Source organism: Chelonia mydas, chromosome 1 (assembly GCF_015237465.2).
Source record: "Chelonia mydas isolate rCheMyd1 chromosome 1, rCheMyd1.pri.v2, whole genome shotgun sequence".
In the NCBI taxonomy this organism is placed as follows: domain Eukaryota; kingdom Metazoa; phylum Chordata; order Testudines; family Cheloniidae; genus Chelonia; species Chelonia mydas.
The window spans coordinates 259,498,580-259,974,479 of record NC_057849.1 but is presented as its reverse complement, the minus strand read 5'-3'; the positions used below and the strand labels follow the sequence as shown (position 1 = coordinate 259,974,479).

The 475,900-nt window shown below is 43.4% G+C and overlaps 6 protein-coding genes, 1 long non-coding RNA gene, 1 other non-coding gene and 1 pseudogene across 23 annotated transcripts; 6 read left to right on the top strand and 3 right to left on the bottom strand.

The window, feature by feature from the left end:
• The first annotated feature begins 6,417 nt into the window (after positions 1 to 6,417).
• On the top strand, positions 6,418 to 16,772 carry LOC122465379. 2 transcript variants are annotated; one of them, XR_006290183.1, is made up of 3 exons: positions 6,418 to 9,778; positions 10,230 to 10,298; positions 15,546 to 16,772. It is a non-coding gene; the product is annotated as an uncharacterized LOC122465379 (long non-coding RNA). The 2 variants fall into 2 exon arrangements; XR_006290182.1 differs by lacking the exon at positions 15,546 to 16,772 and adding an exon at positions 13,354 to 15,337.
• Positions 16,773 to 23,871: 7,099 nt separating this feature from the next.
• On the bottom strand, positions 23,872 to 75,564 carry PLBD1 (phospholipase B domain containing 1). Of its 3 annotated transcripts, none has more exons than XM_027826474.3 (11): positions 75,205 to 75,564; positions 57,240 to 57,459; positions 53,579 to 53,662; positions 51,870 to 52,008; positions 47,856 to 48,017; positions 45,575 to 45,719; positions 36,781 to 36,981; positions 36,531 to 36,671; positions 27,113 to 27,298; positions 25,907 to 26,013; positions 23,872 to 24,130 (listed from the first exon to the last, which is right to left on the bottom strand). In XM_027826474.3, the coding sequence occupies exons 1-11, from the start codon at positions 75,272 to 75,274 to the stop codon at positions 23,963 to 23,965; spliced, it is 1,623 nt and encodes a 540-aa protein (XP_027682275.2). In that variant the 5' UTR covers positions 75,275 to 75,564; the 3' UTR covers positions 23,872 to 23,962. The 3 variants fall into 3 exon arrangements, with proteins under 3 accessions (XP_027682275.2, XP_007064124.1, XP_043400536.1); XM_007064062.4 differs by lacking the exon at positions 75,205 to 75,564 and adding an exon at positions 70,005 to 70,122; XM_043544601.1 differs by lacking the exon at positions 27,113 to 27,298 and having other exon boundaries at positions 75,205 to 75,490.
• LOC102940678 lies at positions 39,634 to 41,046 on the bottom strand (annotated as a pseudogene).
• A 10,202-nt stretch (positions 75,565 to 85,766) lies between the features above and the next one.
• On the bottom strand, positions 85,767 to 149,251 carry GUCY2C (guanylate cyclase 2C). Its single transcript, XM_007064088.4, has 27 exons — positions 149,041 to 149,251; positions 146,864 to 146,976; positions 146,200 to 146,267; positions 142,165 to 142,380; positions 138,967 to 139,088; positions 137,953 to 138,049; positions 133,058 to 133,166; positions 130,244 to 130,382; positions 128,663 to 128,748; positions 127,734 to 127,845; positions 123,275 to 123,356; positions 120,107 to 120,212; positions 119,347 to 119,409; positions 118,681 to 118,749; positions 117,705 to 117,809; positions 116,580 to 116,666; positions 111,358 to 111,490; positions 106,129 to 106,266; positions 102,066 to 102,154; positions 100,697 to 100,788; positions 98,823 to 98,981; positions 92,672 to 92,864; positions 92,099 to 92,273; positions 90,806 to 90,904; positions 89,968 to 90,062; positions 88,843 to 88,919; positions 85,767 to 86,720 (listed from the first exon to the last, which is right to left on the bottom strand). Exons 1-27 carry the CDS (start codon positions 149,249 to 149,251, stop codon positions 86,546 to 86,548), a joined length of 3,210 nt encoding a protein of 1,069 aa, XP_007064150.1. The 3' UTR covers positions 85,767 to 86,545.
• A 17,684-nt stretch (positions 149,252 to 166,935) lies between these two features.
• Positions 166,936 to 249,072, top strand: TTC26 (tetratricopeptide repeat domain 26). Of its 3 annotated transcripts, XM_007064063.4 has the most exons (18): positions 166,936 to 167,096; positions 167,236 to 167,373; positions 167,974 to 168,066; positions 185,559 to 185,673; positions 193,035 to 193,084; positions 200,119 to 200,264; positions 202,142 to 202,313; positions 202,734 to 202,808; positions 209,845 to 209,947; positions 212,628 to 212,683; positions 216,322 to 216,375; positions 216,842 to 216,905; positions 224,618 to 224,706; positions 229,402 to 229,485; positions 231,079 to 231,148; positions 241,854 to 241,960; positions 245,689 to 245,822; positions 247,607 to 249,072. In XM_007064063.4, exons 1-18 carry the CDS (start codon positions 167,094 to 167,096, stop codon positions 247,716 to 247,718), a joined length of 1,665 nt encoding a protein of 554 aa, XP_007064125.1. In that variant the 5' UTR covers positions 166,936 to 167,093; the 3' UTR covers positions 247,719 to 249,072. The 3 variants fall into 3 exon arrangements, with proteins under 3 accessions (XP_007064125.1, XP_037739200.1, XP_027682282.2); XM_037883272.2 differs by lacking the exons at positions 166,936 to 167,096; positions 185,559 to 185,673 and having other exon boundaries at positions 167,358 to 167,373; XM_027826481.3 differs by lacking the exons at positions 166,936 to 167,096; positions 167,236 to 167,373; positions 167,974 to 168,066; positions 185,559 to 185,673 and adding an exon at positions 190,688 to 191,514.
• A 33,953-nt stretch (positions 249,073 to 283,025) lies between these two features.
• On the top strand, positions 283,026 to 391,386 carry UBN2 (ubinuclein 2). 4 transcript variants are annotated; one of them, XM_037883211.2, is made up of 17 exons: positions 283,026 to 283,517; positions 290,720 to 290,809; positions 298,011 to 298,112; positions 316,848 to 316,985; positions 318,772 to 318,884; positions 329,208 to 329,706; positions 347,422 to 347,492; positions 348,294 to 348,423; positions 349,884 to 350,002; positions 350,818 to 350,931; positions 353,002 to 353,145; positions 361,152 to 361,202; positions 363,403 to 363,445; positions 365,453 to 366,991; positions 378,403 to 378,649; positions 379,538 to 379,627; positions 382,178 to 391,386. In XM_037883211.2, exons 1-17 carry the CDS (start codon positions 283,053 to 283,055, stop codon positions 382,225 to 382,227), a joined length of 4,005 nt encoding a protein of 1,334 aa, XP_037739139.1. In that variant the 5' UTR covers positions 283,026 to 283,052; the 3' UTR covers positions 382,228 to 391,386. The 4 variants fall into 4 exon arrangements, with proteins under 4 accessions (XP_037739139.1, XP_043400468.1, XP_037739132.1 ...); XM_043544533.1 differs by having other exon boundaries at positions 290,717 to 290,809; positions 378,481 to 378,649; XM_037883204.2 differs by having other exon boundaries at positions 290,717 to 290,809.
• Positions 391,387 to 392,469: 1,083 nt separating this feature from the next.
• On the top strand, positions 392,470 to 392,542 carry TRNAR-CCU. Its single transcript has one exon. It is a non-coding gene; the product is annotated as a tRNA-Arg (tRNA).
• Positions 392,543 to 395,741: 3,199 nt separating this feature from the next.
• Positions 395,742 to 403,188, top strand: FMC1 (formation of mitochondrial complex V assembly factor 1 homolog). Of its 2 annotated transcripts, XM_037883246.2 has the most exons (3): positions 395,742 to 395,990; positions 396,601 to 396,781; positions 402,721 to 403,188. In XM_037883246.2, the coding sequence occupies exons 1-3, from the start codon at positions 395,853 to 395,855 to the stop codon at positions 402,771 to 402,773; spliced, it is 372 nt and encodes a 123-aa protein (XP_037739174.1). In that variant the 5' UTR covers positions 395,742 to 395,852; the 3' UTR covers positions 402,774 to 403,188. The 2 variants fall into 2 exon arrangements, with proteins under 2 accessions (XP_037739174.1, XP_037739177.1); XM_037883249.2 differs by lacking the exon at positions 402,721 to 403,188 and having other exon boundaries at positions 395,770 to 395,990; positions 396,601 to 396,911.
• Positions 403,189 to 408,817: 5,629 nt separating this feature from the next.
• Positions 408,818 to 468,125, top strand: LOC102941729 (putative RNA-binding protein Luc7-like 2). 7 transcript variants are annotated; one of them, XR_005223036.2, is made up of 12 exons: positions 420,309 to 420,371; positions 421,524 to 421,597; positions 422,021 to 422,115; positions 435,259 to 435,357; positions 438,108 to 438,218; positions 440,293 to 440,436; positions 445,329 to 445,505; positions 449,533 to 449,624; positions 450,944 to 450,973; positions 451,965 to 452,154; positions 455,223 to 455,318; positions 467,159 to 467,233. XR_005223036.2 is itself a non-coding variant. In XM_037883236.2 (11 exons), exons 1-11 carry the CDS (start codon positions 409,173 to 409,175, stop codon positions 467,349 to 467,351), a joined length of 1,197 nt encoding a protein of 398 aa, XP_037739164.1. In that variant the 5' UTR covers positions 408,852 to 409,172. The 7 variants fall into 7 exon arrangements, 6 of the variants coding, with proteins under 6 accessions (XP_007064128.2, XP_037739164.1, XP_027682256.2 ...); XM_037883236.2 differs by lacking the exons at positions 420,309 to 420,371; positions 421,524 to 421,597; positions 455,223 to 455,318 and adding exons at positions 408,852 to 409,233; positions 452,818 to 452,833 and having other exon boundaries at positions 451,965 to 452,143; positions 467,159 to 467,351; XM_027826455.3 differs by lacking the exons at positions 421,524 to 421,597; positions 455,223 to 455,318 and adding an exon at positions 409,035 to 409,233 and having other exon boundaries at positions 420,301 to 420,371; positions 467,159 to 468,125.
• Positions 468,126 to 475,900: the final 7,775 nt, after the last annotated feature.

Here is a 475,900-nt window from a genome sequence, read left to right as displayed (position 1 = left end):
ACTCTCACCTTTCATTTGGTGTGGTGAATCTGCCATTCTGGAATGGCAGGGAGATGACCACTTTACCTGGGAAGTCTGGTATTAGCTAGAGCAGAGTTCTCAAACTTCATTGCACAATGCCCCTCTTCTGTCAAACAAAATCACTACACGACCCCAGGAGGGGGGACTGGAGCATGAGCCCACCTGAGCCCTGCCACCCTGGGCAGGGGGGCCAAAGCCCAAGGGCTTCGGCAAGTCTAATGCCAGCCCTAGCAACCCCATTAAAACAGGGTCACAACCCACTTTGGGGTCCCGACCCACAGTGTGAAAACCGCTGGGCTAGCCTGTGTTCTAAGAGGCACTGCAGCCAAGAAGTGGAGCAGGTAAAAGAGCTTGCTGAAGGGAGCACAGATGCTGGCAGCAGCACATGAGGCCAGGCTGCACAGGAGCCTGCTGACTCTACAGGGCAGGGGTCTTTAAAGGCTGTGGTAAGAGAGCCACAATAGCCTAAAAATGGTTCCTCAGGCTCTGCATTTGCCAGCAGTGTGAATGTTTATTCACAGAAAACAAACTTCTTAAAAGTGGAGCAGTTTGACACATCGCTGCTCCTGGTGACAGAAGCAGTGACCTGAGTGCTGAGAGCTACAGCCTGGACTGCAGCTGGAGTTAGTCACATCAGCCTCCAGCCTAGCTGCCTCCAAGATGGATGTGCGCCAGCAGGCTCCCATTTGGTGAATCTCTCCCCGTAAGAAATTCAGTGTGTGGGTAGCAGCAGGGAGCAGTACTGGTCCTACTTCAGTTAAGTCGTCTTAGAGGTGATCAACATTTATATAAGTTCTATACATTTGATGAGGCAAAGACTATTCTGATCAAATGGCACCAGTTGAAAAGTACGTACGTCTGTAAGCAACCACTGGAGAACTTAATAGTAGTTGATTATTTCAAGCGGCTCTTTTCCCTGATGCAGGATTATTGTAATATTTTAAAACTCTGTTATTTCAAACAAGTTAATGCAAATATATAGATAAGCTTTACCTTTTGCTATATAAAATCTGCTAAGCCTTCCCATGCTCTGTTGCTATTACTTTACATATGGCATTGAGTTATGTACCGGGAAGAGTATAAGGACACTCTAATAGATATTGGAAATTGGTGTTAGGAACTGGGAAGTCAATCATGCTCAACTTCATACGTATATAAAAATAATCTGTATCACATTGCAGGAATTTAGCTCAAACTCTTTGGGGCAAGGACTGAATATTCCTCTTTGGAAAGCACTTGGTTCATGAGGTGCAATCTAAAGAATGTTTTTGCAGTTTTCTTATCAGGATTCTTTTAAACAGATGCTTCCCCCCCCCCCCCCAATTATTTTAATTAAGTTTTAAATAATTGGGAGAAGAGTCTAAAGTAATGTGAAATCAAGTTAGTGTACTTCCAAATGCACCAGTTGTACTACAGGCCTCAAACTGCTCTGGTTGGCACATGTGCAGATTTTTAAAAAATCTTTCAACAGGATTGGTTTTATTTTGCAATGAAAGAGTGCATCTAGAAGTAAATGAAAAGATGTATCAAAGAGCAAAAGTGATCTGGTACATACAAACAAAGGAGCTGCTGAGACTTAAATGGCAGATTCACAGCTCAAACATGTTAAAGTAGACAGAAGTCTGAATAACTGCTGCTTTCCTAATGGTTAAGAAACAAGGTAACTGAAAGAAGCCACCTCTTTAAACATTGGTGAACAGAAAAACAACAGGAGATACATCCAGTGGAGACTAGGGGTATGTCTACACTACGAAATTAGGTCGAATTTATAGAAGTTGTTTTTTTAGAAATCTGTTTTATATATTCGAGTGTGTGTGTCCCCACAGAAAATGCTCTAAGTGCATGAAGTGCATTAACTCGGCGGAGTGCTTCCACAGTACCGAGGCTAGAGTCGACTTCCGGAGCGTTGCACTGTGGGTAGCTATCCCACAGTTCCCGCAGTCTCCGCTGCCCATTGGAATTCTGGGTTGAGATCCCAATGCCTGATGGGGCTAAAACATTGTTGCGGGTGGTTCTGGGTCCATATCGTCAGGCCCCCGTTCCCTCCCTCCCTCCCTCCCTCCGTGAAAGCAGGGCAATCGTTTCGCACCTTTTTTCCTGAGTTACCTGTGCAGACGCCGTACCACGGCAAGCATGGAGCCCGCTCAGCTCACTGTCACCGTATGTCTCCTGGGTGCTGGCAGACGCGGTACTGCATTGCTACACAGTAGCAGCAACCCATTGCCTTGTGGCAGCGGACGGTGCAATAGGACTGGTAGCCGTCATCATCATGTCCGAGGTGCTCTTGGCAACGTCGGCCAGGAGCACCTGGGCAGACATGGGCGCAGGGACTAAATTTGGAGTGACTTGACCAGGTCATTCTCTTTAGTCCTGCAGTCAGTCCTATTGAACCATCTTATGGTGAGCAGGCAGGCGATACGGATTGCTAGCAGTCGTATTGTACCATCTTCTGCCGAGCAGCCCTGAGATGTGGATGGCATGCAGTCCTTCTGCACCATCTGCTGCCAGCCAAAATGTAAAAGATAGATGGAGTGTACCAAAACAAGAAATAGACCAGATTTGTTTTGAACTCATTTGCTTCCCCCCTCCCCCATCTAGGGGACTCATTCCTCTAGGTCACACTGCAGTCACTCACAGAGAAGGTGCAGCGAGGTAAATCTAGCCATGTATCAATCAGAGGCCAAACTAACCACCTTGTTCCAATAAGAACAATAACTTAGGTGCACCATTTCTTATTGGAACCCTCCGTGAAGACCTGCCTGAAATACTCCTTGATGTAAAGCCACCCCCTTTGTTCATTTTAGCTCCCTGAAGTCAACCCTGTAAGCCGTGTCATCAGTCGCCCCTCCCTCCGTCAGAGCAACGGCAGACAATCGTTCCGCGCCTTTTTTCTGTGCGGACGCCATATCAAGGCAAGCATGGAGGCTGCTCAGCTCACTTTGGCAATTAGGAGCACATTAAACACCACACGCATTATCCAGCAGTATATGCAGCACCAGAACCTGGCAGAGCGATACTGGGCGAGGAGGCGACGTCAGCGCGGTCGCGTGAGTGATCAGGACATGGACACAGATTTCTCTGAAAGCATGGGCCCTGGCAATGTATACATCATCGTGCTAATGGGGCAGGTTCATGCTGTGGAACGCTGATTCTGGGCTCGGGAAACAAGCACAGACTGGTGGGAGCGCATAGTGTTGCAGGTCTGGGACGATTCCCAGTGGCTGCGAAACTTTCGCATGCGTAAGGGCACTTTCATGGAACTTTGTGACTTGCTTTCCCCTGCCCTGAAGCGCATGAATATCAAGATGAGAGCAGCCCTCACAGTTGAGAAGCGAGTGGCGATAGCCCTGTGGAAACTTGCAACGCCAGACAGCTACCGGTCAGTTGAGAATCAATTTGGAGTGGGCAAATCTACTGTGGGGGCTGCTGTGATGCAAGTAGCCCACACAATCAAAGATCTGCTGATATCAAGGGTAGTGACCCTGGGAAATGTGCAGGTCATAGTGGATGGCTTTGCTGCAATGGGATTCCCTAACTGTGGTGGGGCCATAGACGGAACCCATATCCTTTTCTTGGCACCGGAGCACCAAGCCGGCGAGTACATAAACCGCAAGGGGTACTTTTCAATAGTGCTGCAAGCCCTGGTGGATCACAAGGGACGTTTCACCAACATCAACGTGGGATGGCCGGGAAAGGTACATGACGCTTGCATCTTCAGGAACTCTGGTCTGTTTCAAAAGCTGCAGGAAGGGACTTTATTCCCAGACCAGAAAATAACTGTTAGGGACGTTGAAATGTCTATAGTTATCCTTGGGGACCCAGCCTACCCCTTAATGCCATGGCTCATGAAGTCGTACACAGGCAGCCTGGACAGTAGTCAGGAGCTGTTCAACTACAGGCTGAGCAAGTGCAGAATGGTGGTAGAATGTGCATTTGGACGTTTAAAGGCGCGCTGGTGCAGTTTACTGACTCGCTTAGACCTCAGCGAAACCAATATTCCCACTGTTATTACTGCTTGCTGTGTGCTCCACAGTATCTGTGAGAGTAAGGGGGAGACGTTTATGGCAGGGTGGGAGGTTGAGGCAAATCGCCTGGCTGCTGGTTACACGCAGCCAGACACCACGGCGGTTAGAAGAGCACATGAGGGCGCGGTGCGCATCAGAGAAGCTTTGAAAACCAGTTTCATGACTGGCCAGGCTACGGTGTGAAAGTTCTCTTTGTTTCTCCTTGATGAAACCCCCCGCCCCTTGGTTCACTCTACTTCCCTGTAAGCTAACCACCCTCCCCTCCTCCCTTCGATCACCGCTTGCAGAGGCAATAAAGTCATTGTTGCTTCACATTCATGCATTCTTTATTCATTCATCACACGAATAGGGGGATGACTACCAAGGTAGCCCAGGAGGGGTGGTGGAGGAGGGAAGGAAAATGCCACACAGCACTTTAAAAGTTTACAACTTTAAAATTTATTGAATGACAGCCTTCTTTTTTGGGGGCAATCCTCTGTGGCAGAGTGGCTGGTTGGCCGGAGGCCCCCCCCCACCGTGTTCTTAGGCGTCAGGGTGTGGAGGCTATAGAACTTGGGGAGGAGGGCGGTTGGTTACACAGGAGCTGTAGTGGCAGTCTGTGCTCCAGCTGCCTTTGCTGCAGCTCAACCATACACTGGAGCATACTGGTTTGATCCTCCAGCAGCCTCAGCATTGAATCCTGCCTCCTCTCATCACGCTGCCGCCACATTTGAGCTTCAGCCCTGTCTTCAGCCCGCCACTTACTCTCTTCAGCCCGCCACCTCTCCTCCCAGTCATTTTGTGCTTTCCTGCACTCTGACATTATTTGCCTCCACGCATTCATCTGTGCTCTGTCAGTGTGGGAGGACAGCATGAGCTCAGAGAACATTTCATCACGAGTGCGTTTTTTTTCTTTCTAATCTTCACTAGCCTCTGGGAAGGAGAAGATCCTGTGATCATTGAAACACATGCAGCTGGTGGAGAAAAAAAAGGGACAGCGGTATTTAAAAAGACACATTTTATAAAACAGTGGCTACACTCTTTCAGGGTAAACCTTGCTGTTAACATTACATACATAGCACATGTGCTTTCGTTACAAGGTTGCATTTTGCCTCCCCCCACCGCGTGGCTATCCCCTCAACCCTCCCCCCTCCCCGTGGCTAACAGCGGGGAACAGGCAAACAGCCCAGCAGGAACGGGCTCCTCTGAGTGTCCCCTGAAGAAAAGCACCCTATTTCAACTAGGTGACCATGAATGATATCTCACTCTCCTGAGGATAACACAGAGAGATAAAGAACGAATGTTGTTTGAACGCCAGCAAACATACACTGCAATGCTTTGTTGTACAGTGATTCCCGAGTACGTGTTACTGGCCTGGAGTGGTAAAGTGTCCTACCATGGAGGACGCAATAAGGCTGCCCTCCCCAGAAACCTTTTGCAAAGGCTTTGGGAGTACATCCAGGAGACCCGCGAATGGCCGGGCAAATTAATCCTTTCACATGCTTGCTTTTAAATCATGTATAGTATTTTAGAAGGTACACTCACCGGAGATTCCTTCTCCGCCTGCCGGGTCTAGGCGGCAGCCTTGGGTGGGTTCGGGGGGTACTGGCTCCAGGTCCAGGTGAGAAACAGTTCCTGGCTGTCGGGAAAACCGGTTTCTCCACTTGCTTGCTGTGAGCTATCTACAACCTCATCATCATCATCATCATCATCATCTTCTTTGTCCCCAAAACCTGCTTCCGTGTTGCCTCCATCTCCATTGAAGGAGTCAGACAACACAGCTGGGGTAGTGGTGGCTGAACCCCCTAAAATGGCATGCAGCTCATCATAGAAGCGGCATGTTTGGGGCTCTGACCCGGAGCGGCCGTTTGCCTCTCTGGTTTTCTGGTAGGCTTGCCTCAGCTCCTTAAGTTTCATGCAGCACTGCTTCGGGTCCCTGTTATGGCCTCTGTCCTTCATGCCCTGGGAGATTTTGACAAAGGTTTTGGCATTTCGAAAACTGGAACGGAGTTTTGATAGCACGGATTCCTCTCCCCATACAGCGATCAGATCCCGTACCTCCCGTTCAGTCCATGCTGGAGCTCTTTTGCGATTCTGGGACTCCATCATGGTCACCTCTGCTGATGAGCTCTGCATGGTCACCTGCAGCTTGCCACGCTGGCCAAACAGGAAATGAGATTCAAAAGTTAGCGGTTCTTTTCCTGTCTACCTGGCCAGTGCATCTGAGTTGAGAGTGCTGTCCAGAGCAGTCACAATGGAGTACTCTGGGATAGCTCCCGGAGGCCAATACCGTCGAATTGTGTCCACAGTACCCCAAATTCGACCTGGCAAGGCCAATTTAAGCGCTAATCCACTTGTCAGGGGTGGAGTAAGGAAATCGATTTTAAGAGCCCTTTAAGTCGAAATAAAGGGCTTCATCGTGTGGACGGGTGCAAGTTTACATCGATTTAACGCTGCTAAATTCGACCTAAAGTCCTAGTGTAGACCAGGGCTAGGGGATGGTATTGTGAGATGGAAGATCGGCTCACAGTTTCATCACTTTCTCCATTTTCAGTTCCAACAATTCTAGGGTCTGAATCTCAGCAAGGGTCCAGTTCTTAATTCCCTGCAGTCAGATCAGGACACAGGGTAGCATGTGCTGTTCTAGTTCCCAGCTTCTTGGGGAAGTTCCTTACTTCCCTTTACACACTAGTCTAGACATTTCCAGTTTCTGAACCATGTGAGCGCCTCTCACCAAGCCCTGGAACTTCCTGCCTTTGTTCTGCAAAGTGAGATGCTCAACTGGTGCCCGAGGGGATGCTGAACAGCGCTCTGCTCCCTTCATCCTGCAGTTCTCATTCATTTAACACTGCACAGAAAATACTTAGTTCATTTACTCAGACTTATCAAAGAACCAAACCCCACAGTAGGTTCAGAGCTCTGTAATAAAGCACAACACTGGAACCTCACACCGCTAGTGCCACTAACCCAAAGCAAAAACTTCTCTTTTGGGCCACCTTGTGACAATGGGCTGCCCATTAGAGCAGAGCTTCCGCACTGAATGCATCTCATCAGAATTTAACGCTCTTATTAAAGAAATGCTACCAGACCAAGGAGCTAATATTCCAGTAAGCTCTAGCCCAACATACAGTTTATTCCCCAGCTTCAGGACTGTAAACAACCAAAAACTCTTCCTATGCTTGCTAGTTTTCCACAGGAACTGGTGCACAGGCTGCATTCCCCAGCTGATGTCAGACAAGGATCCTGAAAGTCTCCAACGGAGTGGATGGGAAATACTGTGTGGCTACAATTGCTCCTCCCTCATTTCTAAAGTAACCTAAGGGAGGATTCTGGCAGTTCCCCTAGACCCCACACCATTGCAGCCTTCCAGGGCTGACCGAGTGTTGGGACGTGGCGAGGGGGAGGGGGTCAGAGCCAGCCCTGAGATATCAAGCAAACTTTCAGCAATTTGACAAAGGATGCAGCTCTCAGCCCCATCTGCCTCCCCTTGCCCACCATTCATACTCCGTTCCCCCAGCATGCACGCACAGGGGGAAGGAGAGGAGGAGCTAGCGCTACAAGACCTGTGGCTGACACCCCTCCCCCCTCAGATGGCAGCGGTATGTCTCTCTCTCTCTCCCACTCCCCCCAGGTGGCTGGCAAGAGAGATGGAAGAGATGTGAACTTTAACTTTTCTCCAGGATGGCAACATCCATTGGGGCGGCTTCCCACACGTGCAGCAAGGATGTTCGTCCACAGCCATGAAAATAACTTGACTGGGTGATGGCGTCTCAATGCCAGGAAATGCAACTTCAAACCCCTGCCACGCTCCTGCTGGCACACAGCACTGAAGGCTCCTCACTACTCTGGGATTAACTGCCCTTCTTGGGTCACTAGCTGCACCATTGCTTTCTGCTGCTTGTGCACTGGCTGGAGCAGTCAGAATTACACCGTGCATTGACAGCTCTTTTCATGCTCAAAAGGTTCTACAAACAGTAGCTAGATTCTCTATGCACCTATGAGAACGATACAGGTTATCCTCATTTAGCCAGGGAGGAACAGGTAAAGTTCACTTTCCCAAGGCCTCATAGGGACTCTGCGTGAGCTAGAATTAGACGTCAGTCCAGGGTAAAACAAATCCCAGCCTCGTCTTTAACCCCTTTAAATCTCTCAGAAACTGACAGGCCATTGGGGGCTTGGTGGTTTCTTATTCAACAGACTGGACCCCATATCCCTGCATTTTTGGCTAGTCTGTCTGGAATCATATTTATTAAATACAAAGACTGGGTGTAAAGGCACTGTCATGCGCTGCCTGGAGTGACGGGGCTACTGCTCTAGCAGAGTGCATGAGTGAAACTGTGCTGCCACCTGCCAGTGTATAATGGGAAGTGTTAGACAAGGACAGAGCCAAATGGTAAGGGGAGGAAAGCTCATTCTCCCCCTCCCCCCGGCTGCCACACGCCTGTACCACTAAATTCCAAGTGGATCAATTCATTAGATTCTGGTCCTGTTTTAAAAGACATTTTTATTAATTGGGAAATTAAAAAAGGAATAAAGGCAAGTGGAGTGTTTGACACTTTGTACACATTAAATATAACTGTCCTCTATTCACGCGTACAGAGGAAGCAACAAGTGTAACAAACGTACCTACACATTGCTTTTATGGAACTTAAGTAGTACCAGCCAAATGTCAAAGACATTACTTCCATCAAGGGCAGAGAAGCGATTACTGTATTCAAAACTCCATGCCAAGTGACATAAGAGAGCGGGTGGTGCATCAGTCCAGCTGGGTGCCTCAGCAGGCCCAATAATTACAACTGAAAAGTCCCAATCTCCTGCTTTCTCCATCTGTGGCGATGGTGTTCAGGCAGCGAGCCAAAGCCCTCAGTTGGACGCGTTGCAATAGAAATGGCTAATTTATAGTCATATTATTTTGTTACCTTTCATTTATTTCAAGAATTAAATTGTTCTTCAACTGCATGCATCCCTGCCCCCACATTCTCCTTGTGCTAGGCTAAAACTCCCCCTCCCCTTACATTTGCAAGAATTTGTTGTACAGGGCCTCCTGGAGAGAGAAACCCTTCCTTTCCATGCCCACAGTGTGTTTAGCCAAAATAAAATTCACCCCATGTTACATCTGTGCAACAGCTTGATCCCAATAGGTCAGTTATGTCTTTCCTTGGAGAAGATTGCCCCATCCCTTCCTTATCGTGAATTAGTCAGACCATATAGGCACAAACTGCTCACCCTTGAGTCAGGAGCTCTAGCACGTTGGCCAATCTGGCATATGGAGCTTTGAGGAAAGACCAAAATAAACCCACTTTTCCCCCTTCATATGAATAAATACTAGGATTTAAAGAATCTTAGGTTGGACAGTAAGCTCTTCGGGGCAAGGACTGTCTTTTTGTTGGGTGTGTACACAGTGCTCAGGACAATGAAGCCCTGGACCATAAATAGGGGTCTAGGCACTACCATACAAATAATAAATGGAGGTTACTTACCTGGAACTGGAGGTTCTGTATTCTACACAGGCGCGCATACACACACCATGTGTCTCAGATGGGGAACTCTTGCAAGCCGTGTCCATTGGACTGTGGCTGCACCCTGGAGTTCCCCCATGCTCACCATCAAAGCTGTAAGGGGAGGTGCTGATTGACCACTTCTCCAATTTCTTCTCTAACATGAATCCAGTCATGATCTGAAGCAGACGGGAAGGAGCAGGGGTAATGGAATACAGATAGGGACCACACCGCTCAAAGAACCTCCAATGACAGGTAAGTAACCTCCATTTCTTCTTCGAGTGCTGGTCCCTGTGTGTATTCCACATGTGGGTGACTGGTAAACAGCAGTCAAATAGGCATGAGATGCAAGGATGCAGGCGATATAGATGTCTATAATACTGCTGTTCCATGGGCTGTGTCTCCAGGAGGGCTTTGGACTAAAGCAGAATGCTTTGTGGCAGTGTGGATGGAATGCCAGGTTACTGCCTTACAAGTGACCAGCACAGGACCAGCTCAAAGAGATGCTACTGAGGTTGCCTATACGCTAGTGGAATGGGCCCCCACCCCCATCTGGGGAAGGGAGATGCACTAACTTAGAGCAAAGGAGGCTACAGCCAGAAATCCACCAAAAGTGTCTCAAAGCTGCTATTGCTTGCTCCATGCTCATCCGCTATAGCAACAAATAGATTAGGCATTTTTCTAATTGGTTTTGTTCTTTGCAAAGCTTGTCTGATGTCAAGAGAGTGAAGCCTCCACTCTTTGCTGAAGTTATACGGTTTCAGAAAGAATATTGGTAAGTGATCTGATTGATGTATGTGAAATTTGGAAATCACCTTAGGGATGAATTTCGGTTGGAGTCACAGGGAAATCTTTTCTTTATGAAAAGCAATGTTTGGTGGGTCAACCATGAGTACCCCTAGCTCATTCACGCTCCTGGCTGATATGATGGCGACAAGGAAAGTCCTTCATAGACAGGTGGGACATCAAGCACATGGCCAGAAGTTCCAAGGGTGGTGTGTTAAGTATTGAGAGTAGAAGATTGAGGTCCCATTGAGGTGTTGGTTTCACTACTGGTGGGAAGGGCCTAGGAGACCCTTCAGGCATCTGGTTGTTAGATGGTGAGTAAAAGTAGCACTGCCCTCTGTCTGAGGGTGGAAGGCACTAACTGCTGCTAGGTGGACCCCCAACGAGCTAACAGAAAGGTCCAACTTCCCGAGAGTGAGGAGGTAGTCTAGAAAAGCAGAAATACCTGCTGTCCCTGGAGATAAATGCTTGTGTTGTGTCCAGATAAATGCCTCCATTCAGCTAGATAGCAGAAAAGACTCCACCAGAAAATACTGTGGCTGAGAATAGTTTCAGTAGCCTCTAAACATGAATGCTCTAGGCCTGACACCCACCCAAATACCAGGCCGTGAGGCAAAGAGAGTCCAGGTTAGGGTGTCTGTTCCACGCCATTCTCCTGCGTTAGGAGATCTGGGAAGGGTTGGCTTGACATTCACAGGAACCAGAATTGTCTGGGCTAGCTGTGAGCACTGAGAGTGAGTTGTGTTGGGTCGTGATGAATCTTCAGTAGAACCTGGGTAGCAGAGAAATGGAGGAAAGGCATACCTCGGGTGGGCTGCCCAGGAAAGTAGAAAGAGGGAGGTTACTACTGGAGCTCCTCATAGATCAGTCTGGGACCAATCTTATTTAACATTTTTATTACTGACCTTGGCACAAAAAGTGGGAATGTGCTAGTAAAATTTGCAATGACACAAAGTTGGGAGGTATTGCCAATACAGAGAAGGACCGGAATATCATACAAGGTAACCTGGACGACCGTGTAAACTGGAATAATAGAAATGGGATGAAATTTAATAGTGCAAAGTGCAAGGTCATGCATTTAAGGGCTAACAACAAGAATTTTTGCTATAAACTGGGGACATATCAGTTGGAAGTGACAGAGGCAAAGAAAAACCTGCTTATATTGGTTAATCACAGGATGAATATGAGCCACCCATGTAATTTGGCTGTGAAAAAGGATAATGCAGTCCTAGGATGCATCAGGCAAAGTATTTCCAGTAGAGACACGGCAGCGTTAGTACCATTATGAAGGCACCGATGAGACCTCATTTGGAATACTATATGCAGTTTTGGTCTCCCATGTTTAAGAAGGATGAATTCAAACTGAAACAGGTGCAGAGAAGGGCTACTAGGATCATCCAAGAAATGGAAAACCTACCTTATGAGAGGAGATTCAAAGAGCTTGGCATGTTTAGCCTAGCCACAAGAAGGCTGAGGAGAGATATGATTGGTCTCTCTAAATACATCAGAGGGATAAATGCCAGGGAGGGAGAGGAGTTATTTAAGTTTAGCTCCAATGCGGACACAAGAACAAATGGATATAAACTGGCCATCAACAAGTTTAGGCTTGAAATTAGGCAAAGGTTTCTAGCCATCAGAGCAGTGAAGTTCTGGAACAGCCTTCGAAGGGGAGCAGTGGGGGCAAAAAACCTAACTGGCTTCAAGGCTGATCTTGATGATAACATAAGTGTATGGAGGGGATGGTATATTGAGACTGCCTGCAATGGCATGTAGCCAGTCTGCAACTGCTACCAGCAAATATCTCCAGTCGCCAGTGATGGGACACTAGATGGGGAGGGCTCTGAGTGACTACAGAGAATTCTTTCCCAGGTGTTTGGCTGGTGGCTGTTGCCCACATGCTCAGGGTCCAACTGATCACCATATCTGGGCAGCAATTTTCCCAGGATCAGATTGGCAGAGACTCTGGGGGGGTTTCACCTTCTTCTTCAGCATGAGACAGGTGTTACTTGCAGATTTAAACTAGTGTAAATGGTGGATTCTCTGTAACTTGAAGTTTTTAAATCATGATTTGTGGACTTCAGTAACTCAGCCAGAGGTGAGGGGTCTATTACAGGAGTGGGTGGGTGAGGGTCTATGGCCTGCAATGTGCAGGAAGTAAGACTAGATGATCATGATGGTCCCTTCTGACCTTAAAGTCTATGGGTCTGAGTCCTGACCTAGTGCTGCTCTGGAGCAGTATATGCTGAACTTCTTGTTCATCTGGGAGTCAAACAGGTCCCAAGATGGCATTCCCCACTGAGTGAAGATTTCATTTAACACAATTCAGTATATCTCCCACTCATGGTCATGGAGAAGTGCCTCCTGAGATTTGTCCACTGGTGAGTTTTGTGCACTTGGGAAGTATATTGCTGAGAGAGTGATGTAGTCCGGGTTACACCGGTTCCATAAGTGCACCACTTCTACACAGAGAGGAAGAGATTTCATTCCGCATTGTTTGCTTAAACAGAAGACGGTCATTATGTCATTATCCGGATATGTCAGGGCCTTTTAAGTAGGAGGTGTGCATTGCAGGCCCATCTGACTGCTCTTAGTTCCAGGAAATTGATATTCATCCATGTAGCTTGTATCGTGTGGTTGCCTATGTGTGCACCTCAGCCTATGAGGGGTGTGTCTGTGATTATGGTTGTGTCAGGCATGGGAGGAAGGGAAAGGACTCCTGTGCACACTTGCTCCAGTTTCATCCTCCAGGCAAGGGAAGCCCTGATGTTGGTGGGGACTGTCACTTTTTGGTATTCATGCTGTCCCTGTGAGTATACAGGGTGGAAAACAGCATTACACAAGTACAAGAAGCCATCTGGCCTAGTAGGGAAAGACAGACCTTGACTGTAGTTCAAGGTCTGTGAGTGACTTGTCTTATCAGGCTGCTCATGGTCTAGAATCTATCCATAGGCAGGTTTGCCCTTGCTGAGGTTGAGTGTAGGGTTGCTCCCATAAAGTCTATTATCTGTGTGAGAGCCAGAGTAGACTTTTCCATGTTTACACAGATTATCATAGGTGACAGGAGGCAGAGCGAAGATAAGACTGTCACCTGAACTTCCTGGCTAGATCTGCCTATTAGAAGCCATTTGTCCAAGTACAGGAAAATGGGGTTGCTGTTTTGTCTCATCTGTGCTACTACCACTGAGAAGACCTTTCTGAAGACTCTGGGTGCTGTTGCCAGACAGAACAGGAGTGCTCAGAAACGGAAGTGTCCCTGTGCTATCAGAAACCTGAGGAATCTCCTGTAGGAATGGAAACAAACATCTTTCCTGAACCATATTTCTTTTTCCAGGGAGGGAATTACTGATACCAATTTAGCCATGGGAATTTTAATTTGCAAATAAAAGTATTTAGCTGATGCAAGTCAAGAATGGGCAGCCATCCTCCCTTTTTCTTGGGAACTGAGAAATATTGGGAATAGAATCTTTACCTTGATGCTGCGGTGGCACTCGCTCGATAGCCCCTCATTCGAGCAGGGAGTACCCCTCTTATTGGAGGATCTCCTTGTGAAAGTGGTTGCTGAAGAGAGGCTGGGAGGAGGGGTTGTGGGGAGGTGGGAAAGAAACTTGATGGTACAGCCCAAGTGGATAATATCTAGTACCTACTTGTCCATTGTTGTAGCCCTCCAGCTGTGCGTGAAGTATGCTAGGTGGCCACCAAAGGTTTGGGAAATAGGTGGGGAGTGATTTGGTTTGCAACTCTCAAATGTCCTTTCAGAAGTAAACTTTAGCTGGTGGATGAGGTTGGATGGCTGACATCGAGATTGATGGGTTTGCATACGTTGGTCTTTGCAACTTCTGATGCTTGCATAGCGCTTCGTATGGTCACTGGCTGCAAAAAAAACTGTGGAAGAAGCCTGGGTTTATATATCTGTTTATGATGTTTCCTCTTTGGGGCTACGGTATAAATGCTCAGGGAACAGAGGATTGTCCTTGAGTCTTTTAATGAGTGCAAGCCCTCAATGGTGTTCTGAATCTCTCAAAGGAATCCTCAAGAGAGAAGCCACAATTCATGCCACATTACCATTGCAATTGCTATGGTTCTAGATATGGGATCAGCAATGTCAACTGCAGCTTGGAGTGAAGTTTGTGGCATGAGTATACCCTGTCCTCCTGAGTAAGTTTATCTGTATAGTCCAAGAACTTGGAATCATTCATAAAATCATACTTCACTAACAGGGCTGGTAGTTAGCAACTCTAAACTGGAGGCTGATGGATGCGAACACCTTCCGCCTCAGAATGTCAAAACATTTAGCACCCTTCTCTGCAAGGGTAGTCTTGGGGTGTTGTTGCCTAGATCCTTCCATGGCTGCTCGTACAACTAGAGAGTTAGAGGCAGGACGGGTGAAGAAAAATTCTGACCCTTTCACAGGGACAAAGTATCATCACTCAGCTCTTTTGGGGGTAAAAGAGCATGATGTAGGTGTGTGCCATCCCAACCTGGTAGGTTCCATGATAGCCTCATTTACTGGGAGACCTACCCGATTGGGTCCCCTGGGCTGTACGATGAACAAGAGTTTATGCTGTGCGTCATGAACTTCCTCAAGTGGGATCTGAAGTTCAGTTGGTACCCTCTGCAAGAGTTCTGGGTAGTGCTTGTGGTTATCCAGCAGGGATAATGAAGACGGGGCAATTGCCTCATTGGGCAAGGAGGATGATTCACCTGTCTGTACCAGTAGATCCAGCTCAACGTCTTCCTCCTCTGTTTACTTCAGAGGCGCCAACTGCTATTGCCTAAGGGAAGAGGACTGGTGAGACTCTCACATGGATCCAGGATACCACATATAGGGATCCCATGGACCCCAATAAGGCCAGTTCAAAGGCTGGTGGGGGGAGGATCCCCAAGGCATTGGGCCAGGGCCAATCATAGGTGGGGCCAGGAGGGCCATTTGGCCTGGGCCTCAAGCTCAAAGGGGGCCTCAAATTTAGACATTTCTTATTTTTTTTGGCATTTGATAAGTTTCGCAACTTGTTTTTATGCGCATCCCTATCGGACCAAAATGTGACACACACTCTCGGCTTAGAGCTTCAAATTTAAGCAAATAAGAGATGTGATTTGGTAAAAAACCATTGTTTTGCACAGAAAAAGGCTAGAAAAGCATTTGTTAAATAAAAAAATATTCAAATTATTTCTCACTCTTTTTTTGGTGCCTTATTTTGTTTTCATGTCGTTATTTTTTATTTTTTATTATGGCTAGGGGCCTCAAAAGCTGGAAGGTGGCACAGGCCTCTCTGGACCTCTGAAAGGGCCTGCATTGGGCACCAGTGGTCCCTAGGAGGGTAGTCTTGTCTGGTTGGAGGATGGCTCCAGGACAGTCTAGAAGCTCTGTCTGGGCTAACCTCCCTTTGTGGAGGTGATGGTTCCCCCTGGACATCAACTTCAACCCATGTAAAGGTCAGATCCAGTTCCATCACTGGTATTCTGTGCTGATAGATGGAGCAGGGAAGTAGCTCTTTCTCCTTGAAGTGGATTCATTCCTCTTCTGATGTCAGAACAGTCCCACCTGGAGCTTTTGATCAGTGCCAGAAAATGCCAATTCTTCAGCTTACTACCAGGTACCTGAGTCGGTACCACTGGATCCTTGTCCTCAGCCCCTTGCTCTCATGATCAGGAGGCTTAAGCAGCCCTTAAGTCTGAAGCACCTGAACATAAGGACTCACCTGAGTTGGAAGGAGTCGGGGAGGGATCCTTTCTTTTTGGAGCAGATGTGGAAGGAGATATGTTCTTGTGCCCATGAGGCTGCCCTTACTCCTGTGAGAAGCCTAAGACAACCAGTCTTTGGCTATATCAGATCTGGCCTTCGCTCCAGTGCTCATGGTTGGAGGGGCACTACTCAAGGGCTGAGGCTGATGTGCAGGGAGGTGTGAAACTGCACCCCATAGTCTTCAGAGTGATATGACATAATTAAAATGAATTTTATGCAAGATAAGTCATGTGAAATGTCACTGGAAAGGTTATGATTTGCTGAATATGATTATCCTATTTGTATGCATGTATCATTTTTGTATCTGAAGTTATGAATATTGACTATGTCTCTGAATTTCAAATGTAGTTACACCTGGGGAACGCCTGCTAGACAAGATGATTTCATTCTAGACAGTGAGTGGGGAATGGGTCATTAGGAAAACAATAGGCCTTAGGAGAAGCTTATCTCCCACCTGAGGAGCCTTCTTGAGAATGCTACAGACAGCCTCAGAGTAATGGCTGCTAGGACTCTGCAAGGACATGTGATGAGACCACGTGTCTCTTGACTCCATCTTGGGATGTCAGTGTTTTTCCACAGTCCAGTCTGGGAACCAAGAGTTGAAACAAACTGTTCCCACCATATGCAAAAGCTATATAAGGCAGGGAGTGACATCATCTGTTGTTCTTTGTGCCCCACTCAAGAAGACTCCTGGAAACACCTGAGGAACAAGGACTGAACTGTGGGAACTGCTGGACCCAGGCTAAAGGGATTTCTAGCTTGTGAATGGAACACTTGGGGATTCCAAGCTGTAAGCAAGTGCAGCTTGCCTCTTAAGAATCTGCAGCCTGCTTGTATCATCTCTTAGGGTGAGAATCTGCTATTGATATCCAATCTATATTAAGTTTAGTTTGTGTTTTTATTTGCTAAGTAATCTGCTTTGATTTCTCTGCTATCACTTATAATCACTTTACCTCTATCTTTTGTGGTTAATAAACTTATTTTTGCTTTATCTAAACCAGTGTGTGGTAATCATAATTCAAGGGCAAAAGGCTGTTGCATATTCCTCTTCACATTGATGAAGGGGGCAAATTTTATGAGCTTAAGCTGTACGGTTCTCTGTGCAGCGCAAGATGGCATAATTTTGGGTTTATACTCCAGAGGGGGTGCTTGCCTGAGAACCTGGTAGTTGCCCTAGCTGTAGCCTTCCCATGCAGGGGCTGGTAAAAAAGCCTGCATGTACTGCAGCTGGGTGTGTCCCTACCTGTATGTATGCTGGTGAAAGTACAGGCTGGAGAGGGCTTTGCAGCTTGTCACAGCAGTACAGTGTAAAAGGGAGCCCAGGCTGGTGGGTCGGGGGGGTTCAGTGGTACCCCAGTTCCAGGTGGCACCCTAGAAAGAACCATCATAAGAGGAATCTCCCCAGCCTGGATCTGATTGGGGTCTCATGGCTTTCTCCATGAGGTACTTCTTTAGCTGAAGTGCTCATCCCTCTCAGGAGAGGGAAGGAGGAGCAGATCCTACATCTGCAGAGATATATGCCTCCCCAAGGCAGTAAAGACAGTGGTTGTGGTCATTGCTGACCGAGGAGCAAGGACAGGAGATATGATTCTTAAAACTCAGAAATCTCTGCATAGCCCTTCTCCCAAGGGTGCGGAAAACTAATCTACACTAACTCTAAAGAGACTATTAAAAACACTAAGAACCATCTACAGTTATAGTTACAGATAAGAAATCTGGTGCTAAGACAGCTTCAGGCTCAGAGGATTTCAACTCAGGCCATGAGGCATTAAGGATGAACTTGGAGAGGTGGACAGTCCGCACTTCCCCTTATACTCTTCGTGTTGACCTAAAGGATCTTCAGGGAGCAGTTGTGGACCAATGGACCCTACTTGCAAGGTTTTCCAGTCTCAGGCACATGGGTACCCATGTGTGGAATACACACAGTGACCAGCACTCGAAGAAATAATAGCTACAGCACTACTCCTTCACAGATGTTATAGATTCATAGATACTAAGGTCAGAAGGGACCATTATGATCATCTAGTCTGACCTCCTGCAAAACACAGGCCACAGAATGTCACCCACCCACTCTTGCGAAAAACCTCACCTATGTCTGAGCTATTGAAGTCCTCAAATCATGGTTTAAAGACTTCAAGGAGCAGAGAATCCTCCAGCAAGTGACCCAGGCCCCATGCTACAGAGGAAGACGAAAAACCTCCAGGGCCTCTTCCAATCTGCCCTGGAGGAAAATTCCTTCCCGACCCCAAATATGGTATCTCACAAAGGAGGATAAGTTCCTATGCCCCTTTTGCAGACTTGACAGAGAGTTTGTGCCCTGGTCTACACTAGGACTTTAGGTCGAATTTAGCAGCGTTAAATCGATGTAAACCTGCACCCGTCCACACGATGAAGCCCTTTATTTCGACTTAAAGGGCTCTTAAAATCAATTTCCTTACTCCACCCCTGACAAGTGGATTAGCGCTTAAATCGGCCTTGCCGGGTCGAATTTGGGGTACTGTGGACACAATTCGACGGTATTGGCCTCCGGGAGCTATCCCAGAGTGCTCCATTGTGACCGCTCTGGACAGCACTCTCAACTCAGATGCCAGGTAGACAGGAAAAGAACCACGAACTTTTGAATCTCATTTCCTGTTTGGCCAGCGTGGCAAGCTGCAGGTGACCATGCAGAGCTCATCAGCAGAGGTGACCATGCAGAGCTCATCAGCAGAGGTGACCATGATGGAGTCCCAGAATCACAAAAGAGCTCCAGCATGGACTGAACGGGAGGTATGGGATCTGATCGCTGTATGGGGAGAGGAATCCGTGCTATCAGAACTCCGTTCCAGTTTTTGAAATGCCAAAAACTTTGTCAAAATCTCCCAGGGCATGAAGGACAGCGGCCGTAACAGGGACCCGAAGCAGTGCTGCGTGAAACTTAAGGAGCTGAGGCAAGCCTACCAGAAAACCAGAGAGGCAAACGGCCGCTCCGGGTCAGAGCCCCAAACATGCCGCTTCTATGATGAGCTGCATGCCATTTTAGGGGGTTTAGCCACCACTACCCCAGCTGTGTTGTTTGACTCCTTCAATGGAGATGGAGGCAACACGGAAGCAGGTTTTGGGGACGAAGAAGATGATGATGATGATGATGAGGTTGTAGATAGCTCACAGCAAGCAAGCAGAGAAACCGGTTTTCCCGACAGCCAGGAACTGTTTCTCACCCTGGACCTGGAGACAGTACCCCCCTAACCCACCTCCTGGACCCGGCAGGCGGAGAAGGGATCTCCGGTGAGTGTACCTTTTAAAATACTATACATGATTTAAAAGCAAGCATGTGAAAGGATTAATTTGCCCTGGCATTCACGGCTCTCCTGGATGTACTCCCAAAGCCTTTGCAAAAGGTTTCTGGGGAGGGCAGCCTTATTGCGTCCTCCATGGTAGGACACTTTACCACTCCAGGCCAGTAACACGTACTCGGGAATCATTGTACAACAAAGCATTACAGTGTATGTTTGCTGGCGTTCAAACAACATCCGTTCTTTATCTCTCTGTGTTATCCTCAGGAGAGTGAGATATCATTCATGGTCACCTGGTTGAAATAGGGTGCTTTTCTTCAGGGGACACTCAGAGGTGCCTGTTCCTGCTGGGCTGTTTGCCTGTGGCTGAACAGAAATGTTCCCCGCTGTTAGCCACGGGGAGGGGGGAGGGTTGACGGGGTAGCCACGCGGTGGGGGGAGGCAAAATGTGACCTTGTAACGAAAGCACATGTGCTATGTATGTAATGTTAACAGCAAGGTTTACCCTGAAAGAGTGTAGCCACTGTTTTATAAAATGTGTCTTTTTAAATACCGCTGTCCCTTTTTTTTTCTCCACCAGCTGCATGTGTTTCAATGAACACAGGATCTTCTCCTTCCCAGAGGCTAGTGAAGATTAGAAAGAAAAAAAAAAGCACTCGTGATGAAACGTTCTCTGAGCTCATGCTGTCCTCCCACACTGACAGATCACAGACAAATGCGTGGAGGCAAATAATGTCAGAGTGCAGGAAAGCACAAAATGACTGGGAGGAGAGGTGGCGGGCTGAAGAGAGTAAGTGGCGGGCTGAAGACAGGGCTGAAGCTCAAATGTGGCGGCAGCATGATGAGAGGAGGCAGGATTCAATGCTGAGGCTGCTGGAGGATCAAACCAGTATGCTCCAGTGTATGGTTGAGCTGCAGCAAAGGCAGCTAGAGCACAGACTGCTGCTACAGCCCCTGTGTAACCTCCTCCCCAAGTTCCATAGCCTCCACACCCAGACGCCCAAGAATACAGTGGGGGGGCCTCCAGCCAACCAGCCACTCCGCCACAGAGGATTGCCCAAAATAAAAGAAGTCTGGCATTCAATAAATTTTAAAGTTGTAAACTTTTAAAGTGCTGTGTGGCATTTTCCTTCCCTCCTCCACCACCCCTCCTGGGCTACCTTGGTAGTCATCCCCCTATTTGTGTGATGAATGAATAAAGAATGCATGAATGTGAAGCAACAATGACTTTATTGCCTCTGCAAGCGGTGATCGAAGGGAGGAGGGGAGGGTGGTTAGCTTACAGGGAAGTAGAGTGAACCAAGGGGTGGGGGGTTTCATCAAGGAGAAACAAAGAGAACTTTCACACCATAGCCTGGCCAGTCACAAAACTGGTTTTCAAAGCTTCTCTGATGCATACCGCGCCCTCCTGTGCTCTTCTAACCACCCTGGTGTCTGGCTGCGCGTAATCAGCAGCCAGGCGATTTGCCTCAACCTCCCACCCTGCCATAAACGTCTCCCCCTTACTCTCACAGATATTGTGGTGCGCACAGCAAGCAGTAATAACAGTGGGAATATTGGTTTCGCTGAGGTCTAAGCGAGTCAGTAAACTGCGCCAGCGCGCCTTTAAACGTCCAAATGCACATTCTACCACCATTCTGCACTTGATCAGCCTGTAGTTGAACAGCTCCTGACTACTGTCCAGGCTGCCTGTGTACGGCTTCATGAGCCATGGCATTAAGGGGTAGGCTGGGTCCCCAAGGATACATATAGGCATTTCAACGTCCCCAACAGTTATTTTCTGGTCTGGGAATAAAGTCCCTTCCTGCAGCTTTTGAAACAGACCAGAGTTCCTGAAGATGCGAGCGTCATGTACCTTTCCCGGCCATCCCACGTTGATGTTGGTGAAACGTCCCTTGTGATCCACCAGGGCTTGCAGCACTATTGAAAAGTATCCCTTGCGGTTTATGTACTTGCCAGCTTGGTGCTCCGGTGCCAAGAAAGGGATATGGGTTCCGTCTATGGCCCCACCACAGTTAGGGAATCCCATTGCAGCAAAGCCATCCACTATGACCTGCACATTTCCCAGGGTCACTACCCTTGATATCAGCAGATCTTTGATTGCGTGGGCTACTTGCATCACAGCAGCCCCCACAGTAGATTTGCCCACTCCAAATTGATTCCCAACTGACCGGTAGCTGTCTGGCATTGCAAGCTTCCACAGGGCTATCGCCACTCGCTTCTCAACTGTGAGGGCTGCTCTCATCTTGGTATTCATGCGCTTCAGGGCAGAGGAAAGCAAGTCACAAAGTTCCATGAAAGTGCCCTTACGCATGCGAAAGTTTCACAGCCACTGGGAATCGTCCCAGACCTGCAACACTATGCGGTCCCACCAGTCTGTGCTTGTTTCCTGAGCCCAGAATCGGCGTTCCACAGCATAAACCTGCCCCATTAGCACCATGATGCATGCATTGCCAGGGCCCATGCTTTCAGAGAAATCTGTGTCCATGTCCTGATCACTCACGTGACTGCGCTGACGTCGCCTCCTTGCCTGGTATCGCTCTGCCAGGTTCTGGTGCTGCATATACTGCTGGATAATGCGTGTGGTGTTTAATGTGCTCCTAATTGCCAAAGTGAGCTGAGCGGCCTCCATGCTTGCCTTGGTATGGCGTCCGCACAGAAAAAAGGCACGGAACGATTGTCTGCCGTTGCTCTGACGGAGGGAGGGGCAACTGACGACATGGCTTACAGGGAATTAAAATCAACAAAGGGGGTGGCTTTACATCAATGAGTATTTCAGGCAGGACTTCACGGAGGGTTCCAATAAGAAATGGTGCACCTAAGTTATTGTTCTTATTGGAACAAGCAGGTTGGTCTGGCCTCTGATTGATACATGGCTAGATTTGCCTCGCTGCACATTCTCTGTGAGTGACTGCAGTGTGACCTAGAGGAATGAGTCCCCTAGACGGGGGGAAGAGGGGAAGCAAATGAGTACAAAACAAATCTGGTCTATTTCTTGTTTTGATCCACTCCATCTATCTTTTACATCTTTGGCTGTCAGCAGACGGTGCAGAAGGACTGCAAGCCATCCTCATCTCTTGTCTGCCTGGCAGAAGATGGTACAGTAGGACTGCTAGCAATCCATATTGCCTGCCTGCTCACCATAAGATGGTTCAATAGGACTGACTGCAGGACTAAAGAGAATGACCTGGTCAAGTCACTCCAAATTTAGTCCCTGCGCCCATGTCTGCCCAGGCGCTCCTGATCGACCTCACAGAGGCAACCAGGAGCACCTCAGACATGACGATGACAGCTACAAGTCCTACTGTACCATCTGCTGCCACAAGGCAATGGGTTGCTGCTGCTGTGTAGCAATGCAGTACCACTTCTGCCAGCACCCAGGAGACATACGGTGACGGTTCCCTGAGCGCGCTCTATGCTTGCCGTGGTATGGCGTCTGCACAGGTAACTCAAGAAAAAAGGCACGAAACGATTGTCTGCTGCTGCTTTCACGGAGGGAGGGAGGGAATGGGGGCCTGACGATATGTACCCAGAACCTCCCGCGACAATGTTTTAGCCCCATTAGGCATTGGGATCTCAACCCAGAATTCCAATGGGTGGCGGAGACTGCGGGAACTGTGGGATAGCTACCCACAGTGCAACACTCCGGAAGTCGACGCTTGCCTCGGTACTGTGGAAGCACTCCGCCGAGTTAATGCACTTAATGCACTTAGAGCATTTTCTGTGAGGGGACACACACTCGAATATATAAAAACGATTTCTAAAAAACCAACTTCTACAAATTCAACCTAATTTCGTAGTGTAGACATACCCTGTGACTCATACAAGGCCACTGAACAATTCAGTAGATAAGCTAGTAACAAATTCCATGTCTCTGGCTGCCCAGTCACATGCCTGTATGTAGAGAGGAAAATACCTCACTTTCCACTAAACTATTCCTCACAGCTATTGACTGGCGCCAATCTAGCCACAAAACAGCCTGTTTGAGTCCAAAGGTTTCTACAAAGCCTCCCTTCTGCATATGACTGCCTCTCAGGTTCCAGGGCTGGATTTTTAATGGCATTTAGGCATCTGGTGGGAAAATCGCACCAGGTGCCTTTCTGCATCGTTAGCTTTAACACAAACTACTGAAAAGAATGCACTGTAGACAGGACAGTTTCCACCCAACCCCAGGGAGCAGCGCTATCGGAGCCTCATTGTGAAGTGGACCTGTTCTGCCTCTAATTTGTAATAATAATATTTAACTCTTGTATAGACTTTTCACCCATGGCTCTCAGATGTACCTTACAAAGGGAAGGCAAGCATCATCCAAATTTTAAAGATGGAGAAATTCAGGCACAAAGAAGTGAAGTGACTTGCCCAAGGAGCCTCCTCATTCATTGCTGGTTTGTGTAATTGTTCTCATTCTTTGACTGCAGTTTGTGAATAACTCATGGAAGATACTATGTTCTTACAGGACTGATTAGATGGTGCCTCCCCAAGCCCATTGCCTCATAGAACAAAGCTCTGGAAGCTAGGTAAGCAGAGGGCAGTTAAGGCACAAGCACAGGGACTTAAAGAATGTTTTATTTTGTGGGAGAATGAAAGTTTTCAGAAAAAGGAAAAATATTTTTTCCATCAACGCTGATACCAGTTTCACAGGATTGGCCTCATGGTGACGAAGTCAAAGTTGTAGAATTCTGGCAGACCCTGATGCTTGGTCCCATTGAATTGTTTCCAGCTGAAAACAGGAAGCCCATCCTCTACAGGTGGGCCACTGACAGCATAGGCTGCAAACACTGAAGCCATATGGAAATCTGCCACCTGTGAAGGACAGGGCAGGATTTTATAGCTAGCGGATACGTTGTTCTATTGCATTTGAAGTGTTTAAACACTATGGAGAGGGAGGGCATTGCTCAGGTTGGTCCAAGTGGGTATATGTAGGAGTAAGGGAAAGAAACTGAGTAGAGGAAAACTTATGCTAGTTCAAGCAATATCCCCCCAAACAGAAAGGTTTATTAAACCAAGCATTGCCCACACCTTAAGACACCAAGGACCCAAGTGGCTTATGGCCCCAATGATGTAAAGGCAGCCCCCTGGGGAATACCCCCAGCATAAGGGTCTCCCCAGCTGGTGGGGAGGGGACATGGCCAAAACAGTGCTGTGCTCCAGCTGTTCTTGGCTACTGCAACAGCCACTTGGGGGATTTATTGAGAAAATACAGGGAGGTATAAAGCCACTTTAGCCACCTTCCCATTCACATTTCTGCACCCAGTGTAACTGCCAGAACGAGGCCCCTGGGTCCCTGCTGACCCCTGCTATCTGACACAAGTCAGGCAAGCCAGGGAAGAGCGGAAATCCTCAGAACAGGGTCTGCCAAAAATTTCTGATGCTGCCTGTCCTTGCAGCCTGTTTCAGGGATTGTGTGTGAGGCTAGCCCTGACAGGGTAAAACACCTTAGACCTTGCCAGTGTTTTAAGGGTTATTATTAATTTGCCTAGCATTTGTACTAGGAACAAAGCTGCCATAAATCCTGCCTGTAAAAATCATTCCTTTTTATTGAATCATGGGTTAAAACTAAAAGTTACTTGACCTTTGCCAACTTTGTGCTGAGAATAATTATACAGGTTAAGTCTAGAGCAAAATGACTCACTGAAGAGTAAGGCATTAGCAAACACAGGGGTCACTGGATGTCAGGAGGAAGAAACATTCCTGCATGGTCCCCGTTAATGAGAGCAGACAGCTGCGTGGCAAATTCCCATTCCCTCTGTGTCACCCTGAAAATAAGATAACTTTGAGGGCCTTTGAGTCACTAGTACGCTCCTGAGCCCTACTTACTGCCTGGCTTTAATAGAATTTGGGTATTAACCCTTAGACCCCTAAGGGTAAGCAGTCTCACCCCAGCATTCTGCACCTGGATACACAGGACAAGTATGTACCCACGTACCTTGGGGTCCAGCATCCATCCACCCACAAAATGTACTGCTCACCTCCGTCTGCCATCTGGTTCCAGCCCTCTTGCTCCCTGTGTTTAAGTGAGACTGACCTCACCCCAGCTAGTCGTGACCCTGGCTCTCCCAGTGCCACCTTGAGAAGAAGGACCAGAATGCAGCTGCAGGGAGGAGATGGGGCCAAGCAAGACTCACGGCAGGCAGAAGCCCTATCCTGTGTGGCCCAGGTGCTTCCCCTCCACCCCACAGCACTCCCTTGTGGCCTCAGGAAACCCTGGCAATTAGCTAATCCTTTGGAAAGCAGCTAATTCCCAGATGGTGCAGAGGATCAGAGATCCTAGAAATCACATAACACTGTACAGAGCGGTCAGTTAGGCTGGCAGGGCCCTGGCTAAGTAGGCAAATACAGCAGCCAGTCTCCCCTAACCCTGCCCTACAGATGCTTTTCTTTAATCGCTGGTAAGAAGTGTTGGCCAGGATAGTGTTTTATTCCTGACTCTCCCCCACTGTCGCAATTTGGGGGACAGAAGGGGCAGACAGGGAACCTCCTTCTGCAGAGTACAAAGACTTGGTTGGCAGGTCCAGAGCAGGCGCCCTACTTTCACTCAGACAGTATGTAAGGCAGGCCATGGGCTTTAGGGGTCTTTACCTTTGAGTCATAGCAGCCTGCTGGCACTGGGAGAGAAGGGTTCAGGTCTTCGCGGCAGCAGATAGTGTTGCACGGATTGTGCCTGGCATAGGGCTCCTTCAGATAGTCTGGGAAATAAATGGGGAAGAGAAAAGAAATAAAGCCAGTCTACTCACACGACCATCCCCAGCAGGGGCTAAGGGCTCCTCCTATACAGTCCCAAATGGAATACTCTGCAAGCTGATGCGACACTACCTGGGAGGTTGTAATGAGAGAAAGTCAACTCGTACAAGAGAATGGGGGAGGGATCAGGAGAGAGAAGGTAGTGAGCAGCTCTGGCCTTAATATTTTAGTCTAGAACAGAAGAAAAAAGATTACAAAACAAGAAACTAAAAATGAAGATGGCAAGGAGCAAGGTCTATCAATGCCCCCTGCAATAGTAGGAAATTGGGGAGTGGGGGAAAACTATGTCCATCTGATTGCAGTAGTGTATTGCTACTCCGTGAACCAAAGAAAGGCAGTCCCCAGGCCCTTTCCCTCAGATCACTGCCAGTTCACCATGGGGGAAAGCCCTTCCAAACTTCACATGTGGCAAACAAATGTTATATGCAAAAGAGAATACAAATAAAGCAGCTATGGTCATCTGTACCTAGAGATGGTGTTTATTCAGACCACTTTTTCCCATTAATCCCAGTAAGGCAGATCCTGACAGCACCAAGACAGAGGATTGTGCATTGAAGGACATTGCTTCTGAGAGGGGAAAGTTAAAGGAGTCTTTTAAAACGATTTTATGCTAAATCCTCTATGTTAGTATTATAGACACATTGCCTAGTACTTAAGGCTTTGCAAGACCCTTTCCTTGCTCCAGCTGTGCTCAAGAACAGTTCTCCCCAGAGAGCCCTAACAAGTCTCCTAATTCTGTTGGTGTTTCAGATGTTCTCTGGAACGGTTAGCTAGAATAGACCTCAATGGCATGTGCACTCAGAAATGAAAACCTCCCTTGTTCCTGCATGGGGTTTAAAAAAAAAAAAAAAAGATTTTCAAGTCTTATTTCAGACATAGATTGTAAGCGCCTCAGGGCAGGGACTGTCTCTTTGTCCTGTGTTTGTACAGCGCTGAGCACAATGTGGTCCTGAGCCATGACTGGGGCTGCTAGGCAACAACATAATACAAAAAATAAATAAGTAATAAAAAATCAGATCAATGGAAAACAAATGAGCTTCTTACTGTTATATCTCATTATATACTTCATGGTCTCCAAGTCAGTCACTTTCCCCTGGTCCCGTCGGAAGATTTTTGCTCTGGGGGCCAGTTCATAAGAAAACTCCAAGCCATATTTCTCAACGTACTTTGCATACCCACTGAGGTTGTAGATTGTTTCATGGAAAGGGATGTTGTATGAAGGCCAGTATCCTGCAAGGGAGATAACCCATTCTGTTGTTTAATTATTTAAACAAACTGTGCACTCATTTAAAAAAATGTTTAATTGCTGTGTTGCCTTAACAGTGCCAGCTAGGGAACAGGATCTAGACCCAGTCTGACAGCAGCAGAACATATCAGTCGCCATTGGAAGCAGATGAGTTAATTCATAAGTAATTCCACTGGAGAGACGGTGCTAACAGAGTCTCAGGCCTCCGGTTTCCACTTTGAAGGCTTATCCCACAAAGCAAGTTTGAGCCAGTTCCAAGTTAGACTTACAGGAGTATCTTGTGGTGCTTTGAAGGGAGGTCTGAGAGGTTCAGGTCTAGATAGTGCCCACAGGAAGAGCTGACCACCTGAGCGCCCTCATGATTTGATGAAGCAGAGGATGCAGCACTAGTGCTCATCCACAGTAACACATGCCTCCTGCAAGCACATCTGGAAGCCACTGAGCTTCCTTCTTGAAAGAAAAAATGATTCCTAAAATGAAAAGCACATCAACCTCACACACCAAATATATGCATCAAAGCGGCATGCTGAAAAGTTGAGAAATGTGCCAAAGCACCAAACAAATGCAGAAGTGAGGAAAAAATCGTGTGCCAAGGCACTGAACAAACAGGCACCCAAGACATCAGGGATACAATTAAGGCCCTGAAACAACAAGCAGAAAGAGAGGTCACAGCAAAACAAACCATGAAACCAAAGACGCCAGCAGCCTTCAACTCAAGTAACCCAGAAAGGAGCCACAGTGAAGTAAGCTTATGCTCAAATAAATTTGTTAGTCTCCAAGGTGCCACAAGTACTCCTTTTCTTTTTGCAAATACAGACTAACACGGCTGCTACTCTGAAACAGAACTAACTGTTATTATAGACCTGATCGGAAAGCAGATCAACACAAAAGGATCCCCAGAGAAACAGGCGACAGGCTAGTGAGAGCCAGAGTGGAGAAGGCTGGAAGGTTGTGGTAGCTGATGGCACATATTGACCAATAAGGGAGAGAAAGAGAATCTTGTGCTTGCCACCGCCATCACTGCCTCAGCAAGCCCAAAGACTTCGAACTAGGAGAGTTTTGTCCTATCTCACATAAGACAACGGTCAAGGCAATCCTGTCATGAAAGTACCTGTAAAGAATACTGTATCCAACTGAAATTACAGGGAGATTATTCGGAAGGCAGAATGCAATTGTTTATAGTACAAATAAGTTAGGAAGCTCCTAAGTTTGCAAAAAATACAAAAATGACATGGGATCATTCAGGACCATAAATAGGACCTGGCTCTGAAGTGAAATCCTAGAAGAATTAAAATGTGATCCTTTTCTGCCAATTAAAAATGTACAGTAATGTAGTCTTTTCCCCCATGGGGCAATGAGGTGGTAATGGGATGGCATATATTGAAACATGGCACCTACAGCTACACAGCCATCTTCATCCTCAGCCTAGGGCACTGGTTTGCTACTGACAAAGGGAGATTGCCACCTACTGAGTCTCAACACCAGGGTTTTGCTAGGTCTCCCACCTCAATACCGACTGATGTAACACCCCTTGTTCTGAGGAGTTGGAGTGGGGGAATCTGATTGGTTGATGCTCAAATAATAAGTTGGGGCTCATTAGGCAACTGTTACAAAAATACAAACCAAGCGTTTAGACATATAAAGTTTTGAACTAGTAGCCAATACGTGGGAGCCATGCACTTCTCTGAGTAGGTGGCTTGCAGTCTTATGTCTCAATACATACGTGGCACAGAAGTGGGTGTCCTGTATAACTGCACAGCCTGCATTGTCTGACATGACACACAACCTAGTTGAAGGGAACATCCAGTGTCACATGTTTCTCTGAGCAGTAAAAGAGATGTCCTCCACAGATTAATGCACTTGAGCCACCCTCCAAAGAAGTAGCTGGCAAGGTGTGGGCAGGACAGCTTTCAGGAACATTCATTTCCAAACAGAAGGGGGTTAATTATTATTTAGCAATAAGTTCTACAGTTGTACTGTCTCAAAGGAAGGCAAAGAATGCAGATGCCTCCCTACCCCCACCTGGAAAGCAATATATTTAAAAACTACAGCAAAGTAACCCACATTAAGTTCTCCTCAAGTAAAGCCTCTCCCTCACTGTTCCCTGCTTCTGCAAGGCTGTAAATCCCACCTACATAGTGCAGTGCCCTCATGTAACAACTCCTGGGTGAGTTTCTGCTCCAGATAGAGGCATGCCGTTGCTGCAGGTTAGGCCATGCAGAGTGCACAATGAGCAGTACGTAGAGCAGGGACTCTCCTGGGTCTCTAGGAGGAACTTTCTTTTTTACTCTTCCTGATTGTGAAGCAGCAAGGGACTGTACTGAGTGCTGTGTGGGGAATCAAGGACTGTCTTGTGGTTAATGCACTAGACTTAAGAGTCCAGAAATCTTGACTCTATTCCTGGCTCCAATACAGGCATGTTTTCTGACTGTAGGCAAACAACCTCTTGGGACTCTGTTTTCCCATCTATAAAATGGGGATAATACTTGCCAACCTCGCACAGGGGCTGGAAGGCTTAATTCATTACTATTTGCAAAGTGCTGTGAGATCTTTGGATGGAAGGGGCTACGTAGATGCAAAGTAAGAGGTTCACAATCTCGGTGTCTCACCTGACTCACCTCTGCTCCAGAGGCCAAAGACAGATGAAGTGGCCAGCAAGTCCTTCTGCATTTAAGGCTGGCTAAGAAATTGCATCCTTTTCTCTCAGATATGGACCTCGCCTCAACAATCCATGTCTTTGTCACCTTAAGGTCTCCATTGCTGCTACCTGCTGTACCTAGGGCTCCCCATGAAGGCCACCTAGATGCTTAAGCCAGTACAAATGCAGGTGCCTGACTTTTCAGTAGAACAGGGAGGTTAGAGCATATTGCTCCTGCTCTGAGCTCTGCACTGGCTGCCAGTTCACTTACAACTAAAACTCAAGGTGCTTGTCTCTATCTGGATCCTGGCTTTCAGAGACCTCCTCTCCACCTTTACTCTGCAGCATCACCTGTGTTTTGCGGGAGCACATCGGCTGCCTGTCTCATACGTGAAGCTCAAAGGAGACAAAGATATATCCTTGGTTGCAGTGGAGAAATACACTTAGAAATGTTACCTAAGCCCAAGCCTGGACAACTTTAATGAACACTGCAAGATTCTCCTCTTTGCTCCAGCTTTCCCTTAAAGTAAGTCTTGAGTCCCTTGTCATTCAGCTCACTTGCTCCGCAAGAATGCTTTAAGGGCTATTATTTTGATGCTGCAGCGTATATATTCTTCTCTTGACACCATCTTTAGTTGCTGAGACTCTTCTTTCCAGAACTTTTGCTTGTCCAATCTTTGTGATTTCATCACTGCTTTGGGCAACTGCAACACTTTTATTTCTTCCACTTTCCCAGCAGTCTTGGCTTGTTTACACTTTTCCTGTAATGTTCTTGTTTCATTGCATGTCCAGCTTTCCCTTGTTTGCTTACACCTTCCAGTAACTTCCTCCACTGTATTTTGTCACTTCCTTGAATATTTCCCATCCAGTCTGTAGTGAGATTTCTTCATCAAACACAAATTAATGAAACACCTTTCAAGCATCAACTTGTACACCTCCCTCACATAGCTAGCCTTATCAAGATCAAATTTGGCTCCAGTTACACCCCTCTGTTTCTTGGACTTTAACTTAATATTAATTTTTCCCATTCGTCATTCATGATCACTGCCACAGCCAGCACCTCTATAGTCTAACATCCAAAAGTGCCCTTCTATGCTTTTTACTAATAATAATGTGGTCAATCTGGTTTTTAGTTTGACCGTCTGCTGAGCTGCACATAATCTTGTGCATATCTTCATGAAGAAACCAAGCTCCACCAATAATCAGATTGTGTATCTCACAGCAAGTTCATTTGCCATCCTGATACCATGTTGTCCCAACTTTATTCATTTGCTTACCATATCCGCTACCAACCTTTGCATTCATATTTCCCATTATAAAAATCATATCATGATCAGGAATCTCATCTACAATGCTATCCACCTGTTGTTACAATCCACCCTTCTCTTCCACTTCTGCTACTTCTGGTGGTCCATAACAACAGGTCACAGTTATGCATAGTTTACTGCAGGCAGTACTAAACCTTGCTATGACAATCTGCTCAGACACTGGTTTCCAGCAGTTATTTGAAGTAACTATTCTCTTGTCCATTGCTATAGCAACCCCATCTCTATGCTTCGCTTGTCCACCTGAGTGTCCTGAGTAAAAGAAAGTATAATGTCCATTTGTGAACTCTCCTGTACTCAGCCAATGTGTCTTCTGTTTGGCAGCAAAGGTAATGTGCAACTTCCTTAACTCCCCCACTACTAGCTCAGTCTGGCCTGACACAAACAGTTCTAACATTCCGCTTGCAATATGTGTAATATGTTTAGCTGTTAATCAAAATCCATGACCATTTCCATTTGTTAGGCCATATAAATCAGTCTGGCTTGCTGTATTGTTTCTTTAACAAATCAATTTCAGATGTAACGGCTTGTTAGCACATTCTACCCTATCCAGCTCATGGGAACGCGATGTCATAGCCTGCTGGCCTGCTAGGAACAGGCACGATCAGCAGTTCCACCTTACTTGCCCTTCAAGGCTAACAAGCTTGGACTGCTTGGATTTGAAATCAGTTTTTCTTCTCCTAGACAGACTTGCCTAAAGAGGTGAAACAAGCCCTATCTGCCTGGTTTGAAATCAGAGTTCCCATCTATATACAAAAAGGTTAAATTGTACAGAAACACAATCAAGTCAACAATGCAAGTGGTAAGAAATGCTACCAGTGAACCAACAACAAATATCGAAGAGTTCCTGGAAGTATGGAAGGAGCATTTTGACAAGAGCTGAACCGTGTAATTTTTCCAGATGCAAGCATTCTAGACATGCCAGATGAACAGGGCAGAATGGATATAAGCACTGAACCACCATCTGAAAAAGAAACAGAAAGAGCAATGAAGCAGTTAAAAAATGGGAAAGCTGTAGGAATGGATAATATAATAGCTGAGCTGCTAAAAGCTGGTGGAATAAGTGCTATCAAAGCATTAGAAAAATATATAAGGTCTGGGAGCAAGAGAAAGTACCTGATGACTGGGTAAAGGCAATAGTTGTACCAATCCTGAAGAAAGGAGATCCTGCCAATTTGAATGATTGAAGAGGTAAAAGCTTATTATCAGTACTGGAAAAATCATGATGAAAGTAATTGTCAACTGATTATGGCCAGTTTTAGAAGTAGCAGTAGGCAAGGAACATTGCAGCTTCATACCAGGCCAAAGTTGAACTGATCTGACACACACTCCAACAGCTGATGGAAAAAAAGCGAGAATAGGGATTAAAGATGTTTGCTCTTTTCGTCGACTTCATGAAGAAATTTGATTTGGTTTGGAGAAAAGCATTATGGAAAGTAGTAAAATCATATGCAGTTCCAGACAGAATAACTGCAATTATAAAAGTTATGTACAAAGATTCCTGTGGTGCCGTAAGAACTGGTGGAAAATTAAGCGACTGGTTCAAGTCAAAGTTTGGTGTAAGACAAGGGGGCATGGAATCACCATCACTTTTCATCATGTTCTTAAACTGGACATTAAAAATGGTATATGAGTTGGAGGGCATGACGCTGGGTGATCTAAAGTTAAGCTCTTTGGCTCATGCAAACGACACTGTACAACTAGCAGACATGTTTGAATTGATGATGACGCTCTTCACTACCTTGGAAAATTGGTGTAGTCGACTTGGACTTACAATAAATGCCAAGATGATGAAGTGGTTGCATCTTGGAAAAGGGACAATATATAAAGTGTTGAAATGCAGCAGTGGTGAAGTCATAGAACAAGTAAAACCTTACACGTACCTAGGAAGATTGATCAGAACCAACAGTTCCACCAAGGATGAGGTTAAAAGGACATGTGCTTTAGCTACAACAGCTACGCAGAAGTTGATGAAATTATGGACTGACAAAAACATTGTTTGGCATCAAAATGAAAATGAATCAAACCAATGTACTAGCAGTATTATTCTGTGGTCTGGAAGCAGCTGCGTTAAATGAAACAGACATCAGAAAGCAGCTGGAGATAACAGAGATGAGAGTTCTTTGGAAGATGGAAGTGTACATACTGTGGAATGACATTATGACAACTGACGAAGTTAGAAGGAGCAGGATGTGAAGTGACGGTATAGGACTGGCTGAAATCAAAAAGATTATAATAATTACAACACCTTAGAAGGCAAACAGGATGCAGAGGAAAATAATGCAAACACAACCACGGTCAGTCAGACCTGAAGGCTGACCACCAACTACATGGCAGGAGATTGTATGCAGGGACTTGACCAGGCTGGGCTTAATGGAGGGACAAGCCACAGACAGGAATGAGTGCCGGTGCTGTAGTGCTCCTCATGCTTTGGGATGAGAAGAAGAAGTGTATGTATTTCAGACTTTGGGGAAATGGTTGATTTGTACTGTGCTTGATCCAACATATGCAAAACATGTCCAGAAACTTGGGAAATGGCCATGTTATCAAAGCACGTAATGTAAAATGTTATTTTTTTCTAACATTTAACACACACAAAGATTTTCCCAAAGCAGTAAGTTGTTTAAGCCTCACAATTCATTTCATTTTCCACTCCTGCATATTCTCTTCTCTAAAGCCTCCAATCCTTTAAAACTTAGCCATACACAACAGGTAAAAAACTTCTTTTAAAAAATTACATGCTTTTAGTTTTCCCAGGTGCTTCTGAATTGCACCTTTTGGCTCTGCCTCTACCCTTCCCTAAAATCTTCTACATGTGGTACAAGAAACATTCAAATACAGAGTTGATCTTTCTGTTTTTTGCCAAAATTTCAGTTTGTGGGTTGTTTTTGTAAATGCCCCAACCGTGACTTGTTCCTCTTCCTGCTCTGATTTCCTTTAACTCTTTAGTCCTCACTGCACATTTTCTATCTTCCTCTCTCACACCTGCTGGGTGGCCACTCATGGACCACCAGCTTGGAAGACACCAGGACTTCCCCAATGACTTCTGATGTTACCCCATCACTTTTCAGGCCCTTAATTGACCAGAGCCATTGCTAGCCCTGACAACCTGAGGGAAGGAGCCAACTGGCAGCACCGGACCCACCGTCTCTCAGTTGCTCTTTCTGGTGGGCAGGAAGATAGCCACTGAGATCAGCTGCCTGAAGTTGCTGAACAGAGGGATTCCGGGTTCTGCTCATCTGGAGACAAGGGACAGACCGTGAGTCTATTTGCTTAGCTCTCAGGCAAATGTTTAGGCCTTAAAAAGGAGCTCCAGGCTTAGGGCAGAACATTCTATACAAACTATGGGGAGGAGTGACTGCAGATCCTGGGGTGAGAGGTAGGTCAGGTCCAAATACAGCCTGACTAGCTACTTCCTAGAGCCTGTCTATATAGCTGGGGGACGAGGCCAGCAGCTTCCCTGACTGTAGCCCAAATGCATAAGTCAGGAAGACTTAGGGTTTGGAAACACATAGAATAGCTTAAACCACACCCAGCCAGCAGACGACCTGAATCAGACTTCCCCATGTTCTCTTGAACTGAACACATGGTGCAAGTGAATGGCCAGGCCAGGGGGCCTGGAGACAGAAGCATAGTCAGAGAACACACCTTAATCTGATCCAGAGACAGAGGGACTTGACTAGGAAAAACACAGATCATCAACAAAATGGGTTAGAAGGATAATACTAGGCAGGCAACTGGCCTCACAAATGAGGACTTGGCAGAAGCAGGCAAAAATGACTGTGCCAAGCACAAGACCAAAATGAAACTGCACAACAGCAGTTCCAGCTCAGTCTAAGAAAGGCTTGGCCCAATCATGCAGGGCAGATGGTCTGGTCCCAGTCACTGATGCATCCTCTGCCATCACCAGCTGGCACTGCACTCAGGTATCTGTCGCAATCCCAGAGCAATGGGAAGGAGGAACCACCTCTCTAAAGACCTCTCTCCTGCTACCCCACTTGAGATCAGCTATTAGGCTCCTTCATTTCTAGCCCCTCGGAAGAGCGACCAGAGTAGCGATGCTAAGCCCACCCACTCAGCAGCAGGAACAACCAACTGCCATATTTCAGATCCTCAGTGAGAATCTGGGAGAAGCATGTGTCCACAATGGCCAACATCAGATTCTCTAGGTTTGCAGGTAGTGAAGTTTGCCATGAGCTCCCCCAGTCAGAGGGGATTAATGAGGCCTCAATTTGTTAGTCTGTCCCCAATTAAGCCATTTCAAAAAGTGAGAAACAGAAGGAGAAAAACCACTTATTTCTGCATCTTCAGCAGATTAGAGGTACACAAAACATAAAGCGGATGAAGAAAATTTATAGATTATTCATGGTAAGCACACCACCCCCCCAAAAGCGTTATTTATATTGTGATAGCACCAAAAATCTTCTAGACGCTTCCACGGAATTAGAGAGGGCAGAAAGCCAGAACAAACCCACCACAGTTATGACTGATGCATCTTCCTGAATGTTAGTGTATGTGGGTCAATTCTGAAACTCATCACATCTTCAGCTGTGCAACTGCACAATAGAACAGTGGAAACAAAACAATGAAGTCTGTGGACAGAGCTCAGACACAAGTGCCTGGAAAATGCTTGTGAATGTGCCCTGATTGCTGATGCTGGCTGCTAGCATGATTTCTTACAATGCCTTTGGGTTATATTTTCAGTCAACCTCTCACTAGCTTTGCTGTGGGCTTAAGACATCTTCTGGAGAGCAAATATTTGCTAGATAACATAGCCCCATGAAAGCTCAGCTCAGAGACTGAGTCTATCGGAGTCCTTTTTTTTCTTTTAAACCCATTTCCCTCTGGGGTGACAATCACAAAAAGGTTCAAGTGACTCTCAATGTCAAAATAATTCAGCACTAATTAAAAATGCTTCTTCCCGCCTCTGAGAAAAAATAAAGGCACTCCAGTATAGAGGAAAACCATGCAGGAGAAAGCCAAGTCACCGAAAGAAGAACAAGTCACCAATTCTTACCTTCAGCACATCCAAAAAAGATGTTCATGGTGGCCATTTGCATTCGGATGCAGCAGGTGGGAGCCAGTTTCATATGGAACACCAAGGTGCACACAAGAAATTACTGCCATTGGATCTCGGTGACATTTACACAAAAAGCTTCCCAACTTGGAGTCCCAGAAGTAAAATAACACTCCCATCAGCTTGCACAAATGGTTGAATTTTCCTAACCCTAAAGCTATCAAAGCAGTGATTACCTTTACGGAGAACACTTGTCTGATCAGAATACTCCACGAGTGTTGGGATCTGCTCAACGATATAGAGTGCTCCGTCGTCCAGGCTTCCTTCCAGCTTAACCTTCTTCATATCCAGGACCATGTACTGATTGTTATAGGTTCCTAGGGGGCAAGTAGGAGGTTAGATCTTTCACTACTGCCTGGAGAAGATGGGTGGGAAAAAAAGTAGGGAGTGCTTTCTTTATTCAGAAGTTCATATAAACTTACTTACCGGAGTTGCATCTTAAAAAAGTTTGTGCCCAGGTTTTGCCACTGTCTGCCATCATGTTGGCAATACGGACTCTCTGCCAGGCAAAGAGAGATTCGGGCACCACTTGTTTAAGTAAAGTTTCGTTAAACACACTGTTTGTGGTCTGCAACATTACCAAGCCACTGCCAAGTAAGTAAAAGTCATCCAGAGACATCAAAAAACCTTAAACAAAACAGAAGAGTTCCTGTTATCTTTGTGGGCTCTTAACATGGAATAGACTCCAGCTCTGCCTCACAGTCCTGTGCTTTAACCAAAAGATGTTCCTTTCTCAAACAAAAAAGGCATATAACTTGTATCAGGCATATGTGCTACAATAGAGCCAGAGCGACTTTGAAGGCTCAAGCTATTATCCTCTCTCATAAATCAGGATTCCATGGCTTTTCTCAGATTGGAGTACACCTAGAAGAGAATTACTCTACAAATAATTGTTCTCTGAACATACAGCAGTAACAGGTTTCTGCAAGCACAAAACAGGCAGGGAACACTCATAGCTTGAAGTTCTGAGTAGTTAGTTCCAAAAAACAAAATGCACAACAAAACCTATCCCAAGCACAGCTTTAGAATCATAGACTATCAGGGTTGGAAGGGACCTCAGGAGGTCATCTAGTCCAACCCCCTGCTCAAAGCAGGACCAATCCCCAATTAAATCATCCCAGCCAGGGCTTTGTCAAGCCTGACCTTAAAAGCGTCTAAGGAAGGAGATTCCACCACCTCTCTAGGTAATGCATTCCAGTGTTTCACCACCCTCCTAGTGAAAAAGTTTTTCCTAATATCCAACCTAAACCTCCCCCACTGCAACTTGAGACCATTACTCCTTGTTCTGTCATCTGCTACCACTGAGAACAGTCTAGATCCATCCTCTTGGGAACCCCCTTTCAGGTAGTTGAAAGCAGCTATCAAATCCCCCCTTATTTTTCTCTTCCGCAGACTAAACAATCCCAGTTCCCTCAGCCTCTTCTTGTAAGTCATGTGTTCCTGTCCCCTAATCATTTTTGTTGCCCTCCGCTGGACGCTTTCCAATTTTTCCACATCCTTCTTGTAGTGTGGGGCCCAAAACTGGACACAGTACTCCAGATGAGGCCTCACCAATGTCGAATAAGGGGAACGATCACGTCCCTCGATCTGCTGGTAATGCCCCTACTTATACATCCCAAAATGCCACTGGCCTTCTTGGCAACAAGGGCACACTGTTGACTTATATCAAGCTTCTCGTCCACGGTAACCCCTAGGTCCTTTTCTGCAGAACTGCTGCCGAGCCATTCGGTCCCTAGTCCACAGCGGTGCATGCGATTCTTCCGTCCTAAGTGCAGGACTCTGCACTTGTCCTTGTTGAACCTCTCAGATTTCTTTTGGCCCAATCCTCTAATTTGTCTAGGGCCCTCTGTATCCTATCCCTACCCTCCAGCGTATCTACCTCTCCTCCCAGTATAGTGTCATCTGCAAACTTGCTGAGGGTGCAATCCACACCATCCTCCAGATCATTTATGAAGATATTGAACAAAACCGGCCCCAGGACCGACCCTTGGGGCACTCCACTTGATACCGGCTGCCAGCTAGACATGGAGCTATTGATCACTACCCATTGAGCCCGACAATCTAGCCAACTTTCTATCCACCTTATAGTCCATTCATCCAGCCCATACTTCTTTAACTTGCTGGCAAGAATACTGTGGGAGACCGCGTCAAAAGCTTTGCTAAAGTCAAGGAACAACACGTCCACTGCTTTCCCCTCATCCACAGAGCCAGTTATCTCGTCATAGAAGGCAATTAGATTAGTCAGGCATGACTTGCCCTTCGTGAATCCATGCTGACTGTACCTGACCACTTTCCTCTCCTCTAAGTGCTTCAGAATTGATTCCTTGAGGACCTGCTCCATGTTTTTTCCAGGGACTGAGGTGAGGCTGACTGGCCTGTAGTTCCCAGGATCCTCCTCCTTCCCTTTTTTAAAGATGGGCACTACATTAGCCTTTTTCCAGTCGTCTGGGACTTCCCCCGATTGCCATGAGTTTTCAAAGATAATGGCCAATGGCTCTGCAATCACATCCGCCAACTCCTTTAGCACTCTCCTTTAGTTTTCTATCATCAGATATGGGAGAAGAGCTAGAGATGCCAAGAAGGTCAGAAGACTCTTCTCTATTGCTAGTCTATTTTACACACTTGGATACTCCAGTGATGAGTGGCAGTACAAAATGCTTAGGACTTGTCTGTAGTTGCAGTTAACACCTTGAGTTATTTGGGAGCAAACCTGTGTGTGGACACTCATTCGGAATAAAAGTAGATTTTACCAATTTAAATTACATTGGAATAGGCCATTCTTACTCTGAAATAAGTGTCCACACACAGGCTTGCACCAAAATAACTCAAGCTGTTAATTACAAACCAGTTTAGTTATATTGGTTTCAATTTCCATGTAGACAAGCCTTAGATATCCATATACAGGCCCTGTAATGGAGTAATAGCCCCTACCATGTGACTGCAAAGGCCAATTCCTGTTCCTCCTTGAAGATATAGTGGTCTGATGGACCTGACTCAAACAAGCCATCTTTTAGAATACCATGTCTTTCAAGGATCTTAAGAGTAGACATTTCCAGGAGATTGTGTGTGGTTGTTTGTAGTGTGTGGTCTGGCTGGCTGGGTCCCCCCTCCCGGGCAGGTCACATCTTCTGTTATTTGTGATTTTTTTCTTAATTTATACAATAAATTGTTATTTAAAAGTGGAATTTTTAATTACAAAAACATCAAAATCCAGGTAAGCTAGAAAGTATTATTTCGTCCTGGGTTTTCATATTCACTGATTTTTATCCTCAATTCTTTTTCAATAAAATATCACCTGTCATCCTTTCCCAGCCTAATAACATACGTGCAAATATGCCAGTGTGGCCTGGAATATATCAATATTCGGAGAAAGGAAAAAGTTAAATGCATGCTACAAGTTCAACAAAGGGAAAAATCCCTCAGAAATAAGCACAAGTGGAAACTAGAGATATCAGCAGATGGCTGGAGTTCCATTCATTCATCTTTGTCTTTTGTGCTATGTTTAAGGATGCATGAGAGCTTGATGTAACTGAAATTGCCTTTTTTTGGTCAATTGTTGCCTCTCTGTACAATTCATCTAACCTATCTGTAAACCAGTCTCCCATCGTTATCAGCATCTCTCAAACAAACTTCTCAAATGAACCCTGTCACTCCTGTATCAAAGCCAACACAAGCAATCTGATTACATCTTCTGGATCAGAGCCATTTACTTTATCTCCCAACAATGTAGGAAACTGAAGTTTCCAGGACCTGGAGCCTCATTCATCATGGCACTATTAACTGCTGAGTAAAGTGAGGCCCTACACTTAACTTGATGGCATTTCTCGGTTTGTCTGCATGTAACGCAATAACTTTTGACCACTGCATCCATAAATTCCAAAATTACAGGAATGTTCTAGACATCCCTTAGAATACAAAGGTGAGGCAGTGACCTTAAAAAAGCCTGTAACAGGGCAGCAGAGTCACTCTGGATACAGGGGTGAGGAAGAGATCTCAAGGTTAGGGAAAGGGTAAGAATTGGGTATGAGTTAATGGCCCCCTCACTCTATTCCAGCCAGACTCTTCACCCCAACTCCAGCCTGCCCCCCAACCGGCACGCTTGTTCCCACTTCAGCCAGAACCCTCCACCCCCAGCAGGGCCACTCACATTCCTGCTCCTTCCAGGCCCCTCACCCTTCACGTTCCAGGCAGAACCTATTGGTTTTGGTGATGTGACTAATGCTTCTCTGCTCCATGTCCTGGCAGAAGCCTGACCAGGAAGCGTCCAGGATTATTGTCAGTTTACAGGTGTAGATGGAGGTGGCTCTCAATTAGTTTGCTTAAATGGAAGGTTAGATATCAATAAGTAACTCGCTCAATCTACAGGGTCCGGAGATGGCTACTCGACAGCTGGCTAATGTATTGTGTTCTTTAGTTTGGAGGTACATTTTCTTCTTCAAAAATGGCTATAATTATCTCTTTCAGGAGGGGGGCCCAAGTGATTCTGAGTGGGGATCCCATTAGTGGGAGTCTTTCCAAAGGAAGCAGGCATATTATGCAAGTCTTCTTCATCAAGAAAGCAATCTCTGTTTTGTTCCTTCACACTGAAGGCCTTCTTTGAACTCCTGAACAGAGCTGCACACAGCAAACACATTGGAGAGTCCATGATGAAGCCACTTCTTGCCTGGCTTTCTTTGCTCTTTTGCTAGACATGCTGGGAACCACACCCAATGGAACATCATAGTGCTAGGGCCAGGGCTGGCTCCAGCATTTTTGCCACCCCAAGAGGCAAAAAAAAAAACCAAAAAACTTGCCACCGAATGCGGAGGCAGAATCCTTCCCGCCGAACATGGAGGCGGAGTGATGGTGCGGCTGCCGAATTGCCGCTGGTGACTGAAGAAGAGTCATGTCCCCACCGCCGAATTGCTGCCAAGCGCGAAACGTGCTGTGACAGAGCGTCCACCGAATTTCCGCCGCCACTGCGGGCAAATTGCCACCCCAGAGCGCGACGTCCTGCCGCCCCTTTACATTTGCCGCCCCAGGCACCTGCTTGGTTCGCTGGTGCCTGGAGCCTGCCCTGGCTAGGAGCACCAGGCTCTGGTTCCTGCCTGAGGCTTGGCTCCATGGTCCATGCAGCATGGCTTCCCACAGCAGCTGCAGAAATCAGGTCCTGGCCTGTGCAATTTTGTATTTTATCTGCTGTATTTAGATTCATGTGGTATTCTCTATAGGGGTAACTAACCAGTGGCTAAAGCATCATTTATTTCAGCCTGGTTTTGAAATCTTAATTGGCTGAGCAAAGCCAGGCCTTACACTCAACTCAATGGCATTTCTCTTTGTGTCTGTTATCACAATACTCCTCTGTGTGCAGCATCACATGGGCAATGTCCAGGGGAGAGATGACCAATGCAGGCAGCAAGGTTAGGGTTAAGGTCGCTGAAGGGAGTGAGTGATAACTGGCTGAGTTACCTCTGTTGTCACAATGCTACTGCTCAGGCTCCTCTGCCTGCAGCACCAAATGGGCACCATCAAGGAGAACTTGTTGTTGATAGGAAACTGATAAATCAACAAAGAGACGAAGAGGAGCGGCTGAGACAACTGACAATAAAACGTAGGTTTTGTGGCAGTATCCTGTAAAATTGCTGCAGTTTCAGAGATGGAGAGTGCATTGCTACCTCCCTCCACCCCTATTTGTCAGCTCGACCGACATAAGCAATGAAGTGTACGACCCTCTAGTTGTATCTATTGTTAACTACAAAATAAAGGATGCTTAATCAAAAACATAATATGTGCTATGACCCAATGTTAACTAACTAACAACCTATTTACCAGACTGCAAAAGATAGGGTGCTATAATAAAAAAACAGTATTTATTGCGACACAATGTGGAGGATCTGCTATCTGGGGCAATGTGACTCGTGTTGGGGTAACACAGTACACTGACTGGAGAGGAGGTATATTTTTTTTCTGGGAGGACATGTCACTTCTTACAGGGGATGTGAAGCAGCTTTGGAAAGTAGAAGAGCCAAGACTTTTCTGTCATGAGGTAGGCCAGATATAATTTAGAATTACTTTTTGTAAATTAATTATCAGGGATGGCTTGGAGGGATGGCTGTCTCTGTTTTATGCCTTTCATACCGTCTCTATCTGTGAAATGTCAATTAATACTTATATTTACACTAAGCTGATTTGCGTTTCCAATTACAGTAGATTCCGCTTATTGCTATTATCCAGCATTTGCTAATAAGTGGAAGTGAAGCAACAGCCAGAGAAGGAAGCGCTGGGACGTGCCTTCCATGGATGCAGCCCTGCAAACTTGTCTGGGGGCAGGGCAGCAGCAGGGAGGGGAGCTGCAGCCTGGATGCTGGGGCTTTCTGTGGGGAGTGGGAGCACTGGGGCCACGGAGCTACATGGCACCTTTCCCTGCGCTCTCCAGGGGTCAGAGCTCAGCATGTCCCAGCGCTTCCTTCTGTGTGTGCAGTCCCCCAGAGAGCACAGAGAGGTACCATGCAGCTCCGGGATCTGGGCTGCAGTCCCCCGACCTGCAGCCCTTTATCTCCTGTGGTCCCTGTGTGCAGGCCAGTTTGCTGGGATATAGCCCCAGAAGGAAGTGGCTGGGACATGCGAAGCACTGGCCTCAGGCAGGTTTGCACATCCCAGTGCTTCCTTCCGGGGCTGCAGCCTTGCAAACATGCCTGCAGGTGGCCCTTTCTTCCAAAAAAAAGCTGTTAATAAGAAGCATGCTGTTGCTAATATCCAAATCCCATTAACATTGATGTTAATGAGATGGGACTCGTTCCCAACAATATGTTGCCATTAACCAGAAGTTGCTAATAGCACGATTGCAACCAGGCAGAATATAGTGTATTTTATCAAGACAGTTTGTTGGCTGGCTCTGTCAGATCAAACTTCTCTTGGCTCAGGGGAAAAAGTGATAGCTTGGTGCGGGTCATGTACATGGAAAAGGCTGCAGTCTTCATTTGGAGCTGTGACATGGGACCTGTGGGTTCCACTGTAGACCCCAGAGGGCTAAATGACCGAAAGGTACAAGACTCCATCACATTACTGCAACTTACAGCAGAAGAATTTGGAAGTTTTCCTTATTGCAGGATGTCCCTAGACTGACACCAAGCTTGCGTCTCAGTTGTTGTCCATCCTTTGGAAAAGTGCAAGAGTCTGTGAGCCATACTGTCAGCTAGTGCCAACTGATGAGGTCACTGGATCTGGCTCTCCTAATGGCATGTGATACTACACCATAATTCAGAGTCCGCTGAATTTCTCTCATGTAGACACATACCCTGGGTGCCAGGAACCTCACTGTGGCCATGACACCTAACTTTTGTAGCATGGTCTTTGCTGAAATTTGCAGGTAATGGCAAATTCTACCATATCATTGTATCAGAGTCTGTCCTGGCACAAGAAAGCTTTAAGATGAGCCACGTCTACATTTCTGGGCTATTCTGACTGTCTCTGGGGAACAAGTTGAGACTTTGGGTCTTCTAGAATGAACCCTAGTTATACTAGCACCTCAGTGGCTGATTCTTTGATATCTTCCAAGGTGAAGTGCTTGACGAGCCAATTGGTCAAATCAGGGAAGACTCAGATTTTTGTCTTGTGTGACGAGGCCACAAAGATTGCAAAGCATTTTGTAACACTTGGCACATATGGCAGCCCAAATGGCAACACTTTAAATTGGTAGTTCTGGTTCTATATCTGAAGCACAGAGAGTATGTCTGTACACATGTAAGCTCCATCTCCCTTTCTAAAGGGTGCAATGGTTCTCAACAGCATCTTTTCAGAGAGATCTCAGATCCAGGTTGGCCCTTAGCCTTCTGTCTGTTTAGGTACCTAGACAGTACCTTTCCTTCTCAACAGGTGACAGAGACTGAGTGGCATTCCTTGCCAGTGGGGATTGGAATTACTATAGAGACTTTCTTCCTAATACTGCTAGAGTGCACTACTGAAAGGAGATAATTTGGTGGAAATTTTCTAATCTGACTTCAGTAGCCTCTCAAAGATGAGAGCCCAAATCTCTAAGAGAAGGTGGTGCCTAAGGACCATTGCGGAGAGAGAGGATGCACAAGACAAGCAGTCCCTCAACCTCAATTTCATTCAAATGTCATTCAAAAAAACACTACCACCCCGGGGTTATTGCTGTTTGTAGGTGGAGACACTGAGGACCCTTCAGCTTCTGTTGCAAGGGAAACACACCAACTAACTGGAGTACTGAAATCCTCAGCTAAACAAATTGATTACCACAGTTCTATCAGAATTAGCCTCTGCCTGCATACCTATCTCAACTATTTTTTTAAAAAAATGATTTTAAGTTTTGAATTTCAGCTTCAAACGTGTGTGATGCAAACACAAACAGCTTTTCATTTTGCTTACTTTTTCAAGTCCTGAAGTTTAGAATAATTTCCGCCACCCATCCATCTGAACTCCCACCCATTTTTTTAAAACCAAGAGTCCACATTTTAACATTAACTACTGGCACTTTCTAACATTGCTCTAGGATGAGGAGAATGAGATGTGCTGCCAAGTCTGTCTGTGGCAGTTTATAAGTAGTTTTGGCTACATAACTAAAACATGAAGCATACATAAAGAACAAGAAAAAAAGACCATCCTCTGAAGGGAGAGTAAGTCTAAAGTTCGCTGGTCAGGTAGAATCACCCTCCCCCAACACGCACCCCCACCTTCACAAATCAAAAAGGAGATTGAAAAATCAATTTGAGGACTGGCAACCAAATGTCAAAGATGATGTAAATTTGATACTCCCTAGTAATCCCATTAGTATCAGTCACACCACTAAAGTGAAGTGTTCAGAATTGTATTATCACCAGAGACACACTAGCACTGTAGGGCTACTCCTGGGCAGGGTGGGGAAAAGATCAGCAATGCAGGCGAACATGTACCAAGCAAGCAGAATTCAAACTCTTTCAAAAGGAATGACATTTGCGCCAGGGGGTTGCAGAATATTTAACAAGTACTCTTCAGAACACAATCTCAGACAATTTTTTTAAAAAGGACACATTCAAAACAATAAATCTGGAAGAAATTTTCCTCTATTGGCTTCTAAGGATATTAAGGTAGGTCAGCCTCGGTGCCTACAGTAACAGTGTCCTGTCTATAAGGCTTTTATAGAAGAGTCCACAAGAGTCAGTGAGCTGTGGAGAAGGCACATACAGACATGGATGCATTTATGAAAGCTGAGTATGAGGTTTCCTATTCTCACCCCAGTTACCTGGGTAACTGCTGAATGAGATCCGACCAGTAACAGTCTTTGGATCAGTGATGTTGAAGTCCCAATGTTTATATATTCTCAGCGTAGCTGCATATGTAAACCAACTGGAATGAGCAAAATAGATGTTCTCATATCCGGGGAGAACCTAGAAAACAGAAGCAGAACAGTGAGTAATCTTGATCATTGTAACACTCTACTCTACACCAGTCGACCTGGAAGAACAATTTGTTGCAAAAAACCCATCTGATGGATTTTGCCTTTGTTCAAGAATTATCAGACTATCAAGTTTGAATCTCTTGTTATAATGGGAGATTATAATCTTTATAAGATTTAATAATCTTTAAAGCCAGAGAGGGGATGCCTGGGAGACCAGGAATTCTGGAGCAGATATAAGGGCCTAAGAAATGACAGCTGCAGGTGCTGGGAGAGAAGAAGTGGTCTGAAGGTGACAGTGTCTGGGGAAACCCAGGGTACTGTTTCTTTAAGGGCCTGGGATTAGGAGCTTTGCAGTGTGGTGTGGGACAAGGCTCCCCTCTCTGTCTGCCATCCAGAATAAGTTCTGGGAAAAAGCATGGCATACCACCTGACTCTTGCCTTATTCTGAGAGAGACGTGAGCAGGGGAAGCACTGGTTGCCTGCTGACCTCTCCCAGCCCACAGGAGAAAAGACTGAGGTGGTGTGACCTGGCCTCCAAGTTGGGGAGGAAGGCTAACGCCTTCACCCCAGACAAGGCACCTGGGAGGAAAGGATTTTTGTTTTGAAGGTTTGTTTTGTGTTCTGTTTGCTTTTTTTAAAAAAAGAACATGTTGCCAACCTGGGTGGAACCGGTTAAGGGAAATTTACAGAGGTCAGCTTGGAGAAGCTGCCCTACGGTGGCAGCTGGCTATAGCTGTTAAAAATTAGTCACTGACATTTCTGGGAATAATCCTTGGTCAGTTCGCTGTTTACAAGCAATTAGTAGTAATTATTTGAAATTAGTTAGTTTAGTTTTTATTGGACACATGTATTATGATATGTTTCAGTTCCCTGAGTGCTACTTAGAATCAAGTTTCCTGCTTAAATACTCATTTACAAATGCAAAATTTGCTTTCTACAATATTCTTCAATATGAGCTGAAAATATGCTGGTTTTGTGTATGTTCCTCTTGGTGACCTGGTTAAATAGAAAGTACAGAAGGCAAAGACAAGGGACCTTGTCAGTAAAAGCAAATTTGTTTAAAATTTTAAATGTATATTGACAGAACATTTTTAAGTATTCACTCAGCTCTAATATCCAGGAGCCAGTTACAGTACATAAATATCGGACTCTTTTCAAGGTTAAGCTAAGGTTCCTGAGATGCGACATTCCCCACACCAAAAGGGAGTGTCCCAGAAGTCTTCAGATCCCATCTGGAACCCTGAGAATTCCTCATTTTGTCACCTTCATCTTTGAAGCACCATGTTGCGGCCACCATCTGCAGTGAGATTCTTTCCGAAGCCCAATAACAAAACCTCTCTCAAAAATTTTTTTTAAATCAAACCAAGACTGCCTGTTGATCTAGATGGCACTCCCTCCTCAGAGCACTGTGCCCACACCTGCAGTGTTCCAACCCTGTATGAGCACAGGGAAGGAGACCACCCCTAGAAATGAAAAACCAATTTCTAACCATTTTTATATCACATCGATTGCCATAAGACTATAGTGCTTCTCCTGGATGATCGTGAAAATCACCAGTTGCACAGCCTCTTATAGCATCTTTAACTCCCCAAATTTACACAAAGAGGTTACCTCTAAATCAGATACAGGTATCTCCCGTTCCTCCCCCCAGAAAGCTAAAATGCTGCCTCAACAATCTTCCTGATCACTACCAGACCAAGGGACAGAGACTGGCTCTGGAAAATCAGATGCTGACCTTTTCAAAGGTAGCACGCTGCAGAGTCACATGATCGGTCATTCTGAGATGTTTTGTACCCCTTAAAAAATGCATGGGAACTTCTTATCTATCTCTCCAACATGGCTTTTAGCCATCTTCAGATCTTAAACAACTTCAATTTAGAGACAAATGAAAGACCAAATACAAGAGTAACATGATACAAAAGCAAGAACTAGAATGATTTGTTAGAAAAATTATCTATGTACAGTATCAGTTAAAACAAAATGGAATCAAGATTGATGGAGCCCTGACACCTGATTGAGGCCCCTATATGCTCCTGAAATATAAATAATAACGAGGGTTACATCAACATGATCATGATACAAGTCTACTCGGGCTAGAAGCTATGAGAAATTTTGTTGCCCTCACCTTGATAAGAGCAGAGCAGTGACCCATGTCCCACTGATATCTCCCAAAGCCTGCTGGGTCATCCTTATACCAACCCACTACTGAATACGTGAATAATGCAGGAATAAGGTCCAGTAGATCTCCAACTGCATTCAAGAAGCGGACATCAAAGACACTCAGGGGCTGGGAGGCAAAGAGACCAAAACAAAATTATTTTCAGATGGAGAAGTGACTAAGTGAGCAACTTCAGCTGTTAATACAAGTTGGTTTTTCTTTCACCCCCAAAGGAATCATTAAGTTGTTCCCTTTACATAAAACATTTGTTCATATAATGCCATAATTACACTATATTGATACTGGAATACTGCTACAGAGAAAACAACTAAGGAAGAAAAGGAGAAGTTAACAAGAATTATTAAAACCTGTTGTATCTGTACAGAAAGCCCAGAGTCAGCAGCTACTGTACTGTTAGGTTTGAAAACTTAGTCAGTTGTACATTTATCTAAATGTCTTTATTAATGACCCAGATGAGCACTAAGGTCTCACAAAGACTTTGGGCTTGTCTACATGAGAAAAAAAAGCCCACAATAGCTAATTTCATACTAACTTCCCTGTGTATACAAACTCTTTGATTAGACACATCCTGAGGTTGGAGAGATTGGAGATAAATGATGCATGGGGAGCTAGTTAAGCTTAGTGATACTAGCCAAATGTGAAACTACTTACTCAGATTGGTTAATAGAGAAAGCCAATCACCAGGAACTAGACTAAGGACTTTCAAAAATCCCATCCTGGCCTTAGGAGACCAGAGTGATCTAATTCACAGTTCATTTGTAACCTATCATTTGGTAGTCTCTCCCCTGGCCTCTTCCAGATAAACATATAAATAGAATTCTAATCTTAAGCCTTCTTGACACCAGGGTAATTTTTAGAAAATTCTCCATGGTTGTTAACACCATACCCTTTGTGTAGACAAGGCTCAATAGGGTGACAGAGTGCTTGTGGCTGGAAGAATAAGACTGGTTGATTTGCAAGGGGAAACAACCAGGTAGGAAAGAAGTACAGTGCTTCCATGAAGCCTTGTTCCTAACCATGAAGCTGGCCTCTCTTAAGAGAGACTACTGGGGAGAGGTGGAAGAGAAGAGAATGGTGTTCTCTCAATTGCTACCTATTTTAACATGGAAGTAAAATGGAGAACTGTATTGTCCACGAGCTATTCAAACTATTCTGCTTTTCAAGTGGAAGTAATCAGCAGAAAGAATGTAATACACTGCTTTGTGCACATGTGCACAAAGGGGAAGGGAAAAACCTTCCAAAAATAAAGCATTTGCCAAAAGTTCCAATAATAAGCAAAATTTCCCCACTAAGCTAAGATCTTGTATAGCAGGTGACCCTAATATTGGCTGTGATTTAGAGGCGGAAGGCCGAGACATACATTTAACTTTTATTATATTGCTTTATACTCTCACATTTTTTAGTGAAAAGATATGGCAGGGGAGGGGCAGGCAAGGTACCTCAGGTCTATAAACAGCGGGATGACTCAAGTGTTGAGTTTTTTTTAAACAATAGTGTGATGTACCCAGAAGAGGGTCCTGGGAGTCGGTATATAGGACAACTTTAGTTTCTATATTAAATTACACATGAGAAACCACTTTCAAAAATAATCAAGAGTTGGACTGAGAGATTGCAGGGGAGAAGGCCTGACAAGCTGAGTAGGAAGAAGCCCATGGAGGTAGCAGCAAGAAGTGAGATGGAGCAGTCTTTGGCTGCTGGTTATAGGTTCCCTGGGCTAGGAAGCGGTGTAGTGTGTGTGCCTGGGTTCCCATACCAGCCACTGGTATGGTGGCACAAGGCCAGAGAAGGGGAAAGGACCACAGGGCCCAGCATTGGAGCCAGACACCAGATATAAGGACTGGATTTTTATTTTGTTGGACTGTATGTCACCCTGGAATGGGTGGACTTAAATCATGACCTGGCTGTAGGATCATCCCAGGAAGAGGCTGACCTCCAGAGGACCAGAGCATCGGTCGGCAGGGGATGCCAGACAGGGTGAGAGCTGCCATGCCTGACCACCAGGAGCAACTCCAGAGATGAGCTGAGCCCTTCACAGTGACCTACTTAAAAGGGCCATGTTTTTTGGCACGGTGTACAAGGTAAGTGGATGTGATGATGCATACACCATTGCTAACTGGATCAGCACAATACTTTGTATACTATCTACATGGGATTTACAAAAGCGCTCAGTGCTGGTCTAACTCTTTCCCCCACTGAAATCAGTGGTAAAATTCCAAATGACTTCAATGGGAGCAGGACTAGGCCAATGCTGAGTGCTTTTGAACATCCCGCATCTGGCTTTAAGTCATGACCACCCAGAACCTGGAACAAGCATCCCCCTAGGGAAAAGTGGGGTAGGTGAGATGGAGAAAAGGGGACATCACAAGCATACTCCTACATGTGTAAAGTCTTCCAATGAATCCATTTGCTCAGGAATTAGCATCTCGTCTTCAGGATTCTGGGAGAGCCTCAAGACACTGATCGAATTCCTGCAACAAATCCTTTGAAGTCCAAAGGATGCTGTGTAGTCAGGGCCCTACCAAATTCACCATAGGTGTCGACTTCCCCTCTACCCAGGGGGTGCTTGGCCCCCACTCCCCCCCCAGGCCCCACCCCCACTCCACCCCTTTCCGCCCCACCCCTTCCCCCAAACCCCTGCCCCACCTCTTCCGTCCCCTGCTCCGCACCAGGCCCTGCCCGCACTCCACTCCTTCCCCCAAACTCCCACCCCGCCTCGCCCCGCCCCGCTCCGCCTCGTCCCGCTCCCACCCTTACTTCTGCACTGCTGCTGGCAGGGCACTGTCTTCAGAGCTGGGTGCCCGGCTAACAGCTGCTCCTCTCCAGCCACCCAGATCTGAAGGCAGCACAGAAGTAGGAGTGGCAATACTGAGACCCCTCTAAAATAACTTTGTGACCCTCCTGCAACTCCCTTTTGGGTCAGGACCCCCAATTTGAGAAATGCTGGTCTCCCCCGTGAAATCTGTATAATATAGGATAAAAGCACACAAAAGACCAGATTTCACGGTCTGTGACGTGTTTTTCGTGGCCGTGAATTTGGTAGGGCCCTAGTTATGAAAGCTTGTGCAGTCTTGTCCGAGAGTCAAGCTTTCTTAACAGAATCTCAACAATTCTGGCCTATAGAGAAGTCTCTCTCCATTATTCTGAACGGATCCTGTCTCTTTTTCTTTCACTGTCCGGCTCCCCCTGCAATAAAGGCCCAAAGCAAATTCTACAGAAAAAAAAAAAAGGGCTTTGCTATTTTAAATGTTTCTGCCTTGCAGTTCACCACTCCCAACCTTCCCTCTTCCTTGAAGTCCTAGGCCAAGATTGAAAGGTCAGTTACTGAAGTCCTTACTTTCACTGTGTGAAATGCATTAGACATTTTGGGACAGATCCTTAGCCGTTGTAAATTACTGTAGTTCTATTGAAGTTCATGGAGCTATACTGTTTTACACCAGCTGATGATCTGGATCTTTGAAATGATACTTCCAATACAAATTCTAATATGAATCACAAACAACTCTGCCATAATACTGTCACACACACTCTAAAATGAAAGACTAATTTTATTTAAAAAATCCAGGGCTTTAAAGTTACCTTTGAAAATAAAGGTGAAAGCTTTAGTGACCTCCCAGTTTTTTATTCACAATATTCTTGCCACTTTGAACACCCAAGAATTATTTGCCCAGAAACCAATTAAGAGTGCAATCTTCCAATCTGAGTGTGCATTATAAAATCATTCCCCACCAGCATTCAAGAAGACAGAGTTGCAAATTAGTTTTAGGGAAAATTTCTCTGATCTGCACTGAAGATTTTTTACATCATCCATACCGAACATCCACTAATGTTAATGAAAGCTTTGTTTGCTGAACAGGTCAGCAGAGACCCTTGTCTTTAAATATCTTCTACATCTTTGACTTTGAATTACCCTATCCTTCCCTCCTCCCCCTAGAATCACTTAGAGAGCTTCATCATTCTTACTCTTTGCTTGTGGTGCTTAGCCCATTCTTGGGCTCCCATGTACAGCCCATCCAGCTGTGCAATAACATAGCCAGCATGCCTCCAGAAGGGGTCATCCTTATTATTTTTGATTTGTTGTCTGGTCCATTGATCCTGTTTCCTGCAAAGGAAAAAATTTGGTTTTACAGAGCACTCTTTATATTCCATGTATCCTACAAAGAACAACACTTTACACCATAATTAACTAAATAATAGAGTGGATTAACCATGGACAAATGTAGTTGTGATAATGCTGCTCAGCCATAGCTGTCTCTCCCCTTCCCTCCCCCTCCACCTCCCAGACAGAGCTGAGAATATAAAACACCATGTTTTGTTAAAATAGGCCAGACCAAATTCTGGCCCCTGCTCCGGCCCCTTTACCCAAGTCTGGTAAGCATACAGGAGTATAAAATGACTGCAACCGAATTCCCTTGGTGCTGTCGCAAGGTAGGGCTGACATAAACGGCTCTATGATGCCCCCATTCCCGCCCTCCACAGGCTCAGGAATAGTGTGCATCCTGGGAACATTTGGGGGCATGGTCATAGCTCTCAGGCCTACAGGTTTTCTGTACTGTATAGCAGCTTATAGGCAGCCCAGCAAATGTTGCTGTAAAGCAGATCAATCCCCACAGCAATCCATAGTCTGGGCCATGCAATGGTGGGTATAAGGCCACTTTCACCCCCATCCACCTCCCTGAGCTGCACCTGCTGTGCAGCGTCTCTTTGGAGATGCAGCATAGAACTTCGCCTGGAATGTTTACCAGGGCATAGTGATTGCCTGCTATTTTTTTCATTGAGGAAAGGCTGGTGGTTAGAGGGGTATAAGGAAGCATTGGGATCCTTAACTTCTGCTTCAACAGGCCAAAAAAATGCCTTTAATGTAGTACCTTATGAGAGGGATCACTACTTATATGTGCAGCAATAACAGCATGAGCCACAAGCACAAGTCCTAGTGTGGGATCCAGAACTACTGAAAGCATGCTGCCCATGGAGCCATCGCTTCCTAGCATAAAGATGGGCAAAAGGCACAGCTTACAGAAATGGCTGAGGTTTTGCAGAAATATTTGTAGTCGAAGAAAGAAAATAGAAATTATATCAACACATGAACCTAAGGAAATAAATAAGGTAGGCCAAATGCTGAGCCACCCAATTTAGAGCCTGGTTCTCTTCTCATGTGCACCAGTTTTAAACTAGTGTAACTCCATTGACTTGAACAAAGTCACTCCTGATTCTCACAGGTGTAAGTGAAAGATTCCAGCACTTAGTAACTAACATACAATGTACTTGACCTTATAGAATATACACTATACAAATGTCTACAGTGGGAATTATATAGGAAAAATTACAGGTGCCAAGAGATAGTCCAATGTGGTATTCAGTACACAAGCTTGTCCATAAAGTAACTGAATACAGTAAGCTTGTGAATTAGTTGGCATCAATTAAACCTGTTTGTGCAAGTTCAAATGCCTCTTTGAAGGAACAGAATAGGGAACAGGGCATATTCCCTTCTTAATATATGTTTGCACTTCTTATTCTTGTTAGGTACATAATCATAACAGAAGGAGCCTCTACTTCCTCTTTAGCACACAAACAAGATCAACAAACTCTGCTGAAAGACCTGAGGATTCCATCATTCTTTTATTTCTAAGCCATGAATGCAAGAATCACATTTCTAGTAACTCAGTACATACCCCATAAACTCCTGAATGCTGCTTAGAATGGTGGGATTCTTAATTAGTTGTGGATACAGGTTTGAAGTATGGTCATACATACGCCTGAAAGAATAAGTGTCAAAAGTTATTTTCTGCCATTTTTCCTTCATTTCTTTCAATTCTGGTTTCATGAATAGTAACAGATAAGCAGCATAGTTTGCAAGTCAGCTGTTTCTTTATCACAGTATTAGCTTTGCATCTCTGGTGCAAGACAAATCATGATGCATGTAATAAGAAGAGACTTTTCAGAGTATAAATGGCATAGCTCACCACCCACTCAAACTGTCTTACAATGGAAAAAGATGAGAGAGTGAGATTAAAGTATCTCTATAATGAAACTTCTGTTTTCCAGCATGCTTTAGGTCAGTAGCATCTTGGATGTCCTCGCACGTTAACTGAAAGTATGACACATATGGTTTACTGGAAGATGATCCCATTTGGGATCAAGAAAGCATTCAGGTGGATGCTGATTTGATAGCTTGTGAAAAACTCAACTGATATCTAACAGTGTTTTACTTACCAATTAACCAAGTGTTTCTTCCTCTATGGATTAGCTAAATATCTGTGCAAAAAATGTATATTTAAAGAGGGAAAAAGGGGTTCTGCACACTTCCAGAGCACTAAAGACTCTCTCTGGCCTTACTGTTTTGAGGAAGAGGAATGGATGGGAATTGCCAGGAGCTTTGCTGGGATCCAGAGTGGGCAGAACTAAGCCACTCATCTGTGTAGGGAGCTCCCGCCTAGCATTGAGAGCAATACATCAGGGCCAACTATGTAACCTGGGTTGCATATGATCATGCTGAGCACTTGTCACAAGGCCAGACTTCTTTCTGTTAAAGTCTGCAACAATCCTAGGTCATTTCACCGTAAGGGCAACCCTCATTGGGACGAATAGGTTTGCAAGATCCGCAGGCCTTATTCCCAGTTCCTATCTGAGGGTGAAATGCATTCCTCTGCAGAGGGCCTATGTACCACTTAAGTCCCATGTAAGCAGAAAACTCTCATCTCTGCTTTGCTCCCATTGTACCACTCAGGCAGCACAAAGGAAGGAGAGACTCACCATGACTCCCCTTCTGGGGATTCCCACAGCAGGCACAGAACCTGCAGAGTGGGCCCCTACATAGTCCTCCCCCTCAGACCCCAGCAGAGGGGGCACGTTGGGGACAGGGAAGGGGAATGGCCAGAGTGCAGTACACTCCATCTGGCAGATGCTCCCTTGGGGATGATAGCCAGATAAGCAAGTTAGAGAAGCTCCCAGGTTGTTCTAATAAGTGCTTGGGCCAAGGCAGGTAATCAAGGAGTTGTAACCAGCCCCCCGACAAACACCTCTATCTGCCACACCCAGTGAATGTCCAGCAACAGAGGGCACACTTTACACCAGTGGCATCTCTAGGCTGCTCACTGACCAAGCCAGTGCAGAATCAGGGACTTGTAGCTTCTTGAGAGGCCCTGCCTCCTTGTACAAATCAGAGATCAGACAGAAGGGAGGAAGGAGTTCAGGGATTCAAGTGATTTTTTTTTAATTGCCTTGTGATATTAAATGAAACGTTTAAGTCCTTCATGCTTTATAATGGTGTCATACTCAAGCAGTAATCAGCTCATTAGATTAAGTTTAAGCTTTTCTGTTCTACCTAGGACAAAATGTAAGGCAATTATGAAACCGGACTGAGAATCTCAAGGTACACGCCAAAGGAGAATTTCAGTTTACCTCTTTAAATCAAGAGGAGCATCACTGACAGGATGCAGGCTGGGTGAGATCATACCAGAGTGATGTTTGACCAATGATATTTCAAGTTTAAAGTTAGCTCTCTGGGACCTATCATGTTCCACTGAAGTACATGAGAAACGCAGGGGCTCAGTGTGATGGATTTGGAGTTGCTCTGTAATTGGCTGAGCAAAATGAGGCCTAGTACTCCTTTCAATTTTATTTCTGTCTGCCACTGAAAGGAAGTACGACGAGACCCAAACCCAGTCAGGTCTGCAGGGGTAAGTGCAGCTGATCCACAGATACTGTAACCCAGGGCCCCATCTAAGTGAGCATTGCAGGATTCCACCCTGGAAAAGGTAAGGACAAGAGGGCTATTACCTGTGGGGGTGCACTCAGAGACCAGAGAAGGGATCCGAGGTGCAGCCAGCCCTGTAACTGTGACACTCAGTGCCTCTGAAAGTCAGGACATTGATTTAGCTGCCTAAACATGGATTTAGGTGCCTAGCTTCAGGCACCTGCTTTTGAAAATCTGGGCCAATAATTCTCAGTTCATGTATAAAACAAGGGTACTTGAAAGAACTGAGAGCCATTTCTAGTACAAGCAATGACAGATTGCATCCCAGTCTGAATACAACTAGTTAGTATTAAGGAATTTAACAGGTAGTGTCTACCAGATTTGAACTGTGAATTTTGAAAATCCAAAAGCAATTATAAAATAAACTATTTTCCCCCTCCCTCCTTATAGTACCAGGTAATGTAGTTTTTGGGAGCAATGCTAAAAAAAAATTGTCCTCATTTTAATCAGTGTCCAGGGTACTAAATGAACACAGGAATAGCCAAATTATTTCCTTTTAAGAGTGGAGGGGTGTGTGGGGGATAGGGGGGATGAAGTGGTGATTTTCCTTTATTTGCAAGTCATTTTGTTTTTACAAGTTAAAAAAAAAAGCACAACAGGACACATACTTTCTTAGTCTATGTGGTAAAGGATAAGATCTAGTAGAAGAGCATCAGCACCTCTTAGTTTATTTCATCATACATTTTTTTCATAAGTTTTCTGAAACATAGGGAAGTTCTATGTGCTCCTTAGTGAAATAGAGCATGCCAGTCTATTTAGATAGCTTTGCTGTAGCCTGATGCCTGACAGCTGAGCAGTTGTTGATGCAAGTAAAGCCTTCAGCATCTTGGAACAGACTGTTATGCTTTCCACTTGCTGTTATCAGACAAGGAGAGTCTTTAAAAGCGATAGTTAAGCTGGATGGTCACAGCTGTGTGCAAAAGGAGAGAACAAGGGCATAAAGAGACTTACTTATCTCTTATGGGAGAAAATTCAGACAATGCTGGCTCTTGGAGAACAGACCTTCCAAATGCACAGAGATGAATGTGGCAGGCAGTTAGATGGGGAAGCTTGAGATGCCCCCATTTGTTTCCAGATTTCAACATGGAAGACTTATGCACGTGTCCCAAGGGAGAACAACTGCCTTATGTTAACTCGGGTTCTTTCAGCATTTGAGCAAGGAAAGGAAGGGAAGATGTACGTATCCCTCCATAAGAGCTATTTTTCAAGAATGGCTAATTCATCCATTTGTGATCTACTTGGGGGAAATGTGAGACAGGACTCCGGGCTTGCATTCCAATTGTTGAATTTTAGAAAAGTTACTTAATCTCTGTGGTTCAATTCCTCATCAGTAAAATGGGTTTAATAGTCATCTCTCTCTCCAGGCTGTTGTGAGACTCTCTGTTAAAAAACAAACTTTGAAATCTTTGAATGAAAGGTGATAAGTATTATATTGTAACAAATATTTGAACTGCCACACTTAGTTAACTTATATGCATCAAAATAGAGAGGGAGAAAAGAGACCTGAAGAAATAGCTGGCAGTATCATGCACTGAAATTAGGTACTTACAGATTAAGCTAACTTGAAAGGTACTTACGGAGCTGTGAGATAGCCCTCCAAAAAGCCAGCTGCATACATGAGGTGTTCATTGCCTATGGACTGACTCCCATAGCCTGCTCTGATCTCCAGAATCCCCCACCCTGTTGATTGTATGGTGTCATTGTAAAAGCCATAGGCATCTCCATTTCTGTCCAATATATCTTTGACCTGGATTGTTTTCTCAGTTTTCATCCAATATACAGTTGCATAGCGGATTTCTGCAAGCAAAAGCCAAGGAGGAGAAAGTTAGAAGGTTGTATTACATATCTCCAGCTATAAGACATATGGGGACCTCATTCCACTGCAATATCCTATCCCTCATAGAGAACTAGATGGATGAGACAATTGGTAGTGAAGTTTATGCAGCCAACCAATTCTAGGTCACTAGTTTCAATCTATAATTAATGACCTAGAATAATCATCATCAGATGCCTGTTTGCTCACTTAAGTAACAGACAACTGGACAGACTGGTTGGTTCACCATATCTGATACTTCTGTTCACAATCTTAAAGGGTGAAAAAAATGAAAAGCTACAAAAACCAGACTACCTACTCAGGCCTCGAGATGGCCCCTGAGGAACAGAGCTAAGGTCCAGTTCATTGGCAGGGCAGAGACGTTGAAAAGCACGTAGAGCCACTTCCTGTCTCATATTGGACCTGTGGACATCCTCAGTTTCCAGGACTGAAATTCTGGCACATTTCAAAACAATTATACTGACTTTTTTTTTTTAAACAAAACGCTCCACCCAGTACTCGCTCAATTAAAGTTAACACATTTTACACTACAGCAAACTCTCCTACTGCCTTTCCAAAGATAGAAACATACTACATTAGCTGCACACACTGTGACTGTATTAAGACTAACCTCTAAAAAGCTAGTGACCATGTGCTATATCACTTGCAGGAAACTACGTCCACAATCTTTTCAACGCATAGCATCAGCCACAGTTGAGTCCTGATCTAGAAAAGAAGATGCTCCCATACCTGACCCAGAAGAAATTCTACAAAGAGAGGTTTCAGAGTAACAGCCATGTTAGTCTGTATTCGCAAAAAGAAAAGGACTACTTGTGGCACCTTAGAGACTAACCAATTTATTTGAGCATAAGCTTTCGTGAGCTACAGCTCACTTCATCGGATGCATACTGTGGAAAGTGTAGAAGATCTTTTATACACACAAAGCATGAAAAAATACCTCCCCCCACCCCACTCTCCTGCTGGCAATAGCTTATCTAAAGTGATCACTCTCCTTACAATGTGTATGATAATCAAGTTGGGCCATTTCCAGCACAAATCCAGGTTTTCTCACCCCCCTTCCCCCCCACCCCCACACACAAACCCACTCTCCTGCTGGTAATAGCTTATCTAACGTGACCACTCTCCTTACAATGTGTATGATAATCAAGGTGGGCCATTTCCAGCACAAATCCAGGGTTTAACAAGAACGTCTGGGGGGGGGGGTAGGAAAAAACAAGGGGAAATATTTCCCCTATTTCCCCTTGTTTTTTCCTAACCCTCCCCCCTCCGACGTTCTTGTTAAACCCTGGATTTGTGCTGGAAATGGCCCACCTTGATTATGACACTGGCTCCCTAGAACTTGAGATTTCATCTTGCTTTTCTACAGAATCCTGACAAAAACACAAGCTTATTTCATTTAGCATTTTGAAAATCACATTAAGTAAAACAGCAATCTTGCTAAAACAGCAGTGCACTTAAGTTAGACTGATAGTCTCCTCAAATTTCAACACCAAGTTCAGTCTTGTCTTGTATACAAATACATGGATGTTTCTCAGTACAATTTCTTCAAGGCACAAGACTGAAAGGAGGATGATGGTTACATCCAGCTTCCCACAAAACTTATATAATCAATGCACTTTCCCACTGATGAAGATGTGCCCCCAGCAATCCATGTATTCGTCACCTAGAGACTGGCCTATTCTAAATCGCCGGATCAGAGGCTGAAGGTGAAGGCAGCACAGAAACTCAACTGTACAGAATACAGGAAAAGATGCCAAGAGCACATCACTCTGCTGTTCCATGACCTGTCCCTATTCACTTATTCTACCAATTCAAAATCCTAGTCTTCAGCTGGCATTTTGAAAAAGTGATCAGTTAGCCTACCTCTGCTCTGGTAGGAAGTCAATGGCAAAAGACCAATGCTGAATACTTTTGAAAATCCCAACCTTCATCTTTCAGCCCTCAGTGACATGGGACCTGGTAACATCAGGTCTCCATTCACAACCCATCAAGACACCTGCATAGTACCGCAAACACCAAAAGTTAAAAAATCAGGAGTCAGAACCCCCAAAATTATGAGGTTGTCTCAAATTGTAAGGTGGTGGTGGTGGGTTTTTTTTAATTTTAACGATTACTGAGCTGTCTTCTGACTTTAACTTCCCCTGTCTGCCTCCAATACGTGTGTCAATTCACATTGCCAATTTACAGTGAGAAATACAATTTTGGCCATCACAAGTAATTTTATGTCCCAGCCCCCACATCAACGTTGCACTCCCAACCCCAAAACAACTTATTTTGTGACAAATCCCCAGCCCTCACACTTACCCCAGTTACACATCAACTCCACACACCCAGCCACACAACAATTCTGCGCACCTCTTGCCTCGCAACCCTATATGTGCCCCTTACTCCCAGCACACCTCTGCTCCTCCTGTGTAGGTTCTTCATCCCCATCTAGACCTAGTCGGAGGAAAAGCTCCAGAGGGAGAGAGAGAGAGGCGCGCAAACGTACACACCTGGGAGGAGGAGCAGCTCCACTGGATCTTCACAACACACCAGGCCTAGGCAGCTTCAGAAGATCTTCACAAACACCCCTCTCACAGGCCTTGGGAGAGGGCAGCTCCAAGAGGGCCTTCTCCTCCTCCTCCATCCCAGGCCTGGTATGGCAGCATTATAGAAGAGGAAAGGGGAGGATAGAGGAGTAGAGAGAAGACTGACCCATTTTTCGAAAGAAGGGTGGGAAAGGGACACCCTGAGCTGCTGGGTAATTTTTGTTCTCTCCTCCCCTTCCTCTCTTGAGAAAACAGTATTGGCTGCTCTCTTTCCCTCCTCCAAAACCTTCTTGGCTCTTGAGGAGAGAAGTGTTCTGCAAGTCTCCTACCGCAGTTGTGATTGAGTGACTATACAAACAAACAAACTCCCCAGGAGGTGAGGACATGGGGGAAGGCAACCTATCAGATGGGATTTTCTCCAGACAGCCTGAAAAAAATCACTTAAAGGATGAGCCTCTCACGTCATGGGTAAGACTGGCTCCAGCAAGGGCCAAATTTGTGTTTCTTATGATAAATATGTGAGAGTGGGCAACACTGCCTACATTCCTCTAGGACAATACAGCTAATGGTGCCAAGGACAAAACTTGCAAGAGCTAGAGACAAGGCATATTTGGTTAAAGGCTACTTACCATGGAACTTTATTCTAGAAGAGATAAGACTAAGCCCAAGGCTGAATTTTCAGAACAAAATACATGACTCACCTTTGTGCAAAAGGTTTCCTGCAAGAACTGAAGACAAGGAAAAACAGAGGAGAGAAAAATAAAAGAAACACACTAAGGAAACCTGCCAAGCAGAGAGCTGAATGCAGCATGGACAACCATGAGAATCTCACCATATTTAGCTTTCATACTATGACGACTGGCACCATATAAACAGCTAAGATATGAGTATCAGCACAATATCTAATGCTTTGCAAAGGCAGTATGTAATGGCATTCATGATTGGATACCTAGCTTGATCTCAAATAAAATGCAGCCATTTTGCTCAGTGCCCTAAAATACCCTGTTAAGAAGTAATTTTTTTCCATCATAAGCTATGAAGTTTTTCAATTAAAAAAAACTATTTTCTGAGTTGCTAAGCTCTTGCTCAAGCACTTCTGACACGGTGGTAACTCAGTTGCTTTAAGGCAGTTTTCATTCTTTTTACTTCAGTGTTTATTACTTTAAAAGGTTGTAACTTTACAGTCAGAAACACTTTATTGGCTAGTCTAGTGTTCAGAGGCAGAGCAGCAACTGTTTCTAATCATGTCAGTGTTCATAATACTCAGCTACATAAGAGGTACAGCTCTCTTGAATCAAAATTTAAAGTCTAGCTCTGGTTATTATTTACCAGTGAACTACATTTCTCTTTTTCCAGACTCAGTGTTATAGGAGTTCTGTGGATATCAGGTACTTTGGGTGTAACACAAACAAAATGCAAACATGTATATCTGGGAAGGGAACCACTCCAGTACTCCCTCCCAAATGGCAGTTGGAGCAGATGTTTTAAAAGGTGTTGCTTGACTAGTGTGGATGGAAGCTAAATAGAGGGTGCTTTGAGACATGAAAGACTTGACATTTCTTCAAGCACATATGGCAGAGAAGAAAGGTTAAACCTCCTTAGTTATCATCTAGTAATGCATAATGTATCTGTACTGCTCTAGGTTTAGGAGAAACTGAAATCCCATTGTCATGTGAGACTCACTCGGGCTGAACGACCGAAAGCTGAACAAATAAGAGCTGGTTTCATCAGGCTGGTAAGCAGGTAGTGCTGAAAAGAGTTACAAACAATCCCTGCAAGCCAGGGTGGATTTGATTTAAATCAAATTGATTTAAATCATTATTTAAATCACTAGTCGGGAAGACTCAATTTAATCATGGATTTCTACATAAAAGTGCTTTCTTGTTGGTTGTTATAACCTTAATACATATTCTTCACAACTCAGAGGTAGATGTAGGTTTCATTTTTAGAAGGTACATTTTTTAAGTGATTTATTTTGAAAACTTTTCAGATTCGTTTTACAGCTATATCAGAAAATGAATGATTGGTTATTTCATTTACCAAAGGTAATTGAAGCAGATATTTATGAAATCAATGGGAGGTGAACTATCTCCAATTCAACAGGTTAATCATTAATATTTGGCGGATTTTCTTGCCATGCTGTATTAGGAGGAGAACATCACCAGACAGATGTTTAAATTATTTTATTTAACTAAAACAACAACGTTATGTATTCTAGATGGTTTTCTTCAACAGCAAACATATAATATTTTAACAAAACAAGCATATGATTTTTTTAATTTAGTTAAACATTCAAGTTTTTTAAAATCAGGTTTGTTTTTGTTAAACTTGTTTTTAACTAAAATAATAAAATGAAATATATTTTTTAAAAAATCAAAAATTAAATTGATTCTGTCAGCCAGGTCAACATCAGAAACTTAAAATATTGGCTTCTGCAGCTAACCCAGTCGTCTTCACCTTCATTTTCCTGTTTGTTCATAATCTGGAAAAGAAAAATAAGCTTTCCTGCTTTTTCAGGTCCCAAACGATTTCTCAATTTGGAATGAATTAGTCCAAAGGAAGAAAATATTTTCTACACCATCAGAAGAAGCTACTGCTGTTAAAAATGAGATTATCACTTCAACAGTCTCTGAATCCAAGTGCTTCAGTGACTTCCACCAGTTCACTGGTGTGACTTTCTTTAAAACATCAGCAGCAAACATATTTCTTGAGTGGTTCACCCTGAGCTCTGAAGTTTATTATAGTTGGCATTATGTAGGGATGACTGCTGGATGTCCATGTCATAGCCAACTCCTCTTCTTCAGCGGTTAAGGTTTGACCCTGGTACCAAGTACTGAGAATATTTGTAAGAAAATGAGCTGGAAATAGTGCTTGTCCCATTCATTTTTTTAATGCTTGTAATTTAACTTCATCATTGCATATTTCTCTTTTTAAGATCTCACTCAGTTCCTTCCAAATTTCAATAGCGTCTTCAATAAAACAGCTATTTCCCTGCATTTTGTTCAAGGCTACAGAAATAGGCTTCAGGGTATTCAGCATGTGTTCCACATTTCTCTTAAGCCCAATGTTAAGAACTTTGGCTGTGACAGTGCCATCTATTTTTTCATGTTTTTGTTCGCAAACTATCATCAGATTAGGCCAGTTCTTGATACAGTGCTCAAAACAGTCCACTACTGAGTTCCATCACACATCTTGTGGGAGAGTTAGCTTGGTTCCTCCCACTTTTTTCAGAGCAGCTGCTGAAAAGTGGTTGTTACGGAAATATTTTGCAATTTCAACAACATTAGCCTTTATTTCTGGAATACTGAAGTCTTTGGCTAGGAGGTTCACCAAATGAGCACTGCAACCGTATGTTATTAGCTTGGGACTTTCCTCACTCTCTTCTAAATAATTTCTTCTCATCTTGGATACATTTGCAGCATTGTCTGTGACCAAGCTGCATACTACACATTTGAATTTTTTTCCACAGTTTATAGCTTTTACTGCTACTTCTTGTAAGTATTCTGTTGTGTGTGCATTTCCTGATGTATCAATTGTTTCTGTAAGGAAGACATTCCCTTCTTCTGTTGTCACACAAGCACATACAATAGGATCATTGTGGACATTGCTCCCCACGCATCAAGATTCAGGTTAACAATTTCACCCTCTAGACCTTTTGCACCCTGCTCACTTCCTTTTTCATACACTTTATCCAGCAATTTGCCTGCGACATCTGCTCTGTTGGGTGGACTGTATCCTGGTCTTAATGACTGAACCATGTTAATAAAGTGTGGGTTGTCAATCATACAGAAAGGAGAGTTGGTTGCATAAACAAACCAGGCAATTTTTTCATCAATTACCTCTTTCTGTAATCTGCGGGTTCTTATCAAAAACTTATATGTGGTTATTTCTGGATGATGGAGATTTTCTTTTCTTTTTGCTGCAGGTGATATACTGTGGCTATGTGACATACATGATGTAACTGAAAGACTATCATTGGCAGATAACTCTGAAACTATAGAAAATGATGGTGATCTTGAAGGTGGACAGTCTTCAGAATCCTTTATGTTGAGGATGGGTTCTCCTAAACAAAATAAGTCAGTGCAGTTATTTAATTATTATTACCATACTGCTCATTTAGTATTACTCATTGCATTCACTGAGACTCAGTACTACTTTAAAGGTGAAATTGTAAAAGGAAGATCTGCCTATTTCAACTATTTATTTTTTATCACAACTGCATCTAAAATGATAATACCATAGAGTTACAACTATATTTTTTGCTCAAACGTGAGAATTCAAGAATAGTCCAGAAGGAAGACAGGCAGTCCTTAAGAAAGAAGTATGAAATAAAAAAGTGTACCAACCTGAAGATCCTGCATGTTCAGACATGTTTCTTTCATCATCTTCAACACAGCTTCCTCCTGAGAAGGAACACTTCTCATGATGTTGTTTCATTCGGGCAACTGGGCCTTGCATTTCTTTGTTGCACTGTTTGCATTTTGCATGCATGCCTGTCTTACCCACAGGTAGAGGAACTTCATTAAAAGAGACCCAAACTGGGTCTCTTTTACGGCCTGCTGCCATTATAGGTTTTCCCTTCTAGTGAGAGAATGGTATGATAGATCTCAAATCAGTGAAGGCTACACTCAGAAAGACCTCAAGACTTCTGGAATATGCTGCTCAAACAGTTTCACTTTTGTTTCTACTGCCTGTCCCTCCCTTCTCACATTTATCTCCAGACTTATTCTCCTTGTCCAGATCTATTGTGCCCCCAATAATCTTCTATTCATTGAACTTTTTGAAACTTTGCACTTTTAGAGAGAGGTAAGGGATTGACTCTGTGTACACAAATTTGCAGAGGGACAGGGTTGAGGTCTGTTATTTCTCATCTCTACGTATTATTTATTTAAAAACATTTTAGCTGTTAACAAGCATGTTATCTCTGGAGACACAAATCCAGTTTGAGAACTGCAAAACTAAGCATCTCTGATGGTATCTTCTAGACTGAACACTGAGTCCCATTGAGCAGATAGAAAGATTAACCTAAATCTATACAGAAGCCCCTGGAACCTCATAAAATCGGGTGCCTAATCCATGAACTATTGGAACTCATTTACAAAACTTTTCTTAAACATTACATGAATATATTGTCTCATACTATAGAATTCGAATTTATAATCTCTATTCCATGATGAGATATCTTTGAGCTATAATATATCTTTATCTTTAGATAGGTTTTTTCCTCAAAAAGCATTTTATCAAAAAAATCCTATTTAAATAAAAAAAATCCGATTTTTAAAATTTTTTTTAAAAAATCATTGATTTTTATCCATCCAGCTGCAAGCTGAGTTCACAAAAACTGACCATGTAGGAGTGAAAGGTAAGGAAGGGGGAGAGAACAAGAGTTAATAAACAGTGGTACAATCCAGATTCCCCTGAAAACAGATGGTGCAACAGGTCCACTACAGAGCAGCACTAGCATCTCCATCACTAAGGTAGAAGCTAGCTTCCAATTATAAGTCTGACTTCCAGCCTGCTCCGCAAAGCTCATCTTACTCAAAGAAGCTAATACCCTGAATGTCACAACCCAGAACCATTTTTACCCAGGGATGAGAAATTTTTCAAGACTGTTTTGACTCATCATATCTCCAAAATGAGTTGGCCTACAAACTCCAAATGTATACATTTATTTTGTTGGCCGTGCTGAAGAATAGAATCTTTCAATGTTTGAGTTTGTTTGTTTGTTTTTCCAGGGATAGAGAGGAAGAGTTAGAGGAGAACTTGTAAAGATTTATAATATAAAGAGCTTATGTGATGGGGCCTGTGCTCTGTGCTTCAATAGGGAGGTCAGGCATTAACGAGGAGCGTATAAGAACAGGGATACAAAGAGGACGAATTGGAAAACTGGGAGGAGAGGACAGCAAGTACTCTATTCCTCCTTAACCTAGTGAATAAATGGGAAGCAACTAAGAACAAGTAAAGAAGTTAATTATTGTTTTTACACAGAAGGATTAATTTAGTAATATAAGGATTTGCATGTTGCAAGGTGTTCTCTTCCTTGAAGCAAGCCAACTGTTTGCTGTTTTGCTTTTAAAAAAAAAAACAAAACACATTGAAGTAAAACCTGATCCTGACTCACGACCAGTTAAACTAAGGTGGAGAAACAGTCTGTGCAGAGGTGCTTCAAAATTGCAAGATGCATTATTTTACTTTACGCCCTCCCTTCTTGTAATCCATGGCTCCATTCTGGGCCACACTGGTACAGAGCTGTCTTTATGAGGCTGTTATAGTAGGCTTTCAATTTATTTTTAAATGTTTATAAGTATAATCTGACCTGCTGCTGACTGCTTGGATAGGTTGAGGGCAGGAGACCATGGGAAGCATTAAAGGGTAGGATTTGTGGAAGCCGTGGAGAGCTGTACTCCCTAGTCTAAAAATGGGGGCAAGGGGCAATGAGGGAGGCAAGAGGCTTTGTGAAGAACTGCTTTAAAACTATGGATGAAAAGAGCTAATTCACTGTTCAATCTTATTATTAAAGGGAGAAGGTATGCATGTATGTGTGGGCATGTGTGTAGAATCTGGGAGCACAAAAAAGGGACATCCAAAGTAAGTATGGAATGGGGAACGCTGGAGGTTTTTCTCCACATTTAAAAACTAGACACTAACATTTTCTAAATATGAAAATCTGTTAAGTGCATAAAGTTTTCGGTGTGAATAGAAGACTCTCCCCCTCTGTCATCCACTATTCTCACATCCCAAGCGGGTATAATTCTCTTCCTCCATCCCCAACTCACTCCTCCCCTTCTATGACTTAGTACAATCTGCCGAAGGGGAGACAAGCTTTGATGTGTTCACAAGAACTGCCAGAAAAGTACTCTCCTCTCACAAGCCTTACAAGCCAACCCAATTTAAACTTTTGCTGTTCGTTTTCTTTCTTTGATTTTTTTTTTAAATGAAGGAAATCCCCAACAAAAATATCCATTCAAAACGAAGTTAAGTTTGTTTCAGTAGAGTCCAGCTAACTTCCAAAAACATTTTATACTTTTTTAAAAACTCAAACACTACTACTAGAGTCTGAAAAAGTACATTTAAGGGATCCATCCAGTCCTTCTTAACTCATTCCACCTGGCTTGCAGTGAACCTATTCAGCCTTAGCGCTGCCCTGTAACACTTCTAAACACATGAAACCGCAAACTAGCAAGGTCTGAATGCACTTACATAAATTTACATCACAATATAATCCAAACTTTTTCAGCACACAGACCATTTCAGTTTTTCTATTCTACTAGCATTTCACTCTGTAAGCAAACACACAGAACTGACATATGGTGATGGACCTTGCGATTATAGTTCTTCTGAACTTTTGTCACATTAATAAACCTTCTATAAAAATCAATAGCATACAAAGGACTTGAGAAAACTTGTCTGGAATCTTTCCCAGGTGAATAATATCAACTTCTGCAGAGTCTAAAGTGTCTTAAAAATAAATAAAAAATTAAAATTTCTACCCCTGGTATTTGCAAAGATAAAGAGGAACCAAGTGTAAGTGATGCAAACAGTTTCAGTGCCACAGCTGCTCACAGATTTGCTAAACTGCAGCAGAGTGAAAGCTGGCCACTGTCTTATCAGTTTCCACTGCAGTCCACAGGGATTCTGAATAACAGCAGTACCACTGATAATAATTGGGTCAGTTTCTGTTCTGCTGCTGCTTGGGAAGGTCTGAGTAGCAACCAGAGGTGAACATTGGAGCTATTCACTGAGGATGAGTCAAAAAAAAAAAAAAAAAAACCCTGCGGACAGGGTAGTTTGTGGAGACACCTACTACCACACCCTACAGCAGCCAAGACACCATAGGGGTGGGAAAGCAAATGAAACAAGAATACTCCTCCTCCCTTCCAGTAGTCATTGAGGGTTACGGGGGGAATTCAAATTTAGCAAATACATACTGGCTGGGGGCTGATAGGAAAGATTGACTTCCTCGAGGAAAGATCTAGAGACAGCACTCTAGTATTAATCCTAGCACCCTCCTCTTCCCCAAAAGCTAAGTTGTGTTTGCTTTCAACTAATGATATCCTAGACAGTGGAAGCCACTACCCATCTTTTATCAGTCTGAGTCTGGTAGATGGTGGTCCTCCGTTATCAGATGCTGGTAAAATTCCCAAGCCCTATGTCTGCATGTGTGGGTAGGTATGGGAGAGAGGGAGAGATTAATGGGATATGCTAAAAATGAGGTGCTCTTTTATTTGGTGGTGTAGAAAAAAGAAGAGATATACAATGCATGGTAGACAGTGGAGCACACAATGAAGAGAAATAAGCAGAGAACAGATTGAGGGAGAATGGAGGAAAAGAGGAGACAGACACTGCTGATGATGTCCAGAAAAAAAATCACAATCTACTATAAGAAATAAGAGAAAGTAGAGAGAAAAGCAAAGAAAGCAGGTTCAACAGTATTCAGTATATGTTATTTGACAAATGTAATTAATATTAATCATATCAGTTAAAGACTGTTCCCCCCCAGCATTCAACCAGCTCCACAGCTACTCAAATACCATTTGGCACATCTCATAACACCAGTAAAATTCTTCAAGTGTTGCTTAATTACTATTTTTTTCCTTGCTGCTCGGCCAGTCCTAGGTTAGATTTACATATTTTAAAAAGCTTATTAAATGATGGACCTTATCTTAAAATTAGACATCTTAAACAACTGACGGGGTATAGCTCAGCGGTTTGAGCATTGGCCTTCTAAACCCAGGGTTGTGAGCTCAATCCTTGAGGGGGCCATTTAGGGATTTAGAGCTTGGCCCTGCTTTGACCAGGGGGTTGGACTAGATGAGGTCCCTTCCAACCCTGATATTTTATGACTTATTCCTTAAAACTGCAGGAGTTGCAACTTTGGGGGAGTGATAGCACCAGTATTTTTTGCCCAAGTTTGCAGGCTTAGTCCTCAGTGGTGTTTGGGTGTATTCGTCAAGTGCTTTGAATGTACTAAATAACATATTTTAATTACAAAAAGTATGCACAATTAAGTTTGATGGACAGTATAAATTACGTGGGGTAATGCAAAGGATTAATTGTACAACACCATACCTACCATCTCCGTGAAAGTGATTTCTGCAGAACTTGGCAACCACAAATGCAGAACTTGTACAAATTTGTACCTCTTTCATTTTCAGCCTACAAACACATTGCTCAATAGTTAGATGTCAAACTTCAGTTCAATATTTCAGTTCAACCACAGTGAGGAACTAATGGTGTTTTTCCAGTTTTATTTTTATTTTGATACTGCTTGTACTATCTGCTTAATAAGATTTCAGAAACCCCTGCCCCAAAAATAGGAAGTTTACACTCTTTCAAAGTACATTTAAGACTGAAATATGTATCAAATGTTAAATCTCTAGTACTTGTTCATAGATTTCCTTATACTGCACATATATTAGAGAAGAAACCTAATCCTTTCCAATTTAAGAAACAAATCTAAGGACAATACCTTCTGTTTTATTTGGATATACACTACTTGGGTTTTCCTTCTTCCAGTAGGGAGACTTAATTACTGGTCCAAACTCATGTTTATTCCCCCCATACTATCAAGTCAAAGCAAGATATTTCATCTCACCACACTTACCATTATATAAAACTAGTTACTTGATATGCGCAAATGGTGGGAAGGTGTGAGGGGGGAACATTCAAACCCTATGTGAATTATGTATTGCATTTTTAATCTTCCATGAATGATTTTCACAAACATACATACAAGCATAAGCTCCGGAGCCTCAGCACTTTTTTAGCCAGGCCAAACCTAAGTAGTACTACAACCCCACGCACCAGGTCTCAAGTCCACTCACTCAAATTTGGAGGGGAGGGCATAGGGGTTCATTGGCCAAGTGAATCAGGCTCTTGGGGGACAGGGGAATGCCTAAGTACAAAGCTGTTGAGGCAGTTAGATACTGGCTATAACACTTTCTCCATATCTCAAGTTTCTTTTTGAGTTTCCTTACCTTTCCACTGACTCCTGAATCACACAAATGATTCATGTTCTTTGAAAAATAGGTTTTTGAGATAAGGTAGGACAGCTTTACATCTCTTCCTGTCACCACCCCTCCCACAAAATTGGACTCTCATCCATTTTATAGCAAAAGTTTCTTGATTTTTTTCACTGTTCTGTGGTAAGAAAAAAGAAAAGAAGTTCTTGTGGCACCTTAGAGACTAACCAGTTTATATGAGCATAAGCTTTCGTGAGCTACAGCTCACTTCATCGGATGCATACTGTGGAAAATACAAAAGATGTTTTTATACACACAAACCATGAAAAAATGGGTGTTTATCACTACAAAAGGTTTTCTCTCCCCCCACCCTACTCTCCTGCTGCTAATAGCTTATCTAAAGTGATCACTCTCCTTACAATGTGTATGATAATCAAGGTGGACCATTTCCAGCACAAATCCAGGGTTTAACAAGAACGTCTGAGGAACGGGGGGGAGGAGGAATAAACAAGGGGAAATAGGTTACTTTTTATAATGACTCAACCATTCCCAGTCTCTATTCAAGCCTAAATTAATTGTATCCAATTTGCAAATTAATTCCAATTCAGCAGTCTCTCGTTGGAGTCTGTTTTTGAAGTTTTTTTGTTGAAGGATAGTCACTTTGAGATCAGAAATCGAGTGACCAGAGAGATTGAAGTGTTCTCCGACTGGTTTTTGAATGTTATAATTCTTGACATCTGATTTGTGTCCATTTATTCTTTTACGTAGACTGTCCAGTTTGACCAATGTACATGGCAGAGGGGCATTGCTGGCACACGATGGCATATATCACATTGGTGGATGTGCAGGTGAACGAGACTCTGATAGTGTGGCTGATGTGATTAGGCCCTGTGATGGTGTCCCCTGAATAGATATGTGGGCACAGTTGGCAACGGGCTTTGTTGCAAGGATAGGTTCCTGGGTTAGTGGTTCTGTTGTGTGGTATGTGGTTGCTGGTGAGTATTCACTTCAGGTTGGGGGGCTGTCTGTAAGCAAGGACTGGCCTGTCTCCCAAGATTTGTGAGAGTGTTGGGTCATCCTTCAGGATAGGTTGTAGATCCTTGATAATGCGTTGGAGGGGTTTTAGTTGGGGGCTGAAGGTGACGGCTAGTGGCGTTCTGTTATTTTCTTTGTTAGGCCTGTCCTGTAGTAGGTGACTTCTGGGAACTCTTCTGGCTCTATCAATCTGTTTCTTCACTTCCGCAGGTGGTTATTGTAGGTGTTTGTCTCTGTCTGAGGGGTTGGAGCAAATGCGGTTGTATCGCAGAGCTTGGCTGTAAACAATGGATCGTGTGGTGTGGTCAGGGTGAAAGCTGGAGGCATGTAGGTAGGAATAGCGGTCAGTAGGTTTCCGGTATAGGGTGGTGTTTATGTGACCATCGTTTATTAGCACTGTAGTGTCCAGGAAGTGGATCTCTTGTGTGGACTGGACCAGGCTGAGGTTGATGGTGGGATGGAAATTGTTGAAATCATGGTGGAATTCCTCAAGGGCTTCTTTTCCATGGGTCCAGATGATGAAGATGTCATCAATATAGCGCAAGTAGAGTAGGGGCGTTAGGGGACAAGAGCTGAGGAAGCGTTGTTCTAAGTCAGCCATAAAAATGTTGGCATACTGTGGGGCCATGCGGGTACCCGTAGCAGTGCCGCTGATTTGAAGGTATACATTGTCCCCAAGTGTAAAATAGTTATGGGTAAGGACAAAGTCACAAAGTTCAGCCACCAGGTTAACCGTGACATTATCGGGGATAGTGTTCTTGACGGCTTGTAGTCCATCTTTGAGTGGAATGTTGGTGTAAAGGGCTTCTACATCCATAGTGGCCAGGGTGGTGTCATCAGGAAGATCACCGATGGACTGTAGTTTCCTGAGGAAGTCAGTGGTGTCTCGAAGGTAGCTGGGAGTGCTGGTAGCGTAGGGCCTGAGGAGGGAGTCTACATAGCCAGACAATCCTGCTGTCAGGCACCCTATCAAAGGCTCGTTCACCTGCACATCCACCAATGTGATATATGCCATCATGTGCCAGCAATGCCCCTCTGCCAGGTACATTGGTCAAACTGGACAGTCTACGTAAAAGAATAAATGGACACAAATCAGATGTCAAGAATTATAACATTCAAAAACCAGTCGGAGAACACTTCAATCTCTCTGGTCACTCGATTTCTGATCTCAAAGTGACTATCCTTCAACAAAAAAACTTCAAAAACAGACTCCAACGAGAGACTGCTGAATTGGAATTAATTTGCAAATTGGATACAATTAACTTAGGCTTGAACAGAGACTGGGAATGGTTGAGTCATTATAAAAAGTAACCTATTTCCCCTTGTTTATTCTTCCTCCCCCCCGTTCCTCAGACGTTCTTGTTAAACCCTGGATTTGTGCTGGAAATGGTCCACCTTGATTATCATACACATTGTAAGGAGAGTGATCACTTTAGATAAGCTATTAGCAGCAGGAGAGTAGGGTGGGGGGAGAGAAAACCTTTTGTAGTGATAAACACCCATTTTTTCATGGTTTGTGTGTATAAAAACATCTTCTGTATTTTCCACAGTATGCATCCGATGAAGTGAGCTGTAGCTCACGAAAGCTTATGCTCAAATAAATTGGTTAGTCTCTAGGGTGCCACAAGTACTCCTTTTCTTTTTGCGAATACAGACTAACATGGCTGTTACTCTGAAACCTGTGGTAAGAAAGAAACTAATTTAGTTCCTGCCTCCTACTCTGATATATTTCTGTTGTTCCTGTGCTGGGGGAGATGTCAGACTACTTCTTGCAAATTTGAACTCTGGATAGTATTTTCTATACCATGGGCTACTGCCTTAACTTCCTCCTCCTCTCCTCAAAAAGAACAGGAGTACTTGTGGCACCTCAGAGACTAACATTTATTTGAGCATAAGCTTTCGTGGGCTACAGCCCACTTCAGATGCATAGAATGGAACATATAGTAAGAAGATATATATACATACAGAGAACCTGAAAAGGTGGAAGTTGCCATACCAACTCTAAGAGGCTAATTAAGATGAGCTATTATCAGCAGGAGAAAAAAAACTTTTGTAGTGATAATCAAGATGGCCCATTTCAGACAGCTGACAAGAAGGTGTGAGAATACTTAACATGGGGAAATAGATTCAATTTGTGTAATGACCCAGCCACTCCTAATCTCTATTCAAGCCCAAGTTAATGGTATCGAGTTTGCAAATTAATTCTAGTTCGGCAGTTTCTTGTTGGAGTCTGTTCTTGAAGTTTCTTTGTTGCAAAATTGCTACCTTTAAGTCTGTTACTGAGTGACCAGACTTTTCCTTTTAGTTTCTCTTTCCTCCTTCCTTCCAGTTACTGAATAATCCCTTCTGTTCTCATCACGACGTTTTGTATTTCCATTGAGGTTAATAGGACTGTTCACACTTCTCAGGGGCTATTTTTTTCTAGCTGCATACAATTAGACCCATGGCATTCATTCATATCTGCAAGGTTTCTCAAATGAAATAGGTGGGAAATTAATTTTTAAAATAGAAGCTCCAGTTCTACAGAAAATTGCAGGGCTACCAAAAATGTACATCTCAATTAAATCCAACCCTTGGCTTTGAAGTCACCAGGGTGTGGGACAACAGACAGAATAAACAAGAGGCAAAAAAATCAAAGCAATCCATGAAGGAGTTTGAAAGTGCTACAGCAGTTTTACAAAAAGAAAAGGAGTACATGTCGCACCTTAGAGACTAACTAATTTATCTGAGCATAAGCTTTCGTGAGCTATAGCTCACATCAGTTTTAGTTATTAAATTAACCTAATTTTAACCTTACAACTTTGGCTACAAATATCTTATGCAGATATAAAATGAAAAGCAGGTCTGTGCAGGATCGCTTCTCGTCTTTGTAATATAGACAAGAAACTTTTTTTAAATAACCTGATATTTTCCCACTGATCACAGTAAAAGCAACAAGTTAATATACAGACACAAAACACCAGATCTTTAATTTATGTAGCACTTCTCGGGCTAAAAGGACAATATTTATTATACACCCACAAATCAGAACATTAAAGTTACAAATTGTAACATTGTATCACGGGGTCCCCACCGCGGTGCCCGCGGGTGCAATGGCATCTGCCGAGGTAGTTGTGTGCACCCGCAGGACACCACGCTGCCGAAATGCCGCCGAGAAGCATTGCCATTTCTCGGTGGCATTTCAGCGCCGGAGTGTCTGGCACCCACCATAGTCTTCTGGGAATAGGAATATGCTATTCCCACAGAAAGGTTGGGGACCACTGTAATGTATCATATTCTTTACTATAATATTTCGTGCCTACAGACACTATTCTTCACTGGGTATGTTAGCTATACACAAGGAAATATGGGCACCTAAATAAACTTTTTTGTACTGACTACGCTCTGGACTGCAGGGCATGATCTGCTCTGGAAGTAGTGCTGCATCTATTCTTGCCTACCAATCGGCTATCATTAATTCCTATCAGAACTGAAGGACTTGACCGAGGGGACGTTTGTTTTAAATCCCTTTATAATGTGTCCTGGCTGCCTCAAACATCCCTATCATGGCTAGACCCTCGACTTCATGCCAGTTCAGCTACACTGATCCTTCTGGGCAGCAAGGGGCACAGTTATCAGCTCACTAGGGAATGGACCTGGAAGTGCACAACACAATCACTGAATTTCCACCTGCTTCCACTTTGAAGGGTTTATTATAGAAAATAAGAAGATTAAGAAGAGTAACTCCACAAGCAGCAAGAAGGGTTTGTAGCTATGGGCGTCAGTGGCAGACAAAACCAGCTCCAGCTGCCTTTCTGATACAACGTGGGTATCTTTCTGAGAAGACCCAGAGGGACGAGCTCAGGCAGGCAGGCAGAGCCATGGAACTGATCAGCCCTTTGCCCGGCGAGGCCGCGCTGCGCTCAGGGTGTGGAGGGGGAGCCCTGCGGGAGTCTGTCTGTCTGTCACTGCGCTGGGAAGCCACCCTGGGTGCCTGGCACAGACTCTAAGGCAGCCCCCGACAGGCTGTGGGGGCTGCAGTATCTGTCTGGCCCCCAGACGGCCCCCGTGTCTGTCTCTCTCTCCATCCCGCTGAAGGGGCTGTGTACTGTCTCTCTCCATCCCCTGCCGGAGGGGGGTCAGTCTGTCCGTCCCCCGGGGCAGTGGCGGTGTCTGTCTATCGCCAGGGGGCCGCTCTCACCTGCTCGGGCCGCCGCCCACAGGAGGATGAGCCCCCAGCAGCAGCAGGCTGCGTGGCGGAGTCGGGCCATGCTGCTCCCCGCGTCTCCCGGCTGCGGGACTTGGGGAAGTTCGGAACAGCTCAGGGCAGGTCCCGCCGCTGCCCCCGCCTCCTCCCGGGGCCGGCTCACGCCCCGTCCGCTGAGCCCTGTGCTGGGGGAGAGGCTGCGGCTACACAGGACAGACTCCCCGGGCACTCGCTGCCCGGGGGCCGCCCTCCCGCCCGGGCTGTGCCTTGGCCGGGGGCTTGTCCCGGGGGACACGGCACCGCCGTAGAGGGGGCGGGCGGCAGCGGCACCTGGACGCTCCCAGGCCCGCCTCGCCAGCATTTCCCGCCAAACACGGGGGCGGGGAAGGCCCTGCCGACCCGCCTGGCTCGCTCCCCTCATGCTCCACAAAACCCACCCACACAAGCCCCTCAGCGCGGCAGCAGCCCCAGGGCTGCGCCACCCACCAGCCCTTGCTCACACTTGTGTCTCTCCACCTAGGTGCCTGTGTATTCCTCAGCCCTGACGCTCAGCAAGGGACTTATGGGCGGGGGGAGGGGAGCGAACTGCTCCTATTTTACAGGTGTGTTGGGGACACTGGGCACTATACTAGGTAACTGGGGAGGGTGGAAGACCACGAGTGTTGATGAAGCCCTCCTGCTCTAGGCCCGGCTAAACCAAGGCCCCTTTGCTTCTTGAACCCTCTGTGATCCTGCATAACACTGAGGAAACTAGCGCACAAACAGACAGGTTTGCACACAGCTCGCCAGCCAAGGCCAGCCTCGGCCTGGGAAACAGATAGATAAGGCAGAAATAGTTAGCAAAAACTAGTAACAAATAGGACCAAATAAGGCAAGGCTCGGGCAATGCTACTGAGGAAAAACACAACTGGCTGCTTTCGCCGATTGGCTACGGTATTGTACGGGGCAACAGGTAATAGGTTGCATAAGCTTGTGTAGTGAAGTAGGAAAAGGTATAAAATGTATACTGGAATCTGTTGCACTGCTGCAGGATTTGAGACAGCTCAGTCTCCCTGCGCCCTATTTGGAGCTCCAAATAAATTTCTCTGCTTCTCCACCCTGTTGTGGTCATTGGCGCGACGCACACCAGGCAACGAACCCAGCTGTTGTTTGCCTCTGGCTCTCTGTGCCAGTGTTGGGGACACTGGGGCATGGCCACTAGGTAACTCGAGGGGATGGAAGACCACGAGTGTCGATGAAGCCCCCTCGCACTAGGCCCAGATGTCCTTGCCCCCCCCCCCCGCCTGGAGGCACTCGCAGCAGCTCTGCGTACGAGGCCCAAGTGTCCTTGGCCCCTCCCCGCCCCACCTGGAGGCACTCACAGCAGTTATGCTGAGGATCTGCAACAATATGTTGCAGAGTCAGACTGGCTGAAACTAAGCAAGGCCGAACAGGGCAGATATGGAAGAACAATGCTGAATAAAGCAGCTTTATGTATGGTTTAACAAATGATACAGAGAACAAGGGAACTAGCTGGGAACTGGATTGGCTGGCTATATGGATACTTAGGGCAGCTTGCTATTGGATAAGTATGCTGGGGAAAAGGATGTATAAAAGCCTGTGTAACTTCCTGCTCTGGGTGCAGGATTTGAGATTCTATTCTCCCTGTACCTTTTTGCAGCTGCAAATAAACTTTTCTGCTTCTCCACCCCATTGTGATTATTGGGTGTAGCACACCGGGTAGCGAACCAACCCCAGCTGTTGTTTAGTCTCTCGGCACTGGGTGCCGGCAACACCGGCAACAGGTGGGAGCTCGTTACAGGGTGAATCGACTTGCCCAAGGTCACAGGGGAAGCCTCTGACCTGGGAAATGAACCAAGATCAACTGTCTTTAGTGTCTCATGCCCTATTGTCTACTCAATACCAGTGATTCACCATCTGGGGTCTGATGCCCCTGTGGGGGCCATCAAAATAAACCAGAGAGGAGGACTAGCACTGGAAACGCTGGGGCTTAGGGCAGGAAGCTGAAGCCTGAGCCCCACCGCGCAGGGTTGACGCCACAGTCTGAGCAACAAAACTTCACTGGGCCCCCTATGGTATGGGGCTCCAGGCGGTTGCCCTGCTTGCTATCCCCTAATGCTGACCCTGGCTTTTAAGCTACTAGATATGCAGAAAAACAGTTGTGGCACAGACGGGCCAAGGAATTTTAATAGCATTTGAGGCGGGCCTCAGGAAGAAAAAGGTTGAAAACCCCTTCTCTATACCATTCTTCCCACTGCTGGGATCAGGGCTGGCCTCTCTTCAGCTTCCCCTATGGATGCTTGTCTTCCACTCCTAAATCCTTGCTCTTCCTGCCAGAGGCAGATTCATCACAGCAGCAATTTCCTATATGTTGCGTGGGTCATGCTGTTATGCCTCTGACTTGCTGCTTCATCCAATGGCCCATAGCACCTCGTTCCAATAGGTGCCATTTTAACCCATCGCTTCCAGGTACGTTCAAGAATCACAAAGTGGCTGTCAGAAAAGCACGCAATATAACAATGTATTTATTACAAGAATGAGGCCATGCCCTGTGAGACCACACATTTTCCATCAAAGAAAGACCAGTTCCTTATGCTGCTAAAAAAATATGTCCAACATGGTCATGTCTCAGAAGGCGAGACGATAAAGCAGCAGCATCCCTCCTCTGCCCCCTGCAATCCAGATTACTTGTAGATCCTGTAGACTTTCTTGTCCTATTTTGGGTATTCCTCCTGATGTTCTAAAGCAGCTGTTAATACATGCCCACACCTTGAATACTGCATGCAAAAAAAGGATATATTAGAATTGGAAAAAGTACAGAGAAGAGCAACGTAAATTATCAGGGATATGGAGCAGCTTCCATGTGAGGATTAAAGAGACTGGAACTGTTCATCTTAGAAAAGAGATGAGTGAGGGACATATGATACAGGTCTATAAAATCATAAACGGTGTGGAGAATGTGAATAAGGAAGTGTTATTTATTCCTTTGCATAACACACAAACCAGAGGTCACCCCATGAAATTAAGAGGCAGCAGGTTTAAAGTCAACTTGTGGAACCCATTGCCAGGGGATGTTATGACAGTCTAAAGTATAACTGAGTTTAAAAAAGAGAGAAGTTCATGGAGGATAGGTCCATCAACAGCTATTAGTCAAAACGGTCAGGGACTCAACCCCATATTCTGGGAGTCCCTAAACCTCTAACTGCTAGAGACTGGCACTGGAATGTCAGGAGATGGATCACATCATAAATTGCCCTATTCTGTTCACTCTGTCTGAAGCATCTGGCACTGACCACTAGATAGTCCATTGGTCTGAACTAGTATTGCCATTCTTACCAGGACTCTTTTAAAGGTTGTCACTGTAGTTTGTGTGGTAGCTCTTTCATATCTGGGTCAGATGAGCTCTCGTTCAAGTCACACACCAAGGCTTGGGCTCATGCCCAAAGCTCATATTGCAGTGCTGTAGCAGTAGCAGGGATGCAGCACTACTAAATATACCATCCTTGTGCAAAACTGTTTTTTCCTTGTTGCTATTCTAGTTGAAAGGTAAACGTCCCAGAGTACTTCTTAAAAAGAGGTGAGGATAAACCCCCAGTGCGGTGGCTAACTATTCCTCCTTCAATAAAATTAGTTCTAATGTCTAAGGCTGAATGCATAAGTGCTAGGTTTGCCTGAAAACAAATATTTCATGATTTTTCGTTTATGAAACATGCTTCATAAAATGAAAAATTCACTTTTATCACATGCTCTCTCCATTTGACATTACTGGCAAGGAAGGAATATTTAAATGAGTTAAATATATATCTATATTTAGCTCCAATATGTGATTTACAGCTGATTGTCATAGCAGAAAAGTTTTAAAACATGGTTGGAACTATCGTCAGGGTGATAAAGGACGCGCTGCGTCTAGCTGCTCTTTCCTTTCAACACCTCTCTCTGCATTCCTCTCAGATCATCATACAGGAGGTTACTGCAGTTCTAATAGCAAGGAGAACATTTCAGGTTTTAGTCTTTCCTTTGGTTTCCCTATATTTTCTAGGATCTCCAAGTGAAGGGCCTGTAGTGCTGTGTTGGGTGCAGAATATTCATTTGTTCCTCATTTACTTTAATCAAACCCATAGCAAGGTATTATGTTTAAGAAGCCACTGTGTTCTAATGTTAGTTGTGCTGAGATAGGTTTGGAATCAATTACCTATAGAGCTACATAACACCACCACAGACTATCTTCAATCCGTGAAGATATGCAATAACACAGAATGTATGCAGAGATGAACATGGCCAGCAGGATTGCAGGCGATGCACAAATGGAAAGGGAATACAGACAAGCAATGCTGTTATGAACATGAAGTGCAGATGTAAAAACTCAATAGAAGGAAATGTAGGTGCTCATTAACCAAAACACAAGGCTCTCACGCTGATCAAAGAGAGCTGTAGGTGGTATTTGGTGAGATGACTTCAAATGAGCAAGTGAAAGGTGCAATCAAAATCTTCTTCAGTTGTGGGGCAGAAGAATGTCTCACTAAGCCATTTGGAATGCAATGCCTTGCAGTTTGTTTTTAAAACAAGCAGGGAGAAATTTGGGGTTGAAATAGCAGAAGGGGAGAAGATTTCTGATAGTAGAAGGCACTTTGATCTAGCAGACAAAGACATAACAAGATCCAATGGTTGGAAGTTGAAGCTAGACAAATTCAAATTAGAAACAGTGCATATTTTTAAGTGAGGGTAAATGAATATGAATTTGCCTTGATATATGTGGAAAGGAAATGCACAGGACTGGAATATGTGGACAGGAGACACACAATAACACATTCCAACTGATTCATCAGTGGTGTAACTATTTAAATCAAAGGACTTATGCAGGAATTAATGACCCCAACCGTGCATGAGAGGAGAGGTCTAATAAAAACTGTATTTAGAGACTGTAAATGTAATACATTGGTGGCTGTAAATATGGGGTCTGTGCTAACCTGTACATGAAAGGCATCGGGGATGGAATCCATAATATTTATCTCCAAAAGCATAGTCCATTGCCACTTGAGTTAAGGGAGAATCTCTGTTTAGTATAATAACATTAGACCTTTTCTGTCCTGAGTGATCTAGTCACCAGAGCGTGATTTGGTTATGCAGACTTAAACAGGTCAGATATTCCACCAAGTAGAGTGGTGTCAGATAGCCAGTATATTATACCAGCTTGCAGAAATTTTTGGCCATTCAGGGAGTGCAGACATGCACATGAAGATTTGTGAATAGGCAGCAAAATTGGGACAGGGGATAGAGGATGTGTTGTAATTATCTTTGTTAATATTTCAAGACTGAAAAAGATCCATCTTAGAAAGACAGGGCATTTAAACTACTACTTTAAAGTAAGGGAGCGTACCCTTTTGCTCACCCACTTAAAACTAATTTAATAAGGAGCCAAACAGAAGTGCAGGGCAACGGTTCTCAATTTTTATTTTTATTATTTTGGAACTATGGACAAGCCATCTTTTGGACCTCCTACCTTCTTCCATTTTCATCCAAGTCCTCCCCATTCCCTGTAGCAACTATAATGCTATAATACAGGGAAGAAAAGTAATTTAAAAATAGTAGTCAGAATACAATATTACAATTTAGTTCAATCTGGTCCATATGTTTGCTTGGTTATATACCCAAGTTGTTTCTGTGGTGTGTATTTCTTCTTCCTGAGTGTAGGATTTTACATTAATATGATCCCTTAATGCCTGCAGCCCTGGCTACTGCTCTCATTTTTCCAGCAAACTTAGCACTTCAATTCTGTCCTGATGTATGTTCGCTCCTCCTTCAATTTTTATGTTTAAAAAAAAAATCACTGTTGGATTTAAATCAAAGAAATACATGATCAAGAAAGACACAAAGCAGCTGCTCAAGGAACAAGTTTGGGGTTTGTGTTATTGTTTTATAAAGCATTTCCTTAGTCAAAGAAGTTTCTGGAAACCATAATGTTGCCAGCACCCAGTGCCAGAGGCAAACAACAGCAGGGGTTTGTTGCCCGGTATGTGTCACCCAATGAACACAACGGGATGGAGAAGCAGAAAGTTTATTTGCAGCTGCAGACAAGGTACAGGGAGAATAGAATCTCAAATCCTGCACATTAGAGCAGGTTATTACACACACTTTTATATTTTTTAATGCTACTGCACTACACATTAGCCAATTAAAACTTTGCATAAATACTTTGCTTTTTTTATATGGGTTATAATACTGTTTATTTTTTGCAACTTTTAATAAGCATTTTTAGTAACTTAAACAACCAGCACATTTTGTTTGGCTTTGTAGCTGTTTTTTTTTGTTATTTTTAATTTGGCGTTAGCAAACTTTATATTATGAGGCATTATTTGCGGCTGCAACATTATTTTAAGAGCAAAAGAGCTTACTTAAACCAGCCAGGCCTGAGTTTTATTAGGGGGGGGGTTGAAAAGAAGCCCTTAGGCCTACAGCAGGGAGACTTTTTTGATTTTTATGGCCTTTTATTTTTTTGACTTAACTAGTGGCCATGCCCTGGGGTTTTTAATAAATTTTTTTTTGAGAATACTTATTTTTGTTACTTGAGTTTTTTTATTTTTATTTGCTTACTAGCGGGCTATGCATAAAATTAAAATTTTTAAAGCTATGCAAAATAAGCATTTTTACACAGGATTACATACAACACAGTAAACATAATATGATTAATACAGGAAAAAAAGCTTAAATAATAGACTAAACAATTTACTTAATTACAAGGAAAGGCTTTAACCAGAAAATAAAGAGCCTAGCCAATTTTTTTTAGTTTGTTGATGAATGCTTTTTTATTTATTTTTTTGCCTTCCCGGCGGGCTGCCGTTTGAATAGTAATTTTAGTTTAAGATTTTTAGTGGAGGGGGCTGAATGCACAGTTTACCTTTCAGCCGGGGGCGGGGGGGGTGGGGGCTTGACACCGCTTTTAGCCGGGTATAATTAATTTAATTTTTGTGTTTTTTGGCTTTTGTTGCCATGTGGGAGACTAGTAGGACGGTATAGGGGTTTTTTTACTTTTTTTGGAGGGGCTTGTTTTTTTAGGTATGTACGAGCACTGAATTACCAGGCTGCAGGGAGTGGATGGGTGAGTTTAAGGGTAGAGGCTGGGAATTTTTAGTATACCTGTGAAGAGACAAAAGAACAGCAGACAGGGAATATATATACTGAGACAGAAACCCATTTTTTAATTTTTATTTTGATGCAACCGGTGTATTATTTATAAGCCATGTTTTTTTAAATATAGTTTTAAAGGGACTGAGCCCTAATTTATTTTTTGGGAGAGCACAGATGCGGAGCAGAACTAGGGGCAGGGCATTAGGCCACCGTAGGGAGGCTTTTTGGCATACTTTTGAGAGATGTTGCTTAAGGGTCTGGTTGGTTTGTTTTACTACTTTACTGGCTTGCGGCTTTTAGGGTGTATGGAGTTTTTAGGGAATTTGTAAGGCGTCTGAGATGCTTTGGACGATTTTTGACGTGAAGTGTGTTTTATTGTTAGATTTTATTTACTGGGGAAGTCTAAAGCGAGGAATGATTTTTTTAACAAACTTGAGAGCCACTGTTTTGGCAGTGCAATTGCGACATGGAAAGGCTTTTGGCCATTTGCTGAATTTATTTACTATGACAAGGAGATATTTGAACGCTTGGGTCCGGGGAAACTTAGTAAAGTTTATTTGCTACACCCGTCTGGGGCCTGGAGTGGGTTCCAGGGCCGCTGGTGGCACTGGGTGTTTTGGTCGGGGGTTATTTTTTTGACAGACTAGGCATTTTGCCTGTACCTGGGCAGCCAGGGGTCTGAGTCTGGAGGTTATAAAGTACTTTTTTATTAGTTGGATAAGTGCCTTTTTGCCAGCATGAGTGGTTTAATGTAATTTTTGTAATATTGGCAGGATGAGGCCTTTTGGTAAGAGGACTTTTTTTTCTGGGTAATGAAGCCTTTTTTTTTTTTTTGGCGATTAAGTTTGTTAGCTAGCAGTTTTTTTTTTTTTAGAATACTGAGGGGTTGGGAGCTCCCTTACTGATGGGATAAGGGCATGCATATAGGTGTTTTTAGTTTGAGGGGACATCAGGGTGGCAGCATGCTTTGTCTTTTTATATGCCCTGGCATTACTCCTGGTTATATTTTGATTTTTTTTTTTTGATGGGCCTTACAGTGTCCCACTGCCACTTCCAAGGGGAGTTGCACTGCCTTTAGAAGCTGGAGAATTTGGGGCCCGTACTTTACTGGGGAGCCTTGGGCTGTTAGCATGTTTTTTTGCTTTTACAGGCCAGCATGAGCATGCAGCACACCAAAAGCATATTTGGAATTAGTGAAAATATTGACCCTTTTTTTTTGGACAGTTTGAGTTCACGGGTCAGGGCCACTAGCTTAGCCAACTGGGCAGAGGTCTTAGCGGGCAAACTTTTAGCTTTTATGGTGTTATTGAGGGTTACAATAGCATAACCCACTTTTTTTTGCTTATTTATTACTATGCTGCCACTATTAGTGTACCACTTGCATTTGGGAGGGGCACATTTTTTAAGTTTGGGCAGCTAGAATATGGGGCATTTATGATTTTTAAATAGTTATGTTTTTGTTTTTTAGTTTTTGGTAAGAGGGTGGCAGGGTTAAGGGATGGACAAGGCTGCAGCGTGACCTCGGGGTTTTTTAAGAGCTTTGCTTGGTATTTTAGCCTGTGGCGCCCATCACAGTGAGGGAGTCTGCTACTGGCAACTGAAAGGGTTGATTTATAGCAGTTTGTGCTGCTTTAGAGTTTACTAGAAAATTAATTTTTTTATTTTTTACCCGCATTTTTACTTGGGGTTTGGGGGGTAGGATGATTTGGTTTTCTTTGATATTTTTATTTTTGGTTTTTTATTGTTATTATAGAGGTACTGCGTTTTTTCTGAGGCCCCCGATGAACTCACTGGTGCGCGCTGGGCGTCGGTTGTCGCTGCAATCCTTGACCGCCGGAAGGGATTCGGGCAAGGCTAAATTGCAGCCTTACGCCCACCCAGGGACGCCAAAAGATGTTGCCGGCACCCAGTGCCAGAGGCAAACAACAGCAGGGGTTTGTTGTCCGGTATGCGTCACCCAATAAACACAACGGGGTGGAGAAGCAGAAAGTTTATTTGCAGCTGCAAACAAGGTACAGGGAGAACAGAATCTCAAATCCTGCACATTAGAGCAGGTTATTACACACACTTTTATATTTTTTAATGCTACTGCACTACACATTAGCCAATTAAAACTTTGCATAAATACTTTGCCTTTTTTATATGGGTTATAATAATGTTTATTTTTTGCAACCTTTAATAAGCATTTTTAGCAACTTAAACAACCAGCACATTTTGTTTGGCTTTGTAGATTTTTTTTGTTATTTTTAACTTGGCGTTAGCAAGCCTTACACTATGAGGCATTATTTGCGGCTGCAACATTATTTTAAGAGCAAAAGAGCTTACTTAAACCAGCCAGGCCTGAGTTTTATTAAGGGGGGTTGAAAAGAAGCCCTTAGGCCTACAGCAGGGAGACTTTTTTGATTTTTATGGCCTTTTATTTTTTTGACTTAACTAGTGGCCATGCCCTGGGGTCTCCAACAATAAGAGTGCTAGACTGAATGACAGCTCAAGCAGTAAGCTTCATTGTGTATGATAATCAAGGTACCAGCAGGAGAGTGAGTTTGTGTGTGTACGGGGGTGGGGGGGGTGAGAAAACCTGGATTTGTGCTGGAAATGGCCCACCTTGATTATCATGCACATTGTAGGGAGAGTGGTCACTTTGGATAAGCTATTACCAGCAGGAGAGTGAGTTTGTGTGTGTGGTTTTTGAAAAAAAAGGGGGGGGGTGAGAAAACTGGATTTGTGCTGAAAATGGCCCACCTTGATTATCATACACATTGTAAAGAGAGTGGTCACTTTGGATGGGCTATTACCAGCAGGAGAGTGAGTTTGGGGGGGGGGGGGGAGCGGAGGGTGAGAAAACCTGGATTTGTGCTGGAAATGGCCCAACTTGATTATCATACACATTGTAAGGAGAGTGATCACTTTAGATAAGCTATTACCAGCAGGAGAGTGGGGTGGGAGGAGGTATTGTTTCATGGTCTCTGTGTATATAATGTCTTCTGCAGTTTCCACAGTATGCATCCGACGAAGTGAGCTGTAGCTCACGAAAGCTTGTGCTCAATTAAATTGGTTAGTCTCTAAGGTGCCACAAGTACTCCTTTTCTTCATTGTTTGAATACTGACTAATGCTTCACCACTGTTACAGAAGCAACCCTGCAGACAACCATTTGCATATAGGTCATTTACAAGTCCATGGACCACAGTTTGAAAGCCACTTATGTAGAGAAAGTCATTTGCCAAAATCTTGCTTGCTAGTGATTATTTCTTCAGTGAAATGCCAGTTGTCTCCTCTGTTACACATCTGTATTTTGTCCCTTTGCTAAAGTGGATAATTAATATCAAGTGTTGATTTTAGCATATGGTTGAGCCAGCTCAGATAAAATCCAAACAAAATGCTCACCCATGAAACTTCACCCAAAAGTTGAAATGAAACTCTTTAAGTTATGTTATGTTTCGTTATGTTTTATTTTTAGATGTTTGCAGTGGTTTATGTGTTTCTGGTTTTGGGGCCAGAAGCAGAAGTAGTGAAATACTATGACAGAGCCAGTTTTTGCAAGATTTCCAACTTAATTCTGTAGACCCAAGAGATACAGATATGCTTCAGAAACCATCCAAACTTTGGAATAATCTCCTTAGAGAAACAGTGGAGGCACCATTTTTTGAGCTAGATTAATTTGACTAAACAAAACACTTGAGAATAAACAGTGGGGAAATTACAAAAGAAACAAAATTGCAAAATATCCAGGTCCATATCTACATACATTTTAAATATTTTCAAAAATATATACATGCACTTTTTTCCAAATAAAAAATTGACAGTTAAACACAAAGTTTTAAATCACGATAAATTAAGACTCTACAGAGAAGACTTTGAGAAATGGAAAATGGGAAATTGAACAGCCGATCAAATTTAAAAAAAATATTAGACAATTATCTTTCAGTCTCAAATGGATATTTTCTCTTTCCCCAGATCAGGGTGGATGTGCATGGGTGAAGCAGTCAGGTGATTGGGAAGATGCAGCAAGCATGGAGGCAACTACATTTTGGCACCACACAAAAGGTCTATCTGATTCGCTGATAAAAAGTCAAGTGGTAGAGACATTTCCCAAAGAGAGAACAGTTTTGTTTTTTCCCCCAGCTCTCCCTGAGAGTGCCAGTCTCCAGCCTCTGTGTAGTATCTTCCATAGCCTGTACATGGTTTTTATGTCACACTAGACATCCAGTTTTACAGATAGGTGCTGGAATTTTCTGTGGCGGCCAACTGCAGGTACTCTAGGGTGCCTTTTCGGTAGCTGCCCACCCGGGAAGGCTCACGGACCAGGACCCCTTCAGATTGCCTTTTCCCCAGAGACTCTGTTATCATCCCTGCTAAGTCATCTTGCAACCGCTGCTGATTCTCCCTGGAAATAGCAGGAGAGGAAAGATTTCAGTGACCCATGCAATACAGGTACTATGATCCTCAGTTCCCAAGCCATTTTTAGACAATTCTATCCTACCATCTTTCCAGAAGCCCTCAATATACTAATGAGATAGATTGTGGGCAGAATCAATTTCAAGTGGACATAGAAATCCAATTCAGGATCTACTTGTGACTGTTCCTGACAATATGGGTTACTGTCTCTGCCAAGGAAGTTTGCTTTAGCATCACAATCTCCCACCTGTAGAGTCTGTGAAATTACTTGGAATGAAGAGGAGAAAAACCTGAACTGGATTCACAAACCTAGTTGAAATGGACTATGGCTCTGACTCTGTGACCAGACCCAGTTTTAAGTACCTGTAATATTCAGATGCAGGTGTCTAAGAATTGCCACTCTGCCAGAAATTCATGGGACACGTATGATTTTCACAGGTATGTCCCATGCAGAACAATTAAAAAATTCCCATATATATCATACTGGTGCCATATCACAGAGTGAAGACATAAACATCACAGATAGCAACGGGTAGGGTCTGAGGGATATCTTCAAACACACCTTCAGAGGGAGTGCTAAAACCCTAAAGACAATCCTCTCTACTGCTCTTTTTAAAATTTCTTTAGGTTAAAAAAGTGCCTAGTTAGAAAATAAATGTACTGAAGAAAGTAGGCCAGGAATGTCACTTCCTAAGCCCACAGATGAATGTGTGTACAACAAATCCCTCAAGAGTGCATGGGATTTTAAACTATCCAGAAAACTTGATGCTCTCTGGTCTGGAAAGACCCTGACAAAAATCACCTCTTATCCCTTAGAGAAGGGCAGTCTCTTCTGCTTTAGCTAGATATGAACGAATGGTCAGAGTGTTGAACTTGTGCAATGGGACATGACCTAATTCTCAAAAAACTTTTGCAATAAAAATAATAATTAATAGTATCATATTTATTTAGTGCCTTTCACCCTAAAAGATCCCAATGTGTTTTACAAACTACCGTATACAGTATGTAAAGGAATTACTTCAATCTGTATTGAAACACAGTCACTCCTGAGGTGGATCACAACAGCTGCATAAATAGTACACAGCAACACTACACAACGGGTTAGGATAGGAAGTGAAGAAGAACTCCATATCTCACTGAAACTATTTGGAAAAATGTAATCAGCCAGACTTGAATTTGATCATGTCACTGGAACTAATGCCCTTTGTACTGAGCAAAGTACATCTTAAATTACCACAAGTGGTCAGGAACTCAGTTTTATGTCACTTCTGAAAGGCAGCACTTCAGTGTCACCACACCCCTTTACTTTGGAAACTGACTGAGTGTTAATTCAAAAGGAAGACTGTTACCTACCTGGGTCTGATTAAACCAGGACATCAACCTAGTATTTTTTCCTGGTAACTCCTCTCTTATGCTCCAGAAACTGAAGTTTTGTTTAGAAGTTTTTAAAAATTAAGTCTCTAGACCTTATGCCTGTGAAGGTAATCTTCAAAATGAGAACCCAATATCAACAAAGAGGTGCCTGAGTCTGCAGACAACCTAAAATGGTAACTAAGAGGTGTGAACTGCTCTCATTCATCTCATTTTGGTATTGAGTCTGAAGTTTCATGATGACAGTTTAATGTTAATGTTATTAACTGTTTCACTACTGATCAAATCATACAAGAAAAAAGAAGGGAAATTACATAATGAAATCTGCATACATTCTATTGTGATTGGCATCTCATTTTAGTGTTACAAGTGATTGGAGCTTGGACTGGCGGTAAAGCTTGGGAGAGTATCACCACTCTTTTTCCCCAATCTGAACCTGCACCTACTAAATCAACCCCCCTTTCTGGTGAGTTTTCCTTGAATGTCTCCCATCCAAGGCCCTGATCCAGTAAAGTATGTAAGCCTATTAGCAATCCCAGAACTAATGCTATTATGTATACTTGCATGTGTTCATATGCACATACACTGCTGTGTCCTTGACATGAGCCCAAGGAATACCAAAAAGTATAGTAAGTTAAAAATTCTGAGGGGAGAAGTGCACTTCAGCACTTTTGGTGAAGGCTGAAGTGCAAGGCCTGAAAGTTTCGTTTCTCCTTTCCCACAAATAAAGAACATCTTACACAGAAGGAGGTGTTGGGAGATTATACTGCTGGTCCTTCACCCCTGTCAGCCAGTAGGTAATCTCAGTTCCTTTGCCCTAATATGTCAGAGAAGAGAGAAGCACAATTTAGGGATTAGATAGGCACAATATATGATTTATATGCTTTATGTTGCACTGTATTATATGATTGTTCTCTTATGTTTGCTTACTATATTTAACAGGCACCCACAGCATAGGATGGGCACCTATCATATTTTATAAACGGAAACAAATAAATGTAACAAAGCAAAGGTGAGCAAATTAATAGGCCTCTCCCACTATACCCATTCACCACTGCCTCCTCTCCAAATTTTTATTACCAATGATATATTTCACCTACAGTACTTCCCAGACATCTGTGTTGCCTTTACTTATGTCTCAGATGCTTTTTCAATGGCTATATTAACTCTAGAGGGGTGTCTCCATCACCCTGTGGCTGTATTACCAACAGATACGTCTCTCTTGCTCTCCTGCTCTGTATCCCTGGTGTAGCCTCTCTCCACTATGCCCTGTGCAATTTTGGCATATATATTACAATTTTTTCTTTTTGATCGGAGTTCTGCCTGCACAGATTCTTCTCCCCATACAGCAATCAGATCCAGTGTCTCCAGTTCGCTCCATGCTGGAGCTCGTTTGCTTTTCTGGGACTGCATAGTCACCTGTGCTGCTGAGCTCGCCATGCTGAACAAACAGGAAATGAAATTCAAAAGTTCCTGGGGCTTTTCCTGTGTACCTGGCTAGTGCATCAGAGTCAAAAGTGCTGTCCAGAGTGGTCGCATTGGAGCACTCTGGGATAGCTCCCAGAGGCCAATTCCATCAAATTGCACAACGCTGCACCTGCACTACCCCAGATTTGACCCAGCAAGATTGATTTTAGCACTACTCCCCTCATCGGGGAGGAGTACAGCAGTCGATTTTAAGAGCCCTTTAGGTCGATGGAATGGGGTTGGTTGTGTAGCCACATTGCTTATAAAATCAACCTAACGCAGCTAAATTCGACCTAACCTCATCTGTAGACCAGGGCCAAGATAGGTGAACATCTCAGGTGTGTGATACCTTTAGATAAATTTCATTCCTGTGTGTTTGTAGGCATGGTCTATGTTACCTTCAAGTAAGTCTTTCCTCTCACTTTATACTGGAAATGGCAGTCTGTCCTCTTCAGGATGGCGATAGTAGACGCACTTACATGAATCCGTAAAGCTAAAAATAAACAAATAAGCAACGAATGTTTGATTCAGAAACAACGCATGAACATGTTCGTTTTCTGTGAAAACCTGTGCTATGGCAGAGGTGTATCTAATTGTCATTGATGTCCTCGGACTAATTCTGTGCGCAAATGACATTAATGCTACCCATATATTGTTGAACCCAAAAATAACTCCTCCGTCACATAACATTATATACAAAGAAAGACGTAAACCACTAAATAATTATAGCTAGACCAACCAATGCCTCAGGATAGAAGTGATAACAGTATCTGCGGGGTAGGGGGACAGGGTAAATATCAAGAAGGGGAAGGAATGGGAAGAAACTGAGCAAAGGGAAGAAAATTTAGGCTGGCTCTCAGGAAACATTTCTAGTTGCAAAACTATTAGATTGTGGGATATTTATTTATTTATATTTATATAATAAAGATGCCTATCCAAGTCACCAGGTGGCCGAACATAATCAATTAAATTAAATCTCAGCAGCATTAAAATCACCAGTTCCACAGGAACTGAGCCAGCCAGGCACCTACCCCTTTCATCAACTAGGAAGCAAAAGAACTAGGAATAGGCCTGTATTTTCCAGGGTGGAGTGGAGGAATGAAAAATTTGATCTTCTATCTTTAAACATCTATGCTTTGATGATAAAGTTGTTCTTGGCTGGAGAAGGAACTCTAGATTTGAACGCACAACTAGCCTAGTGTCAGATTACACAGAGAGGTGAGGTTCAATTCTTACGTAAACCTGTGGATTCCATCCTTGAAGCTGTGTTAACCGTGTCTCCAAATAAACAGTAACGAGGCATCTTAATCCCAACCACACCAGCAGCACATGGACCTGAAAGCAGAGGACAGGGCAAGGAAAGAGGAAGACAGAGAGGCTGTTATTCCATGGGGATTCAGAGAAGCCCTTGAGGTCTCAGACATGGCTGAAAGAAATTGAAACTTAGGAATTAGCGTGATGCCATCATAACTATGGGAGTTATCTGTTAGTGTCCTGGAGTGGGTGAGTGGTCTCATCTCGAAGATGGCACTTCTACCAGCAGAGCAGGGGCACTGGGGTCAGCACTGATTGAAAGCACTATCTACATCACCTTGTACAGTGTCTGGAGGTCTCACATCCAACTGTAGACCAGGCCTGTCTCTGTTCAGCTTGTAAAATATATTAAATATATTAAAAGACTATTCATACTATTTGAATATATTTCTGAACAGACAAAAATGCAGAAGTATTAGCATAATTCCTAAGTGTCAGCTCTGGAAGCAGGGGATGGAAAGAATTAACTTAATTATGGAAAAGTTTCTGTTGGTGTCTTTAGGGCCTTCCCGAATAACTGAATTGTTATATTCCTTCTCTTGTGATGGACATAAACAACAGAGTACTGAAACAAGCAAAAATAAAAAGAACGTTTCCCCCAAGTACTTGGCTTCTTTGGATTATCCACAATGCCATTCTAATAAAGTAAATCAAAAACTGATTCTCAAGTGGGCCTGGTGAGAACATTTGCCTCAAAAGCATTTAATGTAAGTCTGCTTTTCAGTGGGGGAGGAAAGGTCTCTAAGGACTCAGGTGGGTATAATGTCACCAACTCAATCTCATAAAAAGAAAAGGAGTACTTGTGGCACGTTAGAGACTAACAAATTTATTTGAACATAGGTGCCACAAGTACTCCTTTTCTTTTTGCAAATACAGACTAACACAGCTGCTACTCTGAAATAAATCTCATAAGGAACTACAGAGGTTGATTTGCTCAGCTACCAACCTCACAGAGATGGAGTTGTTAAATGGAATGGGAGCAAGCCAATGGTCTATTTAAGTCCACCGCCTTTCCTCTAACAACTGTCTTTTATACCTGACGCTTTTGAGGAAGGCAACTGACAGTGCTTCTGGCCAGTTGTGTCATGCTATACCACAGTCTTCACAGAGAATCAATTTATGAACAATGAGGCATGAGCACTTTTAACCATTGTTTACTTTTTGATCTAGATAGAATAGCTATGTCATTCATATTTACATGCCATGACCCCATACCAGAGTGAATCCCTATGCGAATCCAAACAGGCAGGCCAGGAAGATGTCGTAATTCAAAGGATCCCATGAAACTAAGGATATCCAGTGCCATCATAGAGATGTCCACTGCGTGGCGGTTGCCATTTCTCTTTGGTAAGCCACTCACCACCATGTACGCATCACCAATGGTCTCCACCTGTGGAAACACGATTAACAGTTACCATTCCTGTTTACTAGAAGATGCATATAAATTGCAGATGGAAATGGCCTGTTAGAGTCATCTTGTTGATCTCTTCTTTGGCAGTGCAGGGTTGCCAAATTCCTTCCAATTAGATGACATCTTTCTGGTAGTGAAGTGCTTAGTACACAGCATTCTAGGTAATGAACCTGTGACCACTTGGTATCAAAAACCATTTACAGAGAGCTATGTGAAGCACATTAGAGAGACATAATCTTGGCCTATACTTCTCTCATTTGTCTTTACTTTGTGTACTGGTTTTGAGCCTTTGTTACCACATTCTATTCCCAATTACTCTGACTGCGATGTTTTATGTATCCTGATTATTATTTAAGTGTAAGTGAGGCTCTGTTCACCTTGTAAACATCATGATGGTCGAGAATGTGGTCAAAGTTCTTATAGATGTCATTGAGCATGTCCACCACTTCCATGGGGGTGCTGTATTGGCATAGCGTGGTGAAGCCGACAATGTCGCTGAAATAGATGGTGACTGCTTCGAACAGCTCTGGCTCTACCCGCCCAGTTTCCTTCAAAGATTTTACCACTGGCCTGTGAAGAAAGGTGGAAGGGAAATGGAGATAAATATACCTTCTGCTTTAGAGGACAACTCAACCTTCTAGACCTGACGGCCGTAAGTGTTCCAGAAATAGAAGTAAACAAACCAATATTCTGGCAACGAGTTCAACGGGCACTTGGAAAGTCAGACACGCTAGCATTTCTGGCTACTAGAGCCTTCTAGATTATGAGCTCTTATTTAGATTGTAAACTCCTTGGGAAAGAGACTTTTCTTATATTTTTGTAAAACGCTATGCATCCCTACGCTTCCGTATACATAATAACTGAGAAAATCCAGAGACAAGACTGTATCAGGCAGGCAGTCTCCTCCGAAGACTTGCTTTCAAGTTTCTAGCGTGGAATTGTGCACACTAAAGCCAAGGAGACACAGGGCTTGTCTACACAGCCCCACAGTTTTGACTATGGGCCATAGTCGAATTGCAGCACACACTTGTGTGCTATGCTATAACTCCCCTGTGTGGCTGCTGTGGATGCAATCTAAAAGGTACCTAGTTTGTACTAATTTAGTCCTGTTTAAAGAGGACTATGTTAATGTGAAGTAGTTAGTTCACGCCCAGAGCATCCATATGGAGAAGTTACAGCAGAACACACTAGAGTGTGCTTCAATTCACACCCTCATCATGCAAACTGCAGGGCTGTGTGGACATAGCCATACTGCTTTCTGCTTAATTCCAATCTGTCTGGTGAGCATCTGACAGCTTTGGAAGTTGAATCCAGTTTTCAATTTCCTTTTGCACACATACACTTTCTCTGTACATCTTGTTCTTGACAAGACTGGGGGCGTTTGGCTTGGTGTCCTGGCCAAATTCCATGTTGGTTAATTACATTCTGCCTCCCTGAAGTCCCACTCCTGTTTCAGTTGTCAGTGGCAGTCTGTCATTCTTCACATCCTAGGGCTTTGGAAGTATATTAAGCTAAAGCACATAAAGACCATTTTAGTGCAAACAAGAGTGTCTACACGGGGAGCAAAATAGATAGTGTGCTTTAAATTCACACCCTAGTTTACTCTACACTAACTTCCCTATGTAAGACAAGACCTTAGCGTTGTTGTTTGCTGTTGAAACTACTGCTGTATGCCACCACAGAGGTGGCTGCATTTCTGCAGAAGGTGAATTGATTCTCATATATATCATTTGTAAGGCTTGTAAAAAAATTCAGGATCCTTGAGTATGAAAGAAGCTAAAGATATGTAAACATTACATTCAAAATTCACTGGTTAGGTCACCTAATTAACTGAAAAGTCATCTTAAAAATAGGTGTTAATTCATTTTGTGAAATGTTTGTACTCCCAAGGACCTCATTCCTTCCTCAAGCTAGTTTTTAAATCAGTCAGTCTGAATGTCCATCATCGTGTATAATGATTACATGAAGTCTGGGAATCCATGATGTTTCAAATTATCTTCAGACTGTTTAGCCCTCTGTTCGCACATGGCACCTACAGATCTCCCTCTAGCATCCTCCTGTAAATCTTTCAGATGTGACACCTAGATATACTGAGGAGGACTGGTTTAGCCAGTTCTAGGCAAACAACATCTTAAACATCATTAGCATTCAAATAGATCAGTCATTTTATTGGTCATGGTGAGACATGCATAAGATAGAAAGTGCTCATCTATTGCAAGACAAATGTAAATATTTCAGTTACAAATCTTAACTACAAGTGAATCAGAAAGGGCCTGCCATAATACTACCCTTTTCCACTCAACCACACTTTACAGAAAACAAACTGGGGTACGAATACACTATGGAGACTATACTGGCATAGTTAAATAGCCATAGCTATGCTGGCATAACCCTGTAGCGTAGACGCAGCCTCCACCAACTGAAGGGGATTTTCTGTTGGTGTAGGAATACCAGTTCCCTAAACAATGGTATTCTTCCATCAGCATAGCTGTGTCAACACTGAGGATTAGGTCATCACAGCTATGTATGTGTGTGTGTGGGGGGGGGGGGGGAGTGTTTGCTTTTTTCACACCCCTGACTGATGTAGCTATGTCAACCTAACTTTTAAGTAGACCAAGCTTGGATTTTTTTCTCCCATCTTTTAAATCATTAAATAGTATTTTAATTCTAGATCAGATCTGGGTTTTTTTGAGCATCTGCAGGTACTTCCTCATTAAGGCTCTGATTTAGCAAATAATTTTAATTTTAAGCACGTGCTTAAGTGATGTGCTGAATTGGAGCCTTAGACAGGGACTTCCTGGGCACTGGCAGGTCAGAGCAGTTCCTAGGTAGCTGACAAACTCTGTTGAAACTTTGAATCTCTGTCTGTGCAAACAATGTCACATTTTCCCTCTCTGCTATACATTTTCCCCAAAGATCTTGTATGGGGAATCAGAAAGAGTAGAGTGCAGAGGGAACTGGGAGCCCTGCAAATTTACCATCTGCTGAGCTGGGTAGATGAGGGAAATAGAACAGAGGAGAGGTGGAAGCAGCCTTTGATTCTCTGATTCAAAGAAATACAGGATGAGTGTTAGAGAATATCTGTAAATAAACTGCAAGTGAGAACTTTCAAAATGGTAGACGCCTTTTATGATAATAATTTTATGTTTCTCTAGAATCATTCATCTTGGAGGATCCCAAAGCACTTTACACATTGTGGGTATAAGGATTATTTCATCCACTACTGAAATACAATAATTTCTGGGATAGAATACGGCAACTCGTTAGTAGCACATAACAAAAACAATGCTTCCATTTTAGAAAGAACCAAGACTTTCTCCAAATGAAACTTCAGGCTGATTTTAGGTTAGCAGAATATAATTCTCCAAGTTGGAATTTGTTAGGACCACCAACACTGACCCCCACCCCCATTCATGTAAACAGTGACATTCAGTTATGTTTATGAATTTACTTTGATTTATAACTCTAATACGAACAGACACACATTTAAAGCTCCGAGTGTCCTCACAACAAATAAAAATCGCAATATCAAATACAAGCATAAATTACATTGCTCTCATTTTTTCCATCCACCTCATCTACAAATGGACCCTGTAGCATGTGATGGGGGATACCAGGCCTTCCCTGCCCCCATGCTGGAGGTATCACCACCCTGAAAAATTTGCCCAAAGGCAGAGTGTCGCCTGGGAAAGTGGGGCCATGAGCAGTGGTGAGCTGGAGCCGGTTCGCACCGGTTCGCTAGAACCGGTTGTTAAATTTAGAAGCCCTTTTAGAACCGGTTGTTCCGTGAGGGACAACCGGTTCTAAAAGGGCTTCTAAAAATTTAACCGGCCAAAAGTGGCACCTTAGGCACCGACTCCAGGGGTGCTCCAGGGCTGGAGCACCCAAGGGGAAAATTTGTGGGTGCCGCCGGCTTCCCGCAAATCAGCTGTTCGCGCGGGAAACCGGGGGGCTGAGAAGCAAGCCGTGGCTTCCCACTCAGGCCCAGGGAGGCGGAGGTGAGCTGGGCTGGGGGGCGCGAGGAGGGCCGCCCGCGCTGCAGCAGGTAACCTGGGGGGGGGGAGGCGCGCAGGGGAACCGCTCCCCACCCCAGCTCATCTCCGCCACCCTCAGCCTGAGTGGGAAGCCGCGGCCTGCTTCTCAGTCCTCCCCGGCTTCCTGCCGAACAGCTGATTCGCAGGAAGCCGGGGGGGGGGGGGGGGCGCGCGGAGAAGCAGAGCGGGGCGGTGCGTTCAGGGGAGGAGGCAGAGCGGAGGTGAGCTGGGGACGGGCGCAGGGTGGGGAGCTGCCGGTGGGTGCTCTGCACCCACCAAATTTTCCCCATGGGTGCTCCAGCCCCGGAGCACCCAGGGAGTCGGTGCCTAAGGCGCCACTTTTGATGTGATCAGTGTGGGGAGCGGCCGCTCTCCCTGCTCCCCCCATAGCTATGCTCTCCCACCCCTAGGAGCCAGAGGGACCTGCCAGATGCTTCCTGGGAGCTGCCCCAGGTAAGCACCACCGGGACTCCCCACCTCGCCCCCCGGCAGGTGCCTCTGGCTCTTAGGGGTGGGGTGGGCACCCACTACGGTAGCCCACAAGACCCTCCTGCCCGGTTCTGGGGGCAGTCAGGGGACAGGGGAGGATGGGGCAGGAGTCCTGGGGGGGGCATCAAGGAACGTGGGGGGGTTGGGTGGGGCAGGAGTCCCGGGGGGCGGGGGTGGGCAACGACCCCCTCGTGGGGTGAGGAGGGAACCTGTTAAGGATTTCGGCAGCTCATCACTGGCCATGAGTATAGAAGCCACTCAGGCTTTGGTACTGGCAGAACCAATAAAACTTGGTCCTTCAGCAGCTAGAAGAGCCCGGAGGAGGCAGGAGGCAATCAGCCTCACCTGTCTGCTTCTGCTAAGAGGGGGGGAAGCTGGGGCAGGAGAGCAGCTCCCCAGTGTTAACTCACAGCATCCACACCCAGGTCAGGGGCTCACAATTTGACTTCACCTTCAGTTTAAGCATGCAACAAACTCTTCATTTTTATTGAGAGTTTAAAAGTCCAGGTGGCCATTTTTTAGATTAATTTCAACTAACTGTGACTCGTCTAGCAAAGGGCATATGGCACAAGTTGCCTTGCTCCTGACAAGCTGTGACGTAGCTTCTCTGGAAAGCTAGCTAATCTGGCAGACCAGGTGAGAAGCATGATCCAGAGCAGATGAGGCTTCACAGAGAACGACCTGTTGACAGCCCCATTTCTTCTGTATCAAGGTCTTCTGTTGAACACAATTGCAGCAGTATAGTTTGGGGAGAGAGGTGGTCTCATGGGCAACCAAGTCCCAAACTATTTAGTACTTTATAGGTGAAACCCAACCCTTAACTCCACTTGGATACCAACAGGCAGTCAGCGCAGATCCCAGAGCACCAGCATCATAGGCTCTTAGTGTGACATTTCACTCAATAAGCAGGCAGCTGCATTCTGCATCAGCTTCAGTTTCCAAATGATCTCATCTCATTAAAGTAGTCTAGGCTAAAGGTGACAGAAGCATGAACAACAGTGGTGAGGTCTGCCTGCATCTGAAAGAAACTGTCTCATTCATCTCACCAGATACAAGACTCTTGGCTGTAGCTTCTATCAAAGCACCCTGGAGCAGTCGTCAGTCTAACAAAACACCCATATTACCAACATGTTCCATAAATGGCTATCCCTCCATCTGGGGATCTGATATAATCTTTGCAAGTTCTTTTGATACTTTCCCTCAACCCGCTAACATAACCTCAATCTTATGTCTATGATGCTTCAGCCAGCTAGCTCTCAGCTAGCTTTCCACAAACAAATCTTTCTTTGCCTCCTGCACAGCCATGGCATAAAACTGTAAAAGTTCTTAATGTCCCAGTTAGTCTAATTAGCACAAAACTTCCTCCTCAAGTGCTCTAGCAGTCACTCCCACTTGCCCCCCTCTTGCAAGTCATCTGTAAACCATGGCGTCTTAGGAGATGAAAAAACTGTAAGAAAGAGCATGTTGGGAATACTGTATTAATAGCTGTGGACAAAAAATCATTATAAAGTTCAACCAGGCCATGAATATTATAGTCTGAGGGCAAAACAGTATTTTCAATCAGAGCCCTGCAGAATCAAACCAAACCCATCACCTCAAGAGGAGAGGAGTGTCCTAATGTGCATTAACAGTCAGTAAAGGCTAAATGATAAAAACATGGGATCTTTAATCACCTTACAAGTTCAGGACCTCAGTTCTACAGCTCATTTGAAAGGTGATAATGCCAATCATAGGGAAAAAAAGAAAGAAAATGGGCCAAATTCTGCTTTTAGTCACTTGTTATAACTGACAGAATAATTTAGCCCATTTTGTCTGACCTGGATCTCCGGAGGCAAGCACTGTGAACTGTTACAATTTATTCTGTGGAGCAAGTATTATTCACGCCTTCATGCTCACTGTGATTGGAGCCTCCCACAATGATTCTGATGCATTACACACCAGTGGGCTTCACAGTCAATATTGAACGCTTCCTACTGCATGGAAACCCCTGCTGGTCAACACTCACCGTGGGAGCAGCATGAAGTTTAGCCTGTCCGCTCTGTCCCTTTCTGCCTTGTATAGCTCCGTCCTCTCCTCTACCAGGTGCTCTAGGTTCCGGGAATACAGCTGCAGACGCCGGATCAAGGTATCCATGTAGCTTTCATTGGTCTGACTATGGTAGTTACTGGGAACAGTGGTTGGGAAAAGGATGAAGAAAGCACATTGGCAGGACAAGGGCAAAAGTGAGCTACCAAAGATTATTTTAGTGTGTGGCTTCCTTGCAATTAGAATGGAAATTGCTCAAAGCTCATAATTTCACCTCTTAGCAAAGGGCTTAGTCTTAAGGCATAAAGGCCTGAGGCCCACCCAGGTCACCCTGTCTTGCTAATTTTCTGAGCCCCAGTGCTCCTGGCCCTCCTAATCTCCACAGTTTCAGGTCACTTAAAATAACCTGTTTCAGAGTAGCAGCCGTGTTAGTCTGTATTCGCAAAAAGAAAAGGAGTACTTGTGGCACCTTAGAGACTAACCAATTTATTTGAGCATAAGCTTTTGTGAGCTACAGCTCACATCCGATGAAGTGAGCTGTAGCTCACGAAAGCTTATGCTCAAATAAATTGGTTAGTCTCTAAGGTGCCACAAGTACTCCTTTTCTTTTTTTAAAATAATCTGAGACACAAATATTCAATGGGAGAGAGTACCGTGGAAAGAGAGAATCCTGAGAAGGAGCAAGAGGTGATAGGAGGCAGCAAATTAGACATGAGTTTGCAGTGGGAAAGAGCACCAAAAAAAGCCATGCAATTTTGTGCTGCCTTTGCAATGGCATCTTATCACCAAAAGGGGAAGTAAACAGGCTGTGGGTCACATTCACGCACTGAGATCTGCAGGTTTCCACTGGTGGGACCTGGACTGAAGACTCCCATCAGTGGACCATCTGCCAGAAGCAAAGATGATATAGCACAAGCCAATCATAATCTCTGCTTCACTGGAGGTCCTGAGCTAGCAGATGCAGCCCATGAAGTGGATGGGGCCAAGATGACTGGAAGATCCAATAATTCAGATTCTGATTTTAAAATCTGGCTGGATTTTAAAACTGCCTTTTCCCCCAAGCAAAACATTCATGTTAAGGTGGCAGTGGAACCAACTGCCCCCCCCCCCCCCCCCCGAAGGTAAGCCTCCCTCTAATGCAACTGCCGCTACAGTTGTAGGGCATGAATTATGTATTCCTCCATGCCCCTGGAGGCAAATCTAACTATTTTCCTGCACTTCTTTGGTGTGGCCTCATCTGGAATGTTGTGTTCAGTTACAGACACCACACTGTCAGAACAATAATGACAATCTAGAAGAAGTTCAGAGAAGAGCAATAAAAATATAGCAAGCGTCTGGTGGGACAGACTTATGGGGATAGGTTTAAAAGTTGTGAAATAGGCTCTGAAGGGAAGTGGCTGAAAACCCATTGCTTGGGACTTTTAAATAACTAGATTATAAAAGGTATGGCAGGGAAGTCATTTCACTCAAACCCTATAATTATCTTACTCTGGGTAACCTGATCTTTTCAATCACCTCACTTTGTGGTCACTTTGAATCCATTAATCTCACCAAAACAAGTCACCTAAACTTTCTAATCACCTCATCCCCAGAATGTCCAACTTCATTAAATTTCCTGAAACCTGGATATCTGACCCACTTTCGGACACTTGGGTAGTCCCTATTTACAAAATGTAATAATTTGGGCTCTGGGTGATCATCTCTCTCACGCACCCACACCTCCCATTTTGTCAAAGGATGAGGAAAGGCCCAGTCAGTGAGCCCTGTTTTTCCACTGATTGAATCATGTTGCCTCAGACTACACCTATAACTATCAGCTTCCAGGTAGCTGGGAGTTTGGAACACAGTGCTTACCTGAATATTTTAGCCAGAGTGCTCTCAATTTTCTTAAAGTCAGGTCTTTTCTCTGGATCTTCCTCCCAGCAACTTTTTATAAGCATAAACACCTGAGAATGTACAAACCAGTGGAAATTCAGGTGAGCAGTTACAAAGAATGGTAATAGAGTTAAACAGCATGACCAGGATCTGTTCACTAGTCAGTATGGAATTCCGCTCCCATCCCTCTTGGCCAGTAACTTATTAAAATGTGACCAGTTGTTATTAATCTGTGACGAGGGAATTCATTATAGGCACCTTACAGCAACGCTCTCTTCACATTAGCCACTGATCAGCAGACAGATGATAATGACATTCAGTAATGACTACCAACCTGAACAGAATTTGAATCAGTGGTCCATAAATGAAAGCCAAGTGAAAGGATCCAATCCCCCAACCTGGTACCAGACTGTAATTATTGACCTAGAAGTGAAAGCCTTAGTAATTCCATCCCCAATTCTCTGAGCTTGGGTTCTGGCTGGAACTGGTGGCTCAGAGATAAAAAGTCATGCTATTACCCGTCCCTTGAGATATCCACTCTAGTGTTTAATGATTATTGTGGTTTAATAATATCAACATTTTAAAAGACATGCTACTGTAATATAGAAATTAATACTGTAATACTGTTTGAAAGTGTTGTCAAAAGATAATAGTAGTCCTTTCCCAAATAGTTACATAGACCCCATAAATCACTCCATTTAAGAATATAGGATTTGCCACACTGGATCAGACGATACATTAATGAAGTCCAGTATCTGGGCTCTTGTCATGTGGAATCAGATGACTAATCACTTAGCCCAGTTATCCCACATACAGAATTGGCTAATAGTTGATGCTTCAGACAAGGTAAAACACCCTCCCCATGATGCATCTCGTCAAGATGAACAGACACTGTGCCATACTAAACATACATGTGTTCCTTAAAATGAAACAGGGGTCTTCTTTGTCCCATATGTCCCATCAAAAAATTAATGCAATTTTAAAAAAATAATTCTAAAAGTGGGGAAAATATCCTCTGATCTGTGTGCTTTTTTTTTCTTTTCCAGTGGATTGGCAAACGCCTCCCACTGGACACCATGTGAATTCAGAAAGAGCCACCCTTAACACATGTAGTTATTAGAAGTCACCAGGTGCAGAATAAGGAAATGCTGCGTTGTGGGCACTGGAGTGAGGAGGAAAGAAGTCCAGTGAATTACATTTCACTGCACTGATGTTAATTATGGGACATTTTTTCTTCCTGAAAGGCCACAGCATTGGAATGTATAGTGTGTATAGCCTTCATCCTCCCACACCAGCCATCTCTGGCCTGGCTAGAAGCATTTCCTCTTTTCCTTTAGAGTAGGCTTACTTCCAGCTCTCTTTCTCCTGCAGTCTCTAGGATCAGGTCTGGGCGGAAGGGTCTCACTCCTTTGCCACTCTCCACTCTGTAAAGTTTCTCTAATGAAAAAAAAAGGTGCAATATTTAAACAATAAAGAGGCAGTGCATCTACAAAAAGTTTTTTTCTCCTTCTGATAATAGCTCACCTTAATTGATCACTCTCATTATAGCGTGTATGGCAACACCCATTTTTTCATGTTCTCTGTGTGTATATATGTATCTTCCTACTGTATTTTCCAGTGCATGCATCCAATGAAGTGGGTTTTAGCCCATGAAAGCTTATGCTCAAATAAATTTGTTAGTCTCTAAGGTGCCACAAGTACTCCTCGTTCTTTTTGCTGATACAGACTAACACGGCTACCACTCTGAAACCTGAGTGAATTCAGTATGCCAAGGTAGTTTTATAAATAGAGATGGGCCCAAAGCAAAAGCATGGCTCTGGACACCCATGTTTTTTTTATCTGGATCTGAACTTTGGGGGGTTTCTAGTTATAAGGCTGAAGGCCAGAACAGAGTGTCTTGAAGCCACCTGAGAAATGAAAGGAATAGAAATGTATACATGCATGTATTGGGCATGATAGACATGGACACGACAACTTCCCAAGTGGGCAGTAGCCATATTAGTGCCTTTCTCAGGATGGGGTGTAGCCATAGTAAAAGGCAATGTGAGAAGCTCTTTAGGATATTATGGCTTGATTTTCAGAAGTGCAGAGCACAATCTCACAAAGGCAATTGGAGCTGCAGATGCTCAGACCCTTTAAAAATCAGAGCATTAATATATATGAATATAATTTTGAAACACACCATTTTGTTGCCTTATTTGTACCCATAAGCAGGAAGACACTGTCCCATCCTAGCAAAACTCTCTGACTCCTGAACACGTCAGAAGCCAGGTCATGTTTTCAAAACTCATTCATACTGTGCCATCAACAAACCATTAGTTTGCTTCCTAACTTGCAGTAATGAATGTTCTGCTAGTCCAACCATGTAAAGGGCTTCTGTAAGAGATATCACAAATGATTCTACACATTCAGCAGGCAAAATAATTTTTGCCTATTACTGGTCCTTCTATGTGTCTAGTTTCTATCTACCTACCTACCTACCTAAGGTATTTACAGCATGTCAATCATCATAGTATCTTGGTGCTTCATTTCAGAAGCAGAATATGACTCAAGCATATTCAAAAAATTCTTCATTTGTTACCTGTCCTCTCTCTGATCCTAGCTAACGAATTAGGCCAAACATTTACAAATGAGGAGCTGTTGAGGGCCTTGAAAACCTTCCTAATAGTGAGTCCCAATCCCCACTGATTCTTGGCAATAAAAACCTAACCCCTCAGCTGTCTGAATATATGCTGAACTTATTTAACCAACTTCTAAAATCAGAATCAATATCAGAACCCATTACATCAACCACTCATATATCCCTAAGACTAAAATAAAGGGAAAAGCTCCGTGGAGTGTGGATGTAATCTCGTTGCTAAAGAGAAATTTTAAAATCTTAACAAAAGATTGGCCCACAGATTTAAAAAAAATTACTCGGTGAATCCAGAGTGGCCAAAGAGTCATCAGGCCCAGTAGATTTAACCACTACTAATATTAGGAGACTATTAAATGTCCTGTCACCTGTGAGCTGGCTCCAGTAAGAGGCATGGATTGCATCCCATGATGCTGACAAAACTGTCAGTAAGTTGGTCTAAGTCTACAGGATGGAAACACTACAGTGATTTGGAATGGACCAAACTTTTCTAAAATGGTGAAGCTTCATGAAAAAACGTAGGTCAAAGCCAACACAGAGACAGATTGTGACCCTAACACCACTAGCTAAGTGGGGGTGGCAGGCAGTGAGGACCTAGGAACATTGTGCCTGAGCTGGCGTAATGCCTCCAGCACAGCAGGGAGAACATGGCCACTGAATCACTTTTTTGAAAGAGTGCAACTTGCTCCCTCACCCTCACATGCAGCAAGCCCTGCTGGCTGAAGTATGGAAGGGAGAATATATCCCTTTCCCCTCTCCGCCCATTTGGGGAGTCTTTTGCCAGTAGTGACACTACACTTATAAAATCCTTGTGTTCACTGGGATTGTGCCTACCCCCTGCAAAAGGAGGAATAAGACCTCTTATACTCTGCTCCCAATTGTACTCCCACACAGAACCAGGCATCATTTGACACACAGTATGCTTTTGGGCAGACAGGGCTATAAAGATGACGAATATGCCACGAATATAGTATGTTTAGCTAATGATTCCCTATATTCTAACTAAGTAGAGCACTGTAAACTTTGCTTGTTTGTTTTTTAGACAAACGGAAACCCAAAAGTAAATCTGAAATGTCCCCTCCCCCCAAAACGAGCTCTCTCAAATGTTCATTTGTATTGAGTTAGCAATTTGAAAGGCTGTGTTTCCCAGAGTATAAACATTACGTGTCTGGGCAGGGAGCATGCTGAGGTTACCCCAGAAATTCTTTGAACATGTTTAGAGGGAAAGAGCTAATTGGGAGGCTGAGGTGCTGCTGTACTACCTGTTTAAACAAACACAGGGAGGGTTTGCAGGATGACTCAGAGGTAGAAGAGGCGTCTGAACTCATTATCAATATGCAGTCTGGGGAATTCTAAACTCTTACATTCTTGTGGTTATTCTAATTTATAAAATGATAGATGGATTCTGGTGCTGTGGCATTATTGGATTTACATCATATAAACAAAATTTGTCCATTTCAGGAACAATACACAGTTGGCTTCCCAATAAAAGAAACTTCTTCGATATCTGCAAACAAGAAGCTTCATAGTTAAGTTTGTCCATTGTGGGTCTTTTATTAGCATAGCCTTCTATCTGTGTAAACCTAACACAGTTATCTCACTGGCCTACAAAGCTTTTGGCAAAGTCTTTTGCAAATCAGGCAGATAGAGACCTAAAAGTTATGTTCATAATATGAGGAAGGGTCATGCATTGTCCACAATAAGATGAAAACTAGACTAAAGGTAAAATTTTCAGAACTGCCTAAGTGACTAAGAAACCCACTAGGACTTAAGTTTACGTCACTGAGGCAGTTTTGAAAATGTTGCGTTTAATTCCCACTGAAGATGAAGCCCCAGCTGGCCTCAAACAGAACTTTAATGGAGTTCTGCTTTAATAGTTATATAGACTTACTGTTTCATCATTTACACAGTGTATACAAAATTCACTCCTAAAACTCCAGCTACCTGACAAAAATATGGGCACAGAAGACTTAACTGTATCCACATGGTCTGGGACTATCCATCTTCTGGATCAAAGGATTCAAAACCTCCCTGCTTGCTTTTACTAGCCATGAGAGGTATAGGTCCATAACTCAAAAATCACAAACTGATGTTCACCCAGTAATTCCAGAACCTCATGTAGCAAAACTTCCTAGAATGCCCCTCAAGGCATGGATCTGCTCTCTAAAATAGCAGTCAATTTGGCACAAATATAATTAATCTTCTCCCTGAAGTATGTGGAAAATTCCCTGCAGCACAAAAGATCTGATTAGGTTTCTGAGCCAAGGAACCAGAATTTACCAGGCTGTCAACTATTTCGAACAGTACCATGAAATGTGATTTCATGGATGCAGTGGAGAAGAAAATGTTCTTCTCGTGAAGCATTATTGGTGAGATCTGCAAAATGCCATAGTGAATGCCTAACGAGCCCACCTATAAATGCCAAGCACTCTTATTTCATGTCATTGGGTTTCTTTTGCCCTTTTGGTGTCCATGTGGGTTTGTTGTTGATGTTTGGTATTACTGAATTGTAACATGTTGGAATATGTAATGTTGCAAGGTGGAAGGATGGAAGGAAAAACAATACAAATCTTAATTTAAAAAAATCACAGCAATTACTCCCATGTGTCACTACTATTAGACTCTTCATTCATTGCCCAGTGAGAAAAGTAGCAGCTCAAGTACTTAACAGAGACAATGTTTTTCACTAAAATTGTGGAAAAGGTGACAGTCACCGCCACAACATCCAAACGTTACGTTTGTAGCAAAAGATAGATGTGGGTTTTTAGTCTCTTACCTTTATGGTCCCGGCAGAAGTTAGTGTAGAAGGTCTCCCTGCGCAAGATGATCTCCTGTGCAACGATTCCATAGCTGTACACATCACCTTTCTGAGACACATCAGCATGACGAAGGTGTTCAGGAGCTGTCCACAGATCTGAGCAGCCAGAAGAGGTAGAGAGAGAGAGAGAGAGAGAGAGAGAGAGAGATGAAACTGATTTTTGTGAGCTTCTTCAGAACCTCATCCCCTTCGTGTTGTTTTAATTTTATCTTTTTACTATTGTTGTCCCCATCCCCACTAGAACTTGGTATTGTTTAGATATTTGTTCAGCTGTTGTGTGGAAGGGCCAACTTCAGTACACACTGGATAACTGACTACCAGATATGCTTAGGTTCAAACACAAGTTGTTGAGCTGGATGCAGTAATCACTGGGTGAGGTTCTATGGCCTGTGTTTTGCAGAAGGTCAGATTGGATAGTCATAAGGTCTTTGCTGGCCTTAAATTCCATGAACCCATGAAAATAATCCCCAAATGTTTTTGAGGCTGACAACATCATTGTGTCATAATATCTGTGGCTGTATAACAATATACATATGTATTTCCTGTACACCAGTCACCATGATATCTAGACATTGTAGTGTTATTCTGTTGTGGCAACCTACCATGACATGTTGATATTGTATCATAATGTAAAGCAAAATCATTCTATTAGCTGCAACACAGCAGTCAAAATGCAAACACCACCCTGTTGTGATGAAATAACTTTGTTTCAAGGGATGAATTCTAACACCCAGGAATTCTCAGTTTGCTTGTAACAACATTTCCCCCTGAGCTACCAGAGAAAGAAGAGAAACCTGTTACTAATAAAAAAATAAGAACATAAGAACGACCATACTAGGTCAGACCAAAGGTCCATCTAGCCCAGTATCCTGTTTTCCAACAGTGGCCAATGACAGATGCCCCAGAGGGAATGAACAGAACAGGTAATCACCAAGTGATCCATCCCCTGTCGCCCATTCCCAGCTTCTGGCAAACAGAGACTAGGGACACCATCCCTGCCTACCCTGGCTAATAGCCATTGATGGACCTATCCTCCATGAATTTATCTAGTTCTTTTTTAAACCCTTTTATAGTCTTGGCCTTCACAATATCCTCTTGCATGGAGTTCCACAGGTTGACTGTGTGTTGTGTGAAAAAATCCTTCCTTTTTTTGTTTTAAACCAGCTGCCTATTAATTTCATTTGGTGATCCCTAGTTCTTGTGTTATGAGGAGGAGTAAATAACACTTCCTTATTTACATTCTCCACACCAGTCATGATTTTATAGACCTCTATCATATCCCCTCTTAAGTCCTCTCTTTTCCAAGCTGAAAAGTCCCAGTCTTATTAATCGCTCCTCATATGGAAGCTGTTCCATACCCCAATCATTTTTGTTGCCAACAATTTCAATAAAATGCATATTAATATGAAATGTGACAATGAGAAAAACCTGAGCAGGAGGAGTGTAACATTTACATTCAGTGCACTTTTCCTAGCCACGAATTTTCCATATTCCTACCTCTATTACTACAAATGTTTGTGTGTGAATCTAAGAACTTTCTCTTGCCATTCCAGCCCCAGGTTCTCTTCTGTCCACATATCACAGAGATGATACAATATGTGTTTATGACATTCCAGCTGGTAATCATACAAAATGATTCCAGAGTCACAATTTCAGGTTTATATCTTCACTCAAAAATCAAGTGGGAGGAGAAGATAGGTGGGGAGAAGAGAGGAATGGTTATTTATACAGAAATACCCCATGATGATTAGCAGAAATAGAAAAAAGGTGATGAAAAAATCAGTGAAAGCTATAATTTACTGGCACTCCATCTAAGGAATATAATATATTAAGAATCTCTTTAGAGAATTATATAAAAATGTAAAAAATATGTAAATTTATGTAAAATGACATGTTAATATTTGAATTACATCATAGTACGTCACAAGATATTGTGATATTTCATGCAGACACTCCACTGTTTTGTGATCAATAATATCATGGTGTGCCTAGCCTCTTTTCTGCCCTGTCACACAATCTCATTGCTATTGGTGTGTCAGAATGACTGTCTCCTTTGAGAGGGAGCAGGGTCCAGTGCACTGTAACTGGTCAGCTGCTTCCATATTGGGTTTCAGAGGGGGCAGCAAGGCTCTAGGGAAAGAGAGAAAGGGCAGGTGAGAGCTGCCTGAGAAAGAAAGGAGAGACTAAGAAACAGATAGGAGCAGCAAAGGAGAGTTGTTGGAGACAGAGAGCAGCAGAGGAGAGCTGGCAAGAGTTACTGGGAGAGAGCTACAGGAGACTTGGAGGGTGGGGGGAAAGATGGTGATACCGAGCTGGTACCGAGGGCTGTTGGGAAGACCTGAAGTTGAAGAAAGTTGTTAGTGAGCCTCAGCTAGAGCTAGGGAGCCCTGCCAAGTTGCAGGAGCGCTCTTGCAAAAGCTCCAGGGCAAAAAGGAAAAATCAACTTGGTCAGGAAAAGCTGAGAACGAAACAAAAGGGCTGATGCTAATGTGATGCCAATTTTTAAAAAGGGCTCCAGAGGTGACCCTGACAACTACAGGCCAGTAAGCTTCACTTCAGAACCGAGCATATTGGATGAAACTATCGTAAAGAACAAAATTGTCAGACACATATATGAACATAATTTGTTGGGAAATAGTCAACATGTTTTTTGTAAAGGGAAATCATGCCTCACCAATCGACTAGAATTCTTTGAGCGGGTCAACAAGCATGTGGACAAAGGAGATCCAGTGGATATAGTTTATTTAGATTTTCAGAAAGCCTTTGACGAGATCCCTCACCAAAGGCTCTTAAGCAAAATAAGCAGTCATGAGATAAGAGGTAAGGTTGTCTCATGGATAGGTAACTGGTTAAAAGATAGGAAACAAAGGGTAGGAATAAATGGTCAGTTTTCAGAATGGAGAGAGATAAACAGTGGTGTCCCCCAGGGATCTGTACTGGGCCCAGTCCTATTTAACATATTCACAAATGATCTGGAAAAAGGTAAACAGTTAGGTGGCAAAATCTGCAGATGATACAAAACTACTCAAGATAGTTAAGTCCCAGGCAGACTGCAAAGAGCAGCAAAAGGATCTCACAAAACTGGGTGACTGGGGAACAAAATGGCAGATGAAATTTAATGTTGATAAATGCAAAGTAATGCACATTGGAAAACATAATCCTAACTATACATATACAATGATGGGGTCTAAATTAGCTGTTACCACTCAAGAAAGAGATCTTGGAGTCATTGTGGATAGGTCTCTGAAATCATCCACTCAATGTGCAGCGGCAGTCAAAAAAGCGAACAGAATGTTGGGAATCATCAAGAAAGGGATAGATAATAAGACAGAAAATATCTTATTGCCTCTGTATAAATCCATGGTACGCCCACACCTTGAATACTGGGTGCAGATGTGGTTGCCCCATCTCAAAAAGATATATTGGAATGGGAAAAGGTTCAGAAAAGGGCAACCAAAAATGATTTGGCGTATAGAACGGCTTCCGTATGAGGAGAAATTAATAAGACTGGGACTTTTCAGTTTGGAAAAGAGGCGACTAAGGGGGGATATGACAGAGGTCTATAAAATCATGAATGGTATAGAGAGAGTAAATAAGGAAGTGTTATTTACTCCTTCTTATAATACAAGAACAAGGGGCCACCAAAAGAAATTAATAGGTAGCAGGTTTAAAACAAACACAAGAAAGTATTTTTTCATGCAACACTCTGTCAACCTCTGGAACTCCTTGCCAGAGGGTGTTGTGAAGGCCAGTACTATAACGGGGTTCAAAAGGGAGCTAGATAGATTCATGGAAGATACGTCCATCAATGGCTATTAGTCAGGATGGGCAGGAATGGTGTCACTAGCCTCTGTTTGCCAGAAGCTGGGATTGGGTGACAAGGCATGGATCACTTGATGATAACCTGCCTGTTCATTCCCTTTGGGGCACCTGCCATTGGACACTGTCAGAGGACAGGATACTGGGCTTGATGGTCATTTGGTCTGACCCAGTATGGCCGTTCTTATGTTCTTATGCTGGAGTGTGGATCTCAGGAGCAGAGGTAGGACTCACAAACAAGGAGGCCTGGGGAACTGGAAAATTGTGGGGAGCCCTCTTGTACCAGGCCTGAATGGAGGGCTGCAGGAAGCTGAGCCCAGAAACAAGAGGGTTGAACCTGGAGGAATGTTTCTTAAGCAGGATAGGACTTACAGGCAGGAAGGCCTGGGAAGTAGAACACTGCAGTGAGCTCTCTTGAGGAAGACCTGACTTGGGAAACTCTGGTACCAGAGTTATGGGAGAAAAGCAACTCTGATAACTCTCCAGGATATGGCCTGGAGAGTGGGCCCTGGAACAAGGGCAAAGGAACTGTGAACAGAGTGGTGACTGACTCTTGGGTGGGTCACCTGGAAATGACATCACTGAAGAGCACATGAAAAACTGTTTCGTTTATACCTGCTTTACCTTTGGATTTGGAGAGAATGGTTTTATCAGAAGGGTTATGTAGATTACTGAATGTGTACACGAATACATTATGCCTACACGTGGGCTTTTGAATTGGACATTGAGAGAGACTGTGTTGTTTTTTTTTATGGCTGGACCAGGGAACTAGTGCTGCAGTCTGCCACAGGGGGACACTTTAGCTGGGGCCGCCCTGCACATGCTGTAAGAGAGAGCCTTTTCCCTGCAGTCCCTGCCAACCTTCCTGTCTTTCCCTCTCACAAACTCCCTGTGCTTTTCAAATATCAGTTGAAAATATCTTTTTTCTCTCTCTTCTTTTTACCACTTGCTTCCTCTTTCCTTCTTCCATTACTGCTCTCTATGATTGTATTATTTAACTCAGTAAAATGTTTTCAGACACAGTTTGTATAAAAGATGCTATACAAAATAAAGTTGTTTTGCATGTCATGCATTCATTTCTCTGTGCTCAGTACATCTAATGCATAATAGATCACAGGATATCATGTAGCTTTTTAGAGAGTAAACATTAAAAAGTCTCCGTGGACTAAGAAAATCTAACTTTCCTCAACATTATAGTGAATATGTGTTAGACAAACCAGTAAGTGTACTTTTGCATAGAAACATATATATTGCTTTCACTTAAGCCTATTTTCCCACATGCTGTATTTTGGCCTAATAGTCCCACAATCTTATTCCAGGGCTGGGAAGAAGATGAGAAGAGTTGGGATTGTGACTATTTTTGCATACCTTTCCTTGGAGGAAGAATGGAATTGCAGCCAAAATCAGTGATCTTTACCACCATGCGGCTGTCCACTACACAGTTTGTGGACTTGAGGCGGCCATGGACCTCAGTTTTGCTTGAGTGTAGGTAGGACATTCCCTGTGAGAAAAAGAGAGAGAGACTGTATGTGACTTGATTGCTACCAAAATTAGTAAGAATTTGAAGGTTCATCATAAAATATATTTAAGTACTTACAAGGCCCTCATCAGCATAGTATGTGAGCATGTCACAATTATTAAAGAATTTTATCCTCACTACACCCCTATGAGGTAGGAAATTATTTTACCAAAGGGGATTTTCCAAGGTCAAATTAGATGTCTGTGGTGGAGCTCAGAAATGAAGCTAGGTCTCTAGAATTCCAGGCCAGTGCCTTAACCAGACTATCCTTCTTTCCAGCTCACACTGTGTGATACTGTGATGTGCTTCTTGACAGTGCTAAATCGCAACAACTGCTTTTATGGTGTTTTCAGTAAAGATTACAGATTTGTATGAGTATTTTACAACCCTAAAAATGTGGCTGGGGAAATGCTCCAGTTTTTTATTTAGTAAAGAATGAGCATCTTAGCTAAATGAAAAATCCCCATTAACTGACAAAAGTATTAGGGTTGTATCCTTTCTGTAAGACATCAGTCTACAACTGGGACTCGTAATCAGCCGCACTTGAGCAGGTTTGAGTCTCTGAAGCAGAGGGCAGCTGAAGGATCAATGCAGAGATTGCAGGATGACTTTCTGTGGCCTACGTAATGCAGGAGGTGATTTTCAGAAGGTCCTTTCTGATCTTACGATTTATGAATCTACATACACTAGTCAATACATAATACCTGCAGCCTGTGGGCTAACTTCAGAGGTGAATCTTCCAGTTCCCTCAGCATGCAGGTTATGCTAATTCAGATATTTTTAGACTCCGGCTTCCTGAACTCTCAGTCTCTGACACACACACTTGCAGAGGTGTAATCTGCACCCCTTTACTCATCACTTCTGAATTTGGCCCACTTAGTCTAGGGGAGTCAAGGATGGCATATCTGATATGTCAAGGAGCTGGAAGAGCGATGTAGCAGGAGAAACAACTGGTAGGTAGGTGTAAGTTTAAGTAGGCGGTGTACAATTTACACCTATTTACAGTCTCCTATTAGTTCTTTTTCCTTCTACACTTCTCTCTTCCAGCCCTTTGATATGTAAAATGCAATCTGTATGCTGAGGAGGCTAGCAGGTCTATATGACACCAGTTTGGAACCCCTCTGAATTTGGCCCCATAACTTTAAACACACATATGCAAATGTAATCGATAATCATGAATCTGGATTATACAAATTGAGTGATCATAATCATAGGGTGTGACATGCCGCTCTTTCACAAGAGAGAACTGTGCTTTGCTTATAGTAGGGGAAGAGTCAGATAGTGTTGTGAGACCGCTGAGACAGGAACAGCAGAGGTATATTTGAACCCCAACCCTAGGGGGATACAAGCATCCCTAAAAATGTGATTGGAAATGGTTATCTTGTGCATACATATATCATGCTGGAACCTGTGGACACTATGTAATAATGTGTGTCCAAAGGAAACACTTCTTAACACTGCTGCTACTCCCATGGAACCCTGCTGCTACCACCTAGTGTAGAGAGCCTACAACAGCAGGCCCTTCTGCAAGCTTCAGGGCTCACTTTCTGCTGCTACATCTCGTGTGCACTCCTGCTGACACCAACCCAGGGAGCAAACCCACTAGAGCAGAAACTCCTCACCAGTTTTGGCCTCCTACGAGATGATTCAATGATACTGTGGTCTACATGTGACAGAATTCCCTCATCTTCAAGTTGAGGAGCTGGTGTGTCTGAGAAGGCTTTCTCCTCCACTGCCATCCTTTTTACTGGGGAAGCGGGTTTGGAAGCAGAAAGCCTGGTAAGCACCCAGGTGAAAATTTCAAAATTGCCTAAATGAGTTAGGATCACAAATCCCATTGACTTCCAGTGAGGTTTGTGCTCCTGTATCTCTTAAGGACAAATCAATGGGAGTTAGATGGCTTGGCGCTTTTGAAAATCCCAGTAGGTGCCTCTCTGCATCTTTAGGCAACTAAATAACTTTTAAAATAGAGCCCCAAGGCACTTTTGAAAATCTCATCCTTCCGTTTTAATTCTGACCAAGCCCTTTCAACAGGGCCATTTTTCTGATATGGTACAAAAACATTGTATTCAGCTGTACAATTTCCTTCAACTTATTTAACAATGCCCTCTTGTTTAACAAGCAACAGCAACATGGGCCCTTGTGCCCATAAGGCTCAATTACTGTAATTCCTTTGTATCATGGCTGTTGTCAGGTCTTTTCTGTCACTTGCACCTAGTACAGAATACCGATATGCCAGTCCTGGGGTCCTGATATGTGTGCTGAAGAAGGTGCCAGTCCTTGGACATGTCAGCAGGCACTGGCTCAAAACTACCTCTGCTGCTGGAGCCTGCACTGTCTCCTCCACATTGCCAGGGGCTGCTACAGTGGCAGCAGCTGCTTCCTGCTCTCTTTCTGGCTGCAGCTAGCAGGAAATCAATGAAGATAGCACCAGCTGCCCTGCACAGAAACAATGAGCTGCTATAGGAATCAGCCCCTGCACCAGCTCTCAGGGTCAGCTGAGGAGCATGGGAAGCAGAAGGCAGAATTCATAGGTTGGGTAGCAGTCAGGGAGGCAGGAATTGGGGTGCAGCGGAACAAGAGGTGGTGACGGAGGGTGCACAGCTGCAAGAACTGGGTGTTGGATTATTGAACTGCAGGAAGTAGCAGTTGGGTCTGAGGGATGCAGGAGCTGGGTATTGAGGGAAATGGGAGCTGGAAGGCAGTGAAGCAGGAGATGGATATAAGCAGAGAAAGAGTTGTTGGGATAAAGTAGGGAATTGTGTGTGTGCATGAGGGTCAGGTAAGGTGATGACAGCAGAGTGGTGTATGGTAATCACTAGGCCACACCATAGGCCGCCATTACAATACCATTTCCAAATTGCAAATAACCAAGTACTCATGTGTTTAGGAGGACTCCTCAGAGAACTTTTCTGAATCATCTTGACTGGTTCAAATAACATCAGGTGATATGCCACAGAAAGGGCCTCGTACCCCTTTTATTCTTGGCTCCCATATCCATTTACAAATAGTACAGTGGCTAGCAGGTAGTCTGTGAAATCCTGGCCCCATTGAAGTCAACAAGAATTTTGCCAGTGACTTCATTGAAGCCAGTATTCGCCCTCTATCTCAGTGTATGATCTCATCAGATCTGATACTCTCATCAGGGCCAGGCTTGGTCAGTGCCTGGAAGGGAGTCCTATGAAGATTAACTGCAAAGGATTAAGAAAACTTGTTTGTAAGATTCCCGAAGAGAGGGAAGCATGTCCACAGTTGTTATTTAAAAGAACTCTTAATGCTGAAGGTTAACTGAATGTGAAATAGTCATTAACAGGACCAACAAACTGTGACAATTTGGATTAAGGAGATTTTAATAAAGAGTGCGATTTTCATTATCACATTGAAACAGACATAGCAGAATCATTCATCACAGAGACCACATCTGAGCTGAGGCATGTAGGGAAATGGGAGGACTGGCCAGGAATGGTGGTAGGATTTTGATGGAGCAGTAAGAAAGGTAAGGGTAAATCTGTGTGTGAAATTCTTGGGCCCCATTTCACTAAAAATAAAACAAATACATATTTAATTTAAAAAACCCTTGTTTTACTACCCATCTCAACTCTCCACCTTCCAAAAATGCAAATACAGTAAAAGCTTTGTTATCCGGCATGTTAGGGGAATGGGGGGTGCTGGTAAGTCAAAAATTCCAGTTAACTAAGAGGGAGGGAGTTTGGGTGCAGGAGGGCGTCCAGGGCTGGGGGTTGGGATGCGGGAGGGGGTGCAGGGCGCAGGCTCTGGGAGGGAGCTTGGGTGTGGGAGGGGGCTCTAGCATAGGTGCCAACTCCATGGGTGCTCAAGGGTTGAAACACCCATGGAGAAAAAATTAGCGGGTGTTTAGCATCCACCAACAAAGCTCCATCCCTCCCCCCCACTCCTGCTGGCGGCCCCCACCAATCAACTCCTCCCCCGTCCTCCCAGCACCTCCTGAACGCTGCGGATCAGCTGTTCAGTGGCAGTGGTGTGCAGGAGGCACCAGGAGGGTGGGGTAGGAGCGGGGATGGGGCACACTCGGGAGCGGGGGGTGGAAAGAGGCAGGATGGGGTGGAGCGGGGCATGAAGGGGTGGAAGTGGGAGCATGGCCAGGGGCAGAGCGGGGGCGGGAAGAGGTGGGACAGGGGTGGGCCAATGAGAGCTGTGGAGCCAGTGGGCGGGGCGGGGGCAGCGCACAGAGCCGCCTTGCCGTTCCTCTGCCTAGGAGGAGCAGGGACGTGTCACTGCTTCCAGGGAGCCACACGGAGCCAGGTAGGGAGCCTGCTGGCCCCATACCAACCAGACTATAAACCGGACTTTCAATGAAAATCAGAAATGCCAGTTTATAAAGCTTTCCGGCTGGTAAAGTGCCGGATAACACAGCTTTTACTGTACGTAGTGAAGGTTACTTAAAATCAGCCTTGATTTCACTGCAGGATTAATTTCTTCCCATGCTAATTTGCCCTAACTTCCTGAAATGGTTACACCTAGTACTAGTAGTGAGTTTTACCATGAACATAAGATTGGCCATACTTGGTCAGACCCAAGGTCCATATAGCCCAATATCCTGTCTTTCGACAGTGGCCAATGCCAGGTGCCCCAGAGGGATTGAACAGAACAGGTAATCAAGTGACCCATCCCCTGTTGCCCATTCTCAGCTTCTGGCAAACAGAGGCTAGGGACACCATCCCTGCCCATCCTGGCTAATAGCCATTGAAAGATTTACATTTAAAAGATTAACTACAGTGTTCATTTAAAAAACAAACCCTATTCTGTTGTTTTTGATACAAGATGGTGCGAGTCTACCATTTTGAACAAACGCTGGAGTTTTCCTTTAAGCAGCTTGCCCAACCCCACACACCGTAAATCAGCAGAAGAGCTAGGAATAGAACCTAGGGCTCCAAGTGCCTAAATCCCTTCTCTAGCTGCTGAACCACACCTTTTCTCGTGGTAGCCTAAAGCATATATTATGTTAGGCCCTGTCACCTATAGCTACCCACTATGTAAGCTTCATAGCATGTGGACAGGTTTATAAATGCTTCAGTGCCACCGATTCACTTACCTTGGCAATATCATACATGACAGAGATTTTAAACTCCCAGTCCATGAAGGTGCCATCTGGGTAGGAGATCTTATCATTTAAGACATCCTGGGAGGACAAGAAGGAGACAAAGGGGCTAACCTATAGCAAGGAAACAGCCAGGGAAGGCAAGGCATCTCTGTGTAATGTTAACAAAGCTCTAAATCACGCAGCCTTTTGGCCAATGACTAAAAAGGGGTTCCTCTCTGTTTTACTTAAGAAGTACATAAATTATGACAGACACTGGGTTACTTGGAGGCTAGGGAATAGAATATAAATTTTTCCTACACAGCAACTACAAAAAGGTGAGAACGTAACTTCTAGCCACTGTAACAAGGAGTCCGGTGGCACCTTAAAGACTAACAGATTTATTTGGACATAAGCTTTCATGGGTAAAAAACCCACTTCAGATGCATGGAGTGAAAATTACAGATGCAGGCATTGTATGCTGACACATGAAGAGAAGGGAGTTACCTCACAAGTGGAGAGGAAGATGATGTTTGTCTGTATCTGTGCGAGTTTTTTGTTAAGGTTGATGGATTTCCACTCCATACAGCTAAGTATATAATGCCTGCATCTGTAATTTTCACTCCATGCATCTGAAGTGGGTTTTTTACCCATGAAAGCTTATGCCCAAATAAATCTGTTAGTCTTTAAGGTGCCACCGGACTCCTTGTTGTTTTTGTGGATACAGACTAACATGGCTACCCCCTGATACTTTCTAGTCACTGTGGTTTCCAGAGGCAAAAAATGAGCCTCTATGAATATGTTTGCCTGTATGAACACTGCAAAGCCTAGCAAGACATTCTGACTTGTCTGTCACTGCAACCTTTAATTATGAGAGTGATCTAAAGCCCGCTGAAGTCAGTGAGAGTCTTTCCACTGACTCAGGAGCAATGTCAGTTTACACCTGCTGAGGATCGACTCCAAGCAGGAGAAGGGAGAGGAGCAGAAGAGAAGTCAGTGATATTACTTCATAGAAGTACTGAAGTAATATTACTGACTTGACTTCTGCTCCTCTCCCTTCTCCTGCCCTAGGACCCAGCCATCTGGCAGGTTAGCTTTTCCTTTTACAAACTGGTAAGAGGGGCTTGCACAGTTATTTACCCTCAATGATCCTCTCTCACAGTATTCAATCACCCCAAAGATCATCGTGTCCATCTTCACTGTGCCATAGAATTTTGTCAGGTTGTAATAGTCCATCTGGAAGAGCTAGAGCAAAAATAATGTATCCATTAAAAACATTGTGGGAGCCAAAATTAAGTCTGATAGTGTGAAGGGCCTCTCAATCCCAGACCCTGATATGATGTGTCGGTTCTCTGTGTGCAGGTGTGTGGAGAACCAAAGTGAGTGATCACAGCCTTCTGATCTAGGAGATAAGGGTGGGGAGAGACTGTTGACTGTATTCCAAACTCCGCTGTCTCCATTATTGCTTCTGCAGTAGAACCTCACAGTTTCACACTCTGGACACGGATACCCATTATAAATGACTGAATGTTGCAAATTAGTTAGTAAATGAACAAATAATAGAAATATGAGGATCCTGCATGATAGTATGTACTTTGTTCATTTACTTAGGCTATTGCAGTTTCATTAAAATTATTTATAATACTTTACAATGTATCTGTCCCTAATGTAAAAATGTACTTACTTCATAATTTTTTACAAAATATACTATTAAAGCCAAATTATGTAGGACATAACTCTGTGGAAGTTAATGGAGATGTATTTGTATACACCAGAGATGCATTTAGCCCTTAATAGTAGGAGATTTGACGACAACACTCCGCTATTAAATGATTGGTATGAAGTGAGGAAAGAGAAAGCATCAGTTTTCCCACTAATTATAAAAATGTGGATTAATAAGGTTCTATCAGGTTCATGAGAGGTCTCAGTCATCCTCAACGTCCAAGGCTTACAGTCCAGAATCAGAACTGTGCATAAGACCCCCCCATAACACACACAGAGGGACCCTCAGGCTGCAGTAGCCTGTGGGATGGACACACACATGGATTTGGTGGAATGAGTTCACTAATTAGTTTCATTCACTCTGTAGTGTCTAGCTGCTACATGAAACAGTTACCTTGTTCAGTTCTATCTTTTGTTTCTCTGTGAAATTCCCATCATGTCTGAGATCTTTCAGGATCACCACCTGGAAAGAAAAAAACAACTGGGAGGAAACCATAGCAGCAGAACAACAACAATCTGTGCTCCGCTAAACTACTTCTGGTATGTGAGTATATCCTTATCCACTAATAAGTAATGGAGTTATATTATTTTTACAAGATTTACCAAGTTGATAGTTCTGTTGTTCTGGAACAGACTCAGTGGCTGATCTTTCAAACCCTTCATTCACATGAGTGACCTTACTCAGGCAAAAAGTTCAACTGACATTCAGGGGACTTCACACATAAATAAGAGACCTCCTTTGCCCATCTAGTCCACTAATTTACCTCATGCCACATCAAATCAGACCAGTGGTCTATTGTGTCCTGGATCCTGCCTTTTGCCATTCGGGACCAGGCCAGTGGTTCACTGAGTCCAACATTCTGCCTCTGGCAGCTGCTAATAAAAGGGGGCCTCAAAGGAAAATGAATGCCTCACCCCTTCCATTAACTTACCAGTTTAGCAAGGTTGGATGAGAATGGGGGTGGCATTGCTTCCTGATCTCTGAAGAGAATCAACTGCCTTTCACAGAAGCCTCTCACTAAAGAAGGGAAGGGGAGCAGAGATGCTGTGGTCATTTTACCTTCTTGTCATATTTGGCTTGGCGCTGTCTCTGGATTGTGTCACGCCTCTTGTCTTCATCAATCTGGGGAACAAAGAAGACTCATTAGCCAGCAATTATAAAATACCCCACCCTGGCAGGCACCAGACTGCAGAGAGAAAAATAATGCCAAACTGTCTGCATGGGTGTCTTTCTTTTTAGAGCCCAACTAAATCCCAGAGCATTCAATCACCATTCATAAAAAGAAAAGGAGTATTTGTGGCACCTTAGAGACTAACCAATTTATTTGAGCATGAGCTCAAATAAATTGGTTAGTCTCTAAAGTGCCACAAGTACTCCTTTTCTTTTTGCGAATACAGACTAACACGGCTGTTACTCTGAAACCAATCACCATTCATGCGACTCCCATATGCCGTCAGGGTCTCTTCCTCTGATCAATACTATTGGCCTGCATTTTACAGACAAATCAAGGATCAACTCCTTCTTGAAAAGGGATGTCATTTGTGATATGAATGGTGTGGGAATCCAATGGAAGAGCCTGGAAAGAAATACCCTGCCTGTTTCACAGTTGTGCAAAGAACTTGTACTTGCTGTATTAAGTGGGGAAGTTACTGGGGATTAATCTCATTCCTCTTCTGCATAGTGCATAGAAGGTGAAAAGACAGTGAACCAGTTTTAACAGATACTTCTACCACTGTCAGAGCCCAAGCAGTAGTCTTGATAGTGCAGAGACTCTGAACCCCCCAACCCTCCCTCCATGGGGATATCTTGTCTCTCCTACCTTCAGACTGACGTGGCTTGTCTCATTGGTCTCCAGAGGCAGGATCTTGTCAGGTGGTATGTGAGACCATTTCTTCTGCCGAAGTGCAATATCTCTCCTGTATTTCCTGTGAAATAAGTGAACCTGTTTAAGATCATCCTATCAAACAACTGGAATCCATACTGCTGAGTGCGGTGGGGAACCTTGGAGTACTAGAGAGAATCCTGCGCACCAGCTCCTATACTCTCTTCTTCATGCATTCCTGGAGAGCTTGCTCCTACAGATCCCAGCTTTGAGGCCTGGAAGGGAGAAATACCCTCTCCATCACATACTCCTTTTTCCCCTGACCCTAGGGAATCTGGGCTCTCTGAGGTTTCAGCACTACAGATTTGAAGGGGTCAATGCAGAAGACGAATTGCTGGCAGGTTGCTGCCTAATTCTTCACATTCACACACAGGGGAACACAATGCAACTTACTGCAGAATGAATCTGCGATAGTTTATACTGTTTACTTTTCTGTGCTATTGACCATGCTCTGAGGGCAATCCCAGAGGCAAACATGGATCAGATGAGTCCCTGGCAGCAAGGCTCTTGCAGAAATAAGTTGTACTATCCAGGAAAAGCAGGAAACCAGTGAGGAGGCAGCAGAATGAAGTAAGGTGACTTCTTGTAGAAGGCCTTTGCCTCTGGCAGATTTCCTGATTATATCAGGGAATAATCCCTGGAATTGAGGCATGGAATCCCCTGTCTTTTCTGCAGGAATGTCCTCCCTCAACAGAAGAATGATAAGAAAACTGTGAAACAGGAAAACAATTCATTGGAATTTCTACTCTTCGATGCAGGTTATAAATAACCTGCATAAAAGGTTATATATATATAAAAAACATGGGCACCACAGATTGGTTAGTGGAATGCTGGTGAATCCTGGACAGTGATTGACTGCTGGAGAATGCTCCGGAACACTGAAGATCCTAGAATGCTGACTGACATAAATATTTTATGTTTCTAACATATTTTAACTACCATTGCTAAGGGGAAAGGGAGGAAGTGTCCATTTTTAGATGTAAATGTTTTTTCTGATTTTAGTCTGAAATGTTTAGTTGCATTTGAACCATCATAATTTGCCAGTAGGAGCACCAGTTAAAGTGCTAGACAGTTAGATCATGGGGCTCTAGTTATATGGGTCTCCCTGTATCCCTCCTGAATTCCCCACATGAAGCTCTAATAGCATTCAAGAACAGAGAGATATCATAAGGGAGAAATTTCAAGATGGTTAGGAAAACATTAAATTGTGGAAAATTCCCATTTCATAATCTTAACTAGAAAATTCTGTAAACTATCAATAAATAAGCCAAATAATCCCAATAGAAAAGAAATCAATTTTACTTGTTAGTACCTAATCACTTATTGGACTGGAATGACATTTCCAATGTCTAATACTGGTTTTGTGTTTTTTGAGGACTCTGGATTGATTTGTTTACTTGGAAGTCAGAACTACCCAGAAAAGTGTGGGATAGTTTAGGAACTCCACACACTGGGTGATATGTAAGGAATGATTTGAGCTCTTGTTCATTTTCTTGCCTAATGGATTCTTAGGAGTATTATTATCATCTGTCAAGAGATAAGACTTACTAGAGCAGGAAATCACTGCACAATTGAAACTCGGGTCAGAAGACCTCAGTTTAGGTAAGCTGCTTGTGGAGCTTGGCTATATTGATGGGAAGAGCAAAATTGGTATCAGGTATAAACAGTTATTAATCAGGTCATTAACTGGCTGACAAAAGAGAATGGCATTGTCAGGTCTCTCTTCTTCCTTGAGAATTATGAGGTGATCCACTGCCTCATCTGAATTAGCTAGGACTGTGAAGTTTGGTAACATTTCTACATGCAAAGTGTAAATTTTTTGGAAAAAATAGCAAGAATTGATTCTGAGGAATCCCCAAGAATTTCTTCTGCATTGGAGGCTCTCGGAGACCACAGTGATGGGTGTGGCATAAAACTCTAAATAGAATTCAATGATTAATATCTTTGCCATCAGTAGATTCATTGGAATAGATTCAGGAGGGTTAACAGCACCTTTGGCAGAAGTACAAAGTGTCTGGAAATAGCCTTTTGTCAAATTTCTGCTAGCTCTTCAACAAATAAACAAATACAGATTAACTTTGTCTGTCAGTCTGTTGACATGTTTGTCCTTAGGTTTGGGAACAATGAGCTCTTCTGTTTCTTGGGTACAGCTGGGCATCCAAGTGTGGACTGACTACATCAACTTGGATTCTTACCTCATGGAGAGTGTTAACTAGCAAAGAGAACACATCAGGTCAAAATGACAATGGTTAAAGTGTGTTACAAATCAGGTGTTCAAAGACAACAAGAAAATTGGATTCTATGAAGTCCTTTGATCTGTGGAAAAGGAGTCATCTGAGCTACTAAAGGTGGAAGGTCCAGGTAAAATATACATCTTTGAAACCGCTGAAAACGACGGTTCTGAGTCTTGTGAATATGAGAGATATATAGATGCACTGGAAATGGGTTGAATTTTTTCTCTGAGAGGATCCTAGAATGGGTTTCAGTTTCTATTTATCTGATTTTTTCCATCATGATAGAAGCTTTACCACAATCTAGTCAGAAAATTTTAGCCATAGAAAAAGTGAGTGAACTAGCTGCAATGAAGCAGGACAAGTCTGGGAAAATAGTAAGAGACAAAGTGGATCTAGACACTGTGGTGCCAAAACTTTCTGGTATTTTTATTTGTGCAATGACACAAGATTGAGTCATCCTTCCAGAATGAACTGTTGGAAGTCACCAAAAGGGTAAAGAAACATAGTAGAGTAATAGAAAGGACTAAGTGTGAGCAATAAGTGAGAAAAAATCTGAAGGTTGGCCTTGTCCTCACAAAGACACTTGCTAAGTTTGTGTGTATATGCAAAGCAGTGCTTTCTAGGGGGTGGAATAGGCCTGACCATCTGTCACGTCTACCACCTGAACAACTGGATCATTTCTCAAAGCAGGGAGTGCTGAATGCAGGTGCCATGCGTAGTGTCTACAATAGAGTGGCACACACAGAGAGAGAAAAGCCAGCAAGAGCCTTGCCAATGAGCAGGAGATAATTGGACATATTTTCAAGGAGCTATCAAACAACCCATGCCCAGAAGTACCAAATGGAGGAGAAAAGAAACATGAGGCTGATACCTCAACACCAGCAGAGCGATGATCACAACCAACACCACGGTCCCTGTGAGTGTAAAGACAGCGATAGTCAGGATGTGCGGGCCTGCAAAGGAGAGAAATTGGAAAATATACAACCTTAGTGAGAACACTGAACACATTGTATTAAAAAATACATACCCGGGGCCTGATGCAAAGCCCCTTGAAATCAGTGGAAGATTGCCTCCAGTTAGGAAGGCAGGATATCAGGTCACCAATAAATAAATCAGTCAAGCAGATATGCATGAGGAGTCATGAGGTGTCTCCCTGCCAACCCCCTGAAACATGTGTCTCACTTGTTGAAGACTGCACGATTCCAAACTCACATTTTAATAATGTGACTGGGTGATGTTTGAAATGGGAGTATTAGAGCACCAGTTCTGTTCCTGAGGCTCTGCTACCCTCTTGTGGCTACTGACACTATAGCATGCTAAACAGTATTCCACCACGAATTAATATTGTGTATTCTTCCTAAAGAACCAGAATAAAATTTATGTTGGAGTGTATAGACCCATCCAGGGATTGGTAGGGTGAGCATTAACACTCTGAGCAATAGAAAAATCAAAGGTAAAAGCCCTAATTTCAAGGAATGGCATGGGAAGAGTAGCAGAATTGGATCAGCAGTTGCAAATTACATGCTATAAAAGGGTTGTGTTCTAGCTATTGAGTTTGGTTAGCTTGCTAGAGGAAAGAGCACATAGCTAGCTAAAACAGTTTTGATAGGAGGTGGATGGTAACAGTGACTTAAACTTTGGCTATCTAAAGCGATTTTCTGTTTGAATATATTTGTTTGGAAACTGGCTGGAGGAAGCCTTTTTAAATTCTTGGCTTTGGAAAGTGTTTTTGTTTGTTTGTTTTGCCTAAGCTGCAAAAAATCTAGTTATATCGGAAGTTGGACTTCTAGATTTGCAAGTATTGGTCCCCTGCTTTACTATAGCCTGCTTGGCTGCTACAAATTGAAAATGGTAGTTCAGGATTAAGCATATACTAAGCTTAATAGCTTTGCATTTGTGTTTTCATAGACTTTTGGATGGTTCAGGCAGCCTATTTATGGGGCTAAAACATATGATCTGGTCTCATTACACTGTTTCTACTATAGAGGAAACTAAACTGTGTAAAAACATCAGGTTTCCTACTTTGGGGCTATAAATGACTCCCTGAGGCATTTTCTTAAGGAGTTTGAGGGTGGTGGAAGAATGTAAATGAAAATACTACACTCCATGTAACATTTTACTGCAAATGGACTCAAGATTGGGGGGAAACAAATGAGTGGTACCTCATCTTAGCTACGTTTGCACCATAACACTTGTCAACATAGACAGGTAGGACTTTAGTTTAATGTGCTAAGTAACTCCCATGCTAAATAATCAAAGTGCTCGTTTGCTCTCTACTGGGCTTTTGGTGCCACTGTGTTCCACAAAACTCTGAATTCTAGTAGTCTGGATTTAAAATCTGATTGAATACAGAAGGAAATTCTGGTCACCAAGAGAAAGTGGTATGTCATGGTTCTGTGGTCCGGACTTGTCTTGGGTCACACAGAGGGTCAGTAGAAAGCTATCAAGAACTGAAACACAGTCTGGGTCAAGCCAGTGGGAGCTAGGTTGAGCTGACTTTTACTGGGAGCCTCCCCTTGCTTGTTTCATTCGCAAAGAGTGAAACTGAATGCAGGTTAAGTTGAACGAGTGGAACTTCATTAAATCCTGTGCACTGCTCTCTCCCTGAGGCTGGAAGCAACTCAGACAAACTCCACCCATTCCCTGTCCCCTCCTGTGCTGTCAATAACAGTCCCCATCCCTTCAGGGAACATGAGCCTCTGGCTCCAGTTCCACTGATCACACTATACTGATGGCTGAGTTAGACTCTCCATCACAGGCTGATACTATCTCAACAGGACAAGGGAGAAGGGGTTAAAGTGGTTAGCTGGGCCAATTAACTGCCCACGCTGCACCTGGAGGAGGAGCCAGAAAGCTCGGATTAATTAGAGTCAAGGCTTAGCTTGACAGGAACAGGAGCGGTCTGTATAAAGCCCAGAAGATGACAGCAGCTGGGGGCTGCAGGGAAGTAGTCTGCAGTCACTCCCTGGGAGAAGGGAGATATGTTTAGGACTGGAGGGTAGTCTACAGCTACTCCCTGGGAGGATGGAGTTTGGGCTGGCAAACCCATAGAGCCAGAAAGGTGGGAAAAGCAGCAAGGTATGGGATAGAGAAAACCCTCGCAGCTGATGGAAGGGCCCCTGATCTGGAACCCAGAGTAGAGGGCAGGACCAGTTTCCCCTGCCAGCCACTGGGGAAGTAGCGCAGACCAGGAGGCAGGGAGCAGACTGCCTGGGACAATTTGTGTTAAAAGATTTTGATACCCTGGAAGGGGAAAACACTGAGTAACCTAGCTGGAGGGAAGCAGGAGCTCATGAAGCAAGAGGGGGAATGTTGACAGATTGATGGGGTAGAACCAGTGGTTAAATTTCGCGCGAACTGGTTGTTAAATTTTGAAGCAGTTTTAGAACCAGTTGTTAACCTGCTTCCCTGCAGGGGGCGCTGAGGCTTTGATGGGCTCTGGCTGGGAAGTGATGTAATTCCTCCTCCAGCCCCCGGGGGTGCTGCGCTGCAGGAGCCATGTGGGCTGCCGCATGGCCCTGGGCACGAGCCCTGTTGCTGCTGCTGCTCCCCTGGCCCTGGGGCTCCCGCTGCTGCCTGGTGGGTCCCCGGCTGCTCTGCTGGGCCTGGGCTGCGTCCTGCTGCTCTCCCCATGAGTACCCACCACCCTGCCCACAGCCAGTCCCTGCCTCCAGCCACCCCCACACCCCCTGCCCGCAGCCAGCCCCCGTCTCCAGCCACACCCTGCCCTGCCCGCAGCCAGCCCCCGTCTCCAGCCGCTCCGCCCCGCCCGCAGCCAGCCCCCGTCTCCAGCCCCTGCCGCACCCCCCGCCCTGCCCGCAGCCAGCCCCTGCCGCACCTCTTGCCCTGACCGCACCAGCCCCTGCCGCACCACCCACCCTGCCTGCAGCCAGCCCCTGTCTCCAGCCAGCCCTGCACCCCCCCACACCCCCCTTGCCTCCAGCCAACCCCGCACCCTCCTGTCTCCAGCCAACCCCGCACCCCCTTCCCTGCTCGTAGCCAGCCCTGCACCCCCTGCCTCCAGCTAGCCCTGCCCCACGCCCCTGTCTGCAGCTGGCCCCACATCCACTGGTGCCCTGCAGTTCCCAGGGCAGTAACCCTGCACACCTGCTTCAATGAGGGGGGCAGGGAGCAGCTGGGACCCACACATGTGCACACCCTAGGGTGACCAGGCAGCAAGTGTGAAAAATCAGGACAGGAGGTGGGGGGTAATAGGAGCCTATATAAGAAAAAGACCCCAAAATCAGGACTGTCCCTATAAAATCAGGACATCTGGTCACCCTAGCACACCCCCAGGGAGTGGCGGGGACCCACACATGTGAAACGGAGCTCCTTTCTTGTTCAGGCCCATCTTTTTAAAAAAGAACTTTAGGCAGGGTTAACATATGTCTGTATTTTCCCGGACAGGTCAAGCTTTTTGGTTCTTAAATCGCCGTCCAGGCGATTTAAGAACAAAAATTTTAAATTTTAAAATTTAAAAATTCCTCCTGGGAAAATACGGATGTATGATAACCCTGTTGGTACAAAAAATACATACTGGGGCACATCCCTTAAATCAGAACTTTTTATAGGGAACCAGTTGTTAAGATTTTGGCAGCTCATCACTGGGTAGAACTGCAAGAAGGGGTGTTGCCCTGGCAGAGCTAATCCCCAGAACAGCCAGAGGAGGCACCATCTAGTAGTGAGTGAAGTATAGCCATACTGAACTGTTCTCTGCCTGAAACTTTTTGTACACCTTGCAACTATTTGTATACAAGACACTTTGTTAATATGGAGTTAAGCTTTCTGGCTCTCCACACTGCCCTAGGCTCTTCATGCTCATCCACAACATAAGAGTTTGTGTCCAAAAATCCAAATGTTAGAAAACCAGAAAATGAGCAGTTCAGGTTCCAGGATTATGGAGCTACTATTGCATGGGCCAGGGAACCACAAATCTTACAACTGTAGGAAATGCAAAGTCAGGGAGACACCTGCCATGCAACATTAACTCTGCCCTTTTGGTCCATCACAGTGCCATTGCACTTCAGTAAAGGTTTTATTGTCCAATGTGATCTCTTCCAGCCACCATCATGTACACCACAGATCAACTGTGTTGCATAGAGAACAGCAAGGCTCCTAGCAGTATATGAACAGAAATGAACATTTGAAGTAGTATTGGGTACACAGAAAATGACAGGTTTAGTTAGGGTAGGATAAGGTACTGTTATATTTTCAGTTCCTATTGACATCTCTATGGCAGTTAAGATTGGGTGGCCACATTGCTTAGTAAGTGTTATCTTAACCGTGCATGAGCCCCCTCCATTAGGAACCAGTTTTAGTAGGTATCTCACCAGCACTTGGAATGTCATTAGGCAGCTTCCGGTTCTTCCACCTGAAAGATGGGCTGGTAGTCATTGATTCTGTCTTATTCTGATGAGTGTCATACCGCAGGAGGGGCTGGAACTGTGAGAGAGTATAGAAATGAACTTTGTTAATAGCTGTCACACTCAGTCCCTTTCCTTTGCTTCATCCTCCCATAATGCACTACAAACTCTCAGAAAAATAGACTCATGCCCTCTACTGCAGTGCTGTGTCCCCTCCAGCCTGGTTCATGTTTCTGTTTTTCATATTCTGCCTGTACTACTACTCTGTCCTTCCCAGAAGTGCAGCAGTCTACTAAGTCATCAGGGTGACTTCTTTCCCCACTTGCCTCATTGTGCTGCTATGAAGGGCCATGCCCTCAAAATAGCAGAGAGGGGATAAACAAGGAAGGGGCAGTGAAAAGGATGAAGGCTGCCCTGCCTCAGAAAGCCAAGATAGGCTCATTGAGAGACAGCAACAAGCTTCACTTCTCCCAAAGCTGCACAACTGAGCCTCAAAACAACATGCCTCATGAGGAGGGGCTGGAGATTAGACCCCCGCATCTAGATTAAGCCCAAAGAGCTGACCCAGGAAGACTGCCTGAGTCCCAGATCACCCTTACTTTTCTTTAATTTCCCTTGGACTCCCCTTTCCCAGAAGGGAAGAAAGAGAGAAGACTTTTCATTTGTTTGCTTGCTCCAAGAACCCCTTGGGCAGCTGCCAGCAGGGTGAGAAAGACAGTACAAGGACCTGAAGTGGGGTCTGGGGGGGGGACCTGGAGGGACCCCTCCCCTACACCAACAGCTCTAGTACACCTCCATTTCAGCTCTCTCTCTTGTCATAGTCACACCCTAACCTAGGGCCTCTAGTTTCCCTCTCACAGATCACCACAGGATACCTTCTTAATGGAATTACATACTTGATAGGTATCTACTGATGTATACAATAGGGACAAATTGACATCAAGATCTCCAAATTCATCCAGGGTCACTGGACCCAATGCACCTGTGGACACAAGGAACAGATCAGTGAAGGAGCCTGGCACTTTCCCAAGAAGCATGAACATGTGACAAGAAGAGAGGTGTAAATTAAGAGACTTCTGATGTTAGGATTTTTCTTCCCATTAACCTTCTGCATCTACACTAGAGCACCCTTAGCACGCACCTCAGCTTATTCAGCCTCTGCTTCTCCCTTATTTGCATACTATTTTTTGCTTTAAAATATGAGTTTGACATTGGTAAAAGGAGTAGATCTAACAATACTGAAGAATGAAGCCCTCCCTAACCACAGAAAAGATACAACTCATGTAGCAACCAGTCTGTTTTATTTCCATACACTGATCCGGCCAATGTGCCTTTAAGGGACCATCTCTAGAGGTGAGAGGGAAACTCTGATTCTATCCTTGGTCTCAAAGTCGGTCAACAAGGAGGGAAATACAGAGATAACTTATGTTCTTTTCTGCTGGCTTCACTTGGGCTAGATTTTCATCTTTTGAGGGATATCTGTTTGGGTCTAATAACCTTGTGTACCTTGCCATTTTAACCATACTTTTTCTTACCCTGCTGCTTGTTTTCTTATGGTGGGGAATGCATACATTCCATAACTCAGGATATGTTAATGTTACAGACTAAGGATTTTAGGGTGGAATCTTCAAAAGCACTTAGTGTTGGCCTAATTCTGCTCCCTCTGAAGTCATTGGTGAAATTGATGCTGATGTTTTCTTGGCCAATGTTAGCTGTGGCTGAATATTTTCTACTATACATACTCCCCACACTGCCATCCAGGAGAATGACAAAAGAAGAACTTGTTACATTTCTGGGGATGAAGATGAGAGATGGATTTGGTTCAATGTTATGTATACTTCATCCTCATCCAACCTTGTGTTTAGCCTAAAATAAAACCTGGATGCCAGTCAGATGATAGGAAAGAGTCTAATGGACTCTGCAACCCACTTGGATGCCTCACTATTACACATCCTTTGGTCCACCCAGGCAATAGTTCCCATGTAGACAAGTCAGTACTCTATACCTACATCAGAAAAGCACAGTGTAATAAGGCCAGGGAGCTTAACATATGTCATCCTATTCTGTGCTGACCCGGGAGTGCCCCTCCCACTATACAGGAATATTCCTCCTTCGTCATTTCTGTACCCTTTACACCGCCAGATCAGTATGAAGAGCCTGCAGCCCAGGAGAGATTCTGGCCCCCAAACACTTTGGTCCTCATTGAAATTTATAAAATGTTTCACCTCTTTTTTGTATGTGATGTATACGGAAGGGGATTCTCTGTGTATGGATATTACTTAGTCTGTTTCTTCAGTGCTGATTATCATAGTATATTTGGGAAAATCAATTGAACAGAAAAAGAGGGAAGACAACTCATTGCGGAGTCTGAACCCATTCAGCAATAAGGGGACTTCCCCTCATGCCCACCTGGAATATGAACTCCCTCTCCCCACAGTCCATTCAGTGAGCTGTTGCTCAGAATTGTACTTTATTACCTTTAAATGTGATGTTCCGAAAATGTTCAATGAAATCAGTGGGACTCCCAACTGACTGTTGGGAGAGCAGAAGTTTCTTCAGAACGTGTCCAAAGAGCAAGACTCCATCCAAATAGCCAACAATATAGTCATTATTCAGCTAGAATAGGGGGAAAAAAGAAGTTGGCAACACAGCCTGTTTATACCTCCATCCAAAACTGCAGCATCGTTTGGAGTATCAGCTCAGGAGAAACTTCAGAAATGGAACAGCAGAAGCTGCTGCAGGTCAGAGTCAGGTGCATTGGCAGTGGCGTGTGGGGGCTCAGGCTTGGGAAAATAGGATGCTGCAAGATGGGATTGAGGTGCATAAGCAGAGTGAGGTGACAAAGCCACCGGCCTGTAGTAAGAGGATATTGCGGGTCAAGATTAAGGTGCAGTGGCAGAACTGGGGAGGTCCTAGGACTGGAATAGCAAGAGGTGCTGTGGGTCAAAAGCATTTTCCAGTCGACACCTCCTGACAACTGTTGGTTTCTGCATCTTCCATGCCTTGGGTTTAGTTCACGAGTCTATAATACTTGATGGTGCCTCAAAGGTTTCTAGAAGCCTGCAGGGGAGACTTGGTGATATTAAAGGCACATAAGGCACTAGTCCTGCCTGACTTTTTTCTGATGCAACCCAGGTAGCAGAAAGTTGACCCAGAAAAGAAATGCAGCCGCACAAGCTTCAAACAACCCTGGATCTGCTGTGACATTGTAGATGACAGGTCCCAAATGGACAGAGTCAGGGCACCCATAAAAAAACAAAAATCACTGAATTACCTTTCATCAGAGTTTAAAGCTGTTGTTCTGTACCAGAGGGCAGTAGCGATACCATTACACTTATCCCCAGGGGCACAAGGGAAGGCAACTAAGCCCTGTAGCTGTACTGCTCAGCTAGAAACCTGTTACAAGAGGCTCTCCCACTTATTCTCCTTTGGGAGCAAGGTGTTTCATCTCTGTCTTCCCACAACTTGCGCAAATCACAATTCCAGACCCTTCCTTTTTCCCTGGCTTCCTCTGTACTGTAGCGGAGTTTCTGTCTCTGAGGCCTTGTTTTCCCCACAGTCTATGTCTCTGAAACCTGGCCACCGCTCCTTTTCCCCCCACAGACCCAACACATCTATAAATCCTGCCTGAATTGTGTAGTATAGCTACTCTAGAATGCATTTGATAGACTTTACAGTCACCCCAAAACTTGAGATACAGTCCATATTTTCTATTCCTGAGGGGATTCTGTGCCGAAAAAATAAAAAATTCTGTGCACAATATTCTAAAATTCTGCAAATTTTATTTGTCACATAAATGTGGAGGCTCCAGCATGGCATTGGGGAGCACAGGCCACTGGCTGCATAGAGGTGAGAGATCACTGTACAGCTCCACCTTCCCTCCCCTCCCCTGGGACACGAACTCAGTGGTGAGGCTGCACCCAACCCTGACACAGCGCAAGAACCAGGCCTGCCCCAGAAACACCCCAGAGCCATGCCCCTCCATGCCAGGTGCACCAGGTGTGGGCAGGCAGGCCCAGCAAGGCAGGATCCAAGTGTGAAGGGGCTTAGGATGGGGAGATCCAGGTGTGGGTTTAGAGGGTTCTGTATGGGGCAATCTGGGTGTGGGTGGCTCAGTGTGGGATCTGGGTGCGGGGGGATCTGGATGCACAAGGTCTTGTTGTGGGGTTCTGGGTGCAACACTAATGGGACTCTCCTGGGGGGTCCAGGTGAAGGTGGTTGGTGCTCAGCAGCGGGGGGTCTGAGTGTGTGTGGGGGAGATAGAGCTCAGCGGGGAGGGTCTGGATGTGGGGACTCAGTGTGGGGGTTCAGGTGCAGGTGGTTGGGGCTCAGTAGGATGGGGATCCGAGTGTGGGTGGCTCGTCAGGGTGGTCCAGGTGCAGAGAGAGTGGGAATCATCGGCGGGTTCTGAGTGCAGGGTGTAGGGTGAGGCTCAGCGGGAGAGTCTGGGTATGAGGGGGTCTGGAAACACGGGAGTTGGATGGATGGGGGAGCAGCACCCTGTACAGTGAACCCTCACCCTGCAGCTGAGGAGCTATGGGTGCAGGAAGTTCTTTGGGGGAGGGAGGCATTGCAGAATTTCCTACAGCCAGGGGAGAAGTCTGGGGGTGGGTCTGACCTGGCCCCAGATGCCATGCTGGAGAAGAGAAAGTCCCATCCTCCTCAGCTCAGACGGGACTAGCAGCTGAGCCCAGTGCAGGGTAGGAGCCACCAGCCATGTCTTCCCCAGTCCTGCCCCCACCCCACAGTGATTTACCACTCTGCTGGCTGCCCTGGGCACCTGAAACATACTGCTGCGGAAGGTCACATGACCACTTTTGTGGCTTCCCTTTGCTTCCCCGTCAGAAAGTCATTTTTCTGTGGGGAAACAAAGAAATCTGTGGGGGACATAAATTCTGTACATGCGCAGTGGCACAGAATTCCCCCAGGAGTAAAAATTTTCACAGTTCTCTCCCAAGTCCCATGAACTAGACATTTGCAGGCCAATTAAAAGCTTTGAACCTAGTTTGGGCCTCATAATATAGCACAACTATCTTGCACCTTTGCTTTGTGATGCTGTAACTCTACATCATGATGTCAGATTACAAGCAGGAGGATGAGAGGTCATCCTGCATCGTCACATTGTCATGACATGAAGAGTTAAACATTGCTATACAATGCTGCTGTGTTGCAATGTGATTAATTTGTTTTGTGGGATGAGTACAGTCAGTAGCAGCCATTTTTTCTGGAACACGGTTGTGTGAACACAGGTGAACTGGATGAAATGATCAGATATGAAATAGTGTGGTTACCAGGTATTCGTCCGTGGAATTTGGTATGTAACTGGGTGGTGGCAGCGTCAGGACAAGGACATTCCGCATATAATTGCCTGATGTAGAGGTGTTCTGAAAGTACATGTTACTGCAAAGAAAAACACAAGTGCTTCAGGGACAATGATAGCAGGAGCAGGGGAGACCTACAGCTCTTCATACCTAGAGAGACCTTCCCCCCTCTCCCCAAAAGGAACTGTTGATTAACAGGTTCACATGGTGAGTTCTCAAACTTGACATTGTAAATCACTTTTCACTGTGGTAGATATATCCCTTTCCATTGTTCACACTATCCCTGTGGCAGCTATAGTGTTTAGCTACACAAAATGGTAATATTGAGACAAATCTGAAGAGACCAGATAAAAATAAACACATATGCCTAGGTAGATTCTATTGCCCTGCTTTGTTTCTGTGCTGTTTATTTTCTCTCCCTGCTTGCAGCACTTTACACATAGAGAGACTGAGTCCCAAATCCAAAATGCTATCTAGGCTCCTAACTTCTATTAAAATCAGTGGAAGTTAGGAGCTTAAATACCTGGGCCCGAGTCTCTTCTTGGTGTCTGAAGTCTCCATGACTACAATCTCTCCAGATCACTGGTCAATTTGTTTTTGACCTCTGATGCATTTACTATCCCTCTAATTTTGGTGTCCTTTACAAACTTGATCACAGCACAATTTACACTAAAGAAACACTTGGCCAGAAGGATATGAAATAGCTAAAACAGTCTGTGGAAACCATCAAAGTCTGGTGATGAGCTACGGTAGCAGGATGGGTCACTGCTTGAAGTTGGCTGCTACTTCACCCATGACAGAAGCAGCTCCGCAGACCATCTGGAAGTGCTCCACAAACCACAGTCTGAGAACCACTTGCTGAAAGCATCACTGAGAGGAGACTGACTATAAGTATCAATGGGAAAGGGTAGTATTTGTATTTGATACAGTTGGATTGCTAAAAACTCCTTTTGTGAATCTCATCCCATAACTCACATTTGATTGCTCATTCTTGTCTTTTTAACTTTCAGAATGAATTTGGTGCTAGAATAAGAGCTTTGGAGACCAAAGTCCTCTCTTTAGCCCAAGCACAGGCAGCAGCAGCAGCTTCCCCACCCCCAAACACACTGCCCCTGCCCTTAATAATACCCTCAGACATTCACTCTGCACCTTTCACCCTGAAGGGATCTCAAAGCACTATACAATCAGACTTGGACTGACCAATAGGGAAAATTCCCTGGAGCCCACAGAATTTAGTAGCTCTGCAAGATCCCTCCTAGCAGTGGCTGACTTAGTTCTACAGATCAACATGATCTATGCTTGAGTCCTGGCATAGCAGAGGGCTCTTGGCCCAATAGAATTTAAATCCACAGAGGTATCTGGGGAACTCCAGCACTGGAGAAAAGTGGGGCCTGACCCAGTTACCCTTTTTGGATTTAGCATACTTCTGTGTTTGTGTATGAGAAGGCCTGATCCCATAAACTACAGCGTTATTCTAAAATCAAACACAAGCAGCAGTGAATGGCAGCAGGGCGCCACGGCACTGAGGCAGCTGGCCCTGTCAGAAGACCACATGCTGCAACTGCAGTGGTGGCTCCCATCCTCCTATTGAAGGGAGAAAAAATCATCTCATCCTCCCCATCCTGGGCAGAGTGGAGATTTAGTCTGTGCTATCACTGCACAGACCACCCTATCTGTAAATATTTATATGCAAGGTGGTGATGCAGGGCCATGTATAAATGAATTTATCTTCAAAACACTTCTGTAGAGGTTGTCTATTTGGCATCAGCAAAGCACATTAGAAGAGTGTGATTTGTAAAATGCTTTAACTGCCCCATGTTGACCTTGCTGGCATGAACTAAAAGGTACATAGATCGTGTTAATATAATCCTTTTAGCGTGTTCCAGCAGGATCTACACAGGACAGTAGGAGCACAGTTCATTGAAGCACTCTATCAGTTACACCCCTCTAACGTGCTTTGCCAGTGCCATGTAGACTAACCCTTAGTGACGTGCCCAAGGTCTGTGGCAGAGCCAGGAATGAAGCCCAAGTGTCCGAGTCCAAGGAGCTTGCCTTAACCAGGAGCACATCTTCCTCCCCAGTCTGCTCTTTACAACTATATCAACACAGCACCACTGAAATATAGGCAGCTGGGTGTGGGAGAGAGACAACCAGTTTCAGACACCACTCTGCGTGCTAGTGAAGGCAGGGAAATTGTGGCTAAGGACACCAGGGCACCCCCCTGATCTTATGGCAAGATCTTATATCATAGAATCCTTGATGTCAACACAACGCTTATAGGACTCCACATTTTAAAGGTGCCATCTGAAAAACACAGACACTGAGTGAACTGCAGGCTACTTCATGTATTCCCTTGAGGAGGAAAGATTGAGCTGAGCCTGCTGGAACTTCAACCTGTGATTCCAAGAGGTGTTTGAACCTAGATCTCAGATTACTAAACTATTCCTTCAATGCCTCAATCCTGAGGCAGAGAGGCCAGCTCTAGGATTGAGAGGCATTCAGACTCCATGGTCCTGGGGATTCTTGGCCTCTCTGAGGCTACCAGTACTGGAACCAGTTAGTATAAATGGTGAAAACACCTACTGTCCTAGTGATATTGAACTGAGATAACCATTTCACATAGACCTGTAACCAGTGAAAGGCTCCATAACCCATTCCTAATCTGAGTTTTCCAATTTCTTTGCCTGCCAGCCATAGCATGGATCTGATTGGAACTGCTGATTTATAGTCACAGGATATTTAGAGTACCATGAATAGTACCCTGTTTTGTGATATTTTCAATAGCTCTTACATCATTCTAACATCCATCATAAAAAATTGTCCTATACATACTAACAAAGAGATGGTCAATATATTACTGCTATCTGATTTCCTTCAGATTTATATACTTGCTCATGTCCGAGTTTAGTATGTTTCAAAGAGAGATTCAATCCTAGGGCAAATCTGAAAGATCATTTCTCTCAATGCCATCAATACTTATTGACAACAATTCCCTTTCCTGTTACTGCAGATATGTGTTTGAGTGAAAACTTCTAAGGCCTCCAGCTTCTGTTCTATCCTGTAATGAAGTCAGAATCTTGTATTTGTGAAATCCCATTGAGATCACTGCCGTGGAGGTCATTGCAATAACCGGCCTGGTAATAGCCTCTCTCTCTCTCACTTTTATATATGTGTGACAAACTGGAAGATCAGAATAGCAAGAAAACACTCAAGGGGCTAGAGGAAATGGTAAATGTAGGGAGATTTTTTAAAAATCCCGTATGTCATTTGGCCAAATTATGCAACTAAGTAGAACTGTGTAGGAAACAGTTTTCCTGTCCTGTGAGAAATTTCATGATTTTGAAAAGCTTCGCATGCTACAGTGGAACAAAACTGAGACCTTTGAAATTTGTTTTGTGAAAAATCAGAATGACCAATTATAGAATAATCAATGGCCTACTGGTTACAGCACTCACCTAAGATGGAGGAGACATGAAAGAGCTAGGTTTAAGTCACTGCTCTGCCTAATTTAGAGCAAAGACTTGAACTGTGGTCATCTACATCCCAGCTGAGTGCATTAGCCACCCCGCTATTCTAAGGTGGATCTCTTCTGTTGGAGCTGTTCCACTTTGTGTAAGTTAAATATTCATTGGATCAGAAGGAAAGACTGACTCTATAGCCCCATGATTAGGGCACTCACCTGGGATGAGGTAGACCTGTGTTCAGGTCTCTGCTCTGAATTAGGCAGAGCAGGCCGATGAACCTAGACATCTTATGGCTCCTGCATCCTAAGAGAGTGCCATAACCAGCAGGCTATTCCAGGGTCTCTTGTTCTTTTATTTTGAGTAGAAATTTCAACTCCGAGCTGAGGAAAATTTTAATCAAAACTGCCCTTTTCACAGGATTTGACAAATAAACATTTTTGGATGACAAACTTTGTCAAAAAATTCCTGACCATCTCTACAGCTAAGGGGGATATGAGAAATGTCTACAATTACATTAAGGGCAGAAACACAAGGGGCAGACCTTCACAGGTATTTAGGTGCCTAGTGGGATTTTCAAAAGCACCTAAGCAGGTTAGGTCCCTAACTTCTATTGATTTGAATGAGTTAGGTGCCTAACTCACTTAGAAGTTTTTGAAAATCCCACCAGGTGCCTCTCTGCCTCTTTAGGTGCCTCTATACCTTTGAAAATTCTAGCCTTCTGGCCAGATTTTCAAAGGAACCTAAGGTAGTTAGATGCCCAAATCCTAACTGAGTATCTAACTACCTTAGGCTCCTTTGAAGATCCCATCTTAAAGAAGGAGAGAAATCATGTAAGGGGATCTGAAGAGGCTGTAATTAGGAATACTAAGATGAAATCAAGCAAGTGACTATTTAGGGTGAATATCAGGAAATACATCCTAGTAGGGAGATCCATTTGGCTATGGAATAGTCTCTCAGTGGAAGTGGTGGAAGCCCCACTGCGTATGTCATTTAAAATTGGACAAGACAAAGCCCTGGAGAATATCTTTTAGGGTGCATTCCTGTGTTTTCTGGTGGGGTAGTAGGGAGGAAGATAGAAAAGACATTAGGTTCTAACTTGATTTCTATTATTCTATAATTTCATCCTGCAATGAGGTCATGATTCTATGATTATGATGCCTTGGAAAAAATCTAACATGGATTGGATAAGTGATGTGGAGGATGCGTCCTGGTTCAAACACCAAAAAGCTTTGATAATTGGCTAAAAGGGGGCCAAGAAGACTATGAAAAGGAGGTGACAGGGAAATGTTTCATGGTAAAATGTCTCCTCAGCATGAGAGTTCCTCTTGGACTATTTCCATTAGCTCCATCCTGCAGGAAATGGGAGTGGGGACAGAAGGAAAACCAGCAGCGATACTTTACTTGTGAAGATCCACCAGGATGATGACTATGTCCTCATCTACTTTCTCTTCCCCTAGGATTGTCTTGAGCTCATCTGGAGAGCCACACATGATGATCACTACAGACCAGGCAAAGACAGATGGAGAGAAGGTGAGAGGCATACAAATAAGGAGGAGGAGGACAAATAGAGTTTTACATACTGTTCTTAGAATATAAACTCTAGAATAGCAGGGCTACAGCAGGTCAGGGCTGAGAGGTATTGCCAGAAATGAAAGAACAGATAGTTGTGGGTCAGGACTGAACTACACAGTGGGAGGAGAAAGCTTGCTCAGCACCTGCCCACGTTATGCCTGACCCAGTTATAATCAGCACCTTGCTTTCATGAGCATTAAAATCGCACATAGATGGAGTGCAACATAAACTACAATCAGTAACATGGTATAGAAGGTTCTAAGGCAAAGGGCATTAGAAGAATAAACCATTAATCTGTCACTGGCTTCCTTATTCTCATGCTCCCCCTCTCCAATGATGTCAGGGATTAGCATTACCATAAGCACTTGTTAATAGAACTGAGGCATCACCACCATGGCCAGGGTTTCCAGTAGGGATTGGTCATTCCCCCATGTTTGAAATGAGCCCCCTTGTTGCACAAAAGGGGTGTGTGTGTGAGAGAGAAACAGACACAGAGAAAGAAGCTGGGCATTCTAGTAACACAGGAATCCAAACTATGACCAGGGGCTGCTGGGTTATGAATGCTCCACTGGACAGGGCTTGTAGGAAGACAGTGTTATGTCTGCAGAAGATAATCTACCCCAAGAGGCATTTACAAGCAGAATATGCCCATATGCTTTATCAGGACAGTGGGGGAATTGAGTTCTGTGCCATCTTCCCACATTCACAAAAATGGAAAAGAGTATCTGTGCTCTTTCTGTCATAAGTGGAAAGATTTTCCCCAGAACATAACCCAGGCAGTAGTGCATAGACAGAGATCAACATCATGCATGCAAGGGAAAGAGAACTCTCATCTCCCCTTACCATTGCTTTTCCGGGTCTGATCCGTCACAATTTTCTTTAATTTTTCTGGTGTCCTTAAAACCTCTTTGAACGTCAGCTTTAAAGAGAAGTATGAGATTCCAGCGTCTAGTGCATTGAGGTACCTGATGCAGGGTAGGAAGTGTGGGTTATAGATCAGCTGAAAATATTCTAATGCCTTACATTTATATAGCACCTTCCCGCAATAATAATCCTAAAATGTCTAATAGACTGTTTACAGCACATAAGGATCACTTCACCTACTACAGAAATGTAGCCACTTCTGGGTTGGAACGCAGCAGCCATTCTGCATCAATAAAGTTAAACAACAGAATTTGGGAGGGAAAGCAGTACAGAGAATGTGAGCATAAAAAGGAAAACCTTGAACCTGAGCAAGAACCACTTAAATCTGGTATTATAAAGGATTGGTTCAGATAATGCATTAGTGTAGTAAGATAATTTTCAAAACAGAAAACTTTGAGGAATTACAAAATCTAGTGCAGGTTTCAGAGTAGCAGCCGTGTTAGTCTGTATCCGCAAAAAGAAAAGGAGTACTTGTGGCACCTTAGAGACTAACAATTAAAGTGCAAAGGAGCAAATGTGGTTTTCCAAGGGACTGCTTAAAGACCTGAGGTTTTAAAAAAAAGTGATTAAAAAAAGATAGGAGGCAAGAAAATAAAAATACAAAGTCAAGTAAGACTCGCTGGAAAGAGATTTAAGGAGAGGAAAAAAGCAGAATGAGTAAATGCTAGGTAAAAGCAATAAAGGGACACTGTCAATTTGAAAATCCTATTTCTATCTGAAAATTTTGTACCTCCTATAGTTACAAAAGAGACTTTGGGTCACTGTATCTGAAAAATTAGTGGTGGGAGAAGAAATAATTTTCTCTATTTTTCCTCCCCTGGTTTGCTTACTTTGTGATCTAACAGCACTTGGGGCACCATCCTTTGAGGTGCTCAACACCTTTTTCTCCCATTGTCTTCAGTAAGAAAAGAGGGTGCTCTGCACCGCAACAGGTTCATACCCTTAGTGAGTAAGGCTCCAGTCTTGCACACATTCAGGTATCTTAACAACTTTACACACATGAATAGTCCCATTGAAGATACTCATGCCTCTAAATATTTGTGGGGGGTGGGAAATAATCAGGCCATATTATTTAATCAGATACTGGATTTATCAGAAACTGGATTTTTTAAAAGAAAATAGTCAATTTAAAACACTTCAAGTTAACCACAACACTTTACACAAAATAAGTCCTTCCTGAATATCACAACAAAAGAAAAAAAGTTTGAACAATTAGGAAGTAAGAAAGACCATGAAAAGTAGTATTGATAAAGGAAATACAAGAAAATACTTGGAAAATATGAAAATTCACAAATCAGCAGCTCTGAATGGTAGGAAACCTAAGGTATTAAAGGAATCTAGCTAAAGAATGTATGGTACCATGGACATTTATTTTTGGAAAGTTATGGAGAACTCGGGATATAGCAGATTAGATAAAAAATACTAATTTTCAAAACATGAAAGAAAAATGATCCTGGCAATTACCATCCTATAAGTCAAGTTTCTATCCTTAATAAAAGGACAAATACTAAGAGAAAATGGTCATTAAACACCTATGAGATAATGGAACTGCGATTGTATTTTAGTTCCCAGTGCTTAAATCACACTGAAGTCAGTAGGGTTTAAGCTGATCCATAAAGTTCAGCAGATACTTATGTGTTTTCCTGACAGAGGGCATTAAAAAATAAATCTTTCCACAGAAACTTGATTGCTTTTTTAGTTTAATTTCTGAATCAGTGGAAGAGTGGAGTGCACTAAATGTAATATTTGGATGTTAATAAAGCAATTGTCTCAATCTTACATGAAAAATTAATTCAAACTGGGATAGGAACACACTCAAACTGACAATTGGCTGATTGATGGACATAAACAAAGGGTAATGATAAATAGCAATATATTGTGTGGGAAAATGTCTATTGGACTACACAGAGATTGATATTAAGTCTGCACTAACATCTTCATTTCTGGAAGAAGGAGTGAAATATACTCATGAAATTCCAATATGATATGAAATTAGGAGGAATTGTATATACCAGTGAGGACAACGAAAAAATCAACCAAGGGACTTAGAAAGATTAAAGTCTGGGCAAAAAGTAACTAAATAAGATTGATTCAACTTGGGAAAAGGGAATATACTGTAACTAAAGGGAAAAAATCAGAATAATTGATTGAAATCCAGTGGTAATGAAGAAGACTCTAAAAAGCTGAACAAGGCCTAAGGGTGATAGCAGACAGCAGATTAGACATGATTTTACAATGCTACGACAGAAAGAGCAGCCCCTGTAGTTGCATATACTGAAGTATCATGTCATAGAGCAGAAAAGTAATAATATCCCTCTATGGCCATGGTCTGGTGAGACCATACCTAGGCTACTGCTTTCATTTTTGGTAATTTCATTCAGAGAAGAACATTGATCAGAGTTTGAAAGGCATTCAGTGTAACAAAAATAACCAGTGACTGGAGGAACTGAGGTGAGAAAGAATTAAAAGAGCTAACTCAGGCCCTGAACTTGCAAACTTTTATGCACATCAGTAGTACTAAATGGGACCTCTCGTGTGTTAAGCCAGATGTATAACCATTTATGTCAGGGATTTAAAAAGTCTACAAATGTTTGAATGGTGTAAAACCAAGAGCTTGATTTATTTCCTCCCCTCTACAACCACCAGATACACCCTTTTCCCCTAGCAAGATACAAGTAACAACCAAACTGATTTGTATCCTGGCATCAAGGAGGAAGGAGAGGAATTACTCAGGATGATACAGAAGGTCATTACTAGGAGTGATGGGATGAAATTGAAAGAGGAAAAATTTAATTTAGATGCCAAGAAATATGGCAGTGAAATCTATTAGCCTGTGAAATATTCTCCCAATGGACATGATGAAAGCCTGTAGCTTGGGAACATTTGCAAGCAGACTGGACATAACATTGGTAAATGTAGTGTAGAGAATATTGCTGTTCTGGAAAGAAGAGGGATTGGATGGTCTAATTCGTCTTTTCCAACTCTCTGTTCTATGAGAGCAACAGAGAGAGTTAGAGAGAGAGAGGGACAGATCTAAGGACAGCCTAAAGAAATCATGCCAGAGGTGAGTCCAAGTTTTCTAGGACAGTAGCTGGAGAGACTTGGGAATGCTCTTACCAGAAGCAGTCTTCTGGGATGTCATTTGTCTTATAGAGGTAGGTGGATTCCCAAGAGCTGGTTTTGAATGGCAAGTTGGACTCTTCCCAGAAATCAACGAAGAAGTATATCAGTTTTCTGGCTGGAGTCAGGATTCGAGTTAGGTTGTCTTTGTAGTCACATGACAGCCCAAAGCTCCCTGCGGATATCAGAGGGAGGCCCAATATTGTGTCAACGCTAAGGGGGAAGAGAAGAGGGGAAAAAAAACAACATGGCTGATACATGAATTGATGTCACATCAAGATAGCTACCATGTGATTCACATGGCCAGTACTTTCTCACTTTGTGTCCTGACTTAGTTTTACAACAAACTAAATTTGAAATAATACCCCACCCCATCCCACCAAAGAACAGGTGAAATCTTTAATTAAAATGTCATTACAGCGTAATGGTGCTTGACTGACAATTTAACTAGCCTCGGTATAGGTACACTGCATGACTCCACTACACACTACCCTTCCAAATGATTATGACATAATTATAATGTATTTTATGCAAGGTAAGTCATGTGCGGTGTCATTGGAAAAGTTATGATTTGCTGAATATGAATATATCCTATTTGTATGCATGTATCATGTTTGTATCTGAAGTTATAAATATTGACTATGTATCTGTATTTCAAATGTAGTAACGCATGGATAGATGGGTAATGCACACTAGACAAGATGCTTTCAGTCTAGATAGTGGGTGGGGAAGGGCCTGTTCAGGGCAATGGGCCATTAAGAAAAAACAATAGGCCTTAGGAGAAGCTTATCTCCCAGCTGGGGAGCCTTCCTGAAAATGCTACAGACAGCCTCCAAGTGATGGCTGCTATGACTCTACCAGGACATATAATGAGACCACATGTCTCTAGGCTCCATCTTGGGATATCAGTATTTTTCCACAGACTGGTCTGGGAACCAAGCTTTGGGAACAATGGGTTCCCGCCATATGCAAAAGCTATATAAGGCAGGGAGTGACATCATCTGGTGTTCTTCACTCCCTACCCAAGAAGACTCCTGGAAACACCTGAGGAACAAAGACGGGACTGGAGGAAGTGCTGGACCAGAATAAAGGGATTTCTAACCTGTTAATGAAACATCTGGGGATTCCGAGCTGTAAAGCAAGTGCAGCTTGCCCCTTAAGAATCTGCAGCCTGCTTGTATCATCTCTTAGGGTGAGAATCTGCTATTCATATCAAATCTATCTAGCATATCAAATTTAGTTTGCATTTTTTGTTTATTTGATTGGTAATCTGCTTTGATCTGTTTGCTATCACTTATAATCTATCTTTTGTCATTAATAAACTTGTTTTTGTTTTATCTAACCAGTGAGTTGGAGTGAAGTGTATGGGAATCATAGCTTGGGGCAAAGGCTGTTGCATATTCCTCTCCACATTGAGGGAGGGGGTGAATTTTATGAGCTTACACTATACAGTTCCGTGTGCAGTGCAAGATGATATGGTTTTGGGCTTATACTCCAGAGGGGATACGTGCCTGAGGAGCTGGGAGTTGACTTAACTGTAGCCTTCCAATGCAGGGGCTGGTCAGAAAGCCTGCATATAACTGCAGCTGGGCATGTCCCTACCTGTATGTATGCTGGTGAAAGTGCAGGCTAGAGGGCTTTGCAGCTTGTCACAGCAGTACAGTGTGAGAGGGAGCCCAGGCTGGTGGGTCAGGGGGCCAAGTGGTACCCCATTTTTGGGTGGCACCCTGGGGCGAACCTGCCACAGTTGTTGTGATGCCATCTTCTGCTGCTAGAAGTGGGTCTGAAACCTATCAGCTTATTTTAAACAGTTCATGGAACAGCTATCAGATGGTGATGATTGTCATTTTCTTGAGGCCAGAGGGGAACTAGAAACAAGCTACCTGTGTGCTGACCGATCCCTTGTATAATCTTTCTCTCAACCTGTAGGTGTGATATAAGAACCTCCAGAACCAGTTATCATATTCCATCTTATGTAGAGGGGTAAAATTATTGTACAGTGCCAGCCTATGCACTAAGGAAATCTAAAATAGCTTAGTGAAGTCTTGTTATTTCCATCAAGCCAGTTTTGGATGAACTGTGGGTTGACATCCTTTGCCAGGTGAACGATGTCAGATGAATCACAGGTCATTAATAGCCACTCTTCTTAAATGGGTTTTAGCACTTCACAGAGCAGGGCTGGAGGAGAGATTCTCAGAGCTGTTGACAAATCTTACTTCTACAACCAGATTTCTTAGTGTATTATGGGGAAGGGGAAATAGTAGTGGTTATAGAGACAAATATGGCAAACCTGGGGTGAATTTATGAAAACACCACTATTTTTTCTCCATAGAGAGGTTGTAATGGGTGAAAGCATTTTCTGCAATGTTGCGCTGTTATCACATTACACTAAAAAAATTCTGCAATTCTTTTAGGAGAATCTTTTACACTTCATAGGGAATATTGTACTGAACAATTTGGCAATTACAATTATCTGGCACTGGTATGATAGAACTACTGTCTAACTTTATGTCCAGGTAAAGGTCATTATTATTATTATTATTATTATGAAGCAATGTAGCTTATGTTTGATGCAGTAGAAAAGGGGGAGCCAGTGGAGGGATGTACAGTGCTCGGGAGGACAACTGATGCAATGAGCCAGGAACATGATTTCATTATTCAAATGGAAATTTACCAGGCTGGTTTAGAGTACTGCCAGGTAACGAACCTGCTTTTGGTTCCCAAATCGGTTCATTTTAGCCTGGGTCAATCTGGTTGCCTAATGGTTAGTGCTCTTCATTGCCATGCAGTAGCTTCAACTCCTCATAAACCTTCTGAATTAACTAGGAGAAGGGGGGGGAGAAGACTTGGGAATTATGGTAAACAACTCAGTGAAGCTCTTTGATCAAGGTACAGCAGGAGTCCAAAAAAGTAATGCTAGGATGCTTAAGGAATGGGATGGAGTGTAATACAGAAAATATTATAATACTGCTATATATAAAGCAGGTAATATTACTGTATAATATAAATCAATCATACACCCTCACCAGGAATAATATGTTCAGTTCTGATCATCCCACATCAAAAAGGATATAGAAGAAACAGAATAGGGTCCGAGGTGGTCAGTCAGAATCAGTAGGGACATGGAAAAACTCGTGTATGAGGGAAACTGAAAAGTCTGGGATGCTTTACCTTTAGAGAGGAGGCAAATACTAGACAGCATGATTAAAAACATACAGTTGGAAAAGAGAAGGTGGATTTCTATTCATGCTGACTCAGTAAAAGAGCAAAGAAACATTCAATGCAATTGAAATATTTCTTTCACACAACACACAAATAGCCTACAGAATGCCTTGCAACACAATATCATTTTGGCCTGGGGCTCAGCAGGATTCAAAAAAGGGTCAGACCATAATTTTATGGATAACAATATCTGCACTTATATATACACACAAAATTTTACTCTTGTATTGTTTATGTATATAACAGTAAATATATTTTTAAAAACAGGAATTTTGGAAGGCATATAATCACTCATAATTCAGGGAATGAGCAACCCTCTAAATATTGGGGGTTAGGAGGAAACCGTCTCTTAGTGCACGTTATCCCAGCACTGTCTTCTGCAAGGTTTCTTGCACGTTCCTCTGAAGCATCTACTACAGTCCAATGCCAGTGACAAGATACTTGTCTAGATGGACCACTTGTCTGAGCCAATATGGAGATTCCTCTGTTCAAGATAATGTCTGTCTCCTGCTGGGAGTGTTGAAGAGGTAGCTTGCTGAGACCTTGAGTGATCAGACTACCTTCTGTCAATCATTATCGCTCCTCTCCTGAGTCCTACCTAGTAAAGCAGTTGCATTAATAAGCCCTTTAGGGGGCATTCTGTCCCTGCCAGAGGTAGTGGCCAGGTATAGGAGCTCTGTAGGACTCTGATTGTGAAGCACAGTATGCCCCACACACAAGTTCAGTGTCTATGCTAGTCTGAGTAGGAAACAATTTTGTTAAGTATTTTACTTCCTTGGAACACAGTAATGTTTTTTTTCTGATACTTACGAGAACATCTGGTACGTGGCATAAGTACAAGTGGGTCCCAGGACAACGCAGCCAAGTGTGCCGCTATTCTGCAAGAGATAAAAGAGCATTTGCAACAGAGAGTGCAAAGTGAGGGAAGGTGCTACTGATATGGGAAATGCAGAATGTGGAGCAAGGCACAGGCAAGGGGGATGGGGGGAGACTGTGAAATGTGAGAAGATACAGCACCAAGATTAACTGCCACTGAGCAAGTACAGAGTGGTGAGAGAAGGGGCTGTGGAATGAGGGAACAAATAAGAGGATGAATCTGGAGCAAGAGAAGAAGGGAGGTGACAGAATGATGCATGGCAGTGTGTGGTCTGCACAGAGGTGTATGACAAAGCTGGGTGGGAGCTCAGGTCTGGAACAGCAGGGGGACTACATGTCAGAATTAAAATGCATCGTCAGAGCTGTGTTGGAGTTGCAGGTGAGGAGTGAAGTGGCTCAAGAGAGGCTAGCTGTACGTACGTGTGGGGCAGACAGTAGGAATTAGGGGGTGCTATAAATTGGAAATGAGGTGAACTGAGTGTCTGTGTAGGAAGCCTGTACTTTGCTGCCAGCACACACTATACCTGCCTGTAGCCAACACTCAACACACTTTCACAAACAGAAAAGAAGGATTTCTGTAGAAATGCCTAGAACTCACATAGAGCTGCTTGATGACCTCCACACCCTCACAGGTGGTAGTGCGACAGCCCTGTGAGACATACAGTGATGTGTTGAAGTCATGGTAGGTGGCATTGATTCTCACATTTTTTCCTATAGAAGGAGAAATGGGAAATAGCATTAAAAGACACATCTACTCACTGGTGCACTGAAGGTCCCTCTCTGTTCATTCGTGACAGAGAGCAGTACAGTCTCATACTAACAGGGCCAGATTAAGAACATTCTAGGTCCTGGAGACAGAATATCCCAGTATACTGCTCTATAGTATACTGCTATACTCTCTGCTCCCGGGGGCCTCCCTTCAGTGTTTTTAATTGTTTGGAAGGGTGGGAGGGCCACAGTTTCAAAAACCTCTGTGCAGCCTACACTTACCCTGCAGCAGTGGTTCCAGTCCCATGAGGCTGGGGCTGGCTCCCTGCTCTGGGCATTGTGACCTAGCACTTGGGGTCACAACACTCCTCAGGTTTGTCCCAGTCGCTCCTTGGTCATGATGCAGCAGTGGCTGGGCCAAATTTGAGTGCCATTGCAAGTGAGTGCAGATCACAGCAGTACTTACTGCAATTCCATGGGTTTGGCGAGGGTGTAGTCTTCTGAGGGGCCTGGGCTATGGCTCCATTAGCCCATCCATTAATATGGGCCTGCATACTAAGATGCCTCCATTCCCAAAATTCACTGGGAAACAATTCCCCCTACCCTCCATTCCACTGGATAAGATTGCAGAATTAGCTCCACTATAGAGGGCTGACATCTTTCTCTGAAACATCAGGTATTGGGCATGATCAGAGACAGAATATCAGATGATTTTTAAAGCTACAGGAAAAAAAATCAAAGGGCATCAAATTCAAATGAAACAAAAAGACAAAACATTAAAAATGGGGAGGAAAAGAAGATAGTTTTCTTAGAACACTTCAATCTCTCTGGTAACTCAATTACAGACCTAAAAGTCGCAATATTACAACAAAAAGACTTCAAAAACAGACTCCAATGAGAGACTGCTGAACTGGAATTAATTTGCAAACTGGAAACAATTAACTTAGGCTTGAATAGAGACTGGGAGTGGATGGGTCATTACACAAAGTAAAACTATTTCTCCATGTTTATTCCTGGGGGGGGATAGGGTAGGTGGGGGGGCAGTGGGGCGAGAAGAGGGGGTGGAGGGAATTTGAGATGTGCAGTTATGGCGGCCAGAGAAAGAGGCAACTTTCCACAGCTCCAGGGCTGTGGCTGCCAGGGAGAGACCCCCCTCCCTCCCAGCCTCAGCTCTGTGGCTGGTGTGGCGGGGGAGAGAACCCTCTCCTTCCCAGCCCCAGCTGCTACGGTGGGGGAGAGAGGGCACATCCATTGCATTAGAAAGGTAAAACTACTGTTATAAAAATATGAGTTGTGTGCTTTTATTTGTAGAACAGAAATGTTAATTTTTTTTATATAGCGCTTTTATCCAAAGCACTTTACAATAGCTAATGGTACAAACAACATTTGGAAAGATCATTAAATGGCCTTCCGAGACCCTCAGCAATTTTCAAATGGTCTGCGGAAAAAAAGTTTGAGAACCACTCGTTTAGTGATATTGAAAAGAGGGGTTAGATATGAAAATGAGTAAGAATAGCATCTGCAGTGATTCTACCTAAATTAAAAATTATAAGGGCTGCTGATCCCCACACTTCAGGGAATAATCTGAGCAGCAGCTGGGGTCAGGATGAAATTTCTTTATCATAATATTACAAAGTTATGTGCATCACTGGGGGAGTGGGCTGACACATCTGTTATTATCTAACATAGAAGTTACCAGAATAGATGGATCACTGATCTGTTCTGCTAGAGGAGAAGCCAGGATACTGGACTCAATGTACCCGTGATCTGGTCTGATTTGGTTCAGCAGTTTCTATGTTCTCAATCCCAACCTAACATCTTCAGAAATTAACTCAGGGAATGGTTTGCATCAACTTGCACACAAACATCCCTGGTTCAGTCCTTGCACTGTGGCTCCACTGCTTTGAAAGAAGGGGAGAGTTACTGTCCGATCTACATGGTGACTAGACAGCCCAAAAACAGCTTTGAGGGGCAGTTTGTAGAAGCACTGACTGAGGGAGGGCCAGGGCTCAGAGTCTGACCCAAAAAGTCTAAAGGGGAAAAGAACACACAGCATCACGCCCTTACCTGCACTCTTCAGCTCCTCTTCTACCATACTTAGTCCCAGCTGGACAGCTGGTTTTATTTTATCGAAGGTCCATGGAAGGTCTGTGTGATTCAGCTGCATCACATTGATTACATAATTGTCCTTGACACACTTGCCCTCACCAACCTGCCACAGCAGCTGGAGACAGAGGAGCGTTGGCCAGAGGTCTGGACCCAGCATTCGTTGCCTCATTATTCCTCTCAGTTTAGACCCATTCCCCAGTGCTCACATATACACGCACTACATTGTTGTTGTTCCTGGATAGGCTGAAACAAAGATTCATGTTGTATATCCACCGATCCGTTTCTCTTTCACCCCTTTATTCTCTCCCCTTTTCTGCCTCCACCTCCACCCCACACCCATCTACCCTAACTGGCACGTCTGCTTGTGAAGAATTAAAAGCAACAGAACTTAGGAAAGGAGAGAGGCCAAAGGTTGCTTTGTGTGTTTGCTCATGAAAAGGTTGAGGCTATAAAAGAGAGATAGTACTGGCACTTTGTCTGATAAGGAAACTTTAACTCTGCATCACAGTGAATTGATGGATAGGGAAGAGAAAGAAGGAGGGGCCAGCTGGGTTGTAAAAGGAGGCCAGGTAAATGGATATAAAGTAAAAGATCCATTAAAGCCCCAGAGAAACACAGATGGTTGCTTTGTGTTTGTTTTGCCCTTCCAGGTCACCCCTTTTGGCTGTGCCCCTAAGTTTGGGGGTTATTACATTACTCTATATAATTTTTATGTCTTTAAGATACTATTTTCATTCCTTTAGTTTTTCCAATCAAAATGATTTTTAGTGCTGCCAAAAAATGTCTGACTGAAAACCTCCAGAATCAGCACAGAATCAATGTTTTAGGAATCCCCCAATATCACCCTGGGCAATGTACCCCAATTTTGCTATAGAGACAACACTTCTAGGGAATGCAAGTTTTCATAGTCTATTGAGGCTTTGGCCTGTCTCCTGAGACTACCAATGAGGGGGCCAACTGTGTTAATTGTTTTTGTGATGTGACTGCTAATAGTCATGCAGGGACCCAATTCCTGCAGGTCACAGATTTGACATGTGGGACCTCAAATCATTCAGAGATAACAAGGCAGTATTCTTGAGTGGATCCTCTCAAGGACACATCCTGAGAATGTTCTCAAATCAGGGGGTAAGAAAAGGTAAAAAAATCTACCCATCCCCTCGCTATTCTGACAAGGGAGAAAAGGAAATAGAAAGGTAGAGGGAGCCAACAGCTCTTAAGGCAGATAAATATTGAATCCATATTTTACTGAATGTGATGGATCTTGCATTTTGGGACTAATGGACATCCATAGCAGCTACTACCTGTCCACCAGAACCTGGACTGAAGCCCCACTGAAGACTAAATAAACTTTTATAACTTTCCAGAGATTATTTTAAAACAAAACAAGGAAATTAAACACCAACTGTGCAAATACAGTGTTTGTGGCACAGACCAACTGAACTGAAACCAGAATTTTCTCGGTTTATCTCATTATAAAAGTCTGTATTTAAAGGAGCATTATATATTTTATACATGTTTACAAAGTCCATGTAATATTGTATATGAGCTTACCCCTACTGCCAAATAAATACTTCACTGTTCTTTATCTTTGGAGGGAGGGGGAGATAACTCAATGTCAGCTGCCAGGTTTATGAGCAAACCACATTACTTTATCCAGCACTTAAAAGTGAGCCTAGAATTGCAGACCAGGACATTCAACCCTGTTCTTATAAACTGTAATGTAGGAACTCTAAAATAACAAGCTGGTATAGAGATATGAGCATAGGAGTGGATGGATGGACCATCAGATTGGGAATGGATGATGGAGCCTTTCATGTCTAGTTTATTGGCTTATCTCTGGCTGGTCTGGGGTAATTACTCATGGAGGGCCTGAGCTTTCTCCCACTTAAGTCAATAGGAATCTTGTCAATGGGAGCAGGCTTTGGGCCTAAATGCTCTTCTTAGTCTGCCTACTGGAAGCAGTCAGCAAATACTAGTAAAGTTACTGGAATTAAGTATCTTACATTTGCATGTCATTATAACTATGGGAATTGTGTAATGTACTGGGCTATATCTACTATTTATTTGGATTTAACTGCAGCTTAAAACTGCCCTCTAAAAACACGATGCAAAAATAACTAAAGTATCAAAACAGCAGCACATTTCTCCCTTCTTTGCCACAAAACTGAATTCCCAGGCAGCACCCTATTATAAATCAGTAGCTCCCATCCCTCAAGGCCTCACCAAGCAAAAACAGAAATCCTGTTTTTTTATATCTGTTGCTGTCCTCTTCTGCATGGAATGTGTCATCTGCTCATGTCAAGTGTTTATCAGTTTGATTGCATTGTCCTCAAGTGGCTAGAGGCCTTGAAAGCAGGTACAAGCCCTAGTATTACTAACGGCTAATGAAGATCTTCCTTTAGATCACCTAGTCATGAGTACTACGTCATGAGTACTCGTCCCTGATGCTTTAGGCCATATTCTGCCTTCAGATATATATGAACAACTCACATTCAAATCAATGAAAGCGACACTTTGTTTAGGGGGTAAACTTGGTCCCTTGCCAACAAGTATAAAATCTGGGTATGTGTTATGCGGCCACAGACTGTTGTAAATATCCAAAACACTGAGAAAGAGAGAGATTCCTGAATTTCAGTGTTATATTTGAAATCTTGGCTCTATTGAAATCAATGGGAGTTTTACACTGACTTTAGTTGAGCTAGGATTTCATCCCGACTCAAGGACACTACCTGTTTGCTCAGCTTGCTGTTCCACTGGATAATAAACAACTGGATTTCATTCAATCTAGTTTAAACAGATAATACTGCATTAACTTCCTGTTCCAAAACTACTCTGAGTGCTCCTCTCTTATTCTTCTGGAACATTCATAGACACATAGAATAACAGAAATCAGAGCAGAATACCTACTGAGTTGTTCTGTCAGCTCCCTCAGCCCATCAAGATTGGTCCCTGTAATATGTTCTCCAGTGCTTTGTTCAGTCCAGTTTTAAATTACTCAAATGATGGGGCTTTCAACACCTCTCTTCAGAGACTAATTTTATTATAAACATTATTAGAAGTACAGGAACACTGTGCAGTGGTTAGAATATGGCTGACATGGTGCAATAAGGTCCCTTAGCCTAGAGAGCTCACATTCTAAAGGAGGAACTGGGAACAGAGTGGGCCAGAGTCATATTTCCACAACTTAATAGAGCTCATTGTTAACATTTTTTCTGATATCCATCCTAATCTTCCTTTTCTTAATTGCATCCCACTACATCAATTTGTACCTCCTTAGGCTACTCATAATAATTCCTCTACGTCCATGGAAGGTGGAGACCAGAGAAGTAATGGCCACAAGCAAGTAACTGAGGATTCCTGAAAACTTATAGCCTAGGAATCAGTAGATGGTGTGAAAATATCAGATGAATGTAGCAGCAATCAATCACACAAACGTGGATGTTGACATCAGTTCTGTGGCCCTAATAGTTCTGCGGGGTGTATGAACTCACATCCTGCATTTTAAGGGACATCTCTTATTTGCTGCCTAATGTCCCACATTCTGTCTGAGCTACTAAGGAATATTCAATCAGCTAAATGGTATGTTTTCAAACAACAGTCATATTGAGAATCATGTACTGCTACACAAATATCTGATTTTATACTGTGAATGAAACATTGTGGTATAGTGTCCTATAAAATTATTTTTTCACTGAATGTTTCTTACAATTGTTTATTTCTTCAATGTTACCAACTTTTGTGATTCTATTGTGTCTTGAATTTGTAGTGTTTTTTTTTCCTGAAAGCTCCAGATACTGATATCGTGCAGCTTTCATTTTTAAAAAAGTAAGTTTCTTGCTCTCCTAGATGCAGAGGCAAAACTTGAACATATGAAGCAAGTGCACCAAAAGGCTCAAAAGTCAGAAGGCAAATAAAAAGAACCAAACATTTGTTGGATCATATTAAAGAAGTTCTGTATTAAAATCAAAAATGAGTTTGATTCCCCATAGTTTAAATTCCAGGGTATTACTAATTAAGAGGTCTCTTGGTTTTTGGTACTGTTTCTCTCCCTCTATGTGTGAAACTTGCAAGCTGCTAATTGTGTTAGTACATTCTAAGACAGAGTCTGTTCTCAAAAAAATTCTTTGTAACAACAACTACTCACACAGAGAGAGACTCAAAGCAATACTCTGTAACAATAGAAACAGCACCCAGACTCCCCGCCCTTTTGTTGTATTCATCTCGCTTTGTTAACAATTGTGATTAAAATAGAGATAGAGGATGTTTGTGGATGGATGCTTGGTGTGGATAATAACTGAATGATCAGGGAGGTGCCAGCCTAAGAATCCAGTGTCCATCGGCTGAAGAAGGCGTCAAGTGGAAATAACCAGAGGACCCCCGGAGGGCAGACTGGAATCCACCCAACAGCCTCAAGAATGGGAGAACCAAAGAACAAGATAACATCTAGCAGCACGGAGCCGTCAGGAATGTGCTATCTGCTGATTGATTCAGCAACAGCATGATGAAGCAATTCCCATAGACTGGCATAAGAAGAAACTCCAATAAAAATGGACTCTAGAAAGTGAGAACTTTGGGGTCTGATTCTGCAAGCCAACTTCCAGGAGCATCAGATGAGCATCTGACAAGGCCCTGCTCCCTCCTCATGTCCAGGCCAGCTGGCCAGTGGCTTGGCATGAGCAACTCTAAGGCTGATAACTATGATAACTACCTTGCAGAACCTGTGTGTGTGTGTGTGTGTGTATGAATGAATGTATGAATAAATATGAGATTGAATGGAATGTTATAGCTATAACTAACTGCTTACTATGATTCTTTCTATATTCACAATAAATGTGGTATTTTGCCTTTTCCCCTTTAATAAGATCCTGCTGGTTTTTATTTTATTGGTATAACACATTTATTTTTTAAAATCTCTTTATTTTTAAGCCAATCATAATTCTTGGGAAGCTGGACTCATGATTTGTATATGTTTGGATTGGCAGTACTGTTTCCTTCCTTATGGATGGCTATGTTACATAGAATTTGTTTAGGAAATTTCATATTTTGGTGGTATTTAACCCCTCCAGCTTTGGCACAGGGCAGCGGTTCTCAACCTATTTACCGTTTTGGGCTCTATATGTTATGTGGGCCACTTCCACACAAAATATATGCTACCTGTATGACCCTGAGGATGTCACACAGGCTGCAGCTGTGTACTGATTGAGCCGCAAGCAGACCACGGGTTGAGAACCACTGGCCTAGGGGGTGTACGATGTAGCAAGATCTCACACACACCTTTTTTTCTGCATTCTGTCCTCATATGACAACAGCTGGGATTCTTTTCAAACGTCCTTGATCTTCTTCACTCCAGTGACTTTTTCCCATATGTAGTATGTTTAAAAATAAACAGTCGCATTTGCAGGTAAGTCAATAACAAATGCTTCTGTTTTAGTTTATTTATTCAGCGTTGTTAGATGCTAGAATCAAAATGTCACTACAGTCTTAAAAAGCAAACCTGTGACAATAATGTAGTGTCCAAGTTTATTTGCTCTCAGTGGTGTCCTGATCCAATATGGCTAGTTAGAAGATGATTTTTCTAACTGCCAACATTCCAAAATCCATCTGGGATCTGAAATTCAAACTTTTTCTGCCTCTTAAATCATCAGTGGTAATAAGGATTCTACTATCCAGATCTGGCAGACAGCATTGCTGATGATAAGCAAGGCATAATAGAAACTGCACTGGCTTTTCAGAGCTAACTTTATTTCTAATTAAAGTTGGCTGATAGATTATAGGGAAAAGGTTTGTGGAGACAGGTGTCATTATTACACAGCAATGTTTCTGTCCATAGCCATGTTTCGCTTGTTGGAACCTGACATACTGAGAATAAAGGTTCTGATTCTCCCACATGGAGCTCTTTGAACCCTTATTGAAACCTGTGACCAGGCCAATGTTACACAGAAAAGAGAACAGGGAGAGAGTTCTCAGCTCAAAGTGATGTTCAGAGATTTTTTAAAAATCAATACAAAATTCAAGCTCATCCAGTGTCCTAAAATCCATAATGAATCAAACAGCTGAATAATCTAAATGGTATGAAAAAAATGTAAAGACTGGTAATTTCTCTTCTCTTCCATCTTTCTAGCTTACAGCCAAGACCCATCTTTCCTTTGGCCAGAAGGAGTCACCCTTACTTAAAAAAAAAAAAATTACTGCAGTTTTCAGACTATGTATCCCTCCTGTAAGATGTGTTTGGGACCAATACTGTAGATAAAACAACTCGCTCAGTATATGACTTTGGCTTCCTTTCTTTGTATATGTGTCTAAGCAAGGCATCAGACCTATAGGATACTGGCCCCAGAACTGCACATTTTTCAGAAAGCCTATAGGATTCTCACCCTGACTCCTGCACTGCTTTCAATGTTTGCCAAACTGACACTGGCACTGTCTTTGTGAACAATGTTTAATGCTGTCAGGATGCACTCCACTTCCTGACTTTCTTTTCTCTCCCTTTCTTCTTTTTTCTTTCCCTTCTTTCTCTTTTTTCCTTATTCTCGATCCTTACCCTCTACTCTTTGTTTTTTAATTTAAACTCTTATTGTGTTCCCACACTTATCTCTATGTTTAGCCCCAGTTGCAGGACTTCCCCTTTTGCTGCTATCAGTGCACATAAATTCACTGTCTCCCAGCAATTCTGTGTGGGAATAAACAAGATCATCAGTCACACTAAAAGTACACAGCCTGGGAGATAATGCAGGTGATTCATACACTGTTGTTGCAGCAGTATGCCATCATTATTAATAAAGAAGCCAGATTTCTCAATCTGGCACTACATTTTAAAAAACGTTTGTTGGCATTTAATATGGGGAACAAGACTACTACAGCTACCTCCTTTGATCTGACTTTCCATAGTATTTTCTACATTTAGTTTTCCTAATTTTTAAAAAAGTGAATTTGGTGCTGATAAAACATGCTGGATTAAATAATAATATGCCTTTGAAGATGAAGTCCTGTATTTGGGCCTGATCCAAAGCCAAATGAAGTTAATGAAAAGACACCCATTGACTTAAATGGGTTTTGGGTCCGGTCCTTTATGCATGGAACCCTTACACCACCAACTGCAGTAGTACAATCTACCAGCTATCTGCCACCTGCTTATGTCCCTCAGCCTTGACATGAAGGGAACATCTCAGGGTGTTAAGAGAGGAATTCAGTCTCCATGGTCCATTCAGCCCTTTCTGCTGTGATGGGCAATAAGAATGTCAATAAGCCCTATTTGTGATGGCAGTTTTTCTGATTTGAACAACTGACTGCTAATTGTAATTGAGAAACCACCAGCTTATTATTAATGAAAGAAAGGACACAATACCTATTTTACTCTAAGCAAATTTGTTCTAAATGGTGATGTGAATGCCTGTGCACTGCTGGAAGTAACTTTCCATGTGGACATATGCTGTGTTACAACATGTTAAGAGTAACACCAGCACTCCCAGCTATCTTCCAGACACCACTGACTTCCTGAGGAAACTACAATCCATCGGTGATCTTCCTGATAACACCATCCTGGCCACTATGGATGTAGAAGCCCTCTACACCAACATTCCACACAAAGATGGACTACAAGCCGTCAGGAACAGTATCCCCGATAATGTCACGGCAAACCTGGTGGCTGAACTCTGTGACTTTGTCCTCACCCATAACTATTTCACATTTGGGGACAATGTATACCTTCAAATCAGCGGCACTGCTATGGGTACCCGCATGGCCCCACAGTATGCCAACGTTTTTATGGCTGACTTAGAACAACGCTTCCTCAGCTCTCTAATGCCCCTACTCTACTTGTGCTACATTGATGACATCTTCGTCATCTGGACCCATGGAAAAGAAGCCCTTGAGGAATTCCACCATGATTTCAACAATTTCCATCCCACAATCAACCTCAGCCTGGACCAGTCCACACAAGAGATCCACTTCCTGGACACTACGGTGCTAATAAGCGATGGTCACATAAACACTACCCTATACCGGAAACCTACTGACAGCTATTCCTACCTACATGCCTCCAGCTTTCATCCAGATCACACCACACGATCCATTATCTACAGCCAAGCTCTACGATACAACCACATTTGCTCCAACCCCTCAGACAGAGACAAACACCTACAAGATCTCTATCAAGCATTCTTACAACTACAATACCCACCTGCTGAAGTGAAGAAACAGATTGACAGAGCCAGAAGAGTACCGAGAAGTTACCTACTACAGGACAGGCCCAACAAAGAAAATAACAGAACGCCACTTGCCATCATCTGCAGCCCCCAACTAAAACCTCTCCAACGCATCATCAAGGATCTACAACCTATCCTGAAGGATTACCCATCACTCTCACAGATCTTGGGAGACAGGCCAGTCCTTGCTTACAGACAGCCCCCCAACCTGAAGCAAATACTCACCAGCAACCACACACCACACAACAGAACCACTAACCCAGGAACCTATCCTTGCAACAAAGCCCGTTGCCAACTGTGTCCACATATCTATTCAGGGGACACCATCATAGGGCCTAATCACATCAGCCACAATATCAGAGGCTCATTCACCTGCACATCTACCAATGTGATATATGTCATCATGTGCAAGCAATGCCCCTCTGCCATGTACATCGGTCAAACTGGACAGTCTCTACGTAAAAGAATAAATGGACACAAATCAGACGTCAAGAATTATAACATTCAAAAACCAGTCGGAGAACACTTCAATCTCTCTGGTCACTTGATAACAGACCTAAAAGTGGCAATATTTCAACAAAAAAACTTCAAAAACAGACTCCAACGAGAGACTGCTGAATTGGAATTAATTTGCAAACTGGATACAATTAACTTAGGCTTGAATAGAGACTGGGAGTGGATGGGTCATTACACAAAGTAAAACTATTTCCCCCCCCCCGCCACCCACTGTTCCTCAGACGTTCTTGTCAACTGCTGGAACTCGCCCACCTTGATTATCTCTACAAAAGTTCCCCCCCCCCGCCCCCGCTCTCCTGCTGGTAATAGCTCACCTTAAGTGATCACTCTGGTTACAGTGTGTATGGTAACACCCATTGTTTCATGTTCTCTATGTATATAAATCTCCCCACTGTATTTTCCACTGAATGCATCCGATGAAGTGAGCTGTAGCTCACGAAAGCTTATGCTCAAATAAACTGGTTAGTCTCTAAGGTGCCACAAGTACTCCTTTTCTTTTTGCGAATACAGACTAACACGGCTGCTACTCTGAAACCTGATATCTCTGAGTTTCTGCCTGATCATTAACTGATCTGATGTCCAAGACTATATTTCTCCATGAGCCCTTTGGTAATTCTACTAGAGTAAATGGTGCAGGTGTTATTTATTTCTGAACTTTGTCACTTTGACCATAATTTTCATATTTAGGTGCATAAATCATATGTAAGTTCTTAAATAAAAGTGCTCTTGTAATTCAGCAGATATCTGTTGATATGCAGATGATAATTCCAATTAAGTATCTTTCAGGTTGTTCAACATTTCATTTATTTTTGTAAGGGATGGCAATGCACTGTTTACAAGAGTTCAAGTCTCTCATATCTGTGTACATTTATATTTATCCACTGGATTTTTGTGCTACTACTCGTGGAGATATCCACTCAATCAATGGTTTCATGTATGTTATCAAACAGAGCTTGATCTAAGTGATTTCACTGGAACATCATGGGAGCACAAAGCCCCTTTCAGGATCAGACCCATGTCTCTGTGTTTCCATAATTAACTATCCTCTTTTTGAAAGTGGAGTATTTCTTACTTTGGGCACAGAGATTGCAGACTTTTTACAGTAACTCCACACCTATCGTTGTAGTTATGTTCCTGAAAAATGTGACTTTAAGAGAAATGATATTAAGCTAATCCAATTTCTCCATAAGAATTAATGTAAAGTGGGGGGGGGGTTAGGTTCCAGGGAAATTTTTTTCACCAGAAAAAAAACGGTATTTTATATATATATAAATATATATACACACACACACACACAGTATAAATTTTAAACAAACAATTTAATACTGTACACAGCAATGATGATTGTAAAGCTTGGTTTAGGTGGTGAAGTTAGAGGGTGGAAGAGGGTGGGATATTTCCCAGAGAATGCCTTACTGCTAAATGATGAACTAAAATTCGGCTGAGCCCTCAAGGGTTAACACATTGTTGTTAATGTAGCCTCACACTCTACAAGGCAGCACAAATGGAGGGAGGAGAGACAGCATGGCAGACAGAGACAGAGACACACAACTTGTGCGTAGGAGAGAGAGATGCGCATTGCCCCTTTAAGTACGCTGACACCACATTCTAAGTACATTGCCTTTAAAAAGATCAGGAAGTTGAGACAGCAGCTGCGGCCAGCTCTCTCTGTCCTGAGCCTTGTTGTGTCTCCCCCCTGCTCTATATGGAGAAGGGGTAAGCGGGGGATAGGAGTAGGGGGCAGGGGGACACTCTGACATTAGTACCCCTCTTCCCCCCTCCCCTGCACAGCAAGCAGGAGACTCTTGGGAGCAGCTCCAAGGCAAAGGGCAGGAGCAGCACATGGCAGTGGTGGGGGGACAGATGAACTGCCGGCAATTGGTAGCCTGCTGCACAGGAACTTAGGGGAGTGGGGTGCTGATGGGGGGGCTGCCGATTCGCCCTGGTTCCAAGCCCCCACCAGCTAGCTGCAATGGACTGCTCTTCCTGCAAGCAGTGGACAAAGCAGGCAGCTGCCAAACAACGTTATAAGGGAGCACTGTGCAACTTTAAACAAGCATGTTCCCTAATTGATCAGCAATGTAACAATGAAACAACATTAAGTAGTTACTGTATTATTGTATGTACATGAAAAGAAATCTCTAGCCCCTTTGTTTGCAAAATTAGCCATCTAAATTAAAATTGATGTGGTGTTCTCTTTCCGAGTCTGCAGGCAGACAGGCTGAAACAGTAGTTCTAAGAGAAATGTGAACTGCCCCATTCACTTCAATGGGGTGTTAATTCTGAAGCCTAATTATTACCATTTAAATTTCAACAGTGTTAACCATTTCACTACTGATCATTTTAGAGAAATATGCAGCAACTGTGCTTATCCATTATTGCTGAATTGTTGCACTGACCAATAGAGCGGGACAGCAGAGATATTTTTCTCTCCCTAAGAGTTTTCAAAAGAGCATTTCCATAAGTGAGGGAGTCAAGTGCTATACTTGCTCTATGACTCTCAGTGTTTGAGGTTTCCATCCAGTTTCAACATCCTTGTCAAGAAAAAGAGGGGTTGAAGATGAAATGAACTGCTTCTCCACTTCCAGCCCAGGAAAGGTAAGGCAAGACCAAAAAAGAGCCATCTGTGGATTTTCCGGTCCCCTGGCAGGAGAGAGGGGGTGGGGCTAAGCATAGGCACCGATTTCTGCTGGTGCCGGTGGGTGCTCGGCCCCCCTCTGGCCCCAGCCCTGCTCCACCTCCGCCTCTGCCCTGCCCCCATTCCAACCCCTTCCCCAAAGTCCCCACCCCAACTCCGCCCCCTCCCTGCCCCTATTCCAACCCCTTCCCCAAATCCCCACCCTGGCCACGCCTCTTCTCAACCTCCTCCCCTGAGTGAGCCACGTTCCCGCTCCTCCGTCCTGGAGCTTGTTACGCCGTGAAACAGCTGTTTTGCAGCGGCAAGCGCTGGGAGAGAGGCGGAGAAGTGTGGATGCGGCATGCTTGGGAGAGGAGGCGGAGGTAAGGTGGGGCGGGTGGGAGCTTGGCTGCCGGTGGGTGCAAAGCACCCACCAATTTTTCCCCATGGGTGCTCCAGCCCCGGAGCACCCACGGAGTTGGTGCCTATGGGGCTGAGGGAATATCTCCGACCTGTGTTCTGCCCTCCAAAAAAGGGATTATTTTTCTGGTGCTTGATTTCACAAGGCCCTCAATCTCACCCCAATTCACTTCAAAATGTATTATCTGCCAGAATAAGCATTATACAGATGAGTGAGGCTTTGCCCGTGGACTTGCATGGAGGTGGATGTGCCAAACTCAGGTTAGAATTGGACCAGTCTCACTGGTTCAGTGACCCAGCACTTTTTCTTTTTGTTCTCCAAAATCTCAGCTTTCATTAAAAAAAAAGTCTCTGACTCTTATGGTTGCAAAGAAAGCCTTGAAAACGTGAAATGAGTGTATAAACTGATGCAGTGATGACCAGATGATCGATTGCATCTGCAGAGAACATAAAACAATAATTCTGAGCGATATGAACTGCCCATTCATCTCAATTATGTGTTGGCTCAGTTTACCAATGATGATTATTTAATTGTCAACATGGTTAACTTGCTGCTTCAAAACAAGTAAGAAGAGAGACGAGGGATCACAGACCTGCACAATTTACTGTGAACGGTTTCTCCTTTGATTCCATGAGCAGACTAGTGGAACCAAAAGGCCAGAGCGACAGTGGCACATTCAGATGCATGTGAGCCCAACCAGTGGAGAGCCAATCCCACAGGCACCAGCATGGCACACAAGCACCACTCAATGGGGTGAGCCAATACTGGATAGCTTGTAAGGCATCAAAGCTTGGCAATCCAGCCAACCTTCACTTCCAGAAAAGCGGGGACCAGGTCTGCTCTGGTTGTGAGTGTGGCCAGGTGGTTTCCTCCCTGGCTCTAATGGCTTCAGCTCCTCCCTTTGCTACATGTTGTCTGCAGATTTGGCAGAAGTCATGTACACCTCATACATGATAGGTTGCAGGGCTGCTACTGACAGGCCAAACTTCTATGTCATTTATTTAGTTTCCTTCTCAGAGAGATACATCTTCCATAAGATCCTTTAATGCTCTGCCCTGTAAGGCTGAGGTTAGCTGAAATAAGGTATGTTGCACACTGTGACACCTCATGGCTTAACAGCATAATACAGTTTAGCATTCCATTACATCTCCCCCTTTAATACGTTCCTAGCATTTACAAAATGTACCTACATGTATCTTTGAAGTTCAGTATAAATTATTCTGTTAAATGTCTCTGAATCATACTGGCTTTCGAATTACACAACCTGAAAGCGTAACAACTTGGTCATCTGGGTGTCCATTAGTTGCAACAACTGGATGTGGTCAGTTTGGAATCCACTGTCTGTAGAGTTTTCTCTGCTGACTGTTCTCTCTGAGGAACAAACTTTAGATGCCAATGGTTTCAGTTGAACTCTCCACTGTTGGTCTCAATCACATATCTGGGCTCTAAGTTATTTCTCTTTATGACAGCTGAAGTTGTCCATCCTTTCTCTCTGTCCAATTTGACATGAACATGGTCACCAGGTTCTAGACACAGCAGTTCTCTGAGTATTGTGTGATGTAAAAGTGTTTATAAGCTCATTTTACTTTTTTATCTGATTTAGTTACTTTCTTCATGTCTGGCCACTTTGGAAATAGATTCTTTCCAAAAGTTGGAGCAATAGTTTTGAGTTGTCTTCCCACCAGAAGTCATGTTGGACTATATCCTATAGCTGCTATTGACCTGTAGCTCAGATAAAAAGGAATGTATCTTCCTGTTGTAGGGTCTTCTTGGCTGTCTGTACAGCTCTCTCAGCCTCTCCATTCACTTCTGGGTAACATGGGCTACTAGTAATATAATCAAAATCATATTTTGTTCAGAATGACTTAAATTCTGCTGCAGTGAATTGTGGTCCATTGTCCATCCCTTGTTGTTCTGGAATGCCAAAATGAGCAAACGTGCACTTCAGTTTCTTGATAACACTGTGACATGTTATGTCTTTCAAGTACATTATTTCTCTATACATGGAAAAATAGTCCACTACGACCAAGCAATGATATTCTTTGTATTCGCAGAAATCTGAAGCTAGTCTCTTCCAAAGTCTGTTTGGTAGATGTGGTGTTATTAAAGGTTCTTTGTGTGGTGTTGGTCTATTAGTTCTGCAATGTTCACATGCAGATACTTTATTGTTTTTATCCTTGCTGATGCCAAGCCACTGCACTGGCTGGTTGGCCCATTTATGGCATTTAGTTAATCCTTGATGTCCTTCATGGATGAGGTTTAATATTTCTTCTGCCATTTCATTTGGAATTACAATGCAGTCATCTTAATCTTGAGTCCCTTCGATTTACTTAATTGTCTATGTACCACAGAGCAGTTTCTTATTTCTTCCTTAGTATCCTTTATAGTTGAGCCAGCCAGCCCTAATGTAATTTAGAACCTATTGCAGTTGCATGTCTGTTGAGGTTGCTTTTTTGTAGCTGGTGTAGCCTCTTTTCTGACACTGATCTGTGTGCATTGCCGTATGCCTTTACATCATCTTTGAGATCACAGGTAGCTGAGAGTGTGACAGTCTATACAATCATGTTCATCACTTTTACAAGACTGTGGTAAATTTTGTACAAAGTATGCCTTGTGAGGTATCATTTGAAAAGTCATAATCTACTGAACATTATTACCCCATTGATATATATGTAGCAACACTGTATGTGAAGTTATGATATTCTACTGTATGACTGTTACTGAAATGTGTTGTAATACTGGGTAAAGCCCACAAACCAGTTTTTCAGAGACAAAGACACACTGGTGCCAGCGAGCTGTTAAAAAAACTAACAGCTGCTTAAGTGGCCATTCTTCAGCAGGAGAAAGGTATGAATAAGAAATTTACATTGCATCACAGGAAGTCCAAAAGAGGCTGCTTGTCGCCTACACCCAGCTGGGGGTAATCCTCAAAGAAAGGAGAGGGATATAAGAATGAGAGACAGTGACCTCCAAATCACCTCACCTCCTCCCATCTCTATGCTCATGACATCAATGAGTACCAGAGAGACTCTGAACCAAGGAGGAAGGGGGCAAGAGAGAAGTTCCAGGCTGAAAAGAGGATCCAGCTGTGAAACTTACTGCAGCTTATGGTGAGACAAAATCTTTTGCTTTTAAGTTCACTTGTTAAATTAGGTATTAACTTGAGTTTTACTCTTTTTTTTTTGTAGCCAATCCTGACTTTTATGCATCATCACTTGTAATCACTTAAAATCTATCTTTCTGTAGGTATTAAGCATATCTTATTGTTTTGTCTTAACCAGTGTTTTGAATTAAAGGGTGTGGGATAACAAGCCTGGCGGATTATCATTTTCCTTTGATGAAATGATGGACTTTCTATGAACTTGTATTATACAGGAGGGTGCTGAGGAGCACAAGATGCACATTTCAGGGAACAAGGCTGGGACTAAGAATTTGCGAGTATTGCCCTATATGTAAAGTGAATGCTCAGAGTGCTCATGTATTTAGCTGGGAGTGAATTTACATGCTGAAGATTGTGTGAGCAGGCCAGGAATGGCTGTTTATACAGCAAAATAGTGTAAAGGGCATCCCAGGCTAGAGAACTGAAGGGGCTCAGCTATTCAACAGTCCAAATTGTACCCTGGGTAACGTCACAGTGTGATGCGGGGTTCCATGACAGAGTGTTTGCTACTACCAGATTTTTCTCAGGAACATATTTAGAAGTTGGTTTAAATCACATTAACCTTATCAATACACACTGACATCTCAGCAGTGCTTGATCCAAGCCTTTTCCATTGATGAGGGTTTTATCGTCTTTTATCATTGTAAATGAATCCCATCCACACAGATATCTGTAAAAGTTTTCATATGCCCACACACTTGCCAGGCCCTTGTTTTCATTCACTCTGTATAACTTTTCTGCTTCTGTGAGTGTGCAAGAGCAAAACACAACTGGCTTCCACACAGATTTGTGTTGTTGCAACAGTATACCACCTAGGCCATAGCGGTGTTTGCATCCACACTGACCATTGTGGGTTTGTTTGCATCATAGTACTTGAAACTGGAGCCGCTGAAATAATTTATTTTGCCTTTTAGAAGGCAATGTCTTGATTTAGCCCCAATAGCCAAGATGCACTTGACAGTTCATGCAGTGATTTTGTCACTGTAGAAAGGTCTCGTAGGTGTTGACCAAGGTAATTTACCATGCCCAGTACGCTCTCAGTTCTGGTACATTTGTTGGTGCATTCCATTCTCAGATTCCTTTTACTTCCTCAGATGGACTGATTCCATCTTTGTTTATTGACTGTCCCAAAAGCTCAATTTGGGGTAGGCGGAAAAGACACTTTTCTTTGTTTAACTTCAGTCTGGACTGACTGATTAGGCCTAGGGCTTTGTTGAGGGTTTTGTTGTGTTCTTCCATTGAAAATCCATATATCAAAACATTGTCCATGAAAACTACAACTCCATTTGTGTTCGTTAACAGTTCTGCCATCTTTTTTTTTGGAAAATTTCAGGTGCACTGGTAATCCCAAATGGTAATCTTCGAAAGTGAAATCTCCCAAAGGGTTTGATAAATGTAGTCAGTTTAGCTTTGGCTAGAGGAATTTGCCAGAGTTGGCTCAAGGCATTCAGCTTGGGAGAACAGTTTAGTTCCTTTCAATTTGGGAAGGAAATCATCCAGAGTTGGGATAATATATTTTTCTCTAACAATTGCTTCATTAAGTCTTTTAAATTCCACACAGATTCATATTTTTCCACTTTTCTTTATAACTACTACCACTGGGGCACACGATACTGTTGGTCTTTGTAAGTTGTGTCTCTGGCCCATTTGTTCAGAGTACTTTCAGAGCTAGTCAGGGCTGTGTCAGGTGACTTCCGTTCTGGGAGGTGTTGAAGTTTAGATGTCTGCTTCTGGACTATTTAAAAGTCATTAGTGTTTCCATGAATATTCAGTTTCACTCTCCAGGCAGGCTCTGTGTCATGAGATGTGATAGATGACAGAAACAATGGGTGTTCGCTGTCAATGAGTTAACACCCTGACTGCTCTGGTGCAACAAACAACTGCAAAATGTCCATATTTTGTAGAGTGTTGGAGAAGCCATATTGGTCCCAGGATATTAGATGTACAAGGTGGGTGAGGTATTATCTTTTATTGGACCAAATTCTGTTGGTGAGAGAGACAAGGTTTTGAGTTTATGCAGAGCTCTTCTTCAGGTCTGGGAAACTTATTCAGAGTGTCACAGCTAAAGACAAGATGGAACAGATTGTTTAGCACATATTTCAAGGGACTGTTCAAGGTGAAGAGGCCCATTAACAGTTCACTTACACAGTTTTAATAAGCCATAAAGCCAATGTCTATTCATTTCAGACCATGCTTTTTAGTGTCTAGCAAAGTTAAGAAGTTAAGCTCCCAGACTTGTCTTTTGAAAGTTTTATGCAGGTTTCCTTTGAGGACGAGGACAACAATCTATAACCCACTAACAACCCCTTCAGCTGCTCTCCCACTTCCTTTCTTCCCTCTGACTTGAAGAATGTTAAAGGGCCATTTGGGGGAGGAACTCATCTATTGAGTTGTCTGTAAAGGCCCCTGCACACTGATGGCACTGAAGAGAACAGTGATGACATCACATAGCACATGCTGATACATGTCATGACATCACCACTGCATCATTTGTTCCCTGGGACAAAATTCAGTAGTTCCCTGTTCCGATTTTCATAATTTAGTGTTATATCCTATGTAGAGCCCCTAAGCATGTTGTCAAAAGACGGTACTATGGTCTCGCCTGACAAAAGCACTGTTGTTGTACCACAGCACCAAGTTTTCTGCTGCACAATCACACTATTACCCCACCCCAGGCACTGAAAAAGCATGAGTTGGACACCAAAAATCTGTCCTGTTTTCAAGCTTGTCTCCGTACCCCTGAAGGCTGGGTTTTGTATTATAAATGAAAACTCACGGTTTCATCTCAACCGCTTGTCCCCATGAGCTGCGACATTAACCCAAAAAACCCCAAATATTGTGACACTGCGGCGAGAAAATTAGCTCCTTGGGTTGCTATGGTGATAACCGCGCGCCACAGCGGAAATGGCCCCTTCTCAAACTCTTCCCGGAGAATCGAGCGGCTCCTCTTCTGCATTAGCCGCGGGGTCGGAACTGTGAGCGGGGACGTGAGTTCCAGCCGGGCCCTATTCGGTGTCTCACTTAGTCATTCTTCCTCTCCCCCCCCCGCGGGGTTACCAGGGTAACGGAGTCGTTGGAGAAGCGAGGAGCAAGATGGTGAGGGACAGGGCGGGGAGGTCGCCGCCGCCGCCTCTGGCGAGTCGCCGCTTGGGGGATCCAGGAGCGGGGAGGTCTGGCGCCCCCCAGCGCCTCCCCGCTCTCAGCCCGTCTCCCGTCTTCTTTCTGCCCCCTCCAGATGCTCTCCCGGGCCAAGCCGGCCGTGGGGGGCGCCCCGCCCCAGGGTGACAAACGGAAGAAGAAAGGCAAGAAAGTCCTGCAGCTAGAGGAGCTGCTGGCCCAGAGGGACTTCACCGGCGCCATCGCCCTGCTGGAGGTAACGGGGGTGGGGGCTGCCCCGGGGTCACTGCAGGGCTCGGCCTACGGGGCTCTGCGCTTCCGCAGCTAACGAGCTAACTCCGCCTTTCTCCCAGACAACGGGGGTGCGAATGGGAGGGGCCGCAGGTCACCGGGTCCACTCCCCCCATCCTCCGCCAGTGCAGGGTTGATGCCCAGAGCACAGCCCCCGGGGCCTTGCCCAGACCCTTCTCCCAATGGCTTAGGTGATGAGGCTCCTTCTAGCAGACTGTTCCCAATTGCAGCAGAGCTTCCTGTTTGGGAAAAGTTCCAGCTATTCCAACTAATTTGTCTTTTCTGTTCTTTCTCACACCCTAGTTATGCCCCTTGCACCAGCCTGAATAACCGCTTGCCCTCCTTTACATTTACAGCTTTTAAATATTTGTACAGAGACTGTGTGACTGGATAGAATGCCTCTCCTTGAAAATGTGATATTGATACGGCTTGACTTCAGTGTCCAGGGTTGTAAAGCCAGCAGAAATCATCCTAATATTAATTTTATAAAAGGATTTGTTTCACATGAGACAATCTGACAAAACTTGACAGCTGGTGTCATTTTTGCATCCCTTTTTCTTTGAAGTTTAAACGGCATGCAGGGGAACAAGATGAGGACACTGACCTCTGGATTGGATACTGTGCCTTTCACCTGGGGGACTACAAGAGAGCATTGGAGGTGAGATGAAGAAATCCTCCTTCCTGATGGAGAGAATCAGGATGTTGTCCTAAAGTGATGGCAGCAGGCATGAGAGATGGTTTTTGGTGGTGCGGAAAAAATGGGCCAGGCCATTTGTCTATAAATCCAGCAGCAATAGAGCAAACTAATACAGAAAGGCAGTTTGGATTAGGGAAATAGGAGTTTCTACACTGAAACAGTCTGTTGGTCCAGCATTCTAGTTAATCTTTGTCCCAAAGCCTAAATTGTCCTTTTCTTAATTTCATGACAGTTGTTGTAACATTCTTTTCCCTATTTGGTGTGTACACTTTCAGAAACTAATTTGTGGAAAGTTATTCTTTGAGCTGGGTGGAACCTTGTTATGGGTTGAGTTAAAACCTTGTTGTAATTGATGGGTGTGAATACACTCTTCAGTTGGCATAACTGTAAGGATAAATAACCACAGTCCTCCATCTAAAAGTAAACGGTTATGTGAACCCACCGAAGAGGTTTGGACTATATGGGCATGGGGTGTGTGTGCGCGCCTGCTAAGTATTATTTTTGGTGGGGTGGGGGCAGAACCCGTGTGTGCATAAATGCACAGGACCAGAGAGAAACAGAGACTGCCTGGAAAAATCCAAGCAGAAGCCTATAACCAAACTGAGATTCCAAAAGAAACTTAGAGAGAGGTTCTGGTTCTGGGATGCTGGCTGAAAAGAAGCTTGGACCTGTAAGCTAAGAAACTCCTCCTTTTGCCTTTGGCTAATCCTGTATTTGGAAAAGGAGGACTTTGATGCAATCTTGTTTATTTACAAGGAAAGTACAAAGGAAATACGAGATTCTATCTTCAATACTTCCAGCAGGAATATCCGCAGGGCCCTGAACTTTGAATACCCATTCAGGTCAAAAAGGGGCCACACAATCATATCCCCACCTTCACTATTTAGCCAAGCAGTAGTATTACATATTTAATTATTTTTAATCTTTTTTTCTCAGTCCCTCTAGCCTCTTAATTGATTTTGTTGCTCTTCTATGAATTTTCTGATGTCTGCATAAAACCTCCCTTTTACCCCAAAGAGTTTTCAAGGTTATTAGAAAATATATTTATTCAAATAATCTATAGATTATCAAGTTGCTTGCATCATATAGTGCCTATTGTACTCCTTTTGGGTAAGAAGGTGCCCCTGTGGGATTCTGCCTTCTCCCCACTATCGTTCCCATGACCCTTCTGCCTCTCCCGCTGTGAAATAGAATTTGCTGCCAGTCCTGGGTCACTGAGCCCATACTCTGTTCTTAGGTGTGCCCAACACATCACTCTCTCTTGACATCTAGCAAAACCCAAGTCTGTTTCTATTGACTATCTTGCCTTGTGCCATTCTGAAACGAGCCTTCACAGCCTATTAATTTGTTTCTATGCTTTCCCATTTTCACACCTCCCTTTAGCCCTGAGAAAAATATTAATGTGAATTCATAGAACTAGGGATCCCAGGAGAAAAAACATTCCTCTATAGTTTTAGAGAATTATGCTGGGGAACTATGATGACTTTTTCCCTTATAGAATTAGGTGGAGATTTCTGCTCAAATGTACAGGGTTAAATGGGTTTCCAGACTTGGGTTGGAGATGGAATATCCCTTCCCAACCAGCCCTGAATATGTCTGCAAGATTTATGAGAATATTTCATTTTATCCTTATTCTGGAACAATGAGCAGGGGTATAGGTTAGGAGCAGCTGGAAATATCTCACTTGGTTAATTCTCTTCTCTACAATTGCCAGGGATGCTTGGAATTGGTAGACCTCAACCTTTTCCATCACCTTAAATGTTAGAACTGGGTAGGCTAAAGGGCATGAGTTGGCAGTACTGAAACTTTCTTTAGTTGCATTTGGTAATATCTGCTTGTAGAGACGGAGAGACATTCTGTAAAAAAAAATTGTTAAGTTTATCCTGTTGCTTTGAATACAATGTAAGGGCTTACATTACTAGAAGGAAATCCAGGATGGATTTTAAATTTTGAACACTATCTTGGATGTAAGAGTAAAAGAGGACCTGACACATCAGTCAATAAAATAATGCAGTCCGTCTAAATCTGTTTCACCACCTGGTGGTGATATTGATCCAGGCTTTTAAAAAGTGCAAGTATTTGTATTCATCTCTTCTGCTGTCTGCTAACAGAGGCATTAGGAGCTGGTCTGTGTGTATACACACATACATATATACACGGACCAGCTTTTAAATTAAAATGGAAAGTGGCTTGGAATTTTTTTATGCACATGTAGAGAGGTCTCAATTTTTTTAATTGAGTATCTCTCCATCCCCACAATCAGATAGTTTCCGGATGTAACTAAAGATGATTTCAGTGATTTTTATCCTCACAGCTGTCTTTCACAAAGCACAAAGTTGCTTGATATTTAAAAAAAAAAAAATAGAATAAAAAATGTAATCTGTTAAAGACGCTGAGCATAATGTGCTTTGTTCTACACAAATGACTGATGAAATTAAATGGCGTAGATGGCAACATTCAAGCATATGGAATGAACATAAATGTAGAAGGAAGTTAGAGGCGAGGTATTACATATTCAGTACCTTTGCATAATTGTGGCTGATTATTTTAAAATCTTAAATTGGGACCCCGTGTCCAACAGTGGTGTTGTAATACTTAATGTGGATTTTATTTTATTTATTGTTGCTATTATGGAATTCCTGATACAGTCTTTTTATGTCCATATTTTAGTCTGTGCTAAACCATGACTTACAGTTATTTAAACAGGTATATACCGGAATCCACAATAGATGAGTTCCATTATCGAGTGGGGTTTCCTGGCGGATATGATGTCACCAGAACAATGCATGCTAGGGTGTGACATGGAATAGGGAACTTCAAAGCATCAGAAAAGATTAGAAAAAAGTTGTTTGTTATCTGGGACACAGAATATATTATATGGCCCCGCAGTTAACTTTTATACTGTTACTGGTCCCCCATTGTCCATTCTATTGACTTATTCTATAACGTGGACAGGGAGGGACCAGTAGCACACATTCTATGTCAGAATCTAATATGAAATAAAGGTAATAGAGTTTGAGGCCAGAAGGGACCACCAGATAATCTAGTCTGACCTCCTGTATGTGACAGGCCACCAACAGCACCTGTCCCAACACTAAACCCAACCACTGACACTAGACCAAAGTATTACAGCACAAAAGAGACCCAACTATTATGTGGCACAGGCAGAGAACAGGAGGAACTGCAGTGTATGAGTGGCAGGGTGGTGAAACACTGGAATGCGTTACCTAGGGAGGTGGTGGAATCTCCTTCCTTAGAAGTTTTTAAGGTCAGGCTTGACAAAGCCCTGGCTGGGATGATTTAGTTGGGGATTGGTCCTGCTTTGAGCAGGGGCTTGGACTAGATGCCCTCCTGAGGTCCCTTCCAACCCTGATATTCTATGATTAAGTGAGATCTAGCTAGACAGTCCTGGTAAGGGACCTGTATCTCTTGCTGCAGAAAAATTCCTAAGGTTCCTGCCAATCGGACCTGGGGAAAAATCCCTTCCCAAACCTGCATATGATCAGTTAGACTGAGCATGTGAGCAAGAACCTGCCAGCTATGCCAGTGAGGGAGAGAATGCTCAGTCCTGCCTTAGAACACTGGCTCACTCTGTCCAGTGTTCCTCTCCATCTGTGGTCATCTCTGATCCTTCAGAGGAAGGGCACAAAAGCAGACAAACAAATATAAACTCAGAATAGATTGGGGGATGAGAAAAATCCCTTCCTGACCTCTCCAGGGGACTGGCTGAAGCTCTGAAACATGAGCTTTTGGAAACATAAATTGGAAGGAACTCCCAGGGCTGCCAAGCCTTGCCCCCTACCATCACCATCATACAATCCCACACAAATTTTTCCAGCTGTCTCTCAAAACTATTTATAAGTTGTTTCCCCCTTCCCCAAGTTCTGTTGGGATGTTGTTCCAGAACCCCACTTCTCTGATTATTAGAAACCGACCTCTAATTTCCAGCCTGAATTTGCTCACGGCCAGTTTATACCCATTTGTGCCTGTGCCATCATTGTCATCCAACTTAAACAGCTCTTCACCCTCCCTAGTGTTCACCACCCTGATATATTTATAGAGAGCAATCATATCCTCTCTCAGCCTTCTTTTTGCTAGTCTAAACAAGCCAAACTCTTCCAATCTCATCTTATAAGGTAGGCCCTCCATTCCCCTGATTATCCTGGTGACTGTTCTCTACACACCTGTTCCAGTTTGAATTCATCTTTCTTGAGCAGGGGTGACCAGAATTGTATACAATATTCTGAAAGAGGTATTCTCAGTGCCTTGTATAGTGGCATTAATACTTCTCTTTCTCTACTGGAAATCCTGTGCTTGTTGGGAATCAGGGTCTGCCACAGAGCTAGTCTGGAAGCAGTGCCTGCCGCAGAACCAGTCTCTGGGCAATCTGATGAGCGCAGCTGGCCTGTAGTAGACTGCCTGAGTGGCTACACTGCCTGATTGATTGGAAGGGTCAGAAGACTGGATCTTAGGCCCAGCAGTAGCCACAATTCAGTGGCTGCTCAAAGCATTTGCCCATGGCTGTGATAGCTCCTGCCTTGTTCCAGCCCTGCTCCTGCCTTGCCTCACTCCAGATAACCTGGTTCTGACCCTGGACTTGTACTCATGGCTCCTGACTCCAGCTGTGACCTTGGGCTTGGGCACCTGGCTTCCGATTCCTGGATATTGATTCCTGCTCTGACCACTAGGCAGGACTCCTGCTTCAACTGCCCACATCCTGGCCACTGACATAATCTGATATATCCTAGTATTTTTCTTTTTCGCAGTTACATCACATTGGTGGCTCAGAGTCATCCTATGATCTACCAGCACACCCAGGTCTCCCACCTCGGTTCCAATTGATGAGGCCACAGCTTGTGGCAGAAATACTTAGACCCTAAGTGCATGACTTTGTATTTTGTACTATTGAATTTCATACCACTTCTATTACGCCAGTCTTCAAGGTCATCTAGATCTTCCTGTATAACATGCCGATCCACCTCTGCATTGACGATGCCTCCCAACTTTGTATCATCAGCAAATTTCATTAACACACTCCTACTTTTTGTGCCATGGCCCCAGCATTGGATAAGATTGATCCAAAGAGCAGTCCTTGAGGAACTCCACTAGTAACTGCACTCTAGTCTGATAATTTCAGCACAACTTGTTGCCTTCTCCCCTTTAGCCAGTTCCTTATCCATTTTACATTTCTTGTACTAATCCCCATCTTCTGTAATTTAACTAATAATTTCCTATGTGGTATCGTGTCAGAGCTTTACTGAAGTCCAAGTGTATTGGATCTACTCCATTTCCCTTATCTAAAAAATCAGTTTTCTTCTCAAAGAAGGAAAAGTCGGTTAATCTGGCATCATCGGCCTTTGGTAAACCCATGTTAAATTACAGCTTCCCTCTTCCGTTTACCTCTATGAATTTAATTATTCTTGCCTTCACAGTTTGTTCTAAAGCCTTGTGTACTACTGAACTTAGACTAACACGTCTGTAGTAGCCTGGATCATGTTTTTAACTTTCTTAAATATAGGTACGTCATTAGCTATTCTCCAGTCATACATAACTACCCCAAATAGATTTATTAAAAATCCTTGATACCGGATTACTTATCTCATATGTCAGTTCTTTCAGTATTCAGAGTTGGAAATTATCCAGTCTCTTCCATTTAAGCGTATTAAGCTGTTTAAGTTTTTCTTCCACCTGTGGTAATCTGTATTTCTGTACACTCACTTCCATCAGCTGTCCTGCCTTCATGCCTATGTTCCATTTTATCATCCATATTGAAAATGTAGGCAAAGCATTTGTTTTAATCTTTGGGCCATTCCTAGATTATCTTTAATCTTGTCTCCATTCACATTGCATAGCAGCCCAACCTCATCTTCTTTTTAATTATATAACTAAAAAACCTCTGATTTATTTTAATTTCCTTGGGAAGAGCTAATCCATGTTGATTTTTAGCAATTCTCACTTTATTACTACATTTCCTAACCTCCAAGATGTAGTCTTCTTTGCTGATCAGTCCCTTTTTGAATTACCTAAAGGCTCTCTGCTTACTCCTAAAAACCTTTTAGAGGTGATTATTCACCGAACTGGGTCTGGAGCCTTTCCCCACAAGGTTTTTTTCTCCCCATCCCCATTCCCCTAGCTTGGGATGCAAATTGCTGATAATTTCATTAGATCAGCTATACAAAAACTCAAAGCCTCCTACACATTTAAGTCAGTGATACTCAGTAGGCAGCCTGTGGGCCAAATGTGACCCACCAGCTCACTTGAAAAAAATGTTTATTATTAAATTCATGAACTGTGATGCTCTGCCAATCATTTGCCTATGACTGCCTTAGTGAGTAACTTACCAGCAGTGCTTAATTTGTAATGAAAGAGGTACCGGGGCACAGCCCTGGCAATCCCCAGCACAAACTAAGCATTGGCTGGGCAGCTGGAGAGCAGCAGCTGCTGGTTGGGTGCCAAGCTCTGAAGGCAGAACTGGTGCAAGCAGCAGCACAAAGTAAGGGTGGCATGGTGTGTTGTATTGTTACCCTTGCTTCTGCACTGCTGCTGCCAGCAGTGCTGCCTTCAGAGCTGGGTGGCCAGAGAGTGGCAGGTGCTGGCCGGGCACCTAGTTCTGAAGGCAGTGCGACCGCCAGCAGCAGAGCAGAAGTAAGAGTGGCAATAGCGGTGGCTCTGCCTTCAGAGCTGGGAGGCCAGAGAACAGCGGTTGCTGGCCAGAGTCCAGAGGTGCCCGGGCTATCAACTGCCAAGCCTAGAGATGCTGTGGCTCAGCCCTAGCAAGCCCTGGCACAAATTAAGCACTGCTTACTGGATCTTAAGTTCTTCTTCGAGTGCTTGTTCATGTCCATTCCAATCAGGTGTGTGCGCGCCACGTGTACGCCAGCCGGAAGATTTTTCCCTTAGCTGTGTCTGTAGGGTCGGCCTGTGCGCCCCCTGGGGTCATGCCTTCATGGTGCCCAATATAGCGCCCTGCCGACCCCCCATCCCCTGAGTTCCTTCTTACCGCTACTGACGGCTAGCTGGAAAATCGCTCGCTCTTGCTTGCAAGCGCTCTGGCAGTGTCCTCTTTAGTTAATTGTACAATAGTGTAAATATTTAGAAATAGTTGTAATTGAGTTTTGTTTGGGAGGTTCCTTCCCCCACAACATCTTCCCCACCTCTGGGATATGCGCGGTTCCCCAGAGTTCAAACTCTGTGAGGACTTGGCAAGTTTTTGCCCAAGAGGGACCCACACTCTTCTTGTCTGCGGTGCCTTGAGGAGAGCCACCAAAAGGACAAATGGAAGATCTGCAAGGGTTTTCGACCTAGGACCCTTAAAGACGGGGAGCAGAGACTTAAGATCCTGCTGATGGAAGCGGCGCTCTGGTCACATTCCGACCCTGGGTCTGCAGAACCCACACTGAGTACTTGATCGTTGGTCTGCAGTGCTCCGGCACCAAACAAGGACCCTAAGGCCCCTCAGCACCACCACGGCTCCGCCAATAAAAAGCCGTCTTCAGTGCGGCACCACTTTCAGTCCCCAGTGCCACTAAAGAAGAAAAGGCCAGAGAGGGGTCAGTCTCCCGCTCTAAAGTCCAAGAGACCTGTGGCATCGATGAGCACCTCGAACCAGACTGCCTTGTCCCTCCAGCCCTCTAGGGTTTCGCGGACTCCTGCCCTGTCTGGGGTTCAGTTGAGTCCGAAACCCTCACGGTCCCCGGAACATCAAGGTGACCACTTCCAGCTCCCATCCACACCGGAGGCATTTGAAGTGGCTAAGGACCTTATGTGCCTCATGGTGCATCCTCCCCGCAGAGAAGGGACAAGTCGCCGGTGACTGCACAGCCCCACTTTCAGTCAAGGGGCAAACCAGCACTGATGGTGTGCCAATCCACATTCCCGGCGCACCTCTCCCCGGCACTGCCCACCCATGCAGGGGAGCTGCACCGATCCCCGGCCTCTCAGCACCGCTCTCCAGCAGCCCAGGGCATCGCTCCTCCCTGGTTCTCCTACTCGGAGACCTCAGACGCGGAGGCGGACTCTTATCGTTCTGATAGGAGCAGGAGGTCCAGATCCTGTCGTAGCCATCATCCCTACCCGGCACCGTGGCCTCTGCCATCGCAGCCTTTGTCACAGTGGCCCTTTTGGACACCCTGGGCCTATCACCAGGGACAGGTCCAGGGCCCAAGGTCCAGGTCCGCGTTGGTGTCCTCGGCGTCCTTCGCTCCCCCACAGGCAACGCCGGCACTGCTAGCAGTGGCACCACTGACGGAAACACCAGCACCACTGTTACACCCTCCCATCAGCAGCACTGCCGACGGCTTCGGCTCCAACTGCCCGGCACCACAAACCATGGAATACCGAGTGCCACAAGACCTACGGAGCATTGAAGGCAGTGAGCAAGGTCCGCTGCCAGGTCTCTCCTCCTCATCCTCCCCAAATGAAGCGGTTGCGGAGACATTGACGGCCCTGGCCCTGGAGGATAACAGGGCACTCCAACAGCTCTTACACTGTGCTGCCCGGAACCTGGGCATACAGATGGAGGAGGTGGTGGAGGTATTGGACACAGTTGTGGAGATCCTCGCACCCTCCGGTCCCTCGTGGGTTGCCTTAACTTTGATAAAGATGATCGTTGAGGTGACCAAAACCCTGTGGCAGACCCCTGCTTCTCTGACCCCTATGGCCAAGAGGAATGAAAGGCGGTACTTTGTCCCTTCTAAGGGATATGAACATTTATATGCCCACCCACGCCCCGACTCACTGATGGTTGATGTGGCCAATCAGCGAGAGCACCAGGGCTTCCAGGGCCCCTCCCCTAAGAATAGGGAGGCAAAAAGACTCTATCTGTTTGGCAGGAAGGTCTATTCTACTGGGTGACTACAGCTCCGCCTCACGAACCAACATACTATTGTGAACACACACACACACACACACACACACACATTTGCAGAGCTCCTGCCACAGGACGCTCATACTGAATTCTCTGCATTAGTGGAGGAGGGAAAGCTGATCTCCCGAGCTTCCCTACAGGCGGCATTGGACGCAGCAGATGCGGCCTCACGTACAATGGCTATGGGGATTGTAATGAGAAGGGGCTCCTGGTTGCAGGTCTCTGGTCTGCCCCATGAGGTCCAGCAAACGATCCAGGACTCCCCTTCGAGGGTTCGGCTCTCTTTTGCGACAAAACAGATAAGTGACTCTATAGTCTGAAGGACTCAAGGGCCACCCTAAGATCTTCGGGGCTCCATACACCAGCCCCTCAGTGTAGGCATCTCCAGCCACAGCCTCCCTCGAAGTTCTACCAACCCCTGCCAGGGCGCTCCTCATAGGAGGAATAGGAGTGGTAGAAGGAGGCAGCAGTCCTCGGGGCAGAGCTCCAACCAGCCCAACCCTCTGCTGGGCCCCAGACTCCCCTATTGTAGGTGCGGTTGAGGACAGCACATCAGTACCACGACTGGATCCATCCCTTCTTACCTTCTCGTCCCGTCTATCCCCTTTCTACCGTGCTTGGTCCCTTATCACCTCAAACTGCTGGGTGCTCTGCATGGTAGAGAGGGGATATTCCATCCAATTCTGTGCCCTCCTGCCCTTCCACCCCCTTTCCGCATCCCTCTTCAGGGACCCCTCTCACGAGCAACTTCTAATACAGGAAGCAATAGATGAGGTTCTTCAGGGGCAAAGGCTTCTACTCCTGGTATTTCCTAATACCGAAAGCCAAGGGTGGCCTCAGACCCATCCTGGACCTGCAGGAGCTCAACAAGTTTGTCAAGAAACAGGTTCTGCATAGTCTCCCTGACCTCCATTATCCCCTCATTGGATCCAGGAGACTGGTACACCGCCCTCGACTTGAAGGATGCGTATTTTCACATAGTGATAGTTCCATGTCACAGACGATACCTCAGGTTTGTGGTGAACAACAGCCAGTATCAGTTTACTGTCCGCCCTTTTGGCCTGTCAGCAGCATCTCGAGATTTCACGAAGTGCATGGCAGTTGTCGCGGCATTCCTGTGCAAGCAGTAGATACAGGTTTTCCTGTCTCTCGACGACTGGCTGATCAAAGGCCACTCCAGATCTCAAGTGGAGGAGCAGGTCAGCTTCATAAGAATGACCTTCCTCGAACTAGGTCTCCTTCTCAACGAGGCCAAATCCACACTGTCCCTGGTGCAGAGGACAGACTTTATAGGCGCAGTGCTAGACTCAACTCAAGCAAGGGCATACCTCCCAGAAGCCAGATTTCGGTCTCTGGGTGATGTCATACGGGGACTCAGACAGTTCCCCACGATCACGGTAAGGAGCTGCCTGAAACTGCTGGGGCATATGGCTGCTTGTACCTACGTAGTATAGCATGCCAGACTCAGACTTCGCCTGCTCCAGGCATGGCTAGTGTCAGTTCATCGACCAGCTTGAGATGCTTTGGACAGCGTTGTAACCCTGCTTGCCCAATGTTAGACTCCCTCCTGCGGTGGCTCAACCCTCAGGTAGTTTGTGCAGGAGTGCCCTTCGCCATTCCTCTTGTTAGTGACAGATGCCTCGGATCTGGGATGGGGAGCACATTTGGGAGACCTCAGCACACAAGGTCTCTGGTCTCAGGCGGACCTAGCTCAGCATATCAATGTCAGAGAACTGAGAGCGGTGCACCTGGTGTGCTCCTTCATGAATCACAGCCCGGGTTCCATTGCGGATGCCTTCCTTCTTCCACGGTGGGCCATCTCCTTTACGCCTTCCTGCTGGTTCTGTTGGTCCACAAGGTGCTCCTCAAGATCCACAGGGACTGAGCCCTAGTGATATTGATAGCTCCGGCCTGGCCATGCCAGCACTGATTCACATTGCTCCTGGAAATGTCCGTGGCAACTCCGGTCACCCTACCACTTGTCCCAGACCTAATCATGCAGGATCACGGCCGCCTCCGGCACCCGAACCTTGAGTCGCTCCACTTCACGGCATGGATGCTCCATGGCTAAACACGGTGGAGCTGTCCTGTTCTGATCAAGTCAGACAAGTTCTCCTTGGCAGTAGAAAGCCCTCCACAAGGGCAACGTACCTTGCCAAATGGAAGAGGTTTTCTCTCTGGTTGGAGCAACACCATCAGTCACCAACGCTCGCCTCGGTGCCATTTATACTGGACTACCTCCTCCATTTTAAGCAACAGGCTCTGTCTATGTTGTCAATAAGGGTCCACTTGGCCACCATCTCCACCTTCCATCCAGGCGGAGATGGTCACTCAGTCTTCGCAAACCCTATGGTTAGTCATTTCCTTAAAGGTCTCCTCAAGCTCTACCCGCACACGCAACAGCCTATCCCAGCTTGGGACCTTAATCTGGTCCTTTCCAGACGTACGGGTCCACCATTTGAGCTACTGGTGACGTGCTCCCTGCTTTATCTCTCATACAAGGTGGCCTTGCTGGTGGCAATAACCTCAGCTAGGAGAGTGTCGGAGTGTCAGGGCCCTTACATCTGAGCCCCCTCACATGGTATTCCATAAGGACAAGGTTCAGCTCAGGCCTCACCCTGCTTTTCTCCCTAAGGTTGTCTCCCAGTTTCACACCAACCATGACATCTTCCTCCCAGTGTTCTATCCTAAGCCGCATTCCTGCAGCAGGGAACAAAGGCTTCACTCAGTGGTTGTCCGCAGAGCGCTGGCCTTCTATATAGAGAGAACTAAGCCATTCCGAAAGTCTGTCCAGTTATTCATAGTGGTGGCAGACAGGATGAAAGGACTCCCGGTCTCAACCCAAAGCATCTCGTCATGGATCACGTCATGCATTCGGGAGTGTTACGACCTGGCGAAGGTGCCCGCTTCGCCGATCACTGCACGCTCCACCAGGGCTCCGGCCTCCTCAGCAGCATTCCTGGCACAGGTCCCCACACAGGAAATCTGCAGAGCAGCAACGTGGTCCTCGATACACACTTTCACGATGCACTGTGTGATCACACAACAGGCCAGAGACGATGCGGCCTTCGGGCGAGCCGTGCCCCAATCAGCGGTTGACTCCGACCCCACCTCCTGAACTTTGACTTGTGAGTCACCTGATTTGAATGGACATGAACAAGTACTCGAAGAAGAAAAAATGGTTACTCACCTTCTCGTAACTGTTGTTCTTTGAGATGTGTTATTCATGTCCATTCCAATACCCACCTTCCTACCCCTCGATCAGAGCAGCCAGCAAGAAGGAACTAATGGGGAGGGGGGTCGGCAGGGCGCTATATTGGGTGCCATGAAGGCGCGACTCCGGGGGGGCCCAGGCCGACCGTATGGATGCTGCTAAGGGGAAAATCTTCTGGATGGCATGCACACGGTGCGCACAAACCTGATTGGAATGGACATGAACAGCCCATCTTGAAGAACAACAGTTGCAAGAAGGTGAGTAACTCTTTTTTTCATGTGATGGCATCGGCTGTGATTGAACTAGGACGCCACTCATTTTTTCATTAGTGATGGAAATGGAGCCAAAAATAAATGTGAGTAGGAGTAAATATCACAGTCAACAGTGAAAACTGAACTTTTAACCTAAACTGGACAGCGGATTTTCTTTCTATTATGCCACCTCATTTAAACGCAAAACATTTGTGTTTAATATGCCAAACCACTGTATCTATCTGTAAGGTCACTGATGTGAGGCACCACTTTGAATCAAAACACAGTAATTTCAACATGTCCTATCCTCCTGGCAGTGTTGCAAGATGTGACAACATTGAAAATCTGAAGTCTTCATATCACACTTCAAATGTCATTCTCACAACATCAGTGACTGAACAGGAAAAAAATGAACGGCTGCTTCTCTTCATAGATGTTGGTACCAGCTAAAAAGAAAGTCTTTCCTAGCTGCCAAGTTTGTGAAGAAGTACACAGAAATGGTGGAGGAGCTTTTTGCCAGAGATAAAAACAAAGATGACATTGTGAACCATGTGAAGGAAGTTTCTCTCTCTGATTCCACAGTAGTGTAAAGATTGGAGGTAATTTATAAGGATTGTCTGTCAGGACTGCTTTCTGATTTAAAAAACATGTCTCTTGCGGGGGATGAATCAAGCATTTTAAGTGATACTGCCCAGCTATCACTGTTTGTTAGATTTTTATGATAGTGAAATTTTCAAGGAAGAATTTTTGTGCTTAATACCAATAGAAATCTATACCACAAGAGAGACCATTTTTGAAAAGGTAAAAGGTTTTTTTGAAAAAAAAATTGTTTGAATCTGCAGAAAGTAAACTTGCTTGTTATAGATGGAGGTCCCTCTATGACAGGAAAAGAGAAGGGTTTTGCTTGACATTTGGAAACGATACATCCTTAATTAAATACACTTCACTGCATCATTCACCAGACTGTCCTATGTGTGCCTTTCAGAGGAATCTTGAAATCTTTCTGACAGACTTAACAGGAAAGATATTGATCTTTCCCACTTTGCATGTTCTTGCTACAGATGAAACTTTTACTCCTGGGGGCATTCTGCGCCAAAAAATTAAAATTCTGCAAGTTTTATTTGTCATAAATAAATGCAGAGGTTCCAGCATGGCAGTGGGGAGCACAGGCCACTGGTTGCACGAAGGTGGGAGATCACCCTGCAGCCACCCCACCCCCGGGACATGGACTCAGCGGTGCAGCTGCCCCCGACCCTGACACAGCACCAGGTCTGGGCCTGCCCCAGAAACACCCTGGGACTCTGTGCCAGGCGCACCAGGTGTGGGGCTGGCAGGCTCAACCAAGCAGGATCCAAGTGTGGAGGGGCTCAGTGTGGGGGGATCCAGGTGTGGAGTGGGAGGATTCTGTGTGGGACACTTTGGTTGCAGGCAGCTCAGTGGGGGAGTCTAGGTGTGGGGGGATCTGGATGCAGAGAGGCTTGTCACGGGTGTTCCAGGTGCAGGGGCAATGGGACTCTGCAGGGGCTTCTGGGTGAAGGTGGATGTGGCTCAGCGGAGGGAGGTCTGGTGTGGGGGTCTCAGCAGGGGTGTGTGTCTGGGTGCTGGAGGCGTGGGGCTTGGTGGGGTGGGGGTCTGGGTCAAGCTAGTTGGGGGCTCAGTGGCATGGGGGCTCAGGGTGGTGCAGAGGATGGGAGTTTGAGTGAGTGCAAGGAGCTCAGTGGGGATGCAGGGGTGGGGTCTGGGTACAGGGGGGCTCCAGATGCAGGGATTAAGGTTCAGTGTGGTGGGGTTCGGGTATGGAGGGTTAGGGGGGTTCTGGATGTGCCAGGTGAGACTTGGCAGAGGTGTCTGGGTATGGGAGGTCTGGATGCATGGGGGTTGAGTGGATGGGAGAGCAGCTCCCCATACAGTGATCCCTCCCCCCACAGCTGAGGAGCAATGGGGGCAGGAAGCAGGGGAGGATGCTGAGCTTCCTGCAGCTGGGGGATGTTTCTGAGGGTGGGTCTGACCCAGACCCAGCCACTCCTTGCAGGGGAAGAGGAAGTCCTATCCTCTCCTGCTTCTAGCCCAGCCAGGATTAGCAGCTGATCCCGGCTCAGGGTAGGAGCCACTGGCTGGGGTGTCCCTAGCCCCGTCGTGATTTATCTCTCCACCGGCTGCTCTGGGTGCCTGAAACGATGTACCTGTGCTGCTAGGGAGTAGTGCATGACTGTTGTTGCAACTTCCCTGTCAGAATGTCATTTTTCTGCGGGGAAGCAAAGAAATCTGCGGGGGATATGAATTCTGCGCACATGCAGTGGTGCAACATTCCCCCAGGAGTAAACTTTGATGAAAACGATGCAAGAATTCCTAAACTATCTGATTAAAAGTTTTAAAATGCAGTTTTATAACTTTAAATTCCAAAGGATTTGCTTTTATTTATTTGTGATCCATTTGTTATCTCTGTCCATGGACCTTGCCTTTTTGAAGCAAAGAACATTCTTGATTCATTGATGAAGGTGCCTTTAATTAGAAATTGTAAGGCTCCAGAGCTCAGATGTCCTGAAGGCAAAATTCAGAGAAGTGGGACTTAGTGAATTCTGGAGTCAGTATGCTGACCAGTTTCAGAATAGCCAGAATCTAGCCATTTATCTTTTAACAATGTTCGGATTAATGTACCTCTGCAAGTCTGGGTTTTCTACCATGAATGTAATAAAAAACCAACACCACAATCGCCTGACAGATGAGCATCTTCACGTAATTCAACTGAGTTTCAGTAAAGTTCAGTGACTTATTTAACTAATTCCCTAGTCTTCCCTTTTTGAAATAAAAATCCATAGTTGACAACTTAATTTTGATTATCTTTCCATAAAACAACTGTGATCACTCGATCCAAGGTTACTTCCTATGACCAGCTCTTTTAGAATGTCCTCATCACTTACCAAAACCAAGTCTAAAATTGCATCACCTCTTGTTAGTTCAATTACTACAAGATGAAGAAAACTGTCATCTATCACATCTAGGAATATCTGGGCTCTGCCAATATTAGTAGTATTTATTCTCCATTTTATATCCAGGAAGTTAATCTCCCATTATGACACTGTTCCTTGTAGTATTTATCTTTCCTAATAATATTAGAGATCTCTATCCATATCTCAGTCCAATCCTGGGGGTCTATAAGCACACCACGAACACTATCCCAATAGAACCTCTTTGACAATCCTTCCCCAAAGTGATTTTGACCCAAACAGACTCTGTTTTGTTCATGCTATCACATCCTAATTCTGTAGAGTTTACTGCATCACTGATGTACAGTGCTACTCCACCACCTTTACCTTTATGTCTGTCTTTCCTAAACAGCACATACTCTTCTATACCTGTATTCAAATCATGATTGCTATTCCACCATGTTTCTGTAATCCCGAAAATATCCGGTTTGACCTCATCCACCAGTAGTTCCAGTTTTTCTATTTTATTGCCCGGATTCCTTCTATTCTTATACAACCATGTCAGTCATTTCTCTCAGACCTCCCACATTTTTCTAGCCAGATTAGGTACAGTCCTTTCACTAACATACTACAGTCAATATTTGTACTTTTCTTCTTGCTGTCCATACTGTTACCTTCTGGTGTTTTTTTATCCCTTACTGTATCTTCATTTAACTGATTTTCCTCCTCCTGCGTAGTGAAGCCAGGCATGGAAATTTCACAAGTCTTTCTCAACTTTCTCCCAACTTCTCCTAATTTTAAGCCTGGCTTATCAATTGTGGCAGCCTTGATCTCAGAAGGTTAATACCCCAGCTGCTTAAGTGAAGTTCATCAGTCAAGAAAAGTCTCCTTTCTGTAAATGCCTCCCAATGGTCGATCATCCCCAAACCTTCCTCATTCCACCAATCCTTGAGCTATCTGCTGATCTTCTTTATCTTGTCACTCCGACATGCTTCTCTAGCGACAAGTATTCCACTGAAGATCACCTGAGCCTCTTTAAGTGACTTACCCAGCCTAGCATAGTCATCGTTGATCCATTCAAAGTCCCTGATCACATAGATCTGTCTCTTCCTGGTGTTGGTATGAATCTGTCTTATGTTCTCTCTCACAGTCCACTCTAAATTATCCTCATTTTTCCTGGGTCTGCATCTGCATCATCTCTTCCTCTCTTCTGCAGGGACTGGTTTCCTTTCTTTTCTTCCTTGCCACCCTAGCTTCTGCCTGTTTTCTCCTCTTTGTTCCCCAGTGCTGCAAACCTGTTAACTCAATTTCACCACCACTCGCCAATCTCTTCCTCTGCCTTGTCCTTGTGGTCACATTCTTCCATGGATCATCCTCCTCTTTTGTCAGTCCACCATCCAGGTCCTTTTTGTTTGGCAAGTGTCTGCAGGTCTTGAATTGTATATACCACCTCCTCTCTCCTTTCCTGCATTTCCTTCAAATTCCTGTCCCAAAGGTAGTTCATACCACTCACTTACCTTTTTGTATTTTGGAACAAATTGGCTGATCTGTATCGTCTGGTAACACTTTGTCTGGTATCAGAAAGGGAGAGTAATATTGTCTACATCAGCAGTTCCCAAACTGTGGTACGCGTACCCCTGGTGGTACGCAAGACATCTCTGGGGGATACATGGGAGAAATTGTGTAATGGTGGATTTTATTTATTATTTTATTTATTGCATTTTTATAATAGGCTACTCAGACAAAGCTTTAAAACTCTGTGGGAATTTGTTATATAAAATACGGTAGTTGATTTACTTCAAGATGTACAAATGAGAACACAGATACACAGAAACGCTGTTGAATAGAGCCCTCACTTCCAATCACTGTACAGTATGGGTTCAGTTGCCTAGCAAGTGTTCAGTCTAACTGAACTCAGAACTTAGGTTTTTTCAGTTGTATACATCGCACTGTAACTATATCTGTATGCAACAGTGAAATATGGACAGATGGCTAAAGACAGGTAGTGTTAAGAAGAACACATAAAGTATCAGTGCTGAGAGGGGATGGGGTGGGGTATGTGGGCAGCTGGTAGATTTGGAAGGGGGTATGCAATAAGAAAAGTTTGGAAACCTCTGGTCTACATAATGCTTGTCTTGCTGTCAAATGTCTGGGTCATCACAGAGAAAGTGTCTCTCAAACCTTCTGTCTTTCAGGAGTATGAGGCTTTGACCAAGCAACCAGGTTGCAACCCTGATGTCTGGGTGAACCTAGCATGCACTTACTTTCTCTTGGGGATGTATACACAAGCTGAACAGGCAGGCTTGAAAGGTGAGGTGTGTCTCTTGGATTGACTGTGGTGGAAGTTTTGGTGACTTAAAAACCCTTACAATGCATCCTAAAGAAAGTATTTTATGCTTTTGGAAAGTAAGCTCTGAAACAAGAATGCAAGAAACTGATTTATCCTACATCTTGGCAGGGGGTTAAACTAGATGACTTTTGCGGTCCCTTCCAGCCCTGTGATTCTGTTATTCTAAGCTTGTGTTCAAAGCTGTTTTTATTTAACAAGAGGATTGTAATGTCTCTTGCTCTGTAAGAAAGTCTTGGGCAGGTGGAACATCTGGAATTGAAATGGTCTATTAGAAATAAATTTCTCCTGATTATGTAGTGACTTGGATAATGGAGTGGAGAGTATGCTTATAAAATTTGCAGATGACACTGAGATGGAGGAGTTGCAGAATTTAGTTACAGAATTAGAATACAAAATGACCTTGATAATTTGGGGAACTTGGTCTGAGATCAACAAGATGAAATTCAATAAAGACGGGCACGAAGTACTACACTTAACAAGGAAAAATCAAACGCATAAATACAAAATTGGGAATAACTGGCTACATAGTAGTACTGCAGAAAAGGATCTAGGAATTATGGTGGATTATAAATTGAACATGAGCCAACAATATGATACAGTTGCGAAAAAGGCAAATATTCTGGTGTGTATTAACAGGAATACTGTATGGAGGCACAGGAGGTGATTGTCCTGCTCTACTTGGCACTAGTAGAAACTTCAGCTTGAGTATTGTTTCCAGTTTTTGGGTGCCACACTGTAAGAAAAATATGGACAAACTGGAGAGGGACTAGAGGAGAGCAACAGAACTGATAAAAGGTTTAGAAATCCTGACTTATGAGGAAAGGTTAAAAAAACTGGTCATGTTTAATCTTGAGAAAAGAAGACTTGGGGGTGGGAGTGGTGGGGGGGAGAACCTGATAACAGCCTTCAAATATGTTAAGGGCTGTTATAAACGATCAGTTGTTCTCCATGTCCACTGAAGGTATGACAACAAGTAATAGCTTAATCTGCAACAAGGGAGATTGTTAGATATTAGGAAAACTTCCTAACCCATAAGGGTAGTTGAGTACTGGAATAGGTTACCAAGGGAGGCTGTAGAATCCCCATCATTGAAGGTTTTTAAGAGTAAGTTGAACAAACACCTTTCAGGGATGGTCCTGTCTCAAGTGTGGTGGGATGGACTATATCAACGCTCAATGTCCTTTCCAGCCTTACATTTTTGTTATTTAAAGATCTAAAACTCAGTTTGTGATGTAGTTGTAGCGGCAGGGAGTTACTGTTCTGTTGATTTTTTCCATATCTGTGAGCCAGTGCTACTGAAGCTAACTAGAGCAGCACAACTGACAGAAAATGAAATGTAGGCAACAGTACACTTGTTCTCCCTGACATGGGTAGGGCCCTATATAGACTTGGAGTGATTCAATAGATGATGTGCTGGTTTATGAGTCAGTGCTGAACCAAATCAGTTTAGACATTTGGGGGCTAATATGTGGAAGGTGCTGAGTTCACTTACCTATTGTCAACTTCTGTTGGAGTTGGGGATGCTCAATATCTTGCAGGAGGACTTGGCTGTTGCAAGAAAGGGTCCTAAAGTTCCCATGGCACTGTCTGAAAGAGGAGGGGTGAGAACCCAATTCCAATCCCATTCTGCCTGTCTAAAATTCTCACTGAAGTTTTACTTTGAGAAGTTACCCATCACTTTCTGTCTTATCTCAGTGTAGTATTTGAATAAAATCAAATTCCATTTAAAATCAATATTGGTAGTGAAGTGCCTAGTGGACTTCATGGAGTCTCTGACTCTTCTCCCTTTTCAGGATAAAAGTCCTGCTTGGAGTTGGGTGTTTTGTCTCTTGGTTTATTGTTTAGGTTTGTTGATTTGTTTTGGGGAGGAGGGGTTAAGTGGGGAGGGTGGGATTGTTCATGTAGTTGTGGGGTGTCAGTGTTGCAAGTGTCATTCTTGCTTTGGTAGAAAGGCTTTCTCAAAGAGGAAGGTTTCACAGCATTTTCTAAAAATGATCAAACCTGATTCACTAAACTGAGTTAATCCAGTTTGAATATGCTTGTGTACAGATAGTACAGTTCATTATAGCACACTAACTCCTCATTTATCATGAACTTTGGAGTCCTCTTTCAAAGTGAACTAAGTTTGATGCGAATTGAGTTAGTTCAGTTTTGTGTGCACGCAGTTGCTGTGCACTGCTTTGGCAGTCCAACTGCTATCCTACACTGCTTTGTGGGCAACTGTTAAAATGACCTGTCTGTTTACTTGTGTGCACTGCTCTGGGGTCAAGTTGACCAGATGTCTCCTCCCCTGTTTAAAAACTGGCGCAGGGTTAGAATTTGCCCGTTTGCTCATGGATTTGAGTATATCAGCCTTGCTGCAATATTAATCCAGAAGCCTTACCATATGCCTTTAATAGCCACTTAAAGCCATGCTGGGACCCTAGATCTCATTGCCATCTGGGGAGAAGCATCAGTGCAGGAAGCTCTTGTGAACAACCACTGGAATAAAGATGGTTTTGTGGACATTGCTAAGCACATGTCTGCAAAGGGGCATAATAACTGAGATGTCTACTGATGCAAACAGCTCAGGAGAATGTACATTAAACCGAGGATACCAGGAAAAGCTCTGGCAGTGGAAATGTGACCTGTTGATCTTTTGAGGAGCTGGACAGGATTTTGATCAATTACAATTACACTACTGAACCTCCCACCCCCCAAACCCCTGAGGACAAGAAGCAAGAGTCATCCGAGGATAAACACAAGGAAGCCAGTGAAGAGCTGTTACCAGAAAGCCAGGATCTCTTTGGGACTCAGGACCTTGATGTTGGCCAGGTAGGAAGTGCACCCAACTCCCAGCCAGAAACCCAGCCTGGATCTGAGATCCTATTGAGGAAATCTTGTCATGTAAGAGTCTGTCTTTACAATATACTATTATTATTTTATTAATTATGCTCTAATACTGTGCTAGCTTCTGTTCTGAGTGCCTAACAGCTGCAGCCATTTTAGGCAGATGTGAACATTTTAGGCAGAGGAGAGCCTTTATGAGTCTCCAGCCCCCGCCTCCCTCCCTTCCTTTGGCCCACGCTGTCCATTTGGCCCACCTGTACACATTTTCAAAATGGTGGCTGCTTCAGCTGAGCAGTAGGCCTCTGTCTCATGATAAAACCCCAACTTTCAACCATTTTGAAGTGAACACCCTGGACAGCATGTGCCTATCTATCTATTTTCCTTCCCCTCCCCACATCTTTCCTACTTGGCAAATGTCACCCTCCCCCAACTCTGTTTGCCAGCTCAAAATGGCATCTGGCATCATGGCACAGCCATAGTCTGTACACCACCTCCTGTCCCTCAGCAGATCTGAATACTGAAAACATTCAGTTGTCAGAAATTCAACAGCTCATTGAGACAGTGCTTACAGAAAAAAAGTCTGGTTAGTATTCTCACTTTACATGAAGTAATTATGAACATTGCATGCCCATAAAGATACAAAGACCACAGCTCCCTGCTGAGGTATAAGTGCCCTGTAACGTGCATTCTTACAGGAAAAGAGCTTTACCTTAGGCATTGCAAAGCTCTTAACTGCTTTACACAGGGTTTCATAGAAGGACTGGGAATATGAATGCTTCAGGCAGGCAGTGCAGAAGACTGTTTTTGTTTGCAGAGACTAAGACTGAGAAATTGCTTTATTTTGGTCCAGATGTTATGCAGAATAGCTGCACGGTATAGTTCGCAATTCCCTTCTTCTCCTGTAACACTTCTTGGTGAATAACTTCACAGTGTAAATCGCTGGCCTGTCCTTTTCTTTCTTGAATAAGGCAATTCTTTGCCTCGTGGTCACCTGTCTCAGTGTAATATCATCAAGAGTCAGGACAGCCTAAAGGGGATGCAGTGGGGATTACTGTCCAGTTCACCCCCAGATGTCGCCCATTAACCTCTCTGACAACATATAAATGCCTCCAAGGCACAGCAAAACTGCAAACCCTAACCAGGATCATAATTTCCAACGAACACACCCAGCCTCCAAGGCACAACACAGATTTAAACATCATATACAAAAATCCCAATACAGTTCCCCTCATGCACACACCACTTAATATCTCTGAGATTACCCCAAGACTGGGAAGACTGTCAGGGAGGGAAAGCAGAACTATATATAAAAATAATGCTAGAATAGCCTATCTGGAATTTGAACAATAACTGCTTGTGGTTTTTTTGTAGTTTTTTTACTCCCACAACCGTGGTACCTGCAGCAGCCAGACCCTCAAGGTCAGGACCTTTATCAACAGCTGAGCAGCTTGCTAACTGGGGTAGGGGAGACAGAGAACTCAGGATTAAATGTTCACAGACCTTATTGCAGACTCTCCAAGACCCCCCAGATCAATGAAGAGGTGGCTGTTGTACTTGAGGTCGGAGAGGGAAAAAGAAATGGAGCTCTCCAGAGAAGTAGTTGGATTGGCCAAAGACAGCATCACAGTCACCAGGGACAGTGTTACCGTGGCAAAAGACACTGTGGAGAAAGGCAGAGATGCAGAGACAATACAAAGCCAGAATGCTTTGCTGCAGCATGTGCTGCTATTGGGGCAGCAGGCAATGCAGTGCTCTAAACCAGGACCCAGCCATGTCCTGTAGCCCCTAGGCAACATAGGGTACTGGGAACATCAGCATCTGCTCCCTGCAGAGGCCTTTCCCTTCACAGACCCACGCTCAGAAAAGTGAGAACAGTTGCTCCTGGGAGCCGAGCTCTTTTGAGCTACCTAGCACCCCGGATAACTTCGAGCCTCGCTACTTAGCACTGGAAGGCCCAAGAACAAGAAGTGGCAGAGGCCAGGCATATACTCGCTTGTGGCTTATGCCCCTCCCCTTGTGTTCTGCCCTTCACTGCATTGTGTCACTTTGAATTTTGTTTTATTATTGTTTTAATTAAAGGTTTATTTCTGGTGTTGTATAATAGACTGTTTAATAATGAAATCTGTAAAAGATTCATTCATAAAAGAGTCATCAATGCATTTTGGAAGAAGTACTTTCCCAGCAGAGCTTAGTAGCTCTGTAGGATAAGCAACTTCAGTTGTGGAGCTCTTAACGTGTACATCTTAAGAGCTCCACAGCTGGGGATGTGTGCCCTATGGAGTTCCCAATCTTGGCAGAGCAGGGTTGGCTGCAGTGAAGTTTAGGAGCTCCACAGAGGAGGTGCTTTCTGTAAACTCCCCTCCTCTTGATTTGAATATGAACAGCTCCCTGTATGCAATCTCCTTCTCAAAACTCCCTGTTCTTCCTGCCAACTGCTGCCGCATACACCTTTACACAGAGAAGGAAGAGAGATTTGTTGTGATAATTGGGCCTACAAATTTACTCTGAACTGTGAGCTCAACTGTAAAAAGAGAGTATTAGTTCATAAGATGTCACAATAACCATCCTATATCAACAAATGTTGATGAGAAAAGATGCAAAAGTGAGACAGACTGAATTAGTCCGAACAGAAAGGGCTATAGATATAACTTAAGGGCTGTGTTAAGATCATGCTTGGTAAACAAGAAGAATGTGGATCCAGAAATCAATGAACCAAAGTTGGTGTGCTGGATATTATGCCTAATGGCAGAAAAAATAATGAGGAAATGGGCTGTTCTACCCATCACTCCATTTTGGGGGACTTAAAAAAGAGACTTGGGAGAAAAATTGGCTACTGGAGCAAGCTTTACCATCGTGGCTGCCACTTCCACCATCTCCTGGGACCTCGCGCCTTTGTCGTCCTGATCCTGAAAGATGTCCTGACAAAACCATGCCAGAGAGAGGGAGCCAGATGACATCTCTTCCTCCATCAGGTTTGGCTGAAACCTGAACACACCTGGGAGGAGAGACTTTGTCTCTCTCTTGCACCATTCCCATGTGTTCTTTTTCCTTCCCTGCCTTATATCTTCTCTCTTCTATCCCTCTCCTTTTTCCTTCTGTATAATAAAAGTCTGGCTTACCCACCCAAGACTGCGTATTTTGCAACACTGCTAAGCCTGTGACCAGAAAGAAGCAACTAAAAGGGATGCCCTACAAAGCCCAGTGCTGGTACAAGTTTGCCAGATCTCAGAGTGGCTGATAAGATTGTGTGCTGGGCCTGTGTTTCTCCAGCAATGAAGTTGCAAGTGAAAGTCAGCACCAGAGACAGAAGCTACATTTGCTGTTTCCACCCCCACTCCTCACCCACACCTTTTGTGTGGTTTTTTTCTTGTTTTGTCTTCTTAGAAATGAGATCAAATTTTAACAGCAGCAGCAATAACAACTCCAGCCCATCTTAACTAATTTATAGAATCATAGAATGGTAGAACTGCAAGGGACCTCAAGAGTTTTTTAGTCCAGTCTCCTGCACTCAAGGCAGGACTAAGTATTGAGTGGAGGGGACTCTTATATTTTTCCCCAAAAGGACAACAGATATCTTTAATACCATCTAAGAGGCTGGCGGTCTAAAAATTCTCTCCAGCTAAAGGAACAAGGGCTGTTGTTAAAAAGAAAGCCTTATTTACTATTTTACATTTCAAATGCTTTAACTGTTTTTTCCTTTTCTGTATCTTTATTAAAAGGTTAAAACGATTTTAATGGTGTATTTGCCGTGGTACTCAGCAGACAAAATATACCTGTATACCAAACCCTGAAATTTGTTTAAAACTCTTTAATGTTGGACAGTGACTAGGTTATAATACCTTCGACACTTTCGGGCCCATTTATTCCATCTAAATTGATACAATAAGTTAGAGCTGATTTGTGTTAGCAGGCCTAAATAGATAGTGTTGTAGGAGGGTGGCGTAGTGCCTGGGTTCTCTGCTGTGCAAGGCCTTGCCTCATAATTCCAGGAATATTGCCGTGTAATTTTTAAGGGTCTTGCAACATAATTTACATCAATTGTGGCACATGGTACTTGAAGCCTTGATTAAGGGTTGGTTGCCAGTATTTCTTTTGAGATGCATTGTGCTCAGCGTGCTTTGTATAGCATCTTTCATACAAACTCTATCAAATGTACTAAATGTTTTAGAGAGAAGTAATAAAGCCATGGAGTTAAGGCAGACAAGAGGCAAAGGCATGGGAAAAATGTGTGTTCAGCAGAGAATTAAAAAGAGCTGTAGAGCTGATGAAGATGAGAAATACAGGAAGACATCTAAACGGTGGCAAGATTGTGAGAAATTGCGAAGAAGTTCAGCTATAGGCTATGTGGGGTGGGTGGGTCAGTGAGGTGTGCTTGGGCAAGCTAGTAGTGTTTATGAGGGTGTCTTACAAACAGTGAGGGAAAACTTGAATTAGAAATGTTCCTTGTGTTAGTACCAGGGCTCTGAAACGTATTGTTGGATTTTTCTTTCAGCACCGAAAAGTCGACTCCAGAATCGTCTGCTGTTTCACCTAGCACATAAGGTATGTATGTCTCTTTGCTCACACTTCATGTTTCTTTCTGAATTTTGAACTGTAATTGGTGCTGGATTGACAGCCTTCCAGAATGTGTCCGCAGGATAGGTACATCAATGGGTAGCAGCAGAACAAACCTTCCCAACCACTAACACAACTGCATTAATCTGACATAGAGGAATCATCTGTAGGTGTAAGAGGGGAACTCAGAGGAGACACCGGTCTGATAGGAACTAGAATGAGACCCACCAGTTCACTTCACATAGGCCTAATAGAAACAGTCTGATGGTATTTTTTGGCTGTTGCCACCCTAGGACCAGCTACTTCCACTTCCTTTCTTCTAAGATCATCTAGTTCTTCCTAGGTGGGCACATCTTGGAACTAACATTTTAAGTAGGGCTGTCGATTAATTGCAGTTAACTCACGCGATTAATTAATGTTTTTAACCGCGAATAATTTTTTTTTATCACGATTAATTGCACTGTTAAACAATAGATTACCAATTGAAATTTATTAAATATTTTTTGATGTTTTTCTACATTTTCAAATACATTGATTTCAATTACAACACAGAATACAAAGTATATAGTGCTCACTTTATATTATTATTTTTTATTACAAATATTTGCACTGTAAAAATGATAAACAAAACAAATAGTATTTTTCAGTTCACCTCATATAAGTACTGTAGTGCAATCTCTTTATTGTGAAAGTGCAACTTACAAATGTAGATTTTTTTTTTGTTACTGTGACAGGGTCAGGCCATACAGGAGAGTGTTAGAAGGCAGATATATTAGTCCCAGATTAAGCAGGTCCATTTTCCCTGAGTAAGGTAACAGGGGCAGTTCCAGAACAAGAAGGAACTTGCTGGAACAAATTCAGGCAGGCAGGCAGGCTAATTAGGACAGCTGGAGCCAATTAAGAAGCTGCTAGAATCAATTAGGGCAGGCTGGCTAATCAAGGCACCTGAGATTAAAAAGGACCTCACTTCAGTCTGTGGCATGCATGCAAGGAGCTGGGAGCAAGAGGCACTAGGAGCTGAGAATGAGAAGGCGGACTGCTGGAGGACTGAGGAGTACAAGCATTATCAGACACCAGGAGGAAGATCCTGTGGTGAGGATAAAAAAGGTGTTGGGAGGATGCCATGGGGAAGTAGCCCAGGGAGTTGTAGCTGTCGCGCAGCTGTTCCAGGAGGCACTCTAGACAGCTGCAGTCCACAGGGCCCTGGACTGGAACCCAGAGTAGAGGGTGGGCCCAGGTTCCTCCCAAACCTCCCAACTCCTGATCAGACACAGGAGGACTTGACCTGTACTGTGGGTTCCACCAGAGGGGAAAGTCTCTGGGCTTTTCCCCGACCCACATGGTGGATCAGCAGAGAGTGCAGGGATTGTTCTCCTTCCTTTTTCCCATGCTGGCCAGTGATGAGGTAAGCTGTGTGAACAGCAGGTTTGAGCCACTAGCAAAAGTGCCCAAACTGAGGGCTGCCGTGAATCTCTGAGGCAAGCAAATCTGCCAATAAGCACAGGACCCACCAAGGCAAAGGAGGAACTTTGTCACATTATATAACTGCACTCAAAAATAAAACAGTGTAAAACTTTAGCGCCTACAAGTCCACTCAGTCCTACTTCTTGTGCAGCCAATCACTAGGACAAACACGTTTGTTTACATTTATGGGAGATATTGCTGCCTGCTTCTTATTTATAATGTCACCTGAAAGTGAGAACAGGCATTCGCATAGCACTTTTGTAGCTGCGTTGCAAGGTATTTATGTGCCAGATATGCTAAACATTTGTCTGCCTCTTCATGCTTCGACCACCATTCCAGAAGACGTTTCCATGCTGATGATACTTGTTAAAAAAAATAATGCGTTAATTAAATTTGCGACTGAACTCCTTGGGGGAGAATTATATGTCTCCTGTTCTGTTTAACCCATATATTTCATGTTATAGCAGTCTCAGATGATGACCCAGCACAAGTTGTTCATTTTAAGAACACTTTCACAGCACATTTGACAAAAAGCAAAGAAGGTACCAATGTGAGATTTCTAAAAATAGCTGCAGCACTTGACCCAAGGTTTAAGAATCTGAAGTGCTATCCAAAATCTCAGAGGGACGAGGTGTGGAGCATGTGTTCAGAAGTCTTAAAAGAGCAACACTTTGATGCAGAAACTACAGAACCCAAACCACCAAAAAGAAAATCAACCTTCTGCTGGTGGCATCTGACTCAGATGATGAAAATGAACGTGTCCGTCGGTCTGCTCTGCTTTGGACCGTTATCAAGCAGAACCTGTCATCAACATGAACGCATGTCCTCTGGAATGGTGGTTGAAGCATGAAGGGAAATATGAATCTTTAGCTGATCTGGCATGAAAATATTTTGTGACGCCAGCTACAACAGTAGCATGTGAATGCCTGTTCTCACTTTCAGGTGATGTAAAGAAGTGGGCAGCATTATCTCCTGCAAACTTGTTTGTCTGAGTGATTGGCTGAAGTAGGACTGAGTGGATTTGAGGGCTCTAAAGTTTTACAATTGTTTTATTTTTGAATGCAGTTATTTTTTTCTACATAATTCTACATTTGTAAGTTCAACTTTCATGCTAAAGAGATTGCACTACAGTACTTGTATAAGGTGAATTGAAAAATACTATTTCTTTTGTTTTTACAATGCAAATATTTGCAATCCAAAATAAATGTAAAGTGAGCACTGTACACTTCGTATTCTATGTTGTAACTGAAATCAATATATTTGAAAATGTAGAAAACATCCAAAAATATTTAAATAAATGGTATTCTATTTTTTAACAGCGTGATTAATTGTGATTAATTGCGATTAATTTTTTTAATCGCTTGACAGACCTAATTTTAAGTAAAAAGACTGTTAAAAAATATAAGAATCTCCTGAGCTATTCAGTTCCCCCAAAACACAATCTTGTTTATAGCAGGGAGATTTCGTTTCATTTCAACAATGATTGAGGCACAACCTTCGCTTTGTTTCATCTTGGTATGTTCAAGAATAATTAAACAGATTTTAGAGGAGTTGGTCCAGTCTTATCCTAGCCCACTCATGAGAGCTCCTTCACTTCTAGCCTGCAAATTGGATTGCTTTTTTTCTATAAATAGATCAGTTTATTACTAACAAGGGAACTTTTATCTCCATGGCATGAACCACTTGTGAATAAATGGCTATGTCAATTTAGAAACATCAAAGGTTAAAAAGACAACCACAGCAAGATGTGCTTTTTTCAGAGTAAATGTGTTGATAAAATTGGATTGTCTTTCACAGTGGCCTTTTAAACTTGACAAAAGTACAGATAAAATGCTACTATTCTAAGCCCTCCACTTCCCAACAAAAGTCTTTATTATGTATGTATTATAAAGCTGCTGTGAATTTTGTGAGACCTTATAACCTAAGCAAGGTCACAGAAATCCCAAGTGCTGCAAGGAGTGGTATTTGTTATTCAAGCCCCAAATCTAGCAAAGCAGGTAAGCATATGCTTAACTTTAAGGATATGAATATGGTTAAAGTTAAGAATTTGCTTAAGTGCTTTGCTGGATTGGGTCCTCATTAGATGTTTGGGCATCAGTAGATAGTGCATTATTCCCTCTGACTCATTTTTGTGCCATGCTCCAACATGCAGCAAAAGGGCACTACTTCTAGAGAAGCTGTGTTTTGGGTGAGAGATAAAACCCAGATATTGGCACTTTCTGCAAAAACTCCTGTTAACCCTGTTGTCCCAGCTGAATTCTAATTTGGATAGTTGCATTCTGTCTACCTAAGTCTCTCTGCAGGTTTATTTGAAAACATAACTTTCATTTCCTTGCCTAATATCTGTTGTGTAGTGGCATTGGCGCAAATTGATTAACACCCAGAGGTGTTTACACTCCAATGGTGGTTGAACAATCGCTATGAATATAGTCTGCAAAGTACAGTAGATCCTCAGAGTTACAAACACCTTGGGAATGGAGGTTGTTCCTAACTCTGAAATGTTTACTTGTGGCATCTTAGAGACTAACAAATTTATTTGAGCATAAGCTTTCGTGAGCTACAGCTCACTTCATCGGTTGCATTCAGTGGAAAATACAGTGGGGAGATTTATATACATAGAGAACATGAAACAATGGGTGTTACCATACACACTGTAACCAGAGTGATCACTTAAGGTGAGCTATTACCAGCAGGAGACCGGGGTGGGGGGGACCTTTTGTAGAGATAATCAAGGTGGGCCAGTTCCAGCAGTTGACAAGAACGTCTGAGGAACAGGGTGGGTGGGGGAGAATAAACATAGGGAAATAGTTTTACTTTGTGTAATGACCCATCCACTCCCAGTCTCTATTCAAGCCTAAGTTAATTGTATCCAGTTTGCAAATTAATTCCAATTCAGCAGTCTCTCGTTGGAGTCTGTTTTTGAAGTTTTTTTGTTGAAGTATTGCCACTTTTAGGTCTGGAATTGAGTGACCAGAGAGATTGAAGTGTTCTCCGACTGGTTTTTGAATGTTATATTCTTGACGTCTGATTTGAGTCCTATTCTTTTACGTAGAGACTGTCCAGTTTGCCCAATGTACATGGCAGAGGGGCATTGCTGGCACGTGATGGCATATATCACATTGGTAGATGTGCAGGTGAACGAGCCTCTGATAGTGTGGCTGATGGGATTAGGCCCTATGATGGTGTCCCCTGAATAGATATGTGGCCACAGCTGGCAATGGGCTTCGTTGCAAAAACACCCCTGGAACCCCGACCTGGGGTATTCTATCTGCTACCCAAGATCCATAAACCTGGAAATCCTGGACACCCCATCATCTCAGGCATTGGCACCCTGACAGCAGGATTGTCTGGCTATGTAGACTCCCTTCTCAGTCCCTACGTTACCAGCACTCCCAGCTATCTTCGGGACACCACTGACTTCCTGAGGAAACTACAATCCATCAGTGATCTTCCTGAAAACACCATCCTGGCCACTATGGATGTAGAAGCCCTCTACACCAACATTCCACACGAAGATGGACTACAAGCCATCAGGAACACTATCCCCGATAATGTCACGGCAAACCTGGTGGCTGAACTTTGTGACTTTGTCCTCACCCATAACTGTTTCACATTTGGGGACAATGTATACCTTCAAATCAGCGGCACTGCTATGGGTACCCGCATGGCCCCACAGTATGCCAACATTTTTATGGCTGACTTAGAACAACGCTTCCTCAGCTCTCGTCCCCTAATGCCCCTACTCTACTTGCGCTACATTGATGACATCTTCATCATCTGGACCCATGGAAAAGAAGCCCTTCAGGAATTCCACCATGATTTCAACAATTTCCATCCCACCATCCCCCCCCGCACTGTTCCTCAGACGTTCTTGTCAACTGCTGGAAATGGCCCACCTTGATTATCACTACAAAAGGTCCCCCCCTTAGCTCCCTGCCCCCGCTCTCCTGCTGGTAATAGCTCACCTTAAGTGATCACTCTGGTTACAGTGTGTATGGTAACACCCATTGTTTCATGTTCTCTATGTATATAAATCTCCCCACTGTATTTTCCACTGAATGCATCCGATGAAGTGAGCTGTAGCTCACAAAAGCTTATGCTCAAATAAATTGGTTAGTCTCTAAGGTGCCACAAGTACTCCTTTTCTTTTTGCGAATACAGACTAACACGGCTGCTACTCTGAAATCTGAAATGTTTGTAACTCTGACCAAAACATTATGGTTATTCTTTCAAAAGGTTATGACTGAACATTGACTTAATACAGCTTTGAAGCTTTATTATGCAGAAGTAAAATGCTGCTTTTAATCCTCTTAATGTAAATGAAACAAGCACAGGAAACCGTTTCCTTACCTTTTTAAACTTTCCCTTTATTTTTTTAGTAGTTTACATTTAACACTGTACTGTACTTTCTTGTCTTGTGTTTTCTTGTCTCTGCTGCTGCCTGGTTGCATACTTCCGGTTCCAAATAAGGTGTGTGGTTGACCAGTTAGTTCGTAACTCTGGTGTTCATAACTCTGAGGTTCCACTGTACTTTAGGAGGTTTTGGAATGAAAGATACTATGAAGATATAAAATTACTGTTTTTGAGCACTGTTGGCTGTGCTGGAGTGTTATTGTATGACCAGCACAAGCACGAAGGAAAGAGATATGAAGCAAAGATGAGCAGCTAGATATTTTAAATGTGGGAGACTTATCAATTTTTTAAAAAACAAATAAAAAAATCCCTAATGTAAAAAACAGCAATAACAGCAATAGAATGGGTTCACAGTTACCACTGGTAGCAGCAACGTACATAAGAAGGGGAAGCATCAGAATTGTAAGTGACTTGAGTGGTCCGATTTAATGGGCATTCTTGGCTAGTTTATAATGTTTATGCAATTGCAAAATTGTTTGTAAACCATGCTCTCTCCATTTTACTTTTGCGCATTTGTTATGTAAAATGCAACGATTCTTTTAAATGGAAACTATTACATTACATTGTATGGAATCACAGAAATTGGATATGTGAGGTCTGGAGAAGGAGAACTAGTTAGTGCCACAAAATAGTGTTATGGAGCCTTTGCAATAGGCTTTTGCTCAGTGAGAGTTGTGGGGTTTTTTGTTTTGTTTTTGGTGAAGAGGGATGGGAACTTAGTTTCTGAGAATTAAGCTTTGGATCCAAACCCAACAAATCTTTCTCTTAGCTCAAATTATAGTAGTAAATTTTTATATTACAAATTTATTTTGAGTATGGAGTATCTAATCCATCTCTCTGCTGTTACCCCCTACATCATGGCATATCAGATTTAATTATGCCTGAATCGGACTTGATAGTTGTGTGTTTAGCCTCAAGCTCAGTTATTTCCAATGATTGCTTTCTACGTCTTCCCTCAACAGATTTCGCCATTGGCAAAAGAAGTCTTAAACTTAGAAAGCAACTCCTAATGTCTAACCTGAATCTTCTCTGCTGCAGTTCAGTCTCACTTAATATTGTTGTATGCCCTTCCTGATTAATATGACTAATTGCTCTTGTTTTCCTTGCTGAACTCTTTTGGAGGTTATCTGTCTCTTTCTCTTTAGTTCAGTGATGAAAAGAAATTGATGAGCTTCCATCAGAATTTGCAGGACATCACAGAAGATCAGCTTAGTCTGGCATCTATCCACTATATGCGGTCCCACTACCAAGAGGCTATTGATATCTACAAACGCATACTGCTTGATAACCGGTTTGTGTCTCTCTTTCTCCTCCCCTCCATTCTCAGCCTCACTGCAGTATCTCTAATGAATTTGTGTTTCCATTCCATGTAGTTGCTTGGCTTCCGGAAACTTATTTGTGGTGGTATCAATACTTTTGTGTCTTTCCCTCTGTGAGAAGGGGACAATGCAGCCATCTCCATTTTGTCACTGGAATCAGAACTGTTACACCAATAAGGCACAAGGAGAATGTGTCCACCCTAATCCCCCTTTTTTAACGTACTTCGTTCTGTGACCCATCCTGGGATCCCCTCTCCTGTTTCTTATGAAATGCTACAGAATTACAGGCAGAGCAGAAAATGTTCTGAGTGTGTCTTACCCACAATACAAAGCATGTACCTGTCTCTTTTGTTTTGTTTGGCTGATTGCCTGTGTGACCCTAATTTTTAGTTACTGAACTCTCTTCCACCTCAGTCGTCATAAGAAATCCTCAGTCTTGTTGTTTTTATTCAAGGATCCTATGTGTCCTTTTGAGCTCTGAGTATTCTTTCCATTCCCATTTTCCCGTTATAACCCCTGTCCCAGGATTCCACATTATAGCCACCAACCTCAGCCAGGAAGTGGATAAGGAACCAAACCTTTGGAGATGTTGCTGTTGAGAAGCACAAGGCATGTGTTTTCCCCCGACCACATCTTCACAGACAGTTTTTAGTGTGCTGCCTATGTAATATTCTCTAGATGCTGGCCTGGGAAGCAGGGTCCAGAGTCAAAGGAAGGCTTGGCAATGTATAAACTGCTATTCTGGAACAGGTCAATGGTCTTTTGCCTCTGATAGTGTATAATGCTGAATGCTTCAAAGAAAGCTGAAACACCTCCATAATGCATATCATTGTGTAATTCTGTGCTTTGGGAGGAAATTTCAGCCTGACAGTCCCTAGGCTATGATCAGCTTATGCCCTGAAAAATCAATAACCTTTGTGAGACAAGGTGGGTGAGGTAATATCTTTTATTGGACCAACTTTTGTTGGTGTGAGACACAAGCTTTTGAGCTTGCACAGACTTCTTCAGGTCAGACGAACAGAGGTCAGTCCAATAAAAGATATTACCTTACCCACCTTGTCTCTCTGATATACTAGAACTGACATGGCTACCACAACACTGCATACAGTAGCCTTTGTAACAGTTATCCTACAAATTGTTGTTACTGCAAATGTTTTTCTTATTCCTGTAAATGTCTAGTCCTTTTTGGCTTGATATTGTGCAGTAGTGAATTTCACAGGTTACTTATACATGACATAAAAGTAACTACTGACATTAAAGAAATCTTTTTGGAGTTTTGTATGCATGCAATATACTTGGCAAAGGAAAACAGTCAAATTGCCTTGTATACATTATGTGGATGAACCTTAGTTCATCAGTCCAAATAAAATGATTGCATTCTCTTACATTCCTTCACATGGGGTTATCATCATTTCCTAAAATAACAAGCCCCAAATTTCACAGGTCATTCTTGTATGCACTAGTGCTTGGAAGAAACTAGCTCTTGTTTCACCCTCATGATGCTGGGATAATGTGTTGTGACATTGACTCAATACATGTTGAATTATGGTTTCCGTGCGTGACAGAGTAATGTCTTCATATATGCAAATGTCACAATACAATTACTTCCTCCTGTGGGACAAATGCAGTTGGCATCCCTGCAGACGCAACCCCGAATAGTTTTGTGCTTGTCTGCTGAATCCAGAAAGTCACATATAAGGCTGTTCTCAGGAACTCAATATTTGTTGTATTTCTAAATGGTACATGGGGAGGTGAGGGAAAGTCATAACAGATTTTAATATTCCTTTTCAGCACAATTTTCTGGTAGGAAATGAATGCTTCTGTGAACTCTTCCTCTTTTGCCCTTCAGGGAATACCTGGCTCTCAACGTATATGTGGCTTTATGTTACTACAAACTGGATTACTATGATGTGTCACAAGAGGTGCTGGCTGTTTATCTTCAGCAAGTTCCTGACAGCACCATAGCTCTTAACCTCAAGGCTTGTAACCACTTCCGACTTTACAATGGCAAGGCTGCTGAGGTATCTATTGTAAAGCCCTTCTGGCTTGTCAGTCTCATTTGAAGTCCCATGCAAGTTTCTTTTCCCTGTTGTGTTATCTGCCTTATGCTTAATCACAATTATTGACAAATGACCGTTTATAATGTCAGTATCCTCCCCCAAAGGATATCACCTATCCATAGTCCTCACATTGTTGGGCACTTAAGTTTTCTGTTTCCATGCTGGCCTTTCCATTTTCCCAATGCAAGTTTTGCTTTACATTTGTATGAATTATCCATTTGCAACAGTCATCACAGTGAAAGGGGGGGGTGTTTGTTTTCCTCCACCAACCCAGCTCATCACAGCTGGAGTTGCCTTCCTATCAGTTTCAGATGTGGTGTGGATCTGCACTTGTGGGGGTATTTTTGCTAAACTTTTTATAGGTATAATATTTAATTTCAGGCAGAACTCAAGAGCCTGATGGACAATGCCTCATCATCTTTTGAGTTTGCTAAGGAGCTCATTAAGCACAATCTGGTGAGTAATGGATTCATCTGAGCTGTGGATCTCAAACTGTGGTCTACAGAGCTTTTCTTGATGTACCACCCTTGAAAATTGGGAATTAAGCAGTAGGAGGTGGGGTGTTAGGAGGTGATGTGAATCCATAAGAGTCACCATGTAAGCAATGGAGGCAATCTGATCAATACGCTTCCCACTTTTACTTAATCAGTTTCATTTTCTGATGCTTTCCTTGTCTCTGTGCCATGTTCAAGACAAGAACCTGCATTCTTACCCCCTCTTTATACTTTGTCTTCTGGGACAAAGTTGTTGCATTACACCATTCTGGTATTTTTGTATTGTCATGGCTTGTTTTACCATGTCATGAAAAAATGTTGCTTTATCCTTAGGGGTATGTTAGGATGCTTTAAATGTTCTGTGAGCCTGTCCTTGCAAGATACTTGGGATTAGGCTTGGCAAGCCAGTCAATTGACTGCCTATTATTTGATCATGGTCAAATATTCCAGCAAGAATACCCTGATATAGAGGGCAGCCTATCTTTTTGATTGCATCATGGTGCCATTCTTTAGAACTTCATTTAATTGTGTTTCACTTTTTTTGAGTTAAAGTAACTATCTAAGGCTAAGCCTGTTGGAGACCATAAAGTCTTACTTGTTTTGTTATCATTCTAATAAATCATTGCTTTAAAATATTTGACCATTTTTAATGTAGTCTGACCAATTATTTTTGGACTGGTCAAATCCCCAACACTACCCGAACAGCCCTGTCAAAATCAGGACTTTAGTGCAAAAATCAGAATGGGTGAGGATCCCGAACAATGTTGTCTAACCATGGTACAATGTCAGTGGAATTAAAATGTCTCAAGATAATAGTCTCTATTTGCAAAGTTAATGACTAGGAACTAATGGTGGGCAGATACTGAGGCAAAGTCAAAATATTTGTGTTTGAAGTAGGAGATATACTGATCATCTGGCAACATTCTATTCCAGTGATTTTATTCCTACTCTTTTGAATGACTGGTTGTAGTAGTTTGCTTTTATTTGATGTTGGCGTGTTGCTCAGTTTGGTGTGCTCACTGGATGGAAGAAGGCAAGGACATCGTGGCCTGGTTAAAACCCATACCAAACTTTATTAGTCAAATTACATCCAAAGGTCGCATTGGAGGACAGCCCAGCATGGTCTCTTCACCCCATTGACCCTTTGCCAATTCTTAGCGGCTCCCTCTGCAGGGGATGCCAGTCATCATACTAGGAGGGTCTCTGCATGTCTCCAATTGCCTGCTAGCATCCCTCCTCCTTTCCGGGGTTGAGGCAAGAGGGGGCCTCGACCCCATAGCCAGCACCACTGTGCATTGGTGGGGTGGTTCCCCAGGATAAAGTCCTGACCCCTGGTTCTCATTTTCCCCTAGGGGTTAGACATGATGCCCTCAGGATACCCACTATGTTACCTTTTTGTATCTGGAGCCTAAATCAGCAAGTTCCTGTACCCAGCACCTGCCACAAGGAGGTGCCCACCTTAGCTTGGCTGCCTCAAGCCCACTACCTAGAAGTTCGGCCAACCCAATACCAAGATCATCCAGAAACAAATTGTATCAGAGTGGTACATTCAATCCTCAGTAAAGCTCAGCTGCACTCTGGGCTATGTGGCCATGTCTGATAACTGAAGCACCCCTGGACCCCAGCCATGTTGCAATTTTCTGGTTGGCCTTCCTTCAGGCCCTATCCACCTTTTGTGGGTATGCTACAGTCCAATATCTGTGGTGATACTGTCCCCATGTCAAGAAACATATTTGCCAGCAGTCCAATATCCCATTTGGACTTCAAAATCAGTTTGAGGCCAGGGCACGTTCTAAGGTAGTTTTCTCCTAAATGGATAATGATGATGTCCAGTGTGTCCTTTCGGTGCTCCAGCCCATGCAAGAGGGACACAAGTTAGTCCCAGGTCATGCCCCGGCTGCCGTGCCAAGACAAAGTCATGTCCCTCCTGAGGCCCAGCTGCGAGCTTCTTGCCCAAATTACATGCTCTCTTATAAGCCCAGTGCACAATGCCATGCCCTCAATCCATATTCTCAGCTGTGTGTGTGCTGTGTGATCATTTAGTGTGATCAGCATGGGGAAGGAAGCAGACATGGTTAAAACCTGTGGCACTTACAGCCCACACCCTGTGTTGGCTTCCCCTCAGGCAGCTGCATGTAGGATTGTAGATCGCCAGCATCCTTTAGCCTGGTGTGCTTAAAATGTGGGTAGCCTGAAGATATGTGCTCACCTCCACAATGCCCATGTTCGTGCCAAAACCTACAGTATGCATGACAACGCTTCCCTGTCTCATTGTAGTTTCAGCATGAAAACCTCGGCTGGTCAGGCACGTAGTGTCTTGAGACCAGATCCATTGCTCCCTTCACACACCAGCTTTTCCAGTACGTAGCCACAATTGGTGTGGGGTTCTGTTCACAAGTGCCCCTGAACCGTGCACTCCAACCATAGTTCCTGATCAGTTTTGTCTCAGCACAGGGAGGGGTTCAGGATTACCCTCATTCTAAAGTGCTCATCATACAAGACCAATGAGGTGCTTGAAAATATGTTATATGCCCTATGTATAATGTCCAAATACATCAGCATGGGCCCATATATTGCTGCGTATAGCTGTCCTGTCACCCCTGTATAGGTAATGTAGGTCACAAGCCAGTTGTCCCAATTCCCATGTATCTTGGATGCTTTATCCCAGGGGTCGGCAACCTTTTAGAAGTGGTGTGCCGAGTCTTCATTTATTCATTTTAATTTAAGGTTTCGCATGCCAGTAATACATTTTAACGTTTTTTAGAAGGTCTCTCTCTCTATAAGTCTATATATTATATAACTAAACTATTGTCATATGTAAAATAAACAAGGTTTTCAAAATGTTTAAGAAGCTTCATTTAAAATTCAATTAAAATGCTGATCTTATGCTGCGGGCCGGCTCAGCGCGCTGCCAGCCTGGGGTTCTGTTCACCTAGGCCAGCAGCAGGCTGAGCAGGACCTGCGGCCAGGACCCCGGCTGGCAAGGGGCCAGCAGTCAGAACCCCAGACTGGCAGCGGGCTGAGTGGCAGCCAGGGTCCCAGCTGCTGGCCCCGTTCAGCCCGCTGCCAATCTGGGATCCTGCCCCTGCCCACATAGAGTGGTTATGTACCTACCTTCTCCCTGGTTCTAGCTCATTCTCTTCCTCTCTCTGCACTGAGCTGAGGGTGGGAGCGCACTGAGCACATGGCTGGGGGTGAAGGAGCAGGTTGGAGGTTGGGGTGTAGGGTCTGGCCAGGAGCTAGAATGAGGGAGGGGGCTTAGGGTTGGGGCAGGAGGTTTAGGTGTGGAGTGCTTACCTGGGCAGCTCCCATTTGGTACGAGGGTGCAGCTAGGAATGGGGGGGGCGTGCAGGAGCTCCCGTTTGGTGCTCAGGGTGGGGATGGGAATGTGGGGGGTACAAGAGTCAGGGCATAGGGTGTGGGGGGGCTGGATATGTGTGGGGGGTGCAGGAGTCAGGGCAGGGGGCTGGGGGCATGTGAGGGAGGTGCAGGAGTCAGGGCTGGGGTCGTGGGGGGATGTAGGGGTCAGGGCAGGAGGCTGGGGTATGTGTGAGGGAGGTGCAGGGGGTTGGGGGTGCTCCCAGCCCTCTGCCCAGAGCGGCTCACGGCAGGGGGCTGGAGGGGATATGCCCTGATTCCACCCCCCTTCCCCAAGGCCCCATCCCCACCTCTTTCCCGGAGCAGCAAGCACGCTGCGGCTCTGCTTCTCCCCCTCCCGCGCAAGTGCCATCAGCTGATCAGTGGCAGGGAGGGAGAGGAGGAGGGGCAGGAACCCAGCATGCTGGGGGAAGAGGCAGGGGAGGAGGGAGCTTGCTTGCCCTGCAGCAGAAGCCAGCAGGACCAAGCTTCTTCACCCTGCCCCCACAAGGGGGTCGGGTGGGTGGAGAAGAGCGAGCCGGGGCAGGCAGGATTTTTAATGGCACTCTGTTGCCTGCTGGGGTCCCGGCCGCCGGCCCCGCTCAGACCACTGCCGGCCTGGGTTTGACAGCGGGCTGAGCGGGGCCAGCGGCTGGGAACCGGCAGGCAGCAGCATGCCATTAAAAATCAGCTTGCATGCCATCTTTGGCACGCATGCCATAGGTTGCCGACCCCTGCTTTATCCTATCTCTCTTTCTCTTCTCTCCACCTAATATAGGTTCCCTGAACAGCAGGGAATATATGTCCATATACGCCACCCACCATATTTTCTCACGTGTTAACTGGAGAAAATGGGTCCCCAGCTGATGAGAAGCAGCTGCCTACAAGCCACATTCAAACACACATTAATAGACCTGTTGGACAGCTGCTGTAAAGGCTGTGGGGTGGGGAGTGGGGGCCTGAGGCTGTAGTGCCATGAGCTGTGTGACCAGTGGCTGTGATCCCGGAATCTGTAAGGCTACTGTCTGAGGAGCTGGCAGCTGGAGGGCCAGTAGCTGGGGGTGGGCCTGGGCATTTGGGGCCCCCCTGTGCCACACTATGGTGTGTTATATAACTTCCCATTCATGTCCCCCATGTGGTCCCCTGCAGGCCTAACCATTAAACCACCTGGAGCCCTACCCATTGCTCCCACCAGAACTGCCTGTCTGAGACAATATGGTCACACACTGAGGGTGCCATACCACTGGGGCATATCCCCTGCTCTTCTAGTGGGCCCCAACTTTTTGTGAATTCACTCTGTAAATGACTATTATTTTCCAGGGCTCCAATCTGATCTGAAAAGGACTGCATCATCTCCATGAGGTGCCCTATTTTTCGCCACTTAGGACGTAGTTCCCTTCCTGGCCTCTTGCTCTTTTCTCTCTCCTTCCTGATGTTTTTGGTTGCCTCCTGGTCTGGGATAGGATAGCCCTGTACTAAGTGGCTAAATGGGTCTGTTAGCCTATCCTGCTGCCTCACTGGCTCTTGGTTCCAGCCCTGCAGACGCCCAGCCACATGCCTTGCATAATCAAGCAGGTATTGGTCATTGCCAGACTGCTGTTTATGATCCATGTGTTCTGCGTGTTCTGTTCCTATTTTGACTGCTGGAAACCAGCAAACAGGAAGTGTGGCTCTGAGCATATGACTCTTATCATGGCTCCAAATCTCATGCCAAATCCCACCAGATTATGGCTCCAAATCATGGGCCAAATTCCATAAAACTCAAGATTACCCTGAAAGTCTGGTTGGAGCTGGAAATCTCTCAGGGCCTGTCCTTTTGTCCTCTCCCATCGTAGGAGCCACCAAAGCAAACCCCTTGCTAGACTCAGGGCCCTCTTCTTTTTGTTCAGTAGCTGCATTGTGATTTACAAATTTATCCAAATGTAGGATTACCAACCCTCCAGTAAAAAGAATGAGGAGTACTTTTGTGGCACCTTAGAGACTAACAAATTTATTTGAGCATAAGCTTTTGTGGGCTAAAGCCCAATTCATCAGATGCATGCAGTGGAAAAGACAGTAGGAAGATATATATACAGAGAACATGAAAAAATGGGGGTTGCCACACCAACTGTAACGAGACTCATCAATTAAGGTGGGCTATTATCAGCAGGAGAAAAAAAAAACTTTTGTAGTGATAATCAGGATGGCCCATTTCAAACAGTTGATAAGAAGGTGTGAGTAACAGTAGGGGGAAAATTAGCATGGGGAAATAGTTTTTAGTTAGTGTAATGACTCGTCCACTCCCAGTCTTTATTCAAACCTAATTTAATGCTGTCCAGTTTGCAAATTAATTCCAGTTCTGCAGTTTCTTGTTGGAGTCTGTTTTTGAAGTATTTTTTGTTGAATAATTGCGACTTTTAGGTCTGTAATTGAATGTCCAGGGAGGTTGAAGTGTTCTCCAACTGGTTTTTGAATGTTATAATTCTTGACGTCTGATTTGTGTCCATTTAGTCTTTTGTGTAGAGACTGTCCAGTTTGGCCAATGTACATGGCAGAGGGGCATTGCTGGCACATGATAGCATATATCACATTGGTAGATGTGCAGGTGAATGAGCCTCTGATAGTATGGTTGATGTGATTAGGTCCTATAATGGTGTCCCTTGAATAGATATGTGGATGTGGACAGAGTTGGCAACGGGCTTTGTTGCAAGGATAGGTTCCTGGGTTAGTGTTTTTGTTATGTGGTGTGTGGTTGCTGGTGAGTATTTGCCTCAGGTTGGGAGGCTGTCTGTAAGCGAGGACTGGCCTGTCTCCCAAGATCTGTGAGAGTGAGGGATCATCCTTCAGGATAGGTTGTAGATCCCTCCAGTATTGTCCTGGAGTCTCCAGGAATTAAAGATTCATCGTTAATTAAATATTATATCATGTGATGAAACCTCCAGGAATATGTCCAACTAAAATTGGCAACCCTATCCAAATGGCACATTGACTGAACCACAAACCAAGTCGCAACAAGCTTGTCCATAATTTTTTTCTAACATATTATGCATTCAAGAGTTAAAGCTGTTTTCTGATGTCAGTGGTGGAATTATGTTTTGATCCTTTTACCAATGATTCAGCAGGTGGTAAGCTTCCTTCCCAAGTCACACCTGAACCAATGTCCCATATGATGTTGTTGGAGGAGGGAATTGTTATGTGAAACTGAAGACTTGACTATTTTTGGTCATTTAAAGATCATGTGACACTTTTCACATGTCTAGGATTATTAGCCCTGATATTTTGGTATAATTATAATTAAAGCAAATTGTAATTTTCCATCTATATTCCCCTTGCAGTTTCAGTTCAGTTCATAGTCTACCTAACTTGTTCGACACTGTTATGTGTTGTTGCTTTGAACTGTTGTATAGCTGATGTGTTCTGCTCCAAGAATAGTTACCATTTACTGATGGGTTAAGTATTTTTGTAAAGTGCTTAGAGATTTCTCAGGATAAAGACACTATAAAATGTGAGATGTTTATAATTATTAATAAACTAGGGGTCCAGTAGATGCCGAATCCGTTGACTATAACATGTCACTACTGTGGAAATTTCAAGGATGATTGTGAGACCACAGACTGGAACACTCTATAGGACTAACAAGATGGGTGCTTTCTTTTCTGCAGGTTGTATTCCGAGGAGGGGAAGGGGCTCTGCAGGTTCTGCCACCCCTGGTTGATGTTATTCCTGAAGCCAGATTGAACCTGGTGATTTACTATCTCCGGCAAGGTAATGAAATCTCCCTCTGGCTCTCTCTTAGATGCAGGGATTAGAAACTTTTTCTTTTCTGTGACATCTGTTCATCATCTCACAACTACCTTCTTCAAATGGGCCACAGCATTCTTTGCACTGTTTCATCTGTGGTCCTGTGGTAAATAAGCTAATGTCATACATACTTTCATGACTTCTGAAGGAAGACCATTTGCAAAAGGTTGAACAAATCCACTTCAGCAGAAGATCAGAGACTTTTTTTTACAGTAGTGAAACACTTCCCCTTAAGCTTGCTAAAATGCTAAAAATGTACACAGGATTGCCACCCAGGCAATGAAAATTATTTCTGTAAATGTGGCACAGAGAGGCTGTAAAAAAAAAGGGACCAGAAACAAGGCTGCAGTCTGCAAACAAGACAATCCATTCCACACACATTTGCCAACTGTTGAAAAATGTAGGTAGATTTCCTGGGCAGCAAGACTTTCTTGTGTTTCCAAGTCATTTCTGTCTTTGCTTTGGGTTCCTTTTGTATTTTTTATTGCTTACAATGCCTCCCTCTCCCCTCATGCTCATCACCACTGTATTTCTCCATTCAGAAGTGGATTGACTGATGATTTGGTGTTAACTGCAAGAACCTGTGTAATGGGATATGTTGATCACTTGTCCACTCATTGACTTCCTTATTCATGGTATTTCATCACCTCTGCATGACTAGTTATTTAGAGCAGTGTTCTTAAAAGCAGTAGATGTTATCTCCTTTGTCTTTATGGTTTAGTCCCACGCATTCTGTTTTATTGTATTTCAAAGGAGGTTGCAGTAACGTTGACTGCTTCAGCTTGTAACCTTTGCCACTTTGTCATCTATCTGTCTAGAGTTCGGGCTGGTCTACAATGAAAAGTTATATCCGCATAGCTGTCTCTCAAGGGTGTAAAAAATCAAACCCCCCCCCACAGCAATGTAGTTAAGCCAACCTAACTCTAGTGTAGGCAGTGCTAGTTGATGGAAGAATTCTTCCATCAACCTAGCTACAACCTCTTGGGGAGGTGAATTAACTACAGGGATGGAGAACCCATCCTGTTGCTGTAGTAAGTGTCTTCACTGAAGCGCTACAAGTGCCATAGGCTTGGTCAAGTTGGTTCTTTTTAGATGAAAGAAATAAAACTGTGATATCCCCACAAAACTCAAAATAATCCGAAAAACTTTGGACTTCTTACCTAAGAAGCAGAAATAAACCACACCCTAAACTTTACATACCAATAAGTGCATCAAGGCGTTTGAGTGGCTATAAAAGTATTAAAAGAGAAAGCTCTGTGGGCCTTCTGTAGCTTAATTATATTAATTCTGAAGCTTGATGTGCCGATTTTTAGCAACATATTTATGCCATGCCAATAAGGTTATTGAATTTGAATCCCTTTGTCAGAGGCCTTGTCTCAAATGAGTTTTCTGCTTGCTACTCATCTGCATCCTAGACTGTCTCTATATCTGCACATCCAATTGGTACTCAGCTTCATTACTTGAGCTGTGACAAATTTTAGTACATAGATGTGCTCTCTTTTCCTATTGCCATAAATGGATATAGCTCATTTATGGTACATACTGTACAGAAGAACCTCATTAATATCATTTTGCTAATCCACAAGCCCTTTAATACTCACAAAAATGGCAATTTCACCTGATTTCTCATCAAAGATTTAATACCAGAGATCTGCAGTAAGATCTCATATTAAGACTTCATTACTTTTACAAATTGTACTAAAATGCATGTACTAGTGAACCAATAATACTTGGTATTTAAGAGCAAAGTATTTAAAAAAATTATTGGCCTCATATGTACCTAAGTACCTCATGAGCATGTGAGGTTTGATTTATTTTATAGTGTTTTGAAGATGTAAAATGATGTATAAATATTATACAATGAAGTATAATTTAAGTTAAACTGTACTTGTCAAAATACATGAACAAATATGTTGTTCTATAGTACCTTAGTTTAAAAAAACAAAACAAATTTATTAGCTCAATAATTATCAACATCTGGTAATTTGCGATGGATTTCCTGGTTATTAGTCTGAATTAACTTTGCTGGGTAATTTCGTGACAGAGAAGAACCCTGGGCTAATATATACAAGTGAAGGGGATGGAGTTAAGATGTTCTAAGACTGGATCCTTTTTTTTAGAATGTACTTTTTTTAGAACTTTTTTGTGTGAGTTAAATTCTTTAATTAACTTCTGCACTAACAGTGCTTTTTACATGGGAGAATTAGGATCAGATACACTAATTTGCCAAATGTTGAGGTATTAATAATGAAACTGTAAAGTCTGTATTCAGAAGCATCTAACCCAGTCTTGCCCTGAGGGAGAAATAAATGTGTCAGGGGAGACAGGAGTATGAGGGATACAAGGGATGACCTTGTACTATTGAGAAGTCATCCACTGGACTATGAACAAGGGGCCAAGTGATCTCTGTACTAGGGAAAATGTAGTAATAAAGAAGCTATTTCTCAAACCATGTTTGTTATACAGGCTCAAGAAAGCCACCACTAGCAAGGTATAAATTTACACAGATTTATAGTCCCCTTACTCCTCCCCTTCAAATGCTTTATCTATCTATGGCTGAGTAAAGGAATCTTGTAGAGGATGAGTGGTCTGTCTGAATACGGTTCACTGTGGTTTGTCATGCATGTAACTTCTGGTATTTCAGATGATGTGCAGGAGGCTTATAACCTGATTAAGGACCTGGAACCTACAACTCCACAGGTAATTTGAGATTTATGGCATGGTTACTTAAAGAGAGAGTTTGTAAGTTGGGGTAGAATCTGCCATGTCCAAGCCAGTACCCTGAGGATTCATCCCCTTTAACACCCTGCATTCATCCTTCCACTGCCTTTCACCAGTGCTGAAGCTTTGTATGTGTGAAATATATACATACATGTATTATTTTATTTATCATGTTTATTATGGTAGTGTGTAGGGGCCAGTGGAAAACAGGGCCCCATTGTGCAAATGTAAATGCACTGTACAAATGTAGAATAAGAGAAAATCCCTAACCTGAAGAGCTTACAGTCTAAATAGACAAGACAGACACAGGGTAGGGGAAAAGGATAGAATGCACAAACAGAGTGAACAATGCAGCAGTGGTAAATGTAATGTTAGTTTTGCAATTTTGTTATTTAAATCCTTTCAGTTGGGTTATCTTAAGCATATTAGCTAGATGGGAAGAGTGACTGTGGGAGGTGTTGGAGGAACAGCCAATCAGCACAGGGCAAGGAATGTTCAGAGTGAAAACTGCTGTGTCCTTGGCTCCTGCTTGAACTGCTCTCTGCAGCTCCTGGGCTGACTTATGTCTCATGCTGACTCTTCCCTGCAGTTTTTTTCTCAAAGGTCACATGGCTGGGAAGGAGAGGGAAGACTTTATGAGTCCTTGTGAGGGGATGGGGTTGTACTTTGCATAGGTCTGGGTCTGGGAGGTGCTAGGGGGAAGAGGTGGTCCCAGCTAGGCCTCATTTTATCCCCTCATCCCAGTTCAACACTATGTATTTGAACTGCTTTTTGCAGCTGCTGGGCCAGCTTCATTCTCTTGCTCCTCCCTGCATTTTCTTTCTCAAAGCCCACATATATATATATATATACACACATGCACTGTATAAATACAGTGGATCTGAACAAGAGAAAATGTCTAAAAGAGACACTGAGGAAGGCGTACTCTGAAAGATTATATGATACAGTGACCAAAACGCCTGAGATCTGTGTACCCTAGAACTTCAACTGTTGCTGATGGTGGAGTGGCACCAGCAGTGAATTACGAGTCCTAGTTTTGGCAGCATTGGAGCAGCTACTGATGGCTTTGCCACTCAAATTATGCAAGTCATCCCAAACTCATGCTGATAAAACCTTTTGTCCACTCCACTCCTTCATGTGTTACCTGTTTGTGTTCATGTTCTGTATCTACTTATTGGTAATGGCCATGTGCTGTAAATGTTACATGAACATGAGTTGAGAATGGCAAAACTACAGGCAAATTATGCAGATCATCTTAGATGTGTACCAATAAATATTTTATACCACACAACAGCCATTGTGAATTGTGCATATGCCATATATGTTACAGAAAAAAAGTTTTACAATGTTTATTGGTACTGTTTTATGATCTCTCTCTACCCGCAAAGCCAGGCTCCCATAGTTATCACGAGTACCACTGTGCCGGCTTTTTAAAAGGGAGAAATTATATTGAATAAATGTTAGAAAGATTTAATATTACCTAAAAGAGCTTTTTCAAAAATAATGTAATATTTAACATCTGACATTTTAGGATCTTCCACAGCTCAAATCAAATGCTGGTTCCCACTGGCAAAATGGAAATCTTTCTATAGCAATGGTATAAATTCCTTTATTTAGCCCTGCAGAGACCTTCTACAATTGTAAATCTGTCACTGATTCTAGATTGAATGTTATCAAGTCCTGCTCCTCAGTGTTTGTCAGGAAATTCATATTTCAGGAAAAAGAGGAAACATTTCTCTGGTAGGCTTTTTTGAAAAGGTGACTGGAGCTCCTTGGGTTAAGAATGATAGATCCATCTCCACATGAAGGACTTCTATGTGTGTGTCTGATTTAGAAATACTTTTCTTCACATACATGCTGGTACTCGCCACAAGACTGATAATAGACAGTATGTTAAATGCATAAGAAGGGCCAGATTGGATCATACCAATGGTTCATCTAGCCCAGTGTACTGTCATCCAAGAAGAAAAGGAGTACTTGTGGCACCTTAGAGACTAACAAATTTATTTGAGCATAAGCTTTTGTGAGCTACAGCTCACTTCATTGGATGCATTCAGTGGAAAATGCAGTGTGGCATTCTGTATTTTCCACTGAATGCATCTGATGAAGTGAGCTGTAGCTCACGAAAGCTTGTGCTCAAATAAATTTGTTAGTCTCTAAGGTGCCACAAGTACGCCTTTTCTTTTTGCGAATACAGACTAACACGGCCGCTACTCTGAAACCTGTCTTCCAAGAGTGGCTGGTGCCAGATGCTTCAGAGGGAATGAACAGAACCGGGCAACTGAGTGATCCATCCCCTGTTGTCCAGTCCCAGCTTCTTGCAGTAAGAGGTTCAAAACACTCAGAGCATGGGGTTGTGTCCCTGGCTATCTTGGCTAATAGCCAATCCCAGCGGTTCTCAACCAGAGGTCCGGGGCCTCCTGGGGGGCCACAAGCAGGTTTCAGATGGTCTGCCAAAATAAACCAGAGAGCAGGGCCGATGTTAGACTCACTGGGACTCAGATCAGAAAGCCGAAGCCCAAGCTGCATGGCGCTGAAGCCAAAGCCTTAGCTTTGCGAGGCCCTCTGTGGTGTGGGGCCACAGGCAGTTGCCCTGCTTGGTACCCCTAATGCCAGCCCTGGCTTTTAATCTACTGGATATGCAGAAAATCAGTTGTTGCGGAGGTGGGATATGCAGGTTTTTACAGATGTTGGCTGGTGCTCAGAAAGAAAAAGGTTGAGAACCCCTGGCCTATTCTGCATGAACCTATCTGGCTGCCTTCTGGCTGAATCGTCCAGTGACCTGTGTAAAATGCAGTGAGTTTCTCAGTCCAGCTCCTCTTATTTACTACTGGTAACATTCCATTGTTGTGCTAATGAACAAGTTGCACCAAAAACCATAATCACAATTGGCATTAATATTCCCCCTCTTTGCCATCTCAGCAGAGGGGTTCAAGAACTGCAGAGGCTTCAGAGGTGCCTCTCTCCAGGGCAGGGTGGAGGAACTAAATATACATATGTGGGAAAACTTGCAATGCTTCTGCCCTTGCTGTACCTGACTTATGGGCAGAGGACTTCGTTCTCCAGCACTGTCAATCTAATACCTTTTTACCAGCACTGGATTTACTTTTTCATGCTGGTTGAAAGATATCAGTCTGTTTGACAACCCTGGAGACTCAAGTTCTCTTTACTCATAGGGTAGATGTAATACTGGCAGAGTCAATGCAAACTGCCATACCCTGAGGCAGACACACATATCCTCCTCCCTGGAGTGACCACTTAGAGGCCTGAAAGGGGAGTTCAGTCTACTCGGGCCCCTCTGCTGTGACTGACAACAGCAGGACAATTCCTGGCAATTTTGATGGTGTTTTTATAATGTTGCTGTCTTTACACAGGACCTTGATTCAGAACTCTAGCTCAGTTCACATAAACAACTGGCTCATATGCAGGATTGATTTTTTTTTTTTTTTTTTGGTTATTATTTATTGCACACTGCTGGAGTGCAGACTACTAATAAAATGATGTTTGAATAGAGTTGGCATGGGCAGGATCAAAATAATTTCTAAGTTGCCTGCAGCTGTTTTTTATGTCTTCTGAATTCTTTAACTTGTCTTCTCTGATCCTCTTGTTTGTTGCAGGAGTACATACTCAAGGGAGTGGTGAATGCAGCCCTTGGACAGGAAATGAGCTCAGTGAGTAAAACCCCTCTGCTGCTCCAGCATTTACATCAGTACTAGGGGAGAAAGAAATGTGGTATCTGGAATGCAGCTAATGGGAAAGAGGTGGTAGTTTCACACTCAGATCCCATGCTTTCTGAGTTCCTTCATTTATTCTCTCTCCATAATTCACAGTCCAGAGTGAGTGAATTGTGAGTTTCTGTTACTAGCCTGAGACTCATCCAAACTGAACTGAGCCTCTCTATCCTGCTTACAAAAGCCTTGCTTCTTTTTGCAATGATTCTGTGTATATAGGTCCATGCAATAAGATTCCTTCCTTCCTTGTTTATTGTACCTCTGTCCCCATCTTTCCCCTCACCCCACAATATGTGTATTCACTTTGCTTTACTTCACCCTACTCACCCCCCTTGGAGCATGCGTTCATTCGGTCCCATGGCACCACTCCATGCTCTGGATCTCATGTCATTTGTTTCTCTCCAAGAGGGATCATCTGAAAATTGCTCAACAGTTCTTCCAGCTGGTGGGGGGATCAGCCAGTGAATGTGGTACGTTTGAATTTTTCTTTCTCCATTATGTATATGTTCTTCTACTGATACTACAGTATATACCAGGGGTTCTCAACCTTTTTCTTTCTGCAGCCCACCTAAACATGCTATAAAAACTCCACGGCCCACATGTGCCACAACTGTTTTTCTGCATGGTAAAGCCAGGCTTTTTAGGGGGTAGCGAATAGGGCAACTGCACAGGACCCCAAGCCACAGGGGCCCCCACAAAGCTAAGCTGCTCAGGCTTCACCTTGAGGCCCGGTTGCCAGGGCTGGGCCGGTGGGGCTTTGACTTTCTGCCCTGGGCCCCAGTAAGTCTAATGCTTGGCGGACCCCCTGAAACCTGCTTGTGGCCCCCCAGGGGGCCTTGGACCCCTGGTTGAGAACTGCTGGTATATAATGTCTTATAATAGTGCTTATGCAATTGCTGACTCTCAGCATGTCTAGTGTCAGGCATTGTGTTGCTGTAGTTATGCTGGTAACAGCATAATGTTTCCACACAATGCATCTGCTGTCATACGAAACTGAGGATATGCTCTGACACACATGTGCACACAATTTTGAACGTTATAGACACCTACATGGTTCCAGTTAGAGAAGTAGGTTTGTAATAAAACAGCATCTCTATCAATGTAAAATGGTGCTTCTATCATAAACAGTCACATTAATAGCAGCATTTGGGCTGGAGATGGGCCCAGTGATTTACCAAATACACAATACAGTAAAAGCTGTATTATCCGGCATTTCCCCAACCGGAAAGCTCTATAAACTGGCATTTCTGATCTTTATTGAAATTCCAGTTTATAGTCTGGTTGTCACGGGGCTGGCAGGGGGTTGGGGCGCCGGAGGGAGTGTGGAGAGCGGGCTCTGGGAGGGAGTTTCGGTGTGGGAGAGGGCTCAGGGCAGCAGGTTGAGGCGCGGAAGGAGGTGCGGGGTGCCAGATCCAGGGGGCGCTCACCTCAGGCAGCTCCCTGCAAGTGGCAACCTGTCCCAACTGCTCCAACGCAGAGGCACGGCAGGCGGCTCTGCGTGATGCCTCCGCCCATAGGCGCTGCCCGCGCAGCTCCCACTGGCCGTGGATCCCAGCCCATGGGAGCTGTGGAGGTAGCTCTTGGGGCAGGGCGGAGCCGCTTGCCTAGCCTCCTCCTAGGAGCAGCTGGGACAGGTCGCTGCTTGCAGGGAGCTGCCTGAGGTGAGCGCCCCCTGGATCTGGCACCCCGCACCCCATCCTCTGCCCTCTCCCACGCCCAAACTCCCTCCCTCTCAGTTAACCAGCATTTTTCACTTACCGGCAACCCCCATTCCCCCAACATGCCAGATAAAACAGCTTTTACTGTATTATCTTCATGTAGCATATTTTTGTCTAAATTAGAATGTAAGCTCCTTGAGGCAGAGACAATATTTTATATGTTTTTTGTTCAGGGCAGCACATGCTAATGGCATTTAATAAAGAGGAATAATAAGAACTCTCAGTGCAATGTTCCAAAATGTACTGTACTTATATATATTATAATACACCAGCCATTCTATTGCCTGCTTAAGGTCATTCTGCTGACCTTGGACTTTGCATTTGCTTCCCTAGATTTAGGATGGGGATTATAGTTTTGCTGCCTTTGTATGAGAGCCCTTGCTAACATAGTTGGCCTAGAAGTCAAAATCTAGCACTTCCTTCTATTGCCAGTTCTTGGTGGTCTCCCAGGAGTAAAGAGCTAGTACCACCAGATTGTCTGTCTGTTTAAAGTCTCATACAGTGCCCTGCATCAACATATCTAACTGTTTCACAAAACTAGAAAGGAATGATGGTTTGTGTTTCTTAAAGTGAGGAAAATCCTGCTTTAGTGTTTTGGGGTTTGTGTTTTTTGTTTGTTTTTGGAAGGGGGCCAGAGAAGTGATTGATAGCACCTTCACAAGCCTGTTAACTTACTGGGAATTTTCAAAGATCAATGGACAAACAGAAAAAGCAGAGCACTTTCTCTGCTCTGATTCTGGTCTTTCTACATCTCTCACTCTCTACAGAGATCCCAGGACCAGACATGGAGACGGAAAATGTTTAAAAAACTGTTGAGAACAGGGTAGTTTATGAGAACGATGTCACACATTCAGCAAAGTCTTACAGGGGTCAGTGGTTAGATCTCTGTTGTTTCTGGTTAGGTTACTGACTTAGAAAATTAAAAAACATACAATGAGCAGAGCTAGTGTATGAGTCCTTCCATTCAGGAGCTATGTAAGTCTAGACTTTTAATTATTGTGCGTTTTCAGAAAAAACGAAGAAGCATCCATTCTGTAGCAACCATTATCTACCTTTCTTCCACAATAAAACCTGCCCAAAATCAACAGCTGTACACTGCATTTCAGCTAGGAAAAAAGATGGGTAAAACTATTGGTCACCAGTGGCTTATAAACTGGAATTGACATTGCAGATGAGGGCACTAGAGGTTGCTTTTTTGTTTGTTTTTTTTAATTGTTCCCTATACTCCTGGCAGTTAATGCCAGTACTCTGAGTGATCTTTCTCAATAGCTCACCTTTCTTTAGCCTCATGGTGGAAAATGAGATAAGGATCAGATTCCTTGGAGAGAGTAAAAGAAGAACTGAAGGTGGGAAACGCAGTGAATTGTCACATTTTTAACACTTTCACTTAATAAATGGTGTATCATTTCTGTGGCTGAGCATAACTCTTCGTAAGTATCCAGTTCTCATTAGACAAACTTAATTCTCAATATGAATGGACCCTGTAGCCCACTCAGGTGGCTGCTGCTGGCACACCTATAGCTGGTAGCTCTACCGCCTAGAACACAAGGATTGCACACTATGCCAAAATAATGGGAAGTAAGCACCCCCTCTTCATCTTCAGTAGTTTTAAGACCAAATCTGGCATTTGGTAAAGGAAAAACATCAGATCACTGGGAGGGAAAACTCTTTTCTGGACTTCATATTACCTTCCTTTTGAGTCACTTTAAGTTACACAAAGTATAGAGCTTTTCAAAATGAGCTTTTTTTCCTCTTCCTGTGTGACTCACATGGGATGGATTAGGTCTATAAAATCCCAACTTTCCTATTTTACTTCCATTTCATTGTTCAAAATGGAACAGAGCTAAGGCAAAGTCACCCATTCACCTCCTGCCATAACAAGTAGTATCCATGGTAAACCAGGATTGGTGATAGTGGCACCAATCCATGACTGTTTTGTGTTCTTTTTATTATCTTTTTAATACCATATTTTATATAGTCATCATCCCAAAGCATTCTATGAACAATAGTTATTCAGAAAATATTTCATCCAGCACTGGTACTGTACCAGCACAATACTGGTCAGATATTTAACAAAGCACAATAATGCTATTTATACCTAAGAACAAGGAGTGAAGAATACTATTCTGTTAAAATGAAATCATAGATAATTGCATTTTGCCTACATAAAATTATCCTCTAACGGGGAATTTGGGCAGAACACTGGAGCAAACAGACTTTCAAAGTGTGCCATTGAATTTTTGTATGACCACAGGTAGTCAGGGACCCAGCTTGTCTTTTCCCAAGATAGCGTTTATCTAGCAGCACAATATCCTCAAAACAGTGCTGGGGCTTTAGTTTATTACTGACTCCAGAAAAGAGTATGTTATACTGAATTATAGACACTGCTTCCTGTAGGTTTTCCTCTGGGTGTTTCCCCAAGTACTGATCAGGACCAATTACTTTTCTTAGATGTGATCAGATCATAACCTGAAGTCTTCCTACTTTTTATGGAATTTGTGCCTCTTAATAATGGTGAAAATCTCAGTTCAGTTTTGGACTCTTTTTCCTACTTCAACTGCTACCAAAGAACAATGAGGATAATGAACAGGAATGACAAAACTTTCTTGGCAGCTGGCCATGACTGTGGAACTTGCTGCAGGAGATCAGAATGACCGTAAACCTTGCCACCATCAGTGCGGAATGCAAAACTTACATCTTCCACTTAGCTTTTCCACAATAACAAAAACTGTGTGAGGGAGAGAAACAGATTCTTCTTTAGAATTTGTAAGGCGCTCAGATCCTATAGTGATGGGTGAAGTATTAATTGCCTGAAATAATATGAGTTAGTCAGGTCTGTAATCTTTATGGGGAAAGTGAACTATGTCTAGTGGAGTATTCAGCCCATCACATAATGATGGATGGGGACATGATGGTATCTCTGGCACATACATATGGAAATAACATACAGGATGTTATGGTTTCTAGCCATTAATGGGAAAATAGTCCAGGTCTCCAGCCATTTTGTGTTGTGTGTTTGGAGTTCATAAACCAGTGTATAGAATTTTCTAGGGGATAGTTTGCAGGAAGGGAAAAAGGGGTGTCTGTGGCTATATTCTGAAAGTTCATTGGGAGGCTGTATTTTACAAATATGGGAATATAGGTATTATGAAGAGGAAAAACTAGAACTCTAAGATTAATGCCCCTGTTGACTGTGTCTTGGAAATGTGTAGTATTAGCCTGAGTTGTATGAGATGTATGGATATTACTTTAATAAAATGCAATTTTTTAAAAATAATATGTGGAGGGGAATGTGCTGGGATAAGGTGATCTCCAACTAGAAAATAGAAGATGAGTGGGAATGTGGGGGGAAAGAATAAATCTCAAGAATTTCTTGACCTTTGAACATTCTGATTTTTATAAATTAATTTTCCATTACCTTGATTAATTTATAAAGAAAATATATTCTTAACTTTTACTCTCCTTAAATATTTATTTATATTTTGTTTGGATCTTGTATAATATAAATTGCTATGGATTTTTGAGCTTAAATATCTTGGTAGGTGTGTGGGGGGGGTCTCTTTTGGGGTCTCTTTGAGCCCTTCATTGCCTTGAGGAGGCATGAAAGAACACTGAGGTATATATAACTTATTGCCCTGACACATGAAGATGCACATCGTGATGGGCATACACGTAAGCAAGGGGAAAATTAAACACATAAGCCAATTTCTGTTCTCAGGTAGGTACTAGACTATAATACATAGTGAAGCGACCTGGGAAGCCAGAGTATAGAGCAGTGGTCCCCAAACTGTGGGGTGTAATCTCCCCCAGGGGGACCCAGAGGAACATGCAGGGGGAGGGGCTGGCCAGCCCCCACAAGGGGTGGGGAGGGAGCACCACCTAGCTCTGAGCTCAGTCCCACAGCTCCACTCCGCCCCCAGACCAGCTCTACCTCCAGTGGCAGCTGCACTCTGCCCCCTGCTCTGTCCCCAGCCTAGGGAGCAAAACCTTTTCAATTGGTTTCTTACATTCCCCATAAATGGACTCTATGTAAACACTCAAGTTGTTGTTTTGTTTTGTTTTTACATTCGACCAAAGTGTGTGTGTGTTTTATACAAAGACATCACACCTAGAGGTGATATTAAGGTGTTAAATTGCAGAGTCATGTGATAACACTTTTGATTGCCTCCTAATCCTCTGTCCACTAATCCATATCCCAGGGGGATTTAGTCTAATTTTTCAGGGCCCCCGAACAACTTCAAACTGCTGCTTCATTAAAAAAGCAAAAACAAAACTTTTTTCTCTCAAATGGGGAATTTTCCGTTCCATAACTCCTGCCCAAGGCCCAGATAAAACCTTCAGATAGGGATGGATTTTCTGTGTTTGAAAATTGTCATAATATTGGGGTTAACTATACATGTGCCCCCTTCATGACTTCCTCAAGGGCATACCCTTAGGTCTCAAGCCTCTAGCTCAGGGGCGGACAAATTTTTTGGCCTGAGGGCCACATCAGGTTTCCAAAATTGTATGGAGGGCTGGTTAGGGGAGGCTGTGTCTCCCCAAACAGCCAGGCATGGCCAGGCCCCTGCCTCATATCCAGCTCCCCCCCGCTTCTCGCCCCCTGATGGCTCCCCTGGCACTCCTGCCCCATCCAAACCCCATCCCCTGAGGCCCCCCGGAACTCCTGCCCCATCCACCACCCCCTGCTCCCTCTCCCCTGACCACCCCTGGACCCCACACTCCTGACTGCCCCCTGCCGCCCCATCCAACCCCCCCCCAATTCCGTACTGTCCCCCTGGGACCCCTGCCCCATCCAACCCCCCTGTTCCTTGCCCTCTGACCGCCCCGACCTCTATCCACACCCCTGACCACAGCCCCCGAGCTCCGCTGCCATCTATCCAACCCCCCGTCCCCTTACTGTGCTGCCTGGAGCACCGGTGGCTGGTGGTGCACCGGGTCAGGCCGGGGCTCTGCAACTGTGCTGCTCGGCCGCCCAGAGCATTGCTCCGATGGTGCAGCACGCTGAGGCTGCAGGGGAGGGGGAACAGCAGGGGAGGTGCCAGGGACTAGCCTCCCGGGGCAGGAGCTCAGGGGCCGGGCAGGAGGGTCCTGCTGGCCGGATGTGGCCCGCAGGCCATAGTTTGTCCACCTCTGCTCTAGCTGTACCCTTTTTCAGGGCAGGAACCGGTGTTCCTCTCTCTCCAGATCCGAATTTTAGAGCTGCAGTCCCCTTACAATTCACTATGATTATTATCCCAGCCAGTCTGACTTTATTTCAGCACCTGCAGTTCTGCTGTTTCTCAGGGACAATAACAGTTAATCAGGGACCAGTCAGCTTTCACAAAACATAGTATAATTATTTATGACAAAAGCATTACAGAGAAAACACATCATAAAACAATAAACAGCCTCCGTACGTGCTAAACTTACCAGCTATTTCCATCATCCACATGAAATCCTGGTAGGTCCATATACAAATTTGTCAGTTCTTTGTTGCAGAATGGGTCTGTCCTGAGTAAAATCAGACTGACGCTGTACAGTTTGGGACCTTTGTCTTTCAGACCTCCTGAATCAGATAAATTAAGTTAATGCTACTTCTCCTGGGGGGTGTAGCTTCACCGGTGTGAATATCTGCATAACCAGCATTGAGAACTTGCATTAATTATTAACATCCCTCCTCTAAGTGATTCCAGATTACACAGAAATCCCATCCAGTGAGCCAGGAACACAGAGATACACATAATGCTTATTGATACAATAGTCAATGAATATCCCCTCGGTCCATAACCTTTGGCTCATCTCAATACTTGAGATTTTGAGGTTTCCACAATTCCAGGGTCTCACATCTGTCACAAAAATGCCACAGTTTCCAATCCTGTTATCGCTTGACCCTGCAGGACAAGAAATGGAAGCTGTATACCCATATACTAAGTAGTGTTGCATGGTGGATAGAGTACTGGACTGGGATTCAAGAGATGTGAGTTCTATTTGTGGCTCTGCCACTGACTGTCTGAGTGACCTTGAGCAAATCACCTCACCTCTCTTTGCCTAATTATTCCCCATCTGTAAAATGGGAATAATGATACTGACCTTCCTTTGTAAAGTTCTTTGAGATCTACTGATGAAAAGTGCCGTATAAGAGTATTGTATTGTTAGACCATTGCAAAGGGAGATTAACAGTTTTCCAGTGGGACATGGCAAGGCCTGGTATGGAGTCCAATATAAAGGACTTAATATATGTGAATTTTTTAGGTTTAGAAAAGTTATTTTAGGAAACAATCTTGCATTATCTGTGGAGCAGGATAGGGAAGGATGACCAGATGAACTAATAGCTCTTCTCCATCTGTAGCGTAGCCCCTTGTCTGAAAGAGGCAGGTTATACTATTTTCTAGGACTTCGTTGGCAATTTGGGAGGCAGATATCCAAGTTAATTTTCCACCACCACCACCCAATTTTAAATACCTGCCTTTCCTCTCTTGCCTTAGATACAATCCCAGGGAGACAGTGCATGGCCTCCTGCTTCTTTCTGCTCAGACAATTTGATGATGTCCTGATTTACCTCAACTCAGTCAAGGTCAGTAGAGCACCTTAACTACTGTTGTGTTTACCAGCTTTTTCTGGTAAGAGCTTTTTCTCTCAGGCCTGTGAGTGCATAATTCCCATTGAGAGAAGACGAGATCTTACTTATGTGGGATGGGAAACTTTCATTGGGTGCCTGATCTGTTTTTCTATCTTTTTCTTGTCGGAGAAGTGAAAACAATGATGCATTCTTGTATATAATATTGATATACATAACATCAAGAGGTTTATCTTCAGCTGCAAACCAGCGTTCTCTACTTGCTGAGTGACAGGAGCTGCCTGCCTTCCAAACTCAACCAACAGAGGGAACTAATATATTCATGGGAAAGCCTGACCTTGTAGCCTTTGATTAATTTAGCATGCAAATTGCACAAGTCACTAATAACAGGTTATTTTGCTCAAGTGGCTACAAAAATTTATTAAAGGAGATGAGATTGGTGAGTCACACACAGAGACACGAGGACTTTATTTAGTATTTAAATACATACAGATATAATAGCAATAATAGAAAAGCAAAATAAGTATAGCAGAACAATCCCCTGCATTATGCATTCTCACAACCATATGGAGGCAATCAGAAGTATCAGAGGATGGAAGGAAAAGTAAGTGGAGAGCATCAGAAGTGAGGTGTGTCAATCCAAACTTCCACATCCTGTCATGATGGTGTGCCCACTGATGTAACCATATTTAGATTGTCTATCAGCTCCTGTCCATGTGTGGCTTTCGGGGAAACCATAATTGGGGTTCTGATTGCTGACATAAGCTATTTGTGTCAATACATTTCCCAATATTTCCAACACATTAATGTGATTAACCTGATGGTTACATATACCAAAAATCCCCTAAAAATCTGTTGTTTCAAGATTAAACTCCTCTTTTGTGGTTTATTTGTTTATCACAAGATGCATATTACTAAATCTTATAACCTTAGTCAAGCACTTTAGGCTAACTATCTAGGCCTCCTACTTTTGCAGAGCCTATAACACACATTTTTACATTTGTTTTCCCTAATTGCATTACAGCTTTAATTATTTTTATCATCAACATCTTTACGCATTTTGACTTTCCCTAACATGTAGGCTATAATTTGATTTTAAACGTAAACCTTCTAAGAGCAAATCAGGGGTCAAGGGTGAATAACCTATCCCATCCAGCACAGTGCAATATACACATGTTTGTCATTTGCGTGCCTGAAGGAGCAGCTTCCTGAGCTCAGCTGGTGAAGAGATTCTGATTTGCACTAGAGCAGATCTTTCCTGAGCCACCCACTAGAGGACACTAGTGTATGCAGGCGCACACACACACCCTCCCTTGTTCCTTTGTTCAATTCTCTTGGAATATGTACAAACAGTTCCTGTAGTTTATTTGATATTATTTATATTATCTCAGTATAATATAGCAGAGTTCGAAGTAACTGTGGAAATGGGAAGTAGATGAGAAGGAAAGCAGATTAGAAATTAAACATGCAGATGAGATGGCTAAAATAAAGCACTAGGACATGAAGCTGACAAACAATGACTGTTGGATTAAAGGGCAGCTAAGGAGTGCCAGAGAAATAGGTGCTGTACAAAGGCAGTTCCAGAAGTCTGATAACCCAGCCTATGAGTGCTTGAACATTCCCTGCTGACTAAGGCCTGGTGCCAGTTGGCACCAGGCCCCTCCATGCATTCCAGATCAAGGGTGTTTATGTTAACCCCTTGTATACCATGCATTGCCAGTGCTTTCAAGCATAAAGAGCTCACAAAAGAGTCTAATATGTCCATACCTACAGATGAAGGATGTGTCCCTATGCATGGCTAAACATTAACAAGGGTGGGTAAGGGAATTGTACTTTGATGCTCCCAAACAAAGCAGCCAATGATCTTTTAGGCCATCTCAGCCCTACAGCTTTTATCCATGATTTTGTAAACACTTAGAGGCCAGAGCAGTTTAACTGGATACATATAACAGGGCAATTTTTTTGCCCAAAGAGCCTTGTTTGTACATCTGCACTTACTATGCTGTCTAACCATGTTTATCAGTGCATTCTGGGAAAATCTGGGCAACTACCCTGTAATGCCTACACAGGTAATAGACTAGGCTGAGGGCATGCAAACAAAGCAGCTTCAGCAGCATGTGGAACAATGCACTCTGGGATGTCATATCAGAGAGCCTGGAGGAAGGAGGGCAGGTTAAACTGGTTATATGAATATAACTAGAGCATCCACTTCACTCTGTAAAAAGAAGTGCTGAACTGGATAAAGGAGGCCAACCATTTGCCAGCCTAGAACTCTGAGACTTGGTCTACTCCAGAAAAATGTGGTATGCTAATAACCACTTGCCCCTCCCACCTTCTCATTGTCCCCCAAGAATGCATGGAACACATCACATGTCTGCAAATGTACATGTTTCCAATGGCATGCAAGTGATCATAATGCTGTTTTGATTAGTCATGCTTCAAGCAAAATTAACCAACATGTGGTCCACCTCTGTCAGTCTCCTCTAGTGCAGTGCCAATGTGCTCATCAAGAGCAAATAAAATTAGGATGCATAAGGAATGGGATACAGATTAATATAGAAAAGATGGTGCCAATATATACATTGGTGGTGCGCCCTCAGTTGAAATACTGTTCAGTTCTGGTCACTCCAGGGGGACATCAGAATTAGAGAGGGTTCAGAGAAAAGTAATTAGAATGATTAGGGACATGAAAAAATTCTCATATGAAGAGAGATTGAAAAAGTTTGAGACTGTAGGCTTTAGAGAAGAAAAGAATAAAAGGAGACAGGAGAAAAGTGTACAAAATAATGATACAAAGAAGGTAGATCGTGAACTTCTATTCGCTCTTTCCTAGGACAAGAACAAGGAGAGTCAGTGGAATTGTGGCAAATTCAAAATGGATCATTTTGGACGAAATATATTTTTCAGATAAGCCACAGTTAACCTGTGGAATTTATTGCCACAAGATTATATTGAGGCCAACATCTTACAGGATTCAAAAAGATTGGACATTTTATATACCCAACTAGACTATCCAGAGTTATAACAATAAGTATTTAAAAAATCTTTTTGAAGGGATACACACCCTTATATTTGAGAGCATATGGTGACTTCTAAAGAGTGGGGATTGAAATGAACTGTTCCCTGGGAGTAGGCTATCCCATACTGCCTTCTTCATGGTTTTTTGCACCTTCCTCTGAAGCAGCTGATACTGGCCACTCTCTGAACCAGGATGCAGGCTAGATGGACCACAGGTCTAAGCCAGGCTGGCAACTCCTATATTCCTATAGCCCTAATGGTACAAATAGTTCTCCCACTACAAATAGTTCCTACCAGTCAGGTCTTAGATGGCCTGCCCAGTATGGTTTGTGCTTTGTAGCACAGGGGCCAATTTTGCTGGAAGCCACTTAGCTTTACAAGTAGAGCTGAGCACACTATGGAACTCATTTGCATTATATTTTCTCAGTAATCCCCTTTATCGGTGATTGAGTTAAAACTGCATGTCTCAAAGGACGCCTTGCTATGAGTGTGCCAGCCGGTCTGAGGGCAACATGCTGGCACTGATGACCATCTGGGGAGATGAGATAATCCAGGCCAAAATGGGTCCTGGGCATAAGGAACATGTTAGTGTACAACTGAGTGTCTGAGCAGCTAGCTGAGATATACATTACTCAGAACAGCAAGCAGTGTTATGAAAAGATCAAGGGACTTAAGATCCAGTTCTACAAGACCCAAGATAACAATAGTGAGTCTAGTGCAGGGTAGAAAATCTGCCTGTTCTGCAACCAGAAGGGCATGGCTACTGTGAATTCACAGCAGCATTAGTACTTACACAAGGTCTGTTTCCCCCCAACTTATGTTCACTTCTGTAGTGCAGATACACCCTAAATGGGGTGAAATGGTGTTAGCTGACCATAGTTGCTGTCAGAGTTTTTAATCATGTTTATAGCTGACCACATCAACAGCTGATAACAGACTCTCTTAAAAGTTGTAGAATGGACGTGGCCTTATTTGTGCTGATTCCCACAGCATAAAGAATTCTGAGGTGTAAAGTCACAGGAAGGGTAGTCCATCCAGTGCTGAAGGACTTAGAAGTGAACTTTGAGCGAGAAGGCTGGCTGTATCTGTACAAAAGGAAGTGGTGATGCAGAGAAGCTAGCTTCTTGCTTACCAAGTTTCGCTAACCCTGGGACTTTTTTCTAACCCTGACAAAACCATTGTTGAGGGAGAATATTCAGCACAGTATTATGATTCTGAATGTCACCTAAATAGCCTCACAAAGCAAGAGAGCCCCACTGATCACTCTTTTAAACCACTGGAGAGTCAGGGCTACCTGTTCACCAGCCCGGATTTTAACTTGTAGGGGATATATGAGGGGTCATGGAGGAAGTGGCCACAGCCTCATAGCTGGTCTTAGCATGCCCAGAATGAAAGCCAAACCCAACAAAAGCTGCCACACTGTAATTTTTTGCTTGGAACATTCTCCAAACCAACCATGGTTAATACCCAGGAATGTTTCAGTTTTTATTGTAATCACAGACTCAGGATGGAAAGCCCCTCCATAATTCTTTAGCCACTGTTTGTAAATGCCTAATGTTTACAGTGTATCGTTTAGGTTTTTTCCAATTGTCTGCAATAGGCTGACTCAGATTTTTGGTCTTTATTTTTAATGTTGTACACCATGGTTTTCTGTCGGTCTGGCTTATTTTCCAGAGTTATTTCTACAATGATGACACTTTTAACTTTAACTACGCCCAAGCCAAAGCTGCCACTGGCAATACCAGCGAGGGTGAGGAGGTATGTACATGCTTTCTTAAAAAACAACAACAATGGAATTCTTTCCTACATCCCGTCCCCCGCCCCCAGCACACACATACACACACACACTTTCATCTCCACACCTTTCTGATTCTGCATATTGTGTGGAAATGGATCTGCTGCTTCCTGCAGGAATTGAGATATATATCTTGCTTTCAGTGAACCTTATTCAGAGGAGTCAGAGTCCTGCTAACCTCATATGGTTGGGTATGTGGGGATCATGCTTTGAGAGCAGAACTCCAATTTATCTGTAACTGATCAAGGAATGCTCTCTTGATCAGTGTTCTGTGTACTCTGCCTGAGATCACAGGCATACTTAGGGCTTGTTCAGGTGGAGTATGGATCACTGAGCAACAGAGACCAGATAGATGAGAGCTTTAGGTGTCCCCCTTGGAGGTGCGTGAGAAACAAACTTTCTTCCCCGGGACGAGGAAAGAAAGAGGAAATGCTCCCCATCCTATTCAGTAGCATCCAGTAGTGCTTAAGGAGGTTCATTTCTCCCCAAACATAGCTTTTTTGTGTGTGTGCATCTGATGTTGAATTATCTCTGAAATGCACAAAAGCAATTGGCTGCTGGGAAGAAGGAAGAGAGATTTCCCACAAGGGTTAAAAAAACCAGAGGACAGACCAAAAAACCCCCCAAAACCCATGTGATTTTATTTTAAGCAAATTGTGTGATTTTTGAAGACCAAAAAAAACCGAAATGGTTTTATTTTGAGTTTTAAATTTGAGTCCCAGGAGCAATATGGTGACAGCTTTTTCCTTAAAGACTGCTAGAGTTGACGCAGGTAATGCACTGTCTATTCTAGCACTATGTTGATGGAAGAACATAGACTTTAGCTTTGGGTTGTTGGGGGGTTGTTATTGCAATGATGTTTGTGGGTACCTGCGTCAGGTGTGGTGTGGATAGATGCAAAACAAGTCAACGTAGGTCAACCTAACGTTCTAGCATAGACCTCAGGAACTCAACAAGATCACCCCCAGTCTTCCTTAGATGTGGAATGACTGTAACTCCACTATATGTTGTAAAAATCTAGTATTTTGACACACAGGCTTGATAAAACTAATGGTTAAGGACTGTTATTGCTAGTCCAGGAATGCTCTGTTACATACAATATGTGGCAGAGGGGTGGGAAGGGATCATCATTACAGTGAGACTTCTGGTATTTCAGAAAGACACTGATTTCATTCTTTGCACTGCATTCTAAATTAATGCATTCTCAATTGCTGCCTATGCAAACTAGTCTCTTCTCTCAGCCCCTGTCTTCCTTTGTGGCTGGCTTGCTATGTACCAACACCCGCTGGCAGCTGTTCAAGTGAGGCCACGCCATAGTTTGGCATTTTAGAGCTCCAGCTAATCCCATGATAAATGTTGTACTGTTTGAATTCCCCACTTACCAGATACACAGAGATGCCCCTGTGGATTACAATTTCACACCCTAACTCTTCTCATCAAGCTGTTGTTGAGTATTCTCTGGCCTGGGACTTGGCTACATATTGCAACAAGGACATGTCTACTATGTATATGGGAGAGCAGATGCACATAATTTTCTTTTTCCTTCTTTCCTGCAGGTGTTTCTCTTGATCCAGAGTGAGAAGATAAAGAATGATTATGTTTACCTTAGCTGGCTGGCTCGTTGCTGTGAGTCACTTTACTTGCAAGATTGCAGGATGTGGATCCTCCTGTTTTGCATTAGTGTTGCCAATCCACCTTCCCTAATAGTTTTTATTGTTGTGTGTGGATTTAATACTTATGAAAGTGAAGTGCAAATAGCACTGGCTCTAGCCAGCTGTAGTGCGAGCAAGTATTGTGCAAGCAATATATCTTTGGCTGCATAACCACTCCTATTTCAGTTCTGGCCCAACACAGCTCTGCCAATGCACCTCCTTCCTGACCTGCAGGACCAGGACATTGTCTGAGCAGAGATTGCCAATTATAATAGATTACATGAATTGCTATTACATTAATATTGGTTCCCTCCAGTTTTTACAAAATCCCTTTCATGAAAAGGTGCTAATATACAAATGATGTACAATATAAAATCTTATAGGAAGAGGTGAGTGGAAGGGAAAGATAGTCTAGTGGATAGGGTACCAAGCTAGCAGTCAGGGCCCTGGGTTCAATTCTACAGACTTCCTCTGTGATCTTGCATAAGTCACTTACACTTGTGCCTCAGTTCCCCATCTATAAAATGGGGACAGTAGTTCCCTAACTCAAAGGGATGCTGTGAAGATGAAATCCATTAGTGATTGTGCAATGCTCAACTACTTTGGTGAAGAAGACCATAGAATATCTAGATAAATAAAGAACATGGTGGCTGTTACTATGATGATTGCTCGCCAATGTCACTTACTTTAGGTGGCATTTTGCCAATTTGAGAGCACATGGGCAGTACCACTGTTTCAGAGCAGAGTACCACAGAGGTGGCCTTTGCTACAGGCCTGTGCAGCTCAAATATGGAGATTTTCCTGAGGCAACTCTTTCCTTTGTAGCCTCAGCACAACAGTAAGAGTGTTCATTAGACTGCCCTTTTCCCACCCCAATGACTTTCAGAGCAGCAACAGTAGCTTCATTATACTGTGTTGGAGATAGGGTCACCATCTATGTTATGCCTTTCCTAGACAGGTAACTGTAGACTTCTACACCACAAACATTGACCAACCATCCCTGATTCTGCTTGGGGACCTCACAGTTTCTTACTTCATGAATCCATAAATCTAGAATATTTGGTTTATTGTGAATTTTATGTTTTGACATTTACCCATTGTGACCGGGGTCCCAGGGGAGCCACACTGAGGTTACTCAATTAGGGCAAACTGTAAAGAATGGGGCAGACAATCCCCAAAGCTGGTGGATATTCCAATACCAAGCCAACACAAAACAGCTTCTAAAATACCTTACTGGTTACCAAGAAGCCAAAACACAGTTCCCTTAAAGCAACCCAGCCTTGGGCTTCCAGCCAGACACCCAAGTCAGATATGAGAATTACTGAAAATCTTATTCATCATAGAAGAAAGTTCTACCAATCCCAAAGGATCGAACACATTACCTCCCAGGTTAAGGAATATCTCAGATCTTACCAAAATACACACTTACAGCCAATTCTGATTAACTAAATTAAAATTTATTTAAAAAGAAAAGAGAGAGAGTATTAGTTAAAAGATCAGTATACATACAGACTTGAGTACAGTTCTGAGATCAGTTTTATAGTAGAGATGGTAAGCTTTGTAGTTGCAAAGAGTTCTTTCAGAATTAGTCCATAGGTTATAGTCCAACATTCATATTCAGGGTGATCCAGGTGGGACTGGAGATCTCAGTCTTAAAATTGAAGCTTCCCCTGTGTAAAGCATCAAGCAGATCTTAGATAAAAAGGATCAGGACCCAAGGGTTTTTTATGCAGTTCCATGACTTCTCTTGACAGCTCGGAGTTCTTAGGCGAACAATAGGCAATCATTGAGACTTTGAAGTAGACTTATTTCCTAAGCATCATTGGTAATTAGCTACAGGGATTAACATAAGGCAATTACCTGTTTTCCACTATTCGCAGGTGATTTGCTATACATTTCAAAGAGAGATCAATACAGTGATATCGCTATATTTACAGTTCATTTAAATGTTAAGATCTCCTTTTGATCTCAATTAATAGAATACAGCAAAGACAAGAACTGTTTGGTTACATTGTTAACCTCTAAAGTATATATGTAAACACACAAAAACACAAACATTATCTACCAATATGTCCCTAAAGGTTGAATTTGGGTCATTTATCCTGCAGGATGCTTAACCCTTTCTGGCCATGTGTCACACCCATGAATAAAGTTTCACCTGATGGGAGAACCCAAGATGCAGAATTAAATGGTGGTGCTGATTCAGTAGGTGATGCGCTTCCATTTAATTCTGTACTAAAGCAATTCCCTACTACAGTGCTAGGGATGCTGTAAGATCCTTGTGGTCATTAAAAGATCCCATGGAACTTTCATAAGAAAAGTTAATTATTCTTGGGTACATTAGGTAATTGTAGCATTAGAAATCATTTTCTTCATGCTAAGTTTCCACTGAAGTTTCATTAGAGTTGCTGTACTCTTCCATATCTCTTAAAATGTTGAGGTGTGCTTCTAAACAGTTACCACAACTTATTACATGGGCAGCTGCTTTCAGTGGTGGATGAAATTATCCCTTCATGTGTAAAGTATATATATTACTTTGGGATCCTGCTGGATGAAAGATGCTATAGACATATAAAATATTCTGGCATATTCATTTCTGAGTATCAGCAGATATTGTAGGAACATAAGAATGGCCATACTGGCTCAGATCAGTGATCCATCTAGCCCAATATCCTGTCGTCTGCCAATGCCAGATGCTTCTGTGGGGATGAACAGAATGGGGCAATTATCGAGTAATCCATCCCTGTCCTCCAGTCCCAAAATCTGGCAGTCAGAGGCTTAGCCATCTTGGCTAATAGCCACTGATGGACCTGTCCTCCATGAATTTATCTAATTCTTTTTTTAACCAAGTTATATTTTTGGCCTTCAGATCACCCCTGGGATATTTCTGTCCTCAAATATTTGCAGGAGGCTAGAGATGCTGGAAATGCAACTCATTCAGGGCTATATGTAATATGTGTGGTCTCAAGCTATTGTACCAATTATTTAGACCTTATCTCAAAGAGGAGGTGAAAAGCCATTACTGTTTTGATTCCCAGCATGGCACACTGTTTCTCTATATGCTGTGACGGGGCAAGGCCAGATGGCTATAGAAAAGTAATGGGAGATAGATATATTAGCTTCAGGCTAAACAAATCCCTGGTACCAGGATAAGTGAAATGGCAGCTGCTCCAGGTCAATTAAGACACCAGGGGCCAATTAAGAACTTTCCAGAAGGCAGGGAGAACACTAGGTTGATTGGGACACCTGAAGCCAATCAGGGGCTGGCTGAAACTAGTTAAAAGCCTCCCAGTTAGTCAGGTGGGTGTGCATGTCAGGAGCTGTGGGAGGAAGTTGCGCTGATGGAGAGACTGAGTAGTACACACCATATCAGGCACAAGGAAGGAGGCCCTGAGGTAAGGGTGAAGTGGAGCTTGAGGAAGTGAGGGCTGCTGTGGGGGAAGTAGCCCAGGGAATTGTACATGTCATGTATCTAAAAGGTCAGCTACCATAGCTGATACTATTAGGGTCCCTGGGCTGGAGCCCGGAGTAGAGGGTGGGCCCAGGCTCCTCCCGCCCTTTGCCCCCTGATCAATCAGTGAGACTGGGAGACAACAGAGACTGTACAAGGAAGGATAACTTCTCCTCACTCCCTCGCTGGCTTATGATGAAAATGGCTCAGTAGATTATGACCCTTGTCTCTTGAGAGAGAAGGGTTACGTGGAGGGTCACAGTGAGCCTCTGAGGCTAGCAAAATCCGGCAGGAAACGTGGGACCCATGGAGGCAAGGACAGAGCTTTGTCACAACTGGTGTCAGGAGTGGGACTTCGTTCACAGCGTGGCGGAAGAAAGAGGTTTAAAAAAAAAAGTGCACTGGGGTTTTGGATTTTTTTTTTTGTTTGGGTTTGTTTGTTTGCTTTGTACCACCATGGAGGAGGTGGTAAGAGCTCTGATACAAGCCACAGCAGCCCAGCACGAGGCCACCCGGGTTCAGGCAATGGCACAACAGGAGTCTACAGCAGGAAACCAATCAATTATTGATGAGCCAGGCGACCCAAGATCGTGCCCTCTTGAGAGAGGTGGGGGACCAGCTGAAGATCCTCACCACCCAGGCCTAGGGGTCCGACAGGACGCGAACCCTGAGGGCCACTGGTTGTCTGCCAAAGATGACGTCAGGCGATGACGTAGAGGCATATCTCCTCTCATTCGAAAGGACTGCTCAGCGTGAGGCGTGGCCCCAGGAGCAGTGGGCCATTCTCGCCCCTTTTTTGTGTGGAAAGGCTCAGAAGGCCTACTTTGACTTGCCTGCCACGGATGCAACTGACTATACCTGTCTGAAGGCAGAGATTCTAGCACGATCAGGGGTAACGGCAGCGGTAAGGGCCCAGAGGTTCCATGAGTGGAAATTCTAGGAGAACAAACCCCCGAGGTCCCGGCTATTCGACCTCATACACCTCGCACAGAAGTGGTTACAGCCCAAGGTGTGCAGGCCGGAGAAGATTTTGGAGACCCTGGTCATAGACCATTACATGCGGGGACTGCCGCCAGATCTCCGCAAATGGGTAGACCAGAACGATACGTCCACGTACGATGAGATGATCACACTGGTAGAAAGACAGATGACACTCAGGGAACTGACCCGACTACCCAAGGAAGGCCCCTTTCGAAGCAAGCACCCGACCCCAATCCTGGAAGGTTGGGCAGCCAAACCCCGGGGAGTCCTAGGTGGAAGAAGGGGGGGGGGCCGAAAACCAGCGGGGACCCCAGAAGGAAGGGATTGGCCTGAGTCGGGGGAACCCCAGGACTAAACCCCCTAACTCCCGGGATAGGGGAGTGATTAAAAGCAATTATAGATGTTATGCATGTGGGGAGTGGGGTCACATAGTAGCACAGTGTCCCAGCACCGAGGAGCCTATGCAATGTAACTTGGGGAATTGGGAGGTCCCATGCTCCCTTATCCACCTCACGGGGGTCACATTGGCCCCGCATAATTACACCAGGCCAGTGAGGATAAATGGAGCAGAGATTACAGCGCTTGTGGACTCTGGGAGTGGACTCATATCGGGTAAGCTGGTAAAAAGTAGTCAGCTGTTACAAGCCAAACGCATAGCAGTGATGTGCGTGCATGGGGCCATGAGCCATTACCCTACCATCCCAGCGGAGATAGAGGTTCAGGGAAACCCCATTGAGGTGACTGTGGGCGAAGTTCCTAAACTCCCATGTCCTGTAGTCATTGGCAGGGACTATCCAGGGTTTGATAATTTACTCCCCCTGGAGAGGCTGGAGGGAGGTGGGAACCCTGAGGACAGCGACTCGTCACCAGGGGAATGTCAACCCCCGATGTTCGCTGAGACTTCTCAGGATCTCTTCTCAGCCCCCCGAAAGACCCGCAAGACAAAAAAAGAGAGGAAGGCCTCGGGAACCCGGATCCTGACCCAGGGCCAGAAGACGTCCCTAGTAGGCAGATGGACGTGAGCAGCCAACAGAGAAACTTCCACCACAGAAGGTGAGCCAGAGGCTGCCCTCAGCCATGATGGCGGCGAGCCGTTGGAAGAAGCAGAAGCTGGCCCCTGGGAGCTGGGGCAGGTTAGTCCTGGGAGAGAGACTTTTGGGCGGGACCAGGCAGAGGACCCCAGATATGATAATGCCAGGAAAGAGGTGGCCGAGATCAGTGGGATACCCGTGGATCGGAAGGTCCGGGGTCCCGGACCTTACTTTATAGTGAATAAAGATCTCCTGTACCGCGTGGTGCAAATGCAGGAACAAGAGATACAACAACTTCTGGTGCCACGAAAATATCAAAAAGCCATATTGAGTCTCGCCCACAGTCACCTGTTTGGAGGACACCTAGGGGTAGAGAAAACCCAGGCACGGATCCTGCGGAGGTTCTTCTGGCCAGGAGTACATGAAGAGGTCCGGCGATACTGCACCTCTTGTCCAGAGTGTCAGTTACATAGCCCTCGCCCACACTTGCGGGCTCCTTTGATACCTCTTCCAATAATAGAGGTTCCTTTTGAACGGATAGCCATGGATCTGGTAGGGCCCCTAGAGAAGACAGCTCGGGGCCACCAACATGTGCTTGTTGTACTGGACTATGCAACCCGGTACCCAGAAGCTGTTCCCCTACGCAACACAGCTTCCAAGACAATAGCTAAGGAGCTAGTTCAGATCTTTGCTCAGGTTGGGCTACCCAAGGAGATATTGATTGATCAAGGGACACCTTTCGTGTCCAAGTTGATGAAAGATCTCTGTTCATTGCTCCATGTACAAGCCCTACGGACCTCTGTATACCACCCACAAACAGATGGCCTTGTGGAAAGGTTCAATAGGACCTTCAAGGCCATGATCAGGAAAGTGGTGAGCCGGGATGGGAAAGACTGGGATACCCTATTGCCTTACCTCATGTTTGCCATCCGGGAGGTTCCGCAAGCCCCCACGGGTTTCTTTCCATTCGAACTACTGATGAGCCAAATCCCGGAAGGAACATAGTTGAGCATGTACTGCAGATGAGAGATCGGATAGCCCGAGTTACGCCCATTGTACGGGAACACTTGGAGAGAGCACAGGAGACCCAACAAACCCATTATAACCACGAAGCGAAACTTCGACGGTTACAGCCAGGGGATCGGGTGATGGTACTGGTGCCCACAGCAGAAAGTAAACTGTTGGCCCAGTGGCAGGGACCCTACGAAGTAATCGAAGCCGTGGGAGAGGTGAACTATAAGGTGCGGCAGCCAGGCCACCGGAAATCGGAGCAAATTTACCACATCAATCTTCTAAAACCTTGGCACGATCGAGAGGCATGCTTAGTCATGCAGGAGTCCCTTCCCCAGGAGGATAACTTACACAAGCAAGTGAGGATATCATCCGACTTGACGCCAATCCAAAAGATCGAGGCAGCCAACATGATTAATCGCAACAGAGATGTGTTCTCTACAAACCAGGGTGGACGACTGAGACCTATCACCATATCTGCACGATCCCCAGAGCCAAGGTAACACTGAGACCCTACCGAATCCCAGCAGCCAAAAGAGAAGAAATCAAGGCCGAAGTAAAGAAAATGTTAGAATGAGGGGTTATTGAAGAATCTTACAGTCAGTGGTCCAGTCCAGTTGTTCTAGTGCCTAAACCTGACGGTACCATGAGATTATGTAATGACTTTCGCTGACTGAATGAAATATCCCAGTTTGATGCATATCCCATACCATGCATTGACAAAGTGGTTGACCACTGGGTAGTGCCCGATTCTTGACTACACTGGATCTGACAAAAGGGTACTGGCAGATTCCTCTGACCAAAGAAGCTAAAGAAAAGACAGCATTCTCCGCCCAGATGGGCTATTCCAGTACACCGTCCTCCCTTTTGGGCTACATGGGGCCCCAGCCACATTCCAGCGCCTCATGGATAAGCTGCTGCGCCCCCATACTAGTTATGCACCTGCATACCTAGATGATGTCATCATCCATACGCCAGACTGGGGAACCCTCTTGGAGAAAGTTGAGGCAGTACTGTGCACCTTAAGGCAGGCTGGCCTCACTGCTAATCCCGCTAAATGCACCATAGGGCTAGCAGTGGCTAGGTACCTGGGATATATTGTGGGAAGGGGCTTAGTGAAGCCCCAAACGAATAAGCTACAGGCAATTCAAAACTGGCCCCGGCCAACCCGAAAGAAGCAGGTCCATGCGTTCCTAGGTGTGGTAGGCTACTACTGACGGTTTATTCCCCACTTCGCCACTACGGCAAGTCCCCTAATGGACCTGGTGAAGGCCTGAGATCCAGACGTGGTAAAGTGGACCGACGCAGCAGAGGGGGCATTCACAGACCTTTGGACGGACCTCTGTAATGACCCCGTACTCATAGCCCCGGACTTTAACAGGGAATTTATTTTACAAACAGACGCTTCCGAGGTGGGGTTGGGGGCAGTTCTGTCACAAATGGTGGGAGAAGAGGAACACCCAATCCTCTACCTAAGCAGAAAGCTTTTCCCAAGAGAACAGAAATACACAGTAGTCAAGAGAGAATGCCTTGCTATCAAATGGGCTATGGAGACACTGCGTTATTACCTCTTAGGCCAGTGATTTACTCTTCTGACGGACCATGCACCCCTCCAGTGGATGCAGTGGAATAAGGAAAAGAATGCAAGGGTCACCAGGTTGTTCTTATCCCTCCAACCATTCCAGTTCTGCATACGGCACAGGGCTGGATGCCACCATGGCAACGCTGATGGTCTGCCATGAGCATACTGCCTGGTGTCCCAAGTTGTCCAACTCTATGGTGTTGAGAAGGGGAGGATATGTGACGGGACAAGGCCAGATGGCTATAGAAAAGTAGTGGGAGATAGATATATTAGCTCTAGGCTAAACAAATCCCTGGTACCAGGATAAGTGAAATGGCAGCTGCTCCAGGTCAATTAAGACACCGGGGGCCAATTAAGAACTTTCCAGAAGGCAGGGAGAACGCTAGGTTGATTGGGACACCTGAAGCCAATCAGGGGCTGGCTGAAACTAGTTAAAAGCCTCCCAGTTAGTCAGGTGGGTGTGCATGTCAGGAGCTGTGGGAGGAAGTCGCACTGTTGGAGAGACTGAGTAGTACACACCATATCAGGCACAAGGAAGGAGGCCCTGAGGTAAGGGTGAAGTGGAGCTTGAGGAAGTGAGGGCTGCTGTGGGGGAAGTAGCCCAGGGAATTGTACGTCATGTTTCTAAAAGGTCAGCTACCATAGCTGATACTATTAGGGTCCCTGGGCTGGAGCCTGGAGTAGAGGGTGGGCCCGGGCTCCCCTCCCCCCGCCCTTTGCCCCCTGATTAATCACTGAGACTGGGAGACAAGAGAGACTGTACAAGGAAGGATAACTTCTCCTCGCTTCCTCGCTGGCTTATGATGAAAATGGCTCAGTAGACTATGTCCCTTGTCTCTAGAGAGAGAAGGGTTATGTGGAGGGTCACAGTGAGCCTCTGAGGCTAGCGAAATCCAGCAGGAAACGTGGGACCCATGGAGGCAAGGACAGAGCTTTGTCACAATGCACAAATTGCTAGTTGTTACTAAATTATAACGGCATTTTGTCCCCATAAGGAATCATGGTTTGTGAGGTTTTCAGTGCTCAGACATCTGGTCATCATATGTGCAGCTAAGACCTGTGTCCTCTCTGCTGAGTGTGCTACTACCGAAGCTGAAGAAAGAAAAATCTAGTCTGGTGTCTCAGTTTCTGCCATACCAGGAGAGTCCAATAATTACCTGTTCTTACGTACTATCTCCAATGGTGGCCATTTCAGGATATTTCAGAACAGGATGTAACTTCCCCATAATGCACCTACTTGTACAATACTATACCATGTAGGTTGTGAAGGAAGGGTGGATTTCTTCCTGACTCCAGTTGGTGGACAGTTTGTGCCCGGACATATGAGAAGTTATTGTAATTTTTAATGTAGTTATCCCTAGATTATAGTTTTTCTTAGAATCAGATAGAGAGAGGTTGGTTGTGCAGAGTATGTTTCTAGTGCAGTGTGAGGGATTTATATTGGTATCTCTGATAAATGTCAGAAATGATTGTTATTCCACTTGACTTCTGTATACATAATGCCAAGCAGTCCCTCACCTTGAAGAGCACAAGAATTTTTCCCCATATTAATGATCAGTGCACAGAATGAATATCTGGTGGAACTCCGAGAGGACATAGACACCTGATCCAAGGGGATTTTTTTCCCTTCATAATAAGAAAACAGTGGGGGATATGCCTGGAATTAACAAGCCAAACTTTAGGTTAAATACTTTCTTACCTTCAGAGGGTCTGTTTGTGGAATTTTCTGTCTCTAAAAGTATTGGATGAAACTCTGTTACTGGGATTCATGAAAAAGTCTATTCTGGCACTTGTGACTAGTTGTGTTATACCAGAGATGTTTCAGGTTAGTGGCTGGTGGCAGTTCTTGCTCACATATGCACTGTTAAAATGACCACAAGATCTATGGAATATGGAAAGAATTTCCTCATAGGGTGCACAATGGCAAGGATTTTGTGGATATTTTTATCTTTCTTTGGAGCAGTGAAATGGAACTTAGAGCTATTGGTAGTATCTGAAACTAAAGAGGTTCATGTGTTGAGCTGTAGATAACCTTTTGAGTCTAAAACTCTGCAGACTTAGGTGGCTAGGACTTCTTTACTTTTGTAGTTAGTGTGTGCAAACTAAGATAATGAGAGCAATATAAACTTCAGCTTCAAAGCATAAAATGGGGATCAGGAATTGTTTCTTTCATGTATAGCATTATATAACTAGCTATGTGTTATGGGATTTCTCTTGGGTTTTATTTCCATCCCCCTTTCCCTCATCCTGTTAAGCATTTGGTATTGTCTGTAGTCAGGGGCAGAATACCAGACTAGCTAGAGCAATGGACTGATCTGATGTGTCACCAGGCTGGATGCCACTAGATGGACCTTTGAGTTCCAGCATAGTAAGTGCTGTATCTGTGAAATATAAATCTGACGTGGTGTAGATTTCATAACTCTTCTTTCTTATGTTTACAAACTGTAGCACTTTACCACCATCATTGATGTGGCTGAGGGGATGGTTAGCTTTCATTCAAACCCCATGTCTTTCAGTAGGGAGCAGGCACTTTGATGAAGTGGGTGATAAGATTATGAACATTTTAGTCCTGTTGTCACTATGGCATTTCTTCACCTTCTCCAACTTTCTTTTCTCATTGTAGATATCATGAATAAGAAGCCTCGACTGGCCTGGGAGCTCTACTTGAAGATGGAAACCTCAGGGGAGTCCTTCAGTCTCTTGCAACTCATTGCAAATGACTGCTACAAGGTGAGTCTTCACTTTGAGGCCTGGTATCTAGTTTGTTAATTCTGTGGCCTTGCTTACACTCAGATGCCTTGTCTACAGCAGGCTCCTCTTCTTAAAATTCCTCACTATTGCTACCTTTAGTGAAGCTCCATAATGTATAGAGGCTGATAGAGATCTGTCAACATTTAAACCAGCATGTCTTCTAGTTAGACTGGTGACTGGGCTACAGTAGGGCTAATCACAATTTTTATCTCTAGTAGAGTTTCAATGGTGGGAGAAATGGGAAATTTTAAGAGAAAAATCTAATATAGACACAACAAGAGGCTATACATTTGAGTTCTTTCTGGGACAGCAGATTCTGCCCTTCCAGCCCAGACTGTGAATCTGACAACCTCATCCCCCACAAACCCACTGCAGGGACCTGCTACAAGCTTCTCAAGATACACAAACAAGGGAACCCAAGCAGATCCATCATATCTGACCACAAGACTTTTACTGAAGGAATATTAGGTCTCTCAGAAACCATCCTCAAACCACTCACTGCACAAAGGCCCACCTTCCTCCAAGATGTTACTGACTTCCTCCAGAAACTCCATCATCAACATCCTCCCCGAGAACACCATCCTTGCCACCATGGATGTCACGTTCCCTATACACCAACATTCCTCACCATGGCAGCATTGCTGCCTCTCTCAAATACTTACAAGATAATATATAACACTCAAAAATCCACCTAAACCCATCACCAAACTCATCAAATTCATCCTCACACATAGCAACTTCACATTTAACAAACACTTTCTCCAAATATTGGGAACAGCCGTGAGTACTGAGATGCCCCCCCCCCCCCCCCCCAGTATGCCAACCTCTTCATGGGCCACCTCGAGGAAAATTTTTGGAAAAATGCACCACAAAACCAATGACATACATGAGGTACATCAGTGATGTTTTCTTCCTCTGGACAGATGACCTCAGTTCCCTCAGATTTCCACCACAACTTCAACCACAACTGCCCATCCATCATACTCCCTAGAAAACACTCACACCAGTATCAACTTCCTGGATACCACAGTCAGCTTCAGCAATGAGACCCTACAAATGACTGTATGCAAGAAATCCACAGATCACTACACTTACCTCCTCAGCTCTTGCAACCACCCCAGACACACGAAGAAATTTGTTATCAACAGCCAGGCATTTAATCACACTCAAAACTGCATTCCTTAAACAAGGACACTCCACCAGAGAAATAGATCACATTGTGGAATGGGCCATTTAGATATCCCAGGAGAACCTGCTTCAACAGAGGGTGGGAAAACCCACATACGGGGTGTCATAAAACAATTATAACCCATACATGATGGGGACCACATCCTGAAAGAAATCTTTCCTGAACCCCCTATTCTGGCTTTCAAATAACCCCCCAGCCTCACTAAGCTCATCATCAGAAGGAAGCTTCCCAAAGACCAGGACCCCATCAATTTAAAGTGGCACCAGGTCCTGCCAGAACAACAGATGCAAAACCTGCAGACATACCTCCATTGCTACATTGATCAGTACCCCCACACAACAAACCTTTCAAGATCCATGGGTCCTACAGATGCCTAGCACAACATGTGTACCTCATCTAGGGCATCATATGCCGCACTAACAACTATTTGGGTGAAACCAGACAATCACTGCACTTTTAAGTGAGCTCACACAGAAAAATGATATAAGACAAAAACATCATCACCCCTGGCAAACACTTTTCACGCAATGATCACTCCATATCTGACGTCACAATCCTCATCCTCAAAGGAAACCTTCACAACAGCTTCGAAAGAGGAGCTTGGGAATTTAAATTAAATAACTCTGCTAGACACTACAAATCATGGGCTAAACTGAGACAGTGGTTTTATGGCTCATTATGATTTCCTATGCACCCTACTGCCTGCTAACCCTTAATTGTCCACTTCCTTCTAAGACGTCTCCTACAGCATGTGTAAACCCCTTAATGCTTAACAGTCTGTCCCAACTTGTATTGAGTTCATATGGTTCACTTACTTTCCACAGACCAGAAGAAGAGCTCTGTGAAGTTCAAAAGCTTGTCCCTTCCATCAACAGAAGTTGGTTCAGTAAAAGGTTTTACCTAACTTACCTTGTCAGTCTGAGCCTAGATGCTCTGGTGTTTGTTTTTCCACCTTCAAAAGTAGGTACAATAAAGTAAGAGATGAGATCAACATCTTCAGCCTCTAGCACTGGGATTCTTGCCCACTCCCTTAGATTGAGAAACAGGCCATGAAAGATTTCAAAAGCACATTGATAATTGTCCTGTGATAATGTAGCAATGCATTGCTGGAAATTGTCTTTCTCCCAGGACGGTGTGCACATGTGTTTAAACTTTTTTCACTCTTCTTATGAGAACAAATATGAAGCTAAATGCTTCTGTGATTAGATACCCTTTGAGGGAATTGAGGCTATGTTTCCTGATTAATTTCCCACGGGTCCTCCCCACTACAATCAAGGCCATGTCTAAGACCAGGATTTAAAGGTAGGTTGTTAGCATGTGTTTGCTAACACAGGCTAACTAATATGTTTTAGAAGTCTAGTGTAGACAAGGCAGCATATACTTGAATGTGTGCTAAACTGCCCTAGGCTTTAACTTGACCAACTAGCACATATTAAAATATACACTGCCTTATGTACCGTAGACTTTTAAAACACGTTAGCACATTACACCTTTTAAACCCCACCTAAGAAAAGGCCCAATAGAAGAAATGAGTGTTCCCCATCTGTACTTATCCAGGTGCCCCATGACCTATCCTGCAAGTGGATAACTAAGGTGGACTGTTGGGTGTACACATGATATTCCCGTAGGTTCAGGAAAGCTCTGAATTGCAACTCTACTGCATTTGATTTTTCTTCTACTTTTATAGAGAGGGGTAAAAATTAGTTCTGAATTAATACCCCAGCAGCCTTCAGAGCTGTCTTTATGACCATATCTAGACTAGGAAAATCCATCATGTTTTAAAACGTGGATAAACTTATTTTAACTAACATGCTTTTAAACAGGACTTTGCACCTAGGGTATACAGGGAAAGTCATGCATAAAGATTAGGGCTGGTTGAAAAAAAAATTGAAATTGACAAAAATAAGGGGATTAGAGACAAAGTGGGTGAGGTAATGTCTTTCATTGGACCAACTTCTGTTGGTGAGAGAGACAAACTTTTGAATTTACACAGAACTCTTCTTCAGGTCGACGACGCTGTGTAAGCCTTAAAGTTTCTCTCTCACCAACAGAAGTTGGTCCAATAAAATATATTACTTCATCCCCCTTAACTCTCTAATATCCTGGAATCAACATGGCTACAACATTACATACAAAAATAAAGGGATGTCATTTTTGACTAGCTCTATTAACTCATGTTAGTTGAATGTGGTTTACCTAGTGGGGAGTCTAGAGTTGATCATGACCAGTTAATAAAGGCCACAACTTGGCCTGTCTATACTAGATTCAAAGTCCTGTTTAAAATCACGCTAGATAAAACATCATCTATTTTCCTAGTCTGTACATAGCCTATGTGGAATTGGAATGTACCTGTTCTAGTTACAGACTACCTGGGAAGAACAGGAAAATGCATGCTATTCCTATGACTTGTTCACACCAGACAAACAGCATCAGAACCAGCCCGTAACTTTGGATCTCATTCTGTATGGGCAGTCCTGTGACCTGAAATGTGTAATGGTTTTTTTTTCTTCCTACACAGATGGGCCAGTTTTACTATTCAGCCAAAGCCTTTGATGTTCTGGAGAGACTGGACCCTAATCCTGAATACTGGGAAGGCAAGAGGGGTGCCTGTGTGGGCATCTTCCAAATGATCTTAGCTGGCCGAGAACCCAAGTACGTACCGTTGCTGTGTATGAACGTCTCTCCTTAGTCTTCCGTTCCCAGCTAGCTGTAGCTAGAACCACAGTGACAGCTGCTTTTGTGAAGAGATGCATGACATCAGGAACAGATGTCCCCTAACCCTCCATATTTTTTTTTTGTCTTTTGAAAGAGACCTGTGCTGCCCCAGTAGTTGCACACTCAATAACCATTTTTGGTCTCTATCTTCCAGCCCAACAGGGACAGGATATGTTGTGGAGGATAGTCCATCAGCTAGTGCTCTGCCCTGCAGGGATCCCAAATAGATTGCTGGTCATTGTTCTTGTAGTAGCTAAACTACAGACGCAGCATGCTTATTCCCTAAAGGCAGGGAGGGAGGACCGCATTTCACTGATAAGGGAGAGGTGCTGATGGCTTGTGGATGGAAGTCTATCCACTCCTCCTTGGTCTTGGAATTTCAAGGATGGCAGAATTAAAATAGGTGGATGGTTACTCACAACTCCAGAAAGGACGAAGAACATGTTTCTGAATGATAATGAATGTTTTTAGTGAAGGCCCAATCTCTATTTCTGCAAATTTTGTTCAATCCAAGCTTAGCTTGGATATTGGTTTGATTAAACCTCCAAGAGAAAATAGGAAATGGTCTTTCCCCTTGATTTTATAGATTGTTTTGCTTTCGGTCTACCTCACTGGATAGGGGAATGGGGGAGGATAGAGGGGATGCCTTCTGTTCCTGTTCTGCAGTAAAAAGTCTGCTGTGCTGCTGGGTGACGAAGCTCTGCAAGCAGTGGCATTAACTAATGCACCCTCCAATTTTCCCTCTGGCAAAGTTCCTCTACGTTTCGGTTAAGATTCACATAATCTCTAGAATTCTTATTTTTCCCCCCATTTGGGGCCACACAGAAGAGGAGTTGCAGTTGCTTTCTTAAATGCATACCTTTCAAGAAAACAGGAGCACCCATAGCCCTCACATCTGTTACTGTCTCCCGTGTCTGCCCTCCATTTTCTAACAGTGCCCCTTACTAAGGTAGTGCAGATACACTAGTCCACCTCAATCTCTGAACTGGAATTGAGTTAATCCTTCCACAAAATCTGAATTCTGCATGGAGATGGCAGACATCTGAGAAACAAACTGATTTACTGGTTATGTCAGGTCTTGTTCCCCCTAAATGCAAACCACCTCAACCTATGAATTAATTCATCAGATATCTCTAGCTAAACAAGATTTGATCTGGTTAGTAGTTATATGGGAACCCTCCAAGGAAAACATAGGGTATTTCAGGGAGTGATGCTTCTGAAGGAAGCATTCTTCTTTCTTAGTAATCAAAAATACATAATGCTTCATGTGGTCAAAACGCATTGACTAATTAGTGCTGAGCGGTGCTCCAGTGTTGAAATAGGGGTTGCTGTGCTGTTGAAGTTGTCTGTCAGATGGCCTGAAAAACTGAAGCTCTAACAATTTGCCGTTAAATGTCTTGTGGCATTTTTTGCAAGAGTAGGAATGTTAATTTTTATATCCTGGCAAGCTACGATATGAATAATAATTTTTTGCTGATTTGGAATTTCCCTTCTAGTTGCAACTAGATACAGTATTCTTTATTTCTTGACTCATACAATTGTGTAGGTTTACTGTGGTGTTTATTAGCTGTCACCTTCCTCCTCAGTTGTAGGTGAAGTAGATTGCATACCTAGAGTCTGTGCTTTGCAATCCTTCAAATGTAAAGATGCATCAAAATTTCAGCTGTTTCTAGCCAAGTGATCATCACCCTGCTTTAAACCTTTGTCTTCTGTCTTCTCAGAGAGACACTGCGGGAAGTGCTACATCTCCTAAGGAGCACTGGTAACCCTCAGGTAGAGTATATCATCCGCATCATGAAGAAGTGGGCCAAAGAGAACAGAGTGGCTGTCTAAGACAGTACCACCAAGAAAACCAGGTCAGATGCCATCTTTTTGTGCATAGCTGGAGGGCATGGAACCTAGCCCCTCCCCTTCATTCACCCTCCCACCCCCACCCCCATCTTCCTTGTAGTCTTCGTTTGTGGCTGGCCTATCATCAAACATTAAAGAGACTGCCAAACTCTCAAATGGAGGAAAAAGAGTACTGCAGTTGGACTGCACAAAATTTCTATGATTTTGATATGAAGGATCCCTTTTGGACAGAAGGGATTTGAATTCCATGCTCTTCCCACCCAGATTCGAGTGGCATTTTTTATGTTCTACATCAATCCCAGTGTCTAGTTCAAGGGTTCTCAACCTTTTTCATACTTCGATTCCAATGTTCAGCAACTCAAACTGCCCCTCACAGGCACTCCAGACTCCTTTGCACCAGCTCCCACAGTACTGCATAAGATGTACTGTGGCAATTTGAGAGGTTTATATTTTAAAATAGTTCTTCTAGCCTCCAAAGAAGAATCATCTTTAAAGTAACGCAGCAAATCTGCTTCAGCACAAGAGTGGTGATGGCAAATGGAAGAAGGATTGTGTTATCTTAGTGATTAACTTACCTTTAACAGTTAACATGTTTTTAATATTCCTGGCCTACTTCAGGGTGGAACACACCACATCCTGAGCAACATCCATTTTGAGATGGATCCTGCTGATCAATTTATAACCTCTTTATCTCTTTCCTTTTTGTCCAAAAGGATTTGCTATCCCTTGGCCAAAGTCACATTAATTCTGAACATGAAGCTAATCAACCACGAATGCAGGGCCCCAGAATTGCTTACTTATTTTCAAGGAAGATAGTTACAAGATATGGGGGATTGCTTTTCAAAGCATGAGGTTCTCATTGGCTGAGCTCTTTCTTGCTATAGAGCCTGATCCTGCAAATATTTGTGCATGTTAGTAAATTTGCTTATGTGCGTTGTCCCACCAGTTTACCTCTCGCATCAATAAAGTTATTCATGTATTTTTACAGGATCAGGCCCTTCGCCAGTCACTACCTTAGACAGCAATGTATCATGTGTTTGCTCGACAGTTTTGCCCAGCAAATACTCTGCTGTGTTTCAAGATGGTCTGGAAAGGGAACTGGGGAGAATCCTTTTCAGAATAGACCACTTAATCCTAAAGGAGATGAAATTCTAAGAAAATGCACAATGGATATGATATAGAAATTAATTGTAGGGCTTACAGTACATAATATCTGTACATTATTTGTGAAGGAAAAATTACTTAACTTACAAAGTATTTTTGTACCTTGTGACAAGATATTTCATTGAACACTATGATGTCTGTACCTTGATTAAAGCTTATATTTGGATTTTCAGTCTAACTTCTTGCTTGGCTTTGTTGCCTCATTATGATGAGGCTGGCAATTGAGATGGCAAATTTATTTCACTGCAGCGGTGGGTGGATGTGTTATTGACTGACTGCCAAATTAGCATTTCATGGTCAGATGAAGATGAACCATGTTAAAGCAGACTGGCCCAATGGCCTATGTACTGACCTTTGATGTTAGATCCTGAAATGAAGGTGGCTGGATAACCCTTATATTTGTAAGTGGTTTTGTTTTGTTTTTCTTACTCCAGAAGAGATTCTGAATTCTCCCCAGCTTCTAAGGAGTAGGCACCTAACTCTGGGGAAATCACTAGGCCTCTCTGCTGGAGCTCAGGAACTTCAGTTACCTTTTATCATCTCACTGCAGCAGAGACAAAGGTGTTCCTCCAGCATGGCCGAGTCTTCAAACAAGAACTTCCACCTGTATCACTTCCACTTCCACCAATGTGCTGTCTGGCATGATTTGATAGGCTGTAGGCCACTTGTTTTACATGAAAAAAAGGAAAGATTCCATTTTAAGGAGCCCACCATGATAGTGATGGGAATAAGGTCCTCAAACCGTGACAGGAATAAGGGTAGGGTCACCATGTTGCAAAAAGAGACCACATAATGGGTCATAAATGCTGTCATTAAAGGCAGTTACATAAAACATTCCATTTGTAAGAGGCATTTTTATTTTCCTTTCCAGTTTAATTAACTTGGAACAGATTGGAATGGCTGCTGTGAGCCTTGGTTAAAGCTACAGAAAAATCAATGTGGTGGCTTTGTGACAGATGTTAAATGCAGCTAATTATTCTATTCACTGATGCTTAACCAGCAGGAAAGCCTGATAGCCTCTAGATCCATTGCAAATCATGTAACATGGTGGGGGAATCTTCCCCAGCAATAAATTTTAAGGCACTGCAGGCTGGTAGACAACAATCATAAAATCGTAGGACTGAAAGAGACCTTGAGAGGTCTTCTAGTCTACACCCTACATTCAAGTCAGGACTAAGTATTATCTAGACCATCCCTGACAGGTGTTTGTCTAAATCTCCAATGATGGAGATGCCACAACCTCCTCAGGCAATTTATTCCAGTGCTTAACTATCCTGACAGGAAGTTTTTCCTAACGTCAAACCTAAATCTCCCGTGCTGCAATTTAACTCCATTGCTTCTTGTCCTATCCTCAGAAGTTAACAAGAACAATTTTTCTCCCTCTTCCTTGTAACAACCTTTTATGTACTTGAAAACTATATCATGTCTCCCCTCAGTCTTCTCTTCTCCAGACTAAACAAACCCAATTTTTTCAACCTTTCCACATAGATCAAGTTTTCTAGTCCTTTAATCATTTTTGTTGCTCTCCTCTGGACTTTCTCCAGTTTGTCCACATTTTTCCTGCAATGTAGCACCTAGAACTGGATGCAATACTCCAGCTGAGGCCTTATGAGTGAGGAGTAGAGTGGAAGAATTACTTCTCATGTCTTGCTTACAACGCTCCTGCTAATACATCCTAGAATGATGTTTGCTTTTTTGGCAACAGCGTTACACTGTTGACTCATATTTAGCTTATGGTCCACTATGACCCCCAGATTCCTTTCAGCAGTACTCCTTCCTCGGCAGTCATTTTCTATATCGTAAGTGTGCAGTTGATTGATGCTTCCTAAGTCGAGTACTTTGTATTTGTCCTTATTGAATTTCATCCTATTTACTTCAGACCACTTCTCCCGTTTGTCCAGATTGTTTTGAATTTTAATCCTATCCTCCAAAGCACTTGCAGTGCTCCTAGCTTGGTATTGTCCACAAACTTTATAATTCTACTCTCTATGCCATTATCTAAATAATTGATGAAGATATTGAACAGAACTGGACCCAGGACTGATCCTTGCTGGACCCACCTTGATATGCCCTTCCAGCTTGACTGTGAACCACTCATAATTACTCTCTGGGAACAGTTTGCTGTCATTATATTGCACTGCACAGGCATGCCCTCAGTTCCTTCTCAATCGCCTCAGCCTAAGATGGAGCCTTTGCAGTTGTCCGCATTGAGTTTTACCTCAACTGTGTCCCCTTAGTTAGTTTATTATAGTTGTTCTTAGTAGCAGTAGTTCAGTTTAGCTACTGTGACGTGATCACCGGGGCACAACCTAGAACTGTGGGATAACTGTTCCCCCATAACTCTCCAGCCTGGGCTGTCTCTCACAATGCTTTGTTAGTGACAAGCAGCAAACCCCTCCAGGTGCTGTTATCACTCAGCCACCAGCATACAGAGACACACCCAGCTAAATTGCATGAATGCTGTCTAAGCCACTCATGAATGATATAGACGGAGACACCAGCAAATCCCCCCAGCTTTGCACCCCAGAAATGTACCATCTTACACTACTCAAGACTTTCTCTTGAACAATGCAAGCTCATCATTTCACCACTTTGTCAAGGGATAGTAGACATGAATCAGCTTTTGTAATCAGAGCAGATTCCCCAAGCACTTTAAACAAACTCACTAATAAAGACAAAACATTAAAATAAGTTTATTAACTATAGAAAGACAGATTTTAAGTGATTATAAGTGGTAGGCATAAAGGTCAGAGAGAGTTACCTTAAACAGGTTTCAGAGTAGCAGCTGTGTTAGTCTGTATCCGCAAAAAGAACAGGAGTACTTGTGGCACCTTAGAGACTAACAAATTTATTTGAGCATAAGCTTTCGTGGGCTACAGCCCACTTCATCAGATGCATGCAGTGGAAAATACAGTAGGACGATTTTATTTACACAGAGAACATGAAACAGTGGGTGTTACCATGCACACTATAACAAGAGTGATCAGTTAAGGTGAGCTATTACCAGCAGGAGAGAAAAAAAACCTTTTGTAGTGATAATCAAGATGGGCCATTTCCAGCAGTTGATAAGAACGTGTGAGGAACAGTAGGGGGAAAAAATAAACATGGGGAAATAGTTTTACTTTGTGTACTGACACATCCACTCCCAGTCTTTTTTCAAGCCTAATTTAATGGTGTCCAGTTTGCAAATTAATTCCAATTCAGCAGTCTCTCGGAGTCTGTTTTTGAAGTCTTTTTGTTGTAATATTGCGACTTTTAGGTCTGTAATCGAGTGACCAGAGAGATTGAAGTGTTCTCTGACTGGTTTTTGAATGTTATAATTCTTGTCGTCTGATTTGTGTCCATTTATTCTTTTACGTAGAGACTGTCCAATTTACATGGCAGAGGGGCATTGCTGGCACATGATGGCATATATCACATTGGTAGATGTGTAGGTGAACGACCCTCTGATAGTGTGGCTGATGAGATTAGGCCCTATGATGGTGTCCCCTGAATAGCTATGTGGACACAGTTGGCAACGGGCTTTGTTGCAAGGATAGGTTCCTGGGTTAGTGTTTTTGTTGTGTGGTGTGTGGCTGCTGGTGAGTATTTGCTTCAGGTTGGGGGGCTGTCTGTAGGCAAGGACTGGCCTGTCTCCCAAGATCTGTGAGACTGATGGGTCGTCCTTCAGGATAGGTTGTAGATCCTTGATGATGCGCTGGAGAGGTTTTAGTTGGGGGCTGAAGGTGACGGCTTGTGGCATTCTGTTACTTTCTTTGTTGGGCCTGTCCTGTAGTAGGTGACTTCTGGGTACTCTTCTGGCTCTGTCAATCTGTTTCTTCACTTCAGCAGGTGGGTACTGTAGTTGTAAGAATGCTTGATAGAGATCTTGTAGGTGTTTGTCTGAGGGGTTGGAGCAAATGCGGTTGTATGGTAGAGCTTGGCTGTAGACAATGGATCTTGTGGTGTGGTCTGGATGAAAGCTGGAGGCATGTAGGTAAGTATAGCGGTCAGCAGGTTTCCGGTATAGGGTGGTGTTTATGTGACCATCGCTTATTAGCACTGTAGTGTCCAGGAAGTGGATCTCTTGTGTGGACTGGTCCAGGCTGAGGTTGATGGTGGGATGGAAATTGTTGAAATCATGGTGGAATTCCACAAGGGCTTCTTTTCCATGGGTCCAGATGATGAAGATGTCATCAATGTAGCGCAAGTAGAGTAGGGGCATTAGGGGACGAGAGCTGAGGAAGCGTTGTTCTAAGTCAGCCATAAAAATGTTGGCATACTGTGGGGCAATGCGGGTACCCATAGCAGTGCCATTGACTTCAAGGTATACATTGTCCCCAAATGTGAAACAGTTATGGGTGAGGACAAAGTCACAAAGTTCAGCCACCAGGTTTGCCGTGACATTATTGGGGCTACTGTTCCTGATGGCTTGTAGTCCATCTTTGTGTGGAATGTTGGTGTAGAGGGCTTCTACATCCATAGTGGGTAGGATGGTGTTTTCAGGAAGATCACCGCTGGATTGTAGTTTCCTGAGGAAGTCAGTGGTATCTCGAAGATAGCTAGGAGTGCTGGTAGCATAGGGCCTGAGGAGGGAGTCTACATAGCCAGACAATCCTGCCGTCAGGGTGCCAATGCCTGAGTTGATGGGGCGTCCAGGATTTCCACACAACAAAAACACTAACCCAGGAACCTATCCTTGCAACAAAGCCCGTTGCCAACTGTGTCCACATAGCTATTCAGGGGACACCATCATAGGGCCTAATCACCTCAGCCACAATATCAGAGGCTTGTTCACCTGCACATCTACCAATGTGATATATGCCATCATGTGCCAGCAATGCCCCTCTGCCATGTACATTGGCCAGTCTCTACATAAAAGAATAAATAGACACAAATCAGACGTCAAGAATTATAACATTTAAAAACCAGTCGGAGAACACTTCAATCTCTCTGGTCACTCGATTACAGACCTAAAAGTCGCAATATTACAACCAAAAAACTTCAAAAACAGACTCCAACGAGAGACTGCTGAATTGGAATTAATTTGCAAACTGGACACCATTAAATTAGGCTTGAATAAAGACTGGGAATGGATATGTCAGTACACAAAGTAAAACTATTTCCCCATGTTTATTTTTCCCCCCTACTGTTCCTCACACGTTCTTGTCAACTGCTGGAAATGCCCCATCTTGATTATCACTACAAAAAGTTTTTTTTCTCTCCTGCTGGTAATAGCTCACCTTAACTGATCACTCTTGTTATAGTGTGCATGGTAACACCCATTGTTTCATGTTCTCTGTGTATATAAAATCTTCCTACTGTATTTTCCACTGCATGCATCCGATGAAGTGGGCTGTAGCCCACAAAAGCTTATGCTCAAATAAATTTGTAACTCTAAGGTGCCACAAGTACTCCTGTTCTTTTTACCTTAAAGACTCATTCTAAATCCTAACCTTTCAGACTAAGCAAAATTTGAATCAAATAGTTTTTCTCACCCCACTGGATGTCACAGTCAGGTTACAGTTCCTAATACACAGGCTGAATTTTCTTCTCAGTCTTGGACCAATCTCCCCTGTACAAAGTCTTTGTGTTCCCAGCATTCTTCTTGCCTTCAGAGTAGGTGGGGGAGGAAAGAGATGGTCTCATGATGCTACTGGCCCTTATTTTACACTCTCGATTCATGTCCCAGGAAAGATACTGGCCCAGACATGTCCTGGTGTGTCTTGCTGAGTCACAGAGTTGAGCAACTTTCATTGTGTGGTGCTTACGCAACTGTCTCTTACAGAATTGTAAATCTCTTGTTTACAATTCTCCTGCTGTTCAATGGCTCGTGATGGTCGCTTAACTCCCATTTGGGGGTGGGTCACCCCCTTGTTGCCACTGGAGAGCCAGCTGTGGTCATGTCCCAGACTCACAACATATTTCAGTAACAACTGAATATATAGCAAAATCTCATAACTTCATACACAATTATATATATATATATATATATATATATATATATATATATATATACACACACACACACACAGAGAACAATGAGTTTTAGCAGATCATGACCTTTCATATGATGTCTTACAAGGCATGCTTTGTATGCAATATCACAACCATATACAGATGATGAATACAGAAGTTACTGAGTGCTGCTTTGAGGTACAGTGCATCACAGCCATAGTAGTTTTAAAAAAACCTTTACAAAAATATTTTTATAGATAGTTTCTTCTGTCCCGGAGTCTTACTTTACTGGAAGGATCTGCCCGGTTCTCTGGGTTTCAAACATTGCCTGTCATGCCGGGAGGCAATACAGGTGAGTGCCTTGGGGAATATCATATTTCCTAAAAGTGCAACTTCTGTCATTAAAATCTAGAGACAGAAAAAACAAGGAGATCAAACTTTGACCCCTTATGATGGAGACCTCACTGCATCCAGCATTTGACCCAGGCCAGGCGACCACCCCCCACTCCCTGTATGCCAGTTTCTGAGTAAGTTCACTGAATCCAAGCCTCATTCCTCAAGGGTATTTAAGAGGAAGGTCCAAGATTCCTCTTGTATGACTCCCAAAGACCATCCTTTGAGTTCTCCGGGTAGGAATTCTACCTCGAAGAAGTCATGGTCTCCAATGACTCATCCATTTCAGCACTCATTGCTCTCCGACCTGGTTCCCATGAAACTGCTTGTTCCTCAAATACCAAGGGTGCTGCTGTCAGACCTAAAGACAGGCTCCGAGAGGTCATTGGTACTGTCAGTGGAGCCGAGGTAGCAAGAAGAGCTCTACTTCTTCTCGGTATCAAAAAAGCCCACTTGAGATCTGTCTGGACTCCTCTCGGAGCAGTTGAGATTCATGGTACTGTCAGCTTCCTCAGCCACTATCGCTTCAGCGCAGGCCATGGATGCAGTACTGACAACACTCTTGGTATGCAGAAGCTTCACTTTCCCCAAGAGTGCTGCGTTCACTTGCTGCGTTCAAGACGCCTGACTCACCACTGCTCTGCTCTGACATATTCTCGGTACCACAGACTTCCAGATCTCTGGACATTTGCTTGGTACTGATGGTTTCATCTCATGCTTCTTCCAGTGCTCCACCGGTACAGAGTGATTTGGAAGAGGTGAATTCTGAAGATCTTGCCTCAGTCTTCCAAATATCTGTGCAGGGCTCTCCTCTCCATTCTTATAGAGACCCCTTTCCTGAGGTCTCTGAAGAGACTGGTGCCACTCGTGAGAGATGGCCACAACCACCATCTTGCTGGTATGAACTCCCATGGCTATTTCCACCCATGTCATATGCACCATCTCCTTGGCCTCCTTGGTCATACTGACCCTTGTGTGGCCTATCATCAGCAGTTTTCTAGCCCTCTAGCACCACCTGTCACAGTGATAGACAGCCTTCATCACCTTCCCTCTCTAGGAGACTGGAACCTCAGGAAGAAACCTTTGTGGAACAGAAAGCTAGAGCTGATGAAGATGTCTCTCCACTAGCCAACATCTCTTTTTCATCCCTGGATGAAGCAGTTATGCCAACTCCTCCATCCTTGGTAGATCATTTTAAACAGTTTCAGGAACTAGTCAAGAGAATTGTGGACTCTTTGCAGATCCCTCTTGAGGAGGTTAAAGAACCACATCATAAGCAGCTTGACGTCTTCCATACAGCTTAATCTACCCGCATTACCCGACCTGTTAACCTTTGCAAGGTCCAGCAGGGCCTTGTTATCTGGCACACCTTAGCCACAATTCTGCCCACATGGAAGAGAGTGGATAAGAAATACTATGTTCCATCCAAGGACTCAGAATTTGTATTTTCTCATCCCTCTCCTAACTCTTTGGTGGTTGATGTAGTTAACAAACATGGAAGGCACATCTTGGACACTCATGCTAATTCTACACCCTCTCACAAGGACCATAAGTGTCTTGACCTCTTTGGTAGACATTTGTATTTATAGCTACTTTACAATTCAGAAACAGGCATTAATGGTGACAATACAATCATACAAGTTATACCTAGTTGAACTCTTTTATTGAGTACCTACCAGCTGAACATAGAGCGCAATTTCAGGCAATTATTGCAGAAGGACAGCTTCTCACTGGAACATCCTTGCAGGCTTCTCTAGACACTGCTGATGTTGCTGCCCATTCAGTCTTTACAGCAGTAGTTATGAGGAGGGACTCCTGGCTCCAGCTCTCAGGATTTACAAAGGAGGTCCAAAATATGGTTAAAAATGTACCTTTTGATAGTACTACCCTGTTCATAGACAGCACAGACAAATCTCTGTGCGTGTTAAAGGACACTAGGGCCACTTTGTGTTCTCTCGGGGTCTATACACCTGCCCACAAGGGAAAATTCAGTAAGTCCCAGACAGAGCAGAGATCCTGTCCTGCCCAATTGTCGAGCTCCCAGAGATCATATGATCCTCAACATAAGAGACAGAGGTTTCAGAGAAGAAAACCACCCACTTCTCAACCTTCGACCTCGCAGCCTTCCACCTCCAAGCACCAATTTTGATGGGTTGGTTGAGGTCTTGAGTTACCATCCCCATTCTTACTAGCTGCATCGATTCACCCGCCTTCCTCCCTTTGGCAACTGCCTTTACCACTTCTGGCAGGCTTGTGAGTCCATCACTATTGGCAAGTGAGTTTTGGAGATAATCTCCACAGGGTACTCCATCCATTCAACTTCTCTTCTGCCTGTGAGCCTCCCTACCCCATCCCTTTTCAGGGACCCCTCTCATGAGAACCTGCTACAACAAGAAATATATTCTCTCCTACTCTTGGTACTGTAGAATCAGTTCCATGCAACACAGAAGAAAGGGATTTTATTCCAAAATAAGAACGGCAGTTGGAGACCTATCCTAGATTTAAGTATACTCAACACCTTTGTGAAGGCACAAAAATTCAAAATGGTGACACTTGCAGCAATAATTCTGTCACTAGACCAAGGAAATATATATTTCCATATAGTGATCCACCCATCTCACACAAACAATTCCTACATTTTACTGTCTGTCAGGATCATTTTCAGTACAGGGTGCCCCCTTTTGGCCTATCACCTGCTCCAAGGATCTTTTGGAAGGTTATGTGAGTGATAGTGGCACATCCCCTCAGAAAAGGAATTCTGGTGTTCCGTTATCTAGATGATTGGCTTCTGAAAGGTTGCTTCCTGGACATAACATCCGGGCAACTTCAGACGCCACAGACCTCTCTTTCAAATTGGGCCTACAATTAAACATTCAAAAATCCATGTTGACCCTTCAATCCCTCCCGGTTCAAAAGTTATAATTCACAAGAGCTCATCTCAGTTCAGTACCTCCCAATGCACAGATTCGTGGGTATATCCAACATAGCCAAATCAGCCCTCAAACTCTGGCCAAGAACTGTCTTCAGCCATTGGGGTACATGGCAGCTGGTATTTTCATTGTAGATCATGCAAAATTCTAAATGTGTTGCCTTCAGGAGTGGCTCAGGACTGTTTACCAAACAGACGCAGTCTAAGTACACTACTTTCCATACCCACCTTCATAAAGGAATCTCTCAGTTGGTGGAAAGATCCTCACAACGTTCGTGCAGGAGTACCTTTCGCCTACCCTTCACCAATGGTTATTGTAGCAATGGATGCACCTGTGCTGGGGAATACCTCTGGACACTCACACGGCCCAGGGCAGGTGGATGCCTCAAGAGACCACTCTGCACATCAACCTCCTGGAACTCAGGGCTGTCAGATATGCCTGTTTCCAGTTTCTATGACTAATCAGGGGCAAACACATAAAGGTCATGATGGACAACATGTCATTCATGTTCTATATCAAACAACAAAGAGGGGCAAAATCCCCCTCTCTCTGCGCTGAGGCTATCAAGCTTGGATTGGTGCATACGCAATCAGATTGTCATCACAACATCTTACCTTCCAAGAGTTCAGAATGTGATTGCAGTTACAGTCAATAGGCACTTTTTTCAAGACCACGAGTTGGAAATAGATTCCATCATACTGCACCACATATTCCAGCAATGGGGCATCCCTCAAATAGAGCTGTACGCCATGGTGATAAACAAGAAATGCATCTGGTTATGCTCCAGAGGTGGGCTGGGTCATCGATCCTTGGGGGATGCCTTTCACCTTTAGTGGCTGTCGGGTCTATTATACACATTCCCCCAACTTTTCTAATATCCCAAGTTCTCCTCAAAATAAAAAAGGACAAGGCCGAGTTATTCTAATAGTTCTGATCTGGCCCAGACAGGCGTAGTTTCCTTACGTGATACAGCTGGCTGTTTACTCACCAATCACTTTCCAGGCCATTCCTCATCTCCTCTCCCAGAAAGGCGGGAAGATCCTTCACCCTAATCTCAGACTTCTTCCTCTCAAAGCATTGCTGCTCGATGGTTCACGGGATTAAAAATAAACTGCTCAGAGGAAGTAAAAAGAGTGCTATTACACAGCAGAAAACAGTCTACATGCTACACTTACTTCCAAAAATGGACAAAATATGTCTGCTGGTGTGACTTCAAACACATTCTACTAACAACCTCATCGCTGCCAGATATACTGGATTACACCCTAGAGCTCAGGGCTCTTGTTGAGATCTGTTAGAGTCTACCTAACAGCCATCATGGCTTTCCATTCTCCAAAGGAAGATTATTCTGTATTTGCCCATCTAATGACAATGAGGTTTCTTAGGGGCTTTGGAAATCTCTTTCCACCAGTCAAGCGTCCTACTCCAGTTTGGGACCTCAGTCTGGTTCTTAAATTCACTACAAGATCACCATTTGACCAGAAGGCTTCCTGCTCACACACTCCATGTATGAAATGATGAAAATAGCATTTCTCGTAGTCATCACGTCGGCTCGATGAGTTGGGGAAATAGGGAACCTTATGGCATATCTCCTTTTCACAATATTTTTGAAGGACAAGGTCACATTATGACCATATTCCAAGTTTTTACCAAAAATATTTTCCAAGTTCCATATTAACCAACCAATTCACGTTCCGATCTTCCACCCTAAACCTTGTGTAGGCAAAGAAGAGGTGCTGTTATATACACTTGATGTCAGGAGAGCCCTGGCCTTCTATCTTGACAAGACTAAGCCTTTCAGAAAGACTCCCAAATTATTTGGCTCAATCGCAGATAGATCAAATGGGTCTGCAATCTCTAAACAGACTTTCCAAGTAGATATCTGACTGCATTTGTTCTTGCTACCAATCTTGTAATATTCAAGCATCCTTGTTCATATGAATTCACTCTGAGGTTTGTTTCCACCTCTGCAGCCTTTCTCAAAAATATTCCCATCACTGAAATATGGAGAGCTGTGACTTGTACTTCTATACATATGTTTAATCATAGAATCATAGAATATCAGGGTTGGAAGGGACCTCAGGAGGTCATCTAGTCCAACCTCCTGCTCAAAGCAGGACCAATCCCCAATTAAATCATCCCAGCCAGGGCTTTGTTAAGCCTGACCTTAAAAATTTCTAAGGAAGGAGATTCTACCACCTCCCTAGGTAACGCATTCCAGTGTTTCACCACCCTCCTAGTGAAAAAGTTTTTCCTAATATCCAACCTAAACCTCCCCCACTGCAACTTGAGACCATTACTCCTTGTCCTGTCCTCTTCTACCACTGAGAATAGTCTAGAACCATCCTCTCTGGAACCACCTCTCAGGTAGTTGAAAGCAGCTATCAAATCCCCCCTCATTCTTCTCTTCCGCAGACTAAACAATCCCAGTTCCCTCAGCCTCGCCTCATAAGTCATGTGTTCCAGACCCCTAATCATTTTTGTTGCCCTTCGCTGGACTCTCTCCAATTTATCCACATCCTTCTTGTAGTGTGGGGCCCAAAACTGGACACAGTACTCCTCAGTACAGATGAGGCCTCACCAATGTCGAATAGAGGGGAACGATCACGTCCCTCGATCTGCTCGCTATGCCCCTACTTATACATCCCAAAATGCCATTGGCCTTCTTGGCAACAAGGGCACACTGCTGACTCATATCCAGCTTCTCGTCCACTGTCACCCCTAGGTCCTTTTCCGCAGAACTGCTGCCTAGCCATTCGGTCCCTAGTCTGTAGCTGTGCATTGGGTTCTTCCGTCCTAAGTGCAGGACCCTGCACTTATCCTTATTGAACCTCATCAGATTTCTTTTGGCCCAATCCTCCAATTTGTCTAGGTCCCTCTGTATCCTATCCCTGCCCTCCAGCGTATCTACCATTCCTCCCAGTTTAGTATCATCCGCAAATTTGCTGAGAGTGCAATCCACACCATCCTCCAGATCATTTATGAAGATATTGAACAAAACCGGCCCCAGGACCGACCCCTGGGGCACTCCACTTGACACCGGCTGCCAACTAGACATGGAGCCATTGATCACTACCCGTTGAGCCCGACAATCTAGCCAACTTTCTACCCACCTTATAGTGCATTCATCCAGCCCATACTGGAGCATTTTTTGCTGAGCATTATGCAGTAACTCACAATTCTGCTTCTGATTCTGCATTCGGCTTGGTTATATTTTCTTTTTACTGGACTCAACTCCGAAGTCCACTCCTCCTTAGAGGAAACCGCTCAGTAGTCACCTAGAGTGGAGCACCCATAGGGACACTACTTGAAGAAGAAATGATTACTCACCCTGTGCAGAAACTGTGGTTCTTTCAGATGTATGTCCCTATGGGTGCTCCACTATCCACCCTTCTTACCCTCTGCTTCGGAGTTCTCTGATGGAGCTTCACTGTAGAGAAGGAACTGAGGGCAGTTCACCCGCACAATGCTATATAACAGCATTACGGAGCATAAGACCGAGTAACACATATGCACAGGCCGAATGGACACTGCTATGAGAAATCTCCAATCAAAGGTGCAGAGGGCATAAGTGCACCTAGAGTGGAACACCCATAGGGATACACATCTCGAAGAACCACGGTTGCTCTACAGGGTGAGTAAACATTTCTTTGCTGCTGTTTGGTGTTTAATATTTCTAAGATTAAAAAAAAAACGAAGTGGAGGGATGTAGAGAGGGAAAGAGCAGGGATATGAGGAATGGAGGAACAAAGAATGGGATGTAGGAGGGAAAAGGGGATAAGTCAAACACAAAATGGAAACTGATAGCTACAAAACACAGCCTAAACACTGAGAGGAGTTATTGTACAGCTAATGTAAAAGAGGAGAGACTGAAGTAGAAACACTTTCTTCTCCAATATCCAAAATACAAGAAAGTTCAAAAAAGATCTTTCAAATGATCAGGAGTCATAAATGACTTCATCAAACAGTGATGAGGCAAAACTGGAGAAAATGATGAATCACCTGAGGTATGGCTTCCCTCCCATTCCATTAATATCGATGGGAAATCCATCAAGACAGAGCTTAAATCATCCTTATTGCACCCAGCTGGCTGAGACAGTTCTGGTTTACAGACCTAATGAAGCTTTCATCTCAACTGCCCATTAATACCTGCCCATTTCTGGACCTTCTAACACATCAGAAGGACACTTTCAGACACCCCAATCTGGCACTATTGCAGTTCAGAGCCCCGTATTTGGATGGGCCTCAGATGTAGAGCACTTATGTTCCAGAGTGGTGCAATCCACCCTTAACCAAAGCAGGAAAGACTCTACTAGAAGATGTTATTCAGGTAAATGGAGGAATTTCTCCTCTTGGGCTCAGCAAGGCCAGCTATCTCCAGAATCTGCTGGGATCCCTGTTGTCCTGGAATACCTATTTACCCTTAGCCTTCAAGTCTCTCTTTTAGTTCTCTTTGGGTTCATTTAGCAGAAATCAATGCTTTTCATCTTCCTGTTGATAATTGCACAATCTTCTCTCATCCTGTCACAACTACATTTTTAAAGGGGGTCCTTAGATCCTTTCAGCCATGGGTGGAGTTTGCGTCCCAGTGGGACCTCAATTTTGTTCTTTCATCTCTCACCAGACCTTCCTTCAATCCTCTAGCCACAAACTATATGGCCCATCTGTCTATGAAAATGGCCTTTCTGATCACCATAGCATCAGCCAGAAGAGCCAGCAAGCTGAGAGCACTCATGGTGAGCCCACAATATACTACCTTCCATAATGAAAAGTCTCACTGTGCCCCCACCCAAAATTCATCCCTGAAGTAGTTTCCAAGTTTCATATGAATCAAACCATCAGCTTACAAGTATTTTTTCCACGTGCCTTGGATGAAGAGATTCTCTGGATGTCTGAAGGGCACTGGCCTTTTATCTACAAAGAATACAAGTTATTAGAAAGACACCTAAATTATTTGTTACCATAGCTAGATCCCTTGATCTCTCTGCTGCCTCTGTGCAGAGACTTTCAAAATGGATCTCTGGTTGTATTATCCTGTGCTACCAACTAGCTCACATCCCTCCTCCAAAGGAGTGTGGGATCATTCCTCCAGAGCACAAGGAACCTCTGTTGCATCTCTGAGAGACGTACATCTACTAGAGATATGTAGGACAGCTACCTGGAGCTCTGTGCACACCTTCACAAGATATTATGCTTTGGTCTAATCGTCAACTACAGATACAGCTGTGGGGACAGCAGTATTACCGTCAGCTATCACCTCTGTGTCCTCGCAGCCACCTCGTTTGACCACTGTTTGTTAATCTCCCACGTGTGGAACACACATAGGGACCATCACAGGAAGAATAAAGGGAAGTTACTTACCTGTAACTTGAAGTTCTTGGAGATGTGTGGTCCCTATCTGTATTTCACTACCAGCCTTTCGTCCCTTCTGCTGAGGATTATCTGAATTTGTGGTAAAAGAAGGAACTGGAGAGGTGTCAGCCTACACTGTCCCTTATACCTTTGATCTGGAGCATAAGGAGAGCTACGGTGCATGTGTGGACCAATGAACTCTGCCTACTAAAAATTCCAGATTAAGGCACATGGTGCACATGCGTATCCTATATGTGGAATACAGATAGAGACCACACATCTCAAAGAACCTCTATTTACAGGTAAGTAATCTCCACTTTCTACTCTTTCTTTCTCTTCCCTCTCTGTTCTCTTCTGATTCTCTTTCTCTACCTCATATTTTTTTTCTTGTCTCTGCGCTTCCTTCCTTGCATCAACTCCAAGTTCCACCCTCCTAGGCTTCACTTCAAGCCCCTTCCCCATTTCATCCATTAAAATTATCAGCTGTTATGTAGCTAATATTGGCATTAAAGTATCATCAAGAGGCTTTAGAATTAACATTTATAGAGTTTAAGGCCAGAAGGAACCATTAGATAATCTAGTATGACCTCTTATATGTCACACACCATTAAATTTCACCCAGTTACCCTTCTACTGAGCTCAATAACTTGTTAAAGCAAAACTTGTTTAGCTAGAGCATAGAAAGGCATCCAGTCGTGATGTGAAGACAGCAATAGATGGAGAAACCACCATTTCTCTTGGTGCTTTTTTCCACTGTTAATATCCCTCACTGTTAAAAATTTAAGCCTAATTTCTAATTTGCATTTGTCTGGCTTCAGCTTCCAGACATTGTTTTTTGTTATGCTTTTTTCTGATAAAGAGCCCTTTAATACCCAGTATTTTCTCCCTGTAAAGGCACTTACACACACTTATTAATTATTTTTTGATAAGAGAAATAGATCAAGCTCCTTAAGCCTGTCACTGTCAGGCATTTTCTCCAGCCCCTGAATCATTTTTGTGACTCTTTTCTGCACCCTCTCCAACTTCTTCCCATCCTTTTAAAAATGTGGACACCAGTTTCATGCAGTATTGGTCTCGCCGATGCTGTGTACAGAGGTAAAACTACCTCCCTACTCCTACTCACTAGTCTCGTTTATACATCTAAGGATTGCATTAGTCTTTTTTGCCACAGCCTAGCACTGGAAGCTCATAGCTGCTCCACTTTGATCCCTAAATCCTTTCCAGAATACGGTCCCCTATTCTGTAGGTATGGCTTGCATTCCTTGTTCCTAGATGAATGACCTTGCATTTGACTATATTAAAATACATTTTGTTTGAATGGGCCTGGTTTATCATGTGATTCGGATTACTCTGTATGACTGTCCTGTTCTCATCGTTATTTACCAATCTGCCAAACTCTGTATCATCTGCAAATTTTATCAGCAGTAATTTTATATTTACTCCAAATTTTTGATGAAAATGTTAAATAGCGTCTGTCCTATTATCAGTTCCTGTGGAACCCCTTTATAAACCCCTCTAGTCAGTGATCCCAATTAACAACTACTTTTTGAGATCTGTCAGTTAGCCAGTTCTTAATCTACTTAATGTGTGCTTTTGCTGATATTGTGTACGGTAATTTTGTATCACAATGCCATGTGGTACGAAGTCAACACCTTACAAAAGTCTGTATTACCTCTATGCAATTACCTTGATCAACCAAGCTTGTTTATCTCTTCAAAGAATAAAATTAGATTTGCTTGGCAAGACTTGTTCTCCATAAAACCATGCTGACTGGCTTTAATTTTATTGCTATCCCTTAATTCTTTTCTTGATTGGGATGATACAGGATTCAGTAAGATTAGTAGAGATGGAGGAGTTTGTACCTCTCAGTCATTGTTTCAGATTGTTTGCAGACTCAGGAAGACAGTGTATTGGTTTGCATTCAGATCACATTTGGAAAGTTCCCTTTATAACCAAAAGGGCTAGAAACTAACTTTTTGTTTGTGCAAAATCTAAGCTTTCATTTTCAATTTGAACGTACCATGTAAGCACATCAAGTAGGCCAGGTGTCTGACATCTCTGACCAGTGAGGCAATTACTGACATTCTTAGAGGGCTTATTTTTAATTTTAATTCAAAAGCTATATTAATATTTACTTATACATTTTCAGAAAATTCATTCTATATTAGTAAGTGTTGTAAATTTAGGGAAGACACATACATAAGGAGGCTGAATCACCGTTTTAAGTGGAAAAAAATCAACTCAACCCTACATATAGTGTTGTGTCCAAGGGGTCTATAACATATTTATAATCCTGTAGGATACACAGTGCTGTATAAATACCTTGACATCTCTGTATACTGTTTCTTTTTTACGTGGATTTTAAAAAGATAAAAGGCCTTGAGCTATTAGATAGTCAAATACTGTATGCAAGTAGTTAATACATAACCATTTCATGTGTCAATCAAACCTAGCTGAAAAATGGGATAACTGATCCAGTGCAGTCTCTGGGCTGTGCTTCCCTGGATGTAGGAATTACATTACAAAGTCAGAATCTTCAAACCACATTTTAAACGGGCTGCAGGAGGGACAATGAGCCTCATCTTTTATCATCTGTTCCTTTAATACACTATCAGTCTCAAATGACCAATATTCTGTGGAACACCATGCACCATATAGTGCAAAGTAACTGCAGTAGAGAGATTTCTTGCTGTGTGGAAAAGCAACCTGACTTGTTATGTAAAACTTAAAGGTATATCTCATCTTGCAGGATTAACAAATTTATGCAAGTAGCACAAAGTGAATGGCTTTAAAATTAGTCCTTAACCTACTGCCACACACAAGCAAACTTTAGAAAAATTTTGTTACAAAACTCTGTCAAACATGATTCTGAAGTTTGTGTTTCTTTCTCATCAATACTGATTATCATAGTATTTATATGTAAAATGGCTCTCCTTTGTAATGTACCTCCTACTCTTATCCTATTCATTCAAAGATGTCACAAATGCAGTGAACTGGGAAAGAATAGAAGGCTGGTTGTTACAATCATAAAGTAAAGATCTATTAGGTCAGATGGTGAATAAACTCAGTGAGAAGGTATACAAGTTTTCCCACTCAATGTACCCAGTCATTCTAGGGTAGGTTCTATACAATGTGTCCATTTTGCATTTCTGTTTCAGCCACGGTGCCACTTGAAGAGATTTCTGCACCTTAACTTTCCTGCTAAACTATTTCCCTTCTCCTCTATCTACCAGTGTGCGATTGTTCCTATAATACAACCCACAGCTTTGTCTAATCTGTTTATAAATTACCTGCTGAAGTGGTGGGCCTTCCAACACTTTTTTTATGGTCTATTTCAAAGTTGAATAGATCTCATAATCAGAAAATGTTTTCTGCTAATCAGCCTAAATTTTCTTTTTTTCAATTTAATCTGAAAACCCACTGTGCTTAACTTGCCTTACCCCACAGAGGTATTCTGTTGAGGCTTTATTAGTTATTTGTAGAGTATACTGAGATCTTCACATGGAAGATGATATTTAAGTGTGATGTATTAAATAAGTCCTTTCATTCCTTGGTTTTACACAGTGAACCTCTTACTTAAAATGGTGAGCAGTTATGTGAGTAGTCCCATTGACATAAATCTGAGTATTTGTGTAACTGCTCACCATAGATCAGGGGTTCTCAAAATGGGGGTCACGACCCATTGGGGGTCATGAGGTTATTATGTGGGGGTCATGAGCCACCCAGCTCTGAAGGCAGTGCTGCTGTGAAAAGTGATATTTTCAAGTTTCTTTGCACAGCCCGTATTGAACGGTAACTATTTTAAAAAAACCTTTTCTGCTTATAACAATTCAATAAAATGTGTTTTAGTCTTAATTTAAAAGTGGTGAGAAAAGGTACATTCATTTTAAATAAGAGGGTTATAAATTTAGCATTTAAAATAATGATAAATATAAAAATGTTTTTAATTTATAAGGGGGGGGTGTCGCACTCAGAGGCTTGCTTTGTGAAAGAGGTCACCAATACAACAAGTCTGAGAACCACTGCCATAGATCAGCAGTTAGAGCATTGTCCTGAGAAGTGAGAGACCCCAATTCAAATAATTTCTCCCTCATTGCCTAAGGGGAAAATTGAACCTAAGGCTCCCACATCCCAGGTTACTATTCTGAACACGGGGCTAAAGTTGTTGAGGTGGACATCGCCATCTTGTCCAGTGCCCAGATTTTGAATGGGCCATAATTCAGTGGGCAGCCTCTGAGCACACTTACCAGGTTGGGTCCCACATGAAAGTTAAGCAGACAAACACTTATTTTCCCTTTGTTCATGGATTGTGCTGGAGCTTAGGCATGAGATAGGCGCCTGGTCAGCTAGAGTTGGGCAGCAGTGTACCTGCTCACTGGCAGAAATTTAGGTGCCTCTAGGCATCGGCGCTGGAATGGGGGGGCCAGGAGGTCATGGCCCTCCCACCCCCACCCCGCCTCATCCCCCCCAAGGCCCTGCCCCCCGGCCAGGCTGGCAGCTGGAGCCTGGTCGGGAAGTCCAGGGCAGTTGTTTAAGCTGTGCGGAACCTCCACCTGCCTGGGGTGGGGGGGGCCGAGAGCAGCCCCTGGCCCACGTCCCCGTCCCAGAGCAGATGGAGGGTCCGCGGCTCCTCACAGCTGCCTGGCCACGTGGCTGGGCTGCAGCTTCGAGGCCCCAGCCAGAGTTGGGTCGGGGTAAGAGCCACGTGGGCAGCTGTGGGGAGTTGCAAACCCTCCACATGCCCTGGGCGGGGTGCTACTCTTGGCACCCCCATCCTGGGCAGGTGGAGGGTCTGCGGCTCCTGGCCCGCTCTGGCTTCCGGCTTGGCCAGGGGCCCTGCTTCCCCCCCCGGCCAGGGGCCCTGCTCCCCCCCCCTTCCATTTTTGGGAAGGCTCTGCTGAGGCTGTGCCTAAGGAACTTTTACTGCAAAAATTAGGTGATGAGTCAGCTAAGTGCTTGCAAGGTTAGGTGGCAACCAAGTGGCAGTTATGTGGATTGCAGTGGATCCTAAACAGGGATTTAGGCATCCAAGTATCTTTGTGGATCTGGCCATTATAAAATGTCCATCATTTAAGTAACTCAAAGCATTTTGCAAATCACTGTGAGAAAGGCATAAAAGAACTGTTTAAGAAATTGGTAAACGGAGGCAAAAAGCAGTTGAGTGATTTTCCTAAAATCCCACAGCAAGTCAGCAGTAGAACTGGGGAAACAACTCAGCAGTTGAGTCCCAATTCCCTGCTCCATTTGCTCCCAATTGGATCCACTAATTTTTCTGGTTCTCATGGAGACAATTTACAAATATTCATCAGTGCTTGTTCCTGCCCTAATAGCCCTCCTAATCTTGTTACCTGTTCAATAGTTTGTAAATGTGTTGAATTGCTTTGGGAAATTAATGAAGTACTGGTAACAGTTAAAGATGACATTGAAGAGGAAATAGGTAGCTGCTTAAGAAGCAGTCTGTTCTGGTCTGAATGTGCCCAATTTTATTCTCATCTAGTTTCAAAAGCAAGATTGTGCCCACTCTACCTGCATAAGATCCCTCAAAGGGAAAACATCTGTCATACAAATATATATTTTGTACAATGGGTTATTTACAGGCTTCAAGCAAGAATGTTCACAGTTTCTCTTTTAGAACTATTGCCTTTGCATTCAGAAGTTCCCATTTTCAAGTCTTTGCTGAAAAGGATTCCTTATCAAGGATAATCCTCCTTATTCATTACACAAATGGGTGTGGTGGCTTCTTAAAACAAAACTGTGACTCATGTATCATGTAAGTTTCGTTTAAAGCTTGACTGTGAATATAAATAAGACACAATAACCTGGCTTCAACATTTCAAAGCCAGATTTGCAACCAGACTGCCTCCAGATGTGCTGGTCTGATAGAACAGCTTTTTATACCAGTCTGGTATCCATTTCAGGCAAACTTCTTTAAAGAAGCAGTGCAAATAAACAAAACAGCATTTAAGACAAAACTCCAGCGGACACAATCCTTCCTGTCCCTGAAAATGACCTGGTATTTCTAAACTGCAAAATGACCAACTCTGACTCACAGTTTCTACCACTATGTAGGTAGACAGCTCAGCTGAATTTTAGCACCACAGTGGTCACAATCAGCATTTTACAGGCATGTGTTGCTCAATTTAAATGTCTCTATCAGCTAGCCCAGCAGTTCTCAACTCGGAGTCTGGAGCCCCCTGACCCTGGGGGGCCATGAGCAGGTTTCAGAGGGTCCACCGAGCAGGGCCGGCATTAGACTCATGGGGGCCCAGGGCAGAAAGATGAAGCACCACCATCCAGGTCTGAAGCCTGGGTCCCTAAGCCTTGCTACCCGAAGCTGAAGCTTGAGCAGCTTAGTTTCACAGGGCCCCCTGGGCATGGGGCCCCAGGCAATTTTCCTGCTTGCTGCCCCATGACCCCAGCCCTGGCTTTTATATGCAGAAAAAGTTGTTGAGGCACAGGTGGGCCATGGAGTTTTTATAACATGTTGGGAGGCTTCAAAAAGAAGGTTGAGAACCCCTGAGCTAGCCTGTTCATTGAAGGCTTTTTTTTGAAACAGTGTTTATCTTCCATGTTTTCCCGTTAGTGGGCTCTTCTCTGCAAAACCTTTTCTGTATTTTTTTCTATGTATTTCTTTTTGATTTCCTAAGTGATCTGTTCATAACCCCTCAAACGGAAACAACAAGCACCTTAATTAGCAGGCCTGTTTCGTGTCTTCAGTGATCTACAGTTCACAGAAACAACAACCAAAAAAACCCCAACCCAACCTCTTGTCACTTTTTACCATAGAGGGTTGTTCTGGAGCTTATCCTTCATCAATGGGAGAAATCCAACAGCAAAGGTGCTACTTCTTTCACAGGCTTTACCTGTAGGTTTGCCTCATATTTCAAAACCAGTGGGTTTGCTTCGTATTTTGGATGTTCCAAATGCACCAATGTGCAGTGCCTTCCCTGACCAAATGAAGCAGCTAAACATAAATACACTTCTAAAGGTAAAATGTGTTCTAAAGCTACAATACCTGTCTATGTATGAAAACTGCTGTTACTTGCAAAACTCCTTGTTGGTCACTGACGATTTGAGCTCTAACCAGAAGCTGCCAAGTGGCTTCTGACCTTAGCCCAATGAGCCATCGGTCCAAACTTCCTCCTTCAAACAGTAAGGCTGTGACCAGACTACAGAATGCAAAACCATGTATGGGGGAGAGGGCTATGTTTCACAGCCACTGTCCTGAAATAAAACTGTCTTTATTATACATGGCTAATTGCAGGTTTTCTGCACCTTCTCACTGTCTAGTATCTCTGCATCTATCTAGAATCCTTCTGAATTATTTTTATTTAATTATTTCTTCATCAGAGAAATACCAGACAACTTGACATAATCATCTCAAAATTACTGTTCTTTTGATGGCTGGTAAACTATATGTTCCATTCTATGCATCCAATGAAGTGGGCTGTAGCCCATGAAAGCTTATGCTCTAATAAATTTGTTAGTCTCTAAGGTGCCACAAGTACTCCTGTTCTCTTCCTTATAATTTAACAGATGCCTCCTTCAAGAAGAGAACTTCAAACTCCCTCCAGAAGGTTTGCTCATTCATTGGATATTTCAGTCTCTAAGTCTTATGCAGACAGGAAACCTTCAAAATAAAGAAGCAAAAAAGGGAATCTGTATCCTGTCTGGTTTCAGAGTAGCAGCCGTGTTAGTCTGTATCCGCAAAAAGAAGAGGAGTACTTGTGGCACCTTAGAGACTAACCAATTTATTTGAGCATAAGCTTTCGTGAGCTACAGCTCACTTCATCAGATGCATGCAGTCTGGATCACTTAAATGTTAAAGTCTGAATGGTTGCATCCTGAGGAGAAAAAAATAAATGGTCATGACATGTACATTTACTACACTTGTCCTTTATAGTTTATGTCCCTACAATGAATGTTTATCTTGAAACTTGCAAAGAAAATGTGTCCCACAACAGGAATTTGACTCCAAAGAATAGAGTGGATGACAAAACAGAAAACTCACAACTCACTTTGAGAGAGGCTTCCACTTCCTCTTTCCAAACTACTTTGTTGTATGGTAAACCGCCAGAATATCCTGCTGGTGGAAACAAATCTCTAAAGAACAACAACGTTTAAATTGCTTTAAAGAGTTGTGTTCTGTTTATATTTCATGCAACAACTGATTCCAGTGACCACTCTTCTTGCATCTGCTGCCATCTGTCTTCTCTTCAACTTCTGTACTAGATATACCATATCTCACCACTTCTGGGCTCTCTGATGGTGCAATATTCTTAGGAGATTCTCTGGATAAATCCATTAATGAAACTATTAATCTGAAAAACCTTCAGACAATCTAAAAGACAAGAGAAGAACTTTCACCTTAGGCTTATACATAAGGCTTCTGGCTTTAGGTTTGCCCCACAAAACCCTCCCAATTAAAAAAGAAATTGGTGTTTATCCAATAAACTCTGGAAATGGTGCACTATGGAGGTGAGATTTCTAACGTGCACTAATGTGTTGCATATTAATTGGTCTACATAGGCCCTGCTGGTATGCACTAAAGCACTATATTAAAGCGCACTAGGGAACATCTCAAAGAGATTACTCATTACAGTATATGATACTGAAATAAGTAATAATATGCATGACTCATTACCATATGTACAAAGAGCCCCACAAAACCCCAATTTTTGGACATCTTCATAAAACTCAAAAATTGCTAAAAAATAAACCCTGAAAAATGAAATGACTAAACCCCCCAAAACAGAAGTCCTATTTATACAAGAGACTACTCTCCTTATCAGCAAAAAAAAAAAAAATGAGGCGTACTTGTGGCACTTTAGAGACTAAAAAATATATTTGGGCTTAAGCTTTCATGGGCTAAAACCTACTTCATTGGATGCATGCAGTGGAAAATACAGTAGGAAGAGATATATACACAGAGAACATGAAAAAATGGGTGTTGCCATACCAACTGTAACGAGGCTAATCAATTAAGGTGGGCTATTATCAGCAGGAGAAAAAAAACTTTTGTAGTGATAATCAGGATGGCCCATTTCAAAATTGACAAGAAGGTGTGAGTAACAGTAGGGGAAAGATTAGCATGGGGAAATAGTTTTTACTTTGTGTAATGACCAGAGGTGAAAGTAAGCCGGTATGGTGTACCGGCAAGAGCCCGTGTGCCGTACCGGGATGGATCGGCTTCCCCAGGTGCAATTTAAAGGGCCTGCGGCTCCCAGCAGCAGCTGGAGCCTCTGGCCCTTTAAATTGCTGCCGGAGCCCTGGGGTGGAGATTTAAAGGGCCCGGGGCGGTAGCGGCAGCGGAGCCCTAGGTCCTTTAAATGGTCCCCAGAGCCCCACCGCCGCTTCCCCAGGATCCGGGGATGATTTAAAGGGTTCGAGGCGGTAGTGGCGGCCGGAGCCCCGTCCCCGGAGCCCTGCTGCTGGAGCCCTAGGGAAGCGGTGGCGGAGCTCCGGGGACGATTTAAAGGGCCCAGGGCTCTGGCCACTGCTACCGCCCGGGGCTCTTTAAACCGCTGCCAGGGCCCCTGGCTGCCACTGTTACCCCGGGGAGCGGGAAGGAAGCACTTGCTGGTACACGGTGGGCCGGGGCTGACTCTGACCCCCAGCCCTGCCCCTTCCACCCGAGGCCCCACCCCTTCCGGGGCCAGAGCTGGCCCCAGTCCAGCCCAGCCCAGCCCAGGCCCGTACCGGTAAGTCCCTAGACTTACTTTCACCCCTGGTAATGACCCATCCACTCTTAGAATTTATTCAAGCCTAATTTAATAGTGTCCAGTTTACAAATTAATGACAATTCTGCAGTTTCTCGTTGGAGTCTGTTTTTGAAGTTTTTTTGTTGGAGAATCTTCCTACTGTATTTTCCACTGCATGCATCCAATGAAGTGGGTTTTAGCCCATGAAAGCTTATGCCCAAATAAATTTGTTAGTCTCTAAGTTGCCACAAGTATGCCTCAGTTTTCTTTTTTTTTGCTGATACAGACTAACACGGCTACCACTCTGAAACCTGTCTCCTTATCAGATAAATTGACTTGTTCTTGGTAACTTCAATTTAAATCCAAAGAAATATCCAGACCTAAGATTACAAGTATCTAGTGCCAAAGGAATAAGGAAATATGTTGCTGCAAGCTCACAATTTAAATTAGACGTGTACAACAAATAACAGTAAGCTTATCATGTAATGCAAGTCAAGAAGAGGAAAAAACACAACCAGGAAGACCTGTGGCATAGGTTCTGACTGTGTGGGTGTGCCGGAGCACCCACGGAAAAAAAGTGGGTGCTCAGCAGCCATTGGCAGCCCCACCAGTCAGCTACTCCCCTTTCCCCGCAGTGCCTCCCGCTTGCTGGTGGGCCCTGCTGATCAGCTCCTCCAACCTTTTCCCCCAGGGCCTCCCGCCTGCTGGTGATCAGCTGTTCAGCAGTGTGCAGGAGACACTGGGGGAGGAGCAGGGGCAGGAAGAGGCAGGGTGGGGGCGGGAAGACGTGGGGTGGGGCTTGAGGAAGGGGGGGGGTCGAGCACCATCTGAGAACTCAGGAAGTTGGTGCCTCTGCCTGCCAGAACCTCGCAGGTAGAAGACTGCTACTTTCATTGAGGTCTGGAAAGGCATAATTCAGAACAAGTGGTTGTTTGAGACTATTTACAAGAAGTAACTTCCTCTAACTTTTCTGTAGTCCAATCACTTACCATCAACACTATTTCCTGTTTTCTCCTGTCAAAGAAATAGACATTCAGACACTGTACACAAAATCTGGCCAGAGTGTGTATGCAAATATGACTCTACATCCAACCTCCACATTGAACACAAATTCAAGGTAGTTTTCCAGCTACTATGTATCGAATAAAAATTTGAGCTGTTCTGCATTTGTCATTTCTCTTAATGTCAAGAATCTAGATAGCCAGTTTACCAGAGATTTCTCTGCCTTCCTATCAACTTAGTTTTACAGTAGGTAGCCTCCTAAGGGCGCCTTCAAACTTGCATTACAAGTTGTGACCATGCTCAACCTAGAGGATAGTATCCATGTTGTTAGGGGGCTTATTCATTCACCCACTTACTTCCCTGGTCCTTCTCGCATGAACAGAGAGCAACAATACCCGAAGTCCAAAGGTGCAAACAATTCGATGTTTATTGAGGTGAACTTCCAGCAGGCATGATTCCAGTTTCCTTCCTTAGCGTCCCCCTTCCCAGCTCTTACACCACGGAGGCTTACCTGTGTCCCTGTTCCCATTTCCCCCTTTAGCAAAACATGATTCCAATTTCCCCACCCCCACTCCCTGTTCCCATTTCCCCCGCACATACCCACACCCACTTCCTGACTGACTGCAGACTATATAGTAAAACTTGAGTTCTGCTTAGCTATATCTTAACCGATCATTTTACTGAAATTTAACTAACCAATCCTAACATACTGTAACATGATTCTGTAACCAATTATATCCCACCACCTTAATTAGTTTACACCCAGCAAAATTAATTATACAGCAGACAGGAACAATCACAGAACCAGACAGAGATTATACAGACAAACAATAGCAAAGTGGGAACTATAATGACAAAACAATACAGAAGTGAGGATTTCACATCCCAGCTATTGATAAGTGAGTTCTTGCCAGATAGGATGCTATCAAACTAAGTTTCCTTTTACATTTTCTAGGCACTTCCCTTTCTCTGGAGGCGATAGGCATTATCAGGACAGGATTGTATTCCTAACAGCCAAATGGCACCTTATTTCAATGTGACTAGGTTGGAATGTGAGGATGTGACCGGTCGCTTCCCAGCTTATGGCTGCCCCTCTTGCTTAGCCAAAGGCCTTAGCCTAAGAACAGGGCCTCAGACTGACACAGTAAGAGAAGGGTCTTACACCGGCAGACAGTGATTTTGATTCTTTCTTTTATACCTCTATAACTAGCCAAGTGGTAAGAATACACCTAAATTCTTAAGAGTATAGGCCTTTACAGACAGGCCTGAATATCTATATCTTAACACGTGTGCCTTTTTCTAAATAAAAACAAGCTTCTATTGGCTCTCACATCCTTGTCAAATTGAAAACAAGTATTCAGCAAAAGGGGTTCACAGCAGCTTGCTCAAAGTTCCATGGATCCCACACAAGACCAGTTACCTGAACACCAAGTTCCTCCCTCAGTAAGGTTCGGTGAAATATGGAATTTAATCTCACAGAACCTAAGGAGCCCTAAAATTTCAATCGGGCAGGGTCAGTAGATCTTGATTTGATGGTTTCCTATGCTAGTCCAGAGAGTAGAGCAGGGGTTCTCAAACTTCATTGCACCATCACCCACTTCTGAGAACAAAAATTGCTACACGACCCCAAGAGCGGGGACTGAAACCTGAGCCCACCCAAGCCCTGCCACCCCTGGCGGGGGGGGGGGGGGGGGGGGGGGGAGGGGGTGCAAAACCAAAGCCAGAGTTCCACCGCTCTTGGTGGTGGGAGGCGGTGGGACAAGAGTCGAATCCCAAGAGCTTCAGCGCCAAGTGGGAGGCCTGTTACCTGAGGGCTCCCCCCACACTCAGGGCTCAAGCCCTTGGGCTTCGGCCCCAGGCAGTAGAGCTCGGGCTTCAGTCCTGGGCCCCAGCAAGGCTAATACCAGCCCTTGCCAACCCCATTAAAATGGGGTTGTGACCCACTTTGGGGTCCCGACCCACAGTTTGGGAACTGCTGGAGTACAGCAATGCCATTTGACCCCATCAGATTCAAGTTTCAAGAAAACAATAGAGGGAAAGTGATTTTACAAATCATATGGTTTATTCATTGTAGTGCCGGAGTCCAAACACAACTTGCTTTTACCAAAACCTTGATGAAAGCTACAAATTTTCAGGGATGAGAAGTCCACTTGGATAGCAACACTTGCCAAAGATTGCCAAGCTTCAAAGGGAAAACCTACATTTCTCAGAGTTACAGTCCATCAGCAGTGTTTTTCCTATTGCTTCTTTCTACTCAGAAACAAAGCAACAGCTTACACTTTCAAGTAAAGTATGATTTGCACTATCTTTGACCAGGCTACTTGAATTCAGATGAGAGAAAAAACAATGCTAATCTATGCAACTGAAAGACTATGAGGTGGGCTGAGCAGGAGAACATGGGAAACTGAGAACTAAATTCATTCTTCACAATATTCATCTTCAAAACACAGGACAAGCGACCCTGTCCCCATTTATCCAGAATAAGAATGCATCATATGTTGCACAACGCTGAAAAGGTGTATGGCTGATTGCCTCTTAAAATCTATATTTCAGACTCCTACTCCCCTTTCTCTGATCGCCAGCCTGGCAAGCTTTTAAAAGTAATTCTTACTACAACTCTGTATCTATCTCCTGGGCCCTGGCTTTCTCTTTCCAGGATATGTTTATATCTAAGTGATGGTGACAATGAAGGTGCAAAAAGTTCTGGGCAGGAATTGTATGGACACAAGATATTTTCATGCTTTGCTCCTTGTTAGTGATTTGAAAGGATTCATGGGATTTGGCTTGTTTTGTTTTGGCATACTTATATGTCCCCACCAGGGCTGTCAGGATTTCCCACCCCCGTCCTATAATAAGTGACTCTTTTCCTTGCTTTATTTCCATACTATCCCGGGCTCTTGCTTACCCCTTTATACCAGCAGAGCTCAACAGCTATCAGGATCATATAAATGCAGAACTGCAGGAAACCTTGAGAGGTCATCCACTCCATCCCAACACACTGAGGCAAGACCAACTATGCCTAGACCATCCCTGACAGATGTTTGTCTAACCTGTTCTTAAAAACCTCCAATGATGGGGATTCCACAGCCCCCTTGATAAGCTAGTCCAGTACTTAACTATCCTAATAGTTAGAAAGTTTTTCCTAATATCTAACCCAAGGGTCCCATGCTGCAGGCTAAGCACATTAGTTCTTGTCCTACCTTCAGTGGACATGGAGAATAATTGATCACCATCTTCTCTGTAATAGCCCTTAACGTATTTGAAGACTGTTATCAGGTCACCCCCCAGTCTTCATTTCTCAAGAGTAAACATACCCCGTTTTTTTAACCTTTCCTCATACGTCAAGACTTTTATCTTTTTTGTTGGTCTCCTCTGAACTCTCTTGCCTACAACTTTCCTAAAGTGTTGTACCCCAAACTGGACACAATCCACCATCTGAGGCATCACCAATGCCACATAAAATGGAACCGCCCATTACCTCCCATGTTTTACACACAACATTCCTGTTACTACACAAGATACAGAATATTTGCCTTTTCTGAAACTGCATCACATTGAATATGAGTAATAATTTGTGATCCACTATAACTATGAGATCTTCTCCTGCAGTGTTGCTGCTTTCCCAATTATTTCCCATTTTGTATTTGCTCATTTTGATTTTTTCCTTCCTCAGTGTAGAACTTCGCACTTGCCTTTACTGAAATTTATCTTGTTGATTTCAGATCAATTCTCCAATATATCCAGGTCCTTTTGAATTCTAATTCTGTCCTCCAAAGTGCTTGTAACCCCTCCCAGTTGAGTGTCATTCAAAAATGTGATAAGCAAACTCTCGATTCCATCATCTCAGTATTTAATAAACATACTGATTAATTCTAGACACAGGACAGACTCCTGTGGAACCCTAGTAGATATGTCCCTCCAGTTTGACAGCAAACCATTGATAACTACTCTGAGTACAAAGAAAAGGAGTACTTGTGGCACCTTAGAGACTAACAAATTTATTTGAGCATAAGCTTTTGTGAGCTACAGCTCACTTCATCGGATACATTCAGTGGAAAATACAGTGGGGAGATTTATATACATAGAGAACATGAAACAATGGGTGTTACCATACACACTGTAACCAGAGCGATCACTTAAGGTGAGCTATTACCAGCTTGGGGGGGACGGGGACGACCTTTTGTAGCGATAATCAAGGTGGGCCATTTCCAGCAGTTGACAAGAACATCTGAGGAACAGTGGGGGGAGGTGAGGATAAACATGGGGAAATAGTTTTACTTTGTGTAATGACCCATCCACTCCCAGTCTCTATTCAAGCCTAAGTTAATTGTATCCAGTTTGCAAATTAATTCCAATTCAGCAGTCTCTCACTGGAGTCGGTTTTTGAAGTTTTTTAGTTGAAGTATTGCCACTTTTAGGTCTGTAATCGAGTGACCAGAGAGACTGAAGTGTTCTCCAACTGCTTTTTGAATGTTATAATTCTTGACGTCTGATTTGTGTCTATTTATTCTTTTACGAAGATGCTGTCCAGTTTGACCAATGTACATGGCAGAGGGGCATTGCTGGCACGTGATGGCATATATCACATTGGTAGATGTGCAGGTGAACGAGCCTCTGATATTGTGGCTGATGTGATTAGGCCCTGTGATGGTGTCCCCTGAATAGATATGTGGACACAGTTGGCAACGGGATCTGTTGCAAAGATAGGTTCCTGGGTTAGTGGTTATGTTGTGTGGTGCGTGGTTGCTGGTGAGTATTTGCTTCAGGTTGGGGGACTGTCTGTAAGCAAGGACTGGCCTGTCTCCCAAGATCTGTGAGAGTGATGGGTCGTCCTTCAGGATAGGTTGTAGATCCTTGATGATGCATTGGAGAGGTTTTAGTTGGGGGCTGAAGGTGATGGCTAGTGGCGTTCTGTTATTTTCTTTGTTGGGCCTGTCATGTAGTAGTTGACTTCTGGGTACTATTCTGGCTCTGTCAATCTGTTTCTTCACTTCAGCAGGTGGGTATTGTAGTTGTAAGAATGCTTGATAGAGATCTTGGAGGTGTTTATCTCTGTCTGAGTGGTTGGAGCAAATGCAGTTGTATCGCAGATCTTGGCTGTAGACAATGGATTGTGTGGAGTGGTCTGGGTGAAAGCTGGAGGCATGTAGGTAGGAATAGCGGTCAGTAGGTTTCCGGTATAGGGTGGTGTTTATGTGACCATCGCTTATTAGCACCGTAGTGTCCAGGAAATGGATCTCTTGTGTGGACTGGTGCAGGCTGAGATTGATGGTGGGATGGAAATTGTTGAAATCATGGTGGAATTCCACAAGGGCTTCTTTTCCATGGGTCCAGATGATGAAGATGTCATCAATGTAGCACAAGTAGAGTAGGGGCATTAGGGGACGAGAGCTGAGGAAGCGTTGTTCTAAGTCAGCCATAAAAATGTTGGCATACTGTGGGGCCATGCGGGTACCCATAGCAGTGCTGTTGACTTCAAGGTATACATTGTCCCCAAAAGTGAAACAGTTATGGGTGAGGACAAAGTCACAAAGTTCAGCCACCGGGTTTGCCATGACATTATCGGGGATAGCGTTCCTGACGGCTTGTAGTCCATCTTCGTGTGGAATGTTAGTGTAGAGGGCTTCTACATCCATAGTGGCTAGGATGGTGTTTTCAGGAAGATCACCGCTGGATTGTAGTTTCCTCAGGAAGTCAGTGGTGTCTCGAAGATAGCTAGGAGTGCTGGTAGCATAGGGCCTGAGGAGGAAGTCTACATAGCCAGACAATCCTGCCGTCAGGGTGCCAATGCCTGAGATGATGGGGCGTCCAGGATTTCCAGGTTTATGTATTGAGTACAGTTTTGCAACGAGTTTTGCACCCACTTTATAGTAATTTCATCTAGACCACATTTTCTTAGTTTATTAGAATGTCATGTAAGATTGTGTCAAAAGCCCTACTAAAATCAAAATATATTTACACATAGTATTTTCCCCCTGCCCCCATCCACTTGGCAACTGACCCTGTCAAAGAAGGAAATTAAGTAGGTCTGGCAAGATTTGTTCTTAATAAATCCATGTTAACAAGTACTTATCAAAATTGATTAGTTTATAATTTGTTCCAGTATCTTTCTGACGTATCAAAGACAGGCTGACTGGTTTATAATTCCCTGGGTCCTCTTTGTTCCTTTTTTAAAGATAGGTATTTTGTTTGCTCTTCTCCAGTTCTCTAGGCTCTCATGCATACTCCATGAGTTTTCATAGCTTCCAAGGCCAGAAGGGAACATTATGATAATCTTGTCTGACCTCATGTATAATACAAGCCATAGAACTTCCCCAAAATAATTCCGAGAACAGACCTTTTAGAAAAACATCCAATCTTGATTTAAAAATTGCCAGTGATGGAGAATCCACCATGAACCTTGGTAATTGTTCCAATGGTTAATTCCTCTCACTGTTAAAAAATTTAGTCTGAATTTGGCTAGCTTCAACATCCAGCCATTGGATCTTGTTATACCATTCTCTGCAAGACTGAAGAGCCAATTTTTAAAAATTTGTTCCTCATGCAAGGATGTTTTAGCACTGACAAAAGGAGACTGCTAACACTCAAACTGGTAACCCAGGGTCACATAACTTTTTCCCCTACTCACTATAGAGAGGTGCATCAGGAGTTAGTCATCTTGTTCCCTAGTGTGAATTGGTAGTCTGTAGCAGGCACCATTGTGTGCTTTATCTGTTTGGACAGCAAGCCCCAAGCATTTAAGATAATTTTCTTTCAAGTTATCAGTAACTCAGAACCAGGCAATGCCCTTCCTGAGGGAGTGCCATTCCTGTTCCCCTTTTGCCCACTTGATCTCTAACTAGGTTATAGCTATTGTTTTTTAACATTCCAGTTGTGCAACTCATGTCATCAAGTTTCAGTAATATTAACTATATCAAACTTAGGCTCATAAATGAGGAATTCCAAGTCTACTTATTTTGCCCAGGCTCCTAGCTTTGGTATATAGCCAATGAAAGAATTCATTCTCATCACGTCCTTTGGTACCTTGATTAATGTTCTCAACATTAACAACAAGGAGTCCGGTGGCACCTTAAAGACTAACAGATTTATCTGAGCATAAGCTTTTGTGGGTAAAAACCCCACTTCTTCAGATGCATGGAGTGAAAATTACAGATGCGGACATAAATATTCTGGCACATGAAGAGAAGGGAGTTACCTCACAAGTGGAGAACCAGGGTTGACAGGGCCAATTCGATCAGGGTGGATGTAGTCCATTCCCAATAATAGATGAGGAGGTGTCAATCCCAGTAGAGGCAAAGCTGCTTTTGTAATGAGCCAGCCACTCCCAGTCCCTATTCAAGCCCAAATTATTGGTGTTAAATTTGCAACATAAGTGGGCATATCTTCCCTCTTTTTACCCTCTCCTTTTGTTATTAGTTTACAAAAGGAGAGGACAAAAAGGGGAAAGATAGGAGTACTCAGTCAGATCTTGAAGATAACTAATGGTTCCAAGATTGGTTCACATAGTTCCTTAAGTAAATCTGAGGTGGATTTCATCAGGCCCAGACAATTTGAATACATCTAATTTATCATAATATTTCAACCTGTTATTTTCCTCTTCTGGTTTGTGTTCCTTTTCTCTTATTGTTAACATTGTGTTAAACATCTAGACATACCTTTTCAGTGAAGACTGGGAAAAAAAGGTATTAAACACCTCAGCCTTCTCAGTGATGGTGTCATCCATTATTCACAGGCCTCTCCAGTGAAGTAAGGCCTTTCACTTTCCTTCCTCTTTCTCCTAATGTATTTTAGGCTCACTTCTGATTACTTTTTATGTCCCTTGCTAGCTGTAACTCTGTGCTATGTCTTAGCCTTTCTGTTTTATCTCTACATCCACGTGCTAGTCTTTTGTACTCCTGGCAATCTGTCCATGTTTCCACTTTTTGTAAAATTCTTTTTTGATTTTCGGGTTATTAAAGAGCTCCTGCTGCAGCCATATTGGTCTCATTCTCTCCTGTCTTTCCCCTACAGCGGGATACTTTCCTGTTTTGCCTTCAAAGATGACAGCTGAGCCCTCCTGGCCGGCTTTCGCAAGGGGTAGGACTGGGGCCGGCGCTCCTGCAGCAGGAGAAGGATTTTACTAAACCAAAGTGTGCAGTCCCCAACGGGGCCGGGGCTCGCTGGGTCCCGGGGGGAGACCTCCGCTGGTGGTGCTGTGAGGAAGGCCCAATCCGGGCAGCTGAGTGAAGCGGGTCAGGACTCAGGAGCCAGCCCTTCCCCAGCCGCGTCACACGCACCCGCACCGGACGGGCCCCGCCGCTCCCTGGGGAAGGGGGGATGAGGGACGCCTCTGGCGGCGCGCCCGGCAGCCGGGCCCAGCGTTACGCGCTGCAGCCCCGCCATGGGGGTCACGGTGCGGCCAAGGTCCGTGCCCCTCGCAGCGAGGCGCCCCCGCCGTCCCACTAGCTCTATGCGAATCCCCCGCGCCGTGACCTCCGCGCTCCTGGCCCTTTAAGAGCCGTACCGCAGGCAGCGTGCGTATTTCCAAGGCAACTGTGGGCGGGAGCTGGCGTCAGCAGCAGCGTGTGGGCGCTAGGGCTGCCGTGACGTAGCAGTCGATGAGCAATAACAACAGCGACGTGGGGCGGTTCGCCCGTGGCCCATGTCGTCTTGCGCATGCGCGGCTTAGCGGCCTGCTTCTATTTATGTGGGGGGGCTCCAAAATGGCGGCGGTGGTAGCAGCGAGGAGAACGTAGGGGGCAGTTCCGATCGGGGGGGGAGGGAGGAGGAGCCGGCGGGGGAGTGTCGCCGTACGGGTGAGGCGGGGGGCCGGTGAGCGGGGGGGTGGGGGTCGGAGGATGGCGGAGCCGCGTCGGGTGCCGTTCATTAGTCTGGCACCCGTGAGGCGACGAGAGGGCGAGAGCCCGTCCCTGGAGCGCGAGCCCGGGGGCCGCGAGCCGGAGCAGCAGCTATTGCTAGGGCGCGAGGGGGTGCCGCCGCCCGACCAGCAGCACGAGCTCTCCCGGGCGGAGCCACAGGCTCAGCTGCCGCGCGAGACCAGCCCCCGGCCGGAACCGCCGCGTGAGACCAGCCGGCCTGAGCAGCAGCGCGAGCCCCCACGGCCGGAGCCGCCGCCGCCGCCGGCGCCGCAGCAGCAACAGCCCCAGCAGCAGCGCGAGAGCAGCCGGCAGGAGCCGCCGCCGCCGCAGGAGGCGCCACCGCCACGCCAGACGGTGCGCCTGGAGGTGGTGCTGAAGGACCCAACCGAGGAGAGCTGCGTGGAGTTCAGCTACCCCGAGCTGCTGCTGTGCGGGGAACCGCGGGTACGGGACCCCAACTCCGCCCCGGGGACCTGCGCACAGCGCCCACCGCACGGCCGCCCCCCCCCCCCCACTCCCCGCCCTCGGAGCGGGGTCTGCTCCCTCTCCCCGCCCGGCTCAGAGCCGGCCGCGCCCGCAGCCTCTCGGCCCCGGCGGCGCAGATAAGGCGGTTGTTACTGAGCGACTTTTAGCCTGGGGGCGGGCCCCGCCGGAGATGGATCGGGCAGCGCGCTGCTGAGGAGCCCAGTTGCCCTGCTCCTCTGCCGTGTGCCTTGTGCGGAGGACGGGGCTCCATCTCCGCACTTGCTGGCTGGTGTCTGCGGCACGAGTCCCCTCCTTGGGCTCCAGTATGCTGCCCCAGTGCGTGGGGGAGACCTTGCTATTACTACATGTCTCTCCCAGGTCTTTCTCCCCTGTGAGTGGGTCAAGTGTTGCCTTTCCAGCAGTTGTGAGCTCTTCCAAACAGCTGCAGAGTGAAACTGACAGCTCCTGTCAGGTCACAGTTGTCTGCAAGGTTTTGACCAGCAGGATGAAACTGAGTCAGAGCTGTGCCAGGGTCTTGGCTTGGCAAAAGTACAGTGTTAGCAGTAGCAGTGCTGGAGGCATGTGTCTGTAGATTCAGGCTTATTTGGAATGTTAGAACTGCTGAAAACTTCACCTAATGGGAAAAACCCCTGAATTCTGGAGGGGACACCCCACAACTGGTGGGCTAGGCCCCTGAACTCCCCAAGAAAAGCTTCCCCTTTGGCACTGGGGAGTGGATTACAAAAAAGCTTGTGGATACATCTTTATGGGAGCTAGGCAGCACCTGCTGCTCACTAGAGACCAGCATGTGGCGCAATGCTAAAGTAGATACTCTAGGGCTATCCTGTTCTTATCAGTTCTTGAGTGTTGAATGCTGCCCATCACCATAATATCTGAGCATTTTTTTGTATAATATTCTGGCAGTAGTGAAGTTGTTAGAGGACTCCTGTAATTGTTGCTTTTCTTTCTTTTAATATATAGAAAATTCTGGGGTATGTTTTCTCTTTTTTGGGGAGGTGGGGTGAGGAAAGGGGGTAGCTAACATCATTCTGGTTATGGTGGATATATTGATTTCAAAAGGCTTAAATGCTGTTGTCTGTAGCACCACTAGACTTGGAAAACCAGAGCATTGGGTAGATAAGCCCCGGGCTCTCCTTCAAAGCCTTTCAAGAAGGTGGTACTGCAACCTTACTTTCTACCCCCCTTGATCTTCTGCTCTGTTTGGAAGGAATAGCATCACTTTCTCCTTGAAATATAGAGGGATAACAGACAATCAACAACTTCATTCTTAATTATTTCTGTGGAATCTGCTTTCCAAAGTGAGATCCCTCCCTATAGCTACTGTGAGAATACAGTGCCAGTTCAGGCTACTTTAAATGGCTGGTCTGCACTTTACTGGAAAAGTGTATACTGCATATGGGGCTGTATGGAATATTACAGTTATCATCTTTGTTCACTGTTCTGATATGAACATTAAGGAGTGTTGGGAGAGGGGGTTGGAAATTGATGTTAAATGTTCAGAGTTTTGTGTTTGTGGAGGTTAACTTCTTCACAACTTTTCTTTAGCCCAGTTTTTCTTGAAGGTCTTAATATATTTAATTCTGATAACTTCTAATAGTCATATCTGGCTGGTAGGTGATAATCTGATATACTTCCTTTCCACATCTCTTTTCCCTCTTTGAAAGCAAGAGAGTATGAATTACGAGTTTTGACCATTGTTAGTGATTGTGCTGACAAGGGTCTTGCCTACACTAAAATAACCATATTGCTTTAACTATGCCAATATAGTTAAAGTGTAAACTTCTGCCTGTATGCATATGGATATACTAGTTTAAAGGTGCATTACATCAGTATAGCTATTCCTCTAAGGGAATGGGAATAAGCTATACTAGTCCGAGTCCACCCTGGGATAGTACTGGTATACCTATAATGGTTTAAAAAAATAATGCCCCTCACTGATAGTTATACCAGTACAACTTTCACATGTAGACTAGTTTAAAAAATATTGGCAGGCTAGTGGATTTTAGTACCACTGGGATGAGAAGGAACATGTTTCACGTTAGGTATCAGAAAAGACAAGAATTATACATGCGCTTAGAAATCAGTGCTGTTTATCAATTCCCTGCAGAGTCCTGCTTTATAATAATAGATCATGATCTCTTCTCTCCCCTGAACAGTGTGAAACCATCAAATGGTGAGATTTTTTCCATAAAGAACCTCCATCCTTTTGGAAAAAGAACAGGAATACTTGTGGCACCTTAGAGACTAACAAATTTATTTGAGCATAAGCTTTTGTGGGCTACAGCCCACTTCATCAGATGCATAGAATGGAACATATAGTAAGAAGATATATATACACATACATATAGAGAACATGAAGAGGTGGAGTAAGAGGCTAATTAATTAAGATGAGCTATTATCAGCAGGAAAAAAATTTCTACTGATAAAGCTCATCTTAATTAATTAGCCTCTTACTCCACCTTTTCATGTTCTGTGTGTGTGTGTGTGTGTATATATATATATATATATATGTATAATCTTAGAATCATAGAATAACAGAGTTGGAAGGGACCTCTGGAGGCCATCTAGTGCAACCCCTTGCCCAGAGCAGAACCAATCCCAACTAAATCACCCCAGCCAGGGCTTTGTCAAGCCTGACCTTAAAAACTTCTAAGGAAGGGGATTCCACCACCTCCCTAGGTAACGCATTTCAGTGTTTCACCACCCTCCTAGTGAAAAAGTTTTTCCTAATATCCAACCTAAATCTCCCCCATTGCAACTTGAGACCATTACTCCTTGTTCTGTCATCTGCTAACACTGAGAATAGTCTAGATCCATCCTCTTTGGATCCACCTTTCAGGTAGTTAAAAGCAGCTATCAAATCCCCCCTCATTCTTCTCTTCCGCAGACTAAACAATCCCAGTTCCCTCAGCCTCTCCTCATAAGTCATGTGTTCCAGACCCCTAATCATTTTTGTTGCCCTCTGCTGGACTCTTTCCAATTTCTCCACATCCTTCTTGTAGTGTGGGGCCCAAAAGTGGACACAGTACTCCAGATGAGGCCCCACCAGTGTCAAATAGAGGGGAACGATCACGAACCTTGATCTGCTGGCAATGCCCCTTTTTATACATCCCAAAATGCCATTGGCCTTCTTGGCAACAAGGGCACACTGTTGACTCCTATCCAGCTTCTCGTCCACTGTCACCCCTAGGTCCTTCTCTGCAGAACTTTTGCCTAGCCATTCGGTCCCTAGTCTGTAGCGGTGCATTGGATTCTTCCATCCTAAGTGCAGGACTCTGCACTTGTCCTTGTTGAACCTCATCAGCTTTCTTTTGGCCCAATCCTCCAATTTGTCTAGGTCCTTCTGTATCCTATCCCTCCCCTCCAGCGTATCTACCACTCCTCCCAGTTTAGTGTCATCTGCAAACTTGCTGAGGGTGCAATCCACACAATCCTCCAGATCATTAATGAAGATATTGAACAAAACCGGCCCCAGGACTGACCTTTGGGGCACTCCGCTAGATACTGGCTGCCAACTAGACATGGAGCCATTGATGACTACCCGTTGAGCCCGACAATCTAGCCAACTTTCTACCCACCTTGTAGTGCATCCATCGAGCCCATACTTCTTTAACTTGCTGACAAGAATACTGTGGGAGACCGTGTCAAAAGCTTTGCTAAAGTCGAGGAATAATACGTCCACTGCTTTCCCTTCATGCACAGAACCAGTTATCTCATCATAGAAGGCAATTAGATTAGTCAGGCATGACTTTCGCTTGGTGAATCCATGCTGACTGTTCCTGATCACTTTCCTCTCCTCTAAGTGCTTCAGAATTGATTCCTTGAGGACCTGCTCCATGATTTTTCCAGGGACTGAGGTGAGGCTGACCGGCCTGTAGTTCCCAGGATCCTCCTTCTTCCCTTTTTTAAAGATGGGCACTACATTAGCCTTTTTCCAGTCTTCCGGGACTTCCCCCGGTCGCCATGAGTTTTCAAAGATAATGGCCAATGGCTCTGCAATCACATCCGCCAATTCCTTGAGCACTCTAACACTCTTTTTACTATATGTTCCATTCTATGCATCTGATGAAGTTGGCTGTAGCCCATGAAAGCTTATGCTCAAATTTGTTAGCCTCTAAGGTGCCATGAGTACTCCTGTTCTTTTTGCGGATACAGATTAACATGGCTGCTACTCTGAAACCCATCCTTTTGAAGTGGTCCTTTGAGTTTTCATTCCTCCCTTCCTCTTTTGAAACTGTTGAACAGTAGAGGCTTAAAAAAGAAGTGTTAAGGTAAAGACAGGAGTGAAAGTCTGCTCGGTTAAATGAGGATAACAACAAAGGGGGAAAACAGTTGTTATAGAGGAGCAATTGTGACTCCATAGCTACTAGTATTGAATTTTTCACTTAAAGCAAGGAGATATGAGACAAGAGGGTAGCGCTGCAAGATACAGGGGCCATAGGCCTTGGGGTGATAATAATCTCTTTTGGCCCTGCTGTCTTTCAGTCTGATACTTCTCACTTTTCTGTATATATCACAGATGTAATTTTTCAAAGCAAACTAAAATATCAGGGAAATGGCTTTCATGATGTTAAAACAGAACTGATTATATTTGTCATCTAGAAGAGCCACACTAACATTTTGCCAGTTAATGCAATGAGGAAAATATCCTTATTAAAATGAGGCTTAAGAACTAACACCCTTATCCTTTATGGCTCTTTCAATAGAATCTCTTTGGGCCTGTTTCTTCCTTTTCAGCAGAGATTAAAGTTATTAGCAGTGTATCTCTCTCTCTCTCTCTTTTTTTTCTTTTTATAAGTAGTAGTTTTAGCTTTTAGAATTCAGCATAATTTTTAGCAATATATCAGATTTTAAAATAAGGTCTTTATATAAACTTGTTGAGTTTTACACATTATTATTGCACAAGGAAGATTAGTTTTTGAAAGCTTTTGTTTGCTGTCCACTTGCGTATAAGGAGTTGCTGAACTTCACCGTAACTGTTCCCAGTGAAAGTTTGGTGTTGCGTAACAAGATAGGGAATACGCCTTTCCATCTTACGGTGTCTGATAGAATTGGAATAGCCTGAGAGGAATCCCCAAGAGACAGAAGATTACTGCAAGAAGTGGAAGGGCATTTCACAGTTTTCTCTCGTACATATTTCCAAAGGAAGTTATAACTTTTAAATGTCACTATAATAATTGACCCCTTGTTGGCATACTAAGCAAAGATCCCAAAAATGTAATGGCCATGAAGAGTGAATTCCTTTTTCTGGCCTAGAGATGGGTTTCCCACCCTGAGAAAGAAACAGATGGTGGGTTTACATGGAAGAAATTTATGCAGCCCTTGCTCTGTTTTTCCTCTGGATAGATGGAGAACTTAATTTGTCAAGGCTTTTAGTTTAGCGCTGACAAGATGTGCTGTAATAACTCTGAGTATGAAAGATTGTTGCGTGTGATTAGCAGGATGTCTTGGTAAGTTGCAGTGGTAGTAGTTGTCCTTAAATGTTAAGAAGTCTGAGGTATTAACTAACAAAGGTGATATTACAATCTAGTGTGGCTTTTCGGGGTCCCAACAGGAGGGAAATTAACCTAGAAATAAAAGGCTGATATATGCCATTGCAAGATTGTGCTTGTTAAGTTGTTACCTCTGCTGCCAATGTTTTGTCTTCACGTAACATTTAAAGTATAAGATGTGTTCTCTAACTTAAATATAGACCATGATTTTTCCATTTAGGAATGAAAGTGACCAAGGGGTTAAGTTTAGTTAGTCCTGCAGTAAATTTTTGATACCGTTACAGAATGGTATCAATACCAGATAAGTAATTTCTTCTACCTCTTCTCTAAGCACTTGGTTCAAAATCCCTGTGAACTTTAGAAATGTGGGCCTTGCAGACCTACTTCACCGTGGCCCTATCACATTGAATAAGATAACAGTTCACAATCCTTTGTTGGGCTAGAATTGCAACTATTTGGTCCTAGTTTGGTCTTCCATGTCCTAATTAGAGAAGGCACTTATCTTTTTGTAAGTTTAGAATGTCACTAATTTTCTTACCCTGAAGCGCTAAAATAAAACTAGAATAGAAAGGCCAGGCTCAGTAAAATTAGTTGGCATCCATTAATGATTGCATTAGCCTGAAAAAACATTTTGTGGACCATTTTAGTATTTTTTGTTACAGCTCCCCCATTCTATTGATGAAATCTTGTCTGAGGAAAGTAATCCGGCTTCCTTTGCTACCCCTTACTCCCAAACAAAAATCCTTATATTCTTGTCTTTCCCCCCACCCGGTCCTTACGTCAGTATCTCCACAGCTGGGTGAAAATGGCTTTTTTGAAACCAGTACCTCTTTCCTGCTTATTTGTACAGTGAAGTCATAATCTCTAGTTTGCAACATCCCTGTGGCTGCCATAGCAGCAGATGCGGACAGTGATGAGCTGCCAAAAGCTGAAGAACCGGTTCCTTCAGTCGCTCCGGGTCTTCGGTGGCACTTCGGCGGCAGGTCCTTCACTCGCTTGGGGTCTTCGGCAGCACTGAAGGATGTGCCGCCGAAGACCCGGAGCGAGTGAAGGGCCTGCCGCTGAAGTGCCGCCGAAGACAGAGAGCACCGCTGGGTGAGTAAAAATTCAAGAGATTCTCAGGGGAGCCTCCCCAGCCGAGAGCTCAGGCGGGCCAGACAGGACCGAATTTGCCCACCCCTTTAACAACCGGTTCTAAACCGGCTTCAAAATTTAACAACCGCTTCGTGCAAACCGGCTCCAGCTCACAACTGGATGTGGACAGTATGTACTGTGACTCCTTATTGTTTGGAGGAGCCAGGAGGAGATGGTGAGAGAATGCAAAGGGAATTACCCTCTTTTCCATTTTGGCTATGCTTTGAGCGTCATAGTTCTTTTGCATTGCTTCCATGCTGAAAATATACCAAGTTCATCTTTTTATCATCCCAAAATGTCACATCACAAAGGTGTTGATAAACAATAAGGGAGTACATTTGGTTGGAGGTAATTCTTCCTTTTGTTGCTCCTCAAACCACAGTTCTCCCATTTCTGCTAAATGCTGAGACTTGCCAGGTAGGATAATTACTTGGGCAAATGGGTATTCTGTACCTTGGAATATGCCTGATTTCAGATATGCCAGCAAAAGTGTTATGAACTGAAGTGTAATTTCCACCTCTCTTCTCTCAGAAGAAACCTGCCCACTCAGAAGATCCATTTAATGATGAACAACGTGAGCGGTATGAGGTGGAAATGCTGGCCAAGAAATTTGAGGCAAAATATGTGAGTATTTTAGCAGAGCTACTGTAACACCCCATTTATTAGTAACAACATTGGTTGCTAACGTTTTCAGGTTTTTTTGGGTATGGTTGCTACTCTGACTTCGCAGCTGATTCTTATAACTATATCAGTCAGGTTTCTCATCTTATTTAATTTGCTCAGTTTGTAATGGACACACTTTCAGTCTGATAACTAATAACTATGCTAATGAAAAAAACTCAACTAGATATTATCTGTGCCTTGGAACATATCCTTAGGTGAGTTCCCTAAGCAAATACCTGCACCTGTTATACAGGGGTCTGTACTCATGGTAGATCTCTCAAGGGAAGAAGTCAATTGCACCTCTTCAGTACTGGATGGGAAATCTCAGAGGAAAAACGTATGTGCTGCAGAATACAAGGATGGTGACAATAGATGGTACTCTTCTCTCTCTATTTGTACCGGTGATGCAGACCACTCTGCAAGAGGATTTTTCTCCCCACGCTACCATCACAGTCCACTTGTCCAAGTCTTCAGATGTGTCAGTCATTATTTAATGCCTTTTGTCAGGCAGCTGCTTCATCAACAAAAACCCCCAGAAATTCTGATGGTGCAATTTTTTTGGATGAAAGATAAAAATGTAGGTACTGACCACTGTGGTTATCGTGATTAAGACCATGATTTTGCCACGGGTATTTTTATTAAAAGTCACAGACAGGATATGGGCAATAAACAGTAAATCACAGAAATGTACACATACTAATGCAGTTTTCACTAAATCAATACAGAAGCTTTTATATTGCCTATTAAACCTTATAAAATTTTGACAAGATCTACTGACAAGATTAATTGTTAGAGGGTAAAATGGTCATTTACTAACAGAGCTTTCCGTGATTCTGAAAGCCGAAGCCTGTACCCTGCTGCTCTGGGCTGAAGCCAAAGCCTGAGCCCCACTGCCTGTAACTTAACTTGTTACCTAGTAGTGCCCTGCTTGTTACTCACTAATGTTGGCCCCAGCAGCAGTGGTGCGCAAAATGCTATTTTCAACACTTGTACTGCAGATGTTAAAGGAAATAAGTGATTTCTCATTTTTTATAAATTCTAATGCTTTTACTAGAATTTTCAAGAACTCGAGGACATCTCTTAAAATCACCAAATCCGTGACCTCTGTGACAGAATCATACTCATGATCTTTTTTCCTAACACTGGTTGTGTAAGCCCTGTTGATACCATATTCTCTCTTTTCTTGAATTGTTGTGGAGTAGTATTGGGCACTGTTAAATAGTTGCTACATTCCACCTCCAACGTAGATGCAGCAAGGTAGAGCCATACTTGTTTTGGGATGCCTCTATTGATAAGTATAATAGAAATGTCAGTCTTGAATGAGTTTTATCAGGCAGCTGCCACATCACAAAAAACTTGCAGGCTGCTAGGGACAAGCACTAACATAGTACTGAGAGTAATTTGAACAACACTGCATAGTAATGTAAACAAGCCAGGGTGGATAAAAATCAGTGATTTAAAAAAAAAAGGATTTTAAGAATTTAAATCAAAATAATTTTCTTTTTAAATAGGTTGTCATAATTTCACATATGTTAAGGCATAAATTTACTATAATCTATTAACATCACTTAAAACATTAAATAGTATGTTTGGTGCTGAAATTTTCAAGAAAGTCAAACCACTGAACTGGGGGAAGTCATGGGCTAAGCACCTGGAACCAGAGTTGGACAGCAGTAACTGCCGGTGCAGAGAATATTTTTCAGTTCAGTTCAATGAGTAGTTCATTCAGAGTTGAAAAACTGGTTGGGAATGAAAAAGCAGGAAAGCTTGTTTTCCTCTTCAAATGTGAATAAAAAGTAGGCATAAGAGGATGAGATCTGCTGTTCTAAAATCTTGAAGGATATGGTGACCAGAAACAATTACTTTAATTCACTAACTGCAGATATTTTCTTTGTTTAATAAATCAGTGAGTTCTAAATGCAAAACTTATTTTGATTAAACTTGTTTCTTGTGTCTAGCACCTTTTTAAGGTAATTATATTTAATAAAAAAACTAAATGCTGTTGTGCATTTTTCTTTGATTTCCAATTTCAATCCAAATAGAACTTGACAGAAATCATAAGTAAAAAATTAATCATATAGTAAATAAGAAATCACCATCTACTAATGTGTTTAAAAAATTCAAATCCAAATAAATATATGTTAAGCTATGTAATTGCTTAAATAAATGTGTATAGAGTATATCCTTCTGGTTTAGTAAGAAATTACTGAATTTAGTGTAAAAACTACATTTAGTTGCAAATAAGCGTGTTTGAAATGGTTACCAATGAATGAGACGCAACTTTTTCTTTAGGAAAATAGCTAAAACGTACAAATGCAAAGCAAGATTAAAATCGGTTACTTAAATCAATGTTCCCTGCTCGGTAATTTAAATAATGATTAATTTATTTTAATAGTTCACCCTGAAACAAGCTTCCACTAATAAATGCCAGAGTAGAAACCAAGAGATGTTATCTAACACCACACCCAGCCAGCTCCTTAAATTCACATGGATAGTCTTAGATGATAAATTATGAGCTGGCAATAAAAATAACTTAATTGTATTTAGAAGACTTCAGTATCCAGGGCTGTTAGTGTGGTGCCTTTCATTAGAAAAAAGACTTTTGGTATTAATGTCCCTATGTAAACTGATTTTTCTGACTTCTCTGGAATTTTTCCTATCAAAAAGGCAAGTTTCCTTAATAGGATAAGAAACATTCAGTCTGATATCAATATATTATGCAGAGATAATTGTGTTTTAGGTACAATACCTTAGATGTGTTATGGGGGATGAGATTGCTAATGAGGAGAGATGACATAGGTACATAAAATGTCTGGTATAGAAAAAGGTAGTTGAAAGCTATTGTTTACCCTCTCCAATAATAAAAGAGCAAGATGGCACTTACTGAACTTGAGAAAAATTTAAACTGTTAAAACCAATATTTTTATACAGTATATAATTGTTATGAAATGCATTTCCTTGGTAATGTCTTGAAATATTGTGCAACTAAACTCCTATCCTAAGGTCAGTTTTTACCTCCCATTGCCCTTGTAACTTTAAAAAAAAAAAGTTAACTCAGTGAAGTAGAACTTTTTTCTGAAAACTTAGAGTCTCTATTTTCTGGTTGTAGAGATTTAAAAAACTAACTATTTTTGGAAAATTAAACTGGTTAATGTTTGTATATATTGAGAATGGAGTTAAATGCTCTGAGTGTTTAGAGTGTCATTCACTAAAGTATCCAGATTAGAGTTCCCCAAACTGTGGGGCATGCTCCCCTAGGGGGCATGAAGGAATGTTCAGGGAGGCACAGCAGGGCCTGGGCCAGCCCCCATAGTGTTCAGGGAGGGAGTACCACCCAGCCCTGCTCTGCCCCCAGCTCTGCTCTAGCTCTGGTCTGCGACCCTGGCCCCAAACTGTGGCTTGGCCCCGAACCATTGCTCTGATAGATTTATTACTGGTGTGGCAGGGAGAGGGTGACAGAAAAAGTTTGGGGATCACTCGTCTAGATGCTGTGTTTCGCCGGAACACCCGGTTGATTCAGCTGGTAAATAGCCATCATCAGAACCTTATGCGTAGGCTAGTTTTCATGCAGACCTGTGTGTGTAATATATATAAATAATTAAAAATCAGGCATAAGTCTCATTGAACCAAATGAAAAAGGGAAAGGAAAAAAGCATGCCAGTAGAAATTTTTTCCATAAAAGTAGATGCGTACTATGAGCATTTGAACAGGGGCACCTTTACATAGCTGCTCATTTGATCAGGCAGAATTTTCTAGGTGGATTGACTCCCGCAAATGTTAGACTTCAACACAAAAAGTGTGCTCTGAATGGTCCCCATTCTCCACTTGATCCATGCAGCCACTTCCCTTTCCTGGCTAAATCAAGTCTATGGTCTGTGATTCACATTACTACCCAAATGACCAATCCATGTAATTCTTCTAAGATCATGCTGAGCTTTCAACACCACATAGATTACAGATGCTAGGAGGGAGAGTGGACCCAGAACCTTATTCTTTCTTTTGGATGTAGAGGCTTGAGTCACTTAGAAGGATGGAATCATCAGGCACAGTTCAACGCATTAAGTTTTGAGTGCATATTGTGCAGTGAAGTATTTTCATTGTCTTTGTGTTCAAAATAATTCAATACATGGTTTTCTGCACATCACATTTAATATGAAAAGACACAATTACACAGTGCATATTTTACTATGGGAAAAAAAGTAATGAGCTGAAAGGTACTTGGTCCTTCCTCTTCAACTGCCACTGATATCTGCAGCTAAAACTGTATAGGCTTCCAATTCTGAAACTTATCTAAGTGCTGTCTCTCTGCATGTTAAAAGCACCACCTTTATTTCCACATTGGTAGGTGGTGTCTCTTGAATAACTTTGAGAGACATAGGCAATACCTTGAGTGATGTGTATATATTAGATTGAATTAGCTGAAAATGGCTGTAATTTTTGATTTTTTCAGTGAATGGCTTTGATTTGACTAGGGATTTTCTTTGACGTTGTTACTTTATTTTTGAAGTGCAGCGGATTGTAGTATATTGCTACATCTTGTCTTAATTCGTACAGGTACAGATGCTAAATTTGCATGTGAAAAGGTGAAAGCTTTAATGTTTGGGTTTTTTTGGCCAGACTTTTTTTTTTTTTTTTTTTTTTAAAGTTTTTGGATGGCCAGCACCAGTAATAGTCTTGGGGTACTAAGAATTTTGTTTAGTGGCTCGGTGTTAAGACACTTCACTTCATTCCAACCCAAGAATCTACTTTGTGACAACTTAAGTCCAAACCCGGTGCACCTGGGTACATCTGGTATCCACAAGCAGGTCTCAGACTCCAGTATCTCAGGTGGTGTCTACAAGTGGGTCTTACAGTTGTGACTGCAAAGCATCTGCAGCAGAGTGCACGTATGCCCACGAGAAGCACTCTAATTGCAATCACAGACAGTTCAAATGTCTTCACTTGTTTGAGTGTAACTTACTGCTCCCTAGTTTTGTTTTATTCCACTCAAGCTTTCTGTTACGTTTGTTTACGCTTTCCCATGCCTGCATCCTCAATTGGTTGGAGAACAGCCCCATCCTTTCATACTGAAAAACCATTAAGGTTTTACTTTGAGAAGATGACGATCCTTAGAAGCACTATTCAACTTTTTTTGGACATCTTTCCCTGGTAATATGGCTAGAGGACCATATTAAAATTACTGCCTGATGGCATTTCTCAGTGCAGTGATATAGCTGGCCTAGGTCTTAAGGAAAATGTCAGGGTTCTGTTAATCCTTAATCAAGGCAGCTTCTATTTTCTGCTATAAAAAGATATTTAAATTATGGGGACACACAAAGTAGTCATTGAAGCCCTGCTCCATATGTTTATCTATTGGTCTTGCTTCAGTTCATACTGTCAAGGGAGACGTTTAGTTTATCATTATTAGGACATCCCTCAATCTGCTTCCTTTCCAAAAGAAGAATTCTTCCATGAGAGTGTTTTAGGGAAGGAAATGGTTGACTACATGTATCAAATACAAATATTTAATCTGGAGACCAGAGTTCTGTTCCATGCTCTGCCACAGACTTCCTGTGTAACCATAGGTGAATCATTTAGTTCCTTCATGCCTCAGTTTCCCCTCCATAAAATGGTGTTAATACTTCCCTACATCCGATGTTTTGTGAATATAAATATATTAAAGATTGTGAAGCGCTCAGATACTAGAGTAATGGGAGCTATATAGATATATAAAATCAGTGTTTTGTATATAATTCAACTTTAGGGAGGTCTTGTTTGCCACTCTTGAAAGGAACTGTTGAAGTGTTGAACTGTTGGATCCAGTGAAATACATGGGGATGAAGCATGCTTAGAAGGACATTGCTCTTGAGCCATCTTAGAGGTGCCTCAGAAGGCCAAAAATGTAAGAATTAGCGGACTTTCCTGCATGATTTATATTGGAGACCCAAGAGTGAGAATCCTATAGGAATATCTTGTACTTCTTTAAAGAGAATTAATTTTCCTTTCAGAACTTTGAAAAATGTTCTGTACGTGTGGTGACATGAAGTTATTCCAAGTGTGACCTGCTCTTTGAATGAAGGAGGAGTTGGGGAATGTGTTACAAAATTAAAACCAGAAAGCTCAAACCAAAAGCTAAATTTGCCCTTGTATAGTTTTTCCATAGTTGCCATTTGCTATTGAGGGATATGCTCAAGTTATCTTTTCTTAAAAAAAAAAAAAAAAAAAAAAAAAAGTTGGGGGGGGGGGGGGAAGAGGGCTTTGGTCTTGTTCAAATTTGTTTGTCTGCCTGCAGCTATAATACTTTATGATGAGGGCTGTCAAGCTATTAAAAAAATTAATCTCGATTAATTGTGCTGTTAATAGAATACCATTTATTTAAATATTTTTGGATGTTTTCTACATTTTCAAATATATTGATTTCAATTACAACACAGAATACAAAGTGTACAGTGCTCACTTTATATTTTTGTTTACAAATATTTGCACTGTAAAAACAAAAGAAATAGTATTTTTCAATTCACCTAATACAAATACTGTAGTGCAATCTCTTTATCATGAAAGTTGAAGTTACAAATGTAGAATTTGTTTTTTAAAAAAAAACCCACAAAACCTGCATTCATAAAAAAAAAAAAAAAAACTATGTAAAACGTTAAGGTCTACAAGTCAACTCAGTCCTACTTCTTGTTCAGCCAATTGCTCAGACAAACAATTTTTTTACATTTGGAGGAGATAATGCTCTCCGCTTCTTGTTTACAGTGTCATCTGAAAGTGAGAACAGGCATTCACATGGCACTGTTGTAGCCGGCATCGCAAGATATTTATGTGCCAGATGCGCTAAAGATTCATATGTCCCTTCATGCGTCAACCGCCATTTGGTCAACTTGAATGTCAGCTTTGCTCATGATTTCTGGTGTGGATGTTATAAAGAATTTGCACACATCACCAACTAATTTTTTGCATAAGTTTAAAATATAGCCATTGGATATTAATGGCTTTTTGGTTTCTATATTCACTAGTTCAGAGTTGTCCTAGGTGTCGAAGAAGTGAAAAACTCTTATCTAATTAGTAGTCTCCTAAATTGAGCCATCCTTCCAGGATTCTTGTTTCTATGTCACAGACTTCATTTGATACCAGAACAGTGTGATTCCCAGACTGGCTTACCACAGTTTTGTTTTCTTTGCAGGGTGGGAAGTCTCACAAGCATCGAAAGGATCGCTTGCAGGATCTGATTGATATAGGTTATGGCTATGATGAAACAGACCCTTTCATCGATAACTCTGAAGCTGTGAGTAAATCTCATTTAAACAGGAATAAAGACGTGAGGCAGTACACCGGACCCTAGCTAGAACGCCGGATTTGGGATCCATGCGGAGACTGCGTTAAAATGAATTGCAATTAAAATAATTAAATTTGGGATCCATGGCCGTGACCGTGTTATATGCAAATTCACGCTATATATGCGCGCGTTCTAGCGAGGGTCCGGTGTACTTACTTTTTACTTTCTGCTGTGTGCATGGTATGAATCCAAAAGACACAAATGACTTCAGGCACCCAAGAAACTATTATTGTATTAATTTTTATAGCCATTCACAGGCATCATTGCATCAGAAGAACAAAGGTACACTGTATATTAAAATTAATTATTTGCCTTACTATCCCATAGATAATTAAAACCAGAGATTTTAAAAATCAAATTGACTTCCTTATTGATCAATAGTTCACTCTATCACACTTCGCTCAGCTTTGTTTGTGAAATTAGACTAGTTTTGTTTGACTATGTCTCCTGTTCTGGCAAAATGCTGGTATGTTTGGGTTTCCAACACTTCAGAGGAATGTTTGTTTTTTGGAGGCGAACCTAATCACCTTGTTTTCATTAACTTTAAATGTTTTGTTATTGAAATAAGTACATAAGGAGTACTGGTGATAAGCCAGTATGGCTTAGAAGCAAGATTCAATAGCTTATTTAACCCAAACTTCAAAAACTGGACATCCCAGTTGAAGTGAAGTAAATAGAAGCATTAACTCACTCCAGGTAAAATCTTAGATGGAAATTAGGCTATGGCCTAGTCTACACCTAAAATTTAAGTCAGTCTAACTATGTTGCTCACGGGGTGTGAAAAATTCACACCCTCGAATCAGCTTAAGCCTCGGTATACACACTTCTAGGTCAACGGAAAAATTCTTCCGTTGACCTAGCTAACTGCCTTTCAAGGGGATGGATTAACTTCTGTGACAGAAAAAACCCTTCTGTGACTGTAGCAAGTGTCCATGCTGTAGTTCTGCTATAGCGCTTGTCGGGTAGACCTATCCTAAGAGGGTATCTGAAGAGAAGTTAGATATAAAAACAAATAGCTGGAAATTCTTTAAGTATGCCAGAAGCAGTAAACTCGTGAGGAATTCATTGAATATCAGACAATTAAGGGAGCAAACAGGCTGAGGGAAATCCTATTGCCTGGATGCCCCAGATAAGTGAAGTGCTATCCAGGCAAGTAAAAATGTAGGGCTTTTTGCCTGTAGGACAAGGACAATAGTGGCGTTCTGGGGGTAGGCTGAGTCATATCAGGCCCAGCAATATTGAGCTGCTATTCATAGAGGAAGGTGGCCAGAAGGCTTGAGAGAGAGTGGAGCAAAGAGAACTGAAGTGAGTCCTAGCCAGAGGGAAGGAGAAGGAAATTGGACCCAAGAGAAGTGTGTTGCTTGGCATACGTCATGCAAAGCCTCTTTTGAATGTAATGTTGGTTAGTACTTAAATCAGAGGCAGAAATTAAGTCTGGGCTTTTCAGTGATAGTTATGTGCTCAAATGCAATTAGAGTAGCTAGAAAGACAAGCAACAGTTGATTTCTTGTTTGAGGGCCACTGTGAATTCTCACTTTGCTGTGGAACTGCCTCAAATAGCAGTGTCTGTTGTAGGGTGCTCAGAAGATCTCGTGTGAGGATGACTTCATTGCCCTACTTTGTATAAAGGTCAGCCAGCTCCCACCCACCTCTGTTCATTTGCTGCAACTACAGAGAGCAAACTGAACGTGCTTTCATTTCCTCAGGCTAGAACTTCCCTTAGTCTAGCTTGATATTTACAAGAAAATTGTTAGTTTAGAGTAGCATAGGACAGGTCAGTGTAGACACCCTTCCCGTGTCTTGGGAACCTGTCAGGTCCCAAACCAGGCTAAACTAAAAGTGACATCGAAGACCAAATCAGCACCATCTATTCAGGTCCCAGTAGCATTGGTGGTGATGCAGGCAGCTCCTACATTTTGCTGCCTACCCTCACTCAGTACTACTGCCCTCTGCTCTGACGCCAAACCTATCCTCCATTGTCCCTATCTTGGCACTGAGATCCACTCAGAGGCTCATCTGGCTAAAAGGAAGGAGAAGAGGAAGCACATCTCCCTACAAGAGAGACATAAACAGAAGAAAAGGAGGAAGTGCTCTCTCGACTCATGAGGGCCTGGAAGACACTTAAACAGTACTTAAACTGTCACCTCTTCACCACATGCCACTAGAGCTAGACATCTCAGCACCAACTGGACTCCTCATTGCTGCAGGTCCTGATAAAACTTTGATCTCTCCATGCCTGAGTGGGGAATGCACCATGGAGGCTACTAGCCACCACATCACATGGTTTGCTGCCTGACTTCGCTGACTTCTCCAGTCTCAATCTGGAACTGCTGCAGGGTACCTTGAACTCTTTCAGAAATAAAACCAGAGGGTCCCCCAATTTGACCAAGATTCTGGTCCCGTTCCCTTGCCTCAGATCCAGACAGTCTTCACCTCATCTTGTGGCGTTACATATGGGACTCCATGAAAGACCTGCTGGAGGCTGCAAGATCAACTCTGGCATAGACCTTCACACTGACATCCGTGCCAATACTCCTTTCAGCACGATCTCCTCTAACATCAGTGCTTTTACCAGCATCTCTATTCCTCACTTGGTGTCGATGCAATCTTCCTTGCTTTCACCAGATTCCTCAGATCTGCAGGTATTCTGTCTTTCATCTGAGAAATACAATGAGATTTCTTCCTAGGAACCATATAAATCCCCTTTAGAGAAACATACAGGTGGCACCTCATCAGAGGATCAGATAAGTGCTTCATCTCTTTTCCCTTCTGACTAATAAATGTTTCAGAAACTATTGGGCAATCGCAAATACTTCTCCAGCTAGCTGCAAGCAAGGGGTCACAGCACTGGAGAAATCCTGTGATCCGCATGTTCAACATATTACAGGTGCAGATTGGGGAGAAACTGCCTCTGCCTACTGGCTTCAGCCTTCTCAGTCCAGCCAAAAATACTTCTTTAAAAAAATATTTTGGCCCTGCCTGTATCCAAGATAGTGATAGGATATACCCTAAAAGACACCAGTTCCTGCTGCAGCCTCCTTTGGCAAACTCCATGATTGTATCTGTAATAAAGGAGACTTAAGGGCAACACTCTGTCAGAGAGAGAGATGAAATTTGGATGTTTTGGCAGGAGAGCTTACTTACGTGGTTCAGTAGGCCTTCAAGTGGCCAGCTATAAAGCTGTGATATCCCACTACAGTTATGGTTTGTTCGATGCCATAAGCCCCAGCCTTGAATCCTTGTTCAAGGAACAGAAGGAAGTGGCCAAGACTCTGGTCACAAATAGTCATATGCTTGCTTGATGCTCTTGAAGAGCAGCCTGGGTTGCCTTAGATGCTAGTGCAAGAAAAATGGCCACAGGAATGGCTCTTGGGAGGTGCTTCTGGTCTTTTACCTGGATCCTGGGGTGGGATTGGGCAATTCCCTTTTGAGGGCACTGCCCTTTTTAGGGACAAAATGATGAAGACCTAGAGATGATCATGGCCAGTCTCCACTCCCTGCAATTAACGCAGTTCTCTTCCTCAACTCTGAGGTTTTTCTGCCTGTCATTTTGCTTCCAAAGACAAGCTCCCAGGCAACACCAAGGGATACATCCCCAGAAGTGATATCAGCCACCTCTTAAACCTGCTACTGGCAAATAACCTCAGCAGTATAAAAGTAGGCTTCCTTCCTGTGCATCCTCACACCCCTCAACATCCGCTTCTAAAAAGCAATTTTGACTGTCTGAGTCATGTACCATGTCTCCAGTCTACATCTCCTCTCCATACATTCACACTTTCGGACTTTGTCTTTCTGCAGCACCTGTTGCATGATTACTTCTGATTGCTGGTTACTGGACACCATTTGTGACAGATTCCATCTAGTTTCACACATGACCATCTTGCCACCCTCACCTTTCTCTTCAAACACCCATCCTATAAGAGCATCCTGGTGGAAGAAGTGGATTTCCTTTTTCAAGAAGTGAGTCAGAGAGGTGGGACACTGAACAGTGTCTGCAGGAAAACTCAGGGAAAGTGAGAATAAAATCCTATTTCCTGATCCCCAACAAGAGTAACTTTCTGAGATTCTTGACCTCAGAATTCAGAACAGATATATAAAAGCATTCAAGTTCAGGATGCTCTCTAGGGGACATCTCTTCCTTATACCAGTGGATAGGTGTGCAGCTCACAATTTAAAGAATGCCTGTTTTTATCTGGCAATCAAACATGCTTACATCAAGTATGCTACCAATTTTGACTTGTCTACAGCCCCAACAAGTGCCTCACAGTGGCTGATGCACACCTCAGACATGAAGGAATATTTTTCTACCCATATTTTTGATGACTGGCTCCCGAGGGCTAACTCAGTGAAAGACCTCTCCTCAGAGATCATTACATGTGCAACTTCTTCCAGTCTTTTTGGGACTGTTAATTGGAAGAAACTGACACTTCAACCTGTACGAAGAATCATTTTAATCAGAACAGTCTTGGACTCCACTCAGGCCAGTCTTTCTTCCACAAAAAAGCTTTTTCAAATTCAAGACCCTCTGGCAATTCTCAGGGAATAACCAGTATGTACTACGTGATTCTTCCCCCCCCCCCCCCCCCCCCCAACACTATTAGGCCTGATGGTTTCATCACTCTCTCACACCCTTTGCTTGTCTGAACATGAGACTTTTACACCACTGGCCATGCCAAATGTACCGTCTTCAAAGGAGACTATTCCTTCTCAAGTGTTCCAATAGCTTCATTAGTGGGAACAGGCACTGCTGCAATACAAATAATTCACAAGGACCATGTCCTCCAGGGGATACCTTTTGCTCTCCTCTCTCTTAACATCATAATCCTCACCAGTGCCTCCAATCTGGTCTGGGGTGTGCATTACCAAGACTGCCAAGGACACAGGCTGGGAAACACTTGAGTCTACACCCCTTATCAAGATACTGGAACTTAGGTCAACTTGGTGGGTCCTCAAAGCCTTTTGGCTATCTCTGCAACAGTGTGTAGTATGTGTGCTTACAGACCATACCTCTGTCATGTAACACAGCAGCAAATAGGGAGGAGTACTGTGTATTTGTAGCTCACTTCTTGCTTCCACAAATATCTTTGGCTGTGGTGCATCCAGAGCCACCCAGTAGCTCTTTGCCTTGCAGGTGAGGTGAATGTGTGGGCAGACTTGCTTAGCAGGAAGTCTCAGGATCATCCATACAAGCCGTCCTTGAATCCAGCAGCCAGTGTGCTATTTCACAGATGGGGCCCAACCAATAATAGATATATTTGTGACTGAACAAAAGACCAGATGCCAAGTGTATCGCACAAGAGCACTCAGACGAAAACCTTCTTAAGGATGTGTTTCTGGTGGGCTGGAGTCAACATCTTCTATGTCTTCCATTCCATTCTCTTGATCCTCGGGGTCATAAGAAAATCAGGTCAGACTGTCAACATCATATTAATTGCCACAATGTGGCCTCATCGGCACTAGTGTCTAGATCTTCTGCAGGTAGCCCAGAGAACCACCATACCTGCTGCCTTATATCTCTGGATGTCTGCCTCAATAGCAAGGGAAGATTCTGCATCCCAGCTCAGAGAGAGAATCATAGAATATCAGGGTTGGAAGGGACCTCAGGAGGTCATCTAGTCCAACCCCCTGCTCAAAGCAGGACGGATCCCCAGTTAAATCATCCCAGCCAGGGCTTTGTCAAGCCTGACCTTAAAAACTTCTAAGGAAGGAGATTCCACCACCTCGCTAGGTAACGCATTCCAGTGTTTCACCACCCTCCTAGTGAAAAAGTTTTTCCTAATATCCAACCTAAACCTCCCCCACTGCAACTTGAGACCATTACTCCTTGTTCTGTCATCTGCTACCACTGAACAGTCTAGAGCCATCCTCTTTGGAACCCCCTTTCAGGTAGTTGAAAGCAGCTATCAAATCCCCCCCCCCGCCCACCCATTCTTCTCTTCCGTAGACTAAACATCCACAGTTCCCTCAGCCTCTCCTCATAACTCATGTGTTCCAGTCCCCTAATCATTTTTGTTGCCCTCCGCTGGACTCTTTCCAATTTTTCCACATCCTTCTTGTAGTGTGAGGTCCAAAACTGGACACAGTACTCCAGATGAGGCCTCACCAGTGTCGAATAGAGGGGAACGATCACGTCCCTCGATCTGCTGGCAATGCCCCTACTTATACATCCCAAAATGCCATTGGCCTTCTTGGCAACAAGGGCACAGTGTTGACTCCTATCCAGCTTCTTGTCCACTGTCACCCCTAGGTCCTTTTCCGCAGAACTGCTGCCGAGCCATTCGGTCCCTAGTCTGTAGCGGTGCATGGGATTCTTCCGTCCTAAGTGCAGGACTCTGCACTTGTCCTTGTTGAACCTCATCAGCTTTCTTTTGGGCCAATCCTCCAATTTGTCTAGGTCCCTCTGTATCCTATCCCTACCCTCCAGCATATCTACCACTCCTCCCAGTTTAGTGTCATCCACAAACTTGCTGAGGGTGCAATCCACACCATCCTCCAGATCATTTATGAAGATATTGAACAAAACCGACCCTTGGGGCACTCCACTTGATACCGGCTGCCAACTAGACATGGAGCCATTGATCACTACCCGTTGAGCCAGACAATCTAGCCAACTTTCTATCCACCTTATAGTCCATTCATCCAGCCCATACTTCTTTAATTTGCTGGCAAGAATACTGTGGGAGACCGTGTCAAAAGCTTTGCTAAAGTCAAGGAACAACACGTCCACTGCTTTCCCTTCATCCACAGAACCAGTAATCTCGTCATAGAAGGCAATTAGATTAGTCAGGCATGACTTTCCCTTGGTGAATCCATGCTGACTGTTCCTGATCACTTTCCTCTCCTCTAAGTGCTTCAGAATTGATTCCTTGAGGACCTGCTTCATGTTTTTTCCAGGGACTGAGGTGAGGCTGACTGGCCTGTAGTTCCCAGGATCCTCCTCCTTCCCTTTTTTAAAGATGGGCACTACATTTAGCTTTTTTCCAGTCTTCCGGGACTTTCACCGGTCGCCATGAGTTTTCAAAGATAATGGCCAATGGCTCTGCAATCACATCCGCCAACTCCTTTAGCGCTCTCGGATGCAACGCATCCGGCCCCATGGACTTGTGCTCGTCCAGCTTTTCTAAATAGTCCCGAACCACTTCTTTCTCCACAGCGGGCTCGTCACCTCCTCCCCATGCTGTGCTGCCCAGTGCAGTAGTCTGGGAGCTGACCTTGCTCATGAAGAGAGAGGCAAAAAAAGCATTGGGTACATTAGCTTTTTCCACATCCTCTGTCACTAGGTTGCCTCCCCAATTCAGTAAGGGGCCCACACTTTTCTTGACTTTCTTCTTGTTGCTAACATACCTGAAGAAACCCTTCTTGTTACTCTTAACATCTCTCGCTAGCTGCAACTCCAGGTGTGATTTGGCCTTCCTGATTTCACTCCTGCATGCCCGAGCAATATTTTTATACTCTTCCCTGGTCATTTGTCCAATCTTCCACTTCTTGTAAGCTTCTTTTTTGTGTTTAAGATCAGCAAGGATTTCACTGTTAAGCCAAGCTGGTCGCCTGCCATATTTACTATTCTTTCTACACATCGGGATGGTTTGTCCCTGTAACCTCAATAAGGATTCTTTAAAATACAGCCAGCTCTCCTGGACTCCTTTCCCCCTCATGTTTATTCTCCCAGGGGATCTTGCCCATCAGTTCCCTGAGGGAGTCAAAGTCTGCTTTTCTGAAGTCCAGGGTCCATATTCTGCTCCATCTTGCAGTGCGGAGGCTAATTGGAAGACAGTTTCTGATTTTGGAGGGTTCAGACATCCCTCTTACAATCCAGGAGGTTCTCTATCCTAAAATGCAATATGCAAAAATGGAAACAGTTGACTGTCTGGGCCATAGGTAAGGGACTCACTCCATCTCCAGTGGAGATCCTTGCAGTTCTAGAGTACCTCCTACATCTTAAGTTTCAGGTTCTAGCCATACTCTCCATAAAAGTCCGTTTGATAGCAATATTTGCTTTCTTGCAATTTTGTTGGGGACAAATCCATCTTCTCTCATCCTACAGTCTCCAAGTTCCTTAAAGTTATGATAAATGCACTTCCTACCTCTCCTTTCATGACCCCTGAATTTCGTTTTAATGAAGCTGATAGGTCCTGTGTATGAGCATCTTGCATGAGCCTCTTCAACATTTATTAATCAAAATTAGCCTTCCTGATCGGTATTACCCCTTCTAGAAGCATGAGATCAGTGCTTTGATGGCCACTCAACCTTATACTGTAGTGCACAAAGACAAGCCCCATTCCAGCTTCATGCATAAGGTGGTCTCAAATTTCCACTTACCTCAATGTATTTCCCCCCAATCCCATTCCCACTTAAACTTGTCTATATACTGTAGATGTAGTGAGGTCACTCTTTCTTTTCAGGTTTAAAAAAAAAAAAAAAAAGAGCTCTTTAGAAAATACTAATGGGCTACTTGTAGCATTTAGGGAGAAATGCCAGGTAGAACCCATTACCAAATAGACTTTCATATTGGGATAGATGGTGTATAGAACATTCCTACATGTCAGCTAGGAAACCAGTACTCCTTGATTTAAAGACCCATTTTGCAAGACCCACTGTATCAGTGGCAGGCCTTAGCTAAGTTTTCCTGGTGGAGATTTGCAGAGCAGCAACTTGGAGTTCAATGCACACTTTCACCAGACATTGATCCTTGGATTTAGCATTATGCTCTGATGCATCGTTTGGGAACGCAGTGCTACAGCGTGCATTTAGCGAAGAAATCCTTGCCTGGTGCACTTCTGGTAGAGCACTGTTTGATAATCTCTTTGCAAATTAGAATACTCAGAGGCTCTCATAGGAGAAAGAGGTTATTTACCAGTAGCTGTTGTTCCTAGAGTTGCCTCTGTGTTACTGCATCTCCACCTTCCCCTCTACCTCCAAGCCCTACATAACATGGGCCTTTGCAGCTGGGAGATGTTGTCCACTGTATGAAAGCCCTTGTCTACACTACACAGTTTTGTCGGCAAAAGGTAGCTTTTGCTAGCAAAACAGTGGAGGTGTACACACTACAAAGCAACTTTGGGCAGCAAAACTCTGCTATCTTGCAAACAAAATAAAACTACCTCGATGAGAGGCATAAAGCTTTTTGTGGCAAAGTTAAAGTGACAAAGCATCAGTGTAGATTCTGCCATTCATTATGTCAACATAACTGGCCTCCCCCAGTGTCCACCGTGACCACTCTGCTCACTATACCCCTCCCCTTTCAAAACTCTGGGAAACTTTGACATTTCTCAGGGTGGAGAGCTCTCGGAGGTGATGAGGATGCAGCTCCTGGTATCTGAGGAGTCTGTGGGAGAACTCGAAGGGAATCGCAAAATCATTAATGTGGAATCAGCTGGCAGGCAAAGTGAGCAGCTGGGGGGGGAGGAGGGGGAGAGAGCGGTGTTAGGGGAAGAGGCTGCTGAGCAGAGCTGGGGACCGATGTGCGGGGGGGTGAACTGGGGGAGAGTGTGTCAGCAAGCTCTCGCTTAATTCAGACAGCAGCCCAAGCAAGCAAACCTGGGGGAGAGGGACACCCCTCCCCCACGCACATCAGTCCTAAGCTCTGCTCAGTAGCCTCTTCCCATAACGTACACGCTTCAACACACGCTGTCTCTCATATACACAATCTCTCTCACGCTTCCCCAACACACACACTGTCTCCCTGACGCTTGCATGCTCTCTCGCGCACGCACACACCCCTCCTGTCCTCCTCCCCCCATCCATGTCAATTGAAAAGCAGCTGGCAATCTAGTAGGATGCCCATGGAATGATGGGATTGAGAAACCTGCATCATGCTATACTGTACTTGCCCCAGGAGGTATTGCAAACCCTTCCCAAAGTATCCTGTGGTCAGTTGTTTAGTGGGATAGCGTCCCAAAGTGCACGGCTCTCTGTCAATGCAAGAGCTGCTAGTGTGGATGTGTTCTGCCACCAGACACAAGGATCATAGTGCGGACATGCAACAGCGGTTTAATTAAAGCACTTTAATTGAAGCAGCATAACTTCTTTGTTGAGACAATTCTGTGGTGTAGACAAAGCCTAAAAACAGTGCACTGTTACCCTCACACAAGCTCTCTTGTGCACTCCTCCATAGAGACAGCTTTTCAGGGCACAACTGTACCTCGATGCCAGGAGTGCAATATCCTGTAAGTGTGAATACACAAAGGTTACTAGTAAGTAACCTCTAGTAAGTTACTAGTAAGTAACTTTTCTTTGTCCTGCTTGGGGAAAAAGAAAAAAAAAAAAGTAGGTAGTTTAGTAGCTTCTAGAACCTGGCAAATGTCACGGACAGTTAGTTTAAGATGAAGAATAAAGCTATATTGCAAACTACAGTCAGTTCAAAGGCAGTTGTTTTTGCCAAGCAAGCCTGAGTAGGCTTTGTAGTAAAATAAACAACAATTTGATTTGCTATTTTTATAGTGTAATTTGATTCCCTTTAGATGGGAAAGGGCCTCTGTACTACTTGTTTGTTACCAATATAATAAATGCAATTGTAGGCCTAGATTCAGCAAGGTACTTAAGCAGGGATCTAACTTCAAGCACGTGAGCACTCCCATTGACTTTGATGGGACATCTGAGGTGCTTAAAGTTAGCCATGTGTTTAAGTACCTTGCTGTACTGAAGCCTTTGGTGCTGTCAGGGCCAGGTAGCTTAACATAGAGTCAAATATTAATTTCCAAACTAAACATCTGTATTTTTAAAAATTACACACAGACTTAGTTGACTATTTTTACAAAGAGAAATGTCTGGAAAACATCAAATCACCCTGAGTTCCTTGGGTTTAAAAATAAAAATAAAATCCTGAATCACCAGAAGGCAGTACTGACGGCCCTGGGCCAAGTAATCTTAAAGTTTGCATGTGGTGCAGAAGAGTATGTTAAATCAATATGAAAAACTGAGGACACTTTTCACAATTCATGGAAATCTAAATATTAATTTAATATCAGATTTTTTTGTAACGTGCCAAATGCATGAGTTTTTCTGAAAAGAGTAGTCCTCTTCTAAGTGTTACATGTATGTGACCGCTCTGCATGTGAAATCTGTGGAAGCAGAAAATGGCAATTTGTCCATAAAAAAAAGTTCTCACTTCTGTAAAATGAAAAATGAGATCCAGAAGTTCGTCACCTTGATTTATGCCACTTATTCAGTTACTAAATGCAGCTTCAGTTTTAGAGATCTTGCAGTTGCATGAAAGGCAGTGATTGTGATTGTGACCTATTTGGAGCATACTGAAGAAACTGAGCTGGGGCTGAGACGGTCAGAGTTAAGGACATCAAGACAGGCAGATTTGTGGACACGTGTTTCATGATGGACATAACTACCACTATGACTGAAGTCTTCCTTACTTCTTTCTGAGGAGGGGATCTCTTTTTGAAAATTTAGAAAGTGCTTTGTCGTTGTTCATAGTACTGAAAACTTACCCTTGGGGCAGCAAACCCGAAAAGTAAATATTTCTGGATCTTTAGCTCTATAACTGCAGAACAATCAGATCTACATACTTGAAGCTGCCAGATTACCAGGCTACAGCAACTACCATTCACATGGTTTCAATTTCTTGACTCTATACAGTGGGCTAATGATTGTGAACTACGTCTAAGACTGACAAAAATTACACAGGTATTGAGAGAGGAGATAAAGGAGAATGTGATATGTCAGTGCTTAACTATAAAGTTACACTTGAATATTATCAAGCTTACAACAAATGACATTGCACGTGCATGTTTAATAAAAGCTTTTAACCACTAAGCCCACCTGCATTCAGGATAAGTTGTGCTTGATGGAAATGTGTTCTTAGTGTCCTACAGCACTGTAGTGGAAGAACATAGATTTTCCACAGTGAGCTTAACAAAAACAAACCCATGTGTCTATATATACACCAAACCATCTCCAGGGCTTAATACAGATGTGACTGTAGAGCTCAGTGTGAATGTTTCTGCCCTGTCAGTTTTTTTTTTTTTTTTCTGTTGGCTTGAAGCTGGAGTGAGGGATACAACGAGTAAAATATTTGTGGAGACAATAAATGGTAGTATTGGTAAAAGGCTGAACCAGTGTTACTGCCTATGACCAGATCTAGATTTCAAAACCAAATAGACATCCATAATATTTAGATATTTGAATATTTGTTTAGACTGCATCAGAACTGAGACTATGGTAGTTCTCTTACATAAAGAGACAAACCTAAATATTTCTGACTGAGAATTAGACATGCTCAGTATAAGAACAAAAATAAGGAGCTCTTCCACAGTAGTCCAAAACAGAATGCCTAGAGTGCATGATTGAAGAACTGCCTTTAGACAGTCATAACAGTAATTGATTTCATTCTTAACTTTTGAGAATGAGTCCACAACCCAGAGAGGGACAACCTTTCTTAAGACTGGCCACATGGGGTCAAACCAGTCATCCATCTAGCCCAGTATGTTGTCTTTTGACTGTGGCCAGTGCCAGATGCTTCGGAGGAAGTGAACAGAACAGGGCAGTTTATCTAGCGATCCATCCCTTCTTTTCCAGTCCCAGTTTCTAGCAGTTAGAGGTTTAGGGACACCCAGTGCATAGGGTTGTGTCCCTGATCATCTTGGGTAATAGCCCTTGATGGACCTGTCCTCCATGAACTTATCGAATTCTTTTTTGAACCCAGTTATACTTTAGGCATTCAAAACATTCCCTAGCAATGAGTTCCACAGGTCGACTGTGCGAAGTATTTCCTTTTGTTTGTTTTAAACCTGCTGTCTATTAATTTAATTGGTTGACCCCTGGTTCGTGTGTTATGTGAAAGGGTAAATAACACTTCCTTCACTCCATTTATGATTTTATAGACCTCTGTCATATCCACCCTACTAGCCATCTCTTTTCTAAAGTGAACAGTCCCAATCCTCTAAATCTCTCTGCATATGGAAGCTGTTCCATACCACTAATAATTTTTGTTGCCCTCTCTGTACTTTTTCCAATTCTAATATATCTTTTTTGAGATGAGGCAACCAAAACTGCACACAGTATTCAAGATGTGGGCATACTATGGATTTATATAGTGGCATTACATTTTTTGTCATCTTATCTATCCCTTTCGTAACGGTTCCTAACATTGCTTTTTTGATTGCTTCTGTACATTGAGTAATGTTTTCAGAGAACTATCCGCCATGACTCAAAGATCTTTCTTGAGTGGTAACAGCTGATTTATACCCCATCATTTTGGAAAACACAATGTGCATTACTTGCATTTATCAACATTGAATTTCATCTGCCATTTTGTTGCCCAGTCGCTCAGTTTTGTGAAATCTCTTTGTAACTCTTCTCAGTCTTCTTTGGACTTACTCAAGATAATTCATTTTGTATCATCTGCAAACTTTGCCACCTTAGTGTTTACCCTTTTCCAAATCATTTATGAATATGTTGAACCTCACTGGTTCCAGTATAGATCCTTGGGGGACCCTGCTATTTACCTTTCTCCATTGTGAAAATGGACCATGTATTCCTACCCTTTGTTTCTTGTCTTTTTAACCAGTTACTGATCCGTGAGAGGACCTTCCCTCTTATTCCATCATTCATTGCTTTGCTTAAGAGCCTTTGATGAAGGACGTTGTCAGAGGCTTTCTGAAAGTCCAGGTACACTATATCCACTGGATCACCCTTGTCCACATGTTTATTAACCCCCTCAAAGAATTCTAATAGGTTGGTGAGGCATGATTTCCCTTTACAAAAGCTGTGTTGACTCTTCCCCAGCAAATCGTGTTCATGTGTATAATAATTCTGTTCTTTACTATAATTTTAACCAATTTGCCTGGTACTGAATTTAGACTTACCAGCCTGTAATTGCCAGGATCGCCTTTGGAGCATTTTTATAATTTTGGTTTCACATTAGCTATCCTCCTGTCATGTGATACATGCTGACTTAAGCAATAGGTTGCATACCACAGTAGTAGTTCTGAAATTTCATATTTGAGTTCCTTCAGAACTCTTGGGTGAATACCATGAAGTCCTGGTGACTTATTACTGTTCAGTTTATCAGTTTGTTCCAAAACCACCTCTACTGACAGCTCAATCTGGGACAGGGCCTCATATTTCCTCCCTAAAAAGAATGGCTCAGGTGTGGGAATCTCCCTCACATCCTCTGCAGTGAAGATTGATACAAAGAATTAATTTACCTTCTCTGCAATGGCCTTGTCTTCCTTGAGTGCTTCTTTAGCACCTTGATTGTCCAGTGGCCCCACTGATTTTTGGCAGGCTTCCTGCTTCTGATATACTTAAAAATTAACCGCATTTTTTTTTTAATAAGTCTTTTGCTGGTTGCTCTTTATTTTTCTCATCAGACAACCATATCTGAAGTCTTAGCTGCTATGCTCCTGTGATAAGAATTTTTCCCCATGCCTGACAGCAAATAAAGAGGATTAGGACATTTCAAAAAATCATTCAGCTTCTTTGCATTAGGAATAAGGAGGAACAAACGGATAGGGGACCATATGTTTTTTCATACAAGAATTCTGAAGGAGCTTCAGAATGAAGTAGTTAAGCTGCTCCCAATATTATGTAATCCACATTGTAATCAGCTAATACAGTGGAGCATTAAAAGTTAGCAAATGTTGTACCTATTTTTTAAAAAGGCATTCGGTGTGATCATGGGTGTTATAGATCAGTTAGCATTATTTCAGTGTTGGGTAAAGTGGTTGAAAAAAAATTAAATATAGAATTCTAAATTAGACATATGTGTTGTGATGGGAACAAACCAGCATAGCTTCTGAAAAGGAGAGTCAAGTCTACTAGAATTTTTTTGAGCAGGATGAATTTTTGTGGACTTTCAAAAAGCCCTTTGACACTTTCGCAAGCCGCTGTTGAAACATCATCTGGTATCTTTCTGTCTATCTGTGTCTCGCTGATCTTGTTTGCCATTTGCTTATTGAACCACTGGATAGTTTATATTCTGCTTGTTTGGTTTTATACATATTGAATGAAATCCTTAAAATTTCTGTTTGTCTGGTTGATTCACTAACTTTCTGTGGTATAGTTCCTGCTCTTCTCCTTCATCCCGCTTCTTTTACACAGCTCTCTTCTCCGCTCATGTCAGCACTTCCTGCCCAACCCTCAGACAGTTTTTGCTTTCTTCTCTCTCACTGCCACCATTTTCTGGCCTGGGATGACATTTGTCCCAACTTTGGCTTCCCCCAGTTTCCCTGCAGAATTGTCCTTGTCATCACTTGCTCCCATTCCTTTGAACTTACATATTCTAACTTCACTAAATCTACTCCTGTTCCCAGTGGAATGCCCACTCCATCTCTAAAAAGAGAGTCATCATTCACAGCCTTTCTTTTCCGACTTCCTTTATCTTCTTGGATCACTAGGAGTCTATGAAGAAAGTTATATGGCTGCATTGACTTCTTCCACTACAGGTTCCCCCCCTTGTTGATTTTTATGCCTGAAGTCACTGTTGCCTGTTACTACTGTTGATTCTCACCTTAAACTTCCCTCTGCACCTTCTTTTAGCAAGATTTTGAAGACTTTTTAAAGAGAGGATTGACATCATAGTGTACTTCTTTGCACTGTCTGCCTTCCACTTTCTCTCCCTCTAACACCACCTCCCCCTCGCACTTGCATGATCTTTCTTGTGACCTCAGTGTGTTTCAGTGATTCCTCATTCCCTCTTGCCTCCTAACCTCCTTTGCCTCACTACTTCTGTTTCCTCCTTCATCTTCATTTAACCTCTTGCCTTTTTCTCCAGTGCCTTCTCCATTTAACTCTTCCTTTTTACCCATGACCTTATCAAATATTATGATTTACAACCACTGCAACATTCATCTCCAACTCCCTACTGGATCCTCTCCAGTCTGGCTTCTGCCTCCTTCATTCCATTGAAACTGCTGTCATCAAGGCTTCTAACAACCTCTTCCTAGTCAAATCTTAAGGTTTTTTAATTTATGCTCCTCCTCCTAGCGCTCTACTGCTTTTGGTACCATTGATCATACCCTCCACATCTTAGCCACCCTAGGCTTTTGCTATTCTGTTCTTTCCTGGTTCTTTACCTACATCTCCTGGCTTTTGTTGACTACCTCTTTTGATTGGGTGGTGGTCCTCAGTTTCATCCTTTATTGTTCTGTTCTTGATTTTTTCCCCCTCCTCATTTTTTATCCTTTCATGAAGTGATCTCATATGCTCTTATGTTTTCAGTTACCATCTCTATCCCAGTGACTCACGTTCACTTGTTTGCTCCTAATTTGTCTCCATCTGTTCAATTCTGGATCTTGTCCTGTCTCCAACATTTCCTCTTATTGGTGTGTGTCAGCTCAAGCTGACATAGCCAAAGAGCAATTCCTTTTCTTTCTTGCAAGCCGTTGCCTTCTCCATTTCTTTCATATTTGACAAGCACCAATCTCCCTGTTGCTCAGGCCTGTATCTTCGAGGTCACCTTTGACTTTTCCATCTCCTATGCCTCATACCTCTAAGGCACATCCAAATGCTGTCTCTTGTTCTTTCAAAATAGTTCAGAAATCCGTTTCTCTATCCACACACTGCAGTTGTGATAGTTCTTGTAATCTTTTCTTGTAGGTATTGTAAATGTCTTCTCTCTGGACTCCTAGTCACCAGTGTTGTACAGACTTCCCATTCTTTCACCACTCCCTACCCATAAAAAATGTTGTCACTAGAATCATATTTCTCACCCATCAAGCTGACCATCTCATCCCTTCCACTCCCTCTTCCACATCATCAAACTTAAGATGCTTGTCTCATTTTCATTGTCCTTTCATGCTGCCGCTCAATGCCCCACTCTTCCAGTCCTCTTGCAAGCACTTCTTTCATGACACTCTGTGGAATGTTGTTCCTGAGTGAATCAACAAGACTGCTACTCTCTGTATTCAGAGCCTTCTTGAAGATTCACTGCTAGCAAAATATCTACAAGAAATTGACTAACATATGACTAGGCTATGGGAGAGGGGGGTAATGTATGGTTTTTTTGTTTTTGTTTTGTTTTAAAGTTTTTAGTAAATTAAAGTACTTACCACGACCAGTTACCATCTCAACTATTCCATTTAATATTGTACCCTTTCTCTATATGTCTTTTAGTCTAAACTTTGAGGTAGAATTTGTGCTTTTTGCTTTTTTTCAATCTATCTAGAAATCAACTATAATGGTGTAGGTGCTACACAAAATAAAGAAATACTGTTGTGGATTAGAAACTGGCTGAGTGAGGGTAAACCAAGTAGGAGTAAATCTCTAGTTACGAACATGGCCTCTCAAGGATGGTCCTGCCTCAGCTCAGGGAGCTGGACTTGACTTCTCAAGGTTCCTTACAGCCCTATATTTCGATGATTATATTGCATAAGGTTAATTTTGGGGTGGTATAGTGTTTTATGCTACCATTGGTGGTATGTGACACATTCACGAGCTGGGAATGGTAAGGTGGTAACTTTTGCAGATGACCGTTCTGTAGGCTACTTGGGAAGATTGTGAGGAACTTCAGATGACTGTCAAAGCCAGTTGAATGGACAACATGATGGTAATGTCGTTTAATGTTGACAAAATAAAGGACGGTGGAAATAATGATATGAACTATTCAGACACGCCGCTGTAATTAAGTGTAATTACACAAGAAGACGACCTTGGTATCATTGCAGACAGCTCAGTGAAACAAACGCTAAACTGAGCAGAGGTTCAGAAAAAAGCAAATAAAATATTACAATATTTTCAGTATTATACTTTTAACACTGAAAATAATATTCTAAAACCCCAACATAAATTAATTATAAATATTATAAATCCTGTACATAAATTCATGGATCCCCTTACCTGCAATATTCTGTTCCGTCTGGTCACCTTATCTCAAAATATATAGCAGAAATAAAGGGTCTAGGAAGAGGCAATGACAATAATTAGAGGCACAGAAAGATAAGGACCATTTAGAGAGAAATTGAGAGAGGATCATGGAGGCATGCCAAAAAAATGAATGGTATAGAGAAGGTAAATTGGGCACTCTTTCTTATACTAGAAAAATAAGAGTGAATTCTGTGAAACTGAAATGCAACACATTAAAAATTGATAAAGGGAAATATTTTTATTCAATATATAATAAATCTGTGGAGTCTGTGGCTAGCGGACCTTGGTGAGGCCAAGATCTTAGTAAGATTTTGAAAAAAATTCCCGGGATATTAAATAAATATTAAATCTGCATACTGCAGGATGTAAGTCACTCAGTAACTGATGGAGTTGGGAAGAAATATTCTATGTTGACCTTTGGGAGGTTATTCCTTAATTGTCTGCTACATGGTTTCATGTATCGTCATCTGAATCTTCTGGTAGCAGACACTGTCCGAGACAGAATATTGACCTAGATGGACCACTGTTGTTTCATCTCCTAACAGTTCGTGTTTTTTGGTGTGCCACCGCTGCCACTCCATGGATAGTGTGTCATCACCACTGTGGTGACCCTAGCCTTCTCCTAAATATGAATTTTTATTAGTTTGCTTCAAAAGCAGTGGATTAGTACTGTGACACTAGCACTCCACAGCGTTGACAAATAACTTTTCAGCAGCATTGGTATGTTTATGATTTGAAATCTAGCAAGTTATGTAAGATGTTTGTGTTTAATACCTCATGTTCAGAGATTGTATTTAAGTAAGTGAATTGTTTCCGATTAATAAGGTGATGTTGGTTAATCACCTGACTCTTCTATTTCCTGCCCAGTATGATGAATTGGTTCCTGCATCTCTGACAACCAAATATGGGGGATTTTACATCAACACGGGAACATTGCAATTCCGCCAAGCATCTGATTCAGAGGATGAAGACTTTGCAGAGGACAAAAAGCACAGGCCACCTAAAGTGAGTGATCTTAGTTTCTCTTCCTCCTGGAATTTATGGCTGATTTGAAAATCAGGAAAGGCTTCATAATCTGGCTACAACAAAATGAGAAAACTGAGAGCTTGCTGATAAATAGATACAGGTGACGCAGGGGTGAAAGTGGGCCGGTACAGCATACCGGTAAGAAGCCAGTACCGGCCCGTACCCAGCCAATGTTAAAGCGCTGCCATGGCAAAGGACGCTCCGGCAGGGACTACTGGCAGGCAGTGGGGCAAAAGGGGAAGCTGCCCCAGGGCCAGCGATTTAAAAGGACGCCTTCCCAGCTGCTGCTACCACAGCAGCGGCCAGAGCCCTAGGCCCTTTTAAATCGCCCCCGGAGCCCTGGGCGGTGTGGGCCAGGCAGTGTGGATGGGCTGGCTGGGGGAGGCTGACCCCCAGCCCTGCCCTTTCCACCCGAGGCCCTGCCCCTTCCAGGGGCTTGGAGTCAAGCCCCCCGTACCGATAAGAATTTAATATTACTTTCACCCCTGAGGTGATGTCAGTCTCATTATTTTGCTGCTCACATATAAGGGGTTGGGAAGTCACAAGGTTTCCTAACATAAATAACCTGAGATTTCTGCAGGCTATCTAGCCTTCCAAAGCTACGCAGCGGTTTAAAGCAGGCAAACAAATTGGACCCATACCATTTTTAAAAACTTGTTGAAGTCTGCTCATGTTATTTCAATAAAAACCAACATCGCCATATAAAATAAAATTCAATGTGAATTCCTCTAGATAGGGAGGATATTTAGAATTTCATGAAATATATTTGCAAGATTAAAATTGTTCCTAATGCCCAAATTAGCCTTGGAAAAACATTCCCAAAATATTTATTTAGTTCTGTTCTGAAAAGTGACTGCTTTTTATTAAAATTTACGCTGTCTTTTTCTGTCTCTGGTTACAACTCATTCTAGAATCTGTTTATACCACCCGTTGGACGGAGCCAGTGGGATTGCATGAGTTCTGTGTCCGCCCTAGAATTTTCCAACTTCTCTAATGTCTTTGCCTGCTGTCTGGAATTTTTCTTTACTTGGCAGAATAGTTGTGGAACCAGACATGATGTCTTTTCCAAGGCTGTTGTTGAATATTCAATTATGTATCTTTTAAATTTTTAAAAACATTTGTTAATATTTCAGTATTGCCATACACTCTAATCGCCCAAGGGTGGTACCTTATTCACGTAGCTGAAGTAGTGTAACTTAGGTCAACTTTACCCGAGTAGTGAAGACAGGCCCTTTCAACTGTTGAGAATAGGCCACTTCCACCTTAATTGAATTGGCTCATTAGCACTGACCACCCCCCCCCCCCCACTTGGTAAGGCAACTCCCATCTTTTCATGTGCTGTGTATCTATACCTGCCTACTATATTTTCCACTCCATGCATCTGATGAAGTGGGTTATAACCCACGAAAGCTTATGCCCAAAGAAATTTGTTAGTCTCTAAGGTGCCACAAGGACTCCTTGTTGTTTTTGCTGATACAGACTAACACTGCTACCACTCTGAAATATGTCTAATTTGTCATCTGAAGTGGTGAGAAGCAAAAAGAAAGTACATAAGAAAATATGTAATTGGGACCTTGAGCTCGTGGTTAGCTAAACAGGTGAAGGAGTGCCCTTCACACTTTTTTTTTTTTTTTTTTTTCTTCTTTAACCCAATTGCTTAGTAGTGATGTCAGCTCTGAATTGCTAGACATAAGGCTGAAGCACTTATTATTGTATAAAAACATTGTAGAGCAGAGGTAACACTATCACCGTTTTGGTTCTTTAGGTATCCAAACTAAAAGAAGGAGAGGACCGCGGGATTAAGAAGCGGAAGCGGAAAGAGGAGGGGACAGAGAAGGAGAAAAAGCCTCGGAAAATGAAAGTTCCTAAGCAGCTGGGGTAGGTCTGTCTGTCAGGTTTTTAAAGGAGAGGGCACCTCACAGCAACAAGAGAAGCAATAGCTTAATGTCCCCTCACCCCCTGTTGAGTTTGTTTGCCAGTCTTTACTTTTTTGCTGAATATAGTTAAACATAAATAGTGTAAGCAGAATTTGAGTTTTTTATTTTTGAGGGATAATCGATTTTTTTTTTTAAAAGCTTTTTTAGATTTTTATCTGTTTAAATTTTCACAGCTCTGGAAAATTATTTGACTCCAGCTGTTTTGGTGCTAGAACAATGGGAGGAGGGGGGAAAACATGAGAACTTTCTGTGATGAGGGAGTTATTTCCCCCATGCTCCTAGTGAAATGGTTAAACTATTGTTTAACTTTCCAAATTTACCTTCAGATAGAGAACAAGGCTGGAAAATTTTCAGCCTAAAGGTGCAAGGTTATGAATGACTAAAGTCAGTGTTAAGGTTGACCGACAGTTTCCATTCTAAGTGCAACTATCACTGATGTTCTGGCTATATATGAGAGAATTGGGGATAGATCTGAAGGTGCTATTGTAGGTCTTCTGAGTGAAATAATCTGCTATTGAAAACCAACACAAATGTTTCATAATCTTTTCTACTTTTTGTTTGACATTGAAGTCATTATGCAAACCTGAAAAAGCCAATGTTTGCAATATATACTCTTATTGTGACCCTTCTGACAACATGTTGCAGTCATCTCTTATCTATGTGAGTTCTGGCATTTAATGTGTTGCAGTACCTAGTAAATGAAAAATAGCAGGTTAGCCATCCATAGCAACAACAAAATATAATAGTCAAGCACAGACAGTTTTCCCGTCCAGTCTTGTTTTCCTTTGGCCTCAGTTGTTTTTAATCCTTGGTCCCTTTATTTCTTCTCTTCTCACTACCAGTTTTGATCTTAATGCAATTTCTAACAAACTTAATTGGTTGACCATTTAAAGTGGAGAAGTGCTTCTCCAAATAGCAAGTACAATTATATGTATTATTCAAGGTATTAAAGGCTTGCAAAATTATGCCGTTAAGTTTAAAGATTTGGGGTTTTTTGGATGAAGAACTTTAAGTAGTTATGCAGAATGTAAGTTTTGGACATAGGACATTTTAAAAAATGCCAATATATTGCTATCATAACTCTACCATTCCCATCTTCAGTATTCCTTCAGCATGATTTTTATCATAAGGAATTTAAGCAGTCTTCTGCAAGATGAAATCGTAAATCTGAAGAGTGATGTAAACCTAGGTGGTGTATATACATATACTTGTGTAATTGTCTCATCCATTACTATCTGCTTTTGTATACCATGGTGATAGGGTTTTCAGAGAGCCTAATGTACACAGACAAATACAGAAATAGAATGTTATGACACACTCTGTGCTGTTAGTCCAAAAAGGAGTGTGTTATATGCTCTGCTCATAGTGCCATCTTTAGCTAAGGTTACACAGCCATTCTGCATTTCACTTGCTTAGTTATAAGTATGCCAAATTTTAGCCATGTGGGCTGAAATTTCCCATGCTGGGTGTCTGCCTCAGGCTGGCTTTTTTGTTTAAATTTCAGCAAAAATGGTTCAGTAGTTTTGTGAAAATAAGATTAGGGAAAAGTAAGTTGTTTTGCCCATCAAATCAAATCCAAAAGCTGTGTCACTGAGAAGTTTAGTGCCACCATGCTTTGGAACAGTGACTGGAAATTTGGCAGGGGTGTCATCCTGGCCTTGGACGTGTCTTTTGCTGTTCCTGTGATTAAACCACACACATTTGTCCAAGTTCTAAAGATTTGGGGGAAAAAAAAAATCTCAATACACGCTCAATAGAGTCTTGTTGGAGTTTGACAGCTAAATTCTGCAGGGCGGCAGGGGCTGAGCAAGACTTACTTTGTAGTTGCTGCTCCTGGCTGCAGTGGCACTGAACAGCTGACTTCAAAAAAGGGAGACGGTCTCTCTTTGTAGTCTGTGTTCCCCTTATTGGGGCTCAGGCAGCAAGGAGGAAAAAGCCTTCTGACTTAAATGCAGAGGGGATGAGAACTGGACCTGGGATGGGTGGCAGTAGAGGGAGTAGATTGGGACAAGAGGATGGGGGGAGACCAGGGCTGGGATAGAATTGTGGGAGTAAGAGCTTGCCTTGTGTGGTGGAAGGAGAGACTGGAATTGGGAGCCAGCTGTGGGGAAGGGAAATGTGAACATGAAAAAGGACTGGGAACCAGTTCAGGGGGAAGATTAGGATTCAGAGCCATTGCAATAGGAAAGAGAGATCACATGAGGAGCCAGTGGTAGGCTGGGGGCTGGGACTGGCTAGATAAGGAGGTAAGGAGACTGGAGTGAAGAGCCTGGGGAGGGAAACTGGGAGCGGGAGCTGAGGTGGAGGAATGAAGACTCCAACATGCTGTTCAGAGGGGAGGCTAGTACTTACTAGGTGAGAAGACTGGGATGAGAAGCTAGAGGGGGGATACTGATACAAAGAGTTGGTGGGGAGGGCAAAGAGAGGATTGGGATAGGTATAACTTGGAGAGCATGGGGCAGAAGAAGTTAGGCCTGAGGGGACCATTAGAGTGCACTCCCCTCCAGAACCTGGAATGTAACCCAAAATTCCCAAATCTTGCCATTACCTCTGCTGTCAGTAAACATCTGTGAACCCCATTAGTAATGTTTCTTTTCCACTTCTAGTGGCTAGTCCATATACATGATGACAATCTGATAGTGCTATCAGTAACTCTGTTAGCTTAAGTGGCAGAGATCTGTGTTGTGAATCTGACTCTGTTGATGACCATGTAGGTGACCATATGATTCCACATGATGGAATGTCTGTTTTTTCAGTTTAGTTTTTTAAAAACCAAAGGGATTACACTCAATTTAAAGTTAAAAGAATGTGAAGACATTAAAAGAATGTTAAGTTTGCAAAGATAGGCACTCAAGTTAGCAAATGCAGAATGAAGGTTACCTGTGCAATCATAATTTGGTCCCCTTGTCCATATGTGTTATAGCCTTTAGTTATGTGATCACATACTATATGACTTTGTAAATGACTGCAGGATCACTAATGTGACGCCACTTTTTAAAAAGGGGTCCAGAGGTGATCCTTGTAATCACAGGCCAGGAAGCAACAATAATAAAGAACAGAATTGTCAGACACATAGATGTACATAATTTGTTGGGGAAGAGTCAACATGGTTTTTATAAAGGGAAATCATGCCTCACCAGTCTACTAGAATTCTTTAAGGGGGTCAACAAACATGTGGACAAGGGGGATCCAGTGGATATAGTGTACTTAGATTTTCAGAAAGCCTTTGACAAGGTCTCTCACCAAGGTTTCTGAAGCAAAGTAAGCTGTCATGGGATAAGAGGGAAGGTCCTCTCATGGATCAGTAACTGGTTAAAAGATAGGAAACAAAGGATAGGAATAAATTATCAGTTTTCAGAATGGAGAGAAGTAAATAGTGGTGTCCCCCAGGGGTCTGTAGTGGGACCAGTACTATTCAACTTATTCAGAAATGATCTAGAAAAAGGAGTAAACAGGTTGCAAAATTTTGCAGATGACACAAAACTATTCTAGATAGTTAAGTCAAAAGCAGACTGCGAAGAGCTACAAAGGGATCTCACAAAACTGGCTGACTAGGCAACAAAAAGGCAGTTGAAATTCAGTGTTGATAAATGCAAACTAATGCACGTTGGAAAACATAATCCCAACTGTACATATAAAATGATGGGGTCTAATTTAGCTATTACCACTCAGGAAAGAGATCTTGGAATCATTGTGGATAGTTCTCTGAAATCATCCACTCAATGTGCAGCAGCAGTCAAAGTGAACAGAATGTTGGGAATCATTAAGAAAGGGATAGATAAGAGAAAATATCATATTGCCTCTCTATAGATCCATGTTACACCCACATCTTGAATACTGTGTGCAGATGTGGTTGCACCATCCCAAAGAAGATATATTAGAATTGGAAAAGGTTCAGAAAAGGGCAACAAAAATTATTAGGGGTATGGAACCGTTTCCATATGAGGAGAAGTTAATGAGACTGGGACTTTTCAGCTTGGAAAAGAGATGACTAAGAGGGGATATGATAGAAGTCTATAAAGTCATGACTGGTATGGAGAAAGTAAATAAGGAAGTATTATTTACTCCTCATAACACAAGAACTAGAGGTCATCAAATGAAATTAATAGGCAGCAGGTTTAAAACAAACAAAAGGAAGTATTTCTTCAGACAACGCACAGTCAACCTGTGGAACTCTTTGCCAGAGGATGTTGTGAAGGCCAAGACTATAACAAGGTTCAAAAAAGAACTAGATAAATTCATGGAGGATGGGTTCATCAATAGAATCATAGAATATCAGGGTTGGAAGGGACCTCAGGAGGTCATCTAGTCCAACCCCGTGCTCAAAGCAGGAGCAATCCCCAACAAAATCATCCAATAGCTATTAGCCAGGATAGTGTCCCTAGCCTCTGTTTGCCAGAAGCTGGGAATGGATGACAGGGGATGGATCACTTGATGAGTACCTATTCTGTTCATTTTCAATGTTGGAAGACAGGATACTGGGCTAGACGGACCTTTGGTCTGACCCAGTATGGCTGTTCTTATGTATGATTGGTAGACTGTATATAGCTATAAAGCAGAATAGTGTTTGTGCATCTACTTTACAAGTCTCAATAATGCATTATGGTGGCTGTTGTCATTGAGATAAAACTTCTTATGGATGGGAAGGTTGTTTTGAGTTTCTTCTCTCCCCAACTTCAGAGCAGTAATACAGATGCAGAGTTGAGGCTGGCTTGTTGCTCAGACAGAAATTTTCAGTCTAGATAGGTGTACATTAATGAATTGCATGGAGAGGGCATGTCTACTCTGCCCTGCATTTTGGAGTTAGGAAATGCAAATAGCTGTGTATACCAAAGAGCTGTGCTTTATCTCTCCTATGAGGATACTGTGAGTGCAGTCTTAAAGGTCCTGAGATCACACTAATATAGATTTGAGTTCACGCTCAGAGCGTCTGCATGGGAGAGTTACAGAGCAGCACTTTGGTACACACTGTGTGTACACACAGCACTGGTACACACATCTCCTTAGTCTGAACTGCGGGGCATTATAGACATGTCTGAAGTTTGGCATCAGAATTGTATACCTTAGCTGGTGATTTCCACAGTTTATTTTTTATAATAATTGTAATAATACTCTGTAGTAGCACTTCAAACCATAACTGTTAGCTAATGAAGTTCTTGTTTGGGAATTTCCATGGTTTTGCATTCATAATTAACGTTTAAATATCCATCGTAATGCCACAAAACCTTGAGCAGGGAAGAGAGAAGCAGGAAAAATTAAGTACAATAGAACCTCAGAGTTACGAACACCAGAGTTACGAACTGACCATTCAACCACACACCTCATTTGGAAGTACACAATCAGGCAGCAGCAGAGACAAAAAAAAGCAAACGCAATACATTTAACACAGTGCTGTAAACTACTGGGGGGAAAACGGGGGGGGGGGGGACGGACAGGGACGCAGCATTTTTCTTCTGCATAGTAAAGCTTCAAAGCTATATTATGTCAATGTAAACTTTTGAAAGAACAATCATGTTTTGTTCAGAGTTACAAACATTTCAAAGTTATGAACTACCTCCGTTCACAAGCGGTTTGTAACTCTGAGGTTCTAGTGTGTGCAAAAGGAGCCTGGAGTCCATGAAGATCAGCATCCCTGCTCTGACCAGGGCCCCTTACCAGCTATATTTTCTCTTCCCTTCTCTCTTTTTCATGTCATGAAGTCTCCTTCACATCCTTAGTCTCCTTTTTTCATTTTGCCCGTCTCTTCGTGCCCTTGCTTTCCTTTGCTCCATTCACATTGGTTAACGGCAGGTGCCCAGAGAGGCATGCAGTGAGAAAACTATATGTTATATGATGAGATAACTGGCTCTGTGGATGAGGGGAAAGCAGTGGATGTGTTGTTCCTTGACTTTAGCAAAGCTTTTGACACGGTCTCCCACAGTATTCTTGCCAGCAGATTAAAGAAGTATGGGCTGGATGAATGGACTATAAGGTGGATAGAAAGCTGGCTAGATTGTCGGGCTCAACGGGTAGTGATCAATGGCTCCATGTCTAGTTGGCAGCCGGTATCAAGTGGAGTGCCCCAAGGGTCGGTCCTGGGGCCGGTTTTGTTCAATATCTTCATAAATGATCTGGAGGTTGGTGTGGACTGCACCCTCAGCAAGTTTGCAGATGACACTAAACTGGGAGGAGAGGTACATACGCTGGAGGGTAGGGATAGGATACAGAGGGCCCTAGACAAATTAGAGGATTGGGCCAAAAGAAAGCTGATGAGGTTCAACAAGGACAAGTGCAGAGTCCTGCACTTAGGACGGAAGAATCCCATGCACCGCTGTGGACTAGGGACCGAATGGCTCGGCAGCAGTTCTGCAGAAAAGGACCTAGGGGTTACAGTGGATGAGAAGCTGGATAGGAGTCAACCGTGTGCCCTTGTTGCCAAGAAGGCCATTTTGGGATGTATAAGTAGGGGCATTGCCAGCAGATCGAGGGATGTGATCGTTCCCCTCTATTCGACATTGGTGAGGCCTCATCTGGAGTACTGTGTCCAGTTTTGGGCCCCACACTACAAGAAGGATGTGGAAAAATTGGAAAGAGTCCAGCAGAGGGCAACAAAAATGATTAGGGGACTGGAACACACGAGTTATGAGGAAAGGCTGAGGGAACTGGGATTGTTAAGTCTGCGGAAGAGAAGAATGAGGGGGGATTTGATAGCTGCTTTCAACTACCTGAAAGGGGGTTCCAAAGAGGATAGCTCTAGACTGTTCTCAGTGGTAGCAGATGACAGAACAAGGAGTAATGGTCTCAAGTAGCAGTGGGGGAGGTTTAGGCTGGATATTGGGAAAAACGTTTTCACTAGGAGGGTGGTGAAACACTGAAATGCGTTACCTAGGGAGGTGGTGGAATCTCCTTCCTTAGACGCTTTTAAGGTCAGGCTTGACAAAGCCCTGGCTGGGATGATTTAGTTGGGGATTGGTCCTGCTTTGAGCAGGGGGTTGGACTAGATGACCTCCTGAGGTCCCTTCCAACCCTGATATTCTATGATTCTATATAGAAAGTGTTGCTAGAAAGGTAAGGTGGAAAGCAGTATTGTTGCTCTTTATGCCTCCAGTCTCCTCCTCCCTGCATTTCTCCATGCCTCTCCTATACCATTCCCTGTAGTTTTCTAACTGTATATCATCTTCAGATTTCATGTGTAAAGATTTCAGTGCTGAATGTTTCAGTGCTTGAAGTGCTGTGATACTCAGGCATTCATGCACTAGTGAAATCCTAACACGTTAAATGTGGAGTTTGAGCGTCAACTTCAAGTAGCTCATTGATGTTGAGCTCCAAGATGATACTGAATTCCAAGTTGATAATGCCAAATAAGACAGCATTTGAGGCACTTGCAGCATGTTTTTTCCTAATGCAGACTTTTCTCCTCTGATTCTTCATGTTCTCACTATAGTGTATTCCTTTTTACACCTATTCCTTTTTACCTCTATCTGTTGCCATTCCTTTATTTACCTCTTAGTCTACTATTTTTCATCTTTTTGCCTTGTTTCTTCTCATGTACATCTTCTTTTTGCTCCCTACAACTCCACCTGCCCTTCTTTCCACAACTAGACACTCCTGTCCTGCCTGCTCCCGTTACATTTCATAACCACATCAGGTTTCCTTTCTCAGTAAATCTCTGTTAAGCTCCTTAGTCCCTAGCTTTCTGCTCCAGGCATCCATCCTATCCAGTCTTCCTACCAATTTAGTCTTTGTTAGTTGAGACTTAAAAATATATATCCAATGGGACAGTGTCATGTTTTCTGTTCTCTGATCCTGGAGAACTTTTTATAGTCCTCCAAAATCTTAAATTTTTGTAACAAACAGGCAGGGTAACTAAACTATCTTTTAGTTTGATCTTTCCTATTCTCTCTGGATAGTACTTAAGATAAAAATTCTTAATTTGACTCTTGGGAAATTCTCCATGAACTAAAACTGACCTGTTTGTGAGAGTCTAAGAATTAAATCTGAAAACCTGTTATTGCTTATAACGTGCTAAAAAAAATCATGAGAAATTGAGGAACTGTATAAGAACTTCATTTTTATTGAGTAGGATATAAACATTAATCCTACACTTTCAAAATTCTTTGGAAAATTTTCTGCCATATGATAGTTAAACATACCAAATCACAAGCAAACTGGTCACCATTCAAATGTTTGGAGGGCAATACAGGAAATAGCTTTAGAATATAAGTTTAGACTCTGTCTTAACTATGGAGTCTACTGATTCCTCCATAATTTGCTCTTCACCATTCATTAGGATAAGCTTTATTTCATTAATACTGTATTGTGTGCAGGATTTAGTAGTGGTGGATGATGAAGAGATGGGCAGCGTGCAAAAGGAGCAGTTTGGTTGGAAATGAGGTCTGTAATGTTTTGATTGGGTAAAAATCTCATGGTGCATGCACACAAGGCTGACTTTGCTCTTAACTTAAGAACATAAGAATGGCCATACTGGGTCAGACCAAAGGTCCATCCAGCCCAGTATCCTGTCTGTCGACAGTGGCCAATACCAGGTGCCCCAGAGGGAGTGAACCTGACAGGTAATGATCAAGTGATTTCTCTCCTGCCATCCATCTCCACCCTCTGACAAACAGAGGCTAGGGACACCATTCCTTACCCATCCTGGCTTATAGCCATTAATGGACTTAACCTCCATGAGTTTATCCGGTTCTCTTTTAAACCCTGTTATAGTCCTAGCCTTCACAACCTCCTCAGGCAAGGAGTTCCACAGGTTGACTGTGCGCTGAGTGAAGAAGAACTTCCTTTTATTTGTTTTAAACCTGCTACCCATTAATTTCATTTGGTGGCCCCTAGTTCTTATATTATGGGAACAAATAAATAACTTTTCCTTATTCACTTTCTCCACACCACTCATGATTTTATATACCTCTATCATATCCCCCGAGTCTCCTCTTTTCCAAGCTGAAAAGTCCTAGTCTCTTTAATCTCTCCTCATATGGGACCCGTTCCAAATCCCTAATCATTTTAGTTGCCCTTTTCTGAACCTTTTCTAATGCCAGTATATCTTTTTTGAGATGAGGAGACCACATCTGTATGCAGTATTCCAGATGTGGGCTTACCATGGATTTATATAGGGGCGATAAGATAGTCTCCGTCATATTCTCTATCCCTTTTTTTTAATGATTCCTAACATCCCGTTTGCTTTTTTGACTGCTGCTGCTGCACACTGCATGGACGTCTTCAGAGAACTATCACGATGACTCCAAGATCTTTCTCCTGATTAGTTGTTGTAGCTAAATTAGCCCCCATCATGTTGTATGTGTAGTTGGGGTTATTTTTTCCAATGTGCATTACTTTACATTTGTCCACATTCAATTTCATTTGCCATTTTGTTGCCCAATCACTTAGTTTTTTGATGTCTTTTTGAAGTTCTTCACAGTCTATTTTGATCTTAACTATCTTGAGCAATTTAGTATCATCTGCAAACTTTGCCACCTCACTGTTTACCCCTTTCTCCAGATCATTTATGAATAAATTGAATAGGATTTGTCCTAGGACTGAGCCTTGGGGAACACCACTAGTTACCCCTCTCCATTCTGAAAATTTACCATTTATTCCTACCCTTTGTTCCCTGTCTTTTAAGCAGTTCTCAAGCCATGAAAGAATCTTCCCTCTTATCCCATGACAACTTAATTTACGTAAGAGCCTTTGGTGAGGGACCTTGTCAAAGGCTTTCTGGAAATCTAAGTACACTATGTCCACTGGATCCCCCTTGTCCATATCTTTGTTGACCCCCTCAAAGAACTCTAATAGATTAGTAAGACATGATCTCCCTTTACAGAAACCATTTTGACATTTGCGCAACAATTTGTTCTTCTATGTGCCTGACAATTTTATTCTTTACTATTGTTTCAACTAATTTGCCCAGTACAGATGTTAGACTTACCAGTCTGTAATTGCACCTCTAGAGCCCTTAAATATTGGCGTTATATTAGCTATCTTCCAGTCATTGGGTACAGTAGCTGATTTAAAGGACAGGTTACAAACCATAGTTAGTCGTTTCACAATTTCACATTTGAGTTCTTTCAGAACTCTTGGGTGAATGCCATCCGGTCCCGGTGACTTGTTACTGCTAAGTTTCTCAATTAATTCCAAAACCTCCACACTAGTTATTTTTACTATTATTCTTCCTCCCCACTTGGTTATTTTTGAGCTGTTGTGAATTCCCACAGAAAGTGATTTTGTCATTGGCAGTTATATGCGTTCTAACAGAAGTTTCCATTCTCTGCAGAGTAATGGCTTTAAATTCACACAAATCTGAGAAGAAGAAGAAGAAGTTATACAAGGACTCGCTTTCTCTGGCAGCCATGATCCGGAAGTTCCAAAAGGAGAAGGAAGCCCTGAGGAAGAAAGAATCCAATCCAGAACCCCCAGTGACTGTTGCCACCTCCACCCCTAGTAAACCCCCTTCCTCCTCTGCTACCACAGGAAATGATGTCTCAGACTTGAACCTCAGGGTTACCGATCCTGTCCTCTCCATTTTTGGTAGCACAAATGAGCATGAGCTCCTGCAGGAAACCGAAAGTGCCCTGGAGATTCTGGGAGAGATTGACTTTGACAGGCTGCTTGACGGCACCTCTAATGGCAGTCCAGCGTCTGAGCCATCAGGAGAGAATGGAAGTGCCACTCAGCCAACCAATACCTCTCAGGTCATGACACCAAAGCAGGTGCCTGCCCTCCCAGAAGGCCTACCTGTACTTCTTGAAAAGCGCATTGGAGACCTACGAATAGTAAGTGTAAACTCATTGGTAGGGGATTGCATTCAAGGACCATTGAGAGCCGAGAGGAATAGTTACAGCCTGAGCTGTGATGTCGTACCCTTAAAATGCTGGTAGAAATATCAGGAAGGGATCATAATTGTTTGGTTGACCCCCAGGGGCTATGAGTAAGATTAATTAGATGAAACTAAGCAAAGATGATGTAGGTTGAATATAAAGGAAATATTGTTCTGTTTAGTTTATTTCAACTTACAATAGCTTGTGGAATGCTTTCCCTAGGGAAGTTGTGGTAACTTCATCACTTGAGCTAAAATGACTAGACAAAACAGTTGAATATTCTGTACAGAAAAATCCAGCACTAGTGAGGTTTGGGCTCGGATAGACTAGATGACTTAAATCTTTTCCATCTTTAACTCCTAATTCCTTGCTCATTTATTTTGTTAACAAATGTCTTTTTATTCATGCCCTTCTTACCAAGTTCAGTCAGGAAGGAGTAAACCTGGGATATTTTTAAAGAGACTTTCCCAGTTTGTGTTAGGGAGAGACACCTGAAAATATGTCCGGTTTCAGTGGTAATTTTTAGAACTTTGATTCTTTTGCTAATTTTAATGATTTCTAAACATTTTCATTTGTGGAGGTAGGAAGGAGGACAGAGTCCAAGTTCATTCACAAAGATATTGTCAGGTGTAAAATCTTTGAGGATTTAGGTTTTTTTTTTTTAAATCTAAGTTATTTTGTTGTCATCTTAATCTTATTGAAACTGAAAGTATTGATTTTTTTCACCATGCTGCTTGTTTACTGTGTGCATATCAATTTGAAGGATGAAAAATAAACTAGTCAGTTTTTCTTTGAGTGATTACATGTCCATTCCACTTCAGGGGTGCGCGCACCCAGTGCACTACAGTCAATTTTTTCCTTCAGTGGTACCCATTGAGGCATCCCCAGCTACCCTGCACTGCTGCATGGTGTTACAGAGAGTGGGGCTGTCCCTGAGCTCTCCCTCCTCCGTTCCTTCTTACTGCCCATGACAGTTGTCATGCTATTGCAAGTTCTGTCCTTCTATTTATATATAACTTGTACACATTTTTATTAGTTTAGTAGTTTATAGTGTTAGCAATAGTTATAAGTTTTTCTTTTAAATGTGTTTCAAAAACTTCAGTTCCCATTACTGGAAACCGTACTAGGGCATGTCTTGGTCACTAGAATTTAAGCCCTGCTGATCCTGCAAGGAACTGATGCCACTGAGTGACTTGCATTCCTGTTGCCTGAAGCGTCTTGGGGGGTCGCACATCAGAAATCAGTCTCAATTTTGTAGGGACTTTAAACCTAGAACCAAGAAAGACAGGACAGGCAGACTTAAATTTCTCCTCATACAAGAAGCGCTGTGCCTTCCTGCTTGGAATGGATGCTGAGTGCTTTGGCTTCAGTGAGGAGCACTCGACCTGTATTGTCTGAGTCTCTGCACTGGTCACCTTTCCCAGTGCTAAGGAAGAAACATTGCAGGTCTGCCTCCAAAGGGAGAGGGAGAATCCGTGGCACCGAAGTTCAGCAGGCATGCAGATAATGGAAGTAGAGAGCACTCGAAACTGAGGCACTTCCTGAGGCAATCATCCGCTCAGGCAGGACTGTCGACTCTGGCACAGGCACTGTCACATCCAGCCCCTGAAGTGGCACTGTGAGGCTCCTCTGTGCTGTCTGCATTGACCCGTCAGCCAGAGGCAATCTTGGTGTCATCAACTCCAGTGGCTTATACTGCTGCAAGTGACTTATTGAGCCTCTCGGTACCATTGTCTGAGGTGGTGTAGGAGTCCTCTTATCTGGCACCAAAGACCACAGGTCAAACTTTGCCAGCTACTACAATACAGACTTTGGTACCATGGGTGCCTCATTGTGTGGTGCTATCAAGAGTGAAGATGGTGACTTCTCTGGTCCATCATCCCAGGATTTCCAATGCTGATCACCAGCACAAACATGAACAGCGCCTCCCTTCCTCCTTGATCAGAAGAAGCTGATTCATCTTCGGACTATGAGGTTAGCTCATATGTCTTGCAGTCATGTAGTATATTTCATCTTTCCCCTCTGAGGTCTTAACACCCTGGCACCCAGAGCAGGCACTGTCCTGGCTGATGTGTAGCAATCTATGGCCTGGAAGTAATCAGGCTCCTGGGCCTAACCAATTGCTGTTTTGGAACCCTTGAGAATTGCCACCTACTTCTAGGTCCTTTCCACATCCACTCCATTCTGCTGCATCAAGTAGGTGTCAAATACCATCCCACCAAGGAGACCATGCCTGGTAGCAGGCTCAGTACCACTCAGGAGGATGTTGCTCAGGTGAATCTCCCCTTTGAAAAGCCAGGGGATGGTCTACCTCTGCCAATTTTGGCTTCATCCTCTTCATCACCTGATGAGACAGTGGTTTCGGAGGATTCGTCACCCCCACCTGTTGACTATTTGGCCCATGAAGACCTTTTAAAAAGAGTGGCTTCCACCTTGAATATCCAGGTGGAAGAAGTTTGAGTCATCCCACAGGCTGATTGACATTTTAGCAACTGCAGGACCTTCTTGGGTGGTGCTTCCAATTAATGAAGCTATCGTGGAGCCCACCAAGGTTTTGTAGCAAACTCTGTCTTCCCTTCCTCCCACATCAAAGCTGGCTAAGTACAAACCCTTCAAATGTGTATGGAGAGGGGTGTGTGTGTGTGTGGGGGGGTGTTGTGTTTTCTCCTCTTCAACCAGTTTTGACCCTGGTTACAGATGCTTCTGTCCTCGGGGTGGGCTCAGCTGGGTTCCCTGCAGGTGCATGGTTTGTGGTCTACACAGGATTTAACTCTGCATATAAATGACAGAGAATTGAGGGCCATTCAGCTGGCTTGTCGAGCTTTCCATTCCCATACCAAGGGAAGAAATCTGTGTGTACTTACAGACAATATGGCAGCTACATTTTATGTGAACATGCAAGGAGGGGCATGCACAACTCTGTGCCTAGAGGCAATCAACCTATGGGACTTTTCCATCACCAGTTAAATCAGCCTCAAAACCTCTCACCTTCCATACATGAAGTACAATTTGGCAGACCAGTTAAGCAGATTGTTTTACCAACCACCACGAGTGGTCTCTGCTGGGCCTTTCCAAGTCCATTTTCCAGCTGTGGGGGACTCCCCAGGTAGACCTCTTTGCAATGAAAGTCAGTAGGCAATGTCATCAGTTTTTGCTCTCAACAAGATCACAGCCTGGAATCTCTTTCACAGACACTTTTCTGTTACCCTGGACAAACCTGATCTTGTACACATTTCCTCCAGTTCCACTCCTTCCCAGAGTATTGTTAAAAATCAGATAAGACCATACAATAGATCAGACCTATAGCTGCCAGTTGGCCTTGGCAACACTGGTTTTCCACTTGATCAAAGTCAGTCACTCTGCCAGCAGACGCACATCTAATCTCTCGGGACCTCCTCCACCCCAAACTGCAGGCTCTCCACGTGACAGACTGGATTGCTCTGTGGCTAACCTCCTCGGAAGAGACTTATTCAAGAGGAGTTAAGATATGCTTTTAAATCATAGAAAAAAATCCACTGGATATATGTACCTAGCAAAGGGTAAGAGAGTCTCCATCTTGTCCCAGCAGAAATCTGTTTTCTCTGCTCCGGTTACCAATGCATCATATTCTGGATTATCTGTTATCCCTAAAACATTAGTTTAATCAAACAAAGTCCATCTAGCAACTATTTTGGCTTTTCACCCTCTGATAGTCATTGTCTTTTTCAACTCTATGGCAATAAAGTTTTTGAAGGCTCTGGAGAGGTTGTACCCTCAGGTAGAGGATCCTGTTTCCCCTTGGGACTTGGTGTTATCAAAACTAATGGGTGCTCCCATTTAAACCTTTAACTATATTTTCCTTGCTATATCTCTCAGTGCAGCTAGCCTTTTTGGTGGCAATCACCTCAGCCAGCAGATTAGGTGAATTATGTATTCTAATGAGGCGAGTAACATATCTTTTTTTGGGCCAATTTCTGTTGGTGAGGGACACAAGCTTTCGAAAGCTCGTCTGTCTCACCAATAGAAGTTGGTCCAATAAAAGATATTGCACCACCCACCTTGTAGCCATGTTGGTCCGAGGACATTAGACACACAACACCACGGCATACGTACTCTGTCCGGTCCTCTATAGGTGATCTACAAGAACAAGGTTTACATGCATTCCCATCCAAGGTTTCTTAGAAAGGTAGTGTCTCACTTGCATGTCAATCAATCAGTCTACCTATTTTCATTCTTTCTGAAGCCTCGTGCTCATAAGGATGAGGGGAGACACCACGCTTTAAATGTCAGGAGAGCATTAGGTTTCTACTTGGACAGGACCAAATAGTTTAAATCATCACAATTATTTGTGGCAGTTGCAGAAGTATGAAAGGGCTCCCAGCCTCTCTTCAAAAGATCTCATCTTGGAAATCCTCCTGTGTATGCTTGTGTTACAACTTAGCCAACATTGCTCCACGAAGCAGAGCACTTTCAGCAAGGTCTCGGGTAGCCTCTGGGCCTTTCTAGCTCAAATACCTAACCCAGACATTTTTAAAGTGGCAACATGGTCTTCGGTGCATATCTTTGCCTCACATTATGCCATCTTTCAGCCGTCTAGAGATGATGCCAGATTTGGACATGTGGTCCTCCAGTCATTATTCAGATGGACTCTGATCCAAATCAAGTTGCTTGTGAGTCACCTGAAGTGGAGTGGACATTTGCAATCAGTTGAAGAAAGAAATTGATTCTCAACATTTCCATAACTACTGTTGTTCTTCGAGTAGTGTCCCTATGGGTGCTCCACATCAGGCGCACATGCGCTTCTCAAGCCCTTGATTGGAAGTTTTCAGCTAGCAGTGTCTGTTTGGCCTGCGTGCATGCCCTAGGCCTCTTTGTGTCACACACTGAGGCTATGTAGTAGTGTATGGGCAAACTGCCCTTAGTTTCTTCTCAACCAGCTTGGCCTCAGAGAGCCTTAGTGTGTCCGACTGGAGCAGGCCTTGGCCTTCGTTTTTCCTTAATGCTAAGATATTTACTCTAGTAGTTTAGTTTGTACAGCTAGCGAGGGGATTGTTTTGTTCACCTCTCCTTTTTTCCTCTGGGAGACTTATTTCCTGGCAGGGCATGCCTGGCTCTCCAGACTTCAAACACCGGCTCTCCTGCCAAGAGGCTATTCCTATAAGCGATTGCCTCTCTGTGTGTCAGTTGCTTAGGGGACTCCCATGTCACTCAGAAGTGTAACTACTGCTGGGCCCTCAACTCTAGGACAAGGAAGAACAGGGAGATGAAGCTAAGTCTGTTCGTGGTGGAACGCTCCCTGCGACCATAACCAGTCAGGATACCTCCCTGTACATCTGTCCTGGGGCAGATCTAGTGCCTCTTTTACCTTGGAGCAGGCAGGCTTCCTGTAAAGATGGGAAGACTTTGGAGGCTTCTTGGATGACTCCCAAAAAGAGGAGTGTGGACTCTCACTCAAAGGATTCAGCTCCAAAAAAGACCAGGTCCCTGGTCATGTCTCCTGTCTCTGAGGGTACCATTGAGGCCAATGACTCCTTCCCTGGTACCGGGGAGACCATGAAGCCCTAGAGTTCCAAGGAGAAGAGACATGGCTCCGATAGCATCCTGGTACCCTCTTAAAAACAAGATGATCAGGCACAGGGCTCTGTCAAGTTTAGCCCAGCCATCAGTATTGATGGATCTGACCCAGCTGTTTCTGTTATGCCCCTTAACCCAGCCATTGGTACTAATGCAGTCTATCCATTTGACGGTGCATTTGGCACTGTTGGCACCAAACAAATGATTCCCATCTTCAACTATGGTGCGATCAACATCTGTACCATGGGCTTTGGTGACAGTGGCGTCAGCTACTGTGCCAATACTGGATCCCTTCTGGGTACTGCAGGAATTCTCATACTCTTAGGACCTTTTTTGGTATCGAATGTACTGGAGTACCCCTTCTTATGGGTACAGAATACCTTTTAGTACCAAGACTCCAGTCTCTGGTACCTTAGGACTCTCCTCCACTCCCAGGGGGTGCTCCTTATAGGATGATGTGGAGGAGGAAGAAGGAGACTTCCAATTAGTCTCCTCAGTTTTGGTCCAGGGTTCTCCAACATACCCCTTCAGGAATCCCTTTTTGGTTAGTCACAGGGAGGATTGTACTGGTCACCAACGGTGGTGGAACCAACCCTGTATGCCACCTCCACTTCCGTATCGACCACGGTGGCCATACTGGGACCCCTGGGCAGTCTATTGACTGCAGTTTGCCAGGCCTATTCATCAGCAACCCTGCAATTTTGGATTGCAAATTATCAGACTATCCTGGCTAAATACAACTCCACCAATTATAATAGGCTGACAATCTTTATTGAAGAGTTGCCTCAAGAACGCAGGGAACAATTCCAGTTTATCATCTCTGATGGCCAATTAATTTCCAGAACTGATCATCAAGCATCCTTCGATGCTGCTGCCAGATCCATCTCCATGGCAGTAGTTATGCACAGGGCATCGTGGCTCCAGCTGTCAGTTTCCAAGAGAGGTATAGAACACTGTGGAGGACATCCCCTTTGATGATCATAAACTCTTCTTGGAAACCACGAACGAGTCCCTGCATGCGCTGAAGGACTTGAGAGCTACCTTACAGTCTCGTGTGTGTGTGTGTGTATACACACCTACAAATAAGAATAGGTATAGTAGGTCACACGCTGCCTAGAGTTCATGTCCTGGTCCATTTTCCGTTTTCCATAGATTCTCTGAAAGAGCAAAGCAATGCTCTTCATGTTCTACATCAACAAGCAGTGGGGAGCAAGGTCCCCCTCCTTGTGTGCCAAAGCCATGAAACTCTGGTGCATAACCCATCAGATCCATATATCCATGATCTACCTCCCAGGCTTTCAGAATACCATAGTCAATGCCCTTAGCAGATGCTTCTCACAGGACTACAAATGGGAGTTGGATACTCAGATTCTCTGCAGTATATCCCAAAGATATACTGTCGCAGGTCGACCTTTTTGCCCTCTCTGAAAACAAGAAGTGCCCTCTTTTCTGGTTAATAGGGGGTCTGGGTCACCATTCCTTGGGAGACGCCTTCCTTCTACCTTGGAAGAAGGGTATTTTTTTGAGCGTTTTCCCCCCCTAAACTCCTAAAATTACAGGCCATGGAAACATATCAGACAGGACAGAGCCATAGTTATCCTTATAGTGCCTATCTGGCCCTGACAACTTCGGTACTTGTCTGTCCAACCGAAGTTCCAGCTTCCAGCTGTTCTTCACCTCCAGTCTCAGAATGTGGATTGCATGCTTTATCCCAGCCTAGCTGTTCAGTGCCTCAGGACTTGGTTCCTCAATGGTTTTCAGGGAGGGCTAGAGCATTCCTGCTCTGCAGACGCACAAGTGCTCAGCAGAAAGATGTCAACCTGCACTACTTACCTACAAAAGTGGAAGAGCTTCTCTCATTGGGTCAGTTGTTGCTCCTTTCAGCCTGATTCTGTTCCAGTTCCGCTCGTCCTGGATTACCTGCTGGGTCTGAAGAAATTAGGATTCTCCATCAGTTTGGCTAAGGTACAATTGGTACAGTTTTCATCCCTTGGTAGAGGGATTCTCTGTATTTGCTTAGCCAGCATCATCTAGGTTAATTAAGGGGTTGGGCAATCTCTATCCCCACGTTAGACAGCCCAACCCTACCTTAGACCTCAACCTTATTCTCAGTCACCTTATGAGACTTCCATTCGTACCGATGGAAAACTGTTCCCTGCTCCATTTATCTACAAAGACTGCCTGCTTAGTTACCACCATGTCAGTCTGTAGGATTCAGGAAATTAAGGCTTTAGTGGCACATTCCCTCCCTTATGGTGTTCAAGGGTAAGGTCTCCTTATGCCCATGCTCTGAATTCTTACCAAAAGTTCTGTCATATTTCCATCTTCATCCATCCATCTACCAGTATTTTTTCCAAAATCTCATAGTTATCTGCAGGAATCTTTCCATACCATGGATATTAGAGCTTTGTCCTTCTATTTAGATAGGACCTGACAATTCTGGAAGGTACCCCAGGCTCTTCATCTCCACCGTGGATAGGTCCATGGGATTTTCTATCATACTCTGTCAGAATGGATATCTCATTGCATTTCCACAGATGTCCAATTTCCTCTCCCCCACCTTAGGATGATAGCACGTTCAATCAGATCTCAGGCAACATCTGTGGTATTACCTAAAAAAAAAGGGGGGGGTGGGGTGGGGGGGAACCAATTTCTGAGAGAGAGAGAGCTTCCAAATACACATGTACAAAACAGTATACCCATATCCATGCCCTCAGATATGATGTGATACTTAGTTCTGCAGTATTATCATCAGTTATGGACTCTGTTCCAAAGCTCCCTCCTCCAGGTGACTTCTGAGCAGTATCCCCTCGGAAAGTAGAGCACTCATAGGGACACTATACAAGGAAGAAGCGGTTATTCACCTTGTGCATTAACTGCGGGGTTTTTTTCAAGCTGGCCTCCCCACTGATGCTCCACTACCCTCTGTCCTTCCCCTTCCCTTAGGACTGTTCCCTAGGGGACACTGGGATAGAAAAGAAATTGAGGGTGGATTGCCTGCGCACCCCATATAGCCTTGGTGTCTGGCATGAGGAGGCCTAGGGCGCATGTGCAGGCCAAATGGACACTACTAGCTGAAAATCTCCAATCAAGGGCTTAGGTGCACATGCGCCTCTTAACATAGAGCAACCGTAGGGACGCACATCTTGAAGAACTGCAGGTATTGCACAAGGCGAGTAACCTCTTCTTCGATATGTGTTGCACATGTCCGTTCCATGGCCCGACTCCTTCCCCTCTATATTGAAGTCTCTTCGGTAAGAAGGAACTGAAGAGGGTTGGGTATACCACCACCCAGAGCGGCAGGGGGTGCATAGGCCAACCCAGTGGATACCACTGAGGGAAAAATCTCCAACAACAGTGCACTTGGGGATGCACACACCTGAAGGTGCAATGGACATGTACAACACATCTACTCCTGGGTTAATTCTGCGCTCCAAAATTAAAAATTATGCACACAGTATTTTAAAATTCTGCAAAATTCTGCATACTTTTGTTTGTCAAAATAACACGATATAATCATGCTCCCTTTGTCACCTCCGGGTGACCCAGGGTTTTTGCTGTCAGCCCTAGGCGACCGTGCTGGGGGGAAACCTCAAATTCTGTGGGGAACATTAATTCTGTGCACATTCTGCATTGTGCAGTGGCACAGAATTCCAGCAGGAGTACACATCTTGAAGAACAACAATTATGGAACAGGTTAGTAATCACTTCTTTCTAGTCCATTACTTGTCCAAGTTCTCCTATGCTAACAGAACTTTGCAATGTTTGGGACGCAGAAATTAGAGAGAAATGTTTTATTTAGAAACGTTTCCATCTAAGATACAAAAATGCAATCCTTTCTATTGGACTTTAAGTTTTGAAAAAGCTTGTTTTTACTAAATTCTAATTTTTAGATCAAATATTACCTGAAAGTCTCTCTTAAATTTACCGTTTTCCCCAAATGTGTTGGAGTTTCTTAACTGGTGCTTGGAGAAATGATTTTTTTTCTGAGGATCCTTCACTTCCTTCCCTTTTTCTGTACATAAGTTTACAAAACTCTAAGTTGGTCTAGGGTAATTGGTTAATACTTTTTTTTTTTTTAATGAGTGATTAAAATATTCATAATCATCATGGTAAAAGTGAGTATTGTGTCTAGCCTAGTACATTTTTATGCCACGTTTTGCTAGGCTTCATTATGTGACTTAGTCAAAGCCTCCTGACAGAATACAACTAGAAATAAACACAGTCCGGATCCAGTATGTGGTGATGATCTGCCCCAAATTGACCCTCCATTTCACTGTGTACCACATTACCCAGCTGGTCTGGAGAAGGCTTTTCAAAATAACTCACACAGTCTCATCCTTCAGCAGTTGATCATTGTGGTGTTTTTCTGAATAGTGTGGTAACTTCTTAGGAAAGCAAGTCTGTCCTATAAGAATAGGAGGTGGCCTGGACATCAGTTGAGTAAATGTTTGGGAAAGAAAACTGTGTTGTGATTTGATTTGAAGAAAGATGCTTCCTTGGTATACAGTGAAATGTGGTCCCCTTGTTTAAACATTATCAGTGAAAGAAAAAACATTTTAAAAGGCACAAAGGAAAATGGTTCCCACAGACTATATTTAAAGTTGTTTTTTTTAAGGTGGTTGCAGTTTTGTAAGAGTTTTCTCTGTTGTTACTAGGGTTTTTTGCACAAGTTTGTAGGATGGGGAGAAGAGCTGGTGGTCAGTTTAAAAATGAGTGGGTTTATTAAATTATTTGTTTTACATGACAGCTTTTTTTAAATGTAGTTCAAAAAGCCATCAACTGAAGATTTTTAACAGGCTAAATAGTTCTTGCTGAGTCATCTTTTCATAAATACTCAGATTGTAGGAGTATGAGTTATCTAGTCTGGTCAGCTATGGATCACATTGGCTGCAGACAGTGATGTTAACATAGGTGTAATATCTTTTAAAACCATGACATTCATTTAAATTAGGACATGCTCCTACTAAACATTTCATTTTTTTTTAAAGTAAAAGTAAATTCCCAAATTTGTTTAAAAAAACAAAAAAAATCAGGTAATTCCTTCCCCCTCACATACTGCTACCTCCACTGTTGTGAGACAAGTAATATTTAATTTCCCAGTAATTCTAGTGCTTTATAGAACAGAAAGAAGTCTACCGGGAAGCAGTCTAATAGGGAGACTGCAGGATGACTTTTTCTACTGTGAGAGTAGTTGTCCAAATACCATATAATCCTTACAAGTCAACAGTTGAGTATTATCCTAAAGAAATCTATGTGATAAAATGTATCCAAATCTCTAAATGTTTATCTCTTCAATGGAAAACTACCATGTGTGCCATTTGGCAGACCTACAGTGCTGAGATCACCTTTGAACCTTTATGTTTGGGGATGTTCTTTTCAAGCACGTACTGTCTTCTGGGGAACAGGCTCCGAGGGTCATTACAGTACTTCAGTTATTCTTGGTCAGTTCAACTCCTCTCACCACCCTAACTAATCTTTTTCAGCAGGTGTTCTGATACGAGGCTAAAAATGATGCAAGAGAAATGAATACAAAATATCTGAGAGTGAGGTTAGGGTGGGGGAGGAAAAACACCATAGCAATGTGGCTGTCAAAAGGAATGAGATGATTTAGTATGGAATCCACTTCACAAAAATTAACCCTTTTAAAGACACACTGGGGTTGAAATGCTTGCTATTAAATCCACTGTCCTGTGGCAACGTTATAAGGAGAGTTCTTGTAAAGTTTATGAATGTTTCTTAATAGTCTTTTACAAAACAAATGCTTCAGGGTTTCAAAAATAGATACAGATACAATGCCAGATTTCCAGACTCTACAATAAGAAAGCAGTGAACACAGTCCAGCACTTAAACTACTTTGCTATTATAGGCTTGTCTGTGCATGATTGAAGGACAAAACATATAACACAAAAAGCTTTTTTTAATGATTTATTATTGAATATTAAACTACTATTTTCTTATGCAGTACAAAATGCACTATCCCAACAATCAACTATTTCACTTTCAAACATACATGTGTCTGTTACAAAAGAATGAGAACAGGTATTTCAGTATTAAAGGAACATTGTCAGCTCAAGACATCATCTGTCTGCAATTTAATTGCTATTGTCAGAATAACACATTGACTGTTGAAATAGATTGGAGAACATTTTTCATTTTTTAAAAATTTGACATTCTCTATATAGTCAATTGCACTGCTGTGTGATTATCACATTATCTGTAGACTCACATATTAGAATATCACACTTGCACAATGCTCCAGGCATTCACAAGCACACCCTTTTCAGTGGCCTAATGTGCTAAAAATAGTAGTGAAGATACAGCAGCATGGGTTAGCAACGTAGGTACCCAGGGTCTCCAGGCCAGCTTGTACAGCCTGTGATAAAGCCCATGCCACTATCTTCACTCATATTTTTAGTCTCTTACCCACGTTAGCTTTAATCTAGCTATGCCTACCAGAGCTGCCAATCACACCTTCAATTTCAGTGTAGACTGAGATCAATGGGAAGGAGTAGGAGCAAGGCCATCTTCCCTCCCACTCCCCATAGGGCTAGGAATAGGAAGATACAGGAACAGCAGGAGGGAGCACAGATAGGATCTCCACTCCACAAAACCAAAGCTGGAGAGAACACTGGACAGCACCGTAGAGGAGGATGTGGATGTGGCTCCTGTCTGCATGGTTCCTTCACAGGGGTTCCATCAGGAGCAGTGGAGATAGGTCCCCTTAGGGTATGTCTACACTACGAAATTAGGTCGAATTTATAGAATTCGGTTTTTTAGAAATCTGTTTTATATATTCGAGTGTGTGTCCCCCCACAGAAAATGCTCTAAGTGCATGAAGTACATTAACTCGGCGGAGTGCTTCCACAGTACCGACGCTAGAGTCGACTTCCGGAGTGTTGCACTGTGGGTAGCTATCCCACAGTTCCCGCAGTCTCCGCTGCCCATTGGAATTCTGGGTTGAGGTCCCAATGCCGGATGGGGCTAAAACATTGTTGCGGGTGGTTCTGGGTACATATCGTCAGTCCCCCCTTCCCTCCCTCCCTCCGTGAAAGCAAGGGCAGACAATCGTTTCGCGCCTTTTTTCCTGAGTTACCTGTGCAGACGCCATACCACAGCAAGCACGGAGCCCGCTCAGCTCACTGTCACCGTATGTCTCCTGGGTGCTGGCAGACGCGGTACTGCATTGCTACACAGCAGCAGCAACCCTTTGCCTTGTGGCAGCAGACGGTGCAATAGGACTGGTAGCCGTCATCGTCATATCCGAGGTGCTCCTGGTCGCCTGTGTGAGGTCGATCAGGAGCGCCTGGGCAGACATGGGCGCAGGGACTAAAGTTGGAGTGACTTGATCGAGTCATTCTCTTTAGTCCTGCAGTCAGTCCTATTGAACCATCTTATGGTGAGCAGGCAGGCGATACGGATTGCTAGCAGTCCTATTGTACCATCTTCTGCCAGGCAGGCAAGAGATGAGGATGGCTAGCAGTCCTACTGCACCGTCCTCTGCCGAGCAGCCATGAGATGTGGATGGCTTGCAGTTCTTCTGCACCGTCTGCTGCCAGCCAAAGATGTAAAAGATAGATGGAGTGGATCAAAACAAGAAATAGACCACATTTGTTTTGTACTCATTTGCTTCCCCCTCTCCCCCGTCTAGGGGACTCATTCCTCTAGGTCACACTGCAGTCAATCACAGAGAAGGTGCAGCGAGGTAAATCTAGCCATGCATCAATCAGAGGCCAGACCAACCTGCTTGTTCCAATAAGAACAATAACTTAGGTGCACCATTTCTTATTGGAACCCTCCGTGAAGTCATGCCTGAAATACTCATTGATGTAAAGCCACCCCCTTTGTTGATTTTAATTCCCTGTAAGCCAACCCTGTAAGCCATGTCGTCAGTCGCCCCTCCCTCCGTCAGAGCAACGGCAGACAATCTTCCGCGCCTTTTTTCTGTGCAGACGCCATACCAAGGCAAGCATGGAGGCCGCTCAGCTCACTTTGGCAATTAGGAGCACATTAAATGCCACACGCATTATCCAGCAGTATATGCAGCACCAGAACCTGGCAGAGCAATACCGGGCGAGGAGGCGACGTCAGCGCGGTCGCGTGAGTGATCAGGACATGGACACAGATTTCTCTGAAAGCATGGGCCCTGGCAATGCATGCATCATGGTGCTAATGGGGCAGGTTCATGCTGTGGAACGCCGATTCTGGGCTTGGGAAACAAGCACAGACTGGTGGGACCGCATAGTGTTGCAGGTCTGGGATGATTCCCAGTGGCTGCAAAACTTTTGCATGCGTAAGGACACTTCCATGGAACTTTGTGACTTGCTTTCCCCTGCCCTGAAGCGCATGAATACCAAGATGAGAGCAGCCCTCACAGTTGAGAAGCGAGTGGCGATAGCCCTGTGGAAGCTTGCAATGCCAGACACCTATCGGTCAGTTGGGAATCAATTTGGAATGGCAAATCTACTGTGGGGGCTGCTGTGATGCAAGTAGCCCACGCAATCAAAGATCTGCTGATATCAAGGGTAGTGACCCTGGGAAATGTGCAGGTCATAGTGGATGGCTTTGCTGCAATGGGATTCCCTAACTGTGGTGGGGCCATAGACGGAACCCATATCCCTATCTTGGCACCGGAGCACCAAGCCTGCGAGTACATAGACCGCAAGGGGTATTTTTCAATAGAGCTGCAAGCTCTGGTGGATCACAAGGGACGTTTCACCAACATCAACGTGGGATGGCCGGGAAAGATACATGACGCTCGCATCTTCAGGAACTCTGGTCTGTTTCAAAAGCTGCAGGAAGGGACTTTATTCCCAGACCAGAAAATAACCGTTGGGGATGTTGAAATGCCTATAGTTATCCTTGGGGACCCAACCTACCCCTTAATGCCATGGCTCATGAAGCCGTACACAGGCAGCCTGGACAGTAGTCAGGAGCTGTTCAACTACAGGCTGAGCAAGTGCAGAATGGTGGTAGAATGTGCATTTGGATGTTTAAAGGTGCGCTGGCGCAGTTTACTCACTCGCTCAGCGAAACCAATATTCCCACTGTTATTACTGCTTGCTGTGCGCTCCACAATATCTGTGAGAGTAAGGGGGAGACGTTTATGGCGGGGTGGGAGGTTGAGGCAATCGCCTGGCTGCTGGTTACGCGCAGCCAGACACCAGGGCGGTTAGAAGAGCACAGGAGGGCGCGGTACGCATCAGAGAAGCTTTGAAAACCAGTTTCATGACTGGCCAGGCTACGATGTGAAAGTTCTTTGTTTCTCCTTGATGAAACCCCCCACCCCTTGGTTCACTCTACTTCCCTGTAAGCTAACCACCCTCCCCTCTTCCCTTCGATCACCGCTTGCAGAGGCAATAAAGTCATTGTTGCTTCACATTCATGCATTCTTTATTCATTCATCACACAAATAGGGGGATGACTACCAAAGTAGCCCAGGAGGGGTGGTGGAGGAGGGAAGGAAAATGCCACACAGCACTTTAAAAGTTTACAACTTTAAAATGTATTGAATGACAGCCTTCTTTTTTTTTCGGCAATCCTCTGTGGCAGAGTGGCTGGCTGGCCGGTGGCCCCCCCACCGCGTTCTTGGGCGTCTGGGTGTGGAGGCTATCGAACTTGGGGAGGAGGGCGGTTGGTTACACAGGGGCTGTAGTGGCAGTCTGTGCTCCAGCTGCCTTTGCTGCAGCTCAGCCATACACTGGATCATACTGGTTTGATCCTCCAGCAGCCTCAGCATTGAATCCTGCCTCCTCTCATCATGCTGCCGCCACATTTGAGCTTCAGCCCTGTCTTCAGCCCGCCACTTACTCTCTTCAGCCCGCCACTTACTCTCTTCAGCCCACCACCTCTCCTCCTGGTCATTTTTGTGCTTTCCTGCACTCTGACATTATTGCCTCCACGCATTCGTCTGTGCTCTGTCAGTGTGGGAGGACAGCATGAGCTCGGAGAACATTTCATCACGAGTGCGTTTTTTTTCTTTCTAATCTTCACTAGCCTCTGGGAAGGAGAAGATCCTGTGATCATTGAAACACATGCAGCTGGTGGAGAAAAAAAAAGGGACAGCGGTATTTAAAAAGACACATTTTATAAAACAGTGGCTACACTCTTTCAGGGTAAACCTTGCTGTTAACATTACATACATAGCACATGTGCTTTCGTTCCAAGGTCGCATTTTGCCTCCCCCCACCGCGTGCTACCCCCTCAACCCTCCCCCCTCCCCGTGGCTAACAGCGGGGAACATTTCTGTTCAGCCACAGGCAAACAGCCCAGCAGGAACGGGCTCCTCTGAGTGTCCCCTGAAGAAAAGCACCCTATTTCAACCAGGTGACCATGAATGATATCTCACTCTCCTGAGGATAACACAGAGAGATAAAGAACGGATGTTTGAACGCCAGCAAACATACACTGCAATGCTTTGTTGTACAATGATTTCCGAGTACATGTTACTGGCCTGGAGTGGTAAAGTGTCCTACCATGAAGGACGCAATAAGGCTGCCCTCCCCAGAAACCTTTTGCAAAGGCTTTGGGAGTACATCCAGGAGAGCCGCGAATGCCAGGGCAAATTAATCCTTTCACATGCTTGCTTTTAAACCATGTATAGTATTTTAAAAGGTACACTCACCGGAGGTCCCTTCTCCGCCTGCCGGGTCCAGGAGGCAGCCTTGGATGGGTTCGGGGGGTACTGGCTCCAGGTCCAGGGTGAGAAACAGTTCCTGGCTGTCGGGAAAACCGGTTTCTCCTCTTGTTTGCTGTGAGCTATCTACAACCTCCTCATCATCATCATCATCTTCTTTGTCCCCAAAACCTGCTTCCGTGTTGCCTCCATCTCCATTGAAGGAGTCAAACAACACGGCTGGGGTAGTGGTGGCTGAACCCCCTAAAATGGCATGCAGCTCATCATAGAAGCGGCATGTTTGGGGCTCTGACCCAGAGCGGCCGTTCGCCTCTCTGGTTTTCTGGTAGGCTTGCCTCAGCTCCTTAAGTTTCACGTGGCACTGCTTCGGGTCCCTGTTATGGCCTCTGTCCTTCATGCCCTGGGAGATTTTGACAAAGGTTTTGGCATTTCGAAAACTGGAACGGAGTTCTGATAGCACGGATTCCTCTCCCCATACAGCGATCAGATCCCGTACCTCCCGTTCAGTCCATGCTGGAGCTCTTTTGCGATTCTGGGACTCCATCATGGTCACCTCTGCTGATGAGCTCTGCATGGTCACCTGCAGCTTGCCACGCTGGTCAAACAGGAAATGAGATTCAAAAGTTCGCGGTTCTTTTCCTGTCTACTTGGCCAGTGCATCTGAGTTGAGAGCGCTGTCCAGAGCGGTCACAATGGAGCACTCTGGGATAGCTCCCGGAGGCCAATACCGTCGAATTGTGTCCACAGTACCCCAAATTCGACCTGGCAAGGCCGATTTAAGCACTAATCCACTTGTCACGGGTGGAGTAAGGAAATCGATTTTAAGAGCCCTTTAAGTCGAAATAAAGGGCTTCATCGTGTGGACAGGTGCAGGTTTACATCGATTTAACGCTGCTAAATTCGACCTAAAGTCCTAGTGTAGACCAGGGCTCAGGAAGGCAGTGGATTTGCAGCAGGAACCAGTAATCCTGGGGAGGAAGAGAATCCTTAATGAACTGAGATGAGGGATTTCACTGTTGGTATAATTTATCGAGTCGTGTTTTTCCCTTCAAGTGAACAGTGAACCACTGACTCAGTATGATTTTATTTTATTTTTTTTATGGGGGGAGGATATCATTGCTGGTGGTATCTTTTGGAGGAGACATTAAAACAAAGGACCTAATAACTTTTCATTGAAAGGTCCTTTCGCACTTTTAGCAAGAATGGGGTACTAACCCCAGAGACCTGGCCACAGTCTAAATTGAATGATTGTTTTGCCTATTTGCACTTCTCCTGCAGTTTCAACTGGATATAGTAATATTCTTCACTTGCTATTCTAAATAGTCATGTAGTGGTTTTGTATTACACTGTTATGGTGGGTGTATTTCAGGGCCGGGTGATATATGGCCATAAAGGTAGTTTGTATATCATTTAAGTCTGTAAAGATCTTTAGGGTAAAATGTGCTATAAATTTCTTGGTACTTTTATTGCTCTCCTTCTAGGCTGCCAAGCTGTTTGATGAAGAAGGCAGGAAGAAATTCTTCACGCAGGATATGAACAATATTCTGCTGGAGTAAGTGTTCACCTCTTCAGTTCTGTATGTTTTGGGATGTTATCTTTAAATTACTCCTACAAAGACCTTAGAAAAGGAAACTAAACAAGTGGGGAAGACAAGTTAATCTCAGCCAGTTAGTGACCAGCTGAAGATCTGTACTGGTGACAAGTTCCAATACAGAGATGCATCTGTATGGTTTATCCAGAGTAAAATATTTTTCAGTGCCCTTGGCCTTGAGTTCATTAGCATAGTTCTGTGGAAGTTTGCATATCACTTCCCGACAGTCCCATGATTTCATAAAATGAATAATTTCAGATTTTATTAAGAAGGAAAAACCTAGCCCATTCTAATTCTCTAATCTTTGCAGCCCAGTGTCTGGTGTGGGAAGGTGATTTTGTATGGGGGGGGGTGCGGTCCTTATATGATCATAGTGTAGGTTAAAAAGAAATATTTTAGAAAATGTCAGATTATTTCTGAATAAATGTAACAGCCACAGTTGACTCATTCATGGCATGAAATTGGCATAGTAATTGCAAATTTGAATGGTATACAAAACCATGTTTAGTATTGCCAGGGTAATATTTATTAGATTAGCATATTTTTCTGAATGTACTCTCATTGTTAGCTAATGGACTTTAATCTCTCTGCAAAAATTAGTCTTACTGACACACCTATAGAAAAACACTCCACCCTTGATGTGTGTTTGTATGCATAACTAGAGTATGTGATGTATGCAAAGCGCCTTAGGTTTCTGCACAGTTTCCATCCTCACCCAGGAGTGCCTCACTAGTTAGCTATCTCTTTGTTTGTTTCTGTCAGTATTGAGCTGCAGTTACAGGAGATAAGTCCTATCGTCCGTCACAACGTGTACTCCCATCTTGAGGCTTTTGTGCCATGCAATAAGGACACACTGATAAAGCGTCTGAAGAAATTACACCTCAATGTCCAGGTAAAAGGGGGAGAGAGAGTGGCTTCTGCAGGAGTCAGTATGTAACAGTAAGGGCAGGGTGTGAGAGAATGAAGGCAAAGCTAGTTTTCCAGGTATTATTTCAGGACCTTTTTGGCGATGGAACTGCTTCATCTTGAAGGTTAGATGAGATCAGAAGTCAAGAAGGTTGTGGCTGTGCCTGGTGTCTAGCTCTGCTCTAATGGTAGATTACACAGTTAATAATACACAATGAATGGACAAAAAAATTTGGTACCTGATTGTACAAAATTCCATGCAAATAAGCCATTATCATAATAGGAGGTGAGCCAATTTAACCCTTTTTGTGAGTCTAAATATGCTGCTTTCATAGAATCATAGGGTTAGAAGGGACTACAAGAATCGTCTAGTTTAACCCCCTTTTGTACTTATTATGACTGTCAGGTGATTTTCGTGCTCCATTTTCACAGTTGCTTTGCTTTTAAATATGGGTGTGTATATTTTCCCTGTGAAGATGAGTAAATTAAGGTATTTTGTGATCTATGATTGAATAGTAGAGCTGCCCTGGTGGTCTGTTTAATGCATTGCTACTTGTGTGAGTAATTAGAGTTGGTGGTGGAAGAGCTCAGGACCAAGCCTTGTTCAGGACCTGGAAGTGTTCATGGAGGTAGATGGCTTATCACCTGTGTGGTATGAAGGAGGGGCCGGGGGTGGGAGGATGAGTAGATAAATGCCACATGTTGCATGCTAAAACGTCCTCTTGCTGGTTGTAGGAATGTTGTTAAAGCCATTCTCGGCAAATGGTTGCAGTGGCCAGGCATAAAATAATTAAGAGCAGGGAAAATGGTAGGTGCATAATATAATATTAGCTTAACATTTGCTGGAGATCTTTTGCTATGAAGATGATCATTCCTCAAAATTTGGCAGTCTTGCATATTGCCCGAATGGCTTGTATACAACTGGGAATTTTTGGCCACTTTAATTTTAAATTACTTACTGGCAAGTGTTGGTACCCACTTCAGTCCATTTTTCTTTCTTTTCTATCAAACACTTTTAGCCCCTTTTTGGTAAAAAGGGTCATCTGAAGAGACCAAGAAGTAATGCTGTGAGAAATGCATAAAGATAGAAATGTTTTTCTTTCTAGATATTTGCCTTTTTTTTGGTCTTTCGGTTTCAAGAACATCTCAGCTCTATTAGCAATTAAACAGTATACCATTGTTTTGTATCATTGTTAACCATAGTGTGGTAGTTCAGTGCCATTTTAGAGAACCATGTTGGAATTTCCCATGCTTTTTTGTTACTACCAATAAGCAGGTATTGCTTGAACTGTTTCTAAAGTTTCCATATGTTTTGATGGGAATATTGATTAGAAATCACTCTTAAGGTCTGATTGCAGTCTCTGAGCAGCAGCGCATAAAACATCTTGGGTATGTCCTTTGCAGTGCAGGTACCAAGGTTACTTTCGTATTGTTGCCTCTTCCCAGGATGACCGTTTGAGGGATCCGCTGCAAAAGCTGAGACTGGCTGTCAGCAATGTCATGCCTGAACAACTATTCAAGTATCAGGAGGACTGTCAGGCTCGCAATCAAGCCAAGAATGCAAAGTGCGTACTTTTGAAGTCGGGATATATGTATTTGGCCAGGGGATTCATACAGGAAACATGGGTTAAATTTCCATGTTTCTCAATTCTGGGGTATAAATGCTGCAAAGGCAGTGTACTCAGACCATATGCATATAGGGGTGTAAAGGGAAATTGGGACAGTGCAAAGTACTCTTTGATTCCTTCAGCTAATTAAGTAACACTATCAACTAACTCTGAAAAGAAGTCCCATTAAGTGACTTTGAGGTAAGATCTTAAGGACAGGAGGAAAAGGAGGCTGTAACATATAAAGAGTGGGAAACAAGAAGAAGATGGAATTGAGATGTATTTTTTTATGTTCTTGATTATTTTTGTCCTGATTATTAAAACTCCTATCTCTTCACTGCATGAGGGAAACTGATTTGGGCTTGGGGTTGGGTATAGGAGTAAGAATTGACTGGTGAGCATCATAGAATCATAGACTAGAATCATAGAATATCAGGGTTAGAAGGGACCTCAGGAGGTCATCTAGTCCAACCCCCTGGTCAAAGCAGGACCAATCCTCCATCTGTCATCACATTCACAGCACTAGACTGACAGTGAGCAGGCCTGAAGGAGTCTACACAACTTGCCCTGGCAGCCAGAGGTTGTGCGAGTCACATGGAGAGATGGAGTGGGAGGGTCAAATGTTTGCCTCTTTGGGAACGGTATAATGAGAACCTGAGGGCTGCGCCCCTATTTTTACAGCCTGGTAAGAGAGAATTCGTGCCTTTCTTAGGGGAATACACCATGTGTCTGTGTCTTTAAGTGCTAATTCTCTCACAAAAAATTTGTTCTAGATTGCAAGCAGAAGATGAACGAGAGAAAAATGGGTCAGAGGAAGATGATGATGAGAAGCCAGGAAAGAGGATTATTGGGCCAAGAAAGAAATTCCACTGGGATGATACAGTGAGGTGTGACATAACATTCCCCTTTTTCACCTTGCACAAGTTTTTTAATGTGCCTGTGTGGACACTGAGCCACAGCACCATCTAGTAAACAATCCCAGTCAGAAACAGACTTGATAGAGATTTGGAAAGGGACAGGTGCAATATGGCTTTATAAAAAAAGATAGGTATGAAGGAAGGCATCTCAGTTTCCCATGCAGCTCTGTTTCTGAAACTTGAGTGGTGGGGGACCTGAATCCCCACTCTAGTCTCTTTATACCACATAAAAATGCTGGAGCAGTATAAAAGGCCATGCGTAAAATCCTATATCCAGCCAAAGGGAGGATATCCCTGATGTAGGAATTTCAGAAGACAGTTGAAAAGCTGCATCCCAAGGATTTACCTTAAAAACTTTAATATAAGAGGATGTGTTGGGGGTGGGCCGCATCACATAGCACTGTTGAGATTCTGGACAGCACAGAACCTCACCTGACATAATGATGACTTGTCTACTCCAGGAAATTTAACAGTTACTGAAAATTGTTTGGTTTTTTTAGCAAATGGATTTCACTAAATCAGTATTTAAAAAGGTAAAAATTTCCCAGTCTAGGCAAGACTTAAATTCACTTCAGAGCAGAAACTAGCACTAGTGAAAAGTGCTGGATTTGCAGCTCTTGGACACTGATGAGGTCTTTGCCCATCTACATCTATGGCCAATATTTCACAAGCTGACCTAGAGAGACTACCTGTAGGGTCAAGAAGGGAGTTCAGTTTTTGTCCCATTCATTCATTCTGTCCACCAAGGCCTAAAAAGGCAATTTTTCTGGTATAGCTCAGTGTCAGGTGCTTCAGTGACAGTAAAAAGACAAGGTAAGGTCCCTGCGCAAATGAGCTTGTGGTCTCAATAAATAACGTACTGTGATGTGGAATACGGTGTATCAATAGAGCTTTTAGGCATCCTCTGTTCTAAGAAGAAATTGGAGCCATGACAGACCAGGTGAGGGAGAGCGTTCCAGACATGGGAATGCCATATAAAAGAGGACATATCAAGAATTGGAGGGCACAGAGGGAGTCAGTCATAAGTCAGGCTGCATATCTGTCACGGAGACCATGACTTCTGCAGTGGCACTCCGGGGTTGCCTCAGCAGATCAGGCAGCCCCTGGGCCAGTTGCACCAGCTGCTGTTGGGGTAATCTTGGGCTACTGCGGTCCCTCCACCCCCAGCAGCAGCAGTTTAGGTGTGGGAGGGGGCTCAGGGCTGGGGCAGAGGGTTGGGGTGCAGGGTGGCACTTACTTTGTGGGGGCTCCCTGGAAGCTGCCGGCATGTCCCTGCAGCTCCTAGGCGGAGGGGTCAGGGGGCTTTGTGCACCGCCCCTGTCTGCAGGCACCGCCCCTGTCTGCAGGCACCACCCCTGCAGCTCCCACTGACTGCGGTCCCCAGCCAGTGGGAGCTGCAGAGCCAGAGCTCGTGGCAGGGCCAGCGTGTGGAGCCCCTCCCGGCCTTCCCTCCCCCTATGAGCTGCAGGGACAGGCTGGCTGCTTCCAGGGAGCTGCACGGAGCCAGGTAGGGAGCCTGCCAGCCCCACCAACCCTTTCCTCTTGGCACCAGCAGGGTTCCCAGGGTGTGTGCTGCCCGCCCTCCCCTCCCCCCCCCTCCCCCCCCCAGCACCTGTGGTGGTCCTGGACTACCCTCCCCCAGCACCCGCTGCAGCACCCTGGCCCAAGTTTTAGTTAGGGGTATATAGTACAAGTCATGGACAGGTCACGGGCCGTGAAAGTTTTACTGCCTGTGACCTGTCCATGACTTTTACTCAAAATATCCGGGACTAAAACGTAGCCTTAGTCATAAAGCCTGGAGGAAATTAAGAGGGAAGTGGAGAGGTGGGTCATCAATGCCAGTTACAATGGTTGTCTTTTACATTAGCATCTTTCCTACAAAAGTGGACTGAGACTCATGAGCTCTTTTCACAGAGTGCACTGAACAGCCCATTACATGGCAACAACTCTTCCATTCCTCAGTCTCTTTCTGCTGAGTGTTCAAATTGACTTTTGCAGTCCATTGTATGGTTCATGCCTGGCTTCTCTCTTTCTTAACAGGGCTTTGTTGTGTAACCTTGTCAAGATCAAGCTGGGATGCTATGAGCTAGAGCCAAATAGAAGTCAGTCTCCTGAGGATTACCTCAAGACCTTTATGGAGACAGAGGTGAAACCACTCTGGCCTAAAGGCTGGATGCAGGCTAGGTAAGATACTTGCTTAGTATCTCTGATTGCCACCGTGTAACAGCTTCTTGAGTCTCACTTAGGGTGACATGCTTCTACAGACAGTTGTGTAAAGGGACACTGTCATAATTTTAAAATACTGTATATATCCTATTACTGATAACATTTTATGTCATTGAAACTGAAAATTTAAAAACATCTAATGTTCATCACTGATGCAGTTTATTTTTTTGCATTTCACCTGGTTTGAACAATGTAGCTACTTCAGGTTTTCTCCTTCGCTCTTTTATACTAACATGATGCTATAATATTTAGGTTCCCTTAAGGGGAATGTTTTGGTAACGCATCTCCTAATTGAAATGAAATGTTCCTAAAAATATTTCAATTATGTTCTGTAAATCTCTTCTAAATATACTTAAATATTGTGCCATACTACATGACATTGTCACTTTAAAGGGTGGCTGGCAGGCATCTTTCGCATTACCTTGTTAAAGTAGTGAAGGTCATGTAAAGTTACCAGCTGTGCTTTAAACTGTGCCAGTTGAATTGGAACAGAGTTGTAGGAAGATTGACAGATTTTACAAATTAATTTGTTTCTTCCAGCCCTCAAGATTCTGTGTAAATACAGAAGAGTGCTTTTAGTGGAGAGTTATTCTCTCTGTTGGTCTGCCAGAGATTGAGTTTACTAACCTTCAGAGCATGGTCCAAGGCACATCTTTTTGGAGATATACAGGAAATTATGGGGTGATTGCTGGGGAGACTTCTCCTGTGATGGTTAAGGTGATATAGGAAGTAGTGCTGTCTGTGTAATCTCTGACCAATTTAATGTGTGACTAGATTATGGTTTTAATAGGTCAGTGCTCTCATAGCGAGAGTGCACAGAACATTTTATTAATAATCCTTTGTACTTTGTTTCTAAACTGTCCCCTGCTAAGGCACTTTACTTATGTCATTGCACATCATCCAAAGTACAACAATTTCTTAATCTTGTTAAAATTCAGATAAACCAGTGAACTAAGGACAATGCAGAAGGGAAAAGTAGGAGGGATGGTAATAATGAGGCTAAAATGCAAGTTTGAAATAAAGTCCTATGGTGTTCTCTAAAAATAGAAAGAGATGAACAGAGTCAGATGGTAAAGAGGTGAGTAAATTCCATACTTTAGGGCCCATCGCAGAAAAGGCATAATTGCCTGCGAATTCTAAGACATAACTAGTCTTGGAAGGATAAGATTTTTGTCAATAAATGTTGATTTCGCCATACATACAGAAAATGAAAAATATTTCCATAGATGATGAAAATTTACGATCGGAAAAGTAAGAAAAATGCTGCATGAGAACTTTTTAGAGTTAAAATCCAGTTATTTAGATTTCAGAATTAGGCTTATTACAAATGGACTAGCAAGTGAAAAATAAAAACATATATGTTTTGTTGATTTAAGTATATTTACTTTGTATATTTTGACATGTGATGTTGACAATTTGTTTTAACATTGATAATGCTTTAACCCTTTGAATCTCATCATTTACTCTCGTTAAATAACTGACACCCCACCCCATACTTTCTGCAACTGTGAATATTGATAAAAATATTTGTAAAAAGCTTAAAAGTAAACATCAATATTATCCATCAAAATTATTTTAAAATATGAATTCTGCCATGCTTAAACATAATAGTTGGAGTTCTAAAAGGTGGATGGTGTCAGAGTTCGGGTGATGATCTGAGACTCAAGGAGGTCCTGAGTGTAGCCAAAAGCCAACACTACTTATGACTGAAAAAAATAACCAACCAACTAACAAGCTTATAACCCAGAGGTGGGAAAACCCGCGGGCCACATCCAGCCTGTGGGACCGTCTTGCCCGGCCCCTGAGCTCCCAGCTGGGGAGGCTAGTCCCCGGCCCCTCCCCCGCTGTACCCCTCCCCCGCAGCCTCAGCACGTTGCACCACCGGTGCTCTGGCCCGCCGCTCCTGCCGTGCAGCACGGCGGCGTGGCTGGCTCCAGCATGGTAAGGGAGCGGGGAGCAGTCAGGGAATGGGGAACAGGGGGCCTGGGTAAGCGTGGGAGTCCCAGGGGGCTCATTAGGGGGCAAGGGTGTGGACAGGGGGCAGGGCAGTCAGGGAGAAGGGGGCATTGGATAGGCGTGGGAGTCCCAGGGGACCTGTCAGAGGGTGGGGGTGTGGATAGGGGTTGGGGCAGTCAGGGGACAAGGAGCAGGGGGGGTTGGATGGGTCGGGAGTTCTGAGGGGGGGGGGCAGTCAGGGGGTGGAAAGTGGGAGGGGGCGGATAGGGGGTGGGGGCTAGACTGTTTGGGGAGACACAGCGTTCCCTGCCCGGCCCTCCATATAGTTTTGCAACCTCGATGTGGCCCTTGGGCCAAAAAGTTTGCGCACCCCTATTATAACTTGTCTACCATTGCATAAGCAGCCAATGTAAAGAATACAAGGGAGGGTGTAATGATTTTCTTAAATTAGTGAGTAAATGTGCTAATGGATAAAAACTTTCATGTTCACATGGGTATGTCTATTATTACTAAAAAAAAGAAAAAAGAAAAGGAGGACTTGTGGCACCTTAGAGACTAACAAATTTATTTGAGCATAAGCTTTCGTGAGCTACAGCTCACTTCATCGGATGCAGTCAGTGGAAAATGCATCCGATGAAGTGAGCTGTAGCTCACGAAAGCTTATGCTCAAATAAATTTGTTAGTCTCTAAGGTGCCACAAGTACTCCTTTTCTTTTTGCGGATACAGACTAACACGGCTGCTACTCTGAAACCTGTCTATTATTACTATTATTAATGTGTTTATTATTTATATACTGCTGTAAATATATCTGACTCTACAAACAATGAAGCACATGCCCTGTCCAGGAGTGTTTACGGTCTAAGATAGACAAGACACAGGACAACAGTTTAGGTAAGAGAGGGTCAGGAGAGATTATTGGTGAGGAAAATGAAGTACCGGAGTGCTGTTGCAAGGTCATCCTAGGATAAATTAAAGCGAAACCTGTGCAAACTTTGCTACTGAAAACATTGTACCACTTCTGACATATGGCTTTCGATGCGATGAATATGTGAAAAGTGTCTTCAAGATTTTTAATCTTACTACCTCCAGATGAGTGGTCTCAACAAGTGGGGCTACATAGGAGAAGAGTCATCTCATCTCAATTACTTCTTCCCAACAACAAGATTTCTGTTTTATCAGAGTTAAGGACTAAGCAGTTTTATATATCCATCTGGTAATTATGTGACAGAAAAATAGCTTGCTGAGTCTACAGAGAAAGACATACATAATTATATATCCACATGCTGACACAATTGTATCCTGCATTTTGAGGCTATTTCACCAAGAGAGCTCATGTATACTGAAAAATGTGGAAGATATGTGATATACATCACGGATGTGTCCTATCAAATCAAACATGACAGTTTTCCATCACTATTAAATATGACCTGCACCCACTCCTGGGTAGTTTTAGAACACATCAACAAAGATTTAGTCACCAAACAGCCTACTTTTCAGTCATATCAAAATTGCTGAGAGGTCCAGCATGCCCATCTGACCCTGCTCTAAAACCAGCAGAATACTCTCCATCATGGTTTCAATTCCAGAAAAAGAATGGACCAATCTACCCAGGTTGTTGTTAATTTTAAGTTTACCTATAAACCTGAATGGCTGTTTTCTCAATAGCCAAAATGGACAAATCAGATTGGGTGGTTGACAGTTACTCCAGCATCAAATGGTACCTTTTTGAGGAGGGGGTGGGCCTCCATGTGTTTGAGGGTGACCAGCATCCATAATTAAGCATTTTGTTGATGATGGTACCATATTCAGACCATTTGCTATAGCCAGCCAGGTTGAATGATGGTCATAGTTCTCAATGGTGAGTCTTAAGGAGTCCAGAAGACCACAGGTATCTCTAGCTTCCCTACATGTACACAGGAAAAAATGGAGTACTTGTGGCACCTTAGAGACTAACAAATTTATTTGAGCATAAGCTTTCGTGAGCTACAGCTCACTTCATCGGATGCAGTCAGTGGAAAATGCATCCGATGAAGTGAGCTGTAGCTCACGAAAGCTTATGCTCAAATAAATTTGTTAGTCTCTAAGATGCCACAAGTATTCCTTTTCTTTTTGTGAATACAGACTAACACGGCTGCTACTCTGAGACAGGAAGAAATGGTGCAATCAGAGAATACAGAAAGACCAGCCTGAAGCCAGTCCTATCTACAAAGAACATAGCATACTTGACTGTAGGAACCACTAACTAGACACAAGAGTTCATGGTGTGTCTGTCTCTGAGGATAAAGATCATTTTTGTTCAGTCCTGTCTTTTATGTATACCCCATGAATTCCTTGTACAGGAAATAATCTGACTTCAGGATGCTTCCCTGCCATCATCTCTAATCTCTGCCCCCAGCTGTTTCAGCTCCCACAGATGGAACCATGGTGGTCTCTGAGCACAAGAGGCAGCCAAGTTTATATAAGTAAAGCAGTCTAAAGCCAGTTAACACAGATGGTAATAGCAGTTGCTGAGCTGATCGATTTCTTCCAACACTCCTATAAGGGAAAATTGAGCATTTCTTTACACCAGTTAGCAGGAGACAGTCCATCAGTCTGAGGGGCCGTAGAGGAATGAAAATACTCTGGTGTGGCATAGCTCCTTCACTGAAATGTGAGGTTGTAATGCAGTTCAGCAAGATGACCAAATACCCAAAATAGACAAGATCCAAAGACTGGCTGTCCTTATGGGAATGCACTTGTATTTCTGTCCAAAAATCTGTTTTCTAAACATTAATAAGCACCCTTATGAAATAGGCAATGTCCATATTTTATTATGGGGAAACTGAGGCACAGAAATGCTAAGTGACTTGCCAAAGGTTTTGCAGCAAGCCAGTGAAAGAGACAAGAAGAGAACTTAAGTCTCTTCACTTCCAGTTGCATGCTATACTTACCAGTCCGTGGAACAGAGAAGCTAAGGCAAAGCAGGAGAAATTGATCTTGTGACGCATGTTCCATTGCAGTGACATTATAAGAGACAGAATAACTGATGTAGACTTGATCATTATTATGTGTGATTCATACTGGTGTGACAGCTTGACTTTTGAATGTTGTACCATTTTTGATGCATAACATTCTGATTGGCTTGCATTTCAGTTAATTGAGCTATAAAATATAATTTTAGGGGGAGAGAAGGGTGCATGCAAATAAGGTTTTGGGGTGATGCTGGCAGGAGACTTTTTACTACATCTGATGGACTGGTCAGCAGTCAAGCTATAGTATATTCTAATGGGTATAGTAAACAAATTTGTGCCAACAAAAATTTGATTCAGCTGTGTAGGAGATAAAATTGTGCAATTTGCTACTGCCCTGGAAGATAAATATCTATCTGTACAATTTCTGGAGTATTGGCAAGGCTGTACATAGTGACTAGGAAGAGGAAGAAACTTCAATATAACTTTTTACAGAAACTTTTTTCTTTAAGTAAGAATGGGCATCAGCAGACTCCAAGGAGAGTACTTTGTAGTCCTTTATATTCAGAAAGCTGTCCATGGAACCTTTTAAACTAAAGGTGTACATGGGAAGGAAGAAGTGGGGGGAGGGAGGGTTCTGACAATGGTGAAGATGACCTCTAACAAACCATATACTGTGGTGTAAATAAGCAATTAGCAGTTAACATGTGGAGTATCTCTTTTATTAACCAGCCTACCTATTTGATGTGTTTGTAATTATGCTTGGTATGTTCCATTATTTATACCATTTTTTGGCTTTGGATTGGTGTTTGTTCAACAGCAGGAACTATATAAACTGAAAATTAATGAGGCACTTTATGTTGAATCATGGATAGATGGATAAGCATGTAACATTCCAGATGAGAATGGTTTGAGGATATAAACAAGAGGTCTGAAATATCTAGATTCTGTGGAATGACAGGTTCAGCTCAGTTCTTTGCTCTTATGAACTAAATAATACATTGAATTCCCTGTAGTTTACTGCATTCAGGGAGACTGTCAGAAGAAACATTCAAATCAATGTCTCGTCTATTCTGCCTGGACACTAAAGATCTCCTGGCATTTGGTTAGTAGGTTGCCCCAGTGTCATTGGCCAAAACCTGTCACCGCTCCCCTATCCCCTCCCACTGTCATGTGATGTGCTGTGTTTATATGCCATCTGCCTTACTCCCCCACAGGAGTTATATTTCATTGGTGTGCATGTGTATAGATGAAGTGCTTTGGGATCCTTCAGGATGAAAGGCATTATATGAATGTAAAATATGCTTGATAAACATTCAGTTTACTGATAGCTTTTTTTCTTCATCTGGAAACCCCACCACCCCTGCCCCCATTGTATGTTGTGGGTGGGGGGTGGAGAAAGTGGTTTTTTTAATTGTTGTGAGGCTTTCAACTTTCTTGGAGGGGATTTTGCAGTTAGCTTTTGCTGAGCGTACTGGCATAGCTGTTGTGTTGCTGAGAAAATTCAATATTTCCAGTTCATTTTTTGCTTTAGAATTTATGCTGCCCTGTCATTTGAGCATTGCCTCTAATTTCAGTTCCTTTAATATAGACCCATTACTTTGCGTCTTGAGAACATTGTAATTTCCACCCCAGATTCCAGGTTGATGGTGGTTGGTGTGTCTCAGTTGAGGAAGGGATCTTAAGGTAAAGAAAGGGCACAGGGAGGAGATTGAGGAGAGATAAAACTGTTTGAATAAGATAGTAGTAATTAAGCAGAACAAAACAAACTTGTAGAAGAGGACGTTCATATTCTCCCTGGATTTTCTTTATAGGCGTTCAGTGGCTTGGGAACAGGAACAGTAGATGGGATGTGAGACAGGTTGAAGATTGGTAAAATTGATGGAAGTAAAAGGGAGTGTAGGACTCAGAGAGCAGCCGAGAGAATGGAGTCAAAAGAATTAACAATGGAATTGAGGAAGGGAAGGGGTTTGGAGTTGTAATGAAAAGACACTTGGGAGAGTTTTTTGTATGGGATTTGAGTTTTCTTATGGGATGTATGATGATCTGCTCTTGGACCTGCCTCATGCTACAATGCTTCATATATACTAGGAAACATGTTTTTCTGCTGTGGTGTGCCTCTACACACACAGCTCTAGACAGCTGTTGAGGATTAGGTGAAATGGTGGGTGAGTTGCCTGATAGAAGCCGTGCAAAAGAATGCTTCGTTGTCCTAGTGTAAATGCCTTGCCTGGGGGGACGGGACGGGAAGGAGGAGGGACTGTAATTCACCGCTGATGCAGCTCCATCAATGGTAGCAACAGTGGAAGTTCTAGTATAGACAGCATGTAGGCATTTTTACCACCATGTTGTTCAACCCATCTCAGAGTAGGATCTGATGACAAGGTAATAACACCTGAACCCTATCTACATTAAAACATCCACTGTTGCTCTCATTGGTAGAGCTGTACTTGTTGACTCCATTGGTGAATTTTTGACCATGTCGAAGCAGCCTAAGTGATGTAATTGTGAGTAGCAATTTTTTGGTATTCTGTACATGATGCTGAGATGTTTGGGAGCTAGCATGTCTTTTGGATTCTGCTTTCCTCTTCCCCCATGGTAAGGAAACTATGGTGTGTAGACCCTTGCAGTGCCAAAAATTAATTTAAATCAAGGACCATGGTGTTACCCCATTACAATGTGTTGAAATATTGATGGGATTTTTTGGTTGTATGTTGCACTGAGAGCCTTGGCAAGGGGAGGGGGACATTTTAAAATACAATACTTCTATCCCATTGAAGGTAATATTTGTCTACGTTGCTTTCTGCCAGCTCAGTAGTTATCTATATTGAATGTGAATTATAATCTGTTTTGCAGCATTCTTCCGTTCATGGTTGACTGTTTGTTTTTAACTATACCAAGACAACCGTACAATTAAATTGCTTGCTTCGTGCTTAGGGGGCAGATAAACAAATGGCCTATCTGAAAATCCAGTAGTAGATGAGTTGCTAGTAACCATGTCATAGTTGCTCATGTAGAATCACTGTATGTCTTTCTCTTTCCCCCTCCCTCTCTTTCAGGATGCTCTTTAAAGAAAGCCGAAGTGTTCACAATCATCTCACTTCTGCTCCGTGAGTACAAAGCTGGCACCTGCTGGTATCCCTTCCTTGTGCTTCAGTTGTCTGGGTAGCTGTGGCGAGCCTTGTGTGTTGCTCTATTCCTTAGGAGTTCAGACCGATTCTGGCTTATTTTCACTGCTTCTACCTCCTGCTGTTTGTTTGTTTTGCTTGAGGAGCTTTAGAATACAATGGGATTTTGTCTTTTAATGATTTAACTCTCTGACCTACCACTTTGGTGTTCTTGAGGCACTGTGGTTTGCGTAATTCAAGTGTGGAGTGGTTAAACAGCTGAAACAGATATTAATACTGGTATGACGCCTTTCATCCAAGGATTTCAAAGTGATTTATGAATCCTAAACTTCACACCACCCTTGACAAATAGGTATTATAGCATGTGGGCATTTCTTTCACTCTTTCTCTCTTCACTCCACTCCACAAAAACACATCTACGAAGATATCCACTCTGATTTGAGTGAAACTCTACCTTCCCTAGCCCTCAAACACTGCTTCTCTTGTCCGTGAGGGCTCATTGTAGTTCAGACAGAACTGGAATAGTCATTTATAACTTTGAGCACTAAGCAAAGTGTAACTCCTGTAATAAGCAAAAATAAATAAATTATATGTTAATCTTACAAATAACAGACTAATGGTCCATCAAGTATAGTATCCTGTTTCAGAGCAGGGCATAAAAACAGTACAATGCACTAAACTATTTAATACTTTTGAGGAAATGGAAGGGCAAAGGTATGTGTGTGGAGGAGGATGCAGGTGGGAGTATGGTACTCCTCAGACTTTGCAGCTGAGGATTGTTAGCCCTTATTGTTGTTCGAGCTGGTATAACGGCAGATGCTATTCATATTCATTTAAATGTTTAAACTTTTTTGCATCTTACTAAACTGGTTGCCTCAATAATATCACAGAGTTCCAAAAGTTAATTATCAACATTTTGCCATTTTATAAGCTAATCAGACAGAAATTCAGTCTTTATTGCTCTTTTGTCCTTTTTAATATTTATTTTTGCTGTATGATTTGATAACAAAATACAGATGTGAAAACATTCAGGGCACGCAGATGCCATAGGTTGTTCTCGAATCTAATAGCAGGTGTATGAAGCACTTTTATCTATGTAATAAGATTTCATGGTTGACTCAGACATTAGGCTTCAAAGTGACAATATGAAGTGACAGAAACTGCTACAAGCATGTTTGAGAGTTCTTTTTATTCAGATTATCACCAGGTTCAATCATCATTAGGACTTGCAGTCTATTACCATCCAATTCACAAGTTTTCAGTCATTTTGACTTACAACTAAACTCATGTAACATCAAAGCATGTATCTATGCCACATCAAGAGTTCTAGACCATTGTGATATCAGTGGTAACTCAACCAATCGCCACCTTTACTGTATATCTAATTTGCATGGAACAGTTTCCTTGATCGTGTGAGGAAGATTGCACATTGGTCAATTACTTCTCCCAACTGCCACACCTGTGGAGCAGTACAGGCATTCAGCTACGGGTATAACTATCTTAGATCACTCCAGATTGCACAAAGTTATAGCTGCTACCAAGTAGGCAAACACAGTTGTGACTGAAATAGGCTGAAATATGAGTTCACATTATACTGTGTAGTCTCTATTATAATTTGGAATAAAAATATTCTCTGCCTCAAAAGGGCAAAATGAGTCTCTTTTAACTTGGTATTTATGAGGCAGAATTAATAGTCAGCAAGCATATCAGATGTATCTAAGGAGGCACAGGGAAGCATGACAAGCATGATATTGCACTACATATCATCTCTACTTCCTCCTTTTTGCCCATTCATAGAATCATAGAATCATAGAATATCAGGGTTGGAAGGGACCTCAGGAGGTCATCTAGTCCAACCCCCTGCTCAAAGCAGGACCAATCCCCAATTTTTGCCCTAGATCCCTAAATGGCCCCCTCAAGGATTGAACTCACAACCCTGAGTTTAGCAGGCCAATGCTCAAACCACTGAGCTATCCCTCCCCCCCAATTTGTTCCCTCCCATCCTTAACTGAACTTTTGTCTCGGGGATCTTTGCAGTTTAGATTGGGGGAGGAACAGTCTTCTGTGGTCTTGTGAACTTGTTGCTCTGATGATTGTCTTCTAGAATTAGAATGACTAACCCTCTGTCTTTTCTCTTGATCTGTATGTGTGTGTGTGTCTCTCTCTCTCTCCTCTGCTTTAGGGCAAAGAAGAAGGTGATTCTGGCACCTAAACCCAAAGTGAAGGTAAATATTGCAGCCACCCATACAAATGTTCAGGAAGTGATGTTGAACATGGTGCATGTTTTAAAAAAAAAAAAAATTTCCTTTTTCCATAGCTATATCACTAGAACTGGTTGAAAACTTTCCAAGGGAACAGTTTTCCATCAGAAAATGCTGACTTCATGAAATCAAAATGTTTCATGGGAACATTGATTTTGTCGAAATTTTCTACAGAAAATGAAACTTAACATTAAGGTCAAAATTTTGTTTCAATTTATTATATTATGAATTATATAACAAAAGTCTGTTTTGACATAAATTATACATGAAAGTCAAAACAAAGTAAAAGTGAAATGTATAATTTCAGTAAGATCAAACTGAAATATTTCAGAATATTTCATTTCTCCAAAAATACTGAGATTTCAACTTTTCATCCCAATTTGGGATTAAATCAAATTTTGGAATCTCAGAATTTCCTATGGGCTAGAAATTCCATTTTTTGACCAGCTCTTTTTATCACACACTTGATCCAGGTTCTTTGAGTGGACCCATTTGGTAACCTCCCTAAAAGAGCATATGCACATTTTTAAAAAATTTGCCTCCTGTTCGTTGTGGCCTCTCAAGTGTTTGGCTTAATGGCTCTGTTGACAAGGAGGAAATATAGTGGAATCCAGTTAACATCAGTTTGCACAATGTAATCTTTGTTCACATACTAAACCATTTATCATGAATATATTGCTAATGATCCTGTTTTATATCAGTTAAACATCACTGGTTACTTGTTTCAAACAGCACTTAATTGCATGTGGTGGCACCACATGCAGTTACTCACTTTAGAGACTTATGCCATAGGCTTTAAACTGGGTAATATACCATTTGGCTTTATTGTAATTTTAAGTTATAAAGCCATTTCAAATGGGCTGTAAGAAGGTACTTAAATGTGTTACAGTATTACAAATTTTTTAAAAATGCATGTGCTTTGGTGAATTCATTTTCGTCTTAAATTAGGTCATAGCACTGGAAAATTTTGCATATTTGGGTGGACAAGTTCAGTGTAGTAAGCTGATGTAGCCTCTAACTAGGCTTGACTGTATTTCCTCTGAGTTCCATTGTAGTTATGTTTGTAGCTCAGATTTGCCTTAACTTTCAGAATACTGAAGACTAGCTCTGTAAGCCTCTATAATACAGTTTACTCTTTCATATTCCAAGTGGAACTACAGCTCTAGGTCTTGTTCCTGTGAGCAACACTGAGTATACTGCTAACATACTCCAGGAATATGTCGGCCTGGTACAGTAGATCACGTTGTCACTTTGTTACATTATGTACACAGGACTCAATTTGACTGAAACTACCCATTTTAAAATGTTGCATTCTAGAACCACTTCCTTGCTGCACCATCTCTTCCTGTGTGTGTTCAGTCATGCAGGCAGAGAAAGGTGGGACAGTATGCCATAATGTGTAACCTTATTGATGTCTAGATATTAAGGGGTGAGTGCCTTACATATACTAAATGTCAGTTTCTTTATAGGTCTCCTACAAACTCTGACCCAGATCCTCGAAAAGTATTTAGGTACCTAACTCCCATTGTAATCAATGGGAGTTAGGCATCTAAATACTTTTCGAGGATCTTGGATCCTGTTCATAGCATGGTCATTATCTGGGATTTTGCATCAAGATAGCATGGAGGCCATTCCCAATGCCTTACCACTTAACTCACATTTTTACATTCAGTGTTCTTAATATGATCGCTTGCAGAGCATAATACCTGTTCCTCATAACTGAATATTATGTTCTCCCCTTCCCGTACCCTATTACCTGGTGAACAAGATATTCTGTACTGCAGCATCTAGGTATCAGATAATGCTTTAAAGGAAATTTTTAAAGGAAAAATACAACAGTAGAGCTGTGCTTCTGGATTTGCAGAATGATAGCATTGCTAAATAAAGTTATGTTGATCTGCTTTGGAGAGGGCATTGTGACTTCCTATTGTTTTTCTATATTTTTATCCCATACCCTCAACCCCCCACCAGGACTCCAGTCCAAAGAAAGAGCAGAAAGCCTGTACATCTTTGGTGACTTCAGCTTGTGTTACTACACTGAATTCCAGCGCACCTATCAGTACAGTAGCTAGCTCTATCTGTACATCAGCTCCAGAGACCATCTGTTTGGATGACTCACTGGATGAAGACCTCTCTTTCCACCCACCCTCTCTGGATTCTATATCTGATGCTTTGGCAGTTATCAACAATGGAGCCAAGATCTTGCCTGTGGGGTCCACCATAGACACACCAACCTCAAGACCTCGCCCTGGGCTGAGAGAAGAGAAACTAGCAAGCATCATGAGTAAGTTGCCTCTAGCAACTTCAAAGAAGGTAGAGCCAGCTCAGACTCCACATTCATCCAGTCTTATCGCTGGTCACACAGGACCAGTACCAAAGAAGCCCCAGGACTTAGTTCACACGGGCATCTCTTCAGGCCTTATTGCTGGCTCTTCAATTCAAAACCCCAAGGTTTCCTTGGAACCTTTGCCAGCCAAGCTACTTCAGCAAGGACTACAGAGGTCAAGCCAGATCCAAGCTGCTTCCTCTTCGCAGACCCATATTTCTTCCTCCTCCAAGGCCCAAGCAGCTACTTCCTCCTCCTCTCAGAGGTGCAAGGATGCTGCTATCGTGGTATCCTCTTCAGAGGGCCAAGGTGGTTCTTCCTCAACATTACAAGTGACAAAGATGCACCAGCATTCAGCTGTCCAACAGAAATATGTGTCTCCTCTACAAGCAACTATTAGTAAGTCACAGACCAATCCAGTGGTGAAACTGAGTAGCAATCCCAAACTCTCCTGTTCATCCCCAGTCATCAAGAGTCCAGATAAGCCAGTAATGTACCGCCTTCCTTTGTCTAACCCCTCATCTGGAAGTGGTTCTCAAGTATCCCACCCTCTAGTTTCTCGGACAACATCCAGCACCTCTACCTCTAGTAACTGTTTTGCCAAGACTATGGTGTCGCAGGGTTCTTCCCAGGGTTTCAAGCCTCCCTTCTCCATGGCTGCCTCTCCTAAACCTGCTGCCTCTCCCAAGTCCACAGCATCCAAACCCTCTGTCACACCCAAGCCCACAGCATCATCTAAATTTCCATCTAAATCAACCTCATCCTCCAGGCCCACAACATCACACACTTCTTCCAGTTCAAATGCACTAGTATCCCAGAGTAGTCACTCGAGTAGCAGCCCCCTTCATAAACAGCCCAGTGGAGTAAATATCAGCAGGCAGTCTCCAACAATGAATTTGCTGCCCTCTAGTCGCACCACAGGCCTTCAGCCTGCAAAGAACCCTCAGGCCTCTTCAAAGTTGCCCAACTCTTCTCCCTCTGGGACTATTGGCAAAAATAACTTGAGTGGAGTCGGAATGAATGTACCTGCCAGCAGGGGCAGTAACCCTAATTCAAGCGGAACAAGTAGGACTAGTCTCTCTGGGGGAGCAGGAAGTGGAACACAGGGTGCTACTAAACAGTTGTCAACGCCACACAGGCCATCTTCTGCCTCAGGGTCTCCAGTTGTAGCAGCCAGCGTGCAGGTATGTATCTAATGAGACTCAATTGTGGGACTCATAATGAGATTTACTTTAAAGTTTCTTTTTGTCACTATCCTTTCTCATAAATGTGATTGAATATTGGTCGTGAACATGTTTTCACTAAATCTTTCTAATGCATGTGCTGAAATGGTTTCACACTGGTGAAAGGGATGCTTCCTCACAGGGGCAGGGTTCCAACTGACCTTAGGGTTTGGGAGGGAAGGAATTTTCAGCACAACATATATTGGCATGTCTGTGGTATAATGGAGCAGATTTTGTCTTCTCTGCAATACTGAGAAGAGATATATTAGATTTTGTGGACTACAGCTACTTAATGGTATTTCTGGAGATTGCAGTGGGATTAAGCATTGGTAAACTGAGGCCATTCCTTCTGTGTTTGATTTCCTTTATTGTAATGGCACTGATAAAGAAGGGTGTCTAGTACATCTACTAGCCACTCTTCCAGGATTGACTTGTACAATGAGAATTAAGTTGTGTAGGGTTAGAATAACAAGCATGACCTCTGTTAAATTGATGGATAACCAGCATAATTTTAATATTTATGCTATGAAATACTTTCAGAAGGCGTATGAAAGCCCAGGAGTGTACACACATCCTGGAAATGAGCTAAGTAAAAAGGGCTTGGGCAAGATTTGCTTGTACATGAATAAAAACAGCCCTTCATAGTTGCTCATATGAGATAGAGTTTGAAAATATGCCTTGGCCAGACTTGCGGAAGCTCTGGTACCACTAACCAGGGAAGAGAATTTACAATTTCCAGAGTATTCTTTTCCACTTAGTAGGAATAATTAGGTTATTGGCAGGTTTGGGCAAAACAGATTCTCAGATTAATCATCTCTTCAGGTCTGAGATCTTCAGTTCTCAGGTTAACATTTGAGTAAAGCTAGAGTGTAAATAACTACCTTTTGTTAGCATATGGTTCTCCACACTCTTATCCATAGGCTATTGTTTATGCTTTTACAACTCTGTGTGCTAAATTCATGGGACACATCTTTCCTCTACTATCCCTGCTGCACAGAAGAACTGAAGAAAGTAGGAAATAATAGACCTTGTGATCATGTAATTAAACACTGTATCATAATGCATATGCACAACTGTGCTGACTTAAAGTTGCATAGTAGACAACCATAAATTTGACTTTTTTTCACTTCTTGAGAGCTTGACTTTGCTACCTAAATAATATTCCTTTAACGTGGCTTTTTGTATGTGGTGTCCTAGGGGTTTGTTTGTTTGTTTTGTTTTTTTTAAGAAAAAAGTAAAAACAGATATATTATGTACATCTGTAATGGCCTCCTTCATAAAGCATCATCAGCATGCTTTGAACCCTAAATCTGTGCTGCAGTGCTGAAGACTTGTAGCACTTACAGATCTCACTTTATTAGCTGGCAGCAAGAGAAATTTGTTTATGCCACAGTAAGAAGGGATTTACAGGCACCATGTGCTGGGTTTGGAGGTTTATGGGGGAGTCTGGCCCATTTTTTTTCTTCCTGATTGAGGAGTTGGGGGAGCACCTGACCTATGTGGTACCCCCACCAAGGAAGGTGGATGTGATGCTGGGGCCATCCACTGAATTAGAGGATTATGGTTCATAGATAAGGCCAGAAAGGACTATTGTGATAATCTAGTCTGGCCATAGTAGGACTTCCCTGAATTAATTCCTGTTTGAATTAGAGTATCTTTTAAAAAAAAAAAAAAATAAGAAATTGTAATCTTTAATTGTAGAAATTCCAAGAATGTTTTAGTTCTGGCTATGGCTATGGAGGTGCGACAACTTCACCTCAGAAAGCACCTCCAGGCTCTCCGGCGGGAAAAGCGAACAGCAATATGGGCTTCCCTGAGGCAGTAGAGACAGTGTTGGTGCTTGTCATTCATAGAGAATGAGTGAGGGCAGGAAAAACAGTTCTTAAACCCAGAACTGGAAGGCACAGTCCATGGGAGGAGAAGGAGATCAGACTCCAACCAGTGAAAACTATAACTATCTACACACTACAAAAAACAACAAAGAACTATATAGGAGGTAGAATAAAAGTTCTCTTTGCATAAACACTAAGATCGCAGAGGAACAGCGGTTCTAACTCCAGCCATGTGGCGGTAAGAGGGAACTGGAGAGGCGTCAACCCATATGGCTTGTTGTTTTTTGGAGGAGGACACAGTGGATGGCTGTGGACGCTGCTGTGTGCTGTACTGTACTGCAAACAGCGTTTCCTTCTGCATCCATGTATCCACCTCCATACTGATTACTGCTTGCTACTCATCCACGATTGGAATACATACAAGGACCATCACTCGAAGAAGAGGTTACTTACCTGTAACTGGAGGTTCATCAAGATGTGTGGTCCCTATTTGTATTCCAATAACTGCTCGACAGGCATCGACCTGCACGGCCTGTTATAACCTCGGCTGGGAGCACAAGGAGACGCATGACGTATGGGTCAGCGGACACTGCTACAAAAACCCTCCAGTGCATGGCCTGCACACGCATCCATGATTGGAATACAAATAGGGACCACACATCTCAAAGAACCTCCAGTTACAGGTAAGTAACCTCCTCTTATTCATTAACTCATCCAGCCAGCATAAACTTGTAGCACTTACAAACCAGCCAGCAAGCCAGCTGTCCAAGTCTGTTCTGAAAGTGTGAACAAAGAAATCCTTTTAAACGAACTGCCATTGTGTACCCATGGTATTGATCAGAGAGCTCTGAGAAAGTTTGTTGTGTTTTAACGACATATCCGTAGAACCTAAAGCAGCAGTTTATTTGAAATTTTTTAAGATGCACTAAGATCCTCCTCCCAGCTTTCAAAATAGCTTTATTCTTTCTGTTTAGTCATCCTCTTGCAAGCTTGAAACTGACATTTTCCCTTATTGTTCTCAGTGATTTATTCTGACGTGTGCATTCTAATTGTAATAGAACACTTGGGATTGCTGGGGTCTGTATGGTTTTTTTTGCTTAGTTTTACTGTATGGCCTTTACCCCTTCCGTCTGATGCTGTAATCTCCTCAGATGTAAACCACAATGGTCGTACCTGATCAGAACTTGCATTAGAAACTTCCAAAGAGGAGATCCAACAACTCATTTCTGGGAGATTGTGTGGTCTAGTGGATAAAACACTAAACTGGGACTTGTGTTCCATTTCCGGTTCTGCCACTGGCTTGCTGGGTAGACCTGATACCTCCTTTTGTAAATTGCTTTGAGATCTACAGATGAAAAGCATTTATATGAGAGCAAAATTCAGTTATTAATTTTTATTAAAGAATACCCAGGCTTCTGTGTTTAAAAAAAAAAAAAAAAGGATTCATGATATTTTTCCCACTGAGCTGTTACTGTACCAGTAGCACAGTACCCTGTTGTGAGGTGCTGGATTTCTGTAGAAGTGTCATCTTTTGAATGGGATGTAAAATAGAATGCTTGACCACTCATCACCGTTAAAGATTCCATGCTACTTTTTGAAGAATAGGGACAATAGCTCTGGTTATTTGGCCAAATTCCAATTAGGGTAATTACGTTCTGCCTGCCTAAACCAAAAATTAGTCCTACAGTTATACCTAGAAAGATTCTTTACTTTCTATTGAACAGCTGCGGTATTTTACAACATATGACTTGTTGTGGGGATGGGTATATATGCTATCTGTCATAGGCAGCGATACGCTTTTTAAAACATGCTGTTTATTGCACAACAAATCAAGAGAACCATATACAACATTATATAACTCCAACTAATGAAAGCATGTATTATGTATGTGTACCAGATATACACAAAGTATTAAAGGCTTCAGTTCCGCGACACATGCACTTTTGTTAAAGTACAATGCATGTAAAAATACACATAGTCTACTGAAATGCTCATGAAGCCGACAGGAGCTTGATTATTAAGGTTTTCTCTACAGATCAACAGAAAGTAAACTGCCTGACGCGCAATTTATCTGTCTCAGAAGGATAAGGGGCTGGTTGAGTTGACTGTAAGAATATGAACCTGTGGTTCCTGGAAGAATAGGTATTTCATACTTGATGCTTTCTCCATTAAGCTATTACCTGCTGAAGGCTGGAAGTTTTATTCCTATGGAATGTCTTTTCCAATTAATGAACATACAGCCATATTGCATAACTACATTGGCTTGATTTTTTTTTTTCCAAAATGTGAAATAGTGAATGATGACCATTTGAATGTCCGCATAGTTACTGTAACCTTCTCTCCAGCTTGTTAGACTCTGATATCTTCCTGCTCCAGTTAATCTAAAATGCAGTTTCCTTTTCTTAACCATGTCTCTTGCTTCTTGAATTTCTGCATTACTTCCTGCTATTTTCCTGTATGAAGTTCAAGCTTCTCTTCACCTTAATGGTTCTCAATAATTTTACCCTGGTCTTTTTTGTCTTCATCTCCTTCCGCTACCTTCTTTGCTGCTTTCTGCACCACCTCATAGGTATGAAATACCCTTCCCATTAATAAACAATAATCTCCCCTCAACTTCTATATCAAGAAAGTACTAAAGCCAAAATATATTCTGTGAAACATTTGAGTTTCGTGGCCAAACCCTAACTGTGTCTCCTTCCCTCTCTTGTTTTCACTTGTGCCTTTAGTTGATGAGCCCTTTGTGTAGAGGTATGTTATGTTTGGCAGTGACACATTTACAGCAATATTTAAAGGATGAATACAACTAGGTTTCAGAATAATAAGGGGGATCACATTTTGCAGTGGTGGTGGTTCAGTCTGTCTGTAGATTCAGGACAGAATTGCAGTTCACATTGGGAAGGTTTTCTTTACAATGAGGGAAGCTAGTAACTTGTTTTAAATGAAAGTTTATATTTTATTATAACCCTCCTCCTGCCCTTAAAACAGCCAACCCAGCCATGAGTGATACCAGAAAGTTGACAGTGGTTCATACACCTTCATGCCTTATGGGTGCAATCATTCTGATTATTTTAGCTTCTCCAGATTAAGTATGGAGGCTTTGTCTCCTTTGTCCACCGAGCTCTTGTTGAGAAGATCAAAGCTTTCTTGTATGACCAATCTGAGATCCGGTGGGGAAAAAAGCAATGTAACTGTCTTGAACTCTGTCCTTAGTGGTCCAAGTTACATACACAATCCTGTACTGATCCATCAGATCAGACAGGGTGCTTGATTGACAAAGGTAGTTGAAGTAACTTAGACTTCTAAGTGGTATTTGACTTGATATCACTTGACATTCTGATTAAAAAATGTTGCACTATACAAAATCAATCCTGTACATATTTAATGGATTAAAAACATGTTAACTGATAGCTCTCAAAGGAACTGAAAATGGGGAATCTGAGTCCAAGGGCAGTAATTCTAGTGGAGTCCCATAGGAATCTGTTTTTGGTCCAGTACTATGCACAAGAACGTCAGAATGACCATACTGGGTCAGACCAGTGGTACATATAGCGCAGTATTCTGTCTTCCAACAGTGGCCAGTGCCAGGTGCTTCAGAGGGAGTGAACAAGACAGGGCAATTTGAGTGATCCATCCCATTGTCTAGTCCTAGCTTCTAGCAGCCAGAGGTTTAGGGATACCCAGAGAGTGGGGTTGCGTCCCTGAGCATCTTGGCTAGAAGCCATTGATAGCCCTATCCTCCATAAACTTACATAATTGTTTTTTAACCCAGTTTTACTTTTGGCTTTCACAACATCCCCTGTCAGTGAGTTCCACAGGTTGACTGTGTGTTGTGTGAAAAAGTACTTCATTAGGTTTGTTTTAAATCTGCTGCTTATTAATTTCATTGGGTGACCTAAGGGGTAAATAACACTTTGTCCACACCATTCATGATTTTATAGACCTCTATCATATCCCCCTTCAATCATCTCTTTTCCAAACTGACCAGTCCCAGTCTTTTTAATCTCTCCTTATGTGGAAGCTTATATGGAAGCTACTCCTAATAATTTTTATTGCCCTTTTCTGTATTTTTTCCAATTCTAATGTATCTTTTTTAGGATGGGACAACCAGAACTGCTCACAGTATTCAAGGAGTGTGCATACCAAGGATTTATATAATTGCATTGATATTTTCTGTCGTATCTATGCCTTTCATAGTGGTTCCTAACATTCTGTTAATTTTTTTGACTGCCGCTGTACATTCAGCAGATGTTTTCAAAGAACTAGCCACAATGACTCCAAGATCTTTGAGTGTTGACAACTAATTTAGATCCCGTTGTTTTGTATGTGTAGTTGGAATTGTTTTCCAGTGTGTATTATTTTGCATTTATCAGCATTTATCATCTGCCATGTTGTTGCCCAGTCACCCAGTTTTGTGAGATTCCTTTGTAACTCTGCAGTCTGCTTTGGATTTAACTATCTTGAGTAAGTATTCAATATCTTTATCAATGATCTGGAAGGAAACTTGATTGTGGGTAAAGTTTGTAAATGACACTAAAATCAGTGGAGCAGTAAATAATGGGGACAGGTTAGTTCTTTAGAGCAATGTGGATTGTATAGTAAGCTGGGCTTACTCAAACGTGTGTGCAGCTAAATCCATGCAGGAACAAAGAATATAAGTCACTTATAGGATGAGAAAATGTATTTTGGGCAACTGTGACTTGAAGAAAAGGACTTCAGGGTCATGGTGGATAACCAACTGAATGTGAGCTCACAATGCAGTGCAGCTACTTAGAAAGCAAAGGCAATGTACGCAGGGGAATATTGAGTAGAGTAGGAAGGGATGTATAGCATTAGTGAGACCATTACTGGACTACTGTGTTCAGTTCCATGTCCATGCTTCAAAAAAGGCAAATTGGAAATGATTCAGAAAAGAGCTACAAGAACAATTCAAGGTCTGGAAAATCAGTTTTATGGTGGAACATTAATGATCAATCCATTTAAGTTATCCAAGAGATGGTTGGATCCAGATAACTTGATCCCTGTCTAGCTATCTTCATGGGAAGAAGATTTCCGAGAGTCGAGGGTTTTTTAATCTAGCATACAAGGCATTAAAAGATCAAATGGCTGGAAGTTGAAGCTCGACAAATTCAGATTTGAAGTGGGGCACAAAATTTTAAGTTAGACTAATTAGCCATTGGTGGATTCTCTGTTGCTTGAAGTAACTAAATCAAGACAGAATATCCTTCTAAAAGGAGGATGGGCTGTGTTGTGCAGGACGTCACCACAGATGATCAAAATATGGTCTTTCTGGCCATAAAATCTATGGCAATGGTGGTGTTGGCATCTAGCAGCCATGTTTGAAAAGTATTTTTTCTTCTTTGAGTGGTTGCTCATGTCCCTTCCATCTTAGGGGTGTGTGCACCATTGCTGGAGATTTTTCCCTTAATGGTATCCATTGGGCTGCTGTAGCACCCTCTGGAGCCACACACTTATGCGCTGGTATAAGGAGTGCTGCTGGCCCCGCACCCTCGCAGTTTCTTCTTACCACCCATGGTAGTTGTTGGAACAATCCTCCTTACTTCAGAAAGGCTTCTTGCTAGTGATTTTCAGACTTTTTCTACATTTGTGGTTGTCATAGTGTAGTGTATACAGTTTCAAGTAGTTTTTGTGTATATATTTAGTGTGAATAATTAGTTCCCATTGTAGAGGGTCTTCTTCGCCCCAGGGGATCGGCATGCCCCAATCCCTGGGCTGCAAGCCTGTGCCCGTGAGTGACCCGCACTCCAACTGCTTAAGGCAGCTAGGCGACACTCGCGTGAAGGACAAGTACCAGCTCTGTTGGGACTTCAGATCCTGCATCAAGAAAGACGGGGACATCAGACTGAAGGCTCTCCTCATGGAAGCCGCGCTCAGACCTGTCTCAGAGCCAAGCCACTCCGATTTGGAGCAGAGTACTTCGGCATCGGTGTGAAGTGCTCCCCTGACACTGAGCTCTTCCCGTTGCCATTCTCCATGTCCAGTGCTAAGGAAGAAGCATAAGAAGCAGCACACTAAGAGAGGGTGCTTGCCGGTGCAGAAGAGAGGCAAGTGGAGAGAACAGAGTTTAGTGAGACCCAGGCTGGGCCACTCTTCTACCCCCGGACCAACGCTGAGGGCGTTGAGCCTGGTGCGGGACCCTCCATCAACACAAGGAAGCCACCGTGGTGCTAATGGGCTGATGGTGCCATGGACCCCACAGGCTTTTCAGGTGGCTAGGGACCTTCCCTCTCTTCTGGTTCCACCAACCCCAGTGGGGGACCTACCAGCTCCACTGTCCGGAAGCAGGAGGGAACAGGGTGCATCAGGAACCCTCCTGGCACTGGGTCCCCCAGCACCATCTAGGAGCAAGCCATACCTGATACCAGCATCCCTATCTCTGGTATGCCACTGGTCCCCAGACTCCCAGCACCATATGGAGGCAGAAGTGGGTACCACTCCACCATTGTTGCCGAGAGAAGAATCCTCTTCGGAGTCCCAAGGGAACCTTATGTACCGCCAAAAGCCCACCATCTGTACACAGCCTACTCTCCACCACGCTTCAGTTGGCACTTCAAAGCTGAAGCTAGTCCAAAATAATGGCAGCCTGATTATTAAGTGTAGCTTCATGTTGATAGCTTGTTCTTCTACTGCTACTTCATGAGCTGCTGTTGGTTTTGACCTTTTAAAGCTGTAAATGGCTTGGGTCTGAGTTACCAGAGTTCACCTCTTTCATTGTACCTTGCAGCTGTAGGTGAGATCAGAGGCACTTGAGCTGGAACTCTCTCTGTATATGTCTTCAGTCCCAGAATGTTCTTCCCTGCCCTTTGCTCTGCCAGAGCCTGGATTTGTTTACTTTTGACTGTGCTGGAAAGCTCAGCTCCGTTTCTCAGACATTTCACAAGAGAACGGTTGGAAGAGATTAGAGTCATAAAGTTTAAGGTCAGAAGGGATCACCAGATCATCTAGCCTGATCTCCTATATATCACAGGCCACCAACACTCACACACTAAAGCCAACAACCAAAATTAGACCAGGTGCCACAGGCAGAGAATAGGAGGGACCGAGGTACACCAATGCCTAAGGCCTGTGCAATGGCAGGGAATTATCATATGACTTCTGTGTCTTTGCAGAACTGGTGATTATAGTTATATAGGCAGTGAACAGTTGACTTAAGTGATTTTGCATGTAATATATGGGTTATTTTTAAAGACTCCTGTCATAAAGGGAAGGGTAACCACCTTTCTGTATACAGTGCTATAAAATCCCTCATGGCCAGAGGGAAAACCCTTTCACCTGTAAAGGGTTAAGAAGCTAGGTAACCTCGCTGGCACCTGACCCAAAATGACCAATGAGGGGACAAGATACTCTCAGATCTGGAGGGGAGGGGGGGAACAAAGGGTTCTGGCTGTCTGTGTGATGCTTTTGCTGGAAACAGATCAGGAATGCAAGCCTTACAACTCCTGTAAAGTTAGTAAGTAATCTAGCTAGAAAATGCGTTAGATTTTCTTCTGTTTAATGGCTTGTAAAATAAGCTGTGCTGGAGGGAATGTATGTTCCTGTTTTTGTGTCTTTTTATAACTTAAGGTCTTGCCTAGAGGGATTCTCTGTGTTTTGAATCTGATTACCCTGTAAGGTATTTACCATCCTGATTTTACAGGTGATTCTTTTACCTTTTCTTTAATTAAAATTCTTCTTTTAAGAACCTGATTGATTTTTTTCATTGTTCTTAAGATCCAAGGGTTTGGGTCTGTGTTCACCTGTACCAATTGGTGAGGATTATTATCAAGCCTTCCCCAGGAAAGGGGGTGTAGGGCTTGGGGGGGGATATTTTGGGGGAAGACGTCTCCAAGTGGTCTCTTTCCCTGTTTTTTGTTTAAAACACTTGGTGGTGGCAACATACTGTTCAAACACAAGGCAAAGTTTGTACCTTGGAGAAGTTTTTAACCTAAGCTGGTAGAATAAGTTTAGGGGCGTCTTTCATGCAGATCCCACATCTGTACCCTAGAGGTCAGAGTGGGGAAAGAACCTTGACAACTCCAGAGCAGGAATTGTACTTTCTTTTATGAAAAGCAATTGTTATCCCTGTTTGTTGTTTCTTGTGGGATGCAGTAGGCCTCCATCTAGTTAGGATCTTTCACTGTTAAGGCTAGTCCAAATGAATTAGTACAAATAAAGCTTTCCATAAACAATCAGGCTTATTTCTTTGTCCTTCTGGGACACCAGGTATTCTAGCATTCCACTTGCTTGCTTTGTATTTTCTTTAACCACCTTCATCTTAGTTTTGTTGTTGATGTAGTTAGCAGAAGCTTTCACCATTCTGTCAAGAACTGTCCTCACTTGGTTTCTCCTACCAGAGTCTCTACTAAAATTCAAGGAGATTTCCCCTACATCTTGGTGATCTCAGTTCACTTTTTAAAACTATTATGTATTTAATCCAAGTTTACTATTTGAAAACACCCTATTTCCTCATACTATATTCAGTACATGTCTGTGACTCAGATGCCTGTTACATATCCATGTTGGTTTCCATTCAGACAGGCTCTCCTGTTTTTTGTTCTTGTTTTGTTTTGTTTTTCCTTTTTACCTTGATTCTTGAATGAACAAGAATTATTTGGTGAAGGAGGAAGATTGGTGAATGAGCTGGACAGTTGCTGGTATTTAGATGGCAGGCTAATTAATGCATTTTGGAGGGTATTGAAACCTGAATATTCTTGGCTCTTCTTGCATCCATCCTGGAGATGAAATTAACACAAATGTAATTTGGATATCAGATGGTATGCAGAGATTATATTTTCTCTGAGCAAGATTTTTTTTTTTTCTGCCTTCCCTCTGAAATTCTCATTAGTGTGATTATGGCCACTTATTTGCAGTGCCATGTATCTCTTGAAATGGAGCCATTTTTAAATATAGTTGTGGTTTTCAGGACTCCTTATTGTAAACATCTTGTTATGAAATAAAAAATCTACTAGCGTACTCAGTGTTTTTAAAGTGTATATTTTGAAGAGGAAGAGGTTCCACGTCTCCAAAAAATTCAGAGCTACTCTTACTAGATTAAAAATAACAATGCAAAAAATTAATGGGAAATTTCCTCGTTAGAGCGCTGATTACCCTCCTCCTCATGTACAACCAGCAAAGAAATGGTGTTATGCCTAGACTGAAGGCAATCACAAGAGATGAACAAGAATGTCATTATGCCTGAATCTTATAAAATTGAAAATTGTGCTTATATAACAAGCCAAGAATGTGAGGAAAAATTCAAACATTGATAGCAGATACTTTTAAGGAATTAAGCTTGGTATTTTAAGGAACACCAGATATAACAAAAACATTTCAATTCTTTAAATTTTTTTAACTTTCTATTCTTGGTTTTGTCTCAGTAGGGCTTTGATTGTAAACTCCTTGGATCAGGAACTGATTTTTTTTTCCTGTGTCTGTACAGCACCTAGCACAGTGGGTCCTGGTCCATGACTAGGGCTCCTAGGTGCTACAGTAATACTTTCAAAAAATTGCTTATTGTTATTTGTAACCCCTGTCTCTGTACAGTCAACAGCAGGAGCATCATTACTGGCAAATGCCTCACCTCTGACGCTTATGACATCACCCCTGTCTGTAACCAATCAGAATGTGACATCTGCACCATTGACTCCTTTTGGGATGCTGGGTGGCCTTGTTCCTGTGACTGTACCCTTCCAATTTCCCTTGGAGCTGCTTGGCTTTGGGACGGACACAGCTGGAGTAACAACCACCTCGGGATCTACCTCAGCGGCTTTCCACCACAGCCTAGCTCAGAGTAAGTGAAGCTAGTTATTCACACTGCAATGTAATTCAGCGTCCTTACTTCACCACTTGCGAACTCAAATTGGGAAGGAAGTGATGGAAACACCATTGCTTGAGTTACTTTAAAGTTGGACTGGGCAAAGTACAGTGTTATAATGTGTTATATAATTCTGTAATTGTGTATGATTCTAAAAATTAGTCACAATTTTCTTCAAGATGATGACCAGCACTAACATGTTCATAGTATACAATGGGATTTGAACTTACTTTTTGTATTAGTTTGTCCCACCTTTTTAGAAGAGAGAACACAGTTTTATTAGAGTAGTTTCTGTGCTATAAGTTTTACAAAGCAATTAATCAAAAGACTGGTAATGCAGAGACACTTGGTCTAGGTCACAGCCATGTTCCCCTCAGGAGCAGCTCACACAGAGCCTCTGATACTAGAACCATTTTTAACTGCAAGGGAGAATATTGACCAGGACAGGATTTATTATCTCCTAGTGTAGAAAAAGCCTTTAGATTTTCCACTTGGATTATTATTGGAGGCAATAGGGCCTTTCTGTTTACTGAAACAGTCCAAAGGATTGCATCTCTATCATGCCCTGTGCACAGGTACTGAATAAACCCATGGTTGAATGGACCAACTTTTGGTGATGTTAACCCATTGGCCCTTTATCCCACATGTGATAGTGCTATCATGTAATTCTTGATATCTCATTTAAGGTTTGGGGTATGGCTTAAAACAAGTAATGGGAATGTGCTGATGTGCATCTAGTTATTTATGTAGCGCCCATCAACATAGCTCTGAAAATAAGAGGCTGCTGTTTTTAAACATGACAGCCTTCTTGTATACATGGATTTGAATTCCTGCTTTTTTCCCCAATCTTTTCATTTCATTCAGATTTACTGAAGGGTTTGCAGCCAGGTGCCCAGCATGCAGCAACACTGTCTCATTCACCTCTGCCTGCTCATTTGCAGCAAGCTTACACAGGTAAGGAAATCCTTTTCCCCTCCTCCCTTTCACAGAAGTTAAAAACCTAAAGGCCAAATTTATGTTTTTGGCCTGAGAATTTGTCTGGGCTTCAGCTTCCTTACTGGGGACCAGATTGATGATGACCTGAAGATAACGAAGACAACAAGGGAAGTGGCTGGAATGTTCTCAGGCTGCAGTAATGGCAAATGGTGCACATGCTATTGCAGTTTTATGTGTGGAAATGGAATGGTGGGTCTTTCATTCATAAGTTGTCACTACCGTTGACTCAAAAGGCCAAAAATCTTGGAGGTAGTGAACAGGGAAGAGCCCAGCGCCGAATCCCCGTCCCGCGGTGGGGCGTGGGAAATGTGGCGTACAGAAGACCCACTCCCCGGTTCCGCTCTCGGGGGCCCAAGTCCTTCTGATCGAGGCACAGCCTGTGGACGGTGTGAGGCCGGTAGCGGCCCCCGGCGCGCCGGGACCGGGTCTTCTTGGAGTCGGATTGCTTGGGAATGCAGCCCAAAGCTGGTGGTAAACTCCATCTAAGGTTAAATACTAAATTACTTTCTTGCACTGGAAGCTAGAGACCAAAGACTGCAATGAAACAGAATTATTAGTACCCACTAAATAATTTTATTGGTTACGAGATGAATGAGGGACTTATTTGTGAAGCCATTCTTCCCCTTTGGAGGTGACACTGAACTTCCATTTACCAGCTTCTTGATTTTTCTGTAATTCCTTTGTATACGTACAACACCTCATACTTCCAATAGGAGCAGGAGGTTGAAAACTCCTGACAGATTAGCTCAGAGGATTGTTTGATTTTGTCCCTTCTGAGAGGATTAGTTTGATTTTTTTTTTTTTTTTTTTAAGGCAGTATGGTCTAGAGCAGAGGTTCTCAAACTGTGGGTCGCAACCGTGTTTTAATGGGATCGCCCGGGCTGATGTTAGATTTGCTGGGGCTCAGGGTCAAAGCCCGAGCCCCACTTTCTGGGGCTCGGGCTTCGGCTTCAACCCTAGGTGGTAGGGCTCAGGTTACTGACCCCCCGACCCAGGGCTGAAGCCCTTCAGCTTTGGAACCCCCGCCTGGGGCAGTGGGGCTTGGGTTTTGGCCCCTCTGCCCATGACAGTGGGCTTCAATCCCCCCTCCTGGGGTCGTGTAGTAATTTTTTGATCAGAAGGGGGTCACGGTGCAATGAAGTTTGAGCACCCCTGGTCTAGAGCTGTAGCTCACGAAAGCTTATGCTCAAATAAATTTGTTAGTCTCTAAGGTGCCACAAGTAATCCTTCTCTTTTTACGGATACAGACTATCACGGCTGCTACTCTGAAAACTCGTCTAGAGCAGTGGCCCTCTGTCATGCCAGCTCCAATTAAGGGAGGTAAATTGGAGCTGGCTAGAGAAACCTGCACCTAATTGGGAAAGGGGAAACAGCTGCCAGACTATTAGCCTGTGGCTATATACAGGCCCAGAGGAAGGAAGGGGGGAAGCCAGAGAGGGGTAGCTCTTCCCTTCCGGCTGCTGAGGCTAAGGAATCCTCAAGGCTGAAAACCCCAAGCTGTGTAGAGTGAGAAGGTGGTGGGATTGCACCCAGTAAATAAACTGCACCAGTGATTGCTGAACCTGAGGGTCTCTGAGTGGTTTTCGGAGCAGAGCAGAGGCAGGACCAAGGGGGACCCTGCTACACCCTATTACAGTCCACAAGCTCAGCATGGCTGAAAAATCATTCCACAGTTGTAAAGGATCGTGCAATTTAGGACATGGAATTTTCTTGGCTACTTCATGAGTTGTGGCTCAAACAGGGAATGGGGGTCTGAAGTGGGCAGAGTGGAGCTGGGAGTGTTCTTTACTCCACCCACACAATGCTCAGCTCCACAGGTTTTAGGAAAAAAGGAAAGGAGTACTTGTGGCACCTTAGAGACTAACAAATTTATTTGAGCTCGACAGGTTTTAAGCTGTTTCAAGAGCCTGCGAAAGCAGTTCAACCTTTCTTACTCATCTGTTTGCTTCAATAAGTCCTTGTGGCAATAAGTACCATAGGTTGATTTTTATATGCTTTATTGCAAAGAGTGCTAGAGAACCTGAGGATTAGACTTAGCACTCTCCCAAATGACAATTTAGCTGTTACTTCAAGAAAGAATAGTGTCTTGTGCTGAGTGTTAAGCATCAACAATTCTAATGCAAATTAAATAAGCTGGTGAGAAGATAATGAGGGAATCCTCCACTCCATGAAGACAGCACGTTTTAGTAGTGTTTGAGCTGGGCATCCCCAATTTAAATTTTATTTTTAAAAAATAACCAGAAGCCGCCCACATCCTGTAGACAACTTATCAGTCAGTCACAGCCTTTGGTGCAAACAAGTACATTCATTTACTGCAAGTCACAGTTGTGCACTCTCACTAGCTGCTGGAATTCACCTATTTGGGGGAACCAACACGAACACAGTTCAGTATTCTGCAGTGCGGGTTGCTTTATTTATAGTGTAACTCACATAATCACAAGAGAACTTTATACCTGTGTTTCTTTGTTCCTCTTCTTTCCCCCTTCTACCCCCACCCCCAAATTCCAGATGGAGGCCAAAGTAAAGGGGACACTAAGTTACAGCGGAAAACCCAGTGACTTCTGGATGAGCAAGGGAGCATGAAGCGGTTCTGATTGGCTGATGGAATCTGCCCAGTTGGGAAAGTGCTTACATGGTCACAGGGCTGCTGTTTCTGTCAATGTTTACATACTCTCATCCCAAGCACTGTGGTGGGAGGAAAGAAGAAAAAGAAAATACTCGATCAAATAGAGGAGGAAAAGGAGGAAAGGCTTTCATGCAGATTGATCATAGTTTGAGCTTACCTAAAGAAACTCAGCCTTTTAAAATCTATTCTGACTGGCAAAGTTTCAGTTGTCAAACCCACAGTGGCACAATGTTTACTTTCTGGGTAATGCATAATGATAAGGAGGAAGCATGAAGAGCGATGGAGTAAATTTCTCCATCTATCCTGGGAGGTAGGAAGCCACCCACTTTAACAATTTGAAAGAATATAAATGGGCCCTGAGTGTATCATATGGTTGTGGACCTTACGTAGTACAGACCAGAGATGGTCTGCTGCTTGGGCAGTCTGTGACGTAAATAAGAATAAACTTTCCACAGATAGTTTCTGATACAAACATTTGTCCAACATTACCTCTTTGGAAACGCCTAATGAATACAGGCCCTGTTTGGTTTTGTGGGTACTGTGGCTAAAGCAGTCTCATTACTCCCCAGGCAGAGCTCCCTTTCAAAGAGAGAATCCTGTTGGAGAGGCAGGAGAAGAGTAAAGAGCGGTTTACATTAGTCTCTACTCCCAAGTTAATTTTAGCACAGAATGTTTGGTATTTAAAGAAAAAATGCTGTCTTTTTTACATAAAATGGAATCTAAATTTTGTTTCAGATCAGACAGCATTCTTATCTCCCCACACCTAATTTTTTTGGAAGATGGACACTATGGTTTTCCACCCTTAAACTTGTTTCATTTCTTCAATTGGTTCTCCTTGTGTATCTCTGCTATTACCGTGTAGAATCTACATCCTTCATAAAACACAAGGGCACTTCCTCATCCCTGCTGGATCCGTTCCCTCTTCCATCCAACTACTTTCAAAAGCTAGACATGGTAGTGAACCCTTCAGCTCAGGAGAGCTGGATGCGGCTTACTTCAGAGCCAAGTTATACTGCTTCAAGCATTAGCCAAAGAGGAATCGTTCAAAAGCAATCTGGGGTGCCTTTTCTCCTCCTGGGGCTGAATGTGTTGTCTCTTTAGCATTCCTGGCCCCTGCTGGCCTGGGGTACTCATGACCTGAACTCTGCCCTGCATGGTATTACAAGACAGCAAGGCTGGCTTTCATTTTTGGATAGCAATATATTGGGTAGTCCATTTGTATGTTTAGGAAACGTTTAGTACACATTGCACTTTTGATAATAGGACAGAAGAGGTTCTTAGATTAAAACTTTATTGTTGAGTCCCATCTTTCTATAAGCGGAAGGAAAAGCATGGCAGAAATTGCAAGGTAAAAGTAAGAAAGTATGGGATCTTCTGATCTGGAATATCACAGTTTCTGATATGAGATCCTTTCTCTTGCAAATCCAGTATATCTCTGTGATCAAAGATGCTGGAATTCTAGTCAGTCTTGAACTTTCCAGTAGTTCTGATCTGAGATTGTACTTGTGACTGACGGTCACCTCACACCTTCCAAGTACAAACTTTGACCTCTGGCTATTAAATCTCTAGTGTTTTTGCTAGACCAACTTTTAGCTTTCCATTTTCTTTGACATGTGAACTATTTTTCTTAAGACCAGACAACAATTCTTTTTTCTATTTAGATCTCTTTAATTTTATATATATAAATTATATATAAACGTGAATTTAAAATAATATATATTGTATATATCATATAAAAATAAATGAATGTTGGGTTGAGCCCAGCAATAAAGGATTTTGCACAAGGAATTTCTGTAAAGGACAGATTGAACCAAAATAAGATCCATTAGGTTTTGAATTTCACCCCTGTGGCACTAGGCAAATTGTATTTTTCTGCTAATGTAAGTGTTCTGTAGGTGGCATGTTGGTTAGACAAAATTACAACTCTTAGCATCAAGGTTAATTTCAAAAAGGGTGTATATATTCATACAGACCCTGGCAGTCCTACTCTGATGAAAATTCTCCAAGGCATAAGACTCCATTAACTATTCAGAGGGTAGCATCCAAGTTTTGCTTTTGTGTGATCTTTTACCCCAGGAAGGGAGGAAGGAAGCAGATTGTGTGAGGCCAGAATTTTTGACCTATGCCAAACGTACCACACTTCTAATAATGCATGTAGCTGAGGGGCTGAAGTGGAGAGCCACCCAGCAGCAATATGTGGAAAAGACCCCCACCCCAAGAAAACTCTGCCCTCTTCTATACTTCCTCCCTCAAAGTGTCTCGCTCATATTGCCATCCTTTACTTCCATACTACTTTTTTTTTAAGTGAAATTCTAGATCTAGTGACAGGTGCACAATTGACAGTCCTGGAGATTGGAGCCCTTTATCCGTACAGCACAGACAATGACAGCACAAGTTTCCTTTCTTCCGCAAGTGTGCCTCATTTGCAGAGTATCATCTCTAGGATTGAGAGGGGAATTCAGTCTCCACAGCCCATTCAATCGTTGGCCTGTTTGTTGAGAATGGTAACAAGAAGGCATATTAGTACTAGTTCTGGAAATAGTTGTATGATGTGAAACTGAACTGAGGTCACAAACTCACTTCATATAGGCCACTGAAACAGTAACTATTTTTAGTCACTACCAGTCTGATGGGCCACTTTGGAATCAAGCGACCCAAAGGAGAAAGATTCTGTATTTCAACCCCTTCTCTATGCTCCACTTGTTCAACCCAGAAAGGCCAGGTCAAAAGATAACTACAGAGTAATTCCCGGGATCTTTGCAGAATGGGGGAGCATGAGCAGATGTGCAGTGAAGGATATCTGCAACATCCCAATGCAAAATTAGACTAATACACTTTACTATTCCTTGCACAGTAACTTGTTGTTTAAGCTGTTTTTCAAGAGTTACTATTTTTAAGGGCCTTTGGTAATATATATAAGCTGTTGTACATACTAAACCCTCAGTATTCACAAGCAATAAGAGCCAGTTGAGCTGTCTTTCTGGGCAGCTGACCTTAATTTGGGGATTGTACGTGAGCTGGAGTATCAAGCTCACTCTGAGCCTCAAATAATGCAAGCAATAATTTCAAACACAGGTTTTAGATGCTAAAAACCCTTTGGATAATGCCTTCTGCTACATGTTCCAAAGCTCCAAAAGGCATAGGTAGCAATTTTAAATCCTCTGGGAACTTTGCAAATAGAGAAAGGAGCTAGGCTAGGTGAACCACAACCTGCAAAATTTCTAATAATTTGGATCATTATTGCTGTGTTCTCCACCTCCCCAAGATAGATGTTGATGACCTAAATCGTTATTTTTTGCCCATCATTCTCTATTATTTTGCTGTTAAAATGCATTAGTAATATTGAGTCACCAAGTCATGAGTGGATGCTGTGGGTTTAACATCTGTTTTCAGCTAATCAGAAGTGACTTTTAATAACCTGGGTTCTGCTTTTTGATTGAATCCTGTCAAGGCTGTTTGGTGCATAGATTTTGGGTGAAGCAGGCACACAGGGTCTTGTTCCTTTCCCCCACTCCAACTGCCTGACACTTCCTCCACGCTCCTCCTCCACTTGGTCCAGGACACGAAAGCAGAGAAATCCTGCAACTCTCCCAAGCTGCCATCAGTTGTGCAAACCATAACCTTCTGGGGGTTGTCTCTTAAGACTCCAACTAACTTTATCACTTTTGCTGCTACATTTGTAAAATGAACTTTTGGCTGTATTTATTAGCAAATTTTAATCTAGTTTACAGTTCGTTTTTGGAGTAGTTTTTGCCCACAGATGGATTAGGAGTGATGGGGTGTTTGATTTTTTTTTTTTTTGAGTGCATTGTTAAAGGCACAGTGATCCCTCTTCTATTTTAGTTTTGGACTTTCTTTGAAGATGGAATTGCAGGAAAAAGCAAAACCTGCGGTCAAGCAAAGCTCTGGAAGGTTTACACCCCGTACTCCAGCTCCCCATTTTTTGCTAAGATGGGGATCACAATAGGGACACTTGCTGTTTTGTTTTCTTAAAATGAACCAGAAGGTAAATGTGGTAGGTAAATGACTGGTTAATTAACACTTTATGCAATTTTAATTTTATAGAAGTTTAAAAATAAAAGTTGGTAGATTCTGATTGGTCCTAGCTCTGGTGAAATGGCTGTTACCCCTCCATGACTTACTTGATTCAGGCCTTTGTCCTTTGTTTAAGTGCCTTTTCTTTATTTTATTTCCCCCTCTCCCTTCCTTTAAACTGTTCTCAGAGATCCTAAAGTGCTGGGAGGCATTTGGGAGAAAAATTTTAAACTTGCCAAGATGACTTTATGCTGTTATACTATTTTCCCTTTTGTAAAAAGTAAGTGTGTGTGTGTGTGTGTGTGTGTGTAATAAGTTATAGCTGCTGTACCATGGCATTCATTCTGTATGCTCTCTCACACACAAAGCAGTATTCCTAAGAATCCTGTTTCCTTCTGAAAGGTGGACATTTGGGCACAGATGACAGTATAGTAAGGTGGAGGGGGTGAGAGAGAGAGAGAGGAGTTTAGTGGGAAAGGAATTTGATGTATTTCCCTTTGGAGGTCTATGTTTGAATCTTGTTTAGGTCGCAGATGAAATTAGTTTGGTAGTCTCAATCTGTCTACCTGTAAGTATTAGACTGTCTCTCATAACCACTCCTAGAGTTTGGCACAATTCCCCACAACTGATAGCCCTTTTAGTAGAGGAGACAGCTAAAATACTAGGTTGCAACAAGTCTGAACTGAGATGTATTACAGGGAAGCTTGCATGGTGCTATCCACATCTGCCTGACATTAGTCATGCCATCAGTGTCTAGCTTAAATTAGTACTTAAGTTCACCAAAGTTGTGCCACTTTCTCGCATGCAATAGATGAATGGAGTGGGCTTCCTTATATTGTTCTCAGCAAATTAGTCTCAGTAAAATTTAAAACCTTGCTATAATCCACAAACTGCTTAAATCACACACCAGAAAAAGTGCATTTTTCCAGCTCTTAGCAAAGATTGGAGTAAGGTGTCATGTTGTTGAGAGACTTCATTATTTGTAGAAGATCTACTGATTAGCAATATAAAGAATTACAGTACATCTTAACTACAGTGATCAAACTAAATGAACATAGGTTTTCTTTATTAAATTTTGCTTGTTATATAACAAGCAATCTGCTAATAGGTGTCCAAGTGATTTAATGCAAATTAGCAAGGTTTTACTATATGCTGAAAATAATTGAACAGATGTCTAGCTTGCATTTCTATAAAAATGTTCAGAGAAATCAGTGTTGACTAGTCAAAAGCAAAATCAGATGTTGACTAATGCTGAATGTTGCTCAACCTACGATAACAAACGTAAGTAGGCTATGGTGGTTCTGTGCGGTATTTCTACTAGGTAGTGTGACAGGGTTGATCTGGTTGCAATGTGGAGGAGGAAAGAGTGGGCTTTCCCCTTCCAGAAACCAGATCAAGGTTTGAGAACTTCCCTCCCTAATTAGGAGCAGAGTTAATCTAGGGAGCAAGGTGGGCTGTCAAGTACCAGGGTTTGGTTTTGTGAGAGAAAATAGGATATGGACGTAATTTTAGTTTTTAACTTACCCAAAAGCTTTTTTTAATCTGTTAAAAATCATGAATCTATCTATCTATCTAATCTGTGATCCTGCCAGCACAAAGCAGCCCCAAAGCTGGCTTACCCACCTTTCCTGAGACCCAGCAGTTCCTGGCTGTTAACATAGCCCCTTGGGGCTATGGGTAGGTGAAGTAACTTAGAGAATCTATGAATCTGCTCCAAGGGACCAGCGTGGCATGCAGCTGTCCCAGGATTGGGGGGAACACAAAGGTGCCCTCCAGCCATGTGTGCACTCCCTACCTGAGTTGTGCTGTGCTCTCCTTAGCTGAGGCAAAGGATGTCCGTCTACATTTTTAGTATCCAACGTGTGATAACTGTAACTCTATAGAGCAACTCTTAGAATGAAGAAAATCTTTTGCTACTTATTCCATCTTTCTAGAAATAAACGGCAACTTCTCCTTTTCTCTCACCACCCCCTTCTGGCTGTAAAGCAGTAAGCTGCTAATAATTTTTTAATACTAATGAAAGTGTCCAGTACAAGTGGGATACACTACCTTTGGTTAACTTTGACAGTGTTCTTGACTGCCCAACAACAAAAGAAAGGATGTAAGGGGGAAGATCTGTTGTCCAACCAAAACAAGTTGGGAGATACTACCAAGTTTAAGATAAACCAAATAACTAATGACACCCAGAGCTTATTTGGAACTGATTAGTTTCCACCTATGGGGGGAAAAAACTGTTTTGTGTTCTCAGCTTTTTCCAGATAAGGCCTTAGTTTGATTAGTAGTCATGAATATCAACTATGCAGATAAGTATTCTTTACATATTCCAGTATTATGTACACTCCTCACCCTGCCCCCATTAACAAATGTTAAACTTCTACCCAAAGAAACAGGACATAGTTTTTGAATGTCTGTACTACAAAAAAGTATTTTTTTCTAACAGGGAAAATGAACTTTGTATTCAAAAAAAAAAAAAAAAAAAGAAAGAGAAAAACCCATTCTGTGGTGCAAACTCTAGTATCAGAAGTGTAATGAAATGGCTTTTGAAGGGAGACTAAAATCTCCAGTTGGTGATAGGTTTGATTCTGAGAGCTTTTTAGATAGTTGCACAATATTCAGCTCTGCAGAACTGGACCAAGAAGCCACAGCAATCTGATGTATAGATTACACTTTTGGGTGGATGAGGGATTGATTTCCTGTACCCTTCCTACCACCGAAATATAGGATTTAGTAAATGCAATGTTTAGTGAACTGACTGCTTTTAATTAAGGGGAGATTTTAGCTAGTCAGTGGCTGGATCTCTTATAGATGGAGTCTCTTCTAAATAGAGGCTGAATTGGGATCCCCACTGCCTTCTTTTTCACTGCTCAGTGTTGCACTTGTTACAGCGGAACAATCCAGCTCAGAGGCAAGAGCTGTAATGAATCTGTTTTAAAGTCAGTATTTCTATCTTGCTGTAGCAATTTGTGCAGTTTTCTTGCATACATTCTCACGGTTTAGACTGGGATTTGTTTCTCTCCAGAATATTTATTTAGGACTATTGATTTAAAGAAGTAAAATACATTACACTATTAATTAATTATTCCTCTCTACTTCCCCCCAAAAAGTCTCTGCTGAGCATTGTTATATTTTAGTAGTTAAATTAGTCCCCTTTCTATGTGATTTGTCTCCCTCTTCCAGCCTCCTTCCCCTGAGGGTCGGGGATCAAATGCATTTTGCGGTTAAGTAATCCTTAGAATGCTGGTAATTTCTAGGCTACCAGTCAAAGATGCTTACTATAGTAGGAGGGTATCTGTTGCTCTAATTTAGAGAGAGAGAGAGAGAAAGCACTGTACTAGAACTCTTCCTTGTGAGCAGACATGGGCGAGTCCTTTTACCTCTGCCTAGTGAAGGCATTTGCTCAACAGCAGAGCTTCCAAGCTTAAAAGCTGCTTATTCTAATTGCAGCAAGAGTCCTCTCAGTGAAAGGGTTTAGGCTGCAGTATCCTGTTTGCTGTTTCATTCAAAAATATATGAAAGAGTTAACCAGCTTAATTCTACTTGGCTGGCTGGTGCTCTTGAGAATGTAGATTATGTATAGTGAGGGGCTGAAGGCCCTTTACATGGGTACTTTCCTGACTGTCATTGCCAAGTTTAGAACAAAAAAATAGCAAGCGAGTGCTTATTGTGCCTCAACTAAATTAAAAAGAAACTGTCAGTATACAGACTTTTGTGATCCTCCTTAATACCAAGAAAGGGAATGTACAATTCCTGTGCGATGGCAGATATATTTGAAGTGGGGATTCTGTGATTTTTTTTCTTTATTTTATTCCACACGAATTCACATGTCTACTTGCTCCTTAATACCTGCTTACTTCAGAACATGGGGAAAAGCCCTTGGCTTGGTGAAAGAAAGAGCAGGCCCATGTGCTTATCTGATGAACTCCCCTGTAAAATGCTTCCCCCATGTGACAAGAAGCATGTATAACAGCCCTTGAGGAGAGGGGCCTGAATAACCAAATCTAGCTACTTATTGGTGATGGGTGCCAATTACTTTGGTTTTGTTTTTTTACAAAGATGCGTTCCACTAACTTAAAGGGATACTGTATTTTTAAACAAGTGATTTTTGATTTCTCTCTCCTTATAAAACTGGACCTGAATACAAGTTTTGAGTTGATTTTTTTTTTTTTGTAATAATCTCAGGACCTGAAAGATTGTAGCATTTAGTGTGTCTTAAAAATTATGTACTGTACCAGCCATGGATTTTGTAAATACACGTGTCTCCCTTTTTTTCTATTATTTTAGGGTTGTTTTTTTTTAAAAAAAAAAAAGTGTGTAAGGCTCTTTGCCAGAGGAACTGGTGCCTGCTTAATTTCCATCCTGAACTGGAGCAGGAAAATTGGGGAGCTGCTGCCACAAAAGCCTGCACCAGTTCCAAATGTGTATGCTTGCTGATCAGTTTAATACATGCTAGCCATTTAACTGGGAAGCTAGAGTTTCCTGTGTGCATTCCCAAGTGTGGTTGGCAGTGCTTTGTCCACCTGGGAAGTTCCTGATAAAACTCTTCACCTTGATACTGTGATGTTTTCCCTTTCCTCCCATATATTCAGGTTTATTGTCCTACATTTTGCAGGACAGTTCAGATTTTTTTTGACAGGTCACATATCTGACATTCTGCAAGAATAGCTGGTGGAACATAATTCCTTTTATCATACTTTGGTCCCACAGGATAAAATTGCAGAGAAGGCAGTGCTATCCCATAACCACATATGTGCACTCACTCTTGCAGATCTCAGTGGGGTAACTGAATCTACTGAACCTGCCTCACAGGCCCCAAACATGTTCTGACCCTTCCTACTTTCACTGTCCTAAACAGGGTGCTGAGATTTTTTGGCAATAGGCTTGCTCTGAGATTCCAAGTGTAGCTAGCAGACCTGTGTTCTAAAGTAAGAGCCTTATTTAATTGAGTGTAGATGTTTCCTGTCCTTAATTGGGACAGGGTTCTTTTTCATGAGTGTATTTTTCTTTTGTATGTGTCACGTGTCTGTGCTGTATTAAATAAAGAGGAATGTACATATTAGCAGTGTGTGTGTGGTTGTGAGATAGATAACTTCTCAGCATTATAAAGACTGGACTATTTACATCTATCTAAGCTTTCCGCTGTAGCTGCCTTCATTCCACGTGTTGGTTCAAATAAGTTACAGTTTCATCAGAGACCCACTGCCAGGTAACATGATCAATCCCCCACTGTTGGGGGAAGAACGCCTCAGCTTCAGCCTGCAAGCAGCAATAATGGGACAGAGCGGGAGGAAGATTCACAACTACACCGGGCGGGGGGGACTGGTAGCTATGATTAAACAAACGTGTAAAGGCAGGGGTGTTAAACTACATTTTATCTTCCCCTTCCCACCCTCACGGGCTGGCTCTGCACATGGTGGCGGTGCTGGGCCGCTAGGTCTTGTTCTCAGCTTTGCTCTAGCCCCCCCGGGCTGTAGCTAATCTGCTCGTTTCTGACACTGAAGAAGAGCCCCGCACTGAACTTCCATTGGCCCATCAGTGTTCGCCCAGCCCGCCTGCGACTGCAGAGGGGCGCGCCTTAAATTAGCCGGGGGAAATGTCGGCCCAGGTTTGGTTGATCAATTAACCCCGACCCCGCGCGTCAGAAGCTGCTGACCGTGCCCCGGAAAACTCAGTCCGCCCGGGGCTGGTAGCGGCGCCGCTTGCTCCCCTTATGGGCCCCCCAGCATGTGGCAGCCGGGGGCGGCGCCGAGCGGGGGCGCGGCATGACCTCCCGGCCGCGGCGGCGAGCGCCCGGTGGCGGTCCTGGCACGCAGCGGGGCCGCCCGCTTTGCTCCGTGGCCTCCCCAGTTCCACGTCGGGGCCAGGTTCCAAGGCCACGCGCCGCCCCCAGCGCCATCATCGCCCCAAGGTCTTCGGGTAAAACTACACTTCCCAGCGTTCCGTGCAGGGAGAGCGGCCATTCCCGTGACGTAGTGCGCCTCGTTGGTGTGCAGACACGATACGTCCCAGAAGGCTGTGCGCACAGCTTCCTGTCTACAGTTGACAGGCGAGTGCTACTAGATTGGCCAATCGGCGTTCATTAAAAGGAGGAGGGGTCGGATGTAGGGAGAAATGAAGGAAGGAAGAATTGCGCTTCGTGGGAGCCCCAGTGGCCTAATGGATAAGGCATTGGCCTCCTAAGCCAGGGATTGTGGGTTCGAGTCCCATCTGGGGTGAAGAGAATTTTTTCCCCTTCCCCAAATTTATCTGTTTGCTGGGGACAAGTCTTTGCACAGTGTGCTTTCAACGCGGGGGGTGGACTGAAGTCATTAAAATAGAGCCATATGCATAACGCTGAACACTTGAAGTGAGCTGAGTTGAAGTGTAACAGCTCGCCCTCCCAGCGGAGAGTGTCTTTGACTGACTGCCCCACAGTGGGGGGAGGAACCACACTCCATCTTACTGAACCTGAGCAACATACAGTTGTGTCAACGCCAAGCATTTAAATACCATTGGTTTGGCTTCAAACTTATGAGACTTTATTAAACGTGGGTTTTTTTATTTACCCACATCCCAAAAAGCAAATGAAAATAACCCCAAATGTCTTATTTTAAAGTTTTTTTAGCGCTTGGGGTTGATAATATTATATGGCGATCAGGTTCAATAAGATAGACCCCTCTGGTTGCCCGCCCCTCCCCCACTCTGGGAACATAGCTTTGGGCAGATTCAGCAAAACGAGTTGATTGGTTCATTAACAAGTGGAAGACAAAATATATGGCTATCAATGTCCCAAAAGCAACCATTAGACTGGATGAACAACCACTAGAAAACAGGTGGGCAAACTTCTTGGCCCGAGGGCCGCATCTGCAAATAGAAATTGTGTGGCGGGCCATCAATGCTCAGAAAATGGGGGTTGGAGTGAGGGAGGGGGTGAGGGCTCTGGGATGGGGCCCACAAATGAGGAGTTCGGGGTTTGTGAGGGGGCTCGGGGGGGTGAGGGCTCTGGCTGGGGGTGTGGGCTCTGTGGTGGGACTGGGGATGAGGAGTTTGGGGTGTAGGAGAGTGCTCCAGGCTGGGATTGATGGGTTTGGAGGGCAGGAGGGGAATCAGGGCTGGGGCAGGGGGTTAGGGGGGCAGGAGAGGCTCAGGGGTGCGCGCTCCGGGCAGTGCTTACCTCAGGCAGCTCCTGGAAGCAGCAGCATGTCCCTTCTCTGACTCCTATGTGGAGGTGCAGCAAGACAGCTCTGTACACTGCCCCGTCCACAGGCACTGCCCCTGCAGCTCACATTAGTTGTGGTTCCTAGCCAATGGGAGCTGCAGGGGCAGCGTGTAGAGAGAAGCACCCTGGCTGCCCCTACGCGTAGGAGCTGGAGAGGGGCCATGCCGCTACTTCCAGGAGCCCTGTGGAATGGCCCCCGACCCTGCTCCCTGGAACGCTGGAGCAGGCCAAGCCCCAGACCCCACTCCCCAGCAGGAGCTTGAGGGCCGGATTAAAACGGCTGGTGGGCCAGATCCAGCCTGCGGGCCGTAGTTTGCCCACTCCTGCACTAGAAGAAGTAAGTTATTTTACCTAGCTAAGGAGTGAGATGTGTAATGATGATGACACCATGCTATTTGTCACACAACAAATATAAAAAAACACCAAAAATGTTCACAAACTTGAAAAGATTTGAAAAAGTAACATAGATTGACCCTCATACAAAAATATGTTGCTGTTTTTTAATGCTAGCATCTTGCCTTCCCTCCTTTATGACATCATGGAAATCTATAAAAGACGTTGATATGAAAATCAACTCATAGTAAATGTCTATGGAAGATCTTCTGAGTCCATTGGAAAGAGTTTCTTGCAACATCAGAAACTCTGAAGTAGAACAATCTAACTGTGACATGAAGATAATTGACATATTTAGGACACACATTAAGAATGACAACAACATGACTTCCATGGCAAGTGATCATATGAACAGGCTACTTAAGAGACACATTCTACAGACCAATTGAAAAAGAGGCTAAGTCCATCAACATGACACTCAGAAGCCTGAACTGACCAGCACAAGAATGAAATAAACGGCAGAAAATAATGAATGTCCTGTGCTCCAGAGGATGAAGGGGAGAGGTGTGTATTTTTGTTTGACTGGGGGTTTTTTTTGCGGGGGGGGTGGGGTTGATGTTGTTTGGGGGAGAGTTGGTGGTGGGTTTTCTTTTTTAGCTTTTAGAATTCATGTTTTTGAGGTTTTTTCCTACGTAAGAAATAGAAACTTTTAAATTAAAGCTGAGAGGCTCATGGACTCATTTGACTCCAGTGGTTGGGCTCATACAAAAACAGATAGCAAAATTCAAAATAAAATAAAAGTTAGTAACACTAGCTTGTGGCACTGAGCTGTGCAGACCAGTTTGTTGCTGTAGATCTGCTCACTAGACACTAGGACTGCAAACATTCATTTGTAATTAAAGTGCTACTCATCAGTCCTAAGACTCCAGGCACTCAAAATACAGCAAAGGAGGCTTAGAAATAGCTCAGATGCCTAAAGCTCATGTAAAACACAGAAGGAAAAGTGCAAGTCACTAGTTTAGCCTGGATTATTGAATTCCCGGTCTCCTGCCCCGCATGAGAACCCCGACTCAGTGTCCCTGTCTCAGCTCGTCACTCGCCAGCCTGCTGGAGCCATTTCGCTCTGTGCGGGCAGGGTCACGTGGCGGGGTGGGCTTGTGCGTCCACACCCCGTTTGATTCAGAACGTGTTACGGGCTAATTTCCCTCCGGCGCAGCGGCCGAGGCCTGCGGGCTTGGCAAGCCAGACAAACTAACCCGAGCTGCGCCGGCCCCGCGGTGGGGCGGTAAATGCGCCAGGCCCCTGCAGGGAACACAGGGAAGTAGGGCGGTGTCTGGGACTCAGCGACTGGCAAAGGGGGCCGGGGCCCCGCCCGGCGGGATCTCTGGGCGTGGGGGACACCGCGCCGCAGCCCCCCGCCCGCAAGGCCCGGGTGCGCGGCGGCCCCGGGGACGGGACAGGCGCATTGGCGGCGCAGGGACCCGACAGCGCTGTGGGACAGCGGCCCCCTGCCCCCCCTTCCGAACTCGGGCAATAAACGGGACGCCGGGGGGGGGGCGCTGGGGCTGGAGGCAAAGACCGCGCCAGAACCGCCGCCCTGCAACGCAGCCAGCGCGACTCCCCGAAGCTCCCTCCCTCAATTGCAAATCCGCCTCGGTGCTCGATAGTCCGCCCTGCCAGCGCTTTTGGTGGCCCCGCTCATGCAACTCGGCCCTCTATAGCGCAGCCTGGCGGTGTCTCTCCTGAGGGCTGTTTGCCGGCTCGTGCGGCGCCTGCCCTCTCCAGCCCCCCCACCCTGACCGCGATGGGTAATTCAGCGCCCGATTGCGCCGCCTCCCCGGGTTTGTTTGCGTTTTTTAGCGCTCTATTGCTCTCCCCTAATTGGGGAGGAGTCGGCGCCAGGTGGCTGCTTCCCATTGGCTGATTGGTGAGGCGGCTGCACCCCATTGGCTGAGGGCACAGAGAGACGGGCGCAGAGGGGGAAGATCAAGAAGATGGCGGGTCTGGGCTCGCCGGTCCGTACCCTGCGGAGCCTCGTTCGGGAGCTGCGCTACGTGAGCGCCCAGGCGGGCCGCCCCTACCGGGACACAGCGGCCTATCGGCACCTCAGGGAGGCCTTCCGCGCCCACCGGGTACGGGGCGGGACGCCGCTGGCCGAGCCGAGCCTCCCCCTCCCCCTCCTGTAGGAAGCTGCCGGCAACACCCCCGTGGCTCCGCCCCTCCCGCGTGGCCTGGGGAGCTTCGCGAAACTCCAGGCAGGGCTCCGAGGCCGTCCCCCGCCCGCACACACCACGAGCCAGGGCGGGGCGCTGCTCTCTGCTGCCCCCTGCAGCGGGAACCTGGCCGGGGCTCCGCTGCCACGTTCTTCGCCTCGCGGGGGGCCGCGCCCCGAACCGCAAAGTCAGGCCGCGCTCTTCGCCCGGGGGCCTCAGCCCGGGCCCTGGTTTGCCGGTTACCCGAGCCGGCTGCCCGAGCGGGGCAGAATTTGGCCTCCGGAGTGGAGCGGAGTGGACACAACAGTCCCGCCGCTGCAGGAGCCGGGCGCTGGCTGCGCAGCGCTCACGGGAGCGAGCACGTGGCGCTCAGCCAGCCCCCGGGTGCCGTTTTTATACACGCCCTCCCCTTGGTGGGGGACGCTGGCGGCAGAAAGGTCACTGCGGGTGTTGAACAGCAGGGGCCCTTTAGCTGGTCTGCCGGTCGGGCATGTGCTAAGCCTGTTGTCTGGCTTCCTCCTGCCTGCAGGTCACCAGTGAGAAGCTCTGCAGGGCCCAGCATGAGCTGCATTTCCAGGCTGCTACTTATCTCTGTCTTCTGCGCAGTGTCCGTCAACACCTAGCGCTTCACCAAGAGTACCACGCCAAAGGAGAGCGCTCCACTGAGGAAGCTGCTGGCCTCGTGGGCCTTAAACTGCCTCAACAGCCAGGCGGGAAAGGATGGGATTCATAGGAAGGGAAGAGTTCACTAGAATGTTTGCCTCTCACAAGGACTTAAAAATGACATTTGCTTGTTACAATTCCTATTTATTGTTAAATAAAACAGTTTATTAAACTTCATTTAGGTCTATTATTCTTAGGCTTAGATTCTCACCTGAAGGAGACACAATCTGCTTATCAGATGCTAGTTTCCGATATGACAGACAATATCCAGGGAAACAGGGCAAAACTCTCCCCTGATATGAGTGCTGATTTGTCTCATATTCTAGAAACTTTCCTTCAAACATTTATTTTCTAGCTGTTCTCCATGTAGTAATTGGCCCTTTTAAGAGCAAAGACAGCTTGTAAGAAAAATACCAGAGGATTCCTAAGGAGCACAAGAGGTCAAGACCTCAAATCTGTGCTTATTTGGAAAGATTTCACTAGCACCTACCACCACTGTAGCCCATGCAATAGTAATTCAGAGAGAAGAGCACCACCTACCAAATCATCAATTTCTACTGTGGCTGGGTTTTTTAAATTTCTCCAGAGAATAAAATTGGGTTTTCTTTAATGCCCTCAATATGTTGTATATCTTAAATGTTTCACAAAAGAGACCTGAGGGACACTTGTAAGTATGTGGATTATGAATGTAAATGTGGCTACTATTCTTTGCTTAGCATACATGCTGGAATACTAAAGGGGGGGGGGAACCCAGCAACATGCTTTCCCCTTAGTCAGTAAATCAAGGTCTTCAACCTTTCATGATCCACCCAACTTCGAAAAAAGTACTATCCCCGACTGCCTACTTCAATGAAGGGAAGAGGGTATGAACTCCAAAGTCATGGGGTCTTCATGGAGAATGCCCTACCAACAGCTCCTCTGTTGATCTCAAGTATAGAAGTATCACACGAAGAGAGGTGGCATCTCAAGTAGAAAGGTCCCAGGCCATTTAGGGTTTGAGAAGTCAAACTACTTGAAAGCCAAGAGGCAGCCAGTGCATGTCCCAGAGAACAGATGTAATGTACTCACAGAGCTATTTTATTTAACAAGTCAGCTGCTGCATTCTGCTCTAGTTTCATCTTCCAAATGGATTTAAGGTAAAGCCTCATGCCAAGCTCATTGTGGTAGTCTGATCGAGAGATGACAAATCACTCCAGCCAGGTCTGAATCTGAGGAAACTTTGCAATCTCTAGGCCAAACACACATGGGAAGGAACACTCCTGGTCGCTTCTGATTCTATGAAAACAGCTGGAGTTTAGCCATCTTCCCCCCCACCTTCAACCCTAAAGGTTCCAGTGTTTGGGAGGGTTCAAGTGTCATTAGAGCCAAATAGTGGGGGTGGATGTAACCTCCACTAACTCCTCAAGATGCTTTCCCCTGCCCAGCATAATCATTTGGATTTTATCAGGACTGCTATAGGCTGTCAAAAGCCAAGACAGATATACACTGGGAACTGAAATGAGTAATGTGATTGATTTCCACAGTTAAGTGTGCCTCATTTCTGGGTCCAGCGAATGTGATGAAAGGTAGTTGTACTATGTGCATCTTCCTTGTCAGATTCAAAAGCTTGGTGACACGTAAAATTACCAAACAGCAATGTAAATTAGCTGAATGAGTTTGAGACAAATTGAGGATGCTTCATAGAGTGGTAGAAAAGCAAAGTGTGTTGAGGTTAAAACCTAGTACTACTAACTAGCACGAAGCACTGGCTTCCTGGGCCAACCATGTTTTCCTTTCTAGCACCTCTCAACCTAGTTTTTCCTCTCCTGTGGTGAGGTGGTCCTTCATATAACTCTTGAAACCCTCCATACACAGACATAAATATATACATGTTATTCCTAGCTTTACTTCCCCATTGTTGTAATGATTACCTTCTCTCCAGCTGAGAAGGGGAGAGTTCCCTTCCTAACTTGGTTAAAGTTGGTTATTTTTGAGCAACGCAACATACTTTTCCCCCTTTCAACTCAAACTTTTATCAAGAACTTCAAATCTATAATGTTAAATCTGTTTTTTGTTTTACATTTTGGTTCATACTAGCCATGTGTAAAACTATTTTAATGTGTTCCTGGACACAGACAGAAGAGTCTTTGCCTCTCTTGGGACTTGCAGAAATCAGGGGCTCTTTGGAGACACTAGATGGCAACATTGTTCTAGGGATTGGATAACTGGGAGGTTTGTGAGCTTGGATGGATAGCCATTGCTGAGGAGTACTTGTGGCACCTTATACTCCTTTTCTTTTTGCGAATACAGACTAGCACAAAGCCTTGGAAACAAGCAGGGAGAACTGGAGGTCCTGGTGATGTCAAGGAACTATGACGTGATTGGAATAACAGAGACTTGGTGGGATAACTCACATGACTGGAGTACAGTCATGGATGGTTATAAACTGTTCAGGAAGGACAGGCAGGGCAGAAAAGGTGGGGGAGTAGCACTGTATGTAAGGGAGCAGTATGACTGCTCAGAGCTCCGGTACGAAACTGTGGAAAAACCTGAGTGTCTCTGGATTAAGTTTAGAAGTGTGTGCTACAAGAGTGATGTAGTGGTGGGAGTCTGCTATAGACCACCGGACCAGGGGGATGAGGTGGATGAGGCTTTCTTCCGGCAACTCACGGAAGCTACTAGATCGCATGCCCTGATTCTCATGGGTGACTTTAATTTTCCTGATATCTGCTGGGAGAGCAATACAGCGGTGCATAGACAATCTAGGAAGTTTTTGGAAAGCGTAGGGGACAATTTCCTGGTGCAAGTGCTAGGGGAGCCAACTAGGGGGGGCGCTTTTCTTGACCTGCTGCTCACAAACCGGGTAGAATTAGTGGGGGAAGCAAAAGTGGACGGGAATCTGGGAGGCAGTGACCATGAGTTGGTTGAGTTCAGGATCCTGACGCAGGGAAGAAAGGTAAGCAGCAAGATACGGACCCTGGACTTCAGGAAAGCAGACTTCGACTCCCTCAGGGAACAGATGGCCAGGATCCCCTGGGGGACTAACATGAAGGGGAAGGGAGTCCAGGAGAGCTGGCTGTATTTCAAGGAATCCCTGTTGAGGTTACAGGGACAAACCATCCCGATGAGTCGAAAGAATAGTAAATATGGCAGGCGACCAGCTTGGCTTAATGGTGAAATCCTAGCGGATCTTAAACATAAAAAAGAAGCTTACAAGAAGTGGAAGATTGGACATATGACCAGGGAAGAGTATAAAAATATTGCTCGGGCATGTAGGAAAGATATCAGGAGGGCCAAGTCGCACCTGGAGCTGCAGCTAGCAAGAGATGTCAAGAGTAACAAGAAGGGTTTCTTCAGGGTATGTTGGCAACAAGAAGAAAGCCAAGGAAAGTGTGGGCCCCTTACTGAATGAGGGAGGCAACCTAGTGACAGAGGATGTGGAAAAAGCTAATGTACTCAATGCTTTTTTTGCCTCTGTTTTCACTAACAAGGTCAGCTCCCAGACTGCTGCGCTGGGCATCACAAAATGGGGAAGAGATGGCCAGCCCTCTGTGGAGATAGAGGTGGTTAGGGACTATTTAGAAAAGCTGGACGTGCACAAGTCCATGGGGCCGGACGAGTTGCATCCGAGAGTGCTGAAGGAATTGGCGGCTGTGATTGCAGAGCCCTTGGCCATTATCTTTGAAAACTCGTGGCGAACGGGGGAAGTCCCGGATGACTGGAAAAAGGCTAATGTAGTGCCAATCTTTAAAAAAGGGAAGAAGGAGGATCGTGGGAACTACAGGCCAGTCAGCCTCACCTCAGTCCCTGGAAAAATCATGGAGCAGGTCCTCAAAGAATCAATCCTGAAGCACTTACATGAGAGGAAAGTGATCAGGAACAGTCAGCATGGATTCACCAAGGGAAGGTCATGCCTGACTAATCTAATCGCCTTTTATGATGAGATTACTGGTTCTGTGGATGAAGGGAAAGCAGTGGATGTATTGTTTCTTGACTTTAGCAAAGCTTTTGACACGGTCTCCCACAGTATTCTTGTCAGCAAGTTAAGGAAGTATGGGCTGGATGAATGCACTATAAGGTGGGTAGAAAGCTGGCTAGATTGTCGGGCTCAACGGGTAGTGATCAATGGCTCCATGTCTAGTTGGCAGCCGGTGTCAAGTGGAGTGCCCCAGGGGTCGGTCCTGGGGCCGGTTTTGTTCAATATCTTCATAAATGATCTGGAGGATGGTGTGGATTGCACTCTCAGCAAATTTGCGGATGATACTAAACTGGGAGGAGTGGTAGATACGCTGGAGGGGAGGGATAGGATACAGAAGGACCTAGACAAATTGGAGGATTGGGCCAAAAGAAATCTGATGAGGTTCAATAAGGATAAGTGCAGGGTCCTGCACTTAGGATGGAAGAATCCAATGCACCGCTACAGACTAGGGACCGAATGGCTAGGCAGCAGTTCTGCGGAAAAGGACCTAGGGGTGACAGTGGACGAGAAGCTGGATATGAGTCAGCAGTGTGCCCTTGTTGCCAAGAAGGCCAATAGCATTTTGGGATGTATAAGTAGGGGCATAGCGAGCAGATCGAGGGACGTGATCGTTCCCCTCTATTCGACACTGGTGAGGCCTCATCTGGAGTACTGTGTCCAGTTTTGGGCCCCACACTACAAGAAGGATGTGGATAAATTGGAGAGAGTCCAGCGAAAGGCAACAAAAATGATTAGGGGTCTAGAGCACATGACTTATGAGGAAAGGCTGAGGGAGCTGGGATTGTTTAGTCTGCAGAAGAGAAGAATGAGGGGGGATTTGATAGCTGCTTTCAACTACCTGAAAGGGGGTTCCAAAGAGGATGGCTCTAGACTGTTCTCAATGGTAGCAGATGACAGAACGAGGAGTAATGGTCTCAAGTTGCAATGGGGGAGGTTTAGATTGGATATTAGGAAAAACTTTTTCACTAAGAGGGTGGTGAAACACTGGAATGCGTTACCTAGGGAGGTGATAGAATCTCCTTCCTTAGAGGTTTTTAAGGTCAGGCTTGACAAAGCCCTGGCTGGGATGATTTAACTGGGACTTGGTCCTGCTTTGAGCAGGGGGTTGGACTAGATGACCTTCTGGGGTCCCTTCCAACCCTGATATTCTATGATTCTATGATTCTAACACGGCTGCTACTCTGAAACCAACCATTGCAGAGTTATCTTGGTTTTATACTGGAGATCTCTTTGGGTTGAGCTAATTCCAAGAGCTCTTAGATAATTGCTCTGAAAATGTAAGAAGCAGATCCAACCCATTGGTCTTGCCAGTTACACCCACAGGAACCTCACTTTTAGGGGAGGGGTTTCTGAAGAGCTGCTGTTATTACAGTCATCTTTCACCTGAACTGCCATAATTTCATTCTGCATTTTAATATGATCTCTCTCTGAACTTACCCTGATATGAAAAGGGGAACCTTAAGGTGATGCTCAATTCCATCAAAACAAAAGAGCTCAGAAGAAAGAAAAAAAAGTACTTGCTCAGGCATACATTGTTGCAGGTGCTTTGACACACTATGCATTTGCACTCACCCCACACAATTCCATTCAAGTACACTTTATTGGCATTAAAGTTATACCAATATTACCACACTGTAAAAGGCAACAAAAAAAAAGTCCATGCATACACATTACAAAAATAGGTGGTTGACCTTTATGCGTGGCAGTTTTAAGATGGAATTGTATGGTTTCCAAGGAAACAATGCATGTAAGAGTAGACACTGGATGAAAAAGAGATATGGGCCATATTTTGACTACAAATGAATACATCTTCACTCAATCTTGGGTAATTTTTTCATTAAAATAATGAAAGCTATGCCCCATTGCCATGGCAACCACCTAAGGGGGGCGGGTACACCATGCTTCATGTGAGAACATATGATTCTACAGGCATTAAAGTCATTATTTTTCAACTTATGTCTTAGGTCACAGTACTTTATACAACTACCTACAAATTGATTTTATGTATTTTTCCTCTGTTTGCTTTAGATTTGACTGCTATGCAGCTGTGGTTCCTGAATGAACAATGGAATCTGATTTAGAAGTTCCCAGAAAGGGTCCATGAACAGAGCAAAGGTCTAAAAACATGAGTGATATGTGATGTAGATGCTCTTTTCACAGAACTGACCAAACCAAGAGACCTGGAATCATGGACCAATCTTTTAAGACAGGGGTTCTCAAACTGGGGGTAGGGGCCCCTCAGGGAGTCGTGAGGTTATTACCTTGGGGGTCGCAAGCTGTCAGCCTCCACCCCAAACCCCGCTTTGCCTCCAGCATTTATAATGGTGTTAAATATATAAATTAAAAACACTTTTTATAAGGGGGGGTCACACTCAGAGGCTTGCTATGTGAAAGGGGTCACCAGTACAAACGTTTGAGAACTACTGTTTTAAGAGCCATAGAGATCCAAAAATGTGCTACCATTATGCAATATAAAGACACCAATGAAGTACCTAACATATTTTACCATCTGTGACAGGGTGTACAAATGCCACACGGAGCAACAAGGGCTTAAGGGCTCATTTTGGGCTCAGCCAGCCCCGCCTCTCACACCTGCAGCAAATGCTCCATGTGCTAGAGGAATTAAAAGTCAGTGAATTATCTCAGTTGGGGAGCAGTGCTGAAGGTGAGCAGAGCAGAGCGAAACCTAAAGGCTCTAACACAGCTGCCCAAAGGGGCCCACCATGAGGGAAGAGAGGACCTTCTCCAGAGACAACCAGAGAGGGAAGTATCCTGTGGCCCTGGACAGCGGTGACTCCCTCTTGCTTCCTTTGGATTTTCCCACCAGGCAAAGGCCTTGGACTGAGTTGACCCCAGGGGGAGGGATGAGAGGAAGAGGCCCAGGGAGAACACCCTTAAGTAGTCTTGGTTGCCAGGTTACTGGTAGCTCAAAGGGCCTTGGGTCAGAGCCTGGTGGAGTGTGAGGGCCTGGGCTCCCCTCCCCACAACACCCTTGGCAGTCCACGGTTGTGGCTATGACCACTAGGCCACGCTTCCCAACCCGACCCTGCGTGGAGACCATTATACCATCTCAACTGTAGAAAGATCACACACACACACACGAAAACTTTGCAACAGCTTGAAAAAACAAGTAGAACCTTGCAACTATAGTGAAGAAATTGGCCGTGAATTGTACAAATCAATAAGGGGAATGGGCTCATCATCCACCAGAGTATATAGAAAAAGTCTATATATTCTGTAACAAAGTATCCACGTATGTGAAAGGGACCAAGTTCGAAGAGCCACTGTGTCTAGCAGTAGATCTCAGGTCAGACAGGAATGTGTGGAAAAGAGCAAAATAGAAGGACAGAAAGATATTGACTGTTACATCAAGAGAGCTGGTAGCAGCAGAGGCACACTGTCATGATCTTGTTATAGAGCCTACAGAAGACCAACAGAAAAGCACAGGTGTCATTAAGAGGACGATGATAGCATATACTCTATGAAAGAAAAAGCAGTATATGATAGGTTATGCAGTTATATCCATGCTGATTTATTTTCAAAGCCTTGTTTTGTATCAATGGTGAATCTCACACAGAAATTTGTGACCAATATGAGCTATCTTGATATTAAAAAATATCAAGCCACAAACAAAGAGACCCATTCAGAGAAAATTAGAAGCAGACTTTAGGAACAGCCTGGAGATTATATCAGATAATCACAAACTTGTGGTGATACCAAACAACCTGTCTAAGGAAATATTAGATTCTCCCTGACTAAGAATGAATTCAGCTCAGAGGCCACTTTTCTCAGAAGAGCCTGATCAGGTCTTGAAGCCATATACCATGATCAGATGACTGGATCTGAAGAAATCCAACACTGAACAACTATAGCCTCCACCACCAGAGAGGCCTGATAATGATTACACCCTAACGCCAAAATCTCACAGACTTCCTCAAGATGTTGTTAGCAGGGGACACAAACGAAACTATACCATCCTCACAAATTCAAAGATTCATACAGTCCTTTTCACAAGATTTTATATATGCATTAGTGGAGGTGTGCTGAAACTTGCCAAGCATATCTTATTACCATGGGCAGTGAAATCCCTTGTGATGGGTTGGGTCACAGATACCCGCTTGGGACGGTCACCTGATGTGCTGAGACTACCTCTGAGCCCGTTTTCCCTGCCAGCTTGGGACTTCAGAACCCTGTCTTGTTGAGTCAGACACGCCAGTCTGCTCTGACACAGACCCAGGGTCTGAACCATGGGCCCCAAAGCTGCAGACTAAACTGAAAACAGCTTAAGAAGTGCTCCTATCTCTAGCACCCAGACACCCAACTAAATCCATTTTACTCTGTATAAAGCTTATACAGGGTAAATTCATAAATTGTCTGCCCTCTATGACACTGATAGAGAGATATGCACAGTTGTTTGCTCCCCCAAGCATTACTTACTTACTCTGGGTCAATTAATAAGCAAAAGTGATTTTATTAAGTATAAAAAGTTGGATTTAAGTGGTTCCAACTAATAACAGACAGAACAAAATAAGTTACAAAGCAAAATGAAACAAAACACGCAAGTCTAAGCCTAATACATTTAAGAAACTGAATGCAAGTAAATCTCACCCTCAGAGATGTTCCAATAAGCTTCTTTCACAGACTAGACTCCTTTCTAGTTTGGGCCCAATTCTTTCCCCGGTACAGTCCTTGTTCCAGCTCAGGTGGAAGCTAAGGGATTTCTCATGACTGCAGCCCCCTTTGTTCTGTTCCATCCCCTTTTATAGCTTTGGCATGAGGTGGGAATCCTTTGTCTCTCTGGGTCCCCACCAATCCTTCTAAATGGAAAAGCACCAGGTTTAAGATGGATTCCAGAACCAGGTGACATGGTCACATATCCTATGAGACCCCAAGCCTTCATACTTCCTGGCCTGACTCACACTCAGATTATAAGCTTTGTAATGATACCTTACAAGAGACCTTTTGCATGAAGCATATTCCAGTTACATTATATTCACACTTATTAGCATATTTTCATAAAATCATATAGAGTGCAACGTCACACCCTCCTCCTGAATTTACTGCCAGAGACTTGGCAGTCCATGGCAGAGGCATTATACCTAAAATTCCTCTTTCGGCTCCCCTCTGGGGAAGACACTCCAGTGTCCCCTAAAAGGGAAGGGGACCCTGATCCAGCTCACAGCTACGACAGACCCTTCACTGGCCAGCAAAATCCCACCCCCCCTTTCACTCAGGTTGGGCTTGCTTCCAGCTATAGAGTCCTTGGGGGCTGTTCCCACTGCAGCACTCACCAGGACCCCAACTTCCACCTTCAGGATACATGCCTCTGTGCACCTCTTCCACTTCATTACAGCCAGTTCATGCTTTTGGGTTTCAATTTGTGCTTGTCTGTGGGTCTCAATTTCTTTGTCTTTTAAGTCCAGGGTTTGCTGGTGAGCAGCCTTATTTTTTTTCCAGGGCAGCCTTTTGTGCTTTAATTTGAGCCTGTTCCTGGGCCTCAAGTTCTTTGTTTTTTAAGTCCAGGGCTTGCTGGCTCTCTCTTTCCTTCTTAGCAATTTGTAACCTGTGCAGTTTTAGCTTCTTCTGAGCTTTACTCTGACCTATTTTGCTGATTTTCCTGCCTTTATTTCCCTTACCTGCAATAAGCAAACAAAAAATAACCAGTAACCACTTTGTCTCTTCTCCAGCCACCACACTCAAAACTCACTTAAAATCACTACCAGTGTCTCAAAGCAATCAGCTGCGCACAGAGCCTGCTGACTACGCCATTGTGAGGGGTTCGGTCACAGAAACTCCCTCAAGACTGTCACTAGATGTACTGAGAACAAATCCCCCTGCCAGAGAAGGCTTCCCTCCACTCCCATCTTGCTGATTAAGACACTCCAGTCAGCTTCAGCACAGACTCAGAGGTTGGGCCATGCCCCCTTGCAGTTCACTGAAATGGAGATCCACTTAGCTTAGGGGCTTCATAGTTAGCTAACAGAGACTTTCCCAGCACCCAGTATTCAGTCTTTCTGGGAGCCTAAACCCCAAATAAATCCATTTTACTCTGTATAAAGCTTATACAGGGTAAACTCATAAATTGTCCGCCCTCTGTAATACTGATAGAGAGATATGCACAGCTGTTTGCTCCCCCAGGTATTAATTACTTACTCTGGGTTAACTAATAAGCAAAAAGTGATTTTATTAAGTATAAAAAGTAGAATTTCAGTGGTTCCAAGTAATAACAGACAGAACAAAGTAAGTTACCAAGCAAAATGAAACAAAACATGCAAGTCTAAGCCTAATACATTAAGAAACTGATTGCAGATAAAATCTCACACCAGAAATGTTCCAATAAGCTTCTTCCACAGACTGGACTCTTTCCTACTCTGGGTTCAGCAATCACTCACACCCCTGTAGTTACTGTCCTTTGTTCCAGTTTCTTTCAGGCATCTCTTTAGGGTGGATAGGCCATCTCTTGAACCAGCTGAAGGCAAAATGCAGGGGCTTCCAGGGCCTTTATTATTCTCTCTCTTGTGGGAGGAAACCCCTTTGTTCATCTGTGCAAAGTCACAGCAACAAGATGGAGTTTGTAGCCACCTGGGCAAGTCACATGTCCATGAACGATTCAGCTTTTTGCAGGCCGAAGCCATTGTTTACATGTTAGTGTGAACATTCCCAGGAAAGCTCAGATGTGGATTGGCGTCTCCCGAAGTCCATTGTCAGTTAAGTGTTTCTTAACTGGGCACTTACCGAGAATAGTCCTTTCTCAAGAAGGTGACCAAATGCTTCACTGAGGCTACTTACAATCAAACAAACACACTGAGATACAAGTACATAGCCAATATTCATAACTTCAAATACAAAAATGATACACACAGACAGCATAATCATAACCAGCAAACTACAACCTTTTCACAGACACCCTACTTGCCCTCCTCTGCACAAGACCCGGTGCAACCATAGGACCCTGGTTGCAACAACGATTTATACAGTCACAGATCATGTAAATAACGTCACATCCCTCACAGGCAACATGGAGTTGATTAAGATACTCAGCCAACAGGTATATCATACAGTCAGCTGAATGAAATGAAATGGACACAGCCTCCTGTCTACAGAAGCTGATTAATGAGGATGAGTCAGGTGTGGCAATAGCACCCATCATTCTACCCTTCCTCCCCACACCTTTGGCATATGATAACATCAACAGACTTGGGGAGATATTCAGTGCAGGGACATCACTGAATAATTGGTACTGCAGTGCAGCCTCAGATACCAACTGTTAGAGAACCCAAAAAGCCTCCACATGTAGAGAAAGTAAATTGAGTTTTTTCCAGTATTTGTATTATTGTGGGCTTGATATGTCATTTGCCAATGTAGTGATGGCAGAATATACAATAACATTAGTAGCATGGAAAAAGCTTCAAAAAATGAAAAGAAACATTTCTATTACATTATGTAGTATTTAGATGTCAGGAGTAGTTTAATTATCATTTTGTAGATTTAGATTTGAAATTAATGTCTTTAACCGGATACCAAAATGCATCTGTTTGATTATATTTTATTCAACACGTTCATTAGCAACTAAAATGTTTCCTTTCACTGAAGTCCTTATCCAACAAACATCTGCATATTAGGAATACTTTCAAAAACTGACGGCTAACCAAAAACAACCACCGGGCTCAGTTCTACTAAACTACTCTGCAAGAAAGTCCACCATAACTTTCCACCGTCTGCTGAGACCGAGCTGTTCCCAATACAGGAAGAGATTTTGCCCGTCCAGATGTTGCCAACGGACTATTTTTTCGGTTTAGGTCAGATTACACCAGCGGCTCAGCCAGGCCACAGCGGGGACCGCGCAGCCCTCCAGGCCCCTCAGGCAGAACGCGGATTGTACTAGCCTTGGGGGGGGGGGAGAGGCTCTTCAGCATTTATCGAATGGGGAAACGCAACGATTGGGTTCGCCCGACTCGAGAGGGGTGGGTGGAGAGGACGTCACACAGAAAGAGAACGAGAGCCCCGTGTCCAATCAGCACGCGGGCTATCCCAGCCGGACGAAAGGTTCTAGAATCCAATCAGGAAACGCGGAGCTGCCTGTGTCACAGACAGATATAGGTCTCCTGGCCCAATCAGGGGATGCTCAACCTGATAGCGCTGACGTCGAAAGGGGCGGGAGTGGAGAGAGTGCGCGCGCGCGTCGCGCGGCTTTCCGTTACCGCTGGCGCGCGCGCGTGTAGCAAGCGTGAAGGGTCGCGCGCGGGGGAAGCGAAGTCGCGAGACCGAGAGCAGCGCGAAGCAGTTTCCCGCTTTGCCCTTCGGCCCGAACCGCGAACGCGAGGCGGAGGCGCCATCGTAGCCCCCACCGGCCGCGGAGAGAGGCTCCGCCCGGACCCGTAAGGGGGAGCGAGCGCAGCATCGGGCCCGAAGCGCTGTAGGCCGCTGTCGGCGGAGCTCACACAGACTCCGCCGGCTCGGCCGGGCCTCGCGCGCTCAGGATGTCGGCGCAGGCCCAGATGCGCGCCATGCTGGACCAACTCATGGGCACGTCCCGGGACGGTAAGTGCCACCCGGCCGGGGGGCGGGGCTGCTGCCCCCTGCGGTCACAGCCAGGGGCAACGGTTGGGAACAGCAAGCGAGCCAGGCTGGTAGCGATGATTGGCAGTACGAGCGCCAGCTCCCCCTGCCGCTCGGGGCGGGGCTAAGGGGTTAAAGGTCATCGGCGGCGCACAGGGCCGGTCGGAGGCGGTTACGCGCTGTGTGAGGGGCGCGGGCGGGCGGGGCTGGCCCTATTACGGGCCCCTAGCGGCTGTGGCGAGCTCCTCCCGCAGCTCGCCGGGGTCTCGGCGCCGCTTCCGCCGCCGCAAGAACCGGGCTGCGAGTCTGTAACGAAACCCCCATTGCCCGCGGCCCCGCGCGCCCCAGCTCGAGACCCACAGCCGCGGGCTCTCCGGTCAGGGGGTGGAAAAATGCATCCTCCCCCTTGGTGGTCGGCGCAGGCCTGTCCTCCGAGCCGGCAGAGTCCGCGACCGGCCAGGGTTCGGGGAGCAGGCCGCCCTCCGAGCCGGCCCGCGCGCCCGGCAGAGGACACCCCCCCGTCCCCCCAAGTCACAGATAAACCCTTGTAAAGCCTTCCTCATAGCTCGTTGTTCTGAGACACGGCAGTTTGCTTTGTTCGGACAGGAGAAATCAGCCTTTCAAATCGTCAGGTGCAGAGCCATGGCGGGAGGTGAAATAGTCTGACCCAAACCATCATTTCAATCAACAGGCGGGAATGATGATCACTTTTGAAAGTGAGAATCAAGTTAATAAAATTTACTCCAGCGGGGCTGAGGCATTGCCATTAGAGCTGTTCAGAAAGTAGGTAAAAGGGAAGATTCATGTATGCAGGCTGATCCTACAGGCAATAGACTAGACCATAGAAGGACCTTTCCAGTGATACCGTTTGACATTCTTGCTATTCAGTTTTCCTTTTATTAAAAGAACTTATTAATAACAAGCTGACAGAATATTACACTGTCATTGAGACATAGTTTAGATATTTTAAATGTTATATGCAATACTGTTGAGAATGTATCAGACAGAGCATGAGCTTGACCTTCAGGCTACATTGGCAAATCTTACCTGTCTTCCCAGACTCTTTCTGACAAGGGTATATTGAGTAAGATTGAGAAATGATTGCATAGGGGCTCAGCTTTTAAGAATTTCTCATGAATGCTGTTTGGGGAAAGAAAAAAGTGGAAAGTGGATTGGTAGTAGAGCATGCCATAATTTAAAAAAACAGTTCAAGTCCTGTGGTGGTAGCATAAAACTGGATTAATTAACACAGCTATGACTAGAGTGAAACTCTGCTCTGGAGGTGTGGAAAATTAAGTCATTTAATACAACTATATCAAGACTTACAAATGAAGATGCTTTAAATATAGGCAACTAAATAAGTGGTCTTATTTTCAGAGCTGCTGAAGTTAATGAAAGCTGCAGATGTAGGTGCCTAACTTTAGGTACTTAAGTTTGAAAATGTTGCCCTTTTTATTGTTCCTTTTGAACCTTATAGATTTATTTTGACTGCCACATTCAGACAGAAAATAAGGTGTAAATTTGTAATTGTGAGTAATTAATCACTGGAACAATTTACCAAGGCTCCTGGTGGGGATTTTCCATCAGTGATATTTTTTTTTAATCAAGATTGGATGTTTTTGTGAATGATCTGCTCTAGGAATTATTTCAGGGAGGTTCTATGACTTGTGTTATACAGGAGTCAAATGTAATGATCACAATGATCCCTTCTGGCTTCAGAATCTGTGAATCTATGCCTCAGTAACTTGCAGATCAGATTTTCTCAGTTTACAAGTAAATGGGTGATTTTTTTAATGTAACTGTCCGCCCTGCAAACTCAATTTTGGTTCTGAAAATTCAGTAACAAAAATCCTGCAATTGAAACTTAGGAACCATTGTTGAAATGCTGAATACATATAAGAGATAACAGCAAATGCTAATTACTAGGGCTTGAAAAATATATCAGACTCCGATTGGCTCAAATTTAGATACAAAAGATAAAGATGAGGTATTGAATAATTGCAGTGTTGCCTCTCCTCCTGAGCTTTCCCAACGGTCAGCAGCATAAAATTGATGTGGTCATTGACAGTTTCATTGAAGTTCACAGAGTTATGAGTAGCAGCAGTGAAAATGAACACAGCGTTGCTGCTGCTTAGCAAACTATGACCAGCTGCAGAAGTACTGGAACTATATGTAGATTTGTGCAGATGGTATGTTCCATCATTTACATTGGGTTCATATATGGAAGTGTATTTGCAACATTAAGGACTAGAAACTTCCCTATTTAAAAAATGGAAGCCTAGAACATAAGAGTGGCCGTACTGGGTCAGACCAAAGGTTCATCTAGCCCAGTATTCTGTCTTTTGACAGTGGCCAATGCCAGATGTCCCCGAGGGAATGAACAGAACAGTAATCATCGAGGGATCCATCCACTGTTGTCCATTCCCAGTTTCTAGCAAACTGAGGCTAGGGACACCATCCCTTAGATTAAGTAGTCCTAATTTAGAGAGAAAGCAGAGGTTATATGTCTGTAATACATATAACCTACGGGGGGAAGATGAGGGTATATCAAGCATATCTCTTAGCATAGTAAATTAAGGAAATATATTTTTGCATAGTATTAAGTAAAACAGTCTCTTCCTGAATTTGGTGGTATGTGTGTTATGGCAACTTTGAAAATTCTGTTTCGTATTTTCTTTTTTTAGCGCTGGAAATATGTATCACTGTTTTGTAACATATCCGTTAATTTACTTGCATGCCTTTTTTTCCTTTGCATATGCTGTTTTTAATCTCAAAACTGTAATTGGGATGAGAGGATCAACATCCAGTTCCAACTCAAGTACTTCAAAACTTACTAGTAAAAGGGAGAGTGGGAGAGGCCCTCAGGTTGATAACACTTAGCCCTGAGCTTATTAAATTAACTTTTTTTTTGTACATTCGATAGACACATTTTCTTTTAAATTCTTTTAACAAGAATTAGTGTCAAACTCCTACTACTGTTAGGTAGTAGCTTTGTCCTGACAGTAAGCCCTATTTGCTATTTTTAAACTGAAATATATTTGAAAATAAAGACCTTTAACTAAAATTGGCAGTGACCATGTATGCTCAGTGTCAAGATGTTAGGACTAGTTTTCATTTTGCTTTACTACTGCTTACTAACAGAACTCTAGTATTTACTTAGTAGGCAGTAACATTTTATTTAAATGTTATTTAGTTCAATATTAAGACAAGGTAGAAACTTGTCTTCCAATCTCTTATTGATCTGTCATTCCCATCCCACAGAACATGTTTGTTGAAATTACTTCATTTAGTACTTACAGGAAGTACATATTTAAGTTTTTAATTATTTTCAGCATTTTACATATGTGATTGTGACCATGTAAACACTTTGTATAAGGTATCGAGCAAATGGAGTCCGACTTCTTTCTAAGGTGAAGTGACATAGCAAGTTGTAGTCATATAGTTCAGGATATGGCATTTATCTTGTATGCAAATAACCTGACAGATGTTGTAAAGTCAAAGTTGAGTAGTCTGTTAATGAGGCTTATATGAGGAAAATCAGGGATTAAAAAAAATTAAGTTATGTAGAAGAAACTATTAAAATGAGTTGACTATAGTAATCTTTACAGCTGTATAGGTTACTTGTGTAGTTTTAGATCACGAGCATTTATAAGAACTGGAATCTAAGTGGAAGCAGAGTACAGACTAAATGTGGAATTGTCTGTTAATGGAAAACAAAACCTTCTCTAAACATAACGTGTTAGGATTTAACCACCTCATCGTGAGACTCTCAGGACTTCTTAAGCTCTTGAATACATTTAATCCATATATACATCATTGGTGGGGTGGAGAACAGCATCCTATTTAGTTTAACCACTGCCTTTGGAGCCTTCAGTTCAATTCCTTAACTGTGGTCCGCAAAGGACCTCTCCAGTCATTGCTCCAGCTCTTTCGCCAACTCCTGGAAACACACAAAATATAATTTCATAGTGAAGTCTTCGGCTTCCACTCTGGTCCAAGTCTCTTAAATTTTGCCTTTTGCACCAGCTGTTTCAACTCTTCAATCAATGCTTACCCGTGGTCTTTGCCTATTTGTCTGTCTGCACTTCAAAACCTCTGAAGCAGCTTTGCACGTGTCTCATATTTTAGGCACCTGTTGTTTAGTTTCAGTGCCAGTGGTTTTCTTGGAATTGGGAGCCTGTCTTTAGCACCCTGGTGCTGGCATTTGTGATGCATCTGCAGTGCTCTGCTGCATCATTTGAGCCTAATATCTCTTGGAGGTGTATTTTGTTTTTTTTTCTGAAGGACATAGGGAGCCAGGAAGACCACTCACAACCTTCAAACCACATCCTTGCAACAGGAGTATTAATGACAAATGAGCATATTTGTTACATTGTCTGCGCATAGAGTCAACCACAACGTTAAGGAGTGCCAGATATATTGGCAGATGTCACCTTGGACTCTAAGAAAACATGAAGAATGTCTCAAACGCATCCTCCCGGCAACTCCAGAAATTCATGTACATCTGACATGAGTCTGCACCAGAATGCTTCAAAGGTTAAATCTTCAAGGCAGAAGCCTCAGTTGGCCGAGACATCTGAGTCATTTGACTTTGTGTCTGTGCCAGTCCTTTTGGCTCAAATGTAGCACTTCTGTGGTCAGCTCAGTGAAGCAGCCTAGTCATTGAAGTGTCCCACGCCATCACCTTGGAATACAAGTGCCCTAACAAGTCTTTTCTCTGTCATACACTGGAAGTCTCAGTTTTTGAAGTCAGTGATACTGAGCGCCAGTCAACTCATGAAGTATTAGAAGAAAATCAATAGCTCTCTGACACATTGCTGACAAAATCTCAGATTCCAGACTTCAGTCAAGAAGCCTCAAACTCCATCTGTGTTCATGTTCTTGAGATGGAGTTAGTGATTCAGTGATCCATTATATGATTGGATTTGACATCCAATACAGAATGGACAGCAAGCTCTTTGGCCTCAATCACCTCTGATCCAAGACACACGTTCTCACTAAATCATTCATTGAACTCCAGTATGCAGATGAGTGGGCCCTGTGTGCCCACTCAGAAGACTATCTTAAAAAAATCTGAGGCCTAAAACCAACTCGGCCTCACATGCAACGCCAAAATAAAAGTACTCCTTCAACAGGCTCTGCATCACCAGGATCCTGCTCCCATAATTCAGATCAATGAAGAGACCCAGGAGAATGTCAAGCACTCCCTTTACCTTGGTAGCTGTCTGTCACAGAAAGCTTTGACATTGACAAGGAAATTCAACACTGCCTTCCATGCTCTAGTACGGCTTTCAGATGCTTGAGAAAATGTGTCTTCAAAGATCATGACATCAAGAATCAAACCAAGCTTCTCGTGTTCCAGGCTTTTTTTATCCCAGCTCTCTTGTATGATGCTGAAACCTTAGCCATGTAAAGTGGACGCCTCAAGGTTCTTGAACGATACCATCAATGGTGCCTCCGCAAGATCTTCCGAATCAAGTCGGATGACTGACACATCTAGGTCCGTGTTCTGTCCCAAGCCAAAACTTCCAGCATTGAAGCTTTGACCTCCAGCATTGAGGCTTTGATCATCCACCGCCAACTCCATTGGCTTCAAATGCCAGAAAATCAACTCCCAAAGCAGGTAATGTTCTCACAACTGAGCTGTGGCCAACAGACGAGGGCTGGGCAAAAAAAGTATTTCAAAGACACCTTCAAAGCCAACATGAAGAAGTGCAGTATTGACATAAACTCAAGGGCTTGGGTTTCCCAGGACTGACCAAAATGGAAAAGGACCTTGTGGCAACGACCCCAGTATTTTAAAATCTAACTGAGAACAGGAAATGGAGAAACAGGAAAGGAGGAAAGAATCCACTGCAGCCCAACTCAACAATCCAGATCTACCCTTTCCGTTGGGAAATGTCTGCCCCAGTTGTGACAAGATCTGTGGATCCTGGATTGGTCTCGTTAGCCACTTGCAGATCCACTAGTGATAACTGGCAATCATTTTATGGAAGACAGTCATTCTTAGACTCGAAGAGCTCGCCAATGACATGTTTGCCAAACCAGTGAGATCACTGCAGATCCTCTGTGAGGCTACCATGAGGTCTCTAGTACCAGCTTCAAACCATTTCTTTATCCCTGTGTTGGGAACAATCAGAGTTCTCAGTGTAGGTGGGTATGTTTTGTATTGTGGCTTGTTCTCTCAGTGCACAAAAGTTCCAGCTTTGACACTATAGGTTCAGGTATCTCTTGCATTTGGGGCTACAAGAAAATTGGTGCTTTCCAAGGCAGTTTCATGGTCACCTTGAACACATGCATTCTGAGAGTTGTTTAATGGAGCTACAAGTTCAGGTTTTCAGAAAAAACTATCCCGATGGCTTCTCTGTCCCTACCCCACTGAGAATATGTTCATCCACCTTATCAGGAAGAGATGCTGCAAGAAATCTAGTACTTCCTCACAGAGCCTGTGATCCCATGTTCTTAGTTGCTACTGTGAACAGGGTGGTCAAATAAGTACCTAGATACACAGTTGTGGCCGTTGCTTTGTAGTACCCATGGTGCATCTCCACATGTGACAACCTCAGTGGACCCTGAAATCCCAGAGAAAACAAGTGTCATAGGGGGTCTCTAATATTGTATAGAGGTAACTGCCAAGTCCATGCAAACCATCCTGGGGAAGCCCTTCTCCATATATTTGATGATTAAAATGTTCTTGTAAATTTTCCTTGAGAGGGACTAAAGTCCTTGCAAACTCCAGCAACTTTGGAAATGTTTTGTTTAGAATTGATTCAGTAATTTTTATGAAGACCATGTCAAAGTGGCTGGATCTGTTTTGTGTTGCTGTGACGTGGCTGGTGTGAACTAGATAGTCATGTCAAACCTCATTGAATCCAAGGCAAGTTTGTCTCCCCTGCCTCTCTCAGATATTTGGCTCACAGACATCTTCATCGTTCTTTCTCCACATGTTTGCAAAACATTACTCCTTAGATTCAGCTATCAAGAGGGAGTTACGTTTTGGTTTCTTTGCACTACAAAATTTGTTTACAGAGTAGGGAATAACAAACTCTTCTGTCCTGAAAAGTTTGTTTCATTTTAGGATATCCTGTATCTGAGTTGGCTGATCCTGAGGTTTTTATACTTTGCTGTCTGTGTTTTGTTTGATGGTAGAAGGTATTTAACCCCTCCCTTATGTGTTTAATTTTGTTTTTATAAACCTGCCTGGTCACATTATTAGTTTTGGACTTAGTGTTGTGTGTTGCAGCCTTGCTCTCTTTTGGGACATCCCATGTACTTTTTACTCTCCAGGAATGAGAATCTTGTTGGATGGTATCTTTAGGGAAGAAATCATTCCTGACATGCAATTCTTTTCTGAAGCTGTAATTCCAACAGGATTCTTCTCACCTGTCCACTGCTCCCTCAGAGTTTGGAGGGTTTTTTATTGAGGTGATCTTTGTTTTTTTTGCAGCTTAATTTTATTTCACTTCTTGATGCAGATTTTTAACATCAGGTGGCTTGTTTCTTTTGGGAGGTTTACCTCCTTCATAATTGGGAACTGATGGGAAGGTTCCCATGGCAGTGATCCATGCTCAGTGACTGGCATCCATCTGCCATTGGGGGAGTGAGCTGCTGACTTGTGCTCAGCCCTGCTGCTGCTGCCCTTTAAATAAACAAACCTAAAAAATGTTCAAGAAATTATGTCTGCCAGTCTCAGGCTGCAGAGTTGAGACCTAGGATTTAAGATCCTGTTGGAACAACATCTCTATAAAAATAAATTGGTAGCTTCTTGCCTCTTGGGACAGGCTTGGGAATAATCTTCCTTCTTGATACGTTGCATGTTCAGAATTAAATTTTAAGTGAACCCTTCGTGACTGTGGCATATAGCTGTCAATTTTATATTCTCAGGGAGCAGTGTAAAGTATGAGGGATACTGTACTTAGAATATATTATTCCTATTGATATATTATGGTAAAGACAGTGTGGTATGTATTAAACAGATGTCAACTTTTAGTGTGTAAGCTATGAGGAAAAAGCCTAATTTGTCTTGGTAAATATAGCTTAATACAGAAGAAAGTAAGCGCTTGATCCTGTCTCCAAATGTGAAGAGACATCGCCATTGTGTTTGGTTGCATTGCACTTGTGCCTTGGGATTAGAGTTTAAGGTTTAGCACTAAATGGTAATTCCTGGCTAGAATGTATGATTCTAAAATGGAAGGAATAAATTGCTGTTCATAGTATGTTACAATATTGTGAACAAGGAATGGATTGAAATGAAACTAGTCTGTAGTTAGTTATTGCAAAAGATGGTTGAAATATACAAACTCCTTGCCAAAATCAGCAGTCTAAATGTACTGTAAATTCCTTCAAGCATGAACTGAAGGAAAATAGTGGATGGTCACAGCAAAGTTTGATTTTTGGAGCGTGTTTAAAATGACTTGTACTTATGAGGATCGATCTTGAGAGCTTACAGGTACTAATGACAGGTTTCAGAGTAGCAGCCGTGTTAGTCTGTATTCTCAAAAAGAAAAGGAGTACTAGTGGCACCTTAGAGACTAACCAATTTGAGCATAAGCTTTCGTGAGCTACAGCTCACTTCATCGGATGAAGCTCACGAAAGCTTATGCTCAGATAAATTGGTTAGTCTCTAAGGTGCCACTAGTACTCCTTTTCTTTTTACAGGTACTAAGTGTGCTCTTAGCCCTTAAATTTTCTTTAAAGCTCAGCAGTATAATTGGTCTTAGCTGTTGACTTTTGTTGCTTTTTAGTCAACTTTTTTTTATTTAATGTAGCAAAACAATTTCCTAAAATGACTGTTGCATTATTACTGCCATTGTTTGGGGTCTGGTCTCCTCCTGATGTGTGTATTAATACTAAGAGGGGTGTTGTGTACATGCATCTCAGGAAATGAGATGGATAAGCATAGAAGCATCCTTGAGAATTGGCTTTTTTCCTGAATAGCTTCATTCCCATTTAAAGTTCTTCTCCCACTCACCCCTAGTGTAATACATCACAGAAATATGGTTTGGGTCAGATATCTTGTATAAAACTGAAGCTGCTGTTTCTTTAGTTGAATTAAATCAATCCTTTTGATTTTCCATATTAATCCACTGTCAATCAACATAAATAAAGTCCAATTGGGAGCACTGAAATGGGTCATAATAGAATAGATGCTGATTGCTGTAACACATTAATACATTAACGTTACATTTTTAATAAGTGTAAGCCCTGAAGATCAACCATGTAATACTCTGCAGGAGCAAGGTTAAGAATAGGGTTGGTTGGTCATTTGACTAGTCCAAAAATAATTGACAATATCTGACTTGTCAATTGACCAATATCAAAAATAATCAAATACTTTAAAAGACTAATTTATTAGAATAGTAACAAAAAAAATAAGGCTTTGGTGGTCTCCAGTAAGCTTAGCCTCAATACATATGTCTAATTACAAAAAACAAGTTACTTAACTGAGTTTTTTTATCTCAGAAAAATGTGAAACACAATGGAATCAAGGTTAAAAAAAAAAAAGGCAGTGTGGTGCAATCAAAAAGCTAGGCTACAGCTTACAAAGGGGTTTAATTGTATTTAATCAGTTAGGATAATTTTAAAACACTTTAAAATTATTACTGCTTGCATTTAGATTTTTTTCCCCTTGTGAAAACACAAGGTTATATTCATAAATATTTCATAGGTTTGTTTAGTGACTGTTTTCATATGGTAACATATTAAAGTGAATGCTGTGGCTGCTTAATTAAATCCAATCAAACCAAGAGGAACATTCATTTTGATTAGTAGAACTCTTGTGAACCTTGGCTTATTCACACCCAAATCACTTGGTTATTGGAAAGCTTTGGGAACGAACATCTGCTATTGCATTACAAAAATAATTCTCACAAGGTTTCTCCCTTTGTAGCAGACTGAGCCCCAGACATTTGGTGGTTTCTTGTCTTTTTCTCCCCTCTCACACACCTTACCCAGCAAAGACACATACAAAATGAGCCCTCACCTTCTCGTAGCAGAAGGTCATCAATGGGTTAGGAGTAGACTGCTGTGACTGCATCTTCTTCTATGATGTGTGAAGACATCTGTGCAGTTTTCGGAAAGCACCAATTCACAAAACACTTGAGACAGAGTATTCAAGGGGATCTAGCTGTGGAATGAGCTCTCAGATGAACTAACTCAGAACTTAACCACCTTTTAGGATATGTTGCAAGAGCCTTCTCTTTGAGAAAGCTTTTCTATGATAACAGCAGAGTTGATTAAAAAAAATCCAAATATATATTAAACCAGTCTTTTATAACCAGAGAAAAGAGAAGAACAGAATGCTATATGTGGATCTAACTTACCCAGGAAACATTTAGGTACTAGAGTGAAGTCATAATACAGAATCCATAAATAGTGACTAGAATGTAAATGTGGAACAGTTTCTTAAAGCTGTTGTCACTCATGCGTTCATTTTTGTAGCTACACCTCTACCCCGATATAACGCTGTCCTCGGAAGCCAAAAATTCTTACCGTGAATCTTAGGTGAAACTGTGTTATATCGAACTGGCTTTGATCCACCGGAGCGCGCAGCCCCGCCCCCCAGGAGCGCTGCTTTACCGCGTTATATCCGAATTTGTGTTATGTCGGGTCGCGTTATATTGGGGTAGAGGTGTACCTCTGTTTTCTCTGTATTCTCCCATCCCTTCTTCCTAAATCTCACATGTTATGTAAATGGAAAGGCAAGAGAGACTGAGTACATTGCTGCTGTACAATCAGCGGTTGATTGTTGGAAAGGTACAAAGAATGCTCCCTCTGGAGCTTCGTGACATCTCTGAAAACACTCCTATCTCCCTAGGCCTGAGGAACATAAGTCCTTTAGCTACTCCCCAGTCTCAGTATCCCTCTCGGTAGTTCTAGTAGGCCATCAGCTATCTTTTTTTTTTTTTAAACACTCCAGTTGGTTTTGTTCATTTGTTATGTACAAGAATCTTTACAGTCAACATGTATTTCTAGATGCTGTGTTGAAATTGCTGGCAGAGTCTATTCTATACAAACTGAACAATCTGGCCCCTTGTTTTATTTATAAAGGTTCAATGTATCTTTGCCTGCCTACTTCAATCTGCAAGGGAGTGTCAGAAAGGCCCCGCATTCGCCGAGCCGTGAGTTATCACTAACTTTTCAGATGTGTTAATGAATGTGGAACAAACGCAGTTATGTGTTTTTAAAAAAAAAAATGGACCCCCAAAAAAGCCTTTTACTGCAGTAGCAGGCGTGATTGAATAAGGGATTATTCTAAATTTTTAGTTTTACAAATAACCTATTAAAACTGAAGACTTAGCCTCTAGAAAACCTATTGTTGAACTGCTCCGAAGCTGTTCTAGCCTGTGAATTACTGGTTTTAAGATTGTGTTGCATCCTACAGGCAAATTAAGTGTGTCTTGTTCTGGAAATTTTCAGTTGTTTAACAACTTGAATGAAGTTCAGCCCATCTGAAAATGTTACGTTTTAGTTTCCTGTGCATAGCAGTGATATTTAAAAATGAGATTACATAATAGAATGAAGGGCATGACCATTTTATTGTATAGTTAACAAATGGATTGGGCTTGTTGAACCATTTCATAGATTTAAAATTCGGAGATGTTTCAGGTTTATTAGAATGGAGAAGTGACTACATTCATAACTGCAAATATATCCACCCTCTTTAAAGTACTTTGGTAATGGGATGGGAAAAAGTTGCAAACTGAACTCATTGTACTTTTTCTCCAACAGCTATCCTTGCTTCAGTAATTCACCAGTAGGTTTTCATTTAATAGTGATGTTAGGAGCTTATTGTATTTTAATGCGTAGATAGACACCCTGTGAGATTTTGAGATGTTTTATAACTCCTGTATCTCTACAGGAAAAAAATCTTTGAGTGACCTCACTTCCAGAAATGGAATAGTGACTGTTCCATTTTGACTTTTTAAGGAAAACAAATCCTGCAATAAAAAACATCCCCAATAATTGGTTATTTGGAACTGAACTATCCAACCTTGTTCACAGATGGGATTTTTTAAACTTGCAATTGGACCTCATTGTGTGGTAAGCAGGTTGATGCTTCTGCTGTGATGCAGGAGCTACACCATTATGAAAATAGAATTAAAATGCTTCCAGCTCAGCAACATGCAGCAGATGGGGTCTATGACATGGGGGTTGCAAGCTTCTGTAAAAGTAATGTTACATATAGGCAATGTCTATTTGTGTGACTGGTTCTTTCAGGTTTCTAATCACTTAATCCCTTCTTTTGCCCTCTATTTACCCTGCCCCATCAGAAGTAAGGGGATGCTTTGCATCCAAGAAGGAAGTAATGGAAGAAATGGCAGATGGTGCTCAGTGGAGGCTCTAAGTGTGTATTATTATATGTTTGTAAGACTGTTATATGCTAACTGCCAAGTACAAATCTATTATGGTAGTTTACACAAAATCTGGAACGGACACCTATATAGCATTTTACATTGATGCTATCTTAGCAAAGTGTTTTTACCTAATACACTGCTTTTTTCAAGAAAAAATATATTAAAAACAGTTGAAAAAGTGGAAGCTTACACTTACATTTAAACAGCAGCATATAGTATGTAAACATTTAATGCATAATTAATGTTTGGGTGTGGATTAAAGGGTACTCAGTCCTTTAAATTTTAGCTTCCAGTAGGGTTTCTTTGTTCATTTTGGGGTAAAGGAATTGTTAACACTTTGAACGTAAAACTTGCAAAAGCAGGCTGGCTTCTCCATTTGTCTAACCTGGAGTGTCTTCATTTCTATATTTCAGGGGACACTACTCGTCAGCGAATCAAATTCAGTGATGACCGAGTGTGCAAGAGCCACCTCCTAAACTGCTGCCCTCATGATGTCCTCTCTGGAACTGTATGTAACTTAATCTTGTATTTTGTTTACAGAAACAATAACAGAAATCCGTTCTTTTGTTTCAATCTTAATTATGCCTGCAACATACCTCTTTTTGACATTTAAGTTAACTTGACTGTTTTTTTAAAATGTCCGCCTTAGTTTTCCCTGTAGTGTTGTGGGATAGTTTGGCCAACTTTGTACATAGCCAAAGTGTGTGTGTGTTAGAGGTTATAGAGAAGGAATGAATGTTTGAATATTAAATATCTTGTAATAGAAGCTATGATGTAAATTGTGCATGAAGTCTCATGTAGAGAAAGCAGTGCTTTCCATTGTAGGATCCACTACAATGGCCTCTCCTTCCAGGTATTCTGCCATTTCCACTGATCTTGAAGGAGGTTTAAAAAAAAAAATCCTTGATACCATCACCACCTGTTCTGGCACTGTTCTGCTTATGTTATCCTGGTTGTTGGTAGTTTTTTTGCCTCCACATGCTGAGCCAGAGGTTCCTCTGCTTACTCTTTCCTGGGTGGATTTTTTTGCCGTCATCTCTCCCTTTCATAACTTTTAAGTATTGAAAGGTAGCAGGAGGGCTCCCTTAGCCTGGTGGATTTCTGCAGCACTTCTCCAGTGCTAGAAGTAGTAGAAGTATTATGACTCAGAGTGATAATCAAAGGGTGTGCCACACGTAGGCAGCCCCCCCCCCCCGGCCTATTGAGTAGCAGCACTGGAAAAGGCTTTTGGGGGGCCATCTGAGGCAGAACCTGAATTTTTTGTTTCATATTTCTTCACCAGTTTTCTATGCCTTCTCTTTTCATCGTTAAGCATGTCCTTCAGAGAGATTTTCCTAAATGGAGCTTGGAAACAACGTAAGGACTTGTTGGAAGACAGAAGAACTGAAATTAGTAGATTTGATGGATAATGCACCTGTCCCTCAGTGTATTTCCCTGGTAGACATGGTGGCTGGTTCAGTTTACCTTAATTCCTAAGGGATGGTCATAGACCCTTTTAGGGCCCTTCTCCACAGTATTCTAAGGTGCACAAAGGGCTCACAGAACACAAATACACAGATTTACCCATTAGTAATCCTTGCATTCTCTGTATTCGTGATCTAGGAGTTGCAGCTCTATCCATCCCTTCTCTGAAGTGGCCTTTACGAAAGCAGAAAGAGAAGAGAATGAGAGAAATTGAGGAGAAGGAAAAAGGGCAAAATAAATAAGTTATGGGGCTGATTTGGAGGACTTAGCTTTTCTCCTAACAGTGTGGAAGGTAGTGGATTCTAAGTAGCTGAACCTAGAACAGAAAGGACATTTACAGAGCACATCTTTAGCTTCACCGGATTACACAGGCATTTGTGTTCCAACTCTCTTTCCTCATTTCCTAAAACAGACTTTTCCTTACTTTAGCATAACAAAGTTTTGTCCTGGTTTGGAAGAGCATTGTTATCTCTACAGTGAGCTCAACAGTCCTCCACTCCCCCTCACCCCCAAGCCTTCTAAAAATGTAAAGCAGTTGATCCCCAAGTCACTGACTCACTTCAAGCTTCATTCTTTTTTAGTCATGTTCAGCAATCAGACTTTCTGTAGCACTCCAGGAATACCATGGCTAATACACTACTTCTTATTCTCAAATCTTTCTGTGTGCTAGCAGGTTAGAAAACAATGATGGTCTATGTATAACCACATGTATTGCTCCACCTTTACCCTCTCCTTAATTCATTATTATAGGAAATATGAAGAAAGGGGGCACGGGGGAGTTAATATCTGTTGGTTGATTTATTTTCTGTAAGGCTATCCATGATGTGATAAGATTCTCTGCAAATCCCTTTTACTGTCAATAGCTGGGAGAGGTATGTGGGCCATAACAATACAACATTCAGATGCGTTGTGAAACACTAAATTGCTCAGAAAATCATCTCCCCCCCCACCCCCCCACAAATCTATTAAAAGGTTGCTCTGACAAGCACCTTCCTGGCCTAGTTTCCATTAATCTACAGATGAGCTTCGAAGTCCTATACTGATCATAAAAACTCCTATTTTTGGTGTGGGCCAAACTTCCTGGTTCAAGAAGAATGAAAAAGCTTAGTCTATTTTTAAATGTGTGCGTTCTCATTAAGTGCATCGAAGACTTCTGTCTTTTTCTGGACTTCCCTACTCTGAATGTTGCATTGTTAGATTATTTAATGTCGAGTTCATCTCTTCTAACCAAGGCACCTCAGGAGAATCAGTCCCCTCAAGACATATCTCCATATTCCTAAATATTTTTATCAGCAACACTTTTTCCACCTCATTCAAAGGGAATCCTCAAGATACTGAGAGTCTCCCACAGTGTAGCTCTGAACCCAACGAAAAACTGAGTAACTTACTCCCTTCATTAGGAGCATTGGAAGGGAATCCCCAGAGAAAAGCCTTTGTGACCTATCCTGTATCCTGCTGTTTACTGAGAAGCCTTCTTTAAGAGCAGGAGTTCAAATGAACTTTCTCATGGTTCTGGGGAAATGACCATTTCAGGAAGCTACAGCACCATTAAAAGGGGAACATAAAAACTTGTAGTTTGTCTGACTAATTATTGCCCTTGAGAAATGTCCATGAGATTCTGCAGAATATATTACAGTCCATAGGAAAATCATGATATATCTGACTTCTGGGGAAGAATCAAGAAAGGGTTACCGAACTTTGTTCCTTCAGAAGATTCTGATGGACTCGAATTCTCTTGTTCACAGCAGCATATGTCCTAAGGTCAGACTTGTATATTGACTGGTTTTTGCGGTAGAGGATTGGGAGTTCAACCACAAGGTTTTTAAGCTATTAGTGGCCAGATGGAGTCTCCTTTAAATTGAGCTATCTGTGGCTAATCCGATCGGCAAAGTGCAGTTTTTTCATGCTACATACACACAATTCCTCTCCCCCTGCCCTGTTGACATTCTGTGTGTGTGTGTGTGTGTGTAAAAAGAAAAGGAGTACTTGTGGCACCTTAGAGACTAACGAATTTATTTGAGCATAAGCTTTCGTGAGCTACAGCTCACTTCATCGGATGCATACTGTGGAAAGTATAGAAGATCTTTTTATACACACAAAGCATGAAAAAATGGGTGTTTACCACTACAAAAGGTTTTCTCTCTCCCCTCCCCACTCTCCTGCTGGTAATAGCTTATCTAAAGGGATCACTCTCCTTACAATGTGTATGATGATCAAGTTGGGCCATTTCCAGCACAAATTCAGGTCGTCCCCCCCCCCTTGGTAGTAGCTTATCTAAAGTGATCACTCTCCTTACAATGTGTATGTACATTGTACGGAGAGTGATCACTTTAGATAAGCTATTACCAACAGGAGAGTGGGTCTGGTGTGTGTGTGGGGGGGGAGCCCAACTTGATCATCATACACATTGTAAGGAGAGTAACCACTTTAGATAAGCTATTACCAGCAGGAGAGTGGGGAGGGGGGAGAGAAAACCTTTTGTAGTGGTAAACACCCATTTTTTCATGCTTTGTGTGTATAAAAAGATCTTCTATACTTTCCACAGTATGCATCCGATGAAGTGAGCTGTAGCTCACGAAAGCTTATGCTCAAATAAATTGGTTAGTCTCTAAGGTGCCACAAGTACTCCTTTTCTTTTTGCGAATACAGACTAACACAGCTGTTACTCTGAAACCTGTGTGTGTGTGTGTGGACATTCATATGAACACAAGACAGAGAAACGCAGTGGTGGGCAGACCTGTAGGCTTATACGTGATCTTGTCTGGCTTAATAGCCAAGTGGTCAATCAGGAAAAGGTGTTAGTCATCCTGATTTCTTTTTTCTCCCTTGACTAGGGTCTCCTTGAATATTACATATGTTGGCAGAAACCCTGTATGTAGACTTTCCTGAGGATCAAAGACCATTCATAAAGTTCCTCTGAATAATCCAGATCTCTACATGTATAACTTGGGATCCATACTGATAGTGTTTTTGAGCCATGGATGCTCTAAGGAATTGCTTGATTTCCTTTCACACTTTGAAAGGACTTCACTCAACTTCTCAGGACTGTTTTTGGAGAGGTTGTTTTCCTAGTGCTTTCTCAGGGGGATTAACCTGTTTTGGCTGACTTTTCAGATGAAATTCCAGATGACCTGTAAAGCTTCTGTAAATTCTAAGATGGAATTTCAAGAGAGTTCAAGTCTGTGTATTCGAAACAATGTACACAATTTCTTCTGTTTCCTACTTTTGCATCCTCTTATGTCTTGCTTCTCCAAAGCAATTTCTTAGGACGGAGCTTCTGTTGGGCATTCAAAGTAGAGTAATGGAAGCTAAACAGAGTATTTTGGGCTCTGTCAAAGACATCCTTTGAACAGAGGGCAGAAGCGTTAACCATGTTGTGAACTTAAAGTCCCTTATAATACTGGCCATTGTTTCAGCTAGGAGAGTATCTCTCTAGTAAGTGACCCTACATGCAGACGAGGTGGTTTTCAGACTTATTTCTGATTTTGCCCCTACAAAGACTATTTCTGCACAGTTGGATGAGCACTCCAGTTTTACTAGCTGCTAACATTCAAAAATAAGTTGGACTCCAAATCATGAGTTGCTTAAAAATCATGAGATTTTTAATTGTCTTTTGGTTTTGAGCCTTTAGAATTCATATCTTCAAGCTTTTCTCCCCAGCCATGAGGGCAAGAAACTGTTTTTTTCTTGTGGAAGCAGAGATTCTTGCATAATGATTCCAAGAACAGGGGCTTTAAATTAAATTAAATACAAAAGAAAAACCCATCAAGTATTGCTAGTCTCATGACAAAATCTTGAGAGATGGCAACACTTTAGATTGCTATTCTCTTTCATTGCTAATCCTTCAAACAGGTTGGAATATCAACTTCGTATTCTGTGTGTGGTTAAGGGGTATAAAACTGTATTTGGTATAAAGCCATATGTTTTAAAAAAATGATTTCAAGTCCGATCAGGAGCTCCTGAAAGGAAATAATGCTCACTCCACCAGTGACTTGCTGGCTTTGCAAGCAGGAAGCTACAGTGCTTCATATGACTAAACCAGTAGCCTTGAAAAGCCTTCTGTTCATATCTTTGGCAAACTACTAGGCCTTAATATTTGTCTCTCACCTGCTGTTTTCGTATGCAGAATCTCCTAGCCTTCTCTCAATTTTGTCTAATAAAACAAATGCAAAGCTGTATCACTTATAAATGGTCTCACCATACATCAGATATGCTCTTGCTTTGATTGGGGAACAAGTAAAACACTCAGACACAAGTGGATCTTCTGCTTCTGTCTTCCTCTTAGAGCAATGGATCTCTAAAATGTACATCTCTGTCCATATTTTTTGGAAGGGAGTTTGTGCACTTCTGGCCATTTCCCATAACTACTGCTTAGAGTGATGAATGCTACCATGGAGAAAGGATAAAACTACTTTTCTTACCTGTAGTTTCATGTTTTGTATATAGAATCTGCTACTCTGGCCAGACCCAGGATATTATGGGAGATTCTTTTGATGACTGTTGAGCTGTCACTCATCTGGGATGTGAGAGACCTGAGTTCAATTGACTGCTCTGCCTGATGAGGTGAAGGGATTTGAACTCGGGTGTCGTATATTGGCTCTCTTCATCAGGTAGAGTGGAGAATGGAACTTGACTCCCAAATCACATGTGAGTGCACCCTAACTACTGATCTAAAGCTTACAAGGGAGGCTCCTCCTCTGGTTGTTTCGTGAATCCTTTCCTTTTGTCAAAATGCCTGAAAGTCTAAACAATTTTGGGACAAAACATTTTGTTTTGACATTACTGCAGTGTTTAGTGTGTGTGTGTGTGTGTGTGTGTGTGGTCAATATATTCATGAATAGTTTTGGTCAACCTGAAACTTCCTTTTTCATTGAACAAACTATTCATCTGAAAATTTTGCCCAGCTCTACTTTGAAAGCCACTGCATGGATCACACAGTCAGCTGTGTATATTCCAGCAGGAGAAGCTGGCAAGGAGAGGGGGAAGAGGAACTTTTATTGTATACTCTAGTACACAGTGGAACAATGGAAGTAAGAGAATAGATCCTATTTGAAAAAGTTAAAATTAAGGTTAAAAAAAAACCCAGTGTATTCTGTTCTATGTGAATGTCTGTTTACTCAAAGCAGTCTTCAAGTTCTTTACAGGTAATACTATATCATGCGGTAAGCTGTAATATATTAGTTATCATGGGCCACAGAAAGTGACTCCATATAAAACAATGTCTCTTCTAAACCTGGTTTTGACATTTTCCTCTTTTCTCTCACAAAAACTCTTCTTTCAGATTGATGTTTTGTATACTGATGCCCTGCTCCTTCAATCTGACTATATGGGCACAGGGTTCATCTCAGGCATTATGTGGATACAGGGCTTAACCCATACATTTCAGACACAAGAGAATTTTTAGGAAGTTTGAGATTAATTGACCCAGCTCTTTCCAGTTATGAGTCTTTCCAAATAGAAGAGTCATGTTTCTCTTGCTAACAACCTGTTTATATAAAAATTTTTTGACCATTTATATCTGAAGTACTTTGTCCTAAAGGCTTCAGACTTATTTTTATGCCTTTTAAGCCCAATGAAAACTAGTAAACAGGCTTAATTTTTCCATTTTTTAAAAAGAAGTCCTGAATTCTTTAGTATTTTTCCCTCTCTAGTATTACAAACTCTACACAATATTGGTGGAGTTTCTAAGCTATAATTAGTGGTATGGAGCTTACAAGCAGCCTGCAGGTTTAAGCACTGTGTTGGCCTCTGTGTACTTTACAAGGTTTGCAAATCAAAACCTATAGAGCTTATACATGTCTTTACAGTGTTATGTTTCAAATTTCTGTATAAATAGTGAAATATCAGAATAATAAAATGAAAAGTAAGAAAAGTTTCAGACAAATAGTTAATAAAGATAAGGTCATTAATACATAGGTAGAGACCTTTGTTTTCAGTTTTTATTTTATTTAATTTTTTCCGGGAATTTATCAGTGTGTGTTACCCAAAAAACGGGTGCAAATCAGTGCAAAAAACCATTAATAATTTTTCTGGGTAAATACTGGGGTTTATTTTGGTGGGTGGAAAGGCGGGGGGGAAAGGTATTCAGTAGATTAATGCTTTGAATTCCATTCATCAGTGTGGTTTGCTGCAGAACTAAAATAATGCCACCTCTGAGTTTAAGATAACAATATGTCTCCAATCCCCAAATAAAACTTTTCATTGGAATAAATAGTTCACTGTTGTAGACTTAGAACCATTAGCCTATAAATATTTACATTTAATAATTGGGCTACCCCATTTGCAGTGCATACACTCCACTTCATCCATTTCTCCTGTTTTTATTTTGTTTTGTTTCTCCTGTTTTGTGTTTAAACTTTTGAATATTTGCATGTGTTCTGAAACATATTCTGACACAGATTTTCACTTTCTTCTCATTTTAGTGTGTCAAATATTTAAACTGTTATCTGCTAACAACTTGAAATGTGTACGTGATGGGTGTGAGATTCATCCGTACAATCAGATGTGTGTGTGCACTTCAGAGCTCGTGTGCCTGCCTGTTTGTTTAGAAAAGTAGAGTAAAAATCGGGAAAAAATGAATACTTTTTGTAAAATGTGGGAAATTTTTGGTAAAAGTCAGTTTAAACTGAAAATGAAGGGGCTTATACATAAGTTATAAATAATATATGTTCAAGAAATTATTAAAATGTTGTTTAAAAAAAACGCAAACACTAAAGCCTTGAAATTGAGGAAATTCACTTTTGCTTTCCTGCAATAATCTTAACTCTGCCACATTAAGATTGACCATACTTCCCTATCAGATACTCAGGCATGCCACAAAAATACTGCATGTTGTCTTGCGAATTGCTATTCCATATACAACTGATGAACCTCTTATGCTTCGTTTTTCATTATGGGCCAGCGAGCACCTTGTCTCACATTTTGCACATTCCATATGCCTACCATAAAGTACACTATGTAGGTCTGATCCTGCAAGATGCTGAGTACCTTCAACATCTCTTGAAGCCATGGCACTTAACACCTTCCAGGAGGCTTGCAGGATAGGACCATATGGCTAGAGGCTCCAAATTATCAAGATACTTAAGTACATGGTTAACTTTGAGCGCATGAGTAGTTCTATTGACTTTAACAGGACAACTCACGTTGTTGAAAGTTAAGTACATTCTTAAGGTTCTTGTTAAAATGGGCCAGAGCTTTGACTACATTTACTTCACCTTCCTAGTATTGGTCAGTCTCCAATCTCTAGATGACTGGCCAGAGCTCACACTTTAGTATTTACGCAGCTGGTCTGTAAAATCCTAATATTGCAGACACCCTTGCAATACTGGCCTGAAATCACCCAATGTCTGATAGAGTGGGGAAGGATGGTTGCAGGCTATATCGTAGTGAAAATCTGTAATGTTGTAATTAATGTATTCCAAAGGAAAGTATAGATAGGGGAAAGATTAAAGGGGTGTGTGGGTGTTTAATTCTGTGGAGAAACGTGGAACTCTAGATTGGTATTTTAAATCTGATGCCTAACTAAAAATCTAAAATGTTCTTTACAATACTTCAAGTCAGGAGTTTTTCCAGTTAGTAAGCTCTCCCACAAAAAATAGATACTCTGCCCATTCACGTCATAAAATAACTTAAATCCTCATCCGTCTCCACGCCCCTCTGGTGCCTACAAGAAAATATAAGCTTTGCAGCATATCCAGAAGACAAAAAAAATTCTGGCTCTATTGGATCAAAAAAGGGAGTGAATTCCATAATAGAAGACACCTCATAAAAAGCTCCCTTTCGTGCTCCAGCTTGAGTACCTATTTTCTTCTGTACTTCCACAGTGGAAGACAAAGATGCAGTACCTCAGATACCAAACCATTTAAGACTTAGGTTGGTGGGTTTTTTTTAAAAAGGCACCTTGAACTTCTCCCAGAAACTTATCAGGAAGCAGTGCTGCTCCTGGAAGTATTGATGTTATATGCTACTACAGTATGGCTGGCTCATCATACGGCCATCTATATTGTGCACTAGCTCCAGTTTCTGAATAGTCTCTTTGCAACCCCCTTTAGTGCTTATTATACCAGTCTTGTCTCAAGGTGGCAAAGAAGTGAATGATGATAGCAAGATCTGTAACAGAAACAAAATCTCACTCTAACTAGATCCAGATTCTTGGAAAAGACCTGTTTAGCTACAGCTGTTAGTTAAAATGCCAAAAGCAGCTCTGAATCATACAGTTCCAAAAGTGAATTTGGGGTACAAATGGTGGATGCTCTCATCCAGGGGTACCTATACTCATCTTTCAATTGCTATCCCCAACCCACCATCACTGCTTCAATCTTGTTTTAATTAATACTCATCAAGCTTTTGCCCTCCTCTGTTCTGTCTTCATAAAGACACTGAGTTTATTCATTTCATTGCACCAGCTGGATCTAATGTGATTGAAAAGCTGAGCATACTGAATTCAGTGCAGTCCATATTTCCTTACTAACTCTGATGGCCTCATGTACATGTTACACAGAAGGGGTGGCAAAACTGTTTCCTGAAAGAGCTTATGTGTAGGATCTCTTAATACAGATGAATAGTTATCTAAAACATGACTGACTTGAAACTAGGAAATTGGAGGACTTGAAAAATTGCCATTTAATCTGCTTCTACCTTTTTTGCTGACCTTTTCAGAAAAATGGAAGGTTTTACATATGTGGATAGTTGGCAAGATTTGATGACAAGCAATATTTTCTGAAGCAAGAGCTCCATCGCAGGACATCATTTGTCCTTAAGGAAGTTTTTTCCCTTATGGATATATTGATAGCCTCCAATTCAATATTGCCATACTGGCCTTTGCTAGTGAAGGGCTTACATCCGGTTTGCAGTGAGAGAGTTAGCAGATGCTGTGGTGGAGGTGAAGAACTCTTCTTTGTCTCTTGCCCTGTTCCTGCATCTGACTGCAAATACTCTTATACATTTGCAATCAAATTCAGCCAGGGACTTCCAGTGCTGTAGCCATTCTGCTTGTCCTTTACCTTCCTCTGTAAACCATCGTGACTTGTAAGGGTGAAGTTAAGAGGACATTTAAAGGTCACTGTATCAATGATGGAGGACAAAAGGTTGTTGTTCAGTCCCAACCCTTCAATGGTGGCCTGATGGCAAACAATATATTACTTCAGAGCCATCTGGAACCTCAAGTTTCATCAGCCTCTAAGGCATGGACGACCACAACATGCTCTCTGTCCCTATGGGAAAGATGTGTCCTGACCTCAAATCACAGAAGATAAGAGATCTGTCCTGATTAACGTTTTCTTTCTCCATCTCCAGTCCCATTCCAAATACTTGACTACACGGTATCTAGCTCTGTCTGCTGATTTGCAAACCAATTTTTACAGTGCCCTAGTTGTCATGGCACCTGAAATCCATGAAAACCTGAATCTATGCAGAAGTCATTAACTTCAGTGAAGTTACCAAACATTGTCAGCCTTGGTGCCTCAGCACAGCGAAGAATCCGATTGGTTCAGCAAAGGCCTCTTTGGTGTTTCAGAGTGACCAGTGTACCAATATTAACCCCATTCCAAGACCTGAAAATCAGATGACCGCTTATAACTATCTTTTAGGGCTGTAGACCTCCTACATGTGAATGTGGCTACAACAAGCCCAACAATACCTTCTGCCTGAGTTCCCTGTGTCTTGTGCTGCACAGTTTACTTGGCTGAAGTCTGTTGAGCCAACTACAACAACGTCATCTAGCCAGGTTTTGTTTAGGTCTGCAAAGCTTGGTGTAAGAACGTTAAATCTGAATATTCTCATGTGCAAAATGTTGTTTTTGATTGCTTTAGTGTTTTAATATATTAACTAAGTATAATTTGTAATTTTCCTTTTAGTCTAATCTTCTGTCTCTGAATTGGAAAATTTTCAGATTTACTTTTATCACTCCATCTCATGCTGGACATATTTCAGATCTTATGTCAGTATTTTCATATCACTTATTACTGCAGATCATCAGATTGAGGTAAAGTTTTGTGTACACCTGGAATGGGGGAACTCTGTCCAAAGTGCTGACAAATTTGATAGTTCCCTTTTAAACCCAAGGTTTTAACTCTTAAGTGGTTATAATTTTACCTAGTCCTAATTTCAACAATGCTCTAGATACAATGTGCAGTGCTTTCTGAGGCTGCAAGACAGACACTTTCTAATGTTGATTAATTACATTTGTCAAAACATAATTCATTATTCTCGTAATCAAATCTTCTAACTCCAGTTGAATAAAGAATTGGAATCTGCTAGCATGGAAAGCAGACCTGCATAATAACTTACATGGCCACTAACTCTTAGTTGCTTATGTCACCTAACAACATGATTGTCACAAAGTTCTGTGTGGCAATTATAGGGAAAACTCCAGTCCTCTTGCTACTCTCAACAATTAAATAAAATCATAAATGGAAAAAATACCTTAGATTAACAAGATGAAGAGTATGTAAAGAACTAAAAACTTGGGGTTTTTTTTAACTAAGAAAGAACATTTAGGGTTCTTTACTTCTCCACAAACATTTTAAAATGTTAAATTTAAACATACTTTTCACTGATGTGAGCTATTGGAGACTGTTCTCTTAAATGTTTACTTTTGTGAATAATTTATACTGCTAGTAATTTCTGAACGTCTGGCAATACATTAGGTATCTTGTTAAAGTGAAATTGTCTTTGACAATTGAAGTCAAGTATCAGGTAACTTTCAAATTTCCCCCTGCCGTTAATACTGTGCTTATTTTAAAAAAAAATGCTTTAAACTCATTTTTATGATTTTATTTTGGTTGTTAAACCAGAGCAGTGACTTATTTCCAGTCTCTGACAATGGTCAAGTCTCTCCATGCATACTGACAGTTGCATGCATGAGGTCATGTTTTAGCAGGATGGCCACTGCCAACAAGTGGCTTAGAAATTACAAATTATTGTTTCTTCTCAGATACTTTTCATAGTTTATTGATTACATATTTCTCATTGTTAGATTGTTGATTTAAGGAAAATTCTACTCATTTTGTTTTTAAAAATGTTATGTGATATAGTCAAATAAATAAAGATGTTGGTAACCTATTTTTGTTGTCTTAAGTATTTTCACATGGAGGGAAAAATCAGACACATCTTTGCAGAATCTCATTTAGCATAAAAACATGGTGTTTTGGGTAACACTTTGTTCCTTCTCTTGGTATGAATCGATTGGGTTATGTTTATCTTGCTTTGTCTTGCCTCCTTACAAACTCATGGGTAGCTAATTTAATTAGAATGTTATGCTTTATTGTAGCTGAATTTCAAATTAGAAACAGAATTTAACTGCTAGCTGTGTGTACCCTTATGGGCACACTTTAAAAGAATTCTCTGCTCCTTGCAGGATTTTTCTCCATAACATATAATGGGCAATGGCTCAATCCATTTCATTTTCTACCTCATTCCTTTTGCCTCTTCCTCTTCCCACTGCATCCTTTTAGTACTACTTTAGATGAAAGATAAACTATTTAAGGGGCTGGGGTTTTTGTTTTTTGTTTGTTTTTTTTTTATTTCTTAAGTCTTAAGACATGCACTTAGACTGCTGACTTGTCCTCGCTCATCACAAAATCTTTTGAGGGAGATTTCAGCCAGACTTTTTATTTAACCTGTCCAGTTCTAAACAACGCTTCTCTGTAAGAAAGCTTAGATTACAGCAGTTTCAACAATGATTAAGACTAAGTCATTTATCTCCTAGTGTGGGCCAACAACTGTCACTGCAGATTATCCATTACCCAGTTAGCTGAAAACAGTGCTGCAGTGACTTGGACCTTTTAAATTGTTTAGCTAAATACAGGATGTCTATTACTTCAATCTTTTTCATGAACTTTGGTTAATGAGCATGTTTTAAAATAGGGTGGGAGATGATGGTTCTCAGGTCATACAGCACAAATAGGATCTGACTTAATGTTAGTCATTTTTCTGCTTTATTTCTTCTGACACCTGCATGCTGTAGTCATTCCAAATGCTACATTGTTATTGTAGCAATACTGAAATAACCTGTAGCAATACTAAAATAGTCTTATCTGAAGTTCCATTAAGAAAAATGGTTTAATTTCCAATATTTTACAATTGAAAAAATCATACACACTCCACTTATAGTAATATTTCTCCTACAGATTAAGCTATACCTCTTCTCCCACTCCACCCCCAAATAATCATTTGTGTCTATTTTCAGAGGATGGACCTTGGAGAATGTCTGAAGGTGCATGACCTGGCATTAAGAGCAGATTATGAAATTGCATCCAAAGAACAAGACTTTTTCTTTGAGCTTGATGTATGTTTTTTGCCTTTAAAATACACTATTCTCTCTACCACTGGTTATGCACATACAATAGATGTAACATGCTAAGTACAGAGAGAAAACATAAATCTTGTCCACAAAGCGATAGATTTGGAGGGTGGGGCTCTTGCATGATTATCTAGATACTACAATGATGGGGGCATATAAATAGCTAAGCACCTAGTCTGTGGCTAGACCTGAGTATTGTGTTTGTGGCTAGGCAGTTAAGTTACCATATCTGTTATCCCCATAACTCTGGATGTCATCTGACTTTTGCCATCAACTCCTGTCTCAAAACTGATTGTGGTTCATTATAGTGCACAAATGGCTAATCACAAAGTACTCGTGAGGGAATTGTGCACCAAAAAAAATATATAAATATATATATATATATATATATATATATATACACAAATTATGCACACAATATTTTAAAATTCTGCCTATTTTGTCAAAATAACACAATATAATCATGCCAGTTTCAATTATTTTAGTAATTTATTTAAAAATACCCATCAACAAGTATGTCTGTAACAATACAGACAATGAAAAAGGTTCAGGAAATGCTTTTTTGACAAATAGGTTCCTTACTAGGCATACAGTAACCTCAGAGTAAACACCAGAGCTATGAACTGACAGGTCATCCACACATCTCATTTGGAACCGGAAGTACACAATAAGGCAGCAGTAGAGGTATCCCCTCCCAACCACCCTCCAAAAAAAGGCAAGCAGGATAGTATTGTGTTAAATGTAAACTACTAAAACGAGGGAGGGGGGGCTTAAAAAAAAAAAAAGATTTGACAAGGTAAGAAAATGGCTTCTGTGCTTGTTTCATTTACATTAAGATGGTTAAAAGAAGCATTTTTCTTCTGCATAGTAAAGTTTCAAAGCTGTATTAAGTCAGCATTCAGTTGTAAATTTTGGAAAGAAGAACCATAACATTTTGTTCAGAGTTAAAAGCATTTCAGAGCTGCAAACAACCTCCATTCCTGAGGGAACTCTGAGGTGGTACTGTATTAATATAGAACTTTGATTAATAATTCATTTGAACTACAGTACAGAAATGTAGTTCCCGCACCCATCAGAAGCAGTGCAAAGGCTTGAGGGAGTCAGGGGTAACGGAGGAACTGAGGGAGAGGGACATAATTGCTGGGAAGGAGCCTGGGAGTGAACCTGGAAGGCTGTTGGGTGTGGGTGGGAGAAGTATGGAACAGTTGGGGGGGTGGGGGGGGGATGCAGGGGAGAGTGATAGGGAGTTGGGGAGCCTCCACCATGCAGACCCTGGCTGACCCCTAGCCTCTCCCATTCAGTCAGGCACATCTATCCCTGTGTGTCTCTGCTACCCTGTCCCCATGTGTCCCTTCACCCCCACTCTGATTCAGCCCCCACCCTAGTTTGTCTCCCCCCTCCCCCATTGGCCCTTCTGAATCCCAGTCTGTGACCTGCCCTGTGTGCCTCTGCTCTCTTTCCCTTCCCCCATATGTGCCGCCTCCACCTGGCTCTGCGAGCTGGGTGTTGTGAGGAACGCCTCCCCCGATGCCCCCGACACCGCCTCCACTTGACCCCTTCCATGAGGCCCTACCCCTGCCCTGCCTCTTCCCACCCCTTCCCTGCCCCCATTCCAACCCTTTCCCCAAAATCCCCACCCCAACTCCGCCCCCTCCCTACCCCCGGGGGTGCAGGAGGGGGCTCAGGGCAGGGAGTTGAGGTGCAGGAGGGGTGCAGGGTTCGGCAGGGGGTTGGGGTGTGGGGTGCGGCAGGGGGTTGGGGTGCAGGAGGGGTGCGGCAGGGGGCTCAGGGCAGGGGGTTTGGCAGCAGGAGAGGTTTGGGGGGGGCGGGCTCCAGCCCAGCGTGCACCGGGGGCAGGGCAGGCTCCCTGTCTGCCCTGCCACTGCGCTGCTCCGGGAAGCGGCTGGAACCTGGGGGAAGGGTGGGCAGAGGGCTGTGTGTGTTGCCCTGGCTATTCCTTCAGGTACCTCCCCCGAAGCTCCCAATGGCTGTGGTTCCTCGTTCCCGGCCAGTGGGAGCTGCAGGGGGCGATGCCTGGAAGCAAGGGCAACACACTGTAGGTAAGCACTGGTTGGGGCGCGGGGAGCTGGCGGGCTGCAGAAAATAACCCTGCGGGCCACATTGAGTCCCCTGGGCTAGTGAGTGACTGCCCTTTGTTTTGGCACCACAGCAGCCCCTTCTGGGCAAAAGACATAACTGTAGCACCTCCCCGACAGAATGTATTTTCTGTGGAGAGAAAAAAAAATTCACGGGAGGACATGAATTCTATGTGTGCACAGTGATGCAGAATTCCTGCAGGAGTAACAAATGTATGTTTCGAAGAGAGGCTTTAGGATGCTATTCTTATCCACAGAATTAAAAGTATATTTCTGTTTTGCATCTGGGTTAACAGAATAGTCACGTTTGTGAGCTCCTAAGGCCTTATATTCACTAGAAATAAAGATATATTTTTAACTCATGTTAAACTACTCCATGTTAATTAACTCTAATTTACAATCTCAATGATGAAGCATTTTTAGTTTTAACCCATATTGGCTGGTTTGAGATAAACTCTAGGCTGCTCTCTGAGGACTTGAACACTGGTTAAAAATGATCCTTTTTTCCTAGTGAAGAGAACCTAAAAGGAGTTTATTAGGTAATTCGCACACATTCTCAAATATGGCTTTGCCTAGATTTTTTTTGTCTAGGTGGCTTTGCTTGTTCTTTCTGGCACTGATAGTCTTTTGATGTTTTAGGCAATGGATCACCTGCAGTCATTCATTGCTGACTGTGACAGAAGAACTGAAGTGGCTAAGAAAAGACTAGCAGAAACCCAAGAAGAGATCAGTGCTGAAGTTGCAGCTAAAGTAAGCATTTAAAATTGGTTCCTGACATGCTGCAAAGCCCTTTTGGATTGCTTAAGGGAATACTTACAATTGGGGTGATTTTCCTCTATCAGAAAGTAACCATTTCTTATTTAGCACAAATGCACCTGAGGTGAATTCAAATGAGATTACCCATTAGTGAAATTCAAACCATTTTCAGAAGGAAGGAAGTTTAGGCTTTGACAGGCCACCCAAACTGAGGATTTTTGTTTGAGAGATACCCTGTCCTCCCCGAATCTCTTCCTAAAATCATTGTTTCCCAAACTTTTTACTAAGGCGACCCACCCAACAGCATTTTGTCTCCTTTTTTATAAAACCCACCATTACATATATGCACCCTCAACCCTGGCTCCACAGCCCTAATCCTGTCCTGGTGCATGTGGGAGTTTAGAGCAGTGGTTCCCAAACTTTTAAGGGTCATGCTCCCCTTCACCACCACCCCGTGCCCCTCCCCCAACTGGACTGGGAGGGGGGAAAGGATGACATGGGTAAAGGGGCAGAGGCTGGGGGGTCATAGCTGGGGGTGGTGGGAATGGAGCTGCGGCCAAGGGCCAAGGCTGGGGGCAGGAGTGGAGACGCAGCCAGGCTGCAGTGGGGGCTGGCAGCTGCGTGTGGAGCTGCACCAAGGCTGGGGACGGGGCCAGGCACGGAGACGGGAACTGGGGACGGAGCAGAGCTGGGGCTGGCCTGTGCCCACTGCACCCCCTTCAATGTTCCTCCGCACCCTCCTATGGGGTGCACCCCACAATTTTGGGGACATCTGGTTTAGAGAGGGAGCCTGACCCATACCAACCCCACAGCAGCAACTCTTGTCCCACGGGGCTGGGCTTGGCTGTTTGTTCAAGCCGAGCCTGGCTCGCCAGATGTGAGTGGCCCTGCAGTCCTGTGTGTCAGGTTGCAACTCCCAAAGTGGGGAGCCAGGGCAGGAGCTGCCACTACAGAGTGAGTGCAGGGCAGGCTCGGCTCGTTCTCCAAGCCCTCCACTCCCCCATCCTGGTGCCTCCCCTCTGGGCCATAAGTGTATATTTGTCTAGGCAAAATATCCTAGAGGATATTGTGAAGGACAAGACTATAACACAGTTCAAAAAAGAACTAGATAACTTTTTGGAGGATAGGTCCATCAATGGCTATTAGCCAGGATGGGCAGGGATTGTGTCCCTATGGGGCACTGGGCATTGGCCACTGTTGGAAGACAGGATACTGAGCTAGATGTGGCCTTCTTATGTTCTTAGGCCAGGGCCCGGTGATCTGGCCGTGGACATAACTCCTCTAATACCTTTCTGCAACCCACTCATTGGTTAGGACTCATTGTTTGGGAAACACTGCCTGAAAGGAGAAGGAAAAACAGGAAGACGACTAGTCATCCACTTCTCCTTCAGGAAACTTCAGTCTCTGTGGTGGAGCATGCCATGAAAAAGTGATAACTCCATTTTTGTCCCGAATCTCAGCAGCTGAGAGAGCTTAGAGGTTCATGATGTCTCATCTAGTTTTTGTAACTGAAAAATTCAAGTCTCCTTCCAGTGAGTGCATGCACATGTTTGGAGGAATGGTTATATTAAAATATTAATTCTGCAAACCTATTTATTGGATAGAGAGCAATGACTTTACAATTTTTGTATTGTTCAGGATTTCTAAACAAATTTATGGTCTCGAAGGGGAGCATAACCAGAGACCAAGCAAGGAGAGTGCAGATAGCCCTTTCAGCAGCCTTGAGAGTCTTGCATCATAACAGTTACCATCATAAAAATCCCAGACACAGCTGCAGAAATGTCCTAACTTGCAAATTTAATAACTTGTGAATATCCAGGGTGGATTTCCTACTCTGGAGTATACGTGTTGGAGAATACAGGGTGGGTGGGGCCTACACTACTTGTTCAGATACAAATATCTCTGATCCACATGTATGTCCATTGACTTAGCCTTAAAGAGTTTATTTTATATATCAATGACTTCTGGATATTAATCCCAACAAGCATATTCTAGCTTCTCTGAGAAAAATCCAAACCTGAAACACACGAAAACCTGCCAGTATTGAGCTCCCCCTTGTTTTTCCAAGGCTGAACGAGTTCATGAATTGAATGAAGAAATTGGGAAGCTATTGGCCAAAGTAGAACAGCTGGGAGCTGATGGAAATGTGGAGGAGTCCCAGAAAGTAATGGATGAAGTGGAGAAAGCCAGGGCAAAGAAGAGAGAAGCAGAGGTAATTTGTTGTCTTTACATCTGTGAATTCATTGACAGTTCATTCCAGATGGTCCTTATGAGAGGAGACCAGATCTTCTTAAACCATATTTCTCTGAATAATTTGGTTTAGAATGCTCAGCATGTATTGAAAGATTTTAAACTGTTTGTATTATTTGTATTTCCAAAATGGAAATGGCTGAGTGTATCTTTGACTTGAACTTTTATGTAAAAGGGTTTTTCCTTCCAAAAGTCTATTTTGTCACCTACATTTTTTGAATGCGCAAAAATAATAACTTAAAATTTATCAGCAGCTATGTACTATACAATTGTTATCAATCAGCAGCACATCCTTAATTTTGATTCAGGGATTGAGGCAATCAATTGTAAACAGAGTGGATTTGATTTAATCAAATCAAATTGATTTAAATCACTAGTTAGGAAGACTTGATTTAATCATGGATTTCTACATAAAACTTTGGTTGTTATAACCCTAATACATATTCTTCACAACTCAGAGATAGATGTAGGTTTTATTTTTAGAAGGTACACACTATACGTTTTTAAAGTGATTTATTTTGAAAACTTTTCAGATTAGTTTACCACTATACCAGAAAATGAATGATTGTTTGGTTATTTCATTTACCAAAGGTAATTGAAGCAGATATTTATGAAGTCAGTGGGAGGTGAACTATCTCCAATTCAACAGGTTAATCATTAATATTTGGAGGATTCACCAGACAGACATTTAAATTGTTTTATTTAACTAAAACAACAAGGTTATGTATTCTGGATGTTTTTCTTCAACAGCAAACATATAATATTTTAACAAAACAAGCATATGATTTTTTGATTTTAGTTAAACATTCAAGTTTTTTAAAATGAGGTTTGTTTTTGTTTAAATTGTTTAACTAAAATAGTTAAGTGAAATATTAAAAATAAATAAATCGACTGTCAGCCAGGTCAACATGAGAAAGTTAAAATATTGACTTCTACAGCTAACACAGTTGTCTTCACCTTCATTTTCCTGTTTGTTCATAATCTGGAGAAGAAAAACAAGCTTTCCTGCTTTTTCAGGTCCCAAAACAATGTCTCAGTTTGGAATGAATTACTCCAAAGGAAGAAAATACTCTTTTAACAGCAGTAGCTTCTTCTGCAGGTGTAGAAAGTGAGATGATCATTTCAGCAGTCTCTGAATCCAAGTGCTTAAGTGACTTCCACCGGTTCACTGGTGTGACTTTCTTTAAAACATCATCAACAAACATATATTTCTTGAATGGTTCACCCTTAGCCCTGAAGTTTATTATAGTTGGCATTATGGAGGGATGATTGTTGGATGTCCATGTCATAGCCAACTCCTTTTCTTCAGCAGTTAAGGTTTGACCCTGGTACTGAGTATTGAGAATATTTGCAAGAAAATGAGCTGGAAATAGTGTCTGACCCATTCGTTTTTTTTTTGTTTGTTTGTTTTTTTAATGCTTGTAATTTAACTCTCTCATTGCATATTTCTCTTTTTAAGATCTCACTCAGTTCTTTCAAAATTTCAACAGCATCAGCAATAAAACAGCTATTTCCCTGCATTTTGTTCAAGGCTACAGAAATAGGCTTCAGGGTACTCAGCATGTGCTCCACATTTCTCTTAAGCCCAATGTTGAGAACTTTGGCTGTGACAATGCCATCTATTTTTTCACGATTTTGTTCACAAACTGTCATCAGATTAGGTCAGTTCTTGATATAGTGCTCAAAACAGTCCACTACTGAGTTCCATCGCCCATCTTGTGGGAGAGTTAGCTTGGTTCCCTTCACTTTTTTCAGAGCAGCTGCTGCAAAGTGGTGGTTACGGAAGTATTTTGCAATTTCAGCAACATTAGCCTTTATTTCTGGAACACTGAAGTCTTTGGTTAGGAGGTGCATGAAATGAGCACTGCAACTGTATGTTATTAGCTTGGGACTCTCTTCTAAAATTCTTCTCAACTTGGATACATTTGCAGCGTTGTCTGTGACCAAGCTACGTACTAGACATTTGCATTTTTTTTCAGTTTGTTCTAGCTTTTACTGCTACTTCTTGTAAGTATTCTGCTATGTGTGCATTTCCTGATGTATCAGTTGCTTCTGTAAGGAAGACATTCCCTTCTGTTGTCTCACAAGCACATACAACAGGATCATTGTGGACATTGCTTCCCACCCATCAAGACTCAGGTTAACAATTTCACTCTCTAGACCTTTTGTACAATTTCTCTTTCATACGCTTTATCCAGCAATTTGCCTGCGACATCTGTTCTGTCGGGTGGACTGTATCCTGGTCTGAATGACTGAACCATGTTAATGAAATGTGGGTTCTCAATCATACGGAAAGGAGAGTTTGTTGCATAAATAAACGGGGCAATTTTTTCATCAATTACCTCTTTCTGTAATCTGCTGGTTCTTATCAAAAACTTATCTGTGGTTGTTTCTGGATGACGGAGATTTTCTTTTATTTTTGCTTCAGGTGATATACTGTGGCTATGTGACACACATGATGTGACTGAAACACTATCATTGGCAGATAATTCTTAAACTATAGAAAATGATGGTGAACTTTGAAGGTGGATAATCTTCAGAATCCTGTATGTTGAGGATGGATTCTCCTAAACAAAATAAGTCAATGTAGTTATTTAATTATTATTACCATACCGCTCATTGCATTCACTGACACTCAGTACTACTGTAAAGGTGAAATTGTAAAAGGAGGATCTGCCTGTTTCAGCTATTTATTTTTTATCACAACTGCATCTAAAATGATAGTACCATAGAGTAACAACTGTATTTTTTTACTCAAACGTGAGAATTCAAGAATAGTCCAGAAGGAAGACAGGCAGTCCTTAAGAAAGAAGTATGAAATAAAAAAGTGTACCAACCTGAAGATCCTGCATGTTCAGACATGTTCCTTTCATCATCTTCAATGCAGCTCCCTCCTGAGAAGGAACACTTCTCATGATGTTGTTTCATTCGGGCAACCAGGCCTTGCGTTTCTTTGTTGCACTGTTTGCCTGTCTTACCCACAGGTAGAGGAACTTAATTAAATTATTCCCAAACTTGGTCTCTCTCACGGCCTGCTGCCATTATAGGTTTTCCCTTCTAGTGAGAGAATGGTATGGTAGATGTCAAATCAATGAAGGCTACAGTCAGAAAGACCTCAAGACTTCTGGAATATGCTGCTCAAACAGTTTCACTTTTGTTTCTGCTGCTTGTCCCTCCCTTCTCACATCTATTTCCAGACTTCTTCTTGTCCAGATCTATTCCACCCCCAACAGTCTTCTATTCATTGAACTTTTTGAAACTTTGCACTTTTAGAGAGAGGTTAGGGATTGACTCTGTGTACACAAATTTGCAGAGGGACAGTAGGGTTGAGGACTGTTATCTCTCACCTCTACATATTTATTTATTTAAAACCATTTTTGCTGTTAACAAGCATGTTATCTCTGGAGATTCAAATGCAGTTTCAGAACTGCAAAACTAAGCATTTCTGATGGTATCTTCTAGACTGAGCACTGAGTCCAATTGGGTAGATAGAAAGATTAATCTAAATCTATACAGAAGCCCCTGGAACCCCATAAGATTGGGTCCCTAATCCATGAACTATTGGAACTCATTTACAAAACTTTTCTTAAACATTACATGAATATATTGTCTCGTACTATAGAATTAGAATTTATAGTCCCTATTCCATGGTGAGATATCTTTGAGCTATAATGTATCTTAATTAAAACTATCTTTAGATAGGTTTTTCCCTCAAAAAGCTTTTTTATCAAAAAAAGTCCGAATTAAATAAAAAAAAAAATTTTTTTTCATTGTTGATTTTTCTTCACCCTGATTGTAAAGCTAACTTTGCTACAGAGTTAGATGGCCTAAATATATCAGAGTATTTTCACCGCTATTCTGTAACTGTTCAGTCCATTGGGGTCTCTGTTGGTGTTTCCACATTTTTTTTAAGGTAATCCTACACTATTTCAAGTGTATTTATTTCCACAGATAAGGCTTTTACTTAAGTTGAGCTACGTTGGTATGTTTAGTTTCTATGGACGGTGTATTTGGTTCTACAGTTGTTAAGACCAGTTGGTGTCATGGCGAGAGCTGGTAAGAAGACTAGTTTTCAGCCTTATGCATCATAAGCTACACTGAGCGAGACTTTTTCAAAGGTGTAACTCTAACAAGACAAACCAGTTTTCACTGGAGCTCTCAAAAGACTCTGTTCACTGAGAGCTATTTCCATGTCCTATTTCTCTTTCTAGCTGAGTCTTTTTGATGCTTGAGCAACTTAAAATAACTGTTTAAAAAAAAAAAAATTCAGAGGATTGTGTGGCTTTGTTCCTTCTCCCAGCTGTCCTCATATACTCAAATGGCCAAACACATTTTGCTCAATTAAAAATAACTCTTCAGTAGAGATCAATGCTGGAAAGATGATTTTTCAGGATAGCATTTTAAATAGATTCACTATGGAAGCCACTGTGCAATCTTCATAGATATGGTGCTCACTGCTAATATTTACCAGCTACGTTGAACTCTCAAAAATTGTCAGGCTCCTCCAAAGTAACCTGCTGTGGAGCAGAGATTAAAGAACAGGTCTGTTTTCCTTTGTCTTTATTTGGAAAGCAAAATGAATTGTCCATGGCCCTTTTTTTTGTAGTTAGTGTCCAGATAATGTTATGTTTAAAAATAATGACACTTCTTTGTATTTTAATGGAGACATTTGATTTATACCTTACATGGATAAAATTAATAGTAAAACAGGTCTAATATAGTATGCTGAATTACTTTGACTCTTAATTGGCAGGTATAACCCTTTATGTATGTTGCTTCTGGCAGGACGTTCTTGTGTTCATATTTTCACATATTGAAGAGTAAGAAGCTCTCAAAATGTATCTTCCCCCCCAGGAAGTGTACAGGAATTCAATGCCTGCCTCCAGCTTTCAGCAGCAGAAGCTCCGTGTTTGTGAAGTGTGTTCTGCCTACCTTGGTCTTCATGATAACGACCGACGACTTGCTGACCACTTTGGAGGAAAACTGCACTTAGGGTTTATTGAAATAAGGGAGAAACTTGAGGAGCTCAGGGTAAATCAGTCTTACTTATTTTTTCTTTCTCTTTTACTGACGACTTAATCACATATGAGAAGATCTTAGAGGAAACTTTCTATTGTGTGTGAATTTATTTGTTCATCTTGTAAATTTAAAACTTTTGAGGCAGGCCCATATTAAAAATTGGTTGAATGGTAAGTTAAAGATAATGATAGGACAGTTTTATATGAAATGATCTCTTGGTATGGTGAGTTCATTTGAACAACCTGCATTTTAATATAGCCAAAGGCAAGATCATAATCTCTGAACAAAGAACGTAGGTCACACTTACAGAAGAGGGAACTGTATCCTGGAATGCACTGACTCTGAAAAGGACTTGATGGTCATGTTGGATAACGACCTGAACATGAGTTCTCAGTATGATGCTATGGCTACGAGGGGTAATGCGATTCTTGGATGTACAAGCAGGGGGAATATTGAGTAGGAATAGAGGTGGTATTTCTTCAGTGTTCAATGTGAACAGGACCATTACTGGAATGTGGTGTCCATGCTTCGAAAAGGATGTTGAAAAATTGGACATGATCCAGAAAAGATTTACAAGAATGACTAAAGGTCTGGAAACCCTTCCTTACAGTGAGAAATGAAAGAAGCTCTGTCTATATAACATATCCAAGCAAAGGTTAATAGGTGATTTGAGCACTCTGTAAAAGTAGCTACGTGGGGAGGGAGAAGTTGGTAGTAGATGGCTCTTCAATTTAGCAGACAAAGGCATAACAAGATCCAATGCCTGCAAGTTGACGATAGATAAATTCAAACTAGAAATATGATGCAAATTTTTAACAGTAGCTTAACCATTGAAATAACTTACCTTGGGATGTGGTGATTTCTCCATCACTTGAAACCTTAAGATTGAATTAAATGGCAAAAACTTTAACACAGTTAAGGTTTCCTGGTGATAGCCCATGACCTTCAGAAAATTAAAACTTCTGAAAATTAGGAAATAGAGTTAAGGTAAAAGCCCCACACAACCTTCTCCCTCTTTTAGTGGTGCCCCATAACACACATGTTCGCTCTTTGCCTTTTTATTGTAATGTCAGGTTCTACCTGCACTTGCACTATATTCAAACAGAAAACTGTGCTTTCCTCAACACGTCATTCAATCCATAGACTGCTCTCATATCCCACCTCACTACTGACAGTATCTGTTGGAAGAAGGCCTCAGTGTCCTGCTACTGACACAACCTACATAATTCTTGTATTGAAATGGTGTGGACTGGAACCCCAAGGTACTCATGTGCGCCTCTTTTCTTTGATAATGCACATGGGGGGGGGACTCAGACACAGATCTCATATGACAATCACAGCTCTTTCAAGCTGCTTCAGTTTATTCCTTCACCATTCAAAACAGCTATAACTAACACAATGAATGCAGCTGGAGTGCATGCAGATAATTCCCAGTGGCATTTGTCAGTTCAAAGGAAGTGCAGAGGTAAGGTTGCATGGGCATGTACCTTGACTATTTCCTGGTTTTCAGAAGCTTGATTTTGTAGAACTCAACATTCTGGAAGGGCTTGAGCTATCATGCAATCTTAACTGTGTCTTTTGCCATTTAATTTCCTAGCTTTTTAAAAAAAGAAATGTATATTGGTAAGAGTTTGTGGTCATTTAGGCAGTTGTAATTCTCACCGAGGTTTGCAGTTGATATATTGTTGTGGCTAAGTAGTAATAAAAGACCTAGCTTTTATATAGTGCTTTTAATCAGTAGTTCTTAAAGAACTTTTATATTGTTATGCCCATTTTACACATGGTAACCTGAGGTGAAGTGACTTGCCCAAGGTCACCCAACAGGCCAGTGGCAGAGTTAGGAATAGTCCTAGTCCAGTGGTCTTTCCACTAGGCCACACAATTGCTCTATGGTTCCTAACTGCTCCTATGCATATTTTGTTATGGTGAAATCAAGAAAATGGTCATGCTTTGAAATGTTTGCAATGTGTAGTTGCTAACTGGGCCAATGAGAGAAATCTCTTTCACAGTCTATATCCCAAACCCTTGACAGTTTTATTACATGGTTGTTAAAGTAACTTGAGTATGCAAGAGAAGACTGGTGGGTCTGTCTCCTTCTCCCTCCTGCCCCACCGTTCCCCACAACATGTAACACCTCCACCACCACCATTTCCAGCTCCCCTTCCTCTTCCCATTCCGTCAAGCCATTAGTTCACACTGTAGAAGCTTTTAACATGTAAGAAATTGCTTCCTGCTGTCTCCTGTCCTGTGCTGCTACGTATACTTATTCCAGACAGCAGCTTACTGGAGGGATGCACACTACCTTGACTAAGTAGCCCAAGGTGGGCACTGAGCTGGCTTCCCCTCTCCCATCTGGGATTCCTGCTTCTGGTTCAGCCAGGCTTCTCCACCCATGCCCCAGGGCCATCCAGTCTGCATTTCTTCCAAAGCAGGCCAGTCCCCTCACCCACATAGGGGTAATATGTATCTTAACTATTCATTTTCTGGATTTCAGATGTTTAAATTTTTGTTACTTTCAGTCTCCCTACCCCAGATTCCATCTCAGATGGAAAGTCGGGAAGAGGGGCCCAGACACCTCAAGAGGAGCACAGTCCCCCAGATTTCAGAACACACAACAGGAAGGGAGAGGGGCGGGGCTCCCCGAGATCCCAGCACACACACAGAATGGGAGAATTCAGAGCTGACAAGCCCTCACACCACCTCTAAACTCCCAACTTTGTCTGCTCTCCCTGCTCTGCTAATATGTCTTTTCTAAATGAGTCTCTAGCCTAACTAGAAATTGTGGGCTTGATGCAAGAAATACTGAGTAAAATTCTGTGTCCTGTATTATGCAGTTGGTAGGACTATGTTATCATAATGGTCCTTTCTGGCCTTAAAAATTATCTGTGAATTATGGTTTTGAAATTCAGTGAGATATGTAAGCATGTGCTTAAGGTCCATTAACTTCAATAGGAGTTAAGCACAAGTTTTCCTGAATTGGAGTCCAAATGCAGAAAATGCTTCTGTTAGGATAGTGAGTAAAAGTGCTAGTGGACCCAGAATGTTGTTTTGTGTGGTTATGTGCGATATTTATGAGAAGGCATTAATGCAAATAGCTCCCTGGAACAAGAATAGTTATTAAAAATAATTACAAGTAAATTGTCATTGTTGTACAAGGAATTACTTGACATCAAAACTATAAGAAATTGAATACTCAGCTATTACCACCAACTGAAAAAAATTGTCCATGGATAATTATTCCAAATTCCTAAAGTAAACTGTATTATGTAATCTTTGAAGTACGTCACTTACAAAAAAAAAGATAACTGTCCTCCTTCCTCAGACTCTCCTCAGAGGTATAATCAAGATGGTCTGGGACAATTCCACAATTCAGAAGACCTTTATAAAGAGATGAATCTCTTGCATTATGCCCAGAAGGTGGAAAGACTTGGGGGCTTTTCCTAATGTCCAGTTCCAGTGTGTTCCACATCTAAGGGCCCTCTGCTCAGGGTGCCCTGCCCTAGCTGTAGTGAATTCAACCTACATACTACTAGCTGAAGCATCCTTTCTCTGATTGTAACTGTCATGTTCACAGTGTGGAGAGAAGTAGCCTCCAAACCAGGGTCTTTGATGCAGACTAAGACCTTATTTATCTTCCAGTGCAAACAAAGGAAGCTCATTAAATTTCTAGCTCTATTCATTCTGATTTACCACCCACTGGCCAGAGTATGATAGAATTAGTATGGAAACTCTCATGTTGAAATCCCACTGCTTCTGACCCACTGCTTTTGAACTCCCTTCCATGCGAAACTTTGAATTAGTATAGTTCTACCTCCTTCAGGTCTTGATATTAATACCATCTCTTCTCTGTAGCTCTCTTGTAATAATGGCCACTTCCTAAACAAAGTAAATAAGGCAAATATGATGCTGAGAGAATGAGAAGAGAGGGGATAATATACGTGCACAGAAAGTGGGGAAGAACCAACTGTTAACTGTTTTATATGATTTTATATGACCTTTCAGCTGAAGTGATGTATTGAAAATGTCCCTTTGTTTTTAGAGGGTTGTGGCTGATAAACAGGAAAAACGAAATCAGGAACGCCTGAAACGCAGAGAAGAGAGGGAGAAAGAAGAAAGGGAGAAGCTAAGGAGGTAGAGATCTGCTCTGTTTTTGACAGCATACATTTAATAGTCATTTTAGAATCTCTGTAATACTGAATTTTCTTGCATGTTTGTGGTTGTGTATGTATGCTTGGTGGCAGAACAGGCTGCATTTGCTGAAAATTCTACATAAATTGAAAGTAATTTGCTATTTGACTACTTTTCTCAAGCATATAACGCCTTGTTTCTGGTGGAATACTTTTTCTATATAAGTAATGGATACAACTGGGTGAATATACACATGATCAAATACTGACTTTTCAGTGTGATTTCAGACATGTAATTTTCTCTGAGAGTTAACAAGTAGATTATACATTAGGTGTCTTTTAGGGAAAATACTTTCCAATCTATCTATGCAGGGTATCTGAAATTATCAAATTAGACCTAAAAAAGAGGTGAATATATGATTGGCAGTTTTGGAGCAGTCCTGAATCTTCTCCATGAAATACGCAATCACTGTTTCTAGGAATTCACATGCAGACTTGTTTAAACTGCTGTTTGCATGCATTTTGTTGTGGCCTCAAGAAGTCCACAATGACTTTCGACAGCAATGTTGATGAGCTCACATCTCAGCTGTGAAATCCCCCATAAAATCAGGTGTTCTGTGCATCAGAAGAACAGAGAGACAGTATTTTCCTTAACCTTCTAAGGTTTTCATGAAAAACAAGAAAGAGTTTAAATAAAATAGGGAATTTTTGTGGCATGCTATAGCCAGAAAGAAAAGAGAAGCAGCATTTAAACAGTCAGATCAATGTAGTATTGGGAAATCTTCCTCTAAAAAGACTGTAACTCACATTTTAAAAGGGCCTTTATCGTAACTGTTTTTTGTAGAATAAGAAATGTAATAGTAAGTCGGGGTCGGCAACCTTCGACATGCGGTTCATCAGGATAATCTGGTGGCAGGCCGCGAGACATTTTGTTTACGTTGACCGTCCGCAGGCACGGGACCCCTGCAGCTCCCAATGGCTGTGGTTCGCTGTTCCCGGCCAATGGCAGCCGCAGGAAGCAGCGGCCAGCACATCCCTGTGGCCTGCCATGCTGGCCGCTGCTTCCTGCAGCTCCCATTGGCCGGGAACGGCGAACCGCAGCCATTGGGAGCTGCGGGGGGCTGTGCCTGCGGACGGTCAACGTAAACAAAATGTCTCACGGCCCGCCAGCAGATTACCCTGATGGGCCGTGTGCCAAAGATTGCCAACCCCTGTGGTAAGTAATCAGTTCCTTTAGCTTGTTCTCTTTGTAATATTCTGCATTTTCGAATTGTGAATCTGTTTGTATAACAAAAGCTGATCACCATTTTCCATTTGTTTCAGGTCCAGATCCCATAGCAAGAATCCCAGAAGGTATGTAATCTGCAGGAAAGGGGTACTAGTAGTGAAGCCAGGCTTTTAAAAGCTAGAACCTTTATAAATTTCATTGTCAAGCATTACTAGACTGCAGTGTCCTTGTTTAGCACCAAAGCAGCATAGAGGATGGCCGTTCTCAACAGATTTATACTGCACTGATCACTATGGTATTGGACTGCGTATGCACATGTGTTCGCCCATGGCGAACACGATGTTTTTTTCCGCCTCTGATAGTAGTTAGAACATGTTGAAAGGCTTGCATCTGTGACTGCTTGCAAGCTGATGGTCCAGGTCCTTTAGCTTAAGCAATAGACACTTGTCCTTTTAGACCCAGAGGTCCCAGGTTCAGTATCCACAGATGACCCGTCCAGAGGTGTCAGTACTTAGGCAATGCACCTTGCCTCTTAAGCTTCAGTTGGAAGCCACTAGTTTGCATTGCCGTCCTTTCAATAGGAAAGAATTTGTAATAATAAACCTTCAGGGGTTTGAGAGCCTGCAAATATAGTCTTGTGTTAGTGGTCCTAAACCAGAATATAGCTCGTTTTAAAACTTCAGTGATAGCTGGTGCATATCATGTCGTAAATAGAAGGCTTCATAGACAGAACTGCAACATAAAGCACCTACCCAAAGGCTCATTGTCACAGCATCTTCCATAACATCAACATTCTGTAACTTTATCTGTTTGTTAAATAGACTCTGTCAAATAAGCACTTTGATTTCTTTGAAAGGTAGTGGCAAATGGCCAAACATACAGAGTCTTCCCTTCATCTGCTCTAAATTTGGTTGGACTTGTCAGAGGGGAATTTGGAGGATTCCCTCATCACTTTCCTCCTTCGGGCCAGTCTCTCTGAGAAATGCATAATAGCTGTGATAATTGGAAACTGATCTCTGTACAGACCCAATACTGTGTACAGAGCACTAAATATTGGTATATTGGTAGAGCAGCTGACTGCCTCATTCACCGTAAATCCTTTCTTTCTGTTTCCAGATCTAGGTCTCGAGATCGCCGCAGACATCGATCTCGCTCTGCCTCCCGGGAGCGAAAGAGAAGAACTCGCTCCAAATCCCGTGAGAAACGCCACCGTCACAGGTCTCGCTCCAGCAGTCGCAGCAGGAGCCGCAGCCATCAGAGAAGCAGGCATAGTTCCAGGGACAGGAGCAGAGAGCGCAAAAAAACGGTAAATGTTGGCCTCCTGAGAGAAGTCGTTTCCCTTCCCTGAAACCAGAAAACAGTTGTAACTGTTTCCAGAAACTATGGCTAGAAATGTAATTGTTTACCAAGAACACTTAGTAATTTTAAACACCTTGTGGGGCATTTCCAGATTTTAGTCATTGTTTTAGCATGAGCAGTGATACAGAAACAGGGTTACCTTTTTGTTTGTTTGGGGGAGGGAGGGAGGGAAGGAACTGCTGTGACAAAGTGCAACATATTTGTCAAATTGTGAACCCCGTGCTGTGCTGTGAGTGAAAATAAGCCTGAATGTTCCTGAAGATAACCTATTGGTTAAGGTGTTCGATATCTCATTGAAGGACTGTTGCTGAGAGCCATTTGTTGTGATTATTTGTATTACTGTAGCATCTCTGAGCTCTAGTTGTGGACTAGGAGCCCATTGTGCTAGGTATTGTCGAAACACAGATCCAAAAAAAACCCAGTTTCTGCCTCAGAGAGCTTACAGTCTGGTATACGACAAGAGACAACAGATGGATACAGACAGACAAGAGTACAAGGAAGCAGTGAGACAGTATTGGTCAGCTTGATAAGCAGTGGTCTCAGCACAAGAGCAGCCAAACCATTGTTAGGTTTTTTTGTAGGCATCATGGCAAAGCAGTGCCTTGAGGAGGGTCTGGAAGGAGGAAGTTTATGGGGAGCTTCTCCCAAACGTGTGGTTGAAAGCACAAAGATGCCTATTAGAAAATTTAACAACTAGGTGAAGGAGGCTGGCATCTTGGGCCACTTGTAGGTGAGGATCAGCATCTTGTTCTCTAATGAGAGATGATAGGTATGTGGGAATAGGCTATCCTTAAAAGTGAACACAAGCAACTTATGTATGTTGTGGTAGAAAAAGGGGAGCCAGCGGAGGGTTGCAAAGAATGTGGTCTAAGCAACAGGCTAGGAAAACAATCTTTGCAGCAGTATTCTGAATAGATAATCAGGCAAAACTGCATTGTCAAGAGTAGAGAATGATGTTGCAATAATTGGGACAAAGATGAGATCTTGGATGAGAGTTTGAGCTGTGTGGATGAATCAGGCAATATTTTAGATGTTATGCACAAAGAATCTGCAACACTTAGACTTGGCCTAGATGTAAGGACCTAAAGAGAGGTCTGAATGAAAAATGATACCCAGGTTATAGGCCTGAGTGACAGGCAGGATTGTGGTGGTGTCCACAGAGATCAAGAAAGGCAGTGGGGAAGTCTTGGTGAGAAGAAAATTAGGAGTTTTGTTTCAGCTATGTTGTGTTTGAGCTGACAGCTAGACATGCTCAAGAAGATGTCAGAGAGACCAGATTAGATTGTAGTTTGCATAGAAGGAGATAGGTCTGGAATAGAGAGGTAGATCTGTAAATCATCAGCATCATGATAGTAGTTGAATTTGTTTGCAAATGAGATTACACAAAGATAAAGTGTAGAGGGAGAAGAGAGGGTACAAAGCACAGAGCCCTGTGTAATCTTCACAGAAAGTTGGGGGAGGGGGGAATGAGGAAGATCTGATGTATATGTTGAAGTAGTAGTTAGAGGTGTAGAAGAGGCGTATCAGAGAGAGAGTTATGGAAGCTAAGGGAGGGCATGATTTCAAGAAGTGAAGTGTGGTCAGTGTTGTCACAGAAGGCTGGCAGGTCAAGCAGGAGGATGGAGTACTGGTTCTGAGCTTTAGGAGGAAAAAGTCATGAGAGATTGGCTAGAGTGGTTTCAGTGGAGTGCAGCGGATAGAAACCAGATCAGAGAAAGTATAGGACTGAATTGGACAAGAGGCACTCCAGACAGAAATTATAGACCATGTGTCCAAATAGCTTAGAGATGAAAGGGAAAAAGGCGTGATAGTTGAAGAGGCAAGTGGAATTAAGGGCGGTGTTTTTAATATGTCAAAGACTAAAGTATGCTTGTATTGTGAGGAGACTGAGTAAGAGGAGAGCCAGAGGTTGAGGGGGGAAAAAGTAAGGAAAGGCATAAGAGTGGGCATGAGTGAGATAAGGGTGTGGGATGGGATCACAGTGACAAGTGGAAAGGTTACAGGAGGAGAGCAGACTAGAAACTTCTGTGACAGGGGAAGGAGATGAGAAGTGTAGTACAGGAAAGGGAAGCCAAGGTAAAAGGAGGGGGAAGTTCATATGCTGTATCTTGTCAGTTTTCTCTTGAGAGAAATCTAAGATCCTGTGCGGGGAGGGAGGTAGAGGCAGGAGGAGGGGAGGTTTTGAGGAGTCAGTCAAAGTTGGCAAAAAGATGGCTGGGGTTCTGGGTGTAGGATTCAATTAATGTGGAGAAGTGGAGTTGCTTAGTAAGGGAACTGGCAGAACTGAAGGAGATAAGAATGAATTTGTAGCAGAGGAAGTCAGCCTGGTCACAGAATTTCCTCCAGGGATGTTCTGCGGTGTGAGAGCAGGAGCTGAGGAATTGGATGTCAGGGTGAGGCATGGCTGTGGATTGGCAGGGCGGACCTTGTAATGGGAGGGGAAGGCAAAAGAGGAGAGGGTGGGGAAGTGTGAAGCAAGGAGCTAATCAAACACCTCAGTAGAAGAAAGACAGGAAGGAGAAGGCTAAGAAGACACAACTGATCAACACTGATGGATTGGAAGTCATGGAACATCTGATAGACAGAGCGGGGAGCTGTTGATTTTGAATGACTCAACTACTGGCACATCCTCATGGATGAATGTTTTTTCTAAACAAGGGGGGCAGGCATGACTTGTGGAAGGGGCTGGAGTTTCCTAGTGGAGCATGTGGCAGAGAGATGGCAACTGAACAGTGGGGTACTGTTCTGTGCTAGGGTCCCACCTTCACCATGCAAAGGAGAACTTGCAGAGAGAGAGAGGGGTTGAGCAGGTTGGACTCTGCCCAGCCCGAAGTGCTGGCAAACCTTAGACTTACAAAAGGGGAGAGATCAGACATGGGGAAGACGAATTTTAAGACTTCTGTTGTTTTCAGAGAGATCTCTCTCTCTCTCAAGTGCTTTAAGAGTAAAGTCACTATGGTTAACAAATTCTTATTAGTCTGTATTGTTCTTCATTAGATCTCTGTTTATTCCTAGGCACCTACACTATGAGCTTCCAGAGCCTTCTGGAAAGCTGCATCCGTTGGGGCCACTTGCCCCTTCCTCCCCCTCTTATCCTGGAGGGTTCTGAAGGTAGGAAATGGGGAGTGGCCCTAACTGCCTTACAATTCATTTTAACCACCAGAGGGGCAGAGAACCTATATTGAACACAGGTTTCACCGTGGTAGCTGTGTTAGTTTGTATCAGCAAAAAGAACGAGGAGTACTTGTGGCACCTTAGAGACTAACAAATTTATTTGAGCATAAGCTTTCACTGTCCTTGATGCTTTCCTCATCTGTTCCCGCCACCCATCTCTTTGGTAAACTTTGGGGCAAATTTTGTTTTTAGTTATTTGTGAAGTTTTTCTTTTAAAAGAGGAGAGCAGATGCTTGTCTGACACGGGTTTTGTCTGGACTGGCAGGAGGGGTTTGGGCCATTTCACACCACCCAGCTGACAGGGGAGGCTCCTCCGGCTCAGTCAACTAAGTCTGGCCATTTGTAAGTCTAGCATCAGCTTCGGCATCTGGTCATCCTCAAGGTTCCAGGGTCTGTCCAGGTTGACCTAAGAGACCTAATGTGCCTAAAGGGGCTCTCTGGCCACTGGATCCAGTTTCCAAAGGATCATGATCAGCAGAGCCAGGATCTGGAGCTGCAAAACCCAGATCTGGGGCTGCAGCAAAGCATGGGTTCAGGCTACAAAAGGAAAAAAAATCCGAATTTTCCAGCTAAGCATAGTTGAGTGGCTGGCAAGTACATATCCAGAGCCAGAATCAACGTGGATCCTAAGTGATAACATGGATCCAGATTCAACAGCCAGATATGAATAACTGCCAAGCATGGTTGCCAAGAAGAGATCAAATTGCTTGGGATGTAGCCAGCATGAGAATCAGACATCTTTAACTATTGAGAGTAATTTGTCTAGTGGTTCTGCACCACTAAGACCAGGGTGGGCAAACGTTTTGGCCCAAGGCCCACACTGGGATGCGAAACTGTATGGAGGGCAGGGTAGGGAACGCTGTGCACATGTTCCCAAACACCCTGGCCCCCATCCTCTATCCTACCCATCTCACTTCCCGCCCCCTGACTGCCCCCCTCAGAAGTCCCCCATCCAACCCCCCCACCCCCCATTCCTTGTCCCCTGACTGCCCCTCCCGGGACCTCAGCCCCTAACCACCCCCCCCATCTAAACCCTCCCGTTCCTCATCCCCTTCCCCCCCCGCCCCCCCGAACCACTGCCCCCAGGGACCCCCTGCCCCTTATCCAACCCCTCCCCCCTGCCCCCTTACCATGCCGCTCAGAGCAGCATGTCTGGCAGCCACGCTGCCCAGCCAGAGCCAGACACGCTGCCACTCTGCCCTGCAGGAGCGTGCAGCCCTGGTGCCCAGAGCACTGCCCGCACGGCAGTGTGGCTGCGGGGAAGGGGGGCTAGCCTCCCTGGCCATGAGCTCAGGGGCCGGGCAGGACGGTCCCGTGGGCCATAGTTTGCCCACCTCTGACTAAGACCATGTTACTGAAATTCCAACACCATGATCTTGGCAGAACTACTTGCCTTATTGATTCTGTACCCAATATAGTGGCTTGAGGAAAAAAATGCATTGTGGAGAAAGCCTTGCAACACTGCAAAGGGGGAAGAACGAGCTTCTGATCAGATCTAAGTTTGCAAGATACAGATGCTGAGATCTGAAAGGCTGAGAACTGATACCTAGATGAGACTCCCTTCAGATCTGAGGGTCTATACCCACTAAAGTTTTATTGATTCTGAGATATTTCAAGTATACAAAGATTTCTCTGCTGTGCAGCTTTTGTAGGAGAGACAGGTTACGGTGTCACAGGATCAGTCTGATCCAGAAAGGATTGCCTTTTGGCTTCTGACCCTTTTTGTAGCCCTCAAATACAAAGGCAAAAAAAAGATACTGAAGTCCAGGGAATTAAAAAGCATGTTGCCAAGGTTCTGCAGAGAAGATACCATGCTGTAGGACCTATTTAAATTTAGAGATGTATATGATGGGCTTTGAGGCCCACTCTGATATCTCCTAGATCAGTGGCTGTCAACCTTTACAGACTACTGTACCCTTTCAGGAGTCTGATTTTGTCGTGTGTACCCCAAGTTTCACCTTATTTGAAAAGTACTTGCTTACAAAATCAGACATAAAAATACAAGTGTCACAACACACTATTACTGAAAAATTGCTTACTTTCTCATTTTGACCATGGAATATAATTATTGTACTTACATTTCAGTGTATAGTGTGTATATATAGAGCATTATAAACAAATTTTAGTTTGTACTGATTTTGCTAGTGCTTTTCATGTATCCTTCTGTAAAAGTAGGCAAATATCTAGATGAGTTGATGTAGCCATTGGAAGACCTCTGCGTACCCCCCAGGGGTACGTGTATCCCTGGTTGAGAACCACTGTTCTAGATCAGACATAAATAGACACATGGATCAATCAACATAACCTCTTGCAAGAGGAAATTTTATCAGAATATTATTGGGCTCTGTATACCTAGCTTCTGGTTCTAAACGAGGAAGGAGTCCAGTGTCTGGGATTGGCTACCAATGACATTACGCCTCCCTCCTATGTGTAGTAGAAACACATATAGGCACTGATATTTAGCTTTACTAAGCGAGCCTTGGCTCTAAGAGTACTCTGGTACAATGGAGCAGTGGACCCGCCTTTCGGGTCTCAGTAAACCTAGCTTCTGTTCATTCCAATTTGGAAGGACCGTTGAACCTAAGGGTTGAAACATCCATTGCCTACACTTAAATGCTGCATAAGGTTTATTTCCTGGCCACAGTGTGAATGAGGTTTGCCACCTCTCATACAGGGTGGACAACAGGACTACATGGCATGGAGAAGTCTGCTGTCTGGTTGTACTAATATCCTGAGGGGCATCATACTTCTGAGTTCCAGAGAAAGAGCTCTCTTTAATTTCCAGAAATGTTCCAGACTTACCCCCCTTTCTGTGCAATTGTTGCATATTTATTTCTTTATACATATCTCTAATTGGAGTTGAAGAAGATCTCAGTCAGTAAAGCTGTACCTTTCTGATCACCATTTCTATGGCAGTAAGTGTTGCCTGGCTGTCATGACTCTCTCCTTGAATGTTTGGGTCTTTGTCTCTATATAGACTTGACCCTCTGTGTGTCTAGATGGTTCTTCCCTAGTAGTTTACACAACTTTCATACTCACTTAGAAAATTTGTGGTCACTAAAGCCTTGATATATTCCAGAACTGTAAGCTTTTCTGCACTTGACAGGTTCCTTATCTATGCAGTTACTTGATAGCTTTAATACCAGGTTATGTCTGAGACTTCAGCAGAACTCTTCAGGACTCTACAACCTTTTCTAGGAACTACTTAGCTAGAATGCCTCAGGATCTTACAGATCCAGGATTTCATAAGATGGGGAAGAGCATGCTTTCCAGAAAATTCTTTATATTCCAGCTGTGTGCAGTAATAGTCTTAGAGGGTGGAAAGGGGTCTTCACCTTCATCTCCATCCACTCCCAGGTTTGTGATCTTGGTGGAAGATGTAGTTCCATGTAAAGACATAGCAGCTGAGTGAAAGACTGCCCTGACCAGCCATGCTCTTCTCCCCGCCATCAAATGCAACTCTGTCTAAATTATGATGGACAGCATTACATGAATGTATCACACACACCACTGAAGAGGAGTTTGCTCTACCAGTTCTGACAGGGAAATTTCCTGTTCACAAAGTCAAATACCTTCATTGGATTGGTTCTGTGTCTCATCTACCAGGGAAAGAAGACGTATTGACAGATTCTTTGAGAAGAGTTTCATTCAACTGTAGAAGTACTCTGTTTGAGGTCTCCATCTTGTATTACCTTGTTCTACAAATGGGTTAAATATGACTAAAGTCCTTTCCAAATAGGGATAATGTGCCTTCCTACGGCTCTGAACCAGAGATAAGTATGTCCTAATGTACCACTCCTTTCCTGCACTTGGAACAGGAAATGCTTTGCATGTTGCCCTTGATTTATTAAACCAAAAGGGATTTTGATGTTAGGTTGGTATAAAGTTATCAGTAGTCGTGGTTAGAGATTGACAAGTCTGTCATTCAGTATCGTGGTTATGATGTATCCATCAAGTCCTGCTTTCCGAACAACTGAGTCTACTGTTTCCATCCAGATTTGAAGTTTCTCTGGTTGACATCTTAACTCTGTATTGTTGAGTCTCTTGATGGAGCGTTTATGCTGATGTCTGAAAGTTGAAAAACGAGCATTTAATCAGTCAGACCTACTCTATGAATCCCTTTCAATTCCCCATCTGAACAATTCCTAAGTTGGTGAACTTGATAAGGCTTCCTTGACTGTTGTTTTGACTATTACATTTGAGATAGTTTTGTGGGTTGTTGTGTTTTTTTTTTTTTTTGTTTTTTTTTAAAGAAACTCCAGCCAAAAGACATTTGGTTGTCATCTTTTCTAACATCTCATACACATTGACAGTCTTTCTTCCTTTAGGAATAACCTTCTCTGTGACAGGGTTGCTCTGTGTACCTCTAGAGCTGCTTGGGGTAGTTATTTTGCTGTAAGAGCTGCATTAAAGTAGACTAAATTCTTTATTGTAATGTTTAGGATGTACTGTAAATGTTGCAGAAGAATAGGTTCATTTGTCTCACCCTAGGTTGTTCCCGTCTAGCATGAGCTGTGGGAATGTAATTTTTATCCTCGTAAACCTCAGAGGTTTCCATTTAAACATTGGTCACATGTTCTCTGGACTGTATCTCTATGAAGATACTATTCTTGATAGTATAGATAGTTTCTGAGATACAAGCCTAATGACTATCTCCTTTAAGTTTCATTCTTACAGAACAGGTGGTCCTGCCCTCATGTCTATCCTAAATGAGATGCCTGGGCTTTCCATCTTATTCTGACCACTTGCATGTCTATATGGACCTACGCCTCATTTACATTCAATGGGGAATTATAGAAATATAGGATGTCCACCTCTCCAGGCTGAGGAAGGATTAAATATACCTGCAACATCCCTGACAGATATTTGTCTAACCATTTCTTAAAACCCTCAATTATATGGATTTCACAAGCTCCTAGATAACCTGTCCCAGTGCTTTACTAACGTTATAGTTAGAAAGCTTTTCCTAATATCCAATCTAAATGTCTCTTGCTGCAAACAAAGCCAATTACCTTTTGGTATCATACTTTGTATATTCAGAAAACTTCGCCATTATTTATATGGGGCCAAAGCTTATCTATAAGAACTGCAAGCCCTTGGAGAGATGGAGCTGACATAAGAGGAGTCAGGCCCTCGTGGTCCAAAGATTGTCCATGTAAAATGCACTGTTTCACAATTATCACCTGACAGGGCTTCAGTCTCCTGGAACTGTCAGCCCTTATCCAGGACAAAAGTAGCATCCATGGCATACCTTCACACTGTCGTCATCACATCATGTTGCATGACTGTTACTGTACCTATATATGTGGTCTTGTTTTATTTTGGCTTTTTTAGCAAAATTTTTCCCTCATTAAGACTACTTTGAGTGCTTACACATATCCATTCCAATTAGGTGTGTGTGCGCCCTGAGCACAGTTGCCAGAATTTTTTCCCCTAGTGGCATCTGTCAGGTCAGCTCTAGCTCCCTATGGTGTTGCACGCTCATAGCTAGAGCCCTGCATGGATACAAAATTAGTATACGCATCCATCCGCAATCTGCAAAAATGGTCTGCAGATATCCACATCCACAGATGTAGATATAAAGTGGATATCGGCAGATTTACAGGACTCTACTCATACCGCTGGTGTAAGAGGCCCTACCAACCCCGCTCCCCCTCAGTTCCTTCTTACCGCCTCTGATGGTTGCCGGAACATCTCATTTGCATAGGGAATTTTCTCCTTGTTTTCCAACTGACTCTCCCGCTTCCTCAATGCCTAGATCCACCTTACCTCAGATCGTTGGGTTCTAAGCACAGTAGAAGTGGGATACACCATCCAATTTTTGTCTACCCCACCTTCTCACCCCCACCTTCTCACCCATCTTCTGGGACCCTTCTCACGAGCAACTCTTAGAACAAGAAGTGCAGTCCCCCATTCAGAAGGGAGCTGTGAAAGAGATTCCATTCCACTTAAGAGGAAAGCGGTTCTATTCCCATTATTTTCTAATCCTGGAAGCCAAGGGTGGTCTCAGATCTAGTATTGGCCTGCATCATCTCAACCACTATCTCAAGAACCTAAATTTCACGTGGTCTCATTGGTTTCCATCATTTACTCACTGGGAGTGGTATGCTGTCCTCTATCGAACAGATGCATACTTCCACATATCAATCTTTCATGGCCACAGAAGGTTCCTAAGATTTGTCATGAACCAAGTTCCTTACCAGTTTGCGATTCTTCTGTTCAGCCTGTCAGCCGCCCCATGTGTCTTCACCTAATGTATGGTTGTGGTGGCGGCCTTCCGCAGAAAAAAGGGAGTTCGCTTATTCCCATACCTAGACAACTGGCTAGTCAGAGGCCAGTCCAGAGCTCAGGTGGAATCCAATATCCATCTCATCCAATCAACCTTCTGGGCACTAGGCCTACTGATAAATGATCAGAAATCCACCCTTCTATAGAGTTCATCAGTGTGATTCTCGACTCCATGCATATGAGGGCCCTACTTCAAAAGTGATTTTCCGGGTCAATTATGGCCCTGAAAATGTCCCTCCAGGTTTATCCAGTTATGACAGCACAAAACTGTCAGGGACTTCTGAGCCACATGGCTTCATGCACATATGTAGTGCAACACGCAAGGCTACATCTCAGACCTCTCTAAGCCTGGTTGGCCATGGTATACTCTCCCTTGCATCATCACCTGGATTTGGTGCTCACTGTTCCTGCTCATGTCCTCGATACACTGACGTGATGGCTGAACCACTGCATAGTATGTATGGGGGTACCCTTTTCACAGCCTCTACTATCCATGTTGCTAGTAGCTGACTCCATGGCCCTTAGCCGGGGAGCACACCTAGGGTCCCTCAGGACTCAGGGCCTCTGGTCTCAGGAAGAGCTTTCCCTGCATATCAATCACAGGGAGTTCAGGGCAATTCATCTAGCCTGTCAGGCATTCTTATCTCACATTACAAACAAAACTGTTTCAGTTCTCACAGACAACATGACAGCGATGTTCTACATCAACAGACATTGCGGCGTGTATGCTCTCCTGTCGTCCGTCCCGTCCCGTTTCTCCCCCGGCGCCCCCCCCCCCCCCCAGCTGTGCAAGTTCTGCATTACAGGCTCGATCAGTCTAGAAGCATCTTACCTTCCGGGAATGCAGAACCAGCTGGTGGATCACCTCAGCAGGTCTTTCTCCTCTCACCAGGAGTGGTCCCTCCAATGGGACATCTTCCAACAGTGAGAGACTCCCCTTATAGACCTGTTGCTACCTGAAACAACAGGAAATGCCACCAGTTTTTTGCTCCCTACGAGGCCACAGCCCAGGGTTTCTGACAGACTCGTTCTTGTTGTCATGGACAAATCACCTGTATTATGCATTCTCTCCTACTTGGCTGATACACAAGGTTCTGATGAAGATTAAGCTGGACCGGGTGCAGGTCATTCTCGTAGTCCCAGCATGGCCCAGACAACACTGGTTCACCACCCTGTTAGGGCTTTCAACAGAGACCTCGCTATTGCTCATGCTACTCCCAGACCCGATCTCCCAAGATCACGGTTGACTGCTTCATCTGAACTGCTTCATCTGAACCTCAGCTCTCTTCATCTAACACTAGCATCTAAGCTAGCAACGTGCTTGTTGCACCTCTCCTGGAAAGTGGCCACCTTAGTAGCCATCACTTCAGCCAGAAAGGTTTCAGAAATTGGGGCACTTACATCCGAACTCCCATATATGATCTTCAAGGATAAGGTTCAGCTGCTGCTACACCCGCCGTTCCTCCCAAAGCAATTCCATTGCAGTCAAGCAATCTTCCTGACGGTATTCTACTCTAAACCGCATGTGAACAGAGAGGAACAACGCCTATGCTTTTTGGATGTTATGCGGGTTCTGGTTTTCTATATACAAAGGACCAAACCATTCCACAGATTGACTCCGCTGTTCATAGTGATAGAGAATGAAGGGCCTTCCCATCTTCGCTCAGAGAAGTTCATCCTGGATTACTTTATGCATCCTGGCATGTTATGAACTCAGACGTATCATCCCTAGCTAACTTGACTGCTCGTTTCACACGATTGCAGTCCTCTTCGGCCACTTTCCTAATGCAGTTCCCTGTTCAGGACATCTGCAGAGTGACAACTTAGTCATCCGTGCACATATTCTCAACGCACTATGCCATCACCCAACTAGCTAGAGACAATGCCAACTTCAGCTGCGCAGTCTTGCTGTCAGGCTGTCCTTGAACTACAAGCTCATCTCTACAACTGCTTGTGAGTCACCTAAATTGGAAAGGACATGTGCAAGCACTTGAAGGAAAAAAAACATGTTATTAACCTTTCTGTAACTGTTGTTCTTCAAGATGTATTGCACATGTCTATTCCAAAACCCACCGTCAGTCCCCTCTCATCGGAGTCAGTCGGTAAGAAGAAACTTAGGGGGAGCAGAGTCAGCAAGGCCCTTTATACCAATGCTGTGAGTGCGCAACACCAGAGGGTGCTTGGAGCCAACTTGATAGACATGTGCAACACCTCTCTACAAACAACAGTTACAGAAAGGTTAATAACCAGGGTGGTTTTTTTTGTTTTTTTTTTGTTTTTTTTTTGAGCGAGAATTTTGGTCACTTCTGTTCACTCTATGCAGAGCTGATGCTTGTTTTAAGTATTCTGTTGACCTTGTTTACCCAGAACTGTTCAGCCTACCTTCTTGCGGGTTGTACTGCTTACTAAACTCCCACAAATGGGAATGTGCAGATGCCACTCAGAAGAAATGAAGATTATTTACCTGTAACCGGAATTCTTCGAGATGAGGGTCTGCATACTCTCTCTCTCTCTCACACACACACCCACACCCACCCACACCCACACACCCTTCCCTACGTCTGGAGTGTCTCAGGTTAAGAATTCCAAAATTAGTGGAAAGAACTGGAGAGCAGGTAGGGCCACTTTCCCTTTCTATCCTCAAAAATCCAGGGTGGGTGGAGGAGAGAGGGGAGAATGGCCTCAACAGACACTGCTTTCCAGAAGGTACTGAAAACTCACAGCACAGGTGCCATGATTCCCATAGTGTGAATATGCAGAGGCTCATCTCAAGGGAGTCCAGCTACAAGTAAGTAACCTTCATTTCCTTGCTTTCCTGCCACTTTGTCCCACTGGCTTGGTGGAGCTCTGGGAAGCAACTGGGGTGTGGGGTGCGCAGTAGGGCTCAGACACTGATTTGGGGGTGTAGGGCCTCTGGGTGGTGGCACCCTAAGTCTCAAGGTAGAGTGTCAAACAGGTCTGAACCTGAATGTGTATCCATAGTCCCAGAGCTAGAGACAGTGACTGGATTCTACCCAGACCCAGTTGATTTGGAAGCGCAATGGGATGTGGTGATTGGATCCACTCATAACAGACTGACCATACAGGGTGGTAACTGGGCCAAGTTGTAACAACTCTTATAATTTCTTAATTCTTTGGTCTGTAGTTTGAGTTACTGTGTGTAACTGATACTATGTACTTCTATATGACCCTCCATCTGAGGGCCTCCAGATGTTTTTTAAATATTTAAGTTTCACAAAAACTCCTGTGGAGTAATCCCCATTTTACAGGTGGGGGAACTGAGGTTGTCACTTATCCAAGCTCAAAAAGGAAGTCTGCATCAAAACTTGGGAACAGATTGTAGATCTTGTCCTCTGAAGAGTTAAGATAGTGAGACACTAATACAAACTCTCAACACCATTCCGTTAGTGGAGACAGGGCAATCTCCTATATTAGTTTAAGTACACAGGATTTCTTGATCACTATAATAATTTCCCTTTCCATCATTTAGTTTTTTTATAACCCTGGAAAGCTTCGGGGGTACTATCACTTAGAGCCTTTTCGTCTATAGATTCAAAGTGCTTTACAAAGGGGAGTAAGTATTAACCCCTTATGGGGCTGGGAATATGAGACACAGATTTTTACTTGATTAAAGGTATACCACAAATCTGCAGAAGAAAATTCCTGACTGTCTGGCAGAGTTCCTGAAAGTTCAAATAATTATAGTTAAGCATCTAAAAAATAAAATTACTCAAAAATGCTAATTTTCATGAGTACGGATGAATAAAACAACTCTGGAGTCTGTAAACAAAGCTGTTCTTGAGGGATGGCATTCCAAAAACTAGAAGACTTCAGTAGTTTGCTTTCTGTTTATAAAAAGAGGGAAAGAAAAATGTTTCATATCTCAAACTCACTGTCTTATCAACCTCAAAGTGTGCCAGAAAATTCTCCTTGGGCTGAAGACCACACATGAGAAATTTCAGGCAGAAACTTTTATTGGTGAAAGTTTCAGGGGAAAGGGTCAAAATCAGAATTAATGAAAAGCAAGTTGCAACGTTAAGCTTAGCTCCCTAATAAATGACAGGTTTCAGAGTAGCAGCCGTGTTAGTCTGTATCCGCAAAAAGAACAGGAGTACTTGTGGCACCTTAGAGACTAACAAATTTATTTGAGCATAAGCTTTCATGGGCTACAGCCCACTTTATCAGATGCACAGAATGGAACATATAGTAAGAAGATACCTATATACACATACAGAGAACATGAAAAGGTGGAAGTTGCCATACCAACTCTAAGAGGCTAATTAATTAAGATGAGCTGTTATCAGCGGGGGGGAAAAAAACGTTTGTAGTGATAATCAAGATGGCCCATTTCAGACCGTTGACAAGAAGGTGTGGGGATACAGATTCAATTTGTGTAATGACCTATCCACTCCCAGTCTCTATTCAAGCCCAAGTTAATGGTATCTAGTTTGCAAATTAATTCCAGTTCAGCAGTTTCTCGTTCGAGTCTGTTTTTGAAGCTTTTCTGTTGCAAAATTGCCATCTTTAAGTCTGTTACTGAGTGACCAGAGAGGTTGAAGTGTTCTCCGACTGGTTTTTGAATGTTATGATTCCTGATGTCAGATTTGTGTCCATTTATTCTTTTGCATAGAGACTGTCCAGTTTGGCCAATGTACATGGCAGAGGGGCATTGCTGGCACATGATGGCATATATCACATTGGTAGATGTGCAGGTGAACGAGCCCCTGATGGCGTAGCTGATGTGATTAGGTCCTATGATGGTGTCACTCGAAGAGATATGTGGACGCTGTTGGCAACGAGCTTTGTTGCAAGGAGATAGGTTCCTGGGTTAGTGTTTTTGTTGTGTGGTGTGTGGTTGCTGGTGAGTATTTGCTTCAGGTTGGGGGGCTGTCTGTGAGCGAGGACTGCTCTGTCTCCCAAGATCTGTGAGAGTGAGGGATCGTCTTTCAGGATAGGTTGTAGATCTTTGATGATGCGCTGGAGAGGTTTTAGTTGGGGGCTAAAGGTGACGGCTAGTGGCATTCTGTTATTTTCTTTGTTGGGCCTGTCCTGTAGTAGGTGACTTCTGGGTACTCTTCTGGCTCTGTCAGTCTGTTTTTTCACTTCAGCAGGTGGGTATTGTAGTTTTAAGAATGCTTGATAGAGATCTTCTGGGTGTTTGTCTCTGTCTGAGGGATTGGAGCAAATGCGATTGTGTCTTAGAGCTTTGCTGTAGACAATGGATCGTGTGGTGTGTCCTGGATGGAAGCTGGAGGCATGTAGGTAAGTGTACTTCAAAAATGCTGACTCTGCCAGTCTACTGTTTTTAAATTGGATATGGGGGGCGGGGGTGTCTGTGTTTCCTGACGGCTTCTCATGTATTTGTCTATATGGAACCAAACTGGGGTCTGTCTGCAAAAGATAAATACAAAATTTTAACACAACATGTTTTTTGTGGCAGCAACAGATTCATGACTAATTTGGGTTCTCAAATGTATTGCACTTTTCAGATCCTCAAAAGAAAGATCTTCCAGAGACAAAGAACGGTCAAGAGATCATGACAGAACATCACGTGACAAAGACAGGAGCTCAAGAGAGAGGTCACCCCGAGATAACAAAGACAGGAAACGTTCATATGAAAGTGCTAATGGCCGATCAGAAGACCGGAGGAGCTCAGAGGAGCGCGAAGCAGGGGAGATATAACTGCTGTACAGTCACCGGATCCTCTAGCTTCCTATGGAGTTGCATACTATGGTTTAGTTTACAGTTGTTCAAAGGGACACCAGTGAGCAGTTCCAGACACTGATCCAACTAGGGTAGATGTACAGTATATAAAAGTGGTTATAACTAAGTCTGAATTGAACCCCTTCAATTGATGATGCCTAAAGCTGTGTCCTTGACTTTGACCAAGCTGTAAAACTTCTCTGAACGATTTCTCTTTATCCAGGATGACAGTTTTATGTACCAAGGTGCAGCTCTCACTGTTTTACTCTCCTTTCCAAAGCAAGTTAAATAGTGACAAATTATATTGTACTACTTGCCTTGGGTGCTCTCAAACCTTTATAAAATTCTCTAATTCTGGTCCAGTCCAAACAGCAGCATTGAACGCTTTTTTAAGAGGGCGGGTGGGTACTAAACTTTTATTCTAAGGTTGTTTCCCAATGATTGTATGGGAACCTAGGAGTTGGTTACAGTCAGAGCATTTAGACTGGAATATGTGCCAGAGAAAGCTGAAATGTCGTTTTTTACAGTGCCTATTTAGACTGGGGAATTGAACAGCTGTTGCATTACATCTTTTTTTATTTTTATTGAAATTTTGAAATCAAAGCCAGTCCCATCTTTCTGTACCATTCGGTATGTGTTCAGTATATTTGGGTTTTTTTCCATAAGGACTTTTTCTGCTTTTTCTTGTGGGATGTAAGCTGTACATCCTTAATTGTAAAAATAAATAAATAAAATAAAAAAATTAAAAATAAACTGCATTGTCCGTTAAGTTAAACATTGAGCACCTTGGTGTCTCAAGGTGAATGTGGCTAATTATTTGTGTATGTTCTTTAGTTAGGTAAATTGTATGAGAAGAAACAGTACAGAACTTTCTCATTTGGAGAAAAATGTTTTAAATACACAACTCTACTACTGGAAGTTCTGTCTTTCTGATGAGACCTAAAACAGACCATGACTACTCCAAGATCATGAAGAGACAAAAGCTCTTAAAATCCGTGTCCTGGCTGTTACCAATTCATACCTTTAGCGGCTTCAACTTGAAAAAGTTAGTCTTTACTTCTCCTCCTAAAAATGAACATTGTGTTGCTGACACGGAATGTGATCCATGTTCCACCCCAGAGGCAGTTGCGTTTCTGTTGAGAGTGAGTGATTCCTTATAAAGGGACCCTTTTGGGATCCTGCACAACGAAAGGTGCTTTAGAAATGTAAGTTATGTTTATATTTATTTGTCCTAGTTTGAATTTCTGCACCCTTGAACTACACAGTGGTGTAGTGATATACTGTCGTTGTTCAAAAAGTACCACAGTGCGTCCTTCGTACCCTCAGGTAAGGGCACATGTGAGCCCTTGCAACACAGACATATGGCATGTTTTTGCCCCCTCCTATCTAGTGACTGTTACTGCATGTATTTCTTTTTCATTGGGTTACTGTACCATTCAGTTTATACCCCAGTCCTGAAATGGGCAGCACAGTTGCTCTGTACTAATCAGGTATGCCAGTGTAGTTCTAGCAGTATTTTATCCTAAGATAGACGGTATGGGCAGGGCACATTTACATTTTAAACTATATGTAGGAGCGTCATAGATGCTCAGAAGGAACTGAAATTTGTTTTTGTACCCTGTGTGGCACATTCCATCCTTCTTTTAGGTCAGTGACTTCAGGAACTTACAAAGATGTTACAGCAGTTTTGGTGGAACAAATTTTACAATGCCATGAAAACATTCTTAAATCTGGAGCATGAATTTCCTTCTCCAGCAGTGTTTTGTGAAATTGTCTATATTTCCACGTGCACTGTAAATACCAATCACCACCATCTGTCCGTCTAGCACAGAAACCTACTGTGACACTGCACCCCATATTCTTCACAGTGATACGATTATGATATGTTTATGGCATAATTATGATGCATTGTGTGCAAGATGGGTCGTGTAAGGTGTCATTGAAAAGGTTATGATATGCTCAATATGATTATCCTATTTGTATGCATGCATCGTTTTTGTATCTGAAGTTATAAATACTGACTATGTATCTGTACTTCAAATGTAGTTCCACCTGGGTATCACCCACTAGACAAGTGGGAAGCTGGTGGTTAGAGAGTCTACATGTAACTGCAGCTGTGTCTGTCCCTACCTGTGTGAATGCTGATGAAAGTGCAGGCTGGAGGGTTTTGAAGCTTGTCACAGCAATACAGTGTGAAAGGAAGCCCAGGTTGGTAGGTCAGATGGCTCAGTGGTATCCCAGTTCCAGGTAGCATCCCGGGGGGAACCCATCACAGTGGCATGGTCATACTGGATTAAATGCACAGCTTGTTGTTCTGAGTGAGATTTGCACTTCATACACTAGTGATGATTTTAAGTCCTATTTAAGTGTGGTGGCTAGAGATCAAAGAGTTAACCAGTTTGTTATTTTCTGTTTGCTTATTTCGGGCAAGAGAAGTAGAGACAGAAAAACAGGAAAATGAGTGAAACTAGTAAGAAACTGGAGCATATTGCAGGCAGAAGAGAGAGAAAAAGAACACAAGACTTTTAGAATTAAAATCATTATAGATAAAAGAAGTGGAAACAGAGAATGCCAGGCAAGAAGCTGCACACCGAAAGGCCATGGAATTGCAAGCCAAAGAAATCAAGGCCAGAAACTAGCCATGGAAGAGAAGGAAGAAGAGAGAACTCACCAGCTGCACTTGATAGAGAAGCAGAACCAGAGTCCCCACACACCAGGGAGTCCCACCTCTCCAAAAATCCACAAATGGGAATGGTTGTGTCCTGCATACAGTGAGGCAGGATATTGCTAAATATTTAATCAGCTTCGAGAGGCTGTATGTATTTCATGAGATTCCTGAGGACCAAAAGATGCACACTTTGGTTACAAAGGTGTCCTGGAGAGCTCTGGATATATTCAACAAGATGCCAATTAGAGATGCTTCAGGTTATGGTAAATTCAAGGAAATGGTTTTAAAACCATTTCAGATGACACCTGAAACATATAGAGTAAAATTTCAAAGCCTTAAGAGGGGTGCTGGGATGAGTAATGTGGTATCTGTGAACCAGATGAAAGATTTGATGGAAAAGTGGGTAAGGGGAAAAAGTGTTACAAGTTTTGAAGGAATGTATGATCTTGTTGCTCAGGAACATTTCCTGAGTATATGTAAAGATGATGTGAAACAGTGTTGATGGGATAAAAAGATGAAAACTGTTGATGAAGTGGCTACCCTACATGATGAATTTGAGAAAGCTCAAGCATCTAATGCTAACAAACCACAGACGGAGGGGTTTAAACCTGGTGGAAAGCAAGATCACTGCTTTACCCTTTGGAAGAAGGAGGGTGATCAGAAGGCAGGGCACTCATCTCTTCCCCACACCCCGAACCCTACCGCCATAAAAACAGGAGAACCCAGAAGTAATTCCACAGAGCACCTGAGGAATAAATGTCCCAAATTGAAGGAAAGTAAGCCTGGTTGTCTGAGGCCCCAGAGGGGACCCAGGTAGAAACACCCATAATTTACCTCACAAGCTTGAGGGAAACAAGGCCTGATGAACCAGACAGGTAACACGTTAAGGCTGTCAATGGCATAGTGCGCCTGGGGTGGAGGGATACTGGGACCCAGATTTCTCTGGTCCAACCAAGTGTGGTCCCAGGGGCTAGTATTTTGCATCACCAAATGGCCAAGATAAAGGGGGTTGGTCTGGACAGGTTCCCCATGCCAGTAGCAAAAGTTCATGTGGAGTGGAAAGGTTTGGAAGGCGATTTAATTATAGTAATTCTAGAGGACGTTCCAGCAGACATGTTGGTAGGGAACGATTGTTTCCACAAGGCCAACTCTGTTGGTGTGGTAACCTGCAGCAAAAAGGAGTATTGTGTTTGGGTCCTCAAAGGGGGAGGAGAGGGTATTGTCTATCAGCGAGAAGGCTGTTCCAGCTGGTAGCTACAAGCCTGTTGCAGCTAAATCCGTGACACAACCTGTTCTAGAGAACACGGAGGTGTCTCTCTCCGAGGGGAGCATGGAGAAGGATGATGGAACCTTAGAAACAACTGAAGAGATGGATGGGGGTTCCATTGACACTACAGTGCAGGGGGGCAGCATGCTCCCAAGTCGGGGAAAGGCAGAGTCAGGCCTCTATCCAACTGAAAGCAACACATCCCCAAGGGCTGGAGAGATATCAGTAACTGAGGACATTGTCCCAAGTGTTAAGTGTCAGGGATTCGCAGCTAAGCAAAAGGCAAGACCCCACTCTAGAGAACATAAGGAAATGTGTCCTGGTGGGAACTCCAGGAAAGGAGTGGGGGAGAAGTGTTTTTTTGTGGTGGTGGTGTTTTTTTGAAGAGGATGGGAAGCTGTATAGAGAGGTTTCTGTGGGAAGAAACAGAGGCCGCGGGCAGCCCTATAAGCAGTTGGTTTTAGCCACCAGCACTCTGGAGAAGTGATGCTGGTAGCACATGATGGTCCTTTTGCGGGTCACTTGGGGATACAGAGGACTTAGGATAAAGACAGGTTTCAGAGTAACAGCCGTGTTAGTCTGTATTCGTAAAAAGAAAAGGAGTACTTGTGGCACCTTAGAGACTAACCAGTTTATTTGAGCATGAGCTTTCGTGAGCTACAGCTCACTTCATCGGATGCATAGCATATCGTGGAAACTGCAGAAGACATTATATACACACAGAGACCATGAAACAAAACTTCCTCCCACCCCACTCTCCTGCTGGTAACAGCTTATCTTGATGATCACTTTAGATAAGCTGTTACCAGCAGGAGAGTGGGGTGGGAGGAAGTTTTGTTTCATGGTCTCTGTGTGTATATAATGTCTTCTGCAGTTTCCACGATATGCTATGCATCCGATGAAGTGAGCTGTAGCTCACGAAAGCTCATGCTCAAATAAACTGGTTAGTCTCTAAGGTGCCACAAGTACTCCTTTTTAGGATAAAGAGGAATTTCTACTGACATGAGAGATTATTGCATGTCTTTTGTAGTGTGTCAAGAGAGGGAAAGACGCATAGGACTCCAGAAAGCTCCCCTGCATCCCTTAACTGTCATACAGGAGACATTTCTCAGGGTGGCAATGGACACTGTGAGGCCTATTCCATGCCCAGCTCGGAGGGGGAACAAGTATTTCTTAGTGCTGATGGATTTTGCCAGTAGTTATTCTGAGGTAGCTGTTCTGTCTAATATAGAAGCTGAGACGCTGGCAAGAGCCCTTCTCACTAGTCAGCAGAGTGGGCTTCCCTAAGGAGATTTTGTCTGACTGGGGGGCTAATTTTATGTCACAGATATTCAACGAGCTATGGAAGGTGTGTGGTGTGAAACAACTTAAGGCTGCCCCTTATAGCCCCTAGGCCCATGGGTTGGTGGAAAGGTTGAATGGGACCCTAAAATCCATGCTGGTAATGTATGCCAAGAAAAGGGGCCAAAACAGGGACAAGTTATTGCCATTGCTGTTGTATGTTTACAAAAAGGTAACCCCAGGCGTCCACAGCGTTTTCTCCATTTGATCTTTTAGATGGGAGAAAAGTAAGGGGACTGCCTGATCTCATTAAAGACGCATGGGAAGGGAGCAATGAGGTGAGGGAATAACCAATATCTGAATATGTTGGGTGGTTCAGGAAGGAGTTAAAGGACATGATGGAAGTCGTCCAAGCCAACCTCCAAGACAGGCCAAACAAAAGGCCCGGTATAACAAAAATATGTGTAAATGCGCTTTTAACAGGAGATTTGGTGATGGTACTTAGCCCCATGAAAAAATTCAAAATGCAATACTGCTGGGAGGGGCCCTTCAAGGTGCTATAAGTGGCAAATGAAGACACATCAAATTAGGCAGCCCCATGAGGATGCTATTCCCACAGCTTGTACACATGAACCGTCTCAAAGCCTGTCACAGCAGGGAGACTGTAGTAAACATGATCTGTTGTGTGGAAGGGGAAACTGAGGCACACCCACTCATTGATTTGATGGCTGAATGCCAAGGTGGTTCAACTCTGGAAAGCATTGGGATTTGCAGAGCGCTAACACCAGTGAAAGGGGGGAGGTGTTAGCTGTGCTGCAAGGATACAGTGAGGTATTTTACAAGACGCCGGGAAGAACACTTACTAACCCATAAAAGCCTCATCAAAGGGACACAACCTCCCCTTTCCAGGCCTTACAGAGCCACTGGCAAGGTTCAAGAGCAAATTCATATAGATATACAAAGCGTGTTGGACCTGGGAGTAATTAAGGAATCTGACAGCTCATGAGCATTCCCGGCGGTCTTGGTCCCCAAAAAGGATCGCACTGTAAGATTTTGTGTGGACTATAGAAAACTTAGTGCTGTTGCTGTAACAGACGTGTACTGCATGCCAAGAACTGACGATATGCTGGATGTACTGAGCCAAGCCAACTACCTCAGTACTTTTGATTTAACTAGAGATGACTGGAAGATCCCTGTGGAGGAGGAGGCACAGCAAAAATCCACTTTTATAAATGATACCGGGCTCTACAAATTCACAGTGTTACGTTTTGGTTTGGTCAATGCTGGTGCAACCGTCCAGAGACTGGTCGACAGAGTGTTAAACGGTTTACAGAATTTTGCAAGGGAATACATAGGTGATATAGTGGTGTTCAACACATGGGACAACCATAAAAAGGACGCGATAAAACCCTCTACATGCAAAATAGGAGCAGCCAAAGTCCTTTATTTAGGGCACTGGGTTGGAGGGGGGCAAATATCCCCTGACCCTCTTAAAGTGGAAGCCATTGTAAATTGGTCTGTGCCCCTAACTAAAAGACAGGTCCAATCCTTCATAGGCCTGGCAAACAACTAAAGAAGGTTTGTGGTGTGGTTCAGCTACATATCCCCAATCACAGATTTGTATAAAAAGCACCAACCTAATAATGTGATTTGGTCAGGGGTGTGCAACAAAGATTTTGATAAGGTTAAGGCACTCTTGTCTGCAAAGCCTGTGCTAGCCAGACTGGTAGTCTGGTGGCAGAGGGGTGGCCACGGCAAGGAAACAGCCATGTGGCCTGGCTGGATGGACGTCTGGTTTTTTTTAAAGATTGAAACAAAGAGAAGCGCTGAGCACCTCTCTGGCTTGTAGGAAAAGAGTGGAGTAGAGTCTGTGTATGTAGCTTGCTTACTCACTTCATTGCCCTCCCAAAATACAACATGGTTTTACAAAAGGTAGATCGTGCCAAACCAACCTGATCTTCTTTGAGAAAGTAACAGATTTTTTAGACAAAGGAAATGCAGTGGATCTAATTTACCTAGATTTTAGTAAGGCATTTGATACCGTGCCACATGGGGAATTATTAGTTAAATTGCATAAGACTGGGATCAACAGGAAAATTGAAAGGTGGATAAGGAATTGGTTAAAGGGGAGACTACAACGGCTCCTACTGAAAGGTGAACTGTCAGGCTGGAGGGAGGTTACCAGTGGAGTTCCTCAAGGATCGGTTTTGGGACCAATCTTATTTAATCTTTTTATTACTGACCTCGGCACAAAAAGTGGGAGTGCGCTAATAAAGTTTGCGAATGATACAAAGCTTGGAGGTATTGCCAATTTAGAGAAGGACAGGGATATCCTACAGGAGGATCTGGATGACCTTGTAAATTGGAGTAATAGTAATAGGATGAAATTTAATCGTGAGAAGTGTAAGGTCATGCATTTAGGGATTAATAACAAGAATTTTAGTTATAAGCTAGGGATGCGTCAATTAGAAGTAACGGAGGAGGAAAAGGACCTTGGAGTATTGGTTGATCATAGGATGACTATGAGCCACCAATGTGATGTGGCCGTGAAAAAAGCTAATGTGGTCTTGGGATGCATCAGGAGAGGTATTTCCAGTAGGGATAAAGAGGTTTTAGTACCGTTATACAAGGCACTGGTGAGACCTCACCTGGAATACTGTGTGCAGTTCTGGTCTCCCGTGTTTAAGAAGGATGAATTCAAACTGGAACAGGTACAGAGAAGGGCTACTAGGATGATCTGAGGAATGGAAAACTTGTCTTATGAAAGGAGACTCAAGGAGCTTGGCTTGTTTAGCCTAACTAAAAGAAGGTTGAGGGGAGATATGATTGCTCTCTATAAATATATCAGAGGGATAAATACCGGAGAGGGAGAGGAATTATTTAAGCTCAGTACCAATGTGGACACAAGAACAAATGGATATAAACTGGCCACCAGGAAATTTAGACTAGAAATTAGATGAAGGTTTCTAACCATCAGAGGAGTGAAGTTTTGGAATAGCCTTCCAACGGAAGCAGTGGGGGCAAAAGATCTATCTGGCTTTAAGATTAAACTCGATAAGTTTATGGAGGAGATGGTATGATGGGATAACATGGTTTTGGTAATTTAAATATTCATGGTAAATAGGCCTAATGGCCTGTGATGGGATATTAGATGGGGTGGGATCTGAGTTACCCAGGAAAGAATTTTCTGTAGTATCTGGCTGATGAATCTTGCCCATATGCTCAGGGTTTAGCTGATCGCCATATTTGGGGTCGGGAATGAATTTTCCTCCAGGGCAGATTGGAAGAGGCCCTGGAGGTTTTTCGCCTTCC

Bases quoted from the DNA above. Each gene is read 5' to 3' on its own strand.
- PLBD1 (XM_027826474.3), bottom strand. From the start codon at position 75,274: ATGGCCCGACTCCGCCACGCAGCCTGCTGCTGCTGGGGGCTCATCCTC. The intron at 36,982-45,574 runs GTAACTGGGGTG...GTTTTGTTTAAG, and splicing joins CTCATTCAGCAGTTACCCAG to GTTTTTTGATGTCTCTGGAT. The intron at 27,299-36,530 runs GTAATCACTGCT...TCTCCCTTGCAG, and splicing joins GACAAGTGTTCTCCGTAAAG to GATACTGGCCTTCATACAAC.
- GUCY2C (XM_007064088.4), bottom strand. From the start codon at position 149,251: ATGAGGCAACGAATGCTGGGTCCAGACCTCTGGCCAACGCTCCTCTGT. The intron at 116,667-117,704 runs GTAAATAACTGT...TTGTCCTCCCAG, and splicing joins GTGAGAGAGGATCATTGAGG to GATGTCTTAAATGATAAGAT. The intron at 106,267-111,357 runs GTATGCAAAAAT...CTGGCTGCTCAG, and splicing joins CATTCTTCCTCCAAGGAAAG to ATCTGTGGACAGCTCCTGAA.
- TTC26 (XM_007064063.4), top strand. The intron at 224,707-229,401 runs GTCAGTAGAGCA...CTTATTTTCCAG, and splicing joins TTTACCTCAACTCAGTCAAG to AGTTATTTCTACAATGATGA. The intron at 245,823-247,606 runs GTACGTACCGTT...CTGTCTTCTCAG, and splicing joins TTAGCTGGCCGAGAACCCAA to AGAGACACTGCGGGAAGTGC.
- UBN2 (XM_037883204.2), top strand. From the start codon at position 283,053: ATGGCGGAGCCGCGTCGGGTGCCGTTCATTAGTCTGGCACCCGTGAGG. The intron at 290,810-298,010 runs GTGAGTATTTTA...TTTTCTTTGCAG, and splicing joins AGAAATTTGAGGCAAAATAT to GGTGGGAAGTCTCACAAGCA. The intron at 329,707-347,421 runs GTAAGTGTAAAC...CTCTCCTTCTAG, and splicing joins GCATTGGAGACCTACGAATA to GCTGCCAAGCTGTTTGATGA.
- FMC1 (XM_037883246.2), top strand. From the start codon at position 395,853: ATGGCGGGTCTGGGCTCGCCGGTCCGTACCCTGCGGAGCCTCGTTCGG. The intron at 395,991-396,600 runs GTACGGGGCGGG...TCCTGCCTGCAG, and splicing joins AGGCCTTCCGCGCCCACCGG to GTCACCAGTGAGAAGCTCTG. The intron at 396,782-402,720 runs GCGGGAAAGGAT...TGTTTGCTTTAG, and splicing joins TAAACTGCCTCAACAGCCAG to ATTTGACTGCTATGCAGCTG.
- LOC102941729 (XM_037883236.2), top strand. From the start codon at position 409,173: ATGTCGGCGCAGGCCCAGATGCGCGCCATGCTGGACCAACTCATGGGC. The intron at 438,219-440,292 runs GTAAGCATTTAA...TGTTTTTCCAAG, and splicing joins GTGCTGAAGTTGCAGCTAAA to GCTGAACGAGTTCATGAATT. The intron at 450,974-451,964 runs GTATGTAATCTG...TTCTGTTTCCAG, and splicing joins CATAGCAAGAATCCCAGAAG to ATCTAGGTCTCGAGATCGCC.